The sequence below is a fragment of the Nomascus leucogenys genome, chromosome 3 (assembly GCF_006542625.1).
Source record: "Nomascus leucogenys isolate Asia chromosome 3, Asia_NLE_v1, whole genome shotgun sequence".
In the NCBI taxonomy this organism is placed as follows: domain Eukaryota; kingdom Metazoa; phylum Chordata; class Mammalia; order Primates; family Hylobatidae; genus Nomascus; species Nomascus leucogenys.
Window position 1 is genome coordinate 109,448,924 of NC_044383.1, and position 576,716 is coordinate 110,025,639.

The 576,716-nt window shown below is 35.5% G+C and overlaps 1 protein-coding gene and 1 long non-coding RNA gene across 5 annotated transcripts; one reads left to right on the plus strand and one right to left on the minus strand.

Annotated features, from left to right (window-relative positions):
• Positions 1 to 36,816: 36,816 nt before the first annotated feature.
• TRDN (triadin) lies at positions 36,817 to 437,853 on the minus strand. 4 transcript variants are annotated; one of them, XM_012506168.2, is made up of 41 exons: positions 437,514 to 437,853; positions 371,200 to 371,409; positions 348,870 to 349,028; positions 347,771 to 347,803; positions 330,874 to 330,933; positions 316,552 to 316,611; positions 312,711 to 312,770; positions 304,139 to 304,321; positions 298,412 to 298,471; positions 272,151 to 272,228; positions 247,367 to 247,426; positions 246,474 to 246,533; positions 202,816 to 202,869; positions 197,722 to 197,751; positions 191,316 to 191,345; positions 190,582 to 190,602; positions 187,069 to 187,101; positions 186,919 to 186,945; positions 184,500 to 184,526; positions 175,101 to 175,148; positions 160,799 to 160,846; positions 145,989 to 146,039; positions 140,258 to 140,308; positions 124,870 to 124,908; positions 96,811 to 96,837; positions 96,075 to 96,104; positions 92,387 to 92,416; positions 91,086 to 91,112; positions 90,710 to 90,757; positions 88,886 to 88,933; positions 87,611 to 87,628; positions 85,509 to 85,553; positions 83,689 to 83,709; positions 78,997 to 79,023; positions 78,007 to 78,045; positions 73,967 to 74,002; positions 73,173 to 73,217; positions 70,502 to 70,525; positions 43,060 to 43,098; positions 40,404 to 40,442; positions 36,817 to 37,682 (listed from the first exon to the last, which is right to left on the minus strand). In XM_012506168.2, exons 1-41 carry the CDS (start codon positions 437,533 to 437,535, stop codon positions 37,543 to 37,545), a joined length of 2,187 nt encoding a protein of 728 aa, XP_012361622.2. In that variant the 5' UTR covers positions 437,536 to 437,853; the 3' UTR covers positions 36,817 to 37,542. The 4 variants fall into 4 exon arrangements, with proteins under 4 accessions (XP_012361622.2, XP_003255700.3, XP_004087688.2 ...); XM_003255652.4 differs by lacking the exons at positions 36,817 to 37,682; positions 40,404 to 40,442; positions 43,060 to 43,098; ... (15 more) ...; positions 140,258 to 140,308; positions 145,989 to 146,039 and having other exon boundaries at positions 157,726 to 160,846; positions 246,474 to 246,536; XM_004087640.2 differs by lacking the exons at positions 36,817 to 37,682; positions 40,404 to 40,442; positions 43,060 to 43,098; ... (27 more) ...; positions 247,367 to 247,426; positions 298,412 to 298,471 and having other exon boundaries at positions 271,492 to 272,228.
• Positions 248,023 to 278,974, plus strand: LOC105739609. The gene is made up of 3 exons (XR_001115563.2): positions 248,023 to 248,196; positions 276,041 to 276,155; positions 276,862 to 278,974. It is a non-coding gene; the product is annotated as an uncharacterized LOC105739609 (long non-coding RNA).
• Positions 437,854 to 576,716: the final 138,863 nt, after the last annotated feature.

Sequence of the window (576,716 nt, forward strand, 5' to 3'; positions counted from 1 at the left end):
ATGTAGGTAAAGGATATTTGTGTATGAGCCCTGAATCCCTCCTAGACTTTTCACCTCCGGATGAGTGCTTCCCTCCTACACTAGCACAGTTATGAAATGTTATTTCCTAAACAGAGGATAAAGTCTTCATCCTGGAGATCTACAGAAACAGTAAAAGCCACCGGTTTCTTAATGAAATAGGGCCATCAAATGACCTCATACATACTCAGTGCCGCATCTTGGTTCTCTCTCCTCTTCTCAACTCCCAGAATGCTGGCAGCCAAAACTTTATACTTCACACAAAGGATAAATCTCAGGACAAATTCACATCTCTGGAGGAAATACGTAAAGACACTGGTGTCGAGCACTTTCTCCCCAAAATATTTTCAGACATACAAGTTTCAAGGAATATCTCTCATGAACCCTTTGCCAATAGAGGTGCCAGGAGATATACTTCAACAAAATAAGGCAATAAACTAAGAAAAAGTGGGCCCCAAAATACAAGAATCAGAGAATTGAAAAAGCAGAGTGGCAAGTCGAATCCCTAGAATAACACAAAAGGAATGCTTAGGGTGATAACCTATGTATCAGACATGGAGGGCAAACAGTTCAACTTGGGGCAGTCTGACTCAAAGGGCATGCATACTGAGGCTACCATCAGCAGGCCTTTTTCTGTGATTGAATTTTATGATCTGACAAAATTATTGGGGCATATATTTCAGCAATATTGGAGAATACATGAAGAAAGAAAAAAAAAAAAAAACAAGAGATAAATAATCCAGGGAATCCAACCTAGAGGAAAAGCAGAGAGAATTCCAAGATAAAGCTAAGGATGTCCCAAGATGGCAACTGGGCAGCAGATAGGTGAGTAGATGTCTCCAGGTAGGTCATGTCCAGGAAAAAATGGCAACATATGGATGGCCTAGTGTGACTGACATTGTTGAAAATTGTACTGAGAGGCTGCTGGAAGGTAGGGGAAGAATTAGCAACAGATACAAATAAAATCAAGCAGGAAAAAATTGGGTGATATTATACAATTATAGTAAAATACAACATTCAATTATGAATAACATTTTCATGGATAGAAAAATGTAGACACAGGGGCGGGATCCAGCAAGATGGCCAAATAGGAAGAGCTTCAGTCTGTAGCTCCAAGTGAGACCAACACAGAAGGCAGGTGATTTCTGCATTTTCAACTGAGGTACCCTGTTCATCTCATTGGGACTGGTTAGGCATTGGTTGCAGCCCATGGATGGCGAGCAGAAGCAGGGTGGGCGTTACCTCACCCTGGAAGTGCAAGGAGCGAGGGGCCTCCCTTTCCCAGTCAAGGGAAGTAGTGAGGGATTGTGCTATCCGGCCCAGGTACCATGCTTTTCCCATGGTCTTTGCAATCCACAGACCAGGAGATTCCCTTCTGAGCCTACACCACCAGGGCCCTGGTTTTAAGCACAAAACTGGGTGGCTATTTGGGCAGACAATGAGCTTGCTGAAGGAATTTTTTTTTGTACCCCAGTGGTGCCTAGAACCCCAGTGAGACAGAACCATTCAGTCCCCAGGAAAGGGGGCTGAAGCTAGGGAGCCAAGTGGTCTCGCTCAGCAGGTTTCACTCCCACAGAGCCCAGTGGGCTGAGAACCACTGACTTGAAATTCTTGCTCCCAGCACAGCAGTCTGAAGTCGAACTGGGATGGCTGAGCTTGGTGGGGAGAGGGGCACCTGCCATTACTGAGGCTTGAGTAGGCGGTATTTCCCTGACAGCGCTAAAGAGGCCTGGAAGTTCAGACTGGGCGGAACTCAACACAGTCTGGCAAAGCAACTGTGGCCAGAATGCCTCTCTAGATTCCTCTTTACTGGGCAGGGCATCTCTGAAAGAAAGGCAGCAGCCCCAGTTAGGGGCTTATAAGTAAAACTCCCATATCCCTGAGACAGTGCACCTCAGGGAAGGGGCGGCTGTGGTGCAGCTTCAGCTGACTTAAATGTTACTGCCAGCCAACTCTGAAGAGAGCAACAGATCCTGACAAGGAGGGTTCTCCCGTCACAGAGCTTGAGCTCCGCTAAGGTACAGACTACCTCCTCAATTGGGTCCCTGACCCCTGTGCCTCTTGACTGGGAGAGACCTCCCAACAGAGGTTGACAGATGCCATATACAGGAGAACTGCGGCTGACATCAGGCCAGTGACCCTCTGGGACAAATCTTCCAGAGAAATAAGCAGGCTAAGTTCTGCAGCATCCACTGGTGACAACCAGGCAAATAGGGTCTCTAGTGGAGCTCCAGCAAACTGAAGCAGACCTGCAGAAGAGAGGCCTGACTGTTAGAAGAAAAACTGACAAACAGAAAGCGATAACATCAATATCAACAAAAAGGACCCCCACAGAGAAACCCCATCCAAAGGTCTTCAGCCTCAAAAATCCAAGGTAGATAAATCCATGAAGATAAGAAAAAAAAAACAAAACAGCACAAAAATGCTGAAAATTCCAAAAACCAGAATGCTTCTTCTCCAAATGATCGCAACTCCTGTCTAGCAAATGCACAAAATTGGACAGGGAATGAGTTTGACGACTGACAGAAGTAGGCTTCAGAAGGTAGATAATTACAAACTCCTCCGAGCTAAAGGAGGATGATCTAAACCAATGCAAAGAAGTTAAGAACCTCGACAAAAAATTACAGAAACTGCTAACTAGAATATTAAGTTTAAAGAAGAACATAAATGACCTGATGGAGCTGAAAAACACAGCACAAGAACCTTGTGAAGCATACACAATTATCGATAGCTGAATTGACCAAGCAGAAGAAAGGATATCAGAGATTGAAGGTCAACTTACTGAAATAAGGTGTGAAAACAAGGTAGGAGAAAAAAAGAATGAAAATGAATGAACAAATCCTACAAGAAATATAGGACTATGTGAAAAAATCAAACTTACATTTGATTGGGGTACCTGAAGGTGAGGGGGTGAATGGAACCAAGTTGGTAAACACACTTCAGGATATTATCCAGGAGAACTTCCCCAATTGAGCAAGACAGGCCAACATTCAAATTCAGGAAATACAGAGAACACCACAAAGATACTCCTTGAGAAGAGCAACCCCAAGACACATAATCACCAGCTTCACTAAGGTTGAAATAAAGGAAAAAATGGTAAGCACAGTCAGACAGAAAGGTCACGTTACCCACAAAAGGAAGCCCATCAGACTAACAGCAGATCTCTCTGCAGAAACCCTAACAAGCCAGAAGAGAGTGGGGGCCAATATTTAACATTCTTAAAGAAAACACTTTTCAATGCAGAATTTCATATCCAGCCAAACTAAGCTTCATGAGTGGAGAAATAAAATCCTTTATAGACAAGCAAATGTTTAGGGACTTTGTCACCACCAGGCCTGCCTTACAAGAGCTCCTGAAGGAAGCACTAAATACGGAAAGGAAAAACTGGTACCAGTCACTGCAAAAACGTACCAAAATGTAAAGACCATCAACACGATGAAGAAACTGCATCAATTAATGTGCAAAATAACCAGCTAGCATCATAATGACAGGATCAAATTCACACATAACAATATTAACCTTAAATGTAAGTGGGCTAAATGCCCTAATTAAAAGACACAGACTGGCAAAAAGACTTAAGACCCATCAGTGTGCTGTATTGAGGAGACTCATCTTATGTGCAAACACACACATAGACTCAAAGGGATGGAGGAATATTTATCAAGCAAATGGAAAGAAAAAAATAAAAACCAGGAGTTGCAATCCTAGACTCTGATAAAACAGACTTGAAACAAACAAAGATCAAATAAGACAAAGAAGGGCATTACATAATGGTAAAGGGATCAATGCAACAAGAAGAGCTAACGATCCTAAATATATATGCACCCAATACAGGAGCACCCAGATTTATAAAGCAAGTTCTTAGAGACCTACAAAAAGAGCTAGACTCCCACACAATAATAGTAGGCGACTTTAACATCCCACTGCCAATATTAACAGAACAAGACAGAAAATTAACAAGGATATTGAGGACTTGAACTCAGCTCTGGACCAAGCGGACCTAATAGACAGCTACAGAACTCTCCACTCCAAATCAACAAAATATACATTCTTCTCAGTACCACATAGGACTTATTCTAAAATCGACCACATAACTGGAAGTAAAACACTCCTCAGCAAACGCAAAAGAACAAAAATCATAACAGTTTCTCTGACACAGTGCAATCAAATTAGAACTCAGGATTAAGAAACTCACTCAATACCACACAACCACATGGAAACTGAACAACCTGCTCCTGAATGGATTACTGGGTAAATTACAAAATAAAGGCAGAAATAATGAAGTTCTTTGAAACAAATGAGAACAAAGAGACAATGTACAAGAATCTCTGTGACACAGCTAAAACAGTGTTAGGAGGGAAGTTTATAGCACTAAATGCCCACATTAGAAAGCGGGAAAGATCTAAAATTGACACTCTAACATCACAATTAAAAGAACTAGAGAAACAAGAGCAAACAAATTCAAAACTAGCAGAAGACAAGAAATAACCAACATCAGAGCAGAACTGAAGGAGATAGAGGCATGAAAAATCCTTCAAAAAAACAATGAATCTAGGAGTTTTTTTTTAATAAGATTAACAAAATAGATAGACCACTAGCTAAACAAAGAAAGATGAAAAGAGAGAAGAATCAAATAGACACAATAAAAATTGATAAAGAGGATATCACACTGATCTCACAGAAATACAAACTATCACCAGAGAATACTATAAACACCTCTACACAAAGAAAATCTAGAAGAAATGAATAAATTCCTGGACACATACACCCTCCCAAGTTAAACAAGGAAGAAGTTGAGTACCTGAACAGACCAAAACAAGTTCTGAAATTGAGGCAGTAATTAATAGCCTACCCAGCAAAAAAAGCCCAGGACCAGACAGATTCACAGTGAAATTCTACCAGAGGTCCAAAGAGGAGTTGGTACTATTCTTCTGAAGCGATTTCAAACAATAGAAAAAGACGGACTCCACCCTAACTCATCTTATAAAGCCAACGTCATCCTGATACCAAAACCTGGCAGACACATAAGCAAAAAAAAAGAAAATTTCAGGCCAATATCCCTGATGAACATTGATGCAAAAATCTTCAATAAAATGCCAGCAAAACAAATCCAGCAGCGCATCAAAAATCATATCCACAATGATCAAGTCAGCTTCATCCCTGGGATGCAAGTCTGGTTCAACATACACCTGTCAATAAATGTAATCCATCACATAAACAGAACCAATGACAAAATACACATGATTATCTCAATAGATGCAGAAAAGGCCTTCAATAAAATTCAACACCCCTTCATGCTAAAAACTCTCAATAAACTAGGTGTTGATGGAACATATCTCAAAACAATGGGAGCTATTTATGACAAACCCATAGCCAATATCATACTGGAAGCATTCCCTTTGAAAAAGGGAAAAAAGCTAGAAGCATTCCCTTTGAAAACTGGCACAAGACAAGGGTGCCCTCTCTAACCACTCCTGTTCAACATAGTATTGGAAGTTCTGGTCAGGGCAATCAAGCAAGAGAAAGAAATAAACAGTATTAAAATAGAAAGAGAGGAAGACAAGTTCTCTGTTAGCAGACGACATGATTGAATATTTAGAAAACCCCATCTTCTCAGCCCCAAAACTCCTTATACTGGTAAACAACTTCAACAAAGCCTCAGGATACAAAATCAATGTGCAAAATCACAAGCATTCCTATACACCAATAATAGACAAGCAGAGAGCCAAATCACAAGTGAACTCCCATTCGCAATTGCTACAAAGAAAATAAAATACCTAGGAATACAACTTACAAGGGATTTGAAGGTCTTCTTCAAGGGGCACTACAAACCACTGCTGCAGGAAATAAGAGAGGACACAAACAAATGGAAAAACATTCCATGCTCATGGATAGGAAGAATCAACATCATGAAAATGGCCATATTGCCCAAAGTAATTTACATATTCAATGCTATTCCCATCAAGTTACCATTGACTTTCTTCATAGAATTAGAAAAAAAACTTTAAATTTCATATGGAACCAAAAAAGAGCCTGTATAGTCAAGACAATCCTAAGCAAAAAGAACAAAACTAGAGGCAGAATGCTACCTGATTTTGAACTATACTACAAGGCTACAGTAACCACAACAGCATGGTACTGGTACCAAAACATGTATATAGACCAATGGATCAGAACAGAGCCCTCAGAAATAACATCACATATCTACAACCATCTGATCTTTGACAAACCTGACAAAAGCAATGGAAAAAGGATTCCGTGTTTAATAAATGACTCTGGAAAAACTGACTAGCCATATGCAGAAAACAGAAACTGGACCTGTTCCTTACACCTTATACAAAAATTAACTCAAGATAGATTAAAGACTTCAACATAAAACATAAAACCATAAAAGCCCTAGAAGAAAACATAGGCAATACCATTCAAGACATAGGCATGGGCAAAGACTTCATGACTAAAATACCAAAAGCAATTGCAACAAAAGCCAAAATCGACAAATTGGATCTAATTAAACTAAAGAGCTTCTGCTCAGCAAAAGAAACTACCATCAGAGTGAACAGGCAACCTACAGAATGGGAGAAAATGTTTGCAATCTATCCATCTGACAAAAAGGTGATATCTAGAATCTACAAGGAACTTAAATTTATAAGGAAAAAACAAACAGCCCCATCAAAAACTGGGCAAAGGATATGAACAGGCACTTCTCAAAAGAAGACATTTATGTGGCTAACAAATATGAAAAAAAGCTCATTATCACTGGTCGTTAGAGGAATGAGAATCATAACCACAATGAGATACCATCTCACACCAGTTAGAATGGCGATCATTAAAAAGTCTGGAAACAGCAGATGCTGGAGAGGATGTGAAGAAATAGGAACAGTTTTACACTGTTGGTGGGAGTGTAAATTAGTTCAACCATTATGTAAGACAGTGTGGTGATTCCTCAAGGATCTAGAACCAGAAATACCATTTAACCCAGCAATCCAATCACTGGGTATATATGCAAAGGATTATAAATCATTCTACTATAAAGACACATGCATACATATGTTTATTGCAGCACTATTTACAACAGCAAAGACTTGGGACCAACTCAAATGCCCATGAATGATTGACTGAATAAAGAAAATGTGGCATATATACACCATAGAATACTATGCAGCCATAAAAAAGAATGAGTTCATGTCCTTTGACAGGATATGGATGAAGCAGGAAACCATCATTCTCCACAAACCATCACAGGAACAGAAAACCAAACACCACATATTCTCCCTCATAGTGGGAGTTGAACAATGAGAACACCTGGACACAGGGAGGGGTACATCACACACTGGAGCCAGTTGGGGGTTGTGGGGCAAGGGGAGGGATAGCATTAAGATGAACACCTAGAGCATGCAGGACTTAAAACCTAGATGATGGCTTGATAGATGCAGCAAACCACCACGCCACATGTATACCTATGTAACAAACTTGCATGTTCAGCACATGTATCCCAGAACTTAATGTAAAAATTTTTTAAAAATTTAAAAAACAATGTAGACATTGAATAATAATTAACACAAACATACTTATTGTTAGAGTGAAGGAGGAATATCTGAGGGGATGGCAATGCTTGCAAATTCTATTACCAAAAATTAAAACATGAGCAATTAAAAATCCTTGCTGTGACTTAGATTTGTCATTATTGTTATTATAAGTATTATGTTCTTTTCAAGAGAATTCTGACTATTTTTGTTTATTGCCTTTACAATCAACCTCATCATATCTGTAGCAACACTAAAAGAAAGTTGCAGTACATTGATAAGCTTTGGTATGATTCTGATTTAATAGTAATGGACCAACATTCCGAGACTAGTGGCTCAATCTTAAATACACTTATTCATTTAACATACATTGAGTGCTGTTTCCTGTTCTAGACATTAGATAGGAAAGAAAACAAATATCCTGTTCTCAAGAAGCTTGTATTCCAGTGAAGAGAAAGCAAACTATAAGCCTAAGTTGAATGCTGATAACTGCCATGAAGAGAAAAAGCAGGATAAAGATAAACCAAAAAATGGAGGATGTTGATTATCAAATTACACTGAATAAAGCAAACATACACAGCCTGATAAATGATCATTGATCATCAAAATAATCATATGTTTAAATAAATGTATACAGTGTCTCAAAATGAGATTTGGCAGGTAAGTGTTTTCTTTATAATACATGATATGCAAATATAAGATGAACTTTTCAAGGTGAGAAACATTTTCCCCATCTGTGTTAGTTTACGAGGGCTGCCATAACAAAATATCATAGGCTGTATAGCTTAAGCAACAGAAATTTATTTCTCACGATTTTGGAGGCTGGAGGTTTGAAATCAAAGTGCCTTCATAGCTGGTTCCTTCTGAGGGCCGTGAGGAGAGGATCTCTCCCAGCCTTCTCTCCTTGGCCTGTGGATAGTCATGTTCTGTGTGTGCGTGTCCTCACATCATCTTCCCTCTGTACATTTCTGTCTTTGTGTCCAAATTTTCCATCTTATAAGGACACCAGTCATATTAAATTAGGGTATGCCCAACGATTTTATTTCAGTTGATTAGCTCTGTAAAGTCCCTGTCCCCAAATAAGGTTACACTATGAGATACTGGGGGTAAGGACTCCAATGTGTCTCTTTTTTGGAGAGGAAACAATTTAACTCATGATAGCATCTTAGGTCTCTCAAGGGGTCAGATCTGGAATTATTCACATTTCTCTAGGCCTAGGAAATCTCAGGTTTCTCTAACATCTCCCCTGTAATAGTTGGTCCCTGCCAGTGAATTCCACATACTTTCTGTGATGTGGGACCTTCAGGAGAACCAGCTCATCAAGGTAGAATACTGTGCTACTCCTGGAACTTAGCAGCCCTCTTTTAGGGATGTGGATCTCATTTTCTGTATCAGTGATGTGAGCTAGAGTTCTACAGTGAGGAAATGCAGATCTGTGTTGCTACTGACTGCCTCATGCTAATTACCTCTGGCCACAAGGGTACAACCCTCCCAGCAGACTGGATCATTTCAGAAACTGGTGCTCAAAATCACCAACTAGCTTTGGCCATGGATATTATCGGTACTGTTCTTCCATCCTTAGTTGGCCTTGATTCCATCCTCACTCCCAAATAGCTCAGGAAGTTGAGATTCATGAGTACCTTAGGCCTGAGTCCATGTATGTGATAGAATGCAATGCAAAAGCTACATAGAGATTCTAGATAATATTGATTTTTAAACTTTTAAAATCCAATATGGAAAAAAAATAGTTGATTTGTAGATACACAAAGCTTAGAAATATCTAAAGTTTCTGTTTGTATGTAATAATAATTATACTCAATATAGAGAAAATGAAAATGATGTTTAAGAAGGAAAGCTACCTAATAGGATCTTATCTAATAGTTCAAGCAGGGCTAGAATGTCCTCTTAGGTGTGGGGAAATGCCCAAGACATTCTGATTTTTCCTCCATCTGCACTGGAGAAAGTATAATACTCCTCATATGTGAAATTATATATTTACCTCTTATTATTTAGTTTCTATACTTAAGGTATCTTATCTTCAAGATTTTCTGGAAATGAAATTTTATAGCCTATGTTTTCTCATTTCATTTCATACCACTGTTATAGGCTGAATTGTGCCTTCTGTACCAAATTCATATGTTGGAGACTTGAGCCCCAGTGCCTTAGAATGTAACTGCATTTGTAGATAGGGCCTTTTAAAAGATAATTAAAGTTAAATAAAGTCATAAGGGTGAAGCTCAAACCCAATATCAATGTTGACCTTCTAAGAAGAGACAGATACACCAGGGGTGTGTGTATGCTCAGAGAAAAGGTCATGTGACAATACAGCAAGAAGGCCGCCATCTGCAAGCTGAAAAGAGAGGACTGAGATACCAACCCTGCTGGTACTCTGATCTCACATTGCCAGCCTCCAAAACTGTGACAAATTTCTGTTTGTGGAGACAAAGGTAATTCCATCTTGGATGATAATCTGCTATGTTGACATCTGATTAGCCCCAGTCCCATGAATGCCTCCTGATTCTTATTTTATATACTGTCCTTAGTGTGAGAACATGTCAACCTTGATGTTATTGCACAAATTATAGGTGATGACGCACACAGCATTCTTGCCTGTTCTGGAGGGTTGCCTTTAATTGTCTCTATAGAGCACATAGATACTAGTACATACACTTTTCCTCTGTAGTTCCACCAGGGCCTGAATCAATTGAAACGTGAACTGAAGCAGATGATTTCTTCTGGGTCTGGGGAGTAATAGTGTAGAGCTCTAGCTATCTTGTGGCCACCCAAGACCACACTCCTGTCTGTAAGTTCCTCCAATAAACCACCCTTTGCCAACAAACTGGATTTGTTTGTCTAACCCTAACCTTAACTCTAAGCTTTATATACTTTTATGAATAAAATGTAGCCTCAGTTCTCAGAAATTCAGAATCCAGTGAGAATGGCATATCCAGGGAGCTAAGTGCCATAGGTTGCTATAGGACTGCATTGGAGAATTAATTTACTCATTCTTGGGTGGTAAAGGAAAGTTTCCATGAAAATTTAACTATGAAACTGATTCCTAATGGAAAATTGGAAGCTAAGCAAGGAAATCTGTGGGAAGATTTTACGGTTTCAGATGTTACTCTATGTTGGCAGGAGTAAGGGGAACTATACGTATTCTAGCACTGCAAAAATGTGGAGTGAGAGGGAATGGCTACAGAGAGTTAGCTGTGACAGATGAGTTTAGAGAGAAAAGCCGAACACAGACAGTGAACTGTGGCAATGTTATGATGAGTTTAGACTCTCTTCTATGGGTGGACACCAAGGAGAATAGCAGTAGAATGACACAATTAGATTTTTACATGAAACTTTGACGACAGTGTAGGAAATGGAATGAAAGGACAAGACTAGAGGCACAGAGATCACTTAGAATATTGCTATAGTTACTCAGTGATGGAGGTTGGTGATCTGAGCTAAGGGAATAGAAGTGAAGATGGAGAGAAATAGACGGATATGGAGAAGACAGAACTGTCAGAACTTGGGGTGAAAGGTAGTGGCTCAAAAGGACAGGGAGGTTGACAAGGGAAAACACATAGACACAGACAGATTCCTGGCTTCAGAATCAATATCTGTGGATACAATTTTCTTCTTAAGACTTAATTGAAAACTATTAAGACTGATGATGGAAAACCCAAGGCTTTGATGTATTTAGCTGAAAATAGTAAATAACCTAACAGTGTAAGATAATGGCATTGAGAAATTAGTATTGTCCATAAATATGCTTGTGACAATAGCACTTACATAAATTACACCTTAGTTAGGTTGCTTTTATTCATTCTTCCAAGTCAATTCAGCTCTGGGTGTGGGGATAGGAGAATGTTTGAATGCCCAGAAACAATTTCCATGAGATATCATTTGAAAGAAATAAATGATGACATAGTTGTCTCCAACTATGCCAGGAATTGTGTCAGGAATTATGTAAGGAAACATCACGTAGAATCAAAAGCAACTGATTTATGTATGCTTCAGTAGATAAAAGAGTTATTTTAGCTCTCATTTCATAAACGTCATTGATTCCTTGGTTAAACATTCTGAGTGATATTATATAGTCTTTTTCTGAAATTTAATGGCAATCAATATTTTCTTTATCATGAATTTCACACTCAGGCACCAAAACTGACCGCTTAGAAGCATCTTTGATTAACTACTTCATGTTCCTCATTTCCTCACTACTCCACCTGTCCTTCCACATGGTCCTTTCACACAACAGTAAGACTGTTCCTACAAAACACCATCACATTACAATTTTCACAACCCTAGGCCTTTTCTAGTAATTCTCCCCTTCTCCTGAATTGCCTTCTACTGCCGTGCCTCCCACCTTACTGCCATTAGGTCTCCCCTTAAATGTCCCCACTTCTTCCTTTTGTGTCACACAGGTCAGAATGAGGCACATCATCCTCTGGGCTCCCATAACAGGGTGTGTGTGTGTGACCATTTTATAGGCTTGATATCATTGTTTCCTATTTGCTTACAGATATGTCTCTTCTTCTTGACCTGACATGCTTGAGCCAAAAACCACAACTTATTCATTGTGGTATCCTTAACCCCTAGTGGCTGTGCTATGGGTCTGGCATGCAATTAATGATCACCAAATGTTTGTAAATGAATTAGTGTGAGATTGTTGCCTAGCATTCTTATTGGAAGGCCAACTTTATGTTGTATAATCTGTGCAATATATTCCCTGGCAATTTAAAAATAATATTCAGAATGTGTAATGATATCTTTAAAAATAATGACAAAGCTTAGCTTTTACAAATAAATGTGACAGAGTAGCTATTTTAGGACATCATTCTCATAGTTAAAGCTGCCCAGCTAGGACTATAACTTTATAGCCTTCTAATTGAGAGACAGGCTTAGTCACTAGCTCTCTTATTAAGCCAGTTTTCAATTTAGGGAAGTTAACATTAACCAGTCAACCATTAATCCTTTTGATGGGAAATTTTGGCACAGATGAGATATTCTCCCAAGAAGGGCAAGAGCAGACCTTATCTCTTCTGTGCTGATAATGATTTTTCTTGTTAAGTTCAGAATGGTTGCAGAGTAATTGGATGTAATTATTTGCTAATTTAATTTAAGTAAACCACTTATCTGATTCCTCATTAGCATAATAGAGTTTCCCCACAGCTCTGAAGAAATTGAACTAAATAGGGAAAAAGGTGTTCTTAGAAGATGGCATCAGAGGCAATGGATTGTAAGGGAGCAGAAAATTACACATGCTGATTAAATTACCTTCTCTTAAAAGACATCAGTAGGTAAAATGCTTTGTGGTGGCACCTGCCTGTTAGAAAGGGCAGCAGAGACAAGAGAATGTAGTATCTCCAGAAAGTAAAGGAAAGGAAACATTAAGAACAAGTACAGCAACTCTAAGACTGAAAGACAGATGGGTGGGAATGAATTGATTCTCAGACATGTTTTGAGCAGACTGGGAGTATTGTTCTCCAAACTGAAGTAAAAGTTGATTACTACATGCTACTATGAAAGTTAAAGTCCAGGTAAGAAAGCATTATAGGAAGACATTTTGGATTACATTTTTTTTGGAAAATATATATGAGGTCAAGTAAAGATGTCTTTGCTGCTCCCTTCCCACATCTCCTTGTTTTTTCACATCAGGAGGCTCTCCCTTATTCCAAAGCTTAAACTCTCTTGAGCACTGTGTTGGAAGTGGTTGCTAGATTCCATGATCTGTTTCCTAATGAAAAGGCCACTTTGGGAGGAAGCAGCACAGACATACCCTCAGCGGCATGATTTCTGGGTCATGGGCAAGCTATCTTCATCAAAACAATTTATTCTTCCTAAGCGTGATTTTTGGTGGCGTTCTTATTTCTTACCTTTGGGGAAAAAACAAAACAAAAATAACAAATAACCCCCAAGAGAGAAAATGTCCTTAACATTTTTTTTTCAAGTCCCTCAAAATGAAGAAAACAATTGTGGAGGGCAGAGGCAGGAAAGGAAGGTGGGCTTGAGAATATAAAGATGGGATGGTGAAAGCAGAGGAATCGGCAGACATAGACATTGGCCAGCACCTCTGGGAACCTGCAAGGTGATACTGGATATTGTCTGGTTAAAGCCAGAGTGCTCCTCAAAAATCATATGGCAAAAGAATATCAATGGATCAAATAACAATTGATTGACCTAGACACTGAAAAACAAGGCAGGGTGGATGCTAGGAAATTAAGACCAAAAAGAAGAAATAAAGGGTAGGAATAAAAGAAACTATCCTTTATGGAGTCCCTAGAATAAGTCATCCATGTATTTTATAAATTAATTTCCCAATTGCCCAGTGAGGCATAACTGTTATTAATATACCTGTTTTATATAAGGAAACTGCTTTTTAAAGAGGTTAAGTAAGTTTCCCCAGGACAAAAGGCAAATAAGATTCAGAACCAGGATTCAAACCTAAATCGGCCTGACTTTAAAGCCAAGTGATTTATATTATAAAGTTTTCTGAAGTAATTGGGCTACAAATTTCTAAGTGGGAAAAAAGCCAACAATGAGGCTTAACCCATCTCAGGCCTGGAGGTACAAATGGACGCATTTCACTAGAGGAAAAGAAAGGAGTAAGTGAATTTTCCCGTTATGGTCTATGAACAATGATACATTAGATCAGGTGCTGGCAGGAGATAAAATAGCATGAAGACATTTACCAAGTGAGATGGGGGAAGATGTAAAAGAAACACAAACAACCTACTTAAAAAAAAAAAAACTGACCATTTTTCCCCAAAAGTGACCCCAAATTAGACTTAAATATAGGCTTATCCCAGATATGGATCCAGAGATATTTATATCAAAATATAAATATGGGAAACTCTTCATTTTTATATTTAATACAATCATTGCTAATGATTCTAATGGGAATACATTTAGAAATAAAATGTGTTTTGTGATTTCTGGAAGAGCGGTCTTATAAGGAAGGACTTTGCTCAGTGTTAATGCAGTTGATAGTTAGAACTCAAACAAATGAAACCGTGGTGGGACCCGGAGGAGTCCTAATGTCAAGACACTTATTTGCTATCTTATTGGCTGAGTAAGGACTACCCTCTGCATTTTTTCTCAGAGAGCTCAGGCTGGTGCTTTGCCATAAGCCAGCATTATGTTAACTGTTGTCTTCACTTAATATACTCCAGAAGAGCCTGTGTATTGAGATTCACAGCCTTCTACAGCCTGGAGCTGTTGACCTATGGTCATGTTTAGATCCTGATCCAACCCGCACTTCCGAATAGTTAATCAAATCATTTTCCCACTGGGCAACTTCTGTTTAGTGAGCAACCATAAAAGTGTCTCATTGCTTAATTTATTATCTCTGAGTTAAAATTGCAGTGAATGCATTGAAAAAGATAACCAATTAGAAAGTTTTTCTACAAAATTTTATACTCAAACCAGTTAATTTTAATTTTTATTATGTATCAAATTATAACAAAAGCCATTTTACTTTTCTTCAGCCTTCTAATAGCTATACACTCTTGATAATTAGGCTATTCCCATTAAGTGGATATACTTACAATGAACAATAAATTTACCTAAGGACACAAATAGCTACCCACAAATGACTTTATTCCTAAATTCAGATTTGTTTCCTGTGAAACATATTTTAATATGTTTTCTTCAATTTTTGCTTTTAGCCTCAGTTTTACAGAGCATTAATACTTTAGGGAATAGTGTGAATGAGAATCCATTTATACTTCTCATTTCACTCTCTGCTTTAATGGTTTAATGGTTTACACTGTTTTAATGGTTTACAAAGGTTCAGCCTAAAAGCAACAGGGTACCTTGGCCACTTCCCTAAACCTTGTCTTCTTACACCCAACACTCATACCACTTTTTTTCTGTGACCCTGTTCACTCCTTCAGTTCTCTCCTAGTATGGCTTTATAGGGCTATGACAATACAAATTTAAGCCACGAAAAGCTGGTGATGCTGACACTCTCTATAAAAATGTGAAAGGGAGTGGAGATTTTTACTTCCAACCATGATAGAATAACTGATATAGTACTTTTTCTTGCACCATAAACAATTAGAAACCTGATGAATATAAATAGCACAAATTGTCCATACAAATTGAATGAGAAGCAGAGTAGAGCATGGATTTCTTGAATGAAAGAAAACAAAAGCTATAGGAGCAATGATTGCCACACAATTCTGGCGGAAGAAACTTTTCAAGTTGTGGTGCACAGAGGGGGAACCCAAGCAGGACATGGTAGGCATGCTGCATTAGGTAGGAAAAGAGAAGATTCAGGCAGGCTGAGATGGCAGGAATTTGTACAGCAGAATATTGAAGAGGAGAGAGATACAAAGAGGGTTTCAGAAATACACATGGAGTCAGATGCTGAATACTAACCCATGCTTACCTAGGGTGAAAATCTATGATGCAAGGTAAATAATGACGGGAGCATTTTCACCTGAATAAATCCCTGAGTTCTCACAGTTCATTCTAACCAACCAAAGTGGAGACTTCTCACTGAAAACCCAGATCATTCAGTGGAGACCACAGAGAATAAAAGATTAAATAATGGATAATGAAAGTGAAAAATAAGGCTTGAAGAAAAAAGTTGATTCATATTTGGCTTGATTATTACCAGAAGAAGTTGAACAATCTTTAAAGGAAGACAAAAATTCCAACATGTAAAAAATGTTCAGCATTAATTAAATATTACTAAACATGCAAAGAAACATAAAACTGTGTCCCATATCAGGAATATCAGTCAATAGAAACAGGTCCAGAAATGACAGTGATGAAGGAATTAGCAGGAAAAACCATAAAATAGCTATTATTAATATGTTAAATTATTTTTTTTTTAAATTATGAACATGAGGTGAAAATAGATAAAATAAAAAGAAATATTTGAAATAAAAAATTAACTGGGTCTGCATATCAGCAGATTACATAGTGTAGAAGAAATGGTCAGTGAGCTTGTAAGCATAACAAAAGCAAAATTTTCAAACTGAAATATAGTAAGAAAAAAGGCTTAAAAGATGTGAGCAGAACCATAGTGAGTTCAAAGGTCTAATATACATGTAATTGAAGCCCAAAAGGGATGAAGGGCAATTAAATATTTGAACAACTAATGACTAAGTTTTAAAAATCAATCAAAATTATAAACCCACAGATAAATATCTTCAACAAAACTGAAGCAAGAGAAAACAAAGAAATTCACACCAAGATACATAAAAATCATATTGCTGAAACAAATGTTAGCAAGAAAATCTTAAATACAGGAACGTCACATGACATACAAAAACCAAAGACTAGAAAATCTGAAGATTTCTCGTTAGAAATAATACAAGTCAAAAGACAATGAAATGACATATTTAAAATACTTAAAAAAACAAGTGGAATTTTATATTCAGTGAATAAATCCTTTATAAATCAAAGCAGAGAATATATTTGAGACATAAATAAGCTGAAATAATTTGTTGCCAGCTATATTAGTCTATTTTCACACTGCTATGAAGATATTACCTAAGACTCGTTAATTTATAAAGGAAAGAGGTTTAATTGACTCACAGTTCCACATGGCTTTGGAGGCCTCATGACGCTTACAATTGTGGTGAAAGGTGAAGGGTAAGCAAGGACCTTCTTCAACTGGCAGCAGGAGCGAGAAATGTGTGTATTGGTCAGGGGAAACTGCCATTTATAAAACCATCAGATCTCGTGAGAACTCTGATATGGTTTGGCTATGTCTCCACCCAAATCTCAGTTTGATTGTAATAATTCCCACATGTCAGGAGCAGAGCCAGGTGGAGATAATTGAATCATGGGGGTTGTTTCCTCCTCACTGTTGTACTGATAGTGAATAAGAGCCAGGTGGAGATAATTGAATCATGGGGGTTGTTTCCCCCTTACTGTTGTACTGATAGTGAGTAAGTCTCATGTGATCTGATGGTTTTATAAATGAGAGTTCCCTGCACAAGCTCTCTTTGCCTGTGACCGTGTAAGATGTGACTCTGCTCCTCCTTTGCCTTCTGCCATGATTGTGAGGCCTCCCCACCCACATGGAACTCTGAGTCCATTAAACCTCTTTTTACTTATAAATTACCCCATCTTGGGAATGTCTTTATTAGCAGTCTGAGAACAGGCTAATATAAACTCCCTCACTATTACGAGAGCGGCACGGGGAAAACTGCCCCCAAGATCCAATCACCTCCCACTAGGTCTCTCTCTCTCAAGACCTGGGGATTACAATTCAAGATAAAATTTGGGTGGGGACACAAAACCTAACCATATCAGCAGCCGAACTGCACTTAAAGTTCTTCAGAAGAAAAATAAACAAAGAGATTGAAACTCATTGGCTATTTTTTATAAAGATAAGCACACACTTCACTTATGATCCAAGAGTTCTACCCCTAGGAGTTAACACAAGAGAAATAAAAACATGTCCACACAAAGCCTTGAACATGAATATTTCTAACATCTTAATCCATAATAACCAAAAACTTTATACATGCTAATTGTACCTCAAAGATGATTAGACAAGCAAATTGCAGTATAACCAAACTATGGAATGAAATATTATTCATCAATAAAAAGGAATGGACTGCTGATACAATATTATGGAGGAATCTTTTTTTTTTTAAAACTTTAAGTTCTGGGATACATGTGCAGAACGTGCAGGTTTGTTACATAGGTATACATGTGCCACGGTGGTTTGCTGCACCTGTCAACCTGTCATCTAAGTTTTAAGCCCTGCATGCGTTAGGTATTTGTCCTAAGGCTTTCCCTCTCCTTGCCCCCCACCCCCTGACAGGCCCCGGTGTGTGATGTTCCTCACCCTGTGTTCATCTGTTCTCATTGCTCAACTCTCACTTATGAATGAGCACATGCAATGTTTGGTTTTTTGTTAATATGGAGGAATCTTAAAAACCAAAGCTTCCCAAACTTTCTTGGTTCATAGAGCCTGTAGTGCTTGTCATATTGTTGTAGGCCTTAGACCAAAAGAAATACATTAAGCTACCTAATTTGATTAAGTATTTAAATCCAAACAATTTACCATTATTTATGTATTAACAATTCAGTAGCTGTTTAAAAGTAATATATATTAATAGAAAGAAAAATAGTATTACATATTTATATTTAATAGAATTTTAATTTTATTTTTTAAAAACAGCGTTTATTTCCATTTGGATTTGTGTATCAATTGAGCACCATATAACTTTCTACACAGGAATTAGACTGGACACTACCACCACCATCCTTTTCTGTTTCACATTAATTTTCGTGTATTGCTTACTTTTTATTGAAGCAATTACTGAAAATGCAGCTTCACAAAGATTTCATGTTATCAAAAGGAATGGAGCACAATTTAATGCTGAAATTGTATATTGCTTTAAGCTGTGAGTCCACATAGCAGTTGGCAGAAATGACTATGTTTCCCTCAAAAATCTAAAATATGTGGTGTCCTTGTGAATTTCTCCACAGTGTCCCTGCAGAGTTTTGGAACAATGATCACAAACATTATTCTGAGTGAAAAAAATAGCCAAAAGAGTATGTACCATATAACTTTATGTATATAAATGTCTCGAAAAGACAAAATCAACTACAGTAATAGAAAGAAATTTGTGAATTCAAAACTGTGCTTAAAATGATAATGGCCATAAAACTTCATCTGCAATAGTGATGCCCTCAGTGTCATAGTTAATTTATAGCATTCAATCAGTGATGTACTTCTAATCAGTTATGTTTCCAGTTGCATTAGACCAAATAGGAGAAAGGAGTTTTTCTAGAGTAGCTTGAGAGAGTGGAGAAAAGGGTGACACATAGGGGGATTGTCAATAATGGCAGAAGTCTTTATTATTTTTAATTATGAATTGTACCACTGAGATATGAACCTCATATCTAACAGCAGATAATACGAAGCCAATAGGACCTTCATTTTTAAAGATGGAGACAAAATAAAGACTTTTTCCTTCCACAATATTGCTTAGGGCTCTGCCTTGGTTGTATAAGCTTGTCAGGGGACATAATGTGAACATCAAATGCACAGCAGTATAATGTCTTTATAATGCTTCTTAAAAGCATAGCATTGTTCTTTATCAAACCATTGGATGTACACTTCAACTAACATCTACATATAAAATTATTAAGACATATTTTCAAAGATCATTTGGAGAAATAAAAAAGTTGGGGTATGTGACTGCATTCAAAAAATGAGAGACAAAAAAGAGGGCAGAAAATCAATGCCAAAGGCAAGACTCAAGAGGCACATAAAGGACCAAGTTTTATGCTAACAATGTATTGAGAAAGCAAAGTTTTTTCCTAGATTAGAAACATTACCAAATTAAGGCAAGTGGGAAGAAAATGAAACAAACAAACAAAAAACAGGAAACACCCCAGCAGGCAACACAAGTAGAGATCAGGTATGCAGAGTTTAGACCTGAGAATAAAGGGATTTTAAAGGAAGTCTGTATTAGTCTGTTTTCACACTGCTGATAAAGACATACCTGAGACTGGGTAATTTATAAAGAAAAAGAGGTTTAATGGAATCACAGTTCCATGTGACTGGGGAGGCCTCACAATCATGGTGGAAGGTGAAAGGCATATCTTACATGGTGGCAGACAAGATGGGATGAGAACCAAGCAAAAGGTGTTTCCCCATAAAAAACGATCAGATCTCATGAGACTTATTCACTACCATGAGAAGAGTATGGGGGAAACCACCCCCATGATTTAACTATCCCCCACTGGGTCCCTTTCACAACACATGGGAATTATGGGAGCTACAATTCAAGATGAAATTTGGGTGGGGACACAGCCAAACCATATCAAAATCCAAATCCATTTTCTATAATCTTCATCTTCATATTGAGAGATGACAACATGCCAGCGGCCCTCACTCACTCTCAGCGCCTCCTCGGCCTCTGTGTCCACTCTGGCCATGCTTGAGGAGCCCTTCAGCCTGCCGCTGCACTGTGGGAGACCCTCTCTGGGCTGGCCGAGGCTGGAGCCGGCTCCCTCTGCTTGTGGGAAGGTGTGGAGGGAGAGGCGTGGGCAGGAACCGGGGCTGTGCCTGGCGCTCGTGGGCCAGCATGAGTTCCAGGTGGGTGCAGGCTAAGTGGCCCCGCACTTGGAGCAGCCAGCCGGGGCTGCCAGCCCTGAGCAGTGAGGGGCTTAGTACCCAGGCCAGCAGCTGCGGAGGGGGCACCGGGTCCCCCAGCACTACCAGCCCACCCGCCTCACACTCAAATTCTCATGGGGCCTCAGCCACCTCCTCTCGAGGCAGGACTTGGGAACTGCAGCCTGCCATGCCTGAGCGCCCCCCCTACACCCACCGTGGTGGGCTCCCTCACTGCCCGAGCCTCCCCGACAGGCGCCGCCCCCTGCTCCGCAGCGCCCGGTCCCATTGACCACCCAAGGGCTGAGGAGTGCAGGCGTGTGGCATGGGACTGGCGGGCAGCTCTGCCTGCAGCCCTGGCGTGGGATCCACTAGAAGCCAGCTGGGCTTCTGAGTCAGGTGGGGTCTTGGAGAACTTTTATGTCTAGCTAAAGGTTTTTAAATGCACCAATCAGCACCCTGTGTCTAGCTCAAGGTTTGTAAATGCACCAATCAGTGCTCTGTGTCTAGCTAATCTAGTGGGGACTTGAAGAACTTTTATGTCTAGCTACAGGATTGTAAATGCACCAATCAGCACTCTGGGTCTAGCTAAAGGTTTGTAAATGCACCAATCAGTGCTCAGTGTCTAGCTAATCTGGTGGGGACTTGGAGAAATTTTATGTCTAGCTAGGGGATTGTAAATGCACCAATCAGCACTCTGTGTCTAGCTCAGGGATTGTAAACGCACCAATTAGCACTCTGTGTCTAGCTCAGGGATTGTAAACACACCAATGAGCACTCTGTGTCTACCTCAAGGTTTGTAAACACACCAATCAGCACTCTGTCAAAATGGACCAATCAGCTCTCTGTAAAACGGACCAATCAGCTCTGTAAAATGGACCAATGAGCAGGATGTGGGTGGGGTCAGATAAAAGAATAACAGCAGGCTTCCTGAGTCAGCAGTGGCAATCTGCTCAGGTCCCCTTCCACACCGTGGAAGCTTTGCTCTTTCGCTCTTTGCAATAAATCTTGCTGCTGCTCACCCTTTGGGTCCGCACTGCCCTTAAGAGCTGTAACACTCACCATGAAGGTCTGCAGCTTCACTCCTGAGGCCAGCGAGACCATGAACCCACTGGGAGGAATGAACAACTCTGGACGGGAGGAAAGAACAACTTCAGACATGCCACCTTAAGAGCTATGACACTCACCGTGAAGGTGTGCAGCTTCACCTCTGAAGCCAGTGAGACCATGAACCCACCGGGAGAGAAGGAAGAAACTCCATACACATCCGAATATCAGAAGGAACAAACACTGGACACACCATCTTTAAGAACTGTAACAGTCACTGTGAGGGTCCGTAGCTTCATTCTTGAAGTCCGTGAGACCAAGAACCCACCAATTCCGGACACAGTGTGAATGCACATGAATAATTTTACAGACTAGAGAAAGGTTTACACTTACAGAAGAATAGTTATAAGAATTTCTTTATATTTCAGGGATATTTGTTATAAATGCATTTATTTGAAAAATAGAAATTCTGGATCATTTAACTCTCAATAGTTCTGACAACATGATCCAAGGGCTATAACAATTCCAACTGTACTCCATTATCAAGTGAAAGGCTTAGAATCTTTTTCCAGAAAAATTAATTTACTTTCTTCTAATATATAACCTGGATTAGCAATTATGTAAAGTATGAAGAATTGTGTCTTCTATTAAGATGTACAAAGCTAGAAAAGTGTTACTCTGACCCTAACAATAAGAAAAAGGTCAGAACACCTACAGAATTACAACTTTTCTCATACTCATCAGAGAGCTGTAGCTAACCTGTGAAAACTAGCATGCAACCTCAGGAAAGATGGGTACCTCCAAGTAAAGACCAGATGTAATTCTTGGCTTACTAGAGCAGCAGGAGAAAAAATGGTTTCAATACCAGAAAGAAAGAAATAAAATTCCGTTAATGCCTTAAAAATAAATATGTGCTAGATGAAAGTATTTAAAACCTAAAAGCCACAAACATAAACACAAGGAGAGTTCACCTTCCTCCCATCGCTTTCTTATTTATGGACCTCACTTGGTGCTTTTGAAAAAGATTGAGGCACAGCAGGAGAGTAAACGAAGCTTTGTGCAGAAAGGCAGCCCTGGATCAGGGAAATCAGGAGAGGCATAGAGCTCCACCAAGTCTTTTTGTCCCTGAGGAAAAACTTTAAGACAATGAAGGAAAGGCAGAAAGCTGTCTTTCCCAGGCCAAAGGTGAAGACAGACTGTGTTGGGGTAAATGTAAAAGAAAAATATTCTACTTCAGAATGAGGGGCAAGTTTGTTAGTCTCACCTTGGCACCTTGATCTTGGACTTCCCAGCCTCAAGAACTGTGAAGAAAAATTTCTGTTGTTCATAAATTACCCAGTCTAAGGTATTTTGTTAACAGCCTGAATGGACCAAGACAAGGTGACAGTAGAAATGATTACTGAAAACAACAGAGTAAATCAATAAGCCCCAAAGCTGTTTTTTTTGGGGAAAAAAAAAAGATAAAACTCTAGCCAGACTGAAAGAGAGAGACAGAGACAGGGTACAAATTATCAATATTAGGAATAAAAGATGGATCATCACTACTAATCATACAGTCATTAAAAGGACAAGGAAATAATGTTACAATTGTATGTCCATAAATTTAATGACTCAGATACAATGGATAAATGCTTAGAAGATACAAACTACTAAAGTCATGCAAGAGGAAATTGATAACCTAAATCGTTCTATATCACTGAAATATGAATTTGTAGTTAAAAGCCTTCCAACAATAATAACAAAAACCCCCAGCCTAAGTGGCTTTATTTTTGCATTCTACAAGACATGGAAGGAAGAAATATTACCAATTCTGTATAAGTCTTCCAGAAAATAGAAGGACTCACCTCTCTACTGACATTGTGAAACCAGTATTACTCAAGACAAAAATCAAGCAAGAACATTACAGGAAAAGAAAACTAAAAGTTAATATTTGTCATCAACTTATAAGAAAAATTTCTTTTTTTTTTTTTTGAGACGGAGTCTCGATCTGTCGCCCAGGCTGGAGTGCAGTGGCGCAATCTCGGCTCATTGCAAGCTCCGCCTCCCGGGTTCACGCCATTCTCCTTCCTCAGCCTCCTGAATAGCTGGGACTACAGGCGCCTGGCTATTTTTTGGTATTTTTAGTAGAGACGGGTTTTCACTGTGTTAACCAGGATGGTCTCGATCTCCTGACCTCGTGATCCACCCGCCTCGGCCTCCCAAAGTGCGGGGATTACAGGCGTGAGCCACCGCACCTGGCCAAGAAAAGTTTCTTGGCAACATATTTGCAAATCACATCCAGCATAGTATTGATGTAATGTAGATATATAGATATCAGTGGAAGAGAGACAATGTTTCTGAAACAGACCCATATACATACATATATATATATATATGTATATATGTATCTATATGACCAACTGATTTTGGAAAATGTTATACCAACCAATTCTATGTGGAAAATTTAGTTTTTCAACAAATGGTATAGAAAAATTGGTATTTATTTGCAAAAAGAATATGAACTCTGACCCATACCTTGCATCATATGAAGAATTAATTCAAGATAGATCACAAACCTAAATGTAAAACTCAAAACTGTAAAACTTCTAGAGAACAACATAATGGAATAACCTTATGGTCTTGAGTCAGGCAAGAATGTTTTAGATAAGACCACAGAATCACAATCTATAAAAATTATTGATAAATTGGACAACATCAAAATATTTGCTCTTTGAAAAGCACCATCAAGAAGACAAACGACAAGCCACAGACAAGGAGAAAATATTTGCAAAGCACTTATCTGGTAAAGGACTTGAATACATAATGTGTACAGAATGTTTAAGAATCAATAAGAAAAAAACATTTAAAAATGTGCAACATATTTGAATAGACATTTCACTAAAGAAGATATATAAATAACAAATAAGCATACGAAAAGATGTTCAACATCATTAATTATTAAAGAAATTCAGATCAAAACCACAATAAGATATCACTACAGACCTATTAGAATGGCTAAAATAACCAAAAACAAAATAAAATAAAATGCATGGCAGTACTTATTTATAACATCCCTATTGTCCTCATACTCCCTCTACTGAAAACACCATTTGATTGAGGTTCCCTGTTTGAAAGATTATTAAAGAAAAACGTGCAACTTGAGGTCAAAGAAAAATACTACACATTAAGGAATTGCTGTCTTAAAAGTGAAAATAAAGAACACACCACTGAAAATTATTGAATAAAACAGACTAGAAAACTTAAAAGAAATTGAAAAAATGTTAGAAAGCAGTGGACATCTTAAATATGGCATAAATATACAGCTTTAATGAACTAATTCCATAAACTATAGTAAACGGCCCTTCACCATTATCATGTTATTCAATCGTATCATCATGGAAAGTAAAACTAGATATGACATTTTGTTTTTATTTTGCTGTCTATGTATTATCTAAATCATATATAAGTTCTGCTTTTAACAAGTTTGTGATTTGGGTAAGTCAGTGAAGTGTTCTGGTCTTTAGTTATCCTATTTGTCAAATTGCAAGATTGTCTCTTCAAGTTCAAAATTTCTATGATTACACGTATAAGCTTTCCACTTACATGTGTAGGCTTTTCTCTAGGCATTTAAGACTATTCATATTACACTCGTAACTATTTTTTAAAAATTGATATTATTTTATAATAAAATACTAAACAAATAATTTTTTAAATGTTCTTTTTAAAAATATGTGGCCAATTGTTTCTGAAAGAAAACAAAAGGTACTCATTTTTTGCCATTTATTAAGTTGATGTTCCATAAATATCAGCATCTATCTCCTTGTTAACTCTTAGTCAGAAGCTTTAACATCAATTTGATTACTAATATACAGATGCTCCTCAATTTACAATGGGTTTGCATATTGGTAAATCCAGTAAATATAAGTCAAAAATGTATTTAATACACCTGACCTACGGAACATCATGGCTTACCTAACATGTGCTCATAACACATTAGCCTACAGTGGGCAAAACCATCTAACACAAAATCTATTTTATAATAAAATATTGAATCTGTCATGTAATTTCTTTAATTTTTTACTTTTTAAAATTAACCTCATTCGCCAAACCCAGCATGTAATGTATTGAATTATTGTAAGGTATTGAATACTGTATATTGCATTAAGATTGTGATGGTTTCACACATTGTAAAGTTGAAAAGTCATGAATTGAGGGCTGTCTGTATTTTAGCAGTTAATCTACCAAAAGATCCTGACATCTTTATTCTAATCTGGTTAGAGTTTTATTTTAAAAACATCTTTGTATATCTAGGAATTTTTCTGTTAACCAAACAATAAAAATCTTTCAGTGTTTCAAGATTATTTTCTCTATTTCCCCAAACTGCCCAATTCTTGACTAAAAATAGTGCCACTGGAATTACAGAAAACATACTTTGTTGCAGTCCTATTTTCTGTAGTAGATAAGTTCATTTCACATTAAGTATGTTATTTGTGACCACTTTACACAAGATATAAAGTACAATTTCTATACTATTCCTCAAAATGAGCTTGTAACAATTATAACATTACATATGTTCTATTTTTACTCAGTTTTAGCATTATGCTATATTGAAAAGTGATAGGAAACCACTAGTGAGGCAAACAGAAATCACCAATTCCCCCTCAGCCACCTAATGATTTGTAGTTAATGATGAAAAAAAAAATTCTGTAACTGGGCTTCCAAAAGCAAATTTCAGTAAAATGGATATCAACACCATGAACTGAGGTTATTTTAAATCTTTTTGTATTTAACAGCTTTTAGCAGAGCTAAGCAGTCTAGCTAAGTCATTTATTTTATTTTATCATTATTATTTTGAGACTCTCGTTCTGTTGCTCAGGCTGGAGTGCAGTGGTGCGATCATAGCTCACTACAGCCTCGAACTCCTGGGCTCAGGCGATCCTCCCACCACAGCTTTCTGAGAAGCTTGGATCACAAGTGTGGGTCACCGTGCCTGGCTATTTATTTATTTATTCATTTATTTATTGTAGAGACAGAGTTCCCCTATGTTGCCCAGACTGGTCTTCAACTCCTTGGCTCAAGCAGTCCTCCTGCCCTGGCCTGCCAAAGAGCTGGGATTACAGGCATTGAGCCATCTTGTCCTAGGCCCTAGCTAAGTCATTTTAGATATGCATATGATAAATTTCCTCCTCACTAGAAAGGACTTGCAAACTCTAACAAAACTAAATAAAATGAGATGTGAATGAAAATTTTTATAGACTTTAGGCAAAGATGTTTTTGAACTAAGACGAACTAAAGACTCTTTCACATCAAAGGTACAATTGTAAAGCTGAGGGTGTTAATGGTGTGAATCATGATCTTTTGATTTCTTTAAAGTACGTTTTATGGGGCTCGTAATGAGATTAAAAATTAGCGTTATTTCCAGAGCTCTGAAAGCAGACATCATATTTCCTGTTATTTAAAATGACCTACTAGAAAATCTTTGCCTAGTAGTCTTACATTTCTGTAAGTAAATATTACAGATTAAAATTCTTCCATATTCTTCAAAGAAAAGGGTAATTTCCTCAACCACATCAAAACTTTATTTTAAAAGAAACAAACATTTATATTTATAAAAGCTTGTGCAATATATTTTGTTTCAGTCATGCAAAAACTTATCACTATACTGGTAGTACTGCCATTTATAGTTGTCAAATTTCCAGTTATTAAAAAATTCAATTTAATTTTTTAAATGAATGTATTTCACATTTTAATGGAAATATGCCAGCTGTGGAATTCTAAATGTTGACACTTTCTGGAAACTACATGAAACAACAGAGAAAACAAAACAAACAAAAAATGATCCAAAAGCATGTATCTTCACCAAAACTTGGAAGCAAAACATGGAGTCAAAACTACATATATATTCGCAGCCAAAATAAATGAGACCAATGAAACCTACATGGGCAGTCGCAAACAGTGCTCAGAATTACAGAATGTGGCAGGACCCTAGATTGGAAGATCTCAAAATCCAACAGTGAACATTCCTTCACAAAGGGAGAAAACCTCATCAGAATGCTAGCTGTTGTGAGCAACTCTGGACCCTTAAAGGGAGCAATAACTGGGGATGCTATTGGCAAATGATTACAGCTTATAAAATTACAAATGCATATATTTTTGAATTGAAAATGCCCCTTCAATGAGTTTGGCCTTATATATTTGTGTGTGTGTGTGTGTGTGTGTGTGTGTGTGTGTGTATACATGTGATAGTGTCCAAGGTTATTCACTGCAACATTGTCAATAATAGCAAAATAATTGAAAATGACCTAAGTGCCTGTATAATTAAGGATTAGTTCAATAAATGATGGTATATCCATACATTGAAATCCTATACAATTGTAAACAAAATATGAGCACCATTTTTACTTACAAGCATGATGCAGTAATTTTATCAAACTAATCCTCTTGCTGAAAACAATTACTAAAGCTAGTTGGAAAAAAAAAATCCATTTCAAGGAATCAAAAATCAAGTATAGTAGCCAAGAATCAAGGGTCCAAAATTCTAGAGAAGAAAGGAAATATACCGTGGTGAGTTCCATATTCATCTGTTTTGTACGTTGGAGGGATTTGACAAGTTACATAATGAGGAATGGAGGCCAAGCTAAATCTTTCAGTGGGCTCTACGGGCTGGCAAGACAGAAGTTGGAGTTCTGGCAGCCAAGGTGGTCGAAACTCAAGGGTTCAGGACTACAGAGAATGCAATTCTCTGGAGAACACATTTACCATGCAATTTTTCCTCAAAGGAATTTGCTTACTCCCAATCTTCCATATGTAGGGTAAGACACAAGAAATCAAATAAAGTGGATAATCTAGGAGGCTAAAGATTGGAGCACAGCATTCAGCAATCTGTAGTAATACAGAATGAAGTTCAGGTCTCATTAGAGTGGAGATGACCTGGTCAACAACCCAGCTTTCATTGAGAACACAGAAAGGCGATACCCTAGGAGTAACTGCTCTAAGGCTGGGAAATAAACTAGCCCTAATACAGCTAGAATCTCAAACTCAATTGCATCAAAGCAATCTGCTCATGGTCTATCTATCTGCCAGAAAAAAATTAAATATTCTGCAACCAGAGCCTCTACAATGTTTCAGGATTTAAAAAAGTAATGTATGAAATAAGACCAAATGCAGGAAAGAAAAAGGATCAAAACCAAACAATAGAAATAGACTCCTTGTAATGCAGATATTTTATTAATAAGCCAAGGAGTATACAACACTTATTTTTAAATTAATCATATTCTGGGCCATAAAGGATGCATCAGCATATCTCAAAGATTGAAAATACGTAATGGAATTAAGCTAGAAGTCAAACAGAAAAAATAGCTAGGAAATTAAAATTGTTTGTAATTCAGCAATATGCTTTAAGTAACCCATGGAACCAAAAAAGAAACAACAATGAAAATGAGAAAATATTTTAAATTTTATGATAATAAAATATGACAGAAAATGTGTTAAATGCTAAGGCAGACTTTAGGGTAAAATATTTTACATATATATATATATATACACACACACATATATATATATATATATATATATATATATATATATATATATACACACACACCATATACACTTCAATGCAGATGTTGAAAAAGAATTAAGAATAAGAATGAATAATCTAATCATTTATTTTAGGAAGGCAGGGAAAATGACAAATTGAAGTTTATTTTTATATATATAAATGCAAATATCAGTGAAGTAAAAAACGATGTGCAAGAAAGAATATTAAAAAATAAAGGACAATGAAAACCATTATGAAGAAGCCAAATTGGGAAGAGTAACACTACTGTTATTAACATTTACTATAATGCTACCATAATTAACCCACGTGGTATTGGCATGTGGATAGGCAAATAGACTAATGGAACTGAAAAGAAAATTGAGAAGCAGACTCACGCGTATAACGTTTATCTCTTTTACAATGAAGGAACCCTTACAACATAGTGGAAAAAAATTGTCTTTTGAGTAACTGGTGCTGAATTATCTACATATTTATATAGAAAGAGTCAAATTTTTCTACTTCACATTATATACATAAGATGAATCCTACCCAGATTGTAGACCTAAATGTGAAAGGTAAAACAATGCTTCTATAAGTTCATAGAGAAAAATATCTTTATGGCATTACGATAAGTAAGAATTTCTTAAGTTGGGCTTAATAAGCACTATTTATAAAGGAAAAGATAAATTGGGCTACTTTAAAATTTAAGTTTCTGATAAAGATGGATTTAAGAGAGTAAAGTTGCAAGCCACAGAGTAAGAGAACACATTTATAACACATATAGCTAATTAAAGACTTGTAATGAAAATATATTAAAAATTCCTATGCAGCCATGTACCACATAACAATATTTCAGTCAATGATAGGCTTCATATACAATTGTGGTCCCATAAGATTGTAATGGTGTATTTTACTATACCTTGTCTGTGCTCCGATATGTTTAGATACATACATACTGTGTTGGTTCATTTTCACACTGCTGATAAAGACATACTTGAGAACTGGGCAATTTACAAAAGAAAGAGGTTTAATGGACTCATAGTTCCAGATGGCTCGGGAGGCCTCACAATCATGGTGGAAGGGAAAAGACACATCTCACATGGCAGCAGACAAGAGAAGAGAATGAATGCCAAGGGAAAGGAGTTTCCCCTTATAAAACCATCAGTTCTCATGAGACTTATTCAATACCATGAGAATAGTATGGGGGGAAACCGCCCCCATGATTCAATTATCTCCCACCGGGTCCTTCCCACAGGGAATTATAGGAGCTATGATTCAAGATGAGATTTGGGTGGGGACATAACCAAACCATATCACATACTTTCCATTGTGTTACAATTGCCTACAGTATTCAGCACAGTAATATGCTGTTCAGGTTTGTAGCCTAGGACAAATAGGCCATATCACATAGCCTAGGTGTATAGTAGGCTATACCATCTGGATTCCTGTAAGTAGTACATTCTATGATGTTTACACAATGACACAATCAACTAATGTTTCATTTCTTAGAAAGTATTCTCATCATTAAGGGCCCATGACTGTATTTTTAAAAAGACAAAAATCTAATTAGCAGAAGTCCAAAAAGCTTAATCAGAGTCTACATAAAAGAGGATATCCAAATAACCAATAAACATAACACAATTGTCTCAATATCACTAGTCATCAGGAAAATCCAATTTATAAGATCAATGATGTTCCACTTCATACCCACCAGAAGTTAAAATTAACAAAACTTATAATAGCAAGTGTTGGCAAGGATCTGGAGCAGCTGGAACACTTACACTCAGTCAGTAGAGTGTACACTGGTACAACCAATGTATTAGTCCATTTGCATTGCTATAAAGGAATACCTGAGACTGAATAATTTATGAAGAGAATAGGTTTATTTGGCTCACAGTTCTGCGGGCTGTACAAGCAAGGCACTAGCATCTGCTTAGCTTCTGGTGAGGCCCAAGAAGCTTCCAATCATGGTGGAAGGCAAAGGGGAACAGGTGTGTCACATGGTGACAGAGTGAGCAAGAGACGGAGGGAGGGGCCACCAGGGTCTTTTAAACAACGAGATCTAGTGTGAACTAAGAGTGAGAACTCACTCATTATTGTGAGGATAGCACCAAGCCATTCATAAGGGATCCACCCCCAAGACCCAAACACCTCCCACTAAGCCCACCTCCAACATTGGAGGTCACATTTCAACATGAGGTTTGGAGGGAACAAAACATCCAAACCATATCAAGCAGTTAGAAAATTGTTTGATATTATCTACTAAAGATGAACATTCTCATAGTCGATAATCTAGCAATTCTACTCATGTGTATAATGTCCTCCCCTACTCTGCACACACAAAAACGCAGTAAAAGGCATTAACAGACTGTTTAAAGCAGTGCTATTTTTAATAGACACAAACCTGAGACAGTGTGAATTACCACACATAGTAGAATGTACAAATAAATTTGTTGGTATATGCACACATGGATAATATAAGGCAATGAAAAAGAAAAAAATTACTTCTACATGTAACAAAATGAATGAGTCTCAAAGGTGTAATGTTGAGAAAAGAAACTGGGTACAAAAAAGATGGAATTTACTATTTCATTCATATGAAAGTCAAAACAGTTCTTCAATGATAGAAATCATAACAGTGGTTCCCCTGAGGCTATTGACCAGGTGAAGCATGAATGAGGCATCTGGGGTGCTGTTAATGTTCCATATTTTGATTTCAGTTGTGATTTTACAGATGTATCTAGCTCTACACTTGAGATGTGTGCACTATACTGTGGGTATGAGATCTATCTATATCTGTATCTATGTCTATTGGTATAAGTGAGAAAACTTTGTATATACCTGTATACAAATAATCTAGGATACATTGCTAAGAAAAGAAGGCACTGAATAATGCTTGTAATATGTAACATTTGTGTAAGAAAAATAAACAATAAGAATATATTTTTGTTTCCATTTGTATTTTCATGAGACCCTATAAATGTGCTTAGCTGTAGAAAATATAGCAGTGAATGGGAAACTGAGGCAACAAAGATGAGGTGAAAGGACACTTTCCATGTCCTCTTATAATACCATTTTGATTTTGAATAAAGTTAATATATTCCTAATTTTAAAAATATTCTTTGATACATATATGTGCCAAAGATGAAAGTAATTTGTTTGCTTGCTACATTGTTCCTCAAAATTGCTAGAATGCTGTTGTTTCCCTTTTCTATAAAGCATTGCTTCCTTTGTGAAGAATGCACCTTCCATTCAGATCATCCATTTAGGTAAGTTCAACTGTGCCCATGTTTGCATCAAATATATTAAATGGTTTCTCACTGAGTTGTGTGTGTGAGTGTACTGAGACACACACACACACACAGAGAGAGAGAGAGAGAGAGAGAGATGTTTCTTTCCTAAGCAAACACCATACACTAAATGTTTTAATGTTTTGAGATGCTTCCTTTAGTATTAATTTTAACACTACCTTCGCTAACTTAGATTGCTGGAATACCTTCAGACATTTTAGTGAGTGCTCAACCCTTGGCGGTGTCTTGGGGTACATGAGTCACTTTTCTGTCTCAGCTCTCATTCAGAGTATCACTTTTCCACAGGCCCCTTACATGTTCCATGTGATCTGATTCAGTGGGTTGAAGGATGTTCTGCTGTCATTGATTTATAGTAACTCTGTGAAAATGACACAAAACTAAATTTTTTAAATGCAAAATTGTCTTTGTCAGTGTAATGCTCCCACTTTTGTATTTGGTTCGTGTAGCTCTGATTTTTATTCGCTGCTTTGGCTAATTCCACTTGGCAACACTAGGTCTTCAATGCAGGTTGCATTTGGATCATTTAATAACAAAACTGGAAGGAAATTTGAAAGATCTTAGCAATAATATCATTTTACAAGGTACTTTTCCATAATATTCCTTGCCAAAGATGAAAGTCCTTTTGCTGCTGTAGCACTTTTATTTTCATCTGGAGATGAAGTATTGAAGGACAGAGAAGATAAACGACCAGAGTTACTTCTAGAGTTAAAGTCTGACCTTGGGTTTGTGGTCTCCTCATCCGGTGGGCTCTCCACCACAGCACGGTTGTTCTGAAAAGACGTCTGGCCTGACAGAGCTATTCAGAGGCATGGAGTGTTCTACTGACCTACCATTGTTATTTAAGAGAATTTGAGGTGTGGTGGGTAAAAAACAGTACTAATGACTTAACACAAGTACTTAACTCATGTTAATATTTCAACAAGAAGCACAGATAAGTGAAATGATGACATTGCAGAGGGCAAATGGCCTGGAGCTGGATGTGGCTGTATGAGAAACTAAGAATTTCCTTCTTTTTGCTATCACTGCTTTGATAGCATGTGTTTCTTACTAGAACTTGTATGACTCAAATACTAATATGTAATAATTCACTTCTTCAATTATTCTGAGCTCTTCTTTAGAGTTCAAGTGTGTTTTACAGTTATTTGTCTTTCTTATTTTATTAACCTGAATCTTCGGAAAAGCTGAATTTAAAAAAGTTGTTTTTGCTTTCTTGTTATTTGGGGCACATATTTTTTAATGACTAATGATTTTTCAATAGTTGGATAGTTTGGGAAAATAAAGGTCTTTATTTTACACACAAAAGAAAGCATCTACAGTAATAACTAAATGTTTTATGGACATATATGATTAATGAGGGGGAAAGGAAAGGTCCAGGGTAGTGCTGATATAATCCTGAAAGGAGTAGGGCAAAAAAGGTTGCAAGGAGGCCAGCTCCTGGGAAGTCGTGCTGAGTTTCTATTTCTTAATTAGTTTGCAAGTAACAAAGGGAAGCTTTTATGATGGTAACGATATCATATGGAGTTACAAAGGGCAGGAAGGATATGAATAGGATTAGAAAAAGATTTGAGCTCTCAATCCCATTTGTTCTGCTGCTTACTAACAATGTGCCTCTGGGCCTGCCACCTAACCTCTCTGACATTTATTTTCTTTACTGTAAAGCAAGTGAATGCAACACACTCTTAAGGCACTTTTCAGCTTTCAAGTAGGAAAAAAGACAAGTCTTTCCATAGAGGGTTACATGTCTATCATCGATTATAATTTGCAAGATGGATTTGGGGATACTGGAAAAATAAGCCAATATTTGTAATAACACCCTGAAAACTGAAGAATATTTGGGAGTTAGTTGATCAAGGTTCTAGGCCTAGTTTTGAAGTAGTCAGTTACTTTGGGCAAATTTTCAAGTTTCTCTAAGGATTAGTTTCATTTTCTCTATGTGTCACTTGGCTTATATGGTCACTGAGTTTTCTATCAGCAATATTTGTTATCTCCTTTGCTTTTTTCTCCAGAAAAATTACTCAAGGGTGTAAGTTAAATCTCTAAAATACACAGTGTCACCATATCAGTTTCTAAAATATTTCTGCAAGAAGTTAAAAAGTTTTGAAAAGATATGCCAGAATGAGTCAACATACAGGTGCTTTTGCTAGGGTTCATAAAAAAAATTGCCCCATTTGAATAATGATTTATCAGGCTTTAGGAAAACTAAATATAAATCAAAAACCTTAGGAAAAATCATTTCTTATTTTCAGATCTTTATCTATTAAGAGAGGATGAAGGGTGGGTAAAAGTAGGGATGTAATGGGAGTAGTGCATACCAATTGTGCAAAATAACTAAAACAGTTATGAAATGCTTACATATTCCTGGCCAGTATAACTTGAATTATGAATGAACCATTAAAGACAAAGATTCGTGATCAACCGTTTATCTTTTCCTTTTAAAATGTAAAGCATCAAACTTGGAAGATCTAGAACTATTTTATTGGATGGTAACATACAAACAAATGACAGTTTAGGTAATATCTTTAAAGTGCTATGATCATTGTAAGTTTAATCAGATAAAACATAATTATTATTATTATTATTTTTATTTTTATTATTATTATTTTTTGAGACGGAGTCTCGCTCTGTCGCCCAGGCTGGAGTGCAGTGGCGCGATCTTGGCTCACTGCAAGCTCCGCCTCCCGGGTTCACGCCATTCTCCTGCCTCAGCCTCTCCGAGTAGCTGGGACTACAGGCGCCCGCCACCATGCCCGGCTGATTTTTTTGTACTTTTAGTAGAGACGGGGTTTCACCGTGGTCTCGATCTCCTGACCTCGTGATCCGCCCGCCTCGGCCTCCCAAAGTGCTGGGATTACAAGCGTGAGCCACCGCGCCCGGCCAAACATAATTATTATTAACGTTTACATTATAGCTGATTTGTCTAAATTCTAATTACAATAAAATATGTCATGTTTTATCTTATCAAATAGTTTTTATATTGAGAGTGAAAGAAACAGTAAAATAGTCAGAGGAAAAATTAGTGCCATATCCAAAAGTATTACTTCAGAAATTTACTTTAATATCATATTTATATTAAAATATTTTATTTGTCTCCATGGTATTTCTATGAGATATTAGACTGCTTGTCCCTATATCCCTATTTTACTCATGGAGAAACAAACATAGTATGTTTAGTAAATTTTTGAAGGTCATTCACTATGTCAGAATAGCACTGGGAATCTAATTTATTATTTTTCTTATACAATACAGCACCTAACACAGTGCCCTAAAAGAGTAGGTATTCAATAAATAGTCATTGAATGAAAGAATTAATAGACAAACCATTCTGTTCTATGAAATCTAAAACATCTATCATATTTGCTATTTTTTTACTCAGTAAATTGAGCAGGCTGGAGGAGCAGTTGAGCAATAAACTTTATGCACTCTCCTACCCACAAGTTTAGATTGTCATCTGAAGGGGCTTTGCAAGATGGTACTGTCTGGTCATTCCTGAAATTATACACTTCCAGGATGTCCCACATTCCCCATAAAGAGAGTCATTAATCTGGTTCATGTAACACTGGTTTTGTGGTAATGAATGAGGTCCACCAGCTTCTGGCGGAGACAAACTTCTTTCACAAAAGTCTCCAAAAATCCATTATTAGTAATGAATGTATTACTGATACCTAGCCTAATGATTTTTAGTGAAACTGTTTTATATCTTGGTCCTAAAGAACCTTAGTTAGTGGCAATTCTTGAAAATAAATCACTTGGCTAGTATTGGCTCTGGCTATCTCAGGCCTTGCTGATGATAATTGCAATGCTAGAAAGGATAACTCAATTTATTTCCTGAGTTAATTTGTCATAAGTTCAGTTGCAATTGTAAACATGATAAAGGTCACAGAGGCATGACTTTTAGAGTCGACAAAAACAATGTAGTAAAGAACACGAGTATTTATATTACTAGGAATATGACAAAAACGTAACAGTCATTCCCAGTGATGCACTGTCAAGTAGATTAAAAATTGTTATCCATGTCATTGGCACTGATGACCAGTTACCTAAAATACAAGTAAGACATCTCATGAAGGCATTTAAGGCTAAAATGAATTCCTTAAACTTCGATGGCATTCATATTTTGCCATTATGAGAAAGAAAAACATTTCACTTCACAGAAAGACTATATTAAAGTGAAATGAAAATATTTTTTATATTTTCATTAAATTCACCAAATTTAGTGATTGATCTAAAATTTCACCCAGGTGACATTTTTATTAAGACACAGTCTGGAGAAATTTCAGAATTCCACATCTCATTTGCTAATATTTTAAACAAATGATTCACCAGACCTGCCTATTTGAATGGTGTATTTTCACTGGACTGAATGTCCCGATTATCATTCAAGACGTATCTTAAAGATTTATCAAGCATTTACTCTCCAACTTACCATGTCTAAAGCTCAGAGATATTTTGAGCTCTAAAAGAGTATCACAAGAAATTTATAGCAGTCTGTAGTACAACTATTACCCATTCTTAGAGCAAAGTCACAACTAAAATAGAAATAGACAAAAATAAAATCATTAAGCATCAACTTATTGGGTAAATTAAGTTTAGATACCCATATGATGCAAAAGAGTCACTTTTATATAAGCTTCCGCATCTTTTAAACTTAGAGCACATTCTATGTTGTCATTAAAAAAATAACAGCTAACCGAAGCCAGGACTTCCATTTTGTAACTGTGTCAATTATTTTAAAGATACCATTATTAAGAAAACTTTAAATTAGTTTGTGTACAACCTTATAGTGACTGGAAATAAGATAAATACAAGCACTCCCTCCCACTGTAGCAAACACACATAACAGATTCTTGAGACTTAGACCCTTAAACATGTCTGCTTATCACTCAATCCATTTGGCCACCCTTTCCATCCACACCAGGCCAAAGAGCAAAATGTTTTCACAGAAATTCTCTGGGTTGCATATTCTTAATTGCCTGAACTATTGTGGACAAAACATCACATTTTTAAAATCTTAAAGCATTTGTAAGGGTCATACATGTGTGTTTACTGTCCTTGTTGCTTCTGTCCTGGAGAATTTGCTTGACCAGAGCTCTCTCCAGGGCGGTCTGCAGGAGTGAAAGGAAACTGAAATCCATAGCCATTGTACCCATCCAAGTAGACACACTGGAAGAAACTGATGGGACCTAAGGAACAGAGCATGACAGTTTGTTAAAACATGCAGAACATGAGCAAAAAACACAGTGAGGCAGTACAGTGCGGCAGATAAGGTCACAGATTCTGCCATCAGCCTCCATAGCTGTTGGCAAGTTACTAAACTTCACTGTGTCTTGGAGTCTTTATGTATAAAATCAAAACAACGAAAACCACACAGAAATATTATGACAGTTAAATGAGTTACATGTGCTCTTAAAATTCTTCCTGGTACATAATAAGCCTTTAATAAGAGATAATAAAAATGGCCTGGCAGAGAAAGTCAAAGTTCTGATCATATAGACATCTGATGATGTGCATAGCAATCATAGAGACATAGTTACAGGTTTCAAAACATGAGCTTATCAATATGCAAAGCAACAGACTATGTGTGTGTGTGTTTTATAATGTCACAGAGAGGTGGTGCCAACATCTAGAAGTTTTATTTGCCCTTACTTTAGAGGCAAGAGCTTTCCTAAGGTGGCTTGGTTGCTTTTTTAGCAACAAAGGTAGCAGCCAGGTAGCAGCTCTGAGTAGAAAGCAAAACAGGAAAGTTAAGGGAGTGTGGTGCAAGTAAGGACTCTGGACTCAGTAAGCCGGTGCTCCCAGGTAGCAGCTTTGGTAAAAGACGGCGAGTTTAGCATCTCCTACAAACTTCCAGTGTTTTCTATCCTATCCATTTGCATTCTGTCAACCAGCCATAGATTTTTGCAGAAGGCCAGGAAAGAAGAATGATAATTAAAGCTAGTGGTGTGTGGGAGATAAGGAAGATGGCCAAATCCATATGAGACTAGGGGTTTATGAAGTAAAATAAAGCAAAGGATAGGAAAAAAGGAAGCTGGAGAAGCAACCAGGGAGTATTCCGATTCCATTTCCATGGGTCACTGGGTTTTCAGCGATGACAATAGTTTGAAGAATCTTGAATTTAGTTCTCTTTTCCAATGCATCTCATCTGGAATGATTTCTCTTTTCTTCTATCTTCAAGCAGAAGCAATAATACAACTCCCCTCTCTTCAAGTTTGTGGAGGTTATGGGAGCTTGGGGGTTAGGCAGGCTACAAGAGGGACAGTAGTAAAGCCGGCCCTGCGCAAGGAGAAATGGCAACCCAGTGCTAAAAGTAGAAGGGCCCATCAATGACAGGCTGCCTTCCAGCTGCTTATCAGAAGTGAACACTGTTTTGACACATTTATTTAATTGATGTTGAATAAGTTACTCATAAAAATATTATTATGACTGCAAATATTAGAGCTTAAATTAAAGGCTCATGAATATCAGGCTATAGAACTGCCTTATTGTTAGATGAAGATAGCAAATATCATTTTGATGCAACAGATCCCTCAACTGAGGTTAGAATATTTGACACCATTTTACTAAAAGTATTTGTGTTTTGTTTTTAATTAAAATTTTTACTTTGAAATAATTGTAGATTCACATATAATTGTAAGAGTTAATACAGAAAGATCCCACATATCTTCACCTAGTTTCCCTCAATGGTAACATATTGTAAAACTACAGAACAATATTCCAACTAGGAAACTGGCATTGATACAATTCACCTGTCTCATTGAATTATATTTTAATAGTTATTTAAAATATATGAGATTTCAAATGTTTATGTGACATAGCCACAAATTATTACCAGTAGGTTAATAATTGGGAAAGTGTTGCTATATAAAATGAAAATATGTCCAGATTGACCTATAATTCTTTTTCTTATGGATTTTGTAATATTACTCAAAAGTATCATAAGACTCTGCTTATTTCCCTATATTTCTCACAACCTTATTATATGAAGGATTATAATATGTGTCTATCTACTGCAGTAGTTCCAGCATCCAAAGAAGTACTTGGAACGTAGTAGGCATTCAGTATCTGTCTAATGAATCACCTATTAATACAGAGTAGGAGGCATTTGCTATTGTAAGTGACATTTTAGTAATTTCCTATACAAATACATCCAAAAAGCACTGGAGAATCAAGAGACATCATTTCTTCAGACAAATATCTAGCTCTTTACTTTAAAAGCATTATGTGACACAAACTTCAGTTATACCTATTTCAAAAATTGCTTCCTTTATTCTGTTCTGCAACGACTTTAATGCATATGTAGATTCAAAATTTATTGCTTTACCATATGAACTAAAATGTCTAATTTGGAAGAACCGAAGTAATGAGAAACTTGGGCATTGAGTTTTGTAACTGCATATGAATATTGATTGGATTCTAAAATAAATGATCCCAAAGATTGAATATTCAGAACATACCATATATCTTGAAAAATCAAAAAGAATCTTGAATCTTAGAAGTGAGTTTCCAAGCAATTGAATTGCTAAAACCTATTTCTTCATTTTTTTCTACCTGATATAAAAAGTTTGGCATATTACTTCAGCTGTCCTATTATAAAGCAGGAGGTAACATACATTTAAGCATAGATTCAGCCAGAGTACTGAGGATCAGAAATATGTAGAAGGATTTGCGATAAATGCCACTTCAATCATTACTTGTAACTCTTCCAACTATCTGCCTCTTGCCTAACACAAAAGTGATACGCTTCTCTTTAAAATATAAATGACCTACTTTAATGTTATTCTTCATTTCTATGCTAAAAAAATTTTTCTTTGAATACTGGTCTTAAGAGATTCTAACATTTTTACATAGATGTAGCACCTTTAATATAGAATGATTTATTACTTTTAATCTCATTATAAACTTACTTTTTTGCTTCTTTGTGGGAGACACGTCTTCAGTTTCTTCTAGTGCATAAAAAATATAAAAGTAAACAGCTTGTACATTTACAGCTATTATATAAATATATATGGGACTGAGAATGTCTAAACAGAAGCACACTATGAAAGAAACAGGAGTTACCCTTTTTATAGTATACTCCAGATTTGTACACAGATTCTATTCATATTTTCACTATCAAATTTAATAGGCAAGAGCCAGAGAGAGAAAGGGAGCCCATGAAAAAAATGGCATGCTACAAACAATTGTTTAAATAGGAAAACTGGCCCTGATGTGTCAGATATTCACTAATGAAGATAATTGACATGCATCTCTTTCCTGAGAAGGGATCTTTGATGCTCAGAGTTACAATTTGGTAAGGGTAAAATCTGGATAAAGATGAACAATTTAGTCAAAATAATTCCAAATTTGGAGAGACATATGTTTTTCATAATCATCCTTGCCATGAAAGTAGAGCAGCAGCCCAGTATCCTGCATTCTTCCCTTTTTACATCTGATTCACTGACTATTTATTTATTTTTGCTGTAGTAATATACATCGCAAATTTATATAGTGTTGGATAACTTGAAACTATTCCTTTGAATCCCTTTCTTCTGATTAGAAGTTCTTAACTGGTATCCACGAATGGGATTTTGGGGGTTTTTCTATAAAACACTGAAACAATTAGAAGTTGTGAGAGAGTGTGTGTGTTTGTGTGTATATGTGTGTTAGTGTGTGTGTTTCATTGAAAGTTAGGTTTATAGATCTTATCAATTTTTCAATTGGTTATAGAGCTGCTCCCCTCAGAGTGTGATCTATATGCCAGTAGTTTCAGCATCACTTGATTTATTTACATAAATGCAGATTTTTAGGTTCTAACTCAGACATTTAATTCTAAGGAGACCTATAGTTGATCTGTATAAACATCAAAGTTTTAGAAGCACTGATCTATGAGTAAAAAACCTATTAGGGTGGCTATTCTTAACAATTTTATATATATATATATATATATATATATATATATATATAAATAATATAGTATTCAGAAAGGTATCTTAATACAAGTGTAAATCTCAACTTTTATTTGATAAGGTACCCGTCCTGTGTGTCTTTTCTCAAAGCACTATTTTCCATATTGTTAGTTAATTGTGGGCACTGGCAAAGAATTTATACTTTGTTGGCTAGATCAATGCTTAGGCAAATACTTACTGCCTGCAGACAAATTTAGGAGTGGAAGAGAAAATACTTATTTTTTATATGCAAACTATGTACCTGACAAAGGTCTAATACCCAGGATCTATAAAGCACTTAAACAAATTTACAAGAAAAAAGCAAACAATCTCATCACAAAGTGGTCAAAGGACATGAACAGGTACCTTTCAAATGAAGACATACATTCAATCAACAAGCGTATGAAAAAAAGCTCAACATCACTACTCATTAGAGAAATGCAAATCAAAACCACAATAAGATAACATCTCACGCCGGTAAGCATGGCTATTATGAAATAGTCAAAAAATAGCATATGTTGGTGAGCTTGCAGAGAGAAGGGAACACTTGTAGACTGTTGGTGGGAGTGTAAATTAGTTCAACTATTGTGGAAAGCACTGTGATGATTCCTCAAAGAGCTAAAAACAGAACTATCATTCAACCCAGCAATCCCATTGCTGGCTAAAGCTGGAGGTCATTATCCTTAGCAAACTAATGCAGGAAAAGAAATCCATATACAGCATGTTCTCACTTATAAGTGGGAGCTAAATAATGAGAAAACATGAACACAAAGATGGAAGGAACAGACACTGAGGCCTACCCAAGGGTTGAGGGTGGAAGGAGAAAGAGGATCAGAAAAAATAACTAATGGATAGTAGGATTAATACCTGAGTGATGAAATAATCTGTACAACAAACTCCCATGACATGAGTTTACCTACATAACAAACATACACATGTACCCCTAAACCTAAAAGTTTTTTTTAAAAATAATACCTATTTTATAGCAGCCCTAATGAAAAAGCCAAGAACCTTTCAGAAAAAAAATCAAGTTAGCTGAAGCTCTCACTCTACAGATGGAGAAATTGTGTCCCGGAAAAACTTTATGTTCATACATCTGGAGATTGCAGGTTTTCCTGACTTTTTGTCGTCTGGCTTGGGCTGGAAGAGTGCAGGGGTTCAGTCCTGCCTTCCCTTCCTTCCTTCCTTCCTTCCTTCCTTCCTTCCTTCCTTCCTTCCTTCCTTCCTTCCTTCCTTCCCTCCTTCCTTCCTTTCCTTCCTTCCTTCTTTCCTTCCTTCCTTCCTGATGGTTCTGCTAATATAGGTGACTCATCTCAAGTCTTCTTAATAAAATCATGGCATTCTTGTAATTATTAATGGACTGGAGATTTTGAAGTATTATTCCTATAGATTGGCCAATAAATGCATCTGATAATTGTAAATAAATCAATACCCAACTAGTGTTTTTAATATGTGAAAAGATGTATATTTTCCAAATAATGTTAAAAAGCTGTTTGTTTTAAAAATAAGCCTACCATGTAAACATTGCCTAGAAAAGCTGAGGACTAGATAAGAATAGCTAGGAAAAAAAAAGACAGACAAAAACCTTATAGCTTTGAGAGAAAACTTGTAAATGATCCAAAGACAGCAAACTCACCTTTAGCTTTCTTTGAAGCTGGTACATCTTCAACATCTTCTAGAGTACAGGAAAAAGGCACATAGAATCACAGTCAATTTTTCACTTTTCCCAAAGAGGAAGTATTATATTTAAAGGTTTTTAAGAGTCACGAGATCCCTGAATCTACAAACTCAGCACCTACAGTCTCCATAAATAAGAGCTTTCTGACAAAAACAGGCTCTTCTCCGACTTGGAGAGAGGATGTGGAGAAAATGATGAGTGCTGCACTGTGATAATCAGGCTGATAAAGGTTACTTAGGGAAAAGGCCTGTGGTGACCTCCAACACCCACCCCCAGGTTTCCCTCCTCCTCTGACTCCTAAAGCTCCTTTCAAAAATCATAATCATTTATAGAATTTAGGAAAGTTAAAGTAAATGGATTCACACATACAGGCTAGATAAAGAGATCAGTGTCTACCCACACAATTTATTAGCAGATTGATTAGATTTTACCTTTTTGACAATTCTAAAAAGCCCAGAAATAAACCCATGCATATACATGGGTCAACTAATCTTTGAAAAAGGTACTAACAATAAACAATAGGGGAAAGATAGTCTCTTCAATATATGCTGTTGGGAAAACTGGATATCTATGTGCAAAAGAATGAAAGTGAACCTTTATCTTCCACCACCCTAAAATCAATTCAAAATGGATTTAAAGACTTAAATGTAAAACCTGAAACACTTTTAAAAGTAAACACAAGGGAAGAACTTCTTAACATTGGTCTTGGCAATGATTTTATGAATCTGACACTAAAAGCGTAGGCAACAAAGGCAAAAAATAAACAATTGGAACTATATCACACTAAAAAGTTTCTGTACAGCAAAGGAAACAATGAACAAAATGAAAAGGCAAATTATAAAATGGGAGAAAATATTTGCAAGCCATATATCCAAAGGAGGTTAATACCTAAAATATACAAGACATTGATACAACTCCATAGCAAAAAAACAAATACATGGGCAAAGGACCTGAACAGACACTTTTCCAAACACATATACAAATGACCAACAGACATGTGGAAAGATGCCCTATATTATTAATTATCATGAAATGAAATAAAACCACAATGAGATATCATCTCAAATCTGTTAGAATAGTGATTATCAAAAAGTCAAATGAGATGTATTGGTGAGGATTTAAGAGAAAAGGGAACTCTTGTTCACTTTTGATAGGAATGGGAATGTAAATTGGTATTGCCATTATGGGAAGCAGTATGGAGGTTCCTCAAAAATTTTTTTGTTTATTTATTTATTTTACCACTAGACAATAGTCATCCTCAACACATTTAAGAAGCTACCATATGATCCAGCAATTTCACTTCTGGGTATATATCCAAATATATATCAAATATATTGTATGCTTGAAACTTTCTAAGAGAGTAGATCTTAAATATTCTCACCATACACACACACACACACACACACAGAATGCTGGTAACTATGTGAGGTGATGGCCATGTTAATTAGCTTGATTTTGGTAATTATTTCATAATGTATATGTATATCAAAATATCACATTGTATATCAAATATATATATATAATTTTTATTTGTCACTTATACAAATAAAATAAAATTAGTGGGGAAAGGAAGATACTACATTTGAACTAAAGCTCAAATACATGTACAATGACTTGAGTTATATTGTGTAAATCACTTGATCTTTTCTGCATTCAACTTACAAGCACATATTGGAATAATGTGGAAGTAATTTTAAGTCTGAGTTAATTCTAGTGCAATATAATGGAATGATGCTTTAATTTTTAACATTTGAAATTATCTGAAAGAAGGTCAGTTTTGTGTTATTTATTTAGATTTTGCATACCAACTGTTCACTAATAAATGAAAAAGGGGTAAGATAGGGTCAGTATGCAAATTTCCTCTAATAGGAAAGCAATGTGACCTTTATAGAAAAATGCTATTATGTAGAAGAACACAAAAGAAAAAGAAACAAAATTACTAGAATATTTTTTACTATATATTATTAAAGTTTTGATCTGATCAGTTTTAAATAATATTTAAAAACATATTTAACTCAATTAAATACTGGATAAAATGACCATGGTCTTGAACTGATTAATCAACTGCTATAAATAATGGAACAGTACAAACCGTTATATGATGTTGTGAAATAAACTTAATATCTATATTTTAAAAATGATATTAGTTCCAAAACAAATCAAATAATATCTTGTGTAATAAGATCTTATTAATTCCTATGCAAGTTCTGTACAAAACTAAAATGAGGCAAAGTCTGTGTCCACAAGGAACATATATTTTATTTTTATAGATTATAGCACACTTGAAACTTATTCTTTCGATCCATTTATTACCACTAGAAAAATAAATACAAATGGAAGGAATAAAGACCTCAGTGTCTTCAAAATCTATATTCTGATCCAGCATCAACTGGCTATAAGTGATAAAAGCTGGCAAGAGCTGAGTCACATGTCAATTGCTCAGGAGACAGAAGCCCAAGAAAGTAAACGGCGAGCCTAGGACAGTTGCTATAGAGATGCATTTTCTGTGGAAGCGACTTAGCAGCAAACGTTTACAGAACTAGGAATAAAATTCAAGAAAGGAATAAGGCACTTACTGTCCCCTTATTCTTACAACTTGCATATTGAGTGAGTGGTAGTCTTGATAAAACAAATATTTGACTCTGAAAAGGTAGAATCATGGCAGTGAAAGGAGTGTCAAAATGTGCCAATGAAATTTTAAAGAGTGACCTGCTTTTGTCTGACAGTCAGGAAAATGTTTAATGAAGGAAGTAAAATTTGAAATGGGACTTATAATATTTTGAAGAAGGAGATGCCAAAATTAAAGTGAGGGCAACAATATGAGAAAAAGGGTAGAGACAGCAAAGGACAGAGATATTCAGGGAGTAGAGGAGATGTTCTGGAAAACTTGGATAAGATTATCATGTGGAACATTTTATACATCAGGCTAAATACCCCCAACTAAATTTCATAGCTAGTCAAGGTTGCTCAAGAGATAAATAATGTTTTAAAGATGTACTTGGTAGAAATAAATAAGACTAGAGCATGAGAAAATGAATGCAGAGAATGCAATTTGGCAAGTGTTCTAATAGCACAGAAATAGTACATTCTCCAAGTAGGAGTCACTGAAGGAGTTAAATACAAAAAAACGCTTTGCCAAAAGAATGAAATAGAATTAAATACAAGTAAGAACAAGAGATTAGTACTATAAGGAAAATAACGATATGTTATTTGAGTTTGGAGAAAGACAGTGGTGCCACTCCCAACTACAATGAAGTCCCTAGGGGACACTGACATTTGCTGGGGATAATGAAAAGTTCAATTTTCTATGGGTTGAACTGTGGTGCTAGGCCAGTCATGCAGTTGCAAATGCTTAGTAGGAAACAAGACAGAGCCGGCAAGATGTCTGAAAAGGTTAGAAGTGATATGCATCAAGTTAATGGGCAAAACTGGGTAAATTGTGGTAAAGTGTGAGATCATCACTTTTAATTATGGCAAAACAGTTAATATTTCTTAAGACTTTCTACATGCTAGGCCCTATTAAGTTATTTCATATGTGTTAACACGTTTCATCCTGACAATAACCATATGAGGTAAGGACTTTTTTGTTTGTTTGTGTGTTTGTTTTTGTTTGTTTGTTTTTTGAGAAAAGATCTCACTCGGTCACCCAGCATGGAATGTAATGACACGATCTTGGTTCACTGCAACCTCCGATGTGAGGACTCTTATATTGAATCTAATGTTCAAATAGAGGAGAGAGGGGTTAAATGCTGCCCAAGGTCACAAAACTCGTGAGTAGCAGAGCCAGAGCAATAACATAATCCAAATCTGCCTATATCAGGGCCTCTTGAAAGAGGGTTGAAATTTATCCCATGAATAGTACACCTGCTATGTGCCAGCCACTGTTCTAAGCACTTTATAAATGTTAACACTTTTCACCTCCTCAGAAAATCTGTGAGGAATATACTCTTACTGTTCCTATTTTATAGGTGGGACAATTAAAAATCAGAGAGATTCAATGTCTCAGTGCTATAAGAAGTGAAGGAATTGGTTTTTAAGACTGTGGCATTCTGGTTCCAGAGATGGTGCTGTTAATCACTAAGCCATTCTGCCTGTATTAGTTTGTTTTCATACTGCCATAAAGAACTGCCCAAGATAGGTAATTTATAAAGGAAAGAGATTTAATTGACTCACATTTCAGCCTGGCTGAAGAGGCCTCAGGAAACTTACATCACGGCAGAAACAGAAGTCAACATGTCCTTCTTCACATGGTGGTAGGGAGAAGAAGAATGAGAACCGAGCAAAGGGGACAACCCCTTATAAAACCCTCAGATCTCGTGAGAACGTACTCACTATTGTGAGAATAGCATGGAAGGACTGCCCCCTTGATTCAATTACCTCCCACCAGGTCTCTCCCACAACACGTGGGGATATGGAAATATAATTCAAGATGAGATCTGGGTAGGGCCACAGCCAAACCATATCACTGCCTCTGGAGGATGAACTTCTAAACCCACTTCTCTGATTCTAGTACCCATGCATTATGTTGTCTAACATACCTGCTGGCAGGCTCTGACAGAGTCAAGTTATGCATGAGCCACACACTTGTGCAGAACAGAAATGAAGGAGGAGGTATTCCACTAACCCCTTTAAAATGAGAGGGGGTGCTAAATGTGTCCCTCTGCACTTCTAACAATCTATTCTCCCTCAGTGGTGATGAAAAGTTACTTAGTTGTCTTTGAAAATAAAGACAATGAAGAGGTAAGCATAATATTTTTTATGTTTGCCTAAACATTATAAGTAGTGTAAGTTAGTTATTTCTAACATTGAAGAATAAAATTGTACTATCTTGACTTTCAAATTCTAGACTTCATTCTTTGCTTACATAGCAACAGATTCCAGAGGAATCAGAGATAGCAGGGAATCCATCCTCCTAGCCAAGCAGTTGTCTGTACTATAACAGAGTCATGAAAAAATGGGCCATCTTGTCTGTATGGCTGTCATTGTAATCAAGGACTAGGTTTTGTATAACTCTTTAATATTTATTGAATTGGGCCTACTGACACTAGGGTTCTTAAATAGCTATCAGTTTATTAAAAATTAGAATGATTACAATAGAAAGTCCTGGATTTTGTTTGGTCAAGTAGTCCTTGTATTTTCTGGTTAACTGAAGGACTTTCTCCTTTGTCCTAAATCCATGATTTGCCTCATTTCACATAACTTTCTGTTTCAACACTTAAGAAAAGTGTTATTCTGTGATCAAGTGGAATGCCTGAAAAAGTAAGAAATTACCTCTGTTCTCTGCCTGAACTTATCTCCAATACTGTTCTGCAGCCATGGGTCAAAAAAGTTTCACGGCCAGTGGGATTTTTAACAGGGTTCATGTGTTAAGTCTTCATCTCTTTGGAGTCAAGGGTGGACTTGGTTCTGTAAGGTTGAAGACACAGATGATTTAAAGACTTGATCTGTTGGTATTTAGGAGACTGCGTGTGTATGGACTCTAATAAATATGGACTCTAATTACAATTGGCTGCTAAAAATTCCAAGTATATGAGAAAATGTAAAGTCCAACCTCAGTACCAATGGTAGGTATGGTGTATAATTATGTGTATTCTTAATTATGTAGGCTTGATAAGTGAATTTGCGAATTTTATACTAAAATGCAGATTTCTCATTCTCAGCAAGCAATCTTATCTTGGTTCTACATTTTATTCTCTAGAGCAGTGGCTTTCACTTTTTTCTTCACAGAATTCCTTTATAATCTTAAAATATTAAGGACCCCAAAATATTTTTCATGAATTATATCTATCAATAGTTACCACTATTGAAATTAAAGCAGCTATTTTCTAAACACAATGATATACTCATAAGTTATTTAGGTTCTGGAGAAGATATAGGAGAGGGGAAAGACAAATGGTGACTTAGGGTCAATATGTAACATGTTTTGACTTAATGGAATGCTTGAAAAGATGTCAGGGACGTCAGTAATCTACAGCAATTCACCTGATTTCTACTTCTTAGTCATTTAGACATAAAGCTTTGAATTCTACTTTGCCTAATCTCTATTCCTTATCCTTGACCCAAATTTGGTTTCAAGTCATGTAGGGTTTTAGAGAAACCTATGAAAATATGCTATTCTAGATAAAGAATTAGCCAACATACTACACATGGAAATAATTAAAAATAAACTTGTCAAAAGGAAAAGATGCTTATTAAAAAATAAGTTTGCTAGGCATTTAAACCAGTGTCAGGTCAAACTATTTAAAAAAAAAAGAAAAGTAATGGTTACTTCTTGAGAAGAAAGATGTATTGTTTCTCTGGCACAGAAATACACATAAAATAATGGAACATATAAGCAAGAACACAAACAAGGCAAAATGGGACTCCTCAAAGTAAGAATTATTACAGAGAAAAAGCCTGGTTGTATTTCAACCTTACTTTATATATTTTGTGGAAAAATGGATACACAATGTCAATTGCCTGCCAATTAAATAATGCTAATTTCGCATTTGAAGAAACATTTTAAATTGAATAGAAATATTCAATAACAATAAAATTTTTGAGACTTGATGCAGTGGTTCACTCCTGTAATCTCAGCACTTTGTGAGGCTGAGGCAGGAGGATCACTGGAGCCGAAGAGTTTGAGGCTACAAGTGAGTTATTATCTCTCCACTGCACTCTTACCTAGGTGACAGAGCAAGACCCCATCTCAAAAAAAAAAAAAAAAATGGATGTTAGGGAAAGAGGCATAGGTATCAGTTATTAAAACCACCACTCCTCTTGGATGGGTTCCAAGATGGTTGAATAGGAACAGCTCTAGTCTACAGTTCCCAGAGTGAGTGACACAGAAGATGGGTGATTTCTGCATTTCCAACTGAGGTACCGGGTTCATCTCACCGGGGCTTGTCGGACAGTGGGTGCAGGACAGTGGGTGCAGCCCACTGAGCATGAGACGAAGCAGGGCGAGGCATCGCCTCACTGGGAAGCACAAAGAGTCAGGGAATTCCCTTTCCTAGCCAAGGGAAGCTATGACAGATGGCACCTGGAAAATCGGGTCAATCTCACCCTAATACTGCACATTTCCAACCATCTTAGCAAACGGCACACCAGGAGATTATATCCCCCACCTGGCTCTGAGGGTCCCACACCCATGGAGCCTTGCTCATTGCTAGCACAGCAGTCCGAGATCAAACTGCAAGGTGGTAGTGAGGCTGGGGGAGGGGCGCCTGCCATTGCTGAGGCTTGAGTAGGTAAACAAAGCGGCCAGGAAGCTCGAACTGGTTGGAGCCCACCGCAGCTCAAGGAGGCCTGCCTGCCTCGGTAGACTCCACCTCTGGGGGCAGGGCATAGCCAAATAAAAGGCAGCAGAAACCTCTGCAGACTTAAATGTCCCTGTTGACAGCTTTGAAGAGAGTAGTGGTTCACCCAGCACGGAGTTTGAGATCTGAGAACGGACAGACTGCCTCATCAAGTGGGTCCCTGACCCCCGAGTAGCCTAACTGGGAGGCACCCCCCAGTAGGGGCAGACTGAGACCTCACATAGCAGGGTACTCCTCTGAGACAAAGCTTCCAGAGGAACGATCAGGCAACAACATTTGCTGTTCAGCAATATCCACTGTTCTGCAGCCTCTGCTGCTGATACCCAGGCAAACAGGGTCTGGAATGGACCTCCAGCAAACTCCAACAGACTTGCACATGAGGGTCCTGACTTTTAAAAGGAAAACTAATGAACAGAAAGGACATCTACACCAAAACCCCATCTGTACATCACCATCATCAAAGACCAAAGGTAGATAAAAACACAAAGATGGGGAAAAAACAGCAGAAAAGCTGAAAATTCTAAAAATCAGAGTGCCTATCTCTCTCCAAAGGAATGCAGCTCCTCACCAGCAACAGAACAAAGCTGGATGGAGAATGACTTTTGACGAGTTGAGAGAAGAAGGCTTCAGACGATCAAACTTCTCCAAGCTAAAGGAGGAAGATCAAACCCATTGCGAAGAAGCTAAAAAACCTGAAAAAAGATTAGATGAATGGCTAACTAGAATAACCAGTGTAGAGAAGTCCTTAAATGACCTGATGGAGCTGAAAACCATGGCACAAGAACTATGTGACGAATGCACAAGCCTCAGTAGCCAATTCAATCAACTGGAAGAAAGGTTATCAGTGATTGAAGATCAAAGGAATGAAATGAAGCAAGAAGAGAAGTATAGAGAAAAAAGAGTAAAAAGAAATAAACAAAGCCTCCAAGAAATATGGGACTATGTGAAAAGACCAAATCTATGTCTGATTGGTGTACCTGAAAGTGATGGGGAAAACGGAATTGTTGGAAAACACTCTGCAGGATATTTTCCAGGAGAACTTCCCCAACCTAGCAAGGCAGGCCAACCTTCAAATTCAGGAAATACAGAGAACACCACAAAGTTACTCCTCAAGAAGAGCAACTCCAAGACACATAATTGTCAGATTCACCGAAGTTGAGATGAAGGAAAAAATGTTAAGGGCAGCCAGAGAGAAAGGTCGGGTTACCCAGAAAGGGAAGCCCATCGGACTAACAGCTGATCTCTCTGCAAAAACTCTACAAGCCAGAAGAGAGTGGGGGCCGATATTCAACATTCTTAAAGAAAAGAATCTTCAACCCAGAATTTCATATCCAGTGAAACTAAGCTTCATAAGTGTAGGAGAAAGAAAATCCTTTACAGACGAGCAAATGCTGAGAGATATTGACACCATCAGGCCTGCCATACAAGAGCTTTGGAAGGAAGCACTAAACACGGAAAGGAACAACTGGTACCAGCCACTGCAAAAACATGCCAAATTGTAAAGACCATCGAGGCTAGGAAGAAACTGCAGCAACTAATGAGCAAAATAACCAGCTAACATCATAATGACAGGATCCATCCCACACATAACAATATTAACCTTAAATGTAAATGGGCTAAATGCTCCAATTAAAAGACACAGACTGGCAAATTGGATAAAGAGTCAAGACCCATCAGTGTGCTGTATTCAAGAGACCCATCTCATGTGCAGAGACACACATAGGCTTAAAATAAAGGGATGGAGGAAGATCTACCAAGCAAATGGAAAACAAAAAAAGGCAGGGGTTGCAATCCTTGTCTCTGATAAAACAGACTTTAAACTAACAAAGATCAAAAGAGACAAAGAAGGCCATTACGTAATGGTAAAGGGATCAATTCAACATGAAGAATTAACTATCCTAAATATATATGCCCCCAATACAGGAGCACCCAGATTCATAAAGCAAGTCCTTAGAGACCTACAAAGAGACTTAGACTCCCACACAATAATAATGGGAGACTTTAACACCCCACTGTCAACATTAGACAGATCAATGAGACAGAAAGTTAACAAGGATATCCAGGAATTGAACTCAGGTCTGCACCAAGCAGACCTAATAGACATCTACAGAACTCTCCACCCCAAATTAACAGAATATACATTCTTCTCAGCACCACATAGCACTTATTCCAAAATTGACCACATAGTTGGAAGTAAAGCACTCCTCAGCAAATGTAAAAGAAGAGAAATTATAACAAAGTGTCTCTCAGACCACAGTGCAATCAAACTAGAACTCAGGATTAAGAAACTCACTCAAAACCGCTCAACTACATGGAAACTGAACAACCTGCTCCTGAGTGACTACTGGGTTCATAACAAAATGAAGGCAGAAATAAAGATGTTCTTTGAAACCAATGAGAACAAAGACACAACATACCAGAATCTCTGGGACACATTTAAAGCAGTGTGTAGAGGGAAATTTATAGCACTAAATGCCCACAAAAGAAAGCAGGAAAGATCTAAAATTGACACCCTAACATCACAGTTGAAAGAACTAGAGAAGAAAGAGCAAACACCTTCAAAAGCTAGCAGAAGGCAAGAAATAACCAAGATCAGAGCAGAACTGAAGGAGATAGAGACACAAAAAAACGCTTCAAAAAAATCAGTGAATCTAGGAGCTTGATTTTGAAAAGATCAACAAAATTCATAGACTGCTAGCAAGACTAATAAAGAAGAAAAGACAGAAGAATCAAATAGACATAATAGAAAATGATAAAGGGGATATCACCACTGATCCCACAAATACAAATTACCATCAGAGAATAATATAAACACCTCTATGCAAATAAACTAGAAAATCTAGAAGAAATGGATAAATTCCTCGACACATACCCCCTCCCAAGACTAAACCAGGAAGAAGTTGAATCACTGAATAGACCAATAACAGGCTCTGAAATTGAGGCAATAATTAATAGCCTACCAACCAAAAACAGTCCCGGACCAGATGGATTCACAGCCGAATTCTACCAGAGGTACAAGGAGGAGCTGGTACCATTCCTTCTGAAACTATTCCAATCAATAGAAAAAGAGGAAATCCTCCCTAACTCATTTTATGAGGCTAGCATCATCCTGATACCAAAGCCTGGCAGAGACACAATAAAAAAAAGAGAATTTTAGACCAATATCCCTGATGAACATCAATTCAAAAACCCTCAACAAAATACTGGTAAACTGAATCCAGCAGCACATCAAAAAGCTTATCCACCATGATCTAGTGGGGTTCATCCCTGGGATGCAAGGCTGGTTCAACATACGCAAATCAATAACTGTAATCCAGCATATAAACAGAACCAAAGGCAAAAACTACATGATTTTCTCCATAGATGCAGAAACGGCCCTTGACAAAATTCAACAGCCCTTCATGCTAAAAACTCTCAATAAATTAGGTACTGATGGGATGTATCTCAAAATAATAAGAGCTATTTATGACAAACCCACAGCCAATAGCATACTGAATGGGCAAAAACTGGAAGCATTCCCTTTGAAAACTGGCACAAGACAGGGATGCCCTCTCTCACCACTCTTACTCAACGTAGTGTTGGAAGTTCTGGCCAGGGCAATCAGGCAGGAGAAAGAAAGAACACGTATTCAATTAGGAAAAGAGGAAGTCAAATTGTCCCTGTTTGCAGATGATGTGATTGCATATTTAGAAAACCTCATCATCTCAGCCCAAAATCTCCTTAAGCTGATAAGCAACTTCAGCAAAGTCTCAGGATACAAAATCAATGTGCAAAAATCACAAGCATTCTTATAAACCAATAACAGAGAAACAGAGAGCCAAATCATGAGTGAACTCCCATTCACAATTGCTTCAAAGAGAATAAAATATCTGGGAATCCAACTTACAAGGGATGTGAAGGACCTCTTCAAGGAGAACTACAAACCACTGCTCAATGAAATAAAAGAGGACACAAACAAATGGAAAAACATTCCATGTTCATGGACAGGAAGAATCAATATCGTGAAAATGGCCATATTGCCCAAGGTAATTTATAGACTCAATGCCATCACCATCAAACTACCAATGACTTTCTTAACAGAATTGGAAAAAACTACTTTAAAGTTCATATGGAACCAAAAAAAGAGCCCGCATTGCCAAGACAATCCTAAGCCAAAAGAACAAAGCTGGAGGCATCACGCTACCTGACTTCAAACTATATTACAAGGCCACAGTAACCAAAACAGCATGGTACTGGTACTAAAACAGAGATATTGACCAATGGAACAGAACAGAGCCCTCAGAAATAATGCCACACATCTACAACCAACTGATCTTTGACAAACCTGACAAAAACAAGAAATGGGGAAAGGAGTCCCTATTTAATAAATGGTGCTGGGAAAACTGGTTAGCCATATGTAGAAAGCTGAAACTGGATCCCTTCTTTACACCTTATATAAAAATTAATTCAAGATAGATTAAAGACTTAAATATTAGACCTAAAACCATAAAAGCCCTAGAAGAAAACCTAGGCAATACCATTCAGGACATAGGCATGGGCAAGGACTTCATGTCTAAAATACCAAAAGCAATGGCAACAAAAGTCAAAATTGACAAATGGGATCTAATTAAACTAAAGAGCTTCTGAACAGCAAAAGAAACTACCATCGGAGTGAACAGGCAACATACAGAATGGGAGAAAATTTTTCCAATCTACTCATCTGACAAAGGGCTAATATCTAGAATCTACAAAGAACTCAATTTTTCAAGAAAAAAACAAACAACCCCATCAAAAAGTGGATGAAGTATATGAACAGACACTTCTCAAAAGAAGACATTTATGCAGCCAAAAAACACATGAAAAAATGCTCATCATCACTGGCCATCAGAGAAATGCAAATCAAAACCACAGTGAGATACCATCTCACCAGTTAGAATGGTGATCATTAAAAAGTTGGGAAGCAACAAGTGCTGGAGAGAGGATGTGGAGAAATAGGAACACTTTTACACTGTTGGTAGGACTCTAAACTGGTTCAACCATTGTGGAAGACAGTGTGGAGACTCATCAAGGATCTAGAATTAGAAATACCATTTGACCCAGCCATCCCATTACTGGGTATATACCCAGAGGATTATAAATCATGCTGCTATAAAGACACCTGCACACATATGTTTACTGTGGCACTATTCACAATAGCAAAGACTTGGAACCAATCCATATGTCTTCAGTGATAGACTGGATTAAGAAAATGTGGCACATATACACTATGGAATACTATGCAGCCATAAAAAAGGATGAGTTAATGTCGTTTTTAGGGACATGGATGAACCTGGAAATCATCATTCTCAGTAAACTATCGCAGCGACAAAAAACCAAACACTGCATTTTCTCACTCATAGGTGGGAATTGAACAATGAGAACACTTGGACATAGGAAGGGGAACATCACATGTCTTGTGGTGGGGGGAGGCGGGAGGGATAGTATTAGGAGATATACCTAATGTAAATGACGAGTTAATGGGTGCAGCACACCAACATGGCACATGTTTACATATGTAACAAACCTGCACATTGTGCACATGTACCCTAGAACTTAAAGTATAATAATAATAATAATAACAATAAAAAGAAAAATGATAAAACCACCACTTCTAAATTTGGATAACGAATATATTCAACACCCTTATCGTATATTTGCAAAACAATTTACTAGAAACATATTCACAGCATTTTTCATAGATGGTTGGAATCTTAGTCTCTTCTTCATACAAAAGATTAATTCATAATGTATATTTTGTGATGTAGGTTGTGTGTTTATATTATAAAAAGTAAAATCATAAACAGCATTTTAAAAATTTCAGTCTAGCTTTACAGTCAAAGTGAATATTACCTTGAAGGTGTCCTATGATTTATTTATTTACGATAAAGTTACTTTTCCAGCAACAACTATGAGAACTACAATGAGATATTTTTCTGTGCCAGGTATGCTACTAGGTTACTAGATTTGACGTATGTGTTTTAACCTAAGTCTCACCAATACCCCTATGAATTATGGGGAAAATATCTGATTTTACAAGAGAACTTTGAGCCCCAAAGTATTTGAAAAGAACTTCCCTGCAGCTACACATTTTAAAAAGTGTTTTTCAACACTTTCCTCAAAATCAAGACCCTCACTCTTTCCTCTAAACTATTCTATCTTTACTTGCAAAGCACTTTGCTCTGTGCCCTGAAGGAACCAAAAGGAAATAGGATGCTACTTAGAAGTAATTTACAAGCACATGTAGAGAAAATGAAAAAGTACCCAACCAAATAGAAGGGACTCTGAAGTACGAGATAGTATATGACAATTGATAGTATAACTGCAAGGTAGTTTCAAGAGTGAAATGGTCAATTCCTCTTACGTAGATCAAAGAAGTTTTTTATGGACACTCTTCCACTGGTGACGGACTTTGAACAATCGTAATGAATTGTATAGTTAGAGGTACAAAGAATCGTCCAGGAAAAGAGAATGATGGGATCAAATTTAGGAGGCAGCAGTATTAGGAATATAGAATGTTCAATTGGGCTAGTACCTACAATAGGTATAGAAAATGATCATACCAAAAAAAATTTTTAACGTAGTTTATACCTGGATTATAGAGGCCCTAGACTCCTGGGCTTAGAATTGTAGAATTTATTCCAAATTCACAATGAAGAAATAGTCAATGTTTCTCACATACATGGCCCAATCATTTTAAAGTTTGGAAAATTTAATGTCAGTGGACATAAAAAGGAAGAATGACAAGTCAGAAAAGGGCCTGTTGGGGAGTGAATGCAATGGTTTAGAGGAGAAACAGTAAAAGCCTACATGACTTAAAACAAAATTAGGGTCCGGGACAAGGAATACTGATTAGTCAAAGTAGAATTCAAAATTTTATGTCTAAGTGACTAAGGAGTAGAAGTCAGATGGCAAGAGTAGAATCTCCTCTTGGGATATGGAGAGGGTGGAGGGATAAGGGAAAGAAGAAGTTTATTATATGAAGATCAGTTGTAAACTTGTGCAGACAAGGGGTGAAGTTAGGAATTGAATGTGACCGGAGCTGAAAAAATAGGGTAAGCTTCAGAAGAATTTTGGATCTTATCCATAAAGGAGTAGATAATGTAGATAACAAAACTGGATGGCCCCACTGAGGAATAGCGCAGAAGAGTAGGAAAGAGAGCTGAGGTTGGAAGAATTCAACCTCTGGGGAAAAACAGCAGAAGCCCAGTACTGAGCAAATAGACTGAAAAAAAAAAAATCCTATATTATGAAAGCCAAGAGAGGAAAATATTTCAAAAAGAGCAGGCGACCCACAATGTGGAAGACATTAGACAGGTTAACAATAGGGGAGAAGTGAGCAAAAGGTAATTCAGCTTTACAATTGGGAATGCTGTGTTGAACTTGAGGTTAGCTATTTGGGGAGACTGTTGGGGCAGAAATGGGGGCAGATATCCAAGCTGCACGGAATTAAAACTGAAAGAGTAGAGAGAAATTGCTAGGAGATCTAGTTCAGAAGTGGCTGTAAATGCAAGCAGAGCAAAAAGACAATAGCTCTGAGAAGGAGAAAGGGCAAGGAAAATTTTGTACAAAGAATATTTGTAGGCAGAGGCAGGATTGAGGGAGAAAGCAAGAGAGGATGGAATCAAAAAGGAATACAGAATGGTAAATCTTAGGAGAAGCAATGCTTCTTGATATGAGAATGGGAGCTGGTGATAGGGAATATACAAAAGAGTAAAAAGAGATTGTAATTTGAGGAGAAGGCAAACTTTGAAGAACCCACATTTATGGCATAGATTGTTAATTTTGTTTTTCTCAGTTTTAAACATAAAATTTTTCTGTGTAGTGTCCAGTCTGCTCTGCACACTCTTAGCAAACACTATAAATAAATCAAAGCCCCCTAAATAATGCATGTATATGTACCAGCTCAGTTACTCTATGTTCATCTCTACCAGTAGTCTATTTTGATTTGTGCAGTTTCAAGAAATCCTTGTAAGTAAACATGTGGGATCCTTAGTCATAGATGCAAAAAAAGCTTAGCATGAATATTTGTATTCTTCCTCAGCCCTCTTCCTTTATCAAATTCACTGCCTCTCTCTGTTTCTGCAGAGATACCCAAAGCTCCAAATTATTTTCTCAACTAACTGGCCAAATTGTGTGTAACCGGTTTAACAGAATATTACTTTCTAAGAGTTTACATTTTCCTAAGAAATCTTAAAAACCCACGGTAGTTCAAAGCAACATTTGACAACCAGTTTATTTTAGCTCTCAGGTGTGAGAAGCTCCTTCTATATGTGCTATTATTTAAAGTAATCACGAGTTTTAAAGAAAATGAACTGCTACACTGAGAACTCACTGAAGATTCTTAAAATTGACTCTAGGGAATAATAAACTATGCAGGGAAATTTCACATTTGGATTTTGTAGGCAGCACACAGTGCAGCCAGGAGTGTTCAATGAATGTATGCGACCCTTTCTTAGTGTCTGTCCCATCACTCCCAGGATAAACATGGCTCTCTTGAGGGCAATGTCAGAACAACTTAACATCACCCTTAAATGAATGAGGCCACAGTGCTGGGACCCAAAGTCTAATAATGAACAGTGACAAACGTTTCACCAAATGTGCCTTATACACAACCTTTCTCTGGAGTCTAGCAAAAGGGGTGATCAGAGTGGTGAGTATGATCACTGGTACATAATTAAGGAGGCTTCAGCCAACTTTTTCTCCTAAAACAAAATCATCATGAATTTAATCACTTTTGCTTTAAAAAGTGAGATTGTTTTAAATCCAAGCAAAAATAAGAGATAGATGTTTTCTTTTTATTTTTTTTCATTTAATAATTGTATCCATTTTGACACAAAAGTTCAATAATTGAAATCTGTCCCTTGCTAGGGGAGTAACACATTGTCATTACATCATCATCATCATCATCCTCATTCTTATAGTTCCCAATTAATATCATTTATTATATACCAATCCCTATTTATGCACTCTACTATTTTATCTTAATCTACCCAAAATTTCTATGAGATGAATATTGTTATTCAAAATTTAAAAATAAAGCTATTGAAGCACAAAAATGTTAAGTAATTTTTCCAAGTTATTCAGCTTTTAAGTCATGATGGGAACCAGTACTTCTGAAGCTAGTTTTCCTGGTATCAACTACTACCCTATGATACAATCTGTATACATATGTCTATTATGAATTCAGTGCTAATTTGTTTAGCAAAAACTACAGTAATGTTGCCATTCCATTTCAGCATGTGACCTCTAACAAAACAGAAGTCGTTTTATAAAAATAATCACTTTCAAATCATATATATGTGTGTGCATTTGTGTATAGGTATGTGTATATATGTTTATAAACACACATATATTAAATATATATACACCCATGTGTAGCCTGAAATAAGCTTTCATCCATTCATTACAAGAAGACTTTTTTTCAGTTTGTACATATCTGTATTAGTTGAGAATGGTTTTGCTTTAATAAAGATTAAATTTAGGATTCTATGATGAAGCACTTGCTAAATTTTTAATGACATAATTAGTTTTACACAATTGTCTAGAACTGGGACGTAAGATATCTTGTTTTTTAATTTAGAAAAAGAAAGGCAATAATCTTGGTTAAAATAAGATTTGTGGATAAAATCTTAAAAACTATTAGACACTAATACTTCTGAAAATATGATAGACTGAATACACTAAAGTGCTCATTCACAGCAACAAAACTGATACCTTTTGTTGAAGGACTGGGTTTAGAGGTAAAGGAAATCTTCAAATAGAATTGTCCCTTCTGTCCCAGGGAAATTAAAATAAAAAACTAACCCTGCTGATACATGAAAAGTTGGGTCACATTAGGATAAGTGCTTATATTAAAACTGAAATTCAGTAATTAAGTGTGCAAGGAGCAAAATGGGGGTGTAGAGGCTGGGATCGTTTGTTAAGCCAGGGAGGGTGGGACAATGATAAAATTGTCCTAGGGGACTGTGAGAACATAATAGCAACATAGATCTTAAATTTCCTTCATATATCTCCCCCTAAAATGGATAGAATAGGTAGACAGCAAAAACCATGAACAATATTTATAACAAATTAGATGAACCCTAAGATATCTATGTATTGAGACAAATGAATAGTCAAAAATCTACAAGGAATCAAAGTCTGTGGAAGAGGAAGCAGAGGGAAACCATGGGGAGTCTGAGAGATGGTGATCAGTCTCTCAGATAGCCAATAGGTATTTCCCAAAGGAAGTCAGACTGATGAGATCATCAGCTAAAGTTGTGAGGGACTTTGTCAAGTCCAAAGCAGGTAAGCATTGAGAGCTGAAGGTGCTGGAACTATCAGATACCCTGTGACCTTGGGAAACTGACAAGCCAGGGCTCACTTTCAGGATGGATTCCCACAAATGGTAAGGAACTGCTGGGAGTGGAATAAAAGTTGAGCAGGACAGGGTCAGTAAAGACAAAGAAAAAGGTAAGGTCAGGTAAGTGAGAAAAAGTAACCCAGCTAGGAAATCTCAAAAAGCTATCTGTCACAAGTTTTGTACATTATTTATTTTATTTTTTAAGGTTTATTTTTTAAAATAATCACACAGTAAATTGAGTTTTTCAGTGCAAACTTCTATGAATTTTAAGATACAAATATGAATTTTAAGACACGTATAGATGTGTGTGACTACAACCACAATCACCTCCAAAAAATACCTTTGTTCTCCTCCTTTATAGTGACACTCTCCCTCTGTCCCTAACCTTGGGCAACTACTGAGCTGTAACCCAATGGAAGAATTTCATATGCATGAAAACTTCCCATGTGGAACCTTTGGAGCTTAACTTCAGAAGAAATAATGCATTTGAATTCATATAACTATTGCCCATATGAATTTTTATTCCTGAGAAATATTCTGTTGTGTGGATGTACTACAGCTTCTATATCCATTTGCCTGTTGACGGACATTTGGGTTATTTCCAGATTTGGCGACTGTGAATATAGCTGCAACAAACATTTATGTTCACATTTTTGGGCAAACATAAATTTTTATTTCTCTCATCCTTCAGGAGTGAGATGGTTGGGTCATAACATAAGCATGTGTTTCTCTTTATAAGAAACTCAGTTTTCTATAGTGCCAGTACCATTTTGCCTTCCCAACAGCAATGTATGAAAGTTCTGGTTGTTTCAAATGCTTGCCAGCACTTGTTTTTGTTTTTCTATGTTTTTAAAAAGTTTACTTATTCTAATAAATGTGTGCTGTTATATAATGGTGGCTTAGTTTGCAATTCTCTAATAGCTAATAATGTGAAATATCTTTTCTGATTCTTATTTGCCATTCATACATCCTCTTTGGTGAAGTATGTGTTAAAATCTTTTACTTTTTAAAATTAATTTTAACTAACATTTTATTTCACCCAATTTGTAAAAAATACAAGGCCTTTGTTGGATATGTAGTCTTTACTCTTCCACAGAGCATACATTTTTAATTTTGAGATGGTATAAAATTTATTATTTTTTCTTTTACAAATATTCCTTTTGGTGTCATATCTTGTAACTCTTTGTCTAATGTTAGGTCTCAAAGATGTTTTCTCCTAAAAGTTTGATAATTTCATGTTTTACATTTAGAGATATCTATTTTTGATTAATTTTTGCATACTATGTGAGGTTAAGATAGCAGTTTATTTTCAAAAAATACATAGATGTCCAATTGTTTGAGTGCCATTGGTTAAAAAGTCTACTTATTCTCCACTAAATTGCTTCGGAACTTTTATTACAAATCAAATGTTTATGTTATGTGGGCCTATTTCTTGGATTTTTAATGCTACATTGATCTATGTGGCTATATCTTTGCAAATACCATACTCTTGTGATTACTGTAAGTGTACAGTAACATTTAAAATTAGGTAATATGATTATTCCAAATTTGTTCTTTTAAAAAATGTTTTAGCTATTGTAAAAGAGATTTTATATATTAAGAAATTCTGTCTGAGATTTTGATTGCAAATGCATTAAATTATAGATCAATTTGGGGATAATTGACCTCTTTGCTATGTTGAATCTTCCAATTTATGAATATGGTATAGCTCTACTTATTTTAGATTTTCTTTAATAATTTTTATCATCATCTTGTGGTTTTCAACATATAGCTCATATATATATATATATATTGATTTATACATAAGTATTTCATATTAGGTAACCTGAACTAATTTTTTTTAAATTTTGTTTCCAATTGCATGTTGCATGTGGGAAATAATGAGTTTTCTGTATTAACTTTATACCCTACTACTTTTTTTTTTTTTTTTTTGAGATGGAGTCTCTCTCTGTCGCCCAGGCTGGAGTGCAGTGGGTGCAATCTTGGCTCACTGCAAACTCTGCCTCACTGGTTCAAGGGATTTTCCTCTCTCAGCTTTCCGAGTGGCTGGGACTTCCGTATGGTGGCACATACAGAAGATTAGTTCTTTTCTGCCACTGAATTATCATTTTATAATTTACTTACTCTAATAGTAACATTATTATTTGACAAATTGAAATATTACTTCAAATGGGAATGACAAACTTATTGGGAAATTCTAGTTTTCTGAAATTACTGAAAATTTTCAATTTGGGAAAATATAATCAATAAAAATATTTTATACTTTTATAAACATTCTTAAAGAAAACAATTTTCAACCCAGAATTGCATATCCAACCTAACTAAGCTTCATAAACGAAGGAGAAATAAAATCCTTTACAGACAAGCAAATGCTGAGGGATTTTGTCACCACCAGGCCTGCCTTACAAGAGCTCCTGAAGGAAGCACTAAATATGGAAAGGAAAAAGTGGTACCAGCCACTGCAAAAACATACCAAAATGTGAAGACTATCAACACTATGAAGAAACTGCATAAACTAATGTGCAAAATAGCCAGCTGGCATCATAACAACAGGATCAAATTCACACATAACAATGTTAACCTTAAATGTAAATGGGCTAAATGCCCCAATTAAAAATTGGATAGAGTCAAGACCCATCAGTGTGCTGTATTCAGGAGACACGTCACACATGCAAAGACACACATAGGCTCAAAATAAAGGGATGGGGTAAGATTTACCAAGCAAATGGAAAGAAAAAAAAAGCAGGGGTAGTAAATCCTAGTCTCCGATAAAATAGACTTTAAACCAACAAAGATGAAAAGAGACAAAGGAGGGCATTACATAATGGTAAAGGGATCAATTCAACAAGAAGCGCTATTTTAAATATATAATGCACCCCATACAGGAGCACCCAGATTGATAAAGCAAGTTTTTAGAGACCTACAAAGAGACTTAGAGTACCACACAATAATAGTGGGAAACTTTAACATCCCACTTTCAATACTAGACAGAACAACAAGACAGAACATTAACAAGGATATTCAGGACTTGAACTCATCTCTGACCCAAGCGGACCTAACAGACATCTACAGAACTCTCCAACCAAATCAACAAAATATACATTCTTCTCAGCACCACATAGCACTTATTCCAAAATTGACTACATAGTTGGAAGTAAAGCACTCCTCAGCAAATGCAAAAGAATGTAAATCATAACAGTCACTCAGATCACAGTGCAATCAAATTGTAACTCAGGAGCGAGACTCTGTCTCAAAAAAAAAAAAAAAAAAAAAAAGAAACTCCCTCAAAACTGCAAAACTACAGGGAAACTGAACAACCTGCTCCTGAATGACTACTGGGTACATAAAGAAATGAAGGCAGAAATAAATGAATTCTTTGACACCAGTGAGAACAAAGACACAAGGTACCAGAATCTCTGGGACACAGATAAAGCAGTGTTTAGAGGGAAATTTACAGCACTAAATGCCCACATGAGAAAGCGGGAAAGATTCAAAATCGACACGCTAACATCACAATTAAAAGGACTAGAGAAACAAGAGTAAACAAATTCAAAATCTAGCAGAAGACAAGAAATAACCAAGATCTGAGGAGAACTGAAGGAGATAGAGACACGAAAATCCCTTCAAAAAAATCAGTGAATCTAGGAGCTGTTTTTTGAAATGATTAACAAAATAGACCACTAGCCAGACTAATAGAGAAGAAAAGAGAGAAGAATCAAATAGACACAATAAAAAATGATAAAGGGGATATCACCACTGATTCCACAGAAATACAAACTACCATCAGAGAATACTATAAACAATTCTATGCAAATAAACTGTAAAATCTAGAAGAAGTGGATAAATTCCAGGACACATACACCCTCCCAAGACCAAACCAGGAAGAAGTCAAATCCCTGAATATACCAATAAAATGTTCTGAAATTGAGGCACTAATTAATAGCCTATCAACCAAAAAAAAAAAAAAAAAAAAAGCCCAGGAGCAGATGGATTCACAGCCAAGTTCTACCAGAGGTACAAAGAAGAGTTGGTACCATACCTTCTGAAACTATTCCAAACAATAGAATAAGAAGGACTCTTCTCTAACTCATTTTACAAGGCCAGCATCATCCTGATACCAAAATCTGGCAGACATAACAAAAAAAAAGAAAATTTCAGGCCAATATCCCTGATGAACATCGATGCAAAAATCCTCAATAAAATACTGACAAACCAAATCCAGCAGCACATCAAAAAGCTTATCCACCACGATCAAGTTGGCTTCGTCCCTGGGTACAAGGTTGGTTCAACATGCGCAAATCAATAAACATAATCCATCACATAAACAGAACCAATGACAAAAACCACATGATTATCTCAATAGATGCAGAAAATCCTTCGATTAAATTCAACACTCCTTCATGCTAAAAACACTCAATAGACTAGGTATTGATGGAATGTATCTCAAAATAATAAGCGCTATTTATGACAAACTCACAACCAACAGCATACTGAATGGGCAAAAGCTGGAAGCATTCCCTTTGAAAACTGGCACAAGACAAGTATGCCCTCTCTCAACACTCCTATTTAACATAGTATTGGAAATTCTGACCAGGGCTATCAGGCAAGAGAAATAAATAAAGAGTATTTTAACAGGAAGAGAGGAAGTCAAATTGTCTCTGTTTGCAGATGATATGATTGCATATTTAGAAAATCCCATTGTCTCAGCTCAAAAACTCCTTTAGCTAATAAGCAACTTCAGCAAAGTCTCAGGATACAAAATCGATGTGCAAAAATTACAAGAATTCCTATACACCAATAATAGACAAACAGAGAGCCAAATCATGAGTGAACTCTCATTCACAATTGCTACAAAGAGAATAAAATACCTAGGAATACAACTAACAAGGAATGTGAAGGACCTCTTCAAGGAGAACTACAAATCGTTGCTTAAGAAAGTAAGAGAGAAAACAAACAAATGGAAAAACATTCCATGATCATGGAGGAGAAGAATCAATATCATTAAAATGACCCTACTATCCAAAGTAATTTATAGATTCAATGCTATTCTGGTCAAGCTACCATAGACTTTCTTCACAGAATTAGAAAAAACTACTTTAGATTTCATATGGAACCAGAAAAGAGCCTGTATAGTCAAGACAATCCTAAGCAAAAGGAACAAAGCTGGAGGCATCATGCTACCTGACCTCAAACTATACTACAAAGCTACAGTAAACAAAACAGCACGGTACTGGTACCAAAACAGAGATATTGACCAATGGAACAGAACAGAGCCCTCAGATATAATACCACACATCTACAATCATCTGATCTTTGACAAACCTGACAAAAACAAACAATGGGGAAAGGATTCTCTATTTAATAAATGTTGTTGGGAAAACTGGCTAGCCATGTGCAGAAAACTGAAACTGGACCCCTTCCTTACACCTTATACAAAAAATTAACTCAAGATGGATTAAAGACTGAAATAAAATTAAACAAAAGATCAATAAAATTTTGTGTTGAAATAAAAAAATCAAAACAGCCAGCTAGCCTAAGTAGGAATATAAGAAATAAGATCCAAATAAACTCAGAAGAAAAAGGAGACAGTATAACAGATGCCACATAAATACAAAAGATCAAGCCGGGCATGGTGGCTCATGCCTGTAATCCCAGCACTTTGGGAGGCTGAGGTGGGTGGATCACCTGAGGTCGGGAGTTCGAGACCAGACTGGCCAACGTGGTGAGACCCCGTCTCTACTGAAAATACAAAAATTAGCCAGGTGTGGTGGTGGGTACCTGTAATCCCAGCTACTCCAGAGGCTGAGGCAGAACTGCTTGAACCCAGGAGGTGGAGGTTGCAGTGAGCTGAGATCGCGCCACTGCACTCCAGCCTGGGTGACAGAGCGAGACTCCATCTCAAAAAAAAAAAAAAAATCAGAGACTCATATGCACAGCTCTATGCTAATTAACTGGAAAAAATATTGGATACTGATAAACTCACCAAGATCGACTCAGGAAGAAATAGGACCTGAACAGACCAACTGTAGCAAAATTTAGTCAGTAATAAAAAAATCTCTCATCAAAGAAAATTCCAGGACTGGATGGATTCATAGTCAAATTCTTTGAAACATAGAAAGAAAAACTTAATACCAGTTTTAAAACTATTCCAAGAAATTAATGAGGAGAGAAGTCTCCCTAACTCAGTCTACAAGGTCAGAATTGCCCTGATACCAAAACCAGACAAGGACACACAAAGAAATAAAACTCCCAACGAGTATCTCTGTCGAATATAGATGCAAAAATCCTCAGCAAAATACTAGCAAAATGAATCCAACATCATATCGAAAAGATAATACACCATGACCAAGTAGGATTCATCCCAGGGATGCAAGGATGGCTCAACATGTGCAAATCAATAAACCTGATACATCACATCAACAGAATGAAGAACAATCCATTTAAAAAGTGGGCAAATGAACAGACATCTCGCAAAAGAATACATACAATCAGCCAACAAACATATGAAAACATACTGAGCATTACTAATTATGACAGAAATTAAAACCATAATAAGATACTATCTTACACCAGTCAAAATGGCTATTATGAAAAAGTCAAAAAAAAAACAAAACAGATGTTGACGAGGATGTGGAGAAAAGGAAGGCTTATACACTGTTGGTTGGAATGTAAATTGGTTCAATTCCTATGGAAAACATTATGGAGATTTCTCAAAAAACTAAATTAGAACTAACATTTGACCCAGCAATCCCACTACTATGTACCTACCCAAAGGAAAAGAAATAATTATATTAAAAAGATACCTGTACTTCTATGTTTACTGCAGCACTATTCACAATAGCAAAGTCATGGAATCAACATAAGTGCCCATTAACGGATAATTAGATAAAGAACACGTAGTATTTATATACCATGGAATACTATGAAGCCATAAAAAAGAGTAAAATCATGTATTTTGCAGCAATATGGATGGAGCTGAAGCCCATTATCATACGTGAAATAACTGAAACAGAAAAACAAATTTATCATGCATTATCACTTATAAGTGGGAGCTAAACAATGTGTACACATGAACATAAAGATGGAAATAATAGACATGATGACTTCAAAAAGGGGAAGAATAGAATGTCCTAGCCAGAACAATCAAAACAAGAGAAATAAAGAAATAGAATGTCCTAGCCAGAACAATGAAACAAGAGAAAGAAATAAAAGGCATCCACATTGGAAAATAATTCAAACTATCCCACTTTGCTGAAGATACGATCTTATATCTAGAAAATCCTAAGGACTCCACCAAAAAAACTTCTAGATTTGATAAATAAATTCAGTAAAGTTGCAGAATATAAAATCAACATAAAAATGAGTAGCATTTCCATACACCAATAATGAACTAGCTGTAAAAGAAATCAAGAAGGTAATCGCATTTATAACAGCTATCAGAAAAATACCTAGGAATGAATCTAATCAAGAAAGAGAAAGATCTCTACAAGGAAAACTACAAACACTGATTAAAGAAATTGAAGAGAACACAAACAAAAGACATGACATGCTCATGGCTGTAAAAGTTGGAGGACCTGGTCCCTGCTAGACAAGAGGTGCAGGCATTAGAGTGGAGTTAGGGGAAGAGAGTGATGGCCACAAAGCATAGCTATTTCATGAAGCTCCTTTAGTTAAAGAGAAACAAATGACTGAAAAAATAGTCTGAGCCCCAAAACCCACTCCTACCACCACCATTAACAAAATATACATATACATAATGCTGTAAAAGGATTCAGAAAAAGAATGATACTTGTTTAGTTTCAAATATATATAGTATGCTCTTCTTTATAAATACCTAGGACAGTTTTTTGATCATTGCTCCTAAAAAAGCATAATAAAAACAATAATGTGTGCTATAGAGAAAATAAGCTTCATATACTCAGAAAACCACCTTATTAAACATAATCATTCCATGATGTCTCTGATCATTTATTTTAATATGGTCCATAGAAATCATATATTTTAAATGGTATATTTTTCTTTCTCATATCTTTCCCTTTTCAGTTACTGCTCATAATCTTACTCTTACTACTACTACTGCTATTACTATGAAGTTAGGTGTCCCAATAATTCCTTGACTTTTTACTTCCTTCTAGGAGGAAGTAAACCATAGCTTTCTGTGGCACATTCTTAAATATTTTGGCCTTGAATATTCTCTACCTGACAGTTTCACCCTAAGTGTGCTTACTTTCCACTTCTTTCTAACACTACACCTCAACTTCAACCAATACTTCTGATGCTATCTTTCTTTGTCAGGCATTTCTATCTTTTTCTCCAGCTATCCAAATCCTAACCGTTCTTCAAGGCAAAAATCTTGGCATTACCTCCTTATGTAGTCAGCTCTCATTACCTTTGGCTGTAGGGGAATGGTGTGGAATAGGGCAGCTCCCAAGGGCCTTTCCTTTTATCTATACATTTTGCCCTTGCCATCAGTGGGACAATTTTGTGTCCTTACAATATTTTCCCTTTTTTTAAATTCCTGAAGCAAGTCTATGATCACCTGTAATCAAAGACCTTTGAATGACATGTGGTATCATATTTTAATGGTTCATTTTTATTGTCTTCAATATTAGCATTAGGTACAGTAGGACCTTCTCTATCCAATGCTGTAGCCACTGACTACATGGGGCTTTGGGAAATTGAAATGTGACTAGCACAAGATAAAATGTAGTGTAAGTGTAAAATACACGTAAGATTTCAAAACCTCAATACAAAAAAAGAATGTAGGGAATACATTTCTATATTGATTATATATTGAAATAACATTTGTATAAAATAAGTTACATAAAATAAAATATTACTAAAATTATTTTCACTTGTTTCTTTTTGTCTTTTAATGTGTCAACTAGAAAATTAAAATTACATATTAAAATTAAAATTGCACATATGAAATTAAAATTACATATATGTAATTAAAATTAAAATTACATACATGTCACATTTTATATTTGTATTGAGTGGTACTTATTTAGAATATCTTTTCATAAATATGGAAATAAAAAAGGATAAATTGTTATTTCCTTGAATCTTAGGAACTTGTAAGAATATTTACAGTTATATCCTATATACATATTATTTCTATCTGTACCTGAATCCTGATATTCTAGAGAATCTATTCTGGGAGTTGTGGTTTATACTATAGGAGATACATCCATTCCTAACTACGCTGTTTTTCTTAGATATACAGTTATATTTAGGTTTCTTAGATATACAATTATATTACAATTTAGGTTTACAATTAAATTATAGCTATACAATTAAATTAAAATTTAGGTTTCTTAGATATACAATTTTATTTAGGTTAACGAACATCAGAAAACAGCAGCAAAAGCATCACTGTTTGACCATATGTGGTCTTTAACACATTTCTAGTGATTGACAGTTTAAGGCAGACACAGAATTATTTTATTTCACTTGACTTTAATCACTGAAAATATTTATTTATTTAAATGCAAGTCACTTTTATTTTCAGGCTTGAGAAAATAGTAAGGTATTTCTGTTACTAAGTTGTAATTTCAAATAACATAGTTTTTTTTTAAGTTTCAACATAAGTAACAATAAAAGCTAATAAATTCCTGTCAGAGGATTTAGTTTAGAATAAACTACACTGAACACATCAAAAACAAAAATACTTTATGAATTTCATCTTAAAATTGATACTATGTATCAAAGAGAACTTGTCATTAATACAAACTGTACTTACTTGATACTTTTGCAGGTTTTTCTGCTAAAAAGAGAAAATAAATAAGTTTTGTTTAACTGAGAAAAAATGCAAGGAAATTATAAATCAGTGGACTTTATAAAAATATCTAATTATTTTGTTTCTTGCTTATTATTTAACAATCAATGAAGAAATACAGTCATCTATTGCCTGTCAACAGAAGTCTTTGTTTTGTTATAATTTTTAATTTTTTTAAATTTTTATTTAGAGATAGGGTCTCAGTTGCCCAAGATGACATGAAGTGGTACAATCACAGCTCACTGCAGCCTCAAATTCCTGTGCTCAAGCAATCCTCCCTCCTCTGCCTCCCAAGTAGCTGGTATTACAGGTGTGAGTTACTATGCCTGGCTGGTTCTTTGAATATCTTGGTTAATCTATTTTATCTAAGAAAATATGTCAGCTATCAAAAAAGCTATTCATCAAAGTGTCACAAAATAGATATGCTTTTTAAATACTCTTACTAAAATCAAGATCTTTGTTAAATTAAAAGTTTTGGCTCAACTATTATTATACTTAGCTTGAATAAAATTACTTTGTATTATGTAACAGCTAAATGTTTTCTTTAAAATTCCCAGACTTTATAAAATATATCATTTAGAATTATTTTTCTCTCAAAGATAGATAAAATAAATAATTACCAGACTATAAAATAAATCTTAAAAAACAACATGCAAAGTAAGTTTACTTTTTCATAATAACTTATTTATTTCAATGAGAGGTTATTATTCTTCAAAGAAATGTGCTTTCCTATTAAGCTGTATGTAGGACAAAATAACTAAGGTGAAATTATTGTCCCAAACACTAGAGCAGACATTCTAATTTCTTGAAAAAGACTAGTAACAGTTCCATTCTGACATTAGTCTCATTTAAAGAGCCAGACTAGAAAATATGATTTTTAAGCAACCTGTATTACATGGTTTATTTTGAGATTTGTAGAATTTCTAACATAAACCTAAGGATTAAAATTTTATAAAAGTTAGGTTATTCCTATTAAAAAAACATTTTCAGCTTGGATACATATTTTCAGTATTATTAGAGTACTATGCTTCATGCATAAAATTATAAAATAAATAATTTGGAAAACTATTTCACTAAGACTAACATGTTATTATTTTTTTCTTTAAAACTACTAGCATTGGTTAGGAAGACAGAAATTTAGGGAAAATAGACTTTCACTGATATATAATGAACTGTTAAATGAAGGAATGAATAAGAATATGCCTGCTCTCAATTATCTCTGAGTTGGACTTGTGCTTTCGTACGTAATCATTTTTCTCCACTGTTTTCACAAGATGAAGACTTTAAAACGATAGATTCACAGAACAGAGTGAGAAGTCTGAATCAGAAGTCTGAATCCCTTGTACAGCTGAGTTACAGAGGTTTCCTCAAATCATCTCTCTAATAATCACTCCCTTGGGGGCAAATTGGGATACACTCTATCCTTGGGCGGCTGTGATTGGCAGAAAACTTTCTCTTGTATTTGCAGCAGCGTAATAGAATACTGAACTACGAATAGATGGCCTTAACCATTATAGTGTTTGGAAACATACAAACTTGGAGCCAAATCTTGTCTGTACCATATAAATACTCTTGAGATGTTAGATTTTCTTTTATTGCACTTATCTCATCTGTAAACTGGGCATGATAATTGGGCTTTACTAAGAATTAAGTAAACTAATAATAGGAAAAGGTATAACCATACGTTTTCTAATTAATTTATTTTTTCTCATCTTTCTGGCTGATTATCTCAAAGGATATTAAACAATATTTAAAAGAATGTTTTAATATAAAAATTATGCCCCTATATTATTCTACAAATGTAATTTGTCCTTCTATTGAAAGTTTTACCTCTTAATATTAGTGATAATTATGATACATTAATAATTTTATGTGTAAAAGGTATGCCTAGATATGTCTAGTCATTTCACGGATACACACCACAGTGAGCAGTAAAAGGGAGTCAGTGAAAAACAAAGCTTTTTCTCTCCTTACTAGAGATTTATGTATTTGCTATGAATGAAAATAGTTGTCTTAGTTATGATATGTTTACCTAGCACCTTAGAATTTAAAGCGCTTTTTAAAAGTAATTGAATTTGCCTAAAATTATGTTGCCAAGGCTACATAATTTAGTATAAACTTTATAGTTTTATGATAATAACAGCAAAATAGATCATTCTCTTTTTAAGAAAAAAATGTCTGCACTGTGCACGCTGGCATTTGCCTATTTTGTGTCTAGGTTGAATTAATTTGAAGTTCTAATTTATAAGCAATAAAAAATATATTCATGATCTTAACTATATGTTATTTAGTGATAGATAAAAATAAATCCCAGTAACATTTATTTTTACTACCATATTACTTTTGACATTATTCATGCTAAAAAGTCTTTGTAATTGATAATTTTTTTCTTCTGATGTGTAACAGAATATTTGTTCATGTTAATGTTGCTAATAGTTCTGATTTCTTCACGTTTTCTTATTTTCTATTGAAATGTAAGCTTTCTGCTAGATTTTCTACCTGTCCACTTCCTCTGCTATTAAGAGAAGTTTGTATCTTCTAGATTTCTTTGTTCCAAAATAATTTAATAATATTAAGCAACAACATAATTCAGATATTTTCATACAAACATAGTAGCTATGTAATTCAAGATTACCTTTTGTCACATTGTGTAATTGAAGACTTTCTTTTCTTGTTGAGACTGTTAATAAAGAAAATGTAAATTAAAAAATAAATTTTTAAAGTAAATTTCCATAAAAATTTTGTCTCACATCAACGCTAGGCTTTAAAGAATGAGGATAATTTAAGTGTTATAAATATTTTCTCAAGGTGGTTTTCAAAAATTTTTCTATCCAACTGGTACCTAACAAAAATAAATGTTAGCACTAGACATTGTTTTATAAACAGAGGTATAACATGAACGTAGGAACAAAATTAACTAGAATCTATGAAAAATGGGTCATTCTGATTAACTGGATTTGGAGATAAACAAAAAAGAGTTATTTTGTTATTGACAATAATTCTGATATGTCTAAGAATGCTTTCCTACTGATCCAATAAACTATTTCTTTGATAATTAAGACCTTGGTAAGCTTTATGATAATTATACTCAAATCAGTAATTGTCATATTATATGGTATAGTTTGCTAAATAAATAAACCCAATGTTAAGAAAAACAGCAGCATTGTGATTCATTTTATACCTTGCTCATCAATGGCAGAACAAATCGATGCTTATTTGCGTGGGTTGGCTTAACATCCATTTCTTCTTTGACACTGCCGTTACTACATATCCACCAATTACTTACTACATTTCTTCTTTTACTTAGGCTAGCACTCATCACATACATTTAGAAAAGTTTTTTTTTTCATATGATATAAATACATTTTGACTTAAAATATTGTAGTTTTGGGGCTTTGCATTCTATTTTTTATTCTTTTAAAAAATTACCTTTTTCTTCTTTAAGATGCTTCATGCCTGCTTTTTCTGTATAGAAGAAATAGTAACAGGGTTATTTATTTATTTATTTATTTATTTATTTATTTATTTTTAATTATACTTTAAGTTCTAGGATACATGTGTAGAACATGCAGGTTTGTTACATAGGTAGACATGTGTCATGGTGGTTTGCTGCACCCATCAACCCATCATCTACCTTAGGTATTTCTCCAAATGCTATCCCTCCCCTTAACCCCCACTCCCAGAGAGGCCCCATTGTGTGATGTTCCCTTCCCTGTGCCCGTATGTTTTCATTGCTCGACTCCCACTTATGAGTGAGAACATGCAGTGTTTGGTTTTCTGTTTCGGTGTTAGTTTGCTGAGAATGATGGTTTCCAGCTTCATCCATGTCCCTGCAAAGGACATGAACTCATTCTTTCTTATGGCTTCATAGTATTCCATGGTGTATGTGCCACATTTTCTTTATCCAGTCTATCACTGACAGGCATGTGGGTTGGTTCCACGTCTCGGTCACATGGTATTTCTGGTTCTAGATCCTTGAGGAATCACCACACTGTCTTCCACAATGGTTGAACTAATTTATACTCCCATCAACATTGTAAAAGCATTCCTATTTCCCCACATCATCTCCAGCATCTGTTGTTTCCTGACTTTTTAATGATTGTCATTCTAACTGGTGTGAGATGGTATCTCATTGTGGTTTTGATTTGCATTTCTCTAATATGTTTGCCTTCTTTTGAGAAGTGTCTGTTCATACCCTTCGTCCACTTTTTGATGGGGTTGTGTGTTTTTTTCTTGTAAATTTGTTTAAGTTCCTTTTAGATTCTGGATATTATCCCTTTGTCATACAAATAGGTTGCAAAAATTTTCTCCCATTCTGTAGGTTGTCTGTTCACTCTGATGATAGTTCCTTTTGCTGTGTGGAAGCTCTTTAGTTTAATTAGATCCCATTTGTCAGTTTTGGCTTTTGTTGCAAATGCTTTAGGTATTTTAGTCATGAAGTCTTTGCCCATGCCTATGTCCTGAATGGTATTCCCTAGGTTTTCCTCTAGGGTTTTATGGTTTTAGGTCTTATGTTTAAATCTTTTTCTTTTCTTTTCTTTTTTTTTTTTTAAGACAGAGTCTCACTCTGGCACCAAGCTTGAGTGCAGTGGAGCGATCTTGGCTCACTGCAACCTCCACCTCTCAGGTTCAAGCAATTCTCCTGCCTCAGCTTCCTGAGTAGCTGGGCCATTGGCATGTGCCACCATGCCAGGCTAATTTTTGTATTTTTAGTAGAGACAGAGTCTCACCATGTTGGCCAGGATGGTCTCAATCTCTTGACCTCATGATCCACCTGCCTCAGCCAAAGTGCTGGGATTACAGGCATGAGCAACCGTGCCTGGCACGTTTAAATCTTTAATCCATCTTGAGTTAATTTTTGTGTAAGGCATAAGGAAGGTGTCCAGTTTCTGTTTTCTGCATATAGCAAGCCAGTTTTCCCAACAGCATTGATTAGATAGTGAATCCGCACTTTCCCCATTGCTTGTTTTTGTCAGGTTTGTCAAAGATCAGATGGTTGTAGATGTGTGGTGTTATTTCTGAGGGCTCTGTTCTGTTCCATTGGTCTATATTTCTGTTTTGGTACCAGTACCATGCTGTTTTGGTTACTGTAGCCTTATAGTATAGTTTGAAGTCAGGTAGTGTGATGCCTCCAGCTTTGTTCTTTTGGCTTAGGATTGTCTTGGCTATATGTACTCTTTTTTGATTCCATATGAAATTTTAAGTAGTTTTTTTCTAATTCTGTGAAGAAAGTAAATGGTAGCTTTATGGCAATAGCATTGAATTTATAAATTACTTTGGGCAGTATAGCCATCTTCACAATATTGATTCTTCCTATCCATGAGCATGGAATGTTTTTCCATTTGTTTGTGTCCTCTCTTATTTCCTTGAGCAGTGGTTTGTAGTTTTCATTGAAGAGGTCCTTCACATCCCTTCTAAGTTGTATTCCTAGGTATTTTATTCTCTTTTAGCAATTGTGAATGAGAGTCACTCATGATTTGGCTGTTTGTCTATTGTTGGTGTATAGGATTGCTTGTGATTTTTGCACATTGATTTTGTATCCTGAGACTTTGCTGAAGTTGCTTATCAGCTCAAGGAGTTTTGGGGCTGTGACAATGGGGTTTTCTAACTATACAATCATGTCATCTCCAAACAGTGACAATTTGACCTCCTCTCTTCCTATTTCAATACCCTTTATTTCTTTCTCTTGCCTGATTGCTCTGGCCAGAACTTCCAATACCATGTTGAATAGGAGTGGTGAGAGAGGCCATCCTTGTCTTTTGTTGGGTTTCAAAGGGAATGCTTCTAGCTTTTGCCCATTCAGTATGCTATTGGCTGTGGGTTTGTCATAAAAAGCTCCTATTATTGTGAGAAAAGTTCCATCAGTACCTAGTTTATTGAGTGGTTTTAGCATGAAAGGGTGTTGAATTTTGTCGAAGGCCTTTTCTGTATCTATTGAAATAATCATGTGTTTTTTGTCATTGGTTCTGTTTATGTGATGGATTACATTTATCGTTATGTGTATGTTGAACCAGCCTTTCATCCCAGGGATGAAGCTGACTTGATTGTGGTGGATAAGCTTTTTTTTTTTGAGACGGAGTCTCGCTCTGTCGCCCAGGCTGGAGTGCAGTGGCCCAATCTCGGCTCACTGCAAGCTCCGCCTCCCGGGTTCACGCCATTCTCCTGCCTCAGCCTCTCCGAGTAGCTGGGACTACAGGCGCCCGCCACCACGCCCGGCTATTTTTTTTGTATTTTTAGTAGAGACGGGGTTTCACCGCGGTCTCGATCTCCTGACCTCGTGATCCGCCCGCCTCGGCCTCCCAAAGTGCTGGGATTACAAGCGTGAGCCACCGCACCCGGCTGGTGGATAAGCTTTTTAATGTGCTGCTGGATTTGGATTGCCAGTATTTTATTGAGGATTTTTGCATCGATGTTGATCAGGAATATTGGCTTGAAATTTTCTTTTTTTGTTATGACTCTGCCAGGTTTTGGTATCAGGATGATGCTGGCCTCATAATAGGAGTTAGGGAGGAATCCCTCTTTTTGTATTGTTTGGAATCATTTTAGAAGGAATGGTACCAGCTCCTCTTTGTACCTCTGGTAGAATTCCTCTGTGAATCCATCTGGTCCTGGGCTTTTTTTTTTGATTGGTAGGCTATTAATTACTGCCTCTATTTCAGAACCTGTTATTGGTCTATTCAGGGATTCAGCTTCTTCTGGTTCAGTCTTGGGAGGGTGTGTGTGTGCAGAAATTTATCCATTTCTTCTAGATTTTCTAGTTTATTTACATAGAGTTGTTTATAGTATTCTCTGATGGTAGTTTGTATTTCTGTGGGATTAGTGGTGATATCCTCTTTATCGTTTTTTATTGTGTCTATTTGATGCTTCTCTCTTTTCCTCTTTATTAGTCTGGCTAATGGTTTATCTATTTTGTTAATCTTTTAAAAGAAAACAGCTCTTGGATTCACTGATATTTTTAAGTGTTTATTGTGTCTCTCACTCCTTCAGTTCTGCTCTGATCTTAGTTACTTCTTGTCTTCTGCTAGCTTTTGAATTTGTTTGCTCTTGCTTCTGTAGTTCTTTTCATTGTGATGTTAGGATGTTGATTTTAGATCTTTCCCGCTTTCTCTGTATCGGAGTAATATATTTATTAACAAGTCTTCTTAAGCTGAGGAATTGAATTTTGTGTAGGCAATATTCACAGTTCAGTAGTAATATGAAAAGAAGTCGGCAGCTTTAATTTAGTAATAACAGGTAGAGTCTGCTTTCGGTTCTAAATTCCTGATCCTTTTAGATATTTAATAAAAATGCAATACCTATATGTTTTGCATGATGAACTGTAATGTACTATAATTATGATATGTGTTATAAAATCAGTGTCTTCATTTTCATCAACTGTTTTTAAATCATATAATTTGTATAAATTTGTATTTTTGTTCCTGTGTTTTTGTGGCTAATTTGATGTACATGTCTTAAAATGTCATCTTTACCTTTACTTTCTTTGTCAGATATTTCAGTTTTCTTCTTCCCTAGGGGAAAAAAAAACAAAAAGAAACCATCATTTTAAAAAACTTAACTTTCTTACTCATTCTTGGAGTAAACAGTTGGAGATGAGAATCTTATGAGTGGAGGGAGTCAGGGTTCTCTCATTTCTTTTTTGTTATGCTTGGTCATTCTGTTTATGTAGTCACCTATAGGGGCAAAATTTCTCCTCCTCCTCCTCTTTGGGCCTTCTCTTCCTCCTCTAAGTCTTTTACTCCTATTACTCCTCCTTTTCCTCCCCCTACTTCCTTTTTTCCTCCTCCTCTTCCTCCTCCTACTTCCTTTTTTCCTCCTCCTATTCCTCCTCTTCTTTTTTTGAGAGAGCGTCTTTCTATATGTTCTTAAATTCCTGGGCTCAAGGGATCCTCCCTCCTCACCCTCCTGAGTAGCCTGGTTTACTTACAGGCATGACCCTCTTACCCATCTCCTCCCCTTTTCTTTTATGCTTTGGAGAGAAGCTAGAATAAGCCATGCCTTTGTTAGTAAGTTTAAACTAAAAACTACAGGAAAATCAACTACATGTTAAATTTTTACCTTTAGGAAATAAGAATTTGCCTGGCATGATGGATTCGTAAGTAAACTAATGAATAAAAGCAATAAAAAATGTAACATAATATTTCTAAGCAAAATGTGGATCCAGTTTTCAAAGCAGTCTTGGTAAATTGATAATTTTCTTGCTACACTTTTTAGACAAAAGTGAGAAGAAAAACAACATTTAATGGGTGACTTATAAGTTTGTACGTGCTAAGAATGGACATATTGCATTATTTACTCGTTATAACAAGCCTTTTGGGAAGTCATTATGCCTGTTCTGTAGAACAGAATATCTGGAATTTGAGCAGCCAAGGGATTTTCTAAACGTTATACAGCTAGAAACTTAAATTTACATACTGTTTCCACAGCTCTGTCTTATCTCCTCTGAAAAGGTAAATATTTACCTGATTCTGTGACTTCTGATGTTCCTTCTTTAGAAAAAAAAAAAAGAATGTAGAAAGAAAGGAAAAAAAATAAAATAAAAAGTATAGTTTTTTATTTAGTAACAGACAATTGAAACTTATCTTCTGATATTTCCTCCTAAATTACAATAGGCACATATACTCAAAATGGCAAAGAAATGTACTGATGATTAATATTTCTGATAACTGTAACTAGGCATCTATTTTGAAAATAGAACAAATATTCAATTAATCTAAAATGGTATATTTAAATACTATAGAATTGATTGGATAGAATAAATAAGATCTAGGACTTGATAGAACAACAGGATGATTACAGTCAACAATAATTTAATGTGCATTTTAAAATAACTAAAATAGTAGAATGTTTATAACACACAAAAAATGATAAATGCTGATGTGATGGGTACCCCGTTTACTTGCCTATATCAAAATATTTCATGTACCCATAAATATATACAACTACTAAGTACCTATCAAGTTAAAAATAAAATGAAATGTAAAAAATTAAAAAAACATACATGATACAATTAATCAATTCTAAATTCCATGGTTGGTTTTCTTAATTACAAATTATAAATCTGTTACACAAATTTTTAATCTTCATGGATGCATGCAAACATTCATTCATATAATATTTATTAAAGTAGCTTCATTTATAAGATGCTGTCAGAAATGCAATTGAGTGTGGTCATGGGATGAGATTAAAAATATAACAAAAACAAACTCAGTTCATGTTGACTACGGTCTAATAAGTGATAGAAGACATAAAATTATGTTTGCCTTTTGCCTATGATCATACAGAACCATGCTTTCTTCTTGTTGCTTCAGTAAATTTACAGATTAATATTTCTAAGAAAAACCTGGCAAGTTTTCTTTTTAAAAAAAACTTTGTATCACAAATAATTTCAAATAATAACATTTCCAGAAAATAAAAATTCTCTGATAGTTTAAGAAGTATCTCTTGTAAAATATCAATGTTTTCTATAAATGTGGTATCCGTTTTATCAGTCTTACATAACTATTTTGGGTACCTATTTTCAAAATTTGAAAAAAATTAAAATATTTTATAACAGTGAAGGTATACAATAAATAATGTTTCATAAAAATACAGTATTTTAAAATGGTTTTATAATGACGTTTCATATTAGTATTCTAGTTTTGACTTTCAACCCTTAATTTTGGTAATAATGTTCATATTAGTGGCAATAATGCAAACTATACTAGAGAATTTCTCCAGCCTAAAGGCTGTATTTAATGTTTAAAATTGGCATTGAATCCATTATGAAGTAAACCGTAGCTGCATTATTAGGGAATCTGTCATGTCCTGTTAATAAAACAGGTTAGTTCTGGGTATTAAAACATATAAATACAACATCCAGATACACTTCGGATTGAAATGCTCAATTTTTAATCCAGGTTACAGTCTGAGTATTCTAATAGGATTAAATGAACAGCTTCATTGTTTACTGTTGCATTTTTATTATTGTTGAAAATGTCCAGGAAACCCCAGTGATTTTGAATTGCAAAATAAAATGTACCTCAGGGCTTTAAAAAAATTAGAAAATAAAAAGCTAATGTGTTAAATAAATTGAGGACATATATTACGTGCTCTTAATTTTTCTCAACTCACACAATAACTGTTAGAGGGATCTTCATACTGTGTTTATTCAATACATCTAAACAAACAATCGAAAGTAGAGAGAGATACAATTACTGGGTTTTTTGGTTGTTGTTTGTTTGTTTGTTTGTTTGCACAGGTATTAGTTATCATGGTAAATGTGTTAGCAAACCAGGTACATCAACAGAAAACATGACAGGTTCCCTCATACATCCTGGTCCAGTGTCATATACCTAATAGGTGCTCAATAAATACATATTCAAGGATTAATGAGTGTAATACAGGCATACTCATTTTATTGTGCTTCACTTAATTGCAATTCTCAGGTATCACATTTTTTACAAGTTGAAAGTTTGTAGCAACCCTGTATGATTAAGCCTATTGGTATAATTTTTCCAATGGTATTTGCTTCCTTCACATTTCTGTGTCTCATTTTGGTGATTCTCACAATATTACAATTATTTCATTATTATTATATCTGTTATGGTGGTCTATGATGAGTGATCTTTGATATTACTATTGTCATGGTTTTGGTGTGCCACACACCACACCCATATAAGGTGGTAAAACTTAATGAATATGTGTATTGAGACTGCCATTCACCAGTCCCTCTCCCTTTCCTCTAGTCCTGTCTATTTCCTGAGACTCAGTGGTCTTGAAATTAGACCAGTTAGTAATCTAAAATGGCCTCTAAGTAGTCACAAGAAAGAGAGACTTGCATATCGCTCACTTTAAACCAAAAACTAGAAATGATTAAATTTAGTGAGAAACACATGTTGAAAGCTGGGATAGGCTGAAAGTTAGGCCTTGGGTACCAAAGAGTTGGCCAAGTTGTAAATGCAAAGGAAAAGTTCTTGAAGGAAATTAAAAGTGTTACTCCAGTGAACACATAAATGCCAAGAAAGGGAAACAGCCTTATTGCTGAGACAAAGAAAGTTTTAGTCGGCTGAATAGAAGATCAAAGCAGCTATAACATTCCCTTAAGCCAAAACCTAATCTATAGCAAGGCCCTAACTCTCTTCAATTCTATGAAGGCTGAGAAAAGTGAGGAAACTGCGAAAGAAAAGTTGGAAGCTAGCAGAGGTTGGTTCATGAAATTTAAGGAATGAAGCCACCTGCATAACGTAAAAGTGTAAGGTGAAGCAGCAAATGCTAACATAGAAGCTGCAGAAAGTTATCCAGATCTAGCTAGGATAATTGACCAAGGTGACTACAATAAACAATAAGCTTTCAATGTAGACAAAATAGCCTTCTAGGGAGGATCACTTGAGCCCAGGAGTTTGAGGCTGTAGTGAGCTATGATCCCCAAGCTGTACTCCAGCCTGGTGACAGAGTGAGACCCTGTCTTTAAAAGAACAACAACAGCAACTTAACAAATAGCCTTCTATTAAAAGAAGATGTCATCTAGAACTTTCATAGCTAGAGAGAAAAAGTCAATATGTGGCTTCAAACCTTCAAAAGACAGGCCGACTCTCTTGTTGGAGGCTAGTGAAGCTGGTGACTTGAAGTTGAAGCCAATGCTTATTGACCATTCTGAAAATTCTAGGTCCCTTAAGAATTATGCCAAATCTACTCTGCCTGTGTTCTGTCACTGGAATAACAAAATCTAGATGACAGCACATCTGTCTACAGCATGATTTACTGACTGTTTTAAGCCCACTGTTGAGACCTACTGCTAAGAAAAAAGATTCCTTTCAAATATTATGGCTCATTGACAATGCACCTGGTCACTGAAGAGCTCTAATGGAGCTGTACAAGGAGATTAATATTGTTTTCATGCCTGTGAACACAACATACATTCTGTAGCCCATGGGACTAAGGAGTAATTTTAACATTCAAGTCTTATTACTTAATAAGAACATTTCACAAGGCTGTAGGTGTCATATATAGTGACTCATCTGATGGATCTGTGCAAAACAAATTGAAAGTCTTCTGGAACGGAATCACCTCTCTAGATACTATTAAGAACATTTTTGACTCATGAGAGGGAGTCCAAATGTCAGTCTCAACAGGAGTTTGAAAGAAATTGATTCCGACTCTTATGAATGACTTCGAGAGGTTCAAGGATTCAGTAGAAGAAGTAACTGCAGATGTGGTGGAAGCAACAAAAGAATTAGAAGTGGTGACTGAATTGCTTCAATGTCATGATCAAACTTGAACAGACGAGGAGTTATTTCTCATGGATGAGAAAAGAAAGTGGATACTTGAGATGGAATCTACTCCTGGTGAAGATGTTGTGAACATCGTCGAAATCACAACAAAGGATTTAGAATATTCCATAAACTTAGTTGATAAAGCAGAAGCCAACTCTGAGATGATTGACTCCAATTTTGAAAGAAGTTCTACTGTGAGTAAAATGCTGTCAAATAGCCATACAAACTACAGAGAAATCTTTTGTGAAAGAGTCAATCAATGTGCCAAACTTTATTGTTGTCTTATTTTCAGAATTACCACAAATTTCTAACCTTCCGAAACCACCACCTTCATCAGTCAGCACCCATCAACATCGAGACAATACTTTTACCAGCAAAGGTATTACAACTTGCTGAAGGTTCAGATGATCACTAATATTTTCAGTAGCAAAATACTTTGAAATTAAGCTATGTACATTTTTTAGACATAATCCTTTTGCACACTTAATAGACTAGAGTATAGTGTAAACATAACTTTCATGTGCACTGGGAAAACAAAAAATGGTATGATTTATCATGGTGGTCTGAATGAAACCTGCAATACCCCCGAGGTATGCCAGGACAGTGACATCTAATTTTCCTTGAATTATATTTTTTGAATCACTAAACATCTCTTCATGTGCTTATTGGTCTATGGCTTCTTGTTCTACCCATTTTCCTTTAGTTGTGCTTTTTGTCTCCAAGGTATGCCTGTACACACAATATCCTTTGTCAACCAGACTCACTTATATAGTAATAGTATAATGGCTATTACATTAACAAACACACCATACATATTTAACTTCAGTTATAACTCAAAGAAATTGTGAAATTAAAACAATGAAATAGGACAATCTTAAAATTCTAAAATGGTACACTTACTTGGAGTTGGTTTTGGTTTGTCTAAAAAGGAAAAAAAGAAAAAAAAAAAGAAAATGAGTGATAATTTTCTATCTATGGGTGACATATCAGCCCTTTATATTTCCTATTTTTGCTTTTTACTGTAAAAATAAGACTAAACTTATATCAACAATGAACAGTAGAGAATGCGTTTTTAATAATTTTCAAATCATACTCCCAGTGAGTTTCCCACGGAACAGTAAAGCCTGAAAGTATGGAATCTTTTTTGGTCTCTTTTTTATTCCTGTAAACCTCATATTTCATTTGATACAATATTAATCAATGCTCACAAAAATCTGAACTTCTTACTGTTTCTGAAGTAGCATAAAATACATATTCTGCCACAGTCCTTTTGGAATACATATTAATATTAATTTATACTAACAATATTAATTATTAATATTAATTTATACTAACTCTCCCAATCCAGTATGTTGAACAATAAGGTTCCTTTATAAAATCTCAAGAATGAATGGGTGGTAGGTAAAAAAAATCGTAAAGACGTTCTATTTTTTTCCAATATAACATGTCTTCTAAAATATATTAACTAAAAACATTAACTGTGTCATCGTACATCTAAAGTTCTATTTCTTCACAAAAAGTAGAAAAGATTTAGCTATGATTGCAGGTTTGAGTCATCTAAAATTAAGTCAAATAACTAATAACTAACAGAGGGAATACAAATTGATACTTTTTTTGTAGATACGTTTTGTGTTAATATATATTTTATATATATAATATATTTTATATATATAAAATATATATAAAATTATATTATATTATATAATATGTATTTTATATATTATATAATATATATAATATATATTTTATATATTATATATAATATATATTATATATAATATATATATTTGTACTGGTAGATAGATAATGCTAGAAGGATACATTAAGAAATAACAGTGATTCGGGAGGCTGAGGCGGGTGGATCACGAGGTCAGGAGATCGAGACCATCCTGGCTAACACAGTGAAACCCTTCTCTACTAAAAATACAAAAAATTAGCCAGGCGGTGGCAGGCACCTGTAGTCCCAGCTACGCGGGAGGCTGAGGCGGGAGAATGGCGTGAACCCGGGAGGTGGAGCTTGCAGTGAGCTGAGATAGTGCCACTGTACTCCAGCCTGGGCGACAGAGGGAGCCTTCGTCTCAAAAAAAAAAAAAAAAAAAAAAAAAAAAAAAAAAAAAAAAAAAAAAAGAAATAAACAGTGATTACCTATGGATATCATCACATATTTTTGAAATGAGAACTGGTAGAATTTAACAAAAGAGAGAGATTTTTGCAGTTAGCTTCCTCTATGCCTCAGTGTTTGAACCGTGTGAAATATTACATATTGTAAAAATTGAATGACATTTTAAAAGAATTAAGCTAACTTTTAGAATGGGGTAACTTCTCTTTTAAGAGGATATATCAAGCTGAAATTCACAATTTGTGAAATTTAACCTGTGTAATTTGACAAGATATTTTAAAACTATCAATTTAATCTGTATGATAAATTATATTAATATTGACAACAGTGAAATACTGAATATTTTGGAAGGACCTTGTGAATCATAAAAGCAAATCTAATTTGTTAATTTTGCTCTATCATAATTGCATGTTTGGCAATCCATGTTTGATTGACAACAATATTGCCCTTAGGTCAGATAAACTAGATTACACTACAAAACCACAGGACGACACATTACCAGGAAACACAGTGAAAATGACTTGTGTGCATTACTTTAATTTTTGAATATAATAAAAATAGTGAACCTAAGACAGAATATAAACCAAAAATGGTAAAATACCTGTTTTTATAGATGGAGGTTCTCTTTCTCGATGTTCAGCTTTTTCTAGAGAAAGAAATCAAAATTCACTGGCAATCTGTGGATTCTTTGGCAAATATTTCTTATTTATATATTTGCAAGTGATCCTCAGTTTACCCAAGAGGCATGCCCCAAAGTCGTTTTCATGTAATTTGAAACAAAGAAAGCATATTGCCATAAAAAAACATTACAAACAGGGTTAGGTTCATTCTCAGGACACCCAGGAAAAGGCTTTTTTCTACACTTGGCTGAAAGACAGTATTAGGGTTTATCCCTTTGGGGGCTGTGTTGTATAAGAGGATAGAATATGGCAAAAAGGAGAATAAGAATATTGTTTTATTTGCTGAAAATTGAGTCATTCTTTGGGGACATTTTTAGTGGATGGTATTTGTCTTTGACATTTTACCAACTCCTCCTTTTTCCTCTTTGAATTCTAGTTACCTTCTTGCCAGTTAGAAGCAATGCACTGCTGAACACTGGTTTCTTATTGAAAATTTAAACTAAATCTGCTGTATTCCAGAGAGTGCCACATTTTGTATTTTTATTGACCTGTACCACCCTCCCTTTCCAGGTTTTCTTAAAAAACTCTCATAGCTGAATCTCAACTATTCTAGGATATGACAAAAGGAAATAAAAATGTATGAGTAATTGACATCCCTCTTAGTTCTCTGAAAAAATATTTGAATTGAAAATTTTAAAGAGATAATTCTCTTTCACCAAAAGTGGAATTTAAAGTCAACCATATAGGTGGGATATCTTGAATGGGATTGAGAATATCTGTCAATTGAGTAGGACTCTGGAACAGACCAAGTGTTACCTCTAATGACCTCTATGGTCAGTTCTGAGCTGTTCTTGATGTTTACTTGTCCTTTCTTTCCCTCACTCCTGAATTTGGAGTTTCTCTAAACTTACTATTTTTTCCCCAAATTATGCACCAACAGTGAAGTAGGTGGGAAGATGTGGGACTCCAGGTGTCATCAGACTAAACAGATATTTGTAAATTAGGAACTGATACCATTCAAGAATAAACTTCCATGAACTGAATTTGCATAAATGTTATAGTAAATAAGCATTCAAAATAAAAGAAAATGAAGCCAATATTCAAGGTATTAAACTGTTATAACAGCATTAATAATAAATCAAGATAACAATAATAATATAAAATATATATTCAAAGTACAATTCACAGGTTCTAGGATGTGAATATGTTCTGATTAGAGTTATGCATTTGTGCTATATATCCTAAACCACTTATATGTATTCCTAAGCTGTGTCACACGTTCACCTTTGGGTCTTGTGAAGCTATTTTGCATGCAAGAGCCAGAATATATTTGACCAACAGCCATTCATGCATTTGTCTAAGCTTGTGTTTCACAAATGTACACCAGTCAACGACCAACATCACAATTTTGACACAATATTGCATATATTTACTACCACAGTGGGTAAATATTTATGTCTTCCTGAGTCCAAAAGTCATCTTAAACTCTTCATCACTATACTCTCTGTGTCACACCTGTACAGTGAAATGAAGGATCTTCAAAGTCCACATTCATAAGGACGTTTCATCATTGTAATGGACAAATGGCAAAATGTTTATAATTAAATGGATTTCTAAATGCCAAAGTTACCTACAGTTTAATTAATGCAGCTTAAAGCAAATAAATTAAAAACAGTACATGGTTCATAACACTGACAATTGTATATCATTTCATTTTCTTTTGTTATTCATTACATATGTTTAAAAGATTTCCAGCCTACCTTAACTTACAGTGAGTGGTATTTTATAGCCTATATGGATTCCCTCTTTTAATATTAACAATAGTGACAGACTTCTAGATATTTCTTTTGTATAGTTATCATCATTAATTAGTAGTGAAACACAAGAATGTTAAATCAATGCCATAGCAATAACATTAATTTATCACTAATAATTAAATAGCAATAACATTAATTTATTATTAATAGTTATTTAGCCACAGACAAAACTGAAAATAACATTTTTCATAAAAAAAACTAAGCAAATTGTTAAAGCTGAAATGGTCAAGCGATATTTCTCAGGTGTTATTCTATTCATCTCTTACTTGCTGGTTTGGGCTTGGCTGTGGAGAATGGAGGGAAGCACATGGCATATTGATGAGTACAAACCACGGAAAAAATAACTGTTTAGTATTTGTATTTACTTATTCTTAGTTTTAGGTCTCCTCCTTAGCTTAAACTGTTTTCTTTGACCACTAATATTTTGCTGTCAGCAAATACATTAATCGAACTGCAAAAAACTAGTAAGACACATGCTATGCACATATAATTTAAAACAATCTATATATTTGAGTCACAAATACATTGAGCTAGCTTCTTCATAATTCCCAAACATCCACACAACTGAATGAGATACTCAGGTGGCCATATTAATACCTTAGGCAAATTAAAGGAACATTTACTAAAATTATAAACTTAGGCAGTGGTTGGAATAAAGTATAATGGTCATATGAAGTAATGTGAAAATGGCCTGATGAGATTTCTTTCTTTCTACTGATAAACTAGTCTATAATTTCTATAAATAATTAGATCTCTCCTGAATTCTATTGTATTTTTTCCTCCAAGAAACTATTTAAATCCTTATTATCTGATTATCTCAGGAGAAAAACCTGTTTCACAGAGTTTTTCTTTTGGAATGATTATTAGTAAGAGATGGGATTCTCGTAATGGCTGAGGTGGGTAGGATTTCTGTCTTGGAATCAAATAGAGGAAGTTTAGTGACTCAGATGTGAATTGATTTCAAGACTCATAAGTTTTCTTTTTCCTTATAGGAAAAACTTCTGAATTGTAAGAGTATGTGTCTTTTCTTTTTCATATGAACCAATGAGAGATGGAGTGTTTTTAGTTTAATATTTTATGTTCTGCTGATCATTCTTTAAGGCAGACTTTAAAGTTATGTAACCATATCCCTCTCTATGGAGCTTTCATGAAAGTAAATTATTCCAGCTAATTTATAAATAGCAGAAAGTTTCAGACTTCTGTAATTTTAAGATTTGAGGAAATGTGGTTTAAAAATAAGATTAAACACCTAAGTATACTTGGTAATCAATGCATTATATAGATTTTCTCATGAATTACACATAAGCTTAGGTCAATCACACTTAAAATTATGCTACTCTAGTTATTATTTTTTAATAAAAATTATATTGAACATATTTTTAGTTATTCACAAGAATTCAGAATGTTAGAAGTTATGGTACTAAAAGCCTACACACTTCAGTGAAGGGGTGTGTGTGTGTGTGTGTCTGCATGCACACATATGCATGCATCACATAACATATAGTGAGACATAGAAAAAAGATATAAAATACCTTATTTACCTGTTTTTTCTATTGTGACAGCTTTTACCTGCTTGAGAACTTTTTCTTCTGTGATAGGAAAAAATGTTAACACAAGTAGGAAATTTGAATACATCAGTGACATATTTCAACCATGATTTTTGTATTCTTTTGAAATATTGCCAATGCCAAGAAAAACTTGTTGCCTCAATAAAACAGCAAAAACATCTTCTATTCAAATTGGATGAAAGCACAAAGAAAATCTGTCCAGCTGGAATGTCCTTTGCAGCTATCTTGCTATAGAAGTTTTCCTAACTTAAATTGTTCCCTAACGTGCCAGTATGAACCCTATTTTTTGCCTTCACTGTATTTCAGTGTACTTATCTGCCCAGAGGTACTGCTTTATAAAATATATGTTGCCTTACTATTATTAAATTAGAATAGGAAGGAGCAATTTTTGATCTTCTTGTACCAATATCTCCCTGGGAACCCAGGAATAGGTGGAGAACCCAAATTTCTTACAGTGTGAAGCTGGGGAAGAACAAAGTTGATGCATTTGTGGGATGTCCTCTGTTCTCAGTGATTTTTCATAGTCAAAGATGTTTGGGTCAAAGTAAAGAGATTATTGCCCTGATACTATATGAAATTAAACTTCTCAACCATTTCACACTGGGTATGAATAAACTGATCAAATATCCTAAGTAGAAAGTTTCACTGGATAACAGAATTTAAAGAGCATGATGGTGTAACTGAAGTAAAACAGTTGTTCCTACAAGACAATGCATTTGATGCACACTCAGAGACTAAAGTCTGTCACTTCTCTTTATTTCACCTCAAATTGGCTAACATTTGGGACATAAGAAAATAACAGTGTTTCATTTAATGAGGCCTTCTGAAAGTTGTTTCTAAGGTTCTGCTTTTGTCAATACAGACAGCTCTTCTCACCTCTCCACACTCCAGCCCTGCTTTCCTTATTCCTATGTTTTCTGTTGTTGGTGTATCATAGTTTTTTAAAGGCCTATGCAAAACAAATCAAACAGACTAAAACCCATTGTATACAGATTTTCTAAAGCACCATTTATAAAATAAGCAAAGGATTTCCTAAGATTTGTTTAGAGAAAATATGTTTTTCACTTTTCAAAGATTCTGGCCTAACTATATTCACAACATTGGGTACATATTTCAGCCTGGAATGAAAAATAATATTCTACAGAATAATTGGGGCTTGGGTAGCCTCAAAATTAAATTCATATTTAATTAGCTGAAATAAAAACTTGTTTTTATTCTTAAATAAAAATTAATTCATAATCTCGCTTTGATAAATTATGTATCTTTTTTTTTTACAAGCAGAACACATTAGCTTACTTCTACTTTCCACAAAATTCAAGACCAGGAATAAAAAGAAAATAAGAAAGGGAAGGAAGGGTGAAGAAAAGAAAGAGTCAGGAAAAGAAGCATGGAGAAATGTTGATTTCTTCAGCATTTTTGGGACTTGGAGAGTCTAAAATGATCATATTTGAATAAGCCAATCTGAATTACAAGTTTGCTCAGAATGCCTTGCCCAAATCAGAATAAAACAGAAAGTATAGAGCCCACTCATCTAAGTGCTGGGTGATTATGGTTTCTGTGCAAAGCTAACTCTCTGATGGGAAGGGAAGACTAGTTGTCTAGTTACATCTCACTGGTTAAATTCTCAGTACAAAAAAAATATTCTGAAGATGACTAAAATTGGAGATGGTCTAGAAGCTTACGACTTAAGACATGAATTGTCCCAAATAACTTTAGACTTGACTCTAAACTCTTCCTTCTGCTAAAATTACAGCATTGAGAGGTTATTTGAGACTACAAATACCACCTGCAAAATACCTGGTTTACCATGAGAAACAGTCTTTTCTGGTTTCACTATGTCTTGTTCTGAAAATAATAAAAAGAAATTTTTTTTAGATATTTAGAAGCTGGGAAAAGAGCTAGCAGATTTTAGCAAATGTGCCCATAGAGAAAAAATATTCTGGAATCTTCATATCATCCTTGTTTCTATGTAAAACTTAAAGGTTTTAGTTCATGAAAACAGTATGCCAAGAATTCTTATTTACAAAATTTTTGAAACTACAGTTTTCAAAACACAGGCTGTGATAAAGCATAAATATAAAAGCGCAGATTGAAAATGCATGATTTTGAAAACATTTCAAATTTTTTTGTAAAAACTCTATATAAGCATAAAAGATAAAATTAATATACATACTGTGTATTTGCACTTTTTCAGATATAGCTAAAAATAAATAAATAACATATTAAATTAAATTACCTGCAAAATGGAGTATTTAACAATAACAAATATAACTGGTTATTGTAAATAGAACTAGGCATAACTAGCTTTAAATAGTATTGGGTTTCTGGTTAAAGAAAAGTAAAACTGGCAAAAATACAAAATGCTTTTATCTGGTAAAACATATCCACCTCCAGCAGATAAATATCATCAGGAAAATAAATAATAAAATAATAAATCATAATAATATTTGTAATGTAACAAGGCTGTTATAAGCCTTAATATATTGTAAATATATCACAAGAGCAACTATATTCAAGCTTATGATCAGTTGCCAGGTAAGTTCTGGTGAGAATTCAGGGGATGAGGTACTATTGAATATGTGTCTAGATTTCTATTCTTGATTTATTGATATTGAAGAATCTTGCTAAGTAATCTTTTATAATAAAGAAATAGCTACCATAGAGCCTGAGGGTTTTTTTGAACTTGCCTCAGGTCAATAGCTAGTTGGTACCAGAGGTATGACTTAAACACTAAATAACAATGTAGACTTGGAAAGGTCACCCTTTTTTTAGGTCAATGCTACCTTCTAATAAAATGATAGCATTTTAGGGACAATCTCTTAATGGGAGTACCCAGCGTTTGGTGCAAATCAGACATGGGGCAGACCCCTAGCTTCAACATTGATTAATTTGAAAATCCTGGAATAATAACTTATTTTCTGAACTTGATCTATTGAACTGCTTCTTCAGATATTGAGTATAGGTAATAATTGCCCTGCTGTCTGTTTCTCATAATGATACGATGAAAGTAAAAATCCTATGCTAGTCCTTAGTTCACAACAGATGCTTAATAAATTCTTGCTCTCATTCCCTTCAAACCACAATAGTCTATAACTTTATGATTTTATAATTCTGGTATATTACTCGAAATACTTCAAAATTATGAAAACAAAGCCACCAGAATTATGGAAATAAAGCCATAAGTTAAACATGATGATTATTAATTTCATAAAAACCTTAGAAATGTCTCCAGAAACCTAGCGTCTCTGTTGAGATTTATTTAAGGCCATTTTCTAGGTGTTTTTGTCTAGGGAATATTCCCATTCTCACCTAACCCAGTGCTATAAAATCATGTTGAGCAACGGAGTTGACAAAATAATGAGGAACTTGGAGGCTCTGTGCGTGTCTCCCTAGTGAGATGTAAGCCTCTTTTAGTACTTAATAAAATAAAGGTAATATCAACTCTGAATCTATATAAAATAAAGCTCATGTTACCTGGTTTTGCTTCTTTTTTAATTTGGGGCTCTGAGGGACAGAAAAGGCAGAAAATTTAAAACCTGAAAAAATAAACTAGAATAAAAATTAATTTTTAGAAATAAATTTATTTGGTTATCATAATTGGGAGGATGAGGCAGGAGAATTGCTTGAACCCAGGAGGCAGAGATTTCAGTGAGCTGAGATCATGCCACTGCACTCCAGCTTAGGTGACAGAGCGAGACTCTGTCTCAAAAAAAAAAATTTAACTAAAATTTATTCCAGTTTTACGCTGGTTTGCCAATGATGGACTATTAAACACGAAACAGAAACATGCTTTGCACTTGTCTGTCAAGTTGTTGCTATAGCTAATACTTTTAAATCTAAGTTTTCTACTTTTTTCTAAGATGATTATTGCAGTAAATAGTTCCAAAGTCAACATAAGATAAATTATTTTAACAACAAGAGTTGGAAGAGACTCTTTGAAATAGATCTAATTGGGTACTTACATGATTTAGGAATTGAGACAAATAGTGTTATGGGTCACATGTGTTCTCCCAAACAATCTGTTGAGTCCTAACCCCCAGTACCTCAGAATGTAACCTTATTTGGAAATAGGGTTGCTACTGATGTAATTAGTTAAGGTAAGATGAGGTCATGCTAGAGAAGGGTAGGTTTTTAATCCAATATGACTATTGGTCCTTATAAGAAGAGGAGAAGAGACACAAAGAGAGAGACACAAAGAGAGAAGATGACCATGCGATAATAGAGGCAGAGACTGAAGTCATATATCTTCACACCAAGAAACACCGAGGATTGCTAGAAAACACCAGAAGCTAGGAGAAGCAAACAAATATTCTCCTCTATGGGTTTAAAAAGAAGTGTCGCTTTGTCAACACCTTGATTTTGGACTTTTAACCTCCAAAATTGTGAGAGAAACATTTCTATAGTTTTAAGCAACACAATTTGTGATATTTTATTGTAGCCATCAAGGAAACTAATCAATTTTGGTTTAGGAACATAGGTGCTGCTGAAACAAATACCTATACATGTAAAAGTGGTTTTGAAATTGGGTAATGGGTAGAGGCTAGAATAATTTTGAGACACTTGATATAGAAAGCCTAGATTGCTTTGAAGAGACTATTGGCAGAAATATTGACTTTAAAGGTTATTCTGATGAGGGCTCAGAAAGAATTCAAGAGAGCTATAGAGAAAGCTCTTGTCATTTTAAATGATACATTTCTGACTTAGTCCATTTTGTGCTGTTATAATAGAATATCACAGACTGGGTAATTTACATAGAACAGAAATGTATATCTTATACTTCTAGAGACCGTGAAAGTTTGGGATTAAGGTATTAGCAGGTTTGGTCTCTGGTTTGGAGATAGTGCCTTGCTACTGTGTCCTTCAGAGAGAAGGAATGCTGTGTCCTTACAGGGCAAAGCCAAAAGGGGAAGACAGCAGGCTAGCTGAACACTGCATGGAGCCTCTTTTATAGGGGCCTTGTTCCCACTCACAAAAGAGGAACTCTCATGGCCTAATCACCTCTTCAAGGCTCCAGCTCTCAATACTATTTAATTACACAGGTAACACATAAATTTTGAGAAAACACATTCAAATCACATAGATATATATTATTGTAAATAGAAGTAGAATATTGCTAGAAATATGAATTTTAAAGACGAGGTCTCAAGAAAATGAGGAACATGTTATTGGCCACTAAAGGAAAGGTAATATTTGTTATAAAGTGGCAAAAAACTTAGCTTAATTGTGTTCTTCTGTTAGGTGGAAGATGGAAATAGTAAATGAATACTTAAAAATTTAGCTAAGAACGTTTTCAAGCAAAGTATGGAAGGTGCAGACTGATTTCTCCTTGTTGTTTATAATAAAATGTGAAAAGAAAGATACACATAAATTGAAGAAGAAACTGTTAATCAAATAAGAACTGGCACTTACTGATTTGAAAAATTCTCAGCCTATCTAGACAGTGTGCCATGGAGACAGGGCCAAGGATGTGGTTGGACAAACTTTTGCTAAAGAGATTAGATGTATGACTCATGGAGCCACTTCAGCAGAAGACAGAAATAGAGATGTGGTTATCCAGGAAATATCTGTGGAGGACCCTCTTATCTAATGGCTTAGACACCCCATGAATTGAATGTGACACTAGTCAGGTTTTCAATAATTTTAAAGAAGCAAAAACAATGCCAGCCTGGACAAAAAGGGACGGAGACATGATAAAATGAAGGGATAATGACTCCAAGAGAAGAGCCATGAATTCAAACGCCTGGGTTGATGGGACCTCCTGTGGCAGAGAAGGCAGGGCTGTCGGCTCACTGAGCTAAGAGGGCAGGGCCACTGTTCCACCAGGCCCAGAGTACAGAACACTGAGCCAGAGAGAATATTCTCAGGCTTTGAAATACGCTAGGTTTTGGATTTTCTTAGGACTCAGGACATCTTTTTATTTTATTGCAATTTCTTCCCTTTAAAATGGGAATGTCCATCCTATACCTATCTCATCATTTTATTTTGGGAGTAAATAATTTGTTTCATGTTTTCACAGGTTCAAAAAGAGAAGAGGAATTTTGCTGCAGGAAGAATCATACTCCAAGTTTCATATATAATTGATTTAGATGATTTAGATAATGAGATTTGGAACTATTGATTGATATTTAGATGAAATTTTGGACTTAGAACCATGCTAGAATGATTAGGACTTTTAAAAATGTTGGGATGGGGTGAACATATTTTGCACCTATGGAGGACATAAATTTTGGGCCAGCCAGAGAATGGACTGTTATGGATTTAATTGTGTCTCTCCAAAAGGTATGCTTACATCCTATCCTCCAGTACCTTAAAGTATGACCTTGTTGTAAATAGGGTTATTGCAGATGTAATTAGTTAAGATGTGGTCATAGGGCAGTAGGGTAGGTACTTAATCCAATATGACTGGTGTACTTATTAGAGGAGAAGGGTTTGCAGAGCTAGAGACACAAAGGGAGAAGGTTTCCATGTGATGATGGAGGCAGAGATTGAAAGTGATGCGTCTACAAGCCAAGGAACACCAAAGATTGCTGGAAAACACCAGAAGATGCAAGGAAGGATTCCTCCCTACAGATTTCATGGAAAGCATGTCCCTTGTGACACCTTCATTTTGGACTTCTACTCTCTAGAACTGTGAAAGAATAAATTTCTGTTGTTTTAAGCCACCAAGTTTGTGGAATTTTACTACAGTAGCCCTACAACAATAACACAATTATGAAACATTAAACAAAATTTTAACTGTTTTCAGAACCAGACAGTTGAGTGTTCTTTTGAAAAAGTTTCTACTGCCTACTGTAGCCTTCAGAAATGTTCATCTGACTCAGAAGCCTCAAAAGAGAGAAGGATGAGAGCAGATGTTTTGCTGATTGGATGTCTGTGTCCTACAATAATCAGAGAAAATTTTGGCTTTGTGAAATCAATTCAATTACTCAGCTACTTCTTCTGAACCATGTAAATTCCTCAAAGATTTCACCTATGCAAATAGAGTTTTTTCTAGAAATGGGTAGCATAGAGAAATATATATTTTGTTAGTTTTTTTTTAAGTTGGTCAAGGATAAAATTTGATATAATATTTGTACTAGGACATGACATTTGCAAAGAGATATTGTGCTATTTATTCTAAACTTGGAAAGCATATATGTCTATAAATAAAATATATACATACCTGGCTTCTCTTCTTTTTTTCCTTGTAGTTCTAAAAATATAGATGAACACTAGTAACAATGATTATAGAAAGATATTCATTTGCTGTACTCATGCATATTTATTTTTATATAATTATTTTCTATGTTATTCATTGGTTTCAATCTCATATTAACTTTGAAAAGTTAATGTCATATTAACCATATTCTTATGATTGTGGCAAACTAGTACTTAACAAGATTCCTCACTATTTATCCCAATAAGAAATATTTTGAGGGCCAGGCATGGTGGCTCATGCCTGTAATCTTAGCACTTTGGGAGGCCAGCCGGGTGTGTTGGTGCATGCCTGCAATCCCAGCTACTGGGGAGGCTGAGCCACAAGAATCACTTGAGCCTGGTAGGCAGAGGTTGCAGTGAGCAGAGATCATACCACTGCCCACTGCCTGGGCAACAGAGTGAGACTCTGTCTCAAAAAAAATTTTTTTTGAGAAAATAATGGAAATGTGAGCTGAGATTTTTAATGACAAGGTAAGGAAAGATACTTCCAGTGAATAATGGATAAAGGAAAATTTTGGTATAGCATTTTTGCAGAAATACATGTAAGAAAATGAGTACGTTGTCTACACAAAACAAGCCTTTGACTTTAAGCAAAATACTCAACATGAAATCAAGATAAATAACAGCACGCATTTAAGATTTGTTTTATGTATGTATGTACATATGTACGTATTTGTTTATTGAGCATGCGTATAACATACGTGGAGGTTTAGGCTTGACTTCTTTGCCTAGAAAAAAGTAAAAAAATTATTAAAGGCTGAGTCATACAATTCTTATTAAATTGACATTATTGAATATGATATTATATATTTGAAAATAAAAATCAAACAATATAGACCCCACCTATCCTTTTTTGTCAAAATTCTATAGAATGTGTAACTTATGGCTAAGTTCTTTAGTGCAAGATCAGCAAACTTTTTCTGTAACAGTCAGATAGCATATATTTTCAGGTTTTAGGCCATATGGTCTCTCACAATTCTTCATCTGTGTGAATACAGAAGTAGCCATAGATAATAATGTAAATAAATATGAGTGACTGCGTTCCAATAAAACTTTATAAAAACTAGTGGCCCGTCTGTGGGCCATTTTGTCAGCCTCTGCTCTATTCATAGTCAGTTTTCATTTTCTCTCTTTTTTGCATCAACCAATATTTGAATAGTCAACATTTTTCTCTGATTCTGTTTTCTTACAAATGCCGTCTAGTACCTGTCCATCACTGTTCAACTCAACTTTTTAAGGAATATCATCTTTACTTGTTTTTTCTACTTCTCACTCCCACTTCATCATTAATTCACTATAATCTAGTTTCTAGCTCCACCATTCTATGTATTAGTCTCTCTGGTCACCAATTTCCCGTTACTTTCCAAGACTAATGAACACTTGATCACTTTCCCTTTCTTTTTAAATTCCTGTTCACTTGGCTTTTGGGGAAGGTAAACATACTATGTATGCTCTACTGTAATGGGATAAATATTAATACTGCCTTCTTTTAATTTCAAAACTGTCCTAGTGACTTTTTCTTTTAGCAAAGATAACATAACAGGGGTTTAATTACTCTTCATACTGGAAATTAAGGAAAACAGACAAAACATATAAAACAATGGTTTTAAAGATATTGAACATCAGACAACAAAGAACAGTGATACTTTAGTGATGGGAAACAAATGAGATGTACCCTGTGATTGCTTCCGTTTAGTGCTTGGAGAAAGTTACAAGGCCTTAATGCAGCAATGAGTTGCCTAGCAACTCAGCCTAGGCAAATCATGGAGCTTATAAGATGGAGCTGGGAGTCTGGAAAGGCCAAGACAGTCAGTGATCACAGATCAGAGTAAGGTAGAGTAGAGAGCAGCAGAGAAGACGAAGGGAGTTCTGGAGATGTGTGGAAGGTGCCATTAAGTCATCAGAAGAGCACTGAACAGCATATACACACAAAGAAACTACTTGAGGCCAAGGAAAGAAAAAATGGAAAGAATTCTAAAGCTTTATAAGCCTTGAAGTTCAATAGTGTCAATCTTCCAACTTTGTCCTCAGTACCATGTTCGCTATTCTGGATCTTTTTCCATTCCACATAAACTTTATATTCAGTTTGTCAACATACACAAAATAATTTTCTGGGAATTTTCCATAATCGCATTGACTCTATAGGTCAATTTGGGAAGAACTAACACCTTCATAATTTTGAATCTTCCTATCCACATATAGTGTCTCTCTATCTAGATGTTCTTTGACTTTTTTCATCATCAGAGTTTAGTCCCCTCACTATTTTCTTTTCGTTCCTCTTCTTTTCTTTCTTTTTTTTTTTGACTAACCTCTGCTTAAGGCCTAGCTTAGCTGTCTCTTTCTCAGAAGCCTTTTTCTGATGCAGTGGAATTGTTTACTCCCTTTATGTGCTAATATTACTTGGTAGATCTTTTTATCATTATGTTAATCATAATCTATTGCAAGTATCAACTTAAGTGAATGCCTTCTCTTCTACATTGTGAGATATCTGAGGACAGAGGTCTTGTGTATCTATCATTGAATGCAGGGAATTGGTATAATTCCTAACACATGGTGATAAGATTGGCTCTCATTCTTTTTTTGTTCATTAGATAAATAAGTAAAACAAGGTACAAAATTGAGAAATTGAGCAAAAAATGAATGTAGAAAAGTATATAAATTTAGGAATTGTATTAGAACACAAAACACATGTTACTGTATAGTTTCTTTGACTTGGGTTGCAAATTTATCTCTCATCTTTCTGATATTCAGGCGAAAACAAAACGCACAAATGTTAAACCATTTACAGTGTTCTTAAGATGTAAATACTTACTTTGTTTAAGAGAAGCAGAGTAATCACTGGTAATGATAACTGAGATAAATTTGTTTCCTGGGTTCTCAGAACAAAAGGCTGTATAATGTAAATAACAGCCTCAGCAATATTTTTACCCTAAATGTGTAATGGCTTTTATAGAACTCCACCTACTGCTCTTAACATGCACCAGAGATACAATACAAAGCACAGTTCAATAAGAGGAAAGTCACTTTTGGCCCAGTAAATGTGATTTAGGGACATAGCTATGTGCTCTGGCTAAACGTAAGGATAAAATCAAGGTTATAGAGATTCTCTCCAGTGGTATTGGAAAGGATAATACATAGTCATATTTCTTTCTGAGAATCTAACACATGTATTGACACAATCCTCTAAGAAACATGAATGGAAACACCAAAAAACCCTAAAACACACGTACAATTGTGTGGAAATAAGTGTGTTCAGTTGTGCTCTTAAAGCCCAACCAGATTAAGAAAATGTTGCCTTAATAGTTCTGCTATTTATAAAACTAAGTTGTGATAAATACAGGACAACTGCTTATTCCCACAAAGCTGTCCAATTATAAAATTTGGTTTTCAGAGTTAGTTGTCCACATGCCATGTCCTATATCAATCTCTTCAGCATTCACATAACATCTCTCTAGTTATTCTGCTTTCTCTTTATACTATCTACCTGTTAGAAGGTGACTTCTGTCTCCCAGAATAAATGTGGAAGTCCAGACGCCCAGTACCTGATGAATGCGCCTTGTGTGGAAATAGAGTTTTTGCAGTTATAATTAAGTTAAGATGAGATCATTAGCCTGGGCCCTAATCCAACATGACTAGCGTTATGATCAAAAGAAGAAAAGAGATACAGAGATGGACAAACATAGAGGGAATGTAATATGAAGACACACAGAGAGAATACCGTGTGACAACAGAGGCAGAGACTGGAGGATGGGAGTGATGCATCTACAGGCTCAGCTTCAGAATTGATATGTTTTTCAATAGTCAGAGGTCTACAATGAACTATATATAGTTCTGTATATATAAGTTCTATATATACGTTCTATAAGTCTAATCTCTTTTATACCAAATTTCTTCCTAAGATGATTAACAGTGATCAATAGTGAAATAATATCATTTAATAATCTTTCTGATCTTTACATGTCTGTAAATAGATTTAACATGTTTTAACAGGTATTTGTCAAATTACTATATTAATTCATTCATAAAGAAACTTTCTGTGTTATATTTATATTAAACTTTATAACTACCTCTTCAATGTAAGATAAATATATCAAAAACCAATCAAGAGTGCCCTAAAGCCTATATATTATGTGATTTAGAATTTTCGTTGTAAAAGTAGAAAAAAGTAAACTTTCCAAATACAAGTGAGAAACTCAACTTTCATGAATTTATTCACAAAATTCATAATTTGCTTAATTATATCACAGAAACTGCTTTATTATTAGATCAAATGAGGAAATTAGTCCTGTTAAGACATGAATAGTCCCAAATAACTTTAGACTTGACTCTAAACTCTTCCTTCTGCTAAAATTAGAGCATTGAGAGGTTATTTGAGACTACAAATACCACCTGCAAAATACCTGGTTTACCATGAGAAACAGTCTTTTCTGGCTTCACTATGTCTTGTTCTGAAAATAATAAAAAGAAAATCTTTTTAGATATTTAGAAGCTGGAAATATAGCTAGCAGATTTTAGCAAATGTGCCCATAGAGAAAAAATATTCTGAAATCTTCGTATCATCCTTGTCTATATAGTTTAGCCTGTTAACAATCCTAGCTCTGCAGTCATTATTGAATAATGTCAATAAAGGCTATACAAACTTCACTTCTCCCTTTTGGAATTTAGGTCAGGTTCAAAATGCTCTCTACTATAAAAATAAAATATTACCCTTCTTCAGAAAGGAAAGATAGATCCCCTGGTTAACCAGGAGACTTACTTTTGCTAAAACTTGGAAAGAAGAATCCCCTGAAGATCAACTACAACCAAAATGGAAGGGCCCTTATCAGGTGTCATTGAGTACCCCCTCTGCTGTTAAACTTCAGGGGATACCTAGCTGAGTACATCTGTCCAGGATTAACCTACGTCTTATGAGTCACAGGTACAAAAGGGGGACACCACCACCTACATCTGTGAACCTTTGGGGGACCTCTGCTATTTCAAGAATCAACGTCTCAGCCAGAAGTGGTAACATGATGCTGCAGGTGGGAATGCGAGCTAAAATTTTTCTCTTCTTCCTGATTGTAATACTTCTTTTGTATCACTTTAGCCAATCTCTTGGGAAACATCTCTTTTGCCTTTGTTGGGCATAGAGGACATGTTAAGGCCTAGCTGAATCACGATGTCACTGTTCATCCTGTTTGCTCTCCTAGTTACTATGATCCAGTATGGGTGGGAACATAACTCTATAGTAGATATTTCAACAATTATTGCATCAGGAAATCATCTTCACAGTTGCTGGATTTGTCATCAACATTCCCAGGCTAGAGAGGTCTATCTTATGGCTTACCTGGAAAATCACTCACTACAAGTCTCACTTCCCACATCTCACCTGGTTTTTAGCCCAGACCTAACTAACCATGGTGATGCTGAAATATTCAAACCCTTACTTGGTAAATAGAACTCTTCCCACTTAATGGATTATACCTGAATCCTCCTGCCACTGTTACTTGGACCTGAAAAATTGTGTATCTATATCTCCAGTGCACAAATGAGTCTATCATTTGCACCTACTGTTGTGTTAATGACACAACAGCAGAAGTTTCCCTGCGATTCTTTGATTCAACTATAGTTGGCAAGTTCCCAAGGCTGCAGTAAGGTAAATGGGATTCTACTTGTAAGTTAGGAGACCATATATGGTGCGTTCTTCCAGATCACAACATACAAGGGAAAAATCACTGCCTAGTCTGGAAAGGTATGAGTACCCCCCTTCTGAAAAATAAAGATTGTCCAGCCACCCCCATTGGAACAGGGAAAAAATATCTCTATAGACCCAACTTGGAAGCAAAGGATAAACATTACACCCTGTAGGGCTTCTGTTTGTGCCCCCTCCAGGCTCATTTTTGTTTCTGGTCATGAACGGAAGAAGTCAAACACTGTAACCTTTAGGAACTCCCTAGGGAGTCACCTGTTGTCTTAGGAGTAGCTTTCCTCTGTACATCAAAAACTTGGAACAGAGGTGAATGTACATTGGCCAGCGTTGTTCCCCCAGGGGTCACTGTCTATTATTTCATAAGACCCAAGAATACCAGAAGTAAGCCATCAATAGGGTTGACTCTGACAGGAATCAAGGCAGTGATAGGACTAGCAGCACCCTGGGGAGGCTTTGTCTACCATAAGTCAATCCTAAGGAGCTTGATTCAAACCCTAGAAACCTTAGTCACCAACACAGGTCAGGCATTAAAGGGAATTCAAGTGTCCTTAGACCCTTTGGCAAGTGTAGTTTTTGATAATAGACTGGTGTTGGATTATTTACCAGCTGTACACAGTAGATTTGGTAAAGTTAATAATAAAACATGCTGCACATATATTAACAACTGTAGACAAGTTGAGAGTAACATTCAAAAGGTCTGTGAGAAAGCTACCTGGTTACATAGATATAACCAGGGCACTGACCCCAGCTATATCTGGCCAACTATCAAAAATGCCTTCCCAAGTCTTACCTGGTTTTTACCTCTCCTAGGAACTTGGTTGCTATCTTGTTACTAATATTGGCCCTTGCTTATTTAACCTCCTAAGTAAAGTTTGTGTCTTCAACATCAGTGGTCCCCAACCTTTTTGACACCAGGGACTGGTTTCATGGAAGACAATTTTTCCACAGCCTGGGGTGGGGGGTGTGGATAGGGGGGATGGTTTCAGGATGAAACTGTTCCACCTCAGATCATCAGGCATTAGATTCTCATAAGGAGCATGCAACGTAGATCCCTTGCACATGCAGTTAACAATAGGGTTTGCACTCCTATGAGATTTAATGCTGCTGTTAATCTAACAGGAAGTATAGATCAGACAATAATGGTCACTGGCTTGCCCACTGCTCACATCCTTCTGTGCAGGCCTAACAGGCCACAGACTAATAACAGTCAATGGCCTGGGGGTTGGAAATCCCTGTTTTGGGGACCCCTGTTTTAGATTACCACGATTCCAAGTAAAAACAGTGCTGGCACAAGGCTTCCACCAATTCCATCTACTGACCTGGAGAATGGAAGTGTCCTGCTTCTGGGCCCCTTACAGTAGGTATCTAGAGATTTTTACTCCTCCAGTGCTAGGAAGGGCCTACTCCCATAAACTCAGCAAGAAGCAGTTACAGAAAATGAATCTCACCCTTCTGCAGTCCACTTAAGATTAAGGAGGAGTATCTAATCTTTGAGGGGGCAGGAAATGAGGAAGGAGGCAGGACTTGACTCCAGAGGCAGAGTTCAGACACTGGACCAGATTGAGGACTAGCTAAAACAGGGCCAGGGCAAAAGCAGCTTTCAATCAGACATGCCCACCAGTGTGCCATGTCAATTAACCCTTGCCATGACAACACCCAGGAGTTACTGCCCCTTTCCATGTGACTCAGTGATGACTACTCCTCCCCTAGAAATTTCTGCATAGACTGCTCCTTAATATGCGTGCAATTAAAAGTGGGTATAAATATGACTACAAAACTGCCCTGAGATGCTACTCTCTGCCTATGGACTAGCCCTGCTCTGCAGGAGCAGTCACAGAGTTTAACATCCCCAGAGCTGTAATGCTGCCTCTTCAATAAGGCTATTTTTATGTACCTCTGGCTTGCCCTTGAATTCTTTCCTGGGCAAAGCCAAGAACACTTGCAGGCTAAGCTTCACTTTGGGGCTCACCTGCCCTGCATCTATAATGTATTATATATTTTTAAATTGCCAAAAGAAAATATTTTTTATATTCTTATTACAAAACAATGAAAAATTGGTGAGGTGATAGGTATCTTAATTAAGTTGATTGACTCTTTCTACAATGCATCCATAAATCAGAACATCACATTGTACCTCATATATATACACGATTATTATTTATCAATTAACGTGGTAGCTCATGCCTGTAATCCCAGCGCTTTGGAAGACCGAGGCAGGTGGATCACTCGAGACCAGGAGTTTGAGACCAACCTGGCCAACATAGCGAAACTCCATCTATACCAAAAATACAAAAAATTAGCCGAGTGTAGTGGCATATGCCTATAATCCCAGCTACTCAGGAGACTGAGACATGAGAATCACTTGAACCCAGGAGGTGGAGGTTGCAGTGAAACGAGATGGTGCCACTGCATTCCAGCCTGGGTGATGGAGTAAGACGGTGTCTTAAACAGAAAAAAAAAAGATGAATGAATGGCAAATTAAAACTTTTTAAATTTTATTAATTTAAATCTCAAGAGTAAATCGCTTAATGGGGAAATGCAGTTCAGATAAAAATCAACCTGAAATGTTGCAGCATTATTTTCTCCTGGGTTTACTGCTCTTTAAGAAATCTATTTACTCAACTCCTGATAGATTTTCTGCTGTGGGAGCATGTTTAACTTTAAGGGCATATTAACAAATCTTGTTTTTAAGACCAGTGATTCTGATGCAGATATATCTATGCCTACCACTACTTAGAACAGAGCAGAGGTTGACTCTGCTGTAGATATACATCTCAGCCAGAAAGAACAATCCGACAGGCATTTTACCATTTAAATTGACTTGAAGATTAATATCTAAACTTTCTACCGTATATATCCAATAAGAAAACCATTAGGGGGATGCAAGAAAATATCATAAGGACTTTAATGGGATGCTTCAATCAGTTTAGAAATTTTATTACATTTTACTTGAAGCCATTATTATTCGGAGACACGTTTTCTGAGATTCACAAAACTTTTAATTATCAAGATTAAAATGGAAATATAAATGTTAAATATATAAAATATAAGATTCTCAGAGAAAATGCCTTCTGAGCTGTATATGAATTAGAGTTAACAAATGTTCTTTTTTCTTCCTTACTTATAGAGGTATTCTCATATAAAGGCAGTTTCATTAATCAAATGTGCTGTAAAAAGTTAATTGAATAAAATAATATAGTTTTAGGTATCTAATTTTGGAAATATGTTTTTAGGGATTTCATAGATAACGATGTGTGTTAATATTATTTACACAATGCTGAACATCAGGGAAAGAAATGGAAAATGCTTCGAAAATTTCCCTTTAGTCTTTTAAAAGCCATTTGGTAAGCAAGAATTGTCTCTGACAATTAGAACAAATTTCTGGAAAAAATTTTGCTTCATGTCAGGATAGATAGAAAAGTGACCTGATAGATAAGAAGTAGAAATATTATTTATGGTGTTTTTTATTTTTAAAAGCAGCAATAATGGGCAAGATAAGAGAGTGTTTGGAAAGTTCTTTAAACAAGATTATCTGTAACAGGGTCTGTGGTTGATACGACTTTTTAGTCCTAGTTGGTGTGCATTGGCTATATATTATGCTAAGTTTTCTAAGCACCCATTATTTTTAAAGTTTTTTTGAGGCTGCACTACAATAATTTCTATGAAATATTTTTAGTTGTTATTCAAGCATCTTACTATTGACCATTCTGTTCTCACTTTTCATCTCAGACAGTTATCTCATATTTTGCCTCAAATGAGTAGTGAGAAACCCTTTGGGTCATGCCTCTTGATGTTCAAAGGTGATTAAAGTGATGTTGAAGAGATTGTTTAGTAGCAAATTTTTGTTTGCACCATGATCGAGCATGAAAGATTAGAGGAAGTTAATAGAGAACCAGTAGAGAAGTAGATACGATTAATCAGAAACACTACTTGCAAGTTTTTTTTGTAATGTGGATCTTTGTATAATACTGACATTATATAATGATTATTTAATTATCCAAGCATTCATTCAGTAAACATTTAGTATGTGCTAAGCACTTCAGTCTCCCAAGAAGTTTTTGCCAATCAGGTTTACCTATCAATTGAAACTGAATTCTTATGGATGAGTTTAATTCTGATCATAGCCACAGAAGTAAGATTTGGTTGAAATGTAATGCTAGGTATATTTCCTTCAAAGGCCATGCAAAGGGCATATCCATTCCAGACATCACAAATTTCTCTTGAAAATATGGAGAAGAATAGAATATCAAGGGATAAATGGACCTTTCCCACTATTGAGTCACATATCTAACCTTCTGAAACAAAGTGGATATACCTCAGGAAATTCAAACTTAAGTCCAAAATTGAATTCATGATATACTATTTCGTCATCCACACGTTTCCTATATTAGTAAATGATACCATACTTCACCTACTCTTCCAACCAGAAGGTTAGAAGTCTTCTAAGATTCCTCTCCATACTCACAAGTGTGAATAACTTCATCGCAGGCTTGAAAAATATTTTTATACATAAACATTACATTAATCCATGAACTTGAAAAACAAAAAAAAAAACAATTTGAGCTAAGAGCATTGTTTTAAAAACCAGATAATATATTGAGCATTACAAATAGTACATAAGCATGGTTAGTTAAACGAAAGAAAAATAAGGGATTGAGACTAGGTTCTAATAATGAAACTAGCCATCTCTATTGTCCATAGAGTCCTGTTGATTCTATTTTGTAAAGATATCTCGAGTATGACCCCACTTGTTTATTTCTTCCTCCATTTCTGCCTTCATTATAGCCTCAAATATATCATTTTTCCTTTTCAGATGTCCTTTCTCTTTTTTGCTACATTTCACCATACCATGCCCATTTACTAAGACTCAGCTCACTCTTCATCTTTCTCTGGAAGACTTTCCTGACCTCCTTCCACCAAGGGTTAGAGATAATTTGTACTCTCAACATCTTATGTAAGTCACCATCCCTTTACATTGTAATTGCAATAATCTGTAATCATTTACTCATTTGTCTCCCCAGATAAAGTAAGAATTTCACTAGGCAGGGGACTGCAGCTATCATCTTTGTATTCTTAGCACTTGCACATTGTCACACATGATAAACCATAATTGTCTTTAATAAACGAGTGACAACACCATATAAAATGGGGAATTTATTTATTGAGAAATTTACACTCCAAATACACTTCTGCTAACTATTCATCAAAATACTGCTAAAATATTGGGGAAGGTGTTGCAAAAAAGAGAATTACTCTGCAACCCTTTACTGAAACATATCATTAAAGGAAATACTACTTTTTCTCTCCGCATAGGAGATTTTTCAAAATTATATCATGGTCATCTAGCTTTGGGATATGTGAAAACAAAACATGTATAAGTTTATATATGAGATTTATCATTAATGTTGGTTATAATTACTTCACCTAACAAATGGAGAAAATTATGCCATGTTTAGGTGTGACTACTGGATAGTTTTGGCCTGGAATAGAAAATGCATTGGAGATAATTTTCTATTGATTAGTACCCTCTTGCACAGCATGCTTTAATTGTTAAGATTTATTAAACTCTGTCATCCTAATCACCTCCCCATCATACCCTGATCCTTTAGGTGGGTCTTGGGGAAAAAAATGAGACAATAAGAAATGGGCCCCTATTATGATATAAGACCTGGGAGATCCTATTCTTGTTTAGAATGTCAGGTTATTGGTTAGGGCATAGGGAGGGGGTGAAGGGTTTGTGAGAAGGAGAGCACAGTAAAATGTCTGAATCTTGATGGACATGGCTAAGGTAGTCAAGCATGGACCTTAAAGGAACCATTATTTCTCTCAGGTTTGCTATTTGTCACATCCATATCAGCACCTGGGCTTGAGAATATTTTGTTCTGAAACCAAGGAAATGAGAATAGAAGAGATGGGTAGTTATATTGTGTCTTTACTTGCCCACTACACTCAAATAAATAGTCCTATTTTTCTTTCTTAAGATGTTTTGGGTTATTGAGTGTCAAATTTGAGCAGCAAGTAAAAGAAAAGGGAAGACGTCATACAGGTGTCCACAAGAGGCTTCTGAAACACCTTCCTCTGGAATATAATTTAATTACTAAGTATCAAGCCTCTTTTAAGTATCTCACCAATGTGAAGTACTTCATGATAGACTTGAGAAAATTATTCATACATAAATTCTATTATATTAATCCACTAAATGGGAAAATAGAAAAAAAATGAGCTGAGAGCATTGTTTTAAAAACTAGTTAATACATTGAGCATTAAAAATAGTATATAAGCATAGTTGGATGAGAGAATGAAAAAAGGAGATTGAGAACAGGTTCAAATAATGAAAAACTAATATTTTAGAATAGCAAAGAAGATATAAACTAAGCAATATGTTCACATGGAGAAAACTTGTTTCTTTTAAATTTCTGAACATTCTATCAGAGGAACTTACAAATTAGCTTAGAAACAGAATCATTTCTAATACAGTTGACGTCTTAACAGTCAAGTGTTTAAAAAGCTTCCAAGTTTTTCTTTTAATTTAGAAGAACCACAGCATCTGCTTCCTATGTGGTAAGTAATAAGGACTTCTCTAGTGAATGGCTTGTACCACTCTAAAAGATGCAGTTTAAATTTCATTACTGCCACCTTCCTGAGTTAAAGTTCACTTTGGGTTGAAATTGGGAAGGAAGATTTTCAGTAATTTATTTTTGAAAAGAAAGAAAAGAGCATTATTTTTAAATTCCCATGAAGTACATAAGCAAGAAAATCAGTCTGAAGAAAGCTCAAAAAGTTCAAATTATGGCTTTTGGAGGAGTCTAAAATACAGACAATTGAAGATTAACAAGATTATCTGAATAGTGGTCAATAACACTTTGTTTACAGGATATGCATAAGTAATCTTTAGTAATTTTAATGAAGTTATCATCCTTCTGTCTTTTTTCTTTTGGAAGAGAGGATGTGTATATTTCCTGAGGATCCACAGAGAATGAATTTCTCTGAGATTTTAAATCAGCTGAGAAAAATTGTACCTGTCATAGACTGGTTCAGAAGCTATTAATGAGACTACACTTGATTGACTATTAAATTGGCTAAGAAATGATTCTTCTAAGCTCCTGAAGATAAATTCAATCAGAAGAAGATTCAAGACTATAGCACTCAAGTCGCATGAAATAAAAATTAATTTTAGTTTTGTAAGCTAAATGGCCAATAATAGTGTTCTATTCAGATTTTGAAAGACGTAGCAACATTTAATTCTAGAAAGTTGTCTCATGTACTTATTAGTATAATATATAACTAAAATATTAGATGTTTATTTTGTGTCCAGAACCAATAAGCATTTTAAAAGAAATATCTTACCATTATGTCCACGAAGTCAGTTTCCCCTTTTAACGAATTAAGAAACAGGCTTCCAGGTCCATTTTACTACATAACTTACATATCTTATTGCACTTGATCATTCAGAGACATTAACTGAGCTCTTACTGTGTGCCAGAAACTGTTCCTAGCACAAGAAATACATGAAATGAACCTACAAAAATTTCTGCTCTAAGGCATATGGAGTCTACTGTCCTGATAGCATCTACGTTTATTATCTTAGCTTTACTTTAGGTTTCCAATTCAAAATAGCCCACAATTCCAAATTTTCCCCCTTTCCTCCTACCCCATTCATCTCTGTTTATATTGAGAATAGAATTGTAGTGGTATTTTTCAAGTTCTATGTTTTGTAGCAAAATAATATGGAGGATATGTTGACAAGAGGAATATACACTGCTTTAAAGGTTAAATTGAAGTAAAAGATAACTCTCTATGACACTGTAAATCTTTCTCTCACGTCCTTGAAATCAAGTTGGCCATGTGAGTAAGGTCATTGATAAGTTGAAAGAAGCCAGGTCATCTATCAACTTTGTAAGCTGAACATCCAATTGATCTTTGCGAGTCCACTTCCCTGCCTGTAGCTTGGGTAAAATAATGAAACCTAATGTCAATTTATGATTTTACATTATGAAATCAATTTATACATGTATATAAATGAATCCTCTTAATTAACTGATTGATTGCTCCGCCAATATTAGTTATTTTTAAATTTTCCAGGATCTGGCTTAGTAAGTACTCAATAAATGTCCTTGAACTAACATGGTTAAAACCATTAGAACTTTCTCAATTTATTGTAAGTTTTCTTGTAATTAACCAACCTCCCAGTACATATATATATTTATGTATGTGTGTGTGTGTATATATATATATATATATTTGTGTGTGTGTGTGTGTGTGTGTATATATATATATATATATGAATGAAAATATCCGGCGGTTATTCAGTAAACCATTTTGTCAATGATAGAAGTACTGATTCAACTGCCAACTCATAAATGAAAAATTCATATGGGGGTCTGTGTGTATATTTATGTAGTATTTCTTATCAGTCATCACAGATATTAACCGTTTAATGATCTTTGCATTGATACATTTCTTGAGTGTTTGGGTTATTCACCTACACATCCTTAAAGGCTAGCAAAGCCTAATGCAAGATAAAAATTCAATTTTACATATAATATGTATAATTCTACATATTATATTATATTATATATATATGTTTCTCTTGCAGGATCACTATGGTAACTTTTAAATAGATATTATATTTATTCTACTGATGACAGGTATAAACTAAATAATCAATTAGAAGTTTCTTAAGTGATATGAGGCAAAGAGACTCTGGTGACTGATGAGTATCAATGCATACTGTTTTTCTTTGAGTAAGTCATTCACCCATTATGTAAAATTTTTAGCCAATTGGTAAAATATAAAGGCAGTTTACCCTTGATATACATGTTTTTCTAGCTAAATATGGGTTTATTTATTTCTTTTAAGCTCAAATAAACACACAGGTAAGCCAGTGATCCTTTGCATATTCAGTGTCAGAATAAAGGAACAGTTGTCTTCTTTAGTCATTTTTAGGATGACCAAAGTCCAGAAATCACCCATCAAGTGAGTGGGTGGATGATGCCAACCAGTGCTCAGGAACGGTGGAGACCTCACTGTTAGCAAGCAATCATACAGTAGCTTGGTGCATAGTCATTCAACAGATAGGGATAATGGAATAAGTGAATAAAACACTGAAACGTCAACAAAAATAGGACCAAACACATCCATTTTGAATTAGCCAAGTTTGTGGCAAGAGAGAAGCTTGCTGTTTTTCTTTCTGGGAGATAAGGGCAGTACTGAATGTCTATAAATTTTTGAACAAGGCATCTCAAATTTTAATGTGCATATAAATGACTTAGGAATCGTGTTAAAATGCAAGTTCTTATTCATCAGTTCTTGATGGGCCCTAAGATTCTATATTTCTAACAAGCAGCTAGGTGATGCTGATGTTGTTCTTTGGACCACACTTTAAATAGTAACTGTATAGATTATAACCTTTTATATTTTTCACTTACTTTATTGATATATTTTATATGTTTATAGTTTTTTTAGGCATTTTCATTATGTCACATCTAGATATGCATTACATTGCTAAATTTTTACAATAAATTTGATAGATTGGCATGGAATATACTGTCAGTAATTCCATTTTAAAGAAGCTGAGACTTTGAAGTTAAATCATGATGTCAAATTACTTAGAAGTTAAATGATGATGTAAACCACTCCATATCAATTGTCCTAGAGCTCCTTCCTCTTCATCTTTCTGTCTTCATTGGTCTTTTACACACAGAAAACTGCCTCTGCATGTGGTATATATCATAAAGTCAAGAAACATGTCAAAAACAGATTTTAAAAAACTTATTAACCAACGATTTCCTTTCCATAAAGATAATGTTGTTGGACCTGCTGTGGCTATAGTGGCTTTTGAAAGATTTTTTTCTGCCTTAGAAATTGAAGACATAACTCACAGAACAGATAACATAGGAGCTAAGACACAAGGTTAGAAGAAATCTACGCAACAAACGACATGAATACCACATGATACATTAGAAGAAAACGTGCAAACAGACCAAGGATAAAGACATGTTTACCGCTAGAAAGTCACTGGCAGGTGGGATAGTTTGTTGATGAGATTCGAGGTAAGATGAATAAATAGGATGTTTTTAGTGAGGGATTGAGTGAAAGGGGAAGATTCAAAAGACATTGAGAAGAGACAAATTCACAGAACTGGTAATGGTTTTTAAATGTCTATGTGGGCTTCTGGTGACGGTTGTGGTGGATTAGACAAGTAGAAACTATGGAAATAAATATGTAGAGGGCAGTATAATATAATGACCATTAATGACAGTAACCTAGCACTGTTCCCTACAGATGTCCATTTTGTAAAGATAAGTAGCATAGGCTTGTGGTAGATCTTTAAAGAGAAAATGTAAAAAAGATAATAAGTTAATGAGTTGGTATATTTATTCAGGGAAGAGATAATAAGAATCAGAAAAAAACAGGTTTTAACCAGAAGAATAAAAAAATGGAGAGAATAAATTTGGGAGACACATAACTTTGTGCCTACTTGGATGCTGGGTTCTGAAACAGAAAGAAGAGTTGTAAATGACTCAGAAGTTTAAGCCAATGTAACTGAATGGCAAGTCATGACTTCCATGAGATAAGGAACAAAAGAAAAAAGAAAATGGAAGAGATGTTGAGTTCAATTTTAAGGAAGTGTTTTGCAGACAGAATAACCATATAAAGAAGTTGATTAACAGTTAGAAATGCAGTTACAGAACTGTGAAAATTTTGTATATGAATATTAATTTTCTTTTCTCTTTCTTTCTTTCTTTCTTTCTTTCTTTCTTTCTTTCTTTTCTTTCTTTCTTTCTTTTTTCTTTTTTGAGACAGAGTCTTGCTCTGTTGCCAGACTGGAGTGCAGTGGCGCGATCTCGGCTCACTGCAACCTCCGCCTCCTTGGTTCAAGGGATTCCCCTGCCTCAGCCTCCCAAGTAGCTGGGACTACAGGCATGCTGCACCAAACCCGGCTAATTTTTTTGTATTTTAGTAGAGACGCGGTTTCACCATGTTGGCCAGGATGGTCTGGATCTCCTGACCCCATGATCTGCCAGCCTTGGCCTCCCAAAGTGCTGGGATTAAAGGCGTGAGCCACCGCGCCCGGCCTAATTTTCTTAATATAAAAGTAAGATAAATGATTGCATATTACTTATGCAAGTTTTTTTTATAAACATATTTTTTTCTCTTGTGTTAACTTATTTACTTTATTTGAAGATTGTTTGACAAAAAACTGTGTTTTCAGTGCACAGCATTAAACACGGGTTTCTGATAATTTTAAATCAATGGACCAAATAAAATTGTCCACAAAGAAACTGATGGATCCATGAAACTGCTAATAGCGATCAAGCTGAAAATAAGCTGATTATATAACATTAAATAACTGGTAAAGATGATGATTTTATGACTGTTATTTAAAATATTATTGGTCCTTTACTTAAATGCTTTGCTTTCCAGATTTCAAAAAAAGTCTTTCTTAAGCAATTTGGTAAAATATAGTTATGTAAACAAAGATAAAAACATTTTTCTTCTTATTTAATTTCTCCAAAAATTTAAAAACTATTTGCAAATATTTTTATAGCAATATGGTTATTTACAAAAGTCCAATAAAATCTGCTCTCTCTTTACAGCAAAATACAATTGAAAACATTGCTTATACTACCAAGGTGCCAAGGCTTCGATTAAAATGTCACATTTTAAAATATGTCCAAAATTCCTGACTTCAAGAGTTCTCATTCTTACAATAAGTAAATAAAAACTGTCATTTCCTGGAATGTCCAGGAACCTTAAGGCAATAAGTAAACTCTAAAGTCTGCCTTGGTTTGGCTTCCTAGCTTCAAGAGTTTTTAAATCCAGGGTTTCTATATGATCAATTAAAAATATGTTTACAAAGAAAAGCTATAATACACCTGTTATTACATTGTAACTCTATATATCATTTTTGAGTTATTGTTATCTATCTATAGGCTAGACTAGGTCTTAAATTGTTCTAGGTTCCTCCAATTCAACTTTCTTCCATAAAAAGTGGTAAAATGAGAACTGTTCTGTCCTTAAAGCCCTATAAGGTAATGCTAGGCAAGTTCTAAAGAACAATTCTCGTGTCTGGTATATGAAACAGAAAGTTCACAAAACCACCTGATGCCATGACCAAAGACATTCGAACTACAAACTAGGACAAAAAGTTGCTGTTTTCCACATGAAACAACTTTTCTTGAGATGTTGGAACAAGATTCCATATTATTATGAGACTCTTACACCCCTCAAGGCTGCCTTTTTCATTTGACTAGATAATGGCATAATTAAAATTTCAGTCAGTAGCTTTTGTTGGTAACTTGACATATCTTGACCTAAGAAATCCTTTTAATCCATATTGTGAGCAGCTCTGACAATATCCCTGTCACAACTTTTTGTTCAAATTGTACTGGTAAGCCTTTTGGTAAAGTTGGTATTCTCTGCTTTAATTCAACCCAGTTATAAACTACTACTCAGTGGCTATAACAAGTCTCACCAGACTTTGTCTAGACTTTTAGACATGTTTTGTTGGTTACCTTCAGAATTAGGTTTAAGCTTTCAAACTATTATTCAAACTGGATTTATTATATGTTTACTGATTGTTTTTTGTATGATAATTTTTAAGCTTTGTTCCTATTGCCTGTCTAATCTTTGTAAAGCCAACTCTTCCAACAGGATAATATTAGTTCAATACCTCAAGATGATTGATGATGTCTGCCTAGGGACAGATAAAATGGAATTTGATGCTGGGCTCCAGCCAAATCTTCCCTGAGAACATTTTTATTTCTGGCCCATTTGTTACTTAAATGTGGCCTAAGTCTCTGATGACCCCAAACATTTCCCCAGACATGGGACAGAGACAACTGGGACAGGATCATCTTGGCACCAAGGGACAATTAAGCCTAACTGTAAAATGATTGATTAGTGATGCTTTCAGATAAGGATGTTGATCAAAAGGGGGGAAATGTGAAAGCTGATAATCTAAATTGGGTCATTCTTGTCATACTCAACTAAAACAAAGTCTAGAAAAGCCAGGGGGAGAAAACACTCAGGGCACAACACAGGGCTCCAAGAATATAATTCTCCGCACATACTTGACTGCTGGAATTGCTTGTTGTAACCTGAAACCAGTTTTATCTATAGCTTCTGAGATAACTTGCTGCAACTCTAGGACTAATTTTGTCCACCTCTGTCACTCACCAATGGGAGCTGGCTAAACTTTCTCGAAAAGCAATACATAAAATTTCTCCTTTCTTAATAAATCCTCTAATCTTGTCTTTGTTATTTAGACATAATCAACGACCACCTAGTCTGCAGGTATGCCATGAATTGCTATTCTTTCTTCCCAAATAAAACATGAAATTTAGAAATTTGTCTTCATATCTTTATTTTTACTTCAAATGCATGTCATGTTTGCCACAATTTTTATAAAGGGGTAAAGAAAAAAAAAGAAATTTAGTGTCCAACAATATGCTATGCTAAAAATAAATAATTGTTATACTAGTGCTCCAGTATTTAAAAGCATAGTCATTTTTGTTGTTTTATTTTTAACAGTTGTAGGTTAAATGATTTAGCTTTGCCAAAGAAAGGATTTTTTCTTTTTCTGAGAAATAAGAGGTGGAAAACATTGTCTAATATTGCTGAGGGGTCATAATAAGCAAGAAAACCATCCTCCAGATGTGGCAACAAATATGTTATTGGTCACCTTTATAGAAGAGGATTTAGAAGAAAAGATTACCAAGCAGTACTTCTTCATAAATACTCAGCTTTAACTTAATTTATCTTTTCATTATTCCCATAAAACTCTGGGGAAATTTTTTCTTCCTCTTAATTAAAAAAATTTCCTCCACCTAGAGCATGTATTCCAACACTTCTTATATCTGGGACAGTTCTTTCTTAATTAATATCTCTCTGTGTTGGTTCCTTGCTCCTCCTCTTCATGGAATACTTCACCCTATCATAAACATGAAGACAGTAAAAATATTTCTTTGATTCTACATACAAGAATATCATTTTTGGCCTCCCTTTGACAACAGACTCCTCACAAAAGTAGTTTGTGCATTTTCTTCACTTGTGATTGATACATGTTTTTAATTCCTATAAACTAATTTCTGTTTCCACCACTCTACTGAAAATGCTCTCCAAACATTCACAGGATGACAGGGTTTTTGGTCATATGTATTGGCTTTGTCTCACTCATCTTACCACCATGACCTTTCTGAGATATTGATACTGACTCCTGACATTCCCACTTTTTCCTGAAAGTGTCTCCACTTTGGGAGGCTGGCACACTGTAGTCCCTGATCTTTCTGGTTACACTTTTTTTCTCTTCACTAGTTATTTTGGTTTTCCAAGAAGTTGTTCTCAGTTCTTTTCTTTTTTCTTATGCTCATTTTTAAAAAATAATTTCAACTTTTATTTTAGATTTAAAGGGTACATGTGCAGGGTTGTTACCTGGGTATGTAGTGTGATACTGTGGTTTGGGGTACAAATGATCCCATCACCAAGGTAGTGAGCATATCACCCAATAGTTAGTTTCTCAACCCTTTGTCCCCTCTCTCTCTCCCATCTCTAGTAGTCCCAAGTGTCTATTTTTGCCATCTTTATGTCCATGTGTATCTAATGTTTAGCTCCCACTTATAACTGAGAACTTGCAGTATTTGCTTTTCTGTTCCTGCACTGATTCACTTAGGATAACGACCTCCAGCTGCATCAATTTTGCTTCAAAGGACATGATTTTATTCTTTTTATAGCTGCATAGTATTCCATCATGTAGATGTACCATATTTTCTTTATCCAATCCACCATGGATGGGCACCTAGCTTGATTCCATGTCTTTGCTATTGTGAGTAGTGCTGTGATGAACATATGAGTGCATGTGTGTGTGGTTTTTTTTTTTTTTTGGTAGAATGCTTTTGGATAAATACCCAGTAATTAGATTGCTGGATTGAATGGTAGTTCTGTTTCAAGTTCTTTGAAAAATTTCTAAACTAGTTTCCACCGTGTCTGAGGTAATTTACATTCCCATCAACAATGTATAAGTATTCCTTTTTCTCGGGTTTGAAGAACTCTCTTTCCTTTGTCTTCTACTCTGAACCTCTCACCTCATAAATACAAAACCAAGCCTGAGGATTCAAAGTGAATGTTCCCAAATTACAAGTGTCTATAGAAAATCTCTATGTAGAGTCTCCACAAACACTCACCCCACTTGAATTCCCTTTGCAACTTCTAGTTAATCACCTCCATCCTCTCATGCTTCAGACCTTGTAGTTATGCAGAACTAATGTCATCAACATCTATTATTTTCATATGAAACAGTCTGATGATTACAAAAGCCATTATAACACAGTACAGAGAGAATGATTGTCTTTTTAACGTATAATTACTCACAGGCCTGAAGGAATATGTAACAAAATGTCATTAGTAGTTTTCAATAGGTTTCAAAGCTGAGTGATTTTTTAAAACTTAAAAAATAATTTATTGAACATTAGTCATGGCTCTAAATAATTTTGAAAGCAATCAATGTTAATTAATTTAATGTAAATATTCCAAGGTCATTACTTTCTCTTTATGCCACCTTTATGTTGCTCCTACTTTTATTTTATAATACCTAGATTGTTATAAAAGATTTTGGTTCAAACTCCTGATTCTAATTTATTTCTATAGAATTTCACTCTGCATGCCATTATGACTAGCAATTCCACCTTCTTCTCAATTATGGCCTCAAGAATCCAAATTTCACTTTAGTCTTCTAAGCCCCCATTCCTGGATTTAAAGAGCCATCTTCTTATGGCTGTATCCTACTACTGCAACTTTGCCATCTTCTGCTAGCCATGTGACTCCTGGAATGTCCTTAGTCTTCTCCTCACCTCTCCCACCAATGCTGTGCTCATTCCTGTCTCTAGGCTAGCTCCTAAATATAGCTACCATACTGAAACTGTACCAAGTAGAAAGCATCACTTCTGTTTCATGTAACAAATATGCTAGGTGAGTATGATGAGCTTCACTCAAAAGATAAGAAAATTAATGTTCAGAAACATTAAGTAATTTAAGTAAAGTTACACCCCTGAACAAGGGGCAAAGGGAGTCAAATTCATGTATCACTAGTATAAAGCCAACACTGTTTCCATCATACTTTATAGTAATTTCCTTATCTCAGCTGCTCTTACACAGTTGACTCTTGAACAACACAGGTTTGAACTGGGCAGGTTCACTTATACATAGTTTTTTTTTTTTTCAATAAATACATTGAAAATTTTGGGGGAGGTTTGCAACAATTTGAAAAAACACATATGAACTGTGTTGTGTAAAAATATAAAAAAAGAGGTATATCATAACTGCATAAAATATATGTAGGTAGTAGTATGTTTTGTCATTTGTTACCATAAAATATACAAATATATAAATCAATTATAAAAAGATAAAAGTTGTCTAAACTTCCACTATAAACACTTCCAGATCATACAAGGTGCCATGCACAGTCAAGAGAAAGGTAAACAGATGTAAAGATGCAGTATTAAATGATAACTGCATAAAATTAACTATAGTACATACTGTACTACTATAGTGATTTTGTAGCCTCTCTTGCTACTATTGTGATGAACTGAAGTTTTGTGGGTATCTGCTTAAAATGCTGTGTGACGTTAATCTCTGCATGAGCAGTTCATCTGTCCAGTAAATTGCATATTTCAGTAAAAGGTGATATTTTGTAGTTCTTATTTATCATTTTTAGTGCAATACCATAAACCTTGACTAAAACGATGGGACCAATACGAAGTGCCACTAGTGATGCTGGAAATGCTCCAAAGAAGCATAAAAAGTCATAACATTACTGGAAAAATTTGAATTGCTTGATAGGTACTGTAGATTGAGGTCTGCAGCTGTGGTTGTCCACCATTTCAAGATATATAAATCCAGCATAAGGATAATTATTCAAAAAGAAAAGGAAACTTGTGAAATCTTCATTGCAGCTACACCAGCAGGAGTGAAAACCTTGTACTTATTGCAAAATACTTTTTTTATCTCATTTTGATAATGTAGCTTTTATGTGGGTGCAGGATTGCTATAAGAAAGTTGTTCCTATAGACTCTATCATAATTGAAGAAAAAATGAAATCATTATACGACAACTTAAAGAAAAAGAAAGGTGAAGGATGAAAAGCTGGAGAATTTAATAGCAGCAATGGATGGTTTGATAATTTTAGAAAGAGATTTGGCTTTTTTTAAAATGTTACAACAATAGGAGAAGAAGGTTCAGCCAACCAAGAGAAGGCAGCAGCAAAGTTCTCAGACACCATTAAGAAAATCATTGAGAAGAAAGGATTTCTGCCTGAACAGGTTTTTAATGTAAAGGAAAGTGACCCATTTTGGAAAAAAATACTACCACAAAGGACATTCATTAGTAAGACAGAGAATTGAGCCCCAGAGTTTAAAGCAGGAAGGGACAAGTTAACTCTACTGTTCTGTGCAAATGCAGTTGGGTTTATGACCAGAACTGATCTTATCTAGAAATATGTTAACCCTGAAGCCCTGAAGGGAAAACATAAACACCAGCTTCAAATCTTTTGGTTGTACAAGAAGACCTGGACAATAAGAACCTGTATTAGTCTGTTTCATACCGCTAAAATAAATACCCAAGACTGGGTAATTTTATAAAGAAAAGAGGTTTAGTTGACTCATAGTTCACATGGCTAGGGAGACCTCAGGAAACTTACAATCATGGCAGAAAGGGAAGCGGGAACATTTTACATGGCAGCAGACAAGAGAGAGCAAGTGTGAAAAAAGAACTGCCAGGCACTTATAAAACCACCAGATCTCATGAGAACTTACTATCATGAGAATAGCATGGGGGAAATCGCCCCCATGATCCAATCACCTCCCTCCCAGTCTGTCCCTCAACACATGAGGATTATGGGGATTACAATTTGAGATGAGATTTGGCTGGGGATACAGAGCCAAGCCATATCAGAAACATTTTTATGGAGTGGCTCCATCAAGGCTTTGTCCCTGCAGTCAGGAAGTACCTTGCCAGTAAACGATTGCCTTTTAACATTCTCTTAATAATTGAATAATGCCATTGGCCACCCACAACTCTCTTGAGTTCTACACCAAAGGTGTTGAAGTGGTCTACTTGCCCCCAAACAAAAAGTCTCTAATTCAGTCTCTAGATCAGTAGGCCATAAGAACTTTTAAGGGTCGTTAAACATGGTTCTTTATGGAAAGGATTGTCTGCTATAGAAGAGACATTTGACAGAGAGGACATCATGAAAGTCTGGAAGAATTGTATTATTGAAGATGTCATCTTTGTTAGAGGAAAAAGCCATGAAAGCCATCAAGCTTGAATCAGAATGTTTCTGTTGGAGGAAATTGTATTTAGATGTTGTGCATGACTTCACAGGATGTATGACAGAGTCAATCAAAAAAATCATGAAATAGACAGTAGATATGGCAAAAAAGGTGGGAGGTGAAGGATTTCAACATTCAGGACTTGGAGAAATTAAACCACTAATACACACCATGCCAGAGGAATTAGTAGAAGATAATTTAATGAAGATGAGTACTTCTGAATGAGTACCAGACAAAGAGGTAGCAGATTTGGAAGAAGCAGTACCAGAAACACATTGGCATTAGAGAATCTGACAGAGGGGTTCCAGTTACTCAAGATTGCTTTAACTTATTTTACAACATGGACCCTTACATGAAGCATTGCTTCAGTAAAGTAAATGCTGGAAGAAGGATTGGTACTATCTAGAAACACTTTTGGAGAAATGAAAAAGCAAAAAAGTTAGACAGAAATTACCATGCATTCTGTAAAGTTACACTTCTGACCCATTTGCATTTATTCCACCTCTTCGACTTCTGCCACTCCTGACAGAGCAAGAACAACCCGTCCTTTTCCTCCTCCTCCTCAGCCTACTCAACATGAAGACGTGGATGAAGACCTTTATGATGATGCACTTCCACTTGATGAATAGTAAATACATTTTATCTTTCTTATGATATTTTAAATAATATTTTATCTTCTCTAGTTCACTTTGTTGTAGGAATACAGCATATCATACATATAACATATCAAATAGTTGTGCATCTAGTTTATATTACCAGGAAGGCTTCTAGTTAAGAGGAGGCTATTAGTAGTTAAGTTTTGGATAAGTCAAAAGTTACATCTGGATTTTCAACTGCATGGGGGTTAATGCATCTAACTACCACATTGTTCAAGAGTCAAGTGTATATTCCTGAATTTCTAGCTTAAATATATTACCTCCATTAACTTTTCACTTACTGCTACTTAGGAATGGCTATAGGAATGGCTCCTCTCACTAACTTCCTAGGGAACTCTTCACTAATATCACTTCCTTGTAGCCATCTTTTGATAGCTCATGTCTATGTCCCTGATTACACTCTTTGAGAATGGAAATAATATCTTACCACTTGTTTGTAAATTTTATATTACTAAGCACAACTCTGGACATATGGTAGTGACATTAGCATAATATATGTTTTGAATAAGTTGTTGATTGATCATATTTTATAATAAAAGATGCCTTAATGCTGATTTATCTTTCATAATAGGAAATTAAAAACAAATATCATATAAAAATAGACATATTCTTTCCTCCGCTTGGTCTATTCTGCTATTAATACTTGTGATTGCATTTTTAGATTCTGTATTGTGTTTTTCAACTCTATCAGGTCACTTATATTATTCTCTATACTAGCTATTTTGTCTGTCAGCTCCTACAATGTTTTATCATAATTTTCAGCTTCCTTGCATTGCATTAGAATGTGCTCCTTCAGCTTAGTGAAGATTAATTTTATCCACATTCTGAAGTCTACTTCTGTCATTTCAGCCATCTCAGACTCTGCTCAGTTCTGATCACTTGCTGGAGAGGTGATATAGTCATTTTAAGGGAAGATGGTACTCTGACTTTTTGAGTTTTCAGCGTTCTTGAACTGATTCTTTCTTATCTTTGTGGGCTTATTTACCTTCAATCTTTGAGGTTGCTAACCTTTGAATGGAGATTTTTGTCTGTTTGTTTGTTTTTGTTTTTCTTTTAAAAATCTGGCTTCCTTTCCATAGGGCTTCTGTAGTTTGCTGGGTATCCACTCCAATCCCTAGTCACCTCAAATTTTCCAGTACCTGGAGGTATCACCAGTGAAGAACGCAAAACGGCAAAGACGGCAGCCCTTCCTCTGGGAGCTGTGCACCGGAGTACAAGAACAGACGTATAGACCAATAGAACAGATTAGAGAACCCAGAAATAAGACTCCACACCTACACCTATCTGATCTTCGACAAAACGGACAGGATTCCCTATTCAATAAATGATGCTGGGATAACTGGCTAGCCATATGCAGAAAATTGAATCTGGACCCCTTCTTTAGACCATATACAAAAATTATCTCAAGATGGATTAAATACTTAAATGTAAAACTTAAAACTATAAAAAGCCTGGAAGACAACAGAGGCAATATCATTGAGGACACAGGCACTGGCAAAGATTTCATGATGAGGGTGCCAAAAGCAATTGCAACAAAAGTAAAAATTGACAAATGGGATCTAATTAAACCAACGAGCTTTTGCACAGCAAAATAAACTATCAACAGAGTAAACAGACAAACTACAGAATGGAAGAAAATTTTTGCAAACTATGTGTCTGACACAGGTCTAACATCCAGCATCTGTATTGAACTTAAACAAGTTTACAAGAAACAAACAAACAACCTCATTAAAAAGTGGGCAAAGGACATGAACAGACACTTTTCAATAGAAGACATACATGCAGCCAATAAGCATATGAAAAAAAGGCTTAAGCTTAATATCACTGATTATTAGAGAAATGCAAATCAAAACCCCAATGAGACCATCTCACACCAGCAAGAATAGCTATTATTAAAGTCTAAAAATAACAGATGCTGATGAGGTTGTGGAGAAAAAGGAACGTATATACAATGTCGGTGGGAGTGTAAATTAGTTCAACCATTGTGGAAAACAGTGTGGCGATTCATCAAAGACCAGTGTGGCATACCATTTAACACAGAAATCTCATTACTGGGTATATACCCAGAGGAATATAAATCCTTCTGTTATAAAGACACATGCACACATATGTTCACTGCAGCACTATCCACAATAGCAAAGACATAGAATCAAGCCAAATGCCCATCAATGATAGACTGGATAAATAAAATGTGGTACATATACACAATGGAATACTATGCAGTTATGAAAAAGAACAAGATCATGTCCTTTGCAGTGACATGGATGGAACGGGGGGCCATTATCCTTAGGAAACTAATGCGGGGACAGAAAACCAAATACCGCATGTTCTCACTTATAAGTGGGAGCTAAATCATGGGAACCTATGAACACATAAAGGAGAATAACACACACTGGGGCCAATTGGAGGGTGCAGGGTGGGAGGAGGCAGAGGATCAGAAAAAGTAACTAATGGATATTAGGCTTAATACCTCGGTGATGAAATAATTGGTACAACAAACCCCCATGACACACGTTTGCCCATGTAGCAAACCTGCACATCCTGCACATGTACACCTGAACTTAAAATAAAATTTAAGTAATAATAATAAAATAGACATAAATACTTGATGTAAACTAATAATAGGAAATTGTTAGTGCATGTTACTTTTTCTATTATATATCATCAGTAAAATAAAGCATAAAATACAATGTTATGCAAACAGGAAAGGACAACATAATGCACCTTTTATCTGATTAGTGAGTTTTCACTGCCCCAGTAAAAGTGCTAACAATAATAAAGCAATTTTTTGTATGCAGTTTTTTCTTTTCTGAAGATATATCTAAAGTTTAATTGTAACTTTTGATGCAAACACTCAATATACCATTTTATCTCTATTATGCTTTTTTCTGCAGTTTAAAATTGTTCAACTTCTCATTGATCTTCCAAAGAATGCATGTTTTAAAATTATATCAAATTACTTTAAATGGGCATGCTCATTCACTAAAAATAAGAAAACAACTTAAACAATTTATTTTGATCAGATGGCAGTGCTCTTAAGTGACTTTAATAATTTAATATTTAACATACACATAGAAGGGTGAATTACAATAATTGCTTATAGACTAAAATTTGTGCAAATGAATATATGCAAAAATTTTTAGACCAAGAGCATGAATGTCTGCTTTTATGTAGTATCACTTTCACTATACAGATATATATATACAGTTATATATATATGTATATATAACTTTCACTATACAGATATATATATACAGTTATATATATATATATATATATATATATAAAACTTCCTTTTGGATACATATAAACATATAAATCTCCTTATAAAGATACAAAATACTTGAATTAGGATAAGCCATAGAAAGACTGTAATTGAAATTTTCCTTAGGATTTAGTGTCTTCCTTTTCTACATTTTCCCCTATTCTATGATATTCATCCACTCAACCTTCATCACTCGCCTTGAGCGCCTAGCTAATCTCTTGACTTCTTCCCTTACAAAACCTGTTTTTAGAAAGTCTATTTTGAAAGTATTTCAACTTTCAGATCAATGGCCAACAGGTCAATGGATTACTTCTCCATAAAATATTTGCACATTTAATTGTGGGAAAGAAAAGTGTTTAATCTGTTAGGTTGAACCATGTGGGACTCCTTTTTGGAGATCAAAATGGTTGAAAGTTGGTAGATACAGGTTCATAAAACTCAATCCATGATAATAATAAATTTTAGGCATTTGCTACACTCTGTATGGAGCCTCTGACATTTAAGGTGCCCTCTTAGCATTTCATAAACAGTGTTCAATTGCCCAGTAAATAAACAAAGAGCAGTGTATGTGCTAATGGTTCTAGTGCTTTGATAAACTTACCCAAAATCTGCTACCAGAAAGCAAGGAATTTTTGTTAACTTTAGCATACATTTAGTTTTATTGCTTATTACTTGTAAAATATATGGCACGCAGCATCAGTATTTTTTTAATGTTTTGGATGTCTAAATATTTTATCCAGCCATGATTGTAAAACTGTAAAACTAGCTTTCTTCCAACCAAACAGAACATCTCCTTGTATGTAAATCTTACAAAATATCCTTACCTGCTTTGGACATCTTTTCATCTTTTTTAGTTTCAGGTTCTGGGGTAAAACGTACACATAAACACGTATAAACAAAAGGGAAAAAAATAACATTTGAAAAATAGTCAGTACAAAGTGGATTAATAGGTAGGCTTCACTGATTTTTCTTGTGTGTTTTCAATTTCAATTATATTTATATACTATTATCAAAATATTAATGGAATATGTATCTTTGGTAAATTATAAAGTAACTTAAGCAAAAATACTTTGATTTTAAAATCTAGTTTGCAAAAAAGTTTCATGTTAATCAAGTAATTTGGCTTCTTGTCTTTAACAAAAGTCAGGACTTATAATTCATGCATTCTCTAAATATTGCAAATTAAAAAATTAATAAAAATTGCTCAGAAGAAAAATGTCATAGATTTTCCTAATTTGACCAACTTAAGCAATTTTGTTTTTGATTACTATACATTTAATTCATGGGGCTCCACCTGGTGGTTAATATAATTATTGTTTTCCTAGTATTTCTATTAGTATTAATTTTATAAAGTAAATCAATTTTACTTAAATTTAATATAATAATATAAACAATCAGTGAAATAAAGTATCTTGTTCTCTTATTGTCCTAGGACAATGTCTTTTGTCCAGAAATTCTGCATTCCAAAAACACCAATATAGAATAAATTCATAGCTTTTTAAAACTATTCAAGTAATATTCATAGCACAACCCTAATCAATAAGATAGTTGACTATATTTTCATGTTGCCAGTCTATCCTTTTATTTAACCAACTTTGCTTAGGCTTTATAGTTATCTGTTCTTGGTGTAGAGTCTTCTTTTGATGAATGGAAGAGTCCTGGTACAGTATAGTTTTCCTCCCTTCAAACAGCAGAAAAACTGACCTCATAGTTGGAATACCTACTAAGCATAAACTATGTATAAGGGATAATGATACCAGCTATATTTGGGTTTTAGTCTAGCAGTGTATCATTTTCTGTAGTTATAACTTAAAAAACTAATTTAACTGCAGAATTTTATATAATAAAGAATGTCATAGACTTTTACACCCTACTTCCTGTAATACTTGAATGCACATTCTGTAAAAAGTAATATTGGTGCTATTAATGCACTCTGACACTCTTTGGCACATATTTCTCCCCTTTTTTGACACATTCACTTAGCTTGGTAGATACACCCTATTTTAATGTTTTCTATGTGCCACAGTATTATAGAAAATTTTGTTATTATCTGTAACCACTCTTTAGATTTTAAGTTCCATTAGTGCATGAACTGTGTTTTGTTTATTACTCAAATATCAGCACTGGGTGAAATATCTGACATGTGGTATATGATCAACGAATATTGTTGAAGGAATGAATGAGTGAAAGAAATGGATATATAGAAAGACTAAAGGCTCCCTTTTGGGTATCTGAAATCCTAGAAGAAATTGATTCATCTTATGCCTCTAGAACTAGAGATAAAAATTCAATGTCACATAGCTGTTGCATTTATATTTTATTTTAGAAACTTAAAAAAAATAAGTGATGTCTTTATGTGTCCAACGATAGCAAATATGGCCTCCAATAACTCAATGATACCTTCAATTATTGAGTTTCCTGGTGCTATGTTTTGTCTCAGTCAGTTTAGGCTGAAGTTAATTCCTATCTAATTACTTAATCTACAATAACACAATTCTCTCTTTTGATGGTGAGTTCTGATGAGATTTTGGCTTCACTGGAAAGGAAACAACTTTTTTTTTCTCTAATAGTTCTGTCTTTATTGAATCTATGCTAGGTCAACAGTACAGTTTAAGCTTTCAAGCAAATTAGCATAATTCTAGTAATGAGAATTATTTTTTCTGGAGTACGTATGGCTCAAGTGCTGGTCAATTGTTAACTTGTGTTATTCCATTATTTTATGAAGTATGTGCTATTTTAATCCCCATTTGGTAGATGAAGTGACTGAAGCTTACAGAAGTTAGTTTGCGGAACCTCATTCAGCTGCTAAGTGGCAGAACCAAGATTCCATTTTCCCAACTGATTTCCCTTCACCCGGGTCATATCCCAAGGTCTGGATAGAATGATCTTGGTCTCCTTCTTAGTTCTGTTTCCGAAGTATGGCTAATTTGAATATTTGGATTTCTTAGAAACAAATTCCCACAAATTCAAATCTTTTCTTCCTAGGACACAGTTCATTAGCATTTTGCTCATCAATAATAGGTATCTATTTGAAACAGCCTTGCTTCCCACTCTGCACATGGCTCTCACTCCTGTCAGTCACATTGTTATTGTAATCTTGAAATGAAATCTTCTCAGCCTTAATGTTTGTCAAACGATCTTTTGGAAAAAATAAAAATTGTGGAGAATATTTTTACCAACTATGGGTACAATACAACCAGAACCAACACAGAATTTTGTAAGCACTCTTATGAAAAGGTACTATCTAACGTGTGCCTGTGGGCCCTCTTACTAGAACAGAACTACTGGCTTTAGTGTTATGTGAACAGTAATGCTAAAGATGACCTTAGGACAAGTTCTTTTGGTGTACAAAGAGTCAGTTTTTGAGTTCTATAATCTGACTTTAAAAGCAAGTTCATTTCCTGAGTTTTGTGACCTTGGGCATTACTTAAAACCTCAAGTCTTTATTCTGTCATTGCTAAAATGGAGAAAATAACGTAAAATTGATGTGAGAGTTAGGAGTGATGTATATAAAGAGCTTAGCTATTTTTAAATTATGCCCCAAAACTTAAATTGCATGATCTTTCAAAGTAATTTTCTTTTTTTTTTAAACAGAATTGGGACTTCGCCCTTGAACATTCAAGGCAGAAATTGATATGTGAGAAATTGGCAACAGATTTTCTAAGTTGGGCAGCTCTTTTATTAGGTTACTTGATTTTTAAGAACTCAGTGCACTCATTTTGTAGATGGTATTTCTACTGACAATCAAGTGTTTTTTGAGCCATATGAGATTACAGTTTCTAATTAGGATTTATTTCAAGCCATATAAAAACAACTATATATATATATTTACATATGTGTGTATATATATAAACTTTATATATGAAGCTTAATAAAAAGTTATAATGAGATGCTTCAGGAAACTAAGGACAGTTGTTAGTTGATACTGGCCATTGGGACTGGGAGGCCAGAGAGACAGCAGGTGAGCATTTATTTTTCATTCCGTCTTCACTGTTTAATTGTTTTCTACTACAATTATTATTGTATAATAATAAAATATCTAATTTCTATAAACATTTGCCACTGAAGCCCTTCGTTTTGGGCTACATGTACAAGCACTGGGGAAATATGGAACCAAAAAGTCCCCATGCTAAGTTGTTGAGGCAGGCAGCCTGCCATTTCCTATGCAGCACTGACTTTTCTAGGCTGTTGATTTCATTTGTGAAATGTAAATTGCTGATGGGCATGGGGAAGGGAGCTTCATTCGTGATTTTTCAATGTCATCAATAGTGTTTTCAAGTAGAATAAGCAGGCCAAAACTTCAGCATGCAAGTGCTTAAGTCAGAAGGGCAGCAGTGGAGACAAACTCTTGTTTAGGAGTCTCTGCTTTGTCTTCATAAAATGAAAAGAAATAAATTTATTCAACATATAAATCCCAAGAATCTGCATTCTTTTCAGAATGCCTCTATTTTAAGTACTTTGCAAGGCAAAAGCTAAATATCATTGATTTTTTCTCTCACTTTATTTTGTTATTATCACAGTTGTTTCTTTAGCACATGGATATCTTACACGTGCAATAAAATAAAATAATACTAATTATTATTTTGCACCAATGACACTTTGCATTTGCCACATGGTAGTCTCTAAGGTAAGTGTATTATATATGTTATCTATATTTTATTTATATAATATTAAATATCCATTTGTTTATTAGCTCTCTAACCCCAATAGCATATAAACTTCATGAGTCCTGTGATGAATTTTTATTTTCCCTAATACACGATAATGCTTAGACTGTTCTTTGAACAGAAGAGAGATCAACAAATATTTGTTGAAAAAAATGACAAATTACATAATCCTTACATACCACTCCTATGTGGTAAATGTTATTATTAGACTCAATTTACAGATAGCAATACTGAGACTTAATAATATGTTTAAATATATACTCCCTAGTAAGTGGCAAAACTGGGATTTGAATTCTGTTTTCAAAGTTTTAAGCACTTAAACACACTTCTGTAACTAAAGTTGCTACAGATAGAATTAAAAGCTTTGAAGCATTTAATACATAAAAACTACATAGCACACCACATTCTACTTCTTATAAGAAGTGTGTCTATATTATCTATGTTGTATTATCTACACAAACTATTAATAGTCATTAGGATTATAATTAACATATACAATATAGTCACAGAAGTTTCTATTTTTTCAAGCCAGTCTTTAAATCATGAATTGTATTATATAGTTTCCTACACTGAGCTGGTAAAACTAAGCAGTCTGAGCATTGATAGAAAATGAGTAACTCTCTCACACACTCCTGGAGTAGTATTCAATATTTAATGACATGGGAAGATGTTATATTTAAAAGCAGGTCACAAAACCTACTCCTGTAAAATAGATAAAGGAACATTAGCAGTGTTGTCGCTGGTCAACCATAGGTGAGTTTCAGTATGAGGGGGTATGGAAAACATGGTGGCTAAGGACATAGGTCTAAAATCAGACTGCCAGACATCAGTTCTGGATCCACATCAGGCAACTGTGTGACCTGGGCAAGTAACTCTCAGTGCTTCCATTTTCACATTAATGAAAACAGGATTGCTGTGAAAATTAAACACTACACGTGAAGTACTTAGAATGGTGCCAGGTACAAAGCAAACAGTGGATGTCAATCATTTCACTGATATTTTAAACTACTTTTCTCGCACTTTTCTAACACAATTTTAAATACAATATGTATTTTAAAATAAAAAAACATTTTATTTGTTATAAGCAACATTCATACATTTATTCCAAACCCATGGCTTTTCCATCATTTGGACCTTTTTTTATTCAGGATCTCCTGAATATTTGGACTTTGATGAAAACCTGCTACTACTACTACTACTACTTGCTATTACTACTATTACCACTACTACACACAAAGACACACAATTGCACAACTTTGTTGTGGTCCTAACTATATTATTTAAAAGAAAATGTGATGCGGTGTGCGTGTGCCTGCACACACACATACTCACACTCTTCCACATTCTGTTTTCTGCATGAGGAAGTATTGCATGGAATATAGAAATACTGTCACTCCAAATAGCTTGACTTCAATGTTTCAGATATGGGATAAGTCTCCCTAAATAAGTCTTAAGAGGAATGCTTATTTTGCAAAGATTCAGTCTGCTATACTAGGTGGTATCTGATTTCTTCTACTGCAGACACAATGCTTTGTGGTCCAGATAAATATAACTGTGAAAAAGACAAGACTTCACTGCCTTTGAGTTTGACTTTGAACTTCTTCAGTTCATAGATTGCCAAAAGAAGAAATTGTTCTAACTTTGAGTGAGGTCACACAGCGAACCAACACCCAGCATCTGCTATACATAGCTTTTCATCTTATCTGGCTGTACATTTCTTTACTTCAATATTTTACTGACTGTTTAACATTTTCGTTTCTCTTATTTAGCCACATCCATATGGTCTTGACACTTCATGCATTCTCTATGCTCCCATTTTCCCTGATTATCTTTCTGAATTAGTATCATCTTTGCTCATGAATTGAGGAATCCTTCCATGCATAATAAAGAAGCAAAGTGACGATATTCTCAAGTGCTAGTTCAACCTCATTCATGTTAAGGAGTTGCAGAGATCCTTTTTGCCATTGCAGTTGAAGAAAAACAAACAGGCAAAAGCTAACCAAGCAAACAATTCCTCAGTTTGAAATTTATTTCCTTTTTAACCAAATAATCTAATATGTGGTCTCTGAAACTCCAAATTTTCATTTGCTTATCTTTTGAAATGGGAACATTATACTTATCTCAGGAATTTGTGGCTAGAATTAGACTGAATAATTTAACAAATATTTCCAGAGTATTCAAATACTAATATTGAAATAACAGACCTCCATTGATTGAATGAAAATTTGGCCTGTCTAATTGAAGGGAGCATTGGCGAACACTTCGCTTTTCCCATCCCAGTTCTTTTTAATTTTTTTTATTATTATTTTTGAGATGGAGTCTCACTCTGTCACCCAGGCTGGAGTGCAGTGGCGCAATCTCGGCTCACTGCAACCTCCGCCTCCTGGGTTCATGCCATTCTCCTGCCTCAGCCTCCCCAGAAGCTGGGACTACAGGGGCCCGCCACCACGCCCAGCTAATTTTTGTATTTTTAGTAGAGATGGGGTTTCACCATGTTAGTCAGGATGGTCTCGATCTCCTGACCTCATGATCCACCTGCCTCAGCCTCCCAAAGTGCTGGGATTACAGGCATAAGCCACTGCGCTTGGCCTGTCCCACCTTTTTTCACTGTCTTGTGGTATCTTTGAGGACAGGGAATATGTCTTTTCGTCTTTGGAGCCTCACTGCCTAGAATAGCCACAGAACATTATGTGAACACTGAAAAATTGTTATGGATATATAACAAAATTAAAATGCTGTTTCAAAATGACAGGAAAATCAAAATGCTAACTTCATTTTTAGGGTGTTTAAACCAAAATATGAAGCAGAATCCCTGTCTCACTATCCAAAACCCTTACATGTACGGAAAAGCACATTAGAAGTGACCCACCAGACGTTGAACCCTGCTGCACATTATCTTCAGATATTTATATTTAATTTGTCTGTCTGACAAAATTATTCAGAGTGGCTATATGAACTAATTTGTTTATTGTTAGTTATTTCAGGAAGCAAGAGCCTCAAACTACTGACATCACTGCTTCTTCCATAACACATAGGCATACACACAAGCATACCTCCACACACACATGTTCTCTGTCTCTCTATGTCTGTCTCTGTCTCTCTCACACACCTCTCAGACCCATTAAGTCAACAACAGAAACAAAACAGAAACAATTATGGTTGATAAGTTTCTGTAGGTGTAGTTCTAAAATGGCTCCAGTTTGTAATGCAGGCGCTTAAGTCATGACTCGATGCTTTATGCCTAAGTCCTGATTCTGCAATCCTTCCTTGACAAAATTCCCAAAGGAGTTTGATGCTTACAGAAAAACTTTGCTGAGTGGACATTAAAAACATAAAATGGGCCACAGGGCATTCTCTCTTTTCAGCACAGAATAAATGCACATATTTTCCCTGCCTTATTCTGTCATCATTTCATTTTCATGGTCTTTTGTCTTTTGTATATGCTAAATGCAATGTACCATACTTCTGATAGTGTCACTCTGCTTTTATCTGTTCTTTCTTTTATGCCTACTTATATGCGCCTCATTATTCTTTCCTTCCCTGAAGCTTCCCAATGTGAAGAGTGTGCATTTAAAATAGGTAAGATATAATTGGAGGTGGCTGCGTGCATTTGTAGGTCCTGCAGAAATTGTCAGAACCAGGCCCTGTGATGTTATTTGAAGATGGCAGATGGCGAGTTGGAAATATTTCAACTAATGAGTCTGCTGACTTTAAACCATTCAATGAGTTCAGAAAGTTGTGCAAAAGCCGCTTATGAAGGTAAATAAGCAGGCATTCCTTAGTTTTCCTTTACTGAGGGGAAGTCACTAGACTCTTGCTTGTTTTTTGGGGTACCAGTATCGATTTTCTTGAATTTGAAGTAAGAATAATCAATTAAGTAGATAAAATGTCATAGGTTTAAGTATGAATCATCTTATATCTTGTTCAAAAATGTAAAAATAATAGATGACTTACAGTAGAAATAATATATTTTTAAAAATGTTAATGGACAGAAGCCAGGTGTGTGGTGCATGTTTATAATTCCAGGTACTCAGGAGGCTGAGGCAGGAGGAGCTCTTGAGCCCAGGAGTTTGAGGCCAGCCTGAGCAACATAGCAAGTCCTCATCTCTTAAAAAAAAAAAAAAAAAAAAAAAAAAAACCCTTCAAGGAGAGAAGCATATCAGAACACATGCATAAAATAGCTTGGAATGATAAGAGGGGTTGCAGTGAGATAGTGACCCATTCTTTCATTCAATTCTGCCTTTTGAATGAGGGCTGATATTTAAAATACCAAGGAAGGAATATTGGAGCTCTACACTTAGAGTTGCACATGTATTTCATCTACATACAGCTGTACATATGTTGCTGTATATTAACATTTTGGATGAAGAAAATAAAAATTCTCAGTGCTTGGCTACAATACTTTTGTAAAGCTAACGCTTGCAGAGAAAATCCTAGCCCCCTCAACTATTTTTGAAAATAATACACGACCTCTTTCCATCCTATCAACTTGGCATTTTGGCACAATGGACATAACAAGAAATGTGTTAGGCTGTAAATTGATGCTTAAAGTGAAAGTGCTACTGTTATGGGTCCAACTTTCACTTTAACAATTCTTCAGAAAATAAGTAATCATGGATTTTAAAGGCATCTTCTAAGATTTTATTCTTTAGAATCCTGATTGGTCTTTTTTAATTAATCAACAGATTATCTGTAACCTTCCTCCATTCCTAGCAAACACAATAAAATTACTACAAAGACAAAAATTCTGACTATGTGTTAGGATAAGTTTTGCTAATATATTCCAATATTGAAAAAGAGAAAAATAAGATTATTTTTAGTGGTTATTATGTTTGATACTAAGTAGCTAATTCAGCATAAAAATCTTGGAAAATCATTTAATCTTTGGGCATCAATTTCTTCACTGTTAACATGATAGTTGTAATATTTCTCCTTAAAATACTTCAGAGCAGAATTAAATCGTGCTAAGAATTTATATTAGAGACTAGGCACCAAAAAACTCAGAAAAAGTACGGAAAAATTAAAATACTAATGTTGATTACTAAACCAAATATTCTAGACCCAGTATTAGACTATGAAAATATTTTACTGCAAGTTCTAATATTTTGTAGAGGAGGACAATGACATGAGTGAAGATGACACATGTGAATTGCAATACTATTGGAACATTTAAAAAATTTAGAGTAGTGAATAAAATATATAGATTAATTGAATCTTCTTAGAGTTATCAGTTTCAAAAGACAAAATAAATCCCTGTTATATCAGTTTAAACAGAATCAGAACACTAAATAACTTTAAAACTGGAATTTTGGGGACAAAACTCAACCTTTTTATGTTAATCACTGGACACTGGAATTATTTATGGTCTCTAGATGTAGCAAGACAAAAACATTGGTTAAGTTTACTATGGCATATGTTGAATTAACTTATTCTGAGTGGTGCCTTTTGGGATAAGTCTCTGAGATCCCAACTGTCTTGATTCTTTCTTATAAAAGCAGACTACACAACACATACTCCTTCAATAAATCATTGAGCTTTCCTCTGCAGGTTTGTATCTGGATTAATCAATATTAAAATAGTGCTTATAGAACCAACATTGGACCTTTGCAATGAGACACAAAAACTAGTGACAACTGAACATGCAAAATTACCAATTTCTGTAAGATAAATAAAGCAGAGAGAGTGATTACTAGTATTGGACTTCAAGTTTGTTGGTTGTACTCATGTTAAGAAGAAGGTTTAGGGTTCCTCAATTTTGAGACTTAACTTTATTCTCTACTAACACTATTTCTCTTACTCTTGGCTCTTTCCATAAGAAATCTCACCCATGCATGCCATGCCCACATGTTCAAATTCAGAATACAGGTTCACAAGTGTATCTCCAACCCAAATATTTTTTCTGATGCTCATACCCAAATAGCCAGCTTCCAGCTCTAAATTTTTACTAGAATGTCCTAAAAATACCTCAAATTCAGCATGGTGTAAAACAGATTTATAGTCTTATATTCTAAGCATGTCCTTTTCTAAAAGTATCCCATCTCAAAGTCCCATCTCACCTTAGTGTAGCATCTCATTTTGATTTAATCTGGCTTCTAACACGTTGAAACAATTTTGAAATGTATTTCTACTTTTTAAAATATTATCAGGTCCATGACATTGAATTCTGATATATTAATATTTCTCTTAATGTCACCCAAATTTTCTTATAGACATACATCTACTATTAATGTTTGGTTTACATAAATGTCCTATAAAAAACTTTATGTAGTTTAGATAGATTTCAGCTATTGTTTCTCTATCATCTATTTGAATTGAACTGTGTCATAGAAATAAATTGTTGGTCCACATTATAAATTAACCAAGAAGTACTGATTACAAATATCACCCACATTTTTCAGCGATCATAAATTTATTATTTGGTCATTTGCTCAATTAGCTATTTTTAAAATAAATAAAAAGTGGCAAATTTTAAATTTCAAGTGCTTGCTTTCCTTTTAAAAATAAAGTCTGCAGATTTTTAAAGTATCAGTTATTTTTCTTTGTTCATTATATGCATTGCAATATATTTGTCCAATGTGTGGCTAATCTTCCTCTTCTGGATTTGCTCTTTGTGTCTTAAGAAATTCTACTGTAACCGAAAGCTATTTATATATTCTCCTCTATTTTCCTGAATGTTTGAAGTTTGTCTTCTAGCATCAAGTCTTGAAGATGTCTTAAATTTCTTTTTGCACAAATATGAGAGCGGAATTTAAATGTTTTCTTACATGAGAAGCAAGTGTGGTTTACCATTTATTTTCTCAATGATACATCTGTCATCCATTGTATTTTCCTACATTTAGGGCTTCATTTCTGGGCTTGCTGTTACGTTCTCTCAGTGTGCGTTCCTATACCCGTACTATTTCCATATCGTTTTAATTAAAGCAATTCTATAAAAAATAACTATATTTGGTCAGGCAATTCTACCTTATTATTTTTCAAAAAATATTTTCTTATTTTTGTCCTTTCAAGTTTAAAGACATTTAAGAAAACTTTTTTTCCACTCTAAAAATATCGTTGATTTTTTAATATGAATCTATACATTACTTTAGAGGTAAATGATCGCTTCCAGATAGGAAAAGAAAATATTGCTTCACTTATTCAAACCTTTAAAAATGGATTTCAAAATTTTTTTCATTATTTTTACATGAAAATGTCATCAATATTTAGATACATTTATTCTTTGTAACAGAGTTTGTTTCCATTGTGAATAGGGTGCCGTGAACTAATAAATTTTTGAATTATTCATCACTTATGTTTAGGAATGCTAAACATTAATTTTCACAGGATGATCTTGTATCCAGAAGTTTTGCTAATTTCTCTTATTCATAATAATATTTTGTTTGTGGGTAAATTTGGAATATTTATGAAGATGACTTTTCTGCAAATACAACAACTTTGATTATCCCTTTTCAATTCTTATACCTTTTCTCCATTGGTACTATATATCTGATACAATGTTGACATCAAGGTGACATTTTTAGTGTGTTTTATATTTAATATTTAAACATAAGTACATTTGTATAAGTTGTAATGCGATATAAATGCATATATGTGATCATATTACTCATATTCATGCACATTGATTTTTGCGTTGTTTTGTTTAGTTAAAATCATTTTAAAATGCTTGTATCTCTCCCATAAACCATATTATCAACCTAGTCTAAATTACTCCATATTTTCCATATTTTCTCCATACTGTTATAATAATCTTGAAACATATAGAAAGGCATATAATGGCAGAAAACCCTGACTAGCCAACACAACTTGTTCTTCATTCCTTCTCTCACCCAGAATCCCTTGCAGTTAAATTTATCAGGAACCTAAATCTTCCCTGGTGGCAAGGGGATGGGACTGATGCATGCCACCTGGCACTCATGCCCTCACACTTTCTCCTCCTTTGTGCTGGCTGCAATGCCAATGCACAGGCAGAACTTGGAACCACGTACTGAAGATGGCAGAGGCCGCCCCAAATGACCACACACCCCCAACCAACACCAACACCACCTGAAAACCTATCTTATTATTAATTTTTTTCTTATGATTTGGAATTTCGGGTTGTATTTCAGCCTGAGAACTGTATTATTGTGGTCGTTGCCGTTTTTGTTTCTTTTTTTTCCTATGAATTGCGATTGTGTGATTCCTTCCTCTGGCACCAATCTTTCACTGGGCCTCTAGTCCCAAGTACACTTTGATGGCTCCAAAACTTGCCTCATAATGTTAGTAGGGATATTCCTGAACAAGTAAGTCTCTATTCCAATACATGACTTTCTTCAGGTCCTAGATGAGGGGCTGAGTTTATTTTCTCCACTTTCCTGGGTATGCACTTTCTTATTAACTGTAGCACCAGAGAACTATTTACAGCAACTGTTTTTCACCTTCTTTTCTTGAATGGAGGTTCCACTTCAGTACCTGGTTAATTGCATTGAGACTCGTGTAAAATCCCTGCTTATTCCAATGAACGTTATTGCCTTATGTGATCCTGGTCAGCAATTCTGTTTAAGGATCCAGAGCCCAGCATCCCTACAGCTTCTTTCCGGCTTACTACCTTGTTTTCACTCTGTTTTTCAACCAATTAAATGTTTCCCTCTTGATTGCATATGGTTATGGCTTTTAAAATTTATCCATCTATAATTTATCTTTCATTTTAAGGACTGAAGAAGAGAAGAGCCTTCAAATCTTGAAAATGCACTTCCGTTTTCCTGGAAAATGACAGTTAAAAAGCCAGAGTCCTTGTCTCCACTACATGATTACTGAATCAGAATCTTTTATCACGAGTCCTGAACAACATTTTTATTTTAATTCAATAGGAGAGTTTAGTGCATAACCAGATTTAAGAGCATAAATTCAAACATGGTTCTACCTTTACTCGAAGAACATGCTGTGGCTATTTAAATATTATGGGATTAACACATAATAGATTAATTTCTCATTTAATTGTGCATTATATTGTCATATTATGTCTGATGCTCCTTTAATGAAACCTTTTAAGGAGCTCTCTAATTACTAAAAGAAGTGTTAAAACTTTAACCTAAAAAATTTTCTTTTAAGGTTAATTCCTGTTACTAAAGATTTATTTGAGATGTGACTGTTCCAATATGTGTGAGATGGTAGTGATCCCCTTTAATGAAAGAAAGCCTAATGAGACAACACCTCCTATAGGTGAAAGTTAAAGTCACTTTGCATGATATGATTACACTTTGCTGATAAAATCTCCAGGAGTTGTCATTCACATTCAGCATCACAGGTCTGAATTTTGGCTGGTTGTTTGGAACAAAAAAGAAGAAGAATTTCAATGCATAAAGTTTTAAAGCACCATTAATATTCTGGCAAATATCTAGGAGAGATCACTGTCACTCTAAATGGGAAAAATAAAAGACTAATTAAAATCCTGACAGTAATTTAAGGGCTCAATTTATAAAATAATAATAATAATAATAATAAAATGAGATTTAAAATAATTATTCTGGTGATTACATTTAATTGTCATTTTGGACAAACCATTGTCTAGTCATAGTCCTTAATAAAAATTAGGAAGAAAATTTACAATGAAGTAAAACTGAGGGTTTAGCTAATGCATCTTCTTCAGCATGATATATGTTGCCCATGTCACCATCACTAATATCTCTAACAATGAAACGGCTGGTGCTAGATCCAACCACCTGATATGGGATTATGGAAAGGAGATACTTGGAAGAGTAGAAGAAGATTCTTGAGAATATATTTCCAGACATCAGAGACTAAAATAAACAAAAACTAAACTTTTAAAATAAAAATATAGATATATATATAATATTCCTGTCTGCACCTTTAAAAAATATTTCCACCTTATATTGGCAAAAGAAATATAGCATCATTGTGTGATTAAATTACTTAATGGTATCTAACTATTTCAACTTACATTGTTATATCCAAGTCAACCAACAGTAAGATCATGTTAAAGAAACCTAGAATTTATTTAAGGTGAATTAATGTTTCGGTAAGTCCAGGATATTTTTCTTACCTTTCTCAATTAACTTAAACTTTGAATACTAAAATGTAGCATGATTTATCTGCCTGTTGGACATTTAACATAACATATATGAATCTTCTTGCAAGGCAAAATATACTAATTTACATATTATGTCAAAATAACAAAATAGTGTACAGCAATAAAGTAAGTATCATAAAAGCTGATGAAAAGAAAGTTTTAGTTATAATAACACATTTCTAAAAGAAGGCATAAGTTCCTTAATAGGTTTGAAGCTATGTTGCTTTAATTTTTTTTTAATTAGACACATATGGGGCTGAGAAAAAAAATCATGTTGTGTTCTTACATTTCATTAAATAACAATTATGTTTATTTTAACATTAATTGCAAAATTAGGAAAGTATGACTTAAGGCTATAGTTTTATACATTGCCACACTCACTAATGGGGGCTCTCCATGCATTCTTCATTCCTCTTACTGATCTTTCTGTCAGCTTTCCTCTCCCGCTAATCTCCATACCACTTCCAACTCCAATCCATGCTTATGTAAGCTCACCAGAAATCCTTCTCTTATCAATAAAAAAATCCCAGTAAGATGAAAGTTGCACAGCTAAGTCCCTCTACTAAGTGTGGTCAATATTTTACAGGGAAACAGGCTCTTCTTCTAACATTCACAATAGTAAGTATATTACATGGTTTTCATAATTTCAGTGACTCATTAATATGGGCACAATGGAAAATTTTTACTGTTTACTTTGACACCAGGAAATATTAGACAACTCTGAGCACAATGCCATGCCCACAGAATATACTTGGATTAGTTAGAAATTTAATGTTTTATGTTGAATTTGGCAAGTTTATTTGTGTTTTAGGGGACATAATTTGATGTATAGCATATCAGAATCCATCTTACTTCAAGCCTATCACAATGGAAAGGCTAGAGATGCAACATGGCACATTAGAAAAAGGACAGTGCTTGATTTAGGAGACTGAAGTTCTAATGCTGTCTCCACTACAAACCACAACTTTGAAAAAGGTCTTGACTATTTGGGTTTCATTTGTCTGTAAGACAAAAGGATTGGACTACAGTTTCTAAGTTCCTCCTAGCTATACAATATGTTTAGGATTCTATTATATATGAACTTACAGAATCAAAATATTTCACTGAGAAATTTTTACTATTTCATTTTATCTTAAATCTTTGGTTTCCATGGCTATTCCTAAGATTCCCTTTTGGATATTTATAAAATGTAGATTCCTCCATTTCACTACAGAGCCATGGAATCAGAATAGCATAAGAGTTTTTAAAATTTTTGCAGTATTTCTGATGCAGCTACACTTTCATTTTTTGTTTCATAGTGCAATTTATAATTTAATGATGGAATATAAATCTTTTTTCTTTTGCTTAAAAACATATGAAGGCAAATTAAAGCTATGGTTTTGAGAGCCTGAAAATGAAATGATTCATTATTTTGTTGCAAATAACTTAATATGCAAAAGGCAGATCAATGTGGCTTCACATTTCATTGTATAATATTACCTTTTTCCTTCAGGGAAGCTGGAACTTTCTCTTCTTTCTCTTTAATAGGTTCTGAAAAGAAACATCGGACATTTATTTGAAGCCAAGACAAAGAGATTTTCAGATATCTATATAATGAAGTCAGTAAGCTGAAAGTATCAGTGAGCTGAAAGTAAGTGGAAATTTTATAATGCACTTTAAAAATGATTTTACTCATATAGGGACAAAGAAACAACAGTATAGAATACAATAAGCCATAAACTGATCATTTTTCCTTAGCACAAACATAAGTTGTTCAACAAGTTATAATCTACTTGTTTATTTAAGAGAATGAGTATTTGGATGGATAGGACCTTATTTATCTGTAATTTTTAAAAATCACATGACTTCAGCATGCAGAAGTCTTCCAAAACTGTTTAATCAGCACAAAGCTAGTTTATTTCTTTTAGCCCACATTTTGTCAAAAAAATAACCAAATAGAAAATCCTGCACATATCATGTATGTAGTGGTGTTTTAGTCTTCAGACTCAAGTTAAACTTGAGAATGAGACTAAAATAAAATTTGAGAGACAATTTCAGCTAGGAGACAATTTTACCTATAAACTTTTAAAGTCTTCAAAATGAAGGCCTTGGTTGAAGTAACTCAAATAAAACTTTACTTATTCTACCACCTTCCAAACACATCTTCAATGTGATTCAGACCATATCATGGGCTCCAGACGCATATATGGGCAATGTTTTGAACATCATTATATTTAACAGCCTAATAAAAAATAAAACATAAACACATTTTATGCTTCCTCTGCAACATTAACGCTTAATATATATTTTATGGATGAAAATGACTTTTAATGCAATTACAAGGGAAAGAAAAAGATCTATCCTTTCAGCCCCTTTTTCTATTCCCACCATATTTTTTGGGTGAAAATACAGGAACTATGATGATAGTGCTTGTAAATGGAGATGCCACTCTAGTAATCACCTAGAATTAACTGAGTCCAGATAGTTTTGGATGTATTAAGAATTGATTTTGAGGTTTTATTAAAAGAACTGTATCTTTCAAAGCAAAATTTTCTTGTCGGGTAAGCTGTAGCTTTAGATATCCATAAGCATGTAGAATTTTTTTAATGTCTTTGGTGACAAATAAATGCCCATGTTGCTATTTATGGTGCTATGTATAAATAGGGCTATTTTTTTCTATACTTCAGCATATGAAGATGAAATCAAGAGCCATGAATTGAACAAACACACTGGAAAGCTTCATTAACTGTTTTTCAAGCTGATGGGGGTAATTTACTGCTCTTGCACTTCCTGGCTAAACCAAAAGGATTAATGTGTTGTGAAATGAGAAGTGGTGGTGGAAACAGACTCCCAGTGGGGCGGGAGAGTGCAATGCTTCGAATCTCAGAATTCAAGATACAGCATGTTGATCTAAATGTGTGAGTGTGTATGTTTGTGTGAGGGTTTAGTAGTTATAAAATACAGGACCTAGAATGAGAGCCCACAGAACTACATTGACTTTAGTGGAGAGAGAAGGAAAGGGTGGAATAACAGATACACTTTTATAGGGCATTCAAAGATTATAAACCCAATACCGTAAGCTTTGGAGAATGATCTCAGAAAATAAAAGTGATTTCTATTTCCAAGTTTGCTACTGGCAAGATGCCTTCGGTTCCTAGGCTGAGTCATCACTTGCACGGACTTTCCTACAGATCATTTATTCTCAGCATCCACTTTGTCCTCAGGGGCTTTTGTCCCAATTTAGGAAGTCCACAGACTTCTCTGAGGAATCTCTAACTACCCAAGGAAGTGAGGAGGATATTAAATCTGACAAAAAAGTGAAGAGAGTATTACATGGAAACCCCGCACTTCTGCATTAGGAAGGAGAGATACATCAGTGGTTTGAGTCAACTCTTAAGCCACTTTTCAGCTTATCTATCTTGTTTGTCAAAAGCAGAATATTGGAAAACATTTTTTAAAATATAGTAGTTTCTTTGTGTTTGTCCAAAAGCCTATAGGATGACTTATGGTTCTTGATTATCAGGGCCTATAAAGTGTTTAATGGTGCTGGGATATAAAGTGGCACTCTGTCAAAATTATTGAGGAAGAACATTGTTACGGAAAAATAATTCCCTAAGGGATAGGAAAATGGTTTCAGATTTGCCACTGCCTTACACTACCCCCAGAGACAAAGGTAATGAGGAACTGGGTTAGTATCCACGATGAAGTACAGCATGGTTGGGGAGGAGTTTCGAAGTCTTCAGACAAGTTACCCCAACCTTAATTCTAGCTTTGAATTGTTGAGTGGAAATGGCCAAGAAAAACATGTTGAGGACAAATGGAAGTTGGGGGGTCATAAGTTGCATGGTCCTGAGCATCAGTAAAAGAAGATCAGTTCTGTCAAGATTCCTCTGCCATTATATCCAAACATACACAGACGTGGGGCGCAAAACTAGTCAATAATTCTGATGTCCACTTGCATTACTCCAATAACAGAGAAACCTAAAAGTGCTATTATTTTGTTCTCAGAGGAGGAGAAATTACTTAACTACTGTGTTGCCTCTTTGGATTTAGTTTGCTGTTTCTCAGTCCGTAGGTGAATCTTCCATACTCAGATATGTCAGACCAGGAGTTAGAAACAAGTTATCTGGGATAGGGTTGAATGCCACAAGGAAGATAAGCAATATCATGGGTCACTAACAGGATTTTCTGTTTTCTGGATGGTCAAGACCTCAAAAGCAGGACTATGCCCCTGTGGGTGTGTTGAAAAGGCTTAAGTGAGTCCACTGGTCCAGGAAAGTCAATAACTGAACCAGCAACAAAAGTTAGCAAGACATATCATTCTCCTGTTTTTATTTTTCTTTGCAACGGTCATCCCTAGAACTCTCTATATGTCCTTACATAAAGGCAAAAGCCTAATAATGTATCTCTGAATGCCCAAGTGACTCATGGTTATCACAACTCTGATAAATGTGGCTCCAAATGATTTCCTTGTAATAATGCTGGTTTTAAACTTGAAGCATCATTTTAAAATGAATTTGGATGTACACATGCAGGTGGAATGTATGAGTAACAGGCATATGTGGGTAATCTCTTAGAGGTTTAATAGAAGTAACTGACAAAATACAACTCTAATAAGATAAGTGAATTTTTAGCAAGTGAAATTGCTGCATTCTGATTCTGCCACAGTTTAGCAGCAGGCTTCAAAGAGACTCTCCAAAAACAATAACACTGCAGAGGCTTTTGAAGTCCCTAAAATCTTATAAGTAATATTAAAATTTTGTCTTTGATACTTAGTAATGATAAATTATATTCAGAAAAAAATGAAATTCTTCTAAAACAGTATTCAACATATACAACAAAGGCATTCTGGGGGCATTAATGCAGTTTGAATTAAAAAGTAGATATATTTATATCATCCTAAATCAATAATCATATGCTGCAAACCTTTATATACATAATTTTCTAGTGATTGAAATTTTAGAGAAAATAGTAGATAATTTCACATTGAGCAAATCTTTTCAGAAAGGATTGTCAATTGTAAAATTATCTACTATTTTCTCTAAAATTTTCAATCACTGGAAAATTATGTATATAAGGTTTGCAGCATGCGATTATTGATTTAGGATGATATAAAATATACAATTGCAACAATATTAGAAATTACAAGAGCCTACTTAATGAAGTGGTCCGTGTGGATTTATTTCCTCCAGATAATGTTTTCCAGGACAGATTTTAACAATTATTCTTCCAACTAGTTTAAACTTTGGCACATGTGAAGATTTTAAGTAATAGTTAAAAGTTTTGATAATTATCATTGCCCAAAGTGTAGCTTTGGAGTTAAGCCCCAACCTTTCTTTTGAGCTGCTTTCATAGTGAACAATAACATGTGATTCAAATATTCCTGTGACATAAATTCAGACTAAAATAAAGACATTAATACCCCCCAAATGTCTTCCATATGACAATGGAAGAAGAAAATATTTAGATTTTACAAATTGTGAATTGCAAATTATATATGTATATTGTTTCCTGATAGTATGTTTTCATGACAATTTTGGTTTTCACAAAATCAAGGACGCTGTTTTTATTGATTTTCATATTACATGAGAGTGGAGGCTGGGAATGGAACTGTCGCAAAATACAGGTAATCACTAAAGAAAAATAGATTAAACCCATCTTTGAGAATTCAGTGTAGTTACTCCAATAGCAAAAGGACTAAGACTATTTTTCACAGTGTATGTCCAATGCATCTATGCCAAATAGATTTTTTTTTGTTTTTATAAGGTCTACACCCAAAGCAAAAGTGCTTTTATGAATACAAATATAAGACCCCTATTCTCAGACGCAAGCAGTGTCTGTGTTAAAATGAAAAAATGGAATTTAAAGTGGGACAGAGATGACTTTGACTCTTACCTTTCCCTATTACCCACTGTGTGACACTGAGTAACTTATATTGCTAGACCTCACATTCCTTGTTCATAAATATTGAGGCAGCTAGCACCTTTTGCTGAAACAAATATGTAAAGTAGGTATCAAGATGCCTGGCAAAGAGTAGATGCACCACTTTTGGACTTCCTCCAAACAATTCCCACACCTTTACCAGGCTAACTCGTCACCTTCTCATTTACATTTCATATTATTTCTTCAGGAAAAAACTTTCTGGTCACACAAAATTGATCAAAATCTCCTATTACACCCTCTCATAGCATCCTACATACCTCCTTTATGATTGTTATAATTTTAATTATGTTATTAATACTGTAACTTCTCAGAGATTATAGTCTATGCTTTTTTTGCATCCTTTGTGTCTAGTATCTGAATTAATTACTGCATATTAGATGCAGGATAATTATTGAATATAGCACTGCTCAGTCCACACAAAAACTTAAGGTGAATAATATCAGACCCTGAGGTTTAAATAGATGAATTTTAGTTAATTTATTATATACACATATATTACACACATTTATATAATAAATTATATATTATAGTACATATATATAACACACATATATGTACTATAGAATAAATTATAAATATTACAAGTGTGTTCATTCAGAAGAGAGGGGACTCACTGAAGGCTGAAATAGGTACAGAAGGCTTAATGCTTTATGTGGACATTATTCTTAAGATCAGGTTAAATATTTACATAGGCAAAGAGGAAAGGCAGTTAGTCCATTCAGGAGATGGAAGTTACAAAATTTAATTAAGAATTTCATGCTTTTTCATAGCAATATAGAGTGTGACAAGACTAAAGCAGGCAGAATATACCTCAGAGCATTTGAAAATATCAGAATGCAGAGTTCTAATTACCAAATCTTACTTCCTATTTGTAGCTTTACCACTTTTGTTGTCATCATCATCTCCAATGTTTATCAAGTGCTTGGGACATATTATACACTAAATATATATTTTAGGAATAGAAAGGAGAAAATCGGAGAATTTGGGGATAAGTGCTTCTTAATATTCTTTACTTCCCTTCTATATTTTTTACCTTTTTCTAAAAAAATCCTCTTTTTATTTTTCTTTCTTTTCTTTTTGGGAATTGTAATCAGAGCACTTTCTAGGTAACAGTGAGAAGAAATAATTTTAGGGATAAATAAATAAATACAAGTTTTTAAAAATATGCATGTGACCTCTGCAGTTCTGGTTTACATATTTGCAAAGGGGATGCTGCTAATGTACTGTGTTCTCAATAATATATATTTCCTAATAAATTTGTAATATTATATTAAATTAATACTGTTACCTTTATCTTTCAGAACTGAAGAAGTCTTCCCAGATTTTTCTTTTCTAATTTCTGCAAGAGAGATCATGGGAAGAAAAAGTTACAAGGAATAAGAGAGAAAAAATATGCAAGTTTCTTCATGTGTTTTGTATACTGAGGCTTAAAGATTACAGGGCATCTGAGTTGACACTCACAATACAGATGTCTCCAGGCATATGTTGGCTATAAGACATTGGACTAAATATGTAAACAATAGAAAATAAGCCCATGAATTTCTATCACAAGTACAGACTATGCCATATATATAAAAAAGGTACATGTAAACTGATATGGGCTTTGAAGAGGAAAGATATGGCAAGAATGATAGCTAACATTGTCTACTTACTATGTGACAGGCAAAGTTCTCTACCATTTTCTCATTCAGTGCTCAAAACTCCATTAGGTATATAGGTTCTGTTATTATTTCTACTTTTCACATAAATTGATTAAATAACTTTCCAAGATCTTTAAATAGGAGACCTTGGATTTGAACCACTATATCTATGCTCTCAAGCACATAAGTACTGGCTCCAGTAGTTGCATAATGGGCTCAGTAAAGGATGTAAGAAAGCATGTAGTACTGAGGCAGAACTTGATGAGGGAAAGAAATTAGACCTGCAAACATGAAATGGAAAGAAAGACACATTTTAGAGAAACAGAGAGCAAACACGAGGCCTGGACAGGGAAGATCTATCAGTTTTGCTCTGTAGGCCATTTACAACCAACAGAAGTGGAGGTGATGCTGTGTGACTTCCAAGGCTAAATCACAAAAGGTCATGCAGTATTCACCTGCTAATCTAGTGACACCTGCTTTGGGAAATGCAGCTGCCATGTGAGTAATCTAATTAACACCACCATGCTGGAGAGGCTACATCTAGGCAGTCCAACTAACAGTCCAACTAACAGCCCCAGCTGAGCTCCCAGCCAACAGCTAGTATCAACTGCCAGCCCTCTGAGAGAGCCATCCTTCACATACAGGAGTCAGTGATTTTACATAACTGCAGCCCAACCGGACATCTGACTGCAATCACATGAGATAATGAAGTGAAAATGGCCTCTTTATCCTCCTGAAGTCCTGACCTACTAAATGATGAACAACATGAAATCAGCTGTTGTTTTACACTACTAAGTTTTGAAATGGCCTGTATGTAGAAATAGTTGTGAAAAGATGGTTAACCAACAAACAGCAAAATATTTGACCCTGTGATAAGTACTCCAGTAAAGTTATATAGATAATAGGGAAACAATTTATTAATTCTAATTTTAAAATTGGGGAAGGTTTTCACTGAGAATATGCCATTTAGGTTTAGGCTTATAAACTGGGTAGAATTTCATTGGCCAGGAAATGCCATTTTAATTGCATAAATGTAAGTAGATGTATTATGGTTTTTTTTTTCTTTTATCTTGCTTTGTTGCCAGGCTGGAGTACAGTGGTGCGATCTCGGCTCACTGAAATCCCAGGTTCAAGTGATTCTCCTGTCTCAGCCTCCCAAGTAGCTGGGATTACAGGCACCCACCAGCATGCCCGGCTAATTTTTGTATTTTTAGTAGAGAAAGGTTTTCACCACGCTGGCCAGGCTGGTCTCGAACTCCTGACCTCAAGTGATCTGCCCACCTCGGTCTCCCAAAGTGCTGGGATTACAGGCATGAGCCACCATGCCCGGCCATGTATTAGGGTTTTTTGTTTTTGTTCTTGCTTTTTAAGCTGAGAATTGTTCTTAGAGTTCTTACTTGGTTTACAGTAGGATAATTTTCCCTCACCTGAGATACAAAATGTAAAAAGGAGAGGTCTTTGGAGGAAGATATTATTTCTGTTTTGAATGTATTGTGTTTCATATGTCAACAAGACACCCCAAAAGGAAACGTCCAGCAAGCAGTTGGAAAAAACAGGTGAAGTGCAGATCACTTACAGGTGCTGCAAAGCAACCTACAGTATTCCTTATAAATGAAAACTATCAATATAACTAGTAGCATTTTTTTAAAGGCCCCAAAATAATTTTATTTGCTTTGTTCACACAGATTGACATGACTTAAGTAAACTAATTATATAAAAGCAAAATAAACCAGAAAGTGAACAATTATTTTCTTAATAATATGTGACTGGTGAAAACACACCCACACACTAAGACTAATGTTCTCAGCTGTCCTTTTTACCAGCATGTTTCAAATCCAATCTCATATAATTTGTCTGTATTGATATATCATTTATATATTGGTAGTGATGGCCTTAACTTTATACATTTTGATGTACTATTGCCAGACCTTTAAAAATTTAAAATACAGATTATGATCAAAATAGTTATATAAGTCAAGTTTTAAATAATCTGAGATAAAAACTATTCATTTTGATAATAATACTCAATAGCAATGCATCCAGGAATTTTCCAGTTTTAGTTATGGGCCTGAGTATATTTAACCAAAAATAAGTAGCAAAGAGCTTTTACTTTTAATTGTACCGTAGAATATAAAAGGTATATATGGCAATAGTGTTTCCTTTTCCTTCTACAAGAATTCTTTGAGAAAAGAGGCTCATGAAAAAGACAAAAGACTGAAATAATGGAAAGTCTTATAACAGAGGATATCAGCCCTAGAGTTAGTTCCTGACACAAGCATAAACATTTTGAATCCACACTACAAGTATTCATCTGTTTAAAGGAAACAGCAGTAATTATTAATACCATTGATCTGCCTATTATTTATTATTCATTGCTCTGAATGATCAAGTATAAATTCAGTTTTATCATTAGGGACATTTAATGAGAATGTTAATAAAAATATTTTGTTGGAGCTTTCTGGCTTGGTGTCAACATCGAACAGAGCTAGAACAAAATAAGAAAGTGAAATTGGAAAGTGTAAAGGATTCTAACAAAATTATCAGGCAGTTAAGATCCCTTGGTTCTGTAAAGAACCAAATTCAAAATTCTTAATCTTTCTTACCCAGCTCGCTCTACTGAAGTGCTCAGAAACATAACTTCAAAAACTGTCTCTCTTTCTCTTTTGTAGTTATAAGATGCTCGCTGATCTGAGATATTTTTTCACGAACATAATGAATAATACCAACACGCCAAACTTTTTGGACTTTTCTTCTGATGGAAAGAATAATTGTAAAGAACCACCTGGCGAGCTTTATCTGAAAGTGCAACGGTATCTGATAATTTCCCAGAGTGTAACTTATAATGTACACCATCACACAGCATCAAAAAAGAAAATAAAATTGTCTCATAACATCTTGTGGTTGCTTCCTAATATGATACTGCACTGTTCCTAAAGTTAATAGTGATTAATTGCATAATTGTTTTAATAGTTAATATGTGAATCCCTTACATGAATGTCTCTGTTTTATTTTAATTCGAATGCAATTTTGATAATCCAGAATATTTTAGAAAAGATATTTTATAATATTTTCAATCTACTACAAACTCCAATATATAAAACTTATAAGTAAATACAGAGACAGAATTTTCAAGTTGCCTGAATGATTTAAAATACTGTGTTTATAATTATCATGAAGGAAATAATAATATATTGGTGCTTTATGTAACAGTAAATTTGAATTCTTCTGAAAGATATAACAGACTAATTTTACTGTAGACACTGTTCATTAACTTTGTAATTAAATATAACTTGGTCAGGACACCATCTTTAACTTCCTCTTTGTCATAATGATACATTTAACTGTTCTGTATTCTATGGGCTAAAGAACTCGGTAAATATAGTTTTTTAACATTTTACACTTTTTTCCTGAATATGTGTTTTAAAATCTTTACAGCATTTCCAGTTGAATTATATCTATACATTGCTATCCTTTTAAACCTGGGACTTTCATTTCATGTATTTCATAGTCTTTATGTTTTATTTAAAAAGAATAAAATTTTGCAGCCTATGCAATCCTCTATCTCTAACTGGACAACCTAATTAAAAAGCATAATATAAAATTTTCTTGAATGACATCTGAACAATGTTGTCAGTACGTGAAGACTGTGGGAAGATATTCCTCAAGAAATTGCAAATAAGGGAAATTAGACTATTCTCTCAAATTTTAGTTATATATTTAACATATTTGGGGGACGGAGAATAAGTGAATTCCAAAAGCATCAACTAGAAAATACTATATAACACTTTGTAAATACTTCTTTGAAGAGCTTCCTTCAATTACACTTGTATATTCTAGACAAGCTGGGCTGTACTGGCGTGTTAAAACAGTGACATATACAATGGCATAAGAATGCGAAATAACAGTCTTATGCAGTAGTGTCAGTATTCTAGTCTTTTTGATAAGCTCTTCCTTATAGTAGTATAGTTCTTCAAATTACCTTAGCTGAGGGGCTTCTCTTGAAACAATCTAAATAACCTTTTCCTTTGACTAAATTCTGGTTCAATTTCATAATTACTTGGCTTTGAGGCTGTGTAGCTTGGCTGCAAGCATTGGAGTATTCATATATACACACTTTGATATCCTTATGCGCCTTAATAATCTGACTACTAATCAAAATTAGTAGAGTGCGCTTTAGTTCATCTCTATCTAGCTCTTTCAGAAAGATCAGCAATATGTAAAGATAAAAAAACATAAAATTAGCCCTCCTTTATTTGATAAGAAATTAGATATGCATTCTATTAATTTCTATTTTAATGTTGGGGAGATGAGATGAACTAGGATATCTTAGGGACAGGGTTGGCTACTGAACCACTAAAGAATACTTTTTCAAAGAAACTTTTATTAGTCATGGAAATTTTTCTAGTGTAGTCGCATCAATTTAAGATGTCAAAGCTTCCATGTTTAAATTAAGATAATAACTTTATTACAATACTGTAATTTCCTTGAGGGCAGGGCTCAAGGAAATTCCTGTATCCACGTATAATGATAAAGCATTATTTTGTGTAGTTAGGCAGTTTTAACATAAGATTGCTTTAACTTCTCACCTGTCTCCAAAGAGGTAGGTATTATCCATAATTTTATAGATGTGATATCTAAAGCTAAGAGATAAGTAACTTGCCCAAGGTTACAGCTAGCAAATTGGAATGGAAAATTTGAACCCAGGTTATGAGATGACAAAGTTAGTGTTAAACTGCTACACTATGCCTCTGGGAGCATCCTGGATTATAAAGTAGATATCACCACGAATTGTTCCTAAAAGTGAACAGGGTGCATATCTGAATCACCAAATAACATCAACGTTCTTCATAACTGCCAGCCTGCCACAGCCTTGCAAAGCATATGTCTGAAGCAGGGACTAGGTAGTCTAACACATACTCGAAATTCCACAACTATCTGCTGAATGAGTTAATAAATTTGCCAAATTTTGTGCTGATCACATTTTATCAGGAAACTTACTGTCAAATCTTTACACAGTAACCTGATCATCATTATAAACATCTTTCATGATTAGCCATTTTCCAATCTGTAATCTTAGTGTGGCAAAAGTGTCAAGTAAAATGAAATGGCCAATACCTGATAGTTTTCCTGGACAAAAAAGAAAATTACATATATTTAAATCTAATGTTTACCTCGCATTTTATTTTTTTTGTTATCTAAGAAATTTTGAGTGACTTTCCAAAGTTCAGTACTCTCACACACATATATTACACGTTTATGCCCATTTATTTTTTATAATAACCTCTGATCATCCATTTACAATATAATACATTCTTTATTTCTATGACAATGTTATTCATTATATTCTATATTGTCTTTTGAACTTTTCAAAATGGAAATCCTGTCCTAAAACACATTTATGTGGGATCTCAAGAATCATTCTCATTATAGTGTAACTGTTCAAATTGAAACTTAATTTATAAGATGATATATATTGAAAAATTGAAGAAATATAATTGAATATAAGAAAAAATGTTAACTGAGTAATTATTAACATAATCAAAATAAAGGAGGCTTTTAATATATCTTTCTGCTACTCATGGTATAGAATTTCAAAATATACTTCAAAATTAACTTAGTGAACTGGACTAATTCTTCGAGATTTCCATGCACTTAAAAAAATTAATAGACCTTAATTTTTAGAGTAGATTTATGATTACAGCAAAACTAACCAGAAAGTGCAGAGTTCCTGTACATTCTTTCTGTAACAGACTGAATGTGTCCCTTCAAAATTCTTATGTTGAAATCCTACTCCCAATGTTATGGTATGGCACCTCTGGCAGATAATTAGGTCATCAGCATGGAACCCTCATTAATCAAATTAGCGGCCTTAGAAAAATAAAAGGAACCCCAGAGAGCTCTCTTGCCCTCTTTCTGCATGTCAGGATACAAAAAGACAGCAGTTTGCAATCCAGAAGAGGGCTCTCACAGCGCATCACCATTCTAGGAGCCTGATTTTAGGCTTCCAGCCTCCAGATTTGTGAGAAATAAAGTTTTGTTGTTTATAAGCCACCCAGTCTATGGCAGTTTGTTACAGCAGCCCAAACTAATACACCCTCTTCAAGCACACTCAGGCTCCATCACTATCAGTATCCCTCAAGAGTGTGGTACATTTATTACCATCCAAGAAGCAATACTGATACATCATTATCAACCAAAGCCCATAGTTTACATTAGGGTTCACGCTTAGTTTTATACATCTTATAGATTTTGACAAAAGTATAATGACACATATCTGCCATTGTAGTTTCATTCAGAATAATTTCATTACCCTAAAAATTCTCTATGCTCCACCTATTCACCCTTCTCTTCTCCCCAAACTCTAGTAACCACCGAGTTTTTAACTTTCTCCATAGTTTTGCCTTTTCCAGAATGTCACACAGTTGTAATTATACAACATGTTGACTCTTCACATTGGCATATTTCACTTAGAAATATAATTTAAGGTTCTTCTATGTATTTTTATGGCTTGACAGCTCATGTATTTTCCACACTGAATAAAAATCTCATTGTATTAATGTACCAGAATTTATTTATCTGTTCACCTATTGAAGGACATCTTGGTTGCTTCCTAGTTTTAGGAAATACAAATAAAGCTGATATAAACATTAGTGTGCAGGTTTTTGCATATACATAAGTTTTCAGCTTATTTGGATAAATACCAAGGAGCATAATTGCTGGATTGCATCGTGAGAGTAAGGTTAGTTTTCTAAGAAACTGCCAAATTGTCTTTTTGCATTTCCAAAAGCAAAGAATGAGAGTTTCTGTTGTTCTACATCCTCCCTAGCATTTTGTATTGTGTTTTGGATTTTAGCTATTCTAATAGGTGTGTAGTGGTATCTCATTGTTTTAATCTAATGACATGTTATGTTGAACATCTTTTCATATGCTTATTCCCATCTTTATATCTTATAAGCCCAACTTATAATTTTTTTCTTTCATGGACTTTGTCTTTGGTGTTTTATTTAAAATGTCATTGTCAAACCCAAGGACACGTAAATCTTCTATGTTATTTCCCAGGAATTTTATAGTTTTATGTTTTACATTTAGGTCTATGATCCACTTTGAGGTAATTTTCTTGTGGAGGATGTAAAGTCTATTTTTGAAGGTTTTTGTTTATTTTTGTTTATGGAGGTCCAGTTGTTGCAACACCCATTTGTTCAAAAGTCTATCCTTTCTCCAGTAAATTGTTTTTTCTCTTTTGTCAAAGATCAGCTGATTATATTTTTGTGAGTGCATTTCTGAGTTCTCTATTCTCTTTCATTGATTTATTTATTCTTTCACTAATATCATACTGTCCTGATTACTGTATTTTTACAGTAAGTTGTGAAGTTCAGTAGTGTCAGTTTGCCACTTAATTCTTATTTTCCAATGCTGTGTTGGCTCTTCTGGGTCTCTTGCCTTTTCATATAAACTTTAGAATTAGTTTGTCAATAGCCACAAGATAACTTGCTAGAATTTTTTTGGAATTGTGTTAAATCTGTAGCTCAATTTAGGAATAATTGGCAGCTTGACAAAACTGAGTCATTCTATCAATGAATACGGAGTATCTCTCAATTTATTTAGTTTCTGTTTATTTCTTTTATGTGGTTTCCCTCCAACAGGTCTTACACATAATTTAAAAAATATACCTAAGTGTTTATGTTTTTGGTGCCAATGTGATTGTTGTGTTTTTAATCTTGTTCATTTAAATTTTTCATTACTGATATATGGGAGTAACTGACTTGCATATTAACTTTGTGCCCTGAAACCTTGTTATATATTCTGTGATTAGTTCCAGGAAGTTTTTGGAATTTTCTACTTAAATAAGTCATATTTCAACAAATACAGTTTTATTTTTTTTCCCAACTTGTATACCATTTATTTCCTTTTCTTATATTGTTGCATTTGCTAAAACTTTTAGTATAATGTTGATGAAGGGGTGTGAGGGCAAACATCCTTGCCGTGTTCCTGACCTCAGCAAGAGAGAGCTTTCAATTTCACACCATTAAATAGAATGTTAGCTGTAGGATTTTTATAAGAATTATTTACCAAGTTTAAGAATTTTCTGTCTATTCCTAGTTTGTTGAGAGTTTTTAACCATCAATGGGTGCTAGATTTTCTCAAATGCTTTTACCATTACTATTCATAGGGTCATGTGTTTTTTTCTTCTTTAGCCTGTTGATGTTATTGATTACTTAAACACTTTTCAAATGTCAAACTAGACTTGCATATCTGGAATATGTATAATTCTTTTTAGGTATTGTTGAATCTGATTTTTTATATTTTAGAGTTTTATTAAATTTTTTAAAAATTTCCACATTAACTGTATTGCAATCTTTGTGATGGACACGAACACAGAAAGAAAATTGAGGTCCAAGACTCTCAAAAAGGGTTTGGTTGGAGTAAAATAAAAGCCGATGCCATTTCAACAAACCAGAAACTGTTCTTTGTGTTGTGCTTGCCAGAGTGACAGAGTGCCTCCCCTGTGGATAAAGACGTCCAGGACCCCTTGAGTCCTTTCTCTTGAAAACGATATTATAAAAGGAGGACACAAGTTTGTGTTTTAAAAGATAAACCATATTATATTTAATAGATATTTGTTGAGTGTCTCTTTTCTACTGGGAGCTAGAAAAATAAGGAATATTGTGTGGAGTTCGAACTGTGTTGTGATGCAACCACATAGACAAATTAAATACGATGATAGAGGGCTCAGAACTCTGGGTGCATAGCAGAAAGACTGGCAAACTTGACCTGAGAAAATGAAAGAAGACTTCACAGAAACACTGGCATTTGTGATGGATTCAAAAACTGATAAGATATGGAATGAAAGAAGAATTAGAAAGGCATTTCAAACATAAAAAAAAAAAGCATAAGAATACCATGGAGTGTGAAAGCTCATGTTGTTCTTGAATGGAGAAAGTGGGGTAGAAGCAGTGAGCCTCGGCTGGAAAGCCACACTGAGGCTTGGTAGCAAAGGAACTTGTGGTACCCTCTAAGGAATTTAAATGTATGCTTCCAGTGATAAGGATTTAAAGATCCTAAAGCCAAATTTTTCCTGCCATTGTACCAATGAATTTGCAAAATTTTGCTAAGAGAATATAATACGTACTGAAAAACTGACTGACAGTACAAAGTCATTATTGCCATGTTGTAAAAACAATCAGAAACCACCAGTCACACACAGTTGTTATCTACATTATCCTATCTCCAGAGACAGTATGTTCTTCTGTTCCATTTTTTATAGTTTTTTTTTGGTGTGTGTATCAAGGGCATAATTTCTATATCCTGTGTGCCATTATTACTAATTCTCATGCTTACAACCTTACTTAAAGCATTTTATGTCATTTAATTTGGTACCCAATAGCATGTCTTGTTCCTGAGATGTTTTTGAAATTTAAGTGTACTGTAACATATCAGCAAAACTTTAAATATTATCATTCCATTTAGTAGATTTAAATACTATTTTAAGATATTTTCATTTTATAATCTAAACTGGACTTTCCTGTTGATTGATTGCACTTGCAATCAGAAGACAGCTTGTTCTTCAGCATTGGGGGCAATGTGGAAATGTCTTGAGTATGGAAAACATGCTTTACAGGTGAGAATTGAACAATATTAGAGATGGAAGGTCCTTTCGAGATGGCTTAATACAATAATATTTGCTTATTTTAAAAAGGCAGTGCAAGGCAAATAAGTAGCCCAGTCACAGAACAAATGATTGATAGAGCTACACTAAGCCCAAAGTTTTATTTCGAGATAGCTCGGTGCTCTATAGTTTAAGCAGGTTAACATTTATAATTGCCACTGGCTATCATCAATTATTTCTTCCTTGAAGACCACAGTTGTAAGTGCTAACTCCAAGTTAAGAATTTTTGACCATGGAATGTAATGTAAAGGCTTGATGAGAATGTAGATGCTTTGTTTGGGAAAGAATTTTTCCTTTTTTTTCTGTATAAAAATCAAGTGAAGTAAAACCCAGACTTTTCAGGACATAATGATGAAAAATTTTTTAACTACTACTTTGACATTCCAAGATCTGAGTGAAATTTTGACTTTTAAAGCATTGCTTTACAACTAGCTTGTAATATATCACTGGTCTATAAAAATTGGGACAGTAATAGTCACTAAGATGCAGGTAAATGTTGTATAGAATATTGATAAAATGTTCGTTTTCATTACTAAAATTACTTGACCTGAAATGTGTAACTTAATTTACAATGAGAATACAGTAACAATGCATTTTTACATACGGCTGATGGTTTCAGATTATTTCTGTGATTTAATTTTAGAGTATGAAACAAATTTCATTAATTTAGTCCAGAATCTGGAAAAGCAATTGATGATAAGGAACTTTATTTAAGATAATGTATACCAATTCATTTTTTTCATCAATAGGCCTTTAGTGGAAAGCTAATCTGTAAATAAAAGAAAAAATAAATAAAAAGGAAACAAAATTTCTCAGGAAACAATCTTTGCTCTGACCACTCAGCTTTGTAATGCAGCAGCATGTAATATACTTTCTATTAAAGATTCTTAAGGGAAAAAGAGATACAACCCACTGTGGCTTCAGCATAATAGTAGGAGTGAAAGTAAATATTAATAGATAAAAAATGAAACTAGCAGCTCAATAATCTTCTTAAACTCATAAAAAGTGTTTTCTTGCTGTGTCGTATGGTGAACATTATAATACATTTCTGATTTCTTTTATATAATCTTGTCTAGAATGTCAAAGGGACATATAAAGTTGATTATTCCCTCACAAACATAATTGACACACATGCCCATTTTTGGGGGGTGAAATTCTCTTTAATGTTGAATGGCAATCCTACCAATGTCTGAATCACATAAATCAAATATTGCATGGCAGAAAGCAGACCTCTATGAGAAATTAATGTAACAATATGAACTTCCATTGAGTATGTATTATTCTGCTGTGGTAAGTAGGATTTAGATCTGTCTCTTATTAAAGGAATAGGGTGAGTGGGAAGAAAGAGTTAGAAAAGAAGGGACTAGAAAGTAATTTCCCATTAATGAGATAAAATATAAGAATAAATTGTTTTCATAATATTAAGTAAAATAAGAGTAAGAAGAAGTAAAATGTATTATGTGAGTAAGTGAGGCAGTGGAGTGGAGAATTGAGTTACTAATTGTTCTCTTGAAAATATATAAACAACATGAACAAGGAAAGTATCCTCGTTTTCATGCATTGCCTTCATATAGACCATCTTCTCTCCGAAGCCCATGCTATGCCCCTCACACCCATTCCCCAGCGCCTAGCCAGTTGTGGGCGCTCAATAAATATTAAACAACCAAAGCACAAAGTATTGTCAAAAAGTTTAGAATTCACAGGAATCTATAATATTGTTATTATAATTTAACATTTATTGAGGGTCAACAGCATGACTTAGTCAACATATGCAAATAAGTTATTTTATAAATACATATTAAGCAAATAATTAAATACAATTGTGTTAACTAAATCTTCTGTTTTGCTTCATTGATTTTAAATGTAAAATTGTTTGTCTTTTTTTATAACTTTGGTACACCGAGAAATATGAACATTCACTATATTCAAATGGATAAAGTTTTCTCAGGGAAATCATTACTCTTAGATATTATTAACATTCACTTGAAAGTATGGAATAAATCTACAATCAGTACACATCACAGATTTCAAAAAGACCAGTGCATACACAAAGAAGAGAAGAATCTGATCAGGTGGATGAGGACAGTGACAGGTTTACAAAGCTTGCAATAGCACTTAGGTTTTGCCTGGTGTTGTGACAATGTAAAACACTATTACAATTATATAGGGAACCATTGTTTACAGAATAGCATCAAAAGCAAAGAAAGAAACTCTTCAAGTGGACACAAATTAGCCCATTTATGAATTTTGAAACATTCCTTAATTTAAGGCAAAGTCGAATATTTTATTATAGTGAACTCTGATACGTTTATGATCAACACGCTCCAACTTTATACTTAATAAAATGTTTACTAACTGTGTTAAAATTTATTCTTGATGGTTAGTAGACAAATTTTATTTAATTTCCTAAAAATATTTTTGTCGTGTTTCTACTTAACTGACTGTCGAAGTGATTTTTAATTGTTAAGAGAACTGAACGCTACATTATTCTGTAATAAAATTTTCAACTTAATTTTGAGATACTAGAATATCCATAAGTATTTAAGTCCAGAGATTCAATATGCACAATTATAGTCAGATCACAAAGTGTACTTAAACTCTATTAAGAGTTACAAAAATCACGTAATTTTTCTAAATAAAGTCCACATGTTTAAACAAATAAATAAAAATAAATATTTAAAGAGGATTTAACTATATTTCAATGAATTATAAACTAATAATAGATTATTTATACTTCTGAAGATAACTAAAAACTACATAAGAAAGCAAAGTATATGTCTTAAAGCATTATGCATAACTATTAGAATAATGAGAAAATTTATAGAATGTCATTATTTATTACTTCTCATACTACTTTATTAAAAGCACAAAATATATATTTTTCATATCAGTTATTAGTAATAGATATACTATCATAAAAATATGCAAAATATCCAAATATATTATTTCCTATGATTGTTATGGTTGAAAAATATGAGGCCATTGTCATACAATATTTAAAATTGAAATGATTTACTAAGTCAATATAAAAATAGCCATTGAAAGAACCTCATTTTTTTCACACAATCCAAGAGCCTAAGCTTTGATAAGATAAAAGAAGATTTTAGTAAACAAAATTATAAAATCATCTGAAGGAGTAAGATCATATCTCTAAAAACCATTTTCCAGTCTCTTGTCCACTAGAGGAGACATTATAGAATTAACGAAACTGACACCAATGTGATGATCAGAAGAAAGAAACAATCTGTTTTCAAATCAATTGTCTGTTCGGTACTATTATTAGTGTGGGTGTTTTATATTCTAGTCAATCTTCTTTTGATATACTGTGGCTATGAAAACAACCTATGAATGTCATGAGTAATCAACACTTTTATACTAGAGGGGGAAGGCTGTAAAACTCAATGAAATCAAAGTAGTTTGATAATTTACGTCATCTGTGTTGAAATTGATTTTATAAGAAAAAATGCCTTAGTATATGTCATATGCTTATCTAGAAGTTTACACATTTTCATATCCTTTCACATATGTTTTCATGTTTGCCCTATACAACATCTTGTCAGATGGGCAAGTCAGGGTTAATTATCTTTATTTTTAAAAAAATAAATTTAGACTCAGGAACATGCATAAATAAACACACTGAAATTAGGATCCAGTGCTCCCACTTTATATTTCAGAAACTAAAATTCCACTCTTCTTCAAAAAGAAACCAACAGAAACATCTACTGAATTGTAAAAGTTCAGAGTCCCCAGAAGCCAAAATAAATTGGAAAACATTTTCCATGCAATTATAATGGGATTTTATTTTGAAAACCTCAAGGAAATAAATTCTTAACCAATCTTTTTACTTAACTGAATTCTTAACCTTAGTTTACTTATTTGACATGTGAGGGATTGAAGGATTTTCTTGATATATTTATGTCAAAAGTTCTTGACTTCTGATATTAGGATTTCATACATTTACTGGCATCTCAAATTTGAAGGAGAAATCATTTAGACTTTTTTCTTGATAAAATTATTGCAAGTTCTAATTTAATTTATTACAATAAATATAGTAGTATTATATAAGAGCAAAGACATGAGGGAACAACAATTAAAGTTATTAGCACACTTGAGCTCTAAGAGAAGCCACATCACTTTAAATGTTTTAAGTTTAGTGTACTGTAGCATTTTTCTCAAGCAGAGTCTGGAGTGATCTATGTATGATATAGCTACATAAACACAAATAAAATGCATTAAGTATTTTATACCATTATGATTTATAACACTGAAATTTCAGACCTCTTGGGAGAATGAATAGTTGAAGTCATAATATAGTATATATCATAATATATTCTACTTACTTTTGCTGTTATTTTCTTCATTTTAACTTTTACATATATTTTTTCAAGCAACAGAAATAGTTTTGCATATATAGGATTGGACCATCTTTATTTTTCAAATTATAATCAGTAAGGTGGTGTTAAAACCACAAATCAAATAGGAATATGTCTACCAGTTCCCCTGGATCATTGTCTTATTCCCAACAATCTTCAGCATGTCCCCTGATGTAATTAAACAGTTTGTGGAGTTTTCCTGTTTGGAACTGATATTCAAAGTTTAGTGACACAAAAGAAAGACCAACCCAGATTGCTGTCTCACATTCTCCCTGGCACAGAAAAGCATGCAAGGACAGTGATAAAGAGTAATAGACTTAAAGGTTATTGTCTTCCGCCTGTCTGAATCCAGTGCTTTCCTCCGCATGTTGTTGTCTTTCTAAAGAAGATAATGTCAACCTCCTTCATTTTTTTTTACCTTGCTCCACTGTCTTGGTTGTTTTCTCTTCCTTCTTTCCAGCTACAGCTGCAAAACAAAGATAAGGTTTAAAGAAGAGTTCCAGACAGAAATACTGCTTCTGCTCAAAAAAAAAAAAAAAAAAAAAAAAAAAAAAAAAAAAAAAAAAAAAAAAGCATTTTGGAGTTCTTTCAACGCTAAATCTTTCTTTTACACAAGTTATTTTGAAGCTTCTTAAACATTTCTCATTTCTCTATAATGCAATTGAAACCAGATTTTATATCTAAAGAATTAGAGAAAAAAGTGATAATCCCTTGCATTCTTTTGCCTACATTTCTATAATTGTATCTGCTTTATTCCTTTACACTCTGCTTTGATAAACTAGCTCTACATAGAATTCCACTTGACAGGACTATGATTAATCTACTTACATTCCAGGTTATTGTTGGAGTCACTTAGTGTCTTGTAAATGTCAACTAGATGCTCCTTTTTATTCATGCTTAACATGGCTTAATCAGCTGAAAGAATAGTGTAGTCATGCTTGAGAGTCATTTAAATATTAAATGAAACCATCCCAAATCATCAGTAACCAAAAGGGGATTATTTGGGTGCTGTACCCCTTTCTCTAAGATGTTTTGCTCTCAGTGAAGTATTCACTGTTTATCTATTTACAGTAGCTGACAGTCGAAAAGTAGAACAGTACAAATGATTCATTCGGAATCGGTGCACCCCATTGAAAGAATTGATTCAAGAAAATCTTCAGAGTTCATTAGCAACCATTAAATGAAAGATTGATGAGGAACTGATTATTGCTATTGCACCCAAGTATCACCCCACATAAAACTGCAAGAAGAAAAAATACAACTTTAAAATGAAGAAATATGTCTGTAGCCAACTTAACCCATTGATGAAACTTAGAAACATTCATTCATATCAGGACAGCCAGACATCTTGTGCTTCCTGATGAGATGCCATGTGGCAGATACAGTATCATCTTTAAAGTATTATTTCCAAGGTATCCAACTGAAATTCAGCTAAGCCAGATTTAGCTTTCAGTCTCATCAAATACAGGATGTATAGAACATTTTAAACCATATTGTGAAGAAATAATGAGACCAATCAAAGATGTCTATAAGGTAACTGGTCCTGATCTTTGTAAAAAGACAGTGTAATTAAGAAGGGAAGAAGGAAGGAGGGAGGGAGGGAAAAAAAGGAGGTGAATTTCACCTTTAATTATATCTGTTGAAAAAAAACAGATATCCAAAAATTTGAATATGCATTGGTTAGAAAAAAATTCCCTATATTTCCAGGAAAGTAACCTATTATTTTACCCAATTATGACCCAAAAATAGAGCAAACCATATGACTGTGAAGCAAGGAAGATGTTAAACTAAAAAGCAAATAAATATGTATGAACCTCACAAATCACACCTGTAGATAAATCTTACATAACACAAGATATTATAGGGTAAATACCAATGAATGCTAGGCTCTTATTTTGCTGTTTTTGTTAGATTATAGTCAATATTAGGGTTAGGACAGTGGGAAGGGGTAAGCAAGTTGGCCTTCAATGCTGAAATAAAGGCACAAGTCCCAAGATACTCCTGAGGTGACTTTCCAGAACTGATTTATTACGAGAAAAGAACTGTGCAGTTTAGCCTGAAATTATCAAATTCCCTTGAAGGGCAACCACAATTCTGGTTATTCTAAGGGATTATGTGTCCTAGAAGAAGAAGCAATGAATGTTTTAGAGTGCACAGTCCAGTTTTGCCACTGAATTACTACAAAAATGAGTGCACATTATTTTACCTTGAGCCTTATTCTTTTTGTTAAAAACACAGATAATGCTACAAGGGCTCTTTTAAGGTCTAAGTGAAAACAATTTATGGAAATCAGCCCAGTGGCAGCCACATAACTCATTAAATAGAAGCTGTTATTATTTTATTAACCTTTGCCTAAAACACAATCATCTCACTTTCATAGGCTAACTCCTATTTATTCATCTAATCTTATTTTAGGGCTATAATACATTTTCTTTAAAAGGCAAATTAAATTTGAAAAATAAAGAAAATTTCTACAAAAATAACATTAAAATTGCTCATAGATGAGTTAGACATAAGTAAGGAGTAAAGGGCAACGTAGAAATAAATATCTGAAGAAATAGCCTGGAATTCATCCCAGAGAAACAAAAAGATGGAAAATATACAAGAGGTTAACAGACATAGAAGATATAATTCATCTTAACATACATCTAATTGAACTTATAAAAGATTAAACAGTGTGAGGAAGAAGCGATATTTGAAGAGATAATAGCTACAACTTCTCCAGAATTTCAGGCACTAGCAATAGGATTCTGGAAGCACAAGAAATCTAAGTAAGGAAAGGATGGGCTAATTTAATTCATATCTTTCCCTTACACTGTAACAATAAAATAAAATAAAATAACTATTTTCTTTTAAATTGCACAAATCCTAATATTGTCTCTTAGAAAAATATCAGTCTTTCTATGCAGTAGTATCACATTTTGGCTTTAATTTCAGTCTTTCCTGATACCTAATAATGCCACATGCTTTTCATATACTTATCAGCATTTAGATAACCTCTTCTGTGGAGTGCCTCTTTAGATTTTTGCCTAATTTCCTTATGTTTTTTAAATTGATTTGTATGCATTTGTAATATTCTAAATGAGTCTTTAAAAATATATATATATATATATACACATACACACATATATACATATGCTGTAAATGTCTTCTTCCACTTACATTTTTTTCTCTCTGGTTTACACTAACAGGAGTTTTAATAATAATTAAATTCAATGTATCAATCTTTCCTTTGTAACTAATACTTTTTGTATTCTATTTAAAAAGATTTGCCTCCACCACGGTTATATTTTAAATTTTTCACATTTTTTCCTGGTAGCATTATAATTTTTAATCACTTATATTTAGAAATATAATCCACTGAATTATTATTGGTGTATGGTGTGAGATAAAAGTTCACTTTTTTCCTTATGGATACCACTCAGTCGTAATTACTCCTGTAGGTTTAAGATAATTCTTGATATCTACTACTACAAACCTTCCAGTTTGATCTTGTTCAGGATTGTCTTGGCTATTTTTAGACATTTGCTTTTTTCATATGAAAATCGAGTCAGCATATCAATTTAAATAAAACAATAGCAACAAGAAATCTGCTAGGATTTTGACTGGGATTATGATGAATTAATATATCATTTTGGGAATTGATATCTTTACAAAATCAAGTCATCTGATTGGTGAACATAAAATATCCCTCCATTGAGTTTTGTATTCCTTAATTTCTCAAATATGTTAAAATATAAGAGATCTTCAAGAACATTATATATAATTTGTTACATTTATTTCAAGATATTTTATGGATTTGATGCTATTATATTAGAACAGCATTGTAGTCATCTTTCACTTTATTTTCCAAAGTTTTGCTCTTGATTTCTAAAGCAAAGTTATGTTTCATGTGACATTTTATGCAGAAAACTTGCTAGTCACTCAGTTGTAGCAATTTTCCTCTATAGATTGCTTTGAATTTTTTAAGTGGATAATCATATCATTTGCGAATAACGTGTTTTATTTCTTACTTCTCTATTTGCATATTTACGATTTCTTTTTCTGATTTTACTGCACTGGATGGAAAACCCACTATGGCGTGTGATGGAAGTGGTGATCGCAAACATCCTTTTTTCGTTTTGATTAGCAAGGGGAAAACCTTTAATTTCCTCCATTAGGTATGATGTTTGCTAATGGTTTTTGCGGATGTTTTATCAGGTTAAGTTTCTATTCTTGTAATGAATTATATCAAATGCATCTACTATGATGAATATAGTTTCCTTTTATTCTGGCTAATTACATCAATTTGTGTGTATTTTAATTTTTTGAGCTTGCATTTCTGAAATTAAACCAACTTGACTGCATTTTATCTTTCATATGTCCTAGCAGACTTAATCTGCTAATATTTTGTTTAGACCTATGCCTCTAGGTTTACAAGTTTATATATATATATATATATACACACACACACACACATACATGTGTATATATATGTATATATACACACACACATACATAGATACATGTGTATATATATACATATATATATATAGTTGTTGCTCTAGTTAAATTTTGGTATTACAGTAATTCTAACCCCATATAATGAGAGAATATTACCTCTTTTTCTATTCTCTGGAAAATTTGATGTCAGATTGGTGCTAATTTTTTCTTAAATGTTTAAAATAATTCACCAGTGAAACCACCTGGCTAAAATTGAGGGAGGGGAATAGAATTACAATAATAAATTTAAAATTTTAATTTTATTAAAATGTTTTAGTTTATTGGAAAATCTTTTTATTTGCTTATTATCTATAGAATCTGTAGTGATGATCCCTTTTTATTTCTGATATTGATATTTTGTACCTTCTCTGTTTTTTTTTATTATTATTATACTTTAAGTTTTAGGGTACATGTGCACGATGTGCAGGTTTGTTACATATGTATCCATGTGCCATGTTGGTGTGCTGCACCCATTAACACGTCATTTAGCATTAGATATATCTCCTAATGCTGTCCCTCCCCCCTCCCCCCACCCCACAACAGTCCCCGGAGTGTGATGTTCCCCTTCCTGTGTCCATTTGTTCTCATTGTTCAATTCCCACCTATGAGTGAGAATATGCAGTGTTTGGTTTTTTGTCCTTGAGATAGTTCACTGAGAATGATGGTTTTTCTTAATATATTTTTGTAAGCATTCACAATTTTTATTGTATTTTATTGATAATAATATTTTGACTTTTCCTGTTGTACTATTTGATTTCTAAATAAATAGCTTTGGCTCTTTCATTTATTTCTCTTCCTTCTACTTTCCTTGGGTTTAATTTTATGAATTAAAAAATATTGACTTTTTAGCTATCTTTTATTCAGCCTTTTTTTCTTTTCTGATGAATGTTTCTAAAAGCATATAAATTTTATCATACATTTGTTCATTAGATCTCCAAAATTCCACTTTTTCCTTTGACTTATAGAATACTTAGAAATGTATTACTTACATTTACCATAGCACCTAGAATTGTTCCTAACATAATAATTAATTTAGATTTGTTTTGTAATTAAATATATCACTTGACAAAAGATATCTCTTGATAATAAATATTTTCAGTTGAGAGAGAAAAGAGATCAGTTTCAATGTTAGTGGTTTTCCTGGAAAAGGAGATTTTAGGTATAGCCAATGATATATGAGGAAAGACAAAGGAGTGGGAAAGACTTAGATGTTCCTAGAGGAAGTGTAGTTTGAGCAGAGGATTTCCAGAGAGGAGATAAGGGATAGTCTAAAAGTAGAGAATAGGACCAAATGCAGAAACCTTTGAAAGCCAAATTAGAGCTACACTTTGCAATGTACGCTATAAGAGGCTAGTAAGATGTGTAGTGCCTGAGTCTATTCTATGAATGTTCTGTCTCAAATCAACATGGAAATAAAACACTGACAATTTGTAACTATAATAGAGCCACATAGGTAGGTATTCTTATTCATAATTATTTTATTCAGAATAATCATTATAAGTATGTTTAGGAAATACATATTTTTTAGTTATTTTAATTGAATCCCCTGAAGGGTAAATGTCTCAGAAAACAACTGAAGTGTGACTTACATATAAAGACCAAGTTTTCTAGTTTTCTTTTCAATGATGGGTTCATAATTCCTGGCACACATATTAAATAGAGAAGGCTAGTCCCTTAAAGTGCTATGTTTTTTGTTGCTCAGAAAAGGTCGCTGGAAATGCTGATTATCTATACAGAAAAGATGACATTTCACATAAAATGTTGATCCTTTCATTTCTGGTTCTAATGTAAAATTCATCAATTCTAATTCTATGAAGAGCAAACATTAGAAATAAACAGCTCATCTAAGTAAGTGAATTTTTTAACCGCTTGGAGTCAAAAGAAGACCGTCATCAATTTCTCTTTCTATACCACAAGATATCTGGAATATCCTTTAGTGCTGAGTGAAGAAATTTTCTTTTTTCTACTTTTGTAGAAGCATATTTTAGAAAAAAAAATAGATTCTTATTTCACTACTTCAGAGATCAAAACTATTGTAAAGGAGACAAAGCAGCTAACACACTTGTTATGTAATGCCCAGATTAGGGCTATTCTTTAGCTAAACTGGGAGCTGGGACATTGGTTTTATGTAGTTTTAGGCTTTTATTTCACTATTCTTCCCTACAATTTTCCTTCAGCACCCAATTCTCCAATACAATTGACATCCCTCCCTTTTTTCTCTGTGTCACCCATGGGGGCTCTGATGTATGCCCTTTATTAGCAGTATTAGCAGGTGCTTTTTTTTTTTTTTATGGAGTTTTGCTCTTGTCGCCCAGGCTGGAGTGTAATGGCGCAATTGTGGCTCACTGCAACCTCTGCCTTCTGGGTTCAAGCAATTCTCCTGCCTCAGCCTCCCGAGTAGCTGAGATTACAAGTGCCCGCCACCATGCCTGGCTAATTTTTTTGTATTTTGTTTTGTTTTGTTTTGTTTTTTTGTTTTAGTAGAGACAGGGTTTCACCATGTTCGTCAGGCTGGTCTTGAACTCCTGACCTCAGGTGATCCACCTGCCTTGGCCTCCCAAAGCACTGGGATTACAGGCGTGAGCCACCATGCCCAGCCTAATAAGTACTTTTAAACAGAGAAGTGAGACTTACCTGGGGGAGATGTATGCTAGAATAGAGGTGAGGGAGTGAGGAGTGGTAAGAAAATATTGTGCCATTTGAAGTGTCCCTCATATGACACATATTACTTCCGAGAGGTAGACCTACAGCCGTAGCATAATAAACTATTATTTCCAAAGATACAATGTTATTATTTCCAAAAATATAAGATACTGCCGGAAATATAAGAACTATCCATGATCTATTCAGATTTTACAGGTACTGCCTGGAGAGGTCATTGACTGAAACATTGCAATAAATCACCAATCATAAAAGAAAAAATATTGTATCAATTTAGTCTCCGGATACGTATTATGGTGGAAAGTGGAGACAGAGGTTTCTCGTCAATTCTCAGGTGATGTTAACTACTTAATCTGTTCACAAGGCTATCACCTCCTGCTCCAATCTTCCTACAGTCTTCTAACATAGTCGGAATTATGAACATAGCATTATAGGATTGTTGTAGCACAGAAAACAAGGCATGTCTAAAGATGAAGTTGGAAAAGGATATAGGAGCCAGTTCTTGGGGCACTCTATATGCCATTTTAACAAGCTTAGATTTTATCTTATGGAAACAGGGGAACAGAGTATTAAATTTTAAGTGGCTTATTCAGTTTTGTGGTTTTACTAAATTATTGTGGCTATTGGGATGTTCTACTAGATGAATATTAGTGGAATAAAAATTAAAACCTGAGGGCAGTATGAGGTTATTTCAGTGGTTCTGGCAGAAGACAATGAAGGCTTCAATTAGTATGGTAGTAATGGCTACAAATAAGAGAAAATATGCTCAAGAAACAGAAACAGTAAGTTGGAAAGAGAAAATGAGTTTAGGTTAAGAAAGATTGAATGTGAAGGGGATTTTTTTTTTTTTTTTTTGAGACGGAGTCTCGCTCTGTCGCCCTGGCTGGAATGCAGTGGCCGGATCTAGGCTCACCGCAAGCTCCGCCTCCTGGGTTCGCTCCTTTCTCCTGCCTCAGCCTCCCGAGTAGCTGGGATTACAGGCACCCGCCACCACGCCTGGCTAATTTTTTGTATTTTTAGTAGAGACAGGGTTTCACCATGTTAGCCAGGATGGTCTCCATCTCCTGACCTCATGATCCTCCCATCTCGTCCTCCCAAAGTGCTGGGATTACAGGCATGAGCCACTGTGCCTGGCCGTGAAGGGGAATTTAAAAAAAAATTTTTTTTTTTTTAAGTTCCAGGGTACAAGTGCAGGAAGTGCAGGTTTGTTACATAGGTAAATGTGTGCCATGGTGGTTTGCTGTACCTATCAACCTATCACCTAGGTATTAAGCCCAGCATGCATTAGCTATTGTGAAGGTGAATTTGAAGATATTTATTGGGAAGTTGAACATACAAGCCTGAAATTCATTAAAAAAACTCTGAGATGGGGATACAGGAATGAAAAAACTTCATGATATAGGGCAGAGTTTCAACTTTGAGAGCTGATATATCTCAAAAGGAAATGGTACAGAATGAGATGTTCAGAGGATTAATAATGAATTATGAGGAACACCAACAAGTACGAGGCAATAGATGAAAGAAAAAACACAAGCCAGAAATAAAGGCCAGCCATATGGAGAGAACCAGGAGACTATATTGTCATGGTAGCCCAACAACAGAGAAGTTTAGAGAAGTGACAAACTGATAAATGCAACTGAGAAATCTAGTAACATGAGGATGGAAGGGTTCTGTTGGCTTAGCAATGATGATGTCATCAGCATTGGCTGGAGCTTCAGTGGCATGGTAGGGACAGGAGCTTAGTCTTTGTGGAAGGCCAGAGGCAGCACTAGGACTCCAGCATTCAGAAAGCTGGCTAACATGGGAAGGAGATAAAGTGGTAGAGAGACAGAGAGAAAGAGAGAGAGAGAGAGAGAGAGAGACAGAGAGAGAGAGACAAGGAGAGAGAGAGAGGTGTAAATCAAGGAAATGAAGTAATTTTGAATCAGAGAAAAAACATTTTCAAGATGAGGAACAATGCCAGTAACAAGAAAGAGGAGGATGCCACAAAATGGGATGGATGATTGATTTGGAAGGAAAAACTGGAGAAACTGGTCTTAAAGAGAAGGAGAAACACTACCTCTGAGATTAAAAGAGAGATGGATATGTATCACATTTTCTTTATCCAGTCTATCATTGATGGGCATTTGGGTTGGTTCCAAGTCTTTGCTTTTGTGAATAGTGCCGCAATAAACATATGTGTGCATGTGTCTTTATAGTAGAATGATTTATAATACTTTAGGTATATATACCCAGTAATAGGATTGCTGGGTCAAATAGTATTTCTGGTTCTAGATCCTTGAGGAATTGCCACACTGTCTTCCACAATGGTTGAACACCATAGAATACTATGCAGCCATATAAAAACAATGAGTTCATGTCCTTTGCAGGGACATGGATGAAAGTGGAAACCATCATTCTCAGCAAACTAACACAAGAACAGAAAACCAAACATTGCATGTTCTCACACATAAGTGGGAGTTGAACAATGAGAACAGGGAGGGGAACATCACACACCAGGGCCTGTCGGTGGGTGGGGGGCAAATGGAGGGATAGCATTAGGAGAAATACCTAATGTAGATGATGGGTTGATGGGTTCAGCAAACCACCATGGCACGTGTATACCCACGTAACAAAACTTCATGTTTTGCACATGTACTCCAGAACTTAAAGTATAATAAAAAGAGAGAGAGAGAGAGAGAGATTGATACGGGTTAAATAAAAACACCAGCTACTACCCTTTTTATTCCCAGCCAACTGTCTTCATCATCATTTCGCATATACTTCACTCCCTCATTCCTCATTCAATTTGTCACCCTTTAGATTTTTTGGATGTCACTCCCCTGAGAATTCTGTATTGAAAATTATTAATATATTATGTACCTGACAAATCCCATGACCACCACCTTGCTATTGAAAGTATTTTTTTTCTTCAGTTACTGAAGTTATTTTAGTCTGCTTTTATCTTTGGTTTTCCTTGTTCTTTTCCCAAATGCAAATGTAAATGTTACCTTATCTCATCGCGACTAGCTCAGTTACCTCCATGCAAAGGGCACCAATGTATACATCTCCAGCCTATCATTGTCTGGAGCTCTAGTTTTACTTCTAGAACCACCTATGTGATGCTACTTTCATGTGCTACTAGCACTTTGACTTAAATTTCTGTAAAATTAATGTTGCCTTTTCTCTCCAACTCTTTTGCTTTTCTTTTTCATTGTTATTAAGAATACTAACAATATTCTTCTAGCAGCCAGTCTAAAGAATGCTATTGTCATTAAATTATTTTTCTTTTCTTGCCGCCCAAAGCTTATCATCAGTTGTGAAATTCCCCTGAATCTACTTTATTAGTGCTAACATAATCTCTCTCTCTTCCAATCTCATAACTAATGCCCTAGAGTCCAGGTCCTAATACTTGTCACTACATTGTTGAGAATCTTCCTAATCTGCCTATTTCAAAATTTTCCTTTATGAGTTACTCTTCCTAAAACATATGTTTGAGTGTTATTCATATACTTACAATTTTTCATCACCTCCCTAATTGCCCATGGAATAAAGTCCAATTTTAAAATGAGGCCTTTTACGGCATTATTAGCCCAGGTTATATTAATTCCTACAATGGTCTTGAGATTATTGCTGTTCCTCATATACATACTACAAATTTGTATCACTTTGTCTTGCTCTGAAATCTATGCCCAGGATATTTTTTTCTAACTCATTTACATAGCAAAACCCCATCTCTTATTTAAGGCTTAACTGTAAAGTTGTCTTCTGCCCTAAACATTGTCTTTTCCCCAGGTAAGATTAATTTTTTAACTTCCGTAGAACTTTATCTGTGTTTATATCTCTACCCTGATGGCTTTTGACCTTGAAATATGGTAATACAAAAAACTTTCATTGATAGTAAAACTCGAGGACAACTTAGTGACTTAATAAAGATTCAACTATTTTTAGTATTTTAAATTGCTCAAGAACAATATTAACATTTGAAATTTTTCTTGATTTTTCATATAACATATAACCCATAAATATATGGTGAGTAAATATGAAAATGATTAGAAAACTGTGAGGTGAAAATCAGATATAAATTAGCAAGCTGATATCATATTAATGATTAAATACTATGTATCTCCAAATAAAATATGACTTAAAAATAGGCTTAGATAAGACAATTTATGCTACAGCTAAATTGACACATTACAGTGAACACCTTAAAATATTAAATTATTATTCATCTTCAAAAACTTTAAAACAATTACAAAATTAGTAATTTCCACTTAACATTGCACACAGTTCCTGGTTTAAGCCTCGATTTAGAACAATTTTGTAATATCTTAAAAACAAAAAATAATACTTGCTTATTCTACTCACATGTGAAAGGCTAGAGGTGAACAAGTTGTAAAGTATGCTAAGTATTGTGGAATTTGGGGATTGGGTAGTAAATACATGATGAGAACAATATATTTTTTCATGCACGGCTGATTGTCAGTGAGAGGTAGGAGATGAACAAGTTACTTGACAAATGAGAAAAGTATCCTTTGATTTTTGTTTGTAATTTGTCAAATTGGTAAAACCCTTCATGAGTTTCAAAACAGTTATGGTCGCTTTGAAAAGAACACTTATTTCTGTTCGTGCTATAGTTGCAAATAAACTCAATATGTAGAATTATATTTAAATTGAGAATTGGGGTATGAGATCTATGATCAACTAGAAGCAAAGTAGTTGATGTTAATAATGTATGTGAATAGATAGATAATTTATTTCCTTTCACTTCCCTCTAAGCCTGACAAGCAAGTCTACTTAACCCCAACCAAAATGTCTGGCCATACTCTATAAACTCAGTGACCATTCTTAGTTGAGGACTCTGGTGAGTTCACTAATTGATGGTTCAATTTCAGTTCTGTCTATCTGCTAACTCCAAGTTGCCCTTATTGAACCCCATACATGTGAGCTTATATTTCTACCCTAAATACTGTTCAATCAAGCCCAGCCTGAAGTTGCCTCCTTACATATTTTGAGTTTGGCGTAGAGGTTTCTCTGTACACAGTGAACCCAAATGGAGGTAGAAACAGGCTGTAATCTACTCTTGTGCTAATCACCAAGTTTTGGCCAACCAAAGGGAACCAGCTGTTCAAACGGTGTCCAAAAAAGGCAAAGGTCAAGCTGTAACCAATCTAGCTGTTTCTGTATCTCACTTTCTTTTTCTGTATGTGATGTTCCTTGTTCTGTCCATAAATCCTTCCACCACGGGGCTTTGCTGAAGTTTCTCTGAGCCTACTCTGGCTCAGGAAGCTGCCCAATTCATTAATCATTTTTTGCTCAGTTAAACTCTGTTAAATATAATTTGGCCAAGGGTTTTCTTCTAACAATATCCAGGCTCCCAATGACGCAGAGCACAGAGTCTATGGATCAGCTACCAGGATTTCAACCTTTGCTTCTTAACTGTGTCTCCAGACTGTCTTCCACAGACATGGATTCACTAAGGCTCTGTATATAAAATCTAATTCCAGTCGGGCGTGGTGGCTCACGCCTGTAATTCCAACACTTTGAGAGGCTGAGGCGGGCAGATCACAATGTCAAGAGATCGAGACCACCCTGGCCAACATGGTGAAACCCTGTCTCTACTAAAAATACAAAAATTAGCTGGGCGTGATGGTGCGTACCTGTAGTCCCAGCTACTCAGGAGGCTGAGGCAAGAGAATTGCTTGAGAATTGCTTGAACCTGGGAGGCGGGGGTTACAGTGAGCCGAGATCGTACTGCTGCACTGCAGCCTGGTGACAGAGCAAGACTGTCTCAAAAAATTAAAAAATAATAATAATAAAATAAAAATAAAATCTCACTCCAAAAGAAACCTATCTTCTGCTGCTTGGACATCTTGTTGCTTTTAGCTTTGTCTAATTTTTGAACATAATTTGGCCACACTTTTGTCCTTTCAACATAAATCAGTGCCTTGGCCTTAAGTCCACTTACTGGGCCCAGAAACTCTGTATCTATGTCTAGGTTAGTGATCTTCTCTGACACTATATTAAGACGCAGTTTTTTCTTGTTACTACAATTACTCATTTTGAAGCAAAGAAGTTTAACCCACATTTCACTTAATGAGCAATGTCAATTCCAGAATATGACACCACATTAACAATAACTTCTAATAAATGAATTACTCTGCCATTTATAGTACAAATGACGTCAATGAAAGATGTATCATGATCACCTAGCTAAAAATTGACATCACAAATATTAGATTATAAGAAAAAGAAATGACTAGGAAACAGATTTTAGCCCTATCTACTGTAAATTCAGAATAATAGAGCTGTATTTGAAAGAGAGCATCTATTAATTTCAATAACTTAATTGCTTCTAATTATTACCTGTGAATACAGTTCATATTTTTCTTAAAGAATTCACTATCTAATTTTTGTTGCTTTCCCTTAGAGATAGATGTATATATAAAATAATCAATAAATTAATTTATAGAATAGCTAACATTAATTTATATTATATTTATAAATAAACATAAATTTATATTAGATATTAAGTTACATTCCTGTATTCATTTATATTCATATGTATACATTGTTTGGGATTGAGTATGTGAATATGTGTCATATATATTTTATATCTCCCTACAATCCTGTTATATGTTTTCTTTATAAAGCATGTGCAATAAAATTGTCTTTTAGGAGAAGCGGTTTTAGTGGAGTATGTGTGCAAGGGTGTGTGTGTAGGTTTGTGTGTGTGTATGCATAAGTGTATGTTGAGGATAGGCTTATTAAATTGTCTCTTGATATACTTCCAAAGACATTGCCTACATTATTGACTTCATTTCAGACTTCCCAATATATTTCTTAAAGCAAAATGTCTCCAAGTCAGCATCTCATCTAATACGTTTCGTAATTTTATACCATTCTTGAACAAAGTGAATCTTGTTCATGTGAGTACTTTTAGTTAAAGTTTCATTTGTTCGATTCCTAATCTTTTTTTTTTTTTTTTTTTGAGACGGAGTCTCGCTCTGTCACCCAGGCTGGAGTGCAGTGGCGCAATCTCGGCTCACTGCAAGCTCCGCCTCCCGGGTTCATGCCATTCTCCTGCCTCAGCCTCTCCGAGTAGCTGGGACTACAGGCGCCCGCCACCACGCCCGGCTAATTTTTTTGTATTTTTAGTAGAGACGGGGTTTCAGCGTGGTCTCGATCTCCTGACCTCGTGATCCGCCCGCCTCGGCCTCCCAAAGTGCTGGGATTACAAGTGTGAGCCACTGCGCCCGGCCCAATTCCTAATTTCTTAAGGCAGTATGTTGCACTCAAATGCTCTCCAGATGATGGGGATCCTATGGAGTTTAAACAGTTACATTTCTATAATTTTTCAAAATTAACTTGCAATTTGACTAGCATAACTAGCTTTAATTTATGGTCCTAAAGGAATAAAACTATAGGCTTTAGAACAGTAATGATAAAATCTTGTACAAAATAGGTTTGTTTCTATATCAACGAACTAGTAAAATCAATAAATAGAGCTATTCTCTAAGCACAAAACAATACATTGTTAGAAACCTTAGCAGAAATAAGTCATAGTTATGACATCTTTATCTTTAAGCTGCATTTACCTTTTTTACTTGAAGCAGCACCAATCTCCTCTTTGGCTCGTTCAGTTTCTGCAAGTTCAGATATTAAAGGAATGAGAAGTGGATATTAGTGTTGCCAAATTCACTTCTTGTATTATTGAGAATAAAATTAAAGATAAAATGTATGTTGCACACGAGAGCAAAGCAAGCTGTAGAGAAAGCCAAAATACAAAGTGCTTACATGTTTTTTTCAATTAATAAACTTTCTTAAATAGCAATAAAAAAATTCTCTTCCAAGGTGCAACTCTATTATCTTAAAAATGTAGGTAGTGACCATAAAACAAGGTGGCCTATTCCACAGACCACCTTTTAAGATCAATGGTTCTTAAAATTAAGGCCACATTCAATACAATGGGATATTAATTTATTAGTCTACAATTTTTTTCTTTTTTAAATGGAGATTGGCTCTTGTTGCCCAGGCTGGAATGCAGTGGCGCAATCTCGACTCACTGCAACCTCTCCCTCCCAGGTTCAAGCAATTCCCCTGCCCCAGCCTCCCTAGTAGCTGGGACTACAACCTCCCGCCACCATGCCCAGCTAATTTTTGTATGTTTAGTAGAGACAGGGTTTCACCATGTTGGCCAGGCTGGTCTCGAACTCCTGACCTCAGGTGATCCGCCCGCCTCAGCCTCCCAAAGTGCTGGGATTACAGGCATGAGCCACCACGCCCGCCATAGTCTACAAATTTTAAGTTACATATGAATTATAGGGAAGAGCATTTAAAAGGGCTTGTTTGTTTAGCTTTTAATCATGATTGAGTCTGCTAAAAGTTGTTTAATACTGATTGCAAGCAAACAATATTTGACCTCAATGAATTAGTTTTACACTGTAAAAGATTAGCTGTAATATTATAGAAAATTTCATTTGAATATTTCCTCAAGAGATACAAAGAGAATAAAATGACAAAAAGTGGCCTTTTGGTTTCTCTAAATAGAGTGGAAGACAGGAGAGCTGCCCTGAAGTCATAATCTGAAATGTTGGGGCTAGGACAGAATATTGGACCACAAATCAAAGCTAGTTAAAGTCAAAGTTTTCTCTAGTCCGCAGGAAAATAAAATAATAATAAGCTCATGAATTTTCACGAAGTCTTATTTACTCGTTTTATAAACTTTTGATTAGTTGAGGTTGTTCCCCTTGGTCATATATATTCTTATTTTTATTCTTATTGGTATTTATTTGTATCACCCTTCACCCATATATGCTCAGCACTGATGCTCTGAGAACAACCAAATCAAACAAGGCCAGCCTTTACACCCCTCATCCTCTCTGTGCCACAAACCCCTGGCTTTTAACAGACATCAGACATCAGAAGGAGATCTTCATGTCACTTTCAGGTTTTAATTCCACAATGATAGATGCCCTAAGTGTCACAATTTCAACCCAGGCAAGAAGAGACAAAAATAACCTGTTTTTCAACCTATCTCAACACCCTGAGCTTCAAGATTGAACAGACTCCTGGCTGTTTTATACCTTCCAGGTAAAGACTTTAGATCAGTGGTTCTTAAACTTAAGCATGAATCAGTTTCACATTGGAGGGCTATTGAAACAGATGCTGAGCGCAAAAGGTCTGATTCAGTATGTGGGAGGCATGTTCTGAGAACCTGCATTTCTAACCAGTTCCCAGGGGATGTTTAGGCTCCTGATTTGGACTGCACTTTGGAAACTGATTACCAAATTTCCCCTATGAATCAGTCAAGACTATTCCTGCTGTGAGTCCTTTCCCTGCTTACCTCAGTTACTACCATGAGTTTCAGCCTTCTAGCAGAAAACAGAGTCCATATGGCTCTGTATTTTTCCTAGAAGCTGACCTACTTCCAAATCTCTTCGTCTGTCCTCTGTCCAGCAGCAGCAGTCACTCCTGTACCTTCAGTCTCTTCTCAGAATGTTCATTTTACTTTCTTCCTTTAACCAAATCCTAGCTCACTAAGGCCATTGTATCCCATCCTAATGGTAGTCTTCTAAAATGGAAAATGCTTGTTTTTCCATCCTCCACACACCAAGGTGTATAGAAGTAATGCATATTTATATCCTCTTTGCTTCTCATTGCTTTTCATGGTTTATCTCCTTGCTTCCTCCAAACCCCAGTTTGTTTGAAGTACATGCTATCAGGTTGCACCAGTCTCTACTCCTCTTCATTGTTGTCATCAACCAGTCTTGTGGCCTATCCTGACATTCATTGATTATTTTTGCACCTAGTTATCAACCTCTCTACTACTACTATGAATATTATTAAGAATCATTCTTAACCCTGTCTGCACCTTAGAATAAACTGGGGAGTTTTTCTAAGCCTATGATATTCAGATATCTGGGGTGGGCAACGGAGCTTTGAGATTCTAAGTTAATGAGTCTGGCATGAGCCCTGAGTATTGGTATGTTTTTAAGATTTCCAAGATACTCTAACATTTTGCCAGGGTTGGGAGTCACTGATATACATAATTCATACAACTACATGATCTCTGACCACCTTGGCCTCCTCAATTCAGAAAACTAGAAACCCATTTGTACCCTCAGAGTTTTCCTTTACTGCCACAACTTTGATTTAAAAAATTCTATTCTTTGGCACCATTTTTTCTCTTTAGAGTTCACTTACACAAGAACTTCCATTATACAGTATCTGATCCCATTAATACTTCCATTCCTTGTTCTTGCCACTTTCTCATTTTTCAAGATTTTCCTCGTATCCTCACTTTACATCTTACCAAGCTTTTGCATAAATGAGCCATAGTTAAATCGCTCACGTATTTTCTGTTGTTATAGTCATCTGCTGTATTAATTTCCTAGGACTGCCTTAAAACTGTTGGGTAGATAAATACAAAACAAATATATTTTTCCACAGTTCTAGAGGCTAGAAGTCCAAAATTCAGGCGTTGGCAGGACCCTAGAAAGCTCCCTCTAAAGGATCTTGGGAAGAATCCTTCCTTGCCTCTTCCTAGAGTCTACTAGTTGCCAGGAACCCTTGGCATTCCTTGGCTTGAAGCTGCATCGCTGCAATTTCTGCTTTTATGTTCATGTGGCAGTCTTCTATATGCGTCTGTGTGTCCCAAATTTCCTCTTAAGGATACCAGTCATCGGATTGAGGGCCCACCCTAATCCAGCATGACCTCATCTTAACTTGAGTACATCTATGAAGACCCTATTTCAAAATCAGGTCACATTCACAGGTACCAGGGTAGGGCTTCAACATATCTTTTGGTGGGAGGCACAAATCAACCCACTATGTCTGCCAAAACACCAAATGTACTTTATGCCTACCACCTGAGCAGTCATCAAAGCTGAAGGAAGACCCCCACCCTGCAGCAGACCTTACTTCAAATGTGGATCACATTTATGAGATCACTTAGCACTGGCCAGTTATATTACCACAGACCCAGTAAAGTTGCTTTCTCATACTCTTAACAAATGTTTAAAATATTCTCTTCCCTCCTTAAACATCCCACAACATAAAAGTAAGCTGCTGTTGAGAAATTCATAGAGAAAATAGGGGCAGACTAAACTACATCACTGTTCCACTACCTCACCAGCGCATACTCACATACTCATCCATTTTTCTTTCCAGTTACAAAAGGTGATCAGTTCCTGCCCCTTTTTAGTACCAATCCTTCCATATTTTTTTCTGGATCCCATCTCCTTTTGCCAAGTCAAGGCCTTTGTTCTTGCCAGTATTGCTTCGATCTGATCCCTCATCAGTTTTCTCCTTCACTGATGCTTTCACAATGTCTCTTGTCACTCTTTAGAGCCACAGACAACCACATCCTTCAATTCTATATGACATTTTCAGCTACCTCATCTCTCTGCATAGAGCTGCTGCACTCATTGTCAACACTTCTATCCTCTCACTCTCTATTTTTCAAACCTGTTTTATTGTGAAAGCTATCATATAAACAGAAGGCATATAACATTTGTGCACATTCTAATGAATAGCAATAAAGAATGTTCACCTTTGTGACCCCCTGCACACCTAAGAAATAGAATATTGCCAAGGCCTTTGAAATTTCTTACTTGTCCTACTAGCACTGCATGCTTCTCTATCTCAAAGTTACAGTTGTTCTATATTTTGTAATAATTATTTCCTTATTTTTCTATGAGTTTTTTATTACATGTATTTGTCTCTAAAGGTAAGATAATTTTATATAAATTAAATTATAATATTTATGAGATAACGTTACAGAAATTAAACTGTATTATTTAATTTGTGTGATTTTTTGAGATATAACTATGCTGATATGAGTAGCTGTAGTTGATTAACTTTAACTGCCGTCTAGCATTCCAATGTTTGGTCTACAAACTATGGATTTATTCTCCTGCCAGTGAACACTAGGTCACATCCAGTTTTGTGTTTTCTAAATAATTCTGCTATGAACATTCCTGCACATGTGTCTCCTTTTGCACATGTGCAATAATTTTCATAGAAGTGAAATTGCTAGGCATGTACCCTAGATAAACGACACATTTTTCTCCCTAAATTCTGCATTCACGTCAGCAGCATATGTGAGAGTTTCTTTGGCTCCGTATCACTACCATCACCAGAATAAGCCTATTCTCTAATTTTGAAAATTTAGTCTCATGTAAAATATTATCTTGTACTTTTAAGTACAATTCCATTATTACTTAGAGGTTGAACATCTTTTGATACGTTTATATGCATTTTTTCTTTTTTTAATGCAGTCTTATATCTAGTGCCCATTTTTTTTCTGCCCATTGTCTATCAAGGTCGTTGTCTTTTTAATTTTTGGAGTTGTTCATCTATTTTTTGCTATTAATCTCTTGCTATTTAAACATGTTACAAGTATTTTTTACAAGTTTGTGGCTTGTCCATTATCTTTATTGCATTTATTGATAAATTGAAGATCATAATTTTAATCCAATAAAATGTCAGCTATTAAATGTATGACTAGAATTTTGAACATTTAGTTTTTCAAATCCTCCCATATTTCAAGAAACTATATATCTTCCTATGGTTAAAAAAAACTATGCCATGTTTTGCCTTTAGTATTTAAGTTCTTGAACCATTTGAAACTGATATTTTAAAATTGTATGAAATAAGAATTATATTTTTGTACTGAATACCAGCTATATCAGCAACATTTAAAAATAATCTATCCATACTCTGACTCTCTGAAATGGCTGCTTTTTCTTATGTCAGATTTTTGCTCAAGTGTGATGTATTTTAAGTCTCTTTTTTTCTGTCCTATTTGGAAATTTGTTTATATCTACACCAATACCATTCTACCCTTTAAAATACAATATCTGGGGACTGCTTTATTACTAACACTTAGGATAAATAGTCCTGATCTCAATAGCCATGCTTTATAGTGCCATGTTGCTGTGTTCATTATATCAATTTTAAATACTAAAATTTATTTCTGGTTTCCCATTTGAAATCCTGTTCCTTTCTCCCCTACCTCTTCATGTCTTAATTGTTAACTTAGATTTTACCTTTGTCAGTACTCATCAGTCTAGCTTGGATCTCTTTGCGTTCACCTCGATGAACATTCTTGGACTCTGAACCATGGCATTTTTCAGTTTGGGGCTGGCACTCAGGACACCAACCTCATCTTTACACATAGTTTTAAACAAGAAGCACGCCTTACCCTACCATCTAAGGCAGCCCCAGGTCTCTCACATCTTACCTTTCCTGGTACTTAAACCTCATAAAATCATCACTCTAGTGCTGTATGAGTGGTGTTTTGAATATATTCTGGCAGCACCAGCTGTGATACTATTAGTAATTATATAGTATATAATACAAAACTGAGCAAGTGAAAAGAGGTGCAAGTAATAATTATTCTAGGGCAATATAGTACACCAAGACTGTTCTAACTGACTAAGATCATACATAGATCAACCAAGATTATATTTGACATGCAGTGTGTGGTCTAGAGACAACTCATTTTTATATCAAGCATGCTGGTTCAGGCCTATAGATCTTCCCATAGACTTTTGCCATTTCCATGTTAGAGTACTTAAACTGAGTCAAAAAAAAACCATGCAATTTTATTAAGAGCAATTGTCTCCAAATATTCTTCTAACATATATAACTGAATAAATTCAATGAGACTTTACTTTTAAATTCTTCATACAGATGTCTCCTAAATGATCCTGACATGTATTAGTAGATTAGATGATAGATATCTGACTGACACATTTAGACACCGAAGTGTGGTCAAGGAGATAAATATAGCCAGACTTGGTGGCTGAACATAACACCCAATCTGTGCAATGCTAAAATCAAGGGGGGAAAAATGCCTGATTATTAGATCCAGAGTTAAAAATGACTATATTTTGGCCTTATCCTGGGCTTTGGTGGTTATTTTCCTCAAAATTCAAACTGACCACTGGCTGGCTGACCATGCATATGGAATACATGATCCTAGCCCTAAGGTCCTTGAGATGGAATAAAGTGACCTGGTATGGTGCTACCCAAGGTCCTGAAAAATAGTGATCCTTGATGTGGTCATTGAAAGAGAAAGGGGTGATGTGGTCACATATATTTAGTAAAAAATGTCTACTATATTTCTTCTTGAAGATTCACCATATATACAGTGTTAAAGCCATGAAGTACTCTACAGTCTACACGTCTACTTGTTGGGTCCTCTTCCTGCTTGGAAATGACTAATTTTATTGTCAACCTCTGTGTCGCTATCCAATGTGTGGAGAAGCACATGAAGGGGAATGGAGGTGGGGGGGTGGATGTGTTGAGGTATTTTTGCTTATACTATGATAAAGAAAGGAGTCTTTGCTGACTTGCAGAAATTGTCAGTCTAGGTTCAGCATCCCTGCCTAGCCCAAGGTACCCTTTCTTCATCCACACCACACCCTGACACATAACTTTCAATGTGGAAGCATGGAGTGCTCTTCTTTAGCATCGCACCAGTAATCTGAAAAGTTTTCATTTTCTTGAAGCTCATGTTACCATGAGACTCTATGATATGGTTTGGCTGTGTCCCCACCTGAATCTCATCTTCAATTCCCACACGTTGTGGAAGAGACCCGGTGGGAGGTAATTGAATCATGGGGGCAAGTCTTTCCCATGCTGTTCTCATGATAGTGAATAAGTCTCATGAGAGCTGATGGTTTTAAAAATGGGAGTTTTCCCACACAAGCTCTCTTTTTGCCTGCAACCACCCATGTAAGACGTGACTTGCTCCTCCTTGCCTCACACTATTATTGTGAGGCCACCCCGGCCATGTGGGGCTGTCACTTCATTAAACCTCTTTCTTTGGTAAATCGCCCAGTGTGGGATATGTCTTTATCAGCAGCATGAAAATGGACTAATACATGCTCTATTCTGAAGTTGATGTACGTCCCAAGCTTGTCCATGTCCTCCAGTATTTTTCCTACAGTGACTTCAGGTGTTTCCTCAGGACCTAAACAATCCCATACCACAAACTCAATCCACTTTCCAGTTATTTCCTTTAATCGAGTCTTAATGACAAATCCCCTTTTATTTTTTTCTTGGACTGACTTTAACCCTGTCAATCTCATCTATCCCTTTAAATTCAATATGATGGAATTGCATACATAAATACATAGTTTATGTTAAATCATCTCTATCACTCTCATTTGCTCCCACAACTTAACATACTGTAAAATTATATCCCAAATGTGCAGGTTATATACAGAAAACTATGTGCACCATACTAGATGGATGATTTAAAGGCTTTTCAATAGTATCTGTAATGATATGTAACTTTCATTTTAGGCATTAACTTTATAAGTAGCCTGCTGTATGTAGCAGCTGAGTAAAAATTCTCCTGCTGTATGACTTCAATGCCAAAATATATTTTTAGTTGGGAAAATGGCTGGTCACCTTGTTATCAGATAATTTAAGCAGTTTGTGGATTATGTCAAATTAATTTTTGTGTTGAAGGATAATGTCCATGTCAAGTGCAAATCTCTCAACCATATAGGGAGTAGACTATTAACTCTTCTGAAACTTATATTGGGTTTAGGATGATTTGGCAAGCTAATTTGCTAATTTCCTGCAAAATATGCTGATCTCTTCAAAACCTGATTGGATAGTATGTTTCATAGATAGCAGAACTTACAGTTTTTTTATTGCAAATGAATATTTTTATCTATATGTCACATTTTTCTAGGAAGAAGATGTTCATTTTCAGAACAATCTTCAATCTAAAGCTCTCTCCCAGTGCTACAAAATTATCAGATTTGTTTGATATATTTTCTTGATTATGCATTTCTACAGACTAAGTATCAGCATAGCAAAGACTCCATAATATAGAGTTCAAATCAGCTTTACATTTAACTAAAATTTTTCATGGAAATATAAATGGAATTTTAGATTCACGTTAAACCTCTCTTGTAAAGTTCTCAATGTCTATGTGTATACTTCAAACTGTAACTTTTTTTAAAAAAAGACATTCCTACCAAGCTACTCAATATATTTTTCAATTTTTATCTGATGTATCTACTGACATAATATGTCTCAAAAACTACTTGGGAGGCTTAGGCAGGAGAATCGCTTGAGCCCAGGAGGTGGAGGTGCAGTGAGCCAAGATCACGCCACTGCACTCCAGCCTGGTGACAGAGCAAGACTCCATCAAAAAAAACAAAAACAAAAACAAAAAACAAAAAAAACCCCTCAGCACTAAATAACATATGCATTTGTTTTACGTATTAGTAGCATCACCAGTACTTGTTTACCTCTAACCTCTCAAAAAAGATATAAGCACATTGATGTCATGCATAGAACTGAGGACTGACCTAAATCCTATATACAAAGCTTATATATTTCTTCCTAAGACAAAATATTTTCCATTACGCTTAAAATAACTTTTATTAATAACAGTCAGGTACTTCATTAAACTAAGAAATATCAACAATTTCTCAGCATTTTTTCCTAAGCATATTGTCAAAGTTACCATTGCTGCAAATGCCACGGTATGTTATGGTTATCAGTTAATACTTCATAATCCAAGAATAGGGAATTGTCACATTCCAAGAGCAATGGTTAAGAAAATGTTGAGGGGCTACCTTTCGTTAGAGACAGGATATTCATGGTAGACAAATTAGGTAGCCTACTGGTTTCATCAACTGATTAATCATTAGGATAATTCAGTCTGATGGGTACTGAAGAGTTCACTTATTATATTGCAAAATGAGAAATAAAAATATAACACTTCACAAAGGGGTTATGATGTGGCCAAATTAACAAATGAAAGCTCTATAGATAAATTTTAATAACAATGAATTCACAGAAAAGACAGGGATAAGTAATATTGCATATTCAGCACAACAAATAATCATACCAAAAAGCTGGTAAGCCATTCTCAAAATTAGCATTAGCATAGTCTATAGTAGAAAATTCAAATGAGTAAGCTGCTCAAATATGCTCTTCTTTAAAAGTTTTGTTCAACATACTTGCTTTTGCTTGTTTTTCACTTGGAACTGTTAATGACAAGAAATAATAAGGTCAACAGTAATTACAAGCCTGATTATCTCCTTCCAAAATAATTTTAAGGTTACCTTAATTGTTTAAAGATTGTGTGTATAATATTGGAAGCTAAAGAAAAATAAGATCTGAGAAAAGGAAAATATAATACTGTGCCATTTTTCTGATATAATTCAAATACATTCCCTGAATTATGGAATTTTATTGTTTGTTATTCATACTTCTCCCAACACAGAATGTTCATTCACAAATCAATCATCTTGCTCTCCATTTTTAATTATCCAAGATCTCATTTTTTTATATACAGGCAAATGCATTTTCCTCAAAGCCTATAAAATAGTGTGAAAAAGGCCGGGCGCGGTGGCTCAAGCCTGTAATCCCAGCACTTCGGGAGGCCGAGGCGGGTGGATCACGAGGTCAGGAGATGGAGACCATCCTGGCTAACACGGTGAAACCCTGTCCCTACTAAAAATACAAAAAATTAGCCTAGCATGTTGGCGGGCGCCTGTAGTCCCAGCTACTCGGGAGGCTGAGGCAGCAGAATGGCGTGAACCCGGGAAGCGGAGCTTGCAGTGAGCTGAGATCGCGCCACTGCACTCCAGCCTGGGGGACAGAGCAAGACTCCGTCTCAAAAAAAAAAAAAAAAAAAAAAAATAGTGCGAAAAGAATGAGTTCACTTCATAAATTATTCAAATTGATGGTTTTCATTTTTGAACTACAGCTAATTACTGCTAAGTTGCTGCGTTGTAATCACACACTGAAATAAATAGATAATAATTTCAAGCAATTTATTGTATTTTGTCAGGTTCAATATTAGACAGTAATATTTAACTATTAAAACTTTTAAAACTGGCTACACCAATAGTCATTCTGTATGTCTCTCCATCTTTCTATAATGCATGCACTATCTTAGGTTTCTTCTTACATAAGTAAGTGAGAAGATGTGTTATGCTTGAGGAAATGCAACTCTGAACCAACAGGGTGTTCTCTGTAAAGTAGACAAAACATTTCTTCCCAAAGGTCAAATACTGTGAAATGTGAAATGCTGAAATGTGCAATTATTGCATCTTATAAATTATTTTAAAGTCTTCAGTTTTTAAATTTATAAAAACGTAATTATTCTATTTGGTGTTTCTTCCTTCACTCCATAAGCCATCATCAAGTGCCCAATGTGTCCTGGCATTACAACAGATGCTCTCAGCATAAAGAGAAAAAACAGTGGGCTTCTTCTAATTTCTGACTATATAAGGTAGAAAAGGGAAAAGATTATATGATTTTAACAGCATATGAAATATTATAAAAGAAAATGATGCTATGGGAAGTAATTGGACAGACACTTAAAACAGATTTGGGCTGTCTCAGGATATTTTATAATCTTTAAAAATGAATAATAAATGTGGATTCAAACTTGTAGTTTCCCATGGTTTGTGGCAGGGTGGGACTAAAATTGAGCCCCTTTGCATGGTTATTTAAATAAGATTGAGCAGATGCTATTTCTATTTAAATAAAATGAAATGGGAAGAATGACTGATAGGTATTACATAAGGTTATGATCACCTATATACACACGCACACACAATACTAAATAACTCAGTGAAGCTCCTTCAGTAGGAGTTAGCCAGGCAAAATCAAGAGGTGATAGTTTTAAATGAAGGAAATATAAATGGTTTCAGAAATTTTCATTTGAAATGATTAATTAGGCAGGTTAAATGCTAGAAAACTTCAAGACAATAATTTGGTATCCACAGCAACTGCACTTTTAGTTTTTGTTGATAGGTTTATTTGTCTAGTTGTTTGACTCTCAGTCAGTTTTTTTTCTCATCAGAATGTAAATATCTTTTGGGCAAAATCTACTTTTGCTCTCACTGCAACTCCCTTGAACACTCAGGAAATGTTATTAAGTAAGATTATGAATAAGGAGATAATATTTGCTGGAAGTGATTACTCCATATTTTAAAAACAAAGCAATGTATAATGCATTTACAAAAAGTGTTTTGTTCTTGTTTTGTTTTGCTTTTACACTAAACTGTGAAACAGTACTTCGCAAATACTGCACAGATGAATTCACTGAGGATCTTGTGAAGTTGCAGACTCTGATTCAGTAGGTCCTGAGTGGGGCCAAAAATCCTTCATTTCTAATAACCTCTTGGGTGATTCTGATGCTGCTAGTTCACAGAACACACATTGAGGAGCAAGGGTGTAACACTTGGCTTTCATTTTCTAAAACTGCATTGACGTTATGTCCATGTCAAGAACTTGGAAAAAACACTGTGAGATGCAAGCATTCCCCACCCTTTACTGGCGCTGCCTTACCACCTGTTTGAGGCTATAGCATTAATAAACACTAGACATCAGTATTTGGAGTCCAGCAAGAGTGGTCTTACTCACCTGAGTGTTCTTTCTTTGGTGACTTTGCTGTATCAAAAAGGAAAGAAAAAAAAATCAACATTCTATGTCATTCAATTGCAATTCAGTATTCAACTGCAAATCAAATAATATTATGAAACTGTGAGAACAGAGGAACTTGAAAACAGTTACCTGGTTCCACATGTTTTTCTTTCTTTTCCTGTTCTGAAACATATTATTATTGTTATTATTATCGTTATTATTCTAAAGTTTATGAATCCCAACTTAATTGTTTTAACACAAAGAAACATGCATGTGCTGATGCCAGATTGCAGCAACTAATAATAGCTTACATAAAAAGCCTAAGATTGTATACTTAAAATAATTCTTTCTTCCATTTATCTTGGGAGTTTCCTTATGGGGTAGCATCAAAATATTCTGAATATTAGAAGAATTTGACTTTTTTATAGATGATAAACCAGAAAAATAAAATAGAATCCATAAAGGGTGAAAAAAATTAAATTTGCTATTATATTAGATCAATATGAAATAAATTTGAGTCAAAATAGTAAGTACAAAAGATAATTATTACAGCTTTTTAAGAAATTGCTTAGTTTTTTTGAGACAGGGTGTTGTTCTGTGGCCCAAGTTGTAGCACAGTGTTGCAATTCTAGTTCACTGCAGCCTCCACTTCCTGGGCTTAACTGATCCTCCAACCTCAGCCTCCCAGGTAGCTGGGACTACAGGCACACACCACCATTTGTAGCCAGATTTGTAGTGTGTGTGTGTGTGTGTGTGTGTGTGTGTGTGTGTGTGTGTGTGGAGACAAAGTCTCACCATGTTGCCCAGGCTGGTATCAAACTTCTGGGCTCAAGAGATCCACACACCTCAGCCTCTTAAAGTGCTAGGATTACAGGCATGAGCCACAGCACCCCACCTTATTGCAGTTATTTTAAAATAATTCTCAGAAAGATGAAGATTAGCACATTTCATGTGGACTGCCTCTTCTAAGAATCTTTTTACATGGAAGAAATAGCTGTTAAGCTAAGACAAAGGCTTTGTGAGGCATATTTAAGACACTAAAATAGAAAAAGAAGTTTCAGGGTAAAACATTTGCCTTGCTTTTAGGACAAATGCTCCTTTTGGAGTCCTCTTTATATAGCGTTTCTTTTCAGGAAGCTACTTTTGTCAATATTGTATGAGACAAAGCATTATTTTGTTCTCAAGATTAAGCTGACATTTACATTATAATAAGTACTAATTTCATAAGAATTGCAAGCACTAATTTTATATGAAGTGCTATCATCTACGTTTCTATTCTTATTTATTTTGCCTTGACAACCTTGTCAAATTAATTTAAAAGAAGATTTTCAAGAAATACTTTAACATACACACATTTTTATCTGATATTTTAAAGAAGAACGGAAAGATTCTTAAAGTTTTATTTAACGAATAAATTTTGAAGACTAGAATATGTTCATGCTGAAAGAATTCTACAAACTATATTTTAAAAATATAGAGTGTCATAGAATGCTACAGTCATCACATCAATTTCTCAAGTACACAATTTTGTTAGTCAGGCTTCTAATTAAATAAGTATGGTATAATGAGCAAGTTATCCTCTTTTAAGACAGCCTTTAAGCAGTAAAACAAAAAAAATGAAACAAATGGCTTGACCAAGTGTTGCAGGTCAAAAAGAAGAAGCTATGACGATTTAGCTAAAATTAAACAAAATGAGAACATTATCAAATGTTGTCTGGCAAATGAAGAGCAATTAAATACATTGTTTAATTTATTGCTTAACTGAAGCTCTAATTATAAAACATTTCCAAGAAATTTGTGATGACAGTCACAAATAATCAGTGATAACAGTCAAAAAAGTACTGGAAGCAGATTTGGACATGCATCAAAATCGAACACCAGCTATACATAAGATTAAAAGTTAAAATAAATTCCCCTCAATCTTAACAGAAAGCTGTAAAATAGCTGTGATAATTTGTTCATTATATAGGATAGCTCATGGTGTAATTATTGAATTACCTTAGTAAATACACATTGATTTACCCTTTAACTCTACAGGGACTGCAAAATCATGTTTACGGTTGATTTTTGAGGGCTCTTTCTTTTACTTTTTATTTTGAAAAAATTTATAGCTCACAAACATTTACAAAATGTACAGGATGGTCTCTTGTACTTTTCATCCAGTTTCCCTTAACCATAATTAAAAAATATTTGAAAAGTGAACAACCTTTAAGTTGTGATTATTGGAAAAGTAGAAGCAAAATAAAATATAAAATTGGGGTGTACCATTGAGTAAAGCAACCCTCAAGACAAAAAATCCAAATCAAAGAAATTCAAAGATACAACACTAACAATAATAAAAGCAAGTCTAGATGGTAAACCATAGCAAATGAGTGAATTTGAAAAGAATTGATAGGTGTTTTGAAGAAAACTATTTCTTCTCCTTATTGCTGCCCAAGTCACAATCTGCGGACCTTCTCAAGGAGGGAAACAGTTGGGTTGTGAATGAATGCGTGAAAAACCATGTTTATTTATTAAGTGCATCAGTGCCCTGAAGATTGCCAAGGAGCTTCAGTGTCTGCCAGGAACTTTTAAATCATATAAACTGTAATAAAGGGCCTTAAGTCTATCTCTGTATGTATTTTAATACTATTTTTCTAATCTCTAATTGTTCTCCATTTTCCTGCTGGTGCAACATTTAGAGTGCTTTCTGTATCTCTGTGCCAGTACTCATCAGTAGCTCTGCACACACATAAATCTGGAGCTGAGAGAACTCACACCTCTCTATAGATGGATTGCTCCCCCTGGGTGAGTTGTAGTATAGTTTCAGGAGTGTCTCCACAGGGCATTTTAGAGCATTTTTACAACATTGAATGTCTCAGCATCTTTACTTTTTGTAGGGCCAAAATATACGTATATTTTAATTGGTATATATTTTAAAATATATTTTTGATATCACTAGAATCTTAAAATCTATATTGCTGGTAATGTGCTAATTTTTAAAAGCAAATTGAATAAGATTAAGTGGGCTTTTTTTTTTGCTTTCTTTTGTTAAGCATATCCTGTCTTCTTCAGAGGAGAACATATATTTGTGAAAGACATATCTTAAGGTATTGAGCTTGACTGAATTGTTAGCAAACAGTCTTAATAGTGTATTAAAGCAACAGTGGATGAGGCTGAATAGCAACGCTATTAGAGCTCATAGTGCATGTAGGGGGGAAATTATGTCATGGGAAAAATGTCATATATCACATGGGCATGCCAAAACATCTACAGATTACAAAAAGAAAGATAGGGAAAAGATTGTAAAACTAGTCTGTAAAAGAACTTCTAGTCAATCTTCAAGGGACTGACAACTAACCAGATTAGGACTAAATTTACAAAAACATAAGTCAGTTTGGGTTAATGCAATGCAGTTTTACTTTTGATTACAAGCCCGCCAAGAGTATTGTTAGATGATTGCATGAGCTTGAGAAAGAGTTCTAAAAATGATTACTATGCTTCTCAGTCCACTTTAACCCCCAGACTGTATATTTTTTCACTTGTACAAAAAACAACAGAGTTCACACGCATAAAACATAGGAAAGGCGGATTCAAAATTGCAGGTCTAAATACAGCAGCAGGCAAATAATAGTAGTAAAAAAAAAAAAAAAGTACACAAATACACTGCATGCATTTCCTTACTTTTTCCCTTGGGTTGTTCTACTGAAAGAAATACAAACAAAATCATTGCCCTTAAAACTTTTAAGATAAAATGTACTACCCTACATATTGATTAGACTGTAATTTTTCCCACCCCTCCTTCCAATTTTCTCTCCTTAAATTTCACAATGAGGTGAAATTTCACAGTGAGGCTCTGAGGTATTGTTAATTACTGTAGGTGCTTCCATAATTTGACTGGCAAATATTATTTGACAATAAATTAACCCAGGATCATACTGTTTACCATTTTAAATTACACCTGATATGTGTCTCTTAAACACGTAAAAACACTATGTGAACGAGTCTAGGAGGCACAGGTATACTTGCCAAATGAATTATTCAAGATTGAAAGGAACAAATCAGTTCCTAATTGATGCTAGTCTATCAAAAAGTAATTTAGTGTGTGCTTTCTAGTAAAATAAATGTTTGATACTGAAAATTTTTCAATTTCTTGTCAAGTAAACATTTCTTTGGAAACAATTACTGTGAAAGGATATGCAGTATTTATTTCTATTACTGCCAAATATTTCTCATAGCAGTACTCAGAATAGATTTAGCTCTTTCTCTCTCTCTCTCTCTCTGTCTCTCAATCTCAATCATTTTTTCTTCTCCTCTATCTCACACATAATTCCTTCTCCTACATCAATCCTTTAAGAAGGTATGCTATTTCAGGGTTCATCAAACATAAGGCAGAAAAAAAGAACTATGTCCAGTACCTTCTGCAGGTTTTTTTGTTTTCTTGGAATCTGAAAACACAAAGATAAATTATTAATAAAACAGATATAATAAATCAACAGCTGATTAGCTCACAACAAATTTCTATAAACAATGAAATAAAATTGATTATTCAACAAATTAATCATTTGTATATTTCTAGAATATGAGACTTAGAAACTGTTATGTTTTGTGGGAATGAGTATTAGAGTGAAGTAGGAGTGAGAAACTCTTTATAAAATATATTAATAATATTTTATAAAGAATATAAAACATTGAAAACTATAAAGGAAAATATACCCACATATAATTTATAAAGAAATTTTGTTTTGCCTATATAAGTTAATAACCTGTTAATTGAACATCAAACTGAGTAAATATATGCTCTGTTTCCATAAAGATGCTTAGGAGTTCATGAAGTTAACTTGAAACTTTCATTTGTTCAATCTAAGTCAGTCCAGGTGAATTATGTTGCACTGTCTTTGAATAATCAATACACTTTCAATATAGATATTCAGGTATTCTTACGGTAGTGGAAAAGAAATAGATTAGTGTTGACTCATGGGTTACTGATGAATACATCATTATATTTATAACTGTTATGTAGTAATGTCTATTTAGTGGTCAAATGACATCTATTTCATTTATAGTAGATGGGCATTCAGCCTAGATCTGATAAATTTACTATTTTCTATTATTTAGGCCATGAACCTTTCTGCTCCTACCACTTGAAAATGAAAACAAGAGGTTTTTAAGCTCATTTGTTTTAAGATTGAAGCACATGAGCTTGAATTTGCGCTTAGAATATTTTATTTTTTAATCTTCTTTGTCCTTTTACTGTTTCTGTAAGAATTTTTAAATCCTCTATTACTGAAATTAGAACCATAATAATGAACTATGAATTGATACCTGCAAAAGGTAGCTAAATTGTTTTCTGGCTTACAATTATCTGGCTTGGAACCTAGAACAGTAGACATTCACTAATAGTTTGCAAGTTAATGGATTTCTGTGCCTTACAGTGGTGTGGTGGTATCACGACTTCACTTCCACGATGAAGAAAGGGAACTAAAATGTTTGGATATGACAATGGATTCATTGTCTCCACACAAAAGGCAGTTATATGGTCAACAAAATTTTTTATGTAAAAATGATAATCAATGCCAGTAACATTGTGGTGAAGGTAATGTCCCGCTTCCGTAGATGTATAAGCTAGAAACATATTTTAGGAAACAAACTAAGAAAAGAATCCAGAAAGTCATAAAAATTAACATGCTTTTTGATGTGGTAATTCCATTTCTAGAAATCCAAAGAGAAAAAAAGCAATATTATCATAAAAATATATATTTAGGGAAATGCTTTTCTCATGACATTGCTTTGTGTCCTCTCAGTAATGGGAATATTAAACACTACCCTCTGAACAAAAGGAGAATGTTGATGAATTTGTGGTATATTCACACAATGGAAAAATACACAATTATTCAAATGATGTTTCGCTAATTATGCCATAATCTGGAAAATGTTAACCAAATAAGATAAATTAAATAATGCAAAATAAAAATAAAAGCGTAACATAAAATGACCTTTTGTGTGCATATGAGTGTGTATGAAGAAATATTAGAAGAAAATATGCCAACATACTAATGGTAGTTGTGGACAGATTAAATAATTAGGCAAGATTTTATTACCTCTCTTTCTGAATTTCAAATTTTTCTGTAACACGAATATGTTTTATTTGTAAGGGAAAAAAAAAACCTTGATTTAAAAAATAATTGATTCCTGAGATGAAACATTTACTTATTCATCATTTGTTAAACACTATTGTGTCCAGCACACTACAATGAAAATAATTTTAGAATAGATTTTTTTTAATTAACCCCAGCTCTGAAAACCAATCTAAAAAATATTCTTGCTATTTAGTTTGTTATCAGGAATTTTAAATTAGTAGGCTAAATTTGCTATCTGAAACATATGTGCTTTGCAAACATTTTCTCTTTCATTTTCTTCCTGAATAATTATTTTAATTTGATAAGCAAGCAATTCAAATATACAGAAAAAATATGACATAAAACCGTTTTATATTAACAATATGCAGTGACCACTTCTACTTAAAACATAAGAATCTTATAAGACAACAGCTTAAGGTATAAACTTGATAGTTCAATGTCCATTGTAAATTATCAATTAGTTTGACTCCAGTATACTAAAATAGGATTTCTGCCTGCCCAAGCAGTTGTGTGTTCCTCACTGAACAATCTCTTGAGTCCAGAATATAGCCAATAGGAAAAGCATAGGAGGACTATGAAGAGAACATAGTCATGTAGGAATAAATTCAACCTAAAGTTTGGGGGAAATGTGGGAACCGAGAGAAGATAAAACATGGCATATTAGAACAAGATTATTTCCAATCCCTATATTCTCTGACCAGATACTGGAATGGAATATGTATAGAAAGTTCAATATAATAAATGTAACTACAGAATATCTATAATTTTAATCTGCCTTTCTATTTTCTAATAAGAATCAATAATATATTTTATCAGATATCAATTGTACTACAATGAAAGAATAAAACATAATATAAAGTCCAGGGTCAGGCAAATGAAATTCGCAAGTTATGTATTTTCTTTTGGAGTCAACAGTGCAACAGAAATATAGAACTAAAGTAATACAGCAACTTAAAAATATAGTGCTTGGAGTCTAAAGATCACATACTGACCCTGAAGAGCTATTAATACTAGCTGGTAATATTCATGCTATTAAACTTCATTATGCCTTTTCAGCATTCTTGGCTCAAACAGCTTAAAACATTACAAAGGCTTACTTGGTCAATATACTTCCCTGAAGACCATCTGCCCAGTAATCTGGGCAGTAGTCTTTTAAGAACATTGAGGCTCCCAGCACCTGTGATTTAAAAGCAGTGATGTGTTTGCAATCTGTTCAATCCATCACTCACTCATCTGTAGCAGTGTCTCAAGTAAGGCCTGTTATGTTCATAAGTGATGCCAGATGAAAATGAAATACCAGCCAGCCTCAGTGGCTCACGCCTGTAATCCCAGCATTTTGGGAGGCCGAGGCATGTGGATCACTAGGTCAGGAGATCGAGACCATCCTGGCTAACACGGTGAAACCCCGTCTCTACTAAAAATACAAAAACAATTAGCCGGGCGTGGTGGCGGGCGCCTGTAATCCCAGCTACTCGGAGGCTGAGGCAGGAGAATGGCGTGAACTCGGGAGGCGGAGCTTGCAGTGAGCCGAGATTGCGCCACTGCACCCCAGCCTGGGCGACAAAGCGAGACTCCGTCTCAAAAAAAAAAAAAAAAAAAAAAAAAAAAAAAAAAAAAATTAAATACCAATTTATATTGAAGGGAAAAGTTAATTTTCTGATAGCCTACTAGTGCTAGTACTGAAGTATCTTATCTCCTTTTTGGAACCTGCCTGATAGACAACTTTAGTCAATTACTATACTAGGAATTTTGCTTTGTTTTTCAGCGTGATTTATCTTCAGGTCTGAATCTGGAAGCCATAGAACTAGGGACTAATTCTCACATGTATTCAGCTCTATTTTCTCTAGTTATAGTAAAAAATAAATCTCATCTGGCTGGTTCTCAGTGGATTTCTATCTTTCAGAAGATAACCTGGAATTCCTAGAATTCCGGTTGCTAGGAATTCATCACTCAATCTGAGTTTAGATGAATAAGATCTACCTGGATCTGCTTGTACAATTGAAGAAGCAGCTAGTGATTACACACACCTAAGAAGAACAGTCAATAGCTGATTATAACTTCCCAAACCTAAAATGCTCACTGGAATATACTTCCTAGTAGTTAAAAAAAAAATCATTCCTTGCCTGTGGTGTGAGAAAACAGGTACCTATTTATATTTCTTCTGGGTGTTATATTTATCTTGAGTCCTGAATATTACTGGTGCATGCATAGAACGTATATTTGTTTAGAAATGTGCAAACCAAGGAAATGTGCTCGTCCTCCATAAGGGATAAAAGTTAATTGGACATGGTCCCTTAAGACAAAAGGCTTAAGTCAATTAGAGTAATAGGAAAATAAACACAAGTAACATGAAGTACAAGGTGGCAAGAAATAAATAATAGTAGAGAGATACAAATGGGAGATTATACATGCAGTAAAGTATTTTTAATTGGTAGCATCAGACCAACTTCTCAGAGACAGGAAAATGTATGAATATTCATAGAAGGAAAAAGGATAAGCTCTGTTACGATAATAGCAAGAACAAAGGCAGGATGCCACATTGTATATGTAAAATAGAGAACGACTTGGTACAGATGAAGATGATAAAGGAAGAAACTGGGTGAGAGTATTGGATAACAGCTCACCATGATGTCTTGGCAACTTTGCACATATCCGTACAGGCCATGCAGGTAAAGTTTTGAACCACAGTTAATTTAAGTTTTGGTAGGATGCTTTGTGATTCTCCCAGAACATAGAAAGAAGGGAGGCTTGTAAAGACCTGCTGTGAGACCACCTCCCACATGGCTCCCTATCTCTCCCAGGAGGATGTCAAGAGGCAGCTTCTCATCACCTCCTGATTCCGCCTAAAGCTGCCTGGAATGGAGCTGCAGACCACAAAATCATTTTGCTGTAGTCTGGATTAGCTCCTCAGCAACACGTGTCCCCAATGTGTTGCATTATCTGGCCCCTTTTGTTTGGGCTTCATCCTTTTTGGTGTGTGGGGCAACAACCTTGGAGAGCTGGAACCTCTAGCTACTCTTACCTTTGCTATGAAAGTAATAAATTGTCTCAATCTTAAAAGGGATCATTGCATCTTTACTGTTGGAATTGTTTAGGCCTTGGTCATGACCTTGCCTTGATGTACGCTTAATAGGCAGTTAGGAAAGACGATTCAGAAAAAGAATTTAAAAACTTTAATTGCAGGTTAAGGCTTGTAGAGTATATTCAGAGTCAGTGTAAAGCCACTCAATATTTTAAATAGGTTATGACATGAAAAGTTGAATGAAATCGGTTGAATATTTTGGAAAGAGGTAATATTAGAGGCAAATTAAATATTTTCGTCAAAGTTTTTCATTTTCACCTCAGGACTCCTTTAAAATCTTAACTATTAAAACTCCCAAACAACTTTTATTTATGTAGCTTCTTTCTATTGATGCTTATAATTTTTAAAAAAATTAAAGCTGAGGAAATTTTTAAAATATGGTATTATTTATGCATTTATTAAAAATAAAGCTGTTAAATGTTAACATAAATAACATATTTTTATGTTCGATACACTTCCCAGTACAAAAAAAAATGGTGCAATGAGTGACTTTTTTATTACTTTTGTGAATATTATTAATGTCTGGTTTAATGAGAAAGCAATAGGATTTGCACATCTGCTTGGGCATTTACCATGTTGTATTATTACCATTGTTTAGCCTCTAGAAGTCTCTATTGCAAACTTAAGTGAGAACGACAGTGAGAAAGGCAAACGAAAACTTCCTATCATTTATGAAAATAATTTTAACCTTATAGAACCACTGAAAAGGTCTCAGAGACCCACAGGAGTCCTTGACCACTGATTTTGGAGATTATTGTTCTGGTTTACATGAGAAGTTAGTAAAACCAACAGGAGGTCACAAATGGCAATGTGAGATCACAAATAAAGAACTGGATCCTGTGAATGAAGATTAGTTGTTCTAATTATTATAGGAAGAATTAAGCAAAAGGATAGTTCAGTAAAAGTGAAAATTCTGGAGGACTAAATGTCAGGGGAAAAAGAAAAAAATGGGGTTGAAGCTGATAGCAATATTTCAGTCTTGCTGCCTATAAGGAGTGTTTTATATGTTTTTTAGCTGGTCATGGACACTGGATGTCTTGAATCTACATAAGCACAGCTCATCCCAAGCTCCTCCAATATTGCATATTGATTATGGACAATGTTTCAAAAGGAGAAAAAATGAAAAGAGGTATATAAGCCAGAAAAAATAGAACAAAAAAATCCTAGAGGAAGAGCAATGGGAGGAAAAAAAAACCAAAAAAACAGACAGAAAGCTTAAAGCTGTGAAATTGAAACTTGACTACTGTTTTATATACCCCGAAGGCTTAGAAGACTTTGATTTGAATGCCGATGAGAATGAGTCTGTATTATACATAGTTCTGAAATTTGATAAAACTGTCAACAGAGTAGGAGCCCTAGGATTTTGAGAAGCTATGTTTTATTCCTTATATCTTGAGAAAGACTAGATTAAAATTACTTTCAAAAAGTAGCTCACCCTTCTGTGTGAGGTGAAGTAGAAAAAGCACATTCATGCAAAATGTATGCACATAATAGATCCAGTTATCCAAGGGGAATATAGACAGAATAGCAGTCAAAACCCAATTCAGGATATTGGTAAATTGTACTCACAAAAGGCTCAGTGGGATTTTGCATAAAACATACCTTCCTTCTTTTCATCCTTTTTAGCTGCTGCTGAAATAATGAAAATAGATTTAAGGCATATGAAATGACCATTCCTCAGAATACTCCCCAGAATATGAGAATGTATTCCATATATTCATAAATTCAGTGGTCACCTATACACTAACCAATTCATCCAAATCTATGATAGGAGTGTAAGCAGAAAATATTACTTCATATAAAGATTTTTGTAAACTCAGAAATAAGCATTAGCAAAAGAAGAATAAAAATATATGGAGTTACATAGATAAGAAGTCAAATTTATATGTATATGCTTAGTGTAAATTCATTTTAGATTTTAAATTGTTATATCTGAGGAAACCACAATCTCTTCTAGAAGGTCATAAAATATAGGCTGTGAATGGATTAATCAACAAAAGTGGAAGTGATATTCCAAAAATTATCTATGCTTAGCTACTGAGGAATTATATACCAGTCTGCAGTCTACATTTGCATTTATAATAACCATGTATAAAATGCCCAATTTCAGGAAGGGAAAATAAATATCCTACCCTCCTTTTAGGAAACTAATGTCTTCTTTTACATAGAGAAAAAGGTACAGAACACTTTAATCACCTTTGAATTCTGGCTTCCTCTGTGCTGACATTTATCTAATTCTGGACTATGAATCTAAATCTGGATCCACGTTGTTGCTTATGGGTATTACCAGAAATATTTGGGAGAGGCGCTCAACAGGCTTAGGACTGTTCCAAGCAATATGACCCCTGGTTCTGTGTAATGTTTATCCAGGAGCCAAAATCATTCAGAGGTATCTTAGGCCACATTAGTTGAATTTGAGATTGTGCATATTCCAGTATGGTAATCTCACCTCAGCAGGATAGAATGTTGGGGATCACTTAGAAACAACACTTAGAAAACACTTAGAAACAACTGCTATGGACATTAGTTCTGTGCTACAATTGCCAAAGCTCTTTCAGGTACATCCTCTTATTGGGTCCTCATCATGACCTTGTTATAAAAGGCAGCCCAGAGCAGAAAATGAAGACTCTGAAATATTAAAATAATTTGCAGAGTATAAGCAGCAGAATTGGCTCTAAAAATCAGGAATAAAAGATAGGAAGAAAATGTGTTTTAATTTACGACAGGTTATTTTTCTCTATTTTCTAAATGTTATTGACGTGCTATTACTTTTGTAGTAGAAAAGTGAATTTACAAATAAGTTAATTCTACTTTGGGACATTTGTTTCTTTTTAATGTAGTTTTAACTAATAATACACAAAACGTATAGCAGATTTACATTTATAATGTTTTTAGGTTAAGAAATTGTTTATTCCTATGATACAATAAGGATAAAAACAAAGATAACACTGAAAATGAATTAAAGGATAGGGACATGGCCTGATGAATTTCAAAACCATGAGGTTTAATTTCAGTAAGTCTCTGAGTTTGACTCAACAGACTTGTTTGTTGTTGATTCTTTACATTGAAAATAAGAATTTTCTTCAAAAAATTTTATAATTTTCAAAATCATCCAATCATGATTTGGATGGATGGGGTTTGGGAAACTCTTTAAAGAAAGACAAAATGAAACAACACAAAATTACCCCCTTGAAGGAGCTCTGGTCAATGAATTGCTCTGAATTCTAAACTTCATCAATGTAACCATAAACACACATCTAAAGGGCAACCTGACACAGGCCTTGACCAACGCCAAAAAGAGGGCTGAGAATGTGAATACATTTAGCAAAACTGTAGTTTCTTACAAATTCTACAGACAAGAAACCCTCTGAAACTTAAATTCCTTCAAGAATTAGCAAAATCTTGTTAAATTACAACAAATTTTTTGATTTCTAAAATAATACATGAAAAACAATCTGTACATATGCATGTAGAGATGTAATCATTCATGTTTGCACATGTATCTTCTTTTTTCCCATTCTTATATATTTGATAGTTTTCAGTTTCCAGTTTTCAGTGACAATGGAGACAGTTGAATGAAGCAGTTTGACCTATTCCATCATAACTGATTCTGGTTTCTATTGTTGCCCTGGATCCCTTGAAGGCGCATGGCTTTTATTTATTGCCAACTGGAAAGCCATGTTATCTACCAAGCTGGATTCCAGGCCCACAAGCTAATCAAAGCCAGGGTCTTGGGATTCAATTGTTTCTAGAACGGTTTTGTAGCTTGTGTTCCACATGTCCCACTTCTGGTCCTCAAATTCAGCTTGCCTGTTTCTAATCTACTTAACTCTGTTATGGGATTGGATGACTCTTGAATTTACTGAGTAGACATGGTTCTCAATACCTGGGGTTTTGGTTTTCACGTTATAAAAAGACTGGAATGGCTAACATTCTAGTTTTGTTGATGTTGTTCTCTTTCTATGTTCTTCCTATAGTATCCAGGAGATTCTTAGTGTTTGCTTCAGGAATCCAGAAGAAAAAAGCCAGTGGAAATACACTAACACAGAGTACACATACCCCATCTTTTAAGCCGAGTTCCATTATGGCATGTGTTCTCTCTTTGGCATTTTAATACCACTAGGTGTCTACCTCACCATTGCACCTAACTGATTAAAAAAAAAATTCCCCATCTCTCTCCTTCCTTTCCCATTTGGGTCTATATCAATTTCTTCCAACAATTTTTTATGTAATATCTACGAACTAGATTGATCCCCCATCTGAATTCTAATTGGCTACAAAAAAATTATTGTCCAATTATTTTCCTTCTGCTCAACATTCATCCACTGAAGAGTGAATCATCTTTTCCCTTCAACTAGTTTCTTCCCTTGAAACCTAATATTTGTGACAATTACCATCTCCTAATTACCCAGTTTCCAAAGCTCAGTATCATTTTTATTCTTTTCCTTTGTTTCTTTGGATATATTCTATCAGACATTAGTTCTTCAAAATGTTAATGACATTTGTGCTTTTTTCCTTATGTCATTGCCACCATCCTCATTGAGGTTATTGTCTCATGTCTTAATAGAAACAAAAGCCATTCCTTATATTTACCTAAATTTCTTAGATCTCCAAATTGGAATTTCCTGTAGTAGTGAGATATTTATTTTGTTGCCTCCTCAGTGCCTCAAAACTAAAATAATTTCCTTAAATTATTTTAAAATTCCAAATAATATATGCTAAATCTTAATAATAGTTATAAATAAATATGAACATATATACATACATATGTATGGAAAACCAGATTTTTAATATGTCCTTTGTTGTAAAAGTTAAAAATAAATAAATGAACAGATCTAATCTAGCCTTTTACCATGCCACAAAGATCATGATCAATTTTGTCACTTTATACTTCAAAAACATCAGTCTACTCTAGGATTATTGCCAATTTTGTTTAAGTTTTGTCTCCACGTGAAGTACTTGCAAATATTAATTATTTCTATGCATAATTTAATTATATGCCTATGGCATTAAAATAAACATATCTTAGAAAGATCTATGGAGGATTTGCAAAGATGCGAATGATATGCAATCCTGCTTTGGTGTGTCCCTGCATTGGTGTGTCATTTTTATTTTAGTAAACGCATACACAGAATGCCTCACTCTTGCCTTGTTCACTGTGCTTCATCAATCTTTTCATCCAATTTCCTTCCAAGGATAATTCTAACAAGACTTTGAAACTCTAGGTTACTATTTGCTCAAAAATAAATATTTTATACCAAAACAATAAGCTCTGAGGTTGCCTTGTCCAATGTAGTTTAAATCTTGAATGGTTAAATGTAGTTTAAAGAGTCCATAGCCTCAAGCTCAAATATGAACCAAATTTTCAGATATCTCTTCATTTTCCTCCTCATGAATGCCTGTAACACGAAGCTGAAGTAACTAACACAAAATTCCTGCCTCGAGTCATAGTTCCACATCTGCACTATGGTCCTCAGAAGTCTCAGTCAAACAGAAGGGGCCTAAGGTGATTGTGGTTTTCTGTTAAAACATATATGCACTAATAGCAGTGATTTCTTAAACTGGTAGTCATTGGCTTGAGGAACTCACCTTGACCTGCATTTTCATGTATTAAAAAACCAAAGTTAATAATATTTGTCCTGCCTTTCTACCATTCATAATATTTACTATATTCCCTATCAGAACTTTCCTAAAGAATAACAAGTTTTTCAACATGAAAACTAAAAACTGGTATCATAGCTTTTAATCATTCTGGCTTATTTAGCTCACAGACAACAACATCCTTGAGTCAAATGGCATTTAACAAACCCATGTTACCAATATTTTGGGGGGTGATTCTGCATGCTGCTGGGTCCAAGATTAAATACAAGAGAAAAATTTTGCTCAGATATAATACATTTGGTCATACGTCATGTGAAATGCTAAGGAGTCTGCTATGAGAGCCTTCTACCCCTGAAAATTGCACCACCACCTATGTGCATCTCCTTTATTGCTTGCTGTTATATAATCTAGCATAGAAGAGATGATAAAGATCTTCTCCAGTAAATATTGTATTTTTTATTTTCTAAGTGTGTTCCACAAAGTTTTGCCACATAACAAAAGCAGAACACTTGTACTCTTCCCTTAGGCTTTCATCAAATTAATCCTCATGGTGTGAGATGAAACCACTTTTGATATCCTGAAGATATTTGTAAATGGTGAAACTAATTTTCTTAGATGGCTCATAAAAATAGGATAATTATTTTGTAGCCATATCTGGAACCCAATTTTTACAGTTTTGATGTTTATGAAGTAATATTAATTTAATAACATTCTGATTTTCTCATGTGACATAAATTACAATGTATACTGAAAATTGTAGAAAAGTGTACATTATTTTACATCTGTATCTGTATTTCTTCATGTACATCTATGGATTATTTTTAAAAAATATACATAAAGCTCAGATACTGAAACTTGGAGCCAAGACTAGTTCTTGGGTCCTTCGGCAGTTCCTCTGCAAATTTGGCATTACTCTCAGTCATGCTTGCTCCAATTACTAAATAAATACTTGAACTGTGTATTTTCATTCAACAATTTTTTTTGCAATATCCAGCAGATGGTGCTATTCTGCAATAAACAGCTTTCACTTTTGTCAATAAAGTGCTATAGATGTTTAAAAAAAGGCAATGCTTTTTAAAGTGTTTTATTGCTTACCTTGTGCTGCAATTTTTACAGTCCCTTGTTTGATTTCAGGAGCTTTTCCTGGCTCTTAGAATGAAAAAAAAAAAAACATAAATTACCATGAAGTATGATTTTGGAAAAATCTATAAATAAAAAAGGGGCAGGGAGGCAGGGGAGCACAAACACAAACGAGCATATTTGACACGCAGAATTTTTGTCAAGAAATAAACAGTTATTAGAGGGATTGCTGAGAATGGAGCTTACCGAAGGAAAACATGACTGAAGCAATTTAAATCATAAGATCCCCAAAACTGTTTTGCCTCACTGTTAACTGGCCATGGAATATCACTTTGCATTTGTTGAGCATCTGAATTTGAAAATCTCAGAATTCTATTTAAATTATGTCTGTATTACCAGCCCTTCGAAATCGATGGCACATGTAGAACCAAATAAGATGACTTACTGAAGGTCCCTTAGTGAATAATGTGAGAATAAAGCCTGGAACAACCAATCTCAAGTTCAAGACTTTGACTCTAAAATGCCCTTCCCTAAACTGCAGTGGCACCAATCACCATTAGTGTGGCCCTGGGCAAAATATGTCTGAGAGAATGAGCAAGCTTCATTTTGAATCTTTCTTCCCTCTTCTTCTAAGTTTTTTTGCTATGTTTTTCTCCTTTGCTCAGAATTTTTCCTTTAAAGAAAAAGGATTTATTAAAAAAAAAAACTTATATGATAAACATCTAAATATACTTAATCAGAATGGGAAATAATGGGTAAATAAAAATTTCAAAAAATAATGGCTCACTTCACATTTGACTTAGTATGGTTCCTGATTGTCTTAACTGTTTTCAATAATTGAATTATTATTTAATAATGGAACGTAAGATTGGGTCATTTGTTTTAGATGTTCACTTTTATTCATTCATCACATGTTTAGGAATAATTATGTGTGGACACGAAGTTAGGTGTATATGTAGCAGCTGATTCACATATATATTCAATCTTTCATTTAATTATTTTCAAATGTTGATTATAACTTGTTTAATGTTGATTTGATTTCTAATTCATGCTTTACCTCTTATTGGTAGGATAATTATTCATTTATGTATAAACATGATTATAAAAATGCTAATTTTTATTTGTTGTTACATAAAATAAATATTATTTGATTCATAAATAATTCTAATTACTATAGCTATTTATTCAGACAAAATATCTTTTGCCAAAACTGAATTCAGTCTACCCTTGATATTTACATAATTAATTTTTTTTCTGGAGGAAAACTGCATGCATGCTAGTACTATCTTTGTCAAACCTAGACTAAATGGTCTCAATTAGTAATTATATATAACTGACATTTAGTAGACGAGTATTAAATAATTGTTGACTAAAACAAACGGAAGAAAAGAAGAAAATAATATGTCCAAAAATTTCAACAAAAGAACACCATTCTGCTCAGATGTTTTACTTCCTGGAGATCTCAAAATATTAGAAAAGTATACTGTAGTTTGTAATTAAATTTTAAAGAATAAGATTTTAAAATATCAGTAGGTAAAGTACCTTAAAATTTGTAGAAATATTTGCAAAAATTTGCAGCCAATTTTCCTCCTATCTTCTCCTTTTTCTTTATATCCTCTTAAATCATTGATCCTAAACAACCTCATCACACCTAAGATTCTATTAGACCACGGAGGTCACACACACCTGCAAATTATGTAGTGCTTTTCCTAGGGCCTTATCACTTCTCCCACAGACTGTTTGGTTTCTCAGTCAGCTGCTTTCTCCCTCAGCGGTCAGGTTCAGAAACATGCCCCTGAGTGCTGAGCTTTTCCCATTTGAGTGTCCCAACAGGCTGGTCATCTCTCAATGGGGTTTACCTCTTTAATAACCTTAGCCTGTCCTGGGTTTGGCTGTGTGCACATAGATTGGGCACGTTTTAGGGTTCCTTATCTATGGGCTCTTCTTTCTACTAAGACTTAGTTCCCTCCCTAAGCCTTCCCTGCACCTCATTGTCCCGCATCCAACACATGCCAAAGAAAACAGTCCACAAATGCACACTGATGCATTGAAGATACTGTTTCCAGGTAAAAGTGTATTTTAAAGAGATCATTCTACAATGTCTACCTGCAAAAGAATGATTTCAATGGAGGAAAATCTTGGGATCGTAGCACTATCATGTTTGTCCCTCGTAACTCCATCTATTACTTCTCTGATTTTAAGCTTTAAAGTTCATTTATGAGGTTGGTGCAAACGCAACTGCAGTTGCGCCAACCTCAATTGCGTTTTCACCTGTCTAAAATATTAGTTCACAAACTACTACATAATCTACATCTCAATAGAAATTAACAGTTTAAAACCAAATGCCTTTTCAGTAAGTTTGCCAGCTTGCATCCAACCAACAACAATATCATCCTTGAAACTACTGAGGACACATGCAAAGAAGATCAGATTTGACATATGCTCTTGCACAGCATTTCCATTTTCAAAATTGCATGACATCAGGGGAGGAATCGACCCTGAGTCCATACATGTACAACACAAGAAGGCTGCACCAAATATTGTACTACTGAAAACACATTAATCCAGACAGACAAATTTTCATTATAAATAATTTTCCTGTCTCCTTTTGATTTCTGCCAACTACAAAAGAAACTACATTTTTGTTAGGGAAAATTCTAAACCTATACAAAAATAAAGAAGACAGGATAATGAACCCACTGTTTCCAACACCTACTATAGTATTTCGTCTGTACTGCCTCCACTACACATATTCTAATGAAAATTTCATTATATCAGATGATTTTATCTTGTCATAGTTTTGTTTATAGCTGTATTTTTGGAAATAAAGTACAATAACTTAAATAAAAAACAGATGACCATAACAATATTCAACTAAAGATTATAGTAATTCTGAAATTGATAAATCGTATTTTGGACTTTTAAATCAGAGACAGAATGGACCTAGATTAAAATGTCAGCATAATTCACTTGGGGGTGTTTTTGCAGGAAATCATCAGAGAAGTTAGTATTTGTAGATCCCTGAAACATGTGGTATTTATATAAACAAATTGTCATGAATCAGATGAGCCAAATGTTTCAATGTCTTCTGATTCCACAGACATGGAACAACCTGATTTACAAAACTGAAAAGCTATCATTAGTCTGCAAACATTTTATTAAAGAGCCAATTTTTGCACAGAGATTTAAATGCTAGTTTAATATGATTAGCTTTTCATTTCTAGGACATTGTTTATACTTTGACTTCATTTAATGTAAAGTGCAAATCCATTACATTTTCAAAAATAGGTTTCACATAACTTTAGTGGCAAATGGACTGCTACACTGTCAGCAGCCAGAATTGGTCTTTGGCTAATGGACAGCCGATAAAGAATAATAGTATTGCAGAGAAACCTACCCACATATTACATGTTTTTGACCATTCTCCCATCTCTGAAAAAAACCAGTGTATTTATTATGTTTTAATTTTAGAATAAGTTGGTAGAGATCAATTATTATTTCAAGAGACAATAAACAATGTTATTCAAATACCTGAATAACATGTAAGTCCCTTACTTATAGTAAGTAACAACAGAGTAAATAAGAAAGATTCCCCCTAGCTGCAGTGAAGTGGCTGGCCATTAGAGAGAGGAACTGACAGGGGCAGGAGAATGAGTAGCAACAGATGGTAAAGCAGGTAGTGGGCTCCTACCACACAGACTTTATCCTGGTTATTGACAATACCCAGCCCACTGACCTCTACGGTACAGATTTCCATTTCAATGTGAAATCATATAATTATTTACTCTTACAACTTCCCTTCCTACTACCCTATAAATTCTGAGATCACTGATTGATTGTCACTTATTCAACTTTATAACTCCAGACCCAACAAACTGCTGGAAAAATTGTCTCTATGAAACAGTAAGAAATGACACAGAATATCTAACTATAAAAATGAAAAAAAATCCAATTGACTGCTTTGAAATGGAACATTAAGTTTGGGGATCTATTTCACTTTTAAGATGACGCAAAATCTTTTTCTCTTTGATCACTGATTACGTGTTATTCAGTATTAACTCTAAATTTTAGAACTAGATTTTTAGTAGAATATATGGTAACCCACATTGCAGTTGGGAATTTTGTAAAATTAACTAATTTAGACAAGTTTGCAAATTTTTAATTAATTTGCATGGATTTTGTTAAAAGGATAGGAGGGGAAACAAACAACAAAAAATGAAAATATTCGAATTCTACTTAAGAGCATGTTTGAGATAAACATTTTTTAGGATTCAAATTATGAATCAAATTTATTTTATTAATCTTCCAAAGAAATGAAAACAGCTTTAAAGCTGTCTCTTGCTACTTCATCAATATTACAAGGAACTTAGACTGTTCTTATTTTTTTTTTTTTTTTTTTGAGATGGCTTCTCACTCTGTTACCCAGGCCAGCATGCAGTGGCATGATCTTGGCTTACTGCAACCTCCACCTCCCGAGTTCAAGCGATTCTGCTGCCTCAGCCTCCTGAGTAGCCGGGATTACAGGCATCCGCCACTGTGCCCAGCTAATTTTTTTGTATTTTCAGTCAAGTCAGGGTTTCACCATGTTGGTCAGGCTGGTCTACGAACTCCTGACCTCGTGATTCACCTGCCTCGGCCTCCCAAAGTGCTAGGATTACAGGCGTGAGCCACGGTGCCTGGCCAACTGTTCTTATTTTCTTAGGTAGGAAAACTAAATATAGAAAAGTTGAATGGCTTTTCCACAGATCAGGAGTTAAATTCATGTTTATTAATTCAGCAGCTAAAATTTGACCCAGCATTATAAAACCTTGACCCCTCAAAATATATACATCCTTTATTGTTTGCATAAGATAGTGGAAACTAATGACAAATTATCTTGCAGTCCAATGAGCTGCTAAATCAAATTCTAAATTATTTTCTATTCTTATAAAATCCAGTATTATTTTTAGATACAGATAGTACCAAAATAGAGGAAGGTTAACATTTAAGCTAAAAGCTGCTACATACTTGAAAGCTCTAGGCTAAGCCTCTTGTACTTATAACTCCAGGAAAGCATATTTCATGAGCATTGCTTCATTTCAGTATGATAATTACCCTATTGAGATGAAATTAATCATGAAGCAGCCTTTGGCCATCCTGTGTGACCAAGGGGACTGAAGCCTGAAAGAAGGGCCTATTTGCAGCCAGATATGCAAATTGCAAAAGGTGCACAATGCAGAAATATGAATAATTTATCAAAATAATCTGTTATTGCTAGAGGTTAAAAATCTAAATAAGTTGGCAAAATGATTTACAATAGGTAGCATAATTTTGCTAGATTTTTTCCCCTAGAAAATCTTCACCTCATCAAGCCATGTATTTTGTTTTGGAATCTAAGTAGCTTTTACCTTAATAACTTAGCATTATAGCGTTTAATTCAGAAAAAAATTGATTATTTCAGGGCCACTAAAATAATCTATTTTTTAATCTTTAAAAAAGACTATCTCTTCCATTTAACTCATTCTAAGTATTTCTTAATTTGAAAAAGAAGGAATTTGGATGCTTTTACTACATGTAGGTCAAAATCTACCTATAGATGTTACACATAAAGTCAGCTGTTTCCAAAAATTAAGCGTAGGAAAACAGAAAATGATTGGGAAACATCAATCAGAATAATGAGCATTTCCCCCTCATGGCATTATCTAGCTATCTGGATAGAATGTGTGAGAATGGTAAGTTTCTTAAGTAATCAACAATTTAGGGTTGAAGACCAAGGTATCAATTAATTTAAATGATTAGCAGAAGAAACATTTTTTTAATATAAAGGAAAGTTATGTACAAGATACAGATCATTTGGCCTTTTACTCTTCGAAATACTTGCCACATTAAGGGCAGATTACATTTAGACTAAGAAAAAGGTTTATTCCATGTATCTAATAAAACAACAGAATGCAATACCATGGGAAGATATGAAGTCCCATTTCTTGAGATGACAGAGATAGAATCCTGTCTTAGCGGAGTCCTACATGTTTTTGCCTAAAGCAAAGAGACAGTACCAGCTGGTCACTCAAGGTTCCTTTCTACCTTCTATAGCAACTTTCTAAAATCAGTGACTATGAACACAGACAAAAGTATTAGAAGAATTTGCCTACATTATTTTTGATGGCAAATTTCTTGATTATTTATTCATTTGTATTATTAAGACTTATCCTGGTAGTCCTCCACTACCATAAAATAAGCATTCCTTTTGCATTGATAATATTTTAAAAGCAAGCATTCTGACCAACAAATTGGAATGATTTCCTTAGGAGAAGCATACACTTTCTAGAACAGTTAGGACTCAAACACAAATGTGAATTCTACTTAGAATTTTCAGTAGAAATTTGACACTTCAGTGAAATAAATGTTGTGATTTGGAAAAACTATTGCATTCTCCATATGAGTGATTTATTTATTGGGCTAGGATTGATTCAGATTCTAAGAAAAATATTGCAATGATTTTAAAAGTCAAGAGTTTATTTTAGAAAATAAGCCATTTTATTTGACATAAATATGTATGTATATATATATATAAACACACACATACACACACACAAACATATAAAGGAAACAAAATTTCTGATTATTTAGCCATATTCTTCAGTTAAAATTTCAATTTTAAAAATTAAATAAGGTCTAGTTGACAGGACCTCTAATTTTGACAGTCCCCAACATTTTTGGCACCACGGCCCAGTTTTGTGGAAGACAGTTTTTCCTCCCAGGGACAGTGGGGAATGGGGGTAATAGGGGATGGTTTCGAGATGAAACTGTTTCACCTCAGATCGTTAGGCATTAGTTAGATCCTCATGAGGAGCACACAACCTTGATCCCTCGCATGAATAATTCACAATAGGGTTCAAGCTCCTATGAGAATCTAAAGCCCCTGCTTATCTGACAGGAGACGGAGCTCGGGCTGTAATGCTCCTTTCCTGGCTGCTCATCCTCTGCTGTGCAGCCTGGTTCCAATCAGGCCACAGACCAGTACCAGGGTTTGGGGACCTGTGCTCTAATGCCCACTTTACATATAAGGTAGAGAGTGCTTTCCTCATTAAAGGGTGTCACAGAACAGTATGATCTAAATTTAGCACTTAAAAAGCCAGCCCCTTTTTTCTAACATTAGTAAGCAGTATATGTGAATATCACCATTCTGTTTTTCCTTTCCTGGAAAATAAGAAACACACACACCACTTTTATCTCCTTATCCAATTTGGAAATGTTATAAACAAACAGAATTGTGTGAATGTAGTCCTCTGAAAATATAACGTAATAAGAATAGTGGAAAGAAAAACTAAGGGCAAAGACTGGCTTTTGTGTACCTTGTATCTCTAACACAGTTCTTGGTACTGAGCAGGCATCCCGAAATGTTATTGCGTGAATAAGTGAATAATGATTGGGAGACAAGGTGTTTGAAAAGCCCATATTATATGCCTGACAATTCTAAACCAAGTGTGTGGTAATTATCCTCACAAAATTACACGGACTTCTTGAGCCCTTTTTTCCCTCTACAGTTCAATAGATGTCAAAATCTAAAGATGCTGTAATCAGATTTAAAGAGAATTTAAGTTTTTTGTAAAAATGGCTAGGTTTGTAAAATGCAGATTACACTGATAAATTGCCATGATTTCCAAAGGGTAGAAATCCTGAGTGGGGAATTCTAAATCAAGCAGCCTAATGAAGAATTCAGAGGTTATTTCTAAGCAAACACTTTCTGGTAAACTTAGTCCTCAGATTAAACAGGGGGTTAGGGGTTGAACATTATGCAATTTGATTTTAAATGAGAAAATGCATCTCCAAATAATTACTGAGGTTTGTCACTTACTCTTCTGTATTTATTGCATGAGTGCTTACTGGGAATAAGGCATCTATATTACGTAAACATAGGAACTAGTTCCACCCACAGTTTGGTTAGGAACACTGTGTGAAAAAATGCTAAAGTGTATGGTACTCTGAGTTTTAGAGATTGGCAATTTTTTAGGAGGCAGGATATAGATAAGATTTAAAGGAGGTCGGGTGTAGTGCCTCATGCCTATAATCCCATCACTTTGGGAGGCCAAGGTAGGCAGATCACCTGAGGTCAGGAGTTCGAGAACAGCCTACTGGCCAACATGGTGAAACCCCATCTCTACTAAAAATACAAAAATTAGCCGGGTATGGGAGTGCGCACCTGTAATTCCAGCTACTAGGAAGGCTGAGGCAGGAGAATTGCTTGAACCCGGGAGGTGGAGGTTGCAGTGAGCCAAGATCACGCCACTGCACTCCAGCCTGGGCAACAGAGCAAGAGTCCATCTCAAAAAGAAAAAAAAAAAAAAATTAAAGGAGAGATAAGGTGTAGAGCCAAAAAGGGGAAAGCGAAAGAAAGCTGCAGAGTGAATGACAATGTATTCTCCTGCAATTATGAATCAGTCCAGCTGGAGCAGGAGAGTCTTGTTTGATGTTAATGAGAAGTAAAACACGTGAAATAAGCAGAAGGCCATTGGCCTGAGGCTGTCTTCACATTATGAGTTCCTACATAATGAACTGCAACCTAACTCAGTATGTAAACAAACTGAAACCTTACTTAGGGGTATGTTTTTTGTAAAAGAAAACAGAGTCTCAGTCAATCACAAACAGCTGAGCTTCAGCCAGTCACAGGCAGCCAATTGATCAGACCATGTCCAAATAAGGCAAATGTCTAGATTTAACCAATCAAGCTATTTCTGTAATTCCCTTCCTGTTTGGGCTATAACAGCTCACTGCCCACCTGAGCAGAGCTCTCTGAAACTCTTTAGTTTTGAATCGTGCCAGGTTTATGAATCATTTTTTGCTCAAGTAAATTGTTAAATTTAATTTGTTTAAAGGTTTTATTTTAATAAACCAAATGTTAAAGTTTGTTTAAAAGTAAATTATGGTCAAAATAATTGACCTTGAAATCTCAGCAAATAAGGTAGACTTTTGTCTTAGTACATTAAGCGCTACTACATTTTTGGGCAGGAAAGTTACACAGCAGTGTTTTGAAGAGATAAAAATGTCCATGATTGTCTGGGAAAGGGCTTCTGTCCCTGTAGCATAGAAGACAGCTACAATGTCACTGGAATACTCTATGTAAGGTGATAATACCTTAGACTAAGCAAATGTTAATGGAAATGGGAAAAAAAAAGCTAGATATTAAAAAGAAGAATCTAATACAATTTTGAGATTTGTTTGACATATACAGAGAAGGAAAGAAGGCTGTTCAAATAAGACAGATTTTGGACCTGATAAACAGAATAGGTTTTAACATAATTTAACTAAAGCTTTTAACACATGTTAAGTTTGAAGCGATTGTAGAAATACAAATGAAAATATTGAGTAGACATTTGAAGAAAGGAGGGTCCTTAAAAAGATATGGAGATTCTAAAGTCATGCACATAGAGGTGTAAACTGAAATTAAGACAGTGAGCAATTTTCCCCAGAGACAAATGAACAGAAGGCCTCAGACTACCATCCTATCAAGAAATATATTAGTTAATAATCTCTAAGAAAAATCCAAATGTTGATTTCAAAAAGGCCAGGGAAAAGACATTTTTTTTTTTAAATGAGGCAATAAACTTCAGGGTTAAATAAAAAGAAATAAAATTTGATATCTAAGAGATCCCTGGAAATCATTGTGGATATAGTTTTGGAATGGAAATGAGGATAGAAGGAAGCCTACCTTTAGAGCTCTAAGGTGGACAGTAACAAAATAGAAGTAGTGAGTGGAATCCATTCCTGTGACAAATGTGGCAGAGGCCATAGGAAAAAAAGAAACTACAAAGGGGCTTGAAGATGGCAGGAAGATCAAGCAAAGGCTTTTTTCCTGTTTTGTTTGAAAAGAATAAAAAAATACCAAATGGAGAGAAAAATATGGAAAAGTCTGGGAAATGGGAAGACAATCAAGGTAGCAAGATCCCAGACTGTGTGGGAAGAAATAAGAAAAAAGCATAGGTACAGATATCTGCCTAGGGAGAAAAAGTACATCTTAGTCTGGAAATCAAAATTCCCCTATTAAAATAGCGGAAATACATAGCCGTTTCCTAGAGGGACAGTATTCTGATCAATGATGACACCTTGCAGAGCACAAGGAAGAGGTCCAAATTTAAAAAACTCAACATAACTGAAAATAGAATTTTACTAAATAAAGAAAAGTTTTGAGAATCAAAATCAGGAATAAAAAAATACAGGAGAAAAGAGGAATTGAAAAAATGTAAGTAATACAAATAGAAAATAGTGAGATAAAAGATAGCAGTTGAAGGGAGGAAAATGGGACAAGATATTTGATATTCAAATTATTATTGCAATTATTCAGGTTTTATAATATATATAATTGGGATATTACATGTTATTGGTGAATATTCTAATATATTTAGGTTATAGGGCAACTTTTCCTTCTCAAACCTAAAAGGACCACTTAGTAAATAGTTAAGAAATCTCTAACAAAGACAGATAAGCCACACTTGATTATTTCCTTCTTTCTGATATTGGACTCTCAATCTTCTCCTTGGACTTTTATAAACATTCATTAAAAGCAAAGCAAAAATTTGGATGAAAAGACAATTAGTTTTGAAGCTACGTACTATGATAGGTTCTACATACTTGATGTCCTTTCCAAGCTAATACATAAAAATATTCACTTCTGTAAACATGGAAATGATTTTATATGTTGTTTGTTATCTCTAAGAGGTGTGGAAAAATATGCAGTTAGTACTTGAGATGCAATATCACTGAATTACTGAGCCATTTAGATTATCATCTATATTTAACATTTTTTATTTTAGAGGCTGGACTTTTTGTAATGTGTGGTGAACTCTTTTTTGTTTTTTTGTTTTTTTGAGAAATTTCTGTCACCCAGGTGGGAGTGCAGTGATGCAATCTCAGCTCACTGCAACCTCCATCTCCCAGGTACAGGTAATTCTCCTGCCTCAGCCTCCAAAGTAGCTGGGATTACAGGCATGCACCACCACACCTGGCTAATTTTTGTATATTTAGTAGAGACGGGGTTTCTGCCATGTTGGCCAGGCTTGTTTCGAACTCTTGACCTCAGGTGATCCACCCGCCTCAGCTTCCCAAAGTGCTGGGATTACAGGAGTAAGCCACTGTGCCTCCCATGGATGGTTCTTTAATTCACATTTGTGTCATGGTTCTAAGAGTTCAAATGCTTTAACTGTCAGCTCACACACTAATGCTCTAGATAAATAAATGGGCTTCTCAATATTGGCTTCCCTAAAAGGGAATTTCACCACTTCATTCTCTCCTTTATCAGTGTTAAAAGGAATTATGCACAGCTCTGAGGAACAGTAGTCCCCAGTGTTAGGCATGCATATCTAAACTTAAATTGGTATTTAGCTGGCAGCCTAGTGGTTCTCATAATATTAATACAAGCTAAGGTTACTGAATATTGACATTGCTTCTGGAGCCCACATCTTCACATATTGCAGCAAATGTACCACTTTCTCTGGAGAACTATTCTGTAAAGCATAATGTGTTTCTTTAGCAGTCAACCTACAGGTTGCCTTTAACCATTGAATATTCAAAATCCATGCTTATATGCACAAATACCATATTGAGTCAATATTCGAATGCTGGAGAAATGTGCATAGAAGTGTTTGAGAGCAAGTGAGTGAATGCTAGTACAAAAAAACAATTTCCCACATACTGTGGTAAAAGGCAAGTTATTGGTCTTCTAACAAATGGCTCAACTGAAATCTACTTTTATAGCTACTAGGCTTTCCAGTTAGCCCATCTCCATCATCTCACAGATGGTCTGAATTCCAACGAACCCATCTGAAGGCAGTAGAAATTTTATAAATATAAACTATATACTGAGTTTTAAAATTAAAGAGTTTGGAAAATTCATTTAAGAATAAAATGTTACAATGTATTCTTCTGTGGAGTACATTTTTGAAGACTTTAGCATCAACAAGAAATCTCAGAGGCAAACACAATTGGTTTCTGTATTACATGACGAGGCCGGAAATGGCTAAAGTAAGGGTGCAGTAGAGGTTACCATGATAAATTCTCAGACCAAAAAGTTTAGTAATTCTCATCTTTCAACCAGGCTCACATGATGACATACAATTTAAAAAGTCAATTTAATTTAAAAAACAAATAACTGCAGTTTTTTTTTAATCAAAGGAGGAATATACCTTTCACCAATGGCCCCATACTAATTGTAATCCTCATGGGTACCTTATCCAATACTTGAAGTACTACAAGCAGAGAACACTCATCAGATTACTTACACTAAGAAAAATCTCCCATCTCTTGAAAAAAAATGGGAGCTTAATGCTAGTCCCTCAGTATTTTGTGCTATAATGTTTTATAGTTCATATTTAATTTATCTTGAGACCATACTTGACTCCAAATAATAGCTAAAATATGTCTACCCAAATTTCTAAAAACTGCATTGATTCTTCATCCTTCATTTATTGAATTTTCTAGAAAACCAGATAAGCACAAATGCACAGATTAAAATTTTCATCAGAAACATTTTTAAACCAAGTAAAAGCCAAAATAGAATGATGTAGGACCAAAGAAAACTAAAACCTATAAATATTCTGAATGTTATATTCAACAAAAATAGATTTCACAAACATCAAGATTATATAACACAATAAATTCAGAAAGCATATCCAATATACCGAAAAGCTCACTCTACACTATTATTTGAATAAAAAGTTAAATTTCTAAGCACAGTGTTTCAAAAGTCTTTGCATTAATTATTGCACTTGATCTGTATCATTACTCTATAAGATAGGCCGCTAGGCCTGGACTAAACTGCAAGCATTCCGACCCTAGTCCAGGATGTTGCCAATATAACAAGAATTACCACTTCTCTTCAAAATAATACCATTTTTCCTTGCAGTTTTAAACTATAAATTTTAATATAAAGCTTAAAACTTTATATTATGTAATATATAACATATTAAATTTTATTTTCCATTATATGCATGTATATAAAATGAAGAGCCAATACAATTTCTAAAAGGTTTGCTGTGACTCATTGTGATAGCCATATGTAAAAATAGGAAAATCTTTTACATAAATGTCTCTGCCTTTAAAATAACAACAATGGCAATTATAACACCTAATTTCTATACAGCAAATTTATAGAAAATCCCATATTGTTTTACTTAAGAAGAGGAAGTATTATTTCACATAACAGGAAGTCCAACATAGAAGGGTTTCAAAGTTTACTGATTAAAAAACAAAAATTGTCGTCTTTATCTCTGTGCTCTCCCCTTGCGAAGCCTGGTGGGTTGGCTGGTGGGGTAATCAATTTCAGGGGCTTCAGTAGAGCAGGAAAAAGAGAAAAGAAACCCACAATACCTTCCCACCTTCAGGCTCCAAGCTCAGGGTGCTTGCTGAGAGGGCCCAAGCTTAGGTGGGGGTGGGGTGGGGGAAATTTTTATTTGAATGAAAGTTGGGAGCTTTGATAATATACTGGATTGGATGTCTTGAAAAAAGACACCACTGTTTTATTATCTGAGTTGAGCATGACCAGGCAAGCTATAGAGTCTGTTGCTGATTTCACCCAAGGGGTGAAGAGAAGCAAGTCTACAGAGTGGGTTTGCAGTGGTAGTTACAGAAAGAATAAAGTTGCTTTCTGCTTATACCAACCAAACTGAATGAAACATGTTTTATTAACTCTGTGCATACAGAAACAGAATCAGGGCTCTTCCCCATGCCCTTATTTGTCTTGTTCTACTTTTTTCTTTTTCTTCACAGTCAACCACTTTTTACCCTCCAAAGTGAAATACTATCATTTCTTGGAAACTTTTCTGATCCCCGTAGTGCAATTGTTTTCTCCCTCCTTGGGGCCGACATAGCGCTTCACCAGGACTTTCTTAAGGCATCTGTCGCTTTCTATGCTTGCTTTTGCTATTCACAGACATGTTTCTATCTCACCTCCTAAGCTGCACACTCCCATAAAATTCCCATATGCATCTTGTTTTTTCCTTTTGGCTCATGCCACCCTCTCTGTGGCTATGGGCAATACATACTCTTTCTCCTTTTTTTGTATAAATAATGAACTGAAGGAATAAGTCCCTTGAATAAAAAATGTTTATTATTTTGAAGGATTAAAGAGCAAGGGAAAAAAGCATGGCAATTTTTTTTGTAAAAATTAATCTTAAGGAAGGTAAAAGTAAGGCCTCTGCCTTTTGTAATTGCTTGATTCAAAATTGTTATAAACCTTGAAAATTATAACAAAACATGAAATACTTTTGTAAAAAGAAATTATTTTTCCACAAACACTTCACCACAATAAATCACAATAAATCACCTAGGAAGTAGCAATATTGTAAACATTAAGAGCATAAGTCCTAGAGGTGCCTGGTCTGGGTTTAAATCTCACTCCAACCAATTTCCAATGGTGTGGCATTGGCGAATTATTCAACAGCTCTCTTCCTCAGTTTCCCAAATATGGCTTTAAAATGTATTAACAATGGTACCTGGTTTTATGCTGCTACTAATCGGTACATTGAAAAACAATGAATCAATGCATTGAAAATGCTTATAGGAGGTCCTGGCAAATAGTAAGTATTCAATACCATCTGTTTAGTGCTATTTGGCTTGTTCATCCCAACACTGTGCTCACAATATTTCATCATCAAAATCTCTGAATTTCCTTGAAGCACCTCACTACACATGGTACTAATTAAGCACTTGAATAAGGTCATATTTTATATTTTCTAATATAAAGTACAAAATTCTCATATCTATGTCTTAGAGAAGTAACCTGATAAAAGAATTGTTTTGGGCCAGGCGTGGTGGCTCACGCCTGCAATCCTAACACTTTGGGAGGCTGAGGTGGGTGGATCGCCTGAGGTCAGGAGTTTGAGACCAGCCTGGCCAACATGGTGAAACCCTGTCTCTATTAAAAATACAAAAATTAGCTGGGCAAGGTGGCGGACGCCTGTAATCCCAGCTACTCAGGAGGCTGAGGCAGGAGAATTGCTTGAACCCAGGACACAGAGGTTGCAGTGAGCCGAGATCGCGCCATTGCACTCCAGCCTGGGGGAGAAGAGTAAGACTTTTTCTCAAAAAAAAGAATTGTTTTGCAACATACATATATAAATTAATTTCCATACTCTACCATCCCAGAAGTATCCATTTGAATTCCTTGTTTAAATTTACATGGCATAGCACATCTTTAAAAGTGATAATCTCTGACAAGAAAAATCATTTTACAAGTGATGTATAACACTTTAAAGTGGAATCCATAGAGCACTAGTCCAGATAGATGCTCTTCTCCACAAAAACAGTTCAGGGTCAAATAACACTGGAGAGCACTACATACAAAATGTTACCCTCCTAAGATTTTACAATATATTTAACATATACCAGACTGAAATTCTACAGTAGAGAAACCAGTCTAAGTTAGGGCACTGTTTCCCAAACATACTTGATGATAGAACTCTTCTTTAATGCAACACTCATTAATGAGGAACATAGACTGGGTGACGTTACTCCTGGAAATGGAGATAATAAGTATTCCTTGCTTCTCTTTCACACTAACTACAATAATAATATCATATGGTCACTTAGTGATTTATTTAACAGATGTGTCTTGAAAACCTATAAAGTTCACAGTACTTGTGTAGAATATTTACAGTTTACAAGCCTCTTTGACATATATTCTTCAATTTAGCCCACAAAATGGGTAGTAGTCAGCAACACAGCTTTCACAGATTCTCAAAAGCAATGTGGATTAGTGAAAAGAACATAAATATTGCAGTCAGAAAGGTCATGCTTTGAATCCTGGCTTTGCCATTTCGTATTTTCCTTGAGCATGCTTAAGTTTTCAAAGGCTCATATTGCTGTGAGGATTAAACGAGGTGACATATGTAAAGTACCAACCATAATACTTTGAACATAATAGGCACTTGCAAAGGTATTCTTTCTTCCTACTTTTGAATGTTAGCAGAGAAATAGATTCTTCTGGTTATGTGTTGCAGTTATTAATTCACCTTAATTTTGAACACAAGCATGACACTCACTTTGCAAAATGTGCCTTGCTCTGTCAGTTAAAACAGATAATGTAATTTACACACACACACACACACACAAAACTCAGAGTCTAGTGAGAAACAATTAAATACCCAGTATTGTATGCCATGTGCTATTATAAAATTACCAAATAGTTTTATAGCAAAACAAAAAGTGATCAACGAAGAAACAAAATAAACCAAAATATGTTAATCATTTCTATAACATGTAGTATTTTCTCTTCACTTATTGAAACTAAGAGTATTTTAAGTATATATTTATTGTGTATCCACAATAAGTAACTAGGGAATTTATGACAGCAACAGCAACAAATAAACACAGGGTCAGTGAAAATACATGCTGTATTAATTAAATGTACAGTGATTTATACATAGTTTTACTAAAATGATAGTGGATTACATCATTGTTTATACATATCTGGACATCACAAATATTAGTATTTAAGAGTCAGCTTTGAGGGTGAAATAGAATGTGTAATTAAAAGGAAGACAGAGATGAAAGGCTGAATCTCTCCAAAGGTTGTAGTCTTTATTTCTGTCCCTTAGTGTGTTAATATATTTCTAAATTTTGCTTCAAAAATACATAACAAAATGACACCTATTGATTGCCAACATATGTCAGCAGTGTGCTAAGCATTTTGAAAATTATTACACCCAATACTAATATAATGAAGGGCCAAATTTGATATTTACAAGCAGAAGAGTGCCTGGCATGTAGTTGTTATTCAGTAAGTTTTGTTACATGTATGAATAACTTTCTTTTTTTTTTTTTTTTTTTTTTTGAGTCAGAGTCTCACTCTGTTCCCCAGGCTGGAGTGCAGTGGTGGGATCTCGGCTCACTGCAACCTCCACCTCCTGGGTTCAAAAGATTATCCAGCCTCAGCATCACGAGTAGCTGGGGTTACAGGCGCCCGCCACCACACCCAGCTAATTTTTGTATTTTTAGTAGAGACGAGGTTTCACCATGTTGGCAGGGCTGGTCTTGAACTCCTGACCTCATGATCCGCCCGCCTTGGCCTCTCAAAATGCTGGGATTACAAGCGTGAGTCACTTCACCCAGCCTGAATAACTACTTTCTAAGGAAGATTGATTATGGCAAATAAAGGGTCCTTCAAGCAATGGGATGAGCGTGAATATCAAAAGGAGAGTTTGAGAATAGAGGCTGAAGAGAACTGAATTGCTTTGTATGACCTAGTTGGAAAGTTTGGAGTTTCTGTGGGAAATCCAAAACTCAGGGAGTGAGAACAAGCTATGGCAGAAGGAAAGCACCAAAGAGGAGTCAGAGAGATGACGTACAGTGGGAGAGAACCTGGTAAAGGGCAGTAAAGTGTAGCCTGAGGATATTAAACAGCAAAGATACCCAATACTTAATCTGTGTTTATTAATATTGCCACATAGTGAGCTCTTTCCGCATCCCCTCTACCATCCTCAGATATCTTTTTTAAAAAATTCTATGCTTTGTACAAATGGTTTCTGAAAATAGATTTTATGGAAACTAAAGAAAAGTGCTTTTATGGAAAAAAAAGCAAAAGGCCAGCATACAGAGAATTAAGAAGCCAGTCCATGAGCTGAACCAAGTAAGTAACAGCAGAACTCACAGAGCGAAGTGATCTAGGGCATGTAAACCTTAGCAACATTTAAGAAAACATGGGATGGATTTGGGAATTTTACGGAGTATAGGTATAGTAGAGACAGTTTGTACCAGCTTATGAGACCAGATAGTTAAATTTTCAGAAATCCTTCTGGCTGGTTAATTTCATGTTGATAGCTTCAAATTGGCCTTGGTGGAATTATGTACACCATGCAAATCAGCAAACACTATAACTCAGTACTATTTTTATCTCCCCCAAATATAGCTTACCAGCACACCATGGAATCTTATCTAGTTATTAGAGGAACACAGGACCTGACCCTTGCCTTAACTAAAACCACAATTTACTTCCCAAGGAAAACAAGGGAAATGGGTGGCAGCTGGGGAGGACACGGTAAATTTAAAGAGTAGGCATTGCTGTCCAATATGGCAGCCAATAACAGTATTAAGCTGTTTAAATGCAAAATTAAATAATTTAAAGTTAAATAAAATTGAAAATTTGACTTCTCAATAACTAGTCATATTTCAACAGCTAAAGAGCCACCTGTGGCTAGTGGCTGCCACATGCAGCAGTACAGACATTTCTACCAATATAGAAAGTTTAATTGGATAGTGCTAGAAGACCATCATCACATTTTAAGAAATGTCCTATTTTTCTTCCTAGATTTAGAATTTCACTGTGGTATAGCTGCCTGGTGAGATTGTGAATACTCTTCTGTGTCTCTTAATGTTCTGTAAGCAAGATGCCTGATCATCATTGGTTACATCTCTTTATCAACAGACTGTAGGCTCAGCTGGAAACTTACAAACTCTGATATGTAGCTTTTAGTAACTTGTATGAATAAATATTTTGTGGTAAAAATTTTACAAATTAAGTAAAACATCGATTTTTTAAAAAATTCTAAATAATAATAGTAAATCCTAAAACGACCAGAATAATTCATATCATGTGATAAAATCATAAGAAAAAATAAAGAAAAATTATGTTCGGTTCTTTAGTTACTAGCTAATTTAGACTTTGACAGCTTCCAGCAGATTGGAATCCCCAAAAAAATATCTAAAATGTTCAATAATTCTCTGTGTTCAAACATAGAACTAAACATGATTACTTAAGGAGGAATGTGGCGGGCAATGAAAAAAATCACATTAAAAAGAAAATAGCATGGAGAAAAGGAGGGAAAAGCAATATAAGAAATCAAGATATCATAGTACTTCTTGATTTGAAAAGTTAACACTCTTTAGAAAGTTTGGAATTCACGTAATGTGATTCTGTGAAAATGTCATTTAATGGTTTCATCATTCTGTTCTCAACAAATTCCCAGTGTCAGGGCAACAATAGCAGTAATGTCAATGACATCAGCATCTCAGTCTCTCAGTCTGAATCTTGGACATAATGTCCTGTGATTGCTCCCAAAACAATTATCAAAAACACTTCAATTTCAGAGGCGTGTATATGTCTGGACTTTCTGGCATGAAATAATCAAATTGCTACTTTAATTAGGATTACATATGAAATCACACCTTGGTGAAATACCAGAAAGTACTGGTTATAAAACATAATTAAAATAGTTTTTCTAAAGGGTATGGAATTGACCGTTACTCAAAATTACTTAGGAGTATTTTAAGCACTTAAGGTGAAGCTTTGGTTCTTTATAGTGAGCTTGAATTGATGACTTCATAGCCTGATAAAAGTGAATTCTCCAGGAATAAATAGGGCATTGTAAGAGAAAGCACTTGACAAGAGAAAGAGTGGTGTTTAATATAGCCAGTTGGCAAGTGAATATAGTTTCCCAAAAAGCATTCTTGAAGGTGTTTTTTCACATAAAATTGTAACAAATTTCATTGGCTTTGAAGATGTGCTTGCCTATTATGATAACAAATATGTCAAAAACCATTAACAAATCATGAATAGGCTTCTTACAGATAAAGAGATAGTCAACAGTGTCAAATGCAAAATCTTTTTAGTAATGACTAAATCCAGAGACTCTCAGAAGAGGATGAAGCTGCCTACTCACCATTAGACATCTCTACCAGATTAAGAGTTATCCATTACTAACTGTTGGGTAGTAAAGGTTCAAGGGGTAACTAGTTGTCTCTTGCATTCAGCCCATTTTCTTACCTTTAAATCACACATCAAAAGGCACCTTTTCAAATGCTTTGCTACACACGCATCAAGCCTACACAATTTCTCTGATCTTCAAGTTCGCTATCTGATGAAGAATTAAGGTTAATTTTACATGACTTCTTTAATTTTGATGAACCTATGCCACATATTTGCATTTAGCATTCCTTTTAGGTTCCAATTATTAATACTTTCTGAAATATTGATCAAGGTTAACCTTAAGGTTACTAAATCCTTTTTATTGAGATTTTTAAAAAAAATTATAGAAACCACTGAAATATCATTAAAACACAGAATAAGTGTTATCTCATGTTTAACGAGAAAGTACTCCACAGGATTTACAGAAATATGTGAGTTATAGGAATTTTCACATTGCCATGATATTCTGAGATTCATTGCTTGAGGGAGGCTGTCCATGGACATACATTGGATATTAGTAAGCAGTTGACATTGTCCTAGAGTTCATTTGATAAATAGCAAATGCATATACACAAATATCAGCTTTTCTTTAAGTCAGGAAAAATAAAATCTTTTATTCTGTATGTTGTGGAGGTTTTAGCTGAATAGAAAATACATGTGTAATAATAAAGAGTCCCTAATCAAGAACTTGGAAGCAGGAAAATGGAATTGCCATTCTGAGAGTTAAGTCTTAAAACACACATTACATTTTAGGGGAAAAACCACTATATAAAAATTTAGTGATTCGCATAATAGTTTTGCCAAAATTCCTCTCTTTAAGTATTCTGCTCACAATTAGTAATACAAGAATCTTTTGATTATTGCTGAAAAATGAGTACCCTAGGATTATTATTGATTTCATTCTCCTAGGTAAAAATGTAATGATAATACAATTTTGAATATCATTTCAGTTTTACTTACATCTACATACAGAAACTTTAACTTATATCAAATTTTATTAAATAATTACATGAATAAGAAGTAAAACTAGATAATATTTATATTTAAGGAGTCCTTTCTAATTCATTCATTCAGCAAATATTTATTGAGCATCTACTGTGTGCCAGATGCCACTCTAGGCTCTGTAAACACAATTATTAAACACTCAGAGGCTTGTCCTTTTGTAACTTTGCGTACTTCTTGGTAGTATAAATGTATGATGGATATTCCAGAACAGTGCCTACTACAAATAAGGAATTCAACTAAATGCTTATTGAGTGATCAGGCTGAACTGTCATTACAAACTAGTTACTTTTTTATATTTAATTTTCCCATGAGACATGATTTGACCTTTAGCTTATCAAATGCTACATACCAAATACATACAAATTATAAAAATATTTACCATGTATTGGCTACTTGTAATATTCCAAGTACTGGGCTAGACAGCTTACCTAGATTTTCTCATTTAATCTTGACAAGATCGCTGTAAAGTTAGAACCATTAGTGTCTTTCCAGAGAAGGAAACTAAGGCTCATCCACAGAATTTGCAGGTGACTGAGGCAAGGCTCAAAGCCAGACAGTCTAAGCAGGTAGCCCTTAAGATAAACATCTATGTAATGTTAAAACATAGTTCTTTCTATCCCATATGTAAATTTATATTTATTAGGCAAACACTACATAAAAATAGTAAGTGTGCTAGCCAAATAATCATAACCACAAATATCACAATAAAAAGAAAATGATGTGGTCTCTCTCTGGATTCAAGAATACTACTGTTGTAGAGACCTAAGAAAGAAGACCTAATAAAGATCAATGGTACCTCAGTGATAAGTAGACATTAGGCTAATTTCAATTGAATAGCAATTTATTTATTACCTGCTATGTGAACTGCATTGCATATACTGTATAGACAAAAATAACTACTGGGCTAAACTAAAAGATTCCTCAAAGCACAGAACAACATCAGCCAATACTTTAGTCGAGTTTCCATATTCTAGTTTTATATGTGCTCAATAGACATATTTACCTAGGAGTGTAAGTATTATTGAAAGTTTTAGCGCTGCTGGGCCTAAATGCTTTTGGTTTTGCAAATACTCCAGGATGGAGTATGACGTTCACAACTGCGACCACCAGATGGCACTAGTCTTATCCTTTTCTGAAGAGAATTTCATATGCAAAATTCAGTGACAGCAGTGTCACTAAAGTTAAGGGGACAGAGCAAGAGACAACTAAACAACTTTTCCAGCCAACAAAACACACAAGAAATGTGTTTATGTTAATTCTAATTGTTTTCACTTTTATAATTGCTTAAAATGATCTGTACTCAGGCCCTTTGAAAGCATCAGACCTCACTTAGGATAGTATCTTTTGTGATCCAGATCTCCACAACTCTGTTAACTTCACCTCCTACTACCTGCTCCTCACTCATGCTATTCCATTCCACTGCTTCTTTTCCTGTTCCCTGATCGTTGGGGTTTTGCATTTCTTCTGTGTGAAGCTTGCATTTTTACTGTCTGAAACCATTTTCACAAATGTGTGTGCAGCTCACTCCTTTCTTCATCCAAGTCTCTGCTAAGATAGCATCTCCTTAGAGAGGCCTTCCCAGACCACCCAGTGAAAACATAGCACCTTCTGTATTCTCTATCCACTTGCCCTCTCAATTCTTCATAGCAAGTATCATTCTCGGATATCATACTACATGCCCTTTATGATTTGTCTCCTTCACTGGACTATGAAGTTCTATAAATGCAAAAACTTTGTCTCCTTGTCACCATTATTCTTTTCCTTTTTTTTTTTTTAATTGACAGAGTCTTGCTCTGTTGCACTCAGGCTGGAGTGCAGTGGCATAATCTCGCTCGCTGCAACCTCCGCCTCCCGGGTCCAAGCGATTCTCTCGCCTCAGTTTCTCAAATAGCTAGGATTACAGGCATCTGCCACCACGCCCAGCTAATTTTTTTGTATTTTTAGTAGAGATGGGGCTTCACCATATTGGCCAGGCTGGACTTGAACTCCTGACCTTAGGTGATCCACCTGCTTCCATCTCCCAAAGTGCTGGGATTACAGGCGTGAGCCACCACACCCAGCCACCACTATTCTTTAGTACCCAGAAAAGCATCTTCCTCATGAAAGGACTCAATAAGTGAACAGATGCATTAATGAATGAATACCTAAGGAGAATAAGAGAATCATTAAGTCTACATAAATCATTTCTCAAGAATGTGGATTTGCATACCACCAAGGTCACTCTCAGTCCTGCATCTCCTTTTATATCTGTTTCATAAAATTATTATATTATGATCTCTCCAAATTTGAAATTTTCTAAATTAATTTGAGGTAAGCATATTAACTCTACCTTTCAGATTCAGGTATTATTGGCCTAAAATCCTATAATATAAAATTTTTTGATCCCTATTACCAAAATTACAGAATGCAATTTGGTTTTACTTTCAGCTAACTGAGATAGGAATGGCTTTCCACCTTCAGTTCCAGGGATACAAATTATTCTTTATATTCTAATGCACGAAGACTGGTAGCAATGTATATAAATAACATTATAAAGGGCTATTTCTGTGATTGTTTTGAAGATCAGAAATATGGTCATAGGGGCTCTTTTAATGCCTTTATAACGCGAAATCACAAAGGTCAGCCAATGAGAAGAGAAAAGAATTTTTTTTTTTCCTCATTCCCCCACGTATCCTTGCCCTTTTGTACTGTAAATTGCACAAGCTGGCATTTAAATGCACAATGTCAAAGGCAGAGCACATGCATTCAACCTGTGCTAAAAGACAGCTGGCTAGGGGCAGAAAGAGAAAAATACTGCCCTAATGCCTTCAGGGCCAAGCTGCCAATGATACATCCCACCTCTTCGGTTTCTCATATCACAGTATTTGCCCTGGGGACAAAGAAGAAGTAGCCAAAGGAGCACTTTCCTTCTGACAGAGCGGCAGCTAGCTATATTCCACCTCTGAGACCAATAACCCCTCCTAGCTGCCTTTGTTAAGCAAAGACACCAGGGATGATGATCTGAACCATTTCAGCCCTTAAATCATGTTTGTAACAGTGGCTATTTTTGTCAAGGGCTAACTCCACATTTTGCTCATTTGGCTCTCACCATTAAAATTACTCATCCAGGACTGGGTAGGTGTAACAGACAAATGAAAGTGGGATTCAGACACTAATAAGAACATGCCGTAATAATTTCAACCAGAGGTAGCTTGTCATAATGGGTAGGGTAAGTGTGAACGTTATTTCCCTGGTTTAGGAATACAGGCCAGCTGGCAAGGAAGGGTGGATGTTCGCACTATTGTCCTCCAGCAACTCAGTTGGAAAAAGACTAAAAAAATGCATTTGTGCTCACATCATCAAATATGTCTTCAGCTGTTGTTTCACACTGTGTGTGTGTGTGTGTGTGTGTGTGTGTGTGTGTGTGTGTGTGTAGTTAAACTAAGCAGCTGAAAAGCAAGTTACTGAATCAAGTAGTTGCTAAATCCAATCTTTTCTTAATGTTTTGATTTAGAAATAAAAATTCAGGATCATCTACCTAAGTTTCCATTCCTTCTTTTTTCCTGCTCCAACATAGGCAATGATGATACCATACAACATACTTCCATCCCAAACACTGGCACCCTAAAAGCAGTGATTTTCCAAAAGAACAAGTATCTCTTCACTCACCCTCAGCTCCCATGGAGATAGGTGGCTACAAGAATCTCAGAATCTTGTATAGTTTGACCAAGTCTCGTACTTTGAGACTTTGCAAGGTACTCTTTCCACTACACTCAACCCCCAACCCCAACAGAAAGCCACTGACTCCATTCCATCTTCTCAGTTTATAAAGAAAAAGCAGAAGCCTGAAACGATGAGGGTTGTGCATCCAGTGGTAGGGTTAGACCTCAGGTCCAAGCTCCCGACTCCCAGCAGAGCATTCTGTTTCACTGCTCATGGCTGCTTTTTTTTTATGAGCCTTGATGAGTGTTTTGCTTACCTGGCAGCACAGAATCACCCAACGATCATTTTTAAAATATAGTTGTCTTTCTTATCCTTGTACCAGGCCAACTGAATCATAATTGCTGATGGGAAGAGAGATTCTGGTATTCTAAACCTCTAGAGATAAACCTCTAAAATAAGAAACTGACAGATCCAGTTTCTCTGAAAGAAGCATTTCCTAGGGATTTACGAGCAGAAGCCATGCCTTGGGTAGCTGAGAGGTGGTGGATCCCCGCACTGTTAACCCCCAGAGCCAGGGCTTCTATAATATAGAGAAAGGGTATAGATGTTTCAGAAGGAATTTGCCTATAAGCAGGATTTATGGTAAGTACTTGAAAATAGAAATCTGAGAGGAACTGGGGTTAAGCAGAAGTCAGCACAGTGGATTAGTTTCCATGATGGAGTTGCTTTAGCCTTTACACATGCATAATTTTTTTAAATTTATTTTTTGTTTAAGAGACAGGGACTCACTCTGGCACCCACGCTGGAGTACAGTGGTGTGATAACTCACTGCAACCTCTATTTCCTGGGTTCAAATTATCCCCCTGCCTCAGCCTCCAAAGTAGCTAGGACTACAGGCATGTGCCACAGCCCCAGGGTAATTTTTTAGTTGTTTATAGAGGCGGGGGGGTGGGGGGTTCTCACTATGTTGCCCAGGCTGGTCTCAAATTCCTAGTCTCAAGTGATCTTTTCACCTTGGTCTCCCACAGCACTCACAAATACATAATTTTAAAAGCTTCTGAGATGGAGCATAATCATCCACACTGGACATCTCTGAGAATAAAAGAAAGTGTGATGAATAATTATGTCAATGCTACAGGAGAAAACTGGTGTGTATGTCACCTTAACCTTGGGTGATACTACTGAGTACCTCCTGCCTCCCAAGTGCTAATGGTCACTGAAACTTTGACAATCGTTTTAGAATCAGAGAAAACAGATTTCAAGTCCTAATTCCTTCCTACATCAGCAGTAGAAATTTTTACTCTCGAAAACAAATGAATGTGTGCACTTCTGTGAAATGAGGGTGACAATTTGCATCAGTTTTTTTTCAGTACCCAGTGGAGTGATTGAAACCTTGTAAACAGAAGTGAATGTTGACACGAATGGTCAAACCACAGGCAAAGGGGGATCCTGAAGTTTTAAGGAGTTAATGCAAGCAAAGTGCTTGTAATTTAATAGGTGGACAATAAATGTAAGTTCCTTTTCCACTTAGGGCTTTAATAAACAAAATTACAATGATCTTAAATGATCTAATTGCTATTTTTGCTATTTTTGGATAGAAATCATTTTAAAAGCTTACTTTATAAAGCTGTCATAAAGTTTAGAAATGACTGTCCTCTGACATGCACTAGTGGTAAAAGATGGCAGCTGAAATACAAGCAGCCTTTCAAATGTTCTTTCTGGTTTCTACTGTTTTCCTGGCAGAGATGCAAGGATTTTTTTTTTTTTTAAAACAGCAAAACTGTCTATTATTCTCTCAAAACAATTAACACAAAAACTTTTGAATTCAGTGAAGGTCAGAGGATTAATAGGTTTTATCTGCAATGTGTTTGAAAAGCTAATTAAGACTCCACATACAGCAGAGGAGACTGGGAATACAATATTTAGTTTTTCTCTACATGACCACAGTGAGCAAAAGTGAATAAAGACAAAGTGAATGCAGAAATTCACAGATGGGAGGCAAATCCTTTTTGAAGGATATAAAACTAAAAATACATCACATGTGATGGAAGATGCTTCCTTTGTTTATTCAATGGGTGGATTCAGCATCTGCTTCATACTGGCATTACCCTAGGTGCTAGATACTCAGTGTCGAAAAAAACAGAATGGACTCACTTTTTTTTTTCTCTAGTCTAAAGATTACTTAAGTAACAAAGGAACCACATTATAAATTAATGGAAAAAAATTAATTGTTGTTAAATGCCAAAAGGAAAATGGTTTTTGGGTTCCCCAAAATATTGTTTACCAACAACTGAACCAGCCAACTGAAGTGCTCATATGAAAACAGTATGTTTTTAAAAAGTCATCATGACAGAAAGGTATCTATTTCCCTCTGATTCTTTTTTCTAACAACATTCTTCTTCCAGTTAAAAGAGAGGAAACAGACATCACAAAATTCACTGAGGAAATATATCTGCTAAAAAGCCATTTAAATAAATACTGATACATGTTTTCTTTTCCTTCCTTTGAAGCTCAGTTGCTATATACTGGGTGAATTTCCTTTATAATGCTTTCCATGGCTCTCTCCTCTCAATCTGCCACATTGGATTAGGCCCTCCTTACCTGTCACCAGCACTGTTGTAATTGACTTGAGCTCTGTAATATTTATTGATATAACTTTCTAACTACTATTTCTCTTGGTCTCTTGCCTTTGACAGTATATTGGCAGATTAATACCTTTTAGGCAAAGATATGATTTTGTCAATCCATTTCCTTTACACATTTACCTGTCAAATGAAGTGTAAATTATCCAGTTGTGCCCACAAACTTAATTACATCAGCTACCTGAGAGGAATATCAGGATCTTTCTTCCCAATTTCATTTCCCACTGTCTCTGCTGTTCTCTCTTCATACTTGACCTGAACTTTTCTTCATCCTCTTCCCACCTAATCTCTTTTGACGTTTTCAGGAGGACTCAGCCATAGAAGTAAGTATGTACAGATGGCCAACTCTGCATCAATAGGCTCTGCATAGGTGAGCGCCACCAGTTTTTGCAGATCAGGAATATTTGGGGCCAGGTGCAGTGGCTCCTACCTATAATCCTAGAAGCTTGGAAGGCGTAGGCAGGAGAACTGCTTAAGGTTAGGAGTTTGATACCAGCCTGGTCAACAGAGTGAGACCCTTTCTCTACAAAAAAAAAAAAAAAAAAAAAAAATTGGCCCAGTGTGGTGGCCCACTCCTGTAGTCCCAGCAACTCAGGGGACTGAGGCAGGAGGATTACTTGAGCCTAGGGGTTTGAAGTTGTAGTGAGCCGTAATAGCACCACTGCACTTCAGCCTACAGAGAAAGGTCACATCTCAAAAAAAAAAAAAAAAAAAAAAAGAGAAATATTTCCAAGAAAACAATAAAAAATAACACAACAATAAAAATATATACATAAATTAAAAACCAATACAGAATAACAACTATTTACATAACATATATTTTGTATTATATATTGCAGGTAATCTAAAGATAATTTAAAGCATATGGGAGGATGTGCATAGGTTATAGGCAAATATTATTCTCATTTTTTATAAGAGACTTGAACGTCCTTGGATTTTGGTATTCCCGAGGAACCTTGGAACCAATTGCTGGGAAATAACTGTATTCAGTTCTGCCCACACATCTATCTTGTTACCCAAGTTTGGCCAATCAGAAAATTCCCTTAGAATTTTGAGTTCAGTGTGTTTTTTCCTTGGGGTTCAGCATTTAACGACTTTATAAGCCTGACATTTACAGAAGCAATCTTGTTACAAGGTATAGAGTTTTTATCCAAAACCTTAACTAAGCAGGAAAGCTGATGGGAGATGGAAAAAGAGAGATTGAGAGAGAAAGCCATGATAATATCCTTTATAACTCTGAATCCAATATTCTTCCCATTGGAATTCCAAGAAAAGCAATCCAATACATATTTTAAAAACTAATTTGGACTAAATTAATCATGATGAGTCAAAGACACAAAAGTTCCCCTATAAAATAGTGGGAATTCCACACATTTAAAAAATTATTGAATGGAATCATTGTTGCTCACAATATATACAAGGAGTAAATTAGGTCAAAATGGTTAAATAAAACAGGGCAAGTTTATGTAACAAGACTTAGGCCTGACAAAGAAAGTCTTCAGTACTTATTACCTAAGGTTAAGTTCTAGATTGCAAACCCCTCTACTTATCCTCAATGACAACTATAACAGGTTTTAAAACCTCCTAAATCTGCTGTAGATACAGATTATAATAAAGAGGTTGTGTGTTTCCTTCAAGGGGCTATTAGGAAAAAATTAGTAAAAAGGTGTAACAGAAATAAATTATGGATTACTATGTAGCACAAAGGATAGTGGATTTTTTCTAACTATAATTACTAGCAAAGCAAATAAATGTAACAGCGTTATGGGTAGCTGTGTCTAATTTGTCTTGGGCTGTCTCATTGTGTTTATTAATAGTTTGGAGGAATAAACATGTTGTTAATTTTATACTCCAGCTATAAAATGCCATCTTTTCACATTAAACATTTTAAAAAACAGAAGTTAAAGCTCAGAATAAAATTAAAAGAAACATTTGAATTTTGTTTCCTATTTTATTCATAAGATAAAACCAATGAAAGTTACCCCTGCTTTTAGTTATAAAAATTTTAAAATTTACATTAACATAATGTTTTCTGGCAAGCAAATGCTGAATTGACAAATATATTTTTCTTCCTAAGTCTCATTAAATAAATACATATTTATTCACTCTCTAAACCAGCTACTAAAATAGGCATATTTAAACAATTATCAGAGAAGTTATCTTCCTCCTGTAAGAAGTCGTGCAGCAAGGTGAGTTATATCAAACATAAAATGTTTTATTTAGTTTGTTATCTCACTCTCATTATTCAAGAGTTTTAAAATTGCTATAACTATTCTAAATCTGTATGGATGTTTATTTGAGTAATAAATATTTAGTTTGAAAATTACAAAATACAAACATAAACTAACTTAGACAAAATGAGGAATTAATTAAATCAAGTAATGTAATGTCAGGAGGTCAGAGGAATAGTACTTTCCAGGGATACATGAATCATTGTCTTGAAATACCTTTAAACTTCTACCTTAATATGTTTTATTGTCTTATTTTATGGGGCAGCATTATTTTCAAGATTAGCTACCACATCAAGTATGTAAATATGGCCAATAGCATTTCTTGCACTCACTCAAATTACCATCTATAAAAAGAAATCATCTTCCTTTTTTCCTTTTTACTTAAAGCCTATGGACAGCACTCTGGCCCAACTTGGGTCATGGGCCCACACTCACGGGGAAAGTGACAGGTGGAACAATGACAGTAACTTGAAACCCCATTTGAGCCTACATGGTTGGAGTTTAGGGGAAGGGCTATTCACCAAATGAGCAGAATAAGAAGAAAAGAGAAATTCCAGAGGAAAATTGTAAGTGTCCATTGTCATTTTTTGTTGATTCAGTCTTTCATTAGGCAAGAATATGAGTTTTTAATCATCGTATTTATATACCCTACCTAGCCGCATTCAAAGGCACATATGGAAACTTTATGCCTCATGTTACCAAGGCATCAAACTGAATAAAAAACTGTTTTCTAACCTGCAATATTTAACTCCTTCCTGCCTAACTGCCCTTTCCTGTCCCTAATTGGTTATTCTGCCCTACTTCTTTCACAATGATGTTCACACATCCATGCCTTCTCATCAAGGTCTCATCCTTTCAATAGAGACCATTTTACAGCAAAGTTGAAGTCATGGCTCTTTTTATATGCATTATGTTTTCACAGGCCCTCTATAAACAAGAAAAAACAACTCATGCATCTAAATTAGCTTTCTGTCTGTGTTTTTTTCTTTTTTAACTTTCTAGTTAAAGATTTCATACGCTAATTGGTCGTGTCATTTTGATAAAATTTGAGTGAAGCTAAAATTCAGTTGCAATAGGAAATTAAATTGTGCATATACTTTTGAAATCTAAATGCTGAAACTGAGTTCTACTGGAAATGGAATAAATTTCTTCAAATAACAAATGATTACAAATGGCAACCATGTGTGATTAGGACCTCAGTTAATGGCTTTGCTGCACGAGAAAGGCTGCCCAGGTGTTATCTTCGCCCTTCAGATGATGAATAGCCTTTTACACCTTTGTGGAGACTTTAGATTTTATTCTGAGTGAAGTGGAAGCCGCTATAATGGTGGAAACAGATGAAGGCAGAGCATTCATCAACCTGGGTGCCTAAGCGGCTATGATGAGTACAGCAAGTTTCCCAACTTGACGAAGAAAAAACTTTCTCATTTTTCAAAGCCGCTGAAATTTTCAGGGGTTTTCATATTGTTGTTACACTATGAACTTGACTTTAGAGGTAAGAGGCTATGGTACCAGAACTGAGGTGGTTCATAAAGGTAGTGAGAAAAGTTCAGCTACTAAACATATTTCAAAGGTGAAAGTGAGAGGATTTAATAATGAATTAAGGAAGAGAAATAAAGGAGTCAACAGCGGCTAGAGAGATTTAAGGCTGGGGAAAAAAGGTTGTAGTAATCTTCTAATAAGAGGAAAATACTAAGTATAGAGACACATTCAGAGGTACAGGGGTGTGTGTGTGTGTGTGTAGATGAGGGGTGTTGTTGTTTGTTTACAAAAATATTAACTTCGAGAAGTCTACTGGATATTTAAATGGAGATGGTGAATAGGCAATTGGATAGATGAGGGTGTGATTTTGGAGTTCAGTGAGAGGCCACAGTTGGAGACATACATTTGAGAGTCATTATTATAAGAATAGTTTTAAATTTATGAAACTATGAGATCACCAAGGAAGTGAGGATAGAGAAAGAGAGAATTGAGCCCTAGAGAGCTTCCAATCTGAGATTCCAGAAAGAAAGGGAGGAAGCCAGCAAAAGAAAACAAGAGAGTGACCAGAGAACTTAAAAGGAAAGAATGTTGTCTAAGAGGCTGAGTGAAGAAAGAGATAGGCTGTGAAATGCTCTTGAGAAGGAGTTCACCTTTGGACATGGTAATGTGGAGAGTTGACAAGAACTGTGGTGGAGATGAAAGCCTGAGTACAGTGGGGATGAGAGACTGGAAGGAGAGTGTAGACAATGCTTATGAGGAGTTTAGCTATAAAAGGGATCTGAGAAATCAGGCAGCAAGCTGAGAAGGATGTGCTGTCAGTAACAGGATATTTATATAGTACACATATCTATCTATCTATCTATCTATCTATCTATCTACACACACACACAGATACATATGCACACATATGACATAGCACATTTTATGCTGCTGAGAATGACCATAGAAATCAAAATGAATTTGCAGAGGAGAGAATTGCAGGAGTGATGTTCCTTACTTAGCAGGTGGGAAAGGCATACTGTGCACCAGTGGAAGGATTTTTCGTAGAAGTATGAACATTGAAACCATTGTGTTGTGTTGTCTTCTGCCAAGAAGGCAGAGAATGTAAGGAGACAGATGAAGTACATTGTTGGATTTGATGGTCAGAGCTTGTGGGAGATCTCTTCTAATTTTTATTTTCTGAGAAAAATAGGAAGCAAATAATTTGGCTGATAGAGAAGAGGGGTAAAAAGGTAAAGGAGAGTTTTAAAACAGGAACAGTTTGGAGAGAGTAGTCTCAGAAAAGAGAGAGTGAACTATTATGATTCCATTTCTAAAATATAATGGAATCACCAGGCATTCTTTCAAAAGCTAACTTAGGATTGATTTCACAAATGTCCACTGAGCCCCTGCTGCATGCGTGGCATAATGGAGCAATAGTAGGTAGTGCAAATTCCTGGGAATGTTAGTGTCTATACATATTTTTAGAGGGAAGACAGCCCAAGTGGTTTACCATATTCCACTGATAGGCTTGTATCACATGTTCAAGCCATGGTGTATTTTCTTTTCTCCTCAGATTTGTATAACATATATTTTCACCTCTACATCAGCATGGTATCTTTCAAGGCAATTATTTTATATGCCTTTCCTTCTAGTGTATTTTAGCATTAGCTACTTCATCTGTTAGCATTAGCTACTTCATCATTTTTGACCTTATATTCCAAAATTAATATAGCTAACAGGATATGTGCAAGTGACTAACAAAATTACTTAATTGTTTATACTTACATAAATTATTTTTTGTAAAATACTGTTTTTAATTGCAGAGGTAATTTATTACATGTGCTCCTCAAGTCTCCTTTAACTACTTACAACAAACAAACTTTCTAAAAAATAACCACAATTCTTATTTTCTGGTCTAGAAACTTGCTATCTGAATCATTTTTCCCTATTTTTTGCATTATAAATAATTATTAAACTTTCTTTCCTACCTTAGGCTTATTGTCTTTGGGGTTTTTCTACTGAGATGTCTCAAGATATTTCTTTGCCCTGAGGACAATTAATCATTATTCCACATGTGTAATAATTTTTATTTTTTTAGTGCCCTTGGTTTATGCAGATATCAATAAAACATTCTATGATAAGATTCACAGTGATGTTTTTTGCTGGAATAGGCAGTCAGGAGAGATGGTGTAAATTCAGGTTATATATAGTGAACATTTACTATGGCCTCACTTCCTGAAATAAACTTGACTATACCTTTTTTTTTTTTTAATAATTAACCTTCTAGAAGAGTTAGACAAGTGGCTAAATTTAAGACAATGATAACAATAATAATAATAACTTCACTTCAAAATTTAAATAATCTAGACATCAGTTTCATTTAGCTAGATGTTTAATTTTGAAAAAATATAATCTTGTAAGTCTTCTTAAATGTAATGTAATCCTTCTTCTTACAGGATTACCTCCACAAATTCAAGAAAGATACCCAGTCTTTCTCTGTTTGAAAACTTGAAATGGCTGTGTTCACTGACTTAAAAGATTCCCCATATAATCTTAAACATCCCACATTGTCTACTTCTAACTTCCACCATGGAGTCCTCATTCTTAGGGATAATAAAAAGTAAGTCTACACCTAAATAGGAGAGTAGATCAAAGTTAGAAACATGGCTTTGATGTTCTCCCTGTTTCCTCATTTCCATATTACACATCCACATTTCTGAGCTACTCTCTCCTGAATATAATCTGGTTTGTTTCAAAATATCTTTATTAAAATTAAAGACTATTATCCAAGTTTAATTCTAAAACTACAAAGTAGAGGGGAAGGATTTCATTCCTTACTAGACATAATATTTTCATGAATGAAACCTGCAATTTCATTTGCTTTTGTTGATCACACTGCATTATTCTATGTTGGGTTGGTTTTCTAAAATACTTAAATATTCCCTCCATAGATGACACTAAAATTTCTCCCTTGTGTTGTTCTCTAAATAAAAATAAAGGAGTTATATCACCTATATTTTCACCATCTAGAAATGACTTCTTGAAGGGAATACTTATATTTCTTTTTCAATGTTGTAGCTACTCCATTTCATCATTTTTTAAACCTAATCTAGGGAATCATCACCCAATCCAATTTCAGCTCAAATGTTTTGGACAAAGTTTATGTAATTTCTCTGCTGGAGGGATAGGACCCGTGGCCTAAGATAAAACAATCAGATTATTCTTTTACCCTCACCATAAAGGTTAGTTCAGGAATGGGCCTATGAAGACTGATACTACTCAAGTTTTTGTTTGACCTTTCAGGACGCTGATCTATTCCACCCCTACCCCCTTTCCCAAGCCCCTAGCAGGACATGAACAAGAGAGGATATAGGGCGGCACCTATGGCCAAATTACAGCTACATAGGCCAATTCCAAGGGAGTAGAATCCAAAAACAGAGAGAGAAATCTCCTGATGATTTCGTGTGACCTCTGCATCAAGTTAAACTCAAAGCCAGTTTACTCCAGAATAGTAGTTGGATATACTAATAAATTCCTTCTTTTAGACCATCTGCCACTTGCAAGATCAAGTATCTTCAGTGATATACCACTGTTAAAAGTGTATGTGTTCCAGTCTCTATCCTGATTAAAAATAAATATTATATGTGTCTTGGTCAAATATCCAATTACAGCTACATAGGCCAATTCCAAGGGAGTAGAATCCAAAAACAGAGAGAGAAATCTGAGGTCGGTGGTCGTCCTGTTCTAGATCTCCAATAGTCACCTACCTACCATAAAAGAGAAATAATTTCTATACTTCTGCCTTGATTTTTGTGTGAGCCCTTGTATTTACCCTATTATAGTGCTCATGGTTTAATTTTTACTTATCTGTTTGCTGAAGCCCTTGGAGACAAGTTCTATGTCTATTACACTGATCTATGTCCAACATTAAGCAGATTTCCTTGCATATATTATGGGATTATTAAATATTTGTTGAGTGAATGAATGAAGGAAAGCATAATTTCTACAAGAAAAGTAAGAGTCAGGCCTACAGGATCTCTTCTGCATTTTTTCCTCCATGTTTACCACTGTCTGCAATATTATCTGAAGGAAATTAGCAAAAAAGAAAAAGAGGGAGGAAAAAAATAAGACATTAAAGCAGTCTACCACCATTTTGTTTCCTAGAATTAGAAGACCAAGTGCTTATTGGGTCCCAAAAGACAGTGAAGCTTTATTTGGGGACTTTCACACTGACTTCACTCTACTTACTGGTGATGATGGGCAAGTTATTTACCTATTCCAATGCTGGGTTTCTCTTTCTATAAAAAGTGGATTATAATGGTTACCTTACAGAGTTGTTATGATTAAATGAGAAAACAGATTTAATAACTGTTGTTATGATTACTTTAAAATGCTCCTGATAAAATGAATCTATACTGGCAGAATTTGCTGTTGTTTCAAAAATACCCTTTTGGGATCCCTAGAGAGGCTGCAGTTGAGGGAGATATCACTTTGATGTTTTTAAAGCTTTACTTGCACTGAAAGGAAAATCTTATAGACTTTTAGGATATGTAACAACAAAATTTGCCTGGATATTTCACATCTGCATTATTAAATATGTATCTCAAGTCACAAGGAAAACTCAGGCCACACTGTCACATTATTGTCTAACAAATTGATCAAAATCTCTCCATATTTTTAAATTGAGATTAACAGATTAAAAAATAACTTGTGTCTAACTGACATTCTATTTCCTATGCCACTCTGTGTCATTTTCCCAGGAAAATTTAATTTATGACATTTGCAAGAGACTACTGTATAATTACATTATTTTATTTCTTACTTTTTTCAGAAAATAATTTATCCTATTAATAAATATAAACTGGAATTTAAAATAATTTGTCTAATATGTGTGCAAGACCTGCTAAAAAATCTTGATATATCAATGCATACAGAGAAGAAATATGTGGTCTATTTACTGATATTTACTGATTCTTCTTTATATGTATTTCAATTCTCCCTGTTAAAAGAACTTAATAAAAGATAATACAAGGCCGGGTGCAGCGGCTCATGCTGTAATCCCAGCACTTTGGGAGATGGAGGCAGGAAGATCACTTTAGTCCAGGAGTTGGAGACTAGCCTGGGCATCACAGTGAGACCTCACCTCTACAAAAATAAACAAAATTAGACAGGCATGGTGGCATGTGCCTGTGGTCCCAGCTACACAGGAGGCTGACGTGAGAGTATCACTTGATCCCAGGAGGTTAAGGCAGCTGTGAGGCGAGATTGCACTACTGCATTAAAGCCAGGGGGACAGAACGAGAACCTGTCTCAAAATATAATAATAATAATAATAATAACAATAAAATAGGCTGGGTGCAGTGGCTCATACCTGTAATCCCAGCACTTTGGGAGGCCGAGGCGGGCACATCACGAGGTCAGGAGATCGAGACCATCCTGGCTAACAAGGTGAAACCCCGTCTCTACTAAAACTACAAAAAATTAGCCAAGCGTGGTGGCACGTGCCTGTAGTCCCAGCTACTCAGGAGGCCGAGGCAGGAGAATTGCTTGAACACGGGAGGCGGAGGTTGCAGTGAGCCGAGATTGCGCCACTGCACTCCAGCCTGGTGATAGAGCAAGACTCTGTCTCAAAAAAATAAATATAAGAATATAATATAATATAACACAACTCTCAAGTTTAGGGGTGATCTTGTTTTCGTCCTCAGGGAGGGTAGCCCCAAGTCCCCAAAATAAGCATTAAAAAGATTAAAAATAGTCGCATTTATACTAGTCCTTTTCTTCAGGCCTAAATACTTTTAACATGAACCTTCTCTCCTTCTGAGTTTTTAATATTTATTTTAAAATGCCCTTGCCTCATTTTTGCATTCAGCCCAAGCACACTTTTGTATTGTTCAAACCAAAGGTGAATACGTGAAAAGTTATCTCGGATATTCCCACAATAAGTTACAGTGGTAACTCCATTTTACCTTCTCTAAAACAGATTAGCTTCTAGAGCTAATATCATAGTAAGTAAGAAGATATCATAGTAAGTAACAAGTCAGAAGACTTTCCACTGTTGGAAAATCTCTTACTCTCAAAGGTATAAACAACTATTGTCTTACCTAAATTCCATGATTATAAAACACTTGAAAATATACTGTCTTTCCTTCAAACCCTTCAAGCATAGCCAATGTTTTTAACACAGAAAGGAATCTACTATTGCCTTGTAATTGTGGAGCCTCACTAAGTCAAGGCTGGGAATTACTGATTAAACCAGGTCTAATGTGTACTAGATTTTCCATTTTTTACTTATCTGAATGAATTTTTAAAAATTTTATCTGGAATATAAAAGAATACAACTGCCCCACTATCACTCAAAAGTGTGTGAATTAACTGCCCCACTATCACTCAAAAGTGTGTGAATTATCTATATTTTATAACTTGATAGTAACTCCTGGATTACTATCAAATATCCTGAAAAAATGTATCTAGATTTCAATGTCTAACAATACCAATTGGAAGCATTTGTTAAATCTTGCCCAAATACATATTTGCAAAACTCCAGAAGAAAAGATAACTTTCTAAAACCAAGTGCTTTTCAAATAAGGAGAAAGATGTGGGTGATCAGAAAAAAAGCTAGAATCTCCTCAATATACAAGTCTAGAAAATGGAAGGATGTTCTTTTAAACTAAAACTTAACATGAATACATATGAAAGATACTATATGGTATTTTGTCCAATTATAAATGTACACATAAATATTTCAAATAGGTTTCTTTTAGTTACATGTAAATGTAGAAATTTAAGTGATCTGTAGTCTGCCATATATATTATTTTGAGCTAGAACAACTTGTTACAAAAGATTCAAAAGTAAAATAGGTAATATTCTAATGCCTGGTAGACAATAATATTTAATGGTATATTCAAAGCAATAAGCTTCTGTAAAGGACTCTTTGCAATTTCTCAATGACAAAAGCAGATTTTGTAGAGAGAAAGCAAATAGCCAAAGGTTTTAGTTTGTGCAGATTTTAATATTATTTGCCTCATACAGTAATTGAAAATATTCTATGGAAATAGATACGAATGTATCCCTTAAACGGCACAAATTCTTTATGAGTTCTATACTAGACGAATCTTACCTGACCAATTCATCACCACAAAGATGTTTCAGTGTAAAGCTCTAATGGGGTATTGTAAATGACTGATCCTTAAAGAGCTTTACTAAAATACATTTCACAAACTTTCCTCAGTGAGCACAAAAGACATTTTGGATATCTCTTTTTCTAAAATTGAGGCTTTTATCTCAGAATGTATTTATTATTGGAGTTTTATTTTTATCACCAGAGCCACCTAATCATGTATTGTATATCTTACAAATGCATGCCTCTCTTTTAAGGCAATCTGCATAGAGTCCTAGTCATAATTTGAAAACATCAACTTTTTAAATATCAGAGCACCTGTGGTATTATCTCAAAAAAAAAAGAATATTTTTCACTACATACTCATCAAACTACGATTTCTCAATTATCTTTTCGATTTCTGCTTATATATTCTGTCCCTCTGAGCATCAATCTCCTACATTCTGTTTATGTACATCGGGAACTAGATTGAACTATTAAAGGAAAACTAGACAAAACACAAAAGACTTTACTCCTCATACAGCCATAATCCTTCCCCCTTCCCCGCAAAGTCTACACTTTAGTCTCCATTTTTGCACCTCCCGTTCCAACCTGACTTTATCCTTTCACTCCACTGACTGCCCTTGTAAAACAAACTTGTAAGTGACATTCACAAAGTTGATAACTTTTTGCTTCTTGAAACATCTATTTCTGAAACATCTATAATACCAAGCTCTTAACTTTTCCTTTAATATCTCTGGCAATTTCTTTCAGACTCTCTTGCTTTATTTTCCACCATTGAATTTGTAGGTGTTGGACTTCCCCAGGTCTTGATCCTGGGTTCTATTCCCTTTTTCTTTTGACACAGTGTCTCTTTTTAATCTCATCTATTCCAAGAGCATTAACTATAATCTATAAAGATTCCTATATTTAAAACTTCAGCTCAATCTCTTCCATTACACTTTTAACAAAATCCAAATACTTATACATGTCCCTGCATATTCTGACTCCTAGTACAAACCACACTCCCCTTCCCCCACACATCATATATATGTATATATACATCACACAATGATACAGCAATCAATGGCTGAGTCCTTTCAATACATCAGATCTCAATTTAAATGTTGTCTCTCAGAGAGGCCTGCTCTAATAATCTTATCTATTTAAATAACTTCCCACCCCAAAGCATTATTTTCTATCATTGCCTTAAATTTATTTTCTCCACTGCCCTTACTCAGAGTTGAACTTATGGACGTTTTGTCTTTATTGACTGTGTGCCTCCCTTGTCAAACTGTAAGCTCCATTAGGGCAGATCTTGTCTGTTTATCCACTTCTGTGTACTCAGCACCTAGTACAAAGCTTGGCATATAGTAGGCATCTTTAAAATATTTCCTTCAAGATGCATGCATGAATGAATGAACACATTGGTTATTTTCTAGTAACTAGTTCAGAAAAGCTATGTGGTTTTTAATATCCTTCTTGTAATTTATAGTTCTATACAGATAATTCCTGAAAAAAAAATCCTATTGGAAAGTGTGATAATTAAATATGGTTTTATACCATTGTCAATAGTTATTTTGTCAAAATTATTTTCACAGTTAATAAGTTTATAAACATATAAGATGATGACAAATTTAACTCCAAAAAGTTTACAATTGTAACTATGAAAAGGGCAACCCAAGAGCAATGGGTCATCTTAGCTTTGGCCTGTTTCTCTTGTGTGTCTATATATTTTGCCCAGGTTATAATTGTTTTGTTATGAGACAAGTCAACTTGTTAATTGTTCACATATTATAATCTAATCAAGTAGGTGAAACGTTATTTCTTCAAAAATATCACCTTGTGGTGGAAGAGAGAAAGAATATCCACGCTTCTTTTATCTACAATGAAGGTGAAGAGCAACATAAACTTCAGGTAAGTGTGCCTTGTGAACACTTAGAATTGTCAAATTCGATCATATTGCTTAGTTGTGTCATCCTTTTCATTTCTGGGGGGAACTCAAAGATAGGTTTCATCACTATATAATGTAGGCACTCAAAAACCATCTCTTATTGTATGAATTTCATTATCTTGGACATTCCTGAAAGTATCATTTTTATAGACACTGTTGATAGCCTCTTTCAACTTCCATTTCACTCCACTTCCACTTGGGAAAATTGGAATGCATCTTACAGACTCACTTGCAGCCAGAGTTCTGGAGACATACCAAGTTCCACCAGATTGAAAGCAGAAATGGTTTGACAGAGCAGATGAATGATTTGGCAAATGAAGATGTTAGTAATTTGCTGAGGCTTGCCTCAACATTTCCAGGATCTAGTCTTTGCAGATGTGAGAAGACAGTGCTGGTGAACAAAGCAGTCTCCTCATCTATTGATCTGCCCTGATGCTTAATAATCCAAATTTTGATTATTTGATTTCAATTCTTTTAGTCCTTCAATAACATTGTAAGTACTCAGTTCCCTATATAGAATGTCTTCTAGTAGTACCAACTACAGTGTTTTGTGTTTCTAGCACTGAAGTCTAATACAAACATAGAGAGATGTTTTTAAAATCTTTATTTCTTTCGTTGATTGCTTTTTTTAATGGTATTTCTTCAAGTGAAAATGTACCTTATAACATTGCAAAAATATCAGGATGATTTTTTAAAATTTTTACATAATGTTTTTAAGTGGCAGGTATTTATTCAATTTTTTACCATGGATGATTTCAAATATACACTAATAAAGGAGTGTTATAATTAACCCTGATGTACCAATTGCTCAGTTTCAACCCCTATTAATTAATGGGCTGGCAATTTTGTATCATATAAAGCCCACCCACCCACATCTTCCCCAGAGATCACTGGCAAAGTGTGATTTACCAGTGTCATACAGTAGAAACCCATTTATCACTGAATAGAGTTTAAGCCTTAGGTTTGTTGTGTTGGCATAATAATAAAATATAAGGGAAGAAAATAAAATAATAATATATAACTAAATGCATATATTTTATAATATAAATAATATTAACATTAACATAAATATAATAAAATATCACAATAACACTCATATATTAAATAAGCATGTAGGTATATCTTATGCCTTATAAATTTGCTTTTTGGGGCTACAGTAGTGAGATCATATGCTCTACCATGTTCCTCTATTTTAGGAAGAAATGACATTTGTTCCCCAACTCTTCAAGATTTCAGGTTATTCTCAATTTCTCTCATTATCCCTATAAAATTTTACTACTTTCATTATAAGCTTGAAACTTGCTGTTTGTAAACCATATTGGTGTCACGTGAAAATATAAAGAATTATTAAACCCTAAAAAGAAACGAGTTAAAAACTAGCACTAACTGAAACTCAATCTCTCTGTCTGTCTCTCTCTGACACACACACACACAAACACACACACACACACATACACACACATGCATACACTGTTTTGAGTATTTGGGGCTTAAGGGATTGTAAACAAATAAACTATGCCTATCTTTTATCAGGAAGTTGAACTGATTTGGAAAAACCAATGGAATTTTGTGTAATCAAAAGTAAAAATGACAAGCATGCAAACAGAAAACTGGTTCCAAGAAGGACAAACTTGTTTTGCAACACTAACTGAACAGTCCTGCCTAGATGTGCGGAGCAATTACTCAGTTTGGTCTCTGCTTCGGTGGCTGAGCACTGTCCTTGTAGGAAGTGATATTGGCATAATCCGTTCTCTTGCCAGTGGTGCACAACCTCACTTTGACATGACTGCTGGGCTAATAACACAGGTCTCCCAGTGGCAGGGGAGTATCAGATTTTCCCATGAACCATTGCACATAAACATGTTTCATCATTTCCCTCAAAAAGCTAAAACCAATCCAAACACACGTGCACACACACACATGCATGAGCACACACACACACACACACAAAATCACTGAGTTTTGCCAAAAATATGTTTTCAGATTTTGCATTTGCATGCATATGAAAAATGCTTGAAAATTACAACTCAAAATTTTCTTCTGCAACTCTTTTAGTAAAATTGATAGCAAGGAAAAAGTATCTTGGTTTATCTTTACCCCTCAATCATGTAATTTTCACAGATCCACTGCTCTAAGCAAGCAGTTTCTCAGTAGCTTCATAGAGTCAGAACTGTTTTTCCCTTCTTATGATAAAATATATATTTCATCAGAAAATAAGAAAGTTTTAAAAGAAAATGAGTGAATATTTAATAGAACAATAGACTACAATAATACATCCTTAATAATGGAAATTTGGATGCAAAGGAATGGGCAATCAACTCTTGGACACACAGAATGTCTGGCTGATCCTTCTTGCTCATTTCATGGGCCACATAATCATGCAATTCTTAATATTTTACATTTTTTTTCTACCCCATTTATAGCATGATGCCAAATATTTCTATGTATTTCTATTTGCTGCTTGCTAATCATAATCTTTATATAGTTGACATCCTATGCTCTTCTTTTTAGGGTCCTCACCACCATCATTTTTTCCACATACATTATTACTACTTAGAAAGGGAAACATTTTCACTAAAATGCCATCTAACCCAGCCTGCCCTCCCCAGACGGTTCTCCACCCTGAAGTTTTCAATCTTCTTCGTTTAAGCTTACCTACCACCTCATTTTCTAGGGTACAATTTTTAGCTTACACAGGAAAGATCTGGAAATCTCATTTACTTTAAGTTCTTAATAGCTGAGAGGAATTAGGTTTTTACCCCATATACACAAGCCCTAGAAGATTTGCATTTTAATAGGGGACAATTCCTTCATAACTCAAAGGAATGGAATGGTTCTAATGGTAGAATTTTAAGCATCACTGACATCAGTGGAGGAAATCTTTGAGGTGAGAATGCTTATCACCAAACCATGATACTTGAGATGACTGTCTTTTCCATGTAAACTTAGGCCTAACCTGAATCGAAGCCAATATTCATGTTTGAACAAGAATAGAAACAGAACAAAATTTAAAGCAAAAATTGAAACTGTCAAATAGTTGAATAACCTTATTTCTTAATAGGGTGCATTATTCTCTCTCAGCTTCTTATCTTTGCAAGGTGGTATCGTTATTACTATGTATCTCTTTTCAAGTTCATTGTATCTTGACCAAGGTGGTCCTCACCTTGATTAAACTTTGATAGATTTCTTTCTGACCTTCAGCGGCTCCTGATCTCCCTTTTCTTAGGAGCATTTACTTCAGAAAACTGGAAAACTTGTCATCGTAAATTCTTTCTCTACTCTATTGAGATACAGATTTTTTTTTTTTTTTTTTTTTTTTTTTTTTTTTTTGTAGGGGGATGAGGAGACAGGGTCTCCCTCTGTTACCCAGGCTGGAGTGCAGTAGTGCAGTTATGGTGCTCACTACAGCCTCAACCTCCTGGGCTCAAGCAATGCTCCTGTCTTGGCCACTCTAGTAGCTAGGATATTTACAAGCCACTTTGCAGTTTCACAACCCATGAAGCCTTTCTCAAGGAACTGAGAGCCATCCGTTTGAAATGTAATCATCAAGAAAGATAGTGCCCCATCTCTCAGTTTCTGTGGAAGAGTAGGAGCCTAACTTCTTGGACTCCTTGCTCCACATTGTGAAACTACTTCTTATCATGCAGATATAAGACTGAAAGTTTATGTTTTGAGGGGCAGAAGCCAATATGCAAAAACAGATGTCCTGTGATTCCCCATACCAGCCATTACAAACACTCCTGCATTTTTTTTTTAGTGGAATTGAGTTCAGACTCAATTCCAGTCTCTCTCTCCTACTGCAATAGCCTTGAATAAAGGCTTCTTTGCCTGTTTAACTTTGTCTAGTGCAAGTTTTGCTTTGACCTTCACGTCTTGGGTAGATACAAGTAACTGTATACAATTTGTGTGTGTTGCATGAGGAGTCTTTCATGAAGCAAACATCCTGAACGTAATTCATCTAAGGAAACAAAGAAAGTGTAATACCTTTTTTTTCCACATCAATGGCAGTTTCCTTCTCACTTTTCTTTTTGACATCTTCTTTTTCTGCTGGTAAAATAAGAAAATTATAAGCCTTTACCTGTTTAACTTGCAAATATTTCAGGGCATGCATGACTACCAGTGAGACGTCTAATTTATCTTGTACAGAGAAATCTTAAATCAGCCATAAGTCATGTCAAATATGAATAAGGTAGCACTTTCATAACAGACTAGTGGCTTAGGTATAATTTCTCCTCAGGAAACAGAATTTTTTTTTGCCAAAGATAAAAATTATTTAATAACAGTGAAAACACTAAATGACATTATTAATTATGGTATTATTTAACAGCTTTCCTAACATACATTGAAAAGAATATATTGAATTTTCTCTGAGCTGTGAGGTCACCAGAACCATGTCAAAAGTTCTGAAATCTCTTAAGTTCACTTGGGACATCAGATGAATTATTTGAAAACAACCAATTAAAAGATATATATATATGTGTAAAACAAACCAATCAAGTATTTTCTGCCCTCTACATAAAATGACTTGATCTTTTGGTGAACTTTTAAAATTAAACTGAATTAGTTAAATAGTAACCGTCATGTTCACATATATAGTTAAGTAAAGTAGTGAATTAGAGAGAATTAAGCAGCTGCTCTTAAGAAAGAAAAAATAATCACAGTAGTAATTTTCAAAAAGTGTTTAGGCTTGAATTCTCTTTAAAAATTGACAATTTTAATTTTATTTGGAATATCTAGACATGTTAAGAGTGTTCGTTAATAACAATGACAATGCATTTATTAAGGGAATTTCTTTCCTAGAAAATAATAGATTTACCAGTAGCATTATGCATGGACACTAATTGATTTATGTGGCACATGGTTTTTAAATTTCTTACCTTTCTTTTTTGTTTCAGAAGTAACTTTCTTCTCAGCCTTCTTCTTTTCCCCTTCTTTTTCTAGAGAATACATTTAAAATATTTCCTTTAGGGAAATTTAGTATGAAAGCAAAACCAATGTTGAAATGAAAGATGTTAAGTCAGTTCTGCCTCCGGCTAACTTTGTGACTGAGCAAGTAATTTAATCCCACTAAGCCTTATTTTCCTCATTTATCAAATAATAGTACCTCCCTCAAAGTTAATGTTTACAAAACACTGTGTAAAGTGCCTGGCTCACAGTAAATGTGTAACACTGTAGACTGCTAATACTGTTTACAAATAATGAACAAGATAGTTTGAACTTTCTGAACCAAACAATTGTTTATCTAGTGCCTAAAAGTATTGATATATAAAATTAAAATATATTTCTTGGAAAATATACTGCAGATAAACTAAAAGAATTAATATTTGTTTTCTTTTATACATTCAATTTCATTAGAAATAATATATTAGACCATTAAAAAGGTATCTTTTGATGTAGCTGTTTTTCAGATCTGGCTCTTGTCAACAAGCATTTAAGCCTGATGACAGGTGTCTGGCAGTGTGTTGGAGACATAACTTCCACTGTCCTTTCTGAGTGGTTGTATCAACAAGGCTGTTCAATCTTTGCACCCAGAGGTTGCAGTAAGTCTGGATGCCACATCAAACTGTTTGTGGTACTTCTAAACTTTGTGGAAGAGCCCTGTTTCATAAATCTGAGACAGCCTTGGTCTGAGGGGGCAAAGACAGAGAATTCACGTGCTGCCCAGGCATAGCCACATAGCAGGTGTACATCCCTGGACACTTTTCTGGTAAGCATAATCATTTCAGATAACAAAGTCCTGTACTAATACATAGTTGTTGAAATTGAATGTTCAGTGGTTTTAGATTTGGGACAATAACAGCTATGGTTAATGTTGTAAATGTACTGATTTTTATCTTCAATTAGCAGTGCTATTTACCTTAAATTTGAAATTCCTTTCTCTTTGTCAGTTGTCTCTCATCTCAGGTACAGGTACATTCAAAGACTTCCGTTACCCAGAACTATTATAAGATCATTGTTATGCTAAAGAAATTCAATATGTAGTTCTAGAATGAATCCTTAAGTTGTCTACTAATGACTGCATCTTATTAAATAGAGGAATTAACTCATTCCCTTAGGTATAGAGCTTTTTTACCTACAAGATCAAAGACAACACTTTCTTTCAATGTTAGATGTATAATTTATAAAGAATCCCTTTTATGATTTCTAGAGATAATCTAATGTCGCAGGGAAAAATGTATTCACACTTTGTCTAAAAGTGTCTACAGCATACTATTACAGCTCATCCAATCAGAAGTAGAAAGTCAAGAAGTCAAATTTTGATAGTTCCAGAGATAGAACTAAACCAATTGATTTCCACTTCTCCTTTTCCTAAAGGTTTATACATATTAAACATGCAGATCATATTTAAAATTCTGAATGAAGATACTTTCAAGTATCACTACTTTCAGCTTCTCTGGGAGAAATTTTATGTAGCAGTGAATTTTACGTCTTCTCTAAATAAATGTATATGCCAGACAATTGAATAGCCATTTGTTAAGCATCACCTCTGATGTCATGTATCAGCAAAGGGGTTAATTAAAATACAAATGACTTGTAAATATTTCTAAGCTCATGCTAAACACTAATGCCATGATAACCATAAGATCAGAACTCAGTATCCAAGTCTCCAAGTTTCATAAGGTTGATGAATAAATATTTCATTAAAAAGCTTGTGCCAATTAGTAAATCTTACACTGAACTTCACAAAGAAAGTAGATATTTGAACCCAGAATATGGAAGGCATTCATTTATTTTTCAATTTTTTTTAGAGAATGCTCTTGTGCAACAAATTCTACCCTTCAAATTAATATGGCTGAAATTTTATTGTGGTGATACAGTATTCTTGTCTTCGTCCAAATTGAATTAATGCTCCTATTATACACTCTGCTTGTGATTACAGTCATACACTGTGAGAGTCATGAATAAGAGAAGTCCACAAAATGCAGATATAAATAATGTCGTTTAATAACATTTTTATGAATTAGACCTTTAAGCTGTCATTATGAGACTTACTTTATTCTTGCTGAATTTCATATAAAATGTCAACTTCTTAAGATTCTACATTTCCTCAAGCACTATTGTCTCTGTTATATAGGTGATTTGGTAGTAATGGAATTAAATTTTTCACTTATAAAAACATAACAATTTAATTATATCCTACTTAGATATAAAAATAACCCATGTTTCTTTTGTGAAAACTTCCCTGCCCCTGACTTTTTCTTCCTCAATATCCAACAGTACTCTTCCCTGTCTACCTGACTTTGAACACACATAAAAAATTTCCTCTTCCATCTCTTTCTCATTGGTTTGCCATTTTGTTTGTAACAGCTAGAGAAGAATTAGAGCATTTAAGCCCATTGATGTTCAGAAGATTGAAAATTAAATGTATCTACAGGATGTGAAAGTATCAGAATATTACCTTTCCCTGACAAAAGTACAATAAGCCCTGAAATGATGGCTGTATTCTGGCAGGGATCACAGTGGAGTGTGGTTGGGAGAGAAATCTTTCGTACAATGAGCAGCTCTGAGCCACAAATATGTTATTAGCTTCTGCATAAATTAACATCAGATGAAAGAAAAATTAAACCACTTACTTCTTACTTTCTAAGCCCTCACAATGGGCTTTTCTTTTGCTTTTAAATGTTTTTTATGCCATCTCAAAGCCAGACAATACACAATACTTAATTACAATTGTAAAGCTTTCTAAGATGCTGGTTCCATGAGGAAACAAATGCAAAATGTTTTATTTTTGTCTTATGTTTTGTTCCTCCTCTCTTTGCCCTTCTAGTGTAGAGATTATCCTAATTCTGTGTATCAGATGAGTGCTTTTATTCTAACACTCTGGCCAGAACTGATGTATTCCTGGTTCCAGTTAAGTAAATAAGAACTTGTTTCTTTAATAACAATGCATTCCAACATACCTCATCGCTGTCACCTTGTTTTCTTAGAGTGGCAGAGATTGGCCTGGAACCCAGCTCACAATATGAGCATGGAAAATTTTACATAAGCTTAAGATAAGTTCAATTACACGAGTGATTATTAGAGTTGTCCCATTGTTATCTACAGAGGGGTGTGGAGCACGAGAGAAAGCACAGGTGCTGGCATTAATGACCTTGGGCTAAATTCTGTCCATGACTCTTCCTGGTTGTATGACCTTGGGCAATGTGCTATGGCACACCGAATTTCATTTTCCTCATTTGAAAAGTGGAGCTAATAAAATCTACCTTGCTTACTTGTGAGAAATGGAGATAACTGGGCTAAAATGCCTGGAACAGAGTAGATGTAGAAAAATAATGATAATAATGACAAGCTATTACTATATTTTTCAAATAATAAAAATCTGACCACATATAATCTTTTTAGATAATTTTTTAGGTGTGACATTTACTGATCTCTTTGAGTAAATGCAACTTTATTCTCATTTTTCTATATCCAAGGAGGGTATGTCTAGAATATTTTGCATTGAGAAACTAAAGGGAAAAAAATACCCATAAGCAAGACAGAAACATGTTATGAAGGGTACTGTACTGCAGTGAAGTGGATTCAAGTCTCAATTTTGCTATAATTAGTAGTCATTACCTTATGCAACTATAGATGAATGCTGTATCTTCTGTCTTCAACCATAAAAGGCAGAGAAATGAGTAGAATGTGTTTGAGTCCCCTTTCACCTGTTTATTCCTTATTTACCAAGTGAAATATGCATCATCTTGCATTTATTTTCTAATTTTTCTGGGAATAGGTAACCTAAAAAGAGTTGCAAATATCTATGGTATGTTGTCTGGTTTTGATATGGCTTAAAATTGTTTAAAGCAAGAGAAAAGCCCATTTTAGAGACTTAAAATAGCCGGGCGTGGTGGCTCACGCCTGTAATCCCAGCACTTTGGGAGGCCGAGGCGGACGGATCAGGAGGTCAGGAGATCGAGACCACAGTGAAACCCCATCTCTACTAAAAAAAAAAAAATACAAAAAAATTAGCCGGGCGCAGTTGCAGGCACCTGTAGTCCCAGCTACTCGGGAGGCTGAGGCAGGAGAATGGCGTGAACAACCCGGGAGGTGGAGCTTGCAGTGAGCCGAGATTGCGCCACTGCACTCCAGCCTGGGCGACAGAGCAAGACTCCATCTCAAAAAAAAAAAACAAAAAACAAAACAAAACAAAAAAATGAATATATATGTATTTTTTTATATATATATATATATATACATGTACATATTATATATTTTTTTTTGAACAGGTGATGATAAAGATTAGAAAAAAAAAAAAAAAAAGAAAGCTTTGTTTTGAGAATCAAAGCCTGAGACCATAGGAGGTGGCTTGGTTTTTTTAAAGGTGGATCAGGGTAAACCTTTCTGAATGGGCAATTGGAAAAATTATTGAAAAAACTGGAAGAGCTTTGGGCTATTAGGGAGAAGACTTTTCAGCAGAGGAAAAATATCTGCAGAGACCCTGAAATGACAGCAGGCTAGATAAATTCAAAGAAGGGCCAGGCCTGGCCGGGCGCGGTGGCTCACACCTGTAATCCCAGCACTTTGGGAGGCCGAGGTGGGTGGATCACGAGGTCAGGAGATGGAGACCATCCTGGCTAACAAGGTGAAACCCCCTCTCTACTAAAAATACAAAAAATTAGCCAGGCGTGGTGGCGGGTGCCTGTAGTCCCAGCTACTCGGGAGGCTGAAGCAGGAGAATGGCGTGAACTCAGGAGGCGGCGCTTGCAGTGAGCTGAGATTGTGCCACTGCACTCCAGTCTGGGCGACACAGAGCCAGACTTCATCTCAAAAAAAAAAGAGCTAGGCCCAGTGAAGCCAGAGTTGAGGACTCAGGAGGGGAGTGCTGAGTGCTGCAGCCAAGATGTAGTAGGGCAGATCTGCTAGATTCTTGTTACTGGTATGAATTTTCCATTTCCCTGTGAGTAACATAGGAAGCCACTGAGAGGTTTAAGCAGAGAAGTTATACAATTCTGAGTGATGGTTTAAGAAAAACTTTGGCTGTTGCTAGGTGGTCAAGTGTGTCATTGGATTTTGTGATCAAACTGAAAGGGAGAAGACTTAGGGAAAAAATAATTCAGAACAAATATTCTTCTTCTGTTTTTTTTTTTTTTCAAAAAATTTCCTTGGAATTTTATTTGGGACTCTGGAAGGCACGCAACTTTATAGAAACATGGTAAGAGTACCTCCCTTCACATTGTAATTAGGTTGCTATGACAGAAAAGCTTTTTACATGAAGGACTTCACTTGAGTTATGTGGCATAACTAAGCTGGCCTTCCAGGCTCTGAATCCTTTTTTTTTTTTTTTTGCCTTGACTTTTCTTTAGTGATAGCTGAATTATTCTCAGAAATCTGCTCTTCTCATTATCAACTGTTAACAACAAACAGCTAACAAGCAGCAATTCTACAGCACTTTCCAGTGACTACCTGAGACCTTTAGTCATACAATTTATTCACATAAATCAACAAATGCTTATCTAGTCTTATGCCAAAACCCTTTGCCAGTGTTTGGAGTTTTTAAAACCTCCTTCCAGTAATACTAGCTGTGACAGCAGTAAGTAAGAAAGTTCATAATTACGATAAGGACTTTGAGAAACGGTAAACGTGAAGCATGTAGGAATCAAGAGAGACATGCAACTCCCCATGGCTGAGTGGAGTGGAAAGTTACTCCTGGGGGATGTAACCTCAGATTGAGTCTAAAAGGGCCTGTGGGGCCCGGCATGAACTCTGGATAGCATGTGTTATTATAAATGCCAGGTGAAGGAACTGAGGTACAGTCATAGCTCATGCCTTGCAGATGTAGTTGAGATCTCAGTGACGCTATATCATTCATGAAGTAAATGTTGTAAAGGACTCTAGGTCTTATCTGTTTAAATTCAACCTTCTTCAAGATACCATACTACAGGCAGTGACCCAAGATTGTGGCCACTGCACTCTAGTCTGGACCACAGAGTGAGATCACTTTCAAAAACAAAAAACAAACAAAAAAAAAGGCCGTTGTGAACGTTAGCTCCAGATAGACTGCAAGAACAAATCAGCAATCCCAAGAGGACCCACAGACCCTCTGAAGGAAGCAGACTGCTTCTGCAGGATCTGGGAGACACCTCAAATACCGAGAGTGCCCCAACTGTGGAAGTGGGAAAGGAAGACCCTCCTCTCCTGAATACACACCCCCCACTGTAGAAAATGATGGGCTGTTTGCAGGAGAAGTTTCCGACTTTATCAGGAGCTGAGTCAATTTGGAGAGTTGAGCAAAATGCAGGGGCAGAGGAAGCAGCAGAAAGACCCTGAGAGCTCGCTGGGTCCCCTAGCAGGCCATTTCTGCCTGGCACCACAGGGATACATCAGGAGGGTGGCCAGAAGAGCAAGGGGTAAAACCACAGGGACAAGAAAATCTCTAGCTGAACTTCGTTAACAATTTGAATGGGGTGAGAAGCCTTCTGGCCACAACTCAGGGGAGGGTGCAAATCTGGTGTGCAGACTCCACAGGCAGGGGAAGAACCAAGCCTTTTTCTTTTGCAGCTGGGAGGTGGGTAGCCTCGGGCAAGTTTTCAAGCCCATCTCGCCTTCTACCTGGAAACAGACTTGGGCTGTTGGCGGGGGACATGGTGGGAATGAGACTGGCCCTTTGGATAGCTTGGGAGCTGGGTGAGGCCTGTGACTGCTGGCTTTCCCTGACTTCCCTGTCAACCTGCATGACTCAGCAGAGGCAGCCATAATCCTCCTACTTACACAACTCCAGTGACCTGGGAATCTCACCCTCATCCCCCACAGCAGCCACAGCAAGACCCACCCAAGGAGAGTCTGAGCCCAGACATGCCTAGCCCTGACCCCATTTGATGGTCCTTCCCTACTCACCCAGGTAGCAGAAGACAAAGGGCCCCACCCACTACTGGTCCCTCTCCATACTACTGCAGCTTACGCTCTCTGGAAAGCACCACCTCCTGCACCTTGGTGCAGGAGGCCAACCAGCACAATGATAGAGCATTAAACCACAAAAGCTAAGAACCCTCACAGAGTCCATTGCACTCCCCTGCCACCTCCACCAGAATAGGCACTGTTATTCATGGCTGAGAGACCCATAGATGGTTCACATAACAGGACTCTGTGCAGACAACCCCAGTACCAGCCCAGAGCCAGGTAGACTCACTGGGTGGCTAGACCCAGAAGAGAGACAACAATCACTGCAGTTTGGCTCACAGGAAGCCACATCCATAGGAAAAGGGGGAGAGTACTACATCAAGAGAACACTCTATGGGACAAAAGAATCTGAACAACAGCCTTCAGCCCTAGACCTTCACTCTGACAGAGCCTACCCAAATGAGAAGGAACCAGAAAACCAACCCTGGTAATATGACAAAACAAGGCTTCTCAGCACCCCCCAAAAATCATACTAGTTCACCAGCAAAGGATTCAAACCAAGAAGAAATCTCTGATTTACCTGAAAAAGAATTCAGGAGGTAGGTTATTAAGTTAATCAGGGCGGCACCAGAGAAAGGTGAAGCCCAGTGCAAGGAAATCCAAAAAACAATACAAGAAGTGAAGGGAGAAATATTCAAGGAAATAGATCGCTTAAAAAAAAAAATCAATAATTCAGGAAACTTTGGACACACTTTTAGAAATGCGAAATGCTCTGGAAAATCTCAGCAATAGAATTGAACAATTAAAAGAAAGAAATTCAGAACTCTAAGACAAGATCTTTGAATTAACCCAATCCAACAAAGACAAAGAACAGTGAATAAGAAAATATGAACAAAGCCTCCAAGAAGTCTGGGATTATGTTAAATGACCAAACCTAAGAATAATCGGTTTTCCTGAGGAATAAGAAAGTTCTAAAATCTTGTAAAACATATTTGGGGGAATAATCAAGGACAACTACCCCAGCCTTGCTAGAGACATAGACATCCAAATATAAGAAGCACGAAAAACACCTGGGAAATTCATTGCAAAAAGATCATCACCTAGGCACATTGTCATCAGGTTATCCAAAGTTAAGATGAAGGAAACAATCTTAAGAGCTGTGAGACAGAAGCACCAGGTAACCTCTAAAGGAAAAACCTATCAGATTAACAACAGATTTCTGAGCAGAAACCTTACAAGCCAGAAGGGATTGGGGCCCTATCTTCAACCTCCTCAAACAAAACAATCATCAGCCAAGAATTTTGTATCCAGTGAAACTAAGCATCATATATGAAGGAAAGATATAGTCTTTTTCAGACAAACAAATACTGAGAGAATTCACCATTACCAAGCCACTGGTACAAGAACTGCTAAAAGGAGCTCTAAATCTTGAAACAAATCCTGGAAACACATCAAAACAGAACCTCTTCAAAGCATAAATCACATAGGCCCTATAAGACAAAAATAGAAGTTAAAAAGCAAAAACAAAAAAACCAAAGTACACAGGCAACAAAGAGCACAATGAATGCAACGGTGCCTCACATTTCAATACTAACAGTGATGTAAATAGCCTAAATGCTCCACTTAAAAGATACAGAACCACAGAATGGGTAAGAAATCACCAACCAACTATCTGCTGCCTTCGGAGACTCACCTAAGACTTAAGGACTCACATAAACTTAAAGGAAAGGGGTGGAAAAAGGCATTTCATGCAAATGGACACCAAAAGCAAGCAGAGATAGCTATTCTTATATCAGACAAGACAAACATTAAACAAACAGCAGTAAAAAGAGACGAAGAGGGACATTATATAAAGGTAAAAGGTCTTGTCCAACAGGAAAATATTGCAATCCTAAATATATATGCACCTAACACTGGAGCTCCCAAAGTTATAAAACAATTACTAACAGACCTAAGAAATTAGATAGACAGCAAGACAAAAATAGTGGGGGGCTTTAATACTCCACTGACAGCACTAAACTGGTCATCAAGACAGAAAGTCAACAAAGAAACAATGGATTTAAACTATATCTTGGAACAATTGGACTAAACAGATATATACAGAACATTTCATCCAACAACCACAGAATACACATTCTATTAAATAGTGCATGGAACTTTCTCCAAGATAGATCATATGGTAGGCCATAAAATGAGCCTCAATAAATTTAAGAAATTTGAAATCAAGCACTCTCTCAGACCACAGTGGAATAAAACTGGAAATCAACTGCAAAAGGAATCTTAAAAACCATGCAAATACATGGAAATTAAATAACCTGCTCCCACATGAACACTCCCAAAAACAAAATCAAGAAGGAAATTTAAAAATTATTTGAACTGAATGACAATAATAACCAACCTTCCAAAACCTCTGGGCTACAGCAAAAGTGGTGCTAAGAGGAAAGTGCATAGCCCTAAATGCCTACATCAAAAAGACTAAAAAAGCAAAAATTGACTTCTAAGGTCACACCTCATAGAACTAGAGAAACAAGAGCAAACCAAACCCAAATCCAGCAGAAGAAAGAAATAACCAAGATCAGAGCAGAACTAAATAAAATTGAAACAAAAACAAAAAAACGCAAAAGATAAATGAAACAAAAAGCTGGTTCTTTGAAAAGATAAATAAAACTGATAGACCATTAGCAAGATTAACCAAGAAGAGAAGGCAGAAAATACAAATAACTTCACAAGAAATGAAATAGGAGACATTACAATTGACACCACTGAAATAAAAAGATCACTCAAGGCTATTATGAACACCTTTACCCACATAAACTAAAAACCTAGAAGAGATGGATAAATTCCTAGAAAAATACATCCCTCCTAGTTTAAATCAGGAAGAATTAGATACCCTGAGTAGACCAATAACAAGCAGCAAGACTGAAATGGTAATTTAAACATTACCAACAAAAAAAAGTCCAGGACCAGATGGATTCACAGAAGAATTCTATGAGACATTCCAAGAAGAATTGATGCCAATACTTTTGACACTATTCCACAAGATAGAGAAAAAAGAATTCTCCCCAGTTCATTTTATGAAGCCAGTATTACCTGAATACCAAAACCAGGAAAGGACATAACCAAAAATGAAAACTACAGACCAATATCCTTGATGAACATAGATGTTAAAATCCTTAACAAAATACTAGCTAACCGAATCCAACAACATATCAAAAAGATAATCCACCATGATCAAGTGGGTTTCATACCAGGAATGAAGGGATAGTTTAACATATGCAAGTCAATAATTTCAATACACCACATAAACAGAATTAAAAACAAAAATCATATGATCATCTGAATTGATACAGAAAAAGCATTAGACAAAATCGGGCATAATTTGTGATGAAAACTCTCAGCAAAATCAGCATTCAAGGGACATACCTTAATGTAATAAAAGCTTTCCATGAAAAACCCACAGCCAACATATACTAAATGGGTAAAAGTTGAAAGCATTCCCTCTGAGAGCTGAAACAAGACAAGGATGTCCACTCTCACCGTTTCTCTTCAACATAGTACTAGAAGTCCTAGCCAGAGCAATTAGACAAGAGAAAGAAATAAAGGGCATTCAAATCAGTAAAGAGGAAGTCAAACTGTCACTATTTGCTGATGATATGATGGTTTCCCTTGAAAAACCTAAAGACTCCTCTAGAAAGCTCCTAGAACTGATAAAAGAACTCAGCAAGATTTCCAGATACAAGATTAATGGACACAAATCAGCAGTTCTTCTATACATCAACAGCAACCAAGCAGAAAATTAAATCAAGAACTCAAATCCTTTTACAATAGCTGCAAAAAAAACATAAAATAGTTAGGAATATGCCTAACCAAGGAGTCAAAAGACCTCTACAAGGAAAACTACAAAACAGTGCTGAAAGCAATCATAGACAACAAAAACAAATGGAAACACATCCCATGCTCATGGATGGGTATAATCAATATTGGGAAAATGACCATACTGCCAAAAGCAATCTGCAAATTCAATGCCATCCCCAATAAAATACCACCATAATTCTTCATAGAGTTAGAAAAACAATTCTAAAATTCATATGGAACCATAAAAGAGCCCACATAGCCAAAACAAGACTAAGCAAAAGGTACAAATCTGGAGGCATCACACTACCCGATTTCAAACTATACTATAAGGCCACAGTCACCAAAACAGCATGGTACTGTTATAAAAATAGGCACATAGATCAATGGAACAAAATAGAGAACCCATAAATAAACCCGAATACTTACAGCCAACCAATCTTCGACAAAGCAAACAAAACATAAAGTGGGGAAAAGATACCATTTTCAACAAATGGTGCTGGGATAATTGGCTAGCCACATGTAGGAGAATGAAACTGGATCCTCATCTCTCACTTTATACAGAAATCAACTCAAGATGGGTAAAGGACTTAAACCTAAGACCTGAAACTGTAAAAATTCTAGAAGATAACATTGGAAAAACCCTTCTAGACATTGCCTTAGGCAAAGATTTCATGACCAATAACCCAAAAGCAAATGCAATAAAAACAAAGATAAATAGCTGGGACCTAATTAAACTAAAGAGCTTTTTCACAGCAAAAGGAATAGTCAGCAGAGTAAACAGACAACCCACAGAGTGGGAGAAAATCTTCCCAACCTATACATCTGATAAAGGACTAATATCCAGAATTTACAACAAACTCAAACAAGACAGTAAGAAAAAAAAGACAATCTCATCAAAAAGTGGGCTAAGGACATGAATAGACAATTCTCAAAAGATATACAAATGGCCAACAAAAATATGAAAAAATGCTCAACATCACTAATGATCAAGGAAATGCAAATCAAAACCACAATGCGATACCACCTTACTCCTGCAAGAATGGCCATAATAAAAAAAAAAATCAAAAAACAGTAGATGTTGGCATGTATGTGGTGATTAGGGAACACTCCTACACTGCTGGTGGGGATGTAAACTAGTACAGCCACTATGGAAAACAGTGTGGAGATTCTTTAAAGAACTAAAAGTAGAACTACCATTTGATCCAGCAATCCCACTACTGAGTATCTACCCAAAGGAAAAGAAGCCATTATTTGAAAAAGATACTTGAACACACGTTTATAGCAACACAATTCACAATTACAAAATTGTGAAACCAACCCAAATGCCCATCAATCAATGAGTGGATAAAGAAACTGTGGGGGGTGTGTGTGTGTGTGTGTGTGTGTATATATATATATATATATATATACACACACACACATATATACATATATATATATACGTATGTATATATATACGTATATATATACATATATATATATATATGTGTATGTGTGATGGAATACTACTCAGCCATAAAAAGGAATGAATTAACAGCATTTGCAATGACCTGGATGAGACTGGAGACTATTATTCTAAGTAAAGTAACTCAGGAATGGAAAACCAAACATCGTGTGTTCTCTCACTGATATGTGGGAGCTAAGCTATAAGAACACAAAGACATAAGAATGATACAATGAACTTTGCAGACTTGGGGGAAGAGTGGGAGGGCGACGAGGGATAAAAGACTACAAATATGGTGCAGTGTATACTTCTTGGGTGATGAGTGCACCAAAATCTCACAAATCACCACTAAAGAATTTACTCATGTAACCAAATACCACTTGTACTCAATAACTGATGGAAAAATGTTAAAAAATGATATCATACTACCTTTTTCCCTTTGAGCCTCAAAAAGGTGTGATGAAAGGATTTTAATAATAACTTTATTTTACATGGTCAAACAAGGTAAAAAAATACGTTTTAGTTTGGGTTGGAACCACAGTAATTTCAAGACGATAAGAAGTTATACTATTAGAATAAAGCACATGAGCTTATATGCACTAGAATATACTTCATTCTCAGATAAAAGTCTACACATCTTATAACCTGTGAGGAAATGGGCTCAGGAAAGATGACAAATGTGGCCAACTTCACAGGTCATATGAGTCAGGGGTCCCCAACCCCTGTGCTGCAAGCCAGTATTGGTCAGTGCCCTGTGAGGAACTGGGGTGCACAGCAGGAGGTGAGCAGAATGCAAATGAGCATTACTGCCTGAGCTCCACCTCCTGTCAGATCAGCAGCTGCATTAGATTCCCATAGGAGAGCAAACCCTCTTGCGAACTGCACATGTGAGGGATCTAGGTTGCATGCTCCTTATGAGAATCTAATGCCTGATGATCTGAAGTGGAACAGTTTCATGCTGAAACCATCCCTCCCCTCACCCCTGTCCCTGGGAAAATTGTCTTCCAGGAACCAGGTTCCTGTTGCCAAAAAGGTTGGGGAATGCTGATGTAAGTGACAGAACAAAGACTTAAATCTAAAGATGATCACAAACCCTGTTTCTCTCCTGCAACATGGATAATGAAGCTGGAGATAGATATACTCTATGAAAAACTTTCAAGCTGATCGAGTCATGGGCAGAAAAGAAGTGCCACCTTTTACTTCATCAGTGCCAAACTTATCTTTCAGCTGTCTCACAACCAAAGTTATTTGACTTCACGATTTTTTTTCATATTTCTGAATTTAGTATGCAAAAGGAAATGCAACGAGAAAGATTATTTAATACATTTCAAATTGCAAAAACGTTTCTATGTTAATTAAACTTAGCATTTAAAATGGATAAGGTAGATTTCTCCCAAACCTTTTGAAAATGATAAAGCTTTTTAAATGAGTGATTGCATTTATTTAAAATGAGTTGTGTTTATATAGCTGAGGGGTGCCACATCTGTTCTTTCTGACTTTCTATATAGAAGTGAAACAAAAAAGACAACCACTCTGTGTGTGTGTGTGTGTGTGTGTGTGTGTGTGTGTGTGTGTGTGTGTGTTAGAGAAACAAAGGGAGAAGGAAAGAGGAGCGAGACTGGAGAAGGAAAGAGAGATGCTATATTTTATTTTTCCACTCAGTGCTTTTGCATTTCAGAAGGCAAATGCTCGAAGTTTACTGACTTGGACTCAGAGGAGAAGCTCAATTCACATGTGCTTGCCTCTTTAGATAACTCCATAAATTACAATTGCTTTTGTTTGTTTGGTGTTGCTGACATTTGGAAATTCTTAAAAAACTTTTAAATTTTTATGCAGAATCATTGCTTACTCAAGATGTTTTATTGTAAGATTTCCCAAAGTGTCTTGTAGAAATAGTAAAGAAAACAGATATAAGTTTCTTTTCTAACAACTTTTCATTTACAATATCATGTTACTTACATAAAATTACCTTTTCCATATTTTATCTATATGTTTTTCTACATTTTTCTGTAATTGGAAATGGATTGCAAGAATATTTCATTACATTTAAAATGTCAAGGATGCCTAGAAACATTAGAAAATTGAGCTTTTTCTTTTCGTGACTAAATTATCAGTACAAGAAAAAGGTCGTTGCAACTCAAAACCAAAACACACATTACCTTAAAGTACTATTTCAAAGATACTGCTATTTTTATAACAGTTTTGGACTTGATTTATTAAATAAATTAGTAAGACCCAATAGCTATTTTAAAATATGATGACTTTAAAATAAAAAATTACTAGTATATGGGACACATGTATAAGTCTGATTTTCAAATGAAGCCTTTCAATTTTTAAAATTTGCCTAATGGATATCCGTTCTTAAAATAGAAGCAAGTGCCCATATAAAGACAACTTTTTAAGTTGTAATCATTTCAATATGCTGAATTCAGGCTTATTTGAACTGATACACTACATGAGAGATTTTACCATCTCTTATGGATTAAAACAAACTAGTAACACATTATGTCTTCTACTTCTTAATATAAGATTTATTCTAGTAAATTAAAAATGTTTTTATATAAAATTCTCATTTAATTGAAGCAGGCTTTTTTTTTTTTTTTTGAGACAGGGCCTCACTTTGTTACCCAGGCTAGAGTGCAGTGGTGGGATCTCGGCTCACTGAAACCTCTGTTTCCCAGGCTCAAGTGATCCTCCCACCTCATCCTCCTGAGTAGCTGGGACTACAGGCAGACACCACCATGCCCGACTAATTTTTATATTTTTTGTAGAGATAGGGTTTCGCCATGTTGCCCAGGCTCGTCTCTAACTCCTGGGCTGAAGCAATCCACCCACCCTGGCCTCCCAAAGTGTTGGGGATTACGGCATTCCTTATCCTTTATTAAATGAGCAATTTCCAAGACTGTTTACTCCATCTATGTAAAATACACTTGGTCTTGAAGATGCAGCCACTTTTCTCACTCATTCTAGAGAGGGAAAGGATGATGCCATTTGGAATTGTAAGAAGCTGGTATAATAGGAAGAAATATTTACATCAAACAGACCAGATCACAAACAAATGTTTTATAAGGAAAAATTGGTACTTGTCAGCAAGAGCATTGGGGGAAACATTCCTTTTTATAAAATGTTTTATGAGAAAATTTGCTGACACAAGGAAGTTTCATTCAGAATTCCATAACAAGAAAGCGATTAGATCAAGTTCGCTCAAATTCACAAACTGTGTCATCCTTAATTTCTTCTTTGGTCTTTTACAGGTCAAAATGCAAGTAAAAAACCATTTCTTTTATACTAGCATTAACAGTTAGGAAAGGGCTGTGAGTCAGGAAACTGGCCCTGATCTCAACAGAAGGCCCTTTTCCTGTTTCCCCCATCATGGGGAACATTCTTGGTCTTCAGAGTAAATATCTCTTGCTACTGAACAGTCAAGACAGACAGATGCCCCTAGCTATCTTGGCAGATGTAGAGGGTAAGAAAAACAAAACTGCTTCCTCTTATGGATACGACAGTGAGAAAAAGTTAATTGTTTTCACAAAAGATCTTTTTAATAATCAATAACAGGAAATCAAAACCAATATAACAAAAGAAGAAAGTTGTAAGTTTAGAGATACAAGTTTCTTGTCTATTAAAATATATTTATAGCTCATAATTCATGGGGAACTCTCATTTCTTTCCCTTTTCATTTTCCTTTTTTTTTTGATGCTTTGCTACCTATTTGTTTTTGTGTTTTTAAGAAAATTCACTCAACAGTTATTAATACTTACCTACTTTTCCATGACACTAAGCTGAATTATACTTGTTCTAACATATTAACTCAAATATACCTATGTTACCTCAGGCCAAGCCCTAGTACAGTGTTTCAATTAAAAAAATAAAAAACAAGAGTCTAAAATTCTAAGAAAAAATTGAAGATATGTTTAAATCTTTATTGAAATATCTCAAATAGTCAACATCATATGACCCAAAACAAAATATTCTAAAGATTCCATTCTTAATCTAGTTTCCCAAGCCTCTGCCATCACAGCTTTCTCTCCAAAATTCTTTTTTCTTCCGAAAGCACTACTAAATCCTACTAGTAAATATCATCTGGCAGATGAGGAAACCCAGTCTTTCAGAGAGTAAGGGAACTAATAAAAATCTTACAGTTGACCCTTTAGTTCAAACTCATGACTACTGCATCCTCATTTATATGTAGCAGAGAGAAAATTTAGAGTCAAGAGTAGATAAGCATAATTTTCTAATTGACAAATCTAAATTTTCCTGGCCAATCTTTGTGTTATCCATCTCTCTGGAGCTCTGGGGCCTGTTATACCCTTTTCTCTTTCATATTCTCTCATCCTTGGCTTTATCACTTTGTATTCTAATGATATTTGTGATAGCTAATTTTATGCATCAATTCGGCTAGGCTTTGGTAACACTTATTTGATCAAAGATAAGGCTAGATATTTCTATGAAGGTAGTTTTTAGATGTAATTCACATTTAAATCATAGACTTTGAATAAAGCAGATTACCCTCTGTAATGTGGGATGGGCCTTGTCTAATCAGTTGAAGGCCTTAAAGAGAAAAGACTGAAGTCCCCCAAGGAAGAAGGAAGTCTTCTTTCAGACTGCCTTCAGACTCAAGACTGAAAAATAAACTATTCCCTGGGTCCTCAGACTGCCTGCATGCCCTTCAGATTTTGGACTTACTAGCCCCTGCAGCTGCATCAGCCAATCCTTTAACATAAATATTTTTTCAATACATAGATAGATAGATGTCTCCTACTGGTTTTGTTTCTCTGGAGAATGCTGACTAAATCAATGTGTTCTACACTTCCTTTCTTGGGTCTATGCTGTGTTCTAGACAGCCTCAGATTCATGGCTGACCTGCTCTTTAGTTGTATTTGAAGCTAACCTTTGTATGACAGTGTTTTTGAGATCATTTGCTCTTTAGGAAATTGATGAGTATTATCAGAAATAGAAATATTTCTGTGATTAAAGAAACAAACATGGGAACACTGGTTTAAAAAAGTTAAACAGATTTCCTTAATATACAGAATTTTTGGATCCTTTGATATATGTGTGTGTGCATTGTGAATGCAAAAGAGAAAATACAATATATTAAGTTGCCCAAAAGTGTTTTGTCATGAAAACTGTTTTTAACAAGTAATATCATAGAACTAGAGTTTCTCATAACATACTCCAAGAAATGCTGTGCTAGGGCTAACTTACGACTTCAATATCTATATCTCCCTCATTTGTAAACTCCTGACTCATATATTCAGTTGTCCACTGCAGATTACCACTTGTGTGGATCAAGCTCAACATCCTGCCTGACATGTAGTCTCCATGTTCTCTCCAGGTCCCTCTCCACCCTGACCCTTATGGGTTACATTAATCAAGCCCTATGTCCTCTGAATGTGGGCTGTTTTGGCCTATGAGAGCAACATTAAGAGATAATAGAGTAAGACAAAGAGAGAGATCTGGGCATTTATTCTCTAGTTTCCTCCCAGGCTCACTGAGGATTTTACATACATCATTTTACAGAGTGTTGGTTGGTGGTTGTGGTCCCCTACTGAAGGACACGACCTTCAGATGTTCTGATTGGACATCTCTTCCCTAAAGTTATAAGGCTTTCTGGATGTCTAAACCATTCTATTCTCTTGCCTCTTCGGGCATAGGAGTGATAAAGGCTTCCTACTTTGGCTAGCTCTGGGTTGCTCCACCATAATCCTGCAAACCTTTAAAAATACTATATTCATTAAACTCTTTTAATCACTAAAGTAAGTGTTCCAGGGACCCCAATACACCCCGCAAGCCCCAAATGTAACTCATTATTATCTCTCAAAATCTGTTCCTATTCTTAATGCCATTCAATTAACCAAATCAGATAAGAACTTTAGCAATTATACTCAACTCTAACACTTAATTGCCATTTTAGGATAATGGTAATAGGCTGAGCCTTGGTAGGAGACACCTGGCTTCCACTTCCAGCTATACCATTTTTAGCGCTGTGTTATCTTAGGCAATTTACTTGATTTCTCCGATCTTCTCTTTAAAATGACATAAATCATATTCACTACTTGCAGTTGTTTTGAGAGTAAAATGTGATTGTTTAAAAAGAAAAGTAGCATAAGTTTTCCCAAGGGCAGTATTCTGCTAAATTTGTCTTATACTCCGAACTCTTAAGCTCACCACTCACCAATTCATCCTTTCTATAGTTGACACATAATCTTAAAGACAAAGTTAATCATACTACTCTCTGCTCAATTGCTTAAGCAGTAACACGCAGTCTATCAGGACATGTAAAAGCTTTAGCTGTGTATACAAAGCGTTCCAAGATACGGTTCCAGTCCTGTATTGAAAAACTATATTAGAGTTTTATGTATACTGACCAATGTCATGAAGGCAATCACCTTACTAGCTTCTATGGATACCAGTAAAGAGCTACCATAAAATTAATGTTTTTTATATGTATAAGAAATTTCCTGATATAAAAAATATTAACAGCAACCAATGGTTGAGTATCTGTGCTAGAAAATGTGCTATATTGTTATTAGCAACTCTTTAAGTTAAATAGGTGGTAAAAGTAGTTTGGTTTATATATTTTATCATAATTGGTAACTAATGGGCAATCCTATTAAAAATCTTAAATAGTCTCTAAAAGATATGACTTATTTCTCCACAAAACAAAGCAAAATATTATATTGACCTGAAGTTCAATAAAATCTATTGTGTCACAGAGTTAATGAAATAAAAATTGAGGCCAAATTTCTATTTTATTATTTTATTTTTTTACTTCTCAGGATATATCTTACTGAGGAGCTAAGGTAATAAAGTTCTTGGTTTAATAGAATTGTAAATAAAACCTTACTAGCTCCTGTAGAATATTGTCTTCAGATGCATCCTATGGTAAAAAATTATCTTATAATAAATTTTATATAATATTCCTTTCTCCTCTGTATCTACACAAATTCAACTAACTTACTCTTTATGGCTCAATGAAAGACTTGCAGTTTCACTTGATAACCTTGCCTCATTTATATCTCATCTTCCTCCTTTTACAGCCTTTATGATTTATGTAACTTATTTTTGTGTTTCAGTAAATAATGCTTCATAGTATTATCCATTGTCCCAACAAGTTTAACATCTCTATCATATCTACAGTTGCTATTTAACCACTAGGCAAAGCTACGTAGGGTTCACTCTGTTCTTCTGGCAGTTTATTACCAATCTACCAGCCTGAAAAATACAGGTGTGAAATCTTTGGATATAAAAGCATAGAGGGACTTTAGAGACTATTTAAGTTTGGTTCATAGGTGAAGAAATTGAGGTCCTAAGAAGTCAACTGATTTGTCAAAGACCATTCAACTCATTAGTATCAAAGCTGAGATTGGACAGGACTCTGGTCTTCTCTCTAGAGTTCTCTTGTTCACATACAAGTGTTAGCATTTATAATATTATTTATAATTACAAGACTAAGTACTATTATATATTTATTCAACAAGATATAGGGTACTTGATAGTAATTTACCTTTCTCTATTCGACTTCATTCATGTAAATTGCAGCTATTTAATGAAATATTAAAAGTAATTTAAGTATAACTTAACTTCTTCTTTCCACAACTTTGCCACAACAGAGGAGTCCTGGTAATTTTGTACTAAATGCCCAATAATTATATGTCTGGAATTGGTGGGTTCTTGGTCTCACTGACTTCAAGAATGAAGCTGCGGACTCACCAGTGTTACAGTTCTAAACGTGGCGCGTCTGGAGTTTGTTCCTTCTGATGTTCGGATGTGTTCGGAGTTTCTTCCTTCTGGTGGGTTCGTGGTCTCACTGGCTCAGCAGTGAAGCTGCAGACCTTCGCCGTGAGTGTTACAGTTCTTAAGGCAGCGCGTCTGGAGTTGTTCGTTCCTCCCGGTGGGTTCGTGGTCTCACTGGCTCAGGAGTGAAGCTGCAGACCTTCGCAGTGAGTGTTACAGTTCTTAAGGCGGCGCGTCTGGAGTTGTTCGCTCCTCCCAGTGGGTTGGTGGTCTCGCTGGCTTCAGGAGTGAGGCTGTAGACCTTCGCGGTGTTACAGTTCTCAAGGCAGCGCGTCTGGAGTTGTTCCTTCCTCCCGGTGGGCTCGTGGTCTCGCTGGCTTCAGGAGTGAAGCTGCAGACCTTCGTGGTGAGTGTTACAGCTCATAAAAGCAGTGTGGACCCAAAGAGCGAAAGAACAAAGCTTCCATGGTGTGAAAGGGGACCGGGACGGGTTGCCGCTGCTGGCTCGGGCAGCCTGCTTTTATTCTCTTACCTGGCCCCACCCACGTCCTACTGATTGGTAGAGCCCAGTGGTCTGTTTTGACAGGGTGCTGATTGGTGCGTTTACCATCCCTGAGCTAGACATAAAAGTCCTCCACGTCCCCCTCAGATCAGTTAGATACAGAGTATGGACACAAAGGTTCTCCAAGGCCCCACCAGAGCAGCCAGACACAGAGTGTCGATTGGTGCATCCACAAACCTCGAGCTAGACACAGGGTGCTGATTGGTGTGTTTACAATCCCTGAGCTAGACATAAAGGTTCTCCACATCTCCACCAGACTCAGGAGCCCAGCTGGCTTCACCCAGTGGATCCTGCACTGGGGCTGCAGGTGGAGCTGCCCGCCAGTCCCGTGCTTGCACTCCCCAGCCCTTGGGTGGTTGACGGGACTGGGCGCTGTGGAGCAGGGGGTGGCGCTTGTCGGGGAGGCTGGGGCTGCACAGGAGCCCATGGAGGGGGTGGGAGGCTCAGGCATGGCGGGCTGCAGGTCCTGAGCCCTGCCCCGCCGGAAGGCTGCTAAGGTCCGGTGAGAAATCGAGCGCAGCGCCGGTGGGTTGGCACTGCTGGGGGACCCAGTACACCCTCCGCAGCCGCTGGCCTGGGTGCTAAGCCCCTCACTGCCCAGGGCTGGCAGGGCCGGCCGGCTGCTCCGAGTCAGGGGGCCCGCCAAGCCCACGCCCACCCGGAACTCCAGCCAAGCGCCGCGCGCAGCCCCGGCTCCTGCTCGTGCCTCTCCCTACACGCTCCCTGCAGGCTGAGGGAGCCGGCTCCCGCCTTGGCCAGCCCAGAAGGGGGCCCCCAAGTGCAGCGTGGGGCTGAAGGGCTCCTCAAGTGCCACCAAAGTGGGAGCCCAGGCAGAGGAGGCACGAAGAGCGAGCCAGGGCTGTGAGGACTGCCAGCATGCTGTCACCTCTCAATTACATGTGGGTGAAAGTAGTGGGAAAGAAATTATCTGGTATTGTTGATTAAAGATGAATGGAATCATATATGGTGATTTTGCTTATACAAGGATTTTATGAAACAGCTTTTCTGCCTTCCTTGGTAATTGGGAAGAGGGTGGGTGACATTGCCTGAAGTTGTTCTGTTTAACAACTGAGGATTCTGAGAAATACAGTTAGCAGGAATGCTGAAAAACATTTGATGATAAAGGACCTTTCATGCTAAGAGCTAAAATCACCTATAAAGTTAATATTATAAGATACTATTTGATTTGAGGAAAAAACTCACGAGTCAGCCCCATTTGTGAAAGAAATGGATAACTACTGTATCCCTTTGAACTTGTAGGCATTTCAGCCCTAGTAAGAGCTCCCAATAGACATGGGAATTCAAAACTGTTTAAAAGATAAGAATTAATATTATATTTACATTAGGTTCATTTTAAATTAGTTTCAGTTATATCCATAATTAAATACAAACTGACAACAATGAGCAGAATGATGATGTGAAGGGGTTCTTGTATAAGATCTTTTCAAAACCTATTGTAGCCAATTTTTGCTGGCCAAATTCTAAAACATAAAATAAGAGTCAAAGGAAACAAATGATTTAATATATAGTTAATCCCTTTGTATCAAAAAATTCAAAGTAATAAAAACTTCATTATGGCAGAGAAAGCATGCAATGTGGGGACAACACGGAAATCCAAGAAAGGCAAGACCAATTTCAAGGCACTAAATAAGTGGGCTGAGATAAGAAGTGCACAGATACTTGCCAGAACAAACTAAGTACTGTGGAAGTTTTGTTTCTTAAGTGCTATGAAAGCACAAAGAAAGCTTTTATGGGCTTTAAAGATGTGTAGGATTGGCTTTACAGATTTGTAGTATTCTTTTACCCATAAAGAGAGCCACATTTGTTTTAGATTTCTACTAATGAAGTTTTATTTGTTTCTAGTCTCCTGTGAACAAATTTAATAATCTAGTCTCTACATGAGCTCTACTTTTTAAAAACATTAAAATTGAAATATGTACATTCTCCTACATTTTGACCTGTTATAATTGTATTCCTCAAATATAATAGCATACTTTAGTGCCACATGAAAGTTCCTCCTTTTTACTTAAAGCCTTTTTTTTTTCTTTTTGCAACTTGGTTCTAAGGAAGTTCCAGACTAAAATAGTGCATCAAGAGGACTGGCATAATCAGCCTCACTAAAAACAGCCTGATTAATACTAAATATGTCCTAGCTCCTAATCAATTATGTTAATGAAGTCATAGGCAGCACATCTGCAAGCCCTGACAAAGCCCATGATCTCAGCATTGCCTGATAATATAGACTCCCCGAGCTGCTCAGGGTTAGCAGCCTTCGAGCTTTCAGAGAAGACACTGACAAAGGCTTGTGATCCTCAAATCTTGTTATTTTATTCATCACAGCCTATTACTAGGTTCTGGGATGAACTATCAAATTACATTGCTCTTTAAATACAATAACAGGAGCTCACACCTGTAATCCCAGCACTTTGGGAGGCCGAGGTGGGTGGATCACGAGGTCAGGAGATTGAGACCATCCTGGCTAACACGGTGAAACCCCGTCTCTACTAAAAATACAAAAAATTAGCCGGGCGTGGTGGCGGGCACCTGCAGACCCAGCTACTCGGGAGGCTGAGGCAGGAGAATGGTGTGAACCCGGGAGGCGGAGCTTGCAGTGAGCCGAGATGGTGCCACTGCACTCCAGCCTGGGCAGCAGAGAGAGACTCCGTCTCAAGAAAAAATAAATAAGTAAATAAATAAATAAATAAATACAATAACAGAACCTAAGCATCCTACTTAACAAATGACACATCCTTTTCCAAGTGACAGATTGCTAAGCAAAATATTTGCTACTTGGTGTTTTATGAGCCTCTGCTAGGAGATAACTTGGCATCAAACACTTGAACAATCGGACTATCAAAGTCTCCCTCAAGTTGGGAAATCTGAATTCCTTGCTTTATGTCCATCTGGAAACAATAACAGAATTAGAATCCCATGAAAAATTAAGGCAATGCTATTATTTATAGGTGTTGTCTTGTACAATGAACATTTTGGCAAGTGAGATAGTCGGTTTTGTGTCAAATTCTCTTAAGTCATATGAACTATTATAGTCCAAATGCCAAAAGAAATGTAATTCTGATTTTTTTGGTCTATTTTCTTTCTTTTTTTTTTTTATTTTTGGACTGGTTGTTTCTAAATCACTTGTTTACTCTCTAGGTAAGTGATATACGGTAGTAACCTCTTCCTGGATGAATCCTCATGAGTGTCATCACTTAGTCTCAAGGGATGGCCAAAGCCAATGGGCAGTTGTTGAGCTGAGTGGGAAGATCTTGAACAAGCAGGCTGGAGTGTCCACACTGCACACAGAAGATCCTTTCCAATGTGGGACTGAGCTAGGGGTTTCTACCCCTTTCTAGGGTGGCTGTGATCTGAGGAAGACCTCCATTTGTACTCTTGTAAAAAATTAATGATGCTTTAGCTTTAATTACTGGTGCTTTATATCGGCAAATTGAGTCTTGACAGAGAAGGAACTGTTTTCTATTCATCTCTGAATCTCCAGTATTTTGGACAATATCTGAAATGATCTCATGTTTCGGATTTAATAAAAGTTTAAGAAATGAATGAAGACTCAAAGAAATGACTTTAAAGTTCCAGCAAAATTTATTACAATGCTGATCTTGAGACATCATATTTTCAAGAATTATTAGTAGTATTAACCACCAGTTGTACATAGTGCTTATAAACTATACATATACATAAAACAGTATTTGTGTGTGTGTGAGTGTGTGTATATATATATTTCAATCCTCACAATAACGCTAGGAGATCAGTGCTCTGCTTATATCATCTTAGAGATGGCAAAACTCATAAAGAGTTAATTTAAATAACTTTCCAAATTTACAAAGCTAGGAAAAGGTGGAGCTCAGATTCAAACCCAGCAACTCTGGCACCAGCCTCTTCAGAGACTAAATTGATCAGGTTGTGGTAAAACTGCAAGAGTTGCAAGGCATAGTCTTATCTATTTGTCCCTATATTTTTTTGCTTGATTCCCAAAGTGCTAGAGTGGGCATCCTTCTGGAAGCTGAGGGTCACTAATATAGAATCTTAAGGGGACGTTTTTGGTTTTCTAAAAGAAGCAAATTGCAATTTTAGGAAAAGTAAATTATAGTTTAGACAAACTAAAAGTATTTAAGAAAATATTGGATTTTGCTGTTGCTTTGTGACTATTTTTGTTGCTGTTGTTCCTCTACATTCTATTTTATCTACAATAGAGATCTTTAAGAAAAAAAAAAGTACTTGCCTTCAAGGGTAGGTGATGCCGGAGTGGGTCTGGAAGCTTGTTCTGTTGGTAATGGAGGTGGAATGGCTGGGCTTTGTCCTATACAATGTAGAAGTAGGCATTGGAAAAAAAAAAGTATTAACAAATCTGATATCCACAACTAAAAAGCTAGATCTGTCCCCTACATGCATAATTCATAATACCAAGCCAAGTATAAATCATATTATGCAAAAAGAAAGCTATTATTAAGTGAGATCTTTAAGAAGATACCTTCGCAGATTCAGTTATCTTCAGAGCCATTTTTGAATATATTATTTTCCATAGATGGATATGCAATGTTAAATATATCTACTGGACTTCATTAATGGAAAATGTACATGTACTCAAATTAAGCAATTTATTTTTAATATACACACTAAATTATAGAAACTAAAGTCTCAGAAGCTGAGGGGGAATCTTAATATAAAATTAATCACTATTTTTTTCCATTTAACTAAAAATTCTCAAATGATATAATATGAGCAATAAAGAAGGTTGAAATTCATAGGCCTTTTGATATTGAACAGATACATTTTTTCCTGCCATAATAAATGACCTGTAGTTAAGTAAATAATGAGCCAAAGAGAAAATATATTCAGTTTTATAGAACCTTGAAAGCTTCTCTCAAGTCTCTGAGCTTATTACGAACTGCCAAAAAAAAAAAAAGAGAGAGAGAGAGAGAAAGAAAAAAAACCAACAATCATTTCCAAGTACTTCTTTATCCCGAGTGATTTCTTTAATTAACCAATACCATCCAGGCCATGAACTCTCAACATTAGCTATCATATGATCCCATATAAATTGCTTGCAAAACATTTTATCACTACTTTTCATTCCATAAACTTCTGCTGTGTTTTTTATCCAGAAATCAACATGCAACATGGGCATGTGTACCTTCTAAAATCTCACTGACAACTAGATATTATCAAATGTCAGCAGACCTGCCTGCTTACTGAAAGTTTTCCTTTTTTAGAATTCACCAAAATTAGTTATCTATGGTGTAATATGGTTTAGCAAGCAAAGTAATTAGAGTTGCACAAACACCACATTTCAGGCCTAGGCCCTCATGCCACATGGAGCTCTGTTCATCATACACGGTTCTTGTAGTTGTTACACCCATACGGGCTGATTACTGAGCATGTTTAAGTATGTATAGAAGCCAAACATACTGTTTCATAACTTACAGGCCATATGCCTAGAAAAATATCCATTTATAATATTGTTAATTTCTTTCCTTATGGAAGTAAAGATTGACTTAAATATAATATAACATGGAAGTTTATTTTTTAGTTAGCAAATAAAAAAATAAGGCTGGGAACACTAAAGAGAAGGTTGATCCACATTATCTTTCCCTAGCTAACATTTATATAGCGTTTACTGTGCGCCAAGAATGATCCAAATGGTTTTTCTGTATTAAGTCATTTAATCTTCACAAGCTCTTTAGGATGTGCATATTAGTCTCATTTTATAGTTTTTAAAACTGAGGTTAACTGGAGTTTAGGCTTCTCAGCTCCTAATAAGTGGAATTGGATTTCAATGCAGGTTCCCAAGTTGCAGTTCTTAAAGCTCCTCTCAGATTGCCTAAGCCTAACAGAAGGGTCATCTATCAGGAGTCCATGACTATAGCTGACGAGGGACAGAGGAGTGAAGCCTCTACTCTAAGTTTCTACTTTCTCAGTGGGTCAAAGGGATATATACTCAGAAAGATCTATTCCCCAACCTTGTTTGAGGGCCATTCTTGAAAAAATAATTCTAAGGCAGGGTGGTATTTTGTAGCTTTGAAAATAAGCTACAAGGACAAAGAAGGAATCAGTTAAATGACCAAACTTTTAAAATACAAGTGTCCATAAATATACATCAATTGTTTCTAAATACTAAGATAGATCAATATCTTCATAGAATGGTGCCTGTTGAGTCTAAGCTGCTTTCTACCCTGTCATATACCTCGGTGAATAGTAGTGGGTGTATAATTATAGTATTTTATAGTCTTGTTGAGTTATTGAGGAACTTATTATACAATATATAAAATTATTTCCCTGGAAATTTCACATAATTTACACTATTACATATATTTAGATTTATCTGAAGGAAATATAAAGTTTTTATTTTATTTAAAACAACTTCATTGCATACTTATTATATACTAGCACTGAAGAATTACTAAACCCCAACCCTGCCTTCAAGAAGTTCCCAACATACTGGCTGAAACAGACCTCTAGACCGATCATTATATGATAGTGTGTTGAAGGAAAATCATATAGACAAAGGATATACTGCAGAAAGAGTCTTGAAAGAGAGTAAGTTAACAGCCTAAAAGGAGCCTGCCAGGTAAGGAAGGATGGGGAAGACGGAGGGATTCCAAGTGGATGGTATGTGGTAAATTAAAAAAAAAAAAAGCCTGGATGCCAAAATATATATATTTATTAAAACACACAAACTGGTGCTTCCGCAGCATAAAGTGCAATATGCAGTTGATATCAGAAATTCTCCACAACTATAATGCTCTTTTTATTCTGCTTTCTAACATGGCTGATGGCATGGTTGTAAGGCAGTGGACACAATGGGTACAATGGGAAAGTAGGACCACAATCAAAAAAAATTTAAAAAAGAAAGGAGAAGCCAGCTGGCTGCCTGTCTCCATGGTGACAGTGATACTAGCCCTGGCAGGGAATTACTAACTCAGGACAAGTTTTTGTTGTGTTAGGGTGCACCAAAACAAATCAGATGGGTCATACTTGAACATGACACACGACTTTGGTCCTGACTCATATAATAAGTAATGTCAGAGAATCTTATTGAAATCACAAATCGTTTTGCTAGGTGAATGAATACATTATATAACATATACAATAATACATAATGAATTATATTAAATGTAATATTATATTTATAATACAGCTCTACAACAAAATCAGAGTTGTTTAGTATAAAGACTGCATGCTTAGGAGTCACATGGGTGTTAAGTGATACCTTCAGATCTGTCACTTAGAAGCTGTGTACATTTCAAAATCTCATAACATCTCCAAGCTTCAGTTAAGGTGTTTATAAAATGTGGATAGTTGTAGGGGTGTTATAGAGATTAAGTGATGAAGCACCCAGTGCATGGCAGATACTCAAAATATTAATTCTTTTCCCGATAATGTATTTACAATTTAAATCCCATCTAATTTCACAAGAAGATTTGAAGCTGACTTTTGAAGAAAACAAAAACAAAGAAAATTGAACATGACAGAAATAGCAGAATTCATTTGCAGAAAAGAGGCTTATAATTTTATTAGGAATATATTGTTTTGGAATTCCTGAAGATTGTTACTCTGTGAAGGAAAGATTTAGGCTATTGAAATTTACATTCGAACTCTAAAGGTGCCCTTCATTTTACAAGCTATTACCTGAAAATCCCTCTGACATTCAAACACAGTAAGTTGGCTTCATTTCTGTTCCTTGAGTGATTTGGGCTGGCTTATTTCCATAATACCTGAATGGTAGGTTGGCAAATTGCTAATATTTTATTGTTCTGAGTTCTTTTCCATACAAGTCAATTTGGTTGTTTTTGATTTAGTCAAATTCTTTTGGGGCTAGTGTACAGTGTGCATTCATTCTAATGATCTAAGTTACTGATGTTTACTTTGCTAGAAATGATGAATGAGATTACTCAAAATCTTGTCAAGGTAGGAGGCTGTGAGCTGAATTCTGATTGCATGATGGAAAAAAGCAATTCACTACACTAAAGTTTAATCTATCTAGTTTCTTTATGAATGAGATTCCCTGATTGAAAACCATTTCTGAACAACTGAAGCCTACTCCCTCTATCTTGTAACAAATGTTAAGGCTTTTTTTTTTCTCTAACACCTAATAGAGATTTTATGTCATAGACCCTCATTGGATTTTCCTGGAAGTACAGAGAGTTACATCCAGAGAACTCTGAACATTTTGGAAGGACCTCAATCCTGCAAACAATGAATGGCAATAAATCCTGGGACTGGAAAGGTATGAGGACCTCCAAGTAACCATTGAGTTAAAATTTATTTACATTAAAAACACACAGTATATGAAATCATTACAAATTCCTGTGTCAATTTGTTCTTTCAGATTCATAGAAGGCATTTGTAAATCTATGACTAAAAGTAAAGTGAGAAGATGTGAGTTTAATAAGGAAATGATAGTCAAGTTTATTAAAGCAATAATATTACTTATGTATTGGTATAAGTTTCCTAGACCACTTTTGTAAGATGTGGAATATTTTGAAAGTTTGGAATTTAACAAATACAAAAATTAAGTGAAAAGATGGTTTTATATTTTAGGCTGAGACATGTGATTGTGCTAAGGTTGTGTGTTAATAGGGACACCTTGACCTTCATGCTTCCTTACTATCACTTGCTTCTGCCTTGTACTTTTGGACCACTTAGAGATGGAAAGAGGAGACCCTAGAGATACGGGGTGCTAACCACTCCTCCCTTTCCCAACCCCATCTATTAAAAATAATTGAATTGACACTCATATAATAATCAGAGATGTTCAAATTTGCCTATTAAACAAAGACCTCTCCAACTGGGAATAATCTGAAGAAGTTCAGGAGTTTGTATGAGGTTGGCAGGCACAGGATGTTTTTACTTCAAAAAGACATCCTTATACCTTTCATTTGTGTATTGCTAAATGTCACCACTGTGCTTTGCATTTCTTTTCTTCCTTCCAGGGGCTTCTCAACCCCAAGGGCAACCATAAAGTCCTATACAAAGAAAGATACAGCAGTGTGAAAGAGGCCTGGATGGAAAAACAAAGACAGAGCCAGTGAGCCAGAGCCAGAGCCAGAGAACAAGAGAGAAAGGCAGAGAATGGAAAACACAGACAGAGAAGGCAGATGCATAGAGAGACAGAGATTCGATGAGAAAATAAGGAAGGAAGAAAGAAAGAGAACAAAAACGTTCTCAGCACTACAACTTCTGCCTTGTTCTGTTCCAGAACAGTATGAGCTCAGTAGTTTTTCAGTCTCTCAATTTTCTACAACTAATAATTTGTTCTTTCAGTTAGTGGCAAAGACTTAACAACAAAGGTTCATCTTTAATATTAGAGAGGCACTTTTAAAATTTATGATGCTAAGCCTTTTGTTCTGGATATGGTATGTTGCACAGGTCTAGGGACTGGGATTTCAGGTGTCTAGTCCATACCCTTATTCTTTTATTTATTAAATCTTTTAGTGTGTATTGTTTTCTTTTTTCTCTTCTTTTATTAGTATGTATTTCTTGAGTCATTAACATACAACATATATAGGACTTCCTCTGAGGATACAATAATGTATATGATGGACAAGATATGTAAAAGTGCCTTGAAGAGACTTAGTCTTGTGAGGGGACAGACAGGAAATGGGCAATTATCACCTAACTTAGGTCTTTGGTTTCAAGGTAAAATAAGAATAATAACATCTGTGTTCGCTGGGATGTTGTGAGTGTTTGTGGAGATAATAGTACAAATGAAATTACTGAGGGACAATGGTGAAGATACGGCCGTATCATGGAGCTTACATTAGTGATGGAAGGAGATGGGAGATACAAAAGCAAGACAATATTTCAGATTTCATAAATGAATGGCAAGCATAGAGTGGTGAGGCAGAGAATGACTGGAGAGACTATGCTAAACTGGTAGTAAAGGAAGAGCAGGACCCTACTAAACTATATGGAGTTTTGTGCAAATCACATGAACACACGTAGAACATTTTAGGCTGCTCATGTGACTTTGGATTTGTCCTAAGGGCAATGGTAAGCCTTTGAAGGGCTTTAGCATGATAGGATTTTAAAAGATCATTGGCTGCTGTGTGAACAAAAATAATGTTGTAAAGAAAAGGATATGAGCTTTATCCGGAGATCAACTGGAGACTATTGAAATAACCCAAGCTGGCTTGAACTACATAGAGCAGTGTAAACTCATTCATTCATGCAAGAAATACTTATTGAGTGCCTACTCAGTACCAGACCCTTTTCTAGGACATGGAGTTACAGCAGTGAACAATATAGAAAAAAATCCCCTAATTCATGGAGAGGGCAGAGACAAAAAAAATAGCAACTAAATAAGTAAAAAGGAATTGAGTACCCTATAAAAATTTATCAGGGAAATGTTATAAGGAATGCCTTTCGGAGTAATGGGTAGTGATCTTAAATGTATGGTCAATGAAAATTAGAAGTTGTAGAGAAGTGGATAAATTCACAGTACGTTTTAAAGTAGACCTAATAAGACTTAATGAATTTGATGTGGCAAGTGAGAAAAATACATCAAGGATGATGACTTTTATAATTTGACTTGAGTATCTGGGAACAAACAAGTACAGTGACATAATAAGGGCAGAAAATTTTCCAGTCACCCAGCAACTTATTAACTCATTTGCTTAGTCTTTATTGCCTCTTGTATTATATAGTTTTCACTTTGCTGGAGTACTTGTATAGAAGATCACCAGTGAAGAAGCCAGAGATGACTTATTTGGTTATCCCAATAATACATCTTATTGTTAATTAACTCTCAAGGGTTTTTTTTTCACAATTTTAGGAAAGTTTTAAGCAAATGAATTATTTAACATAAATTGGCTATGTGACCCTACTCTAAGGTGTTTAAAACACCAACAGCTTAAACTTCTTAGATCAAAGGACATCCTCCAGGCCAAAATGTTTCTACTGGAACGGTTTCTTTGCTTCCTGATTAAAAGCTTCCCTAATATATTTCCATGTGTTATTACATATTTGCGTATTCACTTTGATGGAAAGCAAGAATAGCAGCCAAATACATATTTCATGCATTCTTTTGATTAAAAATGATAAAGGTAATATTAGTGTTTTTTTCTTTCTCATCTCCAATTTATGAAGTGGAAATAATTTTCCATGGAATGGCCAACTAAAGAAAGGAAATATGATAAATTCAGATCATATCATTGCTCCATTTATCCTTATACCCTGTCTATGACAGAATACCTGATGTTTGGGGTATAACAAAAATAGATGCATAGAATCATAGAGTTTAAGAATGTAAAAGACTTTTGAAATCAGCCATTCTAACACCCTAATTTTTAAGATACACAAAAAATAGTCTCTGGAAGGATAAATAGTCTAACAAAGGTCATGCATTGAGAACAAACCTAATATAAGATTAAATTTTTTAACTCCATTTTATTTTCCTATTTAATCAACTATTTGGACAGTCAAGATAAATGCCAATTATTTTACCTGTTACCATAAATGACTCATAACCATTGACAAATCTATAGGTATTCACTTCCTAAGGTAAAGAAAAATCATACATTTTTTACATGGTCATTTTCTGTTTAACCTTAGACATTGAATGGACTTGATATATCCCATAGAAGAGGCCCAGTACTTAAAGACCAATCTCCATATTAGCTGACCAATTTCTGCAGTTCTAGATAGAGTATCAACTGGGATATTTTTTAAACTTTCAGAATTACTAAGTCTTCATTTTTTAAAAATAATTTCTTTTAGTTATCTGAACAATATTTCTTTCAACTCCACAGAAAATCATATTTGCATATAGGTAAGGAAAAGGGGAGATGGTGAAGACAGAACATATAGGTAAATAGGTAAATATGAATTGTGTTTTTATTTTAGTACAAAGACCAAAGCTGATAGGGAAAGAGATTAATGAGGCAAAGTGGATGGATTAAAGTCTCAATTAAAAATAACAAATCTATTTAATGTACCCAGCATGCAATGTCCTAACTTGCCACAGAATCATCCAGTGAAATGTTCAATACATGGGATTTCAAATTTTCAGTGACAAAACTGCATAGAACTTGGCTATTTTCAGTCAATCCTCAAAGCTTAGCTCTTTTAGCCCTTCTTGGACTCCCCTCTACCCATTCCCCTGAAAACACTTTATGCTCTCAGAGGACCCAGTGTATACTTTATCCTCTGCTTCTGTGGTTTTCAATACATTTGTTTATTTACAAGTTTGTTTTTTTTTTTAAATCCTCGGTAGACAATAAACAACTTAAAGCCAAAATATGGACTATATTAGGCAATACATATTTAGTAAAGGAAACAGCATTATTAAAAGTGAAAATTATTGCTTAAATGAGTGAGTAAACAAATGTATATTGCTAAATGTCACTGTTTTACTGCTTCTGGAGTGTTTTAATGTGAACAGAGTGAATTATAGTATTTTTAGAGCACTTGGTAAAATGTGAAATAGCACCAAAGATATATAATGAAACTTTAACTTATACATTTGTGGTTTTTTTCCCCAATCATTTATAGTTCTAGACCAAAGTATTTATTTTCTTTCTGGGGGAAGTTTACTAGTTTATGAGTAGAACACTAATCTTCCAAAGAAAGTTATACATTTTTCCATGATTAGTGGGAAAAGGTGAACTAAAGCTTCAAGATTAAGAAAGATAGCTTCATTATTTAAACAGCTCTACTAACATATAGCACTTGTAATATATTCTGAATATCTATAACTCCCCGCAAGTGGAAAGACTATGTCAATTATCTATTGTGGTATCTTTCAGCCTAATGAATTCTGCACTCACATATGAAACTTGAAGAGTGTTTTAGTGCCAGCCGATCCCTTAGAGTTCACTGAGAACATTGAAACCCAAACAAGATGGATGACTTGCCAAATTCATCCAACTGACTTACAAGTAGGACCCAAGTATGTGGAGTCCCAGTGCAGTGCTCTTATACAACAGTATCCTGTGTTTGAGCTTGCATTTGCAGGCATTTTCAAAAGAGCATAGGGGACAGGGAATGAACAAAACATAAGATAACATTTTAGAAAAGTGCAAAACAATTTCAATTAATTACAGATAGATATTATATTGCCATATAATGTTTTAGAATTCTAATTTATATAATTTTAGAATAATAAAGAAAACAATTTAAATGTAATATTCCATATTACAGTAGGAAGATATTATTGATGGGCATTTTAACCTTTGTTTTATTTGAGGATAACTTAAAATACAAAGAACACATGTTTTCAACCATCAGTTATGATAACACAATATTCAAAGTTATAATGAACTCAAGTTTCTGGATATCTTTTTTCAATGTCAAAAATATTTAACATTTTTTATCAAAATAGAAATGCCTATTCTCTGAGGTGTTGAATGGTAGGAGTGGCTATATAATAAATATAATTCATTTCATTAGAAATCCATTTTTCTTCACGGCAAATATTTAAAATATTAGATTTATGTATAAATTGTTTAGGTCCATAATTAAATATCATTAAAATATCATTAAAAATGAATGACTTTCGCAACAGAGTGACACTCCATTTCCAAAAAAAAAAAAAAAAAGAATGACTTTCAAGAAAAAACACAAAACTTTAAGTAAAACTTCAAGCTAAAATCTCAGGCTTCCTTTATATCCCTCGGCATGCCCCTCCCCTCTCGCATGTTAACATACTGACTCACTAATAAATAAATAATAACTTTATTCATTTAATTTAATCGATCCCTGCTATGAATACACAAGATATATCAGTTCTCATAAGGCTGTTGTTTACCAACCAAGTTTTCACAATGCATATTCCTGAATATGGGTACATTGAATATGTCATAGCCTCTCAAGTTAAAATGTAATAGTTTAGGTTTTATATTTAGTATTACTTTCCAGAGACCCAACATGTATTAGTGACTCACTAAAAGACTGAAAATCGAGTCACATTTAATTATTGATTTTTGGGAATGTGAGTGGCAACCAGAAAGGTGAAGAAGTAAGAGGAAAAGTGGTTCCTAGAGGTAAAATCATTACATTTACAAAATGTATTAAAATAATTTATAAATAGAGTAACAAATTTGCTTCTCAAGAGATAGGAGGCTTGACATTTTTGTAAACTACCTAAACATAGAAAATAAATAATGCCTCCTGTCTCCTATCTTTGCTGGTTGTTTGACTTTAGGATTCTACTAAAAAGGTTATTGACAGAGAGCAGCTGGCATAGTTGATTGCTAAATCAATTCCCAGACTCCTAGAATCTGTTGTTTTTATTTTAAACAACCTTAAGACCCACCAACAACTCCAGAGATAAATTTACTGTGTTCTCTTTCATCTCAATTTGCTGTCACTCTAACCATTAAGAATACAATTTACACTTAAAAATCTAATCATGGAACTGGATGATATTTTATCAGGCCTTACAGTCAGCTTAATGGATACTCACGAAATTTAAAAGTAAACCATATCCAAGACTTTCTCAACAATTTTGGTGATAAACCATTTGTGCTGTCAAGTATGAGATCACAGACAACTCTGCTTGTGGTTTCTATGCCAGATTCCTTTCACTCACCAACCCAACAAAGGCAGCTAAAAGTTATTAGCCAATTATCTGCTTTCTTCATCAATTATATTGACAAGGTTTAGGTGTGTATGTCATATTTAAATTATAGGGAAAACGTGATTATACATTTGTCTTAAATTATAGTACTTAGGAAACAGAGTGAAGAAAAAGGAAAAAAAAAAAAACCTAAGTGGCAGGGACCCTCTGTTTTTGAAAACATGTTTGTAATTCTCCGTAAGTCCTGGAGAAAATAGATAGCCATTTGAGAAAATTATATAATTTCCCCGGTTCAATTTCCTAATTTCTGCGTTGAAGAGGTTATAACCCACCTCACAGGGCTTTGTGAGAAATACATAAGATGATCCATACCTAGAATTTAGCACAGTACCTGGCATACCATTAGCACTCAGTACCACACGTGTTACATCTACTTTTATCGTCCTCATGTTGTCATCATGATCATCTATGACAAACAATCTCCAAAACTTCAAAAATCCTTAAAGAGTAGATGCAAAATAGTATCTTGAGAACTACCTGAGTTTTCCTCCAATTACACTTAGCATTCTTGGCCAGGCTGTTTGTAAATTTCCTTTCTCATTATCCTTAAATGCAAGGGGATAATTTTTAAAGCTATCACATGGCATGTGAAAAAGTGTTGCTTCTCTGTTATATAGAGATCTAATTCCTAGGAAATAAAATCAATTAGGCACTTTTTAATCACCCTGCTAAACTATTTCCCTACTACTCGGTATTTGGCAAAAGGAAGGAATGTTGCAACTGTAATACCTCCCTTCCCCTTTGTTTCCACCTGTGGGAAAATGTCTTTCGTTTTTTTCTATTTTTTGGCTCCTACACATTCAAATATTCTATGTTCACAAGAAATTCAAAGAGACATGAAAAGCGTAAAGCAGAGCTATACAGCCAATTAAAAAGAAATCTTCTGGTTTTGGAGTTTACCTCAGAAGGAGAAAAAAGAACTTGAGGTTTTACTTTAGCAGAAAATTTTCTACAGGGTGCTTTAATAAAGATAATAAAACTTGACACATTTTCAACTACAGGCATGTAACATAAACTGAAATATTTAGTAGATAGAGGATAAAATGGAAGCATGTTAATAATTGTTATTTGATAGGCTTAACACAACAATTAAATTCACAAATATATTCTCACTTGAATGACACATTTGGAAGTCATCCAATCTCTCTTCCTGCTTTATATTGTGTATAATTGATACTATGTCGTCATTTAAAGCAGTACACACTACTTCTCCAGTGTCTGCCAAGAGGCTATTTATAATCATATAAAAATAATATTCCTCTGGGAGAAAATCATTATTAATGTAAACATTGTCATGAATTATAGAAAATGGAAAAGGTTTACATCTTAATGCAACCAATATATAAGCGAATATTAAATCATCAATTTGTTTCTAACAGGGAGTTTCAATATGACAATATTGTACTTTTTTCATATCTATTTTCACTCACTTCCTATAAGAAATTGGAATTGGAATTGTGCAAACAAGTCTTCTCTACTAAACAAGAGCTCATTACCCAAACACTGTGGATGGTTACAATAGAAATTGGTTTATAGGTGACACTTTTTTCCTCAGGAAAGCAGCATGTTAATCACAAAGCAGAAATACAGAATCAAATAGGGCAGTGGGCATTTGTAAAACAGAATATCAATAATCACGTGTGAATAACTAAGGACAGACACAAGTATGAATGGTCTAATTTGGAAGAGAACACAGTGGTATAGATCACATCTATATGGTGCAATGTTTTGTTCAGTTTTTACTCTGGATTGATTTCTCATTTATTATTATTATTATTATTATTATTATTATATGAGACCGAGTCTCGCCCTGTCGCCCAGACTGGAGTGAAGTGGCGTGATCTCGGCTCACTACAAGCTCCGCCTCCCAGGTTCACGCCATTCTCCTGCCTCAGCCTCCCTAGTAGCTGGGACTGCAGGTGTGTGCCACCACGCCCAGCTAATTTTTTGTATTTTTAGTAGAGACGGGGTTTCACCGTCTTAGCCAGGATGGTCTCGATCTCCTGACCTTGTGATCCACCCGCCTTGTCTTCCCAAGGTGCTGAGATTACAGACGTGAGCCACTGCACCCGGCCAGTATTATTAATTTTTTAAAACTACATCTAATTTTATTACCGCTTCCTCCCCTATTTGGGATGAAAAAAATGGCCAAATAAATAGGAAACAATACTAAACTCATTGCAAGCAATTAATAATAACAACCACAATAAAGCTGAAGATAAGCATTGATAAAACATGCCTTGATAAAGCCTGTTCTAAACCACTGTGGCCCTCTCTTTGGAATTTTATAGAGAATATAATCTGCATCACATGATTTAGTGCTTAATTAGCACCTTCTTCTATTTTTCTCCCACAGCTGCTTTATATTATTCATTGTTTTATTCATAATCTCTGACTGGATTGTTATCTCCTTCTGGTTTGAAACTCTTGTTATGACTGCTAGCATTAAGTACATACTAGAGATTCAATAACTGCTGAGAGACAGATTAATAGAACAACTTTGAGCATAGCAACTCAGATGTTGATGAGGATGTAAATAGGAAAATATACTGTCTTTCAATTGTGGAACAATTATTAGTGCTATGCAAGAATAACAGTATTATTATGTCTTAATGTATGATACTTTAGAAACCAAAATAGGAAATATACTAAGCTACAATAAAAGTCATAGAATTGACTAAAAACTATTGAGCAACGGGTTGAATAGTCTATAATCAGTACAATCAGTATAATCATCAATGCCACAGTCAGTAACGTTAATGTTAATATTGCAAAATTCATTTTTGTCTTCATCTTTTGCAAACACAAAAGCATCCTCTACAGAAAAAAAAAAAACTATAGAAAAGAGATACTTGTTTATCAAATAGCTCTCTCTGAAAATAGCCAATTATTTACATCAAAATAGGTATGGGCATATTTATTATTTCCATATTTAAAAATAAGTCCTGCTTAAGAAAAGGGATAAGAACTATGCATTTATGGAAATGGTTAGAAAGAGTCCTATTCTCTATTTTTTAACCACTAGGCCACACAAATGAACCTTAGAACAGCATTGGAAGAATATATTCATGTAATTTTCTAGAGTTCTTTTTCAATCTTCACTTGTGCATATAAACTAACAGATATGATTATTAAAATACATGGTGCATTAATAAATAACACATAATTATTTCAATAATTCTTTGATTAAACCTTAATTTTCCTTGTTTCTCATGCAGCAATTCAAATTACTCTGTATTATTTCTTCCTTTTCATCACTATTTTAGAGCATGCTTTTAATAGTCCCAGTGGGTTACCTGAGAAGGAATTTATTCTTGTCTGACAGCAAGTCCATGCCATTAATAGTGACAAGGCTAGACTAAAAAAGCCACTTTAAGGAAAGTTCTCTCAAAGCAAAGATATACCTATCGAACCTGCCTCCTCTTTCACAAGACTAGGAGACAAAATTCTAAAATTGCAAGAAAAATGAAAAAGCTTAAGCCTTCACTTTGTTTTCTTTTCTGGACACAGAGGATGTAAAGTAATATGAACACTGTATTAAGGGCAAGGTAGTCTTATTCACTAGCCTTCTCAAAAACCTGAAGCATTTTATCACAATGAAACTGACTGAGAGAGTGGTAACAGCTTCAGAGGAAACCTCCACTCAGAAGTACATGGATCTATTTCTGTGTGCATTCCAGTTATAGTGACTAGAATGTTTAATGGATTGATTTCGACAAATACGACAATCTGATACATTTATCCTGAATAGCTTCCATAGACTTCATATAATCAGAAAGCAACCCTCATGAGGGTATGGCAAGTCCAGGAACTGTGTGCTTCCATAATTAAGCCTAGGCTCACTCTCATTTCTTCTCTCATTGTAGCCTAATTCTGTATGCTGCCTGTAGTCTACTCATGCACGCAGCAAACCTGTCTTTGTTAATTCTGAGCTTCTGTCTCTAGAGATACAACCAATAACTCCTTTAAGAAATCTTTACACAGGTCTATTTGCAATGTTTAGAAACCTGTCATCTTTTAAAATAACAAGATTATTTCTACAGATGAATAAAAAGGGCTGCTCTGGGATGATCATCAAATTTTTTTTTCATTGAAATAAATATGCTACACCCTGAACTTAATTCAACAAACATATCAGGTTTCTGGCAAGGTATGAGGCAGTGGAGATTTAAAGATAAATATTTATTGAAGGTATATATAAGCAGCAGAAAAAGACGTTCTAGGGAGAGAATAATAATGCTACATGAAAATTAAATCAGAAAGCTATAAGCAATGGGTAGAAAATCACACTTCTGCTGTAAATGGGAACCACCATCCCCACCAAACACTTAAATAATGCTTATTATGGTTATTATAGTCAAGAGTATTTTATGTGTATATATATGATCGTTTAAAATTTACATTAACCCTATAAACTTATCTCATTTTATAGATGAGGAAAGAGGCTCAGAAAGTAAAGTAACTTGCCCATGTTCATTTGAATTTTTTTTATATAATTAATTACTTTTATGACACTAGTTACTTTATTTAATTCTTTTCTGTCCTACTTATTCCATGGCTTCAACCATTTTCTCTTTTATTTGCTCCTGAAATCTTTGTGCAGTTCATTCTGTGAATGTTGTATCACTAGTGGTTTTGTTATCAGGTAACTGAGGAATGCAAAGACCTGGGCTTTCATACATAGTAAACTGAGAAGAGGCTCCATTCAGACTGTAGTGAGTCTGATAAATAGTCAAAATCTTCCATTATTAAATTTAAAGGGCATACAAGTGCAGTTCCAACAGAGGCATAAGATGAATTAAATTACAATAAATGAAATAGACCCAAACATATTTTCTGAAAGATTTTACTCTTAGAAAAATGTTGTATATCTAAACGTCTTAGAACATCTTGGGTTTTGGGTTCTCTTGGTGTAACTTTTTTTTTTTTTTAACCACTGTTGAATAGTAAGATTGATGATAGGCCTATCGGGTATTTTCTCTCAATTTGGAGATCTAGAATATTTCCTCTGTGTAAAGATGCCAATCTACTTTTGCAGTCTTATTCAATAAATTCATTATACTATAGAAGTTGCCATTTAGCTGATAATTTTAATTCAATTGTAATAAGACACTTTTATTGTATTCCCATTGATCCTTCAACTAAAAGAGTTAATGTTGTAAACATTACCTGAAGCACTTGGAATAATGTTCTGTCTCACAGAATCACATTTCAAGTTTGTATAAACCAAATAGAGCATTTTATTTTTATCATATTTAATAGGGCCAATTATATAACCTTATCAAAAATATAAGCAGATCTACAACTATAGGCATTAATCATATTAATCATTCCTCTACTTTAATAGTAATAATTTTTTTCTAGATGCTTATGTATGCTTGATGGCTAGCAATAAGTTCTACATAAATTGTACCTTGCCTTCATGAGGGCAGGTACCATACATATTTTGTTTACTGCTATATCTACATCTGCTAGGAACTTACTAGTACTGTTCCTAGAATTCAGAAGACAAACTACATTTGTCTAAATTCTACAGGGACTACAGAATTTGTCCATATGATCCTCATAACATTACACATTATGTAATATTATTACCCATGTTATACAGTAGATAGTAGAACAAAGGCTAGGAGACATCGGATGGCTACTATGGGCAAAATGAGTCTGGTATGTTATTTGTTGATGTTGTTCTGAAAAAATATTTTTCTCTAGTTATCAAAATTCTACTTGTAATAGTCATTATATATGTGCTCAAGTAGTAAAGAAGAGCCAACACTCAGAGAGCCATTTGCTGTAAATGCACTTTGACCAGAAATACAAAACAATAGGACTCAGCCAAAGGAGGAAAAGAAGATATATTGCTCCATTTCAGGTTATAAACAGGTCAAGTTCTAGCAGCTTCCTTACTGCATTATATTTTTAGTGGATAGTCATGCACATGTCACTGTTGGTCCTCCTTTATGTTTAGATCTCGTTTAAGTATCCACCACATATGTGAAATTAAATTGTCAAGATACTTTGTAGAATTTTGAGTTGCAACATTAATTTCTTAGGTGACACGTAGTGCTCATCACCACCCATGAATAATGGCTTCCTAAAGTTTACCCTTCCTTCCTTCAAACCTATGCTTTAGACACACCAGTTTTGGCCATATTCTACAATTTTTTTCTCATTTCCGATCCCATAAACAGACTACTACCCATCATGCTTCATGAAATGCTGCTTTCCTTCATTGTTCTGCTTAAAATCCTTCAAAGACTTCCCTTTATGCCAAATATCACCTCTTTCTGATTGACCAAGTGTTCTATAATCTGTCATCAAAATATATACCACTTATTATTGTCTGACATTTGCCAATTTTAATGTATCCTCTTTTCAGTCTGATATCCTCATTGTCTTATAAACACATCAATTTCACATGCTCTGTAATGTTCGCATTCATTTTCTTTCGTTCACATACAAACAAAGCAACCTCAATATATTCCTCAGCACTTAGTCTAATATTATCCATCTTTCAAGTTCTAGATCCACTCCATCTTTTTTGACAGCAGGAATCACAGATGTTTCTCCTCTGAATCTTAAAACATTTAGATTTATTATTATACAATCTAATGCCTAAGTCTAAACTTATTCTATTATTTATTTTTTCTCTTTTAAATAATTACTCATTTCACTTGCTCCAGTCAGGGATCATCTTTTAGTATTCTTATATCCTCTACTATGCCAAGCCTGGGACTGCTGAGCATGCAGAAGATATTTAATATTTGTACCCTGACTTATTTTTCTCACTCTCCTAATGACCCCTTCTCCACCTCTGACCTTTCTCCAAAACTCCACACTTGATTATCTAGCTGCTTACTTCAGTTAGAAGTGTTGTGAATTATCATTGCACTATATAGATGTCACAGTTTGCTGTGAGAATTAATGAGATAAGTATGCAAAAAATGGTAATGACCCTTGGTATTTGGCAGATGCTAAACAAATGATATTTGGACTAGAATCTTCACATACTTCCCTTTTGCAACTAGATACCATCTGTGGCTTGAAGAGTATGTGGTGAGTTCAAAGTCTCCCACTTCTCCCAGCCCTGTCCAGTCCAGTGAGCATTGACCCCACTCTCTTCCTATACTCCCTACTTAAGGTATCCTTTTATTTTTTACAGACCAACAGCTTCTAAATAATCTTTTACTTTCCTATCTTCTGATATCTATAAATCTCATGACTCTACGTCTGTGATAGCTCTAAAATTATCTTAATTTTCTCCATCCCATATTCTACGATCAGGCTTTATTTCCTTTCGTTGGACTTTTCCTGGTTGATCTTTTTAATTTCCTTCTCTCCAAACCATCTTGTATAACATTTCCAATCTTGTTTTTTTTTTTTTTTCTAGATTCCCTGAGTACTAACCAAAGTGACCTTGTTTGCAATTTCCTGTCTATGTCTGGGAAACAGATAGATTCGGTATAAAGATAATACTGAAGACTGTGGAATTCGGCAGTCTTGGATTTGAATCTCCTGTCTGCTACTCTGTGCCACCTGGACAAACCACTTAAGCTCTTTGTGTCTCAATTCTTTCATCTATAAAACATGAATGATAATATACTCCTTCTAAGGTTGTATTAGGATTATATAAGATTTCCATAGCCTGGTGGAGAGTAAATATTTAGCAACTGGCACTCACAGAAAGCACTTAACATTTTGTGATTCTGTGCTTTGATATTATCACCTCAGCCTTGTATATTTTTATTCTTAATTTCACATAGACATATCCTACCAATATCTCAAGGTCTATTTCAATTTTCATGTCTTCCATACCATCTTCTTTGGTCTTTCACACTACGAGTACTATTTTCTTTTGCAATAAATATCATAATAAAAGAGAAAGCAAAAAAGGGATTTGGGAGAACATGTACATATATCATTTAATCATTTAAACAATCTTAAGTAATAAATCTTATAAATAAACTGAGATTCAAAAAACCAAAAAACATTAGTGAAGGATTTAAATCTTGGCTTGTGTGACCACCGAGTTTATATTTTTCCCATTGGTTCTCATTACACTATCAGGGTCGACTGGAGCCAATCAGAGTTTTTTTAGTTTCTTTTGTTAAGCAGTTCTGTTTATAAAAATTAATATTTCTTGACTTATTTGTTTTCTTATAGGTCTTCCAAGAAACAAAAGGAAATTTACCTATTTCTTAAACAGAATAAAACTCATTATATCTTGTAATTACCATGTGACAGCATTGGACAATTTTAAACATTTAAGGCACTTTATGGAAATTTCGTGATGTGTTTTTTCTTATATTAAGCATTTTCTATTTCATCAACATAGGAACTGTTTCATCATTACTCATCAATTGTTCCTAACAATGCTTAAAACTAAAACAATAAGGAAGCAGAATAATGATGAAATTGCCTAGAAAGATGATGCAACTGTAAAATATATCATTATTACCCCATCATCACTATGATTGTTTATAGTATTGACTGAAGTATTATGTCATCATTCAAGAGGCTATAAAAGAAGCCTGAAGACACCTTTTTTTTTTTTGAGACACCACTTTTATAGCCTACTTTGTTTCACTGAACACAGTTTATAATTCAGAATTATTTTTTCCATCCATAACTGCAAATAGAAGAAAGTGACAGAGGAAGATATTTCAAAATTATTAAATGAATCAGAAGATGAATGCAAAGACAGAGAGCAGTAAGCTAGACTCTAATGATTAGGGTAAAATTGAAATTGATTATACAAGTGAAATCTCAGACTATGAGTCTTCATAAGACAGTGAATTTTCTTAAACTATAGAATCGAGTGAACAACGCATTTCAAAGAGAAAAAAGGAAATATACTATAGTAGTTCCCTCTTATCCATAAAAAATGTATTCCAAGATATCCAGTGGACACCTGATACAATGAATAATGCTGAATTCTATGTATACTGTGTTTTCTTGATCTGAAAACTGAGATAGCTAATAAGTGTCTCACAGACAAGTAGCTTAGAGAGCGTGGATACACTGGACAAAGGGATGATTCACATACTTGGTGGAATAGAGTGTGATAACATGACATGCTACTCAGAATGGTGTCCAGTTTAAAACTTGTGAGTTGTTTATTTCAGGAATTTTCCATTTGATATTTTCAGACTGTGGTTGACTGTGGGTTACTGAAACTGCAAATAGCAAAATCATGGATAAGAGGACACTACTGTATTCTCATCTAGTTAGCCCTTTAACAGGAAGGACTTTATCCTGTTATATTTTGTGACAAGAACCTGAGCCATTTCATTTTGCTAAAAGAGCATGTCACAGTACTCTTTCTTTATAAAATTCATGTGCCAAAATCTGTGGTTTCTAAGTGCACAAATGCTAAAGAAAGAGAAAGGCAGGCATCCAAAAGAAATGGACAATGTGAATTTAAAAACAATTGAATGTATTATTGTAACCTATGTTTGTAAATACAAAAATGAAAACTTGGCCGGGCACAGTGGCTCACACCTGTAATCCCAGCACTTTGAGAGGCTAAGGTGGGTGGATCACGAGGTCAAGAGATCAAGGCCATCCTGGCCAACATGGTGAAATCCCGTCTCTACTAAAAATAAAAAAAATTAGCTGGGCATGGCGGCATGCACCTGTAGTCCCAGCTACTCACAAGGCTGAGGCAGGAGAGTTGCTTGAACCCAGGAGGCGGAGGTTGCAGTGAGCCGAGATGGCACTACTGCACTCCAGCCTGGCGACAGAGTGAGACTATATCTCAAAAAAAAAAAAAAAAAGAAAGAAAGAACGAAAGAAAAGAAGGAAGGAAGGAAGGAAGGAAGGAAGGAAGGAAGGAAGGAAGGAAGGAAGGAAGGGAGGAAATGTTTTATTATGAAATGAAGATGACATTTTCTTTTCAACAAAATTATGGACCATCAAAGATTACAAAAATTAAAGTACTACATTTTGATGATGCACGTTCTAGAAAAACCATAAGTAATAATATATAATAGAACCTATTAAAGATGTATTCAAAATTTGAAATTGGTATCTGCAAGATGAATGCACTGAAGGCTCATAGATAATAGCTGATGAGCTGTTTGTTTCTTTCTGAAGATATTTCCCATTTGAAGTATACACATCTTTGAAAACAGGGAATATAAGATAGAAACATTTTGTTTTACTATATTTAAATTCTTATCAAAACTTTCACTCTCCCTTTATTCCTAGTCCTGTAAACTATTGGAAAAACTAAATAAATTTTTTTAGTAATTAAAACTCCAAGTGGTTGATAGAGAAAATTACTCATTCCTGGTATACTGAGATTAAAGTGTATATTTTCTATGTCTTCATTGTATACTTATCAAGTTATCCTTTTTCATACAATTATTTATGTCTTAGCTTACCTCTTTTCTGGACCACCAGCTTGCTGAGAGGATTCAACAACTACTTACTGAATAAACATTAAAATTCCCGAAACTGGCCGGGCACGGTGGCTCACGCTTGTAATCCCAGCACTTTGGGAGGCCGAGGCGGGCGGATCACGAGGTCAGGAGATCGAGACCACGGTGAAACCCCATCTCTACTAAAAATACAAAAAATTAGCCAGGCGTGATGGCGGGCGCCTGTAGTCCCAGCTACTCGGAGAGGCTGAGGCAGGAGAATGGCGTGAACCCGGGAGGCGGAGCTTGCAGTGAGCCGAGATTGCGCCGCTGCACTCCAGCCTGGGCGACAGAGCGAGACTCTGTCTCAAAAAAAAAAAAAAAAAAAAATTCCCGAAACTTTTGTTGTGTGAAAATAATTAAATGATTGGAATTAGAGTGAATATGCTTTTATGGAACTATGCCTACCTTGGAGCAGGATTTTTTTCAGAAGTCTAAAGCAAAGCTAAATTGTACCTAGTCTTGTCTAATACAAGCAGTGAGCTCTGAAATACATTAGATTAAACCATTAAATAACAGTGACTATAATGCAATTACATTTGACCTCTTCTCAGCGAGATTTAACCAAAAATATAGTTAAGCACGACTGAAGTTCAAGAAAAGGATCTTAATAAAATGAGAATACTAACTTATTCCTTAAGGCTCTTTCTAGCTATGGACTTAAAACCCATTGAATTGGAATACAGGCTGCCAAAGAATGCCTTATTACAATCCGAGAAGATTTTGATAGGTGAGTACCCTCAATTTAAAGAAAATAAATGACACAAAAAGCGGAATAAATTACCGTGACATAATTCTTGGCTTAAGTAAAAGTCAGACAGTAGCTGAAATTTTAATAGTGGAATAACTTCTAAGGGATAAACTTTAACTTGTATTAAACTTTAATCATAATAGTTACAGAAATGAAAGCTAAAAAAAAAATTATTAAAATTACTAAGCACAAGCACACTAGCCCTGGTCCTGTACTGGACGTTTAAATTGGTTTCTTTATCTATAGTGAATATAAAGAGGTCTGTGAACCATGTGATTTCTTCCTTACAGAAATTTGTCTCTTTAACTTGGGTGACTCTGCCCAGAAACCCATGCAATTTATTAAGCCCAGATAGAAGTTGGTGAAGAAGGAATATGAAAATGCCAAGCAAGATCCTGATGTGTTTTCTTAAAAATAGTCTACCTAAATGAATAAAATTATCAGTATAGCTGTCACTTAAGAAAAATGTGCTAAGCCACACAAAATTGAAAAGGAAATTGGAATTACTGGAAGGTTGATAAAGATAAATAAATCTGGAGGAATATTCCTTGACCATCTGTACTATCAATTTCCAAAAAAAGAAAAAGAAAAAAACCCATAAATTGTGTTTTGATGTTGCAAATAATGTCTGTCTTGACCAGTTTTAATAGTTCTCTTATGAGTAAGTGACAAGTAGACTACTTTAAGCCCTAGGAAAAAAAGTGGAGGTTAATCAGTTTCAAGACAGCTACCATAAGACAGAATCAATCTCTTTCTTTCTGTCTCAATCTCTCCCCAACCCTCCTCTCTCTGTCTTCCCTAAAGCAGGTTATGAGTTATTAAAACACATCCTATATAACGCTGACCATCTGCACAACCAAAGAATCTCAATACGAAGATGTTAGGTCATTAAATGGAGAAAGTATTTCTGGAGAGGGGAGATCTTCGGTGTTCATAATATACCTAAAATTACAAAATGTAGATACAGGTCTATGCCAGTTGCCCATAGGACCAGTGTTGATAGCATGCATTCACTTCCTAGATTTAAATAGACAAAATCTTAGCTAAAAATTTTAAGAATATCTTAGAAGCATTTTATTTGATGGGATAAAAGGCAAAACTTGGGACTTATGTCATAGTGTCAGCACATTTCATCAGCAAGGGTTTTCAAATTAGAACTGCAATTTGGGTTACTTTTGAGGGTGTGACAGTATTCTACAAAGGAAAAACTGAATCCCGGAGGGAAAATCAAATTATAGTTTTAAAAACTCATTACCAATAATTAATAATGAACTCTAGCTAAACAATAACAGGTGTTCCACTAATCCCAAACAGAAACAGATGGAAGCACAAATGTTTTATAAATAGTGGATACATGCAGAGCAATCAACTTGGCAAGAATTGTCTTATTCTTTAATTGTCAGTCAGAGTCAATGTCTCACCACTTATATTTTCTCTAAATTAATATGCCCAGATTAAATCTGTGTTTCTCATTCCTTATTTTTGAAAATGCCAAGTCATATTTAGTGCTTTTTCACTCCATGTTTTGTATTGCCACACTGACGAAGATAATATTCCTGAATTTTGTTTAGGTACATTTACATAACGTCATATAGTTTATTAAATGAAACAACAGGCATACTACATAGGCTTCCCTTCTCTCCCTTCTTCCTTTTCAACTTCTGGACAAGAAATACTTTTCAAGTATTTCTTTCATTTCTTCAAAATAATGAATGTAGGTAGATGAAATAAATTAAGAATTCAATTAGTAAGTCAATTAATGGTATCAAGAAATCTAATCCTATAGAACTGGGAATTATCTTCGGGGGCTGGAATACTCGATAGTGTTGTAGATCTCAACTTAGGACTTTTTAGAGTATGTTTGCATATGCCTTTACAAGGGCTGTCTCTGTGTGGTTGTTAACAAAATCATCTTTAATTCATGCATAGATGATTTTATTATTTCTTCTAACCTTACTCTGTTGTTAGATTTTCAGAAAGAAATGATTGGTATTGTGACTATTAAACTACTAGCATCCCTCACTGAATTTCTTAGTGCATGGTTCTCTGTGTCCTGAGACTTTCTTAGGAATTATATTTTATGATCAATAAATAACTACTATGAATGATTTCAGTGGGACAGAAAACAGATTATTTTCCTCAGGTAATGAAATTTTAAAACTAATGGAATATGAAGAAAATAATGCATATTAGTCATTTATTAATTCATGCTCATCAGCAACATAGATTCATCTCATCTCATATGTAAGTAAACACCTAGCTGACTTCATAAAAATTATGTGTAGAGTATGAATTTCTTGAACCAACACAGGTGAACAAAATGGTCAGCACAACTTTGACCTAAAATTGAACTTTTTGTTTTTTTGAGACGGAGTCTTGCTCTGTGGCCCAGGCTGGAGTACAGTGGCGAGATCTCGGCTCACTGCAACTTCTGCCTCCCAGGTTCAAGCAATTCTCCTGCCTCAGGCTCCCGAGTGGCTGGGATTACAGGAACCCACCGCTACATCTGGCTAATTTTTGTATTTTTAGTAGAGACAGGGTTTTACCATGTTGGCCAGGCTGGTCTCAAACTCCTGACCTCAGGTGATCCGCCCGCCTCAGCCTCCCAAAGTGCTTGCATTATAGGCGTGAGCCACCGGGCCCAGCCTAATTGAACTTTTTAATTATTTATTTATTTTGAGACAAGGTCTCGCCCTGTAGTCCAGAATGGAATGTGACGGTGCCATCATAGCTCACACACCCCTGCAGCCCCAACCTCCTGGGCCGAAGCCATCCTCCCACCTCACCCTACCAAGTAGCTGGGACAATGGGTGCACACCACCATGCCCAGATAATTTTTATAATTTTTTTGGCCAGTTGCAGTGGCTCACGCCTGTAATCTCAGCAATTTGGGAGGCCGAGTCGGGCAGATAACCTGAGGTCAGGAGTTTGAGACCAGCCTGGCTAACATGGTGAAACCCCATCTCTACTAAAAATACAAAACTTAGCCGAGTATGGTGGCAGGGGCCTGTAATCCCAGCTACTCAGGAGGCTGAGGCGGGAGAATCGCTTGAACCCAGGAGGCGGAGATTGCAGTGAGCCGAGATCACACCATTGCACTCCAGTCTAAGTGACAAGAGTGAGTCTCTGTCTCAAAAAAAAAAAAAAAAAAAGAAAAAAGAAAAAAAGAAATCTGTGGAGATGTGGTCTCTATATGTTGCCCAGGATGGTCTCAAACTCCTGGGCTGAAGTGATCCTCCTGCCTCAGCTTCCTAAAGTGCTGGGATGACAGGTATAAGCCAACACAACCAGCCCTAACATTGAATTTTTGATATATATATAGACTGAAACTTGTAAGTATTGAGAGGTTCTCTTCATGTAGGCAATTCACCAGGCAGGCAGTGGTGAAATGAACAAATTAAAGTTATAACATTTTGTTTGTAGTCACTAGATGGTTTGTCAACAATGCAAGGTTGTGACATGATCTTCATTTTAAATGTAAGAACACTAAAAATGAGGTAGAGTTCAATTATTTGCTCAAGACCTAATACTAGAAAAGGATGGAGTTAAGAATTATCACCGTATTTCTGTACAAAGCCTTGTCTTTCCACCATATCACACTACCTTCCTGAAGGTTTATTTCCAATTATGCTATGTTACTATACACAAACATCGATAGTAATTAGTTTCACCTATTAAGTTATAATATTTAGCGATTTTCCCCCTCATTTAAATTTCTTACTGAAAATGTAGAAGAAGGAAAAGAGGAGGAGGAGGAAATTATTTAACTAGAATAAATTACTGGGATCAACAACATTTTCTGGAGTGCAAAGGTTCTCATTGTCTAGTTTTCTAGAGCCTAGATGTGTTACCTATTTGTTTTAGAAATGAGATGTCTCTTTGACAACATACGCATAACTTATAATTATATATGTTTGAAAGGCTTTCACAAAAATAGTTAAGAAAATAAAAATATAGCTGGCTTTAAGCAATTAGCTTCATGTATTTTAATATAAATGAGCTCTTTCCTTAACAATACTGTCTTCTTGGAAACATTTTCCCAAACATGAACATAGTTTTGTCAGTTTTTAAATCTGCAAAAGGCATAGTACAAGCAATCAAGTTACTCATGCTTAGTTCAGATGTTAGTAAAAAATACCTTTTTATACTCTGGGCAACAATTAAAGATACAAGACAAGGTAGATATATTCCTTTAACTCAAAATCCTTCCCTATTGTTTTGAATATTAATTCCGAGATTATCTATCTCCATCAATAGTTCTTTGGAGTGGTAAACCAAGTTCATGTATAAGGGAAAAAATTTTAAAGTTTTGGAAAACAAAGCACAAATATTTGAAATGTGATGATTTTAATATGAATTGTGTTCACTACTAAGAAAAGAAAGATATTTTCATTGTCATGGGTCTTTTCTTCTAAGTTTACCAAGAATAAAATAAGATGATTCACTGCTTCACTTCAAGACATTACTAAAGGTTTTAGCATTCTTTATATAGAGAGATATTAGCACATATTTTACATTTCAGCTGACTTCATTTGCAATAGGCCATGCAGTGACTGAAAGTAAAATTAAGACCTTAATGCCAGTTATTACTGCTTTTTATTGGTTTTATTCTAGATCTACACATGCATTATGCAATTTTTAAAAAATGAAAATACAGTTAGGTACATAAAAAGCCCACAATCTTAGAAACAAAGACTATTAAAACAGACAAGTACAAGAATTGCTTGGAATACCTGGTTTTAAATCCCCATGGACAAACATGTCAATCATATATCGACAGAATGCATACTGATCTGACAGAGTAGAAAGAAAAAGAGCAATGAAAAAATGTCGTCAACACTTCATTTTTCTACAGAGAAATAATTTAACAAAACAAACAAAATAGCACAATTCTATTTTGGTTACTACAATATTTTCTGCAAAAAACTAATTCGCACTTATATGAAAATACAGAAGGAAAGAAAGACAACAAATGTAACGCTTCATGTCTTCCATACAAAAATAACGTTAAAAATTGAAAAGGACTAATTCAGGGTAATCTTATAGTGGTTGTTTTCAAAATAAAAACCTATTTTGTCAAATAACTGATTACAAAAGTCATCGTATTAAAGCAATTTTTCCAATTTGTCTTTTTATAAACTTTCAATAATGAAACAGAAGTTTTACAAGAGGAAATTGTTTCCAACTTGGAGTGTTTCATCAAATACTCAGTTCCAGCCCTTCTGCTAGTTGTCTCTATGGAGCAGCAGAATGTCTTTTCCAAAAGACTATCAGGAGAACTAACCTCTTTGCAACCTGTTAGGTGGCCTCTGAATAAAAATGCTCTTTAATTGGGAGAGTAAATCAAGAACAGAGTAACAGAACCAAATGATATTGTTGTTAAACTAATCAAATGAGTAATCTTAAGATCATCTTATGATCTTGACTAGTTTATGGCCTATGGTGAAAGTAAACAAGCAAACAAAAAAACTGTAGTATGTAAACATCATTTTGGGCAGACCTGGTCTTCAGGAGTTGGTTTTTTTCTGTTCCCTCCAGATTAAAGACATTGCACTTAACTTTAAATCCTCACAGAACTTTAGATTCTCCTGAGGTCAATCCAACTCAAAGCTCAATTGATGAATCTTTACCATATCTTCTTTAAAGCATATATATTATGAAATAATTTACATTTCAATATTCCTGAAATATGCATTTTATTAATCCACCAAATCCAAAGGCAGCTTTAGGACCAAGAGAGTTTATTCAATTTAAGCAACATGTTACATTCTTAATTGCTCCAAATTATGCATATCAAACATATGAAATAACAAAGCTTGTTACTAAACAGATACACCTCTAAGGATTTTTGTAAATCTCATTCTTTTTAGAGTAGTAACAGCATTTTTAGAGGAATCCATTTTACTATGAAATTCTGTTAGGTCTTTAAAAAATAAATATAGCTATTGAAGAAGATATAAAAATATAATCTTTTTCATTAATACCTAAATATGGGCAGGCCAAAACTCATAAAGTTCCAAAAATTTAGATGTATTTTAGTTGTTGAAATTGGAGCACATTTTCCCACAGGAGAGGTAGGGAATGGGAAGGAGGCTAGTCCTCAGGTCATTCCATGCATTGATTTGCCCTTTGATGTACTGGCAGTAATAGCTGGAGTTTCTGATCCCAGGACCTGGGAACCCTATGATTGGGAAAGACATAAGGTTAAGGTAGAAGGTATTTTCTCTTTTCTAGACACAAGATTGTTTTCCTGAGCAAAACTGTAGAACTGGCAATTTGACTCTAAGACAAAACAAGATGAAAAAGTACATTTCCCTTAAATTAAAAGTTTGAAGTTAGACCAGTGTGGACTTTCTGAAATTGGCAGTATGTTCCCCTTATTTCAGTACCTTAAGTGACTGTACTCTTTTTAGATTTGTCTGCGTATACTCTAGGAGTAGTTCTCAAAGGGCAACTTAAACACGGGAAAGAGAGAGGAGTTGTCAAAATACAGATTTTTGGGCTCCATCATCCAAAAAAATTTAAAATGCCATGGATCTGGACCCTAGGAATATGCATTTTATACAAACTCCTTAGATGAATCTAATTAGACTGCATTTACAGAATCACTGATCTAAAACCTTTCATTCATTTTTCCCAAAATAATTACTCTTAGAGGCACTATAGACTCCCATGACAGCAAATAAGAGTGTTTGTTTTTATGTATGTTGGAAGTTTAGAATGCAAGGACTATTTGTAATATAACATCCCCTCCAAATGAAATATTATCTGCCCCACGTTGTGATGGGATGGTTATATACATAACATGTTGAAGAGTGTACTGAATTAATTAAAATCTTCACACTTCAGAGAGTCTTCTTTAGCTGAATGCTGACAATGTAATGAAACTTTTCAGCTTGTATGTTGAAATATTATCAAAGTACAGTCAGCCCTCCATTTCCCTGGGTTCCACATTTGAGCATTCAACAAACCACATGCCTGTAATCCCAGCACTTTGGGAGGCTGAGGTGGGAGGATCACTTGAGGTCAGGAGTTCAAGGCCAGCCTAGCCAACGCAGTGAAACCCCATCTCTATTAAAATACAAAACTTAAATATATATATATATATATAATTACAGCTACCATGGTAGCTTTGTAAATACTTGTTATACCGTATTGTTTAGGAAATAATGATAAGGAAAAAAAGTCTGTATATGTTCAGTACAGACTCAACCATGGTAGCTGTACTTAAATATTATAGCAGAAAATTTTTCATAAAGAAAATCTAAATTGTCCTGCCATTCTAACTTTCATAGTTCTGAGATAATAATGTATATAATGTTAATTTGCTCATCATTGTAAGTACTTTTTCCGCAAATAAACATCCTTCTTGGAATAACACATGCTGTCCATTTCTCTCCTTGATTCTCAGGAAGCAGTGGTAGATGTCATTCAAATGATACCTAGTTGGTGTTCCCTGTGAAATACTAACCAAGGGAAAATACATTCTGGGTGCAAAATGTCAACAACAACAAAAAATTTTTAAGAAACTTCTAATGAGGATGGGGCACATGTGGTCCAGTGCTCTATAACAGATTCACATTAGCTATACTTTCTCTGCCTGCCACAAATATCAAATAGTTGTTTAAAAAGAAAGAATGAGTGAATGAGCAAAGTGTGTGGCAGCTGGAAAATTTGTTTCTCTTTCCCCACAGACCTCCTAGAGGTCATCAGAAAACTAGGGAGCAATGTCTGATAATGCCAACTCTTCCTACTCTACAAACAGATTTAGATGGGTTCATAAAAACCAGACTATTTGATGGGTGTGTGTGTGTGTGTGTGTGTGTGTGTGTGTGTGTGTGTGTTTATGGTAGGCGTGTATATACATATGCATCTTATCCCTAATGCTTTAAGCAGAAAAAGAGATGTATTATTTCCATATACAATATTGAGAGTAACTACATTGAATACATTCATATGTATATTATGTAATTAAATAATTACTAATAAACATGTGCCCCATGTGAAAATCTGTTTCCAAGTGAGTAAAGGACCTATGAGCCTTATTTCTTTAAAAAGAAGTATTTAGAAATCTATATGAAAAGAATGCCTCAAACACATCAGGTCTAACTTAACTATGTGAATGAGTATTCTCTTGCCCAAAAAGCTAACTCAACAGTTACACTAAGTCATCATATACAATTTTCAAAACCAAAGCCTCAGAAATTAAAAAAACTATATCTTTGTTTATCTTGCTTAGTTAAAATCATAATGTAATTAGTTTTCTTTAATGTAAAAATGCTGTTAATTAAATCTTTGCTTAGTAACAAAAAATGAAAAATAAAATGACATATTTATATGTCTGATCTGCCATTAGAGGTTAAGTTTTGAATACTTACCTAATGATACATTTATATAATTGATGGCAACTGTTCTCAATACTGAGACTTGCTTTAGCAATTGCAATTGTTTGGCTGATAAAATCACATTTGTGCTTTTGTTTTAAACTCTAAATGATATTTGAATGTCCTTTTAATAGATAAATAGCTCTTTGTGTAGAAATAAAAATAGTAGACTGAAAAGGGATATGGTAATATAATGCTGTCTTTAATAAATCTGATTACTGATAGAAATGAAATACAATATCTGTGGCCTGGAAAATAAACATTATTTTAAAGTGTTCTGGTGATGAGTTTTTATCAATAAAATATGGCTCCCAAATCCCCAAAGATACGAAAAATTAGCATCAAAAAATACATTCACATTCCTAGTTGTTAGATAAGTATTTTGACATTTCCAAATATAACTGGCATCAGTTTTTACATTCTGCATTTATGGTTAAAAATTAGAATGTACTTTGTAGGTTTTCACTGATTTCATGTGATTATTTTTCATTTTGAAGAGCAATCTAAAGTGTAAAGGATTTTAGGATCTAAGTAATCATACCAGTGAATCCAAAGATTATTTCTGCTGTTTTTTTTTTTACCACAGTAAAATATTATATTCAACGTATTTTCTCTTTACTTACTTCATCCTTTTTTTCTACCAAAATATTTCATTAATGACATAATTTTGATAGAAGTAATAATTAACTTTTAAATTTTTTGTCATGGTGATATAATCACCTTGAAAATTGGAAAAAGTTTTAGAGCTCCTAAGTTTTAATATGACATATCTTAAAATAATAAATTAAAATTATCTAAATTTAAAAGTTTGTAGATCACTAAAAAAAGAAAAAATCTTTCCTTTTTAAAATATATATTTTTAAAATATGTATCTTTTGTCATATAAATCAGAGTTGACAAATATTACATGTGAATCAAAGCTTACAAATGCAAATTCAAGAGAAAAAAGATGAAAATACAGTATGAGTGCATTGCAAATTTCATTTCTTGTGCCTTATAATGAGGAAAAATTAATTTCAGTTTCATCCTCTAAATAGCTTGCTCTGTAACAAAATTGTGAGATTTCTTAAACTAAAATCTAATAGAAACCAATTCTTTGATACAGTCCTTAGATAACATTAGTCAAAAGTGCTACAAAGTAAAGAAAAATTTGGTTTTGCAATGCCTCCAAGAAACATCAATTACAGGAATAGTCTCTTCATATTAGATCCCCGTATTCTACAAAGGAGTCTCAGGATTATATAGTAACCTGGAGTCAGGAACGGACTTAGGAAAAGAAAGAGTCAACAAGTGCCAGAGATGTGGTACAATAAGACCCTTAGTTGCCCTCCTAAACCTTCAGCTCTGTATATTCATATAGAAACCTTCCATAAAATAAAAATTCAGGTTTATATTCCACCTCCATTTAAGTGATATATTTTTGCAAAGTGGGGATGTAAGTTTGACATCACTCTTGCTGAAGAATGGCAAAATATGTCACATTCAGAGCTTTCTAAAGTTAGAAATTTAGTCAATGGAAACTGAAAAAGAATCTTGAGAGGTGTCTTCTCTATAACATCTTGCCTATTAAGTAAATTTAATAATTTTATGTATATTCTAAATGATGTGCTCTTGCCAATGCAACAGTAATGTATGGATAGTTTTTATGATATTTACTCTATATGATGCCAACATGTACCCCTTAACAAACTCCTTAGGAACTGTTGTCATTTTGGGGGACCACTTTCCTCAAAGAGTATGACACATACAATCTTTATTCCACCTCTTAATAGACATTCCATATCTCAAAAATTCAACATTTATCCCCAGTCTTTATATGTTTTCGGATGCTACCTCCAAACCCCTTTTAAAAATACTTCAAAATGCCCCTTTAGATATGTGAACACATTTTAGTATTTTTATAAATAAATATTAGTTCCCAATTTACTGTATTTCCTTTCTGATATATTTACTTTAATGTCTTTTACCCCCATTTGAGTCTGATTTTGGTCTTTTTCAGCTTTTAATTTCACTGCATGTGCTTCTTGCCCAATATTCTCTTAGAACCTCCAGCAGCCTCCTGCTCTGAATGTTTACCTTTCTGTTCATGCTTTGACACAGCTGTTTTCTCTTTGTCTTCCTTTTCCTTGGGTTTCGATGGTGTTTTCTGTACTTCTTTTACTTTTACAGCTGTTTGCTTCACTTTCTCCTGTTTTCCACCTTTCACTTCCTTTTTAGTCTTTTCTTCACTCTTTTCTGCAGTCTTAGCTTTCTTTTGTTCTGTATAAAGTTAAAAGATGTTGAAATACTTTTGTTTATTTACAAACATAATGTTTCATCTGTACTATGTCATTAAGGAAAACTGGAAAAGAAAGAGGAAAGAAAGGAAAACAATAGAAAAACACTGTTTTTAACATAAACACTTGTGACTTACCAGAGTTTTATACAGTTTATGAAGTGCTATATTAGATAGACTACTAAAAGTGTTATGGCTCTTAATTTGTACATGAAAACACTATTTTTTAAGGCAATAGTAACTTAGCATGTCAACAAGGAGGCATTTGTAGTATGCAGGGGATGGATATATAGGAATTTCTGTGAAAGACCATGTCCATACCAAACAGCCCAGTGAAGTAGTCTCCTTTTATAAGCACGTGATCATTTTGCTCCATAACTGAAAGATCTTAAGGGTCATTCAAGAAACTGAAATGCCAATGAAGCCTTTTTTAAAGACAACAATTAGGAATGCAAGTGTAAAATTATCTGCATTGGTGTTGACTAATAGAAATAAAACAATGAAATCCATTAGAGGATAACTGAAAGACCTATAGTCTAATGATTTGGCTTTAGAAAAACTGAAAGTGCAGAAATTGAGAAATTGGCTCCCGTTTATCTTCAGTCAGCGATAATTCTACTAGTTTTTAAAGCCCTTAAACATGTCCTGGGAAATTCAAAGCGCTATAAATAAAAATATATATGAATAGATATATAAATTAGAACATATATATTACACACATATATTCTTAATTTGATATTATCTGTATTTTGGAAGAAGGAACTGGGATGCAAATTAACCAGTCTGTGGATCTTTGAAGCATCTTTTAAAAAGCAGTAATAATGTAGCACATAATTTGTGGAAAATTGTTCATAGTAGATGCTGCATATTGGACATTCCTTATTGTATGTGACTACACATAACCACTATACACCACAGCAGCTCTACGGCAATGTTGGAATCCTCTATGTCATTTGCTAATGTACTGTGTAGCCTTTATTGTCACTCATGTTAAAGAATTCGATGAAGGCCGCGCATGGTGGCTCATGCCTGTAATCCCAGCACTTTGGGAGGCCAAGGCGGGCGGGTCACGAGGTCAGCAGATCAAGAACATCCTGGCTAACACGGTGAAACCTCATCTCTACTAAAAATGCAAAAATTAGCTGGGTGTGGTGGTGCATGCCTGTAATCCCAGCTACTCAGGAGGCTGAGGCAGAAGAGTCACTCGAACCAGGGAAGTGGAGGTTGCAGTGAGCCGAGATTGCGCCATTGCACTCCAGCATGGGCAACAAGAGCAAAACTCCATCTCAAAAAAAAAAAAAAAAAAAAATAGAATTTGATGAAAAAAAGAATTTGATGAAAAAATATAATCAAGTTTCTTGACTTTGGTACCCTAAATGATGATTTCAGGCTAAGCCAAGATAATATCAGAAGGTCCCATTAAGAGAATGAAAATGATAATGCCAGATGCTGGTTAGCTTGCAAAACAAAAATAATCTGTGGTACCGCACTTAATTGACTATGCCAGCACTTCCCAAAACACTGCTTCTCAGATACTTCAGATATTTACAGGAAGATGTTGATACTGTATTAGGTATTGGAGAATATTCTCATGGCCAAATTCATTTGGAAACAATAAGCTAACCTGGTCGTTTAGCTTGGACTTTCTCAAGGCTGAACTGTATTGAGAATTTTTAAGAAGGGGAATTATGATACACACATTATGCAATATTGTTTAATCATAAAATTCTCATACAGATATTACTCAATTACACCATAAATTTTTTTTTTTTTTTTTTTGAGATGCAGTCTTGCTTTGTCATCCAGGCTGTAGTGCAGTGGAACGATCTCGGCTCACTGCAACCTCTGCCTCTCAGTTTCGAGCAATTCTCCTGCCTCAGCCTCCCAAGTAGCTGGGATTACGCGCGCCCACCACCAAGCCCAGTTAATTTTGTATTGTTAGGATAGATGGGGTTTCACATGTCCATAAACTTTCAACATCTTTGTGGCTTCTGTAACTACACTCAGGGGATTTTCTTCTTCCTATAAATCATTTCTAAACCTCCTTTGCTGGTTTCTGCTCTTTCCTGCAGTAAACTCATACGTTTCTGTGACTGAAACCAGCAGCTTTCTGCGGATGACTTTAAATTGAAATCATTCCAGAGTTCCACTGGAATGTTTATTAGTGTCTGTCTGGAAAGAAAGTTTCACTGGAATGGTCAACAGCACCTCAATCTCATGCAACTCATTATATGTTCACCTAAAAAACACTTCTAGAGAGTCTATGTTGACCTGGGCTCACAGCTAGTTGCTGGAGCTCTAAAAATCAGCATAATAATAAAACTATCTGAATAAATTTTAGCATAGCCAAATTAAAACCCTGCAATATCTGGCTTCCTCCTATCTCCCATCTTACAGCATCTTTCCAAAAATTTATTCCTCTACTGGACTGCTTTCTTTCTTTTGAATATTTTATGTACTTTTCCATGTGTCAAATGTTGTCAGACTACATTCTCTATATTTTCTATATTTTTCCACATATTTAAATTTCTTTTTTTTAATTTTTGTTCTTTTGTTTTTTTTGTTTAGACAGACTCTTGGCTCTGTTGCCAGGCTGGAGTGCAATGGTGCGATCTCGGCTCACTGCAACCTCCGCCTCCCAGGTTCAAGCAATTCTCCTGCATCAGCCTCCTGAGTAGCTGGGATTACAGGTGTGCACCACCAAGATCAGCTAATTTTTGTATTTTTAGTAGAGATGGGGTTTCACCATGTTGGCCAGGCTGGTCTTGAACTCCTGACCTCAGGTGATCCACCCGCCTCGGCCTCCCAAAGTGCTGGGATTAAATTTCTTCATGGTCAATTCACATGCAAAAAAATGGCTCTCCCATTTGAATTAATAATGTCTTCCCCGGAGCTTCCATTTATCTGAATTTTTATTAAAGTATACATTTCATTCTTTATTATATATCTTGAAATATAGACAGTTTGCCCTATCTGTCTTCCCTACCAGACAGACAGTGGTTAGGGGTAGGAATTCTATTACTATTTTTGTATCACCATAGTGTCTAGCACAATGCTTTTTTCATAGAAAACACAGGATAAATGTATACTGGATTAGCAATTTTGATGAAGGAGAGAGTAAATATTCCACTATACTCAGATCATATGTATAATGTAGTGATATAGAGACTGCATATGTAAATATGTGTTTAGAAATAAACTTGTCTAAACCTGTTAAACTTGCCAACATTTTTTTGTTTATACTAATTTGTATGAAATTGTTATATTTGCTTACTCTAAATGACAGCTATCTACTCCTTATAAGTTATAGTTTATTTAACCATAACTTTATAGTATGGAAATATACATGTGTGAAATTCAGATTTATTTTTAATGCCATTATAATTTATAAGTGGGCAATGATTATTTTCTAAGAGGTAGAACCACATATATAGCCAACTCATTATAATCATTGACTTTAAGTATAAAAATAATAAAATATTTTCTACCGATTTTAGACACTTTCCAATCGCATTCATCCTGGAAATAGATAACTTTGCCTCATAGTAGAAAAAAATGAGTGAGAACTAAACAATGATGTGACTATAATAAAGAAAATATCATGAAACTAAAGCAACACCCAACTTCTACTTACTTTTAAGTTGAGTACATATTCTTCAATTTTGTGCCAAAATATTTTTCCTGATTTTTCCCTAAAATAATTTAAGTGACGAAATTTATTAAGGAATGAAAAAAACAAAAAGTATTGCCATGGATATTCAAATGGCCCAGTTTTATTTAGGAAGGCATTTTATTCATGACTTTTGTCAAGTGGAAAACTAAATGGCCTAATCAAAAAAAATGATAGCAGCATATTTGATTCAGTCTTGGAATTAGCATGATCCATTAGCTACTGCATCAGATTTAGAATGTCTGATGCCAAAGTATTAAATAGAATAGTATCCCTCAATAAACATACTACACATATTGGGAGTTAGAAAATTACACATTTTCTCTCTCATTCCATAAAGAACTGCAAACTGCTTAACTTCTCTCTGCTTCAGTTTCTTTGCATTAAAAAAAAAAAAAGAATCACCACTATAGCTGCCTCTTCCTCTATGGAAGCTGTGGAGATAAGTAACACTGAGCAAAATAACTTTGAATTCTGCAAAATAAGTCTGTAAACATTTCTAATATTATATCTGCATAATCTGCATGTCTAGAGCTCTTGGAGTTTCCCTAGAACTTACTCAAAGTTTAATGTACAGCAGGAATTACTATTTCATTATTATTTTACATTTGAAAAATCTAAGTATCAAAAAGCCATTTATCAAAGATGGTGCAACTAAATGAGTCAGGAGTAGAAAGAGTAGAATCAGAATGACTAACCCAACTTCTAATCATAGTAAATTGCACACTTATTAATATTAACCTAAAAAGATGATACAAAAAATGTATTTTAAGACATATAAGGGCAGATATAAATATACATGAAACATGTGAAAGCGATAAAATGTCTTCCTGAAAGTGACCAAGGCAGCAATAACCTCTCCCACATCATCAAACACACAGACATCTGAAGGTCACACTGACATCCACATCAATTAGACAGCCTGGCCCAAACTTGGCTCACCTCACTCAACTTCTCTTTTCATCATTGTTTTCTTCTTCTTCTTCTACCCTGTCTCTGTTATTTTTAATGAACTACAGAAATAGGCTAATTTTCTCAGTGGGTATGGGGTCCTACATACGTATCAAGGTAGACATTAAAGGTCTACTCTTCCTCAGGAGGAATCCCTGAAGTGTTCTAACCAATGGCTGCCTTTCAGCAAGCAGTATGCAACAGAGCAAGAAACATGCTGTGTTCTATGCAAGTGCCTCCAGAAATCACAGCTCTTCAAAGGGAGAGTCTACTTTAACTGGTTGCACCTTTCAAAGATACTTTATAATTTTTTCTATCTTTAATGTCACATAGAAGGCTTATGACTTTTTAATTTTACTTTGTTTTACCAGAAACCACCTATTATATAAAGAACATTTTCTATTAATTCCTTATAACATAATACATACACATATAAAATAAAAATAAAAAGTATATACTGTATACAAACATGTATACACATATACACATACATATACATGTTGTAAACAGACACATATATACATATGCATACATAGATACATACATATACATGTTTTAAACAGACACATACATACTTATGCATACATATATATACACACACATATATGTATGTTTGTGTGTGTATGCGTATGTATGTGTGTGTACCTCCCCCAGAAGAATGATGTAAATATTTAAATGGAAAGTATTTATGGCAAGCAGACTCAAGATGGCCCCCAGTGATTCCCAACTTGTGGCATTCATATCCTTGTGCAATCATCTTCCCTTCAATATGGGTTGCCCCAGGAATTTGCAGCTAACCCATAGTACCTAGTAAAGGTGATTGAATATGACTTCCATGATTAGTCTAGATAAGATTGTAATTTCTGTCTTCCTGTTTCTCTCTCATTAGGTTTAATGAAGCCAGCTGTCATGTTCATGAGACTCATGTGTCAAGGAACTGAAGATGGTCTGTAGCCAACAGCCAGCCAGGAACAGATTGGCTAGTAGTCATTGAGGAACTGAATCTCACCAACAACCACATAGTGAACTTGCAAATGGTGCTTCCTCAGTTGAACCTTCAGATGAGACTGAAGTCCTAGTTAACACTTTGTTTGCCACCTTGTAAGATTGTGAAACAGAGGCTTGAGCTAAGCCATGCCCAGATTCTTGATCCACAGAAACTGTGAGATAATAAATGTGCATTGATTTAAGCCTCAGATTTTGTGGTAATGCTTTACAAAGCAGTAACTAATGCAGCATTCAACAAATTTTTCGAAAAAAAAATAAAGATGCTTGAAGACCTGTATTTAATTATTTTTGTGAAGAATACTCAATTTATACTGACTGCACCTGGGTTTTTAGTCTTAACCCAGTCATATACTAGTTTTATGACCTGGCAAAAATTTTTTTCTCTCTCTCTAGAGGTCACTTTTTTCATCTGTTAAACGAGGTAATTAATTTAGATGATCTTTAAAATATCCACTAGATTTCATACATCTATCACATATGATTTCATCTATATGTAATGAAAATAAATTATGTATATACAAAATTTATTTTCACTTGCATTTATGAAACAGGAGAAACAAAATAAAATTACATTTATTTATTTTAATTTAATCTTGAAAGTAAATTCATGTTATCTTCTAAAAATGTTTCAATTTACAATTCATCCATATTAACTTTAATAAAATGATATTTGGTTATCTAATGTAAGATTTATTGAAAATATATCTGCTTCAAATATCTCATTATTTTACATTTAGTAGATAAACTAAATCTTAAAAATGCTTCTAAGTTTTACCTAAATGGGTAGGTTCTTAAAAATACCGAATTGAAGCTTCTATCTGATTGCCTAATGTGTATATTTTAAAAGATAGGGAAGAAATTTAAATGTAGGGAATAAGATTAAATTACCAAATAAAATCCATTTTTTCTAGTAATTGGCAGATAAATTTAATACAGAAAAACTTTGTTATTCAATATGCCAAAATATCAAATATTAAAGTGATATACTAATAAATATATTTGGCATATTATGGTACTTTCAGTTCTCAAACTTTTAAAGTAAAAATATTGATCAAGATTTATGCATGACCACTTTTTTTTTTTTATTTAGACAGTCTCACTCTTTTGCCCAGGCCAGAGTGCAGTGGCACAATCTCAGCTCACTACAACCTCTGCCTCCAGGTTTCAAGGTATTCTCCTGTCTCAGCCTTCTGAGTAGCTGGGATTACAAGTGTGTGCCACCACACCTGGCTACTTTTTAAATTTTTACTAGAGACAGGATTTCACCATGTTGGCCAGGCTGGTTTGGAATTCCTGACCTCAAGTGATTCACCGGCCTCAGCCTCCCAAAGTGCTGGGATTACAGAGGTGAGCCACTGTGCCCAGCCAATTATTTCTTTTTGATAGAAGAAAATCATTTACGGTGCAGAAGTTGTCTATTTGTCTATTTTTGCTTTGGTTACCTATGCTTTTGAGGTCTTACTCAAGAAATCTTTGCCCACACCAATGTCCTAAAGCATTTCCCCAATGTTTTCTTCAAGTAGTTTCATAGTTTCAGGTCTTACATTTAAGTCTTTAATTCAGTTTGATTTGATTTTTGTATATGGTGAGAGACAGAGGTCTAGTTTCATTCTTCTGCATATCCAGTTTTCCTAGTACAATTTATTGAAGAGACTGTCCTTTCCTCAATATATGTTATTGGTGCTCAGTAGCAAAATAGAATGACTATAGTTAACAATAATTTATTGTATATTTTAAAATAACTAGAGAGTGAATTTGGAATGTTTCCAATGCAAAGAAATAATAAATTTTTGAGGTGATGGACATCCCAATTACCCTGATTTGATCATTATATATTGTATGCTTGTATCAAAACATCACATGTACCCCATAAATATGTACAACTACTATGTATCTATAAATGTTGAAAATAAATAATTTTTTAAAAAGAAAATTCTGAATTTGAGATTCTAAAATCAAATTCAAGTTATAATACTGGTCAAAAATTGTGAACCAAATATGTTATTTTAGTTTTTTTATTGCTGTGGTAACAAATTAGAACAAACTGAGCCACTTAAAATAACACCCATTTATTATCTTCCAGTTTTTATGATTCCAAAGTGTTGACTCAGCATGGCTCTACTGAATTCTCTGCTTAGGGCCCACAAGGCTGAAATCAAGTTGTCACCTAGGCTTTGTTTTTTACTAAAGGCTAGAGGAAGGAATTGGCTTTAATGCTTGTTCAGCATGGAGGCAGAGTTCATTTTTTTCTCACGTTTTCAAGCCAGCCAATGGGCAAAACTATTCATACTTCAAATCTCTTTGTTCTCTGCTGAATCTCTCTACATTTAAAGACTCATGGTATTACATCGAGCCCACCTGGATAATCCAGGTTAACCTCCCTATTTTAGAACAACCTTCACTGCCTCTGAAATTTTTTTTTTTTTTTTGCCATGTAATATAACATAGCCATAGGGATGACACCAAGGGGTGAATGAGGGTTCTGGGGCTCAGAATTCTGTCTACCACATATGATGAAGCTCTTCATTTTCCTCTCACATTTTGAGATTCTCTATTAAGTGTTCAGTTTAATTATTCTTTTAGATATTAAATTTTAAATGTAAGACCAAATTAACTTTTTAATATAAATAAATAATATAAATAAAATGATAAAAGTTTACAAATATCCAACTATCTGTTACCCAAAAATTAATCTTTCAAAGTAAAAGGAATTTAGTTATGGAAATAATAAATTGAAAAGTTACCTTTTGCCACTGTCTTTGTTTCTGGTTTTTCTTTTTTCTCAATTTTTTCCTTGTGAGTTGCTTAAACAGAAAATTTTACATTAGTACACATTTTTAACAGATTTCAAAACCAAGCTTTCTTTTGACCTCAGGTTCATAAGTGCTAAAACCTCATCTGTAATATTTTGAAAATTTATGACATTAATAAGTCTAATTCAGAAGTAAAGAGCTACCAGTGTAATAACAGTTGTATTGAATTCAGTGTTAAAGTCTAGGCATTAAGACTTAGCAAGCTTGTTGAAAATCAGATCTACTCTTTCTCAAGTCATTATTTCAAATAGGTAAAGCTTTCAGGGAAGACAAACTGAAAGGGAAAATTTTCTATAAGAATTTGTCAAAGAATATGTCATGTTTATTTTTAAATTTGAATTATATTAAATTGTGTTGTTTGGTAGTTTCCCAAATCATCACACATTTTTCAATATTTACATACCATTTCTTCAAGAATAACAATGGTAATTAAATAAACTACAAAAACTAAGTAGTAAAATTTGAGATTGAATTGGGCAGTTGATAAAGTGTATGTATTGAATTGCTAGAGGAAAAGATTAGTTCCACATATTTCCATTTCTCCAGCTTATAGCAAGAATAGTAATAATGTACATCAGCTTTACTTACATCATTAAGAAATGCTTAAAATATATATTTAAAAATCTGTTATTTTTAAATACAGTTAATAAATAGTGTCTTCCAGAATCTTGGAGAGATGATTTAAGCCTCAGAAGGCCTAATGTTCAGTTGAAGAGCAAGTGTCCCTAACAGATGCAGAGCTGCTGAGAGACCAGGTGCCTCCTCCTCTAGAGTTTCAGCCTCTCCACCACTCAGGCCTGCCCACAGGCACCTCCACTACCACTTGGGATTATGGGTAATAGATTAGACAATGTTAACAAAAGGAGCATTATGCTAGGCTAAGCAAGGCACTATTCACACAAGGTCACAGGACTACATTATAACATATCTCCTAAAAAGCAAACATCCTTTAATTGGCATAAGGTAAATAAAAGAGCACTTACAATGCAGCATTTTATTTCTGCTTTTCAATTTGAATACATTTTTTTCTGCAGCACTTATAATTTAAGGGCAAAAATTCCTACATTTTTTTTTTAACAGAAAACATTTAGCTACTGTAAAGTTTGAAAAAAAATCACAAGAAATAGCAGATTATTTCATTAAGTCAGAATACACAGAGCCTAGTGCTAATAATTCTGCTTAACCCAATATCAGACAAGAAATGGTCACCTATTTCTAGAACAGAGAAAGGAGATGGCTGTATTGAAGTTCATGGAAATTGAACATGAAGAAAATAAGATAAGAAAATAACAAAATAAACATGAAGAAAATAACAATTATTTAATTGAAATTTTCTTTTTTTTTCTGTAGGTTATTGGGGTCCAGGTGGTATTTGGTTACATAAGTAAGTTTTTTAGTGGTGATTTGTGAGATTTTGGTATTTCCAAGTGTAAATATACCATAAAAAATATTGAAGCATGTTTCAACTGATCTGATTCCTAAATGTCATAACGTGTTCTACCTAACTGGAGTGTTTAACAAAAATCTTCAGCAGACTATGCATACTCTGGATGCATAAATCAGCTGAAATCTGGCCCAGCTATCCTAGACACAATCCACCCTAAAACAATGGCAAAAATTAAGTTAGAATCTTACTTCATATCATACACTGAGATGGATTTTAGAGGAATTAAAGTTAAATTTAAAATACGAAACAATCTTTTTTGGATGGGTGCTGTGGCTCACACCTGTAATCCCATCACTTTGGGAGGCTGAGATGAGCAGATCTCTTGAGGTCAGGAGTTTGAGACCAGCCTGGCCAACATGGCAAAACCCCATCTCTACTAAAAATACAAAAATTAGCTGAGTGTGGTGGCACATGTCTGTAGTTCTCATGCTGAGGCATGAGAATCTCTTGAGCCCCGGAGGCAGAGGTTGCAGTGAGCCAAGATTGCACCACTGCACTCCAGTCTGGGTGGCAGACTGAGACTCTGTCTCAAAACAAACAAAAACAAAAACAATCTTTTTTAAACTTGAGGAAAATATTGGTGGCTATTGAATTAATTTTTGAATGAAGATTCAAAGCCAGAAACACCACAAGAAAATGTCAGCATATCTAACCACCTAAAAATTCAAGAATCTAAACATATGCACACATGCATACATACATACATGAACTCACACATGTCCGTTCACAAAGACAGAAAGCATAATATTAACTGTAAAACAAACTTGGAAAAATATTTGAAAATAAGTTATAGACGAAGGGGTATACATACCCAAAACATACACACACACACACACACACACACACACACACACATCATTAGGAGAAATGGGCAGTGAGTGTGAACAGTTACACATGATATATACATTGCTAAAAACCATATTTGAATCTTTCAACTTATAAATAGTAAGCAGTTAAAAATACTTTGCAGAGACATGGATGAAGCTGGAAGCCATTATTCTCAGCAAACTAACACAGGAACAGAAAACCAAACACTGCATGTTCTCACTTATAAGTGGGAGTGAACAATGAGAACACATGGACTCGGGGGTAACATCACACACTGGGGCTTGTCAGGGGGTTGGGGGCAAGGGGAGGGAGAGCATTAGGACGAATACCTAATGCATGCAGGGCTTAAAACTTAGATGACAGGTTGATAGGTGCAGCAAACCACCATGGCACATGTGTACGTATGTAACAAACCTGGACATGTATTCCAGAACTTAAAGTAAAATTTAAAAAGAAGAAAGAAAAACTAAGAAAACATGACACCTTCAAAGGAACACAGTAACACGCCAGTAATAGGCCTCCAAAAAGGGAAATCTACGAAATGCCTTTCAAAATAATAATCTTAAGGAAACTCAAAGAGAAAAAAAGAGAACACAAATAAAAAATACGAAGGAAGGAGAAAAATAATTCATTATCTGAATGTGAAATTCAGTAAAGAGATAGATATCATAAGATCCAAACAGAAATCCTAGAAATGAAGAACTTAATGAATAAAATAAAAAAAAAATTAACTTTAACAATTAACTAGATTATCAGGAAAAAATACCGTGGAAGAACATTCTCATTTAAACACTATGCAGCTTTTTAAAGAGAATGAGGACAATATTTAGTGATATGAAAAGATTTCAGGATACATTGTTAAATGGTAAAAGTCAGATTATAGGACATACTAGATTTTGTGTAAAAATAGGGAGGAAATTAACATGTACTATCTGGAAAACACATAATAAAGCTCTGGAAGGATGCATGTAAAATTCACACGAGTGGTTTTCTGTATGTGAGTTTGGCATGAAATGGGAAACAGTAGGCTGGGAGCAAGGTGAGAGGAAGGTTTTCACAAAGTATCTTTATGTGTTGAGCAATTAGATCTTATTATCTATTCTACATAAATAAATAACAATTAGAAATTAAAGCAATCTAATAGATAATCAAAATATGCAGGTTACAATAATGAGATCTACTTTCTTACCTATCAAACTGACAAGTATTTTTGATATAATATCCTCATTGCTGGCTAAGGCAGTCTCAAAACTGCCAGAGGAAAAACTGACACAACATTTCTGGAAAGTTACCACTTTCCGGTTCAACAGTTCTTAACAGCCTTAAGTATTTTATTTCTCTCAATCCAGAAATTCCTTTTTTCAGATTCTATTCTGAGAAAATAATCCTAATTTAATTTGTAAAACTGCATGGTCATCTAAAATCTGAATGTAAAGAGTAGGAAGTCAATGCGAAAGGACTCAGTGTGTTAAAACAGTAATAAAAATAACTTCATACCTTTCTTTTCGGGTTTTTCTTTTTCTCTTACTTTTTCTTTTTCTTTTTGTTTGTGTGTAACTGAAAAGAAACAGATAAATAGTTTTCATTTAAATAACAGGAATAAATGAGGACATGTTTGCATGGCAGTTTTTGATGTCAAAATTTATCTTCTATTTTTAGAAATCTTCCTTTAACTGGATTCAGATTTTATGTAGTTAGAGGTTTAAACGTCAAGATAATTATAGATTTATTTCTTATTTCTATTTTTATTTCATATCCAAGCACAAACTAGTACCCAAACCAAGTCTGATTGCAAAGATAAGAATACCCCCATCAGCTTTTCCAAATCTTTAATTGAAATAATAGGAAAATGTTAAAAAATTATCATGCCATATGCCAAAGGAGCCCAGCTTTGATATTGGATGAATGCTTGAAATATGAGGATGAAAATATAGATATAATTTTCTGATCTTGAAGCAAAGAACAATCAACCTAAATAGTATGTATTAATCTTCTACAGAAACATTCTACACTAAATGTTTTAAAAAATATACTGGAATAAGACTATAAAATACCAAATCTTTTCAACAAAAATAAAATTTAATTTAATATGAGCAGTGATCTCACCAATTATTACAACAGGACTAAAATTTAAGTCATAATCTTACCCCATACCTTAGTCATAATTCTTACTCATTATCCATGCTAGAAACATGAGACTCATCCCAAGTTGTCTTTCTCTTTTATTTTTCCTTTTCATTCATTCACCACACTCTTTCAGTCATGCCTTTTTAATATTCCTCTTCCTCATTTTCTTTCATCCAATATTATTTTCTCTATCATTTATTTATACAAGAATATAGAAAGAACACCTGCTATGTGCTAAAGACTCTCCTCAACAAGATAGAGTTCATTCCTGTCACCATGATGTCAATAAGCTAATGATTAGTGGATGCTAAACAAATAATTACAAAGGTGGGTAACGGCAGGGAGTCAAATTGCTATAAAGAAAATATGCAAGGTGGAATGTTGATGTATGAAATGACCTAATCTAATCTGTTTGTTAGGGGAAGAGCCCTTGGCAGAAATGACATTAAAGAGTATGAGAAATGAGAAGAAATTAACCTAGTAAGAGATTAGGAGGGAAAAGGGGAAGAGACCAATTTCCAGTTCAGAAGTTGAAGCAGGATGTCTCTTTTGGGCATATTATTATATCTATCATAATATTTTAATATCCTGACTTCTCTTTTGAACCTTTAGATTTTAGATTTTTATGTCTCATATTAACCTTTCTAACATGAAAATTCGATATCATTCACTCCTCTGTTACAAATATTAGTGCCTTCTCACTGCTTAATATGATATCTGTCACATAGTGGGTGCTATATCAAAATAAAAATATTTTACTGCTCTAGTGATCTGACATTTGCTTACCAACCCCATGTTTACCAACCCAATGTCATCTACAAAGAATTTCTCCTTGAACTTTCTATTCTCATTATAACTAAATGCTAGTAGATCCACAAGTACACCACGTGCCCTCATGATGCCTTTATGTCTCTGCCTGTATGTGTCTTCCACCTAGAATTACCACACCCACATTCATTCGTTTTCCTTTCCCTATTCCATGCACTCTGTCATCTTGGTTCAAATGCCTCCTTCTCTGTAACATTTTCTTTGATCTCTACTTCTTCCATTCACCAATTGCACCATGTACATAATTATATTTCAGCAATTCAATAATAATATTGATATTGTTAATATCTCTACTCAGTAAATGAAATCCTTAGGGGCTACATCATATTTATTTATTTATTTATTTATTTATTTATTTATTTATTTATTTATTTTTACATTTCCAGGTCATCACAAGGTCTCAGTCACATAGTGGACTCCATAATATTTTTGAATAAGGGAAATTCTAAAATATTCTAAGAGCTAGTTTTATCGTCTAGTTAAATTCTATTTATGGATGATGTGGTAGAGCTATAATAGACACTGCTTGCTTCCAATTATGTGAAACTTTTGACAATTTATTGAAATTTCTCAAATAATTAAAACCTAATGAGAAAAAGGAGAAAAAAACTCACCTTAAAACATTCAGATATTATTTTTTTCCACATCTAATGGTTCTTTTAGTTGTTAATTAGCTACTCAGTTCAATATAAGTAGCTCACAAAATAAGGCGAGGAAATCACTATTCATACTGACCACAAATGATTTATTTTGGTTCCTTTGAATTTCTATTAATTAAGCAGAAAACCAAGAGAAAATCTTGGCAAAAACAAAGCGTTTTTTAAAGTTTCTCTGGGGGGGAACTAAGTTTGTGTGAGATAAGCTGTGCTTTCAGAGCCCTGATTGGAAAGACCCTCAGGGGAACACCTAATCTGTGTCTCTGTCTCTGTAAGGAATGAGGACTCACCCACCTTGGACAGCTGGTTGTCCATTCCACTAAAGGATTTTCAGATTGACGTGTGCACAGGCATAAACGGGAGAATTAACACAAAATCAAAAGAGCAAAGGGACTGAATTTGGACTCAAATTAGCATATTAATGCCTCATTCCTGTTAGCCTAGGGAGAAATCTAATTCCTCCCAGTTGAAGCGTTGATTTACAGACCCTGTACTGTATGCTAGCATTTTATTATCCCCCTCAGAAATGGCATCACAACACTTCTTAGTGAAGCAGCTGGACCCTTGGGCCCTAGGGAGCTATTCATAATGGCAGACGGCCACTGAAGCTTCTTGGACAGAAACTTCAAACTTTGGCAAGACTGTGCTCAAATACCAAGTTTTGAAATGACTTTCAACACAGCAATGCAACAGTCAGCAACTGCCTTGGTAATCACTCTAAAATAAAAATCACCTGATAGGGCAGCTGCATTCGCTCGAGCGTCTCTGCTTAGAGCCCACAACCAGGAGTTTTCATATGGAAGAAGAGTACCTCCTTGTCACCAGCCCTATTTGGCAAATTATATCTTAGCCAGGACAGTTTTTAGCTCAGGACAGAATAAGCTTCTTGCACCTGCTAGAGTTTAATTTGTTTGTCATCCTTATTTACAAGAAGCAAAAGTCCCATCGGTATGCTGATAATTAAAAACCAATGGAATCCACCAGTTGGAATGACCTTGATGTCTGGCATCTGAGTTGGCATGGGCCTGCTGTTCCTGCCCTTGCCCAGACTCTGACCTTTCCCTGACCAGAACATTCAGCTCGACTGGACCCAAGCACATCTCTCACCCTCCCATCTGGCCCCTTTCCAGCCCTCCCCAAGCTGTGCTCTGTGTTTTTGTTTTTGACCCTGGCAGTCACCAGACAGACTATGTCTTTTTCTCAAGTATATCAGAGCTCATAATCTGCCTGACCCTGTGTTTTTTGTTTTTTTTTAAAACAGGGAAAACACTCCCTTGGGGTCAAATCATGGGAGCCAGGTTATCAGAGTTCTTTACTTAATCATCCTGTTCTTAGGTTGAAAATCAAAAATTGTAATGCCAAAATTTGTAAAGTACTGATTTGTATAGGCTACTACATTCTTCAATTGATGGTTAGCAAATCAATTTAACCAAACTCTAGAACATACTTGACTTTAGACTACTGCATAGGACTAATCTTGAGTACCCAACCAAAAAAAAAAAAAAATCTGATGGATAATCAGGTAAGCATTACACCTTTTCATTATTAACAGAAAAAATCTTTGAGGAGCATCATTACCTGTAATAAATTTTCCTGATTTTTCTTTTAACTAATTCCTCTCATTTTCACATTTCTTGTGCTTTTTTGTTAGGTATTAGGTATTAGTGCTAAAATACTCTATAGACTTTAAGTAGGTGAACATTTCAAACTGCTTCATAAAATTCATATATATTTATATTTTAATTTGTAATGTTTTATGAAAGAGCATGATACACATTCATCTTAAACCCTTAAAAAAAAATTCTGTTTCAGCCACCATTAAACAATAAGGCCAGATCTCTTGGTTAGTGTGTATGTCTTTGTGTGTGTGTTTCTTTTTTATTTTTGGTAGCTAATTTGTAGACGTTCAGTTCCATGGTAAGGCAAGATGATCTCTATGCTTTTTAAGAGACAATCATGAACTTAATAGAAATGCAATATTGAGTTAAAAATCTTCTTAAATATTATATTATCCATTTTTCCTAAAGGAAGAATTTATTATTTTAACTTTAATATAAGCATGCAATTTGGGAGCTGATAGGAATATAAGAAGTAACTACCCTGAACTTCTTTGTCCATGGATAAGAAAATATGCTCATAAGAGTCCGTGACAGACCGGGAAAAGAATGTAGTTATCTAATTGCTAAACCAGTACTCTTCCTTCAAAACTATGCTGCCATGTCTGTCCCAGGTTCTGTGCAGACTGTAAACTTGTTTTCATGAGCCAAAATGTGCTGATCAAATTCTCCAAGCACTTTATCTGTGATCTACCTTCCAACAGTGCACATACTTCTTTTTCATAATAAAAGTACTTTCATTTACCTATTAAAGTGAAGATTAGGCAAATTACCCAAAGTTGTAAAGCTAATCTGATACTTATGCGTTAAATCACAAAAGATATTTTATAATTCTAAAATATTAGTTTTATTTTCAAATTCAATTTAAATGTATGGACAATTTCCCCTTATCCTGGGGCTACATAGCCATAGTAAGAACTGTAATCGCTTTCTCATAAGTGAACATTCACTATGGACACTGTGATGAATAGCTTTGTGCACACTCTTCTGGTTTCCTTGTCCAGGTTTATTTTTCATGATTGCCAGAGAGGGAAAGAAAATATATTTTGTACTTTAAGGAGTTAATTAAGTGCAGCTAAGAGAAGACAAAAGTAAAAGTTTATACAGTACAGGATGACTAAATGAATTTGTGGGCTTTAAGAGCATTTTTATAAAGGACATCAGGATATTTAAATACATTTTAATGTATTTGATTACGTTTTGACTTTTGAGCCTCACCATCAGCTAAATCCCTTGTCAGCCTATGATTCCAATCCTGCAATTGTTTCCCAAAAACTGAAGGAGTTCTAGACAAATCAGTGTTATTATTCTGCATCACCCTTTTTAAAAACATTCCTTTGATTTTTTTTGTGCATATGATATTGTTATGGGTTGAATTGTGTCTCCCCAAAAATATATGTTGAAGTCATTAGCCCCAGAGCCTAAGAATGTGACTTTATTTGGAAATAAGGTTTTTACAGAGACAATCCAAGTTTAAGTCGTGAGGCTAGTCCCTAATCCAATATGACTGATGTCCTTATAAAAAGTGAAATTTGGGTCCAGAGAAGCATACGCACAGAGGGAATGCATATCCTGTGAAAAGACAGAGACACAGGGAGAGCATCATTTGCAGATGAAGGCAGGAATTGGAGAACTTCATCTACAAGGCCCCAAAGCTTGCCCGCAAAACTCCAGAGGTCGGGAGAGAGGCATGAAACAGATTCTTTGTCACAGCCCTCAGAAAAAACTCATCCTGTGGAAACCTTGACTTTGGACTTCTAGCCTCAATAAGGTAATATTAAGTCTAATGTTAATAATAATAGTAATAATTGGACTTCTGTTGCAGCCCTTGAACCAAGTTCCCACCTGGTTCCTTGAGGACTGACCTCAGCTTAGCTTTTGTGTCTTCCCTGTTAAGTTTCAGAGTCCACACCTGAACCAAAAACCACTAATTCCTCTGAGGTCCTTCCACAAAACTGCAGTCAGACTTACTCAACAACTGAGGTTGCCAAACCCCAAACTACGTCTCTCCTCGAGGACATCTCTGTGAAGTACTTACTACACAGTGGTATAATTGTGTATTTACTTTTTCACATTTATCATTAACTAGATCTTATTCATCATGGAATTTGTAGTGCCCAGTATGGTGTTTGGCACAAAGTAGGTACTGTGAATAAGTGAATGTGTATTATTACCTAGTGGCCGTGACCACTTTTTCCATTTACACTATCTGCCTGCCAGAATACACCCTATTCCCACTGTCTAGCCCACTCTGAAGCTGACCATATGCTGTCTCTCCAGTATACATTTCTGTTAAGTAAACTTCTCCATTTTTGAGGTCACTTTTTCACCCAACCACCTGACAATACAGGTGGATGTAGCAGAAACCTACTGCTCTGCCTGCCTACCAGGCCATCCTATTATCTAGGAGCCTTCTTGGAAAAAGTTCACATATTTAGTTATATGTACACCACTGGGTTCCTGTCTTTTCTGATTTGTTCTGTTCTACAAGTAAATTGACATGTTTATTAGTTAAATAGAAGCCGAAATCTTATCTAATATCACAAATAAAATTCACAATTGCAAAAAAATAAGGCAATATACAATAAACAAGCAACTACATGGGGGGTAAGCTAGAGGAAAATTAGAAATACATTACTATTTTTCTCCAGATAATTGGATTGTGGGGGTGCGGTTCCTCTTTTTTTTTTTTTTTTTGCATTTTCCAAATCATCCATATTTATCTGTATTATTATAATTTTTGTTGTTTCAGTGTGGGTGTTTTTAGATTACATATTACAGAAAGTTTTTGTTTTACTATGAAATTGTTTGCTGCCATTAACCACACAAATTTGACTTAAATTACAATGGCTTAATTAAAGCTAAATGGAAAGTTGTCTGTAGGAATGTCAAATGCAAAGTTGTCTGTAGGAATCCAGTAGAGATTAACAAAATAGAAGAATACTTCATTCACAAATTAAATCATTATTTCAATATTTATTGAGTGTGTTGGGTACTCTGTTAGATGTTAGAATGATTTTTAATTTGATATAAGCATACAAATTCAGAGCTGGTGAAAACCTGAGAGACTATGAGCCCGTATCCCTTTGTTCATGGATAATGAAACGGTCATAAAAGGGAGTGGCAAGGCTGACCTAGAACATACATGAAGACAAACATAGTTCCCTCCCTCAGTTAGTTAGATCGACATACACCCACAATTAAAATATGTTGTCAAAGTGCTTGGAAGAGCAAAAGCTGGGGTGGAACAGCATGGACAAAGTGCCTAAATGCCCCCAGTGAAGAACAGCAGTGGGGCCTTCTTAAAGGAACTGACACTCCGTATGAGAATCAAAGAAATAAGCAGGCTTTTGCCGAGGGACTACACAGGAAGGGCCTGATGGCTGGAGAGAAGAGAGCACACAAAAAAAGTGCACAGTTATGGGACAGTGACAATGCCTGCTCGGGGACTACTCAACAGCTCAGACTGCCTGCAGTACAGGCGGCATCAGTGGGGTCTGGAGTGCTAAGGGTGGCAGGGAGGAGGAGGCTGTATCTGTGGGAAAGCTTGGTAAGGAGGTAGCAGAACAGGGAAGACATGATAAACTACAAAGCTGGAACATTGTAGGGGTAGCAGTGATCATATGAGGAAGGTTTTATATGCCAGGTTAGAAAATGTCACTTTTATCTCTTAGCACTGGGGCACCAACAAATGGATTTAAGCCCATAAGTGACTGGATTAGCATGGACCTGAGGGGTTAATGCTGGGAAATCAGTTAAGAAGTGACTGTCACAATTTAATTGAGAGATGATTGTGGAGAAGATAGCAGTTGGAGAAGACAGAAAGTAGACTAAATTATAGTAAAGAGGAGCTAAGTAGGGTTGAGCTCTAGTGTTGAAAGAGACCAAGAGGTCTATGGCAGGGACAAGCTTTGGCATTGAAAGAGAACAAGAAGTCTATGGCAGGAACTAAAATTCAAATACCTTCATAGATGAGGCAGGTAAATTAACATGTACCCCAGTGGTGAAAGAGGGAGTGGTGGAGACTGTCGTAAACAGAGGGTGCAGGCCCCACTTAAAGGCATCCAGTTGCTCGTTATCTAAAACACTGACTGGTCAAAAGATACCACTGTGGGATATACTTGAACTCTAAGCCATGAGTTCAACAGACAGTGATTCTAATCCTGGCTACTCATTTGAATCATTATGGCAGCTAGGCTCAAACCCTGGCATTACTTCTCAAACATTAATGGCCCCAGGTTGGAGTATGCACATGGATATATATTTTTAAAAGCTATCCTGGTGATCTAAACTGCAGTCAGGGTTGAGTACCACCCCTGGCAACAATGGCTCCTAGATGTTTAGCATGAATAATTTGGGTGGACAGTGATGTCAGTTATTAGGACAAAGAATACAGACAGGGGAAGACATTGTCTGCAACAGATGTTAATATGGGCTTGAATACATTAGATGAAAGAAGTCTGTTAGTTACCTGTGCAATGTGAGGTGGGAATTTGATAAGAAGGCTCAGAGACTTTATATTCTATACCTTCAGGCTTTTCAAATATCAAAATTAATTAACCACATGGGCTCCTAAATTAGTTGATGGCTTAAATAAAATGCTAAGGGATTATCCAATTAAAAAAATACTCAGGATATTCACAACATTCTTAAGATTTTCTTTAGGACATGTGCACATTAAAGATGCATTTTAATGAGGAATTTATATCTTAAGGGAGTGATGGCACTACATTGGCCATACACAAACTGTGTCCTATTGTCAATGTGACTAAGCTCTTCACATATAGTAAGAAAAGCAAAACAAAAACAAAACAAAATTTTAATACCACCAAAAAACAAAAGAACTCATCTTGCTGCCTAAGCAAAAAGCAAAAATAGTAGTTATTCTGACTTGTTCTGATCTCTCAAATAATGAAATTTTGAAATTCCAGAAATTTTCATAAACTTGAGTTCCATAAGCATAGTAACTTTACATCTTACTTTTGCTATGCTGATATCTGAAGATATACAAAAGTCTTTGTGATAATGCTATTTTTCTACCATGAACTGTAAGCTTGGCAATATTTGCCATTTTGTGGTTTCTATCTTTAAATACTTTTATCTTTAAATAAAATATCCATGTTTATTCACAAACATGGAAAATTGCTTAATATCAGTAACCATTAGAGAAATGCAACTCACAACCACATTGAGATATCATCTTACACCAATCAGAATGGTTACTATTAAAAAGTCAAAAACAACAGATGTCATGGATACATAAAATAGAGAACACTTATACACTGTTAGTGGAGATGTAAATTCATTCGACCTCTATGGAAAACAGTATGGGGATATCTCAAAGAACTAAAAATAAAACTACCATTTCACCCAGCAATGCCACTATGAGGTATCTGCTCAAAGGAAAAAAATCATTATATAAAAAAGACACCTGCACTCATATGTTCATCACAGCACTATTCGCAGTAGCAAAGTCATGGAACCAACATAAGTGTCCATCAGTGGCTGATTGGGTAAAGAAAATGTGGTATATATACACCATGGAATACTATTCAGTCATAAAAAAGAATGGAATTATGTCCTCTGCAGCAACATGGATAGAGCGGGAGGCCATTATCCTAAGTGAACTAACTCAGAAATAGAAAATCAAATACTGCATGTTCTCACGATTGGTACACATGGACATAAAGACGGAAGTAACAGACACTAGGGATCTCAAAAAATGGGGAGATCGGAATGGGGACTGAGGCTTGAAAAATTACCTATTGAGTATTATGTTGAATATTTGGGTGATGGACACACTAGAAGAGCTCAATCCCCATCATTATGCAACATACCCAAGTAACAAACATGCACATGTATCCCTTGAATCTAAAAGTTTTTAAAAAAAACTTGTAGTTTTGTATTTAATTATCAGTCCCTCTAAACTCTGACTGACTGTCATGCATGCTTGTCAAGACTTCTTTCTAAACAGGGCCTTTAAGTAATCCTTTGACTCCAGGATGCTGTTTAAGTAATTAGATCTGGTGATTTGAAGTTTATTTATTGAAAAGACAGTGGAATAGGCCAAATAATGGCCCTCCAAAGCATAACTATATCCTAGTCTCTGGAATCTGTGAATGTTACATATATATATGGACTTTGCAATGTGATTAAGTCAAGGATCTTGAGATGGTGAGACTATCTTGGATTATTCAGGTGGGCCCAGTTTGTGGTAATTTGTTACAGCAGCCACAGAAAACTAGTACACCTATGACGAGCCATCTGACATATCTACCAAGATAAGTACTGCCACATCTCATTTCTCAGTTGTGTTAAGACTGAAAATAGTAGAAAGGAGATTTAAAGGTGCATACAGTCTATGCATCTTTATATGGCGTCTACTTTACAGGTAAGCCATTAGAATTAGGTAAGCCCACATCAGGCTACATGGCACACAGACTGATGGGAAGGGAATAGAGACGGTATCTAGGAACTGATAGATACGTACGAACGCAAGTAGATCAGTGAGGTCAACCAGCAGGAAGCAAGATTCTAACACAGGGTTTCAGAGACAAATTCTAGATCCTATGTCTATGAGGAAATTCTGGTGCTATAGACTCAGCAGTCACCAAAGAACAAAAAGAAGAAAGAAAATTGGATATAGGATATACTGGAAAAGCCACATGTTCTTATGTTAGAGTTAACAGGCAAAAATGTGGCTTTACAAATTACTAAACTTGACACAATGATTGAATCCAGGTAAACCTATGTATTCTTAGTTTAAATGGAATTCTATCTACCATGTTAGATTGTTCTATGAAGATTAAGTGAAATATTAGACATAAAAAATTACATACAGTATTTCATCCATAGTAGATAAACACTCATACAAATTAAATTTTTAAGAAGGGAAACACAAATATAGAACTGACAAGGCAGTAGAAGTAGTTTAGTGTTGTTACAGGAACTTGGGATGACACATCTTATATTTGTTCAGCCTATGATCAGACAGATATCAAATGATACTAAAGATAGAGAAAAAAGGAATTCAGATAAGAAACCTGTAAGGGACTCTCACTTATCCAATTAGAGGTGGTTAAGATGATTAATTAATTAACTGATAGTTACTGTTTAAAGTTAGTCAATAATTATTTTAAAAATTTTACATGTACATTTCATAACTATTTAATCCTCATGACAACTCTATTATCCCCATTTTACAGATGAGGAAATAAAGGCAAAGAAAGATTAAATATCTTACCCAAGGACACATAGCGAGAAGTTACCAAATTTGGATTCTAACCCAGATAATTTAATTAAAGATCTTTCTAGAAGTAGAAAAAGTTTATGGTAATATCACCCTTTATGAAAATCACACACCATGCTGTTAGTTTATTTATTAATTAGAATATCTGAGTATTTACCATGGGTAAAGGAAATGTTCTTTAATAATCATGACTTGGACCTTTTATTTATGACAGATAACATTCTCTCTAATTCTTTGCAGCTAGTCTGTATGTATCTTTTTATTTAAAACATCTGTGGGCAGAGTTATTTATGATTACAAAGGAAACTAAGACTGTCGACTGCTAGAGAAGACTGGTTAACATTTCTAATCATTCAACAGGTGGACCTACATCTGACCATGGGTATCCATTGTTGGATATAGCTTTAAATATGACTGCATGCTGCAAGATCATTTTGACCTATAAAAACTTTAATTTGAAACCATCACCCTAATGTGGAATCAGCGTTCTTGGAGGTAACTTGTACTAGAGCACTCTGCTTGGTACTCACAACTACTCCACTGTGGTTAACTCATTCTGCCTGTTCCCAAGGGGCCGTTTATATGAGTCACAATTTAGTTAACGATATTTGGTAACCCAAAAAATGTTAAATTATGGTTGGAAGTTTTTTCTAAGCAAATGTAATGTTCCACTATATTACTATATAAGTTCAATACAAGGTCACATACAATATTCTGTTTATATTTATAAAATAAAATAAATTTCTACCTCTTCTATGGGAAAAAATCCAAGGTTAATTTAGTTCAAGGTAAACCTTAACTAACATGTCAGAGCTCGTGTCCTAAAACCATAATAAGTATTCATTGCCTGGTTATCATTTAAAAGGCATATTCTTTAGCTCCATAAAGTGCTGCATTCTTCCCTGAAGAAAATATCAAACAAAATAAACAGAGGGACAAAGTAGAAATAAAAGTTAGCTTGATATGATAAAGTAAAATTATTTAATGTGGATGCCTATAAAAGTACTAATTTCTTAAGAAAAAGAGTCAGAATTGAAACTCATTATTTGACACTATAAAGTCAATTAGTTAGCATATTAATATAGAATTGTTTTAGGAATATATATCCTGTGGGATTACATATTCTGTGTGATTTTTTTTTTTTGTATCCCACTTGATGGGTCAGTTATATAGGTGTAGACTCCCAAGGCTCTCTCAATGAGTTCCATGCTTCTAAAACCTTTTAGAATATCATATTGTCCCTTGAAGGGACAATAGAGAAATAGAATGTGATCTAGCTTCCACCATAACGAAAATCTTTGGTCTCCCCACAAAACACACCAGCTTGAGCATAATGAATCTTTTTAGACTCAGATATTTATTGACTCCTTTATAGTCATCACAGACTACTACTACCTTTCAAATACTATATCTTTTCTTCTAAGGGTTCAAAATGCTTTGATAATAACTTAAATTCCTAACTATCCATCACATACAACCATACCTGACATGGAACATGGCATACAGAAAACAGTATTTATCTACATACAAGAGCAGTTGTAAAACAAAACATTTATTTTCACTGAACTATTTGAGAATAAAGAGCAGGCATTAGTCTACCTCATTTACAGATAGGAAACCAAGCAATAAAGTGAAATCTTTTGTTCATATTCACACAGAAAAACTGTGGAAAAAATAAGCTATCTCTGATTTCCAGCTCAGTGTGGAACAACTGAAGCTCTACTTTCACTTTCTTGAGAAATAGTTACTTTTACAAAACATATTTGGTGTACTCAAGAAATATATTCAGGTTAATAATCTCCAGCTCGGTCTTTGAGAAATTTATTTTAAACTTCAGCCAAATTCACTGACTTAATTATGGAAGACTTGCTAGTTTAATAAACCCACCCTACAGCCCACTGCTCAAAGTCTTTGACATCAGAATTCTAACATAGCCGGGTCCAAAATGCAAATGGTGCCATCTGCATTACTACCTCCACTCCGGCAGCACTGTTATTAAATTAATAGCACAGTCTGCAAGAAAAAAAAAACAGCAGGGACCCAAATGGTGTGGAACCAGCTGAGTTTCTGTTTAACCTTCAGCAGATAGAAACACAGAGCCAGTTCAGTCATGGTTCGCTTAGTCAATCCGTACTCAAGAGCTGTGTCCAACTTCTATGACCAAAGGAATTAAGAACCAAGAAAAAGGAAAGAGAAGAGTAAGGAGACATTAGTTTCCTAAGTACAAATATAAATAGGTTTCAACTGAGTGAGCTTCAATGTTCTGATTGTTGAAGAATTGGCTGACCAATCTAGAATGAATTCAAACATTAGGATTAAAGACATAATATCTGTAGAATGATTTGAGCCCTTCACAAAAAGAAAGTACATGAAGTATATTTTAAAAACAACAGCAACAACATGGCATTGTATTAATATAAATTCACGTGCTAGTATAATTTAATTGGTACTTTTATTATTTGAAAATTTACTATGTGCAACTGTGGCATTTACTACAGATACTTTTGCATTAGCTGGTTTATGACATAGTAAATACTGGATAAAATTCCATTTTTATCTCAGAAACAAATTATCTCATTTTCTGTCTGCATTATACAAATATAGTTATTATGAGATCTTTATTTTTGCTCTGGCTCATTCAAAATCATGTGCAACTGACCATTGGGAAAACCTGGGCATGCTTAGAAGAATTTATTTTTGAATGTCTTGCTTCCTATTAGTTTCTTTAAAGTTTTATGACTATCTCCGTCACCCACAGAAAAGTTATGCTTATAAGATGAGCAAGACAATGCTGGCCTTTCTTAATTTGCTTCTGCTGCAAGATTGCCATTACTGGATTCAGTTCAGTTGAAAGTGACATTAATCATCATGTTGTCATTGTCCATCTACCTCTTGAGGCTGTGCAGGAGAGCCTTGGGGCTTTCTTACATGACCTCTGCCATGAGATCATATAATGACTCTGCATTTCTACACCAAAGATTGTAAAGATATTGCATGACAGAAGGAATTCAGGTTAAAAAAAATAAACTCTGACTTGTTACAGTAACTTCTTAAAAGAAAAATAAATTATTTCCTCAGTAAGTCAATATGGATGTGAGCTACTCTCTTAGTAATTATAAATAATTTAAAAATTGTTACATATTTTGAAGTTACTTTGATTCCAATTATTAAATATTATTTGTTATTTATACATTTATAACTGAAATTAACTGAGGAGTAAATGTACTTATTTAATATCAAAAATATTACAAAAAACACTAAACATGAAAATGTTTCTTTCTCCCATATGAATACACAAAAATGTATATCTAAATGAAGAATAAACATAAAATTAAATGTTTACCTTTAGTTTGTATTTTCCTTTCAGGTTTCTCTTGTTTTTCAGTCTTATCTTTGTGTATTTCTAAGAAAAAATAGAATTTATAATTTTAAAACTCTGAAAATGTATAAAATTTAAGCCATAGCTATGACCTAGACTTTATAAACCTACCACAAAGTTTAAATTATTATACAGTCACTAACAAGTTTATTGGAGTCTAAAAGAGTCTTTGTAACATATTGCTAAACAAATCACTTATTTATAGAAATGAGGGAAAAATTGGAGTTATCTCAAAATTAGAGTTATTTGGAAAAGCTTAAACATTTAATAGACAGAGCTATGTTGTCAACATTTTCAGTGCTAAAATTGGTCACAAACTATAATTATTTTTATTTCAATTACTCTCAATACAAATTAAGAATCCTTAATAAGAATGTCATTTAGATTTAGGAAGATTTAGTTTTTACATATTAAATTAAGAATTTGTGAAATGAACTGTAACAAGTATCTAATAGGAAATATATCTCAGAAGTATTGACTCTAAGCTATGTTTATAATCAACATTTGGCATTACATTTAACCAATAATCACTGCAAGCAGATATGACACATTTCATAGAATAAGTTAGTTGTATGTTTTTTTCTAAACATCAGGTTTTAGCGAATATATTCAATTTTCTGCTAGCTTCAGTATACATACATTGCCAAGGCTAAGAAAATGGAGTTAATTCTGAATTTACAGTTAATTTGGATAGAACTAAATTTGAGATTAGAGTTTACAAATATGATTACTACCTTTGAAAAGTGACTTAATCTTAAATATCATGTTTTTTTCTTAGAAAAATGCTAATGAGGTTTACTTATTTATTTATCACAACTTTATTCCACAGATGGTCTGGGATGGTGTTAATTACTGTACACATTTTAAATTCTCCATTTGTAAATTTGCATTTGCATTTTTGTAATTTTTCCAAAAGTCTACTAAATTAAGTTCAACCATAGAAACACCCTAAATATCTTCAGAAAAGACAGCTACTAGTTTTCATTCACCGGTTAAGGAGGTAACCACCATTGTGAAGGTTTTCTTCCTAATTTTCCTCATTAATCAGTTATCTTACTATTTACAGGGTCACTAATCTACTCTTATCTCAACTCTGACTTTGAATATGGTGATGGAGATATGAACAGGTAAGGCACTCATTCTTATCTCTGAAAACAATTCTCCAAAATGTAGGGAAATATCTCCAAATGATATAGGAAATGCCCATCTTCCTGTCTCTCTCACCATTTTGTCTATTTCTTCTCTGGTCTCCAAATTTTACTCTACAGCAGGGTTTCTTACATTAGCACTATTGACATTTTGAATTGGGCGAAGCATTATTTGGGGGAGGGGCTATTTTGTGCATTTTAGGATATTCGGCAACATTCCCAGCCTCTACCTTTTAGGTGCCAGTAGCCCCCATATCCACCTCCCAATCTTGACAATGAAACATGTCCAGAGACTTTGCCAAATGTCTCCTACAGGGCAAAATGAATCCTATGAGAACCACTGCTCTAAACTTACATGATAACCGGAGTAATCACTATCACTGTTTAGACCTATACTATCCAATGCAGTAGCCACTGGACATGTGTGCATATTAAGGACATGATATATGGTTAATACAAATTGAGATGTGCTGTAAGTGTAAAATACACACTAGATTATGAAAACTTAGAATAAAATATAAGTAAAATATCTCATTAATAATTTTTATATGAATTACATCTTGAAATGATATTTTGGTCATATTGGATGTGATGGTTTTATTAATGGCTCAGTTTGGCTAGGCTATTATCTCAAGTTATTTTATTGAATACTAACCTAGAGTTGCTTGCAGGTATATTGCAGATGTAATTAAAATCGCTAATTAGTTGACTTTAAGTAAGATGATTTTGCAGATTTTGTATAATTGGGATGGGCTTCTCTGATTTCTTTGGAAAGCCTTCAAAACAGGCCTGAGATTGCCCAGGGCAAAAGGAGAAATTCTGCCTGTGAATGACAACTTTGGTTAACAGCTTCTAGGCTCAACTTGCCTGTGATCCTCCCTTCCCGACTTCCTGTCATATGGGTTCAAAAATGCGTAGCCAGTTCCCACAATCGCATAAGCCAATTCCTTGTAATAATTTTTTAAAAGTATAAAAGTATCTCCATAATCTTCTACTGGTTCTACTTCTCTGTTTAATCCTGACTGATACATTGAATTAAATAAGATATATTATTAAAATTAGTTTTATATTTTTCTTTTTACTATTTTAAATGTGGCTACTAGAAAATTTTAAATTACGTGTGTGGCTCCTATTATATTACTACTAGACAGGTCTAATGCAGGTCTAATCCCAGGGGGAGCAAAGGACCTTTATAAAACTTTAGGTCATCCACAGAGACAAACTGATTTCAAACGAACTGAAAAAACAAACTTGATATTCTCTCCTGTCAATACTGTTTTGCTTGCTCCTTCCTCTGCAAATGAACAGATGCTATGAGGAAGATTGGTGATTTGTTTAATTCAGGTCCATAAAGCAAGTAAAATATCAAAGATTTAGAATGGTCTTTGGATATACTAAGGGAGTTGCCTTTAAGAGCTCATTCCTTACTCCTAGTAGGTAGTAATTGGAATAGAGAGATGGCATGAAATTTTTAAAATTGAAAAATTGCATGGAATGCTACATTCACCATGTAATGGGGAGGCCTTAAAATTGTCAAATTGTCATTTAGAATAATCTTATTTTTAGAGGTATGGGTGTGTGCATATGTGTGTGTATATACATGTGTGTCTTCCACAGACACCAGCTGACCATTCAAAAGAATAAAGAAGGGGTTCTGGAGCTCACACGGGAGAGTAAGACGTGAGTTAGACTCTTCCATAGAATCCAGTGCTGAAGGCCATCTTGCCGGAAAAAATCCTGTCAGAGCCTCCTAGTCTAACTTAGATTTTGGAGAAAAGACTGGACAGAGTGGTGGTGGTTTTGGGGACTACAAAGACAGTCCTTGTTGATCATAGTAGAGTTTCCTGCAAGGTAGGTGTAAGTTTGCACATCAGAAAACAGATGAAAGAAGTACAAGCAGGAGCTACCTTGCTCCTCTTAGCTCTTGTGTATTCAGCCATATCCTGACAAAGGGAATGAGTGCTAGGTAGTAGCAGTAACTGAAGTGAGAAAGGGACCATCCTGAAAAAAAAAATAAAGACAAATCTCAAAGACTAGGGTCAAGACCACCACTCAGGAGAAGGGAAAGGCTGGGGTAAATGTATTATCTCCCTTTCCCAAATACATGAAAGGGAGGTAACTCTAAAGTGAAAGGTAAGTACTTGCATGTTGGATATACTTCATAGTAAGTTTTACTTAAGCAAAAATAAAAATAAATAAAGGAAAATTAGACTGAAAAAATGTCAATTTATTTCAGAGCAGTTATTTTTTACTCTATGGTAAGCAGAGTAGATGCAACCCAGTTCTACAACTTAGATCAATCTCACAGGGAAAGCCTTATTTTTTATTTTCCTGATTCTGCACTTCAGCCTTAGAACAAACTAAGACAACCTCACTGCTGTGGGCAGATGTAGGCAGTTGTCTTGTAAGCAGAGGTCAACCATTTTTAAAAAGATACACACACAGTAAAGTCTCTAGAGCTCACAATAAAGTGTACAAACTTACATAGGCAGATTTTTGTTTTACAGGTACATTATCAACGATTTTTAGCTGAAATATTAATATTTCTACAGAGGCAAGCCTAGAAAAACACAGCTGAACTAGTAAAGACATACACACACCTACATTTCTTTGCTCAGGAAGACAAAAAAAAATTCCGATGATTCAGACTTAAGGAGAAATTAAATGTTTCTTTGCATGTTTTATTGCAACTTTGCATTCTCTTTGGGGACTGAATTCCATCACTGGTGTCACTGACTGTGGATATCTGATGTCAGAAGAATCCAGTAAAGCCTCCACATGGTGTGCTAGTTCTGTCTCCTTACACTTTAGCCAGGAAATGATGGTCATTCAAACTCCTGTCCAATTCAGTAACATGTTACTAATTTAGACTTTGGAAAGATATTTTTCTCATAGGGAAGCAATGCCTGTTTTGTTACCTTCGATTGCTCTTTCCAGCTAAGGCTATATTTGTATAAATTGGAAAATCAAATTTAAAAGATTCGAGTCATATTTATTGTCCAACAATCTTCAAACAAAATTAAGTTTTCTATATTATGTTAATACTAGCTTCTGGTTATTTAATAATTTGCAAAGATAGGTGAATGTCTCCACTTAATATAACATGAAATAATGTATAATAGAATAAAATTTTACTTAAACATCATGACACTTTTTGAGGACCAGTTCACTTAAACCTGAACCAAACCTGGATACGAGAGACTTAGAAGAAAGGCAAGGCAGTCATTATTCACCTCCACATATATGTCCTTTGCAATTAGGTGGATGTCCAATGTCTCTGAAAAGGTGTTAAGTCTCAGCACCAGATGCTACTTGGAATCATAAGCCATATTTGTAACCGGTAAATCTTAAAAATTGTTTTGTGTCTTAGAAAGCACAGAGGTCAAAGTATCTTAATCCAGGTGTGAGTCTGCCCATAAATTCTTAAAGGTATGAGTTTCTATTTGAATTTTGAGAAGGGAAGAAGGGAAAAAGACATGGGAAAAAAAGTTACAATTATCTTAATGTGTTAGGAGGCAACAAAGGGAAATCCCTTTGTTCTACTGAGTCACTGGTAGCTTTGCCTAATAAGAAAGAATTAGCACTCCACTAAAGTTGCCGGTGTCAGTAATGGTTTCAAGGGCACTGAAGGATTTGAGAGAAGGGCAAATTAATTTCAAAGAATGTAGGAAGTATATTTCTGCTTCTTTTCCTACTCCTGACTTTCCCCTAACACTTTTTCGGTGGCTGGTAGGGAGGTATGAGTGAAGATACGGGAGGAAAAAGTAGTATCTCCTCTTAGATTCTTATCGCTATTCATCTCTCACTCCAAGACCAAAAGCTTTTGAAATCCAAAGAAAAACATTATCATACTAGGCTTTAAATGCATTTACAACTTTCTTTCATTAAGGAACTCAGAGAATTTAAACTCTGACTTTCATGGTTTATCATTCAATGGCGATAGCAATGAAATATATCTTCCTCACACAGACTGTTTTTCCAAAGTACAATGCCAAACAGAGGAGGAGTTATAATAATTTATTATGGTGCTGAGAATAAATAAAAACTAGTTATATTTTCAGATTATTCTTTATTTCAGGATTCCAATGATCTGTAAAGAATTATTTTAATTATTTTAATAATCATCATATGAAAGATGTTATAAATCTATAGTATACTAATATAATTAAAATATGCATTTTGATAGGAAAATGTAGACATAGATAAAACTATTAAAAGATCTATACAAAAATATTTGCATCTCTGACATCCATTAAAATACAGCTTAATGTTGAAGATAATTAACACTGGACCAATCTGCTCAATTCAAATCTGATTTCCATACTTATTAGCTGTGTGAACTTCATTTCCTCATCCACAAAATAAGATTAACAGTAGTATCTACCAGATAGGATTATATGGGGATTAAAATATGTTAAAATGTAAAACATTTAGAGCATCATTTGTGTCAAGTAAGCATCACGTGAATGCCAGCTATTATTATTACTTGTCTCTCTTTCTCACTAAATAACTAAATTTGATGAGGGCAAGAATTATGTCTATTTTGTTCCACATTAAATTTTCAATGCCTAAGATGATGACCGGAATATACTAGCCACTTGAGAAATGCATACTACTTGAAAAAAATATTCAACCATGATTATGAGTTATCAATTCTTGCATATTTTAGAAGGTGGTGATGGATCATATTTTACTTGTTTTTTATGATACAACTTTCAAAATACTATTTAACTACTAAAATGATTATAGTTGAAAATTTGAAAAAATATTTCATTTCTAAATATTTTAAATTTCTATTAGAAATACAAGGGAAAGTTGCAAGATTTTACTATTTATGGAAATAAGATATGCCAAAGGTACTTATAAACTGCAACAATTGGCCAGGTGCAGTATCTCACACCTGTAATCCCAGCAATTTGGAAAGCTGAGTTGGGCAGATTGCTTGAATCCAGGAATTCAAGACTAACCTGGGCAACATGGTGAAACCCCATCTCTACAATAAATAAATAAATAAATAAATAAATAAATAAATAAATAATGAGGTGGGTGTGGTGGTGCACAACTGTAGTCCAGCTACTTGGGAGGCTGAGACAGGAGGATCCCTTGAGCCCAGGAGGTGGAGGCTGCAGTGAGCCATGATGGTGACACTGCATTTCAGCCTGGGCAACAGAGTAAGACCCTGTCTCAAAATAAATAGAACAATAAAAGAGAAAACAGAAAAACAACCGCAACAATTGAAAGTTTTTTATATTTCAGAAATTTTTTTCATATTGTTTTTTCTAGAGCACTGAAAAGCTAAATTGTAATTAAATTAAGGACATTAAGCATGTTTTTAACATTGCTTTATTTCAAAATTTATAGATGTTCATACAAAAACTAGATAAACTATAAGTAAATATATTATGCCTATAACAAAATGTTAATAAAATGTAACTATTTCAACAGAAAAAAATTGAGAGCAAGATTTAAAATCGAGCTTAAAGGAAGGGACTCAAAATTTATATTCCCTTTGTTCTGCAGATTTAATATTATTACATTTCTCTAGCATCCTTATTAATGATTAGGGTATTTCAGTAATAATCTACATTCTATTTTGTCTTATAACACTTGTCTCTATATTTATGGTATTCTATATGCAGAAATTACAAAATTTAGCCATTTACTAAATATATTTATGCTGGACATTTGAGAGGACAAGGATATATTTTAATGATCCTCTTGGTAGTCCAAGTTAGAGTTTTCAAGTGTAATGGAGAATTTTCTTGTTCTCATGACGTGTGCTGAATGTCCCATAGGAACATACAATTACTCCAAGGGTGTAATCTCTAAAACATCACCAAACTCCAAGTGAAGATTCACTTCATTGGTTTTTCTTCCTCCTCATTAGGCCATTTAATTCTGTCGAAATGTTTACATAAGGTCTATGTGTACCACAGTGCCAATGGTAATTATCAGGCCAGTACATTTTCCTCAGACTCTCTGAGCTCAACTTCCATATGTAACTGGGAAGAGAGGCGACAGGTATTCAAAATGAGAAGGCTGGTAGTAGCAACAACCGATGGAACAAAAATTAGTGAAAATAGATTGTATCAGTGATTCCTATGAATGAGCTGATTTTGTAGTGATGTATTTCTAAATTATTTTGTTATATTACATGTGTTTTGCTTATGATAGTTTTTATCTACTTATGATCACACCAAAGCTTGCTGTTGAGTAGACAGTTTGTCATTTTGTCTGAGACTTAAATGGCCAGTTTAAAGCATGCAATTTTTCTCTATTAATATGGCAAACTGTTAATAAATTCAAAATGTTATCAATTGAAGATTTTCAAATGACAGATTCAAGAAGTTAAAAGTATAATCTCTGTCACCAAGGCAATCATCCTGATTCTTTTAAGATGACAATTCTGTTTATTAAATTATTGTAAAGGTTGTGTATTTCAAAGAATGCCTCTTATTATGTTTTCTCTAGATACCTCACAAGCACCAGATAAAATAAAATGCCTTCTTACATTATTTCCCATTTTAATATTAAAAAAATCAAATTATTTATTCACTTAAACATAGACTCTTTATAAGAATCTGCCAATTGTTATTAGAGCACAAAAGATTAATTGTAACAGATGAACAAGCAAATCTTGTTATCTATTTAGTGGCTAATTAAATAATGCCAAACACAGCTATTTTGCTGAATTATTAATATTTTAGATAAATATTCCAGATTATCTGTAGATATCTGTATATTCTTTGATTTTCTAATACTTTTTATGTTTGATTGGTAAACAAATATTTCTAGGGAAAGTGTACTACTCACCATTAATGAAGACTATAAAAAGGAATATTCTCTCCCCCTTGAAGCACCTAGTATGTGTATGACTTAATGGGCAACCACTCCAGATACAGTGATAAGAAGATATTAAGAACAGTTTCTTTCAGAGATGTTGAAGCCCATAAATGTAAATTATTTTGGATCTTTATTTTATCGTGTTTGATTACTTGGTAAGATAAGCTGAACTTTTTCCAGAAAAAATAATAGATTCAACACTGTATACTAATGATTCTTAAAAATTTTCAAAATAAATATACTAAGATGATATCTACCTAATCTCATTTTTGCCATTAAATTTGTTATCTCAGGTTAATTCATTTTTTCTCTTCGAATTTTATTTTCTCCATCTATAAATGAGATATCATTTCCCATGTGTACATAAACCAGACAGAGGTAGAAATGATTGCAAATAATACCTTTTATAGATCATCAATGGCAAAGTTTGCAGATTTGGAGATTTGAGTAAGATTTTGGCTATGTTAGCGTGTTTCATATTTGATGATGTGCTAGATAAGACCGATGTGTCTGTACATCAGAATTATCTGGGGAGATTTTAAAACATATTCCTGAGCTACAACTCAAATGTTATTAATTTGTCTCTCATGGCAAGGAAATTTTTAGAGATCTACAATTTAAATAAACTCTCAGGTAATTTCAGAACCACAGTCCAAAGTGAAACTACTGTCTTGATCAATGTTTCTCAAATTTTAATGTGCATAACAGTAATTGGAGATCTTAAAAGGCAGATTTTAATTCATTACGTCTAGATGGAGCCTAGATTCTGCATTTCTAAATAGGTCCCATATGATGCTAACATTGCTGGTCCATGGGCCATGCTTTGAATTTCAAAGCTCTAGCCCAGATGAAACTCTTGATAAAATTATAATGTATGGCATCACAATTTAATCATAGAATGGTAAAATATCATAGCTAGAAAAGACCTGGACATCAGTAAATCCGGCAGTTTTGTTTTACAGGTGTGAGAACTGGGAGCCACTGAAGCGGCTTGACCATAGCTGGTTAACAGCAGAAAGGGAAACAATACCAGTACCTCCTTGTTGCGTTCATTCAAACTAATCTGTCATGTTTAAAATTTTGATATGTACAGATGATGAGCCTCAACTATCAATAGTTATTCCAATGGCTTAGGTCAATGCGACAGTGATATATATGTTAACTTAGTTTGCATCCTATCATTAATGTTTTGGATTTTGTTAATAGTAGATTTATATACACTAGTCACTGTGTGTAAACAAATTATGCAGTTATTCATTTATCCTCGACTGTCTAACTCACTGGCCTCAGGATGCATAACATTCCCTATTTTTAGAATTACTCTTTTGGGTTGCAATGGCTCTCACCCTGATTGTGAGTTAGAATAACATTGTGGAGATTTTAAAAATTCAACTATTTAAGGCTTGACCCCTAAAGATTCTTATTTAGCAAATCGGAGATGGGAGGCAACCTGGAATTCTGAATTAGAAATAGATATCTGTGGCTTTCCTGCTAGAATCCATTATTCCTGATAATACTCCTCCTAATTTTAGGAACCACTTTTTTCCCCGTGCTAACCCACCCTTCAGTTCCAAGGGCGGGGGCCCATTTCATAGGCCTTGATAAAGTGCATATTTCATCTCTCTGTCCAACTGATTGGCTCCAACAAGGATATGCTACTAAATCCTATTAATGGGAGTGAACCAAATGCTTTTGCAGAGACATTGGGGAAGAGAACAGGCTCTTCTGCTGAGTTGCTAAGGTAAAATAATTTTGGCCTCAACTTTCTGGTCCCCATAATAGCCGCTAGGAGAGAAAAGCCTGCCTGAGACCAAGTGAAACAGAGGAAGGAAAGCAGGTTCCAGAAGTGAAGAAAGAGGATTTACTAATAATATGATAAAAAAACAAAAACAAACAAACAAAAAACTGTATCAAGTCATTTCGGAAGCCAACTCTATTTATGCCTTTTAATCACTTGAACAGAAAAAGTGTTTTTTTAGTTTGTTTGTTTGAGACAGAGTCTCGCTCTGTCACTCAGGCTGGAGTGCAGTGGCGCCATCTTGGCTCACTGCAAGCTCCGCCTCCCGGCTTCACGCCATTCTCCTGCCTCAGCCTCCGAGTGGCTGGGACTACAGGCGCCAGCCACCACGCCCGGCTAATTTTTTGTATTTTTAGTAGAGACGGGGTTTCACCTTGTTAGCCAGGATGGCCTCGATCTCCTGACCTCGTGATCTGCCCACCTCGGCCTCCCAAAGTGCTGGGATTACAGGCGTGAGCCACCGCGCCCGGCCAAAAAAGTATTTTTTTTTTTCATTAAGCCAGTGTGAATTGGATTTTGGTCTCTCATGGGCAAAAGAGTTCTAAGTAAGACATCACTTGAATCTGTCACACAGAGAACCATTGGTAAGGCTGCTGTTACGCTTGTTTTGTTGTTGTTTATTTTATTTTTCAACAGATCCTTTCTAAATGAAAATCTATAATTTAAAATAGGTAAAACTTTAAGCCATCTGCATTCAATTAGCACATTAGCTTCTCTTGAATTTGAAACAGGAAACATACAGAACTGCAGAGAGAAGATTCTGAAATACATTAGACCTAACAGCTTCCCTCTCACATCCTTTTCTCTATTACTCATCTTCATCTTAGGTACAGGTAGAAATATAACACCAATGAAATTATTCTTGCTCCAAGAAGAACTACATAAAATGGTTGGGCCTGAGTTGAGTTGCCTCAGAGACTCTTTTACTTCCTTCTGATGTTGGCACCAAAACCTGATCTCTTGCTTTCCTTGGCCTGTTAATTCAGGCTCTGGTTTGACCCACCATTATTTGTTTCATCCTAGGTCTGTTTGCGTGCCTTGACAGAGATGAGCTCTTTTAGTAGCACGAAGTACTACAGTTGCCTGAGTCAGTGGGCTCAGAGTTTACTTCTTAGCAACCACCTGGAGAAGTGACTGGATCCTAAATCTCCTTTTATCTCGCCCTCCTCAGCCTTTTTCATTTTGAGCCAACCCCCACACCTACTGTCTATTCTCTCTGGGCTTTGTCCACCTCTCACCCCCATCACAGGTCTGATCCATGCTTGGGAAAGATAGGCAGAAGATAAAGCTCTAAGCTCCTCATGCAGCCTGAGAGCGATATGCAATGGTGCAGTTATGGAGATGAGTTTTGATCTAGATTTATTTAGAGGACACATCCAAAGATAAATGTATACTTAACAATGTTACTAGGGCTACCTAGTAACCAATATTCTGAGGCTATGAATTTTTACAAGTTTAGTCATCTTTCCATTCTCATTCCTTTTTTCATGCACGTATTTTTCAGACACTTAATGTTCAGCCTGGTGTAAACCACTGAAGCTGCCAGCAAAGATGGATGCAATGAAAGCTCTGACACACACATACATCTATCCATCTTACTCCCGATGACGTGATACAACCTTCTGAATGGCCTAATCCTAAAGTCTTGAATATTTATGATGCTTAAATTTTCTGGCTCTTTCTCATTCACTCTGACTGCAAGAGCTATTGTGGATTATAATAAAGTAAGAAAAATACACAATGAAAGAACTGAGTTAAAATTTACCAGGCAGCTCTTGTCAACTTGCAGAGCTTTAGGGAAATTTAAACATGCGACTATAGGGGACAATGTAATTTGTTTTGCTCTAAGTGAGGAATCTCTTCCTCTGCCATTGACATGCATCAAGTACAATCTCATAGAACTTCATCCTCTATATTGGGTCCAGCTTATCCTTAAGGACAATTTCTTATTTCAAAGAGCAAGTAGTTAGCAAGAAAGGAAATTAAACATAATGTAGATTGGCTTCTGGTGCTTTCCTCTAAGGCAAGAGATAAACCTATAGCCCATAAGGCCACCGTGCTCCTAAAATTAAAGATCAGTTTCTCCTGTCCAAAAAACTAAATGTGCATAACTATGAATGACTACAATTATTCTTTCTTAACTTTAAAGCTAGAAGTCAGGAAAAGACATTACAAAACCTAATTCCTTGTTAGGAGGCTATTATTATCTTCTAAAATTACATATTCCAAAGGATATAAATGCTATAATGATTATTCTTATATACTGATATATTATAGATGGAGGTTTAAGTAAGAATAAACTGTAAAAAGGAGATAGAGATAGGTGTATCTGTTAAGTTGCACTTAAAAGTGTTAGTACCAGTATTTTATTAGCAAAATAAACCAGTAATACACCAGTATTTTATTTTTGAACATAGAGAAAAACACTAAGATATCTATGCTGAAAAAACATATATTTTTTAACTTTGCTTTAAGACTTTTGGATTTTCGCTCTCTCTCTTTCTCTCCCTCCCTTTTTCTTTCTCTCTGAGTGTGTGCATGTTTGCGTGTGTGTGTGTGTGCGTGTGTGTGTGTGTGTGTGTGTGTGTCTGTCTGTCTGTCACTGAGTCTGGCTCTGGTTTTAACTTTAACTTTGGGTCTTTATGAATAATTAAGGGAATTAAAATTAATTTGTATTTCTAAAAAATAGAGTGTATCCATTTATAATATCATTACTATTATTCATATTTTCATATGCTTTCAGTTCAATTTATTAATGATAACATCATATAAATATTTACCCTCATCTTTATCAAATATACAATGCCCCAACTATTCTATCTTATTTACTGCCTTATTTGATCATGTATTCATTAAACTTTTAACTGTGGTATTTGCAGTACAATTTACTAAGTAAGGTGATCTTTTACACCTTTGCAATTACGTAAGCTATAAAATAACATGTTGCATTGATCCTGATGCTAGCAATACCACATCAAAACTCCATTACAGTCATTTATTATTTTATTTAATAAATGTTCATCATTAGTCTTTGGGAATGTGGTAAGCAAATAGTACATGTTCTCTTCCACCAGCTCATTGCTTGGCTCATAGAAAACACTTGAGAAAGATTAATTGAAAAATACATTTGTTGATTGAGTTTAATCCCAGAAGGCATAAAACATGTCTGAATTCTGTATTAGTGATTAGCTAAGGATATACATTGTATCGTCATGAATCTTAGACCTCTGTGCTTTGCTCTCACTCAGAAACCTAGGAGTTACCCAGAAAGCAAAATGTTTATTTTCTATTACAATCACGTTCAATTTTTTTCCCTTTTACATTTCTTAGAAATTTTGCAAAACTCTGCATCCCTTCCTACAAGTTCTAAAATTTTTCATCATAAGTTGAAGGATTACAAGTGATATAATTTATAGATTATTGTAAATGTTGACATTTAAAAATAAAGTTGCCATATCCCTTTTAAAAACTGAGTTGATGGACTCCAAACACTATAATATTTTTAGATGTTATTATCAACTTAAAATATTTATCAAACACTTATTTCTTAACATTTGGAAGGTTTTCATCTTTCTCTTTTCTCTTTGAATTCATATTTTCATTCCACCTCTCTCACAAACATTTTACTCAAGAGCTACATTATGATTCTCTAAGGAAAAAGTGTACATATTGAAAATTTAAAACTTCCTTCATATTCTGTGATTTCACATCCTGTAATATATTAACCTTTAGACCATAGGAATCTAAGAATCTAAAGGTTAATATATTGCAAATCTTCATAAGTTATTATTAAACCTGAAAAGTGAAATTTTTTTAGAATGCCATCTAGTGAATGGAGCTTTAAAAGTAGTTCACCTATCTGTGGATTAATGTGTTTTACAGTTAAAATGAGACAGCATTCATCAATAAATCTAACCCTATATTTTACTTTTAAAGATACAAGTATCGAGAAGCCTTATGCACACCTGTACATACATACGCACGTGCGCACACACACACACACATGCACACAATCTTACTAGGGCAATGTTACTTAATTTTTTGGTCTCCTTCCGAGTAATGTTGAATACCATAAAGAACCAACAACAAATTTATTTATATTTGAAGTGGAACTAGTACAGTTATAAACCAAGCATGCTCTCAAGCAGATCAATTTTAGGAAAACATTCAAATGGCATTCAATTCCTTTACATCTCTCTGCACTTTTTCACCCCTTAGAAAGTGAGGTGCTATCAGATCCATGATGTATACCCTGGTGTGAAAAATATTGCTTAAAAGCACACTTCCAGATGTGCAAAGTATACCACTATATACAACAAATAATTTTTTCAGAAAATGTGATTTATAATAGTATTTGGTTTTCATAGTTATAATTTTTAGACAATTGTGTAATAAAATATAGTATTTTCTAAAGATTCAGTGCCTTGGGGTTTCATCATGAAGTGTTTAGTAATAGAACTTAGTATTTTAAAATTTTGACAAGTTGAAAAATATGCATGAAGAATATAAAGACACTAGGTACTACATGTAATAGCCTGAAGCCATATTTATATATAACAACAGATTCCACAGGCTAGCAGAATCAAATATTTCATCCATATTAATAATCTGTTTAATAATCAATACTGCAACCCTGAGATTAGTCGACTACACCATTATTCCATATCAAATTAAAAACTGCAGACTTCAACCATAAATAACAAACTGGCTGAATTTTTCTATTGTTAAGAATAGCAATAACTCAACAAATAAAACTAAGTGTATTCAAATAAAATGTTTTAGGTAGACATAGGGCAGTTGAATAAAAAATGCTACAGCCTGATAATTTAGGCAATATAAAATGACTAAATATTATTGAATATATATGAATTGAGAAGGGTATTAATGAAGAGTCATTTAGATGTGTAAAAATCAAATGTTTTAAGAGACTATCATTCTACATTGCCCCCAAATTCCTTCTTAAACCAACATTTGTAAATGTAAAAATGAATAAAATAACTTATAAGACAATAATAATTTATAGAATTTCTCCCCTAGTAATAATGTTGAAAGTATACTTAAAATGTAGAATAAGTATTATAAATGTTTTATAAAATATTACCTACTACTTTAAAGCTCTCATTGCCTCTATACTTCTATGAAAGAAAAGCTTACACATAAAAAATAATAATTACAATGAAATAGATCTTCTTGAATTCACTTTCAACTAAGGTTTATTATTACATAGCCTCTGTACTCAAGATAGAGCATCTGAGATTTTTACTTAAATGTCAATTTTTTTCATGTAACTTTGTGAATAATACTATTAAGAAAATATATTCAGGTGATTTAAAGTCAATTCTCCTAATTTTGAGTATGTAATCTTTAAGGACATTAGTGCACATGTGTTGAAGGACATATACCCCTTAGACTATTTTTGACTAATAAACATTTCTAACATTTTTTAAAAGTACCCTAAACAACCATTTAATAATTTTATTGGTAAAAATTTGATTTGCTGAATCAAGGAAATAATTTAAGAAACAATAGTAAAACAGCTTTGTATGAATTTGCCATTTAGACTAATTATGAAGCTTAATTTTAAAATAACTTCAAAGAAAAATTTAAATCAAAAGATTTTTTATTAAATAGTAAATATCAATTTATGAAAAATATGGCTTTACAATAGTCTTATGGAATTCAGTTTATAAGTATAAATGAGCAAACATTATTTATCTTGTTTTCCCTTCTTCCATTTCCAATGAAAATAAACGTGCATAAGCTGTTATTTCCAGATAATGACTAATAGCTCACTGAAAGTTTGACTATGTTCACTCTCTATGGGAAATCAGCTATAAAAAGACCCTGCTCCTGATCTCTTGAACTTTATAGACAAATCTAGAATCTCTAAACCTGAATTTGATGGCTGAAGTCTGTCTTGAGTGCTTGAGTTTTCATTCTGGATTTGCTGGTGTAGAAATCCTTCCTTTCTCCTCACAGAGCTTTATAAACACTTTCATTTCTGGATGCCTTTGCCATAGTTGAATTTGACTGGCTTAGCTCTTTTTTGCTGCATAAGTTACAAATCCAAAGTTTCTAATTTAACATACACTAAGTGGATTTTACCCCAGAGAGTGTGGGGTAGTCATCATTTTCTCAGGGAAGGCTGAAACTGTAAGTTTGGATCCCACTGTTTGAATCCACAGTAGCAACAGAAGCCAGGGTTATCTTCCTGGGTAAATACCCTCAACAGCCTGCCCATGTGTAGCAATAACCAAAACATTGCAATTGTTTTAAGTCTGGCTTGAGTGTTGGCTCTTTTCTCACAAGAAATGTACCTCAAGATGGTACTACCTGCTCCCCAGTGCCCCTTCCAGATGCAGTTCCTACTCCTTCCTGTCAAAATCCCTGTGCTTCTGAAATTCCTGCTGCATTGCTGTCCTTTGTCCTAGGTTTGTTGTTCTCATCATTCAGGCTGTGACCACTTCACTCAGTCAACTTAACTATTCCTGCAAGGAATTCCTCTACAGCACATCCAGGCACATCCAGGTGACTCCACTCCATGACAATGACACATCACACATACTGACTGGATATGCCTTTGCCTCCTAGACTGTTATGTCCCTCACCATCTTGTTGTCCTGGCCCACAGTCATCACCTAACATGCAAAATAATGATGGCAAAAAAATTAAAAGGAAAAGAATAAGAATAAAAATTTAAAATCAATAAATCTGACCATGGTGAGAATAAATCATGCGTGTTATCATTTTCTGGGCCATTTCTAAGGCTACAGAATTCTCCCCTCATTCCTCAAATTCCAGCTCATATTGGTCTGTGTATAAATGAATCCATACAAATCTACTGAATAAGGCATTTAAAAAATAATCAACAGAAAAATAGTGAGATCACCTTCATTGGAAAAGAAATTGAGTATTTTTTTTCTGACTATAAATCTTGGCCTAATTATTAAACAAAACCTTTATATTAAAATAAATAAAGGCTGCAACTCAAGTAGAATATATTTGAACCATGCTGAAAACCAATATTACCATAAGAGAAAGATAATTATTATCAAAGGTGAAAACAACTAACCTTTTTTTCTCAAGGGAGGCTCATCTATTTCTCCTAGACCAAGATTAAAAAAAAAATAGAAAATATTTTAGCATAGAATAATATAACATCATTATTTTCCCCTTTGTTCATTTTAAAAAAAATCTATTAGTTTTAACAATCATTTACATTACATTGCTTCCCAAATTCCAGTTTTTAAGTTTCGTTTATATACATTTATATAAGATTGTTTCATTTTTATGAATTCAATAAAATTGTGGCAGTGATCCAAATTATACATTATAGGTTATATATCATGTTAATTTCAATTCTCTATTGTTCATCTTGAACTCTTACTGGGGCCAAAACAAATATAAATTCAGGATAAGTTATAAAAATACTCTAATAATAAAAGCTTTCCTGGTAGTCAAGGCTGAATACATGATTTCTGATGACTAAGACTGACCCTAAAAAATGTTATCTAATAGATGGAATCACAATGCTTTGTTCTTTTCATACTCATTCAGTGGCAGTTTTTATGTGGTTTGAGTTGGCTATTTCCTTTTATTCATTAATATATATGAGAGAGCACATAGGTTAGTTGCATAATTGTTAGGACATTTAGAATGTGTCCTTCTATTCTACACCACCATTTGGTCCAATAAATTTACTCTTTTGATTGTACTTTTAGTAAGATTGCTTTCTGCTATATGACTATAAATATGACATATGTGTATAAAACACTTATATGTATTTTTAGTTTTACTGTTTTTATTTTAATCTTCCTAGAGATAAACTTGAAAACTACTACTATTTTTTCCAAAGAAGCATATAAATGTGAGTTTGTATTGTGGTTTTATAGTAGTGCATAATGAGACTCTCTTTGCTGTAATGTTACATTAATATTAGCATTTAATTTTGACATCTTTGCCATAGTGGTAGATAAGCTATAAGATGAAAATCAAATAAAGAACAATTTACTGTGTTTGGCAGCCTGTTGATATGCTTTTAGCAGTCAGAAGTGTATTCATTTTGGTTTAGCTTGACCCAAGTGCTCATTTGAATTTAAATGAGGCAAGCCACTATAATACATATTTAATGTTGGTCCTAGCAGTTAGATATATCTCTATGTTCTTTGTACCTTTATCAGTATCTTCATCACCATCATCATCTTCTTCATCTTCAGATGAGATGATATCAGATAACAAAGAAAAGAAGCCATAGATCCAGTCCGTGGTTTCCTCCACAGCATCACGTACTAGTTTTAAAGGATCTGAGCCAATCTTGGCAATAGAGCTTGCTAAAAGTAATTAAAAAAAAAAAAGAAAAAATTTGTGATCATTTCCAAAGAACTTAAGAAAAGCTGTTTTTACTGATTTGTTCTTTTGACACAAAGAATATGTCAATTTCAACATTCTAAATATCTCCTGGCTACAATTTTTTGCTCAGAAATAGAAACTTTATCTTGCTATAATATGCATGCATGCCAAGAAAGAAAATGCCCTTGGGAAGTTTATAATCCAAATAAGAGTTAGCACAGGAAAAAATTAGGAATGAATTAAAATAATGTGTATTTATGTTACCCAGAGTGCAAATAAACCCTATGTTATGGATGTTCAGGAATGGAAGAAATAATTTCAGCCCATATCGTATGGGACAGCTTTATAGAAAAGATGAGTCTGTAAGTTTTCAGACAAATAACAAGTTCTGCAAGTTAAGTAAGGTAGTTGTGGCTAAATTAAGACTGATAGGCCCATTTATTCTAATTTGTGATACCACAGGAAGAATCTGGAATAGTCAAGTTAGTGATCATATCAAGCTCTAGTTGGAATATATTGGATTTATCTGTTAGTCATCCCTGTACATGAAATAAAAAAGTATTTGGACTGCTAGTAACTTCAATGGATAGAATCTATAAGTCTTCCCTTTTCTATGTCCTAGGAGATATAAAATGTTTGCTAAATGAAAGATTGAATCATAAAAAATGCAAGCAAATAGATTAGGGATTTCCAAAATTTTGTTCTTCCAATCATATGAAAACTGCTCTGAAGAGGCAAGCATAGCCTTTAGGATGTGATTACAGAGGTGATCTATCTAGAAATATGGTATAAATTGCATCTGATTTTTATCAAGCTGTAATTAAATTTTAGAGCTGTGTTTTCCTTAATTTTAAAAACTATTTTAGCTTTTCAGAGATTCTTCACTCTTTGATATATTTAAGAGATGAGAATTATATCAATGTATTATACTATCTAAAGGTTAAGTACATCAAATTAGGCTTTTACTCTGATTGACATAGGAAGTCATTGGAAGATTTGAGCAGAAAGATGAAGTGATTTGACTTCCTTTACTGCGTTGAAGATTGAAAGGGTGCCAGGCTGGAACAGGGAGACGAGTATGAAGCCAACTGAAATAATCCAAGAGAAAGATGATCATGATTTCTATCAGGGTGGTAACAGTGTGTGTGGTGAGATGCAATTAGATTCCGAATGTATTTCAATGACAGAATTAATAGTAGATGCTTCCAGTGTGGCTGTGATATGAGAGAAAGACAGAAATCCAGGATAACTTCTAAGTTTTTGGTGTGAGAAACTAGAAGGAAGGAAGGCAATGCTCTGAGATGGGGGAGGACTGGAGAGAAACAAGATTCTTCTTGGGTGAGGGTGGGGTTGGGAGTAGAAAAGTAGCTGAGTTTTAGACTTTCAAAATTTGGGTTGCCTGTTAGATACTTACATCAAGATGTAGACATTTGTATAATGCAATGTGATATACAAAAGAGAAGCTCTACCTGAAAACAGAAACTTCAGAATCCAACAGAAGACAGAAGGCATCAAAGCCATAACAATGAGTGAGATCACCAAGGAAGTTGACCCAGAGACACTTTAACAAACATCAGGGAGATAAGTCAGAGAGATAGGCAGGAGCCAACAATGTATTCTGAGGGGAGATGACAGAGAGAGTGACAGGCAGAGCAGGAGTGAGCAAGAAAGAGAGAGGGAGAAGGAACCGAGAAAGTGTAATGCACTAGATACCGGGTTAATACATTGTTTTTGAGGCGGATAGAGTGATCAACTGGAAAATGCTATGGATAGGTCAAGAAAGTTGAAGACTGAGAATGGACCTTTGGATTGGATGATGAGGATGTCACTCATGACCTTCAAAAAGCAGTTTCAGTGGAGTGCATTCAAGATGAAATAGAAAAATTTGGAGGCAGTGAGTATATTTTTCTGTATATGACAGAGATTGAGTAATACTAGAAGAGGAACTAGGATCATAGTGAGTTTTTCTGTTTTTACCATTGTTCAAATAGGAAGAATATCCCATGGTTTATACTGATGGGAAGATCTCATAGAGAAGGGAAAAAGTATATGAAAGAGAGGATTTCTGGGGAAATTTTTAATTTTATATTCCATTCTGAGGGATTCGTGGAGCACACAGACCATTCAGTGACCCCAGGAGTAAAACGCTGCTCTCTGGGAAGCCTATCTCCATGATTCATTGATAATGTACTTTCACTCTTTGCACCCCATTTTACTACATTCCAGAGAGTTTCATGTGAGCAAAAATGGCTGTTTGAGTGGTGAGATTAAACCTTAGACAAAGGAAATGAAATGGAATTTTATAATTGCAATTAAGCATTTTAAAAGAATCGTATGTAAGGAACTGGATTGTTCTGGCACCGTTAAAGGCATTTTTAGCACTGGTATATTTTATACCTAATGGAAAAATCTGCGAATGAGATTTTTATGATGAGAATAGATTGAGACTATTTCTCCATTTCCCTTCTTTCTAAGTGTTAACTGAAGAGCTTAACAATAAAATCCAACAAAATTGAAATCAGTTTAATTATCCTTATGCTTAAATGCACTATATGTACTTTGCAGACACATATATATTGCCTGGTTCTAAAATAGTCAAAGCAGGCTATTTTTATGCAGTTATCATTGCTAGCTTGAGATCAGCTTCTGATTTTCTGATTTTCAGCCATGTGGACCACTTCTTCCAAAACCTAAATACACACATAGACACACACACACACACGCACACACATTTAAATAAGACAGTAGTCCTGAAGTTGATTCTTATTCTGTCTTTCAGACCTCACATCCCAATCCAGATCATATCAATGGAAAAAAATATTATTCAATGCAGACTAAAACTTTTATTGATGTCTTTTTTTAAGGAGATACTTAGGTAATTATACTTTCTTAGCTTTCATGTTTCCCTAAGTTTAATTATATACATGACCGTGATGATCATCTTAAAAATAGTCAGACACCATTATAAAAACTTTACATGTACTAATTCACATTTTCTTCTCAATAACCCAATGACATAGGTATATTATTTTATACCATTTTTAAAAACATAGGAAAACTAAGGCACAGATAATTTAAATAAGATGCCTCAGGTTACAATAGCTAGTAAGTGATGGAGCCACATTTTACACCCATTTTAGGCCACCAAAACAAGATTCTTAACTATTGTGCTATATGCTGTCAAACAAAAAACGTAAATTCACAATTGATTCTAGGGTCTCGTTTTGGATGGGAAGATTTTAGAAGGGGTTTTCTTGCTCTTAAAAGGAAGAACAAAGACTTTACTGCATGGGAACAAAAAAGCTTGCAGCTGCTTCAGTCATCTTGTAACCATGAGAACAGTAGCTGGCTCTTTGAGAAAGGCAAGGATTAAAACTGGAAAAAAAAAATGAGTCCATGATGACATTGCTAAGGCCTTGAAGTATCCAATGTTGAAATCACTCTACCTTCAGCACTTCTGTTATACGCGATAAGAAATGTTTCTCAGTGTTCAAGTCATTCTTAATTGTATCCAAGGTTTCTTACAGAAAAATATACCACTGAATTCCGGGAAAACTGCTTGTGGTTACTTGTGGTCAGTAATTGGATTCTTGGCACTGATGAAAGAGTGCCAAGAGAGACAAGAGAGGCCAAGAAAAGTTTAAATAAGATTTTTATTTGTCCTCCAGTTTTGAAGCTAAACTATACATGTACTTAAGTTTCTAAATGGGACTAGAAAAATAATCATTTTCTCTGCTTCCCTTCTAAAAAATCAAGTCCCTAGTTTCACTTTTATCTTTGGCCATCAGTCTTAGAGTCTGTAGGTGATATTTGACCTTTCTTTATTTTTCATATCCTGAGAAACATCAGCAAACAATGGTTACAAGCTTGGGTTCTGAGTTCAGACTGATAGCATTCAAGTCCAAGCTTCCTACCCAGTGCTGTGCCAACTATATTGAAACAAAAGGAGAAACAGTAATAATCATTCTGCCTTTATTTAAAATATTGATATTTTCTTCATCATAGATTTTTGCATTAATTTTGAAAATTTAAACTCTGCATGAAAATATTATTTATTTCAGTTTTTGAGTGTTTTGGAAGACTCCAATTTTGCACCCATGGTACTAAACTCACTTTTCTCTAGTCCTGGTACTTCCCCAACCTATTAGCTCTATGATATTGAGAAGATTAACTTTCACCATGTCTATAAAATTTATCAATGCCTTGCTTTCCCAAAGTCACTATTCTAAATCAAGACCTCAACATTCTAGTGCCTGTTATTCCTCTATTCAACCTCTCTGTACTCCAATTTATAACATATTCAGTTAGTGGGAAAAAGGATAAAGTACTCTGTGCTTCCATTTGCTGAGCCATAAAATGACAATAAGAATAAGACTGCATAAGGATCTTATGTGTAATACATGAGATAATATAGACAAATCAAATGGTACAATGCCTGCTAATTAGTAAAAATCAATGCGAAGAAATAAGCAAGATTGTCTGTTGAATGACCAAAATGTTCTTTTCAGCTTGCTAGCCAGAACTAATAGCTTCCCCTCCCCTCAACAGGAGGCCTGTGTATGATCTCAATTTCTCCCAAAGTCTCCAAGTGCTACACAACTGGTGTTTCCAGCATTCACTGATGCACTTGGCACCTAAACTCTGACTGCATAGTGCTCAAACCCAAATGATGAACCCCAACCTTAATGCTACTCTCATGCTTTCCTTCCAAGGAAAGAACAACTAAGAGGTGGAGTCTCTAGATTTGCCCATCTGCATCGGTCTGATCCACTCCACAGGAAGGCAAGAAAACAGGGGTCCCAGGAATCTTCTGCCCTTCTGCCCATGACTCTGCTTGCACCAGATGACACTTAGTGGTGTTCACTCAAGCACAGTGTACATAAACTTTTTGGTGTAAAGCATGTGTATTAGTCCGTTTTCACACTGCTGATAAAGACACACCCGAGACTGGGTAATTTATAAAGAAAAAGAGGTATAAGGGATTCACAGTTCCACTTTGCTGAAGAAGCCTCACAATCATGATTGAAGGTGAAAGGCATGTCTTACATGGTGGCCAGCAAGAGAAAATGAGAGCCAAGTGAAAAGGGAAACCCCTTATAAAACCATCAGATCTCAAGAGACTTATTCACGACCATGAGAACAGTATGGGAGAAACTGCCCCCACTGATTCAATTATCTCCCACTGGGTCCCTCCTACAACATGTGGGAATTATGGGAGCTATAATTCAAGATGATATTTGGGTGGGGACACTACCAAACCATATCAGCATATAGGGCAGAACATATGATTTAATAAATGTTAGATAATTATCAGTTTAATTTTCATGACCATTTAACTGAAACATACAACGCTCCATAAATGCAGGCTGCTATAAATATTAGCATGAGATCACTTAGTCACTACGCCCTCATAGCGAACCTTGGTAAGGTCCATGAAATCCAAAGACTGTTTTCACTGGAACTCATGAAACAACAAATGTTTGCCCCTGACCGCCCAGAAAATATTCAGATCCAAATATTTGGAACTAAATTGAGGTAAAGGTTTTTTTAATGTCATGAATGCTACCCAAACCAGGAACAATTAAACTTGGTATATGTTGCTGTATGTACCTTCCGTATGGTAGTACTCAATATGAGGTTGGCTAAGCAAAACAGAGATTTCTCTTTTACAACAATTATTGAGCACTGATTATGTACAATATTCTAAGTGTAATATATAATTGATATCTAGGTGGTTCTAATTTTGGTATGTGAGGAAAGTTATTTCAAAATACATAGAGATAATTTTCTAGACCTAAAGAAATAATTTTAAGTGACTAGTTTTTCTCCCTTTCTGCAAATATGTATATGAATACTTTTGCTTCTACTGGTGAAATTTTTATCAAGAAAAATTTTAGCAAATTATGTGTCATTTAATATGCCCCGAGTTACATGTCAATTTTTGCTTAAATTACTGTGAAATTACTTAGTCTTTGTCTTGAAGGTAAACAAATTTCCTTAGAACTTTCCCAGTGCCAAATGAAACTTCAGATGTTTCCTCATTCCCATCCCACTGCCTAAGATGGGAAGAAAGAAAAAACAGATAGGAAAAACAAAACAAAAGTGTTTTCAAAATCTGAAGTGGTGGGTCAGTATATGCATACAACAATGCTCTCTCCACTAAGTCAATAGGTTTCTTAGACTCAGAAATGTAGCTGAGAGAATACAAAGGCTTATGAAACAGTTTGGGCTCAAGGTCTGGCATTATTTGTTAATAGTCAACTATTTCTTAAGGGTATAGGGTAGAAATGCTAATTTAATTTATTTCTAAGCAGAATTCATTGGAAACAAAAAGCTTTCACAGTGAATTTAATAGTCTTCTGAGACTTTGGGTCCTGGAGTTTTCAGCATCAAAAATACTAGGCACAGGTATTTACGAATAAACAAAAATATGTGCTTATACATTCACAGTGAAATTTGGTGTCTTCATTGACCTGATGTTTACTGAAGACATCGTACTTTAAAGCTTTTCAAGTCCAAACAGTTTCTCATAAGTTGGGCCACTCGTCCTGGGTATGTTTGGTTGACTTCATTGATGTTAGAACGGCCATTTTTAATTTTGTCATCACAGTGGAAAAGGTTTCAACCTCTTAGAGCCAAATGCCTTTTTTTCTCCCATGAATTTATTGCTTTCTTATTTTCTGTTTTATTTCAAATTGAAAGTAAAGACAAAATTAGAGACATAAGTAAAACATCCAAGGAAGTCAAGAATTCAAAAAATGTTTATTGCAACACCTTTATTCCTCTGTATTTAAACCCTAAGATGAGTTTATATCCTGCCAGTGGACGTTTCTAAGTGTATAGTACTGGAATTACACATTTTCTTATTATTTTTTCTTGAAAAACGCAGGAAGGATGGCTATATTTGTATATATTGCTTCAGTTCCAGAAGCAACACTTGATATTTTGGCATCTGATAAGCCACTTCTGTTGCAACCAAAATAGTAATAATTTATAGTCCTGAAACCATGTTTTAAAAATAGATTTTCCACACAGAAGCATTTTGAGAGGCTCATTTTTTGAGATCCTGTTTTTTATATTCACTTATATTGACCCTTTAAAATTATTTATACTAAAAGAATAATTGGGGAAGAACTGGCTAACTGATAGCAATTTGAGAGGAAAAAAGGAAAAATAATAATGAAATGCAGAGGTGGAGGCCAATGAAAATTGAATTCAGCTACTGTGCTATAATCTTTGCACTTGATAATTTTGTTTACAATATATAAGAGTATTTCAAGGATCCTCACATGGACAGAAATGTGGAATAAAAGCTATGCTGTAAAATTTTCTTGAAACTAAATATGTAGATTAAAATAAATTTTTTATCTAACACTTTATGATTTAGCAAGATATACAAATATTGAATAATTAGATTTCAGACTGAGTAATCAGATTGTGAAATAAATTTTGACATGCTTCTATAGAACAGCTTTCAGATGCTTTTGTAAAGAGGAGAGTATGAGGAAACCTTATTTTCATATATTTAAATACCTTACTTTACAAATGAGTGAATACTTTGCTATTGCCATACTTAGGAATAAATGTTCTATTTTAAAAATAGAATATTTAAATAGTTGTATACAATCACTTGAACAATAAATCAAAATTATATAAGTGATTTAACTTCAAAACTAAGTGTCTGAATAGATTTACATTCATGAGATTTTTAACATAGAGACCATACACATAGGTTGAAATTCCCTGGAGTCTCTTATCTTTATCTCAGTGAACACTCCTCAAAGCATGATGACATTAAAAGTTGGGTTAATAAAATTCCTATGGTTCTTCTAACATTAACCTCACTTGGAGGATTGGTTTTACAAAAATTCTAATTGCAATATAATTTTTTCCTGTTCAGTCTTTCTCTATTTCCTCCTCTTTCTCTTCCTTCTCCTCCCCCTTCTCCTTCTTCCTCTTCCTTCTATGCCTCTTCCTCTTCTTCTTCTTCTTTTCTATCTCGCTCTTTCTCTAAATCTCACTTGCTCTCTCTCTTTATGACTTCTGGATAATACCAATATTAGACTAAAATGACCACTCTGTCCCTCTCCTCTAGTGAATTCTATGGTCTAAATGTCTATGCCCCCACAAAATCCATATGTTGACATCCAAATCCCAAAGTGATGGTGTCAGGCCTCTGAGCCCAAGCTAAGCCATCATATCCCCTGTGACCTGCATGTACACATCCAGATGGCCAGTTCCTGCCTTAACCGATGACATTCCACCACAAAAGAAGTGAAAATGGCAGGTCCTTGCCTTAACTGATGATATTACCTTGTGAAATTCCTTCTCCTGGCTCATCCTGGCTCAAAAGCTCCCCCACTGAGCACCTTGTGATCCCCACTCCTGCCCGCCAGAGAATAACCCCCCTTCGACTGTAATTTTCCTTTACCTACCCAAATCTTATAAAATGGCTGCACCCCTATCTCCCTTCACTGACTCTCTTTTCAGACTCAGCCCACCTGCACCCAGGTGAAATAAACAGCCTTGTTGCTCACACAAAGCCTGTTTGGTGGTCTCTTCACACGGACGTGAGTGAGATGTGAAATTTGGTGCCGTGACTCAGATTGGGGGACCTCCCTCGGGAGATCAATCCTCTGTCCTCCTACTCTTTGCTCCATGACAAAGATCCACCTACGACCTCTGGTCCTCAGACTAACCAGCCCAAGGAACATCTCACGAATTTTAAATCAGGTAAGCAGCCTCTTTCTACTCTCTTCTCCAACCTCTCTCACTATCCTTCAACCTCTTTCTCCTTTCAATCTTGGTGCCACACTTCAATCTCTCCTTTCTCTTAATTTCAGTCCCTTTCCTTTTCTGGTAGAGACAAAGGAGACACATTTTATCCACGAACCGAAAACTCTGGAGCCAGTCACGGACTTGGGAAGACAGTCTTCCCTTGGTGTTTAATCACACGGGGACACCTGCCTGATTATTCACCCATGTTTCAGAAGTGTCTGACCACGCAGGGACGCCTGCCTTGATCCTTCACCCTTAGAAGCAAGCACCACTTTTCTGGGGGGCAAGCATCCCCCAACCCCTTCCCTCCCTGTCTCTACCCCTTCTCCACTTTCCTGGGGGGCAAGCATCCCCCACCCCTTCTCTCCGTGTCTCTACCCTCTCTTTTCCCTGGACTTACCTCCTCCACTATGGACAACCTTCCACCCTCCATTCCTCCCTCTTCTCTCTTAGCCTGTATTCTCAAAGACTTAAAACTTCTTCAACTCACACCTGACCTAAAACCTAAATTCCTTATTTTCTTCTGTAATGCCACTTGACCCCAATACAAACTGGACAGTGGTTCCAAATAGCTAGAAAACAGCACTTTTGACTTTTCCATCCTACAAGACCTAAATAATTCTTGTTGTAAAATGGGCAAACGGTCTGGGGTGCCTGACGTCCAGGCATTCTTTTACACATCGGTCCCTCCCTAGTCTCTGTTCCCAATGCAACTCATCCCAAATCTTCCTTCTTTCCCTCCCACCTGTCCCCTCAGTCCCAACCTCAAGTGTCTCTGAGTCTTTCCTCTTTCCAATCTTCCTTTTCTACAGACACAATGACCTCTCCCCTCCTCCCCAGGCTGCTCATCGCCAGGCTGACCTGGGTCTCAATTCTTCCTCAGCCTTCACTCCCCCACCCTATAATCCTTTATCACCTCCCCTCTTCACACCAGGTCCGGCTTACAGTTGCATTCCGCGACTAGCCCTCCCCCACCTGCCCAGCAATTTCCTCTTAAAAAGGTGGCTGGAGCTAAATGCATAGTCAAGGTTAATGCTCCTTTTTCTTTATCCCAAATCAGTTAGCATTTACACTCTTTTTCATCAAATATGAAAAACCCAGCCCAGTTCATGGCTTGTTTGGCAGCAACCCTGAGATGCTTTACAGCCCTAAACCCTAAAAGGTCAAAAGGCCATCTTATTCTCAATATACATTTTATTACCCAATCCACTCCCGACATTAAATAAAACTCCAAAAATTAAATTCCAGCCCTCAAACCCCACAACAGGACTTAATTAACCTTGCCTTCAAGGTGTACAACAATAGAGTAGAGGCAGCCAAGTAGCAATGTATTTCTGAGTTGCAATTCCTTGCCTCCACTGTGAGACAAACCCCAGCCACATCACCAGCACACAAGAACTCCAGACGCCTGAACTGCAGCTGCCAGGGGTTCCTCCGGAACCTCCTCCCCCAGGAGCTTGCTACAAGTGCCGGAAATCTGGCCACTGGCCCAATGAATTCCCGCAGCCCAGGATTCCTCCTAAGCCATGTCCCATCTGTGCGGGACCCCACTGGAAATTGGACTTGCCTGGCGGCCACTCCCAGAGTCCCTGGAACTCTGGCCCATGGATCTCTGACTGACTCCTTCCCAGATCTTCTTGGCTTAGCAGCTGAAGACTGACACTGCCTGATTGCCTCAAAAGCCTCCTGGACCATCACAGATGCTTTGGGTAACTCTCACAGTGGAGGGTAAGTCCATCCCCTTCTTAATCAATATGAAGGCTACCCACTCCACATTACCTTTTTTCAAGGGCTTCTTTCCCTTGCCTCCATAACTGTTGTGGGGATTGATGGCCAGGCTTCTAAATCTCTTAAAACTCCCCAACTCTGGTGCCAACTTGGACAACATTCTTTTATGCACGCTTTCTTAGTTATCCCCACCTACCTAGTTCCTTTATTAGGCCGAGACATCTTAACCAAAGTATCTGCTTCCCTGACTATTCCTGGACTACAGCCACATCTCATTGCTGCCCTTCTTCCCAACCCAAAGCCTCCTTTGCATCTTCCCCTTGTATCTCCCCGCCTTAAACCACAAGTATGGGACACTTCTACTCCCTCCTTGGTGACCGATCATTTACCCCTTACCATCCCATTAAAACCTAATCACCCTTACCCCGCTCAATGCCAATATCCCATCCCACAGCATGCTTTAAAAGGATAAAAGCCTGTTATCACTAGCCTGCTATAGCATGGTCTTTTAAAGCCTATAAACTCCCCTTATCATCCCCCCATTTTACCTGTCCTAAAACCAGACAAGTCTTACAGGTTAGTTGAGGATCTACACCTTATCAACCAAATTGTTTTGCCTATCCACCCCGTGGTGCCAAACCCTTATACTCTCCTATCCTCAGTACCTCCCTCCACAACTCATTCTTCTGTTCTGGATCTCAAACATGCTTTCTTTACTATTCCTTTGCACCCTTCATCCCAGCCTCTCTTTGCTTTCACTTGGACTGACCCTGACACCCATCAGGCTCAGCAAATTACCAGGGCTGTACTGCCACAAGGCTTCACAGACAGCCCCCATTACTTCAGTCAAGTCAGAATTCTTACACAAGAGCCAGGACTGCGCCCTGTAGCCTTTCTGTCCAAACAACTTGACCTTACTGTTTTAGCCTAGCCCTCATGTCTGCGTGTGGCTGCTGCTGCTGCTTTAATACTTTTAGAGGCCCTCAAAATCACAAACTATGCTCAACTCACTCTATAGTTCTCGTAACTTCCAAAATCTATTTTCTTCCTCACACCTGATGCATATACTTTCTGCCCCCCTCAACTACCTCTCAGTAAGCCAAACTCATTGCCTTAACTTGGGCCTTCACTCTTGCAAAGGGACTACAGGTCAATATTTATACTGACTCTAAATAGATCTTCCATATCCTACACCACCATGCTGTTTTATAGGTGAAAGAAATTTCCTCACTATGCAAGGGTTCCCCATCATTAATGCCTCTCTAATAAAAACGCTTCTCAAAGCCGCTTTACTTCCAAAGGAAGTGGAGTCCTTCACTGCAAAGGCCATCAAAAGGCATCAGATCCCATCGCTCAGGACAATGCTTATGCTGATAAGGTAGCTAAAAAAGCAGCCATCAAAAGGCATCAGATCCCATCGCTCAGGACAATGCTTATGCTGATAAGGTAACTAAAAAAGCAGCTAGCTTTCCAACTTCTATCCCGCAGGGCAGCTTTTCTTCTTCTCATCTGGCCACTCCCACCCACTCCCCCACTGAAACTTCCATCTATCAGTCTCTTCCCACACAAGGCAAATGATTCTTAGACCAAAGAAAATATCCCCTTCCAGCCTCACAGGCCCATTCTATTCTGTCGTCATTTCATAACCTCTTCCATGTAGGTTACAAGCCGCTAGTCCGCCTTTTAGAACATCTCATTTCCTTTCCATTGTGGAAATCTATCCTCAAGGAAATCACTTCTCAATGTTCCATCTGCTATTCTACTACTCCTCAGGGATTGTTCAGGCCCCCTTCCTTTCCTACACATCAAGCTCAGGGATTTGCCCCTGCCCAGGACTGGCAAATTGACTTTACTCACATGCCCCGAGTCAGAAAACTAAAATACCTCTTGGTCTGGGTAGACACTTTCACTGGATGGGTAGAGGCCTTTCCCACAGAGTCTGAGAAGGCCACCGTGGTCATTTCTTCCCTTCTGTGAGACACAATTCCTTGGTTTGGCCTTCCCACCTCTATACAGTCCGATAGTGGACCAGTCTTTATTAGTCAAATCACCCAAGCAGTTTTTCAGGCTCTTGGTATTCAGTGAAACCTTTATGTCCCTTACAATCCTCAATCTTCAGGAAAGGTAGAACAGACTAATGGTCTTTTAAAAACACACTTCACCAAGCTCAGCCACCAACTTAAAAAGGACTGGGCAATGCTTTTACCACTTGCCCTTCTCAGAATTCGGGCCTGTCCTCGGAATGCTACAGGGTACAGCCCATTTGAGCTCATGCATGGACACTCCTTTTTATTAGGCCCCAGTCTCATTCCGGACACCAGCCCAACTTGAACTGCACCCCAAAAACTTGGATAGAGCCTAAAAACTCACCAACCAAGCAAGCAATTACACTCAACCCCCTTGAGCACTCTCTAATTGGATGTCCTGGGTCCTCCCAATTCTTAGTCCTTTAATACCTGTTTTTCTCCCTCTCTTATTCCATTTAGTTTTTCAATTCATACAGAACTGTATCCAGGCATCACCAATAATTCTAAATGACAAATGTTTCTTCTAACAACCCCACAATATCACCCCTTACCACAAAATCTTCCTTCAGCTAATCTCTCCCACTCCAGGTTCCCACGCTGCCCCAATCCCTCTAGAAGCAGCCCTGCGAAACATCGCTCATTATCTCTCCATACCACCCCCCAAAAAATTTTCGTCACCCCAACACTTTACCGCTATGTTGTTTTATTTTTCTTATTAATATAAGAAGACAGGAATGTCAGGCCTCTGAGCCCAAGCTAAGCCATCATATCCCCTGTGACCTGCATGTACACATCCAGATGGCCAGTTCCTGCCTTAACTGATGACATTCCACCACAAAAGAAGTGAAAACGGCGGTCCCTGCCTTAACTGATGACATTACCTTCTGAAATTCCTTCTCTTGGCTCATCCTGGCTCACAAGCCCCCACTGAGCACTTTGTGACCCCTGCCCCTGCCCACCAGAGAACAACCCCCCTTTGACTGTAATTTTCCTTTACCTACCTGAATCTTATAAAATGGCTGCACCCCATCTCCCTTCGCTGACTCTCTTTTCAGACTCAGCCTGCCTGTACTCAGGTGAAATAAACAGCCTTGTTGCTCACACAAAGCATGTTTGGTGGTCTCTTCACATGGACACCAGTGAAATGTGAAAGATAGTATTTGGAGTTGTGGCTTTTGGAGTCAATTAGGTCTTGAGGGCAGAGCCCTCACAAACAGAATTAGTGCCCTTATAAAAGAGGCCTAAGAGAGCTCACCCCTTCCATGATGTGAGAACACAGCAAGAAGCCTATGAGCTGGAAAGTAGGTTTTCACGGATACCAAAACTGCTGGCAACTTGATCTGGAATTTCCCAGCCTCCAGAATTGTGAAATAATGTCTGTTTATAAGCTATCCAGTTTATGGTATTTTGTTATATCAGCCAAAAGAGACTAAGAGAGTGAGACACATGCAAAAAATAAAATAAAATAAAGGGTAGGATGCAAAACTCCTGAAGTACATTGGATTCTAAAAGATAAAATCCATTTGATTTGCAATTTTGAAAAAATAAAATACTTGCATCTGCAAGTATTGTTGGATATTTAGATGCTTTTAAACCAAAGGAAAAACTAGGATCCTGATTTAAAAGCACTTTTGGTGAGCTAATTGTTTTATTGACTGCAGAAGGAAATGACTGTCACTTTGCTAATCTACATTTGAATAGTCATATTGTAGCTCCAATCCTTGCTTTTCAATATCTGAGGCATGGGCATTTTCCCTCTGCTTTAAAAAACTTTCTCAATTGACATTTTTCCACACTCATCTTTACTATTAACTTACTTCAGTAGTTTGGAAATGTGCACTTGTGTGGGACCTAATGAAATTAAACACAAACATCCCTAGTTACAATTATGTGGTTATTTCAGTATATAATAGTTTATGGCAGTGTAAAACTAAGTTTACTGATACTCAACTGTTACTTCTTGAGGCAAAAGGAACATTACTGAATGCAAATAGATGTATATTTCACCTCTCTTACTCAATATGACCCCAATCAACCAATTTTTTACCAGCAAAATTTTGCGACAGATGTTTAAACCTGGAATATTTCCAGCTAACTGGAGCTAGACCTGTGTCAAATAACAGGCACTTTATATTTCAAAGCAAAATAAAAAACTACTTCTGGCTTCTTTTACCCCTGTCAAGTATCCAGATGAAAATTAGGGCACATATTATACTTTTATTAATAAATATGTATAAAAGGTGTGACTATTGAATTTGCTTTTCTCTTCTTAAAAAAAGCCCATGTTAAATATAAACAAGATTTGAATCTATGCATATAATAAGAAATGGGAACACATGGTTTTTGTAGGTTTATAGATTTCTATAGATTTGTTTCCAAGCTACGATTCAACAGAAATAATTTTCTGGTAGCTTAAAAGTCAAAATATTATACTACTCCAGTTGGATGATTTACTGGGATCACTATATTATAAATTTAACAGATCAGTGGAGAAGAGATAATACAGCAGTTAACATATTCTGACTAATTATTTAATACACATTTGTTTAATGAAGTCGAGGTTAATTTTGGAAGCTTTATTTTTTTGTTTGTTTGTTTTTGTTTTTGTTTTTGCTTTAAGATAGGGTCTCACTCTGTCACCCAGGCTGGAGTGCAGCGGCACAATCTCAACTCAGCACAACATCCGCCTGCTGGGCTCAAGTGATTCTCCCACCTCAGGCTCTTGCCTTTATTAAAACAACAATAAAAACAATATCCGGCTTTACCACAATTTCAAAAGAGAATTTTAAGACTAAAAATGTAGGAACAATATAATCTAAGAATTAAGAACACTTCTTAAAAATGAAAACTTTTTTTCTTTATCTTTTTCCTCATTTCATGAAGAATCTATACACTTTTTATTAGAGTCTGGGAAATATTGAATTATAGAACTCTTTGCTTCCTTCAGGTACTCATAGACAGACTGAAGTTGGGTAGTAAAATGCATCTTTTTAGGTGTAATGACCAAGAGGACCAAATAGGCCTGGGGTAGTGAGCAAAATATATGGAATTTGAGATATGACTTGAATCAGAGTAAGAAACACACAAAATGTGCTTCTTGAAAACTCAGTACAAATGAGAGTTGATAGAGTCCTAAATGTTGCATTTAGTGTTTTAGTCTTCCATGTTTCCTAAAAAGTAATAACATATCCGTGTGTGTGTGTGTGTGTGTGTGTATGTGTGTAAAATTAAATGTTAAATTTGTACTTTCTGACTGACTTTGGGCCTTCCCTAAACGATTTTACTCTGCTAAACTCATAGCCTGATAAACAGTGCACCTGCTTAACTGGGCTAAGTGCCAAGAAAAGAAAAAAAGTCAGGAAAATTAATTTCCAAGAGCAGTAGATAAATGGCACACCTCATTAGAAAATCTATTTAAAAGGCACATCAGGAGGTGTCTGCAAGACTTTTCATAAGAAATTGATGCTTCCTACCATTATGTCCTTGCTGGCTCTCTTCTCAGATTACGGATCTTACTTCCTGGTAATAAGATTCAAATTCAAGTTACATTTAATGAGTCTCTCCTATGTGCCAGGCACGTATGTTTTACATAGATTATTGTATTTAATTCTTACAAAATTGGTTTGAAATAAGTATATTTTGTGGAATGCTTGCAAAAATTACAAAGTGTGCTTTGAGACACGCTGGTACAACCATGTAATGATGTTTTCCTCTTATGGATGAGGATGCTAATGAATGATGATCCTTGTTCTTAGGAAGGAAAAGAGTTACCACACCCTATTGCTGTACATTCTGACCTAGAGGAAAATCATCAACATCCACTAATGCCTTAGTTTGTAGTCATTTATTTATAAATCCTATTTGTTTGCACTTCTGATTGTTTAGAGAGAAAGTTGTCACTTCATAAATAAGCAAAAGAAATTTATAAGAAATTTCAACCAAAGCCTACAAATTCTGGCCCCAAAAGATCAGAATACATAATCAAGGCACCCCTTCATTTTCTGAGAGGGAGGTCTTTCTGGCTGAGTATGCAGAAGCTTGAAGGGAAGATCTCCAGCAGCCTTTGTAAGTCCCTAGCCTCAATTACTAAGAGAGCAATATTTCTCTGTCCTCCCACCCCCCACTTAGGGTTTCCAAAATCATTCTTCTTTGAGGACAGAACTAAAGTCAATGTGGATAACAGAGAGATCATACACATTGGTTTGTGTCTGATGTCCTGAGGTAAATCTTAATTGCTCTCCATTTCACTCTCACAAGTATCCTATTTCAGCTGTTAGATGATATTGTTGTCCTATATGAAGACTTTGTACACTGTCAAAGCACTAAGCTGGAACTATCTTCCCAGAATTCCCTTATATGTATGTTTTCAGGTAACAGTTGGAAACAAGACATTTTTGCAAGTTTTGGAAGGCACAAATGTGGCAATAATGAAGCCATTATTTATTGTCTGAAGGTTGGTGTAGGGCAGGTGCTTCTGCAGCTCATGCTCATGATCCCACAGAGTCTAGCTGCCCTTGTTGTGTGGCAACGGCCGCCACATCTCCAGCGCACACTGGACTGGCTCCTTCAGCATCTCCAAATCCTGGCCAGGTGTGCGTGCAGTTCCATGGGGGACAGGCGTCAATTTATCCTGCAGCTCATCCGCATAATTGTAATTTGTGGTGGTGAGAGACAAACAAGTCTTTCAGTTTGTTCTTGTCACTTTCAGTTTGTCCCAAGTCCCTCTCATTCTATCCATCTTCCCTTCCCAATTTCCACCCTGACTACTTTGCACCCAACACCAGATGCATTGCAACAGCCTTACATAGATTAATCAGCTACCATGAATTCATAAACGATATAATAAACTCTTATCCTATGTAATTCAGAGTAGCTTTCAGCTATTGTGTCAAATATTGACAGATATGCATAGTATTGTTTGAATATTATTTGGATGTTACATTAAGTAAGAAGTGTGCTGTAGGTGAAATATCTTTTTCAGTCTGTTTATTTGGTGCCTTAAAATTTGTCTCATTTGATAAGAAGAATCAAAGTCAAAAATTTTGCAGAATAGAAAGCAAGATGTTATACCCATTTCACAGATAAGAAAAGATAAGTTCCTAGTCATGTTAGCTTGTAGGTTCCTAGCGCTGAACAATGAACCCAAATCATCTAAATGAAACACAAATAAAAGCCACTTCTGCATGTCCCCCACTAGTAGCAAATATATGCATAAATCAGACAGAATTCTGAAAATAAGGAATTGTAAAGGTTGCCCAGAAGAGCAACCTTTACCTACTTTTCTAAACTTCCAGAGAGTAACTGACAGCTGCCCTGACTTTCTGGCCTTCCAAATCATTTCCAGCTTATTTCTTTTACCACTAGCCTTGTGAATACTAACAATTACATATTTCAAAGATTATCACATAGTACAAAAGATTCATCATGATAATACTAATCCCTAGCAAAAGTTTGAATTGTGTCTATCAAAATTAACATTAAATGTGTGAGTATAATTTACATTTTGAAACTGTTATTGAAGCCATAATTTATATAGTTCTTTCATTTTTATAATACACATATTTCAAGAATTGCATATAAATCAAATATTTGTAAAGTTAACAATGTACAAGTGTACTACAGAAATTATCATTGAAAGGAATTTGTTCTTATTTTATAAAATGCACAGCTACCTATAATTAGATTTTTAGATTAGATTACTTAAATATAAGGCATACTTATAGTTCACAGTAGAGCTTCCATTGGAGCACTGCAATTAAGTTCCATGGGCAATGGCTATGTTACTGGCATTTCTTCTGTTAGGGAAATACTTCAGTCAATGCTCAAGGGAAATGAAATTTTGTAGAGTAAGGTAACCAAGTGTCTTTTACTTAAAACTCTAGGTCACAATTTACATTATAGACGTTACAACTGTGTGTATTTTAAGAGCCTCTATTACACAATAAACTATGTATTGCCTATTTAGATTAGACATTTATGACTCTGGATAAATAGCCCTTTTGCTTTCCTTGATATCATGGGACTTTTCGCTACTTGTTAGATGATGCTCACTTTAGTCCAGCTACCAATGGTATGCTGGCAGAGTCAACTCAATCACACCCTGTATTAGGTTGTTCTGGCGTTGCTATAAAGAAATACCTGAAACTGGGTAATTTATAAAGAAAAGAAGTTCATTTGGCTCACACTTCTGCAGTCTGTACAGAAGCATGGTGCTGGCATCTACTCAGCTTCTGGTAAGGCTTCAGGGGGCTTACAATCATGGTGGAAGTTGAAGGGAAGGGGTAGCAGGCAGGTCACATGGATGGATGGCTAGAGGAGGAGCAAGAAAGAGAGTAGGGGGCAGGGGAGGTGCCACACACTTAAAAAATCATATCTCACAAGATCTCATTCACTATTGTGAGGAAAGCACCAAGGGAATTGGCCAAACCGTTCTTCAAAAATCCATCTCGATTAAACAATAATCTTCCAAGAGGCCCCACGTCCAACACTGGGGATTACAATTTGACATGAGATTATATGGGACACATATCCAAACTATATTATTTTATCTCTGGCCCCTCAAATCTCATTTTCTTCTCTCACTGCAAAATACAATCATCCCCGACCAATAGTCTCCCAAAGCCTTAACTCATTCTAGCATTAACTCCAAAGTCCAAAGTCCACAGTCTCATCTGGAAACAAATTCCTTCCACCTATGAGCCTGTAAAATCAAAACAAGTTATTTACTTCCAAGATACAATAAGGGTATAGGCATTGGGTAAACATTACTGTTCCAAAAGGGAGAAATCAGCCAAAGGAAAGGAGCTAAGGTCCCATGTATGTTGAAAACCCCACAGGGCAGTCGTTAAATCTTAAGGTTCCAAAATAAGCTTTCACTCCATGTCCCATAACCTGGGAACACTGATATGAGGGGTGGGGTCCCAAGGAATTGGGCAGCTCTACCGTTGTGGCTTTGCAGGGTTCAGCCCTGGAGGCTGCGCTCACACATTGTTGAGTGCCTGAAGCTTTTCTAGGTGCAGGGTGGAAGCTGCCAGTGGATCTATCATTCTGGGGTCTGGAGGAAAGTGGCCTCCTTCCCACAGCTCCAGTAGGCAATGCCCCAGTGAGGAATCTGTGTGGGTGAGTCCTCCAAACACACATTTCCCCACTGCACTGCCCTAGTAGAGATTCTCTGTTTGGGCTCTGCCACTGCAACAAGCTTCTGCCTGGGCACCCAGAATTTCCCATACATTCTCTGAAATCTAGGTGGAGGCTGCCAAGCCTCTTTAACTCTTGCACTCTGCATGGCTGCAGGCTTAACATCACATGAAAGCCACCAAGGCTTATGGCTTGTGCCCTCTGGAGTGGGAGCCTGATCTGCACCTGTGGCCTTTTAAGCCACAGCTGGACCCAGAGCAGCCAAAATGTAGGCAGCACTCTTCTGAGGCTGGCCAGGGCAGTGGGGCCCTGAGCCTGACCCAGGAAACCCTTCTTACCTCCTAGACATCTGGCCCTATGATGGGAAAGACTGCTGCAAAGGTCTCTGAAATGCCTTCAAGACCTTTTTCCCATTTTCTTGGCTATCAGCACGTAGCTTCTTTTTAGTTATGCAAATTTCTCTAGCAAGCGGTTTCTCCACAGCCTGCTTGAATTCCTCTCTCAAAAAAGCTATTTCTTTCTTTGCCACATGGCTAGGCTGCAAATTTTCCAAATTTTTATACTCTGCATCCCCTTTAAAGATAAGTTCCACCTTTAGTCACTTTTTTGTTCCCACATCTTTGAATAGGTTGGTAGAGGCAGCCAGGCTACATCTTGAATGTTTTGCTGCTTAGATATTTCTTTCAGCAGATACCCTAGGTCATTACTCTCAGGTCCATACCTTTACAGATCCCTAGGCCATGAAAAGAATGCAGCCAAGATCTTTGCTAAGGCATAACATGCATCACCTTTGATCCAGTCTCCAATACATTCCTCATTTCCATCTGAGACCTCATCAGCTTGGACTTCACTGTTCATATCACTATCAGCATTTTGGTCTCAACCATCTAACCAGTCACTAAGAAGTTTCAATCTTTCCTTCCTCTTCCTATCTTCTGAGCAATCCAAACTCTTTGAACTTCTGCCCATTATCCAGTTCCAAAGTTGCTTCCACATTTTCTGGTATCTTTATAGCAATACCCCACTACTGGTGCCAATTTTCTGTATTAAGCTGTTCTTGCATCGCTATAAAGAAATACTTAAGACTGGGTAATTTATAAACAAAATAGGTTTAATTGGCTCACAGTTATGCAGCCTATACAGGAAGCATGATGCTGGAGTCTTCTTGGATTCTGGGAGGGCTTCAAGAAGCTTGCAATAATGGTAGAAGGAGGAGAGAGGAGCAGGCATGTCATATGGCCAGAGAAGAAGCAAGAGGGAGAGAGTGGAGGGGGGAGGTACCACACACTTAAACAACCAGATGTCATGAGAACTCACTATTGTGAGGACAGCACCAAGGGGACAGTACCAAACCATTCACTAAAAAATGCATCCCTATGATCCAGTCACCTCCTGCTAGGCCCATATCCAACACTGGGGATTATAATTCATCATGATATTAGAGGGAACACATATCCAAACTATATTATACCTTTATGCCAATAAACCCAAATAACAGAGTTCTATATTTTCATAATTTTATATTGTATTTCTTCTTGACATCTGTGGCATAGCCATTTCCTGACACAAAGAATAAACATTTGATAAGTAATTGCTGAATGAGTAAAATTCCATAATGAGAAATAGGAGAACCCTGAATATGTAGAATGCAATTAATAGTATTTATAGTGTCTGGGTCCTACTGATTCTACTCCTGTTGGAGGAAGTAAAAAGGGGAGGGGAGAGTACATATGAGAGAACACATTAAAAGATTAATGAAATGTTTTGCTTATGGTAAAAAAGTGAAAAGAATAAATTCACTCATCTAGTCATTTAACATTTACTGAACACTTGGCTGATTCCTTTCCTTAAGGAGCTCACAGTCAATAGAGGGTGTCATATGTCAAAACAGATAAATACAGTTTAAAATGTGTAAAATATCATTGAACAAAAAATGAACAATTACATGTAATTTTGTGAAAAACTCTCTTTATTTTCAGGAACTTGAAATAGGATGGCTGGTGGGAGAAGCAGAGTTTGTCTGGCAAGGATGCTTAGGACCAGATGACAGCAGGACTTAAAAATACTTTAAAATATTTTCCATTTGTCCAAAAGTTTTTCGATTGGTTTGGTTTTATATTGCCAAGTGTAAAGTGTAAAACCTACAGATTATTCCTTATTAATGCTTGATAAAGTACCAGTTCCAAAGAAATCTTCACCCAAGCTTTTTAACTATTATCTTTATGAACGGCAACATTCAGGCTTCGTTCAGCTCTTGCAAATAAGGATATCAATTTAATTGGAAATCAATAAGTACCACAGACAAAGAAAGAGAATAGGAGGAAAAAGAGAAGAAACAGATTTCAGTGATCCTTAAGCACATTCGTGGGGTGTTTCTTCCTCACACTAAGATGAAAGAGAAACCAAACAAGAACTGGAGGGGACACTGTTTCTTTCCATTTGAATTAATTTTAATTTTAAAGCCAAATTTTATGGAACTTACCTGAAAAGTTTTTGTAATCCACTAAATCAAACATAACGACTGCAACAGCTGACCACGTGATTATCAGGGCAATGACCAGAAGCCAGGCTGCAGGGGAGCTGAATGTCGTCACTATGTCTTCTGTGACTGTCCTCTTCAGCACTTTTCCAGGGGATTTAGGCACAGATCCATTTTTGCTGTCTATCACAGTTGTGGTTGTAGATACATTTCCTAATCAAACATTCAGAAAGGAAAATATAATTTAGAAATTCACGGTAAATATTGATGATAAGAGGCACTGACTATGAGTGTTGAACCTGTTTATACCAGTTTCTAGAGCAGACACAACTCCTTAGTGGCAGGACAAAGCCTCCCTGTCCACTAGCACATTATATTTTCCTTAGCATTTACTGTTCACCCTAAAACTCGGGTGCTCATATAATCAGTGTTTCTCACCTCCCAAGTCCTCTGAGGGAGAATCAACACAAGTGATAAAATGGTTCAAATGGATAAAACTTCTTCTGAATACTTTAACTTAATTGCATAATTGACCCATCTAGTGAGGTCATCTAATGAGGTCATTCATGTTTTGTTTGTTTGTTTGTTTGTTTGTAGGGGCACAGAAGATCTAAGAGAATGATGTTAGAAAGTCTTACTATATCCAGTACCTCTTTTATTCCTGATTTTAAGAGTCCACAAGTTCATGAGAGAAAATTCAAAAAATATAAAAATAAAATAAATAGATAAGTAGATAGATAGTTTTAATCTCACCACCCAGAAATAACCACTGTTAATATTTTGCACCTATATTTCTGTACATACATGTTAATATATAAATATGATTTATCTGGTTTTGACAAGTCATTAGTACATTGTCTTTTACTTTTTTTACTAGGTAATATATCAGAAGTGTGTTTTATTGCCATTCTGTATTTCTCAAAATACCATTTAAGTGGCTTCATGACATGTAATTTTATGGCTGTGCATAATTTAATCAAAAAGCTTTCTACCTTGGGATAGGGCAGAAATTTTCTCAGCACATATTGTTATTTATTTCTTTAGGAGAAAGTCCTAAATATAGAATTCCTGGGACAAATAGCATAATCACTTTTATAGCTTTGAGAATACATGCACGTATTTGAAAGTTAGTATCTTTTAAAAATTGTGTATGCCAGTAGTTGTGTTACTTTATCCTTGACAATACTATCAGTGATGTTTAAAATTTTTGCAATGACATAAGAGAAGATTTGAATTTTATTTGCAATTATTTGATTACTAGAAATGAGCTGTTTGTTTATTTTTCCTTGGTATTTCTTTTCTTGTGGGTTTTTCCTCCATTTTTCTGTAAACCTCCTTTTGGTGGTTTATAAAATTGCATACATACACACATATGTAAGATAATAACACTTTAACATTTATGTTGCTTTTTTTTGGTGACTCTTTACCTTTTCTTTTAATGCTATTTTAATATGCAGAACGTACATCTAACAATGTTGTAACTCATTCTTCTTCTATAAAATTGATGCTACTATATGGCTAGAAAGCCTCCTGGATGGAGAGAAGACATGTCTGATTATCTGGGCTACACTTGACTCATAGAAAGTTAAATCTACGAGTAACTGAGAGATCATCTGAAACAACTATTTCATGTTACATTTAAGAACAATTGCAGACCTACCAGAAAATTAAAGTCATGTTCATAGCACTTTAAATCCCAAATTATACAGATGTGAAGTAAGTAGTTGAATACTTAAGGGAAAACAAAATTCTACCAATCCAAATATTTTTGCCAAAAGCAAAGTTAAAAAACATATTTTTGTGTATTAAAATATAGACCACATTGTCTATAATAATTTAAGAATTACATGCCAAGAAAGAAAACTTTGATTCAATATAAAATACATGATTACATTGTTTCAATTTTACTATTTATCTCCAAATTGCAACATCTCTATGTGATGGATACATAAGAAAATCTAAATTTTCAAATTTCTTTTTTTTTTTTTTGAGACGGAGTCTCGCTCTGTCGCCCAGGCTGGAGTGCAGTGGCGCAATCTCGGCTCACTGCAAGCTCTGCCTCCCGGGTTCACGCCATTCTCCTGCCTCAGCCTCTCCGAGTAGGTGGGACTACAGGCGCCCGCCACCACGCCCGGCTAATTTTTTGTATTTTTTAGTAGAGACGAGGTTTCACCATGGTCTCGATCTCCTGACCTCATGATCCGCCCGCCTCGGCCTCCCAAAGTGCTGGGATTACAAGCGTGAGCCACCGCACCTGGCCAAATTTTCAAATTTCTTTAACATTTTTCACAAAGTAAATTTTACCCAACTGGAAAGAGTAGCTGTAGTTTCTCTTAGAATGTGTCCAATAATAATGAAAAGATTTTAGCCTTTGTGCTGTTTGAAGACAGGGTGGAATTAAAGTGCTTCTTTCCATTAGTCTCTTGATCTACCATCACGACTCTTCCTTTCAAGTATGTCCAGCTTTTTCATGGAAACAGTCAAGCAAAAAAGTTATGCTTTGGGCTTTATAGATAAGAGATTGGAATTAACTCCTGGCTTCTCTCTGCATTACCCAAATGGCTAGAAGGTCACTATTACACTACATCTCTGAGTGAGAAGCATCTATATCTGATTAATGAGATTGGTAAGACTCAATTTGCAGGTGTGTGATGGTGGAGAAATAACTCATGCAAATTGTTTGACATATTTCCCGGTACATGGTAGTCATTTAATAAATGACGATACAACAACTACTGAACTATATCATAATCATTATTATCATCACCACTATTTTCATTTATTACATAATCACCTTCATTGCTACCAGCACAACTATGACTCTGACTACAACTACAAATATCACTCTAAGAAAAGGCTAGAAAGGCAGGATTAACCTCGGAAACAAAGGTGGAAGCACCAACTCTTCAATAAATGCAGGCATTTGTTTCCATTTAATAACCACATACATTAGGCTATGATATTTTCAGGGAATCAAAAAAGGATTCTCTGACTTCCTTAGTATCCTTTCCAATCAATTAATTGACTGCTTGTAATACAGGCAAAGAGGAACATACAGTATAATTTATTCATACAAGTAGAAGCTGTTTTGTCCCATTAGCAAAATTAAGAATGATGATCTATGGCAAACAGAGTTTTTTCATCACGGTACAAACATTATCACTATAACTGAATTATTTAAATTAGAAAAACAATATTTGAACCCTTCAAACAGTTATGTACACAGGATGCTTGTAGTATAAGTCCAGTTTATAAGATAATTTTTAAGTACTGGAGAAAGAAATAACACTGCCAGCAAAATTAAGTACTGTAGTTAATAAAGTCGTACTCTTCTGGTTTCTTTAGTCATAAAATGATACTATCCTTCTCTTTACAAAAATGAGATAAATAACATGAAATTCTATGACTAATCAGGAACGAAAATCAAATGCAGTCAAGGGTACATACTAATAGGTAGTAGTAATCAAACAAAATTAGTTTTTTAGTTATTTTTTAGATAACAGTGATAAATTTAGCCCCATATTTTCAAAAAATTCAAAAGCTGATAAGGAACATCGGAGCAAAATAATTTAATTAAGATGTTTAAATGGCTTTAGGTAGAAATTAACAATAGTGACAACAAATCTCTTTTCTGAAAAAAAACTGTGGAATACATATCCGAAGTTCATGAACTCAATTTAGTGAAAATGATAGCAAGATGAAAAAAGAAAACCTCTAAAACCCAGATTTTACAAACTGCACTTGAGGTGGTGCTCAAGAAGGAAAATTTTAAAAGGACTCATATAATATCTTCTCATTGATTATTGTGCCACATTCACATCACTCCTAATGGTAGTTCTGAAAATGGATGAATGATAGGAGTGCTTTGAAATGAAATTTAAGACCCCAGTAGGGCTACAAGTGAATCAAACCTTTGGAATAATGATTTGCAGCAAAGTAAACCAATTATGAGTGTTTAGGACTGGCCCACCTGAAAGTTGATGTGTTGTAATCTGCAGTTTTTTAACCACTGGAAGCCTTCCTACTACCGCTAAGTGGAGAACACAAGAATTGCTTTTGCACTTCAGATTCACTTTATTGAGTTGTATATTAGAGACTATTTCTGTAAACAGTATTACACATACCTGCTTTGTATACTGAAACTCACGGAGTAATTTTACTGATATTTGATACAAATTAGTTGAATCCTGGTCACATTTTAAAAAGGCAAAATATTTAAACAGAACATGAATTTATATGTACATATATATATATATATATACACACATTTTCCTTTCTTTGATCAAAAAATTGAGAAAGTATAAGTATTCAGAAATGCAAGCTCTGAGTTAAAAATGAATTTTATGTTTTTTAAACAACTGACATAATATGAATTCTAAATTTTTATTCACTTAATGATCCTTCCAATCCAATTATGGTACAATTTTTAAATAGATGAAAATGATAAATTAATACTAAGTTATGTTTTTCATTGTCCTTTTTTTAATCTTCACACCCTCAAAATTTCCACTTAAGAATTAATCATGACTCAAAGATAATGAAAATATGTTCTGAGTATACAACCGCAAAGCTATAAGCAATTTGAAAGTAATCTGAAGGTCATCCTTCTTAAAGAAAATTATGTGTTGCCCTTGTTATGAAACACATTAAGTTGTACCTTTCAATTTCCATTCAGATTTACTGCAGAAGCCACACAGAGCCAAGAGGAATAAAATTGAGAGGGAATAAATTGCCTTCTCTGACAGCTGGTCAAGATAAATGCAAAGAACAGAGTGTGTAATCTGAGATTATTTAATGTTTGAGAAGCACTTTAAAGATGACAAGAGCTAGTTATTGATATGGCAGAAAAAATGAGAGGTAAATACTACTGAGCAATTTGACATGGGCTATGCTTCTTGAAAGTTGGTATCTCAGAATTGGAGCAGAGCAGCTAGGATATGTAAAGCACTTTCCAGGCCTGCTTTTTAATTCTATTCATTTTGATTTCATACAAAATTTTGATTGTCAGACAGAATCAGCCTCCAAAGAAGTAGGGATCTCACTTGACGGCCATGTGACTCTTTCCTATAGAGTAAAAGGAGGGGTTGCTTATATAAGGGATCCAAAGACTGGCTCTAGAGTCAGGTTACACACAGGACAATAAGCCATAAGACTCCTGATAGAAGTCACTTAACCTCATGATGCCTTATCGATCAGATGAAGAAACTGCCAAGTGCACTTCCATATTATTATTGTTTATTTTTCCTACGGGACACTGACATTACAATCTCTTTCAGGATGCTCAAGGAAGACACCTACATTCTAGAATGGTATAAATGAAACATTGCATTCTCATTACATAAAAGCATTAATTATGAATTTTGCATTTCATCCTGTGATGTGGTTTGTGTAGTACTCTTACACTGTATCTCTCTTTCAAGATGTGTAGAGCAAATGAGAGAGAGGAAGTATACACTACTGATGGCATTATATGTGTTATTCCCAAATTACATTAAGAACATAATTCCCAATCACATGTAAGAGTGACCCTTGCTATATTGTTTGTATTCAAAACATATGCATGTAAATAAGAACTTCGTAGAAATTCGAGTGGAAAGACATTTGGGCAGATAAAGTTCAAACGTAATAAATTCATTATTTAACTTAAAATGTTTTTTACCAATTCTAGTGTTTACAAAATCTAAACTAGTCTCTGGACACTTTTAATGAAAGCCCTAAATTGCCACCTTTTCTCCCAGGTTTTTGGGATATGATTATCATAATGCAATTTCAGAGGATGTTTTTGCCACTTACTCTGTCTGCTGAGGTTGATATATATATGTTTTTTCTTTTTAAATTTATTTTTATTTTTATTTTATTTATTTATTTATTTTAACATTATCCGGCACTCCTTCCCACCCACCTACTCCACTCACTGTTCCATTAAGTGGAACAGGTGAGGAGTCTCTCCCAGGCTGCTTTTATAAGGCCATTAATTCCATTCATGGGCTCCACCTTCCTGCCCTAATCACTCTCCAGGGGCCCCAACTCCTAATGCCATCACCTTAGGAGTGAGGATTTCAATGTGTATTTTGGAGAGACATAAACATTCAGACCATAGCAGTGAAGGTCTACTGCCAGGAAAGGGAGGTCTGGGAAACAAGGGCTGGTTCCATTTCTAGTCCCACCACTAGAAAAAGAAATTCACTTAATGGAACAATGGATGGAGTGGGTGGCAATTTAGGGCTTTCATTAAAAGTGTCAGGAGACATGTGACATCAGTTTACATATAACTCACCCGCACATGTACCGCCAAACTTAAAATAAAAGTTAAAAAAAAAAAAAGAAAATGCAAACTTCATAAGGTAGGGGGAAAGTGAATTTACAGGAGTTAAAATAAGAAGGAACATTAGCACTGTTGAGAAGTAGGCTAGCAAATCACAGCAAGTGTCTTCATTTGCTCAGGCTGCTTTGAAAAAATACTATAAACTAGGTAGCTATCAACAAGAAATATTTATTTCTTACAGTTCTGGCGGCTTGGAAATTGCAAGGTCAAGGCAGATTTCATTTCACGGGGGTTTGTTGTACAGATTATTTCATCACCCCAGTACTAAGCTTCGTTACCCAACAATTATTTTTTTTCTGCTCTTTTCCCTCCCGCCACCCTCCACCCTCAAGTAGGCCCCAGTGTCTGTTGTTCCCTTCTTTGCATTCATGAGTTGTCATCATTTAGTTCCCACTTATAAGTGAGAACATGCGATATTTCATTTTCTGTTCCTGCATTAGTTTCCTAAAGATAATAGCCTGCGGCTCCACCCATGTTCCCACAAAAGACATGATCTTTTTCTTTTTATGGCTGCATAGTATTCCATGGTGTATATGTACCACATTTTCTTTATTTAATCTGTCATTGGTGGGCATTTAGGTTGATTTCATGTCTTTGCTATTCTGATAATGCTGCCAAACATTTGCATGCATGTGTCTTTAAGGTAGAATAATTTCTATTTCTCTAAGCATAGACCCAGTAATGGGATTGCTGGGTTGAATGAGTTCTGTTTTTAGTTCTTTGAGGAATCACCATACTGCTTTCCACAATAGTTGAACTAATTTATACTTCCACCAATAGTATATACGTGTTCCCTTTTCTTTGTGGCCTCACATTTGTTATTTTTTGACTTTTTAATGATAGCCATTCTGACTGGTGTGAGATAGTATCTCATTGTAGTTTTCATTTGCATTTCTCTAAAGATCAGTGATATTGAGCTTTTTTCATGTGCTTGTTGGCTGCATGTATATCTCCTTTTGAAAAGTGTCTTTTTATGTCCTTTGCTTACTTCTTAATGGAGTTGTTTGTTGTCCTCTTGTAAATTTAAGTTATTTATAGATGCTGGATATTAGACCTTTGTCAGATACATAGTTTGCAAAAATTTTCTTCCATTCTGTATGTTGTCTGCTCATTCTGTTGATAGTTTCCTTTGTTGTGCAGAAGCTCTTAAGTTTAATTAGATCTCATTTGTCAATTTTTACCTGTGTGTGTTGCTATTGCTTTTGGTATTTTGTAATGAAATCTTTGCCCATTCCTACATCCAGGATGGTATTGCCTAGGTTGTCTTCCAGAGTTTTTATAGTTTTGGGTTTTACATTTAAGTCTTTAATCCATCTTGAGTTGATTTTTGTATAAGGTATAAGGAAGTTATCCAGTTTCAATCTTCTGCATATGGCTAGCCAGTTATCCCAGCATCATTTATTGAATAGGGAGTCATGTGACATGAGTTTACATATAACTTCCCCATTGCTTGTTTTTGTCAGTTTTGTCAAAGATCAGAGGGCCTTATTTCTGGGCCCTATATTCTGTTCCATTGGTCTATGTGACTGTTTTTGTACGAGTACCATGCTCTTTTGCTCACTGTAGCCCTGTAGTATGGTTTGAAGTTGAGTAACGTAATGCCTCCATCTTTTTCCTTTTTGCTTAGGATTGTCTTGGCTATTTGGGCCCTTATTTGGGTTTTATACATATTTTAAAACATTTTTCTAGTTCTGTGAAGAATGTCATTGGTAGTTTGATAGAAATAGCATTGAATCTATAAATTGCCTTGGGCAGTATGGCCATTTTACTGATATTGATTATTTTTATCCATGAGCATGGAATGTTTTTCTGTTTGTTTTGCCTTCTCTGTTTCCTTTGAGCAGTGTTCTATAATTCTCATTATAGAGATCTTTTACCTCCCTGGTTACATGTACTCCTAGGTGGTTTTTTTGTGTGTGTGGCAATTGTGAATGGAATTGCCTTCCTGATTTGGCTGTCAGCTTGGCTGTTGTTGGTGTATAGGAATGCTACTGGTTTTTGTACATTACTTTGTATTCTGACATTTTGCTGAAGTTGTTTATCAGCTGAAGGAGCTTTCAAGCCAAGACTACTGGTATTTTTAGATATAGAATGATGTCATCTGCAAATAGGAATAGTTTGACTTTCTATCTTCCTATTTGGATGCCCTTTATTTGTTTCTCTTGCCTGGGCAGGACTACCAATACTATGTTGAAGAAGAGTGGTGAGAGAGGGCATCCTTTTCTTGTGCTGGTTTTCAAGGGAAATGCTTCCAGATTTTGTCCCATCAGTATGACGTTGGCTGTGGGTTTATCATAGATGGCTCTTATTATTTTGAGATATGTTCCTTCAATACCTAGTTTATCGAGAGTTTTTAACATAAAGGAATGTTGAATTTTATCAGAACTTTTTCTTCATCTATTGAGATAATCATATGGTTTTTGTCTTTGGTTCCATTTATTTGATGAATCAAATTTATTGATTTGCATATATTGAACCAACCTGGCATCACAGGGATGAAGACTACTTGGTAGTGATCGATTAGCTTTTTGATGTGCCAATGGATTTGGTTTGCAAGATTTTCTTGAGGATTTTTGCATCAATGTTTATCAATAACATTGGCATGACATTTTCTTTTTTTGTTGTTGTGTCTCTGCCAAGTTTTGGTATGAGGATGATGCTGGCCTCATATAATGAGCTGGACAGGAGTGCCTCTGATGTGGTTAGGCTCAATTTCCCTACCCAAATCTCATCTTAAATTGTAATCCCTATAATCTCCACGTATCAAGGGAGAGACCAGGTGGAATTAATTGAATCATGGGGGCAGTTTCCCCCAGGCTGTTCTTGTGATGAGTGAGTTCTCACAAGACCTGATGGTTTTATAAGGGGCTCTGCCCCCTCCCTCACTCAGCACTTCTCCTTCCTGCTACCCTGAAAAGAAGGTGCCTTACTTTCCCTTCACCTTCTGCCATGATTGAAACTTTCCTGAGGCCTCCCAGCCATGCTGAACTGTGAGTCAATTAAACCTCTTTCCTTTATAAATTACACAGTCTCAGGCAGTTCTTTATAGCGGTATGAAAAGGAACTAATACACAATTTTAGAAGGAATGGTACCAGCTCTTCTTTGTATATCAATTAATAATAGAATTCAGCTGTGAATCTATCTGGTCCCGGGCTTTTTTTTAGGGTACTTGTTACTGACCATTTCAGTCCATTTCAGAGCTCATTATTGGTCTTTGACTTTACATTTTCAATTTAGCAGGTCCTTACCATTCAGAATACTAGTTTTTCTACAAAGAGTAAATTGAATTTAAAGGTGAAAAGCAATGATGAGAGCATAACTATGTAAAATCAGTAAAATTTAAAAGCTAAAATTTAAAATTTAGAACCCCCCAAAAATACTTTAAGCCTTGAGAAAGATGGGACTGTGATCTGAGTTACCTAGAGTTACAACTTGTCTTCTCAGATTATAGATGGACTCACCTGCATATTTTTCTTGTTCTCTGCAATGGCTAGAGAGAATTAAATGACATCAGGGGAAAACCTCTTGCCTTCTAATGACATTGTTATAGATTAACTTCCTCTTTGTTGTCCTGGTTTGCTTAGAACAGATGACAGAAAACCATGATTATTATACCCTTTATAAAAAATATATTAAATGTACCCTGTCAAAAAGAAATCCTGCCTATCACCAATCAAATAGCTGTAACTATGCAACAACTTTGTATAAATAATGTTGGAAAACTGTTAAGAGCTCTTCTCTGTCTATATAAACAAAGCCTCAACCTCTCTACTTTGGAATACTGACTCCATTCCTTCGTAGTTGGTGTTTCCAAGTGGTCCATCCTCACAGTTTGCACTTGAAGAAACTCTCTTTAAATTATTAGATTGTGATACTTTCAATTATTTTAGGTGGAAAACTAGAATTCATTTCTTAATTTAATTTTTTATTATTTCTAGAGACAGGGTCTCACTGTATTGCCTAGGCTGGTCTCAAACCCCAGCCTCAAGTGATCCTGTCCCAACAGCCTCCCAGGCATCTGAGACTACAAGGAAGAGTCACCACACTTGGCTAGAATTCATTTTTTGAAGCCAGAGATATTGAATTCCTGAGACATTACAGGTGAAGCCCATTGCATTTTACTAATTTAAAGTGGCCAAAAGTTCCTGATGTATCTGTATTTATTTTTTTTAAAAAATCTTATTAAATTCCCACTGTTTAAATCTAACTCCTCTTCCAAGATTTACCTCAGATGTCAACTCCTTGACAATATTTCCTTAATCTTTTGACCTGAACTCTACTGTTCTTACTTGTAATACTATAGCATTTTTGATGAATACAGTGATGTGAACAAAATTATTCTGACTTTGTTTTATAGATCTTTGTTCTTCGACAAGGCACTAGGTAGGGATCAAGTCATCTATCATTTCATAGCACTTAGCACAGCACATTTTGCACAGTTAAGGCCCCAATAGTTATTAAATATGAGAAATATTAGAAGTGTTGCTACAGGAAATCAGCTTTAAAAAGCGTCATGTTAAATAATCTCAATATTTCTGCATATAGAAGGTTATGCGGTACATAGTGACCTCTAATCCAAGAAATAAATGAAGTAGCAAAGAAAACATTTTCATGATATGAGAAAACGTTGAGATGAGAGGTATGCTAGTGGTAGAAGTAAAAACATATCTGTTCAAGAGAATCTCATAAGAACTGCAAAGTTTTTTTGGTCCAATGAAGGCTACAACAGTGGAGGAAAGATTAGTGGGTTAGAAAAAAATGACAATGACAGAAAGAAAGCATATATTCACTAAATAATGCCAATCATTAAACAGAGAAAACTTTTTGTAAGGAGACAATTTCAGATGTTATTAAAGCTTTTAAATTTCCAAGTGGCAACATCTGGGAGAGGTTTCTAAAACCAGATTGAAGAGATTAAATGTGTAGATAGCCAATCAAAACGAATCCAACTCTCTAACATAAATGAATGGATTTATTCTGAGCCAAATATAAGTGACCAAGGCCCAAGGCACATCTCAAGAGGTCCCAAGAACATATGCCAAAGGTGAATGGGTTACAGCTTGATTTTACACATTTTAGGGGGACAAAAGTTACAGGCAAAACCAATAATCAATACATGTACCCTATACATTGGTTCAGTTCAGAAGAGTGAGACAACTTGAAATGGGGGGCAGTTCCACTCGAAGTTGGGGGCAGGTCATAGGCAGATTCAAAGATTTTCTGATTGACAGCTGGTTGAAAAAGTTAAGTAAGAGTTAGGTTATTATGTAACAACCCAGAATCAATAGACAGATGTGTCTGGGTTAAGATAAGGAGTTATGGATTTCATGCACGTCCGTGTGAAGAGACCACCAAACAGGCTTTGTGTGAGCAATAAAGCTGTTTATTTCACCTGGGTGCAGGTGGGCTGAGTCCGAAAAGAGAGTCAGCAAAGGGAGATAGGGGTGGAGCCGTTTTATAGGATTTGGGTAGGTAAAGGAAAAAGGGGGGTTGTTCTTTGGCAGGCAGGAGTGGGGGTCACAAGGTACTCAGTGGGGGAGCTTTTGAGCCAGGATGAGCCAGGAGAAGGAATTTCACAAGACAATGTCATCAGTTAAGGAAGGAACAGGCCATTTTCACTTCTTTTGTGGTGGAATGTCATCACTTAAGGCAGGAACCAGTGATCTGGAATGTGTAGGTGCAGGTCACAGGGAATATGATGGCTTAGCTTGGGCTCAGAGGCCTGACATTGCTGTCTTCTTATATTAATAAGAAAAATAAAATGAAATAGTGGGAAAGTGTTGGGACAGTGAAAATTTTGGGGGATGGTATGGAGAGATAATGGGCGATGTTTCTCAGGGCTGCTTCGAGTGGGATTGGGGCAGCGTGGGAACCTAGAGTGGGAGAGACTAAGCTGAAGGAAGATTTTTGTGGTAAGGGGTGATATTGTGGGGTTGTTAGAAGAAACATTTGTCATTTAGAATTATTGGTGATGGCCTGGATACAGTTTTGTATGCATTGAAAAACTGAATGGAATAAGAGAAGGAGAAAAACATATATAAAAGGTCTAAGAATTGGGATGACTCAGGACATCTGATTAGAGAGTGCCTAAGGAGATTCAGCATAGTCCTGCCAGAAAAGATTATTTATTTACTTCAAGAGTTAAGAGTGGCAGTTTGGGGATAGCATGAGGAAATATCAGCTGTGATGGCTTGGAGAAACAGTGTAAACCGGCAGTGTAAACAAGAGCAGGGCATGTATGAGTAGTTGAGAACGGTGAATAGGAGTATGACTAGACAGAAGATAGTAGGGATGACAAGTATTTTGGGGGCACAGTCTAAGTTGGTCTGGCGTCTGGAATGAGACTGAGGCCTAATAAAAAGGAGCGTCTATACAGGAGCTCAAATAGGCTGTACCTTGTAGCATTCTGAGGACAGGTCTGACTTCTGAGAAGGGAAAGTCATAAAAGTATTGTCCAGTCCTTTTTAAGTTGGTGGCTGAGCTTGGTGAGGTGTGTTTTTAAAAGACCTTTAGTCCATTCTGCTTTTCCTGAAGACGGAGGACCATAAGGGATATAAAGATTTCACTGAGTACTAAGAGCCTGAAAAACTGCTTGGCTGATTTGACTAATAAAGGCTAATCTGTTATCAGATTGTATAGAGGTGGGAAGGCTAAACTGAGGAATTATGTCTGACAGAAGGGAAGAAATGACTGTGGTGGTCTTCTCAGACCCTGTAGGAAAGGCCTCTACCTATCCAGTGAAAGTGTCTACCTACACTAAGGGGTATTCTAGTTATCTGACTCGGGGCATGCTGAGTAAAGCTAATTTGCCAGTCTTGGGTGGGGGCAAATCCTCGAGCTTGATGTGTAGGGAAGGGAGGGGGCCTGAATAATCCAAGAGGAGTAGTAGAATAGCAGATGGAACACTGAGAAGTTATTTTCTTGAGGATAGATTTCCACGATGGAAAGGAAATGAGAGGTACTAAGAGGCAGGCTAGTGGCTTGTACTATAGCATAGCCTGACTTTGCTGGTGTGTGGCAATTAGGCCTGGTGGAACTGCCATCAATAAATCAAGCATGATCAGGGTGAGGAACAGGAAAGAGGGAAATATGGGGAGATGGGGTGAATGTCAGGTGGATCAGAGAGATGCAGTCATGGGGGTCAGGTGTGGTATCAGGAATAATGTGGGAGGCTGGATTGAAGTCCGGGCCAGGAACAATGGTAATTGTGGGACTTAACAAAGAGTGAGTACAGCTGAAGGAGCCGGGGAGCAGAAAGTATATGCCTCAGGTATGAGGAAGAAAATAGATTTTGGAAGTTATGAGAAATGTAGAGAGTAAGTTGAGCATAGTTTGTGATTTTGAGGGCCTCTAAAAGTATTAGGGCAGCAGCAGCCGCTGCACACAGAAATGAGGGCTAGGCTAAAACAGTAAGGTCAAGTTGTTTGCACAGAAAGGCTACAGGGTGCGGTCCTGGCTCTTGTGTAAGAATTCTGACCACGCTAACCATGCCTAGGAAGGAAAGGAGTTGTTGTTTTGTAAGGGATTGAGGTTTGGGAGATTAATCGGACACGATCAGCAGGGAAAGCACGTGTGTTTATGAGAATTATGCTGAGATAGGTAACAGATGAGGATGAAATTTGGGCTTGACTGAAGTAATGGGAGCTGTCTGTGAAGGTTTGCGGCAGTATAGCCCAGGTGATTTGCTGAGCCTGATGGGTGTCAGGGTCAGTCCAAGTGAAAGCAAAGAGAGGCTGGGATGAGGGGTGCAAAGGAATAGTAAAGAAAGCATGTTTGAGATCCAGAACAGAATAATGGATTGTGGAGGGAGGTATTGAGGATAGGAGAGTATACGGGTTTGGCACTATGGGGTGGATAGGCAAAACAATTTGGTTGATAAGGCATTGATCCTGAACTAACTTGTAAGGCTTGTCTGGTTTTAGGACAGGTAAAATGGGGGAATTGTAAGGAGAGTTTATAGGCTTAGAAGGCCATGCTGTAGCAGGCAAGTGATAACAGGCTTTAATCCTTTCAAAGCATGCTGTGGGATGGGATATTGGCATTGATCAGGGTAAGGGTGATTAGGTTTTAATGAGATGGTAAGGGGTGCATGATCGGTGGCCAAGGAGGGAGTAGAGGTATCTTATACTTGTGGGTTAAGGTGGGGGAATACAAAAGGAGGACGCAAAGGAGGCTTTGGATTGGGAAGAAGGGCAGCAATGAGATGTAGCTGTAATCCAGGAATAGTCAGGGAAGCAGATAATTTAGTTAAAGTGTCTCGGCCTAATAAGGGAACTGGGCAGGTGGGGATAACTAAAAGGAGTGCTTAAAAGAGTATTGTCTAAATTGGCACCAGAGTTGGGGAGTTTTAAGAGGTTTAGAAGCCTGGCTGTCAATACCCACAACAGTTATGGAGGCAAGGGAAACAGGCCCTTGAAAATAAGGTAATGTGGAGTGGGTAGCCTCCGTATTGATTAAGAAGGGGACGGACTTACCCTCCACTGTGAGAGTTACCTGAAGCTCGGCGTCCGTGATGGTCTAGGGGGCTTCCGAGGCAACCACGCAGCGTCAGTCTTCAGCCGCTAAGCCAAGAAGATCTGGGAAGGAGTCAGAGAGCCTTGGACCAGAGTTCCAGGGGCTCTGGGAGTGGCTGCCAGGTGAGTTGGACACCGATTTCCAGTGGGGTCCCGCACAGATGGGACACAGCTTAGGAGGAATCCTGGCTGCAGGCATTCCTTGGCCTGGTGGCCAGATTTCTGGCACTTGTAGCAAGCTCCTGGGGGAGGAGGTTCTGGAGGAACGCCTGGCTGCTGCGGTTCGGCGTTTGGAAGTTCTTGTGTGCTGGAGATGTGGCTGGGGTTTGTTTCACAGTGGAGGCAAGGAATTGCAACGTTTTTCTATTATTGTACACCTTGAAGGCAAGGTTAATTAAATCCTGTTGTGGGGTTTGAGGGCCAGAATTTAATTTTTGGAGTTTTATGTAATATCAGGAGCAGATTGGTTAATAAAATGTATTTTGAGAATAAGACGGCCTTTTGACATTTTAGGGTCTAGGGCTGTAAAGTGTCTAAGGGTTGCTGCCAAACGAGTCATGAACTGGGCTGGATTTTTCATATTTGATGAAAGAGCCTAAATGCTCACTGATTTGGGAGAGGTCTGATAAACAAAAAGGAGCATTAACCTTGACTATGCCTTTAGCTTCAGCCACCTTTTTAAGAGTAAATTGCTGGGCAGGTGAGGGCTAGTCACGGAACGAAACTGTAAGCCGGAACTGGTGTGAGGAGGGGAGGTGATAAGAGTTATAGGGTGGAGGAGCGGAGGCTGAGGAAGAATTGGGACCTAGCTCAGCCTGGCGAGGAGGGGAGAGGTCAGATGGGTCTGTAGAAAAGGAAGATTAGAAAGACTCAGCAATGCTTGGGGTTGGGACTGAGGGGACAGGCGGGAGGGAAAGGAGGAAATTTGGGATGAGTTGCATTGGAAACAGAGACTAGAGAGGGACCAATGTGTAAAAGAATGCCTGGGTGTCAGGCACCTCAGACCATTTGCCCGTTTTATCACAAGAATTATTTAGATCTTGAAGGATGGAAAAATTGAAAGTGCCGTTTTGTGGCTATTTGGAACTACTGTCGAGTTTGTATTGGGGTCAAGTGGCATTGCAGAAGAAAATAAGATGCTTAGATTTTAGATCAGGTGAGAGTTGAAGAGGTTTTAAGTTCTTAAGAACACAGGCTAAGGGAGAAGAAGAAGGAATGGAGGGTGGAAGGTTGCCCATAGTGAAGGAGGCAAGCCCAGAGAAAAGAGAGAGTAGAGACATGGAGGGAAGGGGTTCAGGGGTTCTTACCCTCCAGAAATGCGGGAAAGGGGTCGGGGCACAGAGATATGAGGTCGGGGCATGGAAATAAGGGATTGGGGTGCAGAGATATAAGAGATTGGGGCACGGAAATAAGGGATCAGGGCACAGAGATACGAGGTTGGGCTACTTGCCCCTCTAGAAAAGCAGGACTTGCCGCTCAGGGTGAAGGAGAAGGAGTTGGGGGTTTCTTGCCCCCCAGAAAGGTGGAGAAGGGGTAGAGACGCAGAGAAGGGGTTGGGGTACTTGCCCCTTCCCCAGAAAAGTGGGACTTGCTGCTAAGGGTGAAGGACCAAGGCAGGCCTCCCTGCGTGGTCTGACACCTCTGAAACCTGGGTGAATAATCAGAGAGGCATCCCTGCAATGATTAAACACCAAGGGAAGGCTGCCTTCCCAGTCCGTGACCAGTGCCGGAGTTTTGGGTCCACAGATAAAACATGTCTCCTTTGTCTCTACCAGAAAATGAAAGGAATTGAAGTTAAGAGAAGGGGGAGATTGAAGAGTGGAAAGGAGAAAGTGGTTGAGGGGACAGTGGGAGAGGTTGGAGAAGAGAGTAAGAAGAGGCCGTTTACCTGATTTAAAATTGGTGAGATGTTCCTTGGGCTGGTCAGTCTGAGGACCTGAGGTCATAGGTGGATCTTTCTCACGGAGCAAAGAACAGGAGGACAGGGGATTGATCTCCCAAGGGAGGTCCCCTGATCCTAGTCATGGCACCAAATTTCATGGGTGTCCGTGTGAAGAGACCACCAAACAGGCTTTGTGTGAGCAATAAAGCTGTTTGTTTCACCTGGGTGCAGGTGGGCTGAGTCTGAAAAGAGAGTCAGCAAAGGCAGATAGGGGTGGGGCCGTTTATAGGATTTGGGTAGGTAAAGGAAAAAGGGGGGTTGTTCTCTGGCAGGCAGGAGTGGGGGTCACAAGGTACTCAGTGGGGGAGCTTTTGAGCCAGGATGAGCCAGAAGAAGGAATTTCACAAGACAATGTCATCAGTTAAGGCAAGAACAGGCCATTTTCACTTCTTTTGTGATGGAATGTCATCAGTTAAGGCAGGAACCGGCGATCTGGATGTGTAGGTGCAGGTCACAGGGGATATGAGGGCTTAGCTTGGGCTCAGAGCAAGGTTCTTATTATGTAAGTGAAGCCTTCAGGTAGCAGGCTTCAGAGAGAATAGATGGCACATGTCTCTTATCAGACCCAAAAAGGTGCTAGACTCTCAGTTACTCTCTCCTGCATCAGGACAAGATCTGGAAAGGGAGAGAAATTCTCTACAGAATGTAGATTTTCCACAAGAGACAGCCTAATAAGGCCATTTCAAAATATGTCAGATATATTTTGGGGTAAAATATTTTTATTTCTTGTAGGGTCTGCTATCTGTCACATGATGCTATACTAGTCAAGTTGGAATCTGGTATCTTATTGCTACAAAAAGTCTGTTTTGTAACTCTTAAAATCTCTGTTTTAATGTTAATGCTGGCAAGTTGCACCTGAATTCCAAAGGGAAGAGGATATAAGGAGCTATGTCTGACACCTCCTTCCCATCATGGCCTGAACTAGTTTTTCAGGTTTACTTTGGAATTCCCTGGGCAGAGAGGAAGAAGCCATTCAGTAAGTTGGGGGTTCAGAGTTTTATTTTTACTTTACAAAATGAATAAAAATCCTGATCATCAATTTACAAATGTGTGATGATTCATGATCTTAGTCTGCTTGGGCTGCCATAACAAAATACTATCCCTAGTGTGCTTAAACAGGAGACATTTACTTCTGGGAGTCTGAAGTCTGCTCTAAACTAATTACCTCTCAAAGGCCCCTATCTATAAATACCATTACATTAAAGGTAAGGATTTCAACATGAAAGTTTTATCAGGCAGGGCTGGATGCAAACAAGTCCATAGCATGTATCTTTTTCTTGGAATGTTTAAAGAAATGCTGTAAAAGACTATTAGTATATGTTCAACTTGATAAGCATAGCAATTTTAATAGAATAAATATCTTTCATGTTAAAATAACAGAAATCATGGCCAGGATTCCTTATTACCACTACATGCCCAAGTAGCCTAAATCAAAATGTCAGAGGGCACTATGTATAGTGAGACAGGTTAGGGATAAAAATTAATAGGACCCATGAAAAGACCTTTTATGAAAATAAATTTTACAGGTTGAATCTGGTTCATTTTAGAAAAATTATTCATCTTCCTCTCATGAACCCAGGAAGTCTCATGCAGTAATATAAGCCATTCCAGGATTTGCCCAACTTTGTGAGTTAGAAGTTTGGGGAAAGAATCTGCAGAAAATCTCCCAAATTATGTGGGTTCAATCTCATGGAAATCTTAGCAAGGCTCTGGTTCTTAGCAAATATCATTTGAATAAGATAAACATAAGATCTATGAAGTATACTCAGTTCATTTGGGAAATTAATTTTCTAGTATTTTGTGTTTGTGCTGACATATTTTCTTCCTGGGCCAAATTTGCACAAATAAAACTTTACCTAGCCCCAGCAGTCCTCCTACTAAATTGTCCCATTGTCATTGAATTGCAAACCCACTGAAACAGAAAAGCCTTGAGTAATGACATGCCATTTCAATTTGGAAAAAAAATACTAAGCTGAATGCTTCAGAATCATGAGCTTTTCATGATTTGTTGACTCTAATGTGCGTTTTTTACTTTCTCTTTCCTAAAGATATTTTCATGGAAATCAGCTCTTTCTTAAGAATTAATCATTTCCTGCTGCTTTACCCCACATGGAGTCATAATCATACTATTGTGTCACAATAGATTCTATTTTATTACCTGTAAGAGAGTATGACAGCCCCCCTCCTTCAAAGGCACACAAGGTAACCATAAGTTCATGTAGATGTATTCACTAATAATGATAAATACTTCATATAAAGCTTCTGCTTAAAACTATAGTCAGAAAATGGTAGATTCCTCATATTGCCAATAGCTACTTTCAGGAAATTTACGGAAGTGCAAGAACTAAGACCTAAGTTTCTTTTTTAAATTTTACTTCTTTCAGTATTCAGGCAAATGTGATGAAGCAACCTGTTTTTTTTAAATACGTTTAAATATAAATGAAAGTAGTCCTATATTTTCTACTTATAAGGAAATTTCCATCAATTTGTTGGAAAAGTAGTGATAGTTTAATAATTACAATTTTTAATATGTATGTGTATATGAATAGAGATATGTTACAGCAGGAGTCCCCAACCCCCAGGCCACAGACCCATTAGCAACCAGGTCACACAGCAGGAGGTGATCAGTGGGTGAGCAAGCAACACTTTATCTGTATTTACAGCCACTCCAAATGGCTTGCATTATTGCCTGAGCTCCACCTCCTGTCAGATCAGCAGCGGCATTAGATTCTCATAGGATCATGAACCCTATAGTGAACTGTGCATGGGAGGGATCTAGGTTATGTGTTCCTTATGAGAATCTAATGCCTGATGATCTGTCACTGTCTCCAATCGCCCCCAGGTGGGACTGTTCAGTTACAGAGAACACACTTCAGGGTTTCTACCAATTCTACATTATGGCTAGTTGTATAATTATTTCATTATATATTACAATGTAATAATAACAGGGGTAGGAGCTGTGGCTCACACCTGTAATCCCAGCACTTTGGGAGGCCGAGGCAGGCAGATCATGAGGTCAGGAGTTTGAGACCAGCCTGGCCAACATGGTGAAACCCTGTCTCTACTAAAAATACAAAAATTAACCGGGTGTGTGGCACATGCCTACAGTCCCAACTACTTGGGAGGCTGAGGCAGGAGAATTGCTTGAACTCAGGAAGCAGAGGTTGCAGTGAGTCGAGATCATGCCATTGTACTCCAGCCTGAGCAAAACAGCGAGACTCTGTCTCAAAAAGAAAATAATGATAGTAATAATAATAGAAATAAAGTGCACAATAAATATAATGTGCTTAACTCATCCTGAAACCATGTCCCCTGCCCTGGCCTGTGGAAAAATTGTCTTCCACAAAACGGGTCTCTGGTGCCAAAAAGAATGGAAACCACTGTTTTAAAGTGTATAATCAGTAAACAGGGAAATGACTGAATTTATTGAGTAGCCCAAGAGCTTTCATATAAAAAAAATTATAAAGTATGTCTACTTTCATGCATCTTTAGTTATCAGTAATATAAATTTGTCAGTAATATAAACTGACACCTTCTTTAGTGGCTCCAGAGTTAATGCTATTACCACAATTGTGTAGAAAACAAATGCATAGAGTATTTTTCTCTCTCATATAGTAAAATATTTAAGAATTTTGTGAGAAAAATATATATTTAAATGTGGACACCATTGTATTAACATATTATTATATTTGTTTTACTTGAACCCAAATATTTTTTTTTCTTTGAAACGGAATTTCACTCTTGTTGCCCAGGCTGGGGTGCAGCGGCATGATCTTGGCTCACTGCAACCTCCACCTCCTGGGTTCAAGCAATTCTCCTGCCTCAGCCTCCTGAGTAGCGGGGATTACAGGCATGCCCCACCACGCCCAGCTAATTTTTGTATTTTTAGTAGAGACGGGGTTTCACCATGTTGGCCAGGCTGGTCTCGAACTCCTGGCCTCAGATGATCCACCTGTCTCAGCCTCCCAAAGTGCTGGGATTACAGGCATGAGCCACCGTGCCCAGTCCCAAATCTTTATTAAGTTATTTAAAAGGTTTAGAACAGATCATGATAGTTTTGCCCAAACCTCTATCTTTCTGGATTGAGTATACACATCTCATGAAGGAAATACACATATTTTAAGAAGAAAATGCAGCCTGAGAATTTAGAGAGATAAGGTTTCCTATGTGTTTTGTTTTTATGATTTAATCTATGAAGAAAAAAACCAGCAGCTTCCTGTGCCTTTCAAAGGACTTTTAAATGAGCCTGAAGCTCCTTTATGTGCTTCTGAAAAGAACATTAAGGTATTCATGCCCATATTTCAAAAGAGCAAGCAATTAGGTAAACACAAATAATACTTTATACAACACCTTTCTTCTAAAAAGCTCATACAGTTTTAGAAACAGGCTGATAAAGCTGCACACATCTAGAGAGTGGGGACAAGTATTCTTTTCCTCTTTGATATGAAAGGAAACTGAAAAAGAAGAGTTAAAAAGAACCAATTTTCTGAAGTCTACTCATTATCAGAGTTTTCAAAGTACTGTGTATTGCTTAGTCTTCAACATTCTCATCCTGCTCGTCCAAATAGACCTAAGATGGGGGTCTTAAATTTTTTTGTGAGGAAGAAATGCCACTCATTGGCAACTAATAAAAGGCTTTTTCTCTGGGCAATTGCATTGCTGATAGAAACTGATTTTAAAAGCAAAGATATAAATAAAATAATGAATGGACTTTTTCTATCTGGCCCCTTCATGCTGCTTAACATTTCAGTTTTTGCTAAGCAGGAGACCAGTCATTTTATTAAGTATCCCCAAGATAAAATTACATCCTCAGCATCTAAAGGAGGTTAAAAAATAAATGAAAAATGAGACCCTTGTCCTCTAAGAACCAATTTGGTATTTACTGTCAGGAGGACTCAACCTTGTATTACTGCTAGAGACAGGCAGGAAGTCACTTTCCTTGGGGTCAGTGCAGGGTGGACTCTAGTCATTGGGACTGTCAGCATTACAATGAACAGTGAATTCCCTATCGAATCATTTCAAAGAGCTTATCTGAATAGGATTTTACTGGGAAAAAAACAACGACAAGCCCATATTTCTGACATTTAAATCACTCAAAGCAGTAATTTCTGTGGAGTGAGCTTCATAAGCTTTATTTGACTAAGCTTATTCAAGCATTACAACTGCATTAGTATCAGCAAGCCATAGCTGATTCAGTAAAATAGGCCTTATAAAACTGTGGTTGCTTTAGAGCTTGTGTTTTTGGAAACTACTAAGCAGGCTCCCTTGAATAGTGTTGATCTAGGGTTATGCTCTGCAAGATGTCTGCCATTCAGTGTCTGCTTCTATGTTAGAAGGAAATAAGAGAAATGAAAAACAGTTTAGGAATCATTTTTTTCTTGCATAAAAATCACTTTCCTTTTTAATCTGATAACAACAGGGATACACATTATATATTCAAATTTGAATATTAAACTCATTGGTTCAGGGTTAGAGGAAGTTCTTCAAAAATAGCATCAATTATTTTACCCATGTTACTTCTGATTAAACATGTCTTCTTTCAAATACTCTACAGATCATAAAAAGAGCCAGATCATTAAAGAGATTTGCTAAGGCAGTTTTCATAAGAAAACTACAATAGTTAATATGCTAGCCCCAAAATTGATCACAATTACATTGCTATAGGCTTATGTAACATCTCTGCACCAGTGAAACTGAAAATCGTCACACAAACCAGATTTCTGGAGGTATATATGACTTTCTGAGAAATATTCCATCATATCAGAAGCCACAATGGCTCAAAGAGCACTTCAGTAATAAAATGAGGCCATTGTATGAGTAGGGCTTACCAAAACTTAACCATGGATGAAAGCTGACTTGTCATTTGGCAAAAAAATAAATGCTGTCTTAGTTTGCTAGGGCTGACATAACAACATACCACAAACTGGGTGACTTACACACAACACAAATGTGTTGCCACACAGTTCTGGAGGAAGCGGAAGTCTGAAATCAATCTGTGTCGATAGGGTTCCTTCTGAGGCCTGTGAGGGAAGAATCTGTTTAAGCTTCTCTTTGGTTTGTAGATGGCTGGCTTCATGTTAACATGGCATTCTCCCTCTATGTGTTTCTGTCTCCAAATTTCCCCTTTCCGTAAGGATACCAGTTATAATGGATTGGATCACACATTAATGACCTAATTTTAACTTGATTACCTCTGTAAAGATACTATGACCAAATAAGATCATACTCTGAGTTTCTGGGAATTTGAACTTCAACATAAAGATGTGGGAAGATACAATTCAACCTATGACAAATGCTATATGGTCTCCTCACCGTACAATAAAATTATCTTTTAAAAGTTCAAGTTAAATGTATACCTAAGGCATTACTATTAATGAGTTGTGTAAAATAAAATTTTGATTAAATTGTAGAGGAAATTGATTCCTTCTCAAATTCCAGATGTAGCTAAAAACTGAAATCATCCAAGGGATGGCTTCTGGTCATAATTAGGTTGGCTGGATTAAAAAATATTTGTATGTAGAAAAGTGTATATTTTAAAAGATATATGCATGTGTGCAGCACATACATGCAAACACCATAGGTCAGTGAGGTACATGCCATCAACATATTTTATTGAAATGATAATGTCAGAATTCAAAGTAACTGCAATTTGACCAGCTATTAAATGCAGCTATTTATCCAAATTATTCATTTTTTCAATAAATTGAAATATTAGATCCTTTAAATAAGAGTTTAACATTCAAATAACCCTATTTATACCTTATGAATCTATAAACTGTAAAAGACCACATATTTTATTCTTTCATCAAAAATCAATATTTATGGATGCCTAATCCAGCCTAATCCAGATCAAGGCACTAGCTCTCTTCAATTCTGTGAAGGATAGAGCTTTCAGAGAAAGCTTTAATACAGGTTGTAGCTTTTATATAATTTAATTACATCGTGTCATTGTAAAAATTGATTGTTAAATTAAAATATTTACAATAAAATGTTTCTCCAAAGGAAACCCACTTTCTTCACTTATCCTAGAAAAAGAAAATTTTTATCTAATGATTAAAAAATGTCTAAAGCAGGAATGTTACAAAACAGAGTGAAATCCTGGTTATAATATTTGTTAAACGATTCTACAATAATTTATTCAATAAAATCCACTACCCTCAGAACCTAAAATACAGGGATCATTTTAGGGTTAATAAATAACTGAAAAGTTACAGTGTGAAATGCCAAAAAAATGCATTTTAATATATTTTTAGTATTATTTAGGTAGCATGACTTTAGTTTTAAAAAATCAGGCTTATTAAATTTATCAATTAATCCTGAGAAACTCTTAAGTGGTGAAAGGATCAAATCCCATTCTCTAGCAAGAAGGCCTGATATTTGAAACAAAAAGCAAACAAGCAAGTGGAAAAAAAAAATTCTAGAAAATGGCTCTGCCCAGAATATGCCTCTGTGGTATGCAAATAGCATAAAGTTGTACCATCTCGAGACTAACAGCTCCTTATGCAGAAAATAATGACCACTTTTGAGTCTTTGGAATTCCTAATAATGTTAAAATGTGTGTTATAGCAAAATAGCAACATTTCCTGGTGTCCTGCAAACTATTTCTCATGAAATTTAAACTGAGAATACTCTATAACATCGAATTCTTAATTATGTAAAGCAGAACATTTTAATGAAATCACTTATTAATTTATTCTGTTGTTCATTTGTACTTTTCATAGTTCTTTTGAATAAAAGTCTTTTATAAGCCTCATTCTTCTAGTAGTGTTCCCTATGAAACAGGATTTTATTATTTTTTCTATGAGACTTTCTGTAGTCACACCCTTCTCAGACTCTATGATCTAAAGCAAGCTATTGGTGAATGGGATAAAACCAATTTGCCCTGCAGTGGATCCTGATGAAAGACTGACTAGTTACTAAGTGAACTTACCATAAAGAGATTTGGAAATCGAAGTGAGAAATTAAAAGCATACAAGTAAAGGCATACTACCTTTTATTGCCCTTCACTTTATCACATGTTGCAGATCCTGCACTTTTACAAATTGAGGGTTGTAGCAACCCTGCGTCCAGCAAGTCCATCGGTATCATTTTTCCCGTAGCATGTGCTTGCTTCGTGCCTCTGTGTCACATTTTGGTAATTCTCACAATATTTCAAACTACTCCATTATTATTACATCTAGTTACAGTGATCTGTGATCAGTGATTTCTGACGTTACCGTAGTATTTGTTTACACCCATTAATTGTTTACAGGCTCCATGAATCCCACCCATTCAAGAAGGTGAACTTGATTGATAAATGTGTGTGTTCTGACTGTTCCATTAACTAGCCATCTCTACTCTCTCTCCCTCTCCTCGGACTTCCCTATTCCCTGAGACACAATCAAAACTAGGCCAATTAATAACCCTACAATGGCCTCTAAATGTTCAACTGGGAGGAAGAGTTACACATCTCTTCTTTTAAATCAAAAGCTGCAATGATTAAGCTTAGCGAGGAAGCCATGTTCAAAGCTGAGATAGGCCAAAAGCTAGGACTTTTGCACCAAACAGCTAAGTTGTGAGTGCAAAGGAAAAGTTATTGAAAGAAATTAAAAAGTGCTACTCTGGTGAGGACATAAATGATAAAAAAGCAAAACAGCCTTAATGCTGATCTGAAGAAAATTCCAGTGGTCTGAATAGATCAAACCAACCAAAATGTTCCCTTCAGCCAAAGCCTAATCCAGACCAAGGCACTAACTCTCTTCAATTCTGTGAAGGCTTAGAGAGGTAAGGAAGCTGCAGAAGAAAAGTTGGAAGCTAGCAGAGGTTGGTTTATGAGATTTAGTGAAATAAGCCATCTCCATAAGATAGAAGTGCAAGGTGAAGCAACAAATGCTAATGTAGAGGATATATGCTGCAATGTGAGCAGAAGATCTAGCTAAGATGATTGATGAAAATGGCTACACTAAACAACAAACTTTCAATGTAGATGAAGCAGCCTTGTATTGAAAGAAGATGCCATTTAGGACTTTTATAGCTAGAGAGAAGTCAATGCTTGGCTTCAAAGCTTCAAAGGACAGGCTAACTCTCTCATTAGGAGCTAATGCAGCTGGTGACTTTAAGTTGAAACCAATGCTCATTTACCATTCTGACAAACCCAAGGCTCTGAAGTATTATACTAAATTTACCTTGTCTGTGATCTACCAGTGGAACGACAAAGCCTGCATGACAGCACATCTGTTGACAGCATTGTTTACTGAATATTTCAAGCCCAATGTTGAGACTTATTACTCAGAAAAAATATATGTATATATTTCTTTCAAAATATTTCTGCTTATTGACAATGTACTTGGTCACTCAAGAGCTCTGATAGAGATGTTTAAGGAGATTAATGTTTTTGATGCCCCCCAACACAATAATCCTTTCTGTGGCCCATGGATCAAAGAGTAATTTTTATTTCTAGAGTTATTTTTTAAGAAATACATTTTTGTAAAGCTATTGCTAGCGACTCTTTTCTTGGATCTAAATGAAGCAAATTTACAATCTTCTGGAGGATTCACCATTCTACATGCCATCAAAAACATTTGGGATTCAAAGGAGGAGGTCAAAATATCAACATTATCAGGATTTTCTTAACAGTTGATTCTAACCAACATGATCACTTTGAGGGGTTCAAGACTTCAGTGGAGGAAACAACTGCAGATGTAATAGAAATAGGAAGAGATATAGAATTAGAAGTGGAGCCCGAAGATGGAACTGAACTGCCACAATCTCATGATTAAACTTGAACAGGTGAGGAGATGCTTCTTATGGATGAGCAAAGAAAGTGGTTTCTTGAAATGGAATCTACTCCTGGTAAAGATGCTGTGAACATTGTCGCAATGACAACAAAGGATTTAGAATATTTTATAAACTTAGTAGATTAAAAAACTGGCCTAGTTGTAGAGGATTATCTCCAATATTGAAAGAAGTTCTCTTGTGAGTAAAATGCTATCAAACAATGTTGCATGCTATAGAGAAATCTTTTCTGAAAGGCAGAGTCCATCGATGCAGCAAACTTCATTGATGTCTTTTGTTAAGAAATTGCCACAGCCACCCCAACCTTTAGCAACCACCACCATGATCGGTCAGCAGACATCAACATCAAGGCAAGACACTTTACCAGCAAAAAGATTATGACTTGCTGAAGGCTTTGATGTTTGTTAGCATTTTTTAGAAATAAAGTATTTTTAAATTAAAGTGTGTATATATTTTTAGACATAATGTAATTGTATACATAATAGACTACTCTATAGTGTAGATATAACTTTTATATGGACTGGGATACCCCAAAATTAGTGTGATTTGTTTTAATGAGATAATGGCTTTATTGCAGTGATCTGGAACTAAATCTGCAGTATCTTCAAGGTATTCCTGTATTATTTTTTCCTTTGAAAATGACTTTAGTTCCTCTGAAAGTAAAGAATCATTAGAAAAGTTCTTATCATATTATTTTAATAAGGCATTAAGAATATGCCATGGCTCCATAGCAAAAGGTTGTGGATGGAGCAGTAAACTGGGTGCTGGAAGAAGAGTTTGGTGGGGGACCCTAGAGGTGTCACTTCATTTGTCTAAAAATTAATTGTTTTCTGCAAATGTAAATCAGAGACTGACCCTGCCTTCTACAGTGACCAAGATCAATGGAAAGTGAAAGCCTGTAATATTCAAGGTAAACAGCAGTATTCAGTAAGTGCCCTTAAGGGAATGTGCCCTATAGCAAAATCCTAAGTGCAATAGACACCCTATCGTGAGGTTGAAGCAAAAATAATAGATCATATTGTATGTATATTTTCCACTTCCACATTTAAGGCCCTGTGTATAGCCTCAAAATGACAAAAAACATAGAGTATCAAAGATTGCATACTCTACGTTTAAGAAACCCTAGCTCCCATTACTCATCCCTTCTAGTTGTATACTCCAGCAAATCCAAAACCTGTGTGAGTCCTGGGACTCACAGTGATCTCTCGGTCCTTCATGAATTTGAGTATTCTGCATCTTAAATCTGAAATAAATTCACCTGATTGTCTACCTTGCTACCTGCTCCCTTTTCAGGACTCAAGTTTATTGGAACACAGCCACACCCATTCGTTTTCATATTGCATTTTGTCTATTGTCCATGCGTTCCTCCCACAGTGGCAGAATTGAGCAAGAGTGATATAGACCATATGGCCCACAAAACCTAAAACATTTACTAACAGGCCCTTTACAAAAAGAGTTCGCCAATTCCTGCTCTTTTAGTCTAGAAAAGTAATTGACATAATAAAAACTTTAAAAAGTATTACATGTTTTTTAAATTTGGTAGTAATAATTTAAGCCAGCATTTCATAAATATGAATCAGGCATAGGGGAGGCATATGGCACAGGAAATAAAAGTAGTGCTAGGATGGGACAGTGCTGGGTTTGAATCCTGACTTTGTACTAGCAACTGCACCTCTGTGTTCTCTACAAAACAGATCATTAAAACTACCTCATAAGATGATCATAAAAAATAGTTGCAGTATTTAGCAAGTCAGGCACAATAGCTGTTAATCCTCTTCCCTCTATTGACAAACTCCCTGACTATTAATTGATAACAATGATAAATATTCTTACATATAAATATGGCTTTCTATAATGTCTCTCTGAGGGCAAATTACTTCAGCTCCATCCATTTATTCTTTGCTCTGTACATGAAATTCTGAAGTTCTGAGATTAAACTGCTTTTTCATGGATATGATAATTGGGGTTATATAACTGAGAATATAAGCCCTGGAGGCTTAGAGTTTCATTTATTTGAAGAGACTTTACATTGCAAAGTACACAACTGATGCTAAACTCATTCATAACTACCACTGCAATAAAGCCATGAGATGTAAACAATTCAGAAATTTATTTCTTCAACCAATGTTCAGAATGCATAATAGGTAAAATTATGCATTTTCATTCATGTAAAAATCATACTGTTTTTAATGCATTCACTACCAATTGAAAAAAAGCACATTATTGCCTTTTTTTTGTTAATCCCTTTCACAATTTGGTGCTATTTTTTTTTCTCAACAAGCATTACGTCCTGAAAGATTTCTGTAAGGTGGTTATTTGGAGCACAAATGTATTTCCCCATTTTAATTAAAGAATGTATGAGGGTTGGTTTTGGTCTCAGTATCAAAACCTTTTTAATATTATGCAACCTATCAAAACCTTTTTAGTATTATGCAGCTTAATTGTTATACAAATAAAACTCTAGACATCCTCACACTTTTAAATATGTTTGCATTTTATCTAGTGTGGAGCAAGTGCTAGTCAGCTGAAGCTTCAGTTCTTTCAGGAAGCCATGGATATATGCCTCCGAGATGAGATAAATGTCCTTCCCAGATGTTTCCAGAATACCCTTTTTGCACATATTGGCATATTATATTGCAATTGCCTGTTTATGTTTCCAGATCTCCCATTAGAACATAGCTGCTAGAAGCTCTCATACTCATTTGTATACCTCTGGTGCCCAGCACAATGACTGGCACTAGGCAAATGTTATTGAATTGGTGTGCAGAGTTGAATACTGAATGCCTCAATGCCTTTTATGGAATAGATGCTCCAAAAATGTGTACCGTATTAGAAATGAACCCCTTTGTGCCCTTTTGTATTACTGCTCCCAGGCATTTATTCCAGGAGCATGCTTTGTATCTGAACCTGTATCACCAGATCCTCACGGTATCTGAAGACTTATTAACGTGAATAAGTAGGGTGCTCTCCTTTCCCTTAAGCTAAGCCCCCAGAGGGTCTGCATGTAGAACACCATTGAATCTTAGCCACTGCAATCCATTCTCCAGGAGTAGGAGCTGAGAAAGGAGGAATGCCCTCCTCAGAATGGAACCTGAATTGGGTGTGTAAAGGGGAAAGATTTAGCTTCGAACGATGATGATCGGGCTGTGCAGTGGACAATTGTGAATTGTGTAACAAACTGAAGTGTTGTACAAATGTATTAATATAACATTGTTAACGTAACAAACAAGTAAAAACTTTTGAAGTGGTCTTTTGTTACCTGCCAGCTTAGAGTTCACCCGTTCATATAGATCGAAACTGGGACTGCCACAGGTTGCAGAAGGATGCCTGGACAAATAAGTGAGAATGTGTGCAAATCTGATATGTTCTCTATGCAAGAAACCCTGAGCTCCGGTGTAGCAGCCCTGACTACTTAGAGGAGGGAACCCGACTTATAGAGGAAGCACCCTACTTATAGAGAGAAAATGAGTGGAGTCCTGGCAGTGGGGGCCTGAAAAAAGGGCAGGAAGCTTTATTATGGGAAAGGGATGGGGACATAATTTGAGGGAACAGAAATAGTGGTAGCTGTTCTCAGTTTTTCTGGGTCCTAATTTTTTGTCCTGGTTGAGACACACAGGGATAGCAAGTGCAGTCAGTTTTGTGTCCAAAAATATTGACAGCTCTGGTTATACAGCAGTTGGGGAAAGAGGGATGAGGCAGTAGAACACTCATCATTCAAACTCACAAATAATTATAAGTATTGTTGAGAGATGTTCGTAAGTAGAGGGATTCTACTGTCCAGTTTTTGCTTCCCACATTTAAACTCTAGAGAAAAGAATTCTGCCTTTGTTTAGCACAATTACATCTATTGAATAGTATTATATGTACTTATGGCTGTTAGCAAATTGTTTTAAAAACAAAAAAATTATTATTTATATTGTACTTATCAGTTAAATACTGAATATAACTGAAGAGTTCCAAATATAAAAATACTTGGAAAAACATACATGTTGTATCTACCTAATTCCTTATTTTTTCCCCAGTCTCTCACCAGCAAAAGTAGACAATTTATCTGTGTTAGTATACAAGGCTGGCCAAGAAAGGCTATTTAAAGTATACCATAATCAATTTCGTGGCAATGACTATTAAATATATGCACATCCATTTTTAATAAAAGTATCAGTATTAAAGTTTTATATTTTTCTGGATGCACAGCAGAGATAGAATTTAAGTAGGTAACAAAATGTCCTGCATAGACAAGTCTGACTCTTGAGGACCAAAATTATCAACTTTCTATGAACAGCATAATGCTTTACCTTACAACAGGGTAAAGAAACTCAGAGTGATATGTTGTCATCAACACCTTTTGTTCACCCCTGTGGTATGCATACCCATAGGATTTAAGACGGACAAAGTTGCAGTCCTTTCTGTACATTGAATAGCAGGTTTCATTATAACAGGGACTATATTTTTTAACACTAAATCGAATATAATGGAGAATCAATGGTGATCTTTGCCATGGCTCCAGTTACTCCACATGCCCCCATTAGTGCTAATTGGTAAAAGGAGTTCCCTCCTGTAAGTAGTCAGGGCTGCTACACCGGAGCTCAGGGTTTCTTGCATAGAGAACATATCAGATTTGCACACATTCTCACTTCTTTGTCCAGGCGTCCTTCTGCAACCTGTGGCAGTCCCAGTTTCGATCTATATGAACTAGGGAACTCTAAGCTGGCAGGTAACAAAAGACCACTTCAAAAGTTTTCACTTGTTTGTTACATTAACATTATATTAATACATTTGTACAACACTTCAGTTTGTTACACAATTCACATACATCGCATCAACTGATCTACCTGAGGTTGGTTGGCAACTAATCTCATTCTCACTTTAGAAAAAAGGAAACTGAGGATCAGAAACATTATGTGATAAGTATTGGAAAATGGTGGTATCAAGACTAGAACTCAGAGAGCTAGGCTTTCTCAATTCTATTAGCTGGAACTAAGGTATCAGTAATTGTAAATACCTAATGAATGGTAACTATATGTCAGGCACTCTTCTAAACACTGGCAATACAGTCTCTGCTCTCAGGACGTTTATGTTCTAGTGAGGAGAAGTTGCATTTGAATGTTCTAAACACTGGCAATATAGTCCCTGCTCTCATGATGTTTACATTCTAGTGAGGAGAAGTTGCATTTGAATGTTTTTTTTTTAAATAAGTTTGAATAAAAATATATAACCAACCTAAATGCCCATCAACCAACAAATGATAAAATGTGGCATATATACCCCATGGAATACCATTCAGCCATAAAACAGAATCAAGTAATGGCTTTTCTAGCAACTTGGATGGAGCTGGGGGCAATATTCTAAGTGAAGTAACACAGGAATGGAAAACCAAATATCATATGTTCTCATAAGTGAGAGCTAAGCTATGAAAATGTAAAGGCATTAGAATGATATAATGGACTTTGGGGACACAGAGGGAAGGGTTGAGGGGGAATGAGGGATAAAAGACTACATATTGAGTACAGTGTACCCTGCTCAGGTGATGAGTTCACCAAAATCTCAAAAACAACCACTAAAGAACTTATCTGTGCAACCAGAAACCACCTGTACCCCAACAATTATTGAAATAAAAATTAAAATTAAAAAATGAGTTTGAAGAGCAAAGAGGAGTTCCCTAACTCACCTGACTCCAGGAGTTACCCTATCTCAATGTATTTCCTTCCATGTTAAGGGTACTGCTGACAACACAGAGAAACTGAACTCCATGAAAATCATACTACTTAGGATAAACTTCCCTCTCTCTGCACTTACGGTGGAAAGAGCACCTTTTAAAAGGAAGTTCTTGTTATTTCCGTATGTCAGTGGACTAGCACTCACAGCCCAGGACAAAATCTCAAACCAGCAACAAAGTAAAAACAACTTAATTACTGTGTTATTCACACACATCAACAACTTCATGCTATTACTTCAGCCAAAGGACAGTGATTTAAAAAAAAAATCAGTATGTGATTTAGATTTATAAGATTATGCAGCAGCATTAAACTGAATTTTAACGTTGGGTGTATTATTTAATCTAGCATTAGTTCTCACTTAAATTTCAGATATTTAGAACTCAGACCTTTGTTATTCCAAAGACTAATGTATAACAAATGGATAAATCAAAGAACTGCTGAAATCCAATCAAAACCATAATAGTATTTATTTTTACTTTTTTCTGTGTGCTAGTTTCCTAGTTTAATCAGCACCAAAAAAAAAGGCATTAAAGAAGAGAAGAATGCTTGTGTTTCTGAGTTTGTTTTTTCATGAATTGTACACATAATCTAAACTAAGATCACAGACACACAATTAGAACTAGAAATGAACAGCCTGATTTAGTCTTAGTCTTATCTCAGAGGCCATAGGAAAAATGTCAACACTCGATTTTTATCTTTCTAATCAAACCCAATGCATATCTTATCCTTTACTGAAACTTTAGTACTATAAATTATGTTCAGAGTTATTTCCCTTCCTCTCAAAGCTTCTTTTATTTACATATATACCTGTTTTTTTTTTCTGTATTGAGGTCTGTGATGATTTTTCAAGACACTTTATTTTGGTATTTGTTTTGTTTTTATACCATAGCTAAATAGTATACAATGGGATCAATTTATTTACTTATTTATTCAATTATCCCTCCAACATTCATGCATTTATTCATTAATGCAGTCATTTATCAAATGTTTACTAAGCACTTACTATGTTCCAGACATTGTTTCATGTTATAATAATGAGAAAGATGGACCTAGACCCTATACTCCTTAATTTTTAAAGATTTGAGATTCTTTATACTTTGCTTACTGCCATTGTCCATCTTCCATAGATTCTGAACCCTTTGCTGATAATGACAACTGGAAATTCCCTTGGATATCTACTTTGCAATCATATCTTAAAAGTTAGATCTTTCCAGAAATTTTTACCTTGCAGCATGCATTTCTGAGGATATCATTGGGCATAAACTGAAATTAGCAATTTACATGCATCTAATAGTCTACTTTTCTCAAATGCATCAGCTCCAATAACGTACTCACCCCTACTGATATTCTATATGTTGTTTAGAAAATGTAATTAGAGCTAATATTTTTATCAAAAGGAATAACATTATACTTATCTGGAATAAACTGATGAGTTACCGAAAGATTGCTACAACTAACTCAACTACTAAATTTGTCCCCTTTAATTCATTTGACAAATGAATATTGAGCACTTACCATGACAGTGTTGGACACAGAAAGACAAGATCTGATCCTTCCCTCAAGGGTCTTAGAGACTGCTGAGGCAGACAGAGAAGTGAGCCATAACCACAGCACTGTTAATTGTGTGACCCTGTCACGCACAGGCTGCTGTGGGAACCTACTGTGAGGAGGACAACTAAGCCAGGGAAAGGGGCAGCATGTGTAAAAGCTTAAAGAATGAAAGAAGCCTACATTCATGTCATTGCAGGTGTATTCACGTTGCTGGAGGCGAAGACACTGGTAGCAAAATGGAAAGAGAAAAGGATAAAGAGATAGGTAGGCAGAAAATACATTTACAATGCCTGTGAGTGCTGAAATGAAGAGGCTGGACTTCATAACAAACAACACAGCAAGCCAGAGCTAAATATTACAGAAGGATCTTAATCATATTTGTATTTTGGAAAGCTTATTTAAACAGCTGGGCACAGTAGTTGGGGTAAGACTCAGAAGCTAAATTAGAAGATTTTGCAGAAATCCAGGTTTTTGTGATAAGAGGCCAAACTCTCAGAATGACATGAAGAATAGAGAGAAAGAGATGGAATTAAAAAATATCCAGGAAACAGTGTCTGCAGGACTTAAATTGTTTGATGATTAGAGAGTGTTTGTGTTGGGAGGGGTAATGATATGATAAATCGAGGGTGGGGAAGATCAATGATTTGATTATTAGTGTTCTATTTCTAGAAAGTAGGTAAATAGACAGTGGTGTCATTCACCACTATGGGAAATCAAGGATAAGAAGTAAGTTTGCTGGGGAAAATTATGAATTTATAGTCACTAGAATAGATTAGTACCTAGATCGGAAAAATAATGGTCATTTCTTAGTTCTTAATATTTTATATTATTGACGAATATGCCAAACATGTAAACACTCACACATATCTCATTGTGTGCACAAGCAGGTGTGATTTGCATGTCATTGTTGACTAGATGCATGTAGATATATTTATTTACAAAATGAGATTTTAATTTGAGAGGTAAGCTGTCATCACTGTGACTCTTGTAACAAAGTAGCCAGATGGTATGCTATCTTCTATGCTCGTTTTATTCTAAATGATACTTTGTCAAAATAAATATTTTAATAATTATTTCCATCAAATAATTATTTATATATATATTAATATATAGAATACATATAAACAGACACACATATATGTATAAAATATACATTAACTCTTTTTAGGGCTAGGCAAAACTCCTCTGAACATATTGGAGAGAAATAAGCAGATATTTTAGAAGAAAGCCTGAAATAATTGACATAACACATCAGATGTGTAAGATGATTCATATGATTCAAGACGGTTTAGTGATGGCAGCCAACAACAAATAAAGATGTTTTTTGGGCCAGGCGTGGTGGCTCACGCCTGTAACTCCAGCATTTTGGGAGGCCTAGCATTGGAGAGCAGCCTGGGCAATATGGCGAAACCCTGTCTCTACAAAAAAAAAAAAAAAAAAAAAAAAAAAAATTAGGCAAGTGTGGTTGTATGTGCCAATAACTCAGCTACTCAGGAGACCGAGGCAGGAGAATTGCTTGAACCTGGGAGGCAGAGGTTACAGTGAGCTGAGATTGTGCCACTGTACTCTAGCCTGGGTGACAAAGCTAGACTGTCTCAAAAACAAAAACAAAAGCTTTTTAATAATAAAAGATTGCATTCCTGAAGAAATTAACATTTGTAAAATTTATAACCATAGTTTAATTAACTCTTATGCCTATTAAGCCTCCTATTTTGTTTTTGATGGTTAGCATCACTGAGTAAAATTTTCAAGTTTAAGTTTCAGTGGCACGGGCAGAGACTGGCCTCATTATCTCTGTGAAAGAGGAAGCCAAGCCAATGATCACTATTGGAAAATCAATCCTTTCAAATGTGTGGTCATTCAATGTTACCAAACTGAAGTTTATCTCCTAGTTTCCTGTGAATTAAGAATTTGCTGAATATATTTATAGTGTAAGCAAGATAAAAATGACATTTAATGAAATTATAAAGAACAAAATTAAATAATTTAGTAGAATGAGAAAGACCGTAAAGAGATTTTTCAGTAATTTAAGTATCAACTTTATTATTTCTAACATAATCAAGTATCACTCATATTATTTTTAATATACTCAGAAAAATATTTTAATGATTTAATCCATACATACATATACATACATTTTATATAAATGCATAAATACATCTGACCAAATATAGACTTCTATTGAACAAGCATGGTTTTTTTCCCTTTGTTTCCTATTTGCTTTGTTTATGCCATAATTTGTTGTACCATAGATTTTGTATGTGTGTGTGTGTGATGGACATATGAATATGTCCATCTTATTAAAAAGTATATCCTAAGTTTTCATTCTCAGGAAGTTCCTCATCATTAGGCTTTACATATAATTTTCTAGTTTAGTCAACAATTTTATTGTTTTGTTTTTATATTTAAGATGTTATTCTTTCAGTAGTTACTCATATATGGTAGAAACAGAGATTCACTGATTTTCTTCCTGATATATAAACATGTCCATGCAGTATTTATTAAATAACCCATTTTTAATCATAAGCAAAATATTCTTTGTTATGTATAAAGCTATAATATTTTAAAAACTTTTATTATGTAACAATTTTCAAAAGATATAGCTTCATCTAGCTATAGTCTATAAATTATGGGTTAGATGTGCTAGTTATATTGCTTCTAATAAGTATTCAAAGAAATGTATGACTATTAAAATAGAAATGCTCATATTTATACTATATACAATCATCTTTACCATTAGTGGCACATGTTACATGTTGGCAAGCACTAAACTAGATACTGAGGTCCCCTGGGAACTTGTTGCCTCTGGGAGTCCCCCCACACATTGATAAGCCTGAGTTTTTGCCTTTGACTCCACTGAAAGAATCTGGAGGGTTCTCTTCTTACAAAACAACTTGAAAACACTGCAAAGCTTGCAGACACAGTCACAAGTGGTTCTCAAAAAGCAACTGAATTCAATTACAGTACTGGATTATTGTATTAATTGGGGATTACTTTATTGATTCATTTTCATAAATTATTTCTTAATGAATTTCTGCTTTCATTATGAGGTACATGGTCTTTAACATTTTAATTCTGCTAATTTAGAAATGTGAAAGTAAATATGCTTCATAGACTAAACTCAATGGGACTTATAAAATCAGCATTGTGCTGGAAGGACATAAACTCACTATTATTGGTAAAAAATAAAATAGGTTATTAATGTTGATATATGCCTATGAAGAAACTCAGAAGAAACCTCAAAAGAGATTCAGAAACTGTGATCATATACTTTCTCTATATATACAGATTACATTAATTTAAAAGATTACTAGGCCTTAACATATGTAGATTGTATTTTCAGCACATGGCCCTCTGCTATGTCAAACAAGCATTTAGATAAAGATTGCAGTCTCTCCACACATGGTTTGTGTTTGAATTTACAAACATGTCGTCTGTCTTGCTGCAGCAAGATTTTGTTTTTAATCATCAGATGCTCTCCATCTAGAAATTATACAACTTGCAGATTATGTTTATTTGCCATATTCATAAATTCTGATTTACAACCTGAAGATACTTTTCATTTGTAAGGAAAATATTAAAGCCTCTTTCCTTTACTGTTAAGCTACTCCATGGCTTCACAGTCTACTATGTTCTAAACATGTAACTTTATTAATGGCACATACAGATTTATGCTTTCTCTTTCCGTCATTTTTTATTTTTAAATTAGAGATGGGGTCTTGTATGTTGCCCAGGCTGGTCTTGAACCCTTGGCCTCAGGCAATCCTGCCACCTCGGCCTCCCAAAGTGCCTGGATTACAGGCATGAGCCTCCAAGCCCAGCCCAGACTTATACTTTCAAAATAGCTTTTACTATGTAGAAGTGCCAAGAAGGTGTCAAATATACTCCAGAATTTACTAACTGCAAGTGAAAATAATGATATTGAACTTAGGAGCCTGAGATAAATATGATACTTCAAATGGGCAAACTTATATGCATATATCATATATGAACTCAGACAGCATGGGCTCAATTCCTTTCTGAACATCTTACTAACTGATTGACTGGGTAAATTATTTAATGTCTCTGTACTTAAATTTCCTTATCTTCAAGTTTCATTATTAATATGATCTATCTTCTAGGGCAGCTATGATAATTTAATTTAAAAAATACTTGTCAATCACTTGCAATTCTATCCTGATCCCAGCACGGTCTTCAAAAGTGTTATCTTATTGCCAATTTCACTTTAGCCTTCTTAAAACATTTTCACAAGAGTTGAGTTTATCATAAATATCTTAGTGAAAAAATGACTAAATCAGTGAGAATTGAAAGCAACCTAGTAAAGGGCTATATATTTCAAATATATGGTTATAACTCATTTGAATTTGGCAAAATTTATCCTGAAATGTGTAGGCAATTCACAAAAGAAACAGAATTGAACAATAAATGATAAACCTCAATCTCATTATGCAACTTTAAAAAAGATATATTTTTTCTTATATCATCAGAAAACATTCAAAAGTGCATTCACGGTATTGGAAAAGGTAAGAAGAAATGAAGATTAACATATTGAATATGTTTGTTAAAACTGGGATACATTTTCTGGGGAAAATTTGTCATTATGTATGTCAAATGCTTAAAATCACATGCCTTTGAATCAGCATTTTAAAGTTTTACAAAGGAATGAATCACACTGAGCAAAAATATAATAATTTCTGTATTGTTTATATTCACGAAAAAAAAAATGGAAGCAGGCTGGGCTCAGTGGCTCACACCTGTAATTTCAGCACTTTGGGAGGCCGAGGCAGGCAGATCACTTGAGGTCAGGAGGTCATGACCAGCCTGGCAAACATGGTTGAAACCCCGTCTCTACTAAAAATACAAAAATTAGCGGGGCATGGGGGTGGGCACCTGTAATCCCAGCTACTTGGGAGTCTGAGGCAGGAGAATCACTTGAACCCGGGAGGCGGAGGTTGCAGTGAGCCGAGGTTGTGACACTGCACTCCAGCCTGGGCGACATACGGAGACTCCATCTCAGAAAAACAAAAACAGAAAGAATGGAAGCAATATTCAACATAAACGCATCGGCTAAGTAAACAATATAATGAAATACAATATATCCATGCATATGTATGTGGAGTAAAACTTATATTTACTGATAGGAAAAAATTCAAGAAATTTTTATGAGAGAACGCATCATAAAACATTAGTCAGCATAACCCCATTTTTTGTAAAAATATATATATAATTATATCATATATGTGAAAAGAAATTAGAGGAACATAATACAGTTATAATGATGAGGGTATCTTTTTTCTGTTATCTGTACTTTCTTACTTTTATAACTCAAACATATGTTATTTGTGTATTTAAAAAAAAAAGAAATCCATCTTGCCAATCTCAAACTGCTTGATAAACACTTGTTTATTAATTACATGAGATAATTAAATATAAGTTGGCAAAACACAGATGGAGCAAAATTAGGGAATTAATCACTTCTCTCTTTGTTCTTCTCCAAACTGACTTGAATTGGTTCTTAAAGACTTCACTCACGTATCTCCTCTAAATAGAATCCATTCCTGAGAATGTTCCCACTTTTGTCCCTAGCCTATGGGCTGGTTTCCTACTTATGTGCTATCATGATATTGCGTGCATGAATCATAATTGTTCTCATATAGAGTTTATAGATATATTACATTAAAATTCCTGTCTTTCCACCCTACCAGTCTCTATTCCTAGCTCCTTCTACTGTATCTAGCTAAAAAAGGAGGCACTCGGTATATGATTGTTCAGTGGATGGATGATATATAAGAAACTTTCCAAATAATCAGAAGTAAATTCACACTAGAAGTCCTGAAATAAGCTTTTTCAATAAACTAAAGTTACAACTGGAGAATAATTTTATAAGGAACAACCACAAGTAATTTCAAAAATAGCTTTGATTTTCACCTGTCCAGTTGACTTCACAAGTGAATGGAATGATTTCTTGCATGCAATAGCTATTAAGAGTCTCCAAAATATACTGAAGTTTCACAAGTGCCATGTCTAATGATGCTTCAGTAAATGCCAGGGTATTAAAAATGTTAGAGAAAATAGAGATAAAAATGAATATACCAAAGAACAACATGGCTCAGCCATAGTAATTCACCATTCTCACTGTGAATTTCTTTCTTCCCTTAAAACAGGTCCTAGCTTCAAATCAATGCAGCCTCTATTGCTTCCTGATGCTTGGTAACATCACTTATGTGGCCCAGGAAGAGCTTTGAGTTACTGATGACCCTCATTCCATGTGGCTATGTGTTCATTCACTCTGCAGTGATTTACTGAGTGCCTACTATGTACCAAGCACTCTGCCAGGTGCTTGGGTACAAAAGGTAAGCAATTTTTTTCATAGTCTCTGTCTTTACTGGGCCAAGAGTAAGTGACAGAGATATCTATTAAATAATCATATAAATGAACAATTGTATCTGTGACAAATGCTACAAATGAGACATATCCATGCTATGAGAGCTTATAATGTACCTTCATTTTAAACAGCGACAGTTGGACTATGAGTAGAAGTTAATGCAAGACCAGACACCAAATACCTCCTCTTTTTCTTTTAAGTATGGGGACTCTCTGGAAACAAAGTTAAATGAATGTGGTCCCTCATATTTTTCATAACATTTAACAAAAGGAAAAAATTGCATTAAGTTTATTTGAGCACCAAAGTGGGACTCCTAGAGTCTAAATACATCTAGGAGAGCAGATTAGATCCTAAAAATGTGCCGCAGATTTGAGAGACCCCAAAGTAGAAGACCCAATTAAGTCACACCCAGACTCCTGACACAGAGAAACTGTGGGATAATCAAGACTGCTACTTTAGTCTGCTGAGTGTGATAACACTGTAGCACAACAATAGAAAAATAACACAAGGGCCCAATAAGCTAAAGCAACTCTGAGAAGACTCTATTTACCTTAGTCATTTGTGGGCATTCTTAGAGCTGAAAGAAGTAATTTACTTAGGAACTTCATAATTCCTGTAAAATACTAAAATGTGATTAGTATGCAAATGAAAATTGAAAAGTAAAACCTCAGTGTATAAAAATAAGGTTTTACTTTAAATTCTAAATCTGATAAATGCAAATGCGAATACTTTTGGAATAACCAAGAGAACTGAGTTGAGTAGAACAAAAATTACGCTGTATTCACAAGACATGAGAGGGCAAAAAAGAACAATGTAACAGTTGCCCACACTGTAGTCTGCTTAACTTAGAGGGACATTATAATCTTTACTATTATGAATAAATAAACATGAAATAATTTTTATGTATTATCCATTTTATGTATGTATGATTCATACATACACCTATGTAGATATATAATTCTTTAGAGCTCACATTATGTTGTTTGATCAACATAAGATAAAAGAAATAAACTCATATTTATGATGTCCTATTATGTATAAGGCAGTGCTGCTACTTTCATATATATAGTATATGAACTGTCATTGTAATCTTTCTATCATAGATCAAAAAAGCTGCATTTCAGAAAGATAACATGGATAAGTCACATTGTGAGTACAGGATTTTAGATCTATGATTGACTCTTCATACAATTTTTTCACCAAATATTCTTGATACACAGAGCTGATATTTAGTCAGTAAGCACAAGCACAGAATCAAGGCTGGCATTCCATCTAATTAGTTTGGTGGAGATTTTTGGATCAGTCAGAACCTTTGCTTTATCTGATAATAAAATTTGAAATATCACATCTACACATTCCCAAAATACACTATTGAGATTTGCACATAGGAAGTTAATATGACTAAAAGTCTGGAAATAATATACAGCATATGAAGAAAAATTTTTCTTGGTTCAAATCTTTCAACTTAAGTCAAAAGCTAAGAATGATGTTTAAGATTAGTGTTCTACAAAACGAAGAGTCTCTATAAAGACAGTGGTGATCTGCCATTTTCAAGTTCGAAAATAGAAGAGGGGGCCAGGCGCGATGGCTCACACCTGTAATCCCAGCACTTTGGGAGGCTGAGGCGGGTGTATCGCCTGAGAGGTCAGGAGTTCGAGACCAGCCTGGCCAACATGGTGAAACCTGGTCTTTACTAAAAATACAGAAAAAAAAAAAACAAAAGTATCTGGGGTGGGGGGAGGGGGGAGGGATATACCTAACGCTAAATGACGAGTTAATGGGTGCAGCACACCAACATGGCACATGTATACATATGTAACAAACCTGCATGTTGTGCACATGTACCCTAAAACTTAAAGTATAATAATAATAAAGTTTTTTAAAAAAGAAAAGAACAATCCAAAAAAAAAAAATTATCTGGGCACGGTGGTGGCAGGCGCCTGTAATCCCAGCTACTCGGGAGGCTGAGTAAGGAGAATCACTTATGTTAAATCTTAGCAGGAGAGATTTAGGAGAGGACATCTTTTAAGTGCAGTGGCTGTTCACATGCCTGATCATCACGTATCACAGCCTTGAACTTCTGGCCTCAAGGGATCCTTCCGCATCAGGCTCCCAAATAGCTGGGACTACAGGCACGCACCACTGTGCCTGGCTTAGATGAAGACATCTTGACATAAGTATGGTTAGGCACAAGTAGTTTTCTAAGGAAAATATTGAGTACCAGTGCATGGAAATACTTAACTATAGGGTAGATATTAATTTTCTTTGACTTTCTCACAGTTTAAGCATATTCCTGCCTAGGGACAGTAGACAGACTGGAAGTAGTCTCCAGGCACATAACTTTTTAACATGAATAACACTTGTGTCTCACATGAAACTGCTTGAGGTTGTCTTCAATTCATTCCAACTCTATTTTTCTATAATTCCACCTACTTATTATCATGACATTTCTTTCTCATCATAGAAATAAAATCAATAACTGAATACATCATAAAAGTAAAATTAGTTGTATCAAATAACAAGGAAAAGTGGTACATTTGGTTAATGACCTAAAATAAGTACAAAGGACGACTGCATCATCCTTCACTTACCAAAGCATTGGGAAATTTTATGCATTGAACAAATCTGAGGCTCATATTGTGTGCCAACAGTATACTAGAAAACAGACTCATGATTTGGGAATGGTCAGCTAATGCCAAACTTTCCATGAGCAAAATCCCAACTTACATTAAAACTGGGAAACATTTCCAATTTCAATTAAAATAAACGTAATGATTTGGTATCAGTTTAATTAATAAATACATTTCAACATATATTTGCATGTTTTATGTTTCCTAATTATTACAAGGAATTAAAAATTTATCACTCTTAACAGAAAGAGAGATGAGCATAATATTTTTCAACACTAATCCATTAAAGGTAACACTATTAATTAATCCACTGTTTTATTCTGCTCAATGAACTCAATTATTCAGAGCTTGGTTGAAACTATTTTTTAAATTAAGCATGGAGACAGCTTGCAGTGCATTGTAGAGAGAAATGTGTTCAGAAGTGTCAAGCCTAATACAAGATACCAGATGATATTCAGTAAATATAAATTGATGGTAATTGATAATATTTAAGTGTTAAAAAGCATCAAAATAAAATGTCTTACAATTAATATCCATTTAAAACATCTAAGCCTTCCAAAGCCATCATAAAAGTATCAATGAAGGGTGAAAAAATTGTTTTTAGATTTGGCAGGATTGAAACTATTTGATACCACATAAACATAATGAATATGAGTTGGATGGCACACAAATAACCAGTATTGTGAACTTTCCTTCTTAAAAAGACTCATATACATTCTTTCGAAAGTCACATAAAAGATAAATGATAAAAGAAAATCTTCTTCCTCTGGTCCTTTCTCACAGGATACCCCCTGGTTTATTAATTTCAGTTGAAACTTAGAGACTGGAAGCTAAAGCAGAGTTATTTTCTAGTCACCCTTTAAGATGCTCTAGGATATTGCTACTCAAACTGTGGTCTAAGACCAGCGCCTCCTCATTACCTGGGGGGCTTGTTGGGAATGCAGGTTCTCAGGCTCCATCCTAGAACTACTAAATCAGAATCTGCCTTTTGACAAGATCTTCAAGTGATTCATATACACGTTAAGGTTTGGGAGGCTGTAGGTATGTATAAATCACTTCCTGCTTTAAACTCCCCACCATATGATGAACATAAGAACGTTACCGTAGGACAGTGCTTCATTAAAAAAAACACAAAGAAAAAACTACTCAAATTGGCCCTTTTAATATGAATTCAAAGATATACAAAATGTAAATTTAGAAAATAAAATATACTTGCAACGTTATTCTAGAATAGAAATATTAAAACTAGCTGACTTTAAGCTACTGTTACACTCTTACACTATTATATATAAAAATACAATTTTAGAAAATTATTTTTAATTACACTTATTAAAAATATTTATATCAATATTATAACTGCAGAATGGTCAAATATTTTTGAAAAATGTAAGTATTTCAAATTTTAATGTAAATTTATTTTACATTAAAATTTAATTTTAAATTAAAATTTATATAGAAATTAACTCAAAATGGATTAAAGACTTAAATGTAAGACCCGAAACCATGAAACTACAGGAAAATTTAGGGGAATTCCTTTAAGACATTGGTCTGGGAAAAGATTTTATGGAGAAGACCACAAAAGCACAGGAAACAAAAGCAAAAATAGACAAATGGGATTATATCAAACTAAAAAGTTCTGCACAGCAAAGGAAACAATCAACATAGTAAAGAAATAACAACAGAAAAGAATAAAAGATTTGCAAACTATTTGTTTTAGAAGATATTAATGTCCAGAATATACAAGAAACTCAAACAATAGCAAAAACAAATAATAAAACAAATAGTGTGATTAAAAACCTGGCAAATGAACTGAATAGACATCACTCAAAAGATAACATACAAATGGCCAACAGGTGTATGAAAAAAATACTCAACATCATGAATCATCAGTGAAATGTAAATCAACACCATAACGAGATATCTCACTCCAGTTAGAATGTCTATTATCAAAAAGACAAAAGATAATAAATAATGGCAAGGATGTGGAGAAGGAAACTCTCACACACAGTTGATGGGAATGTAAATTAGTGCAGCCATTATGAAAAATAGTATGGGCTTCCTCAAAAAACTGAAAAGATAACTACCATTTATCCAGGAATCCCACTACTTGGTGTGTATTCAAACGAATTGAAATTAGAATGTTGAAGAGATATCTGCACTCCCAGGTTTAGTGTGGCACTATTCATGATAACCAAGATGTATAATCAAACTGAGTATCCATCCACAGATGAATGAAGAAAGAAAATGTGGTGTATGCGTCTGTGTATGTATATCTATATAATGGAATGTGTGTGTGTGTGTGTGTGTGTGTATGTATATAATGCCCATTCACATTTGAAAAACGTGTATACACACACACACACACACACACACACAATGGAATATTATTTGTCCCTATAAAAGAATGAAATCCTGTCATTCACAGCAACGTGGATGAGCTATGTCAAGTGAGATAGGCTAGACACAAAAAGACAAATATTATTTGTTCTCACTCATATGTGGAAGCTATAACAGTTGATCTCATAGAGGTAGAGGGTAGAATAGTGGTTACTAGAGGCTAGAAAGTGTGGGGATGTGAGGATAGCCAAAGGTTGGTTAGTGGATATAAAATTACAGCTAGATAGGAGGAATAAGTTCTACTGTCCTACAGCATTGTAAAGTGACTATAATTAACAACAATTTTTTGCATATTTTTAATAGCTAGAATAATGGATTTTGAATATTCCCAACAAAAAGAAATGATATTTGATGTGATGAACATGCTAATTACCCTGATTTGATCATTATACGTTGTATGTAAGTGTGGAAATATTACATGTAACTCATATATATGTGTCAGTTAAAAATATATAATAAAGCAAAAAAGACCTATAAAAATTAGGCTGGGGGCAGTGGCTGAAGCCTATAATCCTAGCACTTTGGTATGCTGAGGCAGGAGGATCACTTGAGGCTAGGAATTTGAGATCAGCCTGGGCAACACAGTAAGATCCTATCTCTACAAAAAAATTAGCTGGGTGTTGTGGCATGTGCCTGTGCTTGTAGCAACTTGGAAGGATCCCTTCAGCCCAGGAGTTTGAGATGCAGTGAGCTATGATCACGCCACTGGACTCCAGCCTGGGTAACAGAGTGAGGCCCCATCTCAAAAACAAAAATTATATCCATAATGCACATTATACTTTACATTATTTACAAAGCAGGTTTGCAAAAAAAAAAATCAACTATTTTCTTTTAGTGCTTCGTGCAGTGTCTGATATGTTGTAGGAACTCAATATTTATTAAAATCTTTAATTTTACATTTTATTCTGTGCATCACAAATCAAATATATGTATACTTCATATTTATTCATATGCATTTATACTGTGTAAATGCTGTATAAATATGTATGTATGATTTCTTACCACTTACAATTTTGCTCTGTTGTTATTTTTGTTTTCCTTCCTGAATATTTTCTTGTAATACTCGTCATCGAAGGTATGTCTACATTCTGCCCTTTAAATAACATCCAGTATATCCAGGTCAAACTGATACAACTTGCTTTCCTGCAAACCTAACTTTATACTTATTCCAAATTTCTATTTCTAACTTTTATTTTTACAACAAATTCAGTTAATCACTTTGTCATATCTTCTTGTATCCCACATTCTGATCACCATTTTTTTTTTCTCTAAGTAGTCTTATTTGGAAGATGTTTAAGCACAAAGATTGTTTCAGAAGTTTAAAATCTGCATGATTTTATGCAAGGATTAGAATTCCCAGACAAATGAAAAAATACTTCATGGTGCAAATATAAAAGAAAGACATATTTATTTGAGTTTGAACAACAGAGTGATCACACATCCTTCACCTACCTCAAACAGATCATATTTAGCTGACATGATTATGGGTTTCATGAAATTAATCTCTGACCTGATTTTTTTTAACCACAGCAGTGTCAGCTTTCTATTAATAGGCTCTTATCCAGCTGAAAATGTACATAGCTTCCTGATGTGTGCCAGCCCAGGAAGGCGAAGGATACCCATTCCAAAGTAGGGCAAGGTGTCCTGGTCTAAGAACCAGAGGGGTCGTTTTTAAAAATTCAGTTTAAAATGCAGATAATATGTATTATATATTGCATGTAGGTGGCTGACTATATATACAAACACCTTTGATTATAGAACAAGTCACAGTTTGTATTTCAGAAATGCTCATTGAGTTGAATGGAAGCAGATTCAATGTAGCAATATTAAGAAGAAATAAATATTGCACAAGCTACAGTCTCTCTCCTAAGGTTTTCAAATATCCATTAGTGGAAAAAAAATAAAGTGCCTCTCTAATTTTGCTGATTATTAGCTGGAAAATGTTACTTGCTAGATAACTTCATTTCTTGGTGTGGAAGTCATTGCTACAGAAAGAATAATTTTGTTCGTCGATGTATCATTAGTTGTCACAATGATGAGCTCTGTGACCTTGATAAAGGAACTCTTTTTTAGTTTCAGATTGCCAATATAAAAGGGAGACTATTTATTTTTAAAATATTTATGTAAAAATATTTCATGAAAAATAAATTTGCTTGTTTGTTATTTGAGACAGAGTTTTGCTCTTGTCACCCAGGCTAGAGTGAAGTGGTGCGATGTCGGTTCACTGCAACCACTGTCTCCCGGGTCCTAGTGATTCTCCTGCCTCAGCCTCCAAGTAGCTGGGATGACAGGTGCCCACCACCACACCCGGCTAATTTTTGTATTTTTAGTAGAGATGGGTTTCGCCATGTTGGCCAGGCTGGTCTCAAACTCCTAACCTCAGGTGATCCGCCCGTCTCAGCCTCCCAAAGTGCTGTGATTACAAGCATGAGCCACTGCACTGGGCATAGGAAAAATAAATTTGCCATTCTCCCATGCTAATTTTATATGAGCCCTCTAAAAATTTGTCTTCTAGTGAGTAAGAGAGAGTTATAGTAATCAGATACACACTGGAATATTAGTTTTCTACTGCACCGTAACATAGTACCACAAACTTAACACAAATTTATCTTACAATTCTGTACTTGGAAGTCCAACGTGGGTCTCAAGGGACTAAAATCAAAGTGTCATCAGGGCTACATTCCTTTCTGGGGCCTCTAGAGAGAATCCATCTCCTTGTACTTTCTACCGTCTATAGGTTACCACATACCTTGGCTCATGGCTTCTTCCTCTATCTTCAAAGCCAGTACTGGCTGATTGCATCTCCCACTGACCACCAACAGAAAAAGTTCTCCAATTTTAAGGACTTCTGTGATTTTATTGGGCCCACCCAGATAATTCAGGGTCCTCTCTCCCGCTCGAGGTCCTTAATAAAATCACATCTGCAAATTCTCTTTTCCAGGTAAGGTAACATATTTACAGATTCTGGGGATTAGGACATGAATATTTTGGGGTACAATTATTCTGTATACCACAACCGATATTCTCACTACTCTTCATCAGTAGACATTGTGTGAGCACTCCCTTACGCACAGTTTGTTTAGGCCTGCTCAGTGAAATTAAGTATTGCTCAAAATCCATGGCTCACAACTGTGTATCTTTTGGGCATTCTAATTTAAAAAATGCCCATTCACATTTGCAAAATCGTCAAGTTGTGTGACAACCTTAGTTGAGAATCTGCTTTTTTCTCTCCTCCTCCTCCTCCTCTTTCTCATCCTCTTCCTTCTTCTCCCCCTCTCCTCCTCTTCTTCTTTGTTCTTTTTTATGAATTTCCAGTAACTCAAACATTTTATTATAATAATCAACATTTATTAAATATATTTTACTAAAGGGATGAATGTGTAAATAAATCAATGATGAAACTGAAGAAGTATAACAATTGTAAAATTGCCTAGCGTCATGTTGAATTTGGCTGAAACAACGGTACACTAAATAAGTTGCCATTGTTCATTGGGTAATGTAGTATTATGAACTTAGTGTGCAAGATTGCAAGATACGTTAGAAGTCAGGAGATTACAGATGCTAATATGATGTATTATCTGTAGCTGCATAATAAAAGATTCCAAAGCTTAGTGGCCTAAAACAACTATAATCATTTATTTTGCTCAGAAATTTGTAATTTGGTTAGAGTTCAGCAGGTATGGCCTGCCTCTGCTCCACAGTTGTCACATGTGGTGGCTCAACTGGGGACTAGAGGATCCATTATCAAGATGACTCATTCACATTGCTGGAAAGTTGGTGCTGGCTGTTGGCTGGAAGCTTGGCTGGGTTTGCAGGTCAAGGTCTTGGTCTCTTTCATTATGGGCCTGCCTCTGGGCTGCTTTAATTTTTTCACAGCATAGTTTCAAAAGCAGATATCCCAAACTAGCAACCTGGATATGTCTGGTATTTTTATGATCTAACCTTGGAAGTCATTTTCACTGTATGTTCTTTGTTGAAGCTGTTATACAAGTCTGTTTGTGTTTAATGGGAGGAAAAATAGACCTCACCTCTCAAGAGAAGAAGAGTCAGGATCACAGTATAAGCAGAAGAACACATGAGATGGGAAATCTTGCTGCAGCCGCTTTTGAAAAATACAATCTGCCACATACAGACATCCATATATGAAATAACAGAAGTTTAAATTAGAACAGGAGTTCTAATTTAAAAAATAACTGGAGTTTAAATGAGAAGAAAAAGGAAAAGGTGAATACAAGAAATGAGGACTCCAAAGTTTAGAGACTGCGCATACAGATAAAAAAACAGAACCCTGCAGGTCCAGAGAAATAGCTGATTATGGGGAAAAGTTCACGAGTTTCAGTATGCACATGTTGGGCTCTTGACCTCCACACACTTTTGCTCTCTTCCAGGCAAATAGTTTCTTTCTTTGATTTCTTTTCCTCCATCTCCATTCTTCAGATTTCCATTGCCCATGAAAAGAATCTTCTTGTGCATGACCATAAATTTATCGTGAAAAGAATCCTCTGTTATTGTGAGTTTTAAGCCACTATACTACATGATTGATTTGGATCTTTATCCCTAATTAATTGGAAGCAGTAGGGAATTTGTTTTAACAGTCTATATGTAGTTAACTAGGGCTGTGGCTCTCAAACTTACATGTGTCAGAATGATCTAAAAGTTTGTTAGAACACAGATCACTAGGCCATACTCTCCTCTTACAGTTTATGATCCCAAAAGTCTGAGATGTATCCCAATAATGTCCCTTTCCAGTAAGTGCCCAGGTGATGCTGACACTGCTGGTCTGGGGACTACACATTGACAAACTCTGATCTGGGAGAATAAAACTTATTTGGAATTTTCTCAAAGTTGTTATGTCCATATAGCTCACATGGATTCATGCATTTTGACCTAAATCAAAAAAACAGAAAAGAATGTCTGGTATACCCATGCTCTTCACAAAGTTTTACAAATAGAATTTTTTTTCATTTTCATTTTTGGAGGTAATACAATATAGATAAATGGAGATAGATTCTCTTTTAATCCTTCTTTTCTCACACACTGAGGCAGAGTTAGGCTTTCCACCTCAGTAAAACCTCCTTCCATTAAATTGAATATTGAATAATTTCTGAGAGCTTAAGCTAGCAAACTAAACATAAAGTGGATAAAATTAATTGCCTGAAGTTGTCACCTTTTAAAGATGGGCAATCTTCATCTAAAAGCAGGAAGAGTAAAAGTAGAAACCTAAGTTTTGCCTGAATGTTAACAATAGCAATATTCTAATAAAGCCAGCAAGTCAAATAAAAGATGATGTCCATTGGATAAAATTGTACCAACGATCCTAGAAGGAGGAGTCTCAACAAGCAAAAACTCAGTTGCACTCACCAGTGCCAGCCAGGACAGCAAGGTGCAGAACCTGGTGACAATGGAGATTCTAGTCATAAGATGGGAGTGTTCTGACAGCAGCAGGAAAATAGGGATCTTTTTTGTCCACTGCTATTGGCCCAGCTCCAAGTAAAATGCTTGGCAATGAGGACATGACATTCAATCAATATTAGTTGAATGCCTCACTCTACATGTCAGCTTTTACATTGCTGCCCATACAGTCTCAAAAAGGGGTTGCTATATGGTGAGGATTACTATCTCAGAGACAAAACTCTGAGAAGTCCTTAGGATTTTATTCATTTTTTCTCTGCTCCTCCAAACATCCATTTTATATATCTTTTGAGACTAGATTAATTTCTTCTAAAAGGCAGGACATTTCTAGGAAATACCCACAAGGTCACCCTTTCTCCACATTTTCCAACTAGATTTAAACAATCCAATTTGAGTGAGCAAGGTGTCTTCTTCATGCTGAATTCAACTTTTCATCATAGAACATAGTGCCATGAAATAAACATACATTGATAATAGAATAATAGATATTAAAACTAAAAAAAGAACATAAAAATATCATTCATCATAGCCTCCCCCAATTGAAACAAAAATCCATTGGATAAACAGTGACTTTTATGCAATGGAACACTGTACAGAAAGAAGAATAACAAACTCTAGCTACATAAAACAACATAGATGACTCTTATAAGCAAAATGAGGAATTAATGCAGCAAAACACAGAACAATACATGCCATGTTGCTGCACTTATATAAAGAACAAACTTAGCAGAACTATGTTGTTTATCGATGTCGAGGTCATAAAACTATAAAGCAAAGAAAGAAAACCATTACCAAAAAAGTTGGTTAACTGGAGAAGAAAGTTCAGAGAAAGAGGAGCCTTAATTGGGAAGTGACACCAAAGTGAGTCAAAGTCTGGATAGATGAAGATGGGCTTCCCACGTGCTGGAAATATTTCCCTGATCTGGGTGTTGGTTAAGTGGCCATCAACTCCATTACTCTTTAGTAAATGATACATAAAGACAGTTGACTCTTGAACAACATGGGTTTCAACTGTGTGGTTCCACTTATGTGAGAATCTTTTTTAATGAAAGTTATAGCGAATATGCCTGGCTCTCTGGTCTCCCCTTCCAACTCCTTAACCTCTTCTGCTTCTGCCACCACTGGGACAGCAAAACCAATCCTTCCTCTTTTTCCTCCTCCTCAGTCTACTCAATGTGAAGACGATGAAGTTGAAGGTCTTTATGATGATCCAGTTCCACTAGATGAATACTAAATATATTTTATCTTCTTTATGATTTTCATAAAAAACATTTTCCTTTCCCTAGCTTACTTCATTGTAATTCTCTCTCTCTCTCTCTCTCTCTATATATATAAATATATATATATATACACACACACACACGCACACACACATATAACATACAAGATATGTGTTAATCAACAATGTTTTTGGTAAAGCCTCTGGTCAACAGTAGGCTATTAATAAAGTTTTGGGAGGAGTCAAAGTTATATGTGAATTTTCTACTGGGGAGTCAGTGTCCTTACCCTTGTGTCGTTCAAGGGTCAACCTCATATGTGAGTTATGAAACTTTCAGAGTCTGTATTTTACTAAAACGAATTTTTAAGAAAAATATTTTGAAAATTATGATGACTCATAGTATTTTTTTAAACACTGAACTGGGGAGACGGCTGTTCTCTTGAAAACTAAGTGGACAGCATTATTCAGTAATCACCACAGTGTCCTGATTCTTTTCACACTTGAATATAGAGTTCATGATAGTATTGTGAAGGATTAAAGAAACACTGGAGGTACTCTAAGCAAACAGGTAGAGTTCAACATGACACAATATAGGGTGACTCTCAAGTAAAAGAAATGTAATCCACCTTGAGGTTTGTTATTTAGCTTGTGTAAAACTCTATCGGGCAATTTTGCAAAGCACTGTCTTTCACTTTACCCATCAGAACTGCTTCCACCTGTGCCTCTCCTCAAATTATGCTGTCACTTTTCAACTCATTAGTTAGCTCAAGGACACAGAAAATAAGTCATCACCTTTCACTGATTTTTCTCAAGGGGGAAGTATGTCATTCCATTTAGTTCGTGAATCTTTTTGCCCTATAGTTCCCTGAGGTTATTGTCTTTTTTCCCCCCCTTTCTACTATAGAATTAAAAGTAGCAAATTGAGGCAAATAAATAACTGATTGCAGAAGCAAAATGACCTTCTTACCAATCCAAATCCCCTCTATTGACATAAAAAGAATCTTATATATAAAATTGAAAGATAACTAAGCTTAGAGTTTCTCATAGTTGAGGATTTCAATCCCATCTCCTTCGAAGCTACCACTAGCATCTATGCTCATCTTTATGTTCTTGTTAACTGTGGTGTAGTTTATCATCTCTGATAGGAAAATTTTGGGGGTGTTTATGGAGTCAAAATTATGGTGAGAGGAGCTACTAGGTACTAATTATTTTGCAATCTTTGGGGAAGACCGTTGCAACAAATTTTTCCACCCTGAATGCCAATAAAGTGTGTCGCCTTCAGCTTTGTTCACTGAACCCAAGATCAACATATTTATTAATTTAGTTTAAAAAATCAAATACTTGTTTCTAAAATGAATTAATCTGGAATTTTTAGGATCTAGGGATGTTGTTAAAAACTTAATTCTTTGCTCTTTCTTCTGTGTCCCTGTCCTTTAATTTAGAAACATTCTTCGAATGTTAACAGAAGTTCTCCTCCTTTATGTCAGTCCCTGATCAACCAAATCTGTCCATTCTCCTAGCTTCTTAGATTTTCCCAATAGTAATATCTCATAACAGTTGATTTGCTTATTTGTTTTTTATTGATCATTCCCTAATATCTTTATACATGTAAACATTGTCTATTTTAAATTTGACGAGAAACCAAGAAACCTATCTCACATTTTTTGTATATAATTTTATGCATACTTCTTTCAAGAAACTTTGAACTGACAGCCCAGTATCAGAGAGTTACATATACAATTATCTCATCATTTCTTGAGGACTAGATTTCTGTATATTTTACATGTCATCCCTAGAATTAAAACAGTACCTGGCAAAAGTAGATACCAAAAATATATACAAGTGATGTTTGTTAGGTGCATGATTATCACTCAGGGGGTCAGACTTTTTGTTCCTCTCCATCCACAGGTAAATGACAGAGTGATAGGAAGAAGATAAAATACTATGTCTTCAAAGCACCTGGGTATTGAGAGCTCATGTCCCTCAAAAACAGAGACCCATACCACGATAGTATAGCACATCATTCTAGCCAGACCAACAAGACACTTCAAATCCTGAGGGACTGGGCAGAAACTGAGCAATGAAATCTGGTCTACTTAATTCAAGAGGTAGCCAAAATTTTCTGGAAACTGTCAGAACTATTATTTCTAATATTAACTCTCAGTCAGTATGAACAAAGGCCCTAGAGAATTCTGCTGACTTGTTGCCTTAATCTAGTCATTACCGCTACCCTAAGTACTTTCTGCTCACATTTTCAGTGGCTTGGTCTATGGACCCTGTCATGCTTTTACAGGAACTCTTGACAAGACCACTGGCCTGACCACTAGTTCTCATAATATTTAGAACAACCTTGCCGATAGATTTGGTTTTACTTTCGCAACTGATTCTTCTTTGTAAGCCAGAAGAAACTTGTTTAATGATTACCTTTCTGACAGTTTGTATTTTTTTTTTATTTCTTCATGAACTGGAAATCGTCTCTATACATACAAAGCAAGCTCAAAGTAGTGTATGTGGTGATGGAAATCAGCAATAGAGGTTCAAATAATGGGAGAACACTCAAATGGGATGGCAGGGAACTAGGAAACATAATAACTAGTTAAAAACAAATCAGAAACATGGAACATCCAGCTTTTATAGTATTATAGCGACAGTGTGCCTGACCAAAAATTGAGTATTTAAATCAGGACTTTTACCCAATTTCTTGGCAAGGTAACTTGGTACCCCAGTCATCCCAGGGCTACATCCCATAGACTACTAATTCTCACCTACTTCCTGTCTCTTTTTTTTTTTTTGTCATTTCTGCATTGATCAAATGTACTCTTGATCTCCTTACTCCTTGAAAAATCATTACACCTTCACAATAATGTCATGTGCACTGCGAATTACCAGTGTTAAGAATAGGACATTCTTTACTTATACTAAATTATTTTCAGCAAGTTTCAAAGTAAAATAATCATAAGATTTATGAACAATAATATGACATTCTTTACATCAAACACCATAAGGCACACCTTGGAGATACCATGCAATAAAGCAAATAATTGCAAGAAAGCAAATCGCACATTTTTTTTTCTGTATCCTAGTGTATATAAAAGTTATGTCTGCACTGTATTCTAGTCTATTAAATGTGCAATAACATTATGTCTTAAAAAGCAATGTACAGACCTTAATTTAAAAATATGTTGTTGGTGGGGATGGTTAATGGGTACAGAAATATAGTTAAAAAGAATAATATCTAGCACTTGATAGCACAATAGTGACTACAGTCGACAGTAATTCATTGTACATTTAAAAATAACTAAAAGAGTATAATTGGACTGTTTGTGACACACAGAAAAGATAAATGCTTGAGGTGATGGATACCCCACTTATCCTGATAATGATTATTACTCATCATATGCCTGTATAAAAATATTTCATGCACCCCATAAATATATACACCTACTCTGTGCCAACAAAAATTGAAAATAAAAAAAATGCTTTATTGCTAAAAAATACTAACAATCATGTGAGCCTTCAGTGAGTCATAATCTTTTTGCTAATTGAAGGTCTTGCCTCAATATTTATGGCTGCTGACTGATCAGGGTGGTGGTTGCTAAAGGTTGGAGTGGCTGAAGCAATTACTTAAAATAAGACAACAGTGAAGTTGGCTACATCGATGGACTCTGCATTTCATGAAAGATGTCTCTGTAGTATGTAACATTCACTGTTTGATAGGATTTTACCCATAGGAGAATTTCTTTTGAAATCGGAGTTAATCCTCTTAAACCCAGCCATTGCTTTATCTTCTACACTATGTTATATTCTAAATCCTTTGTAGTCATTTCAACAATGTTCACAGCATCTCCATTAAGAGTAGAGTAGGTTCCATCTCAAGAAATCACTCTCTTTGCTCATTCATAGAAAGCAACTCCTAGGCCAGGCACGGTGGCTCATGCCTGTAATCCCAACATGTTGGGAGGCCAAGGTGGGTGGATCCCTTCAGAAGGAGTTCAAGGCCACCTTGGCCAACATGGTGAAACCCTGTCTCTACAAAAACATACAAAAATTAGCCTGGCAGTGTGGTGCACACCTGTAATCCCAGCTACTTGGTGGGTGAGGCATGAGAATCACTTGAACCCAGGAGGCAGAGGTTGCAGTGAGCCAAGACTGTGCCACTGCATGTCGAACTAGACACTGGCTCAAAAGAAACAACAAAAAAAGTCACTCCTCATCCATTCAAGTTTAATCATGAGATTGCAGCATCTTCAGGTTCCACTTCTAATTCTAGATCTCTTGCTATTTTTCCACCACATCTGCAGTTACTTCCTCCACTGATGTCTTGAGCCCCTCAAAGTCATCATGAGGGTTGGAATCAACTTTTTACATAATGGTGATATTTTGACCTCTTGCCATGAACCAAAAATATTTTTTATTGTTCCATTCCCCACGTACCCTAGAACTTAAAGTATAATAAAAATAAAAATTAAAAAAAGAAAGTTTGTAATATAAAAAATATATATATATTTAATGGCATCTAGAATGGTGAATTCTTGAGAAAGTTGTCAATATACTTTGCTTGGATCCATAAGAGGAATTGCTCCCTATGTCAGCTGTAGCCTTATAAAATGTTTTTTTTAAAATTTTTATTTATTTTATTTTATTTTATTTTTTGAGACAGAGTTTTGCTCTTGTTCCCCGGGCTGTAGTGCAGCGGCATGATCTTGGCTCACTGCAACCTCCACCACCCAGGTTCAAGTGATTCTCCTGCCTCAGCCTCCCACGTAACTGGGATTACAGGTGCCTGCCACCATGCCCGGCTTGTTTTTTGTATTTTTAGTAGAGACAGGGTTTCACCACATTGGCCAGGCTGGTCTTGAACTCCTGACCTCAGGTGATCCACCCACCATGGCCTCCAAATTGCTGGGATTATAGGCATGAGCCACCGAGCCTGGCCCACAAAATGTATTTCTTAAAAAATAAGTCTTGAAAATCAAAATTACTTCTTGAGCCATGAGCTGCAAAATAGATCTTGTGTTGGTAGGCATGAAAACAACATTAATCTCTTTGTATATCACCATCAGAGCTCTTGGGTGACCAGGTGCATTGTAATAAGCAGAAATACTTTGAAAGAATTTTTTTTTTGAGCAGTAAATCTCAACAGTGGGCTTAAAATATTCAGTAAACCATGTTGTAAACAGATGTGCTGTCATCCAGGCTTTATTATCTCACTGATAGAGCATAGGCAAAGTAAATTTATTATAGTTCTTTAGAGCCCTGGAATTGTCATAATGGTAAACAAGCATTGGCTTCAACTTGAAGTCACCAGTTGCATTATTCCCTAACAAGAGTCAGCCTAAACTTTGAAGCTTTGGAGCCAGACATTGACTTCTCCTATCTAGCTCTGAAAGTCCTGGATGGCATCTTCTTCCAATAGGGAACTGTTTAGTCTACATTGAAAATGTGTTGTTTAGTGTAGCCACCTTCATCAATGATCTTAGCTAGATCTTCTGGATAACTTGCTGCAGCTTCTACATCAATCCTTACTGCTTCCACCTTGCACTTTTATGTTGTGGAGATGGCTTCTTTTCTTAAACCCCATGAACCAACCTCTGCTAGCTTCCAACTTTTCTTCTGCAGCTTCCTTACCTCTCCATATCTTCACAGAATTGAAGAGATTTAGGACCTTTGTCTGGATTAGGCTTTGGCTGAAAGAGAATTCTGGCTTGTTGGATCTTCTATCCAGACCACTAAAACTTTCTCCACATCAGCAATAAGTTTGTTTCACTTCCTTATCATTCATGTGTTCAGTAGCACTTTTAATTTCCTTCAAGAAGTTTTCCTTTGCATTCACAACTTGGTTGTTTGGTACAAGAGGCCTAGCTTTCAGCCTGTCTTGGCTTTTGGCATGCCTTCCTCAGTAAGCTTAATTATTTTCAGCTTTTGATTGAAAGTAAAGATATAAAACTCTTCCTTTCACTGAATTCTTAGAGGCTGTTGTAGGTTATTAATTTTCCTAATCTCAATATTGTTGTGTCTCGGGGAACAGAAAAGCCTGAGGTGAAGGAGAGATAGTGGGAATGTCTAGTTGTTGGAGCAGTCAGAACACACATATTTATTGACGAAATTCACCATCTTATATAGGGGCAGCTTGTGGTGACCTAAAACAATTATAATATTGATATCAAAGATCAACAGTGACAGATCACCAAAAACAGATATAACAATAATGAAAACATTTGAAATACTGTGAGAATTACTAAAATGTGACACAGAGACAGGAAGTGAGCACAGGCTGTTGGAAAAATGGTGGTGATGGCTTTATTCATTTTCTTAGAAAAATGCAATATCTGTGGCATGCAATAAAGCAAAATGCAATAAAAAGAGACATGCCTGCAATTCAAATTGGAATCAAATGTTTTAAAATCTGTCTGGTCTTTATTCTATTATTTTTTGCTCTTTTCTTTTTGTTTTGCAATGTAGCAGGGACCTTTTATTATTCATTTTTGTGTCCACATTGTCAGGCATTCAGTTTGGTATATAATAGGTATTAAAATATTGAATAAAACCAAACCTCTGGCATGACATACTGCTTTATAAATCTACATCTAGGTTGATAATTAATACCATAGAATCTAAAATTTTGTTATATTTCAGATGGAGGTAACTTGCCTTTTTCTAAATGCAATGCTTAATATTTCTGCAGATTTAAATTCACAAACTTGACATTTTACCATACTGTAGTAACTTTCAGATTTTACAGTACGCTTTTTTCCCCTAGGCAATAATATATAGGTTAAATAAGAATAACCATGGGCAAAAATAATAGCTCCAGCAGTGAATGTCAGAGAAGTGCCACTTCATATCTCTTATTTCTGTCTTAACATTATATTAAATGTCTCCCTCAAACAAAAAATTCCCCTAATCACATGATAATTTTATTTTCAAAGGCAACAAACAATTTTCCAAGGAAAGTTTGCTAAATATGTATTTTGAACATCTGTATAAATGGAAACTGAATCTGTCACATCCACGAGCTCACTAATGCCCTAGACCATATTAAAACTAAGATTGAAATACTAAGAGTTTTTCCTTCTTTTGTTTTTCTCAACACTTTAGTAACCTGTGTCAGGGAGGGGAGAATGATGCAGCAAATGCGTAGCAAAGATAAAACTGGTTTGTCACAATGAGTTCCAGCTTCATGCTGTCTAAATGAAACCAAGTTTCTCCTATAAAGAACAGGTTGCTCCATTTAAATTATCTTTGTTCTTATAGGTCAAAATATCATGTCTTTCACTTGTTTGGGTGAAAACCACATGCCCTAGCTTCTGGCACAGATAACAAATTAGAAAATATCTAAACCACATATATTTAAATGTAATATTTAAAGTACATTGTAAGTGAGATAGAGTCTGCAGTTTATGAGGAAATAGCTCATTTACATACCAAAGAATCTCTCAAAATTGTAAATTCTGTGTGTCTTTGACAGCTTCACTTCAGGCATGGAGATGTGGAGATGTTTGATGTTTAGAGAGTGTTAACTTGTATAGAGCAGAGCAAGACTTTATTCATTGCACATTTGCCAAGGATACTCTTTTTGGTTTCCTTTGAAGATAAAAATTACTATCTGTTTGGACCAGGAAGTTCATCTGTCTCTGCATAACCCTCACTAGGGGTAATATATATTTAAGTGACAATCAAATAAGTATTCTCTGTAAAAAACCAAGCCTGTCATTCGTATTATCCAGGGCAGGTGGGAACTGGAGACAGCAAAAACTTAACCTTGACAAATCTTCCTAGAACTTTAAGTAAAATGGAGCCTAAACTCCATAAACTTGACATTATCATATGATGTTAATGCACAGTTGCCAGATGAAGATTTTTCCCCTGCTTTGTTCTTTTTAAATGTGTTACATTAGATAATATGTATTTCTTAAAAATACATTAAACATGTCCCCAACGGGTTTCTTTTTGTTTGAAAGAAGAAAAGGATAATGTTTTAATACTGTCTTTAAGCTCCAACTAAGCATAACTATAAAACCAAAAGCTTTACTGGAAAATCTTAACCATTTTCTTTTCAAATCGATATATTCAACACAAAAGTCAATGTAGATGATTTTAAAATTGCTTAGTTGTACTGTTTTATGTTTCTCTCGTATTAAATATTGTTAACTGATTAAAAATCAATGCCAACAGTATTGGAGGCCTTAAGTCTCTGTGGATTCCTAAGCCTTTAGTATAATAACTGAATAGCCTCAATTCATTTTTGCATTGTAAAAGTAGCATGAATTTTAACTTACAGTCACAATGATAACCAAAAATAAATAGGAAAAAAATAAGAAACATTTAAGCTGATAAACAGAACATTTTCGTGGATATTATGTGCTTATGGGGTGGGGAGAAAAATAGTTCCTATTACAAATAATAATAAAAACTACAAGAAAAACTTCTTAGTGGAACCTAACAAGGGCTGACACTGCACAGCTATATTTTCTGCTCATTGTCGCTGCAAATTTTGTATCATGGATGATTTGCACAATTTAAAAAGCATAAACTTAATTTGCCAAATAGCATGATCTTGTAAAATTTTAAAAAATTCCTCTGGCCATATTATTTTTAATTAACCAAGTTCATGATCCTTCTTTTGAGGCCCCATCCTCCCCAGACCAAGAGTGGGTGAGTAGTAGAGATAGTGCCTGAACCCCAATTTCTGATTAAGTAATACTCCATGCATTTACTACTCTATCACACTCTCTTTTCTTAGTGCTTCTTTCTCTCAGCTCTGCACTGTATTTTCTCTCTGATTTTCAGTGAACTATACTCTCCCGGTTTTCACAATCTGCTTTTTTTTTTTTTTTCTATTTTCCTAAAGTGAACTTGAGCAGTAAAGAATAACAAGAAGTTTCAGAGTCAGACTAATCAGGTTTATGTGATACCTGCCTTTCACAGTTTTTGTGATATTTCAAAGAGATAGTCATACAAAAGCTTCATACTTAATACCCTGTCAATAAATGCAATGTTCCAAGCCATAGCACTTTTTAGAACTATTTTTTCTTGCATCGTGTTGACTTCTTAGGCTTTCAGATTGTTCTCAGGTTTTCCCGTGACCTATCTCAAAAACAAACTGTTTCCAATTAATGTCTCTAATTAATGTTACCAATAATATGAAACTAACCTCCAGATTCTCATATTATAATAGATATTAAAAATGATTACTTCCTTGTTTGCTTTTACAAACATAAGTATATTTCTAGACTACTCTGCTTAATATGAGCACATTTGGTTTTCATTTCAGTAACAACAGACACTGTTCAATTTAGAGAGTAATTTGCACTTACGAATAAATTTGGTGACCAGAGAATTCACTGACCTATATATGTTATGAAAATTAAATTCTTATTAAAAGATTTACTCTACTAACAGCATCAACTCCGTTTTTTTTCTTAACTCTTTATTGTGAAGAAGATTAAATAATCCCCAAAATAGACAATATTATAATGAAACTTAATGTACCCATCATCAGCCTCAACATAATCAACTAATAGCCAATCCTACCCCACCCACACCTCAACTACTTTCCTCTTGGGTATATTATTTAGAAGCAAATTTCAAATATCGCATCACCTCCTTCATAAATATTTGAATGTGTATCTCCAAATAATCAGTAATTTTAAAAGACAACCACAATACAGTTATCCCACTAAAAATATAATTATTCATAAGGTTATCTAACATCCAGAGTATATTAAATTTTCACTCGTTTCATCAGAAGTTTTTAAGGTTGTTTGCTTGAATCATGATCCAATCATTCCATACATTGTGATGGGTTGCTAACTTTTTACATTTCTTTTCATCTATTCTCCAGATTTTCTTGTTCTTGTTCCCAGGAACTTATTTGAAGTAACTGGGTTGTTTGTACTGTAGAGGTTCCCAGAGCCTACTGCCTACTGTGGTGTAGATTTTGGCATATTCCTCATCCCTCTGTTTCTTAAAAATTGGAGGCTGTGTATTTCCTTTTCCCTCCCTCCTTTCTTGATTTCTCTTTTCTTTCTTTCTAGTCAGAAGAGTCAGTTCTAGCTATCATTTTAATGGTTGGTTGGGTTTTGCCTTATATTTTGCCAATTGTGTGCCTTTTTTGTGACTTCCAGACTTTTATCCATGGGTCTGTGCATTGCCCTCAAGTGCTACATAATGAAAAAATCCAATCTTCTACTTAAACAAACCTTGCATAAATCTTTTCATTTAACTGTGCCTTTCACCATCGTGGTACTCCTCTTTTGAATAAGCTAGCTTTCTAATATCAGTTTTAAAATGTACTTATAAGACTAAAAATAATATACGTGGTGTGTTGCTTTATCAGGAAAATGAAGAACATCTCCTGGAAGTGACCAGGGCTTGAAACTAGTGCTACATCCCTTTGTACCCCCAGGTCATCCCCACTTAAGCCAGAGCAGCTGCCCTTTGCTTTGATGAGGTAAATGCAGAAACATAGATTGGATCGCCTCATAATTTCACCATCTGTCACGCTAGATGATATAACTTGTGTGCCTAGTTGTTAAGTAGTCTGGCTGTGAATTCTTGATTTTTTTTTTTCTTGAGAGCAACAGTGAGTAATCTTGTGCTGCAGACTCTATGGGAGCAATGCAGTGTGTAGAATATAAATGACCATTTTTGCTCTAAATTTTGAATATCAAATCTTCTCATAGGTTTGATTGTTACAGAAGCAGTGAAACGTGATTCAGCTAATGGTAAGGAAAGAATTCCACACATAGTGCAATAATTCTTCTCCTGAAGCCTGAGGTTATGTAATAGTTTGTAAGTTGAGAGTTTGACATAAGCTCTTCTAATATTTTAAATAAAAAGCTTTCTTGAACTAAGTGTTCTAATAAATACTAAGTTAATTATATATAGGATTCCCAGCAACTTGGATACATTACATTGCAAGGAAGGTAAAGGACTATTTATAGCCCTAAACCTGTGTGCTGTTTGAGTTTAATCCAGTCTGGGCCTGATTCAACCTACCTAAATGTAACATGGTCCTAGTGTAGGCTCCAACAACAACCTAACTGACCAACCTAACAGTCTCACACAGTAAGAAGACATATCCAATATGACTCTGTGGTCAGGCATGGGTACGAATCCTAGCTATATCACATACAGTTGTGTGAATTCTAGCACATTGTTTAAACTCTCTCAACCTCAGCTTCCTATTCTCTAAACAGCAATAATATTAGCCTTTATCTCATTTGGTGGCCCTGAAGATTAAGTGAATATCCCTGAAGATTAAGTGAATATTTATCAAGCTTAATACAGTGCTTGACATCTTATGTCTTCAGAATAAATATAAGTTATCATTGCTGTTATAATTATCTTTATTAATTTATTGTGCCAGAATCAAAGGTGTTATTACCCTAAAATCCTTTGGAGTTCAACTTTGTCTTATTTCTAATTTATCTATTGCTCTGTACCTGAAACACAATTCTGTATTTAGCATTATTTCCTTTCTTCCACTGGATGAAGTAAGCCAGCTTGGAACCTGCAGTGGAAATTGATGTGAGCAACTAGGTGAGGTTATAGGCACGACATGCACTGTAGTTGAATAAGCACTGGGATGAGCCACAGGAGGCATGAAATGTAGCCTCAGATCTCTCCTAGTTTCCCATGACCATGAGAGAGTCATATAATCTGTATGAGCCTGGTCTTCCCAAAACCTGAGATGAGGACAGTTGACTAGAGCTTTCTAAGGTAATGAATTATCTCTTATATTCTTAAGTGCCACAAACTGTTTTGTGTGTGTGTGTGATAAATGGATGGAAAAGGTAATTGATATATAGGTGGCATAGGCCTACTGATACAGAGCTTACATTTCAGTAATGTGTCCAAAAGTGATTGCAAGCCCCAGGCATGGTGGTTCATGCCTGTATTCCGAATGTTTTGGGAGGCAGAGGCAAGAGAATCTTGGCTTGTGGCCAGTAGTTTAAGTACAGCCTGGTCAACATAAGGATATCGTGTCTTTACAAAAATAATAAAAAAGAAATTAGCCAGGCACAGTGGTGCACACTTGTAGTCCTACTTCTGATGCTGAGGTAGAAAGATTGCTGGAGCCCAGGAGTTTGAGACTGCAGTGAGCTATGATCATGCCACTGCATTCAAATATGGGTGACAGAGAGAAATTCTGCTCCAAAAAAAAAATAAATAAAAAAGTGGTTGAAAAAAAATATAGCAAATGAGATAAAATAAGACTATTTCAGGCTCAGAAAATAGCCTGTACAAAGGCACTGTACAAAGGTATACCTTTTATAAAAGACTGGAGGAAGGCAATTGTGGCTAGGGCACAAAAGGTGAGAATTGCAAAGATAACATGAAACTGTGTAGTAAAACAGTGTGAAAAAACTTTGGATATCCTCAAAGAATGACTGTGCTTCCTTAAAAGATAAGTTCATTTGAGTTGGCAGTCTAATTTTCATTTGAGAAATATTATTAATAAATCATTCCAGAAAACAAAAAAAAGTGCATAATTGATGTTCAGATAACATAGATCCTATGAACTGTTAAGACCCGGAAGTGGAAAATGACCATCACCCAAGAATTAGATGGTATTTCTACTTTTTAATTTTATTACTAATCTAATTATTTTTATGGGTAACTCCAGAAGGTCTTCCAAGGCCCTTTTAAACCCCCGCAGAGTAAAGGCAGAAACAAAAGCTCTATTTCATAATCAAGAATTTCCCTGTAAAAGTCTTTTGAATCAAATGCAAGTTCTACAGAACAGAATCCACAAGCAAGCCCAAGACGGTTTACTCAACTGACCTCCTGAATCACCTAGGAGCCCAAACCCTGAACAGAGGTAGAGAAACAGAAGATTAAGACACTCATAGCTATCTTAATAACTTGTGCAGAGCTAAGCAAGAAGTTTTAATACATAGCTTTCTTTAAGGTAAACTAAAAGCAACATGACACAGAATATCTAAGGAATAGGAAAAATGCTATTTATATTTAGTTAGCAAATTCTGAACTAAAATTGGTAAAGAGTAAACCTGATATCCTCTCACAGAAAACACACACACACACACACACACACACACACACACACACACGAGATTTAAAGGGGCTGGGTTTAAATGTTAGTAATGCTGTGGTCTTGAGCAAGTCACAGAACATTTTAGTTACAGTTCCTTTTTCTGCCAAACTGAGATAATAATGCCTACTTAATTGAATTGTGTCAGTTTTAAGTAAGTAAATACACATAACATTCTCAGCAAAATACCTAACACATAGAAATCTCTCAGTAATTGTTATTAATATGGAGTGTCAGACTGAATTTCTCAGTGCAAGGTACAAATAAGGCAATTCTTACAAATATTGACTAAAAATCTCCAACAGAAATTACTGTGTGTCCATATTAATTTCTGCCCCCCAAAATAAAAACACGTATTCTGTTTTTCAGTCGTATTATTCAAAGCAAACCAGCACAGCATTTAACTTGGAAGTTGTTAAGAGCACCACCTGTCTGATTTTCTTACAGCTGTCAGAAGCAAATTTTAGATCCACCTCCAAAACTTTTACCTCGACTAGAACCATACTGTGTCTGTATTCAAAGTAATTTAGTTTTGAAGGTTTCCTTCATTCTAAGAAATATGTACATATATATGAAGTATATATGAAATATAAATATATATAACTAGCAGCCATCAAATAGAAGATATGTATTATATTATGCAGCTTTCAGTAAAGCATTGAAACAGAAAATATTTATTGTAACATAAAGATAGAATTTGCCATTTAGAGGAAAATGAAGAATGAATTTACGAAAAGAACCAGAACTCTAACACTTAATTGCTTTATTTTAAAAATCATATTGATCCACATTAAGTTTGTGGAATTCCAATCTTTATCTCTGAATTTCCATTAATGGTCAAATAAATACAAATTTTGTGGGAACACTTATGTCTTAAATTGTATATAAATCACATATATGCATGTATGTTTTCCATACCCTAGTAGGAAAGGAAAAACAAATTTAAGGTCTCCATTTAAAAATATCATAAAGCAGAAATGCTTCAAATTACTTTTTAAGTTTAAGTAAGCATTAGTGTAATATTTTAAGTTCATCATGGTCTCCATCCTCGAAAACTTTGTAATTTTTGCTGGATAAGATATTAGCCATCATGTTACATGACCATAGCTATTTATAGAGGTGTGAGTAACAACTGTTAACGAGTGGGGCCTTTGGTATAGCAGAGAACAGTTTCCACATGCAAAATTTACGAGAAATCTCTTTTTGCTCCCCCATTATACAGATCCGGCAGCCTCTCAGCTCCTAAATCCACTTCTCAGATCCTGTAGAGAATCATTGACCAAGGCAATTACCTTAAAGCAACATTTTAAATGGACACATCGACAGTCAATGTGGCTGTCAATTTGCATATTTTTTTTTCCTTACTTGATACTATCAGAAAATGGTAGCAATACCTTCAGCAGTGATCTCAGTCATGGTGGTCGTCAAAAGTAAAAGTCAGTTGAAAAGTTCCCGTCAAGCAGCACTTTGCAGAGTATTTGGGGATTTGAGAACTCTGGTGGAGGGTTCTGTGTCAAAACCTGGGGGCTGTTCGTTTTCCTGGCTGTTTCTGCTGCTGCTTTGTTGTCCTGTTGAACTTTGCCTCTCCTCTGCAGATTTCTCCCCCTGGAAACAACCTAAGCCCTTTCCAAGCAGCACTTGTGGCTCAGCTAGAAGTATCAGCTTCAAACAAAAATAGCCTCATCTCCCTAGGACTCTTCAGCATTTTTTTTTTTTTTTTTTGGCACTCTAGAGGAACACACACACACAGCACACAGACACACCAGCTCTTTAGCCCCAAAGAGAGAAAGGCAAAAAAAAAAAAAAAAAAAAAAAAAAAAAGGAAGAAGCCAAATGAACTACAAAGTACCATCTAAGCCCCCGCAGTTTCTCTAAGATAATTACAGATCCTGGGGTCTATGTCAGAAAACACGAAATAAAGAGTTGAAAGTAATCTTATCCATGAGAGCTCAGATTTATTCTTAGTGCTCTTAATGCTCAGAACATTCTTCTTTCCCTTATTTGGTTTGGGGAGGGTCCCAAATGTCTACTACAGGCAAAAGGGAGGGTAGTCTTAAGTAATTTTCTAAAAGTTATGTTCCTGTTGATACAAATCCACTTAGCAAGTGCAGTTATTTATATAGGGCTACACTTAAAATTGCAACTATTAAATCCTGAATCTTTCTTTTAAAGTAGTCATATTGTAGAAGATTAATATTTTCTGAACAGTAGCCAATAAGAATTATGTAATGTGAATTTATAGTGTGATACTTGAAAAATGATGGATTGATGAATTACTATCTTTTTAATTCTCTTTACTACCTTACTAAGAACTAAATATCTGCATTTATCCATGCAGTAAAAGGAAGGGAAGGTGACATAAAGTTTAGTAGTCCACAGCCAATATTTAAGTAAAATATTTCCTTATCTCAATTAAAAAAAAAAAGGATTATAGCAGCCACTAACAATTAACCAAATTGGCTGATTAGCATTTCACCTTCCCACTCCTAGACAGGTGTTAATGAGCAAAAAAATACTCAATAGTTGGTAGTTGGAAGCAAAAGGAGAATCGAAGGGCATTGAAAATCATAAACTCTAGCCAATCCATGAATAATCAAGGTTTGACTACACTTTTATTTTATTCTCATATTCAACCTAATAAATGCTTGTAGTTTAATCTTTTAGCTTGAACTTGATACTTTTCGTTTTCAGACCTTCTGACTTCCTGTGGTACTTCATAGATCATGCAGCAAAGCCATGCATGTTATTTTTAAAATTCAGGCTCAGAAGAGCACTGCAACAGCTATTTCCATAGGCAATGACCTCATCCCTGTTAGTGGTTCTGTCTTAATCTGCTGCCCCCATTCCTGACACAATAGAAAGTTGCTCATTTACCAGCTGAATACATAATATGTAACAAATCTTAATTTACAAAGAGGAAATGATTACATGATTACATTCATGGTTTTATTCAAAGTCCTATATCTAGGACTGGGCCTAGAGCCTTTTGACTACAAGTTTGCTATCTTTCCCAAGAAGTGAGGCCTTGTTGCAGATACTATGACTTAAGGTAAAGGAGGCCACTGCAAATTAGGCCCACTAGCAGGATGAAAAGATACAAAATCCTCAAGAGCAGCTTCCCAGAGCTCTGCGTTGGTCTAAGGAGGTATCCTAAGAGAAAAGCCCTCCTCACATTGCCCCCCACAAAGAATCTCCAGCCAATAGTGCCGCAGCAGTTCCAATTGTTTTGAAAAACATAGCACTTCATATCTCCATTTATCAGTTACTTTCATAATCTTTTATTGTAGTTAACTGAAGGAATGACATCTTATGTAACTCATTAACAATTTTCATGGGTCAGATCCTAAATAAAATTAGGCTCTGGAACAGGAAAAAACTCAACTTTTCAAACTAGTTTTACTCAATAAAAAGTTAAAATAAGACTCTAGAAAAGAAATACTAAATTCCCAGTATTGATGTTACTGTTAAGTTCTCACTCACTATTTTCAGGTTAAACATACTGGAAGGAAAAATAAGAGAAAACATATTCTAGATAATAAACATGTTTTGAAGATAATAGCTTTTTCAAACCTCTCTGTGAGATGAATTGATGAATGTTATTAGGCAGTGAGAAATTGGCATGGTTCTCATTTTGAAAAGTTATTAGGACTCTTTCAATTTATCTGAAACTCAATTCATGACGTATGTCTTTGAATTCCAAATGGAACCCTGCCAAGCTTTCTGAAACCAAGCAACTGACATTCTTACAAGTGTGTACACCCACTCTTCAGGGAACTCAAAGAATAAAACATTACAAACAATTCATTTGCCCTTCTTCATTTTTAAAAGGTCTTCATTTTTAAAGAGATGTTACCAGTTCATTGAGCTCTTTCAACAGGACCCAAAAGTGATAGTTCTCTCTTCTCAGCAATCGCTCCTGGAATAACTCTCACATTCCACTTCTGCACCATCAGCACAGGTAGACTTATCATAGTTTTGCATACAGGGATATTTATAAAATTAGGACATTAATAACTGAGCTAGTCTATATAAGTAAATGATAAACTGTGAAAATTTGTTCTCCTATTAATGTTGCATTTAGGTCAAGGGGCATCTCCAACCTGATTATACTGATCATTACCCCTTGTAATATTCACTAGGTATTCTAAATACTCAAGTTAGTAGATAAAAATATTCTTCCTTAGAGAAATTTTTAAACCTTGCTCCTGTGTCTGCTATTATCATAAACACTCAATAAGACATGTATTCTATTTAGCTATGAGCAAAATACTGTCATCCACACCGAGTTTCAAAATGGCAAAATATTTGGGAGGCAATCAGAGAAGTTTTGTTGATTTTTTTGTTTCCACCATAATAAAATAAAATTAATTTACAAAAAAGTCAAACCATACTGAATTACCTCTTTCAGTGCTGATTTGTTTTTTCTATGATGTGCAAAAAGAGACATAGTTGGCTGTAGATTGGTATTTACCATTATTTACTTATTTTCTCAGGGACTGTGGATATTTGAGAGAAAGTAAATTTTAGAGTTTATTGTCAAGGTTTTCTGTTTCTTAATTTACAGACACAAATGGCTTATACACTTGGCTAACCTACACATAAATTGGTGGTAAGTGGAAATAATGGAAACACACTTTGTACAATATGGCATGTCTAAACAGAGTGCAAATAAATGTGCAGGATATACAATTGGGAGAGAAAGAGCTATTTACTTGGATTTAAAAATAATAATTGCCATAACTTCCACATAAACCTAAGTTTTCAGGTTCATTTTAATAGGAGACAAAAATAACCAACTGGAATGATTTCAACAAAGAGAAGGAGAGGGCGGAGTATCACGATGCAAATAACTTCCATAATTAAGAGCAAACAAAATATAAGCTACTGTTTTAGTGCCTCAGTTGAAGTAGCTTACAAGGGAAAATAGACAGAAGTTTACTTTTAGCTTTGTAGGTGAAGAAAAACTGGCAAACACAATTTAAATTTGTGAAGAATAAATGTTGGCTTTTTAAACCTTGAAATGAAGAAATATAGAAGAAACTAGGAATAGTGGAAGTGAATGTGAGACTATTTGCCTTCATTTGACCTTGAGATAGCAGTAAATGACCTAGAAATTCCTGTGACGCTTGCATTTAATAAACTTAGAATTCAGAATCACAAGAAAAGCTTCCATTCAACTATCATTTCATTAATCTTACTTCATCTCAGCACTGTTGTTCACTTCGTTTTAAATTGTTTTGTATTCTATTTGTGTCAGGGAAAATATCTTTCTGCCCTCATTACTGTCTCTAAATGGCCTGTGCTCATTTCTTTAATCAAGGTTGAAAGTCATTCCATAGGTTTGGCTTACCATCTGATTATTTAGAAACTGTGTAATCCAGATCGTTTCAAATGACAGAAGGCATTCCAGTGCAATTAAAAACCTTCCTCTCTTTAACTCTGACTCATGAGTAGCTGAGTCTCCAACATCAGGCTTCTTTCCTCACACACATTTGACATTGTCAAACATTCTCTTAGAAATTTTTCTGTGTCAATCTGGTTTTTAGTTAACAAAGGCCATCGCCTTTGTTGCTCCTTCCTTCTTAGAGACTCCATTCTCTGAAAAGCTGGCATCTGTCCACTACCATTATCCTGTTTAAGAAGATCTGCAGTATCCTGCAGTAGTTGGTCCCTGTGGAGTCCATAATTCAGATTACTGCTTTCTATTCTGCCGTCGATCACATATGACCTTCAGTCTGTGTTCCTGGTTGCTATTCAGAAGCAATTTATGATTTATACTGTTTCTATTTTCTTATAAAATCACAAATACTTTTCTTATAAAAGATAAAATATCTGATGACCAATTCTTAGATGCAAACTTTTTTCTTTTAAATAATTTAAATGGATATTTCTATTTCTAATTTTGAAAAAAAATATAATGTCATCTTGTTCTTGGCATTTTGCTATTTCACATTATCAACAATGCGATCTGCTGCATCTGGTATATCGTTGCTAAATACCTCCAAGAGTCACCAATTTTGTGAGCTTACTTATTAATAATGATGCAACTTACTAATCCCCTTCTTCAGTAAATATATATTAGTTATTTGCTCTGGGCACTAGGCTAGGTTCTAGTGATACAAAAATTAAGACAGGGATTTTTTTTTTTCTTCAAGGAGTTTATAGTCTAGTAAGAGAGTTAAACATTATAATGCAGTGTGTTAAATTCTAGAATAAACTCTATGCATTTTGGGGGCAGAAAAGAAGTTGTAACAGTCCAGGAGAAACTTTAAGAGAAAGGAAATACTGGAGTTGAGTCTTGAAGCATAAGAAGCTACTTAAACACACGGTTGATTGAGGACGTACTTTCTAAGTAGAGGAAACAACTCAGGAAAAATTAGAGACACCTAAGCATCATGAACTTTAAATAGTTCAGTAACATTTGGTCACAAGGTACTTGTAAGGAAACTACAGATAAGGAAATAAGAGAATTAAAAAGGGATGGATACTAAAGTATCTCATAAGTCATACTAAGGTGTTTGGTCTTAACTGATTTAGGATGACAGTAAAGTGTTTTTAAGCAAGAACATGAACTGATCACATTTACCTTTTAGAAAGACTGGATACAGCAACAAAATGGTCATCATACTTTCCTTAAGACAACTTCAACGCAGCCTTAGATACAGAAGCCAAATTGCAGGATGAAGGGCAAATGAGAGACCACACAATGAAGAATGAAACTAAAATACACTTTAAGGAAGCTTTTTTGAAAAGCAGGGGAGTGAAATGGATTAAGAATTAGATGGGGATACAGGCTAAATTAGGGATAATTGAGGATACAGTCTAAATTTTTAAAGATCAAAGAGTCTTGATCATGATTATCCTTTAAGGGAAGAAATACAGGAAAGAGGGAGGAGAGATTTATAATATCAGAGAGAAACGATAAGAAATAGAGAAGGAGCTTGAAGCAGATGGAAGGGTAAAATTAGAGCTCATATGGAGAATACTTTTAAAGAGAAATAAAATTCTTCATAAATCTAAAAGAAAAGTAAGATTTGGCACAAACATAGATAATTTTTTAGGTGTGAACGGACAGAATTAAAGGAATTCATGCCTTGTGGCATTATTTTCTCTGTAAGTCAATGTAATCTGCTGAGAAACAAAGGGTGAAAGTGGAAGGATACCTTGAAGAGAGTTCTGAAAGTTTCAAAAAGCTGCAGAGGTAAAGCAAGAAGCAACTCCATAATGGCTGCACAATGCTAGTGAGAGGCCACTGGGCTTAGAGACCATACATTTGTAGTAACAAATCCAGACTTGTATTAATTAGGGTAAGTAAAGTGGAAAAACCAAGAAGATCTCGCCTCAAAAACAAAATAAAACTTACTTCCGTCTCCTGTTGACACTCAATCTACCAAGAATGAAACCATTTCTTGATTGGATATCAGGGCATTTGACTTCCATTTTTATAAGTATTTTTTAAGCATTTCTTAATTCAAATCTCTTCTCTCTTTCTTTCATTTTTTTTGGAGAGGGGAGTGGACTACCACCTGAATGTACCCCTGCAGAGTGTTTCATCAATTCAAACTAAAGATGTATTTTACAGTCATTACAGAAGTCCAAGGAGGTATTCCAGGTTCGAGGGCAGCTATTCTCTATAGGGGCATTTAGAGATACAGGATACTGGCACTTCTGCAATCAATTATGTGACTTCCCAAATTGCTCTGGACATTAACACTCCAGCCAGAAGAAAGGCCATGAGAAAGGGCATGTGAATCAAGCCTGGAAGTGACATGAATTGCTACTGCTTCAGTCCATGGGGAAAATTTGATTCTTGGTCATACTTAACTGTAAGTGGGTAGAATTGTGGGATGGCAGTGACATCCTATTAAAACCCTGTTACTAGGAATGAAGCATCCACCACCGTACTGTTTTGGGGTTCTCCATAGCTGTGATAGTAGATTGGGCATGAGAACAGATCATTAGGTGGTTGAAACAAAATCTTTAGAAAGTTTGGCCTTCAAGAAAATTTTAGCTAAAGTTCAACCGAGGCAAGGAAATGGGAAGAACAGTATAGATAAGAGAGTTTGGGAGAAAATACATAATCTAAAGGGCCTTTATTTAAAGTAGTATCTAAGGATTACAGTGCATATTTATAAATCAATCCTTTTGCATTCAGAATGAGGATTACCCTTGTACTTCTAAATACATGAAGAGCTGTGGCAGCTTATGAATATTCATATGAATGAAGAACAAAGACATACCTACCAAGAATGAAATCATTTCTATGATTGGATATCAGGGCATTTGACTTCCATTTTTATAAGTATCTTTTAAGTATTTCCCTATTCAAATCTCTTCTCCCTTTCTCTCATTTTATTTGGAGAGGGGAGTGGACTACCACCTGAATGTACCCCTGCAGAGTGTTCCATCAATTCAAATTAAAGATGTATTTTACAGTTGTCACTGATATATGACTTTGAGAATATGAACTGTTGTATAAATGTTAAATGTTCCCATCCTCATGAAAATCACATTTCACCTAAGAGCCGAGCCGTGTCTGGTTTTGTTATTCATTATTCATTTGCAGTCAGAATTTTTCATTTTCAATATTGTAATTATTTTGAATATTATTAAGTGTTGTCACAACTGGCAGATTGTCAGCTTTCCTTGACCTCTTAACATGTATTCACTCTCATTTTAAATACTTTATTTTTATTCTTAATCTCCTTCAAAACAAACCAGAACCATTTACTCTGTCTCTAAAAATTCCATTTAACAAAACAGATCTGCTTCTCTTTCCTCATTTCTTATGCTTTTATTTAACAGGAGTTATTTTCTGTCTTACACGCCCCCAACAGTGTCAGCCTGACTACCTCAAAGTCAACGCATGTAGGATTTGCATTAGGAAAAATGTACGTGTTTTGTCAACTTTACATCCCACACAGAAATCGTGGGCTTTAAGTTTAGAATATAATTTCAAACCAATATAAGTGATATTTCACACTGGGAACAAATTGGAGTTGTGAATGACACTGAGGATATAAATCCATGCTGTTCTGGATGGTCAGTAAGTAGAATAGATGGTTGGATATGAAGAATAATGTAGAAAGCGCCCTTGTCCCAAAATGTGTCACCCAGTAGAGAAGCCTGTTGTATACAAATCAAAGATTCCATCCTGTAATTTAAAAATTAAATTTGAAAGCTATTTTCAATCAAAAGGGGAATAACATTTGGAATACAAAATTAAGTTAGCAAGCCTGAAGCCCTTGTTTTCAGGCTTGTGCCCTTTACAGATATTGCTTATTTATTGTAGCATCCTCTCTCAAGAGTCTGGATACAGTCTTGAAACCCTGTCCAACATCACAGTCCATGCAGCCACTACAGCTTACCTGTTGGTCCTTATGATGAATCGCAGTGCCATGAGCTTGAAAAGGGAGTCAGAGGGACTGATTGAGAAGGTCGAGATCTCACTGATGGGACAAACAGGGGCATTGCCAATGCCAAACTTCACAAACCTCTAAATTAGGGTAGGGGCTGCTGTGTCTTTACGTACGTAAGTGCCAGCATTATAATCTGCAGAGACAATTCTGACAATTCACTATATCATTCCAACTGTAAAAGTCAGCAGTTACTTCAGCTGGTTCAAATTAGAAAGATCTATAATTTTGTTTTTGCTTTGGAAATGTTGTGGACTACAGACACGTTTGATTTAGTCACTGATTGCATTTACATTCCACTAGATTAATCTAGCAGCATCCTACTTTTTTTTTTTTAACAGAAAGCTTAAAAGCAAAGGAAATGAAAAGAAAAAATAAAATATTATTATCAAAAAATTATTAAGTTTCTACCTACTCACAGTTGGCACTTATTTCAAAGTAAGATTAGTTTAGAGATGTTTAGAATATGCACATTTACAGTTTTAAGGATATTAGAAATAGTTAAAGCTAATGTTGGCATTTTACAGGGGAAAGAATTAACACTTGGAAAGGCGTTAATTTACCCACATGTATATAAATTATTAAAGAGCCTAAACTAGAATCTCTCAGCCCAGTGATCTTTACATTACTCCTTGCTGGGTTTCTTACCCCCTTATCCAGCCTTTCTGGATTTGAACAATAATCGCATTTATCATAAATATAAATCCCCTTTGGTCTATTCTGAATCCTAAAAAGAAGTGGGTGGTGTTACATATCATTGAAATAAAGGATGTGAATAATATCACCATTTCTTTCTCCATTTTTCAGCTCTGTTTCTATCTATATTTGCTCCATTCACATTTTTTAAAGACATTTTCCATGTGATGGGGCAAGTTATGGGCATGACTACAGATAGCCCCAGGTTCATTCAGATCAATCAAGATTATCTCAGAAGAAAGAGATGATTATCTTTTCCAAATCTCTGTATATAAAAATTATAAAAATGGGCCCTTAGTGATGGTCTGGCTTAAAATATATGCACATTTCCCAATCAATATCTTGACCAGGAGAATGGAACACTTTGATAGGCCCAAGCCAACCAAAATCTTATGGCCCGCGGGCTCAGTGCAATGATTGGCAGCCTCTCAGAAGTGTCCAGGATAGGGGTATGAGGGAAGAGCAGCGGCCCAAGGAGGAGATGTTATTGCCAGAAGATAGTGACCCTTGAACAACCTGAAGTTTAGGTGCACTGACCCCCATACAGTCGAAAATCTGCATGTAACTTTGTCTTCCCAAAACCCAACTACTAATAGCTTACTGTTGACCAGAAGCCCTCCCAATAACATACAGTTGATTAGCACATAATTTGTCTGTTCTGTGTATTATATCCTGTATTCTTACAATAAAATAAGCCAGAGAAAAGAAAATATTGGCTAGGCGCGATGGCTCACTCCTGTAATCCCAGTGCTTTGGGAGGCCGAGGAGGGTGGATCACAAGGTCAGGAGATCAAGACCAGCCTGGCCAAATGGTGAAACCCTGTCTGTACTAAAAATACAAAAAAAAATTAGCCAGGCATGGTGGTGGACACCAGTAATCCCAGTTACTTGGGAGGCTGAGGCAGGAGAATTGCTTGAACCTGGGAGGTGGAGCTTGCAGTGAGCCGAGATCACACCACTGCACTCCAGCCTCGGTGACAGAGTGAGACACCATCTCAAAAAAAAAAAAATGTTACTAAGAAAATCATAAAGAAAAGATATTTACTATTTATTACGTGAAAGTGGATCATCAAAAAGTCATTGTCTTCATGTTGAGTATGCTGAGGAAAAGGATGAAGAGGGGTTGGTTGATCTCACTGTCTCAGGGGTAACAGAGGTGGAAGAAAGTCCACATATACATGGACCTACACAGTTCAAACCCATGTTGTTCAAGGATCAACTGTACTAAGCCAACATTCTCATTGGGTATATGAGAAAACACACACATACAATCGTGTGTAGATTTTTCAGTCATATGTATGTGAAATGTTTGTCCTTCCAACACAACTATCCCACATACAAGTAGGACACATTTCACCTCCTCACCAAAGGGCTGAAACACAAAGTCATATCAGTTAATTCATCGCTGGATAATGGACGAAGCTCTTGATCTGGTCTAGATGTTTTTATTTTTATAACCCTGAACCTAGAGTTAAATGATACATTTAATCAATATATAGTCATTTAATATACGATGGTAGACAGAATAATCTCTTTAAAAATGAAGAAAAAAAGTAACATGTAGTTGTCCCTGGTTCAGAATGTCATACATACTTTGAAAAGAAGCAAGGACTAATTGTTTTCATTTTCCTCAAAAACTACACATGAAAGGTGCCACAGTACCATCTTAAAACCATAGTGTATTAGTTTGTTCTCACACTGCTCATAAAAACATACCTGAGACTGAGAAATTTATAAAGAAAAAGAGGTTTAATAGACTCACTGTTTTACATAGCTGGGGAGACCTCACAATCACAGAGGAAGGCGAAGGAGGAGCAAAGGCACATCTTACATGGTGGCAGGCAAGGCAGCATGTGCAGGGGAACTGCCCTTTATTAAACCATCAGAGCTCATGAGACTTATTCATTATTACAAGAACAGCACAGAAAACTGCCCACATGATTTAATTACCTCCCACTGGCTCCCTCCCATGACGTGCAGATTATGGGAGTTAAAATTCAAGATGAGATTTGGGTGGGGACATGGCCAAACCATATCACATAGTCTGTTCTCCACAAAAGTCTCATCCTTTTTGTGTTCTCTTTACCATTACACTTTCATCAAGGACTGACCATTCCTTGAGGATGCCTTTTCTCATGCAGTCTGTCAAGCAAGCAATATTTTATCTTGTACCTTAAAACCTAGAGATATTTTGTGGGGTCTGTCTTACTTCTCATTATCTTTTTAGAAAGGTTTCTCTCTCTTCTCCAAAATTTATGTATTTACTATACATACTCCATCTTGTCACTGCCATCTATGTCCCAGCAAACCCTCTCTCATTCATTGGAAATGTTAGCACCCATCAGTGTCTCCTCCATTTCTGTTGTCATCAGACAGTCAAGTAAGTGCTGTACAGAGCCATATTGGAGCTTGAGGCAAAATAAAAATGTGCTCCTCTATGTACTTATAAAAACATCTTCCCATATTGTTTTAGTCTATCCAGGCGGCTATAACAAAATACTATAGAGTACATAGCTTATAAACTACAGAAATTTATTTCTTCTATTCTGGAGCAAGTGTGAGAAGTCCAAGATCCCTCTTTCCTTGTTCATAGGTAATCTTGTCTCACTGTGTCTTCACATGGCAGAAGGGGCAAGACAGCTTTCTGGAGCAGCTTTTATAAGACACTAATCCTATTCTGAAGGATTCTGACGTGTTATGACCCAATCACCTCCCAAAAGTCCTCAATATCACCTTGGAGGGGTCAGGATTTCAACACATGAACTTGGGCAAGACACAAACATTCAGACCATAGCATGTATTTTGAACCAAGTAGAAAAGTTAATAAAAGTTCACAATCAAAACACATGACTACACAGAGCCCTTCCATTGCCTAATCTGTTTGCACATTGTTGCTCATTCCCATAAATTACTCAGTAGGGACACAGGTCCACAGGGGCCTAGGTATTGTCAGCTCTTTGGAAATGGCTGTGTATACTGATACATAAAAACAGTGTTCGAGTACATACAATATGCCCGGAACTGTGCTTTTTACCAATTATCCATTTAATTACCAAGAACTTTTTACCAATTATCTCATTTAATCCTAGATGTTTTCATCATGTCTCTCTAAACTTCTCTGGAACAACAGCTTTGTCTATTTTGTTCACACAGCCACATTGTATCTCTATAACTAGCACAGTTCAATGCCCTTGGTATGAGTTATAATAGTAACAATACAAATATTTAAATAGAACTGGAAATGAACTTGGAGAAAAACCTTCAAATGACATCTCTTTTCCAATATTTGCCTGAACCCTTTAAGACTGGTTAGTTTTGGATGGTTTTGTGTTTGTAAAAAGGCTTTCCTAATTAAGTTAGAGTTTTTCTGTTAAACAAACAAGGCCTCAAGAAATTGGATTCAGTTTCAGTGGCTTTAAACTGTGTAGATATTTTTGCTTATCTGGCATAATGGGTTTATATAGGAAAAGTAATTCCACTTCTAGTAATGCCAGATGAGGTAATTTGAACCAATTCTCCCACCAAAGACAAGAAAATCTTGGATGACCAGGAAAACATATATTTTAACACCTGTATTTTAGAACTAATGAAACAATGATTAATTGGCAGTAATCCAGTGACAAAGGAAGCCCAAGTTCTGAGCTTCTCTTCCTGTGGGGTTCTTTCTTATTTCAGAAGGAACAGATGAAAATTGAGACAATGAGTGGCACTTTTGACAGTGCATGAGAACGAGGATTTGGAGTACAGGTCCTCACAAAAGAGAATGGAACTTCTGAACTTCTCTCACTGAAAGGCTGTACCCTAGGAGTAAAGTTGAATCAAAAACAGACAGGCTCCAGAGATATAGAAACAATCTAAGCACCCCTTAATAGATTAATGAATGGATAAAGAAATTGGTGGTGTGTTGTGTGTGTATGTGTGCGTGATTTGTTATATATTACATAAATATAAAATGAAATATTATTCATCCCTAAAAAGAAAGAGAGCCTGCCATTTGCTACAACATGGATGAACTTAGAAGACATTATGTTAAGTAAAATAAGCCACATGAATGAAGAAAGAAAATAATGCGTAGTCTCACTTTCAAGTGAAATCTTAAAAAATAAAAATACATACTGAATACAGAGAAATACTAAAACAGCAGTAATGCAGAGGGTGAGAAGGGATGCGTAGTTGTGGGTCCAAGGGTATAAAACTGCAGTTTTATAGGATACATAAGTCTAGAGTTCTAATGTACAATATGAGAACTACAATTAATAATATTGTATAATATCCTGATAATTTGCTAAGAGATGTTAGGTACTCTTAGCACAAGAAAAAAAAGAAAGCTAATTATATGAGATGATGGGTACATTAATTTACTTGACTTTAATAATCACTTCACTATGTATACCAAGATAAGTATACGAAAATACCATGTTGTACACCTTAAATATATATATATATATACAATAAAAACATTACCAAACTAAAAAAAAAAAAAAGAAAGAAAAAAGAAAAGAAAATAGGGTCCTACAAGGATGGCAGCTCAAACTTATGTAATATTTAATCCAGAAATTGTATTAAGATAATTTCGAAAAGCTGTTTTCCTAAGATACCTGGCCAAAGCAATAATAATAATAAAATATAAATCCTCTCTGGAGGAAGATAATAGTCTATGCCAGAGTTTATTTTTACCAAATGCTTGCAAATACTGTTCAAAGACACAGTTTAAAAATACTCAGGCAATAGAGACACAAGATAACATGAACACACAGAAGCAGAAATAACAGTGGAAGAAGTCTCTAAAAGCCTCTGATATTGGAGATATCAAATATTGATTTTAAAATAATTATACTTACTATGTTCAAGGAGATAAAGGACAAGAGGGAGAATTTTGAGGGAGAATTTTTAAAACTACAGAATTAAAGGGAATCCTAGAACTGAAAAAGTCAATAACTCAAAGGATTCATTGGATAGTTTTAATAGCAGATTAGGCTCTGCCATAGATAAATAACTATGTATATCTCCAGACTAAAGCTGAGAGAATCAGCTGGAAAATACAGATGATGGGATGCAAGACAAAGCTGATAGAGAGAATGTGTATTAGATATAAAATTGGAGACAGGTGATATTTTAAATATAATGACTAATAATTTTCTAACACTGAAGAAGGTCATCAAGTAAGTCATAGATTCATGAAGTATGAGAAACTGTACAGAATGAATACAAAGAAATCTCTCACAGGCATATCAGTAAAACCACTGAACACCAAGGACAAAAAAAAATGTAAATACTGCAAGAGAAAACAAGAAAGGTTATCTTAGAAGGAGCATCAGTTAGATTTAAAACTGAATTTTAAGCAGGAAAATGTAAGCCAGACAAGAATAAAATTACTTCTTTAGAATACTGAAAGAAAACTGATAACTTAGAATTCTATTCCCAACTATGAATATCTTTCAAAAATGTAGGTGAAATTAAGACCTTTTCAGGAATATAAAATGTGAAGACTTAATCAGGAGCCTGCCTATAATGAAAAAAAATTCTAAAAGCCACTGTTTAATTGCATAAAAAGAGAACACTTTGAAAAAAATTAAGAAGCAACAAAAAAGGTAAACATTTGAGAATCTCTCAGTGATACTGATCATATAAAACAATAACAGTGATGCCTTGTGGCCTTCAAAATATAGAACATAATTAAATTACATAAAACAATGACATAGTTAAAGTGTTCCAAGTTCCTTGAGTTGTTCAGGATCAGGGTGAAAATAACAATTAGTATGAGACTTTGGTAAGTGAAGAATGAAGTTTTCTCTAGAGAACAGTACAAGAATCTTAAGACTGCATATCATCCAAGCTAACAGGAGATGAAAAGAAATATTTAAAAACTCAATCTAAAAGAAGGCCAGATGGGAGAGAAAACCGAAAACAGGAAGGACAAATAGAAATGGCAGAGTAAGATGGCAAAGCTAAAAGATATTGGTAATTACATTAAATTAAATTACATTAAACGTAAAAATAACTGAATACTCTGTTTCAAAGATAAAAACTGAATTAAAAATACAAAACTCAACCATATACTCTTTATAAAGCCCTCATCTGAAATATGATACAGAAATATGAAAAGTTAACAGATGAAAAAGTTATACTTTGTATTATTAACCAAATAAGGCAGGTGTGACTATGTTAATATCGAAGACAGCTCTGAGGCAGAAAGCATGGCTAAAAATAAAAAAGGGCGCGCTTCATAATGGAAAAAAGTTAAAATGAACCCGGAAGCTACAATATTAAATTTGTATGCACCTAATAACATAGTTTGAAGAATATAAACCCACAGTCTACACAACTTTATGAGAAAAATAGGTAAACCCACACATCTCTCACTAGCTGATCACATAAAAGGACAAAAGAGAATCAGAAAGATACAGCAATATAAAATATTTGAACACCATAAACACCATAATTGGATACGTACCCTACAGTCTACTCAAAGCTACAGAAGAAACATTCTTTTTAAAATGAAACATAATATTAAAAATTGTTTATATGCTAAACTATATATAAAACAAATCTCAAAATATTTCAGATAACTAAAACAATACAGAATATATTATCTGGTCACTAAACAATTCAGCTAGCAACAGCAAAAGATAACTAGAAACCAATACAGTTTACATATATGACCCCACCAAGTCTCATGTTGAATTGTTATCCCCAGTATTGGAAGTGGGGCCTGGTGGGAGGCGATGAGATCATAGGAGTGGATTTCCCTTGAATGGTTTAGCACCATCCCCTTGGTGCTGTGTTTGTGATATTGAGTGAGTTCTCATGAAATCTGGTCATTTAAAATTGTGTGGCAAACCCCACCCCCAACTTTTTCTCTCTTGCTCCTGCTTTCACCATGTGATGTGCCTGCTTCCACTTCACCTTCCGCCATGAGTAAAAGCCTCCCGAGGTCTCCCCAGAAACCAAGCAGATGCTAGTACCATGTTTGTATAGATTACGGGATCATGAGCCAATTAAACTTCTTTTCTTTATAAATTACCCAGTCTCAGGTACTTCTTACAGCAATGTAAGAACAAACTAGTACACAAAACTTTAGAAAAATATAAATTATAAAAGCTAACAAAAGAAGATCTAGAAACTATAGATATCTGGAAAAATTAAATTTAAATCCATAATTTTAAATTTTCTCAAAGAAAAAACTCCAGACCTGGATACCTTCACTTGTAAATCCTACTAAATATTTAAGAAAAAGTGAATGCAAGTTTTAACACAAAGTCTTCTAGAGACTAGATAACAAATCATTACTCTAAAATGTGTTTTAACAGTTCATAATAACCTCAATAAAAAACTAGAAATAAAAATTACAAGAAAAAAATTGCAAGTCAGCCAATCTCTTTATACGTATAGATGCAGAAATCCTAAGCAAAAAAAAAAAATAGAAAACTACTCCAGAATGTATAATAAGATGCTGCATCCATGTCTAATTTGGGTTTACCCCAGGCATATGTTTGGCTTAACATTAGAAAATCATTAATATAATTTATCATATTAACCAAATAAGGGAGAAAACTCATATGACCATCTCAACAAAAGTACAAAAAATTTTTGATATAAGAAAATATTATTTGATGTACGTATGTGTGTTTAAAAACATTAAGGACCTTTTCTTAATCTGACAAATGGCCCTTACACCAATGTTACAGCAAAGAACTCATCTGATCATTAAATGTCAAAAGCTTTCCTTGTGAACCTGGGAACATAACACAGACTTTTCTAACCAACATGTCATGAAGATGATGGTCTTATTGTAATAAGAAAATAATAATATGTTGAAAGATTTGAAAGGAAGAAATCCAAATGTCACAAATCACAATTGACATGATTATGTACATAAAAAATACAAAATAATTTCCAGATACACTATTAAATTTAAAAAATTAGTTTAACAGGTAAAAGCTGATAAAACATTTTCAGAAAACCAGCACTAATACTAACTCCACTCTCAAGCACATACCTAATATAAATGCAAGCACATATACCACATGTGCCCCAAGAGACTTATGCAAGAGTGGTCCTAGTAGTATTGCTAATAATAGCCAAACATTGAAAACAAATCCAAAATTAATCAATGGTAGAATGAATAAATTGTGGTGTATTGATATACTGTATTACTATTCAGTAAGGAAATTAAATGAAGTACAGCTATAACAACTTATGTAAAACTCACAACCTAATTTTAAATAAAATAAAGCAACATAAAATAATACATATTGTATGTGCATCTCTCTATTTGTATCATTTTTTAAAATAGACCAGGTAAGGTAATATTTGAGAACACATACTTAGATAGACAGCAATCAAATAAGTTGTGGGAACAATTACCGGAAATGTTAGGATACAAGTCAACCTTCCAGAAGGAGAAATGGATCCTTATTGGGAGGGGGCATGAGATGCTGGCAATATTTCTTTCTTGATGTAGGTGGTGGTTACACATGCATTTACTTGCTTTGTATTAAAACTTCAAGATGTATACCTTTATTAAAATCTATTTTCTACATGCCCTATTTTACAATTGAAATGGTCAGAACAAAAACAGCACTTTTTTTTTTTTTCAAATTTGACCGGGAACATCAAGAAAGCTAGTAATAATAATAATTTAGGAAACAGGGCAAGGATTAGTATGAAAGGAGCAAGACACTTACCTCTGGTGTAAAATTTAAGGGAGAGACAAAAAACTCAGTAATCAGACAAAATAATATTTTAATGGAATATTTTAAAATATTACAATAAACAAAATTCAAAAGGATCAGTAACAAAGCACAAATATGAAGACAGGATTAATATGGACCAGGCATGTTTTGAGTGATTTACATGTATTAATTGATTTAATCTTTGTAAGAACCCTATGAGGTAGGGTTCATTATTCCCCATTTTACTAACAAGGAACCTGTGGCACAAAGGAAAGCAGTTAGTGTCTCAAGGTCACCCAGCTGCTCCATGGCAAAGCCTCAGTGCAGAACCAAGCCATTGAATCCAGAGACTGTGCTCTTACCCACGACACTTCACCTACCCATTTGCAAGAGTATCCAACGCAGTCAGGTTGTAACAGCCAGTGGTCTCCTTTAATATTTCTCTCATTCTGTCCAAATCATATACTAATATTTGCAACAGATTATTGTGTTGGGAGGGGAAATAAAATTGAAGGAAATCTTCATGAAGCCTCTCTTGTCTTGAGTAAGTCTGATGGTGTGAGATATGCCAAGCAGCCAAGAGCATAGCCAAGAGCAAGAGCCAGGAGTTCTCCAAGTCCTGCTGCTCTAGGACACCTGTAAGAGTTGTTCAGAAAAGGTAATATTTGATAAATATAGGTGAACAAAAAGTACAAGTGTATAGCTATTAATTTGAAAACTATACCACAGTGTATTGGTGTATTTTATAAGCAGCATAGAAAACTATGAAAAATTTGATGGCTTTTTTAATAAGGGTGAGGGCCTGGGAAGAGAGTATGCAGCCTCGGTTTAACCTACCTTCGGATATACCAAGTTATTAATCAAACAACATCATTAATCTCTTGTCTTCTGTTAAAATAAGCTCAGTTTGGGCCAGAAGAAAAAGTCGGAGAATCAGTTTGATAAAAATGCAAAAAGCAGCTTAAATTTCAAAGGTGACTCAAAAACGAATGGCTCTTTGTTTCCCCAAGGTGAAACAGTATGCTGGAGAACACAGAAAGAAACGGGGAAAAATTAGGGAACTAAATAATTCCAATAAATATTAATGAGAGGCACTTTTCAGGCAGAGCTTTGTATGTAGAAATGAAATAGAATTTGTGAGAAGGTAAATTTCAATAAACAGCTATTTATAGATATACGAAATGAGTTCAGCTGAATTTTGGTCCTTCTTAAACTATGAAAATGTCCATTTTTTTTTTCAAACAAGTCGAACTTTTTCAGAAATAAGGCTTGCTATAGGCTGCCAATATATCTCACTAGAAGGTGAAAAATCTCATTAAACAACCACTTTTTAAAATCTTTCCTAAATAGCTACTTTGATGGTTTCACAGAGCTATAACTCTTAGTCTATTTCCTGAATCTTAAAAACTGTCTTTAAGTTTTTCACCTTCTTAATTTGTTTTTTTGTCAAACTGTGGCATAAAATATCACTTTTTAAAAATGAGAATTCTGTTTCAGGAAAGCTCCATAGACAACAATGATTGTAACAGAACTGGGAAAGTGAAACCGAAAAGCTGAAATACAACTCTAGTGCCCTGAGGAAAGTGGTGAATGAGTTAAGGTAAGACCCAGAGTATCGATCACAGTAGGAAAACTTAGAACTAAATGTTTTAAAGTGCTATTGTGAGAAAGTTACAGTTTTCTATTCTAAGCTTAAATTAGCAAACTGTGAAGCAAATTTCTCTGAGGCTCATTTTGAAAATTTTAGAATGAAAACTAGTAGTAGACAAAATGTCAGGCCCAAAACTTTAGAATAATCTTTGTGATACTCAGTCGGGTCCCAAAGCCTTTCAGTTCATCTCCTTCTCATTATTTTTTATAACAAAAGGAGTTATTTTTGACTGTTAGTGTTTCCATGCAACCATCTTTGACTGTTAATGTCAGAGATGGATCTGTCAGAGCCGTGAATATTCTCCGTGTTTGGGATTTTAGCCTTTCATCTGAACATAAATGTAGAGCTCTTGTATTTTGCAGTTTTGTTTTTTAGTGAGCATGAATGCAAAAGAAACTGAACTTAGAATGGCAGCTACAACTCTTCTGACAAAAAGAAAAAAAAAAGATAATGCAAAAAGGACCAATTTTTTAAAAAGGGAAAATGTTTGGGGCATTAGAGGTTTTGTGACTCTTGCAATATGTTTCTCTTTTCTGAATTGTTGCTCATTACTGTCAATCACCACTCTATCCTAGAACTCTAGATCCTGTCATTTGAATTTCCAAATGTAAATGAAAAAATATATGTCTTTTCAATCCAAGTGAACTTCTTCAAGTTTACTTTAATAAAGGGTTTGTTGTTGTTTGTATGTTTTCGCATAGGGATCTAAGTAAACATAAGCAATACAGAGTTTTCGTCTAGTCAGTCAGGGCTAGAGGAATGAAAGCTCAAATGTTCCAAGGAGACCTGATTATTTGTCCCAAGTGTCAGAATATTGCAGTGAGCTGTGCACCACTCTTTCAGGGAAATGAATGATGGACACCGGGGAATAAAAATAGATCCTATGAAGAGTTAATAATTGTGTAGAGAGAACATTAAAATTCTCCATTCTACCTCCATAAATTCTCCTTCCTTCAACAAACAGCAATGGAGTCCTACTCAGGTACTGAGCACCTGGGCATGTATTGGTGAACAAGTTACAACTGTAGCTCTGAAAAGATCATGGACAGGTAAAGAGAGCCAGACTAACACTGGGGAAACAAAGCGAGGTTTTCCAATGTCACTACCCTTGTTTGCCCCTAGAAGACAGGGAGTCTATTAACATAATGATGCAGCAGAGTCCATTTTTGAAAGGCAACCAGAAATTGCAAGCTTTGTGTTTTAGCTATTTCATTTTTAAGGTTCTGAAAGACCCTGTGCATCACCCATGCATTGACTATATGGGAGAAGTTCATTTGTGAGAACATGTGAGTCCCCTCATCTCACCAAAACAAATGAACCAGTGATCAAACTAGATCACTGTCCTGTTCAAACCCTCCATGACTTCCCACTGCAACCAGAATAATATCCAATCTCCTGCTATGCCTATAAGGCCTTGCACGACATGGCCCTGAATACCTCTCTGATCTCCTTTTTATCTCTACAATTAATGCTGCTATGACAAGACCCTCGTTTCTGCTTGTGCAAAGCTTGATCTCAAGTCAAGACATTAGTACGTTCCTTTGGCTTGAAATTATCTACCTGCAGATGATTGCATGGCTGTCTTCTCACCATTCAGGTCAATTCACAATTGCCAAAACAGTGACCTCTTCTTGCCCCTTTTTCCCCTTCAGCCCCTCAACTTAGTTAGTCTGCCAGAGTTTCTTGTTTGACTGTTTTTAGCATCTAGCTGCAGTCTCAAATTATGTATGTGTTTGTCTGTTTACTGAATGTCTTATAATACTGTAGGCCTTCCAATGTTTTCATCTCCCTATTCCTAGAATCTAAAGTATTGCCTGGCATCATAATATGTCCTCGAAAAAATATTTGCTGACTGATATACTGACTTGTTTCAAAGATTTTCAGAAATATTCATGGGAGAATGGGCAATAGAGTTTCATGGGTGCAAGACGTGGGCAAAAACAGAAAATGTGCATTACTGTCAATATGAAGTTAATTTGTATGTACAGACTACAGAAACTATTTGTATAAGATAAATGCATTTCAATATAAGTGCTATAAAGGAAATAAGTCAGAATTTGAGAGGGAAGCAATACCCAGGAAGTAGTGATATTTGAGCAGAGATCTCAAGGATAAGAGGATATGGCTAGTTTCTAGAAGAATGGGAGATGAATGGATAAAGGTGTTCAAAAAATCAAAACCCAAAGAGGTTTAAACTCTACCAAAAAAAAAAAAAAAAAACTAGGCCAGGTGCAGTGGCTCACACCTGTAATCCCAGCACTTTGGGAGGCTGAGGCAGGCAGATCACCTGAGGTCAGGATTTCGAGACCAGCCTGGCCAACATGGTGAAACCTCGTCTCTACTAAAAATACAAAAATTAGCTGGGCGTGGTGGCAGGCACCTGTAATCCCAGCCATTCAGGAGGCTGAGGCTGGAGAATCACTTGAACCTGGGAGGCGGAGGTTGCAGTGAGCCAAGATCGCACCATTGCACTCCAGCCTGGGTAACAAGAGCGAGACTTCATCTCAAAAAAAAAAAAAAAAAAAAAAAAAAACAAAAAACAAAGAAAAGAAAAAAAAAAGGAGAGACTTTGAAAAGTGTGAAATGAAAGCAACACTAGCATATTTGTATTATAGATAAATAAATAAGTTGAGACTAAAACCAGGGAACTGAATTAGAGAGCTGCTAAAGAAATCCAGGAGAGAGAGGTGATGGTGTTCTTAAACTTGAGTAGATACACAGGGGAAGAATGGAATTGGATAAATCAAAAGCCTTAGACATGACATAGACTCAACAAGACTTGGCTAATTAGTTGGGGGCATAAATAAAGGGTGTATTTTTTTATCTAATTTTCCTTATTAGGCATTTAGATGCATGGTGACTCCAGTCAATGACATAGAGGATTTTGGAGGAGATTTCAGGTTTCAGTGGATGAGATGATGTTCTTATTGAGCTTAAGTTATTAGAGGAGCAGCTAGGTGGAAATATCCAGGAGGCTGTTGGGAATACATGCCTGTGAGGATACATTTGTGAATCATCAGGATATAGATGACAATTAAGTCATGGGAGTGAATGAGGTCAGGCAGTAATAGAACACAAAGGGAGAAGAAAATAAAACCTCAGCTGAAACCCTGTGAAACACCAATTTGTAACACATAAAAAGAAACCAGCTATCACATTTACTTAGAGCAGCCAGAAAGATAGGAGAAAAACTAAGTGTGAAAGCAACCAGAACCAACAAAAGAGAACATTTCAGTAAGAATAACAATTCAACAGTGTCAAGTACTAGGGGAAAAAAAAATCAAATTAGATTAGGTTTCCAACATGCCCATGAGATTTAGTGAAGTTTCTGATTACAATCACAAGAAGGTTTTATTGCAGTGGTGGTGAAGGTGGGTTCCAGACTGCAGAAATCTAAACAGGAAATGGAAGGTGAGATATGGTCATAATGATTGGAGATGCATTTTAAAGAAATGTAGCCACTGGTGGGAGAATAATGAAAGATTGGAGCAGAGAGGTGAGGAAATATTGAGGTTATGACTGAAAGTAATGGAGAATGCATAAATGAAGATGAGAAAGAGCCAATAAGGAGGGTGGTCATGAAACTACAAGAAAAAGAAGAGATAATTAATGAGCAAGATTGCTGAGGAAGTAGGAGGAATGATTGTATAAGACTGAGATAGATAAATTATAAGAAGGGACACTTCTTTCCATAAGAGGATTATAATAGGAAGAATATATGTAGAACAAGTAAATTATATATGTGTGGAATAGGAGAGACAAATAACAAGGAAAATGCAAGGAGAATGACAGATGGTATTGATGATATGAATTTTTCAAGGCACAGTAAGTCTGTGATTTCCTTCAGCAGTGCTCAACTGCTCAATTATAGAAATGAAAAGGTGGTAGTTATATTGGTCAAGATTTGGGGGGCTGTTGGGTATTCAAGTGAAAAAGTAATATAGCAATAGAGTTAAGCTGTTTTGAAACTGTGAACATATGATCTAATATGAACAGGAAATAAAGATAAGAGGTGTTCACAGCCCAGCTGGTAGAATTCCTAAGAGCTGAATATTCTGACATATTTTCCTCTCATTCTCTTTTTAACTGATTCCAATAAGACTTTGTCTCAAAAACACCATAGAAATTGTACCTGTAAAGAGTATTCATAATTTCCATCATGCCACATACCAATGAAGAATTCTCAATCTTCATCTTCCTTGACCCTCAGTAGCAAGATCAAGAAGAGACGAGATCACTCCCTTTCTTGAAACTTTTTCTTTACTTGGGTTCCTGACAACCATTTATCTTCAGATTTACTCCTACCTCCCCAGCAATTCCTTAGTCTTGCTCTCCTGTTCTATCTCCTCTTTCTGAATCATAATTTTGGAAGCACCTAGCACTGAATCATTGAACCTTTTTCCTTATTCCCTAAGTGATCTCATCCAACTTCAAGGCTTTAAATATCATCTATTTTCCAATAGCTTCAACATCAATCTCTTCTGTTCCTACTCTCCCACCACTTAACATCTCCATTTGGATGTCCAAAAAACAGCTCACACTTCAATTATGTAAAACAAATTTTCCATTCTTACCACCAACCCCATTCTTCCTTCAGTAGTTTCCACTTAATAAATGCCATGCCAATTACCAAATTATTCTGACTAAAAACTTAGCAGTCACCTTTGATTCCTCTCTTTCTCTCACTTCTAATATCCAAGCCATCATCATATAATATTGAAATGGGAGAGTTCCCTTATCCCCCTCACATGGCGTGCAACAGAGGTGGGGCTGCCCGCTGCTCAAACCCCCAGGGGAAGCATGCAGATGGGTGGGTGCAGAGGTCATGGGGACAGCTTTTAGGTGTCTAGGGCTGAGTGTTTACAACTCCCCAAGCCCAGGTAGGCATGTGTTACAGTGTGCTCTTTCAGCTTTGCTGTCTGCAGACGGCTCGTGTTAGTTCAATTGGACTCTCTGCCTATTGCAAGGGCAGAGGGCTTTCTGTATCCCAAGTTCTTGTCCAGCGTACTGGAAAAATCAGATCACACATGGGCTTGGAGGATGAGTGCAAGGTTTCATTGAGTGGTGGAGGTGGCTCCCAGTGAGATGGTTGGGGAGCAAGAAGGGGGATGAAGTGGGAAAGTGGTCTTGTTCTGGAGTCTGGCCACCCAGTGGCTGGACTCTTCTCCACCCAATCCTGGTCAAACTCACCTTAGCATCCATGTCATTCCGTCATTGATGTTCTGCCAGTGTCTGCTGGTGTGTTCCTCTCAACATCCATCTGCTTGTGTCTGCACCTGCTAGGTCTCGGATTTTTATGGGCACAAGATGGGGGGTGTGGCAGGCCAGAGTGGTCTTGGAAAAATGCAACATTTAGGTGTGAAAACAGGAGTGCCCGTTCTCAGTTAGGTCTGTGGCCACAGGCCCGTTCTCACTTAGGTCTGTGGCCACAGACCCTCACCATGGATCCCACCCTTCTCTACCCAGCACTTCCCTGCCCCCCTCCCATATTAATATAGTCTTGCCAATAACCTGGATCTGTATCCAGAATTCTACTTCTCACTACCTCCACTATTAATATCCTAGTATGAGTCATAATCTTTCTCTCCCTAGTATTGCCCAAAAAACCTCAAGTGATTGCTCTCTTTCATTTTTGTCCCCTTTACAGTCATTTCTCTACATAGCTGCTTGTGATTTTTTTTTTTTTTTTTTTTTTTTTTTTTTTTTTTTTTTTTTTTTTTTTTTTTAGAGACGGTATCTTGCTCTGTCACCCAGGCTGGAGTGCAGTGTCACAATCTCAGCTCACTGCAACCTCCACCTCCCGGGTTCAAGCAATTCTTCTGCCTTAGCCTCCCAGGTGGCTGGGACTATAGGCACATGCTGCCACACCCAGCTAATATTTTGTATTTTAGTAAAGACAGGGTTTCACCATGTTGCCCAGGCTGGTCTGGAACTCCTGAGCTCAGGCAATCCACTCACCTCAGCTTCCCAAACTGCTAGGATTACAGGCATGGGCCACCGTGACTGGCTGCTGTGATCTTTTAGAAACAGAAATTCGATTACATATATTTCCTGCTCAGAGTATTCCAAAGCCTTCCGATGTACTTATTTAGAAATCCAAATTTCATGGATTTAAAGATCTACTAAAATTTCATCATTAAACACCTATTGACTTTATCTTCCACAACTACTCTTCCTTCATTCACCCCATGTTTACCATACCAAACAAACTGTTATTTCTCTAACTTGTCTCTACTTTTAAGTCTTTACACTTGTTGTTTCCACTACCTGGTATGTTCTGTTCTCAGTTATTAATATAATTTCTTTAATCCCTTATTCAGATCTTAAATGAAATGTCAATGAATTTCCCCCTTTCACTCAAAATCATAGATTGAATAATTGGTCACAACTCTTCACTCTTCTGCATTAATTTTATATAAATCCAACCTTTCATGGCCTTATGCACATGTAGGTGGCATGTATTTCTCTGACCCTTGATTTGGGGCCAAGCCCTGTGACTTGTTTTAACCAATCAGGTATTGGCAGACCTGACAAAACCAAGGCTCAAAATGTGATTACCCAATTTGTCTTTCCCTCTTATTCTGATCTTTTGCCATGAAAAGAACATGCATGAGTGGCTACTAACTTAAATGGGTTGAAGAAACAGGTGGAAAGGAACTGAACTCAACCTGTAGCATGGCTAAATCAAACTTTAGCCAGCCTGCAGATAGGTGTGTTGTACTGAAATTTTGAAGTTACTTTATTTTGCAGCAATGTTGTGTCAAGAGCTAATTATTACACTCTTTTTAAAAGAGCCATATATGTTCTATCACTTTTTATTCTTTTTCAGCTAAATTTTTGATATCATTAATTCCTGCCCAACATTAAAATACACTTCTTTAGTTTTTCTCCCTCTCTAAAATATTAATGTCTCTGAGAAAATGTCCTGTATGTCTTATTTTGCACGTTATTCCCAGTGCCTAGAACCTGGTTCAGTACAGAGAGGCATTCAATAGATAGTTGTGATTGAATGAATAAGAAGGAAGAGGAAGCCAGATACTAAATGTCATGATAAAGTGGGAAAAAATCTGCTGGAATTAAACAAATGAATGAAATGGAATGTTACATGGCTGAAGTCAGCAAGTTCAATTCTGGATTTGATATTTCAGAGGTGAAACACTTCTAGGTCCATAGATCATATGACAGAAAAAACAGTGTGAGCAAAGCCTGTGCTGCCTAAACAGATAAATCTCTCTCCCCTCCCTGCACCCCTGACATCCATCAAAATGTCAAACAATCATATTCTGCATTTCTTAGGTCCCTTTTACAGAGAATTGGATATAATAACTTTGCAATGTGAATAGGCAGGGAAAAAATGTCAAATTATTAAAGTCACCACAAATAGAAAGCAATGTAACAGATGAGTAAAGACATTCTTTTATGAGAGAAAGGGGGCACTTGAAACTAAGTGTAGTACTAAAATTATTTGAATTCATCTATTAATATTTAACAAGTAATTCGAGTTGAGAAAGACTTCCTCTTCCTATGTAGTAACTTTTTAAAAAGATAGCACCTCAGAACATCTGTTTGCATAATGGTCTTCCAGTGTTCTTGAACTAAAATGTCAATTGGCAAGTAATATTTAACATTTTTAAATGCCTGTAAACTTGGGATTTGTTAATTATTTCTCCATTTTTCTGTGATGTCACTATTTTCTTCTTAGAGTGCTTCGTTTCCTGAAGGCTATCGAATTAATGGTCAGGCAATGAATATATGCTTAGGATTGGAGTGATGCAAAGTCTATTAATCTTGACAGTAACTCCCTAACATTTTTATGCCAGTGCTACTGAAAGCAGATTGCATACATTGGAAGCTGATAAGAGTGTTTATTTCAAGATTCAGCACTCAGGAATCTGATTGTGCTGGGTTTCAATACATTGTGATGGGAGAAAAATGATGTCTTTTATTTTGTTGATGAAACACAAGTATTCCAAATATGTTTAGAATTTTGTCTCAAACACATTATGAGAAATAAGTAGTTTATGTAATGTATAATTTAAGGTAGTTGGTTGCAAGCAATTGAGACTAAACTGGGCTAAGTTGGTCAGAAAAGAAATGTACTTTATTTAGGCTTGCTTACTATGGGTAGAAAATTAGCTAAAGCATCAAGCTCTTTAAAAGGGCAGGAACCAGAGTAGCTCTAATGGTACAGGGCTCAGGAAATTCCAAATTCTGACTGTGGTTAGAATGAATGATCTCTCACCCTTTTTTTAATGTTTCTGTCTCTCTCTCATCAAGAGTTGAAGTAACAGAACAGAAGTGCCAACTGTTCAAGTTTTGGTCAGGTATCAACCATGCTGGGAGAAAACAAGGCACAGATTACAAGTAATAAAATAGAGAAAAGTCCCCAAAATGCAGTGGGTATGCTGCTACTGAAAGAAGAAATGAATGACCAAAAGCAATGAATATCTATCATTCTCATGAAACTCGCAGTCCTGGTTAAGGAATAAATATCCATAACAATCATTCTTTAAGGGATGCAGTTTGTCAGGTTTTACTAACTATTTGGTCATCAGAATCTTGATTTTCTTTTTAAAGTGGGTAAAAGCAGTTCAACTCTCAGACACAACGAGGCATAAAATATTTTCTTGTGGTTTTTATGAAGATAAAAAATTTCTTAAGAAAGAGTGAAATAAAACTCTGGCTTTATACAATTTACTTTTTGACATGGTTTGGCTGTTTTCCCACCCAAACCTCATTTTGAATTGTAAATTCTCATAATCCCCATGTGTTGTGGGAGGGGCCTGGTGGAAGGTCATTGAACTGTGGGGCGGTTACCCCCATGCTGCTGTTCTTGTTATAGTGAGTTCTCAGGAGATCCAATGATTTTATAAGGGGCTTTTCCCTTTGGCTCAGCTCTTGTAATTCTTGCTGCTGCCATGTGAAGGAGGACGTGTTTGTTTCTCCTTCCGCCATAACTGTAAGTTTCCTGAGGCCTCCCAAGCCTTCAGAACTGTGAGTCAATTAAACCTCTTTCCTTATAAATTACCCAGTCTTGAGTATGTCTTTATTAGCAATGTGAGAACAGACTAATACACTTTTATTATAAGCAAAGGAAATTATGGAGTTCTGTGTGTATGTTGGGTGCATTACACGCATATACATAAATATAATTCTATATATAAATTTTTATAAAATTATTCATCTATAAGTTGATATAAATCCTATAAATCACTATAAATATTCTTTAATGGAGCTCTGATATACACTTAAATTCTTCTTCAGAGATAACAGGATAATATTAATAGTTCTTAAACAGACAGATCAGAGTTTTCTCTTCTGATTCAATTTGGGCTTTTTGTCTCTTTTCTTTACCTTGGTCCAATGCTCTTGCTTAGCGAATCCCCAGCATTGGCCCCACCCCAACCCCGCTTCTGCTTTGCAATAGGATATAATTGTACTCTGAGCCCAGTTGCTAAGTTCACAGTCTTTTACTCAGTTTATTTTAAATACTGGGTCTTTATGAGTAGAAGTGCAAGAAAAGCTTTTCTTTTTTTCTGTTCTCTCAAAAATTGCTAGGCACTTGTTTTATTTCCCATCAGGAATGAAACTGTGATGCCACAGCTCTTTCTCTCTAGTCTGAGCAACCAATGGTCAGTAATTCATCTTGGGTAGTATGAATAGAGCATTTCAAACTCTATTTTTAGTAGAATATTCACTTCCACTTGAGTTGCAGGTTTAAAAGTAAATGCATTGTTTGGCAATGGTATAGTACTTCCAATAAATAATTCCATTAATAGTACTTGCCAGTAATGCTGGTTAATTAATTTCAACCAATATTGATTATATCACTGATGATAGTACCTGATCGTAGTACTCACCAATAATATTAGCTAATTAATCCTTTCCCAATTTTGAATGTCCTATAAATAGTCTATTATCAAAAACTATTTAATGAACTAAAATATAAAGCTATGTTGGGCATTTCTCGGATTCTTTCCAACTTTGTCCTTCAACATTCCTTTTGACAGTTAATAAGCCTGTCAAAATCAACTACATAGCAATTAAATTCAAGACATTCAGTTTGTAAGTACATGATAAAACATTTGATTTTATCATTTTTTTCTCAGACACAAGAAGGAAGGTAAGGTATAAGACACACTTAGGCATTAGAAATCTAAATCAATTTAATTTTCTAAGTATAAGTTTATTTTATCATATGGGGTTGGAAAAAATAAAGAAACAGTTTTTCCTTTTATACTCACACCACTTTCAATATTCTCACACTGGTCACCAAAACATGGGATGATTTTACCCATACCAAGTGTATTAGTCCATTTTCATACTGCTATGAAGAAATACCCAAGACTGGGTAATTATAAATAAAAAGAGGTTTAATGGACTCACACAGCTCCACATGGCTGGGGAGGCCTCACAATCATGGTGAAGGTGAAGGAGGAGCAAAGGCACATCGTACATGTCAGCAGGCAAGAGCATGTGCAGGGGAACTGCCCTTTATAAAACCATCAGATCTTGTGAGACTTATTCACTATCATGAGAACAGCACAGGGAAAAACCCACCCCCATGATTCAATTTCCTCCCACTAGGTCCCTCCCATGACACGTGGGGATTATGGGAGCTACAATTCAAGATGAAATTTGGATGGGGACACAGCCAAACCATATCACCAAGCAGTTCTCCAATGCTCAGTGAACAAGAACTGGCTGTGCTACAATGTAACTCAATTCTGACACTATCTACCTAGAGATAACCTCCCATCCTACAGATTAAGAGCTTAATTTTACAAGACTGCCTCCCACTTCAGAAGTCAAGCACAAGTAATAAATCCTCAGGTTACCACAACTTCTGTCCCATGTGGCTACAAGTCTGAGGTTCCCATAATCCCCTTCTCAGGTTCAATAATTTGCAAGAGTGGTTCATAGAACCCAGAAAAACAGTTTAGTTACTATTGCTGATTTATTGCAAGGATATTGTAAAGGATACAAATAAATAGCCAGATACAGATATTTACATAGGAGGCTACAGTTTGGAAGGGTACCAAGTGCAGGAGTTTCTGCCTCATAGAGTTGAGTGCACCACCTTCCTGACAAATGCATGTCTTGTTGTTCACCAACTCGGAAGCTATCCTAACTTTTTCCTTTTTGTTTTTTATGGAGGTTTCATTAAATAGGCATGATTGATTAAATCATTAGCCATTGGTGATTTGCTCGACCTTCAGGTTTTCTTCCCTCCCAAGAGCCAGGGATCCCACTCAAAATTCCAAGGCTTTTTTTTTTTTTTCTGAGACAGAGTCTTGCTCTGTCTCCAGGATGGAGTGCAGTGGTGCAATCTCAGCTGGCTGCAACAGCTGCCTCCCAGGTTCAAGCAATTCTCCTGCCTCAGCCTCCCGAATAGCTGGGATTACAGGCATGCGCCACCACACCCAGCTAATTTTTGTATTTTTAGTAGAGATGGGGTTTCACCATGTTGGCCAGGATGGTCTCAATCTCTAGACCTGGTAATCTGACCACCTCAGCCTCCCAAAGTGCTGGGATTACAGGTGTGAGCCACCACGCCTGGCCAGTTCTAAGCCTTTAATCACATAGTTAGTTCCCCTGGAAACCAGCCCCTATCCTTAGGAGCTTTCCAAAAGTCATCTCATTACATAAACTCAAGTGTGGCTGAAAAGCGTTCGTTAAGATTAACAAAAGAACCTCCTTTCACCTTTATGGACCTTATCCTTTAGGAAATTTCAAGGATTTTGGAAGATCTGTGCCAAGAATGGGAATGAAGACCAAATATGTATTTCTTATTCTAAATCACAATATCATAGATATACAGTCTCAAAGTTTCACGTACATATTGTATCTGGCTGGATCAGCTGTAGTGTGATTTGCCATATGTTTTAACCTACTTTTTAAGGAATCTGATACTGACAAAAAATCACTTAAATTATAGCACATGGTTTAACTTATTATTTTCCTTTGCAAATATTAGGATTTCTATTCAGTAAGCTCTTAGAGCCTACCTGGAAATTGTAGCATATGACAGCATTTGAAACTTACTGGTGTCAAATGAAAATTATAGGAGGTCATTGTTTTGGGCTGCTTCTGTACTAGGCCCAACGGAACAAGCTAAAACAAGACTTCAGTATGAAGTCTCCCATGTTAAAGTTTCAGGTCACCAAACCCAATCTAAATTGTTATCTGATCTTCTGAGAAAGATACTAACATCCAATTTCCCAAACCATCCAGTTTCAGTCTTTTTTTTTTTTTTTTTTTGAGATGGAGTCTCACTCTGTCACCCAGGCTGGAGTGCAGTGGTGCGATCTTGGCTCACTGCAACCTCTGCCTCCCAGGTTCAAGCAATTCTCCTGTCTTAGCCTCCCAAGTAGCTGGGATTGCAGGAGCCCACTGCCCAGCTAAATTTTGTATTTTTAGTAGAGATGAGGCTTCTCCATGTTGGCCACGGTGGTCTCCAACTCCTGACCACAAGTGATCTGCATGCCTTGGCTTCCCAAAGTGCTGGGATGACAGGCATGAGCCACCGCCCCAGCCTCAATCTTTAATCAGCATGATAATGAGATTTCCCCTGCTTTAATTCTTACACAAAGAGGTAGCCTGAAGTAACCTGATGTTAACTATTTAGTCACTTTCCTATTAATATATCTCCCTGTCCCCACCTTATAAGAAAAATAACTTTAAAGAACTAATAACTCTTAGTTACAAATAATAAAATAATACGAAGCCAACTCTTTCTGCTCAGTAGTTCATTGGAACACTTATTCTGTTTTATAGAATGAACTGTTACCTAATTCTAGATTTGAAAATAAAGCTAATTAAGGTCTTTAAACTAAATTTGTAAAATGGAAACCCATGCCAAAACCCAATTTTGCATATGTTCAGCATGGTGTGGTTTGTAAGAAAATACTCAACATAATAATTTTCTAAAATAGATATAAATTAATGCTAGGATTAGATGATATAACACAAAGAATTCTGATACACATATTTCCAATTTTTATCAAAACAAAACCTTCCTAAAACAAAACGAAACTATAGTGGAACTAGTTAAAAGCAAAGCATCTTTTGTTGATGATTTTTCACATACATTGATGTTTATTGCAGCATTAATATTACAGGAAAGAAGACTGGATCCAGACCCAAGAGAGGGTTCTTGTATCTCAGGCAAGAAAGAATTCTGGGCACGTTCACAGAGTAAAATGAAACCACATTTATTAAGAAAGTAAAGCAATAAAACAAAAACAATGGCTACTCCACAGACACAGCAGCTCCGAGGCTGCTGCATGGCTACTTTCAAGGTTATTTACTGATTATATCCTAAATATGAGGTGGATTATTCTTGAGTTTTCCAGGAAAGGGGAGGGGATTTCCTGGAACTGAGAGTTCTTCTTCCTTTTAGACTATATAGGGTAACTGCTGGACATTGCCATGGCACCTATAAACAGTCATGGTGCCGGTGGTAGTGTCTTTCAGCATGCTAATTATCATATACTGAGCAGTGAGGACCACTAGCAGTCACTTTTCTTGCCATCTTGGTTTTGGCCAGCTTCTTTACTGCATGCTGTTTTATCAATAGGGTCTCCATGTCCTGTATCTTGTGATACCAGTTCCTCTGGCCTCCTGTTTCATCCTGTGACTAAGAATGCCTAACCTCTTGGGAATGCAGCTCAGTAGATCTCAGCCTTATTTTACCTGGCCTCTATTCAAGATGGAATCATTTTGATTCCAACACCTCTGACATTAACACTCAAGATTAGATAAATTCCAGTATCAGTGGCATTTGTAGAACATAATCTTTAAAATATCTACTGTTTAGAAATAATACTAAAAATATAAGAATAAAAAAAGGCCGGGCACGATGGCTCACGCCTGTAATCCCAGCACTTTGGGAGGCCAAGGCGGGTGGATCACTTGAGACCAGGAGTTCAAAATCAGGCTGGCCAACATGGTGAAACCTCATCTCTACTAAAAATTAAAATATATATATTAGCCAGACATGGTAGTGCACACCTCTAATCACAGCTACTCGGGTGGCTGAGACATGAGAATTGCTTGAACCCGGAGATGGAGGTTGCTATGAGCCAAGATTGTGCCACTGCACTCCAGCCTGGGTGACAGTACAAGGCTCTGTCTCAAAAAAAAAAAAAAAAATTCACAAATATATTGTGTCAAATCATGATTAAAATTATTTCTACAATGCCAATATTTTTCAAATGGATATGCATATTCACATAGAAACAAAAGCTGATGGAAAATACATTACTGATTTAAAATATGTATCTCTCTATGAAAAGGATATAGATGACTTTCGTTTAATTTCTACTATTTTGTTAGTTTTCTATAATGATCATATTTTGCTGATATGAAAAGAAAACTACAGAGAACATTATAAAGCAAAGAAATGTCAATTTTGATTCTTAAGTGTTTTACCTATATATTGAGGTTTACACAGAGTTCAATAAAATGTATTAAAGTTACCTTTTAAATAAACTTAGTCTTTAAAAGACATACTTTTTAGATCAAATTAGACTTTCCTTATGACACAAAGCAGTTCATTACACTTGTAAATAATATCAACGTTAGCACTTATAATTCTTTCCCCTTCCTCCCCAAAACCTCAGTGGGAATACTATTCAGTATCTGTATAAAGGATATAATTTATTTTAAAAAAATGTATCTCTTACTTTCCCTACTGAGAACTAGTCAACAGACAAACCCCTAGGGTATCATTAAACACATTATTTAGTTTTTTTATTTAAAAAGTTTAAAACAGAACGTTGAATTTCTCAAGATTGTTGGCAAGAGGAAATTATTTTAAAATTCTTTTCATAGTTCTTTGGAATAAACATTTTTTCTCCAAAATATAATTCTTTCAATCTAGGATTATTTCAATTTAAGCAATGAGAATGCCACATAGCTCAAAAAAAGAGGTATTTATCTCAAGGATTCCCAGCCACTTTCTGAGAATCTAGAGCAGAAATCAGAGGCCAGTGTTGGGAAATGGAAGTGTAGAACCCACAGCCCGTTTGTGTCCGGAAAGCCTTTACTCACAGGCTCTCTCTGCGCATCTACCTCTTGTTTCTTTCTCCTTCAGCTGATTTATGGTATCTGTTTGTCTAAGTACAATGGCCTCAAATGGCCTGACATGTTTGTAGATTTTACATTCTCCTGTATACTGAGTCCCAATCCTAAATTCTTGTGCTAAGAAACTGATTTGCATAGCATGATTAAGGCTATCCCAGAGACATATCCCTGTATGAAAGTAGTTTTTCAACAAAATGAGTAGTGCTTGCAGACATGCAGAATACTTCCGTAAGCATGACCATATGCTATAAAATGATGACCAGTGGGTAAAAGCAGGTATGATAAATGTATAATGTGTATGTGTATGTGTGCATGTGTGTGTGTATAATAGTTCATATAATTTACTCCTGGCAAGAATAAGGCCAACTCATCTATAATACTTATCTTATATACAAACAAAAACACCAAAAATATAAACCCCAAAAATTCATAATTAAAGAAAATAAAACTGATTTTCTAAATTTTCACTCTAAAATTGTACTTGTAAAACTTTTAGAGTTAGGAAACAAGGGGGATTAAAGTACAGCTCTGGAGTTAAACTGCCTGAGTTTGAATCCTGACCATTTATTAGGTACAAGCTTTCCATACATCACCCAGTTTCTCTGCCCTTCAATTTCTCCATCTGATAAATGAGAATAATAATAGGCACAGGGTTGTCCCGAGGATTAAAGAAATTGCTATATGAAATGCTTAGACTAGCATCTGCCACATAGAAATGTAATGTATTTTAAAATTTGTTGTATGCTTTGTTTTCAGATGACCAAGCCCTCAAGTTTCTTTAGATGTGGACTATTAAAATTGTTTGTGGCCATAAATTTGATTATATGAAGTTGTTTAATAATATAAACTTTGTAATTAACTGCTATCTGATATAAATATTAATTATAAAGAAAATATATATGCAGCACAAATATCACTAATTAAATGCCTTACTTTTCATAATTTCTGACTATAAAATATATACTAATTTTAGATAATTTGGAAAATAATATATAATTAAGTAGCAGAGCAGATCACTGATAATCTCATCCCTCAGAGGAAATTACTGTTAAATTTTCTATTTAGTCTTTAAATCTATCCATATTTATAAATTAGCTGAAATCATTTATACAAATAATTTTGCTTTTTCACTTGCCTCTTGCTTTTACATTTAATGCTAAATAAAGATCTAATAACATAAAACAATGATTGACATAATCACTTTATAATCATATTTTTATGGCTTGGTAAATAGTCCAAATTATGAACCATTTAAAACCACTTTCTAGGCTGTCATGGCTGGTTTGAAGTCATGGAAGTAATAAAAATATTTTTATTACTCACGAGGCTGAGGCAGTAGGATAGCTTGAGCCCAGAAGTTCGAGTCTAGCCTGAGCAACATATTGAGATCCTGTCTCTAAAAAAGTAATAATAATTGAACTAAACTTATTTAAGAATTGTTATCCCAGATTTCCAGGCTAGAAATCTTGGAAATAGATTGCAAACACAATCATCCTTAAAAAAACAGTAAAATGAAATTTATACACCTATAACAGTTATTTAACACCTAAGCCATAAAGTCTAAAAGAGCACTTTAGCTACAAGACTTAGCTTGTTCGCATTCCAGAGGTTCTACAAGCACTTACACAGACAATATTTCTCTATAGCCTACCTACTTCCTGACCTGCTCAGTCAACATATATATGTCATCATATATATATACATATATATATTTCTAAATCACAACACTAATTACCTCTTTTAAATATTATCTCTTGCAGAAATATGAATTTTATGCGTACTCAATCATCTTATGATATTCCTGTGTGAGGGAAAAAATTGATTAGAAGAGTAGAAATCTTCATATTAATGATTTCACTGACATAATTTTTATATATATATAAAATCTATATATGTTGTATTAGTTTTTCTTTGTTTCTATAACAAATTAAGTAAGTTCTCACTTAACAGCATCCATAGATTCTTAGAAGGTGCTTCTTTAAGCAACACAAGTGTAACAAAATGAATTTCACCCCAGGCTAATTGACATAAATAAGAGTTGAGTTCTTGCAGCATATTTCTGGTCACAAAAACATCACCAAACTTCTAAATAAAGACCAAAACACTTCTCATATTAAACATTGAAATAAATGTGAAGTATACATACATGTAAGAAAAATTAGTAGAAACAAATAAGATAATTATTTACTCAATTATTTCAGTTCAGAACAGCTCAGGGGCCAAGGCAGAAACCAGCCCCGGTCAAGACACCATTCGTCATAGGGTCAGGATACACTCATGAACCCACCCACACTCACTCAGGCTGGGACTACATAGACACAAAGATTCACTGAATGTGCACATCTTTGTGATATGAGAGGAAACTGGAATACCTGGAGGAAATTTCCTCAGACATGGGGAGAATATGCCAACTCCACACAGACAGTGGCTCTGGCCAGGAATTGACTTTTTCCTCATCAACATTATATTATATATATTTTTTCCTCATCAACATTATAATACAACAACATTGAATGAAACAATGTTTGCTATGCCAAGGACCAGCTGTCTACAGGTCTTCTGAAACCTACTACAAACTTGATGGCTTAAAACAACACAAACTTGTTATCTTAAGGTTCTAGAGGACAGAAGTCCAAAATCAGTTTTATAAGGCTGAAGTCAAGATGTTGGTAGAGTTTGTTCCTTCTGGAGGGTCTGAGGGGAAAATTGTTTCCTTGCCTTTTTTCGGCTTCTAGTGGCTATCCATGTTCCTTGACTTGTGGCCTTTCCTCCATCTTCAGAGGACATTGTTCTAACTACTGTTTCTGTCATCACATATAGCCTTCATCTCTAACTCTCACTCCTCTTGCATCTTTCTTATAATGACTTCTCTTGTTATGTTGGTCAACCTACCTAATATAGAATAATCTTCCCTCTTAAGATCCTTCATTTAATCACATCTATAACATCCTTTTTTCCATAAAGGTAATTTTCACAGACTTGAGGATTCAAGTGTAGGCATATTTGAGGGCTGTTTTTTTACCTACCGTATAAGTCCGTTTGCATGCTGTTGATAAAGACATACCAAAGACTGGGCAATTTACAAAAGAAAGAGGTTTACTGGACTTACAGTTCCATATGGCTTAGGAGGCCTCACAATCATGGCAGAAGGTGAAAGGCACATCTCACATGGCAGCAGACAAGAGAATGAGAGCCAAGCAGAACAGGTTTTCCCTTATCAAACCATCAGATCTCATGAGACTTATTCACTACCATGAGAACAGTGTGGGAGAAACAACTCCCATGATTCAATTATCTCCCACTGGGTCCCTCCCACAACATATGGGAATTATGGGAGTACAATTCAAGATGAAATTTGGGTGGGGACACAGAGCCAAACCATATCATTCCACCCCTGACCCCTCCCAAATCTCATGTCCTCACATTTCAGAACCAATCATGCCTTCCCAATAGTTCCCTGAAGTCTTAATTCATTTCAGCATTAACTCAAAAGTCCACAGTCCAAAGTCTCATCTGAGACAAGGCAAGTCTGTTCCACCTATGAGCCTGTAAAATCAAAAGCAAGTTTAATTACTTCCTAGATACAATGGGGGTACAGGTATTGGGTACATATAGCCTTTCCAAATAGGAGAAATTGGCTGATACAAAGGGGCTACAAGCCCCATGAAAGTCCAAAATCCAGCAGGGCAGTCAAACCTTAAAGCTCCACAAGGATCTCTTTTGACTCCATGTCTCAGATTCAGGTCACGATGATGCAAAAGGTGGGCTCCCACAGCCTTGGGCAGCTCCACCTCTGTGGCTTTGCAGGGTATACCCCCCCTCCTGGCTGCTTTCATGGGCTTCTGTTGAGTATCTGTGGCTTTTCCAGGCACACAGTGCAAGCTCTCAGTGGATCTACCATTCTGGGGTCTGGAGGACAGTGGCCCTGTTCTCACAGCTCCACTAGGCAGTGTCCCAGTAGGGACTTTGTGTTGGGGTTCTAACCCTACATTTCCCTTCCACACTCCCCTATCAGAAATTCTCCATGGGAGTCCCACCCCTGCTGCAAACTTCTGCCTGGACATCCAGGCATTTCCATTCATCCTCTGAAATCTAGGTGGAGGTTTCCAAACCTCAGTTCTTGATTTCTGTGTACCCGCAGGCTCGACACCATGTGGAAGCTGCCAAGGCTTGGGGCTTCCACCCTCAGAAGCAACAGCCCAAGCCATACCTTGGCCCCTTATAGTCATGGCTAGAGTGGCTGGGACACAGAGCACCAAGTCCCTAGACTGCATACAGCAGAGGTACCCTGGAATGGCCCACAAAACCATTTTTTACTCCTAAAACTCCAGGCCTGTGATGGGAGGGGCTGCCACAAAGGTCTCTGACATGCACTGAAGACATTTTCCTCATTGTCTTGGTGATTAACATTTGGCTCCTCATTACTTATGCAAATCTCTGCAGCTGGCTTGAATTTCTCCTCAGAAAGTGGGATTTTCTTTTCTATCACATCGTTAGGCTGCAGATTTTCCAAACTTTTATGCTCTATTTCCGTTTTAAAACTCCATGCCTTTAACAGCACCCAAGTCATCTCTTAAATGCTTTGCTGCTTAGAATTTTTTTTTTTGCTAGATACCCTATATCATCTCTCTCAAGTTCAAAGTTCCACAAATCTCTAGGGTGGGACAAAATGCTTCCAGTCTCTTTGCTAAAACACAACAAGAGTCACTTTTGCTCCATTTCCCAAGTTCCTCTTCTCCATCTGAGATGACCTCAGCCTGGACCTTATTGTTCATATCACTATCAGCATTTTGGTCAAAGCCATTCAACAAGTCTCTAGGAAGTTCCAAACTTTCCCACATTTTCCTGTCTCCTTCTGAGCCCTTCAAAGTATTCCAACCTCTGCCTGATACCCAGTTCCAAAGTCACTTCCAGATTTTTGGGTATCTTTTCAGCAGCACCCCACTCTACTGGTACAAATTTACAGTATTAGTCTGTTTTCATGCTGTTGATAAAGACATACCAAAGACTAGGCAATTCACAAAAGAAAGAGGTTTATTGGACTTACAGTTCCACATGGTTGGGGAGGCCTCACAATCATGGCAGAAGGTGAAAGGCACATCTTACATGGTGGCCGACAAGAGAAGAGAATGTGAGCCAAGTGAAATGGGTTTTTCCTTATCAAACCATCAGACTTCATGAGACGAATTCACTACCACAAGAACAGTATGGGAGAAATCGCCCCCATGATTCAATTATCTTTCACTGGGTCTCTTCCACAATATGTGGGAATTATGGGAGTACAGTTCAAGATGAGATTTGGTTGGGGACACAGAGCCAAACCATATCACCTATATGTTTAGTGACTCATGCCCTTAGCTAAACTGTAAGGTATATTTATGACCTCTTCCTATAATTATCATATTTGATTCCTATCTTGGTATTATCTATATCTTCACCTCAATTATTGTTTTTGTTCTACCAAATGCAAATTTTTAATTCATACACCACAACCAAAAACAAGTCCCACAAAACATGATCAAATGCAACAATGCCATACATATTTTTGCATTTTGGAACACTTGAAAATAGCAGCAAACTATTTTTGTCTAAGTATTCAACTATTTTATATTGTAAAATACTAAAACTTTTAAACTAGCTTAATCTGTTTCTATTATGCAATCTCAAATTTTTTCAATTTTATTATTTTTAAGTGGCTTATGAATGTTTATCTTTTTTGCATATGTGTGTAATAATCTCCATATCCTTATTTAATAAAGCTGTAGTTTTAAACAAAAATTATAATAAATTCAAATACACCAGTCTCAAAAGTCTATCCTGTGGGTATCTCTGTAACCCACAAGTTAAAAAATAATTTATTAAGAGTTATCAGGATGATTCTCAAACACTTCAGTAGTTTTCTTCTATAAAAGCTACTCCAAAAAGAAAAGAAAATGACAATTAAAGTACATAATAGCCTGTATGTGACATATAAAGACTATGACATACTGACAAAGACAGAGCAATGCAAACAAGTGATTATTCCTTTTCTAACTTTTCTCTTCTTTCAAAAATATTGCAAGTGTCTCAAGAAGTGTGTAGGGAAGATTTGCGGAGCATAGGTGATGCAATACTTGGGCAAATGAACAAACTTTCGGAATAGCATCAGACTTAGAATGTTCTTGAGAATGCTTTGGATTTGGGTCTTCAATTCTGCCAAATTCTTCAGTGTCTGTGCATGTATTTAATACTTATGAAAGAAAAAAAAACATGGCATTTTTCTGGCAATTAATATTTAAATTCACCTCAGAGATATTTTCCCCACCAAAGACAGCCATTTGCTGACGTTTCGATTCAGGTATTTGCAGTTGCAGACAATTGGTATCTAAATGAGTTGTGACAACTGGAAGAAAAACTTCTGTTTTATAAATTTTCTTTCACATGTCAAATCATTTCATTACTTAATTTCCAATGACAAATCTAATGGCATTTTTCATCGTGATAAAAGTAACACAATCCAGAAACTGGTTTTTTGACATGCAATGTATTTTGACATAAATCAAAAGATCTATTAAGTTTATAAATCACATTACATTGTGTGTATCTTGTTCATTGTTTCTCTGTTGCTAGGTATCTATGATATATAAAGTCTATTCAAAATATCTGAAAACTCTCTGACTTTTCTAAGAAAACGTGTTTGATGGTTATTTATTTTGTAGAGACAAAAGTTTATTCACTTAGAATTCCCTGGAGGTGGGTAGAGAGTGTGGGCAGTTGAAAAGTCCCTCTGGCTGCAAGGTTATCCCTACTGGGAATTAATTGCAGTGCACAAGCTTAATGATAAATTCTAATATCATGTATAGCAAGGAAGTTTCCGTACTAAGAGTGTGGCTTTTATATGGTTATGAATATGATGAAGAGACAAGCCACAATAAAGAGAAAAAGCAAAGTTGGAAGTCAACTAGAGGAGTGAATCAATACACTTTGTAAGTTACTCCATCTCTTACCTCATCTTGCAGATATTCAGTTAAATCACTAAAATCACAATGCGTTCGAGACAGAGTTTCTGATGAGGTCAGTAAAAGGCAGGATCCAGGTCAGTCTATTTAAGCTCAGGGATGGAGGTACCTGGGGAGCTGAGGAAGTAAGATGAAATGGATGAACTTAAAGTGAGCTCTCACATACCTTGTGCTGTTGGTGCCTGTGAAATGGCACATGGCCTAGGGGTGTGTAGGGGCTAAATTCAGCAAGAAGCCATGTGCCCTGACTCAGCATTCCGTCAGCCTGCTACAAGAAGAAACCATTCTACCTCTGGCTTACATTTGGTGTAAGGATTTTTGAAAAAACTACCAGAATTAGGAATTAAAATAACCAATTTAGAACTATATCAAGAGTTCACCCACCTCTTTGTTTAATGTACAGTCCTTGGAATACCACTTAGTAGTCAACAAAGTTGTTGGAATTATTGAGAGTATTATAGAATTACAGCCTTTGGCGGATGAAATATTTTAGATTAAGTGATTCAGAGAAGTAAGAAAGTTTACCGTATGACTTCTGAAGTGAGTACTTCAACTAGAAAATTTCAGGCTGGAGTTTGTATTTCAATCCATCCTTCACTGACATAAACTTCCTTAAGAAATTAAGAGTCTTTTCTGGAAGGGGAAAATTAGTTCATTGTGGTAGATGATGATTTTGGACTGATAATGATCTCTGTCCCACTTCACCTGATAAAACAGTGGTCCCTTGGGGCTGAAAAGCTAAAGTGTAGCTGGCTGCTGGGACAATTTTTCAGAGCTAAAAACTCACAGGAATCCTAGCAGGGAATTCAGTGCCAGAGATCTGAGAATGGAGGATTTAGAGTCATACTGGTAACAAACTCCTAAAATATTAAAGGGTAGCTCTCAGAAAAGGAGAAAAAAAATGATTACGGTGGTCAACAGACAACTCTGAATAGTCTAAAAGCCATTGAAGTGTTCATTTTTAAATGACTAAATCATATGGTATGTGAATTATATCTTAATACATTTTTTAAAAGTGAAGAAGCAATGGCCATTACTAGCAAGTTGCAGGATCTGGCAGTAGTATGTGTAGACTTAAAGCTTTGAACTATTCATTAAGTGACTTTCAAATAAAATAAAATGTAATAACATTAAAAAATTAAGGCCAATGAGAAAAAAGTGCTGTAGGATAAATACATAGGAAAAAAATTACCATAGAAACTTATGAAATAATAATAACACTTATATAGTACTTATTTTATGCCAGACTATTCTAAATGCTTTATATGTAATAAATTATTTAATCCTCACAGCAATGCTGTGAATTAGATACCATCATTATTTCCACTTTAATGTTGCAGGAACTAAGGCTCAGAAGGGTTAAGATATTTGCTAAGAATATATAGAACATACAGATATTTGTTAAGAACATACATATGGATGCTAAGCATATATATTTGCTTAGCAAGTAGAATATCTAAGACGTGAGCTCTGAGTTTCTAGATCTAGAATCTTCCTTTAACCACTGTGTATATTATGTAAGGTAACACTAGGTGCTATATAGACACAATGCAAAAGTTTATTAGCTTGAAATAATAGAAATTTATTTCTCACTCATATCAAATGTAGTATGAGTTTTCTAGTTTCAAGGCAGCTTTCCTTCTCATGCTCCTTCGATCCTGTGGCTCTGCAATCTTCAGCATTTAGATCAAGGTGGCTGTATTCATTTTCAAGCCAGAGAATGCAAGGAATAAGAACTATGGCACATGAATGTTATTATGATCCAGCTGTGGAAGTAACATCACTTTCATTCACATTCTATTGGCACTCAGTCACATGACTACATTTAACCACAAGAGAGGTTGGAAAGTATGTACTATCTGTGTGCCCAGGAAAATAGGTAATGATCAGGTGCTTAACCTACAGTCTCCGTCACTATGCTAAACTTTGACTTGTGACTGAATATCTCTCTTGAAATATTCCTCTTCTCTGAGAAAATCTCTTTCCCTTGTCCCAAAATTAAGGTCAGGCAATGACAGATTCTAGTAAGACCAACCATTCTGGTTTGCCCTCAGGACCTAGGATTTTCCATTTTAAAACTGGGAGAGTTTTGGGCAAATCAACTCCAAGAAAATTAGACTAGTGTTTACTTCTTGCTCCTTGGTATCACTAGATTCTTAATGGAAGCAAAAAACATGGCAGAGTTTTGCCTGTTGGATGGTGGAGAATGAATCTAGCTGGGTGTTTTGTGTAGGCATGGGAATGGAGTCAGAAGGTTTAATAATGGAGCCATTTGTGAAACATAAATCTCATTCGCTAAGGGCCAGGGAAATCTCAGTAAATACCCCCACCCAAAGGGATTCCATTCATGGGTTCCTTTTGTTTCTTTTTTGCCAAATATTTAAGTAATTTCAAAGCAGTTACAAATCATCTTATTTTCTCAATCCTAGCTTCTCAATTCCTTGTATCCACTTATTTTTATAATAGGCTGTCAACAAAACAGGAATTAAATCTATACATAATAAAAGTGAAGTGACAACAATAAATGAGAAGTGAAGTAAGACTTTAAACAGTCCATGTTCTTCCTCTTTGTTTTAGGATAATTTTTTAAGTCATCTGAAACAAAGTTAAATGATCAGTAAACCTTTAGAATTACAAAAAAAATTATTATAACCAGCTTTGGGAAAATATAGAACCCATCTCCATCCTTATTGGCATGGTTCTTCCATGTGCCCTCGAAATGATGAAGTTTGATTTCTTAGGTTACTGACTAAACCTCTTGTCAGCAAGCCCCAGACAGTAAGGATTTATTGGGAATCTATATGTAATTGCTGTAATGTGTACATCTTTTTAAATTAAAACACACTCAGATGTTATTAAATATATTATTTTACAATATATTTTGATAAGATAAAATATTTAATAAGGCATAATTCTCCTTTCTAAAGGTTACCACGAAACACAGTGCCAACATTTCAAGATTTTGTAAACAGTATTTGAAACTATTATTTTGAGTACTTGAAAATGTGCGTTTTGCCACTTGTTTTTAATCTTTTTATTAGTTTTTCCCTTATAAATGTGAATTATATTTTATCAAGTATTTATCTGTGACCTAAATGCACTGGGTTTTTCAGACACACATGTCTGCAAGGTATAAGATATTCTGAAGTATTAATATACCAATAAATTATTTAAAAGATTTATGTAGGATTTTATTCTGAAAAACAAATGTATTTGCACAGTCCTTCCTAGAGCCATTAATCTTTCAGTCTTTGACCGGTCTGGAAAAAGAGAATTCCATTATATTGTAAGTTTGTAGGGTTCTGGGTATAAAACTTAATTTGCAGGTCCATCAGTGCTATTCACTCAGCTCCAGGAAGAGTCATACCCTAGTTAGAAGTACTCAGTGAAAAAAAAAATTCAAACCATTTCTGATTAACACTTAATCTTAATCTGCCTTTAAACCACATAAAGGTAAACTTGAGAACCATAGACGGCATGAACCTTCAAAGTAAACAAAGATTTACACTTAAGAATACACACACACACATATCTATATATATAAATGTATTTTTCTTTTACAAAAAGAAAAGCATTGGTGCAGTGTTTGAAAGTTGAGAGGAAAAATCACAGACATACCAAAAACCACCATATGCCCAAGGTCAGTAAGTTTTAACAATGTTCATGATAAAAAATAGTTTGGAGTACTCAAATTTCTCAGGCACTTTGATACACTATTTTGGAGGAAATATATATTTATATATATATATATATATTCTTGCTGCAAAATGTAGATTCGAAATACATCTCTAACCATATCTGAAAATAAATAATAACAGAGCTATCCAGAAACTCAGGAGAAAAATTACCCTTTGATAATTGATTAAGAGCATTTCTTTATGTTATGATGATATTTTTCTGTTGTTTTTCCAAAATTATCAAGGTCAATAGCAAACTGGAATCAGCATTAATCATCAGAGGATCTCCAGAAATTTTGATTAACATCAGTAGAGTAGGTTCTTTTTTAAATGAAAGTAGAGTTATGAGGCTTACTGTTTGCTAATAAGAAAAGGGGATTGCCACTTCATTTGTTCTACTTGTATTTTTCTTGATGGTAGACTTGAGATAACCACAGCTGAGAATATGTTGCTTTCGAATTCAAATAGGCAGGTGAACCATATCTTCCCCATCTGATAGTCATTCTATTTCTTTATTGATGTCTCTTTTTAAATAGCAAGTCACATTAGTGTCTCTTTTCCCTCCACAAAAGATAAGCTTTCACGTGTCAGAAACTTACTGCTGATCTGTAATCCTCAGCGAGCAGAGCCCTGGTAACTTAGGGGTTTTACACCTGCCTCTAATTTAATCACCTACTGTGACTGTTGCTCAACACCAAAATAACTCAAGTGGTCTTCATCTGCCAGGGGGAAAAAAATTGAATTCTTAAAGAGGAAGCTTACTAGGAGAATTTCAACCACCCTGACACATCTCTAAGAAAAAAAAAAAGAACCTAAAAGCTATTTTTCAAGTGATTAACATTGATTAATTCACAACTAAAAAGATCATTTGCATAATTTTAGAATATATAATTAACACCATGATTTCTCTGAACACTTCAGACATAAAGAGTTTAGTTTTTCGAGGTTTTCTCCCCCCTGAATCAATTTACTATTTATACCTATACTTAAGGTAGCTAAATCAAGATGGTGGTGGCCTGAGAAATGCTGAAGAAGGTTGGAGAGTGTGGATGTTAAATAAAGGGCTTTGGAGTCACAGATCTGAGTTTTAAATTTGGCCCCACACCTACTGTGTAACCGTGGATAAGTCATTTAATCTCTCCAAGACTTTCTTTTCTTATCTGTAAATTAGGGATCAAAATTCCAACCTCAGAAAGTTTACTAATTATTAGATAACGTAATATAGGTTACACAGTTAGCCTAGGAGTACATTAGTAATTAGTTCTCCTGTAATTATTTCCACAATGCTAATAATATTTAATTTTTTTTATAATTGCCTTTGATAGATTTCAAGGTCATGCTACATTTATAGAGCACTTAGTATTTTACTGAGTATCACAAATGGTAAACTGTAGAGGGAGTGAGAGGTGAGATGGGAACAGAAACTGGAGAGCTTGTCTTTCCAGAATGTCTCCTCACTTCTCAAAAGTATGTGCCTAACCATAGTGGTAATAAAAATTCATACTTGACGAGGCTTTTTGTATACATATCTCTGTTTAAGTTAGCATATAACTAGGCTAGCCTTACTAAGAAGATTGGGTAAACAACAACAAAAAATCAACAAAAGGTACATGGAGCTAACAAAGCAGAGAAGAGACGGTGTGGCAGGGAAGTTGCTACCTCAGCACAAACTCTATAAATATTATAATTAGCAATAGTAAATGGGTGCTAACAATAATAGGAGATAATATTTATTGACGGCCTATCTGAGGCAGACCCAGGTTTAGTGAGCCCTAAAATTCACATGATTTGTGGGGCTATTTGCAAGACAAAAAAAAAAACACAAAAATATAAACACAATTTTAGAGCTTCGAAAGGTGTCCATGCAGTTGAGGGTCCTGATGCTTAAGTGTTGTTAGCTTTTTAGTAAATTCACTTCTGGTGCTTACTATATGTATAGTAGTATCTCTACTAGTCAGTGAAGAAGATGCTGTAGCAAATGATAAAAAGTAAGACAGCCTCAGTCCAAATCCTGACTCTGTTCCACGCGGTATCTCAATTTGGGCAAGATTCATTCTTTCTTTTATTTTCCTCTTGAGCCTAATTTCCTTATTTCAAAGTAAGGATAATGATCTGTGGGAAACTATGCTGTGGTTAGGTTGAAAAAAAATTATAAAGTGAGTGATAAGTAAATTTCATCATCGTGACTATTATTATTAATAGATTTTGTTTATTTTGTTTTGTTTTTGAGATGGACTCTTGCTCTGTTGCCCAGGCTGGAGTTCAGTGGCTCAGTCTTGGCTCACTGTCACCTCTGCCTCCAGGGTTCAAGCAATTCTCCCGTCTCAGCCTCCCGAGTAGCTGAGATTACAGGCACCAGCCACCATGCCTGGCCAATCTTTGTATTTTTAGTGGGGATGGGGTTTCACCCTGGTTGGCCAGGCTGGTCTTGAACTTCTGATCTCAGGTGATCCACCTGCCTCGACCTTCCAAAGTGCTGAGATTACAGGTATCAGCCACCACATCTGGCCCTATTAGTAGTTTTTAATCATCATTTTATTAACAAGTGAAACAAATTATGTAATTTGACCACCATCAGATATAGACAATGCATAAAAGCAGATTCCATCTCAAATTTGTTAGGTGGCAAAGTGCATGCTCCTAACTACTATATAACACTCTACTATCTTCAGACTCAGAGTAGAAGTGATCTTCTGAAAATAATCTGAAACTTTGAAGAGAAATGATAATGATATGGTTATTTTAGCATTCTTTCTTGCTGATGTATAATTTCCAAAAAGAACTAAACCTAGAGAGTATAGCAAATGCTAATTTACATTCTCAATTCAAGAACCAAGGCCAATTCCACATACAAAAAATATATGGCTATAGACATGCCTAGAGAAAATTCAAATACTGCACTACTACTGAGGAGGTCCTCTTGAATCTCTGTGTATTCATAAATTTCAGTGAAGTCCAGGGCACTTCTTCAACATTTTTTTTTCCGTTAAGGGAAATAGCTATAGTCTTAAATATGCTTGCTTAGAAAATTGGCATAAAATATTTAAAATTGTAAAAATATTAAAATTTTAAGATTTCTCCATCTTGAGATTGATGCAAAGAAAGTATGAGAATGTATCTGGCTGTGGTATAATAAAAACACCTTGCCCAGTTCAAATCCACTAAGGAATTTTGCATTCTCAAACTTCAATATTATTGTCAAATAGACCAAAAGTAAATACCCTATATGCTTGTAAGATTATATGACCTATTAGGAAAGAAAGAGTGAGATTTGTGAAGTATAGAGGCTTTCACAAAGTCTGGGATACTTATAAGTTTCTGTTAAAACAAACAGCCATAAACTCATCTTGAAATCTATAGGTTAAAATAATTTAAAGCTTTCCAATTTATATGACTTGTTTCTGTGTACAAATTAACCTTATTTCTGAAGTTTGATTAAATTTTTGTATACATAGACTTCCATCAAAAAATTATTGAAATATTGGTCAATAAAAAGAGATACGAGTAAATCTAAAGAGAAACTCAGCATGAGGCCCATTTCCTTTTATTCTAGAGGGATAGAAAGGTAGATGGCAGCATAAGGCATTGGAACAAGACTATCTGAGTTCAAATCTGGACCCCACCACTCTCAAGATCCCTCACTCTTTACTAGTTATGCAAATTGAGGAAGTTATTTAATGTTTATTTGTGACCAGGTTTTTTTAATCTCTAAAATGAAGCTTACAAAAAAATCGACCTCACTGAGTTGTTCTGAGGGTCAAATCAGTAAATTTATGTGACGTGCTTACAGCAGTACCTGACACAGGGCTGAACACTCAATAATTATAAGCTCTAGTGTCTATCTTGCTACTTTAAATATATTGTTCTTTCTATAAACTACCCTAAAATAAAGAAGTAAAAAGCAGTTATAAGATCAACATTCCAGGTATTTGCTTTGGATGGTTCTGTGTTTATCCTCTGTTTATAAGAGGTTACTTATAAGAAAAAGAACACAAAATAAATACAATTTTAGAGCTTTGAAATGTGTCCATGCACTTGAGGGTCCTGACCCTTAAGTGTTTTTGGCTTTTTGATAAATTCACTTCTGGTGCTTACTGTATGTAGTCCTGCCTCTGCAAGTCCGTAGAGAAGATGCAATAGCAAATAATACAAAGTCAGACAGCCTCAGCAGCTCCTTGATCATCTTGCTTCTAGGTTCTCAGACTCTCTTATCCTACTTCCATCTTCTGGGACAGCACATTTAGCTTCTGATCTTGGCTTCCAAATCAACTCTAGTTGTACATTTTTGCCCATTTTTCCCCCCAAAGTCTCTTAAGGAATTCTGATAGCGAAGACCCCAATCTGACTTTCCAGGTGTTCTAATGCTTAATAAGCCTCTCTATCTATTGCACTCACCACCCCTAACCAGAAGAGCTTCAAGTATGTTTTTAAAAATACAAGGATGATTAAGACTTCTTACTGTAAAAGCTCAATTTAAGAGTACCTGAGGAAGACAAAAACTGTTTACTCCCCAAATGCAAATCACACTAGAAGAGAGAAAAACCTCCTCAGATATATGGTTTGAAATAGTTTGAGTTCTGCCATTATGAATAATGACCACTCTATAGTATATCACCAACTAGCAAGCAGTACTAACCATCTAGCAAGGAGAACATGGAACGCAGACCTAAGGCACATAAAAAACTAGTGCAAAATATATGCCCAAAGGAGAATGAAATAGAAGGACTAGCTAGTCTTGGATTTGGTATTTAATATAAAACTAGAGTAATCAAGACAATTTTCTACTGGTGAAAAGGTAGCTATATTGCAATGAAACAGAATAGAGTGCAGAAATAGATTCATACATCTGTGCTCAATTATATTATGACAAAATATCAGATGATTCAATGGGGAACAGGAATATCTTTTCAACAAATGGTGCTGGATCAACTATATGTCTATGTACAATTTAGAAAGAACATCACTCCAACTTCGCATCATACCTAAACTTGAAAAAAAATTTCTAGAAGAAAACATATTTTTTTAGAACAACAAAAAGCGTAAGCCATAAAATAATAATATATTGAATTTTTATCAAAATTTAAAACTATTGCTCTTTGAAAGACACCATTAAGAAAATAATGCACACTGAAAGAAAACATTCATAATACATATATCACACAAAGTACCTGAATGCAGAATATATAAAGAACCCTTCTAACTCAATGTGACCAAAAAAAACCTAAATAATGGTAAAAAAAAAAAACTAAGTACAGAATTTACAACAGAAGATGTATAATAAGCACATAAAAACATCTTCAAAACTATTAGTCATCACAGAAATTCAAATTAAAACTACAATAAAATATCATTACATGACTATTACAATGGCAAAAGAACTGACCATACCAAGTGCAGGCAAAAATATGAAGAAACTGGAACTCTCATGCATTGTTGGGCAGAATGTAAAGTGGCCTAGGCACCTTGCAAAACAGTTTTTCAGTTTCTTAAAAAGCTAAAAAAAAAACCTATATAAATAATTGTCCATACAAAGACTTGTATAACAATGACCATTGTGGTTTTATTTGAAATAGTCCGAAACTGGAAATGTTTCAAATGTCCATCAATAGGTATATGGATAAACAAATTGTAATGTATTGATTCAATGCACTACTGCTTAAAAACTAAAAGAAATAACTGTTCATAGATATAACAATGTGGATGAATCTCAAAATTATTATGTTAAGTTAAAGTAACCAGGTAAAAAGCAGTACACACTGCATGATAACATTTACATAAGCCTCTAGAGAATGTAAACTATCTATAGTGGTAGAAGTATAATTGTTGTAGAGAAAAATTGGAGGTGGGGGTTTGGCCAAAATATTCCCTTATTGATTGCAGTAATGAATTCATAGGTGCATATGTATGTCAAAACTCATGAAATTATATACCTTAAATATGTTAAGTTTCCTGTACATCAGTTCTACTTCCATACATTTGTAAAAAAAAAAAAAAACTTTAGAAAAATTTTGCCCATGTTTTACTGCCTCCTTCTGATGGTAAAGTAGAAGTTAAGAATAAAATTACTAAAACTGGTAGTGCATGTATATAAAGCAGAAAGCCTGATGGAGGTTTTTCCCTTTCTTCTCCAAGATATAAAAATGGCTCTTGAAGAGGCTGGTTCAGGGCTAGGGGGTTGGAGTAGAATAGAAGGGAATGATATGATTTAAGATAGCTCTCTAAGGATGCATTGACAATCCATTTTTGCAGAGAAAACTGGAACAGTGCATTGTGAGAAGACTAGGAAGAGAAGTGAGTGTGAATCCAAAAGATATTCAGGTAAAGACAATAGGAAAAAAAATTAGAGTATTGTGAGACTTTGGCCCCATCTCTGACAGTCATCCAAAATTCAGTCTGTGGCCCAAAATGTGCCAGATCTCATAGCTCAGAACTCTGTGATAAGTCAACATTCAAGTGGCTGGGAGTGCACCCAAATAACCAATATAGACCCCAAAGCAAGGGAACAACTGGTCTGACCAGACTGCTCATCACATGGGTAGAATCATCACACCACCTGAGCCTCAAAACTTCACCCGGCTATGGTGTGAGTAGATCACCACCTGATTGATTCTCTGAGTCCAACAAGTCAAATTGCTGGGCTACCTGCAGAAGTCATATTCCTGTCATATCCCAGGATGCTTACAGATGCTCTAGGAATTATTGGGCAGATATCAGGGTGGTGGAAGAGAAAGTTTAAATTCTTATAAAATTAGGACCAAACTGGGAAAATCTAGGAGTATTCTAAACTTAGAACAGAGGGGTCACCTACTGAATTAATATTTAAAATAAATTATATAAAACTATATACATTTTAGATAAATTATAAAAAACTATAAGTAGTTTTTCAATATAGGAACAGAAAACGAAATACTGCCTGTTCTCTTATAAGTGGAAGCTAAATGATGAAAACACATGGACTCAGAGGGAAATAACTCACAGTGGGGCCGTTTAGAGGGTGAAGGGTGGGAAGAGGGAGAGGATCAGGAAAAACAACTAATGGATACTAAACTTAATACATGGATGATGAAATAATTTGTACAACAAACCCCCATAACACAAGTTTACCTATATAACAAACCTGCACTTGTAACCTTGAACTTAAAAGTTAAAAAAAGAAAATGAAACTATATATAGGTTTTCAACCTATAGTGTTACTTTAATTACTTCTAGTTGCTATTTCTGCTATCTTCATAAACTACTGATTTAGGTAGACATCTGGATCAGACAGACTTATTCAACTGGCCAACTGAAATTAAGAATCCAACGGTCCAAATGGCCTAACCAGGTAAGAAGCACACCTTGAAGATTCCTGTCTGATGTAGACTTACTCCTGTCTAGTTCTATTTCAGCTCACATTTCACCACTGAACAATTATTCTACCTTTTCAGCTACAGAGCACTCACTCTTCTGGGTTAAAGTTATTTTGTTTAAGAATTTGGAAGATTCTATTTTCAGTAGGATTAACTTATGCTTATTAGTTTATTATTCCTGAAGGTTTCTATCTTTGCAATGAAAACACACATGCACACATGTATATACAAACACACACACAAATCCACCTAAGGAAGTTCTGTAGAACAAACTGATGGGATGAAACATAAAAAGACATCAGTCATCCAGAAAGAAATATACACATTGCAGTGGGTGAAAAAAATTTGAAATTAGAACTCTTCATTAACAAACCTTGAATAAAGGTAGAATGTATTGTTTCGGTGGTTTTACCTCTTCAGAACAATAATTTCATCCTCTTATTTTATGTTACCATGGGTTTGTTTTGAAAGAACCATTAGAAGTTTCTTATCACAAAAGTTGATATAAATGAAAATACAAAACAAAGGAATAATCCTATTCTCATAGTTATGTTTACATCAAAATTCTATTGGCTTTGAAGCATAGTTGAAGTGTTATTTTACATCAATTAAATATATTATCACTTAAATATGGTTTTCAAAACTGGGCTAACGTGCTGTTGACCACTCAAATTCACTAATGAAAGAACATTGTTTTGAAAAATGCATGGGGATTTAGATTTATACAAAAGTGATCGTTTTAACTCTAAATTTCATTGTCTGTGTGATCCTGGGCAAGTTCATTATTTGTTTTGAATCTCATTCACAATACTGGGATATTAATACTTAGATTTGTGAAATTTTAAAGTGATAACATATAACATATAAAAATTACACCAGGTGTTGCCTTCTCTTACATCTAGAATTCAGATTTTTGTTTTTAAAATATTTGTTGAGGAATTTTTATGCTGGATAATTAGAATAAATTCATTTTTAGAGACAATAGAAAGACCAGCATGTGTAGTTACCTCTATCATTCATCATCAGACATCAATGAACATTTGTGTTCTTTACTCTTGTCTCAGAGATTAAGTGGCTATGTCGCTTCTCTCTTCATAATTAGAAAGGTAGAAACAGATATTCTTCTGCTATTTCTAAAACTGCACCAAGATGTTAAGAAATATACAGATACTTCTAGTGGTAAAATGCTCAGCCTCTAAAGTCGGCCGCCTGGAACTGAAACCAGCTATACCATGTATTAACTCTGTGACCTTGGGCGGTTTTCTCAGTGCCTTAGTTTCTCATCTCTAAAATATGTAAGATTATTTTTGGGTTAAATTTGTTAACATGTGAAGAACAACGCCAGGCACTAAGCAAGTACTCAAAAAAGAATTGCTATTATTATTTCTCTTGTAGATTTCTTACCCTCAAGCCAACAATTAGCTTTCACTTGAAAAAGGAATCTAATATCTTGTTTCCATTCTTGATATTAGAAACATTGATGTAGAGAGGGGATACTAAGTGTGCAACTCTCTGCCCTCAAGCTTCATTATTCCTTCATTGGGCAAGAGGAGAAGCAAAATAGACTTTCAAAGGGAAAACATGTTGATGAACACAAATGCTATTTTTGCCATGGTAATGTGGAAATTATTATAATTTGTTTGCTCGTTTTTTAGTTTCGTGATGTTCGGAAATAAAGTAAGAGAAAAGGCCATGGGGACTAGTTTGAGAGCAATTGAAAAGTGGGGAGAAGGGAGGGAAAAGCTGCCTCTCTATATTTGACAAAACAATATTTCTGGGGGTAAAAGGTGAGGAAGGAGTGAGGCGACTAGTTGTGATTCTTCTTTTGTATGCTCTATTTTCTACCCATCAGTATGTTCTGTCAGCTCTTCCTCCAAATATATTCCAAATTTGCACCTTCTCATTGTCTTGGTTAATTGCATCTGTGGTCCTATTTTTTATAATCCTTCTGTGGATTTCAGTAGCTCCACTGAGCTGTTCTTCCTGTCTATTCTTGACCCCAGAGTGTATTGCCACACAGAAGCCTGAATGATCTGTCTCAAGTATACATTAGATCACTTAATCACCCTTGTTAAAGCTCCAGTGGCTACCAGTTACAGAATAAAAATCGAAACTGTAAAATTCTGTTTCCTGAGTGAGGGCTTTTGCACTTGCTGGTCTTCTTACTTGTAAGAAACTCTCCCAGACTTGTCATGCAACTGCCCATGTCTCATTATTTAGATCTTTGTTGAAATGCACCTTGTCAGAGAGGATTTTTCTAACCATCCTACCTAAAGTGTCTTTCCCTACTATTTTTACCTTCTTCGTAATACTTCTCTGTACCTGAAATCATCTTATTTATTTTCAGGTTCACCTTCTGTCCCCTTCAACTAGTCAAGCTACTTGGAAAGAGGGCTAGTCTGCTTTATTCCTGTATCCCCAACACCTGAAAACAATAGCTATTTGTAGCTTGACTTAGTCATAGCCGGGTACCAGGAGCCTGGGACTGGCCACCTCTCAAGGTTAGAACTATTACATCACTGCTGGCCAGGCACCTCTGGGCTTTACCGGCTCTTCCACTCTTAGACATCATGTTAGAACCTGATAATTACTTTTAAAATGAATCTTGTGTCACTTGTAAGGAGATAAATTTTAAAAGTATGTGCTCTCTTAAAAATTATACAAAAAACTGTAACACAAATCAGATGGATCCCAATGTTTCTGTATCCCTGACCTACTAGTTACCCCTATTCTTGACTAAGGCTTATGACAGGGGCATGAAACATCACATTGAAACATACCTGTAAGTCAAATCTATTTTCAGAGATTACAAAGGGAATGTTTATATAGTAATTAAATTTTTCCCAAAATATTTTATTGTCTCTTTATCAATAAATACCATATCTGTTTGCTGTATCTACCCAGGCAAAGCTAAGCATAAAATGAAAAATTTTTTAGTTTTACATATATATGTACATAGTTTTACATATACATACATAGTTTTACATATATGTAAAACTAAAAAAATTTTCATTTTATGCCTATAGATATATATACACACACACCATATATTGTATATATGTATATATGGTGTGTGTGTGTGCGCACGTGTGTATGTGTCTTTCTCTTGAAATTGTCAAACTGTTGAGGCAGTACACACGCACACACAGATACAGGTATATATATTCAAATTATAAAATTCCACTTCAACTTATAGCATACACTGACACATAACTAGTGACTATATTACTGGGCCATTCTTCTTAAGTAAACCCTATGCAAAGACAAAATTGTGTCAATCCTCTTTCATATAATTTTTTTTCATTGTATTTGAGACAGAGTCTCATTGTTGGCCCGGCTGGAATGCAGTGGCATGATTTGGATTGAAGCAATACTCCCACCTCAGCCTCCCGAGTAACTGGGATCACAGGTGTGCACCACCATGCCTGGCTAATTTTTTTTTGTTGTTATTTTTGGGATAAATGGGGTTTCACTATATTTCCCAGGCTGGTCTCAAACTCATGAGCTCTCGTGATTCACCCACCTCAGCCTCCCAAAGTGCTGGGATTACAGGCATGAGCCACTGCGCTCAGCCTTATAAAAATATTTTCAGTTACTTAACATTTAAAGGAGTTTTGTTTTGTTTTCTTGTTTTTAAAGAGGTGAAGTCTTCCCATGCTGCCCAGGGTGGAGTGCAGTGGCTATTCACAGCCATGATCATGGCACATTACAGCCTGGAATTCCTGGCCTCAAGGGATCCTCCTACCTCAACCTCCCAAGTAGACTACAGGAGTGTACTATTGTGCCTGGCTCAAAACAGTCTTTCTAATCCATTAAGGGCCATTAGATATTTGCATCCTTTATTTAAAATTTATAGATCTGAATCTCTGACAAATAGATCTATTATTTTTATAAATTACTAATTATATTCCACATTCTTATTACTACCAAATGACCAACGTATACCCAGAAAATCTCAGACTCTCTGTTTGATTTTGAAGAATACAGTTACTTATTAATTTCAGGTGAAATTAAGACAAGTTAGGATATCATTGAAGAGTCAATCATCAAGAATTGACTGTATAAAAATAATTCAGATTGTGTGGGAAAGTACACTCTTAGAAAACAAGAAATTTCTCTGGAGAAAAAAAAGGATAACAGAAGACCAATGGGAGGAAATTGATTTGGAGAAAAGCAGCTGTATCTTCCATCTGCACTCTCACAAGAGGGAAGTCTAAACATTACATTGCAGCAGATTTTTTACCTCTCAATTGTGAACACACAAAAAGCAAATCCTGCTTCTGTAGTTGGTTTATAAACAGCATTCTTTCTGATTTTAATGAAAGGGTTTCAGGAAGAAAGGATCAGACAATATAATTTTGCACCCAGAAGCAAGGTTCCCAAGGGGCTGGAGAGGGTCTTCTGCAAATGCACACTGATAACAGGACCAGGCAGCAGAGAGGCCTCAATGATAATGACCTCATAATTTGAGATACAGTTATTAAATGAACCAATATGAGAGGGGTAGTCTATTAACTATATGAGGAAAATCCAAAGAAAATTATATATGATCTGCTTTCAGATGGAAATAGTTTTTGTTAGGCAAATACAATATTTAATAGGCTTGTAAATTGGATTGTGGCATTTACTGGAATTAAAAGGAAATAAAGTGATTAGGTAGCCTGGATTGCTTAGATTTTTCTTCTTATCCCAGGGATTCTATCATATTTGAGGTGGTGAATTAGTATATGAAACAATGTTTTTCTAGCTTCTGGTTAGCAGCACCAAACTGACAGAACAGAACATTATGCCCTTGGTCAAAATGTGGTAGAGAGAAAGATGTTTGAAAATGTGATGTTACATGTGTGATGGGGATGAAACGAACAATGCCATATAATACTGAAGGATCTCTCTTAATTAACCAGAATTGCCCTAAGTCAGAGAAGTTTTGGTAGAAAATGAGGCAGCTTGTCATACACATTTTAGTTTGAAGTGTCAGTGGAGATTTCAAATTGTATGTTCAGAAAGAGAGGAAATTTGGAAATGAACTTCCTTAGAAGAAAAAAAATCAGCAAGGAAATATTTTGAATAAAGATTTTGGATTGCTTCACATTTAGAATATAACATAGCTACCATATGTGAGCATAATGTAGACCAAAGCTAATTTTATATTCCTTTCTTAATTGTCACAAGCATCCTTTAATTTAAGTATTATCCCTATGTCACAGACAAAAATAGGGCAGAGTGAAATGAAAAGCCCTTCTTTAACTACAAGAAACAGAATCAAGAGTTAAGATCAGGTTTTCTGATTCCAAGTTTCCTGCTCCTTCATTTATGCAATGGCTCATCTGCAACAAAGAATAAAGAGAAAAAAGAAAGGAAAGTCAAGGAAAAACCGTGGACAAATTTATGACTCAGAATTAAGTTAGCATGAATTTTCAGTCAGCATAATTTTGAGAGTTTATCCAGCAAAGTCCAGCAACCTGGGAACACAACCTGCAAAACAGATGGTAGAGTGATTCACTGTTAAAGATTGGCAAGTTGACACTACGCAAGGTTAAATATGCAAGGGTTTTTAAAGGTGGTAATGAGTACATCACTGGAAAGTGGGGCCATGTTGGCAGAGGGGCAGGTGAAGCTAGAAGGTGATTCACAGACTAAGAGTTTGAAAATGTCTGGCTGCCTCTCTGCCATTATCAAAGCTCAAAATATCAGATTTTCATTTTCTCAGACTCTTTTGATTCCAGAACATAGGTGCACTGGAGATTTCTAAAGCTGGTTCTGCAAGATTTAGAGAAATTCTCAGAGCTTGCTACTGTCCTTTCAACAGATTCCACTTCATCTTGAAGTTAATGAGAAGAATTCTCCCCTTTTTCTTACTAATACAATGTTTGATCCATTTTGGTTTTATTTTATCTGCCCTTTCTCTCCTCCAAATTCTTTAAAATTACAGAATGCAGTAAAGTATGTGATCCAGCATCCAAGGAATTTGGGAGAAACTCTTAGAAGGTAGAAAATAGATGACATTGGTTTGATGTGAATAGAGAACCCCATAAGCTTAAAATATGCACATGAGGAAACTACTGGAAAGATTCAGCCTAAGAACAGTTCCAAAGATGTTCATAGATGTTAGTGTACAAATGGAAGAGAACTGGCTTCCAAACACAATCATTAGGGCAGTTAATGAACTGCATTACTCACAGCATAACTGGTAAGCCAAGCAAGCTTCTTTCTCTTTCCTCATACCTGGAACACTAGCTATTAGGAGTTGCATTCATCCCCAGGATAAAAATTAAAACCACACTCTAAGAAAGTGAAACCCCTGCCTAGGGATGCCTTCTTAGAAGATGTAAGAAGCTGGGAGAGAAGCAGAAGAGAGTTTGGCAGAATGTTGGATGTCCAGGGAGGGAACTACCTTAGATCTTCAAGCTGAAGAAGTGGGAGGTGGTCGCCTTTTCTACTTTTTAGAGGCTCAGCCTCCTGAAAGTGAAGTCGGCTGGTCCACATTTTCCATCGAACTATACAAAGCCCACAGTCAGTTCTTCATCCAGAACAGCACTCTGGCTGTTTCAGCTGCATTTAGCCATAGCAAAAGTCTAAAGAGAGTAAAACATGTCTTTGCATTATTTATATGTTTGTACTCTACCATTTTAGTTTGCTTTAAACTAAATCATTCATAAAATAATCTGATATCAGTTACTTAAACTTTAACTGTTGAATAAATGACCCTTTATAAAATAATTTCTGTAAATAAAACAGGCTTTTTGATGGAAGGAATATCCTAGTTTCTCTAAAATCATCTAAGATCAGTGTCCTATATTTTTCCTACAGTGTGAAAAGACAAAATTACACAAAGTTAATGTAAAGTTCTAATCAGTTTATACTGGTGATTCTAGAATAAAGCAACATCCCATTCTATAAAGGATAATGGATGATCTGATAAGCTGAGTGGAGGTGGTGGGCTTTACAGGCAGAAAATAGCTGAAGAAAGCAGAAACAGGAAACACCAAGAGGACTGGTTGTTTCAAAGTTACTTTCCTTTTAGGGTAAAACAGAGGGGACATCGTTATGCTGGCTCAGGAAAACTGGGCCCCTTCTGATTGGCTGCTGTCAATTTCCTGTTTCTTGGAAAACTGGTCCATTTCGAAGCCCAGTTTGATTATATGGCACTTAGCATGGGTTTGTTCTGGTCTATTAGGGCTAGTGCTGAATCTTGGTTCAAAACAATGATCCCCCAGAAATTTTATTTAACAATAGTAATCACCTATGGAACATGTAGGGAAACACACACGCACACACACACAAACACATACACATTCCTGAATCCCACTCCAGACCTACTGAATCAAAATCTTCATTTTAAGCCCATTGAGGGACTTGAAAATCAAAATCGTAAAGAAGTAAGCCAGGTGATTCTGTAATCTTACACATATGGGGAATACTACAGAGTATGGAACTATGCACAACCACAAGCATACTCATTCACCTGCCCCTACACACCTACACACAAAGCATTTATGCTTTACTACAAACCCCCTTTCATAAACTTTTTCCATGTTCGCTGTTTCCTAGTGGTATAAACTGAAAGCTATAAGTGTTTAAAAAGAAGGAATGATAACTTCTAGTGAGACTCATTAATTCTTTTGTTGGCCAGTGTTGTTGTTCTCAAACTTCAGGAGGCATAGGATTATCTCAAAAATGATTAGAGGTGCGCAGCACCACCTTGCCCCTTCCCCCTGCAGAATCTCTGATCCAGTTGGTTAGCAACAGACAGGAATCTTCATATGTAACAAGCATCCCTAGGTAATTTCATCACTTTGAGGAACACTTTCCTCCTCTCTCTTCAATTTCTCTGTGTCTCTTAGCCCCCTCCTTATGCTACTTATTTATCTTCTTTGCTTCATTTCCTCTTCCACTTTCCCTGCCTTACCTAGCCCTCTTTAAGTGACTGGAAATATGATGTAATTAATAAGTGTCATATCTATTTGGGTGAAGATTATCAATACTATTTGCAAATGACATATGTGTTAGCACCAGGAAAAATAAAAACACTTTTTATTAGTCTGTTCTCACGCTGCTATAAAGAATACTACCCAAAACTGGGTAATTATAAAGAGAGAAATCGATGAAAACAAACAGGCCTCCCTCAATACCTGCTAAAAAATAAGTGAAGTTTAAGTTGAATTGAGGGTAAATATTTTATATGAATTAGAAACAGGTGAGTTAAAAGGAATATTTGAATGCTTCGTACTCCAACAAAAAAGGGGGGAGAGAATAGAGTCAACTCCTCTTTTCTGAGTAAGACCCGGAGAAAGAGCAAAAGGTGTAGCAAGAGATATTTTTATTCTTATGAATCCCTACCCAAAGAGTGACAGGGAAGTGACAGACAGATGAAAACTTTGAAATAATCTTGAAGCTCAGAATAGATACGGGCAACTTAACCAATGTCAAAACCAAAATTAATAATAAGAAAAATTACTGTCAACAGTATTAAGCCCTAGAGGGCTTTAGGCAGGTCATAGGAGGTTTATATTAAGCATAATCAGAAACAAAGCAAAAGAAGACAGATGGAAAGGTTTGCACTGCCAGAATAAACAGTGTTTAGAGACTTTTGTTTGGGCACGCAGAAAGGATGTTACCCAAATGTGAAGGCTATCTTTTGTTTCAACAATAAGGATGTACCTAAATTGGTTGGTTATTAAACATAAAATGTCAGCAAATGTACAAGTAATCCTGAAAATCTATATCAAAAAAACTCTGGAAGATAAGAAAACCTCATTTTTAGAAAAAAAAAAATGCAGTTAGGAGGAGCTGTAAATTCAGATAAGTCAACTTATTTTCCTTGTGTAGGAAGGTAAGAAGACTCATTTTGAATTCACTCATATGATACTGAGGACAATCATCAACTCCTCAATACTGAAAAATCAACTCCTCTAAACAAGTCAACCTGAAATGACTTTCCCAGAACAAAATTTTAATTCTAAATTAATCACACTCTTTAATACAGTGAAATAATGGCATGTGTGTGCACACCACACACACATCCACACCCCTTTACCCTACGTCAAAACATTTTTTCTGGTCTCCACCATCTCCCTTTCCTGTATTACATAGCCTAACATTCTGAACAAAGAGTGTTTGTAACTTTACAATGTAATAAAAGGAAAGTATATTAAATGAGCTCTGTAAATTATGATGCATATGCTATTGTTCTATTTGTTTTCTGACTTTTAAAAAATTTTCATAAAGCTAAAAATATAATTAAAAACTAAGTTAAAAGTTAGTACATATTTTGGAGAAACATACCACAACCACATATAATTTAATTTTTCCACATGTAATCTTTTTGCTGCATACATCATAACATTGAGTGAGAAGGGTAAATATATGTGGGAAAGAGCTTGTTGTGAATTCCTCTACCTGTGTAATACTCCTTCTTGGGCTTTCCTCTGTTGTCTGTGCTTGGAAAAGTCCATTGGTTAATTTTAAGTGCACCTCTTACTTCACTGGTGTGAAATCCAATCATATTTATTTGAGCACATCCTCTTCCTCCAATATTGGCTCCATTTAAGCACATCTTAACTATCTTAATGGCTGTAACCCAGTCCAAGTGTGAAGGCCTGAGAAGCAGGAGAGCTGATGGTATAACTCTCAATCTGAAGCTGAAGGCCCAGGAACTTGAGGGACCATTGGTGCAAGTTCTGGAGTTCAAAGGCTGAAGAACCGAGAGTTCTAATGTTCAAATACAGGGGAAGATAGGAACTCCAACTCAGGAAGAGAGAGCAAATTCACCCTTCCTCTGCCTTTTTGTTGTATCCAGGCAGTCATTGGATTAGATGGTGCCCACCAACGTAAGGTTTGGGCAGATCTTTCTTACACAGTCCACTGATTCAAATACCAATCTCTTTCAGAAACACTCTCAGAGACATACCCAGAAATAATGCTTTATCAGCTATCTTGGTATCTCTTACCCAGTCAAGTTGACACTTAAAACTAACCATCACAGCTGGTGACTATTAAAATACCAACACTAAGGAGGCGTTATAAAAAGGTGGTCTGGACTACCAGGATGTGTGAAGTCAATCAGTAAAATAGGACTTGCTACTCTTGGCAGTAAGAATCTGCAGGTGGCCAGCGGTCCAGGAAGGTAAATGATAGATTAGTGATCGTGTAGGTGGCAGATGTCGCAGCAGGTGGAAGTAAAGACCCATAACAGGCAACTATAAGCACCAAAACAGAATCCAGGACATCAAAATCAGTCTCCAAAAAGGCCTTGTGAGAGGCCGTTCCCTTAGGCCGGCTGAGTAACTCAGACTCCCAGACTTACTAGCTTTGTTAACTTGGTCTAAGTTAGACTTGGTTAACTTAGACTTTTGAAAATCTGCTTTGCCTCTTTCTGTTTTGTTTTGTTTTTTTTTTTTTTTTTTTTTTTTTTTTTTTTAAATGGAGTCTCACTCTGTCACCCAGGCTGGAGTGCAGTGACATGATCTTAGCTCACTGCAACCTCTGCCTCCCAGGTTCAAGCAATTCTCCCGTCTCAGCCTCCTAAGTAGCTGGGACTATAGGCGTGTGCCGCCACGCCTGGCTAATTTTTGTATTTTCAGTACAGACGGGGTTTCACCATGTTGGTCAGGCTGGTCTCAAACTCCTGACCGTAGGTGATCCAACTGCCTCAGCCTCCCAAAGTGCTGGGATTACAGGTATGAACCACGGCACCTGGCCCTGGTTGTTTTTTATCTTTACTTTTATAGTGCCCAGATCTGCCTTCACCATTATTTTCTTCTCTTGACATGACCTCATTTTATGTTTCTGAACATTTGGAGGCTGAGAGAAGTTTACTGCCAGGACAGAAGTTAGGTGTGGATGGGTCATCCGGGAACATGACACAGCACTATGATGCAGGTGCAAACCAGAGCAAGAGTGAGGATGTAACATAGCAAAGATACAGAGCACATCCAGGACCTGAGTTCTTGTGATGTAAGTGGTTCTATAAATATGAAATAATTATGTTAATACACATGACCTCGACAATCAATAAGGTCCATAAGTGACTGCCAGGGAATGTTTCTCCCAGTGATACTTCTGCTAAGAATGTACCAAGAAAAGCGTTTTCTGGGACGAAGGAAGAGCTTTCATGGGAACTCCTAGACATATCAAGATTCAGTTCTTTTTATCATCATTTTATCCTTTTCTGTCAAATAAACCACAGTCCACAGAAATTTGGAATTGCATTTTTATTCTGTAACAGCCTTGACGTCCTTCAATGGGAAAAGATAGAATCATTTACTCGTGTCAGATTCTCTTACATGTAGTTGTTAGTCCGGCAAGCCACTCTAAGCTAATACCATGCAGATACCCTTCCCTGGATGGGTCTTTGATTTTCTGATCTATATTTGAGGTCAAAATAGGCAAAAAAAAAAGAATTAAGTATTTGGATGGCAGAATACGTATTCTGGAATTAAGGAGCATATAGATTTTTAAATTTTTAAAATATGTATCGTGGCCCAAACTCTTGCTATCTGATTTTAGGAACTAAATCTATTTGGAAGGCAAAGTATGCTTGTATATATTTTCGATTGGGGGCATATATCTTGTATAGATCAATATGTAATTTTTGTTTATTCATTAAAGGGTAAAATATTCGTTTCTATCCTTTTAAGTGTTAGGAATTAAAGATGAGTGAGCTTGCTTCTGCCAGTGTTGATCACATAGTCTGGGATAAGGGGAGTTGACTCGTTGACTACCATGTTGAAGGGCAAAGTACATAGCAATATAAATAGTAACATATAGTTAATCCTAGCCATCAAGATGTCATTAGGTGATTTGGATTATAAACCAAGTTTCTTTTTGTTTTGTTTTTTTTTTTTTTTGAGATGGAGTCTGGCTCTGTCCCCCAGGCTGGAGTGCAATGGCATGATCTAGGCTCACTGAAACCTCTGCTTCCCAAGTTCAAGCGATTCTCCTGCCTCAGCCTCCCCAGTAGCTGGGCCTACAGGCATGCACCACCATGCCTGGCTAATTTTTGTATTTTTAGTAGAGACAGGGTTTCTCCATGTTGGACAGGCTGGTCTTGAACTCCCGACCTTAGGTGATTTACCCACCTCGGCCTCCCAAAGTGCTGGGATTACAGACCTGAGCAACCACGCCTGGCCCAAGTTTCTTTTCTGATAAGGTTTTTCTTGCCCTAGCTAAACGCAGTCACATGTCAATGTGTCTGTAAGTTATGAGCTGTCAGCTACTAAATGTTTAATGAAGAAAGAAGTATTTCCTAGTTGGAATTTGTGTTATGCAGGTCAAGTCTTTGTCAGAATTTTCCTGAAATGGAACATTTATGATCTGTGTATTTCCTTGTATGTAAATTTTACCTCAAAAGAAGAAATTAGGGCAATAAAGAAATATTAAACTTTAGTTAATGATATACATGCTGAGATGTTACGTCTGTAAATAACTTTGAAATGCATCCAAAGATAAGGTGAATTGTTGGATGGACAGAGAGACGTGTGTGGCAAATCCAGTGTAGTAAATATTAATTTTAGTATCTTATTGGTAGAAATTTACATTCAAAATTTGTTATGCTTAAATTTTGTGAGGAAAAAAGCCCTGGCGCTGTTAAGCTTGGGAGCTAAGGAGAGTTATAATAAAATGTAGCGTAATAAAATATAATATACTGGGCAGGCATGGTGGCTCATGCCTGTAATCCCAGCACTTTGGGAGGCCGAGGTCAGAGGATCACTTGAGCCCAGGTGATTAAGACCAGCCTGGACAATAGAGACTCTATCTCTACAAAAAATATAAATAAATAGCTGGGTATGGTGGCATGTGCTGGTGGTCCGAGCTACTCAGGAGATTGAGGCAGGAGGATCACTGGAGCCCAGGAGGTTAAACCTACAGTGAGCCACGATCGCGCCTCTACTCTCCAGCCTGGGTAACAGAGACCTTGTCTCAAAAAAATAAAATCGAAAAACAGACTGAATTCAGATACCAAGTAATTAAGTAGGCAAAAGAAGTTATCATAAGATTAATGTGAAACTCAGATTCCAACATGAAGTCTGGGTTTAAAGCCAATAAAGGCAAAGGCAAGAGTAGTCCACAGTCCACAGAAATACTCATTACTGTCATTACTTTTTTGGGTTTTTCTGGCTTTAGACTTTCTTAGACCTTGTCCCCGCGAGTATGTCTTTGTCAATTTTGAATGCAAGGTCTTTTAAACCCAGCATTTCATAAACATACTTGCACAGAATTTACTTAATTAACATATATTTTCTGATTGTATATAATGCATTAAGACATGCAATCATGTTTCATAATAAGCTTCCAACTGGAAAAGACTCAATCACACTCTATCCTTAAAAGAAATCATTTCAATTGGGTAATAAGTGCTCACAATAAGCAGTTTTCCATGATTACAAAAAAAAAAGTTATGATTGGGAAAATATGCTTACTGTAGCAACCTCTCTGTAGCAGTGACAAAAATTTTCTTCACTTTTTATTCATAATATACACAATTTTTAGCTTTCTACACTTTTATTTGGTTATAAGTCCTTGTGCAAATAGAGAAGGACGTGGATAACTCACAACATGGACAATAAAGGGCAGAATAAGAATTGTGTCTAAAAATGATCAAATCTATTCCCCTTAAGTATCTTCTAGCTATTAAAAAGCTCTAATATCTTTTGGATTTAATACAATTTTCAATACCCTTGTAAGTAATTATAACATGAATTTTTCCAGGGGATAAATTCATGTTATATTCATATCATCATGCCAGTTCTTTGCCTGGAATTGAGTTGATTTTCAGTACACGTGGTTAAATGAATGACTGGTTGTCTTAGTCCATTTGTACTATAACACAATACCTGAGACAGAGTAATTCATAAATAATAGAAACTTACTTTTGCAATTCTGGACACTGAGAAGTCCAAGATTGAGGCACCAGCAGGTTCGGTGTCTATGGAGTGTCTGGTCTCTCTGCTTCCAAGATAGCCTCTTGTTGCTGAGTCCTCTAGAAGGGAGGAAAGCTGTGTCTTTACATAGCAGAAGGTAGAAGAGAAAAGGGGCTTAGCTATTTCCCTCCAGCCCTTTCATAAGGGCAGTAATCCCATACATGAGGGTTCTTCTCTCATGATTTAATCACTTCTTGGAGGCCCTACCCTTTACTTCTATGGCAATGGGGTTTAAGTTCAACCTATAAATTTTGGAGGGACACATGCATTGAGATTGACATAAGTAGTAAACACAAGCATTTGAAAGAAGTATTTGTGTTTCCACATACTGGAAGCATTTGAAAGAAGGAGCAGACTCCAAATTGTGGGAGGAATAATGCTGAGATTAATAGACAAATATTATTAGTTAATATAAAAAAAGAGAAGTATGTATTAACATGTCTATGGGAAGGCAGGAAGGGAGACAATTAAAATTGAGCAACGTTTAGCTTATTATTAGAACTATTGTTAAAGATTTCAAGGAGGGGTGTTCGATTTCAACATGTTAGTACAGGTTGAGCGTCCCTAATGTGAAAATCCAAAATGCTCCAAAATCCAAAACTTTTTGAGTGCCCACATGATGCCACAAGTGGAAAATTGCTCACATAAGTACTTAACATGAATTTTATTTCAGGCACAAAATTACTTAAAATATTACATAAAATTACCTTTAGGCTAGATGTATATGAAACATAAACAAGTTTTGGATTTAGATTTGTGTCCTGTCCCCAAGTTATTTTATTACATATCTGCAAATATTCCAAAATCAAAAACACTGGAATTCCAAAACACATCTTGTTCCAAGCATTTCAGGTAAGGGATATTCAACTTGTATCTCTTTTTTCCCCACCAAATGCTGTTACCTACTTCTTCCTTCCAACATCACATTGAAATGAACAAAGGAAATGAGTACAGTCTTAAGATACTTACCTGCAGGAACAGCAAAAACTGGAAAGGCCTCTTCCCCAGGCCTGAAAATGTGATTAACTTCTGAGAGATATGAGGCTTGTGAGCCTCGTAAGATAAGATTGTTGTGCTGTCAGCTCATTATGCAACACAAGTAAAAAGCTACCCAGTGAAAAAGTAGGCAGCTTTCACCTAGTAAGTATCTGTGTCAGGGTCCTTCTTGAAGCAAGCTATGAGACAAAATTGGGAGACCCAAGCTAGGGGAGGACAGCCATCACATCACAATTTAATCTGACCCTGAGTGAAGGAGAAAGGAAAGGAAGGAAGCAGGATTCACTGAAGTTCAGAGGAAACTTCAGCAAGACCATTGGAAAGACAAAATTGCTGTCAGAGGGGATATGATTCTCCAGGACAAGGCTTGCCTTTAAATCCCTGCCACACTCACTCATTGGTGAGAGCAGTCTATGGGGAATGTGGCATCCATTAATTAACATGTGGCAACAATGTCTGATCACAGCAACTGGGGGTCTCAGAGAATTCTGCTCCTTGTGGTCCAAGACCTGAGAGGTACAGCCTCATGGCCACAGCATCCACCTCCCCGTTCTGATATAAGACATACTCCTCTATCGATCCCATGGGCCTCTCTTTCTGAGAGAAATTGCAAATAGGCAAGGCAGAGGGTGTAGGATGAACTATACAGTCCCAGTTGCTGTAGCTCAGTTGGGGGTTGCCATTGTTTCTTATCTCTCCTTCTTCCACTATTTGTTTCAAATCCCCCCCTCATTTCTCATTGGCTTTCACATTGGCAGGTAATGGTGCTTACATGGTGATATGACCCAAACCTTCATTGCAAAGGGCATTAAACTCTTGACAATCACACCCTTCTTAGATTAGTGTTGCTGCACATGTTTATTCACAGTTACGATGGACCAAGGGAGCAGCAAGAGGTGCCCAGTGGATCACCTGGGTTCTATACATATGCTTCCCTGACTCCACTGTGTAAGAGCAACCCTACGTTTTCCTAGGGATCAGCATCAATTTTGCATGCTAGTATGGCAACTCCTCTTCTTACCTGCTGTTCTGTGGGAATAAGGAGTCCAAAGGGCCCTGGCAGCAGCCATAACATGTACGTCATTGGTACCCTTCTAATGGCACAGCATCTCTCTAGTCAGGATCTATTGCTTCTTGCTAGATGAGGCAACAGTTTCTGACGCAATAACAAGTATTACTTTTGTAATATGTTTTTGACGACTTTTTAATTTGAATCTTAGTGCCATGAAATCACTTTGGAGTGAACTATAACTGTTTCCTCCTCCCAATGCACACTCAGATTGTTGTAAGAAGCAAATGAAATAATACATGTAAAAGAGATTAATGGAAAACTTGGAAAAAGGTGGGATCAGATAAATATTGAATCTTTAACCAAATCTTATGCAATGATAAGCGATAAGCTATACATTTTAAACACTATTTTTGAAGCATCGGTTATTAATTTAACACACAATAACTGGGGACTAGTTTATGCCATGCATAGCACTCAGCATGGGCATGAATTAGATGGGGTTTATTTAACACATTTGGAACTGACCCTATGTTCTTTTGTTCCTCTTTGAAACTCAGCCCGTAAAACATGTCACAGTGGCTCCTTTCTTACACAAATAACTTAAACATTACCACGTAACATTTAAACTTATTGGTACCGAAATGACAGCATTAGTTTTTTTCAGGGGAAATTACAAAAACAGTGCATTATCTCTGTCATTTTAATATATTACTTGTAGCTTAGTAAATAGCACCCATTTCAACTAGTTCTTAATAGGTGTACATACGTATTGTCATTTTTTTGCCCTAAATTTGCATCTAGGTATTACTCATATTTTGATATCTAGTAAAGCAAACAGGTATTCATCTTCCTGACACTTTCTGTACAAATCTGGGGTGTTTTTACAGTATTTGGTTTCTGTGGCTGATTAAAACTGTTCATGATATAGCCTCTCTGGTTTACACTGACATTCATTAGCATGTAGAATTTGTTTTAAAAAATAGTGAATAATACATCTCAATGAAAAATCGGTACCATCAGTAGGAACACCAAATTTTCCTTTCCCAGAGGCAGAAAAACATTATATTCTTTCTTTGGTATCTTCCTTTGTTTTGTCACAACGTCTTGAATATTTTGTTCTGAGTACTGTTCCTACCACGGTGTTCTGTACAATCACAGTCCAGGCTCTATGCTTATCAAAAATATCAGCTTTGTAGCAATGTTTAGTTTACTGAAAAAAATAGACTAGTCGGGCAATGAAAATTTTCCTTTAAACAATGAAATATACGTTGAAGAAAAAATAGTCAAAATCTTAAATCTTTATAATAAAAAAGTGAGCCAAGTAAAGAGAGTCAGGGGAAGAAATATAAAAGAATGAGCAAAGGAACAAACAATAAGAGAATCAAGAATATAATTATCATGAGATATACAATGCTGGGAACATTGTTCAAAGAATTTTGATTCCACATTGTAGTTCAAACTTCGCATATAAATAGCAAATTCCAAAAATGGAATTTTAAGCCATTTTCTCAATTACCAGTTTGGGATTTTGAATGGATGCAATTTTGAGATTGTTTATACTGACTAAAATATAGAAAAGGCCAAGACAAAAGGTTCCTGAAGATTGACTTCAAATATTTGAAATGTTTTTGTCACTTTTGAAATGGATATTTTTATAATCATTCTTAAAAATAATAATATACTCTAGTCCTCTAGAAATATTGAAAATTTTAATTTACTTTATTTGGCACATTGTTATTTTCAGGATAGAAAAATATTGCTCGTAATTTCATGATCATAAAATAAATTGATTTATACTGCATTATAATAGATTAGGGCCAGCTCTGGGGACAGAGGCAAAAAGGGCAAGCTTTATGGGTGGCCTAAGCTGAGAGGCTCCAAAATCTCACTAATGAACATGTTTCCCATGTCAGCTGGCATGGAACCTGAAGCTCCCAATAGAGTCATTGTTAAAGTTAAGCTAATGATTCCAGAAGGCCTCGGTAATAATGCAAATGTTTCACCAGTAGTGAAAATATTAATCTATTATCATTAATTTTTAAAATTATAAATAGCTAGCTGCTACTTCTTAAAGGCCATGAATTACTGAAAAGAAATGACAGGGAAACACTGAGAGGAGGCAGAAGGAACATATTATTTCAAATGTGTAGACTCAGCAAGTGACACTGTAAGATGAGCTTTTTTAACTGGGAAAGTTAACAAATTTGTTTTAGGTATTGCTATCTCTCACTCAATGGAATGTTCTACCCCCTTCGTATTTTATGCAGACAATATGGCTAAAAACTCATTTTCCAGATGCCCTTGTGATTAGTTGTCTGGATGAGATTAGCTTCTACCATTGAGATGTACTCATTCAAGTTTGGAAAATAGAAAGGGTAGGAGTTATTCTTCATTATTTTATTGGAGCAGGCAAATAAGCAGGACACAGCAGCTGTTCTATCTGCTGAGTCCAGCTTCTTTGAAAATAAATGTAGGTAAGAGGCAGCTGTGAGGTTGGTAGTGGTGGTAACTATTACAGCAGAACTTTCCTGATCACTGGATGGCAGTAGCATTTTTTGACCACTGACTTCTCCTCTAACACAATTTTGCAAGCACCTTAATTCTGGTATTGAATTATTTTCTGCTTGAAAACATTGAGTGATTTCTTTTCTCTGCCATGAATCCTGATGAGCAGGATCCAAAGTCAGGAATCAGGAAAATAGATGCTGAGGTTCTATAGCAATGCTAAATAAGAGTGGCCTCAGACAGAATTTATATGCACGACTTAATTGGAAAGTAGCCAATCCCCATGAAATACATGAGAATTCTCAGTACACAGTGAGGAGTGTGAGGGCAGCTGCTAGTACAGGATCTGGGGAAAGGCTGACTTTGTCATAGGTCTGGATCTATAGAGCTACCTAAGGGAAGTAGACTGAGGTAGAACAGAACAATAGCCTGGTAGAAGAAAAGAACAGCAAGTCTGTAACTCATTTTCTCCATATGGCTCTTGTAACTTGCTTGTATAATTTGCAAAATATTAGAAATTTTGGTGTTGACCAAGATTTTTGATTCATATCTCTGCTTTGGTAATTCAGCATTTATGGCAAAAATTAGTAGCAGTGTCTAGATTATCTTTCAAACCCAGTACATATTTATGAAAATAGAAGGGAAAGAAACATTTCATGAGAATTTGGGGTCAAGATGGCTCCCAACAAATCCTTGATAAGAAGTGCCAAGAGCCTTGTAGAAGATTCTTGGGACAAGTCTTACCAACTGGCATTGGTGGAAATAGCCCTAGGGAAATTAGCTAAGTGGATTAGAGAGAGAACTCTAAGCTACTACTGGCATCATTGATGAAAATGAAATCTCTAAAGGGTTAACTAGAAATGTGGAACAGAAAGAAATTAAACCATTTTTTCCCTAGTTACCCGAAAAGCATTTTCATGTTACTATGGCTACCTGGTTAGATATTATATTCATCTACAAAGTAATTTGCTTATTATCATTGATCACCAAAAAAGACTACAGTGGGAGTCAAGGGCCATGGCCAGATGTCAGGGACATCCACAGGGTAAGCTGTCTATTAAGTAAAGAGTTAGGCTACTTCATGGAGAAATTCTGCAGAAGACTAATGAAACCTGGTTATGTAGATCCCCAGAATAAATGACTAGGGGACTGCACCAATAATTCTAGATTCTGCTGAATGGAAGAAATTACTTGGGTTTACCGCAGATAAGCAATGATCTGCACACATTTGTGGCCAGCCCCATCATGATGGTTTGACAACTAACTTGATGCAGTGGGTAAAGTTGGGAAGACTTACTTTGAGAGTATAACACCATATAGACCCACTCCTTCCCTGACTAAGAAATAGAACACTCCTTCCAAAGCACAGGAATATGTGAGTACAGGTGTTCTTAGGTTGGTTGCATGATGATCAAAAGTGGAAACCTAATTTAATGCTGGTAACTGATTATAATACTAGCTGTGAAAGAAAATTCTCCAGTCCCAGATATCTTATATAGCCATGTTCTTGGAGGCCAGGAAATTATTCAGATGACAGAATATGATTTACTAGACCTGATTTCACTAAAGGAACTTAGTGATGGGAAGACTTGTCCTATCCAAAGTAAAGGTGTTACTAAGCATGGGGTGAAAGAGGAAAAAGAGAACAAAAATCAGCTTAACCGGGTGGGCTTTTTAGAAGGCTATTGAAGAATGGAAAGAAAAAGGGGGAAATTGAAAGGATTCTTACTAAAGGATTCATAACACATTATCAACCCTTGGGAGCTAAGAAAGCATATTCAAATCTATCCTTGACCCTTATGCCTCAAAAAAGTCCTGCCAGATTTACTTTATATATCCTGGCTTGGAAAAATTCAGATCTGCTTATTCCATTCAGAATAGGAATGCTAGATCTGCCTTATCAAATGGGATATATCAAAGTCTGCTGTTTACCAGGTTTAAATTGGGCATTGGTCCAATTTAACCGATAGAGAAACTTGGTATTGCTTAAGCCCTCCTTGGTGATAAATATCAAGCACTATAGAACTCTAGGAGGGCGGCAAGAAATTACTGCTTTAATTATGGAAATTACTGAAACTAGAGTATGAATTTCCTTTAACTCCTTTTTAAACAATCCCATCTGACCTACAACAAGGCAGTCTTGGGACCAACATGGGGTCTGACAGTAGGCTAGCAGAGATTAAATTAAGAAATCCCCCTTGGATGAAACCCTGAGAAGAAAAATATGTTAAAAAATTTACAAATGCTTGTGTCCCAGGCATTATTCCTCAAATCTTTTACCTCAATGCTCAGTTGATTTTTACAGTGTCTGCAAATACATCACATGACATTTGGAACACATGGCAGAAACTGAATACTGCTCTTCACTGGAAATTGCTGGAGTTTTGGATTCAAAAGCAAACTGATCGAGGTTCTTCATATAGTCCTTATGAAGGAGCATAGCTAGCTGGGCTTTGTGAGGACTGCTCCCACTGTAGAAGAATATCAGACAATCCTGAGGTTAAAATGACCTATCAAGTCTTGAATAACATCAGAGAAAGAGTATAGAAACAGAGAGGCCAGGTATGGTAACTCACACCTGTAATCTCAACAGTTTGGGAGGCCAAGGCTAGAGGATTGCTTGAAGTCAGGAGTTCAAGACCAGCCTGGGCAATATAGTGAGACCTCCATCTTTACAAAAATAAAAATAAATTAGCCCAGCCTGGTGGCACACACCTGTAGTCCCAGCTACTTGGGAGGCAGAGTTTGACGCAGCAGCAAGCTATGATTGCATTGCATCCTGTGTGACAGAGCAAGACCCCATCGTTAAACAAATTTTAAAAATTAAAAAAAAAAAGAGAAGAACAGAGCCCATTGTTAAAATACAAATGGTACATTTAAGAACTTGCAACAGGGCTGATATGAATAAACATGTTGCTTCATTGCTGATGATAGAAGTCACTGAGGTTTTAGCTATTCCCATCACTCTGTAGTCTGAATTCTGATTCTATCCCAACCAAGGTAAAAAAAAGGCTGCTTGATTAACTGAAGAGAGGTCCCTGAGGACAAAGGTCTAAACAAACGTTGCAAGTGGACCATATCAGACTGTTATGGGTAACCCCAGGGGTGTATAAGTTTATGTTAAAGGAAATTGACATCTGTGGTGGATGTGCCACACATCTACTGAAGTGTTATCTGCAGGAATTGCCTCAGCTATAAAGAGCTGCCTCAATGATAGTGTCACACTTCCCAGGGAGGCCCACAAGCAATGAGTGATCAAAGCTGGCATATGAATGTCTGGTCATTTTGGCCCGATTTGGTAAACTCTTGACAGTCCAGTTTAGTTGCACAGGTCACTGTGAGGTTGGCCAAATGTATTCTTGTCTTGTATCACAGCTTGACTTCTCATTATGAGCAATTCTGCTTCCTTCCTCTTCTTTTCATAGATATTGATCCCAAGGACATTCCCTAATAAATGCAATAAGTGGTAAAATCCATCCAGAATCTGCTTATCAGAGAATGCTACCTATGATCATATCAGAAGAGGAGCTTTGCAGGAGCATCAATCATCCATGATAACCTAGTTAGTAATTAGGTCCTCATCACTAATTGTAGGTGGAGAACAAATTAGTAGACTGATGGCAATCTAATCGATAAGTCTTTTGTCTATAGTGAATTAGAATTGTATACTTGAGTAAGGAAATTCATAGTTGACATTTATCAGCTATTGACACATGTGAGGGAAATTGTAACTAAAGGATTTGTATGGATATTGCCCACTCTATTGACATTTTCAGAAAACATCATGAAAAACTTAGAGTGATTGACATGTAATTGAAAGCCAAATGTGAAAACCAGAGAGCTTCCTGGTAGCATACGAACAAGGAAGATAAAATAGAAAACTGAGGACCAGGACCACTAATCTCCAGACTGTCTGAGCCTGCAGAAGTTGCCAACTCCTCCATTTTCACAACAAGCACTTCCTTCTTGCCCAGCCCTCTCTCCTTTAAATATCACCTCTTATCTCCCCTGCTAAATACTAGGCTTATAATGAAAGCTTACGTCACAGCAGAACCCAGGTGAAAGATGTACCCTAACCTGTACCAGCAAGAACCCAAGAGAATATAAATGGAGCAGATTCTGAGAATTACTGATCAAAGGAGAGGGAAAACAAGATTCAGTAAGAAGAGCTTATTGATTTGGGTGCAACCTCCTAAACTATCAGAATTCAACATCCTATCAAGAACACCCATGAGATATGGTGCAAAGTCCCTAGCAGGAAGGTTCCTAGAGTTATGGAAAAAGAGATAGCTCTTGCTAAATGAGGTTGAGATGTCAGAAGTGCAGAGGCAATTTTGTAGGAAAGGATTAAAGGGCACAGAGAAGTGGTCCTGCTGGAGTTAATCGTCTATCTTAGGCTGGAATAATCACCAAATAATTATGTTCCACTGCAAGGTCCAGAGTATATGCCATTTACTAAAATTTTAACAATATCCAGACTACAGGAGGACCAGCATCACTAAGTTCAGCGTGGGCTGTCTTTCCTACGTCAGGGCTGTCAATGGGAGAAGCAAACCTTTATAGAACTAGGATCTCTAATAATAAAGGCAATGGTAGGATACTAACTAACATGGCACATGTATACATATGTAACAAACCTGCACATTGTGCACATGTACCCTAAAACTTAAAGTATTAAAAAATAAAAATAAAATAAAAATAAAACAGCAGAGGAAAGGTGGATCCAATTATCCCAGTGAAGCAAGGTTGGAAAAGCAGGCGAGATCTGACCTGCAAACAGTTGTGCAGAAAATTAATAAACACAATGTTTTTAGGGACAAACTAGAAACACGGGCAACCAAAAACTATTTAATTTGTATCATCAGAATAAACAGGAATGATCAGAAAGCTGAGGGCACCCAATAACATGTCATGATCCCTTGAACAAGCTGTCAGATCTCGAAGCCATTAATTGAAAAGGAGTCTGAGTCCCAAATAGATCACTGTGCTGACAGACTCACTCATTAGTTATTTTCCAAGTCTCTAATATATAATTTGGATAGATATATTTGGCTGTGAGCTGAAACTTCACATTAGGTCCTTGTCCCGAGGGGTATGGGTTATCAGATGGAGAAGGCTAAGCAGATAACACTGAAACATCTTTATACGAATAAGCCAAGAGAGTGACAAAAACAATATTGCATCCTGGGTGGATAGTGGAAAATAGTACCACCTTTAAGGATCTAAAACAAGAGTTGGCAAACTATGACCCACATGCTAAATCCATCTCACCATCTGTTTTTTGTAAGTAAAGTTTTGTTGGAGTCCATCTGTTTACATATTACATGTTTTAGCTGCTTTCACATGACAACAGCAGAGATGAATAGTTGCAATAGAGATAACAGAACCTGAAATGCTTAAACTATTTGTTATATGTGCCTTTTCAAAAAAAGTTTACCAAACCCTGTTCTAAAGGGTACAAGGGCAGTAATCTTCATCATATCTCAATTTAATTCACCAGCCTGGTTCCTGAAATCAGACAGATGCAGCAGAGTCACAGTAGACTACCACGAACTCACAGGTATAGTAGTGCCGATTTCAGCCACCTTGAGAGGTAGAGTGCTCTTACCGGAGCAAAGTAATATGGTCTCCAGTATGTGACATGCAACCATTGATTTGGCAGATGCTTTCTTTCCTTTACCTGTTATAAAAGAGGATCATACATAATTCACATGAACATGGAATAAATAAAATTCTATGTTTATAGTTGCCCCATAGCTATGTAAACTCTCCTACCTTCTGTTGAAAGTAGCATAAAGAGATCTGGATCATCAGAACATTTCAGAAACCATCACATCCATGATGTACATAAATAACATCATGCTAATTGGGCCACAGGAGCATATGAGAGGCCTTGGTAAGACAGTCATGCTTCAGAGGGAGTGAGATAAATCCCATAAAGATTCAGGGGTCCACCATATGAGTAAAACTTTCCAAGGACTGGTGTTTAGAAACAAGCAGGGATATCTCATCCAAGGTAAAACTTAAGTTATTTAATATTGTCTTACTCACAATGAAGAAGATAGTACAATGCCCTACAGGTGTCTTTGCATTTTGGGGGTAACATTTTTTTTTTTTTTTGAGATGCAGTCTCACTCTGTCACTCAGGCTGGAGTGCAGTGGCGTGATCTTGGCTCACTGCAACCTCTGCCGCCCAGGTTCAAGCAATTCTTCTGCCTCAGCCTCCTGAGTGGCTGGGATTACAGGTGCCTGCCACCACACCCGGCTAATTTTTTGTAGTTTTTAGTAGAGATAGGGTTTCACCATCTTGGCCAGGCTGGTCTTGAACTTCTGATGGCTCTATCTCATATCCCAATGATACAAAAAGATGTTGGCTTTCAATTTACCCTAGAGCAGGAAAGGTCTCTGCAGTAAGTCCAGGCTGCAGAACAGGCAGCCCTGCCCTTGGGCAATACATCCAGAAGACCTTAACATATTAGAATATATTCATGGGAAAGGTACAACGTGAGGAATTTATATTAAATCTCAGTGGAAGAATCCAAATTCAGACCACTGGAGTTCCCAAGAAGGACTTGACATCTTCAGAGGGGGATTACGTTGGGGATCAGAAAGCAATACCCCAAAATGAAGGCCTCAGTAGCTGCCTCAGAAACAAGAGTATTTCCCTGACCTTCTCCTGTTCCCCTCTCTCTCAGTCCCATTCTCCCTGAGGCTAGCCACAGAAACTAGAATCCCTCTTCCAGAAGGTGGGTCATAGAAACAAGAACCCCTTTTACCCCAAAGCCAGTCAAAAAACCTAAAAATATTACTCTACATTTCCCTCTGTCCCATCTATGTAAAACTTGGCCATAAAAAGATGATCTGACCTATCTTTTTTGACTGTGGGTCATAAGACCCCCATTCCGGAGAAGTCCTGCCCCACACCCAGAAGGAAGGAATGCATACTCAGAGAGGTCAGGAAGATTCTAGACTGACAAGACTTGCTGGGCTTCCCTCACTCAATCTATTAGCATTAGAGCATATCTTTTTGTCCAGTCATATTTCTACATGGCTGTCTATACTTTGTTGAAGCTAAGCATTAAAATGGGCCATTTCCCCTGTATCTTTGTGTCTTCATTCTGAAGATATCATTCTGTGTATAGACATTAAATTAATTTGTACACCCTTCCTCCTATTAATCAATCTGCCTCATATGCGTAATTCTCAGCAAAGCTTTAAGGGGCCAAAGACTTTAAAATTTGGCCCTATTTGATATACCTTTTGAAAAATGACTCCTTTTGTTCAACAGTGCCATGAAGAGGCCTTGGCATAGCAGATGTTACAGTCTGATTTTTGAGTAAGTGGTACTGTTGAATCAAATTCTCCCACCAGGGAAGAAGGTTTAGGATAAAATGGGTAATAACGGGAAGCAATAAAGATTATGGCAAGTAGAAAGGAGGCACAAATGAATCAAAACTCCAGGAAAGGAAGTGGTAATATTATTCCCACAAGAACATCTTGGAACAAGAGAATAATACTCTCAGCCATTTCTGTCAGATTATATTTTGATGAATGGCCAATGCTGGGAGAAATCACCTGATCTGTTTTCTGCAGAGAAGAAAAGTAAAATTCATGCTTATTTACTAGCTCTTGTCTGGACTCCACCTGAATAATTTCGAAAAAGATGTAATACAGTGCCCCCTGGTGACTCAACTGACCAATAGCCAATTAGAACTGCTAATTAATTGTTGCTACCATTTTACTATTTATGGACTGTATTTACTACTTGGTTCTTTTTCAGATAACCAGAGAACTAAATTACCTGTGAATTACAGAAAGCATGGGTTGATGAACAGTTTAGCATCTGCGCACCGTGTGTCAGTTAATCAAGATGACAGCACAGTGCTAAAGGAGTTGCCTGGGAATTATAAGAAGCACATTGCTCTTGGCTGCCTCGTGTGCCAGAGCTAGCTTTTCCCTTTTGACCATATCAAATGTGAATGTAGACTGAATAACTTTCGGGAAAGCAGAAATAGAACCAAGAGAGTCCTGACGAGAATGAGAAATAGGAATAACATAGTTATATGCCACAGAACAACATGCCCATTTGAAGTTTTATGAAACACTCAATATTTTGGGTGTTTATTATGTACCTAAATTGTGCCCATGCTACAAATGCCTGAGAGTAACAACATATATGGTGGCCCAATCAGCATGCATCCCCATCTAGCCAGACATAATATGGGAATATTAGAAAGTAGTCACTGATAACCAGGTCCGGCAAAAATATCCTTTCTGAAGGCTCATTATTGTGATAAAAAGAGCTGCTAATGCAAATTCATACTGCATAACAAGGAGGCCAATAGTAAATTTGGAAAGAAAATGAAGTGATTTGTGAGTAAGATAGAAGTATAATCAAGCTAACAGAACACCATACCCATTATCAATACTAAGTGAGGACTTATCATCTCTCCCAGTGTTTCAGTTATCTATTACTGCATAAAAACCACCCCAAAACACAGTCACTTCAACATCAATGCTTATCTCCAGTGGTTCTGAGGGCCGACTGGGCTCAGCTATGAAGTTCTAATGTGGGTCTCGTAGGTGGTTATAATCAATTGGTGGCTGAGGCTGGTGTCTTTTGAAGACTAGACGGGGCTAGATGCTTAAGATAAATTTTTACTACCATAGCTAGCACCTTAGCTGGGATGGATAGAATAGATAGGAGCTATCTGGGGGTGTCTCTTTGCAGGATAGCTATACGTAGCTAACTCAGGCTCTCTCACAGCATGATGGTCTCAAGATAGTCAGACATTATAAATGAGGTTGGCTTTCCCCAGTGTGAGCATTTCAGGTGAAATCTGCAAGGCTTCTTATGAAACAGCCTTAGGAGTCACAGTTTTACATCTACCACATTCTGTTGCTCAAGAGTGAGTCACTGGCATCAGAACTGAACAAATGACTCTATACTGTGTTGTCTCCGGACAACCTGAAAGTCTTACTCCAAACAGCTGCATATTATGTCAAACATTATGTTAATCTCTCTGATGCAGTCATGTGGTTTTTGTTTTTACTAATAGAATTAAATGAAAATCAGTTGGTAATCCCCAGGATACAAAATACTGATTTGAAGCCTGCCACTGATAGAATACCTATGAAAAATGACTTGATGAAGAGGAAATAAATGTATAAAAATTATACACACACTTTAATAAGTACATATAAAGAAGTTCAAATCATTTTTGATGACTGAAAACTAGGAAGAGAGTATCAACGGGGGATATGGTCATAATTAACATATTTTATAAAGGTAATTTCAACTTTCTATTGATGGTTCACATTCTGGTAATTATTGGGATAGTCATAGATTTATATATTTTTCTTAAAAACCACATAAATTTTTGTAAGACTTTAAAAAGAGATTCCTGAGAAACATGAAGCAAGGAGAAATTGATACAGGTCAGAGGATGGCCTGGGAAGGGCAGATTTCACAGGAGGTCTGAAACTATCTCCTCGGAGATATTCAAACCATGGATTCTCAACTGGGGAAGGGATAAATTCTTAGGGCAAAAAAAATCTTACTTTTTTATGTGTAAAGTACAAATAGTATACAACATAATAAAAATTCCGGTGTAAAAATTTCATGGGTTACGTTTAGAAAAAACGTATAAAAAGTTTCTGTAGATGGGTGGTAATGACAAAAAGATTGAGAAATCAGGTCTTAAGTCAATTTTGCCTTGGACAGACAGCCTTGTATATATTTTAATGGCACTTACTATCTGAAAAATAGCTAAATTTCTGATCCATGGGGCTTTTAGCATAATATTCCCATTTTGCCTAGATTGCTAATTATTACTATACCAGAAATTTATAGACTTATGGAGTTCAGTTGCCTAGAAAGTGAACGTTAGACAACAGGCCCTTTTATTTTATTTTATTTTTTTTAGTTGTGAGAGTTCTTCATATGCCCTGGTTACAAGTCTTTTATCAGATATGTAATCTATAAACATTTATCTCAGTCTCTGGCTTTTTTGTTTCATTCTTTTAGCAATGTCTTTCAAAATCAGAAGTCCGTAATTTTGATAGTCTAACTCGTAAATATTTTCTTGTATGGATCATGCTTTTAATATTGTATCTAGTAAGTATTTGCCAAACCCAAGGTTAGAAAGATTTTCTATTAGCTTTCTTCTGGAAGGTTAATGTCATTATGTTTTACATTTAGTTCTATGATACATTTTGAGTTAATTTTTGTACATTATCCAAGATGTGGATCAATATTCAATTTCTTGCATATGAATAGCTAGTCGTTCTAACATTATTTGTTAAAAAGCTGTCTCTTTTTCCACAGAGTTGTCTTTGTACTTTTGCCAAATATCAATTGACTATGGGTGTATAGACCTATTTCTAAGCTTTCTAGCCAGTTTGTTGACCCACTTGCCTATCTTTAGGCAAATTTCACACTGTCTTGATACTGTAGCTTTACAGTAGGTTGTCCTAGCCTGTTTTGTGCTGCTATAACAAAATATCTTATGGTTCTGGAGCCTGTGAAGTCCAAAGTCAAGGTCCTAGCAGATTTGGTCTCTGTGCTGCCTCTTCCAGGGGGAGAAATGTTGTATCCTCAAATGGCAAAAGAGCAGGAAAGGGGAATCCACTCCCACAAACCTATTTTATAAAGTGATATTCATCGTTTCTTGAAAGGAGAGCCTTCATGACCTAAACATTTCCCCAAAGGCCCAACCACCCAATAATAACACATTGGGGATTGAATTTCCAATATATGAGTTTTGAAAGGGAAAAAAATTCAAAACATAGCACAGGTCTTGAAGTCAGTTATCATAAATCCTGTAACTCATTTTTTTTTTTTTCAAATTTCTTTTGGCAAGTCTAGATCCTTTGTATTTCTACCTGAATCTTAGGATCAGCTTGTCAATTTATTTCCCTGGAAAAGGCTGCTTATATTTTTGTAGGGAACATGCTGAATCTGTAAATTAAATTGAAGGAAATTAACATGTTGGTAATATTGAGCCTTCAAATCCATGAATATAGTTTATTTACCCATTTATTTAGGTTCCCTTTAATTTTTCTCAACTTTTTGTGGTTTTCAGTGAATAGGTGTTTCAAATTTCTTTTCAAATATTTCTAAGAATTTTATATATTTGATGGTATTACAAATGGTCTTGTGTTATAAATTTTAATTATCAATTTTATTGCTAGTTTATAGAAATACATTTAACGTTTATATATTGATCCTATATTGTACAATTTTGTTAAATTCATTTACTAATTCTAGTAGCATTTTAACACATTCATTAGATTTCCACACAGACAATTATGATCAGGACAGGAGGTAGACAAATTCTAGGCAGACAGGGGTAGGTCCCTGGCAAAACCCCACCCTAAAGCCTGAAACCATGGCCCAAAATGGGAACTTATTCCCTGTTTTCCCACCCAAATATTGCTTTTTCCAAAACTACCCATGGCCCTGGCCCCACCCTGCCCCATCCTGTGGCTATAAAAACCCCAGACTCAGCAGGCAGAGAGAGGAGAAGTAGCTTGACATCAGACTATGGCTAGATGTCAGAAAGAAGCAGCTTGATCTCAGAGGGCCAGCTTGATGGCATAACTTCGGAGAAGAACCCAGCCGGAGATGGCAAGAATTCAGGAGAAGATTACCTTCTCACCCCATCTCCTTGTCAGCTCTCCTTCTGGCTATTAGCCACTTTCATCAGAAATAAAATCCCCCACATTTACCATCCTTCAATTTGTTCATCCAACCTCATTTCTCCTGGACACCGGACAAAAGCTTGGAAGTCACAAGTGCCAATACAAAAGACAGAGGCCCACTTAACACTCAAGTTAACACTTAAGCCATCTGCAGAATGGCAGAGCTAAAAGAGCATTGTAACACTTCCTCTGTGGCTTCAGAGGTTGTGGGTCCACATGGAGTTTTGCTCCTGCTTGCACCCAAAAGTGCTCTCCTCAGCTCCTGCACCTGCTCACCTGCACACTCTCTCCTGCAAGTGGTGGAATGCAGCAGGTCCAGGTGAGTGGAGTTTGCCCCTGCCATAATGGCTGGCTGCTTCCAACATTCCCACACTCCAGCTCCTGCCCCGTTCACTTGTGCACTCCCTCCAGCAAGGAATTGAAAACTGCACGCTGGGTAAACAAGTCACCCCTGTCACAAGTCCCATGAAAGGTCAGGGAAATATCCTGCTTCAATTATGTCATTTGTAAATAAAGGCTTATGTTAGATTCATGTTCAAACTGGATGCCTTTACCTCTCTTTCTCCTTTTTTAACTAATTGCATTGGCTATTACTTCTAGTACAATATTGAGCCAAAGTGTTAAGTATGGATCTCCTTGTCCTTCTTTCTGATTTTGAGAGTAAGCATTCTGTTTTTCACTATTATGTATGACGTTCATTGTAAGATTTTTGTAAATATTCCTTAACAGGTTGAGGAATTTATCTTCTACACTTAGTTTGCTGAGGGTTTTCCCCTGGGAGGACTGTTTGATTTTATGGAATGAATTGTCACTATCTATTGGGCTTTTATATTTTGTTTTGTTTTAGTTTTTAAATGTAGCAAAATACACTGATTTTTTTTATTTTAAACACCTCACATTCTTATATAAACACACTTGATCATAAACTTTATTTTATGCATAAATTACATTTGCTAAAATATTGTTTAGAATATTTCCATCTATGTCCCTGAATGATAGTAATTTTAAATTTTATTTTGTAATATTTTTGTTCGGTTTTGGTCTCAGGGAAATACTGAATTCATAGAATAAGTTGGAAAGTATTCTTTCTTCTTCAATTTTCTGGAAGAGTTTTTAGTAAAATTGGTATATTTTCTCTCTTAAACGTTTGGCCTAATTTACAAGAGAAGCCACCTATGCCTAGAGCTTTTTTTGACAGGTTTTCTAACTAAAAAATTTACTTATTTAGTAAATGTAGGACTATTTGAGTTATCTCTTTCTTTTTGAATAAGCTTTGGTAGTTTGTGTCTTTCAAGTAATTTATTTATTTTTATTTATTTATTTTTTTCTGACTAATCTGAGTTAGTCAAATCCTGGAAGGAATTTCAGGAAATTCCTTCCATAAAACTGCAAGATCAAGTTAAGGAGGTCTGGATTAGAGGCATGGGGATGAACCTGCAGGAGTAGCTGCAAAAGTGAGATATTTGAATAAAACACATTAATATACACCAGAAAGAAGCCCCTGTACCAACAGAATTAAACATCCAGTCACTGTAGCCACCTCAGAGCTTTGGCATTTGGGTCATGAATGGAATAGCCATGGTGACAGAGAGTGAAGCTATGCATCAGCCCACCAACATAGGCTCCCCCTCACTAGGGCTCATCCACTTTTCCTCCTGTTAATATGTCCAACCTGTCAGGAACAGAGAGAGACCAATGCTAAGTCCCCAGTATAGTACCCACCCACAAGGAAACTAATCAGACATTTGGTGGATAAATGACGACATTGAACCCCTTCTACCCTCAAAAGGGCAACATGTTTTTGTGATCAAAATTGATATACCTTCTGGATATGTGTTCATCTTTCTTCCTCACAGTGATTCAGCAAGCACTGCTACCAAGGTTTCACAGAGTTTTCATCTCCTAATATAAATCCTACATATTAATATCCTACATAATAATGTCGCCTCAGACCAAGCAATCAACTTTACCTTAAAAAAGAAATACAACCATCAAATCAATTAGTCCTAACACATAATGCACAGTTGGAAACCACCAGCCTAAGAAAGCAATGAAATAGCCTCTTATAGACACAGCTGAGGTGCCCGCTTGGAGATGCTATCCTCTACAAGCATGGGGTGCTACCATTCCCCATGTGATATATATTTTACACCAATTGTCATTTTATGGCATTGATCCACAATAGGTAGAGAACATGGGTTTAGTAATCAAAGGGGGATATAGGAGTGGTCCTGGTCATCATCACTTATTCCTAGAGACTTACTTGGGGAATTTCTGTTTCCTGTCCCCACAGGTTTAGGCTTTGCCAATCTAGAGTTTCTGTTTCCCAGAGCATGTATTATTATGCCAGGATACATAGTTACAGTCACTCTAGATATAAAAATATGTCTGCTGCCTGGTCATTTCGTACCCCTCATGCAGTTAGAACAATAAGCAGATAAATGAGCTCCCATACTAGCAGCGGTAATTGATTCTGGTCTTCATGAGGATTTAGGGCTGCTGCTGCATAATAGGGACAGGGAGAAATATATTTAGCAATCAGTTGGGTGACTCTTGATAACTTGCATGCACAGTTATAGCTATAAAAGCACAAGTGCAGCTATTAAGTCTTGATAGGACATAGTAACCAGGAACCAAACAACTTATGGGTAATGGTCTTATTTAGCCTCCTAGGCAAGACATATAAACCAGTATAAAAGCTAGCCAAAGGGAGGAAGAATCTAATGGAAGAGTGATATATTAAGTATTAATTATGATCTTGAAATCAACTGAAGCTATGGCAACTGTAATTTAATGCTGCTCTTACAATTTTCTCAGAAATTTTGACAAAAGAGAATACTAGAGAAGCTGTGTCTGGATGTAGAGAACATAATGTGACCAGCAGGTGGATCTGAGTAGAGCAGGGAGAGGATTGCAGTGGTACTATTGATGTCTGCCCAAATACTCATTAAGGTGACCAGTACCTATTCCCCAGCTAAAGTGTTGGCTGATAACTCCCACCTACTCCCCTGTCTAAATAATTTCCCTCAGCTAAATGAAGGCCAATCTGACTTGGTAGCTAACCCTACTCCTCTCCAGGCCCCTGGAGTTGAACTTCGCCAAAGACTGAATCGAATGTTCCACTTGCCTCTAGTTTACTAAATCTATTGTACATTTCCCTCCAAATTTCATTGTTGGTTGAGACTAGACACCCCTAAGACCAAATTATTCTTCCCCTACCATATCCTGCTTCCTTCACTCTCTCCCAAGAGCATTCCCACAATAAACACATGAGGAAGAATCTCTGTACCAAGTTTTAGGAAATGCAACCTGAAAGTCTTTGGAACTAAATCAACACAGGAGACTAAGTGTGAAACCAAAGGCAAATATAGGCAAACAAGAAGCAAATTTCCTTTATTTTGCACTTTTTTTATGGGTTTGATGTATGTGTGTGTATATATATATATATATATCCAGTGGCACTAACTCTAATACATATATATCAGTCCTATAAATATATACAAAAATTACTGAAGAAATAAGTGAACTACAATCACAGAAACAAACTACTATAAAAGTAACATGGATACTTTCACTGTATTCAGAATGCTGTTGAGAAATCTTACCAGAGCAACCTCTCCTGGTGTCAAAATACTGTTCAGAGATCATCATAATTTCTGTGGTTCATTGGATTAAACGGCCCTGGATTAAATCCCCTTCAAGGATCTGTTCTCACATGTGTATTTCTTACAAAGAGAAATGCTCGATCTTTCCCATGCATCTTCAATAAATGTGCTAATAAATATATAGAAAATCTGTAAATCTAGAATTTTATGAATTCATTTTTTTTGAGACAGGTTCTGGCTCTTGTGCCCAGGCTGAAGTGCAGTGGCACAATCTCAGCTCACTGCAACCTCTGCCTCCCGGGCTCAAGCCATCCTCCCACCTCAGCCTCCCAAGTAGCTGGGACTACAGGCATGCACCATCATGCGTGGCTAATTTTTATATTTTTTGTAGAGACAAGTTTTGCTGTCTGTTCCTCCAAAGACTGATTGCAATCTATATTTTGAATCGGTTTTGTTTTACTCCATACTGCAAGTCTTTATCTGCTTTTTAGACACAAGAGGCCTTGTCTACTGGCCAAAACCCAATATTTGTTCCATGCTATAGCCTGAGAAATATCACTATGTCTGGTGTTCTCTTATAGACCCCATATAACAGCTTTCCATTACTTGGTTTTTATATTATATCACAATTACAGTTGCATGTTGAGTAAAACACAAGTACAGCTAGCTAGCTATTATTCAACATAGATCTGTGGTATCTATGGATCATAGTATTCTATATAATGAAAAGATGAATTTGATTGATTTTTTCCATAAAGCATTCTAATATTATCAAATTTCCATTATAATAAAGTAAAATATGCATAATGGCATCATTACCATTTAGTGTTTTACATTAATAGATTTAGTTTAGATTCATAAAGCCCTCAATTTAAACTATGTTAAAGATGCTATTGTTAACTTCATTGATTACAGAACTTTAGATGTGTGGTTCCACTTAACAGAATGTCAGGTGTCAGATAATTTGCTATGTTATTGTAACTCAATTAAAATAATGAATCATTAGATTCCATAACCAAGCTACAGGTCTGGAGAATGAACAAGAGTTCTGGCTTCATTCCCAGCTCAGTCAATATCCATTACAAATAAATAATCTCACCTGCCTATTTCATTTTCTCCATCTATAAATCAGAAATGCTAACAGTTACCACATTAAGCCCTCAGAGCAAGTTGTAAAGATTAAGAAAGTAATGATTGAAAAGCTGTTTGTAAATCTTCAATCGTAAATTATTATTCAAGGGGTTATGATTATGTGGTTTCTACTTAAATATAGAACCATATAAAGTCATATTTAATCTTGAAAAACTGAGCAGATGGAAATGCCATTATAACATCCCCTACACACATTCATACATGCTACCTTTTTTCATATTTCCAAAATAGATATGAAAGATATAATATTATTACAAAAGGTAATAATTTCCATATGTTAGTACAAAGGTAAAAATGAGGGTAAATTTACCATTTGAAAGTTTGAAGTCACTACCTGATATAAGAAATTTAGTTTTACATAAGTCAAAATCAAAGACTGAATTTAGCATTTGTCTGCAGAATCAATGTTTTAAACTATCTACCAATAATACCATATCAGTTCTACTTCTCTTAGAAAAATGTATTCTTGTTTTCATAAAACACTTTAACAATTCTTCAGATATATATATTTTATATTCAGGTTCCAAAATATAACATCTCTGACTTCTTTTACTTTAGACCTTGGATCAGCATATCTCTTTACATTCCATTTTTTTTCTTTCTTATAACAAATTTAAATAAATAACTTTTAGTGATATGGGATATTGATGATCTGATCAACACATAGTAAGTTTTAGATTTAAGTCTTTAATCCATTTTGATTTGATTTTTTATATGGAAAGAGATAGAGGTGTAGCTTCATTCGTCTACATATACTTATCCAGATTTTCCAGCATCATTTATTAAAGAGATTGTCCTTTCTTCAATGTATGATCTTGGCACCTTTGTTGAAAATTAGTTGGCTATAAATGCATATATTCATTTCTGAATTCTTTATTCAATTGATCCATGTGTCTGTTTTTATGAAAGTACCATGCTCTTTGTTTACTGTGGCTTTGTAGCATATTTTGAAGTCAGCTAGTGTGACGCCTCCAGATTTGTTCTTTTTGCTCAGTATTGTTTTATGTATTCAGGGTCATTTGTGGCTCTATACAAATTTTAGGGTTTTTTTTTCTATTTCTGTGAAGAATATCATTGTTATTTTGGTATGGATTGCATTGAATTTGTAGATTGCTTTAGATAGTATTGACATTCTAACAATATTAATTATTCCAATCTGTGAGCGTATCTTCCCATTTTCTGGTGTCCTCTTCAATTTCTTTCATCAGTATTTTATAGTGTTACATGTAGAGACATTTGACCTCTGCTGTTGAATTTATTTCTAGATATTTTATATGTTTTTGCAGTTATTGTAAATGGGATTGCTTTCTTGATTCCTTTTCCAGTTTGTTCACTGTTTGCATTTATAAATGCTATTGATTTTTATATGTTGATTTTGTATCCTGCAAATTTACTGAATTTGTTCATCCATTCTGGTTTTTGGTAGTCTTCATGTTTTTCTAAATATAGCATCATATCTGCAAACAAGGAAAATGTTACTTCTTCATTTCCAATTTGGATGCCATTTACTTCTTTCTCTTGCCTAATTGTTCTGGCTAAAACTTCCAGTATTATGAGAATAAAATGATAAAAGTGGACATCTTTGTGTTGTTCTAGATCTTAGAGAAATCTGGCTTTCAATTTTTTCTCTAGGCAGTATGATGTTAACTGGAGGTTTGTGGCCTTTCTTGTTTTGAGGTATGTTCCTTCTATGCCCAGTTTGTTGAGAGTTCTTATCATAAAGGGATGTTTAATTTTGTTGACTTTTTCATTAAAATATTAAATGGTCTATTGAAAAAATCATATGGCTTTTGTTCTTGATTCTGTTAATGTAATTGTATCTCATTTGTTTATTGATTTGTATATGTTGAACCATCCTTGCATTGCTGGGATGAATTCCACTTGATCATGTTTAGTGATCCTTTTAATGTATCGCCTGCCGTTCTTTCTTTCTTCCCTTCTTTCTTCCTTCCTTCTTTCCTTCCTTCCTTCCTTCCTCTTTCTTTCTTTCTTTCTTTCTTTCTTTCTTTCTTTCTTTCTTTCTTTCTTTCGTCTGTCTGTCTTTCACAGAGTTTTGCTCTATCACCTAGGCTGGAGTGCAGTGCCATGATCTTGATTCACTGCAGTCTGAACCTCCTGGGCTCAAGCAATCCACCTGTCTCAGCCTCCTGAGTAGCTGGGACTACAGGTGCACACCACCACTCCTGATTAATGTTTAAAAACTATTTTTGCAGAGATGGGGTCTTGCTGTATGGCCCAATCTGGTCTCAAATTCGTGGCCTCAGGTGCTCCCTCCACCTCAGCCTCCAAAAGTGCTGGGATTACAGGCATGAGCCACCATGCCTGGACTTGCTTTTTGTTGTTGTTGTTGTGTCCTTGTCTGGTTTTGGTATGAAGTTTTACAAAGCATAGTCTTTAAAAATATTAGGAAGAGATCTTTGAAAGGGAATTTGTAAAGATATTACACTAATTGCAGATTTAGATAAAATAAAAGTTTATTAAACTGTGAGAGAATTTTTTATAATGGTAAAAAATTGCAACAAACCTAAATAGATGTCAAAAGAGTGTGAAAATTGTCAGAATCAAAACAGGATCATGTTAAAATATTGAAAAATGGAGGTGGAGATGGTCATGAAGAAAGGGTTCTCATGCACAAACTCCTGATAAGAGCTATTAAAAAAGACTCTGCAAAAACCACAATCTTGAACAAAGGCCATTACAACCCTACACACACACACACACACACACACACACACACACAAAATAATGAAGAGGACATCTGCCCAACAACATCCTGTCCAACCTTGAACAGGTACCATCCTTGTTATTGATCCTTGAAGCCAAGAATAATTATCTCAAAACAATATGTAGTCCTCCTCATTTTTCCTTAAAAGTCTTTGTCTTCCTTCACCTTCTTAAATACACACATAATTTCATAATTTGCTATGGCTTGTATAGTCCCATTCTAATGCTTATTCTCAAGTAAATATCATTTTCTTTTAGAAAGTCTCCCCTCTCTACTTGTTATTTAGGTTGACAAGAGTAATAGCAAAATAAATTATATTTTGTGCATATAATAGAATTACTATGCAGCTACTGTATTGTTGATTTTGTGTAATATTAATACTATAAAAATGCTTAAACATTTTGCTATGTGAAAATGTAGGACACAAAACTGTAACACAAGATATTTCAAAGTAAAAAATGCTTGTGGAAAAGAACAACTCTAAGAAAATATAACAAAATTGCAGAGAAATTATCAGTTTTATTTTTATTTTTTATACATCCTTTGATTTTTCTCAATTTTATTGTCAACCATTCTCCATTTCCTTAATATCTTGAGAAAAATACATCTATGATGTAAGCATGTTGACCAAAATTTCTGATTTAGTTTTGTAATGTCATTTTGACATTAAATTTTTGTATTTCCATTTGAAATTATTTCTTTAGCATCTATTGTCTTAAAACTTTAAAAATATTTATTACCCTCTACTTCAAGAAGTGTAAGAGTTTTCTAAAATCACCAAAATATTAAAATTGAGTGTTAAAAATGAGCTATCCTTTTATCTATGACATTTTGCTCCTCATTTCTCTAATAACTTATAAACTAATTAAATTATTCCAGAAATGTGTGTTAACCTTCTATTATATGCCAGTTAAGTTACTGTATGTCAGAATTAAATTCTGCAGCTTTTGGCTTGACTTTATTTAAAATAACTTTGAGGATGTATTTTGGTGTTTTTTTGCATTTTGTCCTATTAATACAATATTGTTTTAATCTCAGGGGATGATGCTTACCTCAGCTTTCTAAGACTGTATTTCATCCACCTTGTATGTGAAGAGGTTGGAAAGCTAAAACTTAACATTTTCTGCATTTTCAAGTAGCTCATTTCACTAATTAAATGTACTTCCACAAAAATGGGAAAGTGGAAATGAGGCAGAAGCAATCCTTCTGTGATTCTGGGCTGTCACCACTAGTAAGGAGGGTCATGGTTTCTCTGTAATAGGTTCCAGTATTCATTTTCAGGAATATGCTCTGATACCTGGTTTGCAGCTTTGTGTGCCCATGCTTTAATTCCCCTGTGTGCAGACTGTGTCAAAGCGACCAAAACTTTAGACCTAGGCTGGTACAACTTGGGTAGTGACATCAAACATGATAGTTCCCCTAGTGTGTCAGTTTTATATTATTATTAGTCATTCCAAGAACCCTGCCTAGAAACTGCTGATTTATCCCATTCAACAATTTTGCAAAGTATTTAAACTCCTGTATTAGTACTATCTTGCTGAAATATCTAGAGTAGTTTTTGTTTCCCACATTAAACCCTGCCTGATTATCTCATTCTTTTCTTTAGCTATTTTATCCTTGATACTCATTAAAATATATTTCAACAACAATTATAAAGAAGAGAACTCCCTACTTTTAAAAAAGTAAGTTCCTCTGTCTTTCTTCATAGGTAAAGATTTTTTTCTTTCTTTCTTAAAATGTCATTGTATGTATATATATACAAATATATATGTATAGTGTGTGTGGAATCATACATATATGCACACATATATATATACACATATATATACATATATATATACACACATACACATATATATAGTCTCACACCGTTTCCTGTGGCACAAATATTATAATCCTAAAGACACTCATCTTCATGCAAACAGTTGTATAATTCAGATTTCTCCCTGTGATATGTGAGAGTTCAGTCCCATGGAAAAATTCTTTGTGCTTTCTCTGACCTTTGCAGATTTGTGATTGCTGAATCGTCTACTAAAATATTTTAGCATCAGTAAATGCAGGTGAACATAAAGTAAATGCCAGCAAGGTACAAGAGGGTATTTTAAATACTCTAAACACTACTAAATAGTCCAAGATTTTATGCACATAATAAACGTAGAGAGATGGTAGAAAAATTAATAGGCAAGTTAAGCACATATATTGACCAACACATCAATATTTATATGCAAACAAAATGTATATTTCTTCTTAAAATTTTAAATCTCTTAGGGCCCAGCGCGGTGGCTCACGCCTGTAATCCCAGCACTTTGGGAGGCTGAGGTGGGCAGATCACGAGGTTAGGAGATCGAGACCATCCTGGCTAACACGGTGAAACCCCATCTCTACAAAAAATACAAAAAATTAGCCGGGCGAGGTGGCAGCGCCTGTAGTCCCAGCTACTCAGAAGGCTGAGGCAGGAGAATGGCATGAGCCCAGGAGGCGGAGCTTGCAGTGAGCTGAGATCGCCTCACTGCACTCCAGCCTGAGCGACAGAGCGAGACTCCGTCTCAAAAAAAAAAAAAAAAGAATTATTTATATGAAATTGAGTTCCAAATCAAACAAAAAAAAAGTCAAACCCATAAAAGCCAGCAATGTAAACATCAACCAGTAGAATTGATGTCACTGTGTATGATAGCATTCCAAAAAGAAAAATCGCATTTTAAAATATGTGTCACCTAAACTTTAAAGCAAAATATGTATTCTATGCATTCATTGCCAATCCAAATGTTAATTGGTATTTGTGGACCCCAGCGTCTACAATGCCTCTTTTGGAGATTATCATTTAATCTCTTCCCAAAATTAAATTTAACTTTTATTTTATCTTATTTATTATTTCGAGATACAGTTTCGCTTTTGTCGCCCAGGCTGGAGTGCGATGGCACAATCTCGGCTCACTGCAACCTCCACCTCCCGGGTTCAAACGATACTCCTGCTTCAGCCTAGTATCTGGGATTATAGGCACCCGCCACCACACAGGCTAATTTTTGTATTTTTAGTAGAGATGGGGTTTTGCCATGCTGGGCCTGGCTAGTCAAGAATTCCTGGCCTCAAGTGATCCGCCCGCCTCGGCTTCCCAAAATTCTGGGATTACAAGCATAAGCCACTGTGCAGGCCATTTAACTTTTTTAATGATCTATTTAAATAAACAGAAATTTATTACACTTCATTCATGATTGATTGTTTGATTGCATAGCTGTAAACCCAAACTAACTCAAACTAACTTAAGAAAAAAATAAGGATAAAAGTTACTTTATATAATCCAAAAGCAAATTGTGGAATTAAAACTCAGATATAACTAGGGACAAGAAAAGTCAAGAAACAAGTCTGCTGTTTTTAGTGTCACACTTTCCATCATTCCCCCACTGTAGTCTGTTCTATAGTCTATTATCCACAGAGCGACCAGTGTCGTAAATAAAATGACACAAATGAAATCATGTCCCAGATCCTCCAGAGGCTTCCCATCTCATTAAAAGTAGGGCCAAAATTATGGCCATAGCCTGTAAGACCTGTGTAGTCATCTTTCTAACCTCATGGCCCACTCTACTTCAACAACTTCAACAATGCTGATTTCCTTGCTGTTTCTAGAAAACTTATGCATGCTTTTGCCTCAAGACCTTTGTGGAAAATGCTCCCTCTTGCTGGTATGGTCTTTTCCTAGAAAACTGGCTATTGGTAACATATATCCCAAAATGTAGTGACTTAAATAAACAAGGGTTTATCTCATATTATATCTATGGCTCAGGAATTCAGGTGTGGCTTCATTAGGTGGCTCTGGTCCAGGTCTCTCATCAGGTTGCAATTTAAGATGTTACCTAGTACTGCAGTCATCTGAAATTTTAATAGGACTGGAGCTTCCACTTCTAAGGTTTATCATACGGCTGGCAAGTTGGTGCAACATATTTGTGATACTCAAAGGAAGAAAATATGAATCGGCTGGGCATGGTGGCTCACACCTGTAATCCCAGCACTTTGAGAGGCCGAAGAGGGTGGATCACCTGAGGTCAAGAGTTCGAGAATGGGCTGGCCAACATGGTGAAACCCTGTCTCTACTAAAAATACAAAAAAGCTGGGTGTGGTGGCAGCTGCCTGTAATCCCAGCTACTTGGGAGGCTGAGGCAGGAGAATCGCTTGAACCTGGGAGGCGGAGGTTGTAAGCTGAGATTGTGCTACTGGACTCCACCCTGGGCAACAGAGCAAGACTCCATCTCAAAAAAAAAGAAAAGAAAAGAAAGAAGAAAATATGAATCAAGGATTTTATATTCTGCCAAGTTAACCTTCAAACATAACGACCATAAGAAAGTAGTTATGAAGCTGCAAGAATGTTGGTTTAAAACCAGTAGGAAGTTACAAAGATGAAATCAGAACAAAATTCTAATCAAAACCTTCTGCACTGAATTAACATACTATAATGAGAAAAGTCAAATCTAAAACTGTTTAAACACATAGAAGTAATTTTATGAGGTCACATCATGGACTTATATTTGGCCTACTGTTATTATCAATAGTTCTAAAGCACAGCCTTCAACCCAGGCAACCTTGTTGCAATTACAAAACAATGAGTGATTTAAAAAGAGCCTAGCAGATATTTGGTATGGGAATGGCTCAGCTAAAACCAATACCCATAACTGTACAAATAACTCAAGGACCTCTCATCTTTTCTTGGGTCAGTGGCATTTTCTGGATCCATTGATAGTGTCTTAATAGCCTAACAAGTGCTTATATTCTATTATTCTTCTAATAAAGTCTAGGTTTAAAAAAATACAAGGTGGCTTTACTCAGAAAAGTTCACAAATAGGAATAACAGATTAAATCATGTAATAATAAGACAAAATAATATGTAAATAAATATGATTTTTTAGTAGTGACTTTGGATAATGGCGAATTATGAAAATAACAAAATATTCCAAATCCAGGTTGATTGTTTCTAAATATGTTATAAATTTCCTGTCAGTTTGTGTCTTATCTTTGCATTCTTTAAAGTCCCCAGTAGTATGTCTGCATTGCAATTGATAATGTTAAATATCAATTTAACATTTTGATTGAGAGAGTGGAGGAAAAAAGACTTTTAGTCTATAAAATCAATACACCAAAAATTGCATTTGTTTAAATCAGCAATAAACATAAAATGTAATTTTTAAAAAGACAATATTGACAATAGCCTCAAAAGCTATAAGAAATCTGTTACATTATTGTATTTAACAAAATATGGAAGAGCTTGTTAAATAAACTTATAAAACTATTTAAAAATCTGAAGAAATGTACATAAATGGAGATGTATCCTATATTTATAGATTAGAAGGCGCAATATTGTGATGATGTCAATATTCCATGGATTTTATCTCTAGATTCAAATAAATTTGACTCAATATCCCATTTTCATAAAACTTAACAAAATAATTGTGAATTTTATATGTGAGAGCAAAGAGCTAAGAATAACTATGACTCTTAAAATGAAAAATGGCAGTGGTATTTTGGAGGGAAGGTATTGCCCTTCAGATGCACCTGTCAAGGCTAATTATGAGTCTTTAATAATTTAAAATTGTGTTAATTGCACAGAGTTAGAGAAAATAGTAAGATGAGTAGAAAGCCCAGAAACACTAATGCAAATTAGAAACAACAATGTATGACAAATACAGCATTACATATCAATGAAGAAATAATGGACCATCATATGCTAAAACAACAATAATCCAAAAAAAAAGAAACGAAGGAAAAAGGAAGAAAGAGACGGAGGAAGAAAAGGAAAGAAGAAAGGAAGAAAAGAAGGAAGGAAGGGAGGGAGGGAGGGAGAGAGGGAGAGGGGGAAGGTGGGAAGGGAAGAAAAAATGGAAGGAAGGACAGAAGAAGAAGGAAGAAAAATCAGACCTCTAACTTGCACCATAGAATACTACCACTCCAAGATAAATTTATGATTCAAAGGTAATTATAAGACTTTTAATTTTTTATAAAAAAAATTTCTGACTTTGACATTGTGAAAAAAGTGATTACCATAAGAAAAAAATGCCCAGTTGGATCACATTAAAATTGAGAATTTTTATCTTTTAACATTTAAATAAATAGATACCATTAAAAATGAAAAAACAAAGCCATAAACTGGCCAAAAAATATCTGGAACACCTATAAGTCAACCAATGTTTATTAATTATATAAGGAACTTCTACAAATAAGAAAGAGACAATCTAATATAAATATGTACAAAAGACATAAAGGCATTTCAGATAATGAAAACATATGTGGTCAATAAACATGGAATGAGGTTCAATTGCCCTAGTGATCAGGTAAATGCAAATTAATATCATACCAAGATACCTTTTTAAACCTAGTACATAAACAACGTTAAAGTGGATTAAAATGGAAACCAGGCCTGAAGAGTCGCTGAGCAAACAAAGCCAGTTAGGCCTCATAATTGACCTTAACCTTGCTTAATTTGCAAACATAAGTGAAACTTGAACTATTACTGATAAATGCCTATATGAAAGAAAAATGAAACAAGATTAACAAATCAGAAGCTACTAACTTATAGTTGTATAACTAGGAACTTACAGCAGGATAGACCAAGTGAAACAAGTGTATAACTGTAACTCTTCAAATATTTTCTTTACTTTAATTCCACATTTGCCCTATGAAAGCCTTCCCTTGTGTTTCCTTAGTGAAGCCTCCCAAACACTTCTGGTTTGAAGCTGTACTGATTCATGAATTGCCATTTGCTCAAATAAATGCTTTAAAATTGTATCATGCTTCAGTTTAACTTTTACCAGCAATAAATAGAAACTTTGACAATATCAACTACTTTAGAAGGTAGGGACATGGCTAGTAAATGAGTGAGTTTAAACAACCACTGTGGGAAACAAGTTAACATTACTTTGTAAGGTTGATATTCATTCACCTAATAACCAGAAATTCTACTTCTAGGTATGTGCCATAGGAAACACTTGCTCACATGCGTCAGAGTTCATGGACAAGAATGTTCAGAGAAGCACAAAATATAATGTCCACAAACTAGACATAATGCCTACATGTATTATACTAGTTTAAATAACATTAGGTTTAGTCCCACAATGAAATATTATTCAACAATGACACTAAAATTGAATGAGTTTTTAGATGAAATATTATTTTTGTTATTTAAGAACTCTGTAAATAGATATTACTTGTTTATCTTAAACGGATATAACCCTAGTTACTAGTTCTTAAATGAATATTACAAATTGTGTTTGTGGTCTGGTGTAATGGCTCATGCCTATAATCATAGCACTCTGGGTGGCCGAGGCGGGCAGATCACCCGAGGTCAGGAGTTCAAGACCAGCCTGGCCAACATAGTGAAACACCATCTCTACTAAAAATAGAAAAAATTAGCTAGTCATGGTGGTGCATGCCTGTAGTCCCAGTGACTCAGGAGGCTGAGGCAGGAGAATCACTTGAACCCAGGAGGCGGAGGTTACAGTGAGCTGAGATTGTGCCACTGAACTCCAGCCTGTTTGACAAAGTGAGACTAGGTCTCGAAAATTAAAAATAACAAAACATTTTTTAAAATTGTGTTTGTGTGAATATTCTTGTGTATGGACTCTGATATGGCTTGGCTGTGTCCCCACCCAAATCTCATCTTGAATTGTAGTTTCCATAATTCCCACCTATCATGGGAGGGACCCAGTGTGAGGTAATTGAATCATGAGAGAAGGTCTTTCCCAAGCTGTTCTCATGATAGTGAATAAGTCTCATGAGATCTGATGGTTTTATAAATGGGACTTCCCCCACACAAGCTCTCCTGCCTGCTGCCATGTAAGATTTGGCTTTGCTCCATCTTCTCTTTCCACCATGATTGTGAGGCCTCCCCAGCCATGTGCAACTGTGAGTAAATTAAACCTCTTTCCTTTATAAATTACCCAGTTTCAGGTATGTTTTTACTAGCAGTGTGAGAACAGACTAATATAAATCCTGATGAATATTAGCAAGTGTTTCCTACAGCATATACCTGGATGTGGAATTTCTAGTCATAAAGTGAATGAATATCAGCCTTACAAAGTAATGTTAACCCAAAAATAAAGCCACATATCTACAGCCAATTGATCTTTGACGAAGTTGACAAAAACTTACACCTGCAAAAGAACACCCTTTTCAATAAATTGTGCTGGGAAAATTGGATTGCCATACACACAAGAATGCAACTGAACTCCTATCTCTCACCATATACAAAAGTCAGTTCAAGATGGGCTAAAAACTTAAATATAAGCCCTGAAACTATAAAAGTACTAGAAGAAAAACTAGAGAAAATTAATCTCAATATTGTTCTAGGCAAAGAATTAATGACTAAGACCTCAAAAGCACAGGCAACAAAAAAATAGACAAATGGGACTTAATTACACTTAAAAGCTCTGTATAGCAAAAGAAGTCATCAACAGAGTGAACAACCTGCAGAATGGGAGAAAATATTTGCAAACTATGCATACAACAGGGGACTGATGTCCAGAATTTTCAAGGAACACAGACAATAAAACAACAACAACAATAACAAATAATACCATTAAAAAGTAGGCAGAGGACATGAATAGATATTTTTCAAAAGAAGACACACAAATGACCAACAAGCATATAAAAAAGGCTCAACATCACTAATTATCAGATAAATACAAATTATAATCATAATGAGATATCATCTTACAATAGTCAGAATGGCTATTATTAAAAAGTCAAAAATTAACAGATGTTGGCAAGGATGTGGAGAAAAGGGAACAATTATACACTGTTGGTGGGAATATAAATTAGTACAATGTCTGTGGAAAATAGTATGGATATTTCTTAAAGAACTAAAAATAGAACTACAATTCAATCTAGGTATCTCACTGCTAGGTATCTACTTAAAGGAAAATAAATTATTATATAAAAAAGATAACTAAACTCATGTTTATCACAACAGTATTCACAGTAGCAAAGATGGATAATTAACCTAAGTGTCTATCAATGGAGGATTGGATAAAGAAAATGTAGTATATCTATACAATGAAATACTATTTAGCCATGGAAAAAGAATGAAATCTTTTGCAGCAACCTGGTTGGAACTGGAGAACATTTGTCTTAAGGAAACGACTCAGTTACAGAAAGTCAAATACCACAGGTTCTCACTTATAAGTGGAAGCTAAGCAACTTGTAAACGTGGACATACAGAGTGGAATAATAGAGATTGGAGACTCCAAAAGGTGGGATGGGGGAGAGAGATCAGGGATGAGAAATTACTTGATAGGCACAATAATGGTTACACTAAAAGCCCAGACTTCACAACTATGCAAAATATCCATGTAACAAAACCACACTTGTATGCCTTACATTTATACAGAAAAAAAAAACAGAAATGTTTATGCAGGAAGCCTCCATTAGCCAAAAATCCTCACCTATTTCACCTAAGGTTTAACAAAGCAGTTTTACATCCTCTCTTTTATATACACATGTAAGTCAACTTCCCAACCCCTAACAGATACACACACACACACACACACACACACACACACACACACACACACCCCAAGCACTTTTTTAGAAATGTTTTTGAATGCACAGGGATTTATTTATTTACAAATAAACAAAATTCTGTTAAAAAGTGATTACACATCTTGATGAGAGGACAGTCACAGTAACAAAGAAAATATACACATGAAAAAAACATATGTACGTAGGAATATTGAAATTCATAGGAATATATGAATTTTTACATTTTGAAAGCCGTATGAGCTACCATGATAAACAAGGACAATACACACCTGAAAGGGGACATAATATATATTTGAAATTAGTCACATGGTTTGTATTCCTTCTGAATGTTTAACTTATAGACTGGGGAGGGAAGGGTCTCACTTGTAGGACAGAAACAATGTGTCTTAGAAACAACGTTGACAAGAAAAAGCACTTCCCAGATGAGTGAAGAGATTATTCATGTTCATAAGGCCTAGGAACAAGCACAACTGGACAAAATATATTTTATGCAGCTAGAAATATATGTAAACCTAATTTTATGATTAATTTTTAAATGAAGGTAGTAATTACCTCTAGCAGAGAGTAATGGAGATCAGATAGAGATGGAACACATAACTGTATTGGTAATATATGGTGGTTTCATGCAGGACAAAAAAAAAGAAAACTGGAAAAAAATTACCCTTGTGAAAAATCTAATAAACTTTTAAATAACCTTTTATTTTAGAAATTATATTTACAAAATTGTTTTAAACATGTATAAAGAGTTCCCGTATATGCTGCCCCCAATTTTTCCTGTCATTTTACATTAATATAATTCCTTTGTCATAATTTTTTTTTTTGAGACAGAGTTCACTCTGTCACCCAGGCTGCAGTGCAGTGGCACGATCTCAGCTCACTGCAACCTCCACCTCCCAGGTTCAAACGATTCTCATGCCTCTGCACCCCCAAGTATCTGGAATTATAGGCACGTGCCACCATGCCCAGCTAATTTTTATACTTTTAGTAGAGACAGAGTTTCACGATGTTGGCCAGGCTGGTCTCAAACTCCTGACCACAAGTGATTCACCTGCCTTGACCTCCCGAAGTGCTGGGATTACAGGCACGAGCCACTGCGCCCAGTACATTCGTCATAATTATAAACCAGCATTGATAAGTTATCATCAGCTCAACTTCAGACTTAAGAGTTCTTCAGCCTTACCCTAATGTCCTTTTTCTGTTCCAGTATTCCATCCAAGATACCCCATTACATTAGTCATCATGTCTTTTAGGCTGTTTTTTGGTTGTAACAATTTCTTAGACTTTCTATTTTTAACTTGATGATTTTTGGTAGTCTTATGGATTACTGGTCAGGGATCTTGTAGAAGGTCCTCCAATTGGTATTTACCTGATGTTTTTCTTGTGATTAGAATGTGGTTGTGGGTTTCTAGGAGGAAGACCACAGAGGTCAGGTGCCATTATCATCATTTTATATCAAGGAGTCTCATTATCAACATGACTTAATCACTGTTGAAGTTAAACGTGATACCTGGCTGAGGTAGAGTTTGTCAGGTTTTTCCACCATTGATTTACTCCTTTTTTTCTCCCTTTAGAAGAAAGTCACTATGCACAGCTCACACCTTAAAGAGTGGGTTATGTTCTACCTCCTTAAGTGTAGCACATCTACACAAATTATTTGGAATTTTTATCCAGGGGAGATTTGTCTATTCTCCTCTATTAATTAGTTAAAATCATTATACACTCATAGATATTTATTTCACACTTTGGGTTATAATCCATGCTATAGAGTAAATGTTTGTGTCCTTCCCAAATGTATATACTGAAAGCCCACAATGTAATTAAAATAAGGAGGTAGAGCCTTTTGGAGGTGATTAGGTCACGAGGGCTCTGTCCATTCATGAAATGGGATTAATGATCTTATACAAGAGATCCCAGAAGACTCCCTCAGTCAGTAGTTCTGCCATGTGAGGACACAGCATGATGACAGTCATCCACGAACAGGGAAGAAGGTCCTTACCAGACACCAAATCAGCCAGTGCCTTGATCTTGACTTCCTAGCCTTCAGAACTGTGAGCAATAAATTTCCATTGTTTGTAAGCTACCCAGTTTACAGTATTTTGTTACAGCAGCCCAAACAGACTGACAAACACCTAGACAAACACCTTGTAGGAAACAAAGACTGTTCAGGGATAATAAAAGATATTGCCTCGGTGACAAAACAGCATGCTACAAAAGAGGCACATTCAGAGAAAAAAAGAAAAATATGCCTGGACATTAAGATTATAATAACAGAAATAAACAAAAACTAAATAAAAACATTGAAAGACAAAGTTGAGACATTGTTGCAGCAAATATAGCAAAAAGATAAAGAGATGAAAAATGAGAGAGAAGATTAAAAAAAAGAAAAAGAAGAAGAATGACTCCAATGATCCTACTTCGGAATAAGAAAATCTCAGTATAAAAAAATTTAGAAAAATCTACTGGCACCTTTATCTTAGACTTCCCAGCCTCCAGAACTGTGAGAAATAAATTTATGTTGTTTATAAGCCATCCAGTTTATGACATTTTGTTATAGCAGCCTGAGCTAAGGCAATCCAATACAACTTTATTTTGTTGCTAAAATTTTCCAACTGTGGCAATTGGGAAGTCTTTCAGTTGACTTCTGTGTCTTTTGAATATACCGCCACCAATGTAGGGATTTTTCCAAGCACTTCCTTACTTTCTAGCACCAGAAGATGCTCCAGACATCTTGTATAGTTTGTGTCCCATCCTAGAACCAGCCAACTCTGCAAAGAGTTACTTTTTTAAATTGGAGCATGGTGTTAGAAACAAGATATAGGTACCAGGTTTGCTCATTGCTACTGGGGTGTCATTGCTTCTAGGCTTTCTCAGGTGACAGAGCAATGAGACATATTAATATGTTATAATCTGTATACATATATACTTAGCCATAAATATGTACATATGTTTATAAATATATAAGCAACAATATCTATATTAAGCTAATAAATTCATTTTGATATCTCCAACTCTAATTGATTACCAAATGGATCATTTCAGCCTTCTCCCTTGCTTATCTGTATCATTCCACCCTAACAGTGAGAAACCTGGTTCCCACCATCTACTGTTCATTTACTCAATTGTCCAATTCCACTGTATGTACAGTATATGTAATGGTTTCAGAATTGTTAACCCATATACCCATGGGAAACAACTTCATCAAGTAGAGTGTAGTTTTATGTAGCGCTCTCTTTGCCTTTAGCCTCATAGACTCCACTCCCTTCCAAAGTTACTTAGGTCAACTTTTTCCTCCCCCAGTCCCTTCAATGAGATTGTTTTATACATCTGTAATACAGTTAGATTATTTTTTTCACGTTGTGTATTTCCTTTTGAGATCCTTCAACTTCCTAAATGACTTTTTAAATAGTTTGATACATAAATTTTTACTTTTTATGCTTTAAAGGTCTGTATATTCTGAGACTACAGGTCTTATATTAGGTAAGTGGAAAAGTTATTGCGTTTTTTGCCATTACGTTCAATGGCAAAAACCGCAATTACTTTTGCACCAACCTGATGTCTCGCCCTCTCCTTTACAGTATCATACAGAATAGTTTGACCACCTCAAAATTATGTTGCTTCAATTTTTAACCCTACCCTATTCCCTGCTGTACCCCTGGCAGCCATTTATGTTTATCATCTCTATAGTTTTGGCTTTTCCTGAATGTTATACAATTGTACTTAAACAGTATGCAGCTTTTCACACTGGCTCTCTTCATTTAGCAATATGCATTTAAGATTCATCCATGTGTTTTGTGGTTTAATAGCTTATTTCTTTTTCTTTCTTTCTTCTATGTTCTGAATAATGTCTTATTATATAGATGTTCCTTAGTTTATCCATTTACTTTTTAAATAATATCTTGATTGTTTTTTATTTTGGGCAATTACAAATAAAGCTAATTAAAGTATTCCTATGCAGGTTTTTATGTGAACATAAGTTTTAAAGTCATTTGAGTAAATACTTAGGAACTCACTTCTGGATCTTAGAGTAAGATTGTGTTTATTTTTGACAGTTTGAAACCGTCAAATTTTCTTCCAAAGTGGCTATACATCCCCACCAACACTGAATGAGAGTTGTTATTGCTCTATATCTTCACCAGCAACTGGTATTGTCAGCATTTTTTGTTTTGGTTTATTTACTTATATATATGGAAGTTTAGTCATTCTGATCATTGTGTCATGGTAACTCAAAGTTTTAATTAGCAATTCCTTAAAGACAAATGAGGTTAAGCATCTATTAATATACTTACGTGTTATCCGTATAACATCTTTGATGAGGTGTCTGCACAGATATTTTACCCATTTTATAATTTATTTGTTTTCTTATTAATCAATTTTAAGAATTATTTGTATATTTTGGATACATGTATTTTATTACTTATGTGTTTAATATTTTTCCATGTCCTTAGCTTATATTTTTATCTCTTTAACAGCGTCTTTTGCAAAGTAGAAGTTTTAGTGAAGTCCAGTATATCAATTATTCATTCACAGATCGTGCATTCATTTGGTGGTGTATTTAAAAACTTATTACTAAATACAAGGGAATGGAGATTTTCCTTATGCCTCCTTCAAAAACTTTTATAGTTTCCCATTTTACATCCAGGTCCATGATCAATTTTGAATAATTTTTGTGTCAAGTCTAAAGTCCATGTCTAGATTTGCTGTCTCTGTGTGTGTGTGTGTGTGTGTGTGTGTGTGTGTGTGTGTGTGTGTCTGTGTACCTATAATCTTCCAATCAAATTCCATTTATGTAGATTTAGGCCCAAAATACCATTGTCTCCCCCTCTGAGTTACTTACAAAACTCAGGTTATAAAACTCTCTTATTTGATATGTTATTTATTAAATTCCAAGTTCTAGGGTTCTGGCAAAAGGCCTCAGAACTTGAGCAGGAGCATTTTTAGGAAATACCAACAATTGTGGTAGAAATAAGGATGCCTACTTCAATTTATCTCCAGGGTAAGTGTCTGTGCCATGGATATACCACTTGGGGGACATACTTCTTGCTCCCTGGGGCTTATAGCTGTATGTTTTAGATACCTGGCCATCAATCTCAATGCTACTTTACTGTATCCTGGTTTTCTTTTAATCCAAAAGCAAGCTGTTCATTGTGAATTCTCTCCCAGTGACCCTGCCAGCATGGCCAGACTTGGTGACAATCTCCTTAAGGAGCTAGCAGATGTCCTTGTTCTCTTATTCTGACATGTAGGTTATCTCCCAAGCCATATAAATAGGCCTGAGAAAATGATATTTATTAGTACTAAAACTCATCACCCTTCTGATATTTATCCTAAGACAACACATTTCTCAAAACACTTAATTGACAAAATTGACATTTTTATTTGCAATGGCTAAGTGACAAATTCTCGTTACTATCATTTGGTGGATAGGTTTCAATCTCATATCTAATACATTTAATATTAAACATTGAAGGTACATAAATGAAGTATATACATTTATTTGATTATATATATTTTGGTAGTCAAATACTGAATTTAGATCGCTTATGATATTATAGTTTATATGTTATAAGCTCATGGGTTCATTAACATATTTATGAAATATTATTACTAAATGTAATTAGTCAATTATTCTTCATGCCTTTAGTTCAATATTCTAGAACACTCTTTTTATAATGTCATTAGATATTGCTAAAAACAACAATATAAGCAACCAAGTAAGTAAAAATATTCTAAACTTCTAAACTAAAAATGTCTGATCAAGTCTGGAATATTTCCCAGAAAGAATCCATTGAATGTAGGTTACCATGGTGATTAGCAAGAATGTGGAATGAAGTTCATTTTATGATAATTGCTACATATTTGCAGCTGAAGTGCATCTTTCAGTTTCAGTCTCAGACTTTGAGACCATAATAATAGCTCTGGAATATGAGTTGTATATTTAAACCTATAATATTGGGCAGGGGCATATCTAATTCTGTGGAGGTTCTTTTTTTGCAGTGACCAACATGGTAATTTTTAAAAGCTTATTCCTATTTATTGGAATTTCTGTGTATAGTTAATTGAGATTATGTTTGATTGATTCTTAAAAAACAGAATTTATAATGTCTCCAAATCAATTTAAAGATAAAAGCATTTTATTTTAAAATCCTCCCCCCTTAGAAAGAAAGCTGAATTTAATTTTGAGGCAGCTGAATGCTCTTGCTTTGTAATTATTTCTGAAGAAGTTCATGGTCAGATGCCAACTTTTGTGAATTAATAATAAGTTTTGATAAATTGTGCCAAAATCGGAAAGTTAGTGAAAAGCTGTTTTAACACTTTGGGGCTAAGCAAAAATTAAATGCAGAATGTAACAAGTTGCTAAGGGATTAGTGTGTGATATTGAAGTGTTATAAAGAAGCCCAATAACAAAATTCTTAAAAATAGACGTAGAACAGCTATGTCAAAATTCCTTTGCTGTGTACTACCACTTTGTGTGATGTTTTCTGCTTACAGAATATTATCTGTTTTTGATTAATTTTTACAAGAGCCTTCCAAATAAAAATAATATCAAAAATAAAGATAGTACATTTATTGAGAATTTACTGTGTAACAGACAGTATTCTACATATACTAACTCATTCAATCCTTACAATAATACTAAGGAGTAGGTTACTGTTATTATATTTGTTTTGTGGATGATCAAATCAAGGCACAGAGCAGTGCAGTGTTATAATTTGCCCAACGTCACATAGTGTAGGGCACAGCCAGAAATCAAATTCAAAGAGGCATCCTCTTAAACAAATGATGCTACACTGCTGATCTGAAATATTTTTATTCCCAATGTATAGCACCAAAAATGGAGGTTCAAAGAAGCCAAGTAATGCCAATGTTACATAACCATCAAAAGGCAGAAGTGGAGCTCAGGCATTTTTTTCTGATTCTAAATCTAGGGGCCAGTAGAACTCATGGTCATTATGGACTTGAATGTATAATTCATATCCCTTGTTACCTGGCCAATTGGGAGATAAAACGATGTTCACTCAAATTGCATGTTACACTTAAGAGCCTTAAGAGTGGACTCACCCATCTCTTACCTATACCTGCCCTTTCCATGAATTAAATATATATTGTCACATGTAAAATATGGAATATATTATTTTATTTATGTATTTGGAGACTGGCAGAAGCAGGTACTTTTTTCGTTTTTCCTTTCACTATTGAAAAACCTATGGAGTTAGTGTTTATATGTTAAAAGGAATTTTCAGTCTGATTATAATAGTCATTTTAAAGATGAGGAAAAAGTAAAGGGAAGTGTAGCATTGCACAGTTTCAGAGGGCTAGGAAATTAACTTTTCATATGATTAGCAAAATAGAGAGGAAAGAAGCATGTTAGAATACATAAAACTATTATCTAACAAATGCCTACAGAAGTAACCTTACCCATGAAGAAATGGTCACAAGTTGACATTTTGTGTGTGTGTGCATAAACTAGGAAGAATTGAAGCTGGTGTCCACATCTTTTAAAAGTCAAGAAAACACAAACAAAAGGCTCCAGCTCATCCCAATCCTATAAAAGTCTACCATGGAAAAATAAGCTGAGCATTGTGGCATGGGCCCGTGGCCCCAGTTACTTGGAAGGCTAAGGCAGAAGGATTGCTTGAGTCCAAGAGTTTGAGCCCAGGCTGGGCAACATAGTGAGACTCCATCTCTAATATATATATACACACACACACGTATACACATATATGCATATACACAGAAAATGTTTCTGACAGAGAAAGAAAAGCACTTAGTGGCAGTAGGCAAACCAGGGGAACTGCTGGCTTGTGACTCTAGTGGACATAGCTAATGAAAACAATTTCAATAAATCTTTAAGACTAGAATTTTCATGTTATTTGGAATTTTAAATTTAAATTGACAATAACAATTACATGCATCTAACAGTTTTTCACTCTGCATATATTCCTTGACATTAAAAGAACAGGATACTAGTAAAAATAGCCACCCTTCAAAGTGTCCTGCCAGGGAAAGTTTATGGAGCCTTCATTTAAGGATATCTGTTTACTCTCTGCTTGTGACTATATGTGCATATATCCAAGCAGCATAATTATTTTGGCCATATTTAAGAAGAAAATTAAGATATTAGAACAAAATATCGTGTCTTTTTACTTATATTAAACATTTTTATAAAATTAAATTATAGCAACAAGCATAATAGTAGTACATTTTTATAACTCAAAATGGGTACAAAGATTCAAAATCCTTTGAAATGTAACAGTGAAATAATTGCAAATAGAAACTCTTTTCAGTGCTTATGTAATAAGTATTTTACCTTTGATAGTTCTATCATTGTCTTATCATTAATGAAGGAATATTCTAGATAATTATTAAGCGCCAAAGTCTATGAGACATTTTACATATTGGTCCTCACTGATATGTAAAAATTAAAACCCCCAAATGAGCAATTTGTCATTATTATAAGTAGTTTGCCATTTAGCTTTTTAAAAAAAATTTCATATGCTGGATTACATTTATTGATTTGCATATGTTGAACCAGCCTTGCATCCCAGGGATGAAGCCCACTTGATCATGGTGGATAACCTTTTTGATGTGCTGCTGGATTCGGTTTGCCAGTATTTTATTGAGGATTTTTGCATCAATGTTCATCAAGGATATTGGTCTAAAATTCTCTTTTGTGGTTGTGTCTCTGCCCGGCTTTGGTATCAGGATAATGCTGGCCTCATAAAATGTGTTAGGGAGGATTCCCTCTTTTTCTATTGATTGGAATAGTTTCAGAAGGAATGGTACCAGTTCCTCCTTGTACCTCTGGTAGAATTCGGCTGTGAATCCATCTGGTCCTGGACTCTTTTTGGTTGGTAAGCTATTGATTATTGCCACAATTTCAGAGCCTGTTATTGGTCTATTCAGAGATTCAACTTCTTCCTGGTTTAGCCTTGGGAGGGTGTATGTGTCGAGGAATTTACCCATTCCTTCTAGATTTTCTAGTTTATTTGCGTAGAGGTGTTTGCAGTATTCTGTGATGGTAGTTTGTATTTCTGTGGGATCAGTGGTGATATCCGCTTTATCATTTTTTATTGCATCTATTTGATTCTTCTCTCTTTTCTTCTTTATTAGTCTTGCTAGCGGTCTATCAAACTATACTACAAGGCTACAGTAACCAAAACAGCATGGTATTGGTACCAAAACAGAGACATAGATCAATGGAACGGAACAGAGCCCTCAGAAGTAATACCACACATCTACAACCATCTGATCTTTGACAAACTGACAAAAACAAGCAATGGGGAAAGGATTCCCTATTTAATAAATGGTGCTGGGAAAACTGGCTAGCCATATGGAGAAAGCTAAAACTGGATCCCTTCCTTACACCTTATACAAAAATTAATTCAAGATGGATTAAAGACTTACATGTTAGACCTAAAACCATAAAAACCCTAGAAGAAAACCCTGGCATTACCATTCAGAACATAGGCATGGGCAAGGACTTCATGTCTAAAACACCAAAAGCAATGGCAACAAAAGCCAAAATTGACAAATGTGATCTAATTAAACTAAAGAGCTTCTGCACAGCAAAAGAAACTACCATCAGAGTGAACAGGCAACCTAAAAAATGGGAGAAAATTTTTGCAATCTACTCATCTGACAGAGGTCTAATATCCAGAATCTACAAAGAGCTCAAACAAATTTACAAGAAAAAAAAAAACCCCATCAAAAAGTGGGCGAAGGACATGAACAGACACTTCTCAAAAGAAGACATTTATGCAGCCAAAAAACACATGAAAAAATGCTCATCATCACTGGCCATCAGAGAAATGCAAATCAAAACCACAATGAAATATAATCTCACACCAGTTAGGATGGCAATCATTAAAAAGTCAGGAAACAACAGGTGCTGGAGAGGATGTGGAGAAATAGGAACACTTTTACACTGTTGGTGGGACTGTAAACTAGTTCAACCATTGTGGAAGTCAGTGTGGCGATTCCTCAGGGATCTAGAACTAGAAATACCATTTGACCCAGCCATCCCATTACTGGGTATATACCCAAAGGACTATAAATCATGCTGCTATAAAGACACATGCACATGTATGTTTATTGCGGCACTATTCACAATAGCAAAGACTTGGAACCAACCCAAATGTGCAACAACGATAGACTGGATTAAGAAAATGTGGCACATATACACCATGGAATACTATGCAGACATAAAAAATGATGAGTTCATGTCCTTTGTAGGGACATGGATGAAACTGGAAACCATCATTCTCAGTAAACTATCGCAAGGACAAAAAACAAAACACCGCATGTTCTCACTCATAGGTGGGAATTGAACAATGAGAACTCATGGACACAGGAAGGGGAACATCACACTCCGGGGACTGTTGTGGGGTGGGGGGAGGAGAGAGGGACAGCATTAGGAGATATACCTAATGCTAAATGACGAGTTAATGGGTGCAGCACACCAACATGGCACATACATACATATGTAACAAACCTGCACATTCTGCACATGTACCCTAAAACTTAAAGTATAATAATAATAAAATTAAAAAAAATTTCAGTTGTTTATGCCTGTACAATCTATACTCATTATTGCAATTATTTAAATTATGAAGATTCTTTAAAAAGAAATAACATGAAAAGGTTTCTTCTTTTATCGTACCCGTTTAGCAAGAATATATTGAGCCCTTATGGTTTGGGAAGTATGGAATACACTTGACATTGCCTGAGAAAATAGCAGACTATTGTGACTCCTCAAATTTGCTAATGATATTTTAATATATACAATTCCCTATAAAAAAGTCAAATATAACTAAATATGTTAAGTAATGACTTCCAACATGTAAGTCACTAAATAAATATAGGATAGAAATTATAAAGTTATGAATGTTAATTTCACTACTAAAATAGAACATGCTCTATTATGTACCTTATTATATGATTAGTGTATCTAAAGTTGTCAATTTGTTTTCATGGCACAAGAGTTATTGCTGATTTAAGAAGTAATGCAGAGCAACAGATCCATGTCTGGCTGTGGAAAGCGAGAGGTCACCAGAATCACGCATCAGCAACATGACTCATTCCCACACACCAATCTTACAAAGCTATGATTCAAAGTTGTGCCTCATCAAAATCACAAATGAGTACATATCACAGGCCTTCTACTAGTCACAGAAATAGAAACTCCAAGTGTTAATTTGAAAAATGCCAAGTATGTTAGCAATTGAGACAGTTTCGAAAGAAAAATGATATCCTTCTTGAGTATAAATAATGTAGCTGGAAGAAAGAAGACTTTCACGGAATGCTGAAAACAAGCAACATCCAAATTACTACAAAAATATAGTATGCATATGCATTAAATAGTTACATTTTTCCTGTAAGAGTTTTCAAAATCACCTCCTCTGTTAAGTATTCCTGACTTCTCTAAGCAAATTAATATTTTTTCAATAAATATATGTTTAGTAAATCTTTCTTAGTATCTGTTTCATATTGTTTTTCCTACTGTGTCTATCCTCAGAAAGAATTTGAGAATGTCAAACAACACAGTAATCCTATCATATTCATCTTTGCATTTCCTAGCACATTGCCTGAAATATATACTTGTTTATCAAATTAATTCAGTCCCTTAAGCTTTGCTGGGCATGGAGTATTGGACATAAATAACTGACCTTCCCCATTTGCACCAAGAAGACACTTAATCAAGTGTCATCTGTGGATTCAAATCATGAATAGTAACATTTAAATAAATTGCACACAATTTATCCCACACCTGGGATGCCATGCACAGAGATACACACAGAGAGGCCATGTAGATGTATCATGGTTGGAAAGGCATCCACTGATGTGACAGTAGAGGATTCCCTTCAGGAGAAGATGTTGATAGTTGATCCTCGTTTTCTGGGTTTCTCTCTAGATGAAAGATTTGCATGTTTACACTTTCAGAAAAGACAGTTCTATTGCATATTTCACCATTTGCTGTGCATTTATACATCATATTTTATTTTCTGTCATGATTCAGACCAGTTTCATTTTTCCCCTCCTGGGACTCCCATATGTAAAGCTGTGATGGCAGAAGTTCTGCTTCTGGTTCTCCTTGTCCATGATAACGCCTTCTCCACAGCTAGCCACTGATGGCTAGGAAAGAGTGGTGGTTGGAGCTACTAAAGCACATAGGTCAGACACACCCTCTGCTCCTGAGTTCCTGAGTTCTAGGGCTTTTATCACTAGGGATTCATTGTCATGATTTAATCATTTCTCCTAGTTTTAAAAATAAAAGTTATCAGAGAGAAATTCTTACTGTGAGTGAATTGATCAGATCCCTTCCTTTCTAAATAGGAGAAATCTTAGAGCTTCCCCTGAAAGAACTTGACGCCACAAGAGAACATGAATGATGCGATTTAGCCTTATCTTTCCTGGCAATGCCATTTGGTCTCGACATGTTTTGTTTATTTTTTAAAATACCATTAAGGAAAGGGGATCTATGGTATCTGCTTTTAGTATATTCTTCTTCTATATTTCCCATAGCAGGTAACATAGCAAATGTTTCATTAACTGAAAACATCCAATTATTACCTTTTCATCAATTAATCAATATTTGTTTTTTCTCTTTCGATATGAAAGTATTTTTTTGTAAAATTATTATTGTAACAGACATGTAATTCTGAGATAATTTCTGTTAAGAGAGTGCTTTCATTTAAAACCTCAGATTGTTGAAGCTTCATTTACCAACTATTCAGAAATCATGCTGAGTCGGCACTTGCTTGGCAGCCTAGATTCAGTTGCACTATTGTAGAACCACTTAGCCAATTTAGAGAGTTCTACAGTCTAGTTCAACATGATATTTAAACAATATAGAGGCTTTTCAGAAAGGGAAAATATGAAGATCTGTATTTGTGTCACACTAAATTATACTAAATATTGATATAATGCCACACAAACAGGAAGATCTTTTCTGTCCTTATAAACTCTCAGGGGAGTCAGCATTATCTGTAAATTCTGTCTTTGAACTGTTTTCAACTTGTGTTCTTCTTGGCTATAAAATAGATGACTAACAAGATTTTTCATTGTTGTTCCATGAAGTGTTTAAATGTATTCTTTCTATTGTTGGTTATTTTCAGGAATACTTTCCACATCTATTCATTTCAACAATTGGTAATAAAAAAAAAAATAAGAACTAACAGTATCATTATGACATATAGATATATATATACACATTTAAGATGGGAAATCAATATCATACTACTATAAATTTTAAAAGCTATGTATTTTAATTTTAATATCATAAATATGTATCAGCTATTGCTTATATTACCATTCATATGGACTCCTTAGGTCAAGAAACTTGATTGATAGACAGATAGATAGATGTGTGTGTGTGTGTGTGTGTGTGTATTTTTTAAGTTGCCTTTTTAATATCCAAGGTTCTACTGGCAAAATATTATAGATGGCCAATTAGCCAAAAAGAATATATAATCAGTGTTTTATTGTTGTTTTTATACGGAAGCAATATCTAAGTGAATTATACATCTTGTTTTTAAAGATAAAAATAGTATTTAAGTTTATAGCATTTAAAGTAGGGTAATGTCGGCTGGGCACGGTGGCTCATGCCTGTAATCCCAGCACTTTGGGAGGCTGAGGTGGGCGGATCACCTGAGGTCCGGAGTTCTAGATCAGCCTGACCAGCATGGTGAAACCCCATCTCTACCAAAAATACAAAATTAGCCGGCATGGTGACGCATGCCTGTAATTCCAGCTACTGAGGCAATAGAATCACTTGAGCCCTGGAGGCGGAGAGCCGAGATCGCGCCATTGCACTCCAGCCTGGGCAACAAGAGTGAAACTCCATGTCAGCAACAACAACAATAATAAATTACTTACTCAATTTACAAAAATATGTAAAGCGCCTACTATGTACCAGGCACTATTCTAGATTTCGAGGAAACTGCAACGGACAAAACATAAAAATTTCCTGCCTTTCTGGTACTTATATTTCTAATAGGGGGAGACATAAAATAAAAACAAAAAAAGTAAATTGAGATCAATAACTGTCTTGTGGAGAAAAATGAAGCTGAAAAAAAGAATGACAATTAATTTTAAAATAAGGTAGCCAAAATATATAGGTCAGATGTTAACTGATATAATTGTAAATATTCTTTGTGGCTTTTTCACAGGTTCTTAGTGACCCAGCTGAGACACAATATGGGTGTGTACATAAACTCCAATGATGACTATGAAACAGGATTTTCATTGTTTGCCAGAGTCATCTTATTAAATAGCTATGGAAACAGTTCAGGGCATGAGCAGTGTGCTTTTTCTGGTCAATTATGTTCACCATCAAAAAAATTGTGTACACTTTTCTGGGAGAATCAAGAAAATTTATCAAGACTGGTTGTGGGGATAGAGGAAGAGGTATAAAATATTTTTTCCGACATATGGAGGATAGAATCTGATACTTATTTAACCACCAGATCCTTTCAAAAGTAATACTTTTCCATAAGCAGTAAAATTAATCTTGGGGTTTCTTTTGCATTTTGGAGCCTACTTCAGTAATGATTGAGTAAAATTTTTGCACTGTTTTGAAACAGAAAATTTTATGGATGATAAGAAATGTATGAGCTGAAAGAATAATAAAAATGAGCTTTAAAAATGAAAGAGCCAGAAAGATTAGTGCCACGATGCATCTAACAGCAAAATCTAGCAGAACAAATTATTTTCCAAGTAAATATTTTGGAAAAACATAAATTCAGAAAACATTAAAATGCTTTTTTAATTTTTTATTTCTGGTACAAAACAAGTTTAGCTTAAATCTTACTCTTATCCTTTTATTTGAATGCCATTGGCAGAGAAAAAAATCTAAGAAATAAGTTCCATGTAGAATTATCTCTTACTCTGACAAGTTATGAGTTAATCATGAATAATAGCAATTATAGTTGACATTTATGTAAGGAATACTATGTGCTAGATATAATTACATTTGATCCTGGCAGCAACTTTATGAGTTTTGTTTTATTGATGAAGAAATTGAGGCTCAGAATATTGTTACTTGGTCAAAGTCAGATAGCCAGTAAATGACCAAGATAGGAATCAAAGTATTAATAGACCTAGAGTCCACATTGCTAAGCTATGCAAGTCGACTCTTTTAAGTAACATCCTTGAATCAACTGATATAACAGAAAGAAATATTGAAATCTAAAAGTTAAGAGAGGAAACACACATATTGTGAAGATGGACAGAACAATAACAAAATTTTTATTATTTGATTATAATAGAAAATATTAGGATTCTTAGAAAAATAAAGGTCGTATCATAGTTTTACCTTTCCTTTTTTCCTTTTCTTCTTTCTCTTCTTCCTTCTGTCCAACATATCTTCTTCCTTTCTTTCTCAAACTTTGCAGTAGTGTCAAAAATGTGGCAGTTACTGGAATAACTAAGTGGAATACAAATATGTGAAGGAATAAGCATATGAAAGCCTTGAGAATTTACATGTAAGGAGCTCATTGATCATCCAAGATAAAAATGCTAGTAGATCTAGGAGGGAAAATTGGTACATGCACACATATGAGATGAGAACAGGAATGGAGGGGTTAGAACAAAAATGTGGATCAGAGAAAGGTCACAGATGACACCCTATGTCAGTAGATTATTAAAGGAAGGAACGTGTTTCCCAGGCAGATAAGGAAAGGAAGCCATTTTCATGCAGAGCCATTTTCATAAGTATAGAGACATTCATTCATTTGTATAATACTTGTCTATATAACATCTGAAAGGTACCAATGTTTGTACTAGGAACTGGAGAGACAACAGTGAACATAAATTCTTGTGTTTAATAGAATGGTAGGGAAATTATAGTTAAAAATAATTTATTGTATATTTCAAAATAGCTAGCAGAGGAGAATTGTAATATTCTCAATACAAAGAAAAGATAAATATTTGAGATGATGGATATCCCAATCCCAAATACCCTTATTTGATCATTACACATTACACATTTATTAGAATATCAAATATACCCCCAAAATATGTACAACTATGATATAACAATTTTTAAAAAGCAAAAATAAATAGGCTATCCTCAGAGTTTACATTCTAGTGGGGGAGATAGACAAAAACAAATTTAATAAAACTATAATTTAAATTTAGTTGCTAATAAAAAATAATGCAGAGCATGCATTTGGCAAGATTTTATTTTATTTTATGCATGGTGGTCAAGAGAGGTCTGTGTGGAAAACTACTTAATCAGATAAGTTGGGGAACTAGCCAATGGCTAGATCATTTAGAGCAAACTTATCCTGTTAAGAGCTAGATAGCAAATACTTCAGCTTTGTGGGCAACAGCTCAATTCTGCCTCAGTAACTAGAAAACAGTCATAAACTACCCATAAACAAATTGGTGTGGATATATTTTAGATAAACTCCGAAACCGGAAGACAGACATGATTTGGTCCTTTGAGCTGTAGTTTGTAGGCCACTGTTTTGAAGCAATGGTTCTGAAATTTGGCAGCACATTATAATCAACTGGAGATCTTTAAATATATGTATACTTACACCTGAATTGGACACCAACAGATTCTGATTTATTTGGTCTGGGGTGTGGCCTGCCCTATGGTTACCAACTGTCCCAGTTTGCCCAAAACAGAGGGATTTCTTGTATGTGGTTCTTCCGTTGCTATAACAGTCCTTGGTGTCAGCCCCACATATGATAATATATGCATCCAATATTGATAATCATGTAAATAGAATCATTCAGACCATGATGTGGAGTCTGATTTCATTCTATGTGTGACAGGTACCACTGGAGGGTTCTAAGCAGGTGGAGTGGCATAATCTGACTTACACTTTAAAGGCAACCATTATGCTGGCTGTTGACAGAAGCTCTAGAGGAGTAAGAGTGGAATATAAGGGACCAGTCAGATGATTCATAGTGAGACCAGGGAGGGATGAAGATAGTTCAGAATAGGGTAGTAGCAGGGGAGTGTTTTGTTTGTGCCCCCCCATATGTTGAAACCCTAAACCCCAAGGTAATGGCATTCGGGAGGCAGGGCCTTTGAGAAGTAATTCCGTTTAGATGAGGTCCTGAGGACCTTATGATGGAATTGGTGTCCTTATAAGAAGAGGGCGAGACCAGACTGTGCCTCTCTCTCTCTCTCTCTCTTTATTCCTGCCTCTGTCTCCCCAGTCCCTGCCATATTAGGATACAGGCAGAAGATGGTCATCTGCCATCCAGGAAAAGGACCCTAACCAGGCACCAAATCTGCTGGCACCTTGATCTTGGACTTTTCAGCCTCCAGAACTGGGAGAAATAAATGTGGTTGTTTAATTCACCCATTCTATATTATTTTGTTACAGCAACTGAAGTTAAGACAAGAAGTCTGCAAAAATTAGTCTGGTGTAGAATACAGTTTGAAAGTTGAGTCAAAAGGATTCATTGCTTAAATAAGTGAGAGAAATGTAAAAGAGAGAAAAGTATAAGTCAAAGATGGTACTTTTGGACTGAGATTAATGATGCAATTTCATAAGTTGGAAACACTTGAAGAGGAGCAGGTTTCGGGAAGAAGGTTGACTATCATGAGAGGAAGACGACTGGATATCCAAATGGCCATGTCAGGAAGGCAGCTAGAGCTGAATACCCTGGGTTCTGGAGAGGATTCAGGCCTGGAGATATACATTTTGGAAACTTTAAGCTGTGGGAGACAGTATCTGAATATGAAGACTTAAAGACCATCTGAATCTATAGGAAGAGAAAAAAGGTGATATCACTGAAGAGCTTGAGAAAAAAGAATCAATCAGGAAGATAGAAGACCAGAAGACAACATAGGGCATCTAGAAAAAGGAAGAGTTAGAAGACATTAATGAGGAACAGCCTTCTTGCTCTTCACTTGTCTTCATCATCAACACTTACATTGTAAAAATTTTCTTGCACATTAAGGCAAAAAGGTATCCAAGGATTCCTTCAGAAAATATGTTTTCTTTTTTTTTTTTTTTTTTTTTTGAGACGGAGTCTCAATCGGTCGCCCAGGCTGGAGTGCAGTGGCACAATCTCGGCTAACTGCAAGCTCCGCCTCCCAGGTTCACGCCATTCTCCTGCCTCAGCCTCCTGAGTAACTGGGACTACAGGCACCCGCCACCACACCCGGCTAATTTTTTTGTATTTTTAGTAGAGATGGGGTTTCACCATGTTAGCCAGGATGGTCTCGATCTCCTGACCTCGTGATGGTCTCCATCTCCTGACCTCGGGATCTGCCTGCCTTGGCCTCCCAAAGTGCTGGGATTACAGGCATGAGCCACCGTGCCCAGCCTTCTTTTTTTTTTTTTTTTTGAGAAAAAAAAATTTAAATTTTTATTCAGATCATTGTAATCAAATGCAGTTTCCCCAAATTGTAACATCTTGCAAAACTATAGTACAATAGCACAACAGGATATTGCCATTGATATAATTCATCAATCTTGTCCAAAATTGCCAAGTTTTACTTGTTACACTCATTTGTGGTTGTGTGTGTGTGTATTCAGTTCTACACAATTTTGTGATGTACAACTTCATGCATCCACCACCAGAGTTAAGACACAGAACAGTACCATCACAAGGTTCCCGTGTATTGTTCTTTTACAACTATCCCTAACCACTGGTATCTAGTAATCAGTTCTTCATTTCTAAAATGTCGTCTCGAAAGTGTTACATAGACGGAATCATACAGCATGCAAACTTTGGGGACTGAATTTTTTTACTTGGCATGATTTCCTGGAGATTCGTCAAAGTTGTTGTGTGTATCAAGAGTTCATTCTACATTATTGCTTAGTAGATATGTGTAACCATTCACCCATTGATAAATATTTGATCTGTTTCCAGTTTTTGCCTATTTTGAATGAAGCTTCTAAGAATATTAGCATACTGGATTTTCTTATAAACATAAGTTTTTATTACCAAGAAGAAGAGCACAAGAGCCCAATACTGGGTCATATTATAATTGCATGCTTTTATTAAACTACCAAACGTGTCCAGATTTGGTGCACTATCTTACATTCCGATCAACAATGTGAAAATGATCCAGTTTCTTGTATCCAGCATTTGGTTTTGTTGCTACTTTTTATTTTAGTCTGTCTGATATATGTGTAGTGATATCTCATTGTGGTTTTAATTTGCACTTCCCTAACGGTGAGTGGAGGAGAATATCTCTTACTGTACTTGTTATTTGCATATCCTGTTAGGTGAAATGTCTCTTCATGTTCTTGCTTATTTTCTAACAGCGTTTTTTTTTAATGTTGAGTTTTGAGAAGTCTTTTTATATTTTAGATTCTAGCCCTTTTTCAAATATTTTCTCTCAGTCTGGAGCTTATCTTTTCCTCCTCTTCACCTGACCTTACACATAACAAAAATTTTACATTTTGATGTGTTCAATATCTCAATTTTTCTCTTATGGATTCTGCATTTTGGCATCAATTATAATAATTCTTTGTCTAGCTCTAGATCCTGAATATTATTTTCTCCTACCTTACTTTTCTAAAAGTTATATAGCTTTGCTATACATTTGAGTTCATTAATTAAGTTTGAATTAATTTTTGTGTAAGAGTGAGGTCTAGATCAAATATCTTTTTTCTTGCCTAGGGATATTCAATTACTCCAGCATTATTTGTTGAAAAGGCTGTCTTTTCTGGATTGAACTGATTTTGCACCTTTGCAAAAAATCAATTGTGCATATTTATGTGACTCTATTTCTGGGCTCTCTATCCTGTTTCATTAATCCATATGTCTAGCTCTCCACCTATACCACCTACTCTTTATTACTGTAACTATACAGTAAGTCATAATGTTTCATTGAATCATTCCTCCCACTTTATTATTCTTTATAAAAAGAGTTTTAGCTATTCTAGGCCTTGTGCATTTTCATTAAAATTTTAAGCTTGTCTATGTCTCCACAAATCTCACAGGGTTTTTATAGGGATTGAATTAAACCCATAGTTCATTTGTGAAGAATTGATATTGATAAATTTAATATGTTGAATCTTCTAATCCATGAATATGGTGAGTCTCTCCATTTATTTAAATATTTTTATTGTAATTTTGTAATTTTCAGAATAAAAATCTTGTATATATTTTGACAAGTAGATGTCTAAGTATTTCATTTTCTTCAAAGCTATTATAAATGGTGTTTTATTTTTAATTTTGGTTTCTGCATTGTCATTGTTAATACATAGAAATGTAATTGAATTTTATGCATTTATCTTGTATCTTATTACCTTGCTGAACTTCTTTATTAGTTCTGAGAGTATTGTTTTTTAAAATTGATATTTCTAAAAATATTCTGCATAGCAATCACGTAATCTCTAAATAGAAACAATTTTACTTCTTCCATTTTGATCTGTATGCCCTTTTATTGTTTTGTTTTGATCTTGCTGTATTGATATGACTAGAACTTCCAGTACTGTTTAGTTTGCTGGAACTTCATAACAAAATATCATAGACGGAGTGTCTTAAACAATATAATTGCATTTTATGACAGTTCTGGAGGCTTGAAGTTCAAGATCAAGGTAGTGGCAGGTTTGGTGTTTTCCGAGGCTTCTTTCTTTGTCTTGCCAATGGCTGCCTCCTTACCGTGTTCTCACGTGGTCTTTCTTCTGTGTGTGCACAATCCTGGTGTCTGTGTGTCCAAATTTTCTCTTTGTATAAGGACATCAGTCAAATTAGGTTAGGGCCTGCCCTAACAGCCTCATTTTTACTTAATTACCTCTTTGAACGCCCTGTCTCAAAACACAGTCACATTCTGAAGTACTAGGAACTAGGGCTTCAACATATGAATTTTAGGCAGACACAATTCAACTCATAACAAGTGCTATGTTGAATAAGAGTGATGAGAGTGGACATCCTTGACTTGTTTCTGATCTTACAAGGCTATCATTCATTCAGTCTTTCATCATTAAGTATGATGTGAGCGGTGAGATTTTGTTAAATGTTCTTTTTCAGGTTGAAGAATTTCTCCCCTTCCTAAAGGACTGAGAAGTTTTTTTTTTTTTTTTTCATTATGAATGGGTATGAATTTTGTTAAATGCTTTTTTGTGTGTGTGCTAATTGATACTATTATACTATTTCTTATTTTTAGCCTACTGACATGGTAGACTACATTAATTTTCAAAAGTCAAGCTACCCTTGCATACCTAGAATAAATTCCACTTGGTGTATAATATGTTTTATTCATTGTTGAATTCATTTTGCTAATATATTTTGCTTAAGATTTTGCATCTAAATTTATAAGAGGTATTTATTATCTTTAGTTTTATTTTGGGGGACAATATCTTTGTCTGGATTTGGCATCAGGGTAATATTGGCCTTATAAATTAAGGGGGAAGGTATTCCATCCTCCTCTATTTTCTAGAGGACAGTGTGGAGAACTGGTGTTGATTCTTCTTTAAATGTTTTATAGAATTATTCATTGAGAATAGCTGTACTTGCCAATTTCTTTTTTGGGAGCTTTTAAATTATGAATTCAATTTCTTAATTATTATTCAGATTGTTAATTTTATTTTGTTGAGTTTTGGTAGTTCCTAATTGTCAAGTAAATGATGCATTTCTTTTGTTTAACATTAAAAAAAAAAATTAAGACGGTCTTGTTCTATTGCCCAAACTGGAGTGCACTGGAACAATCTTGGCTCAGTGCAACCTCTGCCTCTAGGCTCAAGTGATCCACCTCAGCCTCCCCAGTAGCTGGGACTACAGGTGAACATCACCATACCTGGCTAACTTTTTATATTTTTTGTAGGGAGAGTGTCTTGCCGTCTTGCACAGCCTGGTCTTAAACTTCTTGACTCAAGTGACCCACACACCTTGTCCTCCCAAAATGCTAGGATTACAGGTGTGAACCACCATGCCTGACCAGATGCATTTCTTCTAAATTACCTAACTTATGAGTCTAAAATTGTTTGTTGTGTTCCCCTAGACTTTTATTGTTTGCAGGATCTGTAGTGATATCCCCTATCCCTTTCCTGATACCGATGATTTGTTTCTTCTGTTTAAATTTTTGTCAGACTTGCTAAAAGTTTATCAATTTCGTTTATTTTTTAAGAACCAGCTTTTTATTTTATTGTTTTTCAACGGTGTTTTGCTAGTTTTAGTATCAATGGTTTCTGGGCTTATCTTTATTGTTTCTTTTCTCCTGCTAGCTTTGGGTTTATTTTGCTCTTCTTTTTCCAATTGCTAAATGTAGGAACCTAGATTATTTATGTGAGTCATTTGATCATTTCCAATGTGGACATTTTGTGCTATGTTTCCCTCTTAGAACTATTTTGGCTACATTCTTCATATTTTAATATGTTGTATTTTCATTTTCATTCGTGTCTGTGTACTTTACAGTTTCCTTTGAGAGTTCCTTTTCAATCCATGTATTATTTAAGTGTGTTATTTAACTTTCAAGTCTTTGGAGATGTCCTACTGTCTTTCTGATTTCTCCTTTATTCTCTTATGGTAAGGGAACATATTCTTTAGAATTTCAATGTTTAAATTCAGTTATGTTTATTTTATGACTCAGAATATGATATATTTTGATGAATGTTTCTTGGGTATTTGAAAATAATGCTTATTCTGATGTTAAGTGAAGCTATATATTTGAATTCAATATATTTGAATTAGATTCTGTTAATTAATTGTATTATTCATATCTTCTATATCTTAGCTGATATTCTATTAGTTCAATTAGTTGCTGAGAGGGCAATGTAGAAGTGTCTAACTATAATTGTGGACTTGTCTGTTTCTCCTTTAAGTTCTATCAGTTTTTGCTTCATGCATTTTGAGGCTCTGTTCTTTGGAACATACACATTTCAGACTATTATGTATTTCTTGTAGATTGATTCTTTTATTCTTATATATATCCCTTTTTTGTCTGGTAATATTCATTGCTTAGAAGTCTACTATATCAGATATCATTATAGCCAACCTTCCTTTTTGTTATGATTGCACGGTATATTTTTCCATCCTTTTTCTTTCAATCTACCTGTCTTTTGAATTTAAAGTGACTTTTTTTGGTGAACAGCCAACAGTTCTATCATGTTGCTATTGTTGTTGTTTAAATCCACACTGCCAAACTCTGTCTTGTGATTGGTAAAATTAGCCCATTTATATTTAAAGTAATTGTTGATATGTTAGATTTTAACTCTGACATTTTATTATTTGTCTTCCTTTTGTTTCTTCTTACTCTTTTTCCTGTTGTTCTCTTTTCTTGCCTTTTTGTTACTTAAGTATTTTTTGGAATTCCATCTTGATTTAGTTATAGCATTTTTAAATTGCTTTGTATAAATTTTGAGTGGTTGTTCTGGATATTACAATATTCAAGTCTGACTTTTCACAGTTTAGTGGTATTGATATTTACCACTTCAACTGAAACATGGGAACCTTACTTCCATTGTGATTGCTTTATCCTCTCTTTTAAATGTCAATAATATTTGTTTTAATTATGAAATATTGTTTCTGAAATTAATGAGAAGGACATTCTATTGTATGTACTCATATTTCTCCCTCTTTCTTGTTTCTTGCTTCTTTTTCATTCTGATGCTCGAAATTTCGGTTCAAAGAACATTTTATAGTCATTTTGTAAGGGTAGAATGACTAACAAAAAATTATTAGTTTTCCGTTTTCTGAAAATGTCTTTATTTCACTTTCATTTTAGGAAGATAGTTTTACCAGATTTAGAATTCATAAATGATAGTTCTTTTCTTTTAGCACTTCAACACATTGTGCAATTTACTTCTGGCCTTAATGGCTGCAGATGAGATATTAACTCAAGATACTAATTCAAGCTGGTGTTCCCCATACATAATGGGTTGTTTCAAGTTGGTGCCATTCAAGATTTTTTCTTTATTTTTAATTTTCAGAGGTTTAATTATGATGTGTATTAGCATGAATTTGTTTGAGTTTTTTCTATTTGTGATTCACTCAGTTTTTTAGATTTATGTATTTCACCAAATTTGGAAATTTTAGCCATAATTTCTTCAGATATTTTTTAATCTTCATTATTTTTTTCTTTTGGATTTCAATGTATGAATATTAGGACTTTTGTTATAGTTCCACAAGTTCTGTTCGTATATTATCTATTTTCACTTACTTGATAATTTTAGGTAAATTCTATTGATTTTTCCTTGATTTCATTAATTTTACACTGTATTATCTCCACCTTACTATCAGGTACATTTAGTTAGATATTTTTGTTTAATTTCTATTATCATCATTTTCAGTTATACAGTCTCCACTTGATTATTTTTATGACTTCTTTTTCTTTGCTGAGATTTTCTATTTTTTAATTTATTTTAAAAGAATTTATAATTAATTATTGAAGCATATTATGATGATCGCTTTAAAATTTTTGTCAAATAATTGCAGCATTTGATCCATCTCAGTGTTTGTTTCCATTGAGTTTATTTTCTAAAGTTGTGATTTTTCGTCTTCTTACTATTACAAGTGATTTTTAATTGCCTCCTAGGCATTTTGTGTATTATGGTATAAGACTCTGGGTCTTACTTAAATCTTATATGGGTAACAGCAGTCACACTAGGTTAAACATGGAGTTTCTGGTCCAGTTTTGTGGGCTGTGGTTGCAATATGAAGACTTGAGAGTTTTAGTTTGACCTGCTTGGTTTATGTGGTGGCAATGGAAGTCATACCAGGTCCTACTGTGGCTGCCTTAAAAAAGGATTTCCCTTGGCCAAGCTGCCCACTGGTTTTCGGTAGGTGAGAGAGGTCTTAGTGCTACTAGAGTGTAGGATACAAACATTTCCTTGACTCTTGGCAAAGTGACTCAGATTTAGTGCACCAGGATTATAGGAATATGAGGCACAAAGTCAATTCAATGAGAGGGCCTTGCTCCCTGAAATTTCTTCTTTCTTCTTTGTACACTTTTAACTTCATGTTATTCTATTTTTATGACAATTTTGTTGCTGCAGTACTTAGGGAAGAACATTAGTGCTTTCTTCTCCCTTTCTCACATTCCCAGGTCGTCTACCCACACAGAATTTAGCATGATAGAGCTACCTTGGCTTGTTACCATTTGCCCCTATATGTACACAAAGAACTGAGTAGCTAAAGCAGGAAAGGGAGAGCATATGTGTATTTTAAGATTTGACAACAGTAAGTTTACATTTCTGGGCGAGGGCGCACACACACAAATAAGATGATTTCAGATATAGTAAGTGCTATATGAACAAGAAAATAAAACAATGGTATAGACAGTGATTGGGATGTGTGTGTAGCTAATTCAGTAGACTTCTGGAAGGACCTCAGAAATGCCCAGACCATGGTCTTAAACTCAGTGAGTGTATTAGTGCATTCCCATGCTGCTATAAAGAACTGCCTGAGACTGGGGAATTTATAAGGGAAAGGGGTTTGTTTAATTGACTCACAGTTCTGCAGGGCTGCAGAGGCCTCAGGAAACTTACAAAAATGGCCGAAAGGGAAGCAAACACGTCCTTCTTTACATGGCAGCAGGAGAGATAAATGAGTCCCCAGCGAAGGGGAAAGCCCCTTATAAAACCATCGGATCTCATAAGAACTCACTATCACGAGAACAGGATAAGGGAAATTTCCCCCATGATTAAATTATCTCCACCTGGCCCCTTCCATGACCCATGGAGATTATGAGAACTAACTACAATTCAAGATGAAATTTGGGTGGGGACACAGCCAAACCATATCAGTGAGTTTAAGGACAATAAGAAGACCAGCGGGGCTGGAATAACTTGCCTCAGATGCACAGTTACAAAACAACTCAGTACCTTCCCCTTTACCATGGATCAATATCCCTTTTGCTTATTGGACTTTAATAACCCAGGTCTAACTAATTTCAGAGCTTCTGAAGTTAACTTTCACATTATATCTTGTAGCCTTAATGCTTTTTTGAAGGAGGATGAGTTTCAAGTGGCTTTTAAGAGGACCATACCACTTACGTAGAAATGAGAAGTACAGCAGTGACACACTAAAAAAAAAAAAAAAAAAAATCCTTGGCATCCTAGACACGCAAAGTAATTCAAAGAACTGAAAAGACTCATGATAAAAATCAGAAAAAAGTGTACAAAGTTCAAGATTATGATTATAGTCTTAAACCTTACAATTTATAATTCTGTGTATCACAATGGAGATAGTAACCACTTTTCTCTAACATATTCCTGGAAATAGTGTCATGTAGTGGATCAGTTTTTTATCTAGAAATGTTCTAATTTGAGGTTTAACATTTAACTGAATATATGACAGACATGATCAAACATATATCAGAAAAGTTATTATATTATGCACGCCTGTATTCATTTAAAATGAAATAGGCTGGGCATGGTGGCTCACACCTGTAATCCGAGTGCTTTGGGAGGCTGAAGTAGGCAGATGATCTGAAGCCAGGAGTTCAAGACCACCCTGGGAAACATAGTGAGACCCTGTCTCTACAAAAAATTTTTAAAAAATAGCTGTGTATGGTGGCATACACCTATAGTCCCAGCTACTTGGGAGGCTGAGACGGTAGGATCCTTGAGCCTAGGAGTTCAAGGTTGCAGTGAGCTATGATCGCACCACTGCACTGCAGCCTGGGTCACAGAGCAAGATCCTGTCTCTAAAAAGCTTAATAAATAAAAGATTTATGCAAAATCTTCATATCTTCATAATGTTTATGAAGGTACAGAATAGCTTGGCTATATGAGGAATTATATATATATATATATATATACATGTAATTTCACAAAACTTTATTGAACACAATTATATGCTGACTACTGTACTAATTTTATATATTTTATTTATATTAATCTCCACAAAATGCTTTTGAGGTAGATACTACTATTACCAGGCTTTTTTCAGATAATAAAAAAAATGCACAGCTAAAAAATATCAGGGTGGGGATTTAAATTCAGGGTGTCTGAATCCAGAATCTACTCTGTTCATTACCAGGCTGTATATTTCCTCATTATATAATATTAGTTTCTGATGTCAAAGTGCTCAAATTAATGTAGGAGGCAGACAAAAATGACAGTATCTTATTAAAAATGTATTTTATAGGGTGCTACAGAGGTATTTGGAGGGAGTACTTAGTTCAGAGGGGGATTTTTCAGAAAGACTTCCTGAGGGAGGTACACAGAAATGAGATTTGAATAGTGAGTGGAAGTTTGCCATCAGAAGATCAGGTAGCAAGGATATTTTAGGCAAGAAGAGCAAAATATCTATTGCAAAAGTATGAACCTAAAAAAAAGGATTGGAGTACTGGAATATTTTAGGAGGAAAATGAGGAGAGGCAAAGAAGTTCATATTATGGAAAGTTTTATAAATCCTAGTATGCAATTTAAAAAGGTTTGTGGCATTAAAAGATCTCAATTGGTGGAGTTAATAACAAATATGTTTTGACAGCAACATGGGAAATAAAATAAGAGAGAGAAACTGTAGGTATATGGAAAATAATGATCAACTGAATTAACATATTGGCAACTGGAAGAAGTGGGTGAAGATTCAACGGCTGTTAGGAGGAAGACGCTCGTTGACTTAGAGTATAAATTGATGGATAATCCACAACAGAAAGAGGATGTAGGATTGAAGAAAAGATTTTTAAGAGAAACTAACTGTCACATACTTATGTGTAAAAATTCAAGAAGTGTTAAAAGTGCTCTTCTGTGGAATCTGTCACACCTGAGCTCAGAAGATGACTCTACAATTCTCAAATTGTATGATTATATGCAAGATACTTAAGTTCTCCAAGGCTGAGCTTCTTTATTCGTTCTTCCTTAATGCCCTACAGTCAGTCCCCATGTGCTATAACTTGTATTTATTAAAAATAGCTGGAATCTGTATCTTTTAGTTTTCCTAGGCTTTTACCATGTCTTGCCTTAATTATTGCAGAATCCTCTTAATTGGTCTTCTTGCCTCCAATATCGTCTCCTTCTAGTATATCTTCCACATGACAGCCAGAATAATCTTTCAAAACAAAGAAAGGAAATATATTTTTCTTTAAAGAGCTCCAGTTTTAGTGAGATACTGAATAAAGGGGAACAAGAGTGGACCAAGGAGACTAGGTGGCCTTATTATGTAGTCTAGAATTGATTTGATGTTTCAGATGTGATTAGAAAGGCAGCCTCAGAGTTGCACAAATGTGGATTTGGAAGAGACAGTTGTGGGTGATAGGGGAAGAGAGGGATGTGTAAAGGAAGGCTCCTTAATTTCTAATGTGTATTACTAAGTAGAAATGGATCAAAGATAGGGGAGAAAGTTGTGTTTGTTCTTGGACAAATTGAGAGTGAAATGATTTTGAGATATGCAAATGGATACACAGAAGAAGCAATTGAATCTGAGTCTGAGATCTGAAATATCAATGTCATGAGTATACAGGAACCTATGAATTTACAGACATAGATATAATTGTCAAATAATGATTATGGAATGAAAATGTCAGCAGACGTATGACATCACAAATGCCAACATTTAATGGTAAGTAGAAAAGGAAGAACCTGAAAAGGACACAAGATGCAACCAGAAAAGTAGAAAGGAAGCAAGGAGGATACAGTGTCACAGGAGCTGCCGGAAAGATTGTTTCTGGAACGATATAGTGGTCCACAACTTTGAATGATGCTGAAAAAAATGAAGTCTGAAAAGCCCACTGGATTTAGCAATATGATTCTTACTCAGGACATTAGTACATGGCTTTCTCAGGGAGTAATGGGTATGAAAGTGAAGAGTAAGTTGAGGAGTAAGTGTGAAATGAGGAAAAGGAGAAAGTAAAAACAACTTAAGTTGGGCTGTGGGAGAAGGGGAGAGAGAGAAAGTGATTTTGCTCTCAAGGAACACAGGAATAGCCAGAGTAATCTTTCAAAACAATGAAAGGAAATGTATTTTTCCTTGTTATGAGGAAAGAATGCATCTAGTGGTGATGTCTATCAGTGCACAGAGGAGGCTTATTGGACTGAGGGAAAAGCAAACCTGAACACCCGGATACTCTCATCAAAATATCCTTCCGTATTGTGAACCAAGTGTTAAAATAGAAGCTTTACAACAAAAAATAATGACTACATATAAAGCTCCCTCTTGCTCAGTCTTTTACACACCATTGCCCACCCTGGTAACAGGAACCTGGGAACCACTGGTTACTTGGAAGATGACTGTTTTTGTTGCACAATAAGACAGAATGGTAAAACAAGCAACAGCCTATCTTAATTTAAATTTTCGATATTTTGCTCATCGTGCATTTTTGCGTATTCTAAAATATTACATTAAAATGGTATTTATATTGATTACTAAATTTATTGGCACCCCCTTATATTTTGCATCTGAATTGTATACCATACTTACCTGAATTTAATTCTGGTCCTAATCAAAAAGCAAGGAAATCTGATTGACAATTATGATTAATAGTAAAGACAATGGGATTAGAACTATTCATGATAATTTAGGAAGTATGTTAACTGCAGAGGGTTCTTAGAAAAAGCTGTAAATAATGATGTAGATAACAAGAAAGCATACATTAAAGGAGCATTCATTTATTCATTCAAGCAGAAAATGTGTTAAATATTCAAAACACTGACCTGAATTTGAAAATCTCCATATTTACTTATATGACACAACTCCTTTTTTAAAGAGTCTTGTGGTCTAATTGAATGTATTTTGCTACCACACTTCTTAGGTAAGAAATTGTATTTACATGAGTTGAGAAGCCTCAAGCTATAACATAGTGTTAAGTGAGAAAAGGGGCTGATTTTTAATATGAATTAATTAGCACTTAGACTAAGTTTAGATGATAATTCAATGTGATTTATCATTAATTTTGAGTCATGTCAATAAAATGCCATCTTTTGACAGAGATAAATGCTTTGTGGTTTCCTCAGTATACAAAAACACACCAGTTGTACGTAAACTTTTTTATTTTTATTTTTCTTCTCTCTCTTTTTTTTGAGACAGTCTTGCTTCAGTGGCGTGATCTTGGCTCACTGCAACCTCCCCTTCCTGGGTTCAAGTGATTCTTGTGCCTCACCTTTCGAATAGCTGGGATTACAGGTATGCATCACCCTGCCCAGATAAATTTTTTTTTTTTTTTTTTTTTTATGGAGATGAGGTTTCACCATTTTGGCCAGGCTGGTCTTGAACTCCTGACCTCAAGGGATCTGCCTGCCTTGAGTTCTCAAAGTGCTGGGATTACAGGCTTGAGCCACCACACCTGGCTCACAAACATTTTTTCTTAGCATTTTGTTTTGCATGTCTTGAAGGCTCAAAATATCAAGCATTTTTGCTGGGGTCCTTTTCACAGTATTTTCAACAACTTATTTTCATTTTATTTATCTTTAGTATGTCGGTAGAATAATGTCTGGTGTTTAACAAGCATAATATAAAACAAAGTTGGATTAGTGGATTTGTTCCTTTGTAGTTCTCATTCTGAGGTAATACTCTACCTAGGTGCAAAATATTTGTAGAAAAAATTATGTACTTTAAGAACAGATGCTCCTTTCATTAGCAATTCCATAAATTTATAAATCTAGACTATGCAAAATTGTTTGGGCATATGCCTTCTTTATAGTTTTTTAAAATTTTTATTTATTTATAATCTAGATAATTGACACACATACTTATACATATTACTTAAAATTAAAATGTTACTCAACATCTCCATAAGAAAAAACTTTAATTCCTTGCCGTATCTGACACTGAATTTTCAAAGCAATATGGTTTTGGATGGCCCAGCATATGGCCTTCCATTTGCTGGCATTTAAGGGGGGTCAATAAATAATGTTCATATCTTCTCCTCTTGTGTTCAAAACCAGTTGAGAGATAGGCACAGCAGTTGGGCAGATGGAGATAAATATTTTAATTTTTGTATTTTCCTGATAAATTCTTACTAGAAAATTCTCAGTAGAAAATGTGAAAATGGAACATAGTACACTAAAATTAGGCAGACTTATTCACCCAGTCAGAGGTTGCACTGGTCAATCACAAATCTCTCCTGAGGGTTCTTGCCACATAAAATTTGTGTCATGAAGAACAGTCCATTTTCTTCTTCAAGTCATCTATTAGGAAATTTATGATTCCCCTGGAAGGCAATGAATGGAAATACACAGACTACAAGAGTTACTTTAAAAGAGTTGTTCTGAAGGTGTGGGTGGAGGATCCCTGCAGCCTCCCCAGAAACCTTTTTGGGCTCTGTGAGGCCCTCTTTTTTCTGACCACTTACCTGTATGAGGCTGAATCCTCGTTCTGTACTTCAATCAAAACAATTCAGTACATCCCAGTGAAGGAGAAACAGATCTGAAGATCCTGCTGTCTTTTATTAAGTCAAACATGAAAGAGATTTGCGGAAATGTACAATAGGGCATCTCATTTTGCTGATTTTTATTAGAACAATGTTATTTTTTCATAAAATGATATTATTTATAGTAACACGTAATCAGTATATTTTTTCATAAAATATCATTTTTCATAAAATGATATTTATAATAGCATGTAATAAGTATATTATTTTTACTTTAAATGAATTAATGGGTGTATTAGGGCTCTCTAAAGGGACAGAACTAATAGGATAGACGTATATATGAGGGGCAGTTTATTAGGAGAATCAACTCACAGGATCACAACATGAAATCCCACAATAGGCTGTCTGCAAGCTGAGGAGCCAGGAAGCCAGGCCGAGTCCCCAAACCTCAAAAGTAGGGAAGCCAATAGTGCAGCCTTCAGTCTGTGGCTGAAGGCTGGAGAGCCCCCTGGCAAATCACTGGTGTAAGTCCAAGAGTCCAAAAGCTGAAGAACATGGAGTCTGATGTTCGGGGGCAGGAAGCATCCAGCATGGGAGAAAGATGGAGGCCAGAGACTTAGCTAGTCAAGGCTTTCAGCATTACTCTGCCTGCTTTTATCCTAGCCTCACTAGGGCAGCTGACTACTTGGTGTCCACCCAGATTGAGGGGGGTCTGCCTCTCCCAGTCCACTGACTCAAATGTTACTCTCTTTTGGCAGCACCCTCACAGACACACCCAAGAACAGTACTTTGCATCCGTCAATCCAATCAAGTTGACATTCAATATTAACCACCAAATAGGTAAAGATTTTTAAAATTTCTCAGCTCCTTATACAGTAGATATAACTCATATAAACAAAAGCTCTTTGTTGTCCTCAGAAACATGTAAAAGTGTAAAGATGTCCTGTGATAAAGTTTGAGTCTGGGCACAGTGGCTCATGCCTGTAATCCCAACACCTCTGACCTTGAGAGGTCAAAGAAGGAGGATGGCTTGAGCACAGGAGTTTGAGACCAGCCTGGGAAACATGACAAAACCCCATCTCTACAAAAAAATAGAAAAATTAGCAGAATATGGTTATACACGCCTGTAGTCTCAGCTACTCAGCAGGCTAAGGTAGGAGGATCACTGCAGCCCAGGAGGTTGTGGCTGCGCTGAGCTGAGATAGTGCCACTGCACTTCATCCTAGGCAACAGAATGAAACCCTGTCTCAAAACAATAAAAAAAAAAAAAAAGAAAGTTTGGGAACCATTGCTTTAATAGAAGCTCCTTTGCATGAAAACATGAGAAGTAGGTAATAATTATTTCTCACTTTGTTCTTTTTATTCTCAGCTCAAAGTATTGGACAGGATATTTGCTTCACTGCAGACTATTGTTTTAGATGCAGCTAATGCTAAGCTAAAGTACAAGCATTCACCAAACTTTTCTTTTGAACAGAACTTGGCAGTCTTCAATGATAGTACATTGTATATATCTGGGGTAAACTTTATTTAAATTTTACTTGCTGACTTGCTTTTCAACCCTGTTTCACTGGCTTAAATGGAAGGACATTATGGAAACAACCTTGGGAAGCTTTTGCTTCTTCAACAATTTTCGTAAAAAATGTAATTAAAGATTTTTTAAACTAATATAGTGGCATCTTTGGAACGATTCAGGAGATATATCTTTCAGATATCAATAACAAAGATCATTGTGCTTACTTGAATCTACTGGGTTCTTTACTCATTGTAAAGATTGTCGATCTAATTCCTATCATCATTCACTCTTATTTGCTGGCTGCTAGTAAGTTTAAGCCCAATTTACAGTCCTCTAGTAAACTTACTGCTTGGTGCTTGGTATTAGCATGTTATTGTGTGCTACTCTAATGATGGACCTCAGTTTAGCTTCTCATCTCTCATTTTGTTTTTGTTCTTTGTTCAGATTTATTTCTACTTACCTTTCCTCTCATTTTTCTTGCTTTGGTATCTTAAAGCCATCTGAAATCTTTTCTAGAAACTATGAGATTTTCAAGAAATGGTTTAAAAGAATAATTTGAGTGAATCACATAAGCTAAGGAAGTGGTGCTTTTGAACTTATCCTGTATCTATATTATATGTTAGTTATTATTTTCCCCATAGTCAAAAACAAAAGAAGAAAGGAAACTATGTGAATTTGCAAGGCTAATGCTTTTATACTAATTAAATATGGGGACCTCAGGGTTTTTGGATTTTTTTCCCCATAATTACTCTAGTATGCCTCTGTCACAGAGTGCTGCCACTTTTTCATTTGGAATTTTTACGGATCAGTGATATAAATGCAAATATAAATGAAAAGACTTGAAACATCCAAACCCTATCTTGATTCATTTAACTAAAATATTCTCCCATATTGGCCTTTTTTTCTCCCTGTTCACAAAAGGTATTTATTTCTTTATTGGAAAACTCATTACATATGCTTGTGCAATGTCAATTAGTGATGGTGTAACAAGAATTTTATGTTTGAGCTACAATGAATTTCTGAGGAAATCTGTTGTTTTCAAGGCTGAGGCTGCAATTGGAGAAGATCCAAATCATTACCTAAATTTACATTCTATTGTTATGCATGAATCTTTTTACAACTTCCTATAGGGTATTTAGAAATAAAAGTTTGGTTTGTTTTCTTTTATCCATGCTTCTATTGTGCTAATATCATTTTATATAGCTAGCATTTGGGGGTAAAATCTAAATTAGAAAAAAAAAAAAAAAAGAAGAATTACATCTCAAAAGAAACTCTCTACTTCATAAGAAATTGACTGGTGGAAATCAGAGCTACCTTGTGGCTCTTTGCTTTTATAACAGAAACCAAAACCGAAAGTAATACAATAAAATCTATGTTTTGTTATAAGAGTCTGTTTGCATTACTTTGGGAATTGGTTTAGCCAGTTATATCTCCATCTTTTTGTATTAAGAATATGGTTAATTTTACATTAAAAAATCAAGCAATTGTGAAAATATCACAAAATACTACTGTTCAATGCCGTGTCCCCAAGGAAATGGCCTCTGAGATTGAGATTCCTGTGTGGGAGGGTTAGCAGGGAGGATGCATCACAAAAACATCTATAAAGGAGTGAAGGAAGCAGGATTGGACAGAAGGAGAATGTGACTGAGATGCAGGCACAACCAGAGGCTTCAGCTGATAAAACAGGGAGCCTTAGATCTAGAATACACCCCCAGAGGTGTCCCAAACTATCTCAATTTGAGGCAAGAGCTAGGTCTTTGTAAGCCAGTATGGTCCGGTCATTAGATGAGGCCTGACTTGTGGAGGGGAACATAACCCTTGCCAAAGCAGTTCCTTCCAACTGAGAGCAATTTTGTGGGAAGAACTCAGCTGTGAATGATGCTCTATCAGAAGGCAATAGTCCTGGTAGTTGGGGTGATGGTCTGCGTCCTGAAGGGGAGATCTGAGTAGTACATGGTAGCATCCTTGAGCTGCTGGGATCCACTTTGTATAAGGTCACTCCGTGTAGGAATAGTACCTTCAGGTTTCTAGTTTGTCTCTTTTCCTTGTGATATTTGCAAGAGGTAGATTAGTGGCATAATTGCCCAAGAGGTTCTTCCTGCCCACTGCACAGGGCAGTGGCAGGAAAACAAAATTCCCTGAGACTGTGGTATTGCAGAAATGAAAGAGTTTAATTAACACAAGGCCAGCCACCTGGTAGCCACCATCCACAAGGCCAGCCACCTGAGTCTTCCCAAAAGCTCAGAGGTTAGGGTTTTTCAAGGATAGTTTGGTGGGTGCTGCTGATTGGTTGGGGATGCAGTCACGGGTGTGGAGAACAGTGTTCCTGCCCTGAGTCCACCACTGGGTGGGGGGCTACCGAACTGGTTGAGTCATGAGTCACAAGTTCAGGTAGGGTCAGTTACCAAAGGTTTGAAAAATATCTCAAAAGATGAATCTTAGTTTCGATAATAGTGATGTTATCTATAGAAGCAATTGGGGAAGTCACTAATCTTGTGACCTCTGGCCACATGACTCCTGAGCAGTAAGGGATTAAAGAAACTACACCTACACTTGGGCAGATTTCCAGGCCCTCCTATAGTCCTAATCTTGTGGCCTTTCATTAGTGTTACAAAAGCAATTTCAGCCCTCTAACAAGGATGGAATCAGTCATAAGGAGGGACTATCATCATTGTTCTTGCTTCAAAGTTAAACTGTGAATTAAATTCCTCCTGTGGTTAGCTTGGCTTATACCCAGGAATGGCCAAACACAGCCAGCCTGGAGGCTAGAAGTAAGGTGGAGTCAGCTGTCTGGTTTCTCTCACTGGCAGCATCTTTGCAAATGCAGTTTCAGTAGGATGAATTTTAGCCCCCACTGCTGTGGTTATTCTTAAGACCACACTGATGTTTATATTTTCTCTCCTCTGTTAACCATTCTTGATTTTCTTGCCATTATCTCTGTTGATCTAGGTGGCTTATCTAGTGTGGTATAAACAACAACAACAAAATTCTAAGCCTCACAGTGGCTAAATGGACCCCCTCCTGGCCAAGGTGGACCACAAAGAAACCTTATAAACTGAGTTCCCAGCCATGATGGGAAATGAGGTCAGACACATCTCATTATATGCTCTACCTTTTGGAGTTTAGGCATAACAACTGATCATCATTAATGTTAAAATAGAGATCATAAAACTGACAAAACAGGAAATTTGTGACAATAAGCTACCAAATTATAAATAAGTCGTAAGGCCAGGCAAGGGTAGGGTTAAAATCTTGCCTGCAGGCCACAAATCTTGTTACACAACATCCTTATCTTAACTTAAAACATTCCTTTCTGCTGACACCAAGTTTTAGACAGAATCTTATTCCTTTAACCAACTGCAAATTAAAGAATCTCTGAATCCACCTATAACCTGTAGGCCCCTGCTTCAAGGTATCTCGCCTTTTCAGGGCAAACCAATACATACCTCATCCATGTATTGATTTAGGTCTTCGTCTGTAATTCCTGCCCCCCTGAAATGTATAAAACCATACTTCTATTCAACTGCCTTGGGCAGACTTTCTCAGGGCTCCTTCAGACTTTTGTTTTTCTGAGCTGTGATCATCATATTGGCTCAGAATAAACCTCTTTAAACTATTTTACAAAGCTTGGTTTTTCCATTAACAGGGGTGATATGGTTTGGCTGAGCCCCGACCCAAATCTCATCTTGAATTGTAATCCCCATATTCCCCATGTGTCATGGGACAGAAGGTTTCCCCCATGCTTTTGTGATAGTGAATTCTCATGAGATCTGAAGATTTTATAAGCCTCTGGCATTTCCCCTGCTTGCACTTACTCTCTCTCCTGCCACCCAATCTGCCATGATTGTAATTTTCCTGAGGCCTCCCCAGCCATGCAGAACCGTGAGTCAATTAGACCTCTTTCCTTTATAAATTACCCAGCCTTGGGTATTTCTCTATAGCAGCATGAGAACGAACTAATACAAGGGGTAGCCCAGATCTTCTTCTCCAGGTGTGTTCATTTCTAATAACCATGCCTTTATCAGGCCATGGCTGCTGTATTTGTCCATTCTCTATCATAACTGGGCAGAGAAGTTCTAAGAGACATGACAGTGAATCACTTAAATGCCAAACATTTTCTTACTTGCCTCTACTGCATAGCAGAAACCCTCCCTCCTCCTAAGTGACAGAGTAATTATACCTGTGAGAACAGTACCTCAGTTCCTTGCTTCCTGGTAGTCTCTGCACAAGGAATGCAAGGTGACCAAGTTGTGGCAACAGGTTAGAATTTAATGGGATATTTTCTATGTTCTCTGGTCATCTGAACTAGGACATCTAGACCTGCAAAGGCTAGAACTATAGGTGAGAAAAGCACACATTCACCAAGTACTTCATTGGGATTGACAGTAAACAAAGCTATCCAACTTCCATCCCTTGGTTTCCAGACCCAGACAAAAGTGTTCTACATACTGGGACACAGACCATAAAATGGTTGTTGATTTGGTGTGCATACTACATCCTGAAGGATGATGCCCCATCCCTGCAGGGTATAATCTCCAAGCTGGCAGCTCAGCTGTGCTGTCAGAGGCTTTTCCGTCACTCTGTCAGGCTGACAGTTTACTGGAAGTACAGTATGTGATAGGACCAGTCAGGTATCCATAACTTCACTCCATTTGCTCTAAAGTGTGTTCTTTAGTCTGATAGGATTGATATGATGATATATATATATAATTTTATTTGGCCAGGCATGGTGGCTCACACCTGTAATCCCAGCCCTTTGGGAGGCTAAGGCAGGCGGATTACCTAAGGCCAGGAGTTTGAGACCAGCCTGGCCAACATGGTGAAACCTTGTCTCTACTTAAAAAAAAAAAAAAAAAAAAAAAAAAAGAATTTTATTTAAGTACTCTCTAAACCTGGAATAGTGGTGCTAACTGAGGCCCTAAATACTGGAAAGAGTTCAAAGTAATCAAGTTAACTCTAAGTAACTAATTGATGTCCCAAAAGTATGGTTTCATACTGGGGGCTCACCACTGGTTTCCATTGCTGGTAAATTGGACATTTGGCAGCAGCTAAAGCTAAATCACCCTTGGTGAAAGGAAGCACAGGACATAAGCCTCATTCACAGCCTTCATTCCTGCCACCATGGCCACACATTTCAAAAGCCTGTTGTGCCAGCACTGAGGTTAATTACAGAGGCTGGTTGATGTCAATTGGCTGAATCATTTTTTAACATTCATTTTGTAGTGCTTATTCGCATGGGGGCACTCTCTGAAGGGCTTTAATATGTTATAGAAAATACTTTGGGTCCACTGCCAGAGCCCGTCCATGTGTCCCTTCCTCTGACCTGTCTGTCCCTCATTTCCAAATCTTTCTCCTTCCAGACAAGTTATCCTCAAATTGCCATTGGTCCATATATTCTAATCTTGGGCAATTTATTTATTTATTTATTTATTTATTTATTTATGCAAAGGAAATGACCAGGTGTACCATCCAAATATGTACCTGTTGGGAATATTTTCCTTCACTGATGTCTTTTTGGCCCTCCCCCGAGTACAGCTATACTGTAGCTGCTGTTAATTTTTAGTATACAGACCTATATTATGTGAATGTATACTTTAAAAGGCTCACTTCTTTCTGTCATTTGATCTTAAGAGACCTCCCATGTGGTGATAGAAGTTAGCCAAGGGAGGTGCCCGTGTGACAATAGTAGGGACATGGGATTCTGGGCCAGCTACTCATGCAACTTACTTGTGCCTTTGGGCCCTATTCATGCTGAACATAAATGCAGCATTTCCATTCTGCAAGGTATTGCTGCTGGGCTAGCTTGACCTTACAACTTGGTGGGTCTGACAATATCCAGCTCATGATGGGCAGTTCTGGCAACATACACACTTGATGTCCCATGGCTAAGTGCTCATCTTAGGGTACAGAAGAAAACCAGGGACTCTTTTTGCATGGTATATCATTCTTTTCTATAGATGACATGGCCTTGCTTCGGAAAGGCCACTTTCTGAACACTTGTTAGATATTTACATTGTAATTCTTTTACTGGGACTTTGTATAACTTTTACATGGCATCTTTTCCCATCGTGGATGCAGCTAAAATCATAGATGCTGCTGTTTCTGTCATATGGACCAATTTGCAAGGGTGCTCACACTCTTGCCTGGATCTACCACAGAGAACTTTCCTGGTTTGGGCCCCATCCAAAGCTGGCAGCCTGTAATGTCATTTGGTAACAGGACTAGGAAAAAAATTCCCACATAAAGAAAATGCTGCCTCCAGAACCCAAAGAGGTCTACTAGGCATTGTGATTCCTCCTTATTGGTGATAAATGCAAGATGGCATAATTTTTTTTCCTCTGAAAGTGACATCTCAGAATCTCCCAGACTACTGGACTCCTAAAAACTTCTCTGGTGTGGCAGCCCCCAGATTCTCCATAGGAAGTCAGTCCTGAGTCCATGTCCTCTTATTTGTACTCATTTTACTCAACCTATCCACATTATCTAACGATCACTTCCCTTCTTGAAAACACTTTTCACTTGTTGTCTATGAAACTCTTCTCTAGTCTCCTAGTTACTGTTCATTCCTTACCAGTCTCATTTGTCTACTCCTCCTCATATACCTGACCTCTAATCATTGCGAAGGCCAGGGCTCTTCTCTCAAAACTCTTTTCTATCTCTTCTTAATTCCCAGATGATCTCCAAATGCAAGAATTTAAACATCATCAATAATCTGTTAATTCACACATTAAAAAAATTTTTTTTTGCAATTCTCCCCTAAATTTCAACCTTAAACATCCAATTGCCTATTCAACATTTCCATCTGAATATTTTAAAGACATCTCAAATTCTAAATATTCAAAACACAACCCTTAATTCCTCTCCTCTCTGTTTCCACCTTCTTGGGGGAAAAAACCTCTCCTTTTCCGTAAGTCTATCCCATCTGCACTAAAAGCATCTTTTTTTTTCCAGTTGCTGAAAAATCTTTGAGTTATCCTTGAACCCTCTTTTCTTTCACATTCCACATCTAATCCATTACAAATTTATTTCAATTCTTACTTTGAATCCTATCTGATATATGAATCTCTTTCCCCACATTGACCATTAACATCCCGGCCAAATCACCATCACTTCTTGCCTGGATTGTCGTAAAACTTCCTAATTGATCGCATCTCTTTCTTTCCCTTTGCAGTCCATTAGGCATGCCAAAGCCAGAGTGAGCCTTTTTTTACAATATGAGCCA

Coding starts and splice junctions, on each gene's coding strand:
- TRDN (XM_012506168.2), bottom strand. CDS start 437,535: ATGACTGAGATCACTGCTGAAG. Junction 272,229..298,411: donor CCATGGGGATTTAAAACCAG/GTATTCCAAGCA, acceptor TACATTGTATAG/GACAAAGCCCAGCCATTCCA. Junction 184,527..186,918: donor ACCAAAGAAAGAACACTCAG/GTGAGTAAGACC, acceptor TGTCATTAACAG/TTCCAAGTGAAAAACAAGCA.